General features: G+C 38.6%; 1 protein-coding gene and 1 long non-coding RNA gene across 31 annotated transcripts; one reads left to right on the top strand and one right to left on the bottom strand.

The window, feature by feature from the left end:
- Window positions 1-148,150: 148,150 nt before the first annotated feature.
- Window positions 148,151-539,708, top strand: DTNA (dystrobrevin alpha). Of its 30 annotated transcripts, none has more exons than XM_067699356.1 (25): window positions 148,151-148,369; window positions 330,241-330,370; window positions 410,583-410,650; window positions 425,445-425,525; window positions 445,223-445,436; window positions 460,915-461,000; window positions 467,760-467,914; window positions 470,658-470,763; window positions 473,136-473,302; window positions 476,135-476,259; window positions 480,729-480,812; window positions 482,515-482,604; window positions 489,770-489,847; window positions 490,411-490,503; window positions 501,096-501,183; window positions 503,040-503,137; window positions 507,115-507,228; window positions 513,461-513,557; window positions 515,390-515,410; window positions 523,498-523,657; window positions 526,366-526,455; window positions 527,951-528,119; window positions 530,604-530,772; window positions 532,780-532,828; window positions 539,486-539,708. In XM_067699356.1, the coding sequence occupies exons 3-24, from the start codon at window positions 410,584-410,586 to the stop codon at window positions 532,795-532,797; spliced, it is 2,370 nt and encodes a 789-aa protein (XP_067555457.1). In that variant the 5' UTR covers window positions 148,151-148,369; window positions 330,241-330,370; window position 410,583; the 3' UTR covers window positions 532,798-532,828; window positions 539,486-539,708. The 30 variants fall into 30 exon arrangements, with proteins under 30 accessions (XP_067555457.1, XP_067555456.1, XP_067555455.1 ...); XM_067699355.1 differs by lacking the exon at window positions 539,486-539,708 and adding an exon at window positions 538,361-538,501; XM_067699354.1 differs by lacking the exon at window positions 539,486-539,708 and adding an exon at window positions 535,790-536,304.
- Window positions 523,653-546,355, bottom strand: LOC137203364 (uncharacterized). Its single transcript, XR_010933064.1, has 4 exons — window positions 546,211-546,355; window positions 527,474-532,161; window positions 526,396-526,521; window positions 523,653-525,282 (listed from the first exon to the last, which is right to left on the bottom strand). It is a non-coding gene; the product is annotated as an uncharacterized lncRNA (long non-coding RNA).
- Window positions 546,356-576,716: the final 30,361 nt, after the last annotated feature.

Raw genomic sequence — 576,716 nt, 5'->3', positions numbered from 1 at the left:
AGCCTAATCTGGTATATACCCCTCCCACTTGATAATATATGATGCTGTTTGTCCCCAGATTTACAGCTTGGTGAGTCAAACAACATCAGCTTGTGATGGGCAGCTCAGGTTACATGGTAACTTGGTGGTTGGTCGTCGTGTTCTGTCTCTGCTAAAACTTGATAGCAAACCAAAAGATGTTTCTCAATAGGAGAGAAGATGTTTCTGTCATAGAAAATGGCAAAGCTTTGTTCCAACATTATAATAATCTTCTCTGTGATTCACCGATGGGATCCTGGCAAAGATTCCAGACAGCAGCCCACCTACCACTGACATTTCAAGTTGCATCCAATCTGCTAGAGGACCTGTTGAGTTGGAAGATTCCCTTCTAAGACTCACTTGCAGGGCTCCTGGCTGAACACTTCAGTTCTTTGCCAATTGGGCCTCTCCACAGGGCTGCTTGAGTGTCTTCCCCAGAGCAAATAAAATCAGAGATCCAGCAAGGATGAAACAGTGATGCATTTTATAACCTAGTCACACACCATCATTTCCACAATGTTCTACTCAGAAGTGAGTCACTAAGTCCTGCCCTCACTCAATAGGCTTCACATTTTGGAGAGAGGGGTTAAAACATTTGGGGACTTATTTTAAAAACACCACCATACCTTATTTATATTACTGAAAAATAAAAAATCAGCAGCCTTATACAAAAATCCTCAACACATTTCTCATAATTTGCTTAGACAAAAGTCCTAGAAATTAACTATGGGATCTAAGCACACTCACTGCAAAACAATCCTATAATGAATCTTTGCTAAGTTGGCTTTGTCTCCAAGCAATGGCATGTATGATTATTTCATTGCACGTCAGCCAATGTCAACTTAGTATTAAAAATATGTATATTTGTTAAAATTTTTTCAGTATTTTACTATTAGTAAAGTTATATTTTTTCTATGATGCTTAGTATTTTTCTTTTATGAATTCTTTGTTGATAAGTATTGCCAATTTGTCCACCAGGATGTTTTATATTGTTGATTTGGAAAAACTCATTTTATAGAAAATTATTAATCCTTTACCTATCATTTTTACAAGTAGCTTACCAATTTATCATTAATTTTATGTTTTTCTTCAAGTACAAATGTTTTAAATTTTGAATTGTCAAAGAAGTCTATCATTTTCTTTGTAATTTCTTGCACAGCTGCTGTTACCGTGTTAAATCATAAATCTCAGCAAACGTTTTAATGAAATCTTCATTTCACTACTACTAACTCCTTTGTTGTATATAATAAATATGTTTTCTTTAAAAGTTCAGGGCTGGTTACATTATTTGCAGGACCCTGTGCAAAATGAAAATGCAGGCCCTTGTGCAAAAAACAGGAAAAAGGTGCAGTTAAAGGTCCTAAAATATACTTTTCTTTTTTTCATGGTGTTTCTCTTAAATTGTCATGGTGCTTTTTCATTTGCTATTTATTGTTATAGTAGTTAAAGAAAAATGAAAAATTTAAATAAAAAATTAACAATGAATTACAACCTTTGCCTTTATGTTGTTCAATAGCATTTTTCAATGTAAATACAAGGGCAAGATAAGTCACTGAAATTACAATATGCAATTTATAGCTCATACAAACATACGTGTTTTCTTTTTACCAAATGCTGAAGATTATGTACAAAACCAACTCCACTGTTTTTTTTTATTTTGCTTCTGTACAGGTACATATTCTACCGACATTCTCTACCATCAGAAAAGACCAAGAGGAAAAAGAACAATGGATTGCCCTATGTTTGCCTTTCCCTCTGTGTCAACATTTCTTTTCTTTTTCCTTTGGGTAATCTGAGGGACAGCAAGAGTAAGAAAGGATGTGATAGAGTTCCTTGGCTATTTGTTTCTAGAATGCCATTGCCTTCTTTCTGTTTGAAGTTCCTATCACAAAGGAAAACATGGCTTCTCTGGCCCCTCAATACCCCTGCTAACTCTATGGAATGTGCTTAACTTGTATGCCCTTTCAGTCTTGCTAAAACTCTACACATTGTTGCTCCACCAAAATTTTGTGCTTACAGGGCATCTTGAAGGCTGTATGTGATGAAGTGGCAAAGAAAGGAAGATACGCATATTGTGCTTATCTCCTCTGCTCATGGGCATGCTTCACTGTCTAGCTGGACATCACTTACAAGTCACAAGTTCAAAGACAAAATTATTAAGAATTTAAAGACAGGAACAATAGAGCCTGAAACCAAATGTGAAGCCCTTCTGAACACGGGGTCCTGTGTGACAACACAGGTATCATGAAGCTAGCTCTGCAAGAACTGCCACCAACTTCAGGGAAGGTTTCTCACCAAAAATAAACCATATGGAGTAAAGGTAAAAGATAGTCATAATTAATAAAAATCTACTACTAAAAGAAAAGGAAAAATCGATAAAAGTTTAAGTTTAGTGTCCATACACAATAAACAGAGAAAGAGGCATACATAGACTGGCCAACACCATCATTCAAATGGTTTTCGAATACTTCATCCAACAAAAGCAGAATATATATTCATCCTTCTCAAGCTCTTATGGAACATTCACCAAAATAGACCACATTTTGGCTGATTCATAATCCTCACCAGCGGGTGGCTGTTTTTTTATGCATCAACAGAGTCGCCACACAGAGATCTCAGACGCTTGCCCCTCGCAAGGCACACCAAGTCCTAGTGGAAACTTTGGGGCCCTGGACAGACTTTGGCCCGCTGGACAAACTTGCTGCCCTCACAGCCAGGGTCTGGGCCTGGTCATACAACCTCAGGGCTGGGTCTCCAGGCAGGCTCATTTAACAATGCCTTCCTCAAAGGGGTCATGGGCAGGTGTAGGGAGACCCCCACCTTGCTGGGAAGTCCCCTGTGTCCTCACCTTCTGATCCCCATGATGCATGGAGAGGGGTACCCCAAACCATCCAGGGATCTGGGAATGAATCAGGATGGGGATTGGGGTTTCCTCCGTACCCTGGAGAATCCCACATGCCTTTGGAATATCAGAAGGCCTAGTTAGGTGTCCACTCCAGTAGGAAGATGCCAAAGGGAGTCTCCCCATTCTGCCCTCACCAACCCCCAGAGCCAAGCAAGAACAAAAATGGTGGGGAATCCAAGCAAATAGTCAGGTGGGGGTGAATTCTGGATGCCTCTGGGCTTGACATTCCAATTTGCATAAACATGGTTACATTTGCGTAGATGCTTGAGGCCCTGGGGATCGGTGGGAGTAATGGGGTTGTACTCCAGAATCCCAACTTGACAGGAAGGTGGGCCAGATTAGGAGGTTGCTCAGAGACAGGGTAGCACCTGTGTCCATGTTGCCTGTCACTGTCACTATTGCTCAGTGGTAGATGCTTATGCAGGCTGCACAGCAGCACTTCCAGGGGTGGGGCACAGTCTCCTAATGGCCATAATGGCCAGTTAATTGTGCTGTATATGAAGATTCTGCTGTGTGTGTCTGGGTGAATGAGGCTGGCCATCATTGTAGACAAAATTAAAAGAAAACAAAAATCATACAAAGTATACTCTCAGGCCACAATGCAATTAAACTAGAAATCAATAACAGAAGGATAGCTAGAAAATGCAAAAATATTTCGATATTAAATACCACTTCAAAATAACACATGAGTCAAAAAAGAAGTCTCAAGAAAATTTGTTAAATATTTTGAATAAATGAAAATGAAAAGACAAACTATCAAGATTTGTGGGATGCAGCAAAAGCATTGCTTATATGGAAATTTATAGCATTGGATGCATGTATTACTGAAGAAAAAAGATCTAAAATCAGTAATCTAATTTAGCCTTAGGAAACTAGAAAAAGAAGAGTAATTAAATCCAAAGTAAGCACAAAGAAAGGACATAATAAATATTAGATCATAAATAAATAAAATCAAAACCAGGAAATCAATAGAGAAAAAGCAATAAAACCAAAAGCTTGTTCTTTGAATAGATCAATAAAATTGACAAACCTCTAGCTAGGCTAACAAAGAGAAAAAACTAAAAAAGAGAGCAAACACAAATTACTAATATCAGAAATGAAAAAGGAGCTATCACTACTGATCTCAGGTACATTAAAAGAATGATAAAAGAATATTGTAAACAATTCTATGTCCATAAATTTGATAACTTAGGTAAAATGCATCAACTCCTTGAAAGACACAATCTACCAAAACTCATACAAGGAGAAATAGATAATCTGAAAAGACCTACATAGATTAAAGAAATTGAATCAATAAGTAATAAACTTTCAAAACAGAAAACGCCAGGCCCAGATGGTTTCACTCTTGAATTCTATCAGACATTTAAGGAAGAAATGAGAGCAGTACTCTACAATTTCTTCCAGAAAATAGAAGAGGAAACACTTCCAAGCTCATTCTATGAGGCCACCATCTGCCAAACACCAAAACCAGCCAAAGACATTACAAGAAAGGAAAACTCTCTCATAAACATAGATGCCAACATCCTCAACAAAGTATTAGCAAATCAAGCCCAACAATGTATAAAAAGATTTATACACCATAATCAAGTGGAATTTATTCTAGCTATGCAAGGTTTGTTAAATATTCAAAAAAGTCAATTATTAATGCAATCAACAGACTAAAGAAAATTTTAATTATATCAACAGATTTTTTTAAAGCATGTGGAAAAATCCAACATCCATTCATAGTAAAAACTCTTAGCAAAGTAGTAGAAAGAAACTTCCTCAACTTGTTAAAGAATGTATGCAAAAACCTGCATCTAACATCAGTCTTAAATGCTTTCTAAATTAGGACGAAAGCAAGTAGGCCCCCTCTCACGACTCACATTCAATAGTACATGGAATTTTTAGACTGGGGAGAAGGAAATAAAGCTTTGTTCAGAGATGACATGATGGTCTCTGTAGAAAACTCCCAAGAATCAATAACAACAAAATTCTGGAACTAATAAGAGATTATAGCAAGGTGGCAGGATAGAAGATTAATATACAACACTCTATCATTTTTATATATATCAGCAATGAACACATGTAATCTGAATTTAAAAATACAACACCATTTACATTACATTTACATTATTTCATTACAAAAAATGAAATACTTAGGTATAAGTCTAACATAATATGTACATGATCTATATAAGGAAAACTACAAAATACTGATGAAGGAAATTAAATATCTAAATAAATGGAGAGACATTTCATGTTCATAGATAGGAAGACTCAGTGTCATTAAGATGTCAGTTCTCTCCAACTTGATCTATAGATTCAATGCAATCCCAATCAAAATCCCAGCAAGTTATTTTGAGGGTATCAATAAAGTGATTCCAAAGCTTTTATGGAAAGGCAAAAGACACAGAATAGCCAACACAATTCTAAAGTGGGACAAAGTAAGAGAACTGACAACTTCCAAGACTTACTATAGTAATCAAGAGAGCATGGTGTTGGCAAAAGAATAGACAAATAGATCAATAGAAAAAATAGAGAGCCCAGAAATAGGTCCATACAAATATAGTCAACTAATGTTTGATGAAAGAGCAAAGGCAGTTCAAAGGAGAAAGGATGGTCTTTCCAAAACTGGCACTGGAATAACTGGACATCCACACTCCAAAAAATGTTAATCTAGACACAGACCTTCTACCCTTCACATATATTTAACTCGATATGTATTATAAGCATAAATGTAAAATGAAAAACCATAAAACTACTAGAAGATAATACAGGACAAAATCTAGATGACCTTGGGCATGAAGAGGATTTCTAAAACACAATATCAGGGCTTCCCTGGTGGCGCAGTGGTTGAGAGTCCACCTGCCAATGCAGGGGACACGGGTTCGTGCCCCGGTCCGGGAAGATCCCACATGCTGCGGAGCCGCTGGGCCTGTGAGCCGTGGCCTCTGAGCCTGCACTCCGGAGCCTGTGCTCCGCAACGGGAGAGGCCACAGCAGTGAGAGGCCCGCGTACCGCCAAAAAAAAAAAAAAAAAAAACCCACAATATCAAAGACAATCCATGAAAAAAAATAATAAGTTGAACTTCATTAAAATGTAAAACTTCTGCTCTGTGAAAGACACTGTTAGAAAATAAAAAGACAAGCCATAGACTAAGAGAAAATATTTGTAAAACACATATCTAATAAAAGAATTGTGTTCACAATATATAAAGAACTTTTAAAACTCAGTAAACAACCCAATTAAAAACTGGCAAATTTCTGAACAGACACCTCACCAAAGAAGTTATATGGATGGCAAATTAAGCAATGAAAGGATGTTCCATTGTCATGTGTCATCAGGAAAATGAAAATTAAAACAACTTATTGAACGCTGTTCTACACACTTATTAGAAAAGTTAAAACCCAAAACATGAACACCAAATGCTGGTGAGAATGTAGAGCAACAGGAACCCTCATTCGTTGCTGGTGGGAATGCAAAATGGTACGGTCACTTTAGAAGACAATTTAGCAGTTTCTTACAAAACTACACATAGGCTTACCATTCGATCCAACTCAACGCTCTTAGGTATTTACCCAAATGAGCTGAAAGCTTATGTCCATACAAAATCCTGAACAATAATGTTTATAATACTTTTATTCATAACTGCTAAAATATTGGAAGCAACCAAGATAATTCAAAAGGTGAGTAGATTAACTGTAGTACTCCATACGATGGAACATTATTCAGTGATAAAAAGAAATGAGCTATTAAGCCAGAAAAAGATGCGGAGGAACCTTAAATAAGTAATGCTGACTGATAGAAGTCAGTCCAGAAAGGCTAGTACTGTATGATTCTAAATATATGACATCCTAGAAAAGGCAAAACTATACAGACAATAAGAATATCAACAGTTGCCAGGGATTTTGAGGGAACAAGGTAGGGATGGATGAACAAGTGGAGCACAGGAGATTTTTAGGGCAGGGAAACTATTCTATACAATATGGTAATGGTGAAAATGTGGCATTACACATTTGTCAAAAGCTATCCAGCTATCCAGCACAAAGAGTGAATCTCAATGTAAACTATAGACCTTAACTGATAATAACCTAGCAATATTGATCCATCAATTATACCAAATATATACCACATTAAGGCAATATGTTAATAACAGGGAAAACTGGGGGTGGGGTAGCAGTATATAGGGGGGCATATGGGAACTCCCTGTACTTTCTGTGCAATTTTTCTGTAAAACCAAAACTTCTGTAACAGAATAAAGCCCATTCATAAAAAAAAATCTGTTAAAGATATCCTTAGTATTTATTTAGAATCCATAGAATTGCTAGAAGTATTCTAGTCCTTAAGAATTGAAAGTTATCATTTAATCACTACATGTCAGAGAATTGGAGTGTGCATTCAGAGATCATTTTGTTCAGACTCCTTTCTCAATAAATTTCTTCTCCAAGATACATATTATAAAATATGGAGAAAAAATATAACCATAATGATACATCAGGGAAAAAAAACCCTGACTAACAAAAATGTAACATAATCCAGGATAAACAGACCAGATAACAAAATGCATATGAATCAGAAATATATTGGGGTACGTATGCCTATGTTTGATGGGGAAAGAAAACATAAATCCTTTAACTCAGGGCTAGCTGCACAAAAAGAAGTACTGGGGAATTTTGGTGCTAATCTCTTTAGCCTATTTTTATTACTCTGAGAGCAGTCCATTGAAGTTCATAAACAAAAGATTGCTAAGGGGAGTAATGCTGGCCCTGAAATAAGAACTCAGGCTGAATCACTCAGAAGGCTTTCATTAAAGTAAAGGATAATTCTCTTTTTTTTTTTTTTTTTTTTTTTTTTTTGCGGTACGCGGGCCTCTCACTGTTGTGGCCTCTCCCATTGCGGAGGACAGGCTTCGGACGTGCAGGCTCAGCGGCCACGGCTCATGAGCCCAGTCGCTCCGCGGCATGTGGGATCTTCCCGGACCAGGGCACGAACCTGCATCCCCTGCATCGGCAGGCGGACTCTCAACCACTGCGCCACCAGGGAAGCCCAGTAAGGGATAATTCTACATAGCATTTCCAATTGCTTTTTTCTTAACACAAGCAAACCTTCCATTGAGTATACTCACGTGGGATTCCTATCTGGTACGTGTCCAAGGAGGCATGAGAAGAATCTAGGAAATCTGCCACTGTCTACAATATGGTATCAGATGAATACTCTTTACTATCAAAGTTCCAAGAGATGATATGGTTGAAAATATGCAGCATAATAAAAATTGCTTCACCAAGATTCACTTCTGCCTAAATTTCATCTAAAGATGTTAAAATGCAGATTCCCTGACTGATCCCCAGAGATTCTGTTTCAATAACTTTGAAAGAGGACCTGATCATCTCAAATAAAACCTAAAATAAAACTACTCTATCCTATCTGGAAATCAGTAAAACTCCTAGTGGACCAGAGCAGGTAGCAGCAGTCACTGGCTGGTACTCAGATCAGATCCCTCCCTGATCTCCCTCAGCCTTTCCTCACCTCCCCAGCTCCAGAACCATCCTGACAAGAGTGAGATACCAGAAGAACTAAGTTATTTCCCACTGGACTTCTTGGTGAATATTCCCCACAAACATGTCGGTTAAAAAAACTCCTAGGCAATTTGAAAAATTTCTAAACCTCTGTCACCATTAAGGGAGCTCACTGCTTCTTCTACTCTCCAAAAAAGACAAGTGGAAACAGGAAATATTAACACTTTACATTTTATTTTGCATTCGCTTTGTAAGTCATCTACTGATCTCTGATGGCATTGACTTAACTCTCGTGTGGACGGTTTGCAGATCACACATTATTTCTTTTATGTCCCAATATCAATTTAACATGCAGGGGATATCTATACCCATCCCCACCAGCTCAACACACTTCCTCTTCTTTGCTAACACGTGTGCACACTTAATGCTGTGGTTTAAAGCACTCTTTATCCCAGGAACATTTGAGAATGTACAGGAACCTAAACTCTACCTGTCTTTAGCTTCGTGTTTCACGGGCTGAGTTTATGATAAAGTTCCTAAAAGAGTGACAGGTGTATTTCTGTTATTATTTATAATACCCTCTTTTGGCATTCATTTAATATTAACTATTACCATTCACAGAGAAAGCAAAACCAAGAATTTAGATGAGCTGGTTCTGCTTCAGTTAAGTCCTAATTCAAACAACTTTCATTCCAGTGATGGTATTTGTTCATAGGACAACAAACACCTAAAAGAATATTCTATCTTCTGTGGAGATATACAGACAGGGCAGCCTCTATTCTGTTTTCATTTTCCTTAGAGCAGTTCACAGTATTCAGTAAATAAAATGTCTGCCAGGGGGCAGCAGAATGTAATACTTTCATTCCCAAGAGATTCCTGAGGATTTTATGAAAGCTACAAGCATATTATGATAATTAATTCAAAATTAGAGCTTTGTGAGAAGCATGTTATGCTACATTTAGAAGTAAAGGTTTGCCTGAGAGTCCCTTATTAAATCATATTAAGGATTTAAGTAAACTAAAACCATTTTCAGATATAAAAATCAAAGGGAAATCCTAGTAGGTTGGTGTTGCTTAAATTATTTGCTACCTAATTCTGTCCTTCATAGCTTCCCTAACTTTACTTGCTCTCTTGAACCATTCATTTGTGGACAGTCATATTGCCTTGTTACAAGCAAAATAAGATATTTTTTAAATTTAAGGATATCTGGGGGAGAACGTCAAGATGGTGGAGGAGTAAGAAGTGGAGATCACTGTCCTCCCCACAGATACATCAGAAATACATCTACATGTGGAACAACTCCTACAGAACACCTACAGAACGCTGGCAGAAGACCTCAGACCTCCCAAAAGGAAAGAAACTCCCCACGTACCTGGGTAGGGAAAAAGAAAAAAGAATAAACAGAGACAAAAGAATAGGAACAGGACCTGCACCAGTGGGAGGGAACTGTGAAGGAGGAAAAGTTTCCACACACTAGAAGCCCCTTCACTGGCAGAGACAGTGGGCGGCGGCAGAGAAGCGTCGGAGCCACAGAGGAGAGCGCAGCAACAGAGGTGCAGGGGGCAAAGCGGAGAGATTCCCGCACAGACGATAGGTGCCGACTAGCACTCACCAGCCTGAGAGGCTTGTCTGCTCACCCACCAGGGCAGGCAGGGCTAGGAGCTGAGGCTCAGGCTTCGGAGGTTAGATCCCAGGGAGAAGACTGGCGGCGTGAACACAGCCTGAAGGGGGCTAGTGTGCCACAGATAACCAGGAGGGAGTCCGGGAAAAAGTCTGGACCTGCCTAAGAGGTAAGAGACCACTGTTTCGGGGTGTGTGAGGAGAGGGGATTCAGAGCACTGCCTAAACGAGCTCCAGAGACTGGCAATAGCCGTGGCTATCAGCACGGACCACAGAGACGGGCATGAGACGTTAAGGCTGCTGCTGCAGCCACCAAGAAGCCTGTGTGCAAGCACAGGTCACTATTCACCTCCTCTCCCAGGAGCCTGTGCAGCCCACCACTGCCATGGTCCCATGATCCAGGGACAACTTGCCTGGGAGAACACAGGGGGCACCTCAGGCTGTTGCAATGTCATTTCGGCCTCTGCCAACACAGGCTCACCCCGCATTCCATACCCCTCCCTCCCCCAGCCTGAGTGAGCCAGAGCCCCTTAATCAGCTACTCCTTTACCCTATCCTGTCTGAGTAAAGAACAGACACCCTCAGGTGACCTACATACAGAGGCGAGGCCAAATACAAAGCTGAACCCCAGGAGCTGTGTGAACAAAGAAGAGAAAGGGGAATCTCTCCCAGCAGCCTCAGGAACAGTGGATTAAATCTCCACAATCAACTTAATGTACCCTGCATCTCTGGAATACCTGAATAGACAGCGAATCATCCCAAAATTGAGACAGTGGACTTTGGGAGCAATGATATACATATATTTTTTCCTTTTTCTCTTTTTGTGACTGTATATGTGTACGCTTCTTTGTGTGATTTTGTCTGTATAGCTTTGCTTTTACCATTTGTCCTAGGGTTCTGTCTGTCCAGTTTTTTTTTTCTTGTTGTTGTTGTTTTTAGTGCTTGTTATCAATGGTTGATTTGTTTTTTGGTTTGCTGCTCTCTGCTTTCTTTCTTTCTTTTTCCTTTTTTAAATTAATTTTTAATTTTTAATAATTATTTTATATTTTTTACTTTAATAATTTTTCTTTTCTTTTCTTTCTTTCTTTCCTTTTTTCTCACTTTTCTTCTGAGCTGTGTGGCTGACAGGGTCTTGGTGCTCCAGCTGGGTATCAGGTTTGTGTTGTGAGGTGGGAGAGCCGAGATCAGGACGCTGGTCCACAAGAGACCTCCCAGCTCCATGTAATATCAAACAGCGAAAGCTCTCCCAGTGATCTCCATCTCGACACCAGCACCCACCTCCACTCAACGACCAGCAAGCTACAGTGCAGGACACCCTATGCCAAACAACTAGCAAGACAGGAACACAACCCCACCCATTAGCAAAGAGGCTGCCTAAAACCATAATAAGGTCACGGACACCCCAAAACACACCACCAGACGTGGTCATGCCAACCAGAAAGACAACATCAGGACTCATCCACCAGAACACAGGCACCAGTCCCCTCCAGCAGGAAGCCTACACAACCCACTGAAACAACCTAGCCACTGGGGGCAGACACCAAAAACAACGGGAACTACAAACCTGCAGCCTGAGAAAAGGAGACCTCAAACACAGTAAGTTAAGCAAAGTGAGAAAACAGACAGCAGACGAAGAAGCAAGGTAAAAACTCACCAGACCAAACAAATGAAGACGAAATAGGCAGTCTACCGGAAAAAGAATTCAGAGTAATGATAGTAAAGATGATCCAAAATCTTGGAAATAAAATGGAGAAAATACAAGAAACATTTAACAAGGACCTAGAAGAACTAAAGAGCAAACAAACAATCATGAACAACACAATAAATGAAAATAAAAATTCTCTAAAAAGGAATCAAGAGCAGAATAACTGAGGCAGAAGAATGGATAAGTGACCTGGAAGATAAAATACTGGAAATAACTACTGCAGAGCAGAATAAAGAAAAAAGAATGAAAATAATTTAGGACAGTCTCAGAGACATCTGGGACAACATTAAATGCACCAACATTCGAATTATACGGGTTCCAGAAGAAGAAGAGAAAAAGAAAGGGACTGAGAAAATATTTGAAGAGATTATAGTTGAAAACTTCCCTAATATGGGAAAGGAAATAGTTAATCAACTCCAAGAAGAACAGAGAGTCCAATACAGGATAAATCTAAGGAGAAGACACAAGACACATATTAATCAAACTAGCAAAAATTAAATACAAAGAAAAAATATTAAATGCAGCAAGGGAAAAACAATAAATAATATACAAGGGAATCTCCATAAGGTTAACAGCTGATCTTTCATCAGAAACTCAGCAAGCCAGAAGGCAGTGGCAGGACATCTTTAAAGTGATGAAAGGGAAAAATCTACAACCAAGGTTACTCTACCCAGCAAGGATCTCATTCAGATTCAACTGAGAAATTAAAACCTTTACAGACAAGCAAAAGCTAAGAGAAGTCAGCACCACCAAACCAACAAATGCCAAAGGCACTTCTCTAGGCAGGAAATATAAGAGAAAGAAAAGACGTACAATAACAAATCCAAAACAATGAAGAAAATTGTAATAGGAACATACATGTCAATAATTACCTTAAATGTAAATGGATTAAATCCCCCAACCAAAAGACATAGACTGGCTGAATGGATACAAAAACAAGACCCATATATATGCTGTCTACAAGAGACCCACTTCAGACCTAGGGACACATACAGACTGAAAGTGAGGGGATGGAAAAAGATATTCCATGCAAATGGAAATCGAAAGAAAGCTGGAGTAGCTATTCTTATATCAGACAACAAAATAGACTTTAAAATAAAGACTATTACAAGACACAAAGAAGGACACGACATGATGATCAAGGGATCAATCCAAAAAGATATAACAATTGTAAATATTTATGCACCCCACATAGGAGCACCTCAATACATAAGGCAAGTACTAACAGCCATAAAAGGGGAAATTGACAGTAACACAATCATAGTAGGGGACTTTAACACCCCACTTTCACCAATGGACTGGTCATCCAAAATGAAAACCTTCCTTAAAAAACAAAATAAGGAAACACAGCTTTATATGATACATTAAACAAGATGGACTTAATCGATATTTATAGGACATTCCATCGAAAACAACAGAATACACTTTCTTCTCAAGTTCTCATGGAATATTCTCCAGGATAGATCATATCTTGGGTCACAAATCAAGCCTTGGTAAAGTTAAGAAAATTGAAATCATATGAAGTATCTTTGGCAACCACAACACTATGAGACTAGGTATCAATTACAGGAAATAATCTGAGAAAAATACAAACACACGGAGGCTAAACAATACACTACTTAATAACCAAGAGATCACTGAAGAAATCAAAGAGAAAATCAAAAACTACATAGAAACAAATGAAAATGAATACACAAACACCCAAAACCTATGGGATGCAGCAAAAGCAGCTCTAAGAGGGACATATATAGCAATACAATGCTATGTCAAGAAACAAGAAACATCTTAAATAAACAACCTAACCTTACACCTAAGGAAATTAGAGAAAGAAGAAAAAAAAAAAACCAAATTTAACTGAAGGAAAGAAACCATAAAGATCAGATCAGAAATAAATGAAAAAGAAATGAAGGAAACGATAAGAAAGATCAATAAAACTAAAGGCTGGTTCTTTGAGAAGATAAACAAAATTGATAAACCATTAGCCAGACTCATCGAGAAAAACTGGGAGAAGACTCAAATCAATAGAATTAGAAATGAAAATGGAGAAGTAACAACTGACACTGCAGAAATACAAAGCATCATGAGCGATTACTACAAGCACCTATATGCCAATAAAATGGACAACCTGGAAGAAACGGACAAATTCTTAGAAAAGCACAACCATCTGAGAATGAACCAGGAAGAAATAGAAAATATAAACAGACCAATCATAAGCACTGAAATTGACACTGTGATTAAAAATCTTCCAACAAACAAAAACCCAGGACCACATGGCTTCACAGGTGAATTCTATCAATCATTTAGAGAAGAGCTAACACCCACCCTTCTCAAACTCTTCCATAATATAGCAGAGGGAGGAACACTCCCAAACTCATTCTACAAGGCCAACATCACCCTGATACCAAAACTAGACAAAGATGTCACAAAGAATGAAAACTACAGGCCAATATCACTGATGAACATAGATGCAAAAATCCTCAACAAAATACTAGCAAACAAAATCCAGCAGTACACGAAAAGGAAAATACACCATGATCAAGTGGGGTTTATTCCAGGAATGCAAGGATTCTTCAGTATACACAAATCAATCAATGTGATATACCATATTAACAATTGAAGGAGAAAAACCATATGATAATCTCAATAGATGCAGAAAAAGATTTTGACAAAATTCAACACCCATTTATGATAAAAACCCTCCAGTAAGTAGGCATAGAGGGAACTGAGCTCAACATAATAAAGGCCATATATGACAAATCCACAGCCAACATCGTCCTCAGTAGTGAAAAACTGAAAGCATTCCTACTAAGATCAGGAACAAGACAAGGTTGCCCACTCTCACCACTCTTATTCAACATAGTCTTGGAACTTTTAGCCACATCAATCAGAGAAGAAAAAGAAATAAAAGGAATCCAAATCGTAAAAAAAGAAATAAAGCTTTCACTGTTTGCAGATGACATGATACTCTACATAGAGAATCCTAAAGATGCTACCAGAAAACTACTAGAGCTAATCAATGAATTTGGTAAAGTAGCAGGATACAAAATTAATGCACAGAAATCTCTTGCATTCCTACACACTAATGACCAAAAATCTGAAAGAGAAATTAAGGAAACACTCCCATTTACCACTGCAACAAAAAGAATGAAATACCTACGAATAAACCTACCTAAGGAGACAAAAGACCTGTATGCAGAAAACTATAAGATACTGATTAAAGAAATTAAAGATGATACAAACAGATGGAGAGATATAGCATGTTCTTGGATTGGAAGAATCAACATTGTGAAAATGACTCTACTACCCAAAGCAATCTACAGATTCAATGCAATCCCTATCAAATTACCAATGGCTTTTTTCACAGAACTAGATGAAAAAATTTCACAATTTGTATGGAGACACAAAAGACCCTGAATAGCCAAAGCAATCTTGAGAAAGAAAAACGGAGCTGGAGGAGTCAGGCTCCTGGACTTCATACTACACTACAAAGCTACAGTAATCAAGACAGTATGGTACTGGCACAAAAAGAAAAATACAGATCAGTGGAACAGGATAGAAAGCCCAGAGATAAACCCATGCCCATATGGTCACCTTACTTTTGATAAAGGAGACAAGAATATACAATGGAGAAAAGACAGCCTCTTCAATAAGTGGTGCTGAGAAAACTGGACAGCTACATGTAAAAGAATGAAATTGGAACACTCCCTAACACCATAAAAAAAAATAAACTCAAAATGGATTCAAGACCTAAATTTAAGGCCAGACGCTATAAAACTCTTAGAGGAACACACAGGCAGAACACTATGACATAAATCACAGCAAGGTCCTTTTTGACCCACCTCCTAGAGAAATGGAAATAAAAACTAAAATAAACAAATGAAACTTAAAAGCTTTTGCACAGCAAAGGAAACCATAAACAAGATGAAAAGACAAACCTCAGAAGTGGAGAAAACATTTGCAAATGAAGCAACTGACAAAGGATTAATCTCCAAAATTTACAAGCAGCCCATGCAGCTCAATATCAAAAAAACAAACAACCCAGTCAAAAAATGGGCAGAAGAGTTAAATAGACATTTCTTCAGAGAAGATATACAGATTGCCAACAATCACATGAAAGAATGGTCAACATCACTAATCATCAGAGAAATGCAAATCAAAACTACAACGAGGTATCACCTCACACCTGTCTGAATGGCCATCATCAAAAAATCTACAAGCAATAAATGCTGGAGAGGGTGTGAAGAAAGGGGAACCGTCTTGCACTGTAGGTGGGAATGTAAATTGATACAGCCACTATGGCGAACAGCAAGGAGGTTCCTTAGAAAACTAAACATAGAACTACATACGACCCAGCAATCCCACTACTGGGCATATACCCTGAGAAAACCATAATTCAAAAAGAGTCATGTACCACAATGTTCACTGCAGCTCTATTTACAATAGCCAGGACATGGAAGCAACCGAAATGTCCATCGACAGATGAATGGATAAAGAAGATGTGGCACATATATACAATGGAATATTACTCGGCCATAAAACGAAATGAAATTGAGTTATCTGTAGTGAGGTGGATGGACCTAGAGTCTGTCATACAGAGTGAAGTAAGTCAGAAAGAGAAAACCAAATACTGTAATCTAACACATATATATTGGAATCTTAAAAAAAAAAATGGTTATGAAGAACCATTTGAAGGAAGGACAGGAATAAAGACACAGATGTAGAGAATGGACTTGAGGACACGGGGAGGGGGAAGGGTAAGCTGAGACGAAGTGAGAGGTTGGAATGGACTTATATATACTACCAAATGTAAAATAGATAGCTAGTGGGAAGCAGCCGCATAGCACAGGGAGATCAGCTCGGTGCTTTGTGACCACCTAGAGGGGTGGGATAGGGAGGGTGGGAGGGAGACGCAAGAGGGAGGAGATTTGGGGATTTATGTGTATGTATAGCTGATTCACTTTGTTATAAAGCATAAAGTAACACATCATGGTAAAGCAATTATACTCCAATAAAGATGTTAAAAAAAAAGAAGTAAATAAATATCACACACACAAGAATATCTGAGTATTTTTCAAAATTTGTGACTCATCCTGAAAAAAAATGGGAGATGTCATTTTCGTTGCCTATGACAAAATAAATACTTCCATAATAAGCTGTAGCGAAGTTATCATAGGAAATTACTTCTGAGACTGACTTTAAGTAAAAGCGAAGTACAGAACTGCATTGCAGCAGAACTGTTGCAGTGAAAGGGAGAGGCATTGAGAGAAAGAGAAGCCATATTGCAACCTTTTGAAATCTTATTGTACGTTCAAATAATATTTATTCAGAATCCTTGGCAGGGTCCTTTTAAGTCCATCCTTTGCCTGTCTGTGTATTGTCTTTTATAAGCATGGAATTAAAAAATTACCTGAGCTAGTCCTTCAGGGAACTCCAGTTGTTAAAGCTAATGTCCCAAATTTTATAAATTAGGTCTTTGAACTTACCTCTTTTTAAGTCATTACTTTTAATCTGTTTGAAAGCCCTATTTATTTTGTTTATGATGTTTTGCTCTGAGTAATGTCGTTTAATAAAATGGTTTCTAGGGACTTTTGATTAAAGATACTCCAGCAAAATACAGTAGTCCTTAGAAGCCATAAAAACAGAGATAAAAAGACTAGGGGAATAACCAAAACAGAATTCTGGAATCTGGAAAGCAGATGGATACGAGGTAAATGCTTAGAAAACTTGAGAAAGATGAATTCTAAGCTTTAGTGATAGAAGTTGTGTAGTAGCATGAAATAACTGAAGAACTTCTAAACTGTTCAGAAATTGATGGCTGTGAGAGTAATCGTGTGGTTAAATAACAGGGGATCATTCAAATGCTATTTTGAGGAGAAGTTAGACCCTCAGATCCCCACCCTTACTCTGTATATCTAGGCAATTACCTCTGCCCCACCTCAACAGAAAATTGTAGATTTATTCTTTGGTGAGGAAAGAAACAGACATCCTGTGAACAAGCACTTTTTCTGTAATCTATTGGTGTGTAACAAACCACTTCCCAACATGTAGTGGCATAAAATAATCATCTATTATTATACCTCATTGTTCTTATGGGTTGACTGGGCTCAGTTGGGCAGTTATAACTGGGGCCCTCTAATACTGTTACAGATCCATAGTGGCTGGGCTGGAGCCACTGAAGGCTTAAATGGGTTGGATGTCCAAGATTAAGTGGTCTCTCACATGCCTGGCTCTTCAGCTGTGATGATTGGAACAGCTACAGGATGAGATGACCAGGTGCTATTCTTTCCATACAGCCCCTCCGTGTAGCTTTTTTGTCTTCATCATTGCTTAGCAGTCTCCTGTTAGTTGAAATTCTTCCATGGAGGTTGGCTACTTTTAAGGTAAACATTCTAAGAAACCCAGGTGAAAGCTACCAAGAGTCTATGGCATAGAATTCATGCAACATCACTTCTGCCACATTATGGTGGTCAGAAGAGAGTCACAGACCAGTCCAGATTCAAGATGAATGGACTATGTAAAAATGTGAGTACCGGGATGTGTGGTTCATGGTGTGTGTGTGTGTGTGTGTGTGTGTGTGTGTGTGTGTGTGTGTGTGTGTGTGTGTGTGTGTGTGTGTGTGTGTGTGTGGCGGGGGTCCATCTTTAGATACTAGCTACCACAAGAGAAGAAACACAGGTTCAGTTGAAGTCTGAAGATACTAAAACAGAGAAATTAAACAAAAGATTCAACCTTTCCTCTGTTTTCTCATTGAATCCTCAGAATGTCTCAGACCATCTAAGATTGAAGTGCACTGATTGACAAGCCTGGAATACATGCATGGTACATCAATTCAGCTTTTTATTCCCTACTCCTAAATATGAGTAAATAGTTTAAGAGCAACAAATAAGAGAATATACCAAGACAAACAGAGAAATGTACAGGAAGAAAATAAACAAAATGATAGGTAAAGAAAACTTTGAATCATATCTTTAATATCATCAGAGAGAAAAGGGAATGTAGTACAATCTTGAAACAAGAGCAGGATACTATAAAAAGTAATATTCATAGAATTAGAAAACCTCTTGGAAATTATATACACAGAGGTAGACAATGTGTGGGTGAGTGTGGTTTTGTGAGTTTGTAAATGATAGAAAATAAGAAAAATTAAATTAAAATATTGGAAGACAGAATTTTAAATAAAGATATGGAAAACAGGGGGAAGCTAATATAGTTAGAGGATCATTTTACAAGTTCCATGATCCAAATAACAAATGTTCCGGAGAGAACAGAACAAAAAACAGGTAGGAAATGTTTTTTTTCTTTTTTTTTGTGGGGGTACCCTCCCTGTGCAACTACCTACAAATGGGACCCTCCCTATCAACTATATACAAGAGGGACCCTCCCTGCCCAACCACCCACAAGTGGGACCCTCCCTGCCAACTACCTACTAGTGGGCTTAGACCTGCTCAAGAGTCCACACATGGCACCCTAACTACCCAGTTATCTAAATGAGGGATCTGTCCTGCCCAAATGCCTATAAGTGGGACCCTCCCTACCCAACTACAGATATAAGGTACCCTCCATGCCCAACTACCTACATGAGACTCTCCCTGCCAACTACATACAAGTGGGACCCCCCTGTTAAACTTCCTACAAGTGGGACCCTCCTGTCAACTACCTATGAGTGGGACCCTCCCTGCCAAATACTTACAAGTAGGACCCTCCCTGTTAACTACATACAACTGGGACCTCCCTACCCAATTACATAAAAGTGGGACCCTCTCTGCCAGCTACCTACAAGTCGGACCCTTCCTGCTCAATGACCCACATGTGGGAGCCTCCCTGCCCACCTACCTTCAAGTGGGCCCCCCCATCTGCTCAACTACCAGCATGTGGGAACCGACCTGCCCAACTATCTAATTAAGGATACTCCCAGCCAACTACTTACAGGTGGGACCATCCCGGCCAACAACATACAACTGAGAACAACTCTGTCAACTACATACAAGTGGGGCACTCCCTGCCAATTACCTACAATTGGGACCCTCCCTGCCTAATTACCTAAAAGTAGGACCCTCTCTGCCTGACTACCTACAAGTGGGAGCCTACCTGTTCAACAACACAATCCAACTGAGGACACTCACTGCCTAACCACTGACAAGTGGGACCCTCCTTGCTCGGTGACCCACATGTGGGAGCCGACCTGCCCAACTACCTAATTGATGACACTCCCTTCCTAACCACTGACAAGTGGGACCTTCCCTACCCAACTACCTACAAGTTAGCTTAGACCTGCTCAAGAACCTACATGAGGCACCTTAATTGCCCAGTTACCTAAATGAGGGACCTGACCTGCTCTGCTACCTACTGTGGGACCCTACCCACTCAACCATCCACATGTGGGACCCGACCTGCCCATCTGGTAGGAAAATTTTCAAAGAAACAAATCAAGAAAATTTTCCAGAACTGAAAGAATTGAATTTCTAGTTCAAAGGAGGCTGTGATGGGTTGAATTGTATCCTAAACCCCAGCACCTAATAATGTGACCTTATTTGGAAATAGGGTCTCTGCAGATGTACTCAAGTTAAGATGAGGTCGTTAGAGTGACCCATGATCCATTATGATTGGTGTCCTTACACAAAGAGAAAAATTTGGACACAGATATAGATGTTCACAAGGAGATGGCCTCTTGAAGGTGAAGGCAGAAATTTGGGTCAGTTATCTGCAAGCCAAACTGCCAAAGTCTGCAAGTAATCCTCCAGAAGCCAGGAGAGAATAGAACAGATTAGAACAGAGAACAGGAGAGAACAGATTAGAATAGAACAGATTCTCCCTCACAGCGCTCAGAAGGAACCAACCTTGCTGATATCTTATTCTCAGACTTCTAGCCTCCAGAACTGTGAAACAATGAATTTCTGTTGTTAAACCTCCCACTTTGTACTACTTTGTTATGGCAGACCTAGGAAACTAGACCCACTGAGTATCCAGTGGTAAAGAGAAACAGCTCTGCAGCAAAGCACATGACTGTGGAATTGAGGGAACTCAAGTGAGGACAGCAAGAAGACTCTAAAAGCTTCTGGGGAGAGAGGTGTAGGAGACTAAACTACCAGTTAAGTGTTAGGGTAGAATAAGGACATGTGAAATTTCAAATATTTCATTTCTCAAACATCTATAGGATGACAAGGGCCACAAAAATGATGGAGTAAACAAAGAAAAGGAAGATATGGGATTAAGGAAAAAGAACCCAGTGTAAGAGACAAATAAGAGGGTGTTCCCAAGATGGTTGTGAGAGGATTTTTCAGGATGAAGGCTATGTGGTGGGGTTAGAGGTCAACTAGATCAGTTTGAGCATGTCAGATGACTCTAAACAAGGAGAGAGAAAGAGAGAGAGAGAGAGGAATCCAATTTGTTTGAGAAATTTTTACACTTATGACAGGGGCTAGTGGATGAATAAATAATCATTCGTGGAAAAAGAAAACTCCAAGGAAATAACAAAAAGTTGTGAAAGAAAGAAAATGAAATCATACTCAATTACAGCTGTAAATTGGATTTTATAGTCATATTGATATAAATACTGAATATTGATTTTTTAAAAATTTTAAATAATTAGAGAGGATAAGAGAGAATTCTGATAATGTGAGATAAGAGGTAAAGGAGAAAGAGTATTAAATACTCATCTTTTATAGCAAAAAATTAGTAGATAAAGCCTAATATTAAAAAATAGAAGTATAAACATAATATTGATGGCTAAGAAATCATTACCCCCATAAAGTGGAAAAGTGATTGCTTTGCGGAGTCAGAATAGAGGAGTAGGAGGGATGCTGCTGTTTCTGATCACAAGCCTTGTAGAACCACTCTACCAGTTAAATATTATGCATATATAGCTTTGAAGCAACTAACAGTTAGTGAGAACCTCTACCGAATAATTCTATATTTGATGTGTAAAGGTAAACCTATGGCCATTTACTCTGGGCCAGTGCTTCTCAAAGTGGGATGTGCCCAGGAATTGGCTGGTACCTTGTTTAAAACACAGGGCTGGAGTAGGACCCAATATTATACACTTACCACAAACTCTCAGGCAGTGCCAATCCAGCTGGGCCATGGACCACATTTTGAGTAGCAAGGCTCTAGGACAGTATTTTCAACTCAAGCTACATGGTTCAGCCACACGAAGAGCTTTTTAAAAAAGTAAAGATGGTTAGGAACTTTTAAATTCCTTCAAAGACCCCTATATTGTTTTTAGCCTAGAGTTTAAACCTCATAATGACATACAAGGCTCCTTTGTATACAATTCTTGTCCTGTTTTGATGCCACTGCCCCATTGTCACCAACAATTCCATCGACTAACATTACTGAAGCAGCCCAGAGTGCCTGCTGTATAACTGAGCTGTAGACAGCCTCTGTGTATTGGCCCCTAGGTTGTTTGCTTCTTCAAAACCGGGTACAATCTGTTAGCTCAAAAGCCAGCCGGGGCTTCCCTGGTGGTGCAGTGGTTGAGAGTCCGCCTGCCGATGTAGGGGACATGCGTTCGTGCCCCGGTCCGGGAAGATCCCACATGCCGCGGAGCGGCTGGGCCCGTGAGCCATGGCCGCTGAGCCTGCGCGTCTGGACCCTGTGCTCCGCAACGGGAGAGGCCACAGCAGTGAGAGGCCCGTGTATCGGAAAAAAAAAAAAAAAAAAGCCAGCCAGTGCCAAACTCAAATTTGTTTGTATTTTTATTTATTTTATACATTCATTTATTTTTAAATTCCCCAGATAAGCAGGTTTTTAGTCATTTAGAGCCTGCCTACTTTGCATACCTCCCAAGCCTCACCCCACATCTGCTGGCAGTAAATAAGGATAAACCCCAAGCCACAGAGATCCCAAGCTGCTCTTCCCTTCCTAGCTTTCCAGCCCAGAGGTTCCCTGAGCTGCTAGCACATAAGTCCCCTCTCTAACTCTCTGATCTCTCTCTAAGTTCCCTTCTGAGTAGTAACCCAGTTTCCTCAGCCTTTGGACAGGTACCTGTAAGGGACTGTGAGGGACTTTTCCTATAAGTCAACCAGCCAGTGTCACCCATAAAGCTTGTATGTGCTATGACCACCTGAGGGTCATAACTTTTCCCTTGATTAGCCCCCAAATCTCTCACCCTCACTCTAAGGCTTTAAACACTCTATAGTTCATTGTGCTTTAACTGGCTAATTCCTCTTTATATTTAGGATCCAAGTCCTCCAGGAAGTCTTCTGTGACCTACACCATGGAGAATGAATTAGTGTCCTGCCTTGCAATACCTCTGCATGTAATATGATCACCAATCAGAAGCTCCAAGAGTTATGTTTACCTTCACTGATCTCTAAAATACCATGGGGAAAACCTCACTTTCCCTATATGTGAATGGGGTCTGGGGTTTCATCCAGTCAACCATTGTTTATTAAGTACCAACCATGTACCAAGTATAGTCTCTGGATTGGATTTTCAATGGTAAGAAAAGAAAATAATGGAGTTTCTGCTCTTGTAGAGTTTAAAGTCAACTGAGGGAGGCAGGCATTAATTCATCAAAAGAATAAATGCAATTGGGATAAATACTCTGGAGGAAGGTACTCAGAAGAGATTATGGACCATAATTCAGGTCAGCAGTACAGAGTACAACACAGACGAGAATTTTTAATTCTCTCTTAATTTTAATTTCATCCTCTCTTGAAGTTAAGACTCCTCAGACTACTCCCTTCTTTCTAGCCTATGCCTTTGGGTGTCCAATCTAAAATCATTCAACCTGTGCTTAGCAGTATAGAACTCTGGGCCTTTGAAGTTGTTTGCTTGTAAATTGCACTGAAGTCAGATGGACTTTCAAAGACAACTCTTGGCACTGGTGCAGGTGCTCTCTTGGCCCAACCCAGCATGGAGATGGAGTTGCCAAATATCAGGCACATACCCCAATGAAGGTGGTAAATTTTGTTGCCTTCATTTCAATTTTTTCTCTGATTATAAATATTATGTGTCATAGACTATTTTGAAAATACAAATAAGTATAGAGAAGAAAATAACGTCACCATCAATGTGTGAGCCTGGTTGACAGTTTGCTGCACAGGCATACCCCCTTTTATTGTGCTTTGCTTTTTGTTTTTTTTTTTTTTTTTTTTTTTTTTAGTTTTTACAGGCATTACATTTTATACACATTGAAGGTTTGTGGTAACCCTGTGTCAGGCAAGTCTACTGGCGCCATTTTTCCAAGAACACTTACTCATTTTGTGAATCTGCATCACATTTTGGTAATCCTTGCAATATTTCAAACTTTTCTATTATTATTATATTTGTTATGGTGATCTGTGATCAGTGATCTTTGATGTTACCATTGTAATTTGGGGGTGCCACAAACCAAGCCCATATAAGACAGGGAACTTAATGACAAATGTTGTGTGTGTTCTGACTGTGCCACCAATTGGCCATTCACCAATCCTTCTCCTTCTTCTCAGGCCTCCCTATACCCTGAGATACAACAATATTAAAATTAGGCCAATGAATAACATATTCTAAGAAATTGCCAAAGCCACCCTAACCTTCAGCAATCACCACCCTGATCAGTCAGCAGCCATCAACATAGAGGCAAAATCCTCCATCAGCAAAAAGATTATGACTCTGGAAGGCTCAGATGATGGTTAGCGTTTTTTAGCAATGAAGTATTTAAAAAAATTTTTTTAGACATAATGCTATTGCACACTTAACAGACTATAGTATAGCATAAACATAACTTTTATATGCACTGGGAAATCAAAAAAAATTTATGTGACTCACTTTATTGTGATATTTGCTTTACTGTGGTGGTCTGGAACCAGGCCCGCAATATCTTCAAGGTATCCCTGTACTTCCTCTCCTTATTTCTATGTCTCTGTAACAGAAAAGGTATATTAGCTATTGTCCCACTGAAAGGTTATTCTAACCATCATCTTGCTGAACATCTCAATCCACTACAGGTTTCCAGAACCATCAGTTAGTGGACTGCCTGCAGGTACCAGTTGGATGGGGGCAGATGCCCTGAGGCACTAAGCCAGAAAAACTCCTGAATTAGCAAGGAGAGAAGGGCTTGGCCTTGAGTCAGTGTCTACTCATTTTCTACAGAAAACGTCTTTGGAAAAATGGCACCAATAGATTTGCTTGGTACTTGCAAATGAAAGGTTCTATTTTCCTCCCCAAGGATTGAGGTCTTTTAGTTCCTTCCTCCCATCTGCTTCTACTCTCAGGCTGCTTCTTCCTTTTCACAGCTCTAAGCCTTCCAGGGAATAGAAAAATGTGCTCCTCATGCAAGTCTGTGAATATTTTTATGCAGCACATCAGTAACTTGCAACTTCTTTGAGATTTAGTCTTTAGAGCTCTTTCTAAGGTAGGTGATCCATGCCTATATGTGAAACAGAAACCAAGTAGGACCCTGCAGGGCCTTCCTAGGGACAGACCTCCCCACCCCCACACCTCCTGTTTGTAGATAAGCTTTACCCTCCTAGGCCTTGCCAGAGTTCCAAAGAGCAAATTTAGTCAGAGAAGTTAGAAAATGCAGGAACAAAGGAAAGCAGTCAAGGAAGACAAAATAACAGCAGTGTAGTCATGAAACAAAGTCAGGAACCTTTAGTTCCTTCTCAAGGGCGATAGATAATACACTGAGCCATATCCTTGAGTTGTTTTACAGATATTAAAACCCCCACCAGGTGGAGGAAGTTAACTGCATGCTGACCACCAGCACATAGACCACAGACTGGTTGGAACCAGAAGGTTGATGACTGAGATTCCCAAAACATCACCCTGTTACCTCACCATCAACCAATGAAAGAATTGTGCGGGAGCTAATCACACACCCTGTGATCCTCTCCCTCACACTGACTTTAAAAGCCCTTCCCTGGGCTCCCCTGGTGGCGCAGTGGTTGGGAGTCCGCCTGCCGATGCAGGGGACACGGGTTTGTGCCTCGGTCTGGGAGGATCCCACATGCCGCAGAGTGGCTGGGCCTGTCAGCCATGGCCGCTGAGCCTGCGCGTCTGGAGCCTGTGCTCCACGACGGGAGAGGCCACAGCAGTGAGAGGCCGGCGTACTGCAAAAAAAAAAAAAAAAAAAAAAAAAAAAGCCCTTCCCTGAAAGCCAAAAGAAATTTTGGGTCTTTTGAACACACACTGCCCGTTCTCCTTCATTGGCACCCTGCAATAAATGCTGTACTCTCCTTCATCACAACCAGGTGTCAGTGGATGGCTTTGCTACATGTTGGGTGAGCAGACCCAAGTTTGGTTCTGTAAAAAAACAGGCTTGGAAACATGCCCCCTGGAGTAAGAATGAGAGAATTCTATGATCTAGGGAGGAAAGGAAGATTCAAGAGAATTACAGCCTAATACAGATTAATAATCCTGCCACACACGTGTGTAACTTTTATTTTACATAATCAAAATATACACAGTCAACTTTGTGTCTTGATTTTCTTAATTGAATACTATTTTGAAAACATTTCATCCAAGTCATAAAATATTCTTTGAGAACTCCATTTCAAAGTTTGAAGAATATTCCATCCTCTAGTCCACTAGCTGCTTAACTAGTTGCTAATTGGTAATTTCATGTAGTGGTAAAAATCTCAGGATCTGGATTCAGACGACAGCCTAAACTGTGCCAGCAAATAAGATATTTTCCTCTACCCTTCTAGATTTTTCTGGCTGGTCTAAGAATTAAATTGACATGAGACAGATTAATAGGAGAAAATCACATTAAAGTTTAATAACATGTATACATGGAAGAGACTCAGGAAAACGGAGCCACTGGCCAAAATGAATGAAGCCCTCAATTTAAATACCATCTTCAGTTAAAGGCAAAAGAGGATGCTGGGAGTAGGGGTTTGGGACTTTAAAGGGAGAAAGGCAATTGACAAGGAGATAGAAAAGTAAATGTTTGATAAATGGGACAGAGAAAATGGGACAGAAAGAGGATTTTAACAAACAGACTTTGCTACGTTCCTCCCTGTCTACACACCTAGCTCATACTATAATTATCTATGGTGACAGTTCCCTTCCTAGAACAGGTCCCCTGTCTGCATTCTTTTAGGCAGTTACCAGGGAGATTGAAATTTCTTCCTGAGTCTTTTGGGCCTTAAGAGTAATCAGCTTAACCCTCATGCCAAAGAGACACAATTTAGGGTGGCAAAATTTGCTCCCCAATGGCTAGAATCTCACCCACCACCACTGTGACCTTGGAAAAGATTCTTAACCCCTCAGTGCTTTCCCTGTAAAATTATTTCCCTGTAAATAGGAATATTAATATTAGTTATCTCATAAAATTATTAGGTAATTTAAAAGTTAATATACATAAATCACTAAAAACAGCAAATATAGTCAATACATAGTGGCTGTTGCTATAGTTATTTGATTTTTTAATATAAATTTTCACTTTTCTAATATTCTAATTTTTCATTTCTATAGACAACTACAAATATATATGTATATAAATCTATGTCTTTCTTAAAAACCTTTTTAGATAGAATTGTAGAAGTTGTATTAGCAGGATATGAATTTTTAATGGCTCTGGATGTATTTTGCCAAATTATTTATCAGAAAGATTATATAATTTTACACCCATACACAGTTAAATGTTTTCTCTTAAATAAATTCTCCATCAGCAAGGAGAGTAATCTTTTTAAAAAACAGACTGGAACAAGTCCCTCCCTAAATTGTTAGCCTGACTTCAGGAGCCCTGTATACACTGCCTCACGCTGCTCTCCACCTCCCCTGCAGCTGTCCTCCTGCTAGGTCACCATGTTCCAGCCACACAGGATGCCTTTCTATTCCTAAACGAGACACCTTTCTTCCAACCTCTGGACGGCAGGATCTTTAAGCTTCCTATTCACTCTGCCTGGAATATCTTCCCTCTCCTGTTCTACCCCCATCTTCCCAACTTTATCTAGTTAACTCTTGGTTCTACATACACACTCTAGCGTCAGAACAGAGTGTTTACTCACCCTCCTAAATACTCTCAGGGCACTGTCCTTTGCTCCATAGCACTTAATGCAAATAAAATTAGTTAACTGACTAATTATGTAATAATGTCTTTAATGTTCTTCTCGGCTTGTTTCTAAGCACCATGAAAGAGGCACTGTGACTAGTTTCAGGATGATCATTGTATTCCTGCTGTCTTTTCCAAGTCAAAGTAAATAAATACTTAAGTGAATAGAAAAGCAAAGGAAAGAAGATTCACATGACTTGATCTTGTTTTCCCTCTGGTAATAATTGTCATTAAAATTTCCATTCACTTACTAAAGTGTATTTTATACCTTTCTCTTCTACCTAAATACCTCATCAGAAACACCAAGTCTTCACCCATTAACTCAAGCCATATTCCTCCCATGATCCAGGCTAAAGACAGAGGCTTTCTTTCTGGAAAGGCTGAACTAATAGGTTCTACCTGAGACCCAGAGATAGGGCTGGGGTGAGGTACGGCACCATGATGGGACAATGGGATTAACTGATCCCTCTCTCCAAGGTCCTTAACCCACTCAGCTCACTGATCACTGGCAGTGGGCTTGTAGCCCACAGAGAGAGGTTGGAGGATTCCTCTTTGGGCAAACTGATTGGCTCAGGATCCTGACCTTTGAAGAAAACATTTAATGTGAGAGAGAGTAAAACACACAAACAAACAAACAAAGGAACTTGGATGAAACAGGAACAACCAGGCAGCAGAAGTAATGTCTATGGGACTTCCCTGGTGGTCCAGTGGTTAAGACTTCTCCTTCTAATGCAGGGGGTGCGGGTTTGATCCATCCCTGGTCAGAGAGCTAAGATCCCACAAGCCTCTCAGCCAAAAAAACAAAACAGAAAACAGAAAAAATATTAAAAAAAATTCAATAAAGACTTAAAAAGAAAAAAAGTCCACATCAAAAAAATCTTTTAAAAAAAAGTAATGTCTATAATAAATTTAACATTGTAAAAGAAAAAACAGAACAAAAAAGTAATACAATTTTTTGAAGAATATTTGAAAAACAATAAAAATAACCCCTCAGAAATTAAACATAGGAAAGCAGAAATGAAAAATTCAGTCAAAGGTTTGGAAGATAAATTTGAGAAAAATCAATTAGAAAATGGGAGAAAAGTCAAAAAATAGAAAATAGGGAACAAGATAAGAAAAATAGGGGGTCAATCTAGGATTTATCATCTAAATGATAAATGTCCCCCAAAATAATAAAGAATAAAATATTTTTAAAAAGAGAACACAGGCAAGAGAAAATTATCAATAATAATAACAATCGTAAGTATGAGGCTAGACTAAAACATTTTCCAGAAATTTAAGATCTCAAGGATGAGCTCTCCCAAATGACAGAATAAACCAAGGAAGAAGGAGACATGAGATCCCGAGAACAGGGAATTCAAGGAAGGAGAGAGAAAGAAGTTCCAAGGATAATGGTGAAGGGACATTCCACAACAGCTGGGCAGCAGACTCAGAACAACCAGATCAGACAAGAATAGGGAGAGATGCCAAGGTAGTACCTCATGTGCTTGGTAATATTGAAAGAAATTTTACAATTCTTTCAGAGAGTTTTACAATAAATACGTGACAGTGTATTTCACCAAATCTAAGATATCATAGATTCTAAAATGTACCATCCATAAGCAGCACTATTCACAATAGGCAAGACGTGTAAACAACCTAAATGTCCATCGACAGATGAATGGATAAAGAAGATGTGGTACATATATACAATGGAATACTACTCAGCCATAAAAAAGAATGAAATAATGCCATTTGCAGCAACATGGATGGACCTAGAAATTATCATACTAAGTAAAGAAAGTCAGAAAAAGACAAATACCATATGATATCACTTATATGTGGAATCTAAAATATGACACAAATGAACTTATCTATGAAACAGAAACAGATTCACAGACATAGAGAACACACTTGTGGTTTCCAGAAGGGCAGGGGAGGGATGGATTGTGAGTATGGGATTAGCAGATGCAAACTATTATTTATAGAGAATGGAAAAACAGCAAGGTCCTACTGTATAGCACAGGGAACTATATCCAATATCTTGTGATAAACCATAATGGAAAAGAATATAAAAAAGGATGTATATATATGTATAACTGAATCCTTTGCTGTACAGCAGAAATTAACATAACATTGTAAATCAACTATACTTCAATAAAATAAATTTTTAAAATAAATAAAATGTACCAAACATCATTTTATATACTACTAATGAAAAGATGATTACCAATTAAATATGAAATACTTGAAGATATTAAATAGGAAATAAAGTTTAAAGCTGTTTACAAGATTTTAATGAGCTAAGTCTGTAAATGGGACCAAACATTAGTAAAAGGCTCTCGTATAAATGACTATTAATACTAATTGATTAGGGGTAGAATAATAACATTTGTATGTTGAACTTAAAACCTTAAAGTAAAACATTTTAAAAATTATAACATTAAGGAATTGAACCAATATTTGAAATCCCAAATAAACACAAATACTTACATATTGTTTTAAGTGTACACAGACTGCAATCATGAACGCACACAAAACGCCCCCTCACGGTCCTGATAATGTAAACGCTGCAATATTGACCAAAGCCTGCGTTGCAGAATAACTGTATCTGGAAGATGGGGGAAAAGCAAAGTTGTATGTTAGTGGGGAGTGAGTGGTAAGAAGGCAAATTGTTTCTCTCTTAGAGAAGGAGTCAATAAAACGTGTCTGAGGTTGAAAAATAAAGAAATAACAATAGGTGCATATTATTTAGAAATACAGAAGAAAATAACAGAAAAAGCAGTTCACAGAGTTGAAAGTGGTTGCCTATAGAAAGCCTGAAGTAGGAGTGGGGAGGAGTGAAGCAGGCAAACTTCTGTTTTTATAAGCTTGTTTAAAAAAACTTTTTTGAATATGTATTACTTTGATAAAAATAAAAGTTAAATTTTACAAAGAAACACGGAGAAAATCACTCAGTTTTGAATTCTAAGTACATTGGAATTTTAATTTATTTTGGTCACCAAAACCAAAAATTCCAATTTTTTCGAGGTCTTCATTCCTTTTTCTTATTTCCTCACCCAAGGTTAGTTCTCTCTTCCCTCCTAGGTAATTCTAACCATACGACCAAAAAAGTCTCATGCAGACATTTATCATCGAGGGGCCAAATACAGGGAAGGACTTTGCTAGTAATGAGTAATACATTTGATGCATCTGGAGGCGGGTAATTCCACCCATAGGGCCTACAGTGTACAGCGTACATCATGTGTGCACAGAAGCCTTAACATAATCACAACTATACTCTCCCAGCTAAAGTCAGATTTTGACAAATTAACAGAAAAGTTGATTTCACATTTGTACTCAAATCAATACACCCTCGGAGATCAATATGCTTAAAGTTTCTGCTTGGGCTACTTAATTCCTTTCTCAGAGCCTATTCACCTGTTAATTCCAATAAAAGGTTTAGATTTATAAAAAAACCTCAAAGGTTTAGATTTATAAAAAACCTCAAAACTATTCATATCTCCATAAGAGCTTCTTTTTTCCAATATAGTTACTAAAATATTCATTACAAAGTCAGTCTTTTTTTATTCCCATCCTTTACAATCTTTTTATACCCAGACAAATCAAAGAGATTTAAATCATTGCAGTGTATTATTTTTAAAGTCACTCTTAGTATAATAAGCAGAATTGTGATGTCTTTATTCTCATTTATTCCTTTGTTTAGATTCTTTGTTCTCTACTTGCCTGGCAAACTGGTCCCTGATTTTCAAGACCCAACGTAAGTGTAACCTGCAAGTCTTTCTTGATGCCACCAGGTAGAATTGGCCACCACTCCCCATGTGTTTCCTCTGCCTCCTTCATCCTACCCCCACTCAGACTTTCATCCTAGAACCTGAGTATCTGGTGAGCTTCACCAGACTCTGGGCTCCTGGAAGGTAGCAACCACATTTTGCCCATCTCCATATCCCCAGCACACAGCACAGTGTCTGGTACACAGCAGGCACTCAATATTTATTTGGTGAATGAGTGAATGTAAGTGCAATAAATTAGAAGGCAGAAGACCAAGGATCTTAGAGAGTTCTATCAACTCTCTAAGCTTCAGTTTTTATTCTTATAAAGTGGGACTAATGACATGAGTCATTTTATAGTTTCTGAGTGGTTGTGATTAAATAAAAGAATGAATATGAAAACACCTTGTAAATTATAAACAATTATACAAAATATCATTACCTTCCTTCAGTCATTCATGCACCAAGTACATACTGAATGAACACTTATTTGTGCTTGGTGTTATTCTAGGTACCAGGATACAGCAGTGAATAAAACATAAACTATTCCTGTCCCAAGGAACTTAAGCAGACAATAACCAAATCAGTAAAATATACAGTCTGTTAGATAGTGATAACTACTATAAAGGAAAATAAAGTAGAAAGGGGGAATAGAAGGACTGGGAATACAATTGGACACAAAGTTGTGGAAGAAGTCCTCAGATGAAAAGTGACCCTTTGGCAAAGATTGGAAGGAACAGCATCCAGGCAGAGGGAATAGCAGATGATTCTGCAGAAGAGGAAATGAAGTTTTGGGAAAGATGGGAGAAGTGTTGGAGGACTGAGCTTGAAGGTTCAGGAGAGAATGGGATCTAGTCAAGGAGTAAGATGCTTCATCCGTGGTAGCAGGAGGCAAGGCAGAGTAACAAGCACAGACACGGGTAGGTGGGCAGAGGTGGTCATGCGACCTTGAGGAGGTTTTCCTTTCAGTAAAATCAGAACCAGGATATCACTCAAACGTGAGGAAAAGTGAGGCAGTGTTAGATGTTGAAATAGAGAGGAGAAATAGTCTTTTAGAAGAATATGAGTGAATGGAAGAGGGACTATAGTATAACTGCCAGAAAATAGTAAGGAGCCACTTACAGTCAGACAGCATAGATTTGGGTGTTACCAGCTGTCGTGTTGTGTTTTTGCTCAGTATTGGTCAACACTGCAGGTGAAGGCACAGTGGAGGCAAAGTATTGGATTTAGCTGGATTTGATTTAGTTAAGGGAGTAGGATACAGTGAGCAGCATGGGATTTGAGGGTATGTGCAAGGAACAGTGAGTAATAGTGAGATCAACATCATTCTTCATCTTGTATCTATGTAAAAATCATGTTTTGCTAGATGTAATAAACATAGAATTTCAGAAATAAAATATTTTCACATCATTTTTGTAACCAAATTAATTAGTCCTATAATTTGAGATATTAAATTACTCATAATAAAAAAGAAGTGATGTACAAACCACTAAGATTTTATTCATTCATTCCACAAATGCTTATTAATCATCTCCTATGTGACAGACACCATGCTAGTTCTCGAGGTACATTGGGGAACAAATAATAGACATGGTTTCTTCTTTCAAGGATGTTACAGTGTGGTGGAAGAGATACATTTTAATCAAAATAAATTACAAACAAATTAATTAAACAAAACAAAGAAATAAATTTAAACAAATTAATTACAAATTGAAATGAGCACTGTGAGAGTAAAGAACACCATTTTATTAGAATATTTAACACAAAAATGCAATTAAATATTGGAACAGGGTAGCATAGGAAATTTCTTAAAGAAGCGATACCTCAGGAAGGCAGTGACAAAATAAAAAGGCCACCTACTGAATGGGAGAAAATATTTGCAAATCATATGACTGATAAGGGGTTAATATCCAAAATATACAAACACCTCATACAGCTCAATAACAAAAAAACAAACAACCCAATTAAAAAATGGGCAGAAGACCTGAAGAGACATTTTTTTTCCAAAGAAGACATATGGACAGCCAACAGGCACATGGAAAGATGCTCAACATCCCTAATCATTAGGGAAATGCAAATCAAAACCACAGTGAGATATCACCTCACACCTGTCAGAATGGCTATCATAAAAAATACCACCAATAACAGATGTTGGCAAGGATGTGGAGAAAATGGAACCCTTGTGCACTGTTGGTGGGAATATAAATTGGTGCAGCCACTTTGGAAAACAGTATGGAGGTTCCTCAAAAAACTAAAAATAAGACTACCATATGATCCAGCAATTCCAATCCTGAGCATATATCTGAAGAAAAGAAAAACAATAATTCAAAAAGATACATGTACCTCAATGTTCATAGAAGCACTATTTACAATAGCCAAGACATGGAAGCAACCTAAATGTCCACCGACAGATGAATGGATAAAGAAGATGTGGTATACAGTGGAATATTACTCAGCCAAGAAAAAGAATAAAATTCTTCCATTTGCAACAATGTGGGTGGACCTAGAGAGTATTATGCTTAGTGAAATAATTCAGACAAATACTCTATGTTATCACTTATATGTGGAATCTAAATATAAAACAATGTGTACAACAAAACAGAAATAGACACAGATATAGAAAACAAACTAGTGGCTACCGGGGGGGGGAGAGGGAAGAGGGGAGGGGCAAGATAGAGGAGGTATGGGATTAAGAGATATCAACTACTATGTATAAAATAGAGAAGCAACAAAGATATATTATACAACACAGGAAAATATAGCCATTATTTGGTAATAATTTTAAATAGAGTATGATCTATAAAAATATTGAATCACTATGTTGTACACCTGAAGTTAACATAATATTACAAATCAACCATACTTCAATGAAAAATAATAAATAAAATAAAAATGACACTTCTGGTAAGATCTGCACTAGAAAGGGTTAACCAATGAAGAGGGGAGGGGGGAAAAGAGGAGAGTATTCTAGGCAAAGAGGATTTCTAGAAGAATATAAGATATTCAATGATGAAGGTACCATTTTTCTCCTCAATCTTCCATTGGTAAAAATACCCAATAGACCAAGTTATGCAAAGCAATAACTTCCATTAAAAGCCTGACATAATGTCTTCTTTATGAAGATTGTGTAGATGCATTTTTTGGTTTTGTTCTTAGAAGCAATATTGTATGGTAAAAGCACAGAGTTGAATCCAGATGAGCTAGATTCAAATCCCAGATTGCCACTTATTAGCTACTTATTAGTGGGACATTGGAGAGGTCAGTCAGCCATTCAGTGCCTTAATTGCTTCATTTGTCAAAGTGGGAGTAGAAACAGAAGCCACTTGTTGTACAGATTAAATCAGTTCAAGTATGTGAAGGCGCTTAGAAAAGTGCTAGGCAGGGCTTCCCTGGTGGCGCAGTGGTTAAGAATCCGCTGCCAATGCAGGGGACATGGGTTCAAGCCCTGGTCCGGGAAGGTCCCACATGCCACGAAGCAACTAAATCTGTGCCCCACAACTACTGAGCCTGCGTTCTAGAGCTCGTGTGCCACAACTACTGAAGCCCACGTGCCCAGAGCCCGTGCTCTACAACAAGAGAAGCCACCACAATGAGAGCCCAAGCACCGCAATGAAGACCCAACGCAGCCAAAAAAAAAAGTGCTAGGCATATTAGAGATAAAGTAAGTTGAATAGGAATACTATTAGTTGGCCCTGTTAAGAATTTAATCTGTTTTTATCCTACACATGTTATGAATTAAGAATTATGTTACAGGTCAGATGCACATCAGTATCTATCTTTGTATTTAATGATAGAGAGCTTAGGACTGGTATTCTTTGACCCTCTGGTATAGCATGGGTGTACACTATATGTTGACCAGCATTTAGACTTTTTTTTAATTACAGTTGAGTATACCTGTTGTCATGGAAATGTTTATCAAATGGAACGTTTTACTCTGAAATTTTCAATAGAATGTAAAGTGGGGTTCATCTTGCTTCAATAAGATGAGAGAGTCATAAAGAAAAATTAGGCTGGCACCAAAAGAAAGATTTTACAGAACATATAAGACATTTGCCTCATTATTTCATAGACGAATTAGGTATAAACAGTAAGCAGTTCTACTTAAGCAATGGCTATGCTTAAGGGCAATCAAGTTCTCTGTGATTGCTTTAATAAAAATAGTAGAGTTATACAGGGGCAGTGATTGTGATATAATTATTGGTGACATGATCAGTCTTATTTTCATGCTTTTAATCCCTTCAAGAATGCCCCCCAAAATTATGGCATTCAGAAGCATGATTTAAACCCAGAGTTTAAGGACCACTGACTTGGAACTCAAAGGAGGAATACAGGACCTCACTGGTGTGCAGTTTTCTGTTGGCTTAATTTCCGGACCATTATACATCCCTATCAATTTCTTTCTTTGTTGTATCATTCTCAGTTGTAGTTTATGTTCTTTGGCTAGTTTTATGTATTTTTAGAAATCATCTTATAGTAGGCATAATAAGAGTCCCCAAAGATGTCCACATCCTAATGCCTGGAACCTGTGAGTATGTTACGTTACATGGCAAGGGGAGGTTAAGGCTGTAGATGGAAGTTAGGTTGCTAATCAGCGGACCCTGGGCCAGGGAGATTATTTAGGATTATCCAGGTAGGCCCCGGGAATGAAAGACAGAGGCAGAAGTGTCAGAATCAGAATGATTTAATGTGAAAACTCAACCCATCGTTGCTGGCTTGGAAGGTGGAGGATAGAGGTCATGAGTTAAAGGAAGGAACACTGACAGCCTCTAGAAACTAGAAAAAATGGATTTTCCTCTCCAGGCTCCAGAAGGAACACAATCTTGCTGACACCCTAATTTAAGCCCATTGAAACCCATTCCGGATTTCTGACCTCCAGGATTGTAAGACAATACATTTGTGCTGTTTTAAGCCACTACATTTTTGGTAATTCATTACAACAGAAATAGGAAACTTCTATAATCTTAAAACATTTGGGGAACTTGGTGACTTTTAAATAAAAATATAAATACTTTTTCACTGAAATACGGTCACCAACTTTAAAAAAAATATGCTAACAAAATATGTCTAACTTCAAATATTAAATCACAGTAGGAAATTCCAAAAACTTGTACAACTCTTTTTAAGTTCTTAGTTACTTTAGAACTGAAGTTTTAGCTCTTCATTTATTTACTTTAAAGATGGTTGGTTATCTGAGAGGTTTTACTGCCCCACCCAGCCATTCACATGATCATGTTCCATTATTCAAACTAGCAGTGATCTCTAACTTGGAACATTGAAAAGCACATTTTTCTTTCATTGCTTTAGCAAATTTTTCTGTATGGAAGTACCTGGAAAACTTATTGCTGCTTCTTTTGCTATTCACAGACACTTGCTCAAAGCTTTTAACACATTCTGCCATCTGTAAAGTTTCCTGTTCATTGTTTTAAGACGAAGGAGAAAAAGAATAATTGTGAAAATAATAGGGAAAAGATAAAGAAATGAGATTTGACCTTCACACTGAAACAATTTCAAAGCTGTTTTTCTTTATGGAAGGTAAAAGGGATGCATAGGCGTTTGCTTGGAGCCCACATTCCGGTAGGGTTCTGGAATGTGGGTGGCATTAACTCTGGTGAGCCAAATTTATTCTCTAGGAAACAGAGATCCTCAGATTTGAGAAGCCCTGAGCTGGCATATTTCATGACTTTAAATTCAGCACAAAAACGCAGTAAGAAAGATGGTGAAGGACACCTCTATGGAAAACGCTAGGACCAAACTCGTGGGATAGAACAGCTGAGTCTCTGATAAGATAGATATACATTCTCCTGGATTTCTCAGAAACTTTCAGGCATCAGGGATGAGAAACTAGGTTTGCCCCCCAGTTTGTGTCTGCTTAATATTGTTCGCCAGGTTGAAGACAGATTTGGGAGACATTTGTCTGTAATTTCAAGGAAAAAAAAAAAAGCCACAGTAAGGCATTTTTCTTTGCACACCCTCACATACACAAATTAGTGTGATCACATGCCTGCAATCTACACAGCAACCAGGCCAAAAATAAAATGGGCAGATTGGAAAATACAGAGATAATCAAAATCCTTTCAATCAGGACTTCGGATAACAGTAATAAGGTGAACATTTTTCATATAAATCTTTCATGTGCTGTTATGTTGGGATAAACACATAACCGTTCCTGAGTTTGTTCACGTGTATATTAGTATAGTAATTGGGCACCGTTACACACTGCCTCTGCAATGCACTCCAGGGATACACAGTCACACGGTCCTAGATCTTGTGGGTCTAACCAAAGGACAAGTTAGAGAAATTTTACATTACAGAAAGATAGGGGTTATTAAGGAAATGTGAACAGACAGCCATTATTGAAGCAGAGAAGCACAAGCTTATGTCACGAGGAGAGGTAGACACTTGTTACTCTTTTTGCCGTTCAGCATCTTAGTTTGAGTTCCTTTAGAAGCTGACTTTGAGGAAAAGATTCAAGTACAAGGTGATTATATGGGAAGTAAAGGAAACATGACTAGGGGAGGGGAGTTGGACCAGACAAAGGAATGCAGCCAATAAAGGCTATGTTATCAAGCCAACTGCCACAGTGAGAGTTTAGAGCATAATCCCACTTGGAAATTCTAGGAAATGGTATAAAACACATATCTCATTGTTATTCTACCCAAGGAGAGAGGCAAGAGAGAGGGAACGCCTATCAGTCACTGGCTGAGGCCTTCTCCTGAGGCACCCAGTTCCACCCAGCACTTCCAGCCAGCCCTGTGAATGAGCAGAGCCCCTTTTACTGGAGTTAGAAATAGCCTTCAAGCAAAGACAGTGGCAACGGGATGTCACAGTCAGTCAGAGGACAGTGAAAGGGGTGAGGTTCAAAGGATATGAGTGAGGCACCTACAGTTCCTTCCTACAGCATCTGAACTATTTCCTAGGTTCGGACAATCCCCAATTCGATGGCCTTTGGTAGGAAACAGAGACTACCTAGGACTATAAAACAAAATGGGAAACACTCACCTCCCTTGCAGCTAGGCCACAGCGTCTGAACCAGGCTCCACAGATCAGACACACCCAAGTAATTTAAACAGAAAGTTCAGCAAAACTCTCTCCTTCCATCAGAGGTGATGGTACTAATTTATCAAAGTCAAATTTCACATCAAGCAGACGGCTTTCCCCACGTGTCTTCTTTCTCCTACTTTTTCTGCTGAACATATGCATATAAGGCCAGCTACAAAATTTGTCGGAGTCAGTGCGAGGTGAAAACACAGCCCTTTGTTGAAAAAGTAGAGGAAAGTGCCCTTAAAGGTACATGTAAAGCAGTTTTCCTGTCTGTGCTCTCTCTTTCTCCTTCTCTCGACTTGTCATGCTGTTTTGTATTCGCTATTTAATGTCATTCGAAATATAGTCAAACTAAAACGTTAAATTTTTAGCATAAATTTTACCATTCATATTTATATTGTGTCATGCTAGTTTTCAATACAAATACCAGAGTATTTACCTTGTATGTGACATCACCAAGATGATAAAATTCCTATTCTGTGGCTCATCCCCAGAGGGTGCCTTCAGCTGGCCAAAAGAGACAAATCCATGCCAGAATCAGGAAAGTTGGAAGGAGGAAGAGAGGCTCCCTCCAGTCACAGAGCCGTCAAGTGAAGACCTTCAGAGTCACCCGGGGATCCTGCCTCACCATGTCGGGCATCTGTGCTCCTTAGGACTGCCGGGATCCCCTTGCATCACCCTCAATCCATGCACTACAGCCCAGGGACGGGTGTAGCCTGGGAAAGTCTAGCCAGTCACCTTCCCTTCCCACAAGCCAGTCACCTCAAGCCACACAAATGGGTGAAATCCAATGATTTTTTTTTTTACTGAAATATAGTTGATTTACAATGTCGTGTGTCGTGTTAGTTTCAGGTATACAGCACAGTGCTTCAGATATATATATAGATATAGATATATATCTCTCTCTATATATATATATATTCTTTTTCAGATTCTTTTCCTCATAGGTTATTACAAAATATTGAGCATAGTTCCCTGTGCTATAGAGTAGGTCCTTGTTGGTTATCTATTTTACATACAGTAGTGACTCACAAACATAGAAAACAAACTTATGGTTACCAAAGGGGAAAGGGTGGGGGTAGGGATAGATTAGGAGGATGGGATTAATATATACAAACCCAATGATCTTTAAACCTCCACGCTGGGAAGTAATAAGTACCTGGATCCGAGATGGACTACATGCTAGTCTCTGCTGACACATGGCCTCTGGCCGGCCACGCACCCAACACTCCGTGATGCTGCCAGCCCGATGTGCCAGCTGTCACTATTCCCAGCCCCAAGACATGGCAGGATGAACATATCCACCCCTGACCCTTCTCGTGCCCATGCTCAGGCTCCTTCTAGGGGCAGGGGCAGCAGGGAGGCAGAGACCAAGTGGGCCTGGAGCGCCAGGGGTTTGGGAGGCAAGTAGCAGAGAGCCTCGTATGGGGGGAGGGAAGTGGGGGGAGACAGGGTCCCAGTGCTTGTTTCCCTGTCTGATCAGCCCTCACTTATAAAACATAAATTAAAAGAGTTGCTAATAATATCAGGACAGCAGTGGAAGAGCAATAAACCCCAAGTGTGGTGCCCTTCTGAGCACAGGGCCCTGTGTTAATGTACTGGACACACACCCATGAAGCTGGCTCTTCGTATATACACACAACTCGCTTGACCACAGGCAAGATTTTACTGTTTTATTGTATTTTATTTTATTTATTTTTGGCCAAGCCCCTTGGCATGCGGGATCTTTCTACCCCAACCAAGGACTGAACCCCCTGCAGTGGGAGTGCGGAGTCTTAACAACTGGACCTCCAGGGAAGTCCCTAGGCAAGCTTCTTGAAAGAATAACTCACACTCCCTATCTGCTCCTCTCCTCTCCCATTTATATCTCAATTCATTGTATCAGGCTTCCACCTCCAAGGTCAGAAATGGATCAGGCGCTGTGGGACCTAAAGCTTATACAATTTTGAGGTCAACTTTAAGAAGACAGATTATGAATTATGACCATGAGATTAGGAATATGAAGGAGAATTTGCATTTGAATGGTCCTGATGCTGAAACTCCATTAGCTTCAGAGCAAATCCTCCTCTGCCCACAATTTCCCTCTCTCTGCTCCCCCATTTTCCCTCCAGTTGTCAAATCTAATGGACAAATTTGAGTCTGAGTCTTACTTGACTTCTCCCCTGTAATTGATATGGATATCATTGACCGTTTGTGCCTTGAAATCCTCCAAATTGGCTTCTAATACATCATCTATCTTCTAATTAATTGATTCATCATCTTTCATTGGCTTTTCTCTTTTCAATTTCTTTCACCTGTGGTACCTGGATAACTTTTAGTGTAAATGTTTGTTTTTAAAGGAGAGACGACTTAAAACCAAGATGATATAACATATGTGGAAGTGCACTGTAAATTGTAAAGCACTATGTAAATATGAAATATTATTATTATTAGGTGATTGATTCTATAATTTGTTCAGCAAACACTTATCTCGATTTTCCAAATGATCTTTTTATATCCCAAAAGAAATATGTATGTAAGGGATTCACACAAGCTGTAGAAATGACTTTATATAGTATTTTTATGTGTCTTACATATTTTGTAATCCCTATTCCAAGATAAATAACACTGAAAAATTAAGGGAATGATGTTTATTGCGTGTAGCTCTCTGTTTCTCCCGTTACATAAGTGAAATTTTTATTTTTATGGAAATCAGTTGCATGAAACTCAAGCAAAAGTATCTAAATGTGGCAGATATATTTCCCTAACCAGAAATTAATCTGTCCAAAAGAAAAACCAACCAAAACACAAGATTCCTTCTTCCTTATCTGAATTTGCTCTTTTATGCCACTCAAAATGACATCTTGAGTGGCATAAAAGAGCCACTCATAAAAGATGTCATCTTTTATGCTTGTCTCATCTTTTATGCCACTTCATCTTGCTATAAATTTTCTGCTGAATTTTTTGAGTAGCTTTGTCTCTGCATTAATAAAAATCAACCTATCTGAAGTCAGACATTACATAAACTGATATTATAGTCTTGTTTCAAAGTTAATCACAGTTTCAAAACTATCTCCACCATAAAAAAAATACACTTAGGCTTATGAAGGTCAAGACAATAAAAACATGCTTCACAGCTAAGATATTAATTGCCAAAAGGAAAATGATAGTTTACTATTTATAATGGTGATTTTTCCTCTAAAGAGTGGACTAGGCATTCATGATCTTCATATTTGTAAATCCATCGTTTTAATTGAGAAAGTAAGTTTTCGTGGCAAACATTCTTTTTTAAATTACCATTAATCCTCTTAAGAGTGGAAAAGCAAGTTTTTCCTCGGTAATTTTTAAAATTACCATTAAGCCTACTACTGTCTTTGTTACAAATTCTGTTCAGATTTTGTTTTTGTTTTTACATCAGGGAAAAAACATTCTATTGGTTTCCCTAACGGTAAGTTTTCCAGAGATATCTGGCTTCAACAGCTATCTTGTTCATCTCTTGCCCATAAAATAATGAATCGTGTTTCCTTAATACTTATATGAGGATAGTCACTTCTTTAATAAACTCGGTGAGTTTGGGAACTCTATCACAGAATAATAACAAAGAGAAATTAACAGCATTGGTAGTTATTAATATTTCAAATTATGTTTCTTTAACAAGACCATTTTGGGTCATGGCATCATGCCAACTGTATTGCATTGGATTCTGAATAAGTCAGATTTTCCAAGCATTATTAACAAGTGTAGCTCTGGTACCCGCTGATGGGCATGGGCATCTTAGCAAAGCTGTAAAAACATCACTTCCCATAAAGCTGGAATAATAAATGGCATTTGACCAGAATAACTATGCACATTTAGAGATCCCTCAACTGTAAAACTGCCAGCAGAACTAAGATCATATCTGTAGCTGATATGAACAGTCAGAACTCAAAAGGATTGGACCCCTAGTTTTGCTGAGTTGCAGAATAATACCTGGCTTCCAGTCAAATACTTCAACCTTTTCTGTAAAGCGCATGAACTGACCTTGTCATAAATTCCCTGCTCTAGAGAAAAGACTGACAAAAGTATTAAGGAATTTTTGTACAATATTTATCTGTTATCTTCTAGAAAAAAAGTAATATTTTAATTTGCCCATTCCATCAGTTATTCAACAAATAATCATTGAGCCCCTGTCATGTATAAGATCACACTGTAAACATATGTAAGTTACAGAAATTTAACTCTATATATTAAACATCAAATATCATCATAGCATATAAACACATGGGGTGCATTTAAGGGGGTTCAACTGGGCCCCTAAAATGCAAGCAAAGTACTTCATCTGTTCTGCAACCTATCATCTGTTTCAAAGCTTCAGGAAAATCTAACTGTGCTGGAATTATTGAAAGTTGTTCTGTCTGACTTCTGTTTCCTTTTATTAGCAATGGAAGATATTTTAAGAGCATTTTCACAGGTTCAAGTTTCGTTTTATGTGTGAACTTTAGAACATAAACCCTCATGCCCACACCAACCTGCTACTGACCTACCTTTTCCAAGGAGATTCCATTCTACCATGTTAGATATTTGGCATATGGAGGAGAAAGGATTTTAAAAGACCTACTCATTGTCCTCAAAAAACTTGTAAATCAGGGAGAGGAATATATTTTGTAAGTTAGGTCTCTAGGTGAGGCAATATCCATCAGATACAATCAATACAAAACAAGGTCCCCGTGATCTCAGTGCCCACCCTCAGCCAAAACCCATTTCTTCTTTTTTTCTTTTTTACTCTTTGGCTGCACCACATGGCATGTGGGACCTTCCATCCCAACCATGGATTGAACCCACATCTCGTGCAGTGGAAGCACAGAGTCTTAACCACTGGACCACCAGGTAAGTCCCAATCCATTTCATTTTTGAAAATTCCATTTCTTCCACTAAAATTTTGGAAAAAAGAAAAACTATAAATAAGGAGAAAGTTTGTCATGTTATACACATGTTATGAAGAGAAAAAAAACTCTCAGATGTTTTACTTATAAATAATCTCTTTGGGTTGGTGCTCATTTACTCATGGCCCTCTGCTTGCTGGTGTAATAACAGGTATCTACCTTGAGCATACATATTTTACAAACTTTTTTTGTGACAATCTGCCTGACAGGCTGCAAAATTCCATACATAATTACATATATTATATTCCAACTTAATATATTGAGAATCATCTCCATGAAAAAGTGACACAGAAAGTCTCTGGACACTTAACTTCCTTGTCAGCTTCATTTAAAATACTCAATTCATAAAATGAGAAATGACTTTTCTAACTTGATAATATGAAACTTTAACTCTAGACCAAAGGGGTTGTATGTACTTTCTTATTTCTGTTACCTACAGAAGTTTCAAAAACTGATGTTTTTGATGAACTATAAAATGCAAGAAAAGGTAAAGCATAAAGAGTCACATCTTATTTAACTGAAGAGAACTTTTGTTTTTATTTTAACTTCCAAAGCATTTTCCCCCTGTAGTTTAAAAGGAATATATACTTTAATGTACTTTCTAGTCAACTTTATTTTAGATACCTAAAATTTTATCTCTCATTTGGATTATTTTCTGTTCTCATCCAAACACTTCTCTCATGGCACATATTGAAATTTTTCTGCTCATCAGTTGATTATGTACAAAATAGGACTTAGTCTCCAGCTGTCCTTTTCCTTGATGACCCCATAAAACAAAAATGTTAAGTGGCTTTATATGCAAAGGAGCCAGAAATTCAAAAATAGATAAAACATAATCCATTCCTCTCAATGAGTGGTGGAGATACACAAATAAATAGTTGCAGTAAAGCATGAAAAGTGCTATAGATATTTAAAGAACATAAAAGAAGGTGTAATTAACCTCTCCCCATTTTGGAGTATAAGGATTAGGGAACACCTCACAGAAGATGCTGATGAAGCTTAGCTTCTCTTTGAGCTTCACTTAGGTAAAAGTTTTCCTGTCTAAACAATAGGGCCACATCAAGCAAAGAAAAAATGTGCCAGAAATCTCATGGCACATTCAATGTTCTTAGAATGGCTTAGTGCAAGGGTGGGCAAACTATTCTTTATGGGCCAAATCCACCACCTGTTTTCATGCAGCCTGTGAGCTAAGAACGCTTTTTAAACTCTTAAATGGTTGGGGGAAAAAATCAAAGAGGAATATTTCATAGCGCATGAAAATTACATATAATTAAAATTTCAGTGTTCATAAAAAATGTTTTATGGGAATACTTCCATGCCCATTCCTTTATGTATTGTCAATGGCTGCTTTTGTGCTACAATGGGAGAGTTGAATAGTGTGACAAAGACCTTTTGTCCACAAAGCCTAAAACATTTACTATCTGACTCTTTACAGAAAGTACCGTGTCCTGGTTTAGGGGACTGGAGCAGAAAGTCTTTAGGAAATAGTGAGACACGAAAGAAGCAAAAGAAATAATGAGGGTCTTCCTTCCTTGATGTCATGCATGTAGGCAATAGGTGATGGAGAGCTAGTGAAGCAGGATAGTTTTAAATGGTACAGCAATAATATTAGATTTCCATTTTAGTAGTTTGAAGAGCAAAACTAGAAACAAAGGGAACTGTTAAATGGCTAGTGCTGCGATGGTGAAAGTCTGAGCTGGAACAATTATAGTAAGATCAAAAGGGGATATTTGGATATTTTGGAGATTAATCCTTTGTCTGTTGATTCGTTTGCAATTATTTTCTCCCATTTTGAGGATTGCCTTTTTTATCATTTCCTTTGCTGTGCAGAAGCTTTGAAGTTTCATTAGGTCCCATTAGGTTATTTTTGTTTTTATTCCCATTACTCTAGAAAGTGGGTCAAAAAAGATCTTGCTGTGGTTTATGTCGAAGAGTGTTCTTCCTATGTTTTCCTCTAAGAGTTTTGTAGTGTCCGGTCTTACATTTAGGTCTTTAATCCATTTTGAGTTTATTTTTGTGTATGGTGTTAGGGAGTATTCTGATTTCATTCTTTTACATGTAGCTGTCCAGTTTTCCTAGCACCATTTATTGAAGAGACTGTCTTTTTCCATTGTATATTCTTGCCTCCTTTGTCATAGATTAGTTGACCATAGGTGCATGGGTTTATCTCTGGGCTTTCTGTCCTGTTCCATTGATCCATATTTCTGTTTTTGTGCCAGTACCATACTGTCTTGATTGCTGTAGCTTTGTAGTATAGTCTGAAGTCAGGGAGTCTGATTCCTCCAGCTCCATTTTTTTTTTTTTTCTCAAATTGCTTTGGTTCTTCGGGGTTTTTTGTGTCTCCATACAAATTTTAAGATTTTTTGTTCCAGTTGTGTGAAAAATGCCATTGATAATTTGAGAGGAATTGCATTGAATCTGTAGGTTGTGGTATAGTAATTTTCACAATATTGATTCTTCCAATCCAAGAACATGGTATATCTCTCCATCTGTGTCATCTTTGAATTCTTTCATCAGTGTTTTATAGTTTTCTGAGTACAGGTCTTTTACCTCCTTAGGTAGGTTTATTGCTAGGTATTTTATTCTTTTTGTTGCAGTGGTGAATGGGATTGTTTCCTTAATTTCTCTTTCTGATTTTTCATTGTTAGTGTATGGAGTGCAAGAGATATCTGTGCATTAATTTTGTACCCTGCAACTTTACCAAATTCATTGATTAGCTCTAGTAGTTTTCTGGTGGCATCTTTAGGATTTTATCTGTATAGTAACATGACATACAGATGGCCAGATGAAAACCTGCTTAACACCACTAATTATTAGCGAAATGCAAATCAAAACTACAATGAGGTATCACCTAACAGTGGTCAGAATGGCCATCATCAAAAAATCTACAAACAATAAATGCTGGAGAGGGTGTGGAGAAAAGGGAACCCTCTTGCACTGTTGGTGGGAATGTAAATTGATACAGCCACTATAGAGAACAGTATGGAGGTTCCTTAAAAAAAACTAAAAATAGAATTACCCAGCAATCCCACTTCTGGGCATATACCCAGAGAACACCATAACTCAAAAAGACACATTCACCCCAATGTTCATAGCAGCACTATTTACAATAGCCTGAACATGGAAGCAACCTAAATGTCCATCAACAGAGGACTGGATAAAAAAGATGTGGTACATATATACAATGTAATATTTCTCAGCCATAAAAAGGAATGAAATTGGGTCATTTGCAGAGAGGTGGATGGACACAGAGTCTGTCATACAGAGTGAAGTAAGTCAGAAAGAGAAAAACAAATATTGTATATTAACGCACATATGTGGAATCTAGAAAAATGGTACAGATGAACCTGTTTGCAAGGCAGAAATAGAGACACAGACGTAGAGAACAAACATATGGACACCAAGGGAGGAAAGGGGGGGTGGAAGGAATTGGGAGATTGGGATTGACATATATAAACTAATTACTATGTATAAAATAGATAACTATGAGAACCTGCTGTACAGCACAGGGAACTCCACTTTGCTGTACAGTAGAAACCAACACAACACTGTAAAACAACTATACCCTAATAAAATAAAATAACATAACATAAAATAAAATAAAATAAATGAACTTTCATTTTTTAAAAAAGGGAATGTTTGGGAGTTATCCTATATCAGCTATCCCCTGACATAATTATTTTTTTTCATATGGTGGTGAAAACACTGTAGTAATCAAAGTTACTGAGAGTCAACCATGCAAAGAAAATCCAGGTTTAAAGGTGAAGCAACCCATTGAAGAACATTGATTTTCTCTATAGCTTATAAAAATATGAGTTAAATAAAGATTCAAACACCTTCTCTTTTTTCCAGGTTTCTTATCTTCATCAATAAAACAAAATCTTCACCCGCTCTGGAGTAATATTTATCCAACTAATATTGAATTATGTGCAAATGTATGTCAGGTATTAGCCACACCCACATGGAGAACTAATAAAGCTTCATGATGAACTCAATATAAAGGGTGAATGGAAGAGGAGACTGGTTTCTGATTGGGTTTCAGGATGATTGATGGTGGTGTCATTAACACAAGACAAGGGCTAAACCTTTTTCCCTTTTTTTAATCATTTAGGAAAACTATATATATATATAGTTTATATATATAGTTTATATATACACAATATGTCCCAGACTCTATTCCAGAGGTGCTCATTCAAACCAATGTGTTAAAATGATGAAATACAGAATGCAAACACAACAACAACCACAAAATCATTCATGGGAAAGATCAGGCAAGACTCAGAGATGGGAAACTGAGGCACGTATTTGTGAGCGTGGGGAAGGGTGATTAGGGGAACGCTTCAGGTAACTGAAATCACATGTGCAGAAAGCCAAGGGATTCTGAAATAATACAGATGCTAGTCCATATACTTGGGACTCATAGTTTAAGGTGGTGAATAGGACAATACGATTGGAAAGTTACTTGGGACCATATCATGCAAAGACTTGTTTATCAAGCTAAAGAGTTTAAAGTTTGTCCTGAGAGCAACTGGAGTTGTTGAAAACAGAGAAGGTTTAAGCCACAAGTAACTTAATCAGAATTGAATCTGCAAGATACCACTCTGACTATGGTTTAGGGGATACTGGGTAAAAAGCAAGGCTTAAAACAAGACTGCTTTATATTACAATTAGACTGTTTAATAATGTGGATGAGACATGACCTTAGATCTGGCCTGAACTGAGGTAGTGGCAAAGGGGGTGGACAAGAGTGGGAACGTGTGAGAGTGTTAAGAGTAGTGACTGATTGGCTGACAATGCAGGGAGAGGGTATAAGGCCAGAAGTCTGCACACCTTGGTATAAGGAGGTGTCATTCACTGAAATGAGAAACAGATCTAGAGGCAAAGATGACTTTCCTTTTGGACAGGTTGAGGGTATACATGGGCCTGAATTTAAAAGCTGTCTGGTCTAGAGAGAGGGATTTGGGCATCATTAGTGCAGGAAGGGTGGGAGTGTAGGATGGGCCTAAATGGGATCAGCCAGGAAGAGTTTACAAGTAAGGAGACAAAAAGGTTGGAATGGAACCCTGGAAAGTACCTACTTTTAAGGAAAGGGCCTTAGGAAGGAGACCTCAGGCTTAAGAAAACTTCTAGAATTCTCAGCCATCACCTTTCTCTTTCTCTTGTCACCAGAGTGATATATGCTCTCGTCGTATTTAGAAAGGGGCATCTGGTCCCAGTGGCATCCTCTATTGCTTGTCTCTGGTGATGGGAGGATTTTCTCTCCTCACCTTGGTGGTTGCCCTCAGCTTGCTCTACTGATGACCCTAACTACACTCAGAACTGCTTTCTCTGCACAAAGTATGGTGGTCATTGGGTTGGAGGCTAGCACTTAAAGGTCTTTCCTGCTGATTCAGCCCCTGTCGCATCTCTTATTACTATTTCTTAGAGGAATCCCCAAGAGGCAGAGTGGCTCTTAATTCTCAGCTATCTTCTGCACCCTGCGTTGGCCTGGTGGAATGTTTTGATCTCCATTCTGTCTCACAGGAATGAAGGACATCTCTCCATCCTCAGCACCTCTACTCTGCCGTCATGAGGGAAGGCTGCAATATTGCCTCTCCCCAGAATTCATGTCTCCAAACCTATCTAGGACTTCTACTGCCCTTCCTTCTCCAAGCCTCCTCCTCTCAGACACTAGAGGATGGTATCAGAACTCTTATACTGATCTAAAATGTTCCTTCCATCCTTAGCAGTGTTCTTCACACTTCACCCCAATTCAGAATCTGCTCTCTGGAGAGTGGAAAAATATTTTTTGTTGTTACACATTATTCTTTTCTCTGTGATTTAAGATATGGAACTCAATGCCCTGATTCAGCCAGACTTTACACTTGACATGCAAAGAAAAGTCCTTAACATTCCAAAGCACTTTTTTTTCTCAAGTGTTTGCCTCTTGCAATTCAGAATTGCTTTTAAGACACTGCCTGCTATGGCCTTATCAAAAAAATACATGATGAAACTCAAAAAAACTGATTCTTCATTCTTCTTGGGTTGTTTTCTCTCTCTTCTGGGTAATAAATCTTAGTCTTTTTTTTAAGACTACATGTATTTACATTAATTTGAAATGTTCAAAGCACAATATGTTAGAGTCCATAAAATTTTAAGATTTACATACACACAAGCATATGAACAAATGTTACTTTCCTAGAACATAGGTTTAGTCAATTACTGAGATGTTGGTTTTGACAGTCACATACTTATTGCAGCAAATAATTATGATTGTAGACTTTCAATAACTTTTGTACAATGATAGAAAATGTACAGAATGTAAAGACGATAGTAAAACAAATGTGTCTTTCTTACACAATGACACCATGAATGATATGGTATTACAGAGTAAATTTTATCACAGTAGTCTCTTCAGCCTTGTCATAAGTGATGAAACTAAATGAACATTTCCAAAATCTTATTTATTTTGTGTTTTATAAGCAAATCCTGCTTTTTTTTCTTCTATGTATTTAAAAAATAAAATAGGACAGCAATGCTTTTCTTTAAAGTAATTCAACTTTAATTGTAATAAGTTAGGAAAGCCCATTTTAACATTAGTTTTAAGAACATTAATATATGGAGATTTTTTATTATTTCGAAATCTGATTTTAATGTTGGAAAGCCTTCAGGGGAAAAGGAGTCAGTTACAGAGACAGAAATACACAAAATATTAACCCTCTCTAGACTTTTACACAGAATATATCTCATTCCTCTCATCCTCCAACCTGGTGACTTTTTCCTTATTTTAACCATTTTTTTTTATTGAAATGTAATGAATTTACAATGTTGTGGTAGTTTCAGGTGTACAGCAAAGCGATTCAGTTATATATATATATATATATATATATATATATATATATATATATACACATACTTCTTTTTCAGATTCTTTTCCATTATAGGTTATTACAAGATATTGAATATAGTTCCCTGTGCTATACAGTAGGTCCTGGTTGTTCATCTATTTTATGTATAGTGGTGTGTATATGTTAATCACAACTAAACTGCTTGTTCACTGTTCTAGAGTGCAATCTCCTTGAGAGTAGAAAGCATCTTATTTATTGTCCTCTATCAGTAACTACCATATTACCTAGCACAGTAGAAATGCAATAAATTGTTGCTAAATAAGTAAATGAATGAATGCTGGTACCTCTTTATAGATAAAGGGACTGATGGTAAAGACATATTCCTACAAACATGTCTGCTATAAATCCAAAACTAAAATAAAAAATATATAATATCTGCATAATTTTACAAAATGATTTTGTCACTAGAGTGGAAGCAAAATTTCATTTTTCCTTTACTTAAACATTCAGCAATAACTATACTCAAAATCAGAAAATAACTTACTGATTATAACCTGATAGTTCATTTAGACTAACATGAAACTTATTCAAAATCATCATGGTAATATGGTCTTAAAACGTTGGACTTCTGCAGAAATGTAGGTTTAAATTCTAGCTGTTTGACTGGGATGACTTATTAGATTTCTCTGAACCTAGATTTTTCTTTATCCCTGACTTCTCTCTTTAACTTGCCCCTCCCCTGAAAAAACTGTAAGGATTAAATTTGGCCCTTAGAAGATAAAATTTAAAATTTTTTAAATCCTTAAAAACAGAAAAGAAAGAAAATAAAACTAAATGCGTGTCCTGTTGGTGGCATAATCACATAGAAAGGAACTGTGCCAAGTGACATTAAAACACAGTAATTTCACTGCCTATTGAGATATAATTTAAGGATAAAAAAATGTTAAAAGAAAACAGTATCTTAAACTCTTTCCATTAATCATATTGTTGGCAGTAGTGTTGATAGCTGGCAGGCTGGTATTGTTATTCTGGAACAGTTATATGTGGATGTGGAATAAACTAATTGAGTAATTATGTGATATTCTAGTTATATTCCTGGTGGTTGTAAACCAGAATTCTTTATTCTTATTGTGGGGGGCATAAGAGGTGCATATAGAAGATGTCAGGTAAAAATAAAATAAAATTTTAAAATTAAAAAAGTATAAGAAAACACAAACAACAACAGGAAAAAAAAAATGGTAGTCCTGAAATTGAGTTGGATGTATCAATAGAATTCATGATAGCATATACATACATGTTCATATTAATATCTATCTATACTTGTATATATATTTTTGTGTATTTCCTCACTTTATTATGTAAAAAAGTTGAAAACAATGATGAACCCAGTAGCAATGAGCACCCTTAGCACCCAGATTGTGGTCTCCACGTACATCACTAAAAGGAACAGATCCTTAGAGAAATGGCTAATTCCAGCTTTGCAATAGGCTAAGTATAAAATAAAGCCAAAGAATCTTGCCATATCAGTAATCAGGGAAGCTATCAACAAATACTAAGGTCATGTCAATAGGACTTAGGGGTCAGCTTAACGAGGTACAAACTGGCCAAATATGGGCTATGTTTAGCTTTAAAAATGATAATTACTGTGGATGGAGAAACCAAGTATGGTTAAGTTCATGAGTTCATAAGGGTGTTGAAAAAGAAAAACCTAATCGGTCACCTCTGGAGAATGATGAAGAATGAATTCACTATCTTGAACGTTGGTAGATAAAGGGAACAATACCAGGCATTTATCCTGTGTATGCTATGTGAACTATACCACCAGGCAAAACCAAATAAGAGATAAAAAGAATAAATATGTATGAAAGGATCCCAAGTAAAAGAAGACCAGAAAAAAATGATAGTTTGATAATATTGGAATGTCACTATTTTCTACACCCCCAGTTGGACTTAGGCACTAAGTATCAATGGCTTCTGACACCACCAAAAGAGAAATAGCCAGACATGAGTGACTCCTGATGGTAAAATTCACTATCTTACCAAGACACTCCAACCTGAATCTGATCAGACCTCCAGAGCTACTTTTAATTTACAGGAAATTTACAACACAGAGCAACATGTTAGACAATTCCACAAGGATACAGTCTGCACGATTCAGACTACAGGAAAGTCTAGAGAGGCATGTCAATCAGTCCCAAAATATGATTTATTTAAATCCCGATTCAAACAAGTGGAAAAAGAAAAACATATAAGCTATTATGATGGTTATGAATAATTAAGTAATGGGTTAGGTCAAAGACCTCCGAAGGTATTATTTTCCTGAGTTACAAAATACATGCCCACCCAAGGAAAATGTAATTTTGGTCAGAGTAGCAATTAGCATGGTCAGTGTAAATCACGTCCTCATAAAAATATAGTTTTTTCTCTTACATTGCCTATGGAAGCATTTTATTCATTATGATAATTTATGTTTTTAATCTTTTCAGTTAATATACCCAGAGGCAATGAAATTGGAGCAGCTAAGAAGGCAGAAATGAATACAATATTATGCATAAATACAAAAGCATTAAGAAGCAACTCTATTCTTTGGTTTCTGAAATCAAGTAGGTCAAAAATGTTTAAAGAAAACTATAAAACTTGTATTTCCCTTTCTGATCACTGACTTTTGTTATAAAATTATTTTAAAAATCATAAAATCATGACTTTCAGTGGGTAAGGCTATTGTTTATCAAAATGGGAATATTGAACCTCAAATTAACAATTCCCATTTAAAACTAAATTACTCCAGGGTGTCAATTAGATACTCCTTAGAAGTAATGTTCTATTTTCTTACACGTCTAGGAAATCATCTATGGTACTCTCACAAATCTTATGGCTTCAAACTTGAAAGCAGTTTCAATTTTCCAATACCTCGTTTAATTAAAAATAAATATTCCATACAGTGTATGACTTACTCGGTTTTTCTTTGTCTGGAGTGAGAAACGCCATTAGATGTCTCCCCTGCTTTAAGGCTCAGATGCCTCCAGTTTCACCAGACAATGCTGGCACTAGCTTGCAGGTTTCCAATTCTGAGCCTCTGGATATTTCACACAAAGGTAATTCTTTTTTTTTTTTTTTTTTTTTAATAAATTTATTTATTTATTTATTTTTGGCTGTGTTGGGTCTTGGTAATTCTTTTTGATTCTGAGTTATCAAGCCAGTTGTCACTTCTTTACTTTAAAGCTGTCCTTTTGGGCTTCCCTGGTGGCACAGTGGTTAAGAATCTGCCTGTGAATACAGGGGATGCAGGTTCGAGCCCTGGTCCGGGAAGATCCCACATGCCGTGGAGCAACTAAGCCTGTGCATTACAACTACCGAGCCTGTGCTCTAGAGCCCGTGAGCCACAACTACTGGAGTCCATGCGCCTAGAGCCCGTGCTCTGCAACAATAGAAGCCACCACAATGAGAAGCCCGCACACCACAATGAAGAGTAGCCCCTGCTCTAGAGAAAGCCCGTGCACAGCAACAAAGACCCAACGCAGCCAAAAATAAATAAATTAATTAAATAAAATAAATTTAAAAAAATAAAGCTGTCCTTTTTTACTGGAAGCAAAAATAGCCATTATTTTCCTACCAGAACTCTCCTTTGATGCAAGAAATAAGTACATACATCAAAAAAATATTAAGCTCCTTTTTATTTTGTTCTATAAGGAAATGACAGTTCATAGCCATACCCATGCACTATCATCACCTGATTTGAAACCATCCTTAATTCTGTTTGTACCACTCAAATACTTTCATGCTGAGAGCATGGCAGATTATAATCTTTATTGGAAAATCATGTAATTTAAACATTTCTCTTCATGTCAGACTAGCTAACTCTTTTGAAGTCCATTGCAATAATACCTCAGTTAAACCAGTAAACCTCTTTTTTCACATTTCAGAGGATCCACTTAAAATAATTTTCTAGGACTCACAGAAAATGCTATTGTGGTCCCCTTTTAGATAGCAGAATTGAATATTTCTTCAGTGTGATCATTTTCTCCCTTACAGAATGTATGAAGAGCTAAAATTTCTCTTAAGGAAATATACCCCATCTTTTAAACTCATTGTTACTTATTTACTAAGACTTCACCATTTCAGTCATTTTTAAATTATTTTTGAAGGTATTAATAAAAAAGAATGAAGAGATTTAACAGAGATGACTAATCAAATATTGAAAACTCACATAACTTAAAATCGTGACAGGGTCTGACACACACCACAGGTTCAAACAGTATATTCTGAATGAATATGTGAATAAATATTCTGGCCATTATTGCACTGTATAATATAATGAGTTTTATATACAGTATGTTTAGCCATCCATACCGTGAACTCCAGGAGGGCAAGAAAAGTGCTTGATTGCTAAAACAACATCTGGAATGTAGCAGATAATAAATAAATATTGAAGGAACAAAAGAAGTGAGCAAGTCTCACTTAAGAAGAAAAAATTACCCATTCATGTTATTTAGACATAATCTTACAGTCATTGCTACTTTGACTTTATAATTAACTTTGATATGATGAAGTGCAATGATTATTTTGTACAAACTCTTCAATTTTTTATCAGAAATACACTGTGGCTGTTATATTACCTTTGGATGTTTTTGAATTTCATCCTAATCTTTACTACCATTAGAGAGACAAAGAAAATGATATAATTCTACTCAGAATAGTCTGTGGATGCTCCACGTTGATGTAGTTGTGTATTTATTTCAGATTTCGTGTCATCCAAATGTACAGCTTCTCCAAGACCTTCAATATTAGAGACAACCCACGGCAGAAATCAATGCAGAAAAGCCCATTCAGGTGAGCTACTGTTACAGGTCTGGTAGTAGGCAATTAACGCACAGAGCTGAATGAATATGATGAAATAGAGTTAGTGATGTGGCAAGCAAGAAGCACAGAGTTATTAGGGAGTTTGAGGACGTAGTAGTCCATGTGCTCAAGAAACAAAGATGGGAGTTATGTTACAGGAATGCAGATAGAAAACATGTAGGAAGCTACCTGACTGTGTGATAGGTCAAGACAAGTTGGAGGTGATGACATTAGAAAAGCAGACAATTCATGGATTCCAACATTCAATAAATGTTGACAAAACGTCAAGCACTGGGAACATAAGACCAATAAATAGTGGTCCAAATCATCAATTGGCTTATGGTCTAGCAATCAGATTTTGAAAATTGTAAATAAGTAACCACCATAATCTGTTACAGATGCTATGATAGATTTCTCTATGGAGCAGAGGATAGGGCAGAAAGTAGGGAATGTGAATTATTGCTAGTATGGGGAGAAACTGAAAGGGAAGACATCCTACTTAAAACCCAGTTGTGGAATAAACAGATAAATGAGCAATTAATATAGTAAGTGTAGTAAGTGCTGTGACAGAAGTATCCCAGGGTGCTTACTATGACTACTAAGCTGGCCTCTGAAATTAAGCTATAAAGCAGGAAATTTAGACACAACTATTAAAGACTGTGGACATTTTGTAGTCTAGAATTTTTAATTAAATTTTCACCTTTTCAAAATTATCAAACAATGAGAGCCATAGACTCCTTCACCGTATCCTTGAACCTCATCCCATGTCTAAATGTCACCCTATCCCTGAGCCCTTATCTGAGATATGAAAATATGGGGATGGATTGAGTGCAGGGATTGAATGACTGATACAGATGAGGTATAATGCTCTGGCTTCTAGGGTCTTTGGTATCATAGAAAGATATTTGTTTTTTATCCCTGGTTCCTGGCACAGAGTTCCTAAAACCCTTGGAATTTCCTGAGAAATAAGGGTGATAAAAGTATCTTTTTTTCTAATGAGGCGAGTCTTGTCAGGCCCCTAGATAGCTTTTGGGTAATCACCAAAAGACCAAACCTTGATGTTGAAGGAGCTTGAAATTTTCAGGCCCCAACACCTGGGGAGGTGAGAGGGACTCAATATTGAGTTAATCGCCAACGGGCAATAATTTAATCAATCATGCCTATGTAATGAAACCTCTATAAAAAATCCTGAACAATGGGGTTCAGAGAGCTTCAGAGCTGGCAAACACATTTATGTGTAGGGAGGATGACACACCCCAGATCCACAGACAGAACTCTGGCGCTCAGGACCCGTCCAGACTTTGCCCTAGACATGTCTTCATCTGGCTGTTAATTTGTATCCTCTATAATAAACCAGGAAATGTAAGTAAAGTGCCTTCCTAAGTTCTATGAAATATTTTAGCAATTTGTTGAAACTGAGGAAGCAGTAAAGGGAATCCCTAATTGATAGCTGCTCAGTCAGAAGAATGTAAGCCCAGGGCTGACAACTGGTGTCTGAAGTGGGGGCAGTCTGCAGGATGGAGCCCTTTAACTTGTGGGATCTGATGCTAATTCCAGGTGGTTAGTGTCAGAACCAAATTAAATTGTAGGACACCGGGTTTGTGTCCAGAGAATCAGAGGATTGGTTGCTGGTGTTGGAAAAGTTGGAATGTCAAAATGTCTGAGATAATCAAAATGTCAGGCACCAGAAAGACTTTCAGTGGGCATAAGCCGAGTCCTGGAGGATGATTCAGATCTTGGCCAACTGAGGAGGTCAGGGGAATGGAAGAAAGCCATCACAGGCAGAAGGACAGGATAGGCAATGATGCGGGAATTTAAGAGAATGTGACTTGCTGTGCTCCGTGTGGCTGGCACATGGGAAGCCAGGCGAGGAACCCAGAAGAGATGAAATTGGAAAGACCATCAGGGCTGGAGTGGACAGGGCTTTGTGTTGTGTTCTCAGTTAAATATGATTATCATCTCAAACACTCCTGGAGGATTGTAAGGAAGCAGGTGGAACGACTATGTGTTTGTTTTACAAATATTAATGCAAGACTAGAAATCTCTCCCATTTCTTTCTCAGGCCTATATTTATTGTACACATTTACTGTGGATCACTAGCTACGACTGTCATCACAGGTTTCCAAGGATTTTGCAGTGGAGACACTTCAAATGGAAACACTCAGCTGCCATTTGAGATCCCTGATTTTGCAGTTGTCTCTGGGAAAACCAACATTTTTAACCTTGCCAGTACAAGATACTCGCTCGAGTCTCTCTCCTGTAGCAGATGCTGGGCTGTCTCTACACAGCATCTGCTACAGGAGATGCTGTAGCAGGTGCTGTGTAGAGACAGCACAGCATTAGTTCACAGCACTTGTGAACTAAGTTTCCTTGTGAACTTAGTTCACAAGGAAAAGGAAGTATAAGTTCTCTTTTTTTGGCTTTGGCTCAAGGAAGACAAATCCACAGCAGACCCTCTCCTGGTTCAGGGATCTTGATCATACGCTTGAATACGTGTAGCTTTCGCAGATGAAGTTGAATAGCACATACGTGCTTGCTTAGTCTGGTAGTTTACCAGATATTAGAGATGGAAGGATAGCTGAGATCCTGAATTTCCAAGTCCTTAAATCTCCTAGCAGCTTCTGTAATACCATGCTGCTAGATTACTAAGAAGGAGGATATGTCGCTCAGAGAATATATTCACACTGTAGGTAGATCTCAGAGTGTGGTACAGAGATTGTGGGAGTCCCTGAAACCCCATTCAGTGGGTCCTCAAGGTCAAAACTATTTTCATAATAACACTAACATGCTGTTTCTTTCACCGTGTTGATATCTGCACTGGTGATCCAGAGCAATGGCTGGTAAAACTTCTGTTGCCTTAGAACGAATCAAGGCAGAGGCAGCCAACTGTACCAGCAGTCACTGTGGTCTTCTCTTGCAGACCAGGCCCACCTAAGAATGCCCTTGATTGTGAAGTCAGAAATATTAAAACATGATTATACTCAATCCATGAGTACATGGCTTTTTAATATTCTGTATGACTCAGTGAGAAGCACACCTAGAGAACTTTTGCTGCCTCCCAAAGTATGACAGTAGTTGCAAGGAGATGCCCTTTGAGTGTCCGGAGCTGAGCTGAGCTGGGAGACAGAGGGAAATCAGCTGTCACGTGTCAGAGTAGCCCATCGAAGCAACAAGCCAAGAATGAAAGTGTTAATCACTTACTGAGAGCGGTATAAGCAAGAAGCTAAAACAGGAAGAAATACTGACTTCCTCTGTTCTGCTTTCCCCCGTGGAAGGGCACACCAGTGTCAGGCTGATCAGCACAGACACTTGGGTCCATCTCGCTGTGGAGGGAGCCCTGAACGAAAGGCTCTGGCCATTTTATGGACCCTGAAGTCAGGAAGGAAGGCTCAGGCCCGGGCTCGGTGTGGAAAAGTACTGGTACTGAGTCAGAGTTCGGGGAGAGGGGGCTCTCCAAGGGTTTCCCCTCCTCCCCCATAAGCACGGGCACCTGAGGAAGACCTCTGCCCAAGGCCTCAGGTAAAGAGACCGAGGAATGAAGCTGCCCGGGCTAGGAGAGGGAATATTGTACAAAGAGCACGACAGACGGGGGCCTGAGTGCTCGACGCAGCTCTGTTCAGAGTCTGAAGTGAGCGGCTGTTTACCAAGGGTGGTGTGGGTAGGTCAGCTGCCCCTGGGAGGCCTGCCAGACAAAGCCTTTGTAAGAGCCCATTGTCAGGCCTGAAAAATCATACATGGGTTTTGAATCAGGAGCCTGACTCACACAGGATGTCACGAGAAACGTGATTGAGTTGAAAGCTGAACTAGCTCTTTTTACATGGAGCGCCATTTCCATCTGAAAAAATGACAGACAAACTGTGGTTATTGAAACTTCGGTGGGCATCACCAGAAAATCTACAAACAACAAACGCTGGAGAGGGTGTGGAGGAAAGGGAAGCCTCTTGCACTGTTGGTGGGAATGTCAATTGATCCAGACACTATGGAGAACGGTATGGAGGTTCCTTAAAAGACTAAAAGTAGAACTACCATACGACCCAGAAATCCCACTCCTGGGCATATACCCTGAGAAAACCGTAATTCAAAAAGACACATTCACCCCAATGTTCATAGCAGCACTCTATTTACAATAGCCAGGACACGGAAGCAACCTAAATGTCCATCAACAGAGGAATGGATAAAAAAGATGTGTTACATATACACAATGGAATATTTCTCAGCCATAAAAAGGAATGAAATTGGGTCATTTGTGGAGACATGGATGGACCTAGAGATTGTGACACAGAGTGAAGTAAGTCAAAGAGAGTAAAACAAATATCGTATATTAACACATATATGTGGAATCTAGAAAAATGGTACAGATGGACCTGTTTGCAAGGCAGAAATAGAGACACAGACGTAGAGAACAAACGTATGGACACCAAGGGAGGAAAGGGGGGGGTGGGATGAATTGGGAGATTGGGATTGACATATATACACTAATTCATGTGTATAAAATGGATAACTAATAAGAACCTACTGTATAAAAAATAAATTAAATTAAATTTTTAAAAAAAGAAACTTAAGTATTTGGCAGACATTTTCTCCAAAATGAACAACGGGAGCCTGTCACTTCAAGGAAAACGAGTATTTGTTGCCAAAGATAGAACGCAATCTGCCAAGGAAAAATTCGAATTCTGGAACACTTGTATTCACCAAGGTGAGCCTGGCTGCTCCATGAGAACGGCAGACTTTTTTGAGTGAGTTCAGTGGTGATGTTCATGACTGTAGTTCTTAGGGTTTGAATTGGATCCCTCAAAAAAGGTAGGTTAAAGTCCTAACTGCCAGTACCTCAGAATGTGGTCTTATTTGGAAATAGGATCTTTACAGAAATACTCCAATTTAAATGAGGCCATTGAATCCAATACGATGAGTGTCTTTATCAAAAGGAGAAATTTGGACACAGAGACAGACACACGCAGAGGGAAGATAACGTGAAGACAATGTGAACACACACAGGGAAGATGCCACGTGAAGATGCAGGATTGGAGTGGTGCATCTGCAAGGCAAGGCATGCCAAAGATTCTCAGCAAACCATCAGAGGTAGAAAGAGGCAAGGAAGGACTCCCCAGCAGGTTTCAGAAGGATTTCTGACTTCTAGACTCCAGAGCTATGAGACAATAAATCTCTGCTGTTTAAGTCACCCAGGTTGCGATACTTTGTAACAGCACCTCTGAGAAACTAATACAAGAGTTGTTTCACATTGTAAAATAAAATGTGTCAGCATTTAGAAGACGTGTACACTAAGGTGAACTAGTATTTTCCAAATATCATGTGTAAAGTTACAAAATCGTACATGGGTAAAAGATCTATTCAAGCTTTTAGTAAGTTTTAATGTAGCCAAGTACCTCGATATGGTTGGATGTAACGTATGACAACCAAGCTTTCAAAACTACCACTTGTTAACTTTTGGTATCATATCAAAAAAGAATACTGACAATTATCTAAAAAAACTATTAAAATATTTCTCCCTTTTTGAACTACATGTTTCTGTGAGGCTATGTTTTCTTCAGATGCTTCAAACAGAACAAAATATTGCAGCAGATCGATTGTAAAAGCAGATACAAGAATTGTCTTATAGTGAGCCAAACGTTAATGATATTTGTAAAAGTGTAAAATAACTTCTCTATTCTCACTATTTGTTTTACTTTGAAAAAATATAGTTTTTCAAATAAAAATATGCTAATTATAACTTATAATAAGTTGGGATTTTTTTGATGAATTAATACCTTTAAGCTTCCTCAGTTTTGATTTCTAATACAGCAAACATTGATAGATTGAACATAAACAAAAGCTTTTGGGATCCTCAGTAATTTTTAAGACTGTAAAGAGGTACCAAGATCTAAGATTGGAAATTGCTTTTCTAGCAAATGCTCATTGTTATGATTCTCTGAAGTTTGGTTACTTTTAAACCCTGCCTAGTGTCCCACCCCTGTGAACTGAGTTAGGCCAGTTGTGAGCCCACAGATTCCCCTCCTTCCTCTTTCTTGGACCCAGTTGTGTTTTCAGATTCTTCTGCTCAATGAGTGGAGATGGACATCGTATGGGTCCATTTACTGCATGTGCCATGTGGGAGATGCGTCTTCAGAGACAGAGCTAAGCCTGGTGGAAAGAGCACTGTGCTCTTCCCACGAAAATCCCACCCCCAGCACACAGTGGGCTCTCAGGGAGTCTCCTAGCTTCTTTTGGCTGTAGAGGAAGGGAAGGAACCTAGGAGCCTTCCCATCACCACCACCAACACAGTGGATCTGTTACAGATTCCTAGGACCCATCCCAAGAGATTATAAAGGTCTGAATTAAACTCCAAAATCAATATTTTCAACAAGCAGCTCAAAAGATTCTGAAGCTGGTGGACCACATATAAAAAACAGTGCCAATTAGTAGGGTGTGCTGCCAACCGTGACCAAATACGAGAGGAAGTTACTGGTGAGCTCGGTGCTAAAGCCTAGGTGATTATAGAGAGTAACCGATCCATTACATCCAGAAAGAACACTTGCCTCATGATTTTACATAGATCAAGAGAGACACGTGCAGGATGCCAGCAGGGCACGACAATTGATCTAGTTAACTCAGAGAGGAAGAAGAGATGGCTTTGTCAGTGTGAGACCCTAGGTGGGAGAGTGGGCCCTTCACACAGACTCACCTGGAAAATAAAACCGATGCAAAATGAATGTCAATTACCCAGTTCCAGAGGGCCTGTCCATCTTTCACTTTTTTTTTTCGACCTATCATTTGCTCCATTACTCTTACATCAAGTCCCCATGACAATAATACCTGAGTGCCCTTTAGACTCTTGAGAAATGCACAATTCATTGAACTGTCCAAGGAAACACAATCCTTGTTTGTCTTCACAAAGAAACAGAACAACAGTGCAATTTTCCAACCTAAGTTGGAAAATTTACACATATAATTTGTGTGACTGATTTTTAGGAAAGGTTGGGACTATCAGTATCACCTGGGGTAGGTCTAAATATCACAATTACCTTATCACAAATAAGCAAATTAGCATTTTGCTTTGGAAATCAGCCTTTTGTGTTAGGTTGCTGTCCTAGACTTTCAGAGTCCAGCAGAAAATTCTTTCTGCTTCTAGGATTTACCCTCCACCCCCAGCCTTTTCTCTACTCTGTGTATCAGCTTTATCTTTGAAAATTAAAGTCGATTTCAGGGCTGTTTATACTGTGCCATGCTACCACACTGCTTTTCTTTACGGAGCACCTTCTATGTGTTGGACATTCCTTCAGATGGTTTTTACCTATTATCGCTGTTCCTCACCTCAGACTCAGAATGTATGCCTTATTCTCCCCATGTCACACTTGAAGAAAATGGAGTTCAAAGAGCTTAAGCACATATATCTTGGTAAAGAAACTATTCTGCTTGAGCTAGAACTCTTGCCCAGTTACAGGCTCTGGCCCCTAAGCCCATATTCTGGCCCCTCCTCCACCCTGAAGAAGCTTGGATAAATTGATAGTAACAGGTTTCTAAATCATAAAGGCTGAGGTCAGTGCCCTTGGCTGGTCATCTCTGAAACCTACAGCTGGCCTTGTCTATTTCCTAGAGTAATACCGTGGGATTCTACTGGAAAACACACTATATAGCAGGACTAGTTAATTTGGCTTCACTAAAGTCCCATCAAGCCGCTAAGCAGAGTCGGAACTCTTCAAACAGTGGCAAAGATAGCTTTGTGTCAAGCCACAGAATCACACAGCAGCACAATAAAAATAAGAATGACTAATACTTTTTGGTCTCTGTCACGTACTCTGCCAAATAGCTAAAAATAGAAATGTTCCTCAAAATGTCACTTTAGGAGGAGTTCAGAAAGAGTTCCCGCACTGTACGTGTAAATATCACTTCAGAATCTGGGACCTGCTCACACAAAGACGGACCTGAAAACCTTAGTTTTCAAGTCTTTAAGATTCAATAATCTAATATGCTGTGCCTTTTGAGAACAAACCCAAGCATTAAGCTTGAAGAATTTAAATTACTGGAAACAAAAGTATTTTTCAATGTGTTTTCTAGTGCTGAACTGGATTTTTAAAAATAGACTGAAAATTTTGGTATTTGTCTATTGCACTTGCTTCTTTTTTTTTTTTTTTTTAAGAATGTCTGTAGCAATAACAAATAACAAAACAGAATACGGATGTCCTTTGTAGGTGGATTCCTAGAATTACTCAAAATCATTCTGAAGTTGTCTTATATTAACATGCTTCAAGCCAGAGCACTCAAGAGTAATGAGTCTCTTTATATCTATTACCTAATCAATAAGAAATAAAACTTCCGGCCCTAACAAATTACCATTTCAGCAAAAAGAGATTTATTTGGCTTGGACTGTATTTCCTCATTAGTAAAGTAAATGCAAGAAAGTCTGATTTATCTGGGTTTTTTCCCCACTGAACAAAAAGTAATTTGGTGAAGCTATTTTCATTGTACTGTATTTTTAAATTAAAACTGGCCAGTGGAACCTCTCTAGTCTCAACTCTCAAGGAATATGTGTATTAAATCTCAAGGACTCCTAAAGCAACTAGAGAGAGTTTCATTTTTAGTAAACTGCAAGGCATTAAAATCAATAAATGAGCTGATGATGCAATTAATATGCTAGAGGCCTTTAATGGAGAAAAGGAAGATTTGGTATTAACACCCATTACTTCTCTCAGTTAAAGAAATTTCTAAGCCTGTGCTTTACTAAGTAAACTACATAATCGGGACCATTGAACAGTAGTTGTGTTTTCATTATAGTTAATGCTAATTAGTCTGTTTATTTTGGGTGTGATTATCGTTAATTCAGAGATTTGTATGCTGTTCCCTGAACAGCTTCTGTATATAATTCATAACCAAGAATACATCCACTGGCATGGTGATGCACTCCAGGAAGGCTTTGAATTCAGAATATTGTTCAGTAGCTAATACAGGATACGTTTATTCAGGATCTTGCCAGAGATCAGATTCTCCCGTAGTCACCTCCATCAACTCCTATATTGCTATTCCATAAAGATGGCAAGAATAGAGGCATCTAAAATATTTTGATATTTATTTTATGTTTTAAAGATATTCAGTGATTTTAATGATTATAAATCAAAATGCAATAGGCTTAAAATGACAGTGAGACACTGCAAAGCTTGTGCGGGATGCTGAGACAACTTCAACTTGAACCCTGGCATGAAGGAGATTACAGACTTGTGGAGGTGATAAGCTTTCTACCCAAATGCCCTGAGCTCAGATTAATTCCTAGATGAAACTGTGTCCTTTGGGGTAGGAGCAGACCTGGATCTACAGCCTAGGTGGAAAACTCATAGTCATAGGAACTTGGACAAATCACTCTGCCTCTTAATGTATCAAATTCCCAATTTATAAAAATATGGAAGTAATAACTAACATGTAACATTGTTTTGACAATGAAATGACATTATGTACATTAAAAGTTCTAGTGTAGTACCTTACAAATAATAGGTGTTGAAGAGGAAACCTACTTTCCCCCTCCTTCATACTAGGTTCACCTCACTCCAAAGTTCAAACACGGTTTCATTGTAGAACACATATTCAGGTCAGCTCCTTTATCCTCAAAGGAGTTCCATGAACTTGGATGGTGACAAAAATACATTGCATTTTCACTAGTTAATTTCAGCTGGAGAACCTAAATTTAACATTTCCTTCGATGATGACTATAGGCAAAGAGCCACAGTGGTATTTGCAGCACCTATGACTTTGTCACCAATATAAAACCACACATATTTTTTATCACATAATCCTGCTTTTCAGATCCTAAAATATCATTTATGTTTATCATTACTTTGAAATTTAAAGCGTTATTGGATTCAACGTTAGATCTTTTTATTTAATGCAGTCATCAAGAAGCACATAAAAAATTATGATACAAATTTTAGACACTTTTTTGGTATCTATTTTTTAATATTATTAGTTCACTTTATAATCCTATGTACTTTACTTTATGCATTTAAAAGCATTATTCTCAGGACTTCCCTGGTGGTGCAGTGGTTAAGAATCTGCCTGCCAATGCAGGGCACATGGGTTCGAGCCCTGGTCTGGAAAGATCCCACATGCCGCAGAGCAACTAATCTCATGCGCCACAACTACTGAGCCTGCGTGCCACAACTACTGAAGCCCATGCGCCTAGAGCCCATGCTCTGCAACAAAGAGAAGTCACCACAATGAGAAGCCCACACACCAATGAAGAGTAGCCTCCACTTGCCACAACTAGAGAAAGCCCACGTGTAGCAACAATGACCCAATGCAGCCAAAAATAAATAAATAAAAGCGTTAGTCTCGGGAGTTCCCTGGTGGTCCAGTGGTTAAGATTCTGCGCTTCTACTGCAGGGGGCACTGGTTTGATCCCCAGTCAGGGAAGTAAGATCCCACATGCTGTGTGGCCTGGCCAAAGGAGAAGATAAAAGCACTGTTCTCATGAGGAGGTGTCCCAAGATGGCGATATAGGAAGATCCTGAACTCACCTCCTCTCATGGACACACTGAATCTACAGCTACATATGAAACAATTCCCTCTGAAAAAGACCTGAAAACTAGTTGAACAACCACTTCACATCCAATGAGAAAAGGGCCAAGGTGAGTAGGAAAGACTGAGATGTGCTCTCACCAAAACCCCACCCCCAGTGGGGTTCCCCACAATCAGCAGGGATCTCACAAATCCAGAGCTTCTCCCTGAGGAGTGAGGGTTTGTAGCTCACCCCAACTTTTAAGACCAGCACCTGATATATAAGCGCCCCCAACAGCTTGCTTTGAAAACCATAGAGGTTTCCGCTAGACCCAAGGGGCTGTACTGAACTGAAGAATGGTCTTGAAGGGCTTGCACACAGACTTCCTCACTACAGGCCACAGCACAGAGGCAGCAGTTTGAAAAGTTCCCAGACTCTACAGAAAGGAGATTGATTTGCTAATCGCAAAGTGTCTACTGGAGGGACAGAGGCAGTGGTGGGTGTCATTTTTGTGATTTCCCTCTGCCATGCTCCACAGTACCTGTATGTCCCAGAGGGGAGTCTTTATGCGTGTCTGATGCCCTGGGTTTTTACATCGGGTGCCCCAGTTTTTGCAGCAGCATCCCAGGGGATACCCTCGAGTGCCTGGCTCTGGAGGCCAGGGGACCTTGTGTTCTTGGGTCCCACGGGACTGTAACAATCAGAGAGACCTTTCTTGGCTGACTACCACCCCTAGGGCACTGCATAGAAAGCAGACTGAAACACACCCCCGGTCTTTCTGAAACTGAGCAGAACGCTGTGGGGCCCTCCCAAGTACAAAGGCCCCTCCATGTCTTCTGCCTCTTGTTTGTAGAAAAGTTGGAATCTCCCATGCCTCCCCTGAGCTACAAAAGAGCAGACTCAGGACTTAATTATCAGGACAATACAGTCACAGAATCTTTAAATCCTCCCTAAAGGACATAAATAGCAGTGTCTGATGCATATTCCTGAGTTGTTTTACAGATATTATAACTGCCACCAGAGGGAAAATCTAACTGCGTGAAGAGCAGACCGTAGCCATGACATAAGCCGCTCCATCTTGAGCAGTACTGACTCTTGCACGCACAATGCCAAGAACTGGCCTCAAGAGAATGGGATTGACACTGTTGCTCATAATAATCTGTACCTTTGTGGGCATCAAAATGATCGTGGCTCGTTCTATCCATATATGTAAACAGGCAACTAAAACTGTCAGCAAAGAGATGCTGCAGACCCATGTCAACATCTCCCACTCCGAGAATACAGCGCCCTATGTCGGCATGAAGCAGTTACAGAATATGGACCTTCGCCACACGACGGGTGCCAAAATCTGTTACCGAACTCAGGCTCGGCCGCTTGTCTGTAGAGGACTGGCTTTCCAGCAGCCAAAAATGAGCTCGGTAACGTTTCTAAGAAAACCTATTTGCCTGTCCTGGAAGTTTGGCTTGCAGGTGGGCTCCTGGTCTGGCACATCTAGAGGCCTACACAGGGGCTCTTGGGGAATGGAGGCCCATGAACGCCATCACTGCGCTCTCCCTGCCTCACTCCAGCTTGCCAGTGTCTCCCAGAAAGGAGCTTATACCCTTCACTGGCACCCCGAGTTTTGCAGTTGCTGCCAGAGGACACCTCTACGTCACCTGGCTCTGAAGGCCAGTGGGGCTTATACTCGTGGGTCCCACAAGACTACCGCCAATGAAGAAAAAGTTCTTAAGTAGCTACCACCCCCAGGGCACAGTAAGAGGCAAGAGAACCAGGAGCTCAGTTTCCCTGTGAAAGAGGCCTATTAGGTTATCATAATGTAGCTTGAGGGGTAGGCTTCAAAGGGCTGACTGTAAACCTTTCCAGAGACCTTGGAAGGTGGGGGCTATCTTCAGGCTTTCCCTCTGCCACACCCAGAGAGCCAGTATATTTTGGCGGGAAGCTCTCCCATGTGTCTGGTACCCCACTTTTTGTGTCTGATGCAATGGTTTTTGTGACTGTCACATAGGGGATGCTCATTGATCTCCTGATTCTGGAGGCCATGAGGACTGCGTTCTTGGATCCCACAAGACTGTAACAATCAGAGGGACAGTCTTGGCAAGCTACCACCCCCAGGGCACTGCACAGACAGCAGACTGAAACACATCCCCAGTCTTTCTGTGAAAGACGCCTATTTGTTTGTCCTGAAGCTTCAGCCAGAGAAGCAGGCTTCAGGATTGCTACACATCTTAGAGGCTATAGAGATGCTATCAGGGAATCTTGGTAGGGGAGGTCATCTTTGCACTCTCCCGCTGCCTTTTTATAGCTTGCCACTGCTTTTCAGAAAGGCTTATACATTCATATGGAGCCTTTGTTACAGCAGGCAGGTACCTAGATATGAGCAGAGAAATGGGGGCAGGGGCCAGGTGGTAGGGATTCATGCATCTCATAAACAGCAGGGGTCCATGGGCAGACAAAGAAAAGCAGGAACCTCCAGACTGACAGGAAACCACAACTTTTGGGTGATAAGTGTCCTGGAAGCAGGCAAAGAAAGGTAGGAAAGGCGGGAAACTTCTGCATCCCAATGGAACCTGTTGCTCATCATGCTCTCATTACAATAAAATTAGCCTTACAGATAAGAAGCCTGTGAAAAGAGACCCCAAACACAGTGGTTAAGCAAAATGAGAAGACAGAGAAATACACAGCAGATGAAAGAGCAAGGTAAAAACCCACCAGACCAAACAAATGAAGGAGAAATAGGCAGTCTCCCTGGAATTCAGAGTCATGATAGTAAGGATGATCTAAAATCTTGGAAACAGAATGCAGAAAATACAAGAAATGTTTAAAAAGGACCTAGAAGAACTAAAGAGCAAACAAACAAAGATGAACAACACAATAAATGAAATTAAAAATTCTCTAAAAGGAATCAAGAGCAGAATAACTGAGGCAGAAGAATGGATAAGTGACCTGGAAGATAAAATAGTGGAAATAAATACTGCAGAGCAGAATAAAGAAAAAAGAATGAAAAGAACTGAGGACAGTCTCAGAGACCTCTGGGACAACATTAAATGAAACAATATTCGAATTATAGGGGTCCCAAAGGAAAAAGAGAAAAAGAAAGGGACTGAGAAAATATTTGAAGAGATTATAGTTGAAAACTTCCCTAATATGGGAAAGGAAATAATCAAGTCCAGGAAGCAGAGAGAGTCGCGTACAGGATAAATCCAAGGAGAGACATGCCAAGACACATAATAATCAAACTATGAAAATTTAAATACAAAGAAAAAGTATTAACAGCAGCAGGGAAAAGCAACAAATAACACACAAGGGAATCCCCATAAGGTTAACAGCTGATCTTTCAGCAGAAGCTCTGCAAGCCAGAAGGGACTGGCAGGACATATTTAAAGTGATGAAAGGGGAAAACCTACAACCAAGGTTACTCTACCCAGCAAGGATCTCATTCACATTTGATGGAAAAATTAAAATCTTTACAGACAAGCAAAAGCTACAAAATTCAGCACCACCAAGCCAGCCTTACAACAAATGCTAAAGGAACTTCTCTAGGCAGGAAACACAAGAGAAGGAAAAGACCTACAATAACAAATCCAAAACAATTAAGAAAATGGTAATAGGAACATACATATCGATAATTACCTTAAATAGGAATGGATTGAATGCTCCAACCAAAAGACATAGGCTGGCTGAATGGATACAAAAACAAGGCATGTATACATGCTGTCTACAAGAGACCCACTTCAGACCTAGGGACACATACAGACTGAAAGTGAGGGGATGGAAAAAGATATTCCATGCAAATGGAAATCAAAGAAAGCTGGAGTAGAAATTCTTATATCAGACAAAATAGAACTTAAAATAAGGACTATTACAAGAGTCAAAGAAGGACACTACATAATGATCAAGGGATCAATCCAAAAAGAAGATATAACAGTTGTAAATATTTATGCACCCAACATAGGAGCACCTCAATATATAAGCCAAACGCTAAAAGCCATAAAAGGGGAAATTGACAGTAACATAATCATAGTAGGCAACTTTAACATCCCACTTTCACCAATGGACAGATCATCCAAAATGAAAATAAATTAGGAAACAAGAGCTTTAAATGACACAATAAACAAGATGGACTTAATTGATATCTATAGGATATTCCATCCTAAAACAACAGAATACACTTTCTTCTCAAGTGCTCATGGAACATTCTCCAGGAGAGATCATATCTTGGGTCACAAATCAAGCCTTGGTAAAGTTAAGAAAATTGAAAACATATCAAGTTTCCTTTCCAACCACAATGCTATGAGAATAGATATCAATTACAGGAAAAAAATCGTAAAAATACAAATATATAGAGGTTAAAAAATACACTACTAAATAACCAAGAGATCACTGAAGAAATCAAAGAGGAAATCAAAAAATACCTATAAACAAATGACAATGAAAACACGACCACCCAAAACCTATGGGATGCACCAAAAGCAGTTCTAAGACGGAAGTTTATACCAATAAAATTCTACCTCAAGAAACAAGAAACATCTCAAAAAAACACCTAACCTTACACCTAAAGCAATTAGAGAAAGAAGAAGAAAAGAAAACCAAAATTAGCAGAAGGAAAGAAATCATAAATATCAGATAAGAAATAAATGAAAAAGAAATGAAGGAAACAATAGCAAAGATCAATAAAACTAAAATCTGGTTCTTTGAGAAGATAAACAAAATTGATAAACCATTAGCCAGACTCATCAAGAAAAAAAGGGAGAAGAATCAAATCAATAGAATTAGAAATGAAAAAGGAGAAGTAACAACTGACACTGCAGAAATACAACGGATCATGAGAGATTACTACAAGCAACTCTATGCCAATAAAACAGACAACATGGAAGAAATGGACAAATTCTTAGAAAACCACAACCTTCTGAGACTGAACCAGGAATAAATTGAAAATATGAACAGACCAATCACAAGCACTGAAATTGAAACTGTGATTAAAAATCTTCCAACAAACAAAAGCCCAGGACCAGATGGCTTCCCAGGTGAATTCTATCAAACATTTAGAGAAGAGCTAACACCTATCTGTCTCAAACTCTTCCAAAATAGAGCAGAGGGAGGAACACTCCCAAACTCTTTCTACGAGGCCACCATCACCCTGATAACAAAACCAGACAAAGATGTTACAAAGAAAGAAAATTACAGGCCAATATCACTGATGAACATAGATGCAAAAATCCTCAACAAAATACTAGCAAAGAGAATCCAACAGTACATAAAAAGGATCACACACAATGATCAAGTGGGGTTTATCCCAGGAATGCAAGGATTCTTCAATATATGCAAATCAATCAATGTGATACACCATATTAACAAACTGAAGACTAAAACCCATATGATAATCTCTATAGATGCAGAAAAAGCTTTTGACAAAATGCAACACCCATTTATGATAAAAACCCTCCAGAAAGTAGGCATAGAGGGAACATTCCTCAACATAATAAAGGCCATATTATGACAAACCCACAGCCAACATCATACTCAGTGGTGAAAACTGAAACCATTTCCACTAAGATCAGGAAGAAGACAAGGTTGTCCACTCTCACCACTATTATTCAACATAGCTTTGGAAGTTTTGGCCACATCAATCAGAGAAGAAAAAGAAATAAAAGGAATCCTAATTGAAAAAGAAGAAGTAAAACTGTCACTGTTTGCACATCACATGACACTATACATAGAAAATCCTAAATATACTACCAGAAAACTCCTAGAGCTAACCAGTGAGTTTGGTAAAGTAGCAGGAAACAAAATTAATGCACAGAAATCTCTTGCATTCTTATACACTAACGCTGAAAAATCTGAAAGAGAAATTAAGGAAACACTTCCATTTATCACTGCAACAAAAAGAATAAAATACCTAGGAATAAACCTAACTAAGGAGACAAAAGACCTGTATGCAGAAAACTATAAGACACTGATGAAAGAAATTAAAGATGATATAAACAGATGGAGAGATATACCATGTTCTTGTATTGGAAGAATCGACACTGTGAAAATGACTCTACTACCCAAAGCAATCTACAGATTCAATGCAATCCCTACCAAACTACCAATGGCATTTTTCACAAAACTAGAACAAAAATATTCACAATTTGTATGGAAACGCAAAAGACTCCGTAGAGCAAAAGCAATCTTGAGAAAGAAAAACGGAGATGGAGGAAGCAGGTTCCCAGACCTCAGACTACACTACAAAGCTACAGTAATCAAGACAGTATGGTACTGGCACAAAAACAGAAATATAGATCAATGGAACAGGATAGAAAGCCCAGAGATAAACCCAGGCATATATGGTCACCTTATTTTTGATAAAGGAGGCAAGAATAATACAATGGAGAAAAGACAGCCTCTTCAATAAGTGGTGCTGAGAAAACTGGACAGCTACATGTAAAAGAATGAAATTGGAACACTCCCTAACACCATACAAAAAAATAAACTCAAAATGGATTCAAGACCTAAATTTAAGGCCAGATGCTATAAAACTCTTAGAGGAATACATAGGCAGAACACTATGACATAAATCACAGCAAGATCCTTTTTGACCCACCTCCTAGAGAAATGGAAATAAAAACTAAAATAAACAAATGAGACCTAATGAAACTTAAAAGCTTTTGCACAGCAAAGGAAACCATAAACAAGACCAAAAGACAAACCTCAGAATTGGAGAAAACATTTGCAAATGAAGCAACAGACAAAGGATTAATCTCCAAAATTTACAAGCAGTCCATGCAGCTCAATATCAAAAAACCAAACAACCCAGTCAAAAAATGGGCAGAGGAGTTAAATAGACATTTCTTCAGAGAAGATATACAGATTGCCAACAATCACATGGAAGAATGGTCAACATCACTAATCATTAGAGAAATGCAAATCAAAACTACAACGAGATATCACCTCACACCTGTCTGAATGGTCATCATCAAAAAATCTAGAAACAATAAATGCTGGAGAGGGTGTGGTGAAAAGGGGATCCTCTTGCACTGTTGATGGGAATGTAAATTGATACAGCCACTATGGAGAACAGTATGGAGGTTCCTTAAAAATCTAAAAATAGAACTACCATATGACCCAGCAATCCCACTACTGGGCATATACCCTGAGAAAACCATAATTCAAATAGAGTCATGTACCACAATGTTCATTGCAGCACTATTTACAATAGCCAGGACATGGAAGCAACCTAAGTGTCCATCAACACATGAATGGATAAAGAAGATGTGGTGCATATATACAATGGAATACTGCTCAGCCATAAAAAGGAATGAAATTGAGTTATTTGTGGTGAGGTGGATGGACCTAGACTCTTATTCAGAGTGAAGTAAATCAGAAAGAGAAAAACAAATACCATATGCTAACACATATATATGGAATGTAAAGAAAAATAAATGGTTCTGAAGAACTTAGGGTCAGGACAGGAATAAAGACACAGACGTAGAGAATGGACTTGAGGACACGGGGAGGGGGAAGGGTTAGCTGGGACGAAGTCACAGCGTGGCATTGATATATATGTACTACCAAGTGTAAAATAGATAGCTAGTGGGAAGCAGCTGCATAGCACAGAGAGATCAGCTCTGTGCTTTGTGACCACCTTGAGGTGTGGGATAGGGCGGGTGGGAGGGAAACGCAAGAGGGAGGGGTTATGGGGATATATGTATATGTATAGCTGATTCACTTTGTTATACAGCAGAAACTAACACAACGTTGTAAAGCAATTATACTCCAGTAAAGATGTTAAAAAAAATTGAATTGAAAAATACACTAGAAGTGTTCAGCAACAGACTTGATGAAGCAGAGGAAAGGATCAGAGAGCTCAGAGACAGGGCAATGGAATTCAAACAGGGCAGCAAAAAGAAATGGAAGTTTTAAGTGAAGACAGTTTAAGGACTTATAGGAAACATCAAGCAGACCAACATTCACGTTATAGGGCTCCCATAAGGACAAAAGAGAGAGAAAAGGGAACAAAATTTATTTGAAGAAATAATGGCTGAAAACTTCCTTAATCTGGGGAAGGAAACACATTCAGACCCAGGAAGCCTATTGAGTTCTAAATAAAATAAACCCAAAGAGATTTATACCAGGACACATTATAATTAAAATGTCAAAAGTTAAAGAGAGAATCTTAAAAGCAGCAAGAGAAAAACAACTTGTTAAAAAAAAAAAAATCTTGTTATGTACAAGGGAACCCCCATAAGGCTATCAGCGTACTTTTCAGTGAAAATTTAACTTGAAAGGTTAAAGAGTCTTCTTCAAGCTGAAAAAAAAGTTTGCTAATTGGTAAGAAGAAAACATATTAAAGTGTAGCTCTCACTGGTAAAGGTAAATATATGGTAAAGCTGGTGGATTAATCATGTAAAAAGCTGATATGAAGATTTAAAAGAAAGTAATAAAAATAACTATAAAATAACTATAATTAGTTAAGGGATACGCAAAATAAAAAGTTATAAAATGTGATATAAAATACATAAAACAAGGCAGAGGGAGTGAAAATATAGTTTTAGAATGTGTCTAAATTTAAGTTATTATCAACATAAAATAGACTGTTATAAATATAGGTTGTTATGTGTAGGCCTCATGGCAACCGCAAAGTAAAAAACTATAGTAGATACACAAAAGATAACGAGAAAGGGATCTAAGTATCACACTAAAGAGAATCATCAAACCCCAAAGACAGCAATAGAAAAAGAAAGAAGAAGAGAAACTATAAAACAGCCAGGAAACAATGAACAAAATGGCAATAAGTACATACCTATCTAAAATTACTTTAAATGAAAATGGACAATATTATCCAATCAAAAGACACAGAGTGGCTGAATGGATAAAAAACAAGACCCATCTATATGCTGTCTATAAGGGACTTACTTTAGATATAAAGACACACACAGACTGAAAGTGAAGGGATGGAAAAAGATGTTCCATGCAAATGGAAACCAGAAGAAAGCTGGAGAGCTATACTTATATGAAACAAAATAGACTTTAAAACAAAGACTGTAATAAAAGACAAAGAAGGGTGTTAAATAATGATAAAAGTGTCAATCCAACAAGAGGACATAACATTTATAAATAATTATGCATCCTACATGGAAGCACCTAAATATATATAGCAAATATTAACAGACCTAAAGGGAGAGATAGACAGCAATACAGTAATTGTAGGGGACTTTAATACCCCACTTACATTAATGGATAGATCATCCAGGCAGAAAATCAATAAGAAACATCAGCCTTACATTACACATTAGATCAGAATGACTTAATAGCAAAACACTCCATCCAAAAGTAGCAGAGTACACATTCTTCTCAAGTATGCATGGAACATTCTCCAGGATGGATCATATAGCAGGCCGTAAAACAAGTCAATAGATTTTAAAAGACTGAAATCCTATCAAGCATCTTCTCCAACCACAATGGTATGAAACTAGAAGAAAACTGGAAAATCACAAATACGTGGAGATTAAACAACATGCTACTGAAAAATCAATGGGTCAATAAAGAAAGCAAAGGAGAAATCAAAAAATACTTGAGACCAACAAAAATGGAATCACAACATGCCAAAATTTATGGGATGCATGAAAAAGAGTTCTAAGAGGGAAGTTCATAGTGAAACGAGCCTACCTCAAGAAGTAAAAATCTCAAATAAACAATCTGACTAACCTTACTCCTCAAGGAACTAGAAAAAGAACAAACAAAAGCCAAAGTTAGTAGAAGGAAGGAAAAGCAAAATCAGAGTGGAAATAAGTGAAATAGAAATTAAAAAGACAATAGAAAAGATCAATGAAACTTAGAGCTGGTTCTTTGAAAAGATAAACAAAATTTATAAACCTTTAACTAGACTCACTAAGAAAAAAAGAGTGTCAAATAATTAAAATCAGAAATGAAGGAGGAGACATTATGATTGATAAGCACAGAAATACAAAGGATCATAAGAGACTGCTATGAACAATTATATGCCAAAAAATTGGATAACTACAAAAAACGGATAAATTCCTAAAAACATACAATCTTCCAAGACTGAACCATGAACAAATAGAAATTATGAAAAGACCAATTACTAGTAAGCAGATTGAATCAGTAATCAGAAACCTCCCGAAAAACAAAAGCCCAGGACCAGATGGCTTCACTGGTGAAGCCAAACATTTAAAAGAATTGATATCAATTTTTCCCAAACTCTTCCAAAATACTGAAGAGGTGATAATGCTTCCAAACAAATTTTACAAGGCCAAGATTACCCTGATACCAAATCCAGACAAGGAAACCACAAAAAAAGAAAATTACATGCCAATATCCATGATGAACACAGACGTAAAATCCTAAACAAAATATTAGCAAACAGAATGCAATGACACATTAAAAAATTATATGCTATGATCCAGTGGGATTTATTCCAGGGATGCACTGATGGTTCAACATCATCAAAGCAATCAATGTGAAACAGCACATTAACAAAATGAAAGACAAAAATTATATGATCACCTTAACAGATGCAGAAAGAAGCATTTGACAAAATTCAATATCCGTTTAAGATAAAACACTCAACAAAGTGAGTGAAACTAGACTATAACGACACACAAAAATCAATTCAAAATGGTTTAAAGACTTGAATGTAAGACCTGAAACCATAAAACTCCTATAAGAAAACACAGGTGGTAAGAATTTTTTCATCGGTCTTAGCAACGAATTTTTGGATCTGACTCCAAAGATAAGCAAAAATAAACAAATAGAACTACACCAAACTAAACACATCTGCACAGCAAAGGAAACATTGACAAAATGAAAAGACAGGAAGAAATGAATGGGAAAAAATACTTGCAAATCATATATCCAATACAGAGTTAATATCCAAAATATATAAAGAACTCATACAACTCAATAGCAAAAAATGATAATAAAAATTTTTTTAAATATGATTAAAAAATGGGCAGAGGGCCTGAATAGACATTTTTCCAAAGAAGACATACAGATGGTCAACAGACACATGAAAAGATGCTCAATATCACTAATCATCAAGGAGATGCAAATCAAAACCACAATGAGATACAACCTCATACTGGTTACAATGGCTATTATCAAAAAACAAGAAACAGCAAATGTTGGTGAGGATGTGGAGAAAAGTGAAGCCTTCTGCACTGCTGGTGGGAATGTAATTTGGTGCAGCCACTATGGAAAACAGTATGGATGTCCCTCAAAAAATTAAAAATAGAACTACTTCTGGGTATTCTACTTCTGGGTATTTATCTAAAGAAAATTAAAACACTAATTTGAAAAGATATATGCACCCCCATGTTTACTGTAGCACTAAAGTAATTCCCCAACATATGAACCTTCAAGTTGCGAACTTTCAAAGATGCAAACATGTCCAGTCACATAAGTTAGTTCACGTTTCTGGCATACATTGTCACACGCATGCATCCTCTACAAGTGGTTGTGCTTTTGTGTACTTTTACTGTACAGTACTGTATAGAGTACAGTAGAACAGTATCTTTATTTCAAGCCCAGGATGTCTGGAAGCAAGCGTAAAAGCAGCAGTGATGTAGCTGGTACTGCTAAGAAGCGCCAAGGGATAACAATGGAAACAAAAGTGAAAATAATTGAGAGAGTGGAGTGAGGGGAAAAGATGATAGACATCGCTCGTTCTTATGACATGAATAGTTCAACCATCAGCACGATTCTAAAGAACAAGGACAAGATCATGGAACATGTGAAGTCTGCTGTGCCGATGATGTCAACAATAATATCAAAGAAGTATGGAAAAGTGATGGAGGAGATGGAGAAATTTCTCAGTGTGTGGATGCAGGATCAGCATCAGCGTTGAGTCCTGCTCAGCATAATGCCGATTCAAGAGAAAGTTAAAAGGCTTTATGAAGCCTTGAAGGAGAAACACGGTGAAGAATCAGAGGGCGCATCTTTTAATGCCAGCCATGGCTGGTTTCATCAGTTCAAGGCTAGAGCCAAACTTCACAACGTAAAAGTAAGTGGCAAGTGCAGATATGGTAGCTGCCTGGGAATTTCCTGAAATGCTTCGAGAAATTATTGATGAAGGCACGTATTTACCTGAGCAGGTTTTTAATGTGGATGAGACAGGACTGTACTGGAAGAGGATGCCAGACCGAAGTTACATAAGTAAGGAGAAGTTGATGCCAGGCTATAAAGCAGCAAAGGATAGGCTAACTCTTGTTTGGTGGCAATGCTTCTGGCGATACGAAGCCGAAGTCTCTATTAGTTTATCATTCAGAGAACTCAAGAGCCCTTAAGCATAGCCAAGGGCTCTCTTCCTGTTGTGTGGAAGAGTAACCCCAAAGCCTGGGTTACCCAGGCCATTTTTCAGGCTTGGTTTTTCCACTTTATCCCAGAGGTAGAGAAATATTGTTTGGAGAAGGACATCCTCTTCAACATTATTTTGCTGCTTGACAATGCTCTGGGATGCCCCCCCTTCATGGACGACCTTCATCCCAATGTCAAAGTAGTACATCTGCCACTGAATACTACATCGCTCTTCCAACCTATGGACCAGAAGGTTATAGCAAATTTCAAGAAATATTATTTACATCACACTTTTCATCAGGCAGTAAAGGCAAGTGACAAGTCAAGAACAACATTGTGACGATTTTGGAAGGACTATAACAGCTACAAGGTCATAAAAAACATTGACTTTGCTTGGAGTGAGGTTACGGCCATCACCATGAATGGTGTTTGGAAGAACCTTTGCCCACAGTTTGTTCACAATTTTAGTGGATTTGAGAAGGTGGAGGAGGAGCCCAAAGAGGTCTTCAGCAATTTAGTGACCCTCAGTGAGAAGCTGGAGCTAGACTTGCAAGAGGACGACTTCATTGAACTCCTTGCTGTACAATGTGAGGAGCTTACTAATGAAGACCTGATGGAATTGGAGGCCCAGAGAAAGGACGAAGAGAGACAAGAGGAAGAAGTAACTGAAGAATCACAGAGATTCATGACATAGGAAACGATAAGGGGATTTTCTTTATTGAAGGAGGTACTGTTCGTTTTTGAGGCACAGGACACAAACATAGAATTCGGTACATGAGGGTTGCAGCAGCCATTCAGAATGCAATCCAGTGGTACCGTGTCACCTATGATAAGAAAAAAAGAGATACTACCTAGACATCACTGGATCATTGTTTCAAGAGAGTAGACAGAATTGAAACCAGCAAGGAACCAGAACCTGTGCCATCAGCGTCAGGCGTGAGTGAACTTGCAGCTTGCCCTCCGTCTCCTATTGCTGACGATCCTTCAGCTCTACCACCTCCCACTTCCTGTCCCTCCTCCACTCAGTAACTCTTCTTGCCTGTTCACTCGATGCCAGCCCCTGTATGCCAGCTGTTGTACTGTACTACTGTACTTTTCAAGGTACGATACCATAAGATTCAAAATGTTTTCTTTATTTTTTGTGTTTGTTTTTTATGTATTATTTATGTAAAAATTATTATAAACCTATTACAGTACAGTACTATATAGCCGATTGTTACTTGGGTACCTAGGCTAACTATGTTGGACTTACAAACAAATTAGACTTAAGAACATGCTCTTGGAATGGAACTTGTTCAAATGTAGGGGACTTACCTACTATATTTACAGTAGCCAAGATATGGAAACAACATATATGTCCATCGAATGAAAGGATAAAGAAGACATATATATGTATATGTATACATATATGTATACGTGTATATATATGTATACACACACACACACAATGGAATACTACTCAGCCATAAAAAGAATGGAATCTTGCCATTTGCAACAACATGTATGAACTTTGAAGACATTATGTCAAGTAAAATATGTCAGACAAAGAAGGACAAATATTGTGTGATTTCATTGATATGTGGAATCTTTTAGATTTTAAAGCAAAACAAACAAGTGAAAACAAAGCAAAACAAAAACCAAGTTCATAGGTACAAAGAACAAGCTGGTAGTTGTCGGGGGTGGGGGATTGGGCAAAGTGGGTGAAGGGGGTCAAAAGGTACAAATTTCCAGTAAATAAGCAATAGGGATGTAATGTACAGCATGGTGACTATAATTTATAACACTGTATTGCATATTTTAAAGTTGTTAAGATTAAATCTTAAAAATTCTCCCTCCCAAAAATTAAAATTATAAAATAAAAACATAATTCTGAGAAGAGGCTCCTAGGCTATACCAGACTTTACAAAAGGGTCCATGGTAGAAAACAGTTAAGACCCGCTCTCACGTAGAGAGACACAGTATCTAGACTCTGCTAAGAACTCTAGGTGGTAGAGACCAAAATAGAGAAGCCACAATATGAATAATTGAGAAACACCCTTAAAGATAGGAACAGATATATCAAGTGATTATAAAATCTCCAAACAGATCTGAAAGACAAGACCAGGAGGACAGAGCCTAAAACACTGTCAGCATTCTTGGGTGGGTTTCAGGTGGTATCCCTTGTAGGCGACAACTCCGTTCTTCCAGGGCTAAAGCCAAAAAATTAGAATCTTTGTGATTGTCCCCCTTCTCTCCACACCACACTGGCCACACTGGAAATCTATTATCAAATCCCAGCTGCCCTATCTTCAAAATACATCTAGATTCTGCTCATCTTACCCAATTCCACCATTGCTACCTGGCTCCATGCCACCATCATCTCTCACTCAGATAATTAAATAGACTCTTAACAGCTCTTGCTATTTCAGGCAAGGCCTGAAACAATCATAAAGTTTTAGAAGCACATGGCCAAGGCACAGGACTAAAAATACCTCTTGCAAAAGTCTGGAGAAGTCCTCTTATAACACATCCCTTGGGTTCAAAGGAGAACTGGAAAGTAAAGGGTTCTGAACGTGATGTATTAAAAAATATACCTCAAAATAACGTTCTGCCTGGGGCTGCCAGCATTGAAAATTTTTAAAATTGCAATAAATCACCATGTCTCAAATGCCACTCATGATGAGAGATGACAACATGCATAGGTAAATTTTCATTCCCTGAATATGATGAATCTCTCATACAGGGAGAGTGCTCCCAGGTGTTGGTTTGCCAGACATCATCTCCAGACGTCTGGCTCAAGACTGGCTGGGAATCTGGAGAAGCAGAAATCAAATTTTCCTTGCCTACCCTCCTTCCTTCAGATCCCACTCTTATCTCTTCTTGGCCAAGAGTAAGTAAAGCATTCTGGCAACATAGATTTGCCTGGACTACTTCATTAGGCATCGGCAATGGGTTTCATTTTTAAACATCATGAGTGAGAGTCACTGGTGTGATAATTATGTGCAGCCTGGGAAGTCTTTAACAATGAGGCACTTCAGAGCCCAGAGGAGCTGGACCCATTCCAGTGAACCTCAGCCCCAGGGGCAGCAGCTGAAGCCTTCTGGACATAATTTGGGATGGGAATAGAGGAGGGATGAGGTTTCAGTCTTGAATACAGAGTGGACCTCGAAATCTTTCAAAAGACCACACTCTTTAGGCATATTTCTGAATCTTCTGATACAAAATATTCACCCAACCGCCTTCCCGGGGAACTCCATAAAGTTCCAGAAGTAGCCTCAGGAAGGTGGGAATCGGACTTCCCAATGGGATACTGATCAGCTTCCAAAGGAGGACAGACACACCTCTGGGTAACCAGGGGCTTAATGATGAAGTCCAACAGGCTAAGAAACCAAAAAGCTAAGCGGTGTTAGTGGAGAATGTTGTGGTTTCATAAGGAAGGATTATTGCTAAATACTGCTCATCTCTTGCCTTATTCCTTAGCCTTTCCCACAAAATTGAAATAAATTACCTGACAGTGCATGTGAGAGAAGAACTAGGTATTCAAACCCATTTTCTTTCTTCCCTTCAACACAGAATTAGAGTGGAGTCTTCCTGTACACCATAAATCTTACCAGAGCAGTATTGTCAGTGGGTAAGGAAGGCTAGAAGGCATGTTTTGGCTTTATCAATAATTAAAGGGCTATTTGATTCCCACCTGCTAGACTCATTTTTTATTTGGTTCAAAACTCAAGTAGAAAAACAAAGCTCTTATGTTACTGGACCCCTTCAAACCCTATGTTTTAGCTGTTTGATAAATAGTTCCTTTCAACAATCCAAGAAAGAAATATGTGTCCTAAGGAAACTTGATCTGCGTAAAGAACTGTGATGGCCGAGAAAGAAATAGATCCTCTTCGTTGCATAGCAGACAGAAACTTTAGGGAGTAAAACATGAGGTGGTCTTTGAAGAGAGGAAGAATTTACATATGAGGAATTGGAAAAAAAAAAACACAAGCAGGAGGATCCAAGCACTTGAACAAAAGACTGAAGGCATGCAGTGTACCATAAATATGGAGCAGAAAACAGCTAAGTTTGACTAACACACACAGCAGGGTCTTGAAAACCGGCTCAGCCTAAGGACAATTGAATTTTGCTCAAAATCCTTATGAGAGTGTATTTATTGGACATACACAGAAAGTTGGAATAATATAAGTAAAAATAACATGACTCCTGTTTAAAGATGTTGAAATTCATAAAACTCTTTGTTATTTTAACATAGTATGATCAATTTCTTTCTTTTTTTTTTTTAAAGATTTAATTTTTTTGGCTGCATTGGGTCTTCGTTGCATGCAGGCTTTCTCTAGTTGTGGCAAGCGGGGGCTACATTTCGTTGCAATGCATGGGCTTCTCCTTGTGGTGGCTTCTCTTGTTGTGGAGCATGGGCTCTAGGCACGCAGGCTTCAGTAGTTGTGGCACACAGGCTCAGTAGTTGTGGTGCACGGGCTTAGTTGCTCCGTGGCATGTGGGATCTTCCCGGAGCAGGGCTTGAACCCATGTCCACTGCATTGGCAGGCAGATTCTTATCCACTGTGTCACCAGGGATGTCCCAGTATGATCGATTTCATACAATTGAATATTATGCAGTCATTAAGATGATGCTTTTGAAAAGTAATGACAGAAGAAAATGCTGAAGTTGTGTAAATATTAAAAGGAGGAGTCAAAATATTAGACTGGAATCTCAGTTTTTGAAAGAAAAAGAAAAAAACGTGCGAATGTGTATATAAATGTAAAAATTGAACATGGCAAACTATAAAAAGCATTATTTCTGGGGTTAAAATTATGATACATTTCTTTTATTGTGTTCAAATTCCCCACAAATTTGTAATACTGTAACAGTCTTTGTAATACCCTTCAAGGCACAGAGTACTACTAGTTTAAGAACCATTTATAAATCTGATTTTGTATGCCAAATTGATTCCATTCTTACTACTGTATATTTCTAGCAATTCCTAGTTATATATTGGTGATAGTAGGAGAAAAATAATGGCTTACATGTATTTATATAGTGTTTTATAATTTATATACATTTTCAGATGGTATACGATGGCTCCTGGGCCTCTGTGTATATTTGGTTCCATGCTAATAACAACTATGTGCTTGAAGAAATTGTATTTCAGAGAAAAGTTCGTGTTTCCTATAAAGACCTCCTCTTATATACGTGTGAAACTTGGAATTTCCCAGATACCATGGCCCATTCTTTAATGGGTTATATCAGTGTAAGTTAAAAATCCTGTTAAAATCAAACGATCTCTAAGTCATAGAACGTAACATTGAAGAATATGGTGGGACAAGCAAAGCTTTGGAGATAGAGGCATAGAGATTAAATATGAATCTAGATATTAATAATCTTTGATAGCTATTTGAATTTGGGGAACTTCTCTGAGCTTTATTTTTTTCATTTATAAAATGTGGAGAATAATTCCTATTTTATAGGATTTGTGTGAAGATTGAATTAAGTAACATAAGCAAAATATTTAGCACAATTTACTAGGAGCTCAAAAAAAACCCATTTCGGGGCTTCCCTGGTTGGTGCAGTGGTTTTAAGAATCCGCCTGCCAATGCAGGGGACACGGGTTCGAGCCCTGGTCTGGGAAGATCCCACATGCAACTAAGCCCGTGTGCCACAACTACTGAAGCCCGCGCTCCTAGAGCCCGTGCTCCACAACAAGAGAAGCCACAGCAATGAGAAGCCCGCGCACCGCAACGAAGAGTAGCCCCCGCTCTCAGCAACTAGAGAAAACCCGCGTGCAGCAGCAAAGACCCAATGCAGCCAAAAATTAAAAATAAATGAATAAATTTATTAAAAAAAAATTTCTATTTCCTTCTACTGAGAGTAGAGGCTGATTTAGAAAACCTGTAACTGTAACCTGTAACATATGTAATGCAAACATATGTAGCCTTTACTCAGAGGTTAAAAGAAACATTCAAAATCTGTAAACTCGATCATTAAAACAACAAGGCAATAATATAAATACAATCTTTTTTTTTTCATTGAAGGAGCCAAATTGGTTATAACCTTTGGAATTTCCATATGCATATTTTAAACCAATATTGATGATATATAGTCATACAAAAAGTATTGTGCCATTTTAGATATACTAAATAGTCTATCTCTAATTAAGGGGGAAAGATTGTATTTATGCCCAAACACCCTAATGCTTAAGGGTGATTAAATGATGCCAAACACTGAACTGAAAAATGTAAAATTCAAATATTCAGATGGTTACAAATATCCATAGTAGTCTTGAGTGTTAATTAAACACCTAGATGCTTGAGAGATTTTCTTTTCTTTTTATTCTCTTTTGTCTGAAATTTTGGTCACATACCAATAAAATGGAGTTTAATCATGATCCGTTTTCATTAATAGTGTTCTGATATGCTATTTTCTGGTTTAAAAGAAAATGCAACACAATTTCTTTTTGAAAAATAGTGAGTATGGATAGAAGATTCTTGGTTGATAGATATAGCTTTACTCTTAGCACTTTGAACCTGCCACCTAACGTCCTTCTTTTTTTTTTTTCTAATGAATCAAAGTTTTATTTAACATCTTTATTAGAGTATAATTGCTTTACAATGGTGTGTCAGTTTCTGCTTTATAACAAAGTGAATCAGCTATACATATACATATATCCCCATATCCCTTCCCTCTTGCATCTCCTTCACCCCCACCCTCCCTATCCCACCCCTCTAGGTGGTCACAAAGCACCGAGCTGACCTCCCTGTGCCATGCAGCTGCTTCCCACCAGCTATCCATTGTAATCCCTATGGCTCCCTCGGTGGCTTCTGCCTACCTCAGAGAGTTTGGAGTAGTTTCCAACCACACTTCTGGTCTTCAAAACTCAGCTTCACCGTATAAAAACAGTGTGGCCTTTGTGAGTGTATTGGCCTCTCTAAAACTAAATTTCTTCATCTGCAAAGTGGGATTATACTGGTAACCACAAGGATTATTGTGAGGCTTAAATGAGGTAAAGTGTTTAGACCAATGTCTTGCACACAGAAGGTATCAGTAAGTGTAAGCCCTTAGTGGATCAGGCTTGGATACTGAGATGAACAAGAACATGATACCTCATTCATTTGGTGGGGGCAGGCTTATTTCCCATAAAAATAAACGATTTAATCACAGAAGCACAAATGCTTAAAACATACCAATTTCTACATACAATTATATATGATAAGAAAAAGGTAAAACTAAAAATCAATGCCTTAGATAGTCAAGATGGTGGATTGAATTGGTTTTAGAATTATTACATAAAATGTTGCTGTTTTTTAATCTTCTTTCACCTTGAAATATCTTGAGTTTATACGCAAGTTTGTCCTCCATCTGTTACCTGCTTATTCTCAACTGGTGTTAATTAAACAATCTTATCTGTTCTCAGCATATATCAGAAGAAGAAATTACTTCTGATTTCTTCAAGAAAACCTTTATCTAGCCTTCCCAGGTCTGAACCCCTACCATGCCCTCTTTATTGCCACCTCCCTGATATAATCATACAATTTATTTGTTGGATCAACTGGGCACATGAATTACTCAAACTTATGCCTAAAGAATGCACTTACACAATCCGGGTAATCACTTCAAATAAATGTTAGGTTCATATTTCTCTTTATACACTTGAAGTTCTAACTCTAACAATATAATCAACAGCATACATCTCTCTGTTGGGAACCCATTAGGACTGGTAAAGTGTGGCTTTTGTTCATTATTCTTAAGTATAGTAAAACCTTGTTGGCTCTCTCTAGCAATAAAAAGAATAACATACAATGTTTGAACATTTCTTGCAAAAACTCTGTCTAGAAATTATGCTTCCTTGTTCGTTTAATGTTTTTATGAAAAAATAAAGAATATGACTTAGGATCTGAGAGGTCTCAGTAAATTTCATCCTTTAACCTTCCTCCCAAATTCTGAACCAACTATGTGAGAAGAAAAGTAGTAAGGCAGGTGGGAAAATAAAAGTGTTTCTTTTAGTTTTGATAGAACTGATATGGAGAATGTGATTTATGTCTGTGGACAAGACAGACGTAAGACCCGTTTGAGCTTCCAAATACTAAATCTGAGTATTGGACCAAAGTCGGTATAGCCCTGGAAAACTGAAAGCTTCCTCATAGAGGGACCTACTTGGGAAAACTCAGGCGGGGGTGGACCAGAAATAAGACCTGGCTAGAATATGGAATTGGACCTGATTCTCACCTACTTCCTAAAACTAACCCAGATTCCTGCAAGTAAGACGCCTATGTCCAGATCAGCTGAATTCACCCTGACAATCAACACAGTAACTGATTCCTGACCTAGGCCTCTATGTCATGGCCACCAATATCCCTCACAATCAAAGATCTTTTCCCTTACCTTACTCATCTCCCTGCCTTTTGCTAGTGCCTGTTTCTTTCTTGAAGATCTTAGCCTTTTTCAAAATGAAACTTATATACCATATTTAAACACATAGATGACAAGAGCAAACATTTTTTATAGTGTTTACCATGTGCCAGACACTTTTCTAGGCGTTTTCCATACATTAATACAGTTAATCCACAGGGGGAAAAAAAAACCCTGGGCAGTAGGTACTAATATTATCCCCATTTTACAGATGAGGAAACTGAGGTACAGAATGGATAAGGACTTGCACTAGGTTACACAGCTAGTAAGTATGGGGCTTGGATCAAACCATAAATCAGCCTAAATTCTTAACCATCATCCTCTATAGCGTCTCCAGAGAAAGACTGATAGACAGAAACAGCCAGCCAATAGATGCTGGATATAAAGATATCAATTTCTTCAGAGAATTAAATCACAGTACATATATTTTTTGTCATTTAAATTGTTGTAGATAAATTATGGCATTGACAAGAATTCTGTAATAGATTGTGAAATACATAGACATAGATGATGAAAATGATCGGGAAGGGGTTGCTTATGACTTGATTGTGGTGGGAGTGGATCTTTCCAGGAAAAGGCACTCATATCTTTTCTTTGATTTCATTTTCTGACTTAATAGACTATTTCTCATTTTTACGTTACTACAGAACAAAACCTTGATTTATGTTTTATAATATATATAGCTGTTTTCATGTAGGTTTAACAGTAATCAAATTTTTAAAAATTTCCAGCCATGGGAAGGAAGAGTTTGGAAGGCCCAGAAGAAGTTTGTGGTGTTAAGTGTGTCTTCTGTTTATGTATTCCCTCCCATTCTATGCTTTTGCTTATGAACCTATAATATCTTCGTACTTATATATAAATTTTAATAGCAGAGTTAGGGGACAGCTTAATCTTATTTACACAGTACTCTTTATTTCATTGGTTCTTTCCTATCTAAAAGTTTGCTGCAATTCAGCAGAAAAGTGTGTGGGGGCAGTCAGGAAGAAATTTCTTGACTATTCAGTGTAACAAATGTAAGAAAAAAGTTACATTTTTAGTTAAACCCTTTGACTTCATTCTGTGAGATTTTTATTCCACTCATCAGTAATCTGCAAAAATTTATACTTACTTTCCCAACTTTTCTAGTTTTATGGAGATTAGGCCAATTTTTATCTTCTTTTAAATGAACCTTGAAGAATGCAATCATAAATAGCTTTGAAAAGTTGGTATACTTTTAGGCCATTTATTAGAAACTAAAATTAAACCTAGTTATTGATTTTTTTTTTGAAAGTTACCATAGCTAATTACTCTCATTTGAGTCTTAGGAGTTTCTGAATTGTGTCTTATAGGAATTGATGAACTTAATTGCCTCCTAAAAGCTCCCACAGGCAGTATACACCTTTTATGAAAAGTAAATAAAACACAGAGAACTAATAATTTACCATCTCTCTGTCTAGGAAAATATGAGCATGAAAAGTGTTTTCCCTCTAGTGTAGGAGAATTTTTCATAAGAATATTCTGTTAACAGGAAGCAGTTGGTTTTTTAAATTAGATCACATCCACCTCAGTAGTTCAGGTTTTCCCCACACACTAACAATTCAACTTAGATCTTTCTGGACAAAAGCAGAAATAGTACACTTGTGACTAAATAAAATTAGTCTTGAGAAGTGGTTATGTCTTCTTGGTCACTAAATACAGAATTCAGTACTTACCTATCTGCTTTGGGGTCAAAACGGAAATAAACCTTCTGGATCCACACAAGCTTTAGATAAATGAAGATGGATACAAGACTGAAGGTTGCTCTGGCCATTTGTGGAAAAGGTGCTCCTACCCAAGCTGTAAACAAATAGAAATTCATTAGTAGATAGCTTGAAAAAGACAAATTGCCTAGAATTTACGGGCGTGTAATTTCTTTCCTTGAAGGCATGATAATGAATCTCCATTATCCAACATTTTTAGTTTACCCTCAGTCCTCAGAAATTGGAACAATGATTATAGGCTCCAGTGAAAAATAGTTCCCATCTTCTTTCTTTGATTCTCTTACACGCTAGGAAATAGGATTCTCTTCGCGCTTACCTTTGCTGAGTATAGGATCTTAGAGATGAATGTGCCACATGTTAACATTATTTCTAAAACGTATTCCCTAATCTATCATTATTAAGTTCTAGAGTAAGAAATTAAATAGATAAGCAGTTTTCAACTTAAAAGAACATTATGCCCCAAAACATTGTCCTTTGATTTTGCTTTATTTAAAACTTTAAATATATTTTCTCATAGAAGTAATATTATAAATAGTCACCCACTTCCCAATTAAAACCATAAAAGCTTACTCCATCAGGTAGCCAACCAATAAATGTATAGATTTATAGTATCAGTAATATAGGTTAAGTTCATCATCTTATATTACATTCCTTTTTTTTTTAACCTACTAGTATAGCTCAGGACTTCTTTTAAATAAATACCCATAAGAAACTCACATCTGCACAAGAGAAGATACATATGTGGGTGTTATCGCTGGCATTGTAATACCAAAAACATGGAAACCACACAAGTGTCTATTGATAAGTGAAAGGAACTAGTTATATATATATACTAGATATAGGTGAATGGAACTACATATATACATAGTTATAAATTGAAATATTTATACAATGGAATACTATACAAACTTTAAAGTAAATGAAATGTCTCTATGTACCAACATGAATAAATCTTAGGACTTACTTTGAGAGGAAAAAAGTAGGTTGCATAATAATGCATGTAATATAAATAGCATTTAATATATGATTTAGATAATGTTTGGAACCGCTTGAAATGGTATATATTGTTGATTAATATGTGTATATATAATAAAAGTATATGAGCACGATGGTAAGAATGCACACCCACTTGAGGGTAGGGGTCAACTCTAGAAAAGAACGGAGGCTAACAAGTTTTAGATTAGAGGAGACAGTATCCCAAATATACCTGCAATATTCTCTCCTTTTAAAACCTTACCTTTCAGGCAGTCCATGAGGTCAAAATTATTTTCCTAATAATTCTAAAATGTTAGTCTTTTTTTCATTGTGTTGACATTTGCACAGGTGGTACAAAAACAATGGTGAGTAAAACTGCTGGCAGCTTACCAAGATTCAAGTCAGTGGAACCAACTGTACCCCCTGTACTCACAGATCTGCATGCACAGTAAAAGTGCCAAATTCAATTAAAAATGCCATTTAAGAAAAAAATTTAATTTTATTACATCTCAAATCTTGAGTAGATGTACTTTTCATATTATGTGTGACAAAATGGAAAATTCAGAGAAAACACCTCTGCTGTATTCCAGAATACGATGGCTGTCCTGAGGGAAATCTCATATGATTATTTCAGTTACAAGTTGAACTAACTGAATTTTTATGGAATACCCTTTTTACTTGTAAGAAGTATTATCAGTTACACTGTACTCAGACTAAAGTATTTAGCAGACATTTTTTTGAACATAAAGGTGAGCCTCTCATTTTCAGAAAAGCAACAAATCATATTTGTTACTAATGGTAAAATTTTGCTTTCAAGAGAAAATTCAAATTTTGGAAAACATATCTGCCACCATAAGTTTTTCAGCTTTTCAATACTTAACAAATTTTCTAAGGTACACAGTGATATAACAAATGTGATTTATGAAATAGTATAACAAAATGTTATAATGTCAAATGTCAAAACTCCAATGACCAATGCATGACGTTACAAAATGTTGCATGGGCAAAACATTCATACAAAGTGTGAAACTAACCAATGCAGTTTAATGTATAGCAGATTAAGGAAACTTCCTTAACATTATGTCAGATAACACACTGCAACTAACCTCTAAGGTATGACCAATTATCAATTTTTAGAAGAATATTACTATTATCTGAAAGGCTATTAAAACACTGCTTCCTTCTCCAAACATTTACAATATACTAAAAACAAAACAACAGATAGCAAACAGATTGAATGCAGATATGAGAAGCTAGCTGCGTTCTATTAAGTCAAACATTAAAGAGATTTGCCAACATGTAAAACAATGCTGCTCTTCTAATTTTTTTCTTGTTTTGGAAACTACAAAAAAAAATTGTCTACAGCCTATAGATACTACAAGAATTTTTTAAATAAGAAAAAGAGGAAATAAAAAACTGTCCACAACCCCAGCACCCATGTATAATAATCACAGGCAACACCTCAATATATTTCTTTTCAGACAGTAGGCATAATCTACTTGTATCATTTGTCCATCTTCTTTGGCAAGTTTCTTTTCAATGTACATGAATTCTTTATATGTAGAAGATATTATCCCCCTTTCTGTCACACTTATCATAAACATTTTCCCTCAAGTCAGGGTATTTCAAAAGCCCATTGTTTAAAGTATCCAATGACTAACACACATGGTAGTTGAATTTCAGTATTTAAATGCCTCTAAAACAATAGTGTGCTACAGTCAGTTTTGAAGTTTGAAGCAAGGTCAGTTTAGGAATGACATATTTTCAAGCTATTTTTATTTACACCCAAGCTAATTCAATTTTATCTATAGTGCATTATTCCCACTCAGATTCCAATATACTTTTCTGATGGGAAGGAAAAGAATGGAGTTAGTAGCCTTGATGATAATTGAATATTACCTTGACTATTGTCCAAATAAGTGGTGTCTTCCTGGAAATATCATCTGTCAGGGAACTTATGGCAGAAATATAGCTGAGAATTGCTGCTTTAACTAACAGAACTGGCTAGTGGAAAGTCTGCAGGATACAGTGAGCCTTTATCGTACTTTATGGTTATCACATAATTGCCTGTCTTCTCTGCTAGATTACAAGCTCTATGAGAACAGGCTTCACCTGTCTTGCTCATCCCTGTATCCCAGCACATAATTGTTGAATGCATGGATGAATGAATAATGAGAATAAAACAATCACGTAGTATGTTCCACTACGTGCTTCCTTAATAGTTAAAACAAGAGCAGTAGAAATTGATATTTTTGTTTGCCCATAAATGACTTTGGTCATGCAACTTTGCCATGACTGTCTGAATGAATCAAATATTACCGAAACAATTTTCCAAACCCTTGAAAATAATTTTACTTATTTATTTATTCTATTTGCTTCTTTCCTCCTAATTGGGAATACACATTGAATAGAAAATTTTTTTAAATCTCCTGAGAAATCTTGATCTACATGGTGGATTGTTTTCTTCTTTTTAACACAAATAAATAAGTGCTCAGTTTTGTCAAATTAGCAGCAAATACTGAGTTCTGACTTAAAGCTAATTACACATACACCCTTCAGGTAAAGACCCATTACAAGTAAAGACCCTGGTAGATGCACGATAGTTACACTGCTTCATTTATCTATTTCCAGTGGAATGTCTTGACCAGGGATCCTGACCACTGTCTGAACTCGTCTATAACATGTTATTTCCGTCTCTGGTTTTCTTTATAAAATGACAATTGCCTTTCCCCTTCTTTTACCCTTTCTTACATTAATTATCCCAGTAGATGCAACTAAAATGGAGGTACAGGATATCAGGCCATCCCACTCAGATGAGCCACACTGTGGAACAGTCACCATGGTTACCATGTTTGGACCCCCTTGAGCTGCTCCAGGACTGCAGTTTCATCCGTCCTCCCTGAACTGTTAAGTTTCAAATTTGTCAAACTCAGAAGACACTGCTTAGAAAACCAGACTGCCAGTTTATTAATTTGATAGAGAATACACATCAATACTTTTGCCCATGAGCCAAGGCATAGCTTTTCCTATAAACGAGACATTTTGGAAGTTAATTAGAAAAATCTTTCCGGTGAGCATAAAAGAACAGATTATTAGGTGCTCTTGACAAATATTTCCTTCAAGTTGTAGAGAAGTCTATCACTACCCTAATGCAGAGAAACCCTCTTTAGAGACAGAGTGCTCAAGCCTGCCAAATTGACTCCTTTCTCTCTCCTCCTAGAAGGATGCTGTGTGTGCATATACATTCTGCTGTTTGCTTCTTTTTAGTAGACATGAAAAATGCAACCATATGTAATAAAGCATAAATCAGTGCACATTCTTAGTAGATTACAGCTACATGTATTTACATGTATTTTGTACATGTGTATAAGTAGTCAATAAATGTTAGCTGCAATCATTATACTTCTGCGTATCAATGCCTATCATGGACCTAAGGTAACTGTCTACTACAATCTTTATATAAACCAGAAATTTCCAAGGTAGAGATCAGGGTCAAATAATCTACTTAATAAGCTATATTTCTTACCAAAGTACCATTATTAAGCAATGCATTTTCATGTATATATAGAAAATGTATACAATGCTTTACTTCTAAGTTTTATCAATATTTTTGTATCATCTTTATGTCAGTCATGTTTTAAAGTTCAATTTCAGGGATGAAATTATGTTTATAAATCATTTGAAGAATGTCTATTAAATTTTGACCCTCTGTTCTATAATGATGATGACTATCATTAGTAATTTATCTTCTAGGATTGTGATTTTTATACTAAGTAGGCTAGGAATGAAAATCACATTTTGTACGCCTTACATCACATGTAAAATATTATAATAACAAGACAATTTAAATTAATTCAGTAGGCATCCTAAAACCGTGTCTAAAACACTGACTTGGCTTTCATTTGTTCAAATACTTGCATTCACTTTAAAGCCAATTCTGATAATCACCTAGTTAATTCTATTATATAAAATTTCTCATGAGTATAGCTAAATATTTCCAATCCTAGGAGATTGTATGGCAACCAATGCTAAAACAGTTAGAAATAAATTGGTTGCCTCCCTGGCATGCATTCCTTCTATTCCCCACGAACAGTAACCTGATTTTCCTTGGCGAGTTCACTCCTCCCAAATCCTTAACCATGTGGCTGGGATGGGATTGACCTCCCTTATCCAGCTTTTGAATTAAGCCCTCTAATTGGTTCAAGAATGGAAACTTTTCTCATTGTGGACCAATAGAGAGAAAAAAGTTCTATGGCATGTGCGCAAGCTATGATAATTGATCTCATGTCTTAAAGGTGTGAGGCTTGCCTTAGACACTTTGTGACCAGAAGGGGAGCCACCATACAGCTTTACACACCTGAGGATAAAGGTGACGGGATTTTTTAACATCTTTATTAGAGTGTAATTGCTTTACAATGGAGTGTTAGTTTCTGCTTTATAACAAAGTGAATCAGTTATACATATACATATGTTCCCATATTTTGTTATAAAGCAGAAACTAACACTCCATTGTAAAGCAATTATACTCTAATAAAGATGTAAAAATGAAATAAAAATTAAATTTAATTTAATTTAAAAAAAAGAGATGACAGGATTGGAGGCAGAGCAGAAAGGCAAAGAGAAGCCAGATCTTGGCAACGTTGTTTAAACAGCTAGCTGGATCAGTCGTGACCCAGAGCTGGCTGTACCACTGGACTTTCAAGATAAAATCAGTGTATAATTCTTTTGTTCACTTGTTTGTTTTAGCTGTTTGAGTTTTATTTTCCACTGCATGTAACTAAAAAATTTCCACCTGACATAGAAACTAACATAGAAACTGACTTCAGAATTATATGGAGTTATATATGCATTTAAGAGCTATCACAGCAGATAAATTCATTTCTGCATCTAAAAAATAGTTGAGTATTTATTCCAGGCAATGTAGTAGTGCTGAGGATTCAGGGGTAAACAAAACATGCATGGTCACTCTCCTATGAATGTCCTGCTTCATTCTAGCAGGCAAGAAAGACATTTAAAACTAATTACACATTAACTCATTCACTTTAATTTTGCAAGGGCCTTGAGGAAGAGGAATGGAATTGCATGGAGGCTCATCACAGAAGACTAGACCTAGTCTGGGGTCTTCAGTTCCTTAATCACAAACTGGGGGGCTTGAAACAATAGGAAGCTATTCTCTCATATTCTAGAGGCTAGAAGTTTGAAATCAAGAGGTTGGCAGGACCCTCTTCTTTAGAGCCTTTCTCTGGGAAGAATCTCTGCCTCTTCTTGGCTGCTGGCGGTTGCTGACAATCTTTGGCATTCCTTGGCTTGCGGCTCCATCACCCCCTTCTCTGCGTCCATTGTCATATAGGCTTCTTCCCTGTGTCTCTGTGTCTCCAAATCTCTCTGTTCTTAGGGGATTAGGACTTCCATAGATTTTTTTGGAGCACACAATTCAATTCACAATGGGGGGCCTAGGAAAAATTTCTCTGAGATCACCTCAAGCTGACATCTAAGGATATGGAGGGAGCAATAGGGACGTGTATTCCTGGTATATGTTGCATTTGCTGCTGGTCCATTATTTCTGCCATGGCCCATCATTGCACTATATTACCTTTCGGTCGTCCATCTGCACATCTCTGCCAACACTTTATGGGAGAGAAATTGTAGAAGGGCAACTCCTAATAATGATGCAATCTCTTGGGCAGTCACTGGGCCACATGGTAAATGAATCCTGCTTGTGCTTTTATTCATTAAAACTATTTTTTCCTAAAGTATTGTAGAGCAATTAGGACTTTCTCTCTCTCTCTCTCTCTCTCTCTCTCTCTCTCTCACACACACACACACACACACACACACACACACACACACACAGAACTGTATTCAATGTTTTTATCTGGAAGAAATAAGCATGTAATCTACTTTCTGCCTTTAATTTTCACTGCTAATGTTAAACTATTAGCACATACATTTTGTTAATTGCAAAAACCACTTTAAAATTTTCTCAATTAAATGTTCTCAAAATAAAATTTAGACACACTGCTATTAACATTTCCAAAGGAAACCTGGGTTTAATCAGCTTAAATGAGTGAGTTCCCTCACTGACTAAGAGCTTTCATTCAGAACATAAACAGCTTTGTCCCACATAAACTTCCCTCCTTCTTACTCACCCACTAGTGGCTGAATTCATTGTCTTTTCTTCCACAGATGACTTGTATATGAGCTTTATTCAACATTTGATACTTACTGACCATGAGAAAAGATAAAATAAAATTAAATTGGGGGAAAAATTATAATTTGAGTTGTAGGTGTTATTTTGTATTCAGAAAAAAAAAAAAAAAAAGGTTTTTAACATTTTGATAGTGCTGAGACTTGGTGACAGCCGGGGCTGTGCAGTCTCTGGTGGGAGCTGTAGTCCATGACTCAGGCCCTGGCCAGCCTACGCTCTCAGTCCTGATGCCTTCATTCCGAGGGCTTTTTATCTGAGATATTCCTCAAGTGCCTCTATTATTTGAACAAATCTCACCATGAATGTAAAACATTTTATTAGGTCGTGAAACAAAAATGTTTAAAAGATTACATACATAGAGAATCTCACCATTATTTATCGAATCAGGTATTTTACTGCACTCATTTTGCAGTCTTATTTTCAAAACCACTTTATAAATACAATATTATTACCTCCGTTTCATGGATGGAGACAGGTGAGACCCAAGGTCACATAGCAAGTAGGTATATTCAAAGACAACAAAAAACCTAGGTTTGTCTAACTTTAAAGTTTGTATTTTGTCCATTAATGCCACTTTTATTCTTTCCCAAAGTCTCCTATACAGAGAAAATAACACATATTTTTAAAAGTATGTCTTACCTTCTCTTTTAACCTGAAATCCAATAGCTCATAGGGCACTACTCTTAGTTATGTGCTCTCATGAAACTAATGCCCTAGGAGCAAGTCTTCCTCATCACCGTTAATGAGCACATTTTTTAGCACCTACTATGTGCACGACACTGACAAAATGCTATCATTGAAACGTGGAAAAATGAACCCCGCCATGAAGGGATTTACAATCTACAAAGAAAGACAAGATATAGAAGATTATTATCTTAGAATTCTTAATTGACTACTGTTTCTAAGGTAAGGTCTAAACTCATTAACAAGACTGCATGACCTTAGTTTCACCTCAACGCTTTAGCTTTAGTTTTTGCCAGGGATGATCCTCTTTTCCCCACCCCTCCCCAGATTTAAATATACAGCCATCCTGAAATTCAAGCTCCTGAACCCCTATTTCTACCCTCACCAATATCTCTGCCACCTCTGGCAATCATTTGAGCAGGTTTTCTTCTATCATCTTTGATTAATCTGTGAGTTCCACCTTGATAGTATTTAGGACACAGAATACGCTCAACTGTTTATGGACATGCAAAAATAGACTATATGCCTTTGTTGTCTGAGTGTTGGTAGGCTGGGTGTTTGGTTGGTTTGTCTTTTAATGAATTCATTTATTGAGGAAAAGATTTTCTATAAGTAAGTGCAATGCCTCTGTGACTGTGTCTACCTCAGGGAAAAGTTTACAATGTCTCTTCATAGCATAGCCATCACAGCAAACAAAAAAGGCTTTTGAATGTTTTTACAAAGGATTGGTTTTTAAAATAACCCTATGTAATCAAAGAGAAACTGTGTCATTAAAAAACAATCTAGGGACTGATCATATAACTTTTATAGATTCCACATTCATTGAATAAAGCCATGTGTATTCATCCCTTCTAATTTGCTCTCCCATGTGCTATTCTTTCATAAACACTTTTTAAAAATTCACCGATCTACTAACTATACTCTTTCATAACTGTTAATATGCTAGTTAATGATAATGTGATAGGACAGTTAATGCAATGTAATACCAAGTTTGGAATTTTTTTGGTGAGACCAAAAGTTTAAAAGTACTGTTTAATACTTTTTCTCTTTTCTGGATGTTGGCGTTGCATTTTTTTAAAATAAAGAATGGTGCTATGTCTGGGCATGAGGCAACCAACTTTAATCTGAGTTACAATATTCACTGTCATTAGCAAAATATTTAAATGGAATTACTCTGCCTTACACTGAGCCCCAAAGTCTAAGACTACAATAGTTCCTAAATAGTTTCCAGATCTTAAAGTGAGAGGTTATATGAAAAACATGCTACTAGATTGTGAAACTGGCCATGCTAACTTTAGATTACCCACCACACACCAAAATCTTGTATAAGAGGGGAGAAAAGAACTGCTTTGGAGACAGTCCTTGGAGTGCTAAAGGCTTCCGTCTCACTGCAAGCTAAGGGAAAAAGAGATAGCAAAGTAAGGAGGCGAAAAGAAAGTCAGTGGGGGTAGCTGATGGTGGGCTGCGTGTACCCTCCACCCCCACCTATTCCCTGCAGGGGAGGGTGAGCATTAACGACACAGGGACTTCAAGAGAATCACTCTGAGAGTCCATGAGTGTCCTTGGGAATTTTGGCCCCAAGCAGCAAGCAGAAACAAACAAAAAAAGGCAGTATTGCAAGGGAACTGTATTTTGACAAACTATGCAGCAAGGAAGCATAAATCTTCCCTCGGGCCAAGCAATCTTTGCTAACCTTTGGGAAAACACAAGCCTGAGATCCTGTTAAACGGACTTTGCTCAAGAGGATTACTTTTCTGGAGAATAACGGGATCCCAAGAGAGGTAATCTGTGTAAAGTAGAAACCAGAACACCAGGAGGTGAAGGGAGAGGGAAAATTGGCCAGCCATAAGAGAGGCATTTCCCTAGACAAAGGATGTTGTGGTGAAATCTATAAAAAATACAAAAAGGGCATTCCTGAGAGCGCCAGCAACTGTGCATCAGTCCCCAAAGAATCAGCCATGCAAGATAGTGCTTTTTCCCTTAAATCCTTCTTTCCCTGGGCTCACCTCTGCTGGGATCAGAAACGCTGGCTACTAGATAGAGGCAACCATGAAACTAGGTTGCGGGGGAAGAAAAAGAACGAAGAGAAGTCAGTTCTGCTCCTTTCCTGCCCTGTAGGCTTCCGGGTCTGGGCTGAGAAGAAACTTGAGCTTGAGTGACTAAAATTTTGCTTATTATACTTACAACAGAGAGACATTTACATTTGCTTAGATGAGCTCTGTTCTTTGACTAAAAAGGATGAGAAATTTATAGGGCATGTTGCAGATCTGATGCAGGAAAGAAAAGGAATGAATTCAGTGAGCAAGTTTAAGGCGAAGCTAAAAAAAAAAATGTATGCTCTCTATCCTTACCAAGTTCAGTAAAACAATTACATGTTAATCAATCACTTACTATGTACCAGGCACAGTGCTAAGTGCTAAATACCATCAACCCACTGGAAGATGGTAGGAGTGAAAGATGCTCAAGATGTTTCCCTTAGAACCTGGTGCTGCTTGGTCTGGTGGGGAGAGTGTCGCCAGAGCGAAAGATGCAGACGGCCCCAGAAAGAAGCACGAAAGGTCTGTGGAGAGTTGTGCATCCCCGGCCGTCAGCAGCTTGTGGGATCCCAGCTCCCTGACCAGGGACTGAACCCAAGCTCTTGGCAGTGAAAGCGTGGAGTCCCAACCACTGGACCGCCAGAGAATTCCCTAAAATATGTACTCTTTAAAGAGGATTCTTTATAAAGGAGAAGCAGGCTTGGGAGTGAGCTGAAAGTCTGCTGAAAGAATACGAAGGACATCAATCGCAGACTTTATTAAGCTACCAGCCAAGCAAACCTTGGATTGGATCAAGATTATCACAAGGTCTAGAGAGACTTAAAAATATATATTATTTTTCTTTCCTTCAATCTTTCACAAGGGAATATGCAAGACATCCAGAGGGAGGGCTTGGATAACTAACTTTAAATGCTGAGATGGTAACCCCTCTGTGGCATGTTACTAGCTGGCAATTAAAGACATGTCCTAAAAGGCTAGAGAAAAGCTACCTGCCAGAGCATCTGAAAGCAAGATGTACTGAGTCTTCAAATACAACTCTGATAGGACGAAAATACCCGAGTAGGGTTCAAAAGTTTTCTAAATAAACCTGAATAAAATCAGATTAATAATGATTGTGCTTAAAATTTAGAGAGAAAGGTACATGTTTATATCTGCTTGCTTTTCTATATAAACTCTTCTAACAAGAGAAAATGGAACCTACAGAATAAGTTTGATCATGTACAAGTCTTATAATTTTAGGGATGTGAGTCTAGTGGTCTTATTACTATGGACTATTACTATGTTTCTGCTTTCAGAATTGAAATCATGTGTTAATTATCTTTTAAGCTACAGTTGATATTAAAAATAATATTACAATGAAAAATGTTCTAATAGAAAAATGCCTGGGAAGATAGACATCAAAATGGTAAGAGTAGGAAATGAGATCACTGTCTCAAAAAGATATCTGCACCCCCATGTTCAATGTAGCATTATTCACAATAGCCAAGACATGGAAACCACCTCAGCGTCCATCAGTGGATGTACAGATAAAGAAGATGTGGTATAGGTATACAGTGGAACATTATTTAGCCATGAAAAAGAAGGACATTCTGCTAAGTGAAGTAAGTCAGACAGAGAAAGACAAATACTATATGATATCACTTATATGTGGAATCTGAAAAAAAAACAACTCATAGATAAATTAATATCATAGAGATTGGTAGTTGCCAGAGGTTGGGGGTGTGGGTAGACAAAATGAGTGAAAATGGTCAAAAGGCTCAAACTTCCAGTTATAAGATAAAAGTCCTGGGGATGTAATGTACATCATAGTGACTATAGTTAACAATATTGTATATTTGAAAGTTGCTAAGAGAGTAGATTTTAAAAGTTCTCATTATAAGAAAAAAGTATATATGTGTGGTGATGGATGTTAACTAGACTTACTGTGGTAATCATTTCACAATATACATATATATCAAATAAAAAAAACACTAAAGGTAATTATATATGAGTACTTATTTCTTTTTTACTACTTTCTGTATTTCCAGATGATTTTTTTGCAAAGTGTAAATAAAAAACATATTTATAAGAATTTCTCTAAAAAAAAAAAAAAGATGTTGCTCAAGGTCATCTATATATTACTATGCTACTCTGAAGAGGTGATATTCCTCCAGATGCTGCCTCTAAACTCCACCTGAAGCTCAGAGTATATAAAGTAATGAACTAGATGTTCATCATTCTGTTTCCAGTTCTGAAATAGTCTCCTGAAGCACAGAAGAAAGATTATGCATCTAATAATAAATGTACCTATATTAAGCCTATATACTATGCACCAGGTATATTATATATTATCTCTAATACCCAAAACTTCAAAAGGAGTTATTGATTTTATTTTACAGGTTCAAAAAGGTTGAGTAACTTGTCTGAGATTTTACAGCTAGTAAAGGATGATGCCAGGATTCAAATGTAGTTCTGTTTGATTCCAAGAATTGTGCTCTTCCCACTACTCCATACTCCTTCTCACTAAAATACAATTTCTTACTGTTTTCTGTAAGATTCCTCAAAAAATGAAGAATAGCACTATCATAGGATCCAGATATCCCACTTCTGGGTATTCATGCAAAGAACATAAAAACACTAATTTGCAAAGATATATTCACGCCTATGTTCATTGCAGCATTATGGAAACAAGCTAAATGCTCATTGATGGATGAATAAAGAAGATATGGTATTTATATACAATGGAATAATAGCCATAAAAAATATGAAATCTTGCCACTTGTGACAACATGGATAGACCTTGAGGGTATTATGCTATGTGAAATAATGCAGATGAAGAAAGACAAATACTGTATGATTTCACTCATATGTGAAATATAAATAAACAAACAAAACACAAAACAAACACATAGATACAGAGAACAGAGTAGAGGTTACCAGAAGGGTAGGGAGGTTGGGGAAGGGTGAAATGGGTAAAGGGGCTCAAATGTAGGGTGACAGATAGAAACTAAACTTTTGGTGGTGAGCATGCTATAGTGTACACAGAGTCAAAATATAATGCTGTATACATGAAACATACATAATGTTATAAACTAATGTTACATCAGTAACAAAAATTTTAAAAAAGATACAAACTCATGACAGGATATAGAGGCTAAAGATTTTGTCAATTAAGTTTAAATGGCCCACTTAATGATATACATACATAGATTAAATAATTTTTACATATTTAATATCTGAAATATATGGGAGAATTATTACTTTACTGATAGGATTTCTGAGCTCACAAAATTGAAATGTCCATAGGCACAAAATAAATTAATAACACATGCAAAACTACAGCCTATATATGTATCCTTATTTGCATGCCTTCTCTACTTCACAAAATTACTCACAACAACGGGGGTTATTGGATGGATGCATATGAGCAGATACTCAGATGGTGGTTGTCAGGACTAAAATGGTGAAAGAGATAGTGCTTTCTTTACATTTACTTTCCCAAAATAATAAGAAAGCAACGCATAGACGCAAATTAATACACTCTTTAGAACATGTACAGTCCATCTCTGAATATGAAAAATCATAGCAGAAAACTGCAGGCTATTTACTAGTTGTAAAGTAAGAATTAGGACAAAGTTTCTTTACAATGTTAAAGGTCTAAAGTATTTTCAGAGCAATTTTACTTACCACTTTCTTAAGACAACATTTTTCTTGACTGTTCATAATAAAATTCCAAGAGAAGAAGTACTTGGTGCCAAAATATGTAATTTTGTATCGAAGATCATAACAATTGAATTATTTCTATCAGAACTTCTTTAGAACAGAATTTATAAGCCACAATAATTATAAAACAATCTGAGAATAGAAGTTAAAAAGCCAGAAATCACCTTTGTGATTATTACCTATATTTCCTTATTGTTTCACTGTGATTTTACACAATCATGTTTCAAAGCTGAATTATAAACCAAACAGCCATGATTACTTTTATATTTCCTTTCCTTCTTTAAAAAATGAATAAAATATAAAGAATATGGCAGTTACATTCTATCTTCCAGATTTTTGAATCACTTATCTCCTAAAACTAATGCTCAAATTATACGGATAACTCTGAGGGAAGAAAATAAGCAGCATATGTTTTCATTCCTCATGTAATTTCCTTCATGATTCATTGATCAGGCTATTTTCAAGGATCAGCTGTAGTACTTTCTTGACTGTTTGACTCTGCGGGATAATGGGCTTTATACCTATCTGATATCTTGATGCTGTTTGAATTAAACTGAATATGGGCTAAACATTTGTATTATTCTCTCCAATGAAATTTGTTCTCTCTCAACTGCAGTTTGTCTTTCATCCCACTTATTGACAGCAAACGAGGTAAAGTTTGGTAAAATTCACAAGTAAAGCCATCTGGGAGTTACTTTGTGGGAAATATTTGGATAAGTAATTAAGTTTCTTAAACAGATATACATTTACTCAGGTTAAATATTTCTCCACAATTACACTCTGGTAGTGTGTATATTTCAAGAATTGTCCCATTATATCAGACTTGTTGACTTTATTGGCCTGCATTGTTCAGAATATTTCCTTATTATCTTTTGAATGCTTGTAGGGGCTGCAGTAATGTTTCCTCCTTCATTCTTGATACTGATAATTGTGTCTTCTCTTTTTTCTTGACTAGTTTGACTAGAAGTTTATCAATTTATTGATTTTTTCAAAGCTTTCAGTTTCAATGATTTTCTTTTATTGTTTTTATGTTTTCTATTTCATTAATTTTTGCTTTTTTATTATTTCTTTCCTCTGCATACCATGGGTTTAATTTGCAATTTGATTATGATATAACTTTGATTATCGTATGGTTCTCTCCAGTTTATTCTCTGAAGATATGCTGGTCTGTCTCTCTATGCGTTGCCATCTTCTATGGTGTCTGGCACAGCAACCTCTATCTCAGTGAACCTCTGTTTCCTACACTCAGCAAGTCTCCTGAACTTGATCTGGACTTCTCTTTTTAAAATGTAGCCTGGAAACCGTATCCAGGCAGTAAGTTAAGGGCAATTATAGGGATAAGTTCTTTTGTTTCCTCAGTCCCTTGTTCTTTCTTTTCCAGTGTCTGAAAACCATTGTTTCAATATTCTGTTCACTTTTCTTGCTGTTTCTAGGAGGGGAATTCCCATGCCATTAATTCTTTGAGGTTTGAAATAGAACTCTTGCTTACTGAAAACACATTCAACAATACAGACATATACAAAAATAAAAAGCAGAAATGTTCTTCCTTGTTTCTTTGTGTCCAGTGGCAATTTTAGTAATTATTATTTGAAATTTTGTTCCTACAAAAAATAATTACATATTTAGATATTTTTTATTTTACAAAGATGGGAATTACACAAAATTTTCTTTTGAAATATAGTTATTTTTCTTATCAATGAACATGGATAAAATTTTATTTCAGTATATACAGCTGTGCTGTCAGATTTTAGACTATCAAATTATATTCAATTGTATGTCTTTTCCTCAATTTACTTAATAAACATTTTAATTGTTTCTATTTTTTCTCTATTAAAAATAGTGGTGCAGTATATATTCTTGCCTTATTATATACTTTTTGTCACACGTACATGAATTCTAAGAAAAATTCTTAGAATTGCTGCATCAAAGAGTATGTGAATTTAAAAATTTAATAAATATTGCAACCTTCAAATCCTCTCCCTAATGTAGTTATGCTTCATCTGAATGGCAGAACAGGGTTATAGGGTTTTAAAGCAGTTCCTCACTGCTCTTCATGTGCTCTGTTGAACAAACCAAAATCAATTTAAATGTTGTAGTCTAGACATTAATTCCCTATAGTTTTATAGCCATCACCTATGTTTCAATAATATAACATACATAGGTTTGCATATATATAGGACCACTGATTCAATGTGGTCCACTTTAGAAAGTCACTCCACATGTGCTATCCAAAAAAAAAATAAACTAATTGTGAATAGAAGAAATTCCAGCACGTGATAAAGGTGAAATTGATTCACATTCTTGAAAACCTTGTTTCTTTAACAGAATGTCATTGCTTTAAATTTAGGTACATGTTTCTTAATATATTCCTTTCCTTTTGTAGAATGTGTTATTTTACCAGAACAGTGTACCTTAATATATTTCTTTCATTTTAATAGTACCTTGTGCTATTAAAAAATAGCTTCACTTTTTATTTTATCTTAGAGCACTATATATAAACCTGATCTCTCGCCCTACATGCATAACTAATTCCTTCATTAGGCCAACTGGAGTTTAAGACTTGAAGACTGAGATGAACTAAAGCCATGTTAAATCAGTTCTTACTAGTGTCCTGGTAGTATGTACAGAGAAAAAGAGAGAGAGAGAAAGAAAGGAAGTATGCCAACTTCTCCTGGCTTTTCAAGGTCTGGAAGAAAGATCAAAGAAGATGAAATATAACACTGGTATTTTATTAAAGCTACTATGAATTGTCTCATTGTAAACTGCTCAAGGTGACAAAAGGGGAGCATCCATAGAAAACCACCACCACAATTATCTCTTCTGACACAAAGAATTGATTATGAAGTAATTAACAAAAAAAATGAGTTTAATATCCCCTTAGATATTAGAACTTCACTTCTGTGTCTCAAAGATTTTTCAAAATACCTCCAAAACTTATGACAAGAATTTATATTTGTGCGTCTAAGACATTCATTCAAGAAATATTTATTGAGCATCTATGATAATCCAGATACTATTCTAAGAACCAATAGCATACAGCAGTGAACAAAACATATAAAACTCCCAGTTCTCCTTAAGCTTTCATTCTAATGGAGGGAGACATACACACACAGACACACACAGACACAGACACAGACACACACACACACACACAGAAAAATTAACATAAATATTGCATGGTGTCTGTGGTAGACAGAATCCTAAGCTATCCCCCGGTGACACTTGCCCTTGTGTGATCCTCTGGCCTTGAGTTGGGGTGGGGTTGAACCTGTGAATATGATGGAAATCACTCCTGTGATTATGTTATATGGCAAAAGGGATTTTGTAGATGTAATTAAGATCCTAGATCAGTTTAATTTGTAATAGGGAGATTGTCTAGATGGGCCTGACTTAATCATATGAACTCTTTAAACTTGTACCTTGAGGTCAGAAAGAGGAAAGTCAAAGATTCAAAGTCAAGTAGGATTCAACACAAGAAGAATTCTCTGATGCTGCTAATGAAGGGAGCCATGGCAAGGACCTGAGAGCATCCTTTAAGAACACAGAGCAGCCACTGGCTGATAGCCAGCAAGAAAACTGGGACTCATTTCTGCAACTTCAGGGAACGGAATCTGCCAACAACCTGAATAAGCCCCCAAACAGATTTTCCCCAGAGCCTCCAGACAAAAGTTCAGGCTTGCTGATACCTTGCTTTCTGCCCTGTGAGACACTAACTAGTACATCCACCACACCATGCTGACTTTGGGTTAGAAGTTTTGCAGATAAGTTAGTATTGTCTTACGTTGCTAAATTGTGGTATATTGTTATGCAACGATAGAAAACTAATACAGTGAAACTGGGTTCAAAGTGGTGATATAGAAAGACCCTGGACTCACCTCCTCCTATAGAGACAACAAATTTACTGTTACATATGGAATACTTTTCCCCTGAAAAAGACCTGAGACCTAGATGAACAGGCCTCCACAACAAAAGATAAAAGAGATGAACCAGCATGGGTAGGAAATGCAGAGACACTGTCTTGCTCAGGACTCCACCCTGGGAGCAGTGACCCACGATCAGGAGGGATCCCCAAAATAGGGCTCACCACAGAGATGAGCCCCCAAAGCATCTGATTTTGAAAATCAAGGGGATTAAGTCCAGGAAAACTACAGAACTGCAGAGAACAGAGAATCTGCTCATAAAGGCTGGTGCACAGACCCACTTGCCCTGAGATCCGGATTATAAATTACAGTTCAAAAAGCATCTAGATCATAAGTGATCTTAAAGGAGCTGCCAGAGAGGCGGGAACCTGCTGGGACTTTCTCTGGGGTCAGAAGCGCTGGAAGGTGCCATCTTTACAATTTCTTTCTAACTTTCTGATTACAGAACTGGCAGGTGCCATTTTTGGTGCCCTCCCCCTATCCCGCTAGCACCAGTGGGCATGCTCCTTGCACTACACACTGCAACTCAACCAGTGAGTGTCCCATGCCCCACGCTGCACAGCAGCCAGGTCGCAACCAGACCTGGTAAGCCCCATGTGCCCCACCAACTCCATGCCACAGCAGCTGTAACACAACTGAGCTGGGCAAGCAAACTGTGCCATGCTCTCCCCGCACAGCAGCCACAGCCCAGCCACAGGCAGCAGGCACTCACAGCTCACGCAAGGGACAACCCTTGAGCACCTAGCTCTGGTGGTCAGGGGATATTTGCTTCTGGGTCCCACGGATCATCTCCTATAAAAGACCACTTCCTCAAGACTGGGAGAGGTAGCTCTTCTGCTTAATGTATACAGACAAAGACAGAGAGTCAGGCAATGTGAGGAGACAGAAGAATGTGTTGCAAATCAAGACAAATCCCCAGAAAAATATCTTAATAGAATGAGGACAAACAACCTACCCAATAAAGAGTTAAAAGTAATTGCCGTATAAATGCTCACCAAACTCAAGAGAGGAGTGGGTAGACACAGTGAGAACGTCAACAAAGGTGTAGAAAATATAAGAAAGTACCAATCAAGAGCTATAACTGAACTGAAAACTACACTTGAGGGGTTCAACATCACACTGGATAAAGTAGAATGAATCCGCAAGCTGGAAGACAAAGCAATGACCCAGACAGAGCAGCAAAATAAACAAGGAAATTTTAAAAAGTGAAGCTACTTTAAGGGACCCCTGGGACAACATCAAGCAGAATGACATTGGCATTATGGGGTCCTGGAAGGGTTAGAGACAGAGAAAGGGCCAGAAAAATTATTTGAAAAAATAATGCTGGAAACTTCTCTAATCTGGGGAAGGAAACAGACATCCAGGTCCAGGAAGCCCAGAGGGTTCCAAATAAAATGAACCCAAAGAGTACTACACTATGACACATTTTAATTAAAATGGTAAAAAAGTAAGGATAAAGAGAGAATCTTAAAAGCAGCAAGAGAACTTGTTATGTATGAGGGAACCCATAAGACTATCAGCAGATTTTTCATCAGAAATTTTACAGGCCAGAGGGAGTGGCATGACATATTCAAAGTGCTGAAAGGAAAAAATTTCCAGACAAGAATTCTGTACTTGGTAAAATTATCATTCAGAATTAAGGAGATTAAGAGTTTTACAGATAAGCAAAAGTTAAAGGAATTCACTAAACCAGCCTTACAAGAAATGTTAAAAAGAGTTCTCTAAGTGGAAAAAAAGGGCACTAATTAATAATAAGAAAACACGAAAGTAAAAAAGTTCCCTGGAAAACGTAAATATATAGTAAAGGTAGTGGATTAATCACTTATAAATCAAGTATGAAGACTAAAAGACAAAAGTAGTAAAATTAACTAAAACTACAATAATTTGTTAAGGGAAGGATAAAATGAAAAGATGTACAAGGTGTCATTGAAAATATAAAACGTGGAGAGGAGTAAAAATGTAAAGCTTTGAAATGTGTTTGAACTTAAGTTGCTGTCAATTTAAAAGGACTGCTATATAAGTAGGCTGTTATATGTGAACCTCATAGTAACTGCAAAGAAAAAACTTACTGTAAACATACAAAAGAAAATGAGAAAGGAAGATAAACATTACACTTAAAACAGCCAGAAAACAACAAGGGAAAAGAGAAAGAGAAGAAGAAAGGAACAGAGAGGAACCATAAAAACCGCTAGAAAACAATGAACTAAATGGCAGTAAGTATATACCGTTTGGTAATTACGTTAAATGTAAATGGACTAAATCTGCCAGTCAAAAAACATAAGAGTGGCTGAATGGATTAACAAAAAAAGAAAGAAAGAAAGGAAAAAAACCTATCTATATGATGCCTACAAGAGACTCATTTCAGAACTAAGGACACACATATACTGAATGTGAAGGGATGGAAAAAATTGTTCCATGCAAATGGAGATGAAAAGAAAGCTGGTACAGCTATATTTATATCAGACAAATAGACTTAAAAACAAAGACAGTAATATAAGACAAAGAAAGATACTACATAATGATAAAGGGGTCAATTCAGCAAGAAGATATAACATTGATAAATATATTTGCATCCAACACAGGAGCACCAAAATATAAAAAGCAAATATTAAGGGACCTAAAAGGAGCAAATGAAAGCAAGAAAATAATAATAGGGGAATTCAACACCTACATTACAGTAATGGATGGATCATACAGACAGAAAATGAATAAGGAATCATCAGCCTTAAACAACACAATAGACCAGTTGACCTAATAGATGTATATACAGAAAACTCCATACCAAAGCAACAGAATGCACATTCTTCTCAAATGCACATGGAACATCCTACAGGATTAATCATATGTTAGGCCACAAAACAAGTCTCAATAAATTCAAGATTAAAATCATATTAAGCATCTTCTCCAACCACAATGGCATGAAACTAGAATTAAATTATAAGAAGAAAAAAACATGAAGATTAAACAATATGCTACTAAGCAACAAATGGACCATTGAAGAAATCAAATTAAAACATTAAGAGGGCTTCCCTGGTGGTGCAGTGGTTGAGAGTCCGCGTGCCGATGCAGCGGAAACAGGTTTGTGCCCCGGTCTGGGAAGATCCCACATGCCGCAGAGTGGCTGGGCCCGTGAGCCATGGTCGCTGAGCCTGCTCATCCGGAGCCTGTGCTCTGCAACGGGAGAGGCCACAACAGTGAGAGGCCCGCGTACCACAAAAAATAAATTAATTAATTAATTAAAAAAGTAAGAAATACCCAGGCACAAATGAAAACAGAAGTACAGCATACCAAAATCTGTGGAATGCAGCAAAAGTGATTCTAAGGAGGAAGTTAATAGCAATAAATGCCTACATCAACAAACATGAAAAAATCTCAAATAAACAATCTAACTTTATACCTGAAGGATCTAGAAAAAGAAGAACAGAGACCAAAAGCAGCAGAAAAAAAAGATAATAAAGAGCAGAGTGGAAATAAATGAAATAGAGACTAAAAAGACAATAAAAAGATCAACGAAATTAAGACCTCATTCTTTGAGAAGATAAACAAAATCAACAAACCTTTAGCTAGACTACCCAAGGAAAAAAGAGAGAGAGCTCAGATAAATAAAATTAAAAAATTAAAGAGGAGATATTACAATTGATACCAAAGAAACACAAAGGATCATAAGAGAACACTACAATTATACAACAAAAAATTGAACAGCCTGGAAGAAATGGACAAATTCCTGGAAACATACAATCTACCACGACTGAATCATGAAGAAGTAGGAAATCTGAATAGCCTGATTACTAGTAAGGAGATTGAATCAGTAACCAAAAATCTCCCAACAAACAGCAAACTAAAGTCTAGGACCAAACAGCTTCTCTGGTGGATTCTTCCAAACATTCAAAAACGATTTAGTATCTAACCTTCTCAAACTCTTCTAAAAAAATTAAAGACAAGGAAATGCTTCCAAACATATTTTACAAGGCCAGCATTACCCACATACCAAAACCAGACAAGGACAACACACTCACACACACACACACACACACACACACACACACACACAATTAGGCCAATTTCCTGTTGAATGTAGATGCAAAAATTCTCAACAAAATATTAGCAAACTAAATTCAATAATACATTGAAAGGATCATACACTATGATCAAGTGAGATTTATTCCAGGGATGCAAGAACAATTCAAAATCCACAAATCAATGAACATGTTACATCACATCAATAAAACAAAAGATAACTATTATATAATCTCCTCAATAGGTGCAGAAACAGCATTTCATAAAATTCAACATCGGTTTATGATAAAAACTCTCAATAAAATGGGTATAGAGGAAATGTACTTCAGCATAATGAAGGCCATATATGGCAAGAACACAGCTCACATCATACTCGAAGGTGAAAAGCTGAAAAGTTTTCCTCTAAAATCAGGAATAAGACAAGGACCCTCACTCTTGCCACTAGCATTCAACATAGTATTGGAAGTCCTTGCCACAGCAGTTAAGCAAGAAAAAGAAATAAAAGGTATCCATATTGGACAGGAAGAAGTAAAACTGTCACTATGTGTAGATAACATGGTATGTATAGAAAACCCTAAAGACTCCCCTAAAAATTGTTAGAACTAATAAAGGAATTCAACAAAGTCACAGGATACAAAATCAATATACAGAAATCTGTGGTGCTTCTATACATTAATAGTGAACATTCAGAATGAGAAATTAAGATAACAATCCTATTTACAACTGCATCAAAAAGAATAAAGTACCTAAGAATAAATGTAACAAAGGAGGTGAAAGACTCGTACACTGAAAACTGTAGGAAACTGATGAAAGAAATTATAGAACATACAAATAAATGGAAAGATATTCCATGCTAATGGGTTGGAAGGATTATTATTGTTAAAATGTCCATACTACCCAAAGCAATCTACAGATTCGATGCAATTTCTACCAAAATGCAAATGGCATATTTCACAGCACTGGTACAAATAATTCTACAATTTGTATGGAACAGTAAAAGATCCTGAATAACCAAAACAATCTTGAGAAAGAAGAACAAAGCTGGAGGTATCACACTCCCTGATTTGAAACTCTACTACAAGTCTATATTAATCAAAACAGTACAGTACTGGCACAAAAACAGACACACAGATCAATAGAACAAAATTGACAGCCCACAAATAAACCCCACATATATGGACAATTAATTTATAACAAAGAATTAAAGAGCACACAAAGAAAGGACACTCTCTTCAATAAATGGTGCTGGGAAATTCTGGACAGCCACATGCAAAAGAATGAAAGTAGACCACTATCTTACACCATACACAATAATCTGCTCAAAATGGATTAAAGACTTGAATGTAAGACCTGAAACCATAAAATTCCTAGGAGAAACATAGATGGTAAACTCATTGACATTGGTCTTAGTGACATTTTGTGGATCTGACTCCAAAGGCAAGAGAAACAAAAAAGCAAAAGTAAGCAAACTGGACTACCTCAAATGTAAAAGCTTCTGCACATTTAAAGAAGCCATCAACAAAACAAAAAGGCTACCTAATAAACAAAAAAAGATATCTGCAAATCATATATCAGATACGTGGTTAATATCCACAATATATAAAGAACTCATACAAGTCAACAACAAAAAAAGCAAACCATCCAATTTTTAAAATGGGCAGAGGATCTGAATAGACATTTATGCTTAGAAGACACAAAGATGACCAACAGGCACATGAAAAGATGTTCACATCACTAATCACTAGGGAAATGCAATTCATAACCATGAGATATTGCCTTACACCTATTAGGATGGCTATTACCAAAAAGGTAAGAAATAACAAGTGTTGGAGAGATGTGGAGAAAAGAGAACCCTTGTATACTGCTGATGGGATTGTAAATTGGTGCAGCCACTATGAAAAACACTATGGAGAGTCCTCAAAAAAATAAGAAGCACACTACCATATGACCCAGCTATTCCACTATTGGCTATTTATCTGAAGAATACAAAAACACTAATTTGAAAAGACATATGCATCCCTATGTTCATTGCAGCATTATTTACAGTAGCCAAGATATGAAAACAACCTAAGTGTCTACTGATGGATGAATGGATAAGGAATGTGTGGTGTGTATATAAATACATACATATGTACATACAATGGAATACTACTCAGTGGTAAAAAAGAATGAAATCCTGCCATTTGCAACACCATGGATGGACCTTGAGGATATTATGCTAAGTGAAATAAGTCAGAAGGAAAAAGACAAATACGTATGATTTCACTCATGGGGAATAAAAAAAAAAAAAGAACAACTAAACAAAAAACAAACTCATAGATGGGTTTGCCGGGGGGGTTGGCGGATGTGGTGAAGGGGGTCAATTGTGTGGTGATAGATGGTAACTAGGGTTTTGGGGGTGATCACTTTGTAGTGTATACAGATGTTGAATTATAATTTAATATACCTGAAATGCATATAATAAATAGAAGAAAAAGAAAATTAATACAGTATTTTAGGAGCTAATCAGTGTTACGTAAGAAACAGAGGAAAGATGTGGCAGGACATGAGGGAAATGGGAGTGGAATGGGTGGGAATGAAATTCTAAAAGTAATAGTTCCAATCCATTTTATATGGATTATTTGTAAATATATCTTCTCAGTTGGTAGCTTTCAATTATCTTCTTTTATGTGACTTTTTTCACAAAGTTTTTATATTAATGTAATTAAATATTTCAGTCTTTTACTTAAAAAAAAATAAAGTAGTAGTTAGCCAAATTTGAGTAAAACAGAATAAGGTGAGAATCCAGCCTTGTGGATATCCAGAGGGAGAAGTTTGCAGCAGTGAGAATCTCTACAAAGGCCCTAAGGCTGAAGTTTGCCTGGGGTGTTACCAACCAATTACCATAATCTGTGGGTGGTTTAAATGAAGTATAAGGCATAGATCCTGCCTGCTTTAAAGAGTACATAGTTTAGAAGACAAAGCAATCCCTCCCTCCCTCCCTGTCTCCCTTCCTTCTTTCCTTCCCTCCTTCTTAACTCTCCTTCCTTCATTTCTTTCTTCCAATGATTTTTCTTCCTTTCCTTCCCTCCTTCCATTCTCCTTTCAATAAGAATTTATTATATGCCTATTTTGTGCCTGGAAGTGTAATAGACAGTGGAAATATAATACTGAATGAGACAAACACCACTGTTACCCTCAGGGAGTTTACTCCCAGGTGACAGTAAAGGGGCAATCACAAGCAATTTGATAAGTTGTAGGGGAAGAAAAATAAATTATGGCACAGAATAACAAAGGAGGGAGGGCTAGTCCAGATTTGGTGACTCAGAATGGTTTCTCTAAGCAAGTAGTATCTAGGCTGAGACCTCAAAGAAGAGTGTTTTCCAGGAGAATGGGGCCAGGCGGCAGGCAGTGGTTTCCTGGCAGAGGGGAACCTACCAGGTTCAAAGACCCCGAACAGGGATAGAATAGGCTCCCAAGAGGAACTATGAAGAGTTCAGAGTGTCTGGAGCATGCGCTACAAAGGATGGGATGGGGAGAAGTAGGGAAATGCTCAAAATAAGCCTGGGAAAGTGGGCTGTGGCCAGGTCTTTTGAGCCGTGTGAATGAGTTTGGACTTTTCCCGAAGAGTAAAATAAAGCCGTTGAAGCATTTAAATGGAGGACTTTGCCTTTTAGGAAAATGTGTCTTTTAGGAAAATTGTTCTGGCTGTCATATGGAGTATATGCTTAAGAGTCAAGACTGGAGAGAGGGAATCCGTTTAGGAGGGAGGTCCTGCTAACCAAGGGAGAGATGGGGAGAGCTTTGGCAGGGGCAATACCAATAGAAAGGGAGGGATTCTGGACAAAGTTGCAGGGAAATTGATAGGAATGCGCTGTGGAGGGATTGCAGAAGGTTCCACATCTCTCAGATTTCTGATCTGGATGTTATTAACTGAACTGTGTCTGATATATTTTAATTAGCTCTGTAATCAAGTATGATATCAAAGTAGGTGGTACGAAGAACTGTGGGAGTTGAGAAGAAAAGAGGAATTTGGACAGGGGCAACGTTAGAGAAGGCTTCTGAGAAAGATGGAGCTTGGTTGGGACTTCAGGATGGCATCTGGTTGTAAGAGGGGTAAAAGGAAGCTGCTTTCTCTGAGTGGAACAGCCCGAGCAATGGCAGAATAAGAAACATGACTGCTAAAAGGCCAGAAAAGACAAAACTGAGGATGCTCAGGGTGGCTATAGGAGTAAAGATCATCTCTCTAAGTAGAGTCAGGTTACAGAGGAACTGCAAAGGCAGGCTTTGGAGCACAGGACACCAGTAAGTAAGAAGAAACAAAGCAAGAGCTGTGTATTTTGCAGGTTAGCCTAGTTTCAGTCGACTGGATACTCTGAGCACAGAAAGGGATATCTGAATGCAGGAAAGAGCAAATAAGTTGTTTCAAAACTCCATGTACAATGTGATGATGTCATATATCAGGGCACATCTCCCTGTCAATTAACTAGGAAGGAAGAACTGATGAATACAGTGAGATCTTTGAACCAGGACTACACGTTTGGAAGGACTAGACGCTGAGCAGATAAACCTAGAAGCATATTAGCGGGGCAGGGGCGGTTCTTGGTATAGCAAACAGAAGCTCCATGAGGCACCTAGCATCAAGGCATCCCAACATGGACAAAATGAGGTCTGCAAATGAGTTAGTGAGGAATCCAGGTTCATATAATATTTAGAGACCTGAGGATGCAGATAAGCAGCACTGGTGGTTCACATCAAGAAAATCTGCCAACAGTTGCTCAAGCTCCAATTAACAAGCAAGGATTGAGAGGAAAGACACAGCCTTTAGAAGAGGTACTGTCAGAGAAACCGGGATCACTAGGCAGATTATTAATGTGGGGACATGAGGACAGACAGTAAAACTAAGATCCACTCACTGTAATGAGGGATAATGTGAAAATCGGGTTAGGGAAAGATACAAAGGTCAGTTCAGATTCGGGGCACAGGAAAGAGAAAATAGTATGGACTAGACGATTGGGTGGCTGAATTTCTTTATATTCACCCTGGTTAAAGTTAAAATGGAGACACAGACTTCTCAGAGCCAGGTCATGCCTACTGGTTAAGTGTCAAGAATTGTTAAAAAGAGGAAAAAAACAGAATATTTGGATTTAGTTAGGGCCTGATAATAAGAGTCCAGAAATAGTTTCACTTTAATAAACATCTGCTATATGCCAGGCACAGTGCTACTGTCAAAACCTTTATTATCTTTAGTACTCATATAAGCCTTGTAAGGAATTAATGTTGAGGAAACTCAACAGCAGAAAGATTAATTCATTAATAAGTTCACACAAATAGTAAACTGGCAGAGCCAGAAATTGAACCAAGGCCCCCCGTGGTTTCAAAACTCAGTCTCATTCCAGCAGTAGATACAATGTGGCTTTGGTGTGAAAAATACTACACACTCTCTTGGATGCAGTGCCACGGGAGATTAAGGAGTGAATCCAAAAAGCCTGCCCAAAGGAGACAGGACCAATTAAATATGGAAGAAGATGCAAGGGAAGAGAGGGAGGAATCACAGATGATGCAACAGATTTTGGCCTGCTAGATTATAAGATTGGAGATACAGAAATGAGAAACATTGAGGGAAACTATTTTTTGTGGTGTGTGCATGGATTGCTGATGAAAGAAGGAAGTGGTTTTGAGTATAACTAATTTAAGTGAAAATATTTTAGAGGTATTCGTAACTAACAACGTTTAAGAGGAGATATATATTTCGAAGCACATTTTAATTTGATTCTATTTATTAACACAGAATCTTGACTGGAAGAAATTAAAACTACTGTGGCCATTTTTATGATCTAGACTATGAGAAAATTGCTATAGATATGTTTTTGTATGTGTGCTGTCTTTAGGTGATATACTTTTAGGGATATACAATCAAATTATACATATAACCGATTATATACTATATGTATGCGTGTATGTGTGTAAGTGAGCATTTATAATTGCTTACAGAATATTTTCACTTAAACTAATTATGCCCCAAATTGAGTCTGTCTTCTCTCTTCCTTCTCCCACCAGCAACCCACACACACACACACACATATGGTATATACTCTGCTATATATAATTTGACTTTATATTCCTGATTTATATATATATACGCACACACACACACTCTAGGGTGTAATTAATATATATGAATATGTATATGCATGAATAAGTTTATATATACATGTATACTCTATAAATTAAAATATGGTCCTTTAAAATACACTTATAAGAGAGTGTCGTTTATATAAAAATTCACTAGATTTTAATATTTTAAAATTTCAAGGACATGTGCAGAATTAAGGACATATATATTCAGGTTCAATGCAAATATAAGAAAGATGTGAGAATTAGAAAGATATTCTAAGACTCCTATCAGGGAAGTCCTTGATTAGAAAAGTACAGTCTTGGGCTTCCCTGGTGGCGCAGTGGTTAAGAATCCGCCTGCTGATACAGGGGACACAGGTTCGATCACTGGTGTGGGAAGATCCCACATGCAGGAGAGCACTAAGCCCATGCAACACAGCTACTGGGCCTGCACTCTAGAGCCCATGAGCCACAATTACTGGGCCCGCATGCCACAACTACTGAAGCCCATGGACCTAGAGCCTATGCTCTACAATAAGAGAAGCCACCACAATGAGAACCCCTTGCACTGCAAGGAAGAGTAGACCCTGCTTGTTGCAACTAGAGAAAGCCCGTGCACAGCAACAAAGACCCAACACAGGCAAAAATAAATAATAAATAAATAAATAAGTTAAAAAAAAAAAGTACAGTACAGTATTGTTAGATGTATCAGGGCTATGCCATTTGCACACAGAAAGAGGCCCTTTTCAGTTCTATTCGGTAAGGGGTACTGTTCAGTACCCTAAGTATTAAGATAAAATGTCAGATAAGCTTTTTTTATTATAAAAGCCATACATTTTAATGAATATATAGGAATTTAAGGAATAAGGGCCCTTCCTGAGAAATCTACTAGAGAGTAAGCTTCAGATAGTCAAGAGCAATGAAGAGATGTCAACACAAAGATTGGTGATTTGAATTTGGAATCATGTAAATATTTTGCATAATTATGACTTAAATAAATTTTTAACAAAGAAACCAAAAAAATGAACATAAAATGAAACAACTGAACCTATATGGAAACAGTTCGTGGCATAATAATACAAAGAGGCACAATTCCAAGTCACTTCAAAGCATAATAATTTGTCCCAGCTATAACCTAAGACAAAAGGAACTGCAAAAATAATAATAATTCACCCATTTTAAGCAATCATATTGCTGGTGGTAATGCTTCTATTGGTATTCTGAAATTGTTATATATGTATTTTTGGACTATAAAACAAAATTATGTAATGCTCTAATTCTTATTCCCAGTGAATTTGAGACCTAAATTTTGTGCAGGAGAAAAGTGACTCAAATGTACATCTAAATATGAATTGGAAGTATAAACAAGAACTCATGATGTTGGTTTTTTTTTTTTTTTCTGAGTTCTGCCAGTGGAAAGGCCTAGAAACAATGAGCAAACCAATGGCAACAAATACCCCAAATGCTCAGATTTAGATTTTCAAAAATCATTTTCCAATTTTAAAAAAAGGAAAAGAAAAGAAACAGGGGTCCTTGAAAATGGGGCTGATTCTAGCTCTGGTACCAGATATGCACAAGATGAGTCTGAAATACCAGATAGTAAGAAAACTGTTGAAGACTACTAGGGTCATGTCAATAAGACTTACGGCCAACTTGAAGAAGCTGCCACTGGCCCAAAATGGGACAATTTGGCTGTCGATAAAGATAATAACTGAAACATATCAATAATTTAAATTCATGAATTCATAATGATATTAAAATAAACTAATTGGTCACCACTGCAGGATATAGCAAGTCAACTCAACATTTTGAAAATAGTTAAGAAATCAACAGAATTGAGCATTTCTCCTGCCATCCCTATATGAATTGTGCCACTGGATAACCGAAGAGTAGATGAAAGAAATTTTTGCTTTTGGATTTTTTTTTTAACAGTAGTATTCTAGACAATAAATGAAGAAGAAATAATAGAATATAGGTATTACCATTTTGCAACTCCAAATGGATCTAGGGTTTGAGAATCAATGGTTACCAATATAACTACAAGAGAGTGAACTAGAGATTAGATATTTCTTTTTTTGTTTTTAATAATAACTGGAAGTTTGTAACTTTTTGACCACCTTCACCTGTGGGTGAAGATAAATGTGTCTTCATGGTACACTACCACTTGTGAAATGCCTTTAAAAATAAAACACAACTAACCTGAATCTGATAAAGCCCTTACCACTTTCCAACTGCTAATTTACAGAAAATACAGAGTTTAGGGAGATATGTTATAAAACACTATGGAGATGCAAACAACAAATTTCACATTGTGGGAAATTTTTCAAACAACTGACTCTGTGCCCTCAACAAACAAACTGCAAGAGAAAAAAGAGAAATGAGTGAGGAACCAATTGGAAGAAAATTAAAAGACATCATTAATTGAAATGTGCAGACTATCAAACTACTAAAAATGTAATATAAGGCAACTGGAAATTTGAACACTATACATTTGATGATATTAAGGAATAATTACTATTTTTTAATTTATAACAATGGTAGATATGTGGCCAGATATTTTTTGGAGGAAGTGATAGAATCTCTAAGATTTCATGAAAATAATATGGGAAGAGAGCAAATGGGTGGAGGTATAGATGAAATAAGATTGGCTATGGGTTGATAATTACTGAAGCTGAATCATGGGTATATGTGGGTTCATTTTGTTATTTTATCTACTTTTATATACATTTGAAATTTTCCAAAGTAAAAAATATACATGTTATTTGGGATAAGAGTTTAGCCTGCACAAAACAACTGGCGAAATTACTAAACACTGGCTTGAACTTCGCATTGTACTCTCGCTAGAAGGAATCCTAGCTGTGAGATATGCCAGCGCTGATTGACATTGATCTACTCCATGTGGAATAAAATAAGTAGATTAGGTGGAATCTGATTTTCTAAAGAAGAGGATTTGGACCAAAATCAGGGAAGACATTTTTCTAGCTACTCTTAGATTAGAATGTCATTAGTACTCTAATTAGAAGTTGTACCTGGCAGTGTCCTGGCAAGAAACACATGAGGTACTCAAAATCATTTAGCTGAGGAGACTTTAATAAAAGGACTACTTGCAGAAGAGTGGGTAGAGTGACAGGGATCAACAAGGGGTCGAAACACCCAGGAGGGAGAAGAGTGGGAAGCAGGGGCAAGCCCTGGGCCTCAATGTGCAAGGGGAGAAAACTGTAGAACCTGAATCCCCTAAGAGCTGGAGCTCTGCAGGTGGTCTGCCCAACAGGGGCTGTGGCTAGAAGCCAATGGGCAAAAGGAGCCAGCGTGATACATTCCTTAGAGGTCATTCTCCTAGGGCAGGACATAGAAAGATAGACAAGGGAGCTAGATGGGGACCAGCTGACAACAACCAGTGCAGAATGTCTTGTTGTATTATATGTGTGCACACATATTGACTACATAGTTTCATATATTATATATATATGTGTGTTCTGTGTATTACATATAGATGTAATATATGCATATACATAATATATATGTAATAGCTGGAGGCACATATAAACTCCTTATCGTGTGTGTGTGTGTGTGTGTGTGTGTGTGTGTGTGTATGGAGAGATCGATCCAGAGTATGGATTTAGACCTTTATATCTAATCCTTTAGTTTTAAGATTTTAAAAATAATCCACAGAAAAGAAAATACAAATGTCAGATAAACTATAAAAAGATGTTCAACATTACAAGAAATCTGGGAGATGCAAAATAAAATAAGATACTATTTTTTACCCATCAGATTGGCAAGTAAGAAACATTTAAAAATATCAAGTATTGGTGTAGGGAGTGGGATGGGAACTCACACACACAAACAGGGAGAATGCAAATTTGTTTAGTTCCTTGTTCAATATGGTGGTGTCACCAAACTGAGACAGTACGGTAACAAGGTGAAGAGCTCAGACCTGCTGTGGGTTCAGATACCTGCTCTGCCACTTAATCTCCACATAATCTTCTGTGAATTACTTAGTCTCTTATACTTCTTATTAAAAATACTTAACCTCCCTATGCCTCAGTTTCTCTACCTGGAAAATGGGTAAGTAGCAGCATTTAGCTCACACTCTTAAGTGTCAGGTGCATAAATGCTCAGCAAACATGAAAAATGCCCATGTACCATGAGTCAGCCATTTCACTCTTCCTCTATTTGCATAAGAAGCTGACACATGGATATTTATTTCATCATTATTTGTACTGTTTGTTATGGCAGATAAATGGAAACAAACATTTGTGTTCATTGCTAGCTATGGAAAAATTCCTGGCACATACATTTGAGTGAATAAAATATCAATGAAAAATGCATGCTTTCCATGGAGCTCTATTTTTGAGCTCAATTATAGCTGCTAACATTTATAATATATTTGTACCTATATCTATATAAAAGTTTTAGAAAAACTCTTGGGGAATATACCCAATCTGACAACATACTTATTTCTGCAAAGGGACTGGGATTAGGGGTGAGGAAAGATAGTCAAAGGAGCTTTATATTTATCTGTTGTGTCTGAATTCTTATCAGGAAAATTTATTCATGAGGCACTTGTTTGATTAAAAATTAATACAGTGTTGAAAAATAATTCAGGTCCACCTGATTCCAAAACCAATGCGTGTAGTCACTACATATCAGAAAACCGTTTTCATTTACCAGGAAAGCCTTTCCTCTATGGCTATTTCTTTATTCATAAAAATTGTAGTTTAAAATTGTTTTCACTAGCTGCCTTGCTGGAGTTTTTATGTTAATCATTTATTGCCCATTAAATGTGAGTCATATCGAGATGCATGAATGACAGCAATGATCTATGTTATTTCCGATGGTCTGTATTACTTCTATCTGTTGGTGCCAAACATTATTTTCTCCTTGAAAAAAGAAAAGAGTGACAATAACTAACAGTAACATACAGTTACAGTTTATAGTTACCTAACATTTTCACATAAACAATAGGGGGTTTAAAAACGCAGCTTAATTTTTACCTAAAGAGTTGTAAATAAAGTTTACAATGTGAGATATGGAGTTAAAAATCAGAGATGGAAATAGAATACTTTTGACCAATTCAAAGTTCATAATGAGTTATTATCCAAACTTTCAGATGAAGTCTTTAACGACAACAACAAAAAAAGGGCAAGATGGACAGCAGATGAAATTTGGTGAAGAAAATATAAAATTGTAGTTAGATGTCTGAATTTGTTTAACAAGCTTTCTGAATAGTATGATTATTTTTAAAAGTATGAAATGTTTGAAAGTTGACTGTTATTGTTATTAATCATTATTTTAATAATGATATTTTATGCTGTAGGAAAGAGGAAAATGATTTAATTGTATGTTTATCGTCTTTTTCCCTTTGGGATCTCCAAGTCAGGGAAAGAATGTGTTTTGTAAACAACTATAAGTTTAATGTTCATCTGGGGGCAACTTCCCAAACTGCGGTCCTGGGCTTTACAAGGAAATTGCCTCACACACAATAAAGTAATAAATCATTAAATCGGATATCACAATTTGCAGCCAGCTCAACTCACCCCTTGGATGTTGATGTCCTCCTTAGTTATATATTATTAATATAACCATTTGAAAACTATAAATCATATTATTTATTATTCATTGACCTTGACATCACTTTCATTTTATTATTAAATTGATTGGTTATTTTTATACAATATAGTAATACTATTATATTGTAGAATTAATAATGATATAGAGTAAGACTTCAAGCTCTATGTAATTTCTCGATTCTATGTTTTTTCATTCATTATAGTTCTTTTATATTTGGCAACAATAATACCATAAAAATTACAGTTCTCCCTTGGATTATCCCTCCACCCCCAAATAATTTTCCTCCGCAAAAAAAGCACTAGTGTCAAGGATAATAATTTCAAACTGAATTTACTTTAAAAAAATGATATTAATAAATATATTTTTAAAATGTAATTAGGGAATTTTAGCAGTTCATAATCACCATACTCTGCAAAACAACTGATTTCATTCAGGATGAAATATATTAAAAATAGATATTTGACTTAGTTTAACGTGTTTAATCTGAAAGACACTGAACAAATTCCAAGCAGCTGATGTAAGCAAATATCAAAGTAATTGATTCCATTTTGCTCTAAAACTTAAAAAACATAAAGTAGATTATGTGATACTTTCCTTGATATAAATCAAGGAGTACCATTCTAGACTGATCGATCATTTTCTCATTTTCCTTTCTTCTAGTCTACCACTGGAATCCAGCATTTTCTCATTACTGCCACCACCTCAAGAACCCCACATCCTACAGGTAATGTTGATAAAGGAGAATTTTTAGGGAGGTAAGAAAGCCTTCTCTGGGAACCTAATTGTGACTTTGAAATATTTCTGGAAGGATTTTGTTTTCAATCAATCCATTCTCGTTTTCTGTTTCCCTCTTTCCTTTCTAAGCCCCAGATATCATTTAGTATCACCAGATATTAGCAACAGGTAATACTGAAAACCCACCACAAATTATTCAGAACGTATATACTGTTTTATTTTTCTTTTAAAAAATTTCAAATAGATTATTATTTTCTTTTTAATTATTCAGATAACAAAAAAATACAAAAAGAAAACACACGTTTAATATCATTGCCTAGAGGCATCCACAATTAACATTTTGGTGTAGATCTTTCCAGAGTGTCTTATACATATATGATTATATAGATATTTACTTTTTTTTGAAAAACACAGAAGCACTTTTTGTGTGTAACTTATTCACTTAATATATTACAATTTTATTTACATATAAATAAATATTGATTTACAAGCACATTTTAATGGTATCATAGTATTGCATTATATAATATGTTATATGTAACATGTTGCATAATATATAATATGCAATATGTAATATATACATACATATGAAGTTTTAATATATATATATATAAATTTTAAATTTTATACATAAAACTTTAATTTAAAAAAATGTTTCCCAACCGTAATGTTAGCTGTTAGAGGGCTGGTTAAGTTTTACTTAAGATCCCTCATTTACTCAGATCTGCAAAAAGGCCTTCACAGAGTTACGTAGCCTCTGGTAGTAGCTACCTTCTCCTGCTTCTGTTAGAGGTGGGGAACAAAATTCACTTAGAATCTGTCCCTGCCAAAGTATCTTCATCATTGAGAAAATTTAGTGGTTTTCCCCTTTGTTCATTTATTCAGCAAATACCAATACTTACTGATCCCCTAAAATAGTGTTGACATCACATGGTTGAAACTCGGTTGGTATTACATTTTACCTACTTACTCCAGTTCCTCTGGGAATACCCGAGTAAGCCTAGAAGCCATGTAATTGTGATTTAGAGAGAGGGTTAAAAAAGCACAGTAATAATGACCAATAGGCTAAACAAGGGTGAAAAAAATCAACCGGCTAGAAAACAGAAACGGATTAAGAGGAGGTAGAATAATACACAGTTATGTAGTCAGCCATTTCTTCACCCAACCAACATCCCTGAGTGTCTGGTAAGTGCCAGGAAATGTGCTAACTCTAGTGAGAAGACACGTTTATGGCCAGGTGACAAGTACCATGACAGAGGTAAACTCAGAGTGCCTACTATGAAAGATCTTAGAAAAGGCACCGTCCCATAATGGAGGTAGGAAGTGGTGGTCAGAGGAGAGTTCCAAATAAGAATAGAGATTAGGCATTTGGAGTGTTAAGTTAATTAAACAAGGAGGTCAATAGGCTGAGGTGACTCTAAGGCCATAGAGCCTATGTAAGCAAACCAAACTCTAAGCCTGTAAATGTCTCAAGGTTAGGAAATCGAAACCTAAGGACAACCAATCACAAACAACCAACTAGGCTATAGGCTGTAGCCACTCAGTAATTCCCTTTCTTTCCTTCTCTCCTTTCCCTGTAAAAATCATTCCCTGAGCTTCTGCCAGGGGAGTGCTCTAACCATTTCCGGTTTGCCGCTGCCGCACTCTAATCAGATTTTGCTCAGATAAACTTAAAATTTTTAATATGCCTCAGTTTGTCCTTTAACAGGAGTTAGAAACTACAGGATCTCTTACTGATGTTTCAGATCCATAGGTTTTGATCTCCAGATACAGTCAGTATAGAAATGATCCAGCAGCAGAATAAGGAAGTCCTATTAAAATGTAGATGCATGTTTGTTGCATCTACAACAAACTTGATATATAGTGTCTGAGAGACTGTCAAAAAAGGAAGTGCCCGGAAGGGGGGAGGATTTAAGTCCAGCTTCTGCCATTCACCTCAGTTGAGTGGACCCTCAGTTTTATCTACTTTACAGGACTATCATGAGAAAAGAAATGAAACACCATCAAGCATGTGCCAGCATTTCATAAACTGTTAAAAAGGTTGCCAATGTAAAATCTGCTACAGTAAACACTGCAGGGGCAGCTTGAATGCTGACACCATTGAAGCAGTGGCGTATTAAAACTACATTTAACACGATGGATTTCCTTCTGACAAAGTAATGAAGGAGATATGCGACATGTTAATCTATTAATCCAGTATTTTATAGCCCTTAACATTAATTAAAAATACTCTGCCTGCTTATACTCTTCTGCTCTCCTCAGAGACTCTCTCTTAGACATGCTAATATAAGACTAATCTTTCCAATTCAGTTCATTTCTAGTTAAAAAATAAATAGGGTAGAATAAAATAGATTAGACAGCCATAAACAGAGATAACATTTTATTATTTAAGTATATATCTTTGGCTCCCAAATAGTCAAAATTCTGATTACCATCTGTATGATCAGGCCACCCGAGATGGCTGTTCTCTTGCTCTCTGTACATCTGCTGGACCAGTCCCTGCTTCACCTACACCCTACCCACACAATTGACCTTCCCTCTTAATCACAGAGCCTAATCAGTAAATGCCTACAGACTTGCCCCTGGCCCAGCTAGTGATTGTTCTAATCTTCAGATCAGAACTCTCCACTAGGATAGTTTATCAAAGGAACTGTGAGGGGCACGCTCCTCTGCTGGTTTCCCTAGTAACCGATGACGTCAATTCCCCCCCCCCATAGCTAGTAACCTCCCTCTACCCATTCCTTGGGAAGACTGCTGCCTTGTCCTGCCCGTCCTGCTGTCTGCCATCCACGGTGGGGTGTCTGTCACTCCAGGACACCCTTGCTTCAGATGTATAGGATCCCCTATCCAACCACTGACGTCGCACCCCCTGACTCTGGGCTCTTTCTTTGGTCTTGCAGCTGGGCAATTTACAGGGCTTGCAGGCCTGTGGGGTGCAGCCCAACACCATCGGTTTCAAGAGAAGTTCACATGACTAGAAGAAAATCAGAAAGTGAGTTTCTGTCAGGCGTGTGCACATAGATTCCCAATGGGAGACTCAGGGATACTGAGGCTAAGTCCCTGTTGAGGATAGTTGAGAGGTAGGGCTTTCTTCCTGTCCAGCCCCCATTAGGGTAACAAAAGTTCTGTCTTGAAAGAAGTATGCTGAGAATACTGGAGCACAGTTGCCTTTCCCCTGCTTGTGACGTGGACATTCCATGCCAGGAGAGCAAAGCTGAGAGGTCCCCAGGCTGCTGGCCCCCAACCACTGAGTGCTCAGCTTCTAGAGTTGGTGTGTCAGTCAGTGAGAAGGCTGCTTGCATTATTCCTAGCCTCAGCTCCAGAGCCCTGGCTCAAAGACTGCCTGGGGGGAGAAACAGGCCATTAAACAGCTCTTAAAACTCTTCCCAAAGAAACGGACTTCATTTGCAACAGAGAGTGAAGAAGTTCAAGCCTAAAGGCACTCTGAAGAAAAGAGGAGGTTGTGATGAAAGGATATTGGGAGGATATTCAATATATAGGCTAAACCATTTTCCCGAGAAAACAGGAAATAGGACACCTGGGAGGAGATCTTCTGAGATCAGAACAAAAATCAAACTCCATCCTAGGAAACTATTTCTTCAAAGGAGCCAGAATTTGATTGGGTATCATTTCTTTAAATGTTCAGTAGAATTCACTAGTGAAACCATCTGAGCTAGGTACTTCTTTTTCTGGAAAGTTATTAATTACTGATTCAATTTCTTGAACAGATATAAGCCTATTCAAATTATCAAATTTTTCTTATGTGAGTTTTAGTAGTTTGTGTCTTTCGAGGAATTGGTCCATTTGATCTAAGTTATTAAATTTGTAGGCTTATGTCTCTGGGCTGTGACCTTCACAAGTGCATCTTGACAAGAAGATCTTTCTTGGATCTTCAGCATGAGAACCTGGAGGGGTTCCTGGAACTAATGCCTCTAAAAGTGTGGGGTTCTCCCCCAATATGCAACTCCCAAGAATTTCTTACTCTCATGTAAGTCTACATTTGGCCTCTGAACAATTCATCAAATTTACCAATTAAATCTTCCTCTCAGTTCATAGTTCCAGTGGCTGCTGAAGTACATCTTGGCTGTGACCCTCTATATTTGTCTGTCCATCAGATTTCAGGGTGATGATTTGCCCTGCAACCTCAGCTCTCTGACGGGCTCCAAGAAAAGGCATTGCTTTTCGATTTGTTCCATTTTTTGTTTTGTTTTGTTCTGATATAAAACAGAAGTGGTGGTAACTTCCAAGCTCTTTATATGTTGGATCTGAAACAGGAAGTGGTCAGTTTACTCTTTCTTATTGCTGAGTAGTATTTCATTGAATGAATTTACCAGAGTTTGTTTATTCATTCTCCTTTTCATAAGTTTTGGGGTTGTTTTGAATTTTTGTCCATTATGAATACAGCATCTGTGAACATTCTTTTAACTGACTTTTGGTGGCCTTAGTATTCATTAATTCTAGAATTCTGTATCCAAACTAAACAACAGATCACAACAGTGCACCTATATAGCAAGTGAATCACTCACAGTGTAGCTGACTCTGTAACTCACTTGGCAGCGGCTGACTAAGCATTCTCTGCAGAAAACAGAGCTGAGCAGCATCTAACTTACTCTTTGTAGACTTCAGCCTAAGAACCATCACTTCCTGTAACACCATCCATGAACTCAAGTGGGCATAAAAGTATCTTTCTTTTCCTAAAACTACATTTCTGTTGAGACACTGACTTGGTGACAGCATATGCAATCTTAGTCATTTCCAAGTAAACTCACCCAGTCGATAAAGATTTCATATTCTTACTCATGCCCTGTCCCCAGTTTCCCCTCCTGATTCTAAGCTCTGAGGTGGATATCGTGCCATTACATCGGTGAGGTGATATCTTGTTCCACCCTGTGGTGGCACTTGCTGAGACAGATAGTTTCCTAAAGATGCCTGTGGATTGCTGTGCTTTCTTTTTTGAAAATTTACACACTGTTTTATTCTACTTTGTCAACTGAAAATATTACCTCCATAAACTATAACGGGTTATTATCAAATAGCTGCAATTATTTTGTATTTGAAATTCAAATCACAGTACACAGGGTGTCTGGAAAATCATATCCCTTCTAACCTTAGGTTATAGCAAATCATCATGAATACCTGCAGCCAATTCACTTTATCATAGTGCCACATGCCTAACAAAATATTGTTATGACCAATAAAATCATCTGGAAGAGATTATTTCAACGTCACTACAGAATATGTTTTCATTCTTAATCTTAAGAGTGTTAACTTGTATGTGGTGGAGTCCATTTATCCTCAGTATAGAGAATAATTCTCTCTCACTATCATCCCCTGTTAAGGGCTATTCTCACTAAATATTAGTTGATTTGCTTTTTATAATCAACCAATTTCTGCCTCCACTCCCCCCCTCCCAATACATACACACTAATGAAGTTTGAGAAATTTTTTAATGCTACTGAAAGCCGAGCTTCTGAATTTTTACTAGACTCACCCTGATATTAGCAAGGCATAAAGTGTGAGCATCTCTTTATTGGGACCAGAAAAAATCTTAGATTCGATGAAAAGTCAGTTCAGAACTTGTCATTAGCTGGTCCATAGAACATGTGGGAAATTGGGCTTCATTTGAACTTCCTTGAGATAGTTTATGACGGTCAAATTTAGTAGATTTTTGGTCTTTACAAAAAATTATTTAACAAGAACTTAGGTTTTATGGTAGATATGAAACAAACCACATAATTTTCAAAATAAACTTATGCAAATGACTACTATAGTGTTCAGTAGATATTAGTAAGTATGAACCAACATTTTTGTGGTTCTCAGTTTCTTAAAATGGTGGAAGAGGTGACAGGTTGAACTCCATTAACTCTAACGCTTCTTACCAGTCAAAAATTCTGTAGTTTTCACTTAAATTTATCTCTATGGGCACAGAAGAGAAGGGAATGCCTACAAGGCCAGGGAAATGGCAAAAGACATAATGGCTGGAGAAAGTCAAGCAACTTGACTATAGTAGAGGGTTTATGTTGGGATTAGTATAAAGTAAAGCTTGAAGTGTAGATTGCAGCCCAGATTACAAAGAGCCTTGAATACTGGACTGAAGAATTTGTATTTTATTCTACAGATAATGAAGAGCTATTGTAGGGATTCAGGTGACGGTGAGCCTAATAATGGCGTTAAAAGGAATGATCCGGTGTTAACAATTAGGGATGGATTAAAGGGGAGCGAGGCTAAAAGAGGAAAAATCAATAGAGAGGATGTTTTCTAAAATAGGTGTGAACTAATGATGGCTTGAGCAAGGGTGATGTCAGTAAGAATCACAGAGTAACAAAAGCATCTGGAAAAAAAGAATCAGTGAAACTGGCTGATATGATATATAGAGCTAATGAGAAGAAAGAGTCAAAGAATATTCCAATTTAATGTTAGGAAAATTATATTTCCACTTAGTTCAACATGGAGAGCATTTAGAGAAAGAGAAAATCAGTTCAGTTTTAGAGACTTTTCATTTGAAGCACAAGTAAGTATATGAGAGGAAATGCATATTGTGCCATGGAAACTGCAGAACTAGATGAGAGGTGAGGGTTGAATTAATTTTAAATAAAACCTCACTGAACAAAAATAAGTAGATGAAATATTAAAGTTTCAACTTGAACATCCCATTTGAAAACTTAAGAGACCTGGTCATTCCTATTATTCTCATTTTTTAAATTTATATTCAAACATGTTGGTTAGATTCTGCATTTAATCATGTCTCTTAAGTATGTGCTTTGCTAGAACACTATAAGCAATGGCTTCTGATTTGGCAGAGATTAGTAAACTGAATGTCTATGATCAAAGGGAAATTTTTACCATTTAAGTGATTGTTCCCATTTAATACTGTCAATAAAATGTGAAGTGTTAGTGTTTCTGGCAAAAGAGGTCTCTGGATATACTACAGCTACATAATATCAAAGTAACTCAGTGGTTCAAGGCAGTGAGAAAATAATTCTATTTTATAAACTTACTGGTTAAATCAAAATCAAAGCAGTTATTTAATAATTTTTTGGTAGGTAAAACCATAATGTGATCTGCTTGAAAATTAACTTATGTTAATTCCTTTGCATGTTAAAGAGGCTCAAAACATGTAAGTAATTAATCTAGCTTCGGTCTCCTCATCTGTGAAGTAGGAAGTTGGAATGATACCTGAGCAAACAGAAAACAAAAAGAGCTTATGACTGAACATGTCAGGGGTACTAAACCATGTGCCAGAAAGAACCGTTGTGAAGAAAATCTAAAATCATGAGACATTGTGATTGACACTGTCTGGAATGTATTTTACACTAAGCCCTTATTATCCAGGAAGCTTAAAGAGTTCTAATTGTAGTAATCACAGTCTTAAAAGGGAGGGAATAGGAGCAAATATTCTAAGCCCCATTTCAGCTGACATAGCAAATCAGCAGTATAAGTGGTGTCCTCATATCAACAGCCTAGGTATCGCCCAGGATCTCATTAGAAATGCAGAATCTCAGTCTCTACTCCAAACCTACTGAATTAGAATCTTCATTTTAACAGGATCTACAGGTGACACCTGTGCATATTAAAGTTTGAAAAGGATTGATGCACAATCCTACTGGATCTACATCCAATGAGTGAGGAAATTCACATCATCCACCCATGCGGATCCCATATCTGTCTTCTCTTTAGTTAATTACATTTTATGATGTCACTTGCCCTAATGTCATATGCTTGGTAAAAGAAGATATGTGACCCTGAAGAGATTCTTCATGAAGGAAGTAGCTTAAATTAGACTTCATATAAGAGTGGTATACCCCATTCATGGGAACCTCCTCCACTCTAGCCAAGGAGTGCCCGGAGAAATTCAGTTCAAAATCTTAACCAAGTTTCTTCATTCACCAGGGCAGAAACAAAGGTTATCTGGAGAGTGAGACGGAAGATACATAGGTTCTTCATCATTTTGCAATTAATGTTCCACTCTTTTACAATTTTGATGCAGAAATTGCTTTAAGTTATACACAAAGGACTATTTCTTGCCTCAGCTTCACTAAGTTTTTTTAAAATATAGGGTTGCAATGATGCTTGGAAACAAGTAAACTGAACTGACTGAAAAGAGTACTTGTTTGGTTCACTAGGGGGAAGAGAAAGGGGAGGCAAAAAGAATGAAACCATTACTTGGGCATCTACTCTGCGCTAAGTACTACACAAGATGTTTTATATAAAGAACCAGGGTCTCTAAAATGTCAAGCTTGAGACCTGTTCTCTAACCATATAAACATGGTGTTATTGTGATCTGTCACAGCTCTAAAAACTATAAATAGGTAGCTTTATGATCATTCAATAACTTATAAAACTCTATGCGTTTACGAGGAGCTTCAAGATGGCGGAAGAGTAAGACGTGGAGATCACCTTCCTCCCCACAAATACATCAGAAATACATCTACACGTGGAACAGCTCCTACAGAACACCTACTGAACGCTGGCAGAAGACCTCAAACCTCCCAAAAGGCAAGAAACTCCCCACGTACCTGGGTAGGGCAAAAGAAAAAAGAAAAAACAGAGACAAAAGTATAGGGACAGGACCTGCACCAGTGGGAGGGAGCTGTGAAGGAGGAAAGGTTTCCACACAGTAGGAAGCCCCTTCACTGGCAGTGACGGGGGCTGGTGGGGGGAAACTTTGGAGCCACAGAGGAGAGCACAGCAACAGGGGTGCGGAGGGCAAAGCGGAGAGATTCCCACACAGAGGATCAGTGCCCACCAGCACTCACCAGCCCGAGAGGCTTGTATGCTCACCCGCCGGGACAGGTGGGGGGCTGGGAACTGAGGCTCGCGCTTCGGTCAGAGTGCCGGAGAGGACTGGGGTTGGTGGCGTGAACACAGCCTGCAGGGGTTAGTGTACCCCGGCTAGCCGGGAGGGAGTCCGGGAAAAAGTCTGGAGCTGCTGAAGAGACAAGAGACTTTTTCTTGCCTCTTTGTTTCCTGGTGCGCGAGGAGAGGGGATTAAGAGCGCCACTTATAGGAGCTCCACAGATGGGCGTGACCCGTGGCTATAAGAGCAGACCCCAGAGACGGGCATGAGACGCTAAGGCTGTTGCTGCAGCCACCAAGGGGCCTGTGTGTGAGCACAGGTCACTATCCACACCCCCCCTTCCGGGGAGCCTGTGCAGCCCGCCACTGCCAGGGTCCCGTGTTCCAGGGACAACTTCCCCGGGAGAACACATGGCATGCACCAGGCTGGCGCAACGTCAGGCCAGCCTCTGCCGCTGCAGGCTCGTCCCGCACTCCGTACGCCTTCCTCCCCTCAGCCAGAGGGAGCCAGAGACCCCGAATCAGCTGCTCCTTTAACCCCGTCCTGTCTGAGTGAAGAACAGACGCCCTCCGGCGACCTACACGCAGAGGCGGGGCCAAATCCAAAGCTGAACCCCAGGAGCTGTGTGAACAAAGAAGAGAAAGGGAAATCTCTCCCAGCAGCCTCAGGAGCAGCAGATTAAATCTCCACATAACTTGATGTACCCTGCATCTGTGGAATATCTGAATAGACAACGACTCATCCCAAATTGAGGAGGTGGACTTTGGGAGCAAAGATATATATATATTTTTTCCCTTTTCCTCTTTTTGTGAGTGTGTATGTGTATGCTACTGCGTGTGATTTCGTCTGTATAGCCTTGTTTTACCATTTGTCCTAGGGTTCTCTCTGTCCTTTTTTATTACTTTTTAAAATTTTTTTCTTAATAATTATTATTTATTTTAATAACTTTATTTTATTTTACTTTATTTTATTTTATTTTATTTTATCTTCTTTCTTTTTTTCTCCCTTTTATCCTGAGCCTTGTGGATGAAAGGATCTTGGTGCTCCAGCCAGGCCTCAGGGCTGTGCCTCTGAGGTGGGAGAGCCTAGTTCAGGACACTGGTCCAAAAGAGACCTCCCAGCTCCACATAATATCAAACAGAGAAAATCTCACAGAGATCTCCATCTCATCACCAAGACCCAGCTTCACTCAACGACCAGCAAGCTACAGATCTGGACATCCTATGCCAAACAACTAGCAAGAGAGGAACACAACCCCACCCATTAGCAGAGAGGCTGCCTAAAATCATAGTAAGGCCACAGACACCCGAAAACACACCACCAGACGTGGAGCTGCCCACCAGAAAGACAAGATCCAGCCTCATTCACCAGAACACAGGCACTAGTCCCCTCCACCAGGAAGCCTACAAAACCCACTGAACCAACCTTAGCCACTGGGGACGGACACCAAAAACAATGGGAACAACGAACCTGCAGCCTGCGAAAAGGAGACCCCAAACACAGCAAGTTAAGCAAAATGAGAAGACAGAAAAACACACAGCAGATGAAGGAGCAAGGCAGAAACCCACCAGACCTAACAAATGAAGAGGAAATAGGCAGTCTACCTGAAAAAGAATTCAGGATAATGATAGTAAATATGATCCAAAATCTTGGAAATAAAATACAGAAAATACAAGAAACATTTAACAAGGACCTAGAAGAACTAAAGAGCAAAAAAATAGTGATGAACAACAAAATAAATGAAATAAAAAATTCTCTACAAGGGATCAATAGCAGAATAACTGAGGCAGAAGAACGGATAAGTCACCTGGAAGATAAAATAGTGGAAATAACCACTGCAGAGCAGAATAAAGAAAAAAGAATGAAAATAATCAAGGACAGTCTCAGAGACCTCTGGGACAACATTAAAGGCACCAACATTCAAATTATAGGGATCCCAGAAGAAGAAGAGAAAAAGAAAGGGACTGAGAAAATATTTGAAGAGAGTATAGTTGAGAATTTCCCTAATTTGGGAAAGGAAATAGTTAATCAAGTCCAGGAAGCACAGAGAGTCCCATACAGGATAAATCCAAGGAGAAACACGCCAAGACACATATTAATCAAAGTAACAAAAATTAAATACAAAGAACAAATATTAAAAGCAACAAGGGAAAAACAACAAATAACACACAAGGGAATCCCCATAAGGTTAACAGCTGAACTTTCAGCAGAAACTCTGCAAGCCAGAAGGGACTGGCAGGACATATTTAAAGTGATGAAGGAGAAAAACCTACAACCAAGATTACTCTACCCAGCAAGGATCTCATTCACATTTGATGGAGAAATTAAAACCTTTACAGACAAGCAAAGCTAAAATAAATTCAGCACCACCAAACCAGCTTTACAACAAATGCTAAAGGAACTTCTCTAAGCAGGAAACACAAGAGAAGGAAAAGACCTACAATAATAAACCCAAAACAATGAAGAAAATGGTAATAAGAACATACATATTGATAATTACCTTAAATGTAGATGGATTAAATACTCCAACCAAAAGACATAGACTGGGTGAATGGATATAAAAACAAGACTTGTATATATGCTGTCTACAAGAGACCCACTTCAGACCTAGGGACACATACAGACTGAAAGTGAGGGGATGGAAAAAGATATTCCATGCAAATGGAAACCAAAAGAAAGCTGGAGTAGCAATTCTCATATCAGACAAAATAGACTTTAAAATAAAGACTATTAGAAGAGACAAAGAAGGACACTACATAATGATCAAGGGATCGATCATGGAAGAAGATATAACAATTGTAAATATTTATGCACCTAACATAGGAGCACCTCAATACATAAGGCAAATACTAACAGTCATAAAAGGGGAAATCAACAGTAACACATTCATGTTAGGGGACTTTAACACCCCACTTTCACCCATGGACAGATCATCCAAAATGAAAATAAATAAGGAAACACAAGCTTTAAATGATACATTAAACAAGATGGACTTAATTGATATTTATAGGACATTCCATCCAAAAACAACAGAATAAACGTTCTTCTCAAGTGCTCATGGAACATTCTCTAGGATAGATTATATCTTGGGTCACAAATCAAGCCTTGGTAAAGTTAAGAAAACTGAAATCGTATCAAGTATCTTTTCCAACCACAACGCTATGAGACTAGATATCAGTTAAAGGAAAAAATTTGTACAAAATACAAACACATGGAGGCTAAACAATACACTACTTAATAACCAATGGATCACTGAAGAAATCAAAGAGGAAATAAAAAAATACCTTTAAACTAATGACAATGAATACATGACGACCCAAAACCTATGGGATGCAGCAAAAGCAGTTCTAAGATGGAAGTTTATAGCAATACAATCCTTCCTTAAGAAACATCTCAAATAAACAACCTAACCTTACACCTAAAGCAACTAGAGAGAGAAGAACAAAAAAACCCCAAAGTTAACAGAAGGCAAGAAATCATAAAGATCAGATCAGAAATAAATGAAAAAGAAATGAAGGAAACGACAGCAAAAATCAATAAAACTAAAAGCTGGTTCTCTGAGAAGATAAACATAAACAAAAATTGATAAACCATTAGCCAGACTCATCAAGAAAAACAGGGAGAAGACTCAAATCAATAGAATTAGAAATGAAAAAGGAGAAGTAACAACTGACACTGCAGAAATGCAAAGGATCAAGAGAGATTACTACAAGCAACTCTATGCCAATAAAATGGACAACCTGGAAGAAATGGACAAATTCTTAGAAATGCACAACCTTCCGAGACTGAACCAGGAAGAAATAGAAAATATGAACAGACCAATCACAAGCACTGAAACTGAAACTGTGATTAAAAATCTTCCAACAAACAACAGCCCAGATCAGATGGATTCACAGGTGAATTCTATCAAACATTTAGAGAAGAGCTAACACCTATCCTTCTTAAACTCTTCCAAAATATAGCAGAGGGAGAAACACTCCCAAACTCATTCTATGAGGCCTCCATCACCCTGATACCCAAACCAGACAAAGATGTTACAAAGAAAGAAAACCACAGGCCAATATCACTGATGAACATAGATGCAAAAATCCTCAACAAAATACTAGCAAACAGAATCCCACAGCACATTAAAAGGATCATACACCATGAACAAGTGGGGTTTATCCCAGGAATGTAAGGATTCTTCAGTATACGCAAATCAATCAATGTGATACACCGTATTAAAAAACTGAAGGAGAAAAACCATATGATCATCTCAACAGGAGAAAGCTTTCGACAAAATTCAACACCTATTTATGATAAAAACCCACCAGAAAGGAGGCATAGAGGGAACTTTCCTCAACATAATAAAGGCCATATATGACAAACCCAAAGCCAACATCATCCTCAATGGTGAAAAACTGAAACCATTTCCACTAAGATCAGGAATAAGACAAGGTTGCCCAATCTCACCACTGTAATTCAACACAGTTTTGGAAGTTTTAGCCACAGCAATCAGAGAAGAAAAAGAAATAAAACGAATCCAAATCTGAAAAGAAGTAAAGCTGTCACTGTTTTCAGATGATATGAAACTATACATAGAGAATACTAAAGATGCTACCAGAAAACTACTAGAGCTAATCAATGAATTTGGTAAAGTAGCAGGATACAAAATTAAGGCACAGAAATCTCTGGCATTCCTTTACACTAATGATGAAATATCTGAAAGTCAAATTAAGGAAACCCTCCCATTTACATTGCAACAAAAAGAATAAAATATCTAGGAATAAACCTACCTAAGGAGACAAAAGACCTGTATGCAGAAAATTATAAGCCACTGATGAAAGAAATTAAAGATGATACAAATAGATGGAGAGATATACCATGTTCTTGGATTCGAAGAATCAACATCGTGAAAATGACTATACTACCCAAAGCAATCTATAGATTCAGTGAAATCCCTATCAAACTACCACTAGCATTTTTCACAGAACTAGAACAAAAAAATTCACAGTTTGTATGGAAACACAAAAGACCCTGAATAGCCAAAGAAATCTTGAGAAAGAAAAACGGAGCTGGAGGAATCAGGCTCCCTGACTTCAGACTATACCACAAAGCTACAGTAATCAAGCCAGTATGGTACTGGCACAAAACCAGAAATATAGATCAATGGAACAGGATAGAAAGCCCAGAGATAAACCCACGCACATATGGTCACCTTATCTTTGATAAAGGAGGGAAGAATATGCAATGGAGAAAAGACAGCCTCTTCAATAAGTGGTGCTGGGAAAACTGGACAGCTACATGCAAAAGTATGTAATTAGAACACTCCCTAACACCATACAGAAAAATAAACTCAAAATGGATTAAAGACCTAAATGTAAGGCCAGACACTATCAAACTCTCAGAGGAAAACATAGGCAGGACACTCTATGAAATATATCACAGCAAGATCCTTTCTGACCCACCTCCTAAGGAAATGGAAAGAAAAACAAAAATAAACAAATGGGACCTAATGAAACTTCAAAGCTTTTGCACAGCAAAGGACCATAAACAAGACGAAAAGACAACCCTCAGAATGCGAGAAAATATTTGCAAATGAAGTAACTGACAAAGGATTAATCTCTGAAATTTACAAGCAGCCCATGCAGCTCAATAACAATAAAACAATAAAACAAGCAGCTCAATAACAATAAAACAAACAACCCAATCCCAAAATGGGCAGAAGACCTAAATAGACATTTCTCCAAAGAAGATATACAGATTGTCAACAAACACATGAAAGAATGCTCAACATCATTAATCACTGGAGAAATGCAAATGAAAACTACAGTGAGATATCTTCTCACACTGGTCAGAAAGGCCATCATGAAAAAATTTACAAATAATAAATGCTGGATTGGGTGTGGAGAAAAAGAAGCCCTCTTGCACTGTTGGTGGAAATGTAAATTGACACAGCCACTATGGAAAACAGTACGGAGGTTCCTTAAAAAACTAAAAATAGAACTACAATATGACCCAGCAATCCCACTACTGGGCATATACAGTGAGAAAACCATAATTCAAAACGAGTCAGGTACCAAAATGTTCATTGCAGCTCTATTTACAATAGCCAGGACACGGAAGCAACCTAAGTGTCCCTGAACAGATGAATGGATAAAGAAGATGTGGCACGTATATACAGTGGAATATTACTCAGCCATCAAAAGAAACGAAATTGAGTTATTTTATAGTGAGGTGGATGGACCTAGGATCTGTCATACAGAGTGAAGTAAGTCAGAAAGAGAAAAACAAATACTGTATGCTAACACATATATATGGAATCTAAGGGAAAAAAAATGGTCATGAAGAACCTAGGGGCAAGATGGGAATAAAGACAGAGACCTACCAGAAAATGGACTTGAAGATATGGGGAGGGAGAAGGGTAAGCTGTGACAAAGCGAGAGAGTGGCATGGACATATATACACTACCAAACATAAAATAGATAGCTAGTGGGAAGCAGCCGCATAGCACAGGGAGATCAGCTTGGTGGTTTGTGACCATCTAGAGGGGTGGGATAGGCAGAGTGGGAGGGAGGGAGATGCAAGAGGGAAGAGATATGGGAACATATGTATATGTACAACTGATTCACTATGTTATAAAGCAGAAACTAACAAACCATTGTAAAGCAATTATACTCCAATAAAGATGTTAAAAGTAATATTTATAATAAATTAAAAAAATAACAAAACCCCCCCAAAACTCTATGTGTTTAAAATTAGCTTTATTATAAACTATTAACACTTCCTGGCATTTCTCATTTTCTGTTAGACACTATTAGGAAATATCTTATAAAAGTAGAGATAGATGATCTTGTTATTACAATATCCAATAGTGCCAATCTTAGATCTTAAACACACATGGAGATTTTACCTGGGTTCCTATGATGGTACTGTTTATCTGACTGTGGTCCCTGAAAGTATCTCTGGACCATAATTGAAAGCATTTTGCAACCTACGTTTTACCATATGGAAGATATGTTTCCTTCATTCAATGCATATCTATGGATACATCCTATCTGTCATACAATTTTAACAGCACAGTGTGAAAATACATAAGTAAAGAGACATAAATCAAATAATTATAAATTGTGAAAAGTGCTATGAAGGATAAAAACATGAGACCGTGACAGAAAACTATCAGGAGACAGTTTCCTCTTCTGCTGTGGATAAGAAAGATCCAACCAGAACAACCAACCTCCAGAGAACAACGATACAGACTCTGAACAAAATCCAGGCAGTCCTCACATTGCATCATACCTGTTAAACGAAACTCGTGCGTATTGGAACTGTGTCCTTGCTTTACACAGTTCTGTAGTAAAAGTTCCTGTGCAAAGCGAGAGCCTGGGTACAAAATTCACAGGTTTCAGTTAACAAACCTGTGCCTGCAAGGACTACCTACATAACAAAACGACCATCTGAAGGGTGGAGAAAAGCAGGTGGATATTGGAGGAGGTCAATACTTTTAAAAAGGAATAATGCGGAAGCTTTTACCTTTTCTACAGTTCTTTGCCTAAAAGAATGTTTCAGAAGGCACCATGTACAGAATGGATAAAATTCCTCCAGAATATCTGCAGACTTTCTGACTCAAAGAAACAGGACAGAATCTCAGGGTCCTGTGAGACAGTAAGGTTTAATAAGCATGTAATTCAAGTTAAGAAGGAGAGGAGTACAAGAATGGGGCAGAAATAATATTTGAATACATAATGGTTGACTAGTTCCAAAATTTGGCAAGACATTTATATTTACAGTTTCCAGATTCTCAGACAACCCCAAACAGGAAAGATATGAAGAAAAACACTCATCAGTATGTCATAGTCAAAATGATGAATACCATTCAGAGAAAATCTTGAAGGCAACTGGAAACTCTGAGATAATCGATATGTGTTGTTGTTTTAAGCCACTACATTTGGGGGTAATTTGCTGTGCAGCAACAGATAACTAACACACCTATTATAGTGGGGGTATCAACACTCCTCTCTCAATAATTGATAGAATTAGTAGAAAATCAGGATATAAGAAGATAAAATATTATCAAGCAATTTGTCCTAAATGCAGTTTATAAAACATTTCAGTCAATAACAGAAGAAAATGAATTATTTTCAAGTGAACACAGATTATTTATTAGGATAAATCATATTCTGGACCATAAAATAAACGTCAGTAAATTTAACAGGGTTGAAATCATTCAAAGTATGTTTTCTGTCCACAATGGAATTAAATGAGGAATCAACAACAGAACAATGTCTGGAAACACCCTCAATATAGGGACATTAAAATCACACTTCTCGGGCTTCCCTGGTGGCGCAGTGGTTGAGAATCTGCCTGCCAATGCAGGGGATACGGGTTTGAGCCCTGGTCTGGGAAGATCCCACATGCCACAGAGCAACTGGGCCTGTGAGCCACAACTACTGAGCCTGTGCGTCTGGAGCCTGTGCTCCACAACAAGAGAGGCCGCGACAGTGAGAGGCCCGCACACCGCAATGAAGAGTGGCCCGTGCTTGCCAGAACTAGAGAAAGCCCTCGCACAGAAACGAAGACCCAACACAGCCAAAAATAAATAAATTTATAAAAAATAAAAATAAAAAAATCACACTTCTAAATAAAACGGATCCAAAAAGATATCACTGGGAAAATTAGAAGCAAATTTTAACTGAATACAAATGAAAAACAGTATATAACCATGAGATACAGGTAAAGCAGTGCTTAGAGAGAAAATTATCACATAAAACTCTAATATTAGGAAAGAAGAAGGGTCTCAAGTTAATAATCTGAGTTTCTACCATAAGAATCTAGAAGAAAGAGTAAATTAAACCTCAAATAAGCAAAACAAAGAAATAAAGGTAGAAATCAATAAAAAAAGAAAACAAAATGATCCAAAAAGAGACAATCAATAAAGCCAAAAGCTGATTTTTTGAATGGATAAATAAAATTGATAGCCTCTGTAAGGCTTACTAAGAGTTTATCAAAGAGAAATGAAAATACAGATTTAAAAACTAATCAGGCATATTTATTCAAGAGATGAAAGTATAGACGCTCAAAAAATGTTTATATAAAAACATTCATAGCAGCTTTATTCGAAGTTTTAAACACTGTAAACAACCCAAATGTCTATCAACAGAGGAGTAGATAAACATATTGTGATATATTTATGTCATGGACTCAACTCAGCAATAAAAAGGAACTAACTCTTGATACACACAATGACATTGGTTGTGGTGAATCTCACAGACATATCACTGGGCTAAAAGAGAGACACAAAAATATATATACTATCTGAATCCATTTATACGAAGTTCTAGAAGAGACAAATCTAAACTATAGGCATAGATATCAAAACAGTGATTATCTCCGGGTGGAGAAGGTGGGTAAAGATTTATTAGAAAGGAACACAAGGGAGTTTTCTTGGTGCCCTGTATCTTGATGGGTGTAGCTGGGTTACAAGGATGTATTCATTTATCTACATCATCAGACTGTTCACTTATGATCAGAGAGAGAGAGAGAGACAGAGCAGGACGCTGAGAGAAAGAGAGAATATGAAGGGACAAAACCAAGTAAAGAAAAACAGCTGCCCAGCATCCTGGGGGAAAAAAAATTAATCTGGACCAGGTCAGAAGCAGAGAGGAGTTAAAAAACAAGACCAACTTGGAACACTAAGATGCAAACATTAAGAAGGAGTAGTCTCTAGAGAATGGACAGGAGCCTCCAGGGATGACCTGCCTTTAAGTTATTTACTCTGCATCTAAACACTTGCACTTGTAATTGTTTGTGTGTGTGTGGTGGCTATTTTATAAATAACCACAATGGCTTTAAGTATGTATGTGTGCAACAAGAACCAAGTTAAGATTCGTCCCCTAAACACAGACAATATTATGGTATTCTGCCTTATCTACCCCCATTGTGTTAATTCTAAATTAAAATTGCATTAACCATAGACTGAAATATTTATGATGAATATATGTGATATCTAGGATGTGCTTCAAAGTAACAGGGGTGGAGAGATGAATGATGATGTGGAAGAGTTTGGCCATGGGTTAATAATTGCTACAGCTGGCTAATGGGTATCATTATATGTGTTTGAAAGTTAAATAAAACCTAAGTAACCATATAATAAGTGTGCTAAGGCCAGTGAAGTTTTTATTTGCTTTTCATGAATAACTACTTTGAAGCTTTTAAAGCAAATCTTCTAACTGTTTTAGTGCCCCTGTTGCTAATGTTAAAAGCCCACACATAGGGCACTTACTGGGTGATCCTACTCTGGTTAGACTGAGGATTGCTGCCAGCGAGTGTCTTATCTCAGGAAGGTTTTACAGGTTAAAGGTGCCCCAGGGGCAGTGCAAATAAAAGCTAAGAGATGGAGCCAAATCCTTTGTCACTGCCTAGTAAGAAGCATTCCAGCTAACAGGAGAAAGGACCGGAAATCTTTTCCACGTCAGATGACACAGAGGCAGCAGTAGAGCAGGTCCTGGTATATTTAGCTTTTCCATTTGGGACATGAAGAAAATTATAATTGAGAAATAAAACATAATTTTAGAAATAAAAACTAAGGTAGCAAATTTGAATTTTGTAAAAACACTGTTGATTGTAGATTGCAGCTTTTTGATATGACCTATTGTTAAACATATGTATTTAATACATATTAGGCAATTTATAAATATTTTCAGTTGTTGAAATATTTGTTCATTTTCTCTGAGCAAATATAAACCATTCTGTAGTCATGTTGAGCATATAACTGGAAAAGTTAATCAGCTTAAATTTTTAGATTATCAAGAATTTACAACAGTGAGAAAAAAAATACCAAAGAAAGAAAATCCTTTATACTTAAATACCTCTACATTTGTTTTTTAAAATTTCTTACAGTAAGAAATAAAAAATTATATTGCCCCCAATTAATGATCCTACAGTAATCTTTCCTGGTTAAGGTAGAAATTTACGAGATCATAGGTAGTATTACTCCTTGCAACTAAACAACAAACCAAGTTTTTACTTCTTATTTGTTTATAGAAATAGAGGAAGACTTCTGTTATCAAACTTTAAATCATTATTGTAAAAAAATTTAATACTGTGCTAGGAATATATATCTTAACACTTGGAAATGCACACAGATTAATAATAAACAGAAAGAGAAGACATTACTCTTACATTTGGGGCAACATCATGTCAAAATAGTAACCTATTTTCAGTTAATCAGGAAAGCAATCAGCAAGTGTTTACTGAATAACTACAAGATGCTGTGAAATGTACAAGAGATGTATAGGATAAGGAGTTCACAACAGCTGATGAAGGAGCAGACAATTCCGATATCTAACACACATGAAATGATTAGATAACACAACACAGTATGTGAATAGGTTTCAAGACAGGGTTTCATATGAGTGCAAGGAGGATGGATAACACTAGGCTGGAGAATGTACTTTGATGATGGTAAGAACAGGACAGAATGCTTTTGGAACATAATATTTATGCAATGCATATAATCCTTAAAGTATTCGCTCCACTTCTACTATAAAATAAGTAAATTGTTTCTATCTTCTTTGAAATCATAAAAAGAAGATCTTAAAATATCCTCTATTTTCTTTAATGTAAACTGTAAAAATTTTTTAAATGCAGAGAATCTCTTCCTCTAAACATATAAGACAGAGACAGAGACCGGTGGAATTACAATTATTTTTCCTTGTTAAATTGAAGAATATGATTACAAAGAGAAACATACTGGCCTGGTATTGATCGCAAGATGTGCGTAACTCCATTGTCCAAAATTTGGGGAGTTTGTTTTAAACATACAAAGAAAGAGAAAGGTTTAGGTACCCCAATAGCAAAAGCAAGCCACACAGGGTATCCAATTCAGCTTGTTCACATAAAACATATCAAAATGTACCCTGCCAGAGGTATTTACAAGCTTAAAAGAATTATTTCCATATGCTTCATTGTGTCAGAAGTAAAAGTTTTTTATTTTCTTCACCAGAGTTCTCATCTTATACCTACAGCTATTCTCCAAGCACCTCCTATATGAAATAAACATGCTTGATTCTCTAGGGAGGAAAAAGAAAGGATGTTTTCATCATGGCCTCTGTCCTTGAGAATCTTAAAATGTTTTTTGAGTTATGTGCAAATAAAAAAAAATAACAACCTCAAAATCAGGAAACTTTCATGTTTGTCCAGTGAGCAGTACAAACAAGGCCAACTGTAGATTAGGAACTGGCTACAGCATAAGGCTTTTGGTTTTGATAAAATATTGTGAAATCTCTGCTATTCCTGTTCCTTTCTGACCAGCTGATTAACATTAACATAGAAAGTAAAAGTAATATGTAAATGAAAAGCTTTAACATCCTATAGAAAGTTCATGCTGATCTGGTGATGCAGGTCAGGAACAAAATGGAGGAAAGGACAGGAGACTCATACACAATATTTGTGGCACAAATAAAAGATAAGATCTTAATTAACAAAGAAATCTGCGTATTAGTAAATATATTATCACCTCATAGGAATACTCTTTAAACTATCACAAAATGCACCTCCTAAAATGTAAAATACCATTATTTCTAAAAATAAATTTTAATTATGGATCTACTCACATATTTGTTACACATTTTAAAAGATTACAATTTGATTAGTTTAGTTTCATCTCTACCCCCACCTTTTTTTCATTTAGTTTTTTGTTATAAAATACAAGGCTTCACAGCATCAAATAAGTTATATGGTATTTACTGTAGGGATTAACTTTCAAATTAAAATGTGTGCTTGTTAACATGGTCCTGACCATCTACAGGAGATTTGGGCTGTGTCTATATGATATGTAAAGAATCATTTCAGTGGGAAATAATTAAATTAGACAAATGATTTCACATAAATAAAAGTGTTTTGACTAAGTTTTTCACTTTGTAACAGGTTTCTTTGGTATCATTGAAAACATTAGGTTTTATTTAGAAATCATCAAGGAAAAATTAGACATTTCCCTGAGATAACGTGGATAGCTATTCAGATAACTCATTTTCAATAAATAGCAATTTTTGGCCTTAATTATTTGGATTGGTCATCTACATTGACCAAATTTGTTAGTGACATTTCTACTTTATTCAATATTATTCTGGATTACGTGTATCAAGACATTCTGTATTCTTGGGCAAAACAAAAACAGTCAGCCCCAAAGCAATTAAAAATAGGGTCAATCATCAGCAAAGTGAGTAAATGATAAGCACTGTAAAGCTGTACTCTCCAGCTGGCTTTTTTGCACTGTCCCCACTGTGACAGTACACATGAGTTCTATCTGAAACATTTGGGGTTTGTTTATGTTCCATTGAGAGAATAGATTCTTCCAGGAGTAAAGGGTGCACTAGCGTGATGCCATTGAGAGATGTAAACCACCATAAAATGTGTCCATGAATTGCCACTATAAGGTGGAAGAGCAGCTATTTAAAATAGCAGCAGATTTATTTATTTGAACCCTAGGAAACAAAATACACTGGACCGCTTAAACCCATTCTTAGGCTCCGTTCTCCCTTTCAGTGCATCCGAGGAGACCATGGAAAATGCAAACAGCATTTCTCCTGAGGATGTTAGTCAGACAGGAAGATCAACCGAGGAGACACTGGCTGAGCACCAAAATAGGTGCTGCCAGAAGCAGCTGAGTTATGAGGCACTCAGTCTAGGTAACGGGGCAGGGAACACAGGTGGGTGCGGAAGAAAAACTGCCCTCCTGGGCTTGCAAATACTCCCTAACAGGTGTCAGAAGCGTGCCTCAAAGCAGGATTTCTCAGGCAAACAGACACCTGGCTTAACTATGTAAATATGCATCTTGAAGTGATGCATGAGGAGGCTGAATGAACACCCTTGGTGTTTATAAATACAAACACATACTGACACCCCCTCAATTTTTATGATTGCTTAGGTCACAGTTTACACTTTTCAGTGCAGGTCAGAAGACCATGTTCTGTCTGAGGCTGATGAGTTCCAAAACAGTGGTATCTTGGAATGTCAGAGGACAGCAAAGGGTTCTGACTATCCTTGGGAGCCAGAGAGAAGGCAGGACTTCTACAGGAAGGGGGGACAATGAAAAAAAAAAAGAGAGGAACAAAATTCGCCCACTTCATAATTCTGCCCAGGGCTCACTCTGGTCTCCAAGTTTTGTAGCTGTCACACCAAAAATATCATATAACCATGAATCCCTCAAGCCACAGCTCAGTTGATCCATCTCTACCTGTGTTGGACTGTTAATAGACTTTTCATTCTTGAAAGCTAATCAGTGTATTGGGGGAACAGTATTTATGTAATTTTTGTGTTGTTCAAGCCCCCATATCATCCTTCTCTGAAACAGTAGTCTATAGCCGGGGGTATAAGTGTTTTTAATTGATAAAATAGTGATGTCTTTACTTCTTCAACTCTTTCAAATCCATTTTCTTTTATACTTTTGTCATTCAAATCTTTTAAATATTCCAAAATTATTAATTCTTCATTCCCCCAAACTAGGACCAGCTCACAGATGACAGCAATCATTCTGATTTGACCTATAACCCATATACACTCCACACGTCACTATGTTAATAAAGCACATACACACACACACCTAGTTTCTCTGTAACATAGTGAACATTCTGATTTGACCTATGGCCACTCTCCTTCTCACTATAACCTATTTTAAAACTCAAGAAGTTATAAGAGCAAAATAGTAAATATGCGTAAATTATTTTCCTCGGTAAAGACAGGCTAAATTAGTAGGAACCACAAATACGTGTGCATAGTCCTATTAAAAATATTTTTTTTCCTAAATGGAATTTTTCTGACACAAACAGCTAGTGATTGTTGAGTCACTGGAGTTGTAATGTATTTCTGAAACACAGGTTATAATCATCAAGCCTAAATACATCTCTAATTAAAACAAATGCTGCCAAGAGTATGCAGATCAAAAGGAAAGTGCTCTCGATAACACTGCTGCTCAATTCAGGCCTCCAACCCTTGTGTAGAAATCTCCCAGAAATACGGCAAAGCCATCAGACTCCGCTACATGCCAACGCTTCTAGTTTAATTCCAACATCATGTGTAAAATCCTAGATTATAAATCACCGTTGTGATCTATGCCCAGGAATCCATCTAGTTGAATTGTTTATGAGAAGGATTGGAGGAAGGTGTACAAAGCAGCATCTTTAGGGCTGACCGATCACAAAATATAAATATTTCCAAAACCATGAGTGACAGTGCTCAGCACTTCTCCATTCAACGTGTGTAAAACTATGGAGGACTATTATATTCTTTTAAAATGAAACCCACAGAGATGCCCACCTCTAATTATTATTAGGCTTAATAAAGACTTATGAAAAGCACTTTGAAAAATCAGAAGTGCTTTAAAAATATAAGATGTTATTATTATTTTCCTTTAAATATTGCAAGCCTAGCTCTGTTGCCTATTTTAATATAACTTTGCCTTTGGTTTCCCATATACCTCCCTGAATTTCAGTGTTAATTTCTTCTTAGAAATTTTAACTATGTCATGGTTATTTGATTCCATTGTCATTTTTATTATTCCATTATATTGACAGGTCAGTCTATTTATTTCTTCTAGTGGACGCTGTATGGAATTATGAAGATTGAGATCACTCAGGATAGCCTCTGCAGAACTCACACCTGGTTTCTTTACCATTAAATTCCAATAAGCTTATCAAAAAGTAATGATAACAAAAGTCTATGATTTCTTAAATCTGTTTTCCATGAAGCAAAATTTGGAAAATTTTAGCTTTCACTTGAAATTTGATCCTCTTTTTCTTCTTTTGTTTTTTTCCCTTCTTCTCTCCCTCTTCCTGTAACTTCTTAATACCCTTTTATTCTTCCCTTTCCCCCACCTCCTTTCTCTGCTTCTCTTTGACTTATTCTCTCTCTCACAACATTTTTCCTCTCCTCTCTTCTTTGGTTAGCTGCTGAATTTTCCTATATACACCTGCACAAATGCTATCCAAGAGTGCTCTTTGTGAGAACTTTTACAACATAAAAAAAATTCCCATTTAGTGTTTATGTGAGTACAGTGCATGTGCAGGTGAAGGGCAAAATAATGTATTACTTTGGCCATTGAGATACTGTGGAGGTCAAAGACAGATGAAATCTGGAACACAAAGACAGATGAAGTAATTTTAACATGGAACAGAAACTAAGTAGGTAAAAAGAAAAGGAGTGTATCTTGTACTTTCTTTGTGATAATTTATAACACTAAAAATAATAAAGTGTTTCACCTACAGATCATTCAGTGCATATATATATATACATATATATACATATATACACATATACATATATATGTATATATATATCATCTCAACAACTAGATGTAAACTAATGGAGGACAGGTTCCATGTATTAAATTCCCTTATACCCTTCAAAAGAGCACAGCTCTTCATACACACCAGGCACTTAAAAGAGGACTGAATGAAATACAGACATCATTATGAAATTGGTGACTACCCCCCAAAACATTGACTGAAATTGCTTGTTACTGCTAAGGAGTTTAAAACACTCAAATGAATATGAATACACACAGGGACATGCAGACATAAAACAGCCCCGGAAAAACTAAAGAAAGAAAATAAATGGAAACGTGAAACTGGAGATATATACAAATACACAAGAGAACATTCTATGAAAACCCATACTAGAGAAAAATTAATTAACTAATTTGCGATCTTAGGCAGAAGGTCATTTAAAAATAATCAAAAATATCTTCATTATTTTTCAGTACCTTAAGTTTCCAGGAACTGATTATAGTGAATTTGGCAAATTGTGAGTAGCTGTGCAATTAATGTTTATAGTGACATACTGACTTACTTGAACCTGGATAAGTCATGTTATCTGCCCTGTGCTTCTGTATCTCTGAAGTGACAGTACTAGTTGCCTTCTCATCCTCTTCCTCTGCAAAGATGTTCTGCAAATAAATGAGGTAATGTTTGGGAGATGTTCGCGGCTTGGGAAAGAAACCCACTGCACACATCTCAGATGGTATTACTATTCCATATTCAAACCTGGCATATTATTGCCTCTGTTTTAAATTGAAATTGTACTGTTTGAGTCTTGGGTTCTGACCAAAATCTGGGTCGACATAAGAGGACGATTATTTTTAATTTTAATTCTGAGGTTCTGTTCAGCTCCCTTGCACGTGTGAGGGCCAACTGTAGGAAATAAACAAAGCACATAAATCAAGCTGTGAAAGAGGAAAATCTTTCTCCAGAAGGATTTTTCTTTTTCCTTTTTTTTTTTCAATGAAGAGCGTGAACACCGTATTTCCCTTGAAGAATATTTCGGTCCAGGAAGGAGGATAGTGCATGCCGTGGGAGCGTATGTGTGCGTGTGTGTGCATGTGTGTGTATGTGTGTGTGCTGTGCGTGCGCGCCCGCGGAGAGAGGGGCGGGGGAGGCGGATGAGGAGGATGAGATCATAGTTTCAGGATCCTCAGGAAACCCTGGTACTGGCAGCAGCCAGCCTCTGCTGTGCCCACATGACCCACAACTCTGGCAGCGGACCGGGCACTTCCAACATTATTAAATAATAAGAAAGCGGCTCCTACTCCATGCCCAAACCTCCCCACAGACCGGTGGACACCTTCTAAGAGTTTGACGAGTCGGTGACTGAGGCGCCCGTCCATTCCAAGGTGTGTGCGAGGCGTTTTCTTCTCTGACAGCTCCGGAGTGGGGGAGGGCGCGGGGGTGGACGGGGTCGGTGTGGCGGGCGAGGGTGGGCGCGGGGCCCGGCTGCCGCGCGCTGACCCCGGCCGCCCGGTGCCGCGGAGCCAGCCGCCGGGCGGGAGATGCCGGTGACGCGCAGCCCTAGCTGCGCAGGGACCGCAGCAGCCCACGGCGCCGGGGCGCGGGCTGAGGAGGCTCGGCCGCCGGAGCAAGGGCAGGCGCCACGCACCCGGCAAAGTCAAGAGTGGAAGCGGGCGGCGAGCGCGGCGAAGGGAGGGAATCGCCCCTACGCCCACTCGCGGGGGTTCCCACCTGTGCGCGGGCGCCGGCCGCCGGGAGCGCGAAGCATGTGCCGGACGCCGCAGCCGGGACTGCGGCGCGGCGCCTCCCCGGGCGGCGGCGGGCGGCGCCTCGGGCCCGCGGGGCGGCGGGAGCGGCTGCGGCAGGATGGCCGGCCCGGGGGCGCGGGGCCGCGCAGGTAAATGTCGGCCTCCCGCCGAGGCCGGGCCGCGCCGCAGCCCCCGCCGCCACTGCCGTCGCCGCTGCACAGCTCCCGGGAGGGCGAGGGCAGCCGGCTCGCTCGCGCCGCGGGTTGAGTTGTTTTTGTGGTCACGGTTGCTCGCTCGGTGGTCCCCGCGGGCTGAGCTGCTGGGAGGTGGCGTGGCCACCTCCATTAGGGATGACACTCACGTGGGGAGAGTTCTGGGGGGCTACTGTTGACCGGGAAATCCGCGGTGGGATCCTCTCCCGCCGGCGGCGTCTGCGCGTGTTGCAATGCACTGCGGTGCCGGGGCGGCGGGCCGGGCGGGAGGGGGCGCCCTGCGGGGGGCGGGGGGGCGGACGGTGAGTGTCTCCGGCTTTTATAGCCTGTTGCCCACTCTGGAGTTTTCCTCTGAACAGAGGGCGGAAGCGAGGTCCGTTCTGGTACCGGAGTGGGAGGTGGCGAGGTGTCTATCAGAAGACCAAAGCCAGGCAGAGAAGAGGGATGGCGGGGCTGGGCTCAGGGGTACCATGCCCGGGACTTGGTAGTAAAACTTTCCTCTGGCGAGATTGGGGTATGGTTTTGAGAAGGTAAGTGTAGAACTTGAGTCGGGGTGAGGGGTATTGGATGTACTCTGGCAGTGAAGTTCACCGCCATTAGGTTCATTGTTGCTCTAAAAAAGGGTCTTTTGAGTTGATGTTTCTGTTCAAGTTTATCTGTTATGATCGCTTGGTGTTTAATGTGTCTTGTGTTTCCATTCAAACGTATCAGTAACCTACATTGTTGACGTATGCCTAATTATTAATTTCTTTTACAAAAAGGACTTATTTTGCTTATTCCAAAGGTAGAAACTTTAGGAAAAAAACAGCCCTCCAGGCACAGTTCTATGAACTTTAGCTTTAGTCACTCACTTAATTCTAACACCACCATAAAGAGTAGGTAATAATACTGTCCACCTTTTACAGATGAGGAAATCCAGACACAGAGAGGTGGAGTAATTTACCCAAGGTCGTACAGTTTTAAATATTAGAGCCTAGTTGAGCTTTTGATGTACTCTAAACCAACATATTTTTTTTTCATAAAAATAAGACCTAAAATCTTCTGTATTTGATATATTGACCACGTCTCTACCAAGATGAACCTCTTAACTGTGTGCTACGCCCTTAGGACCATTAACACTTTTTCTAATACTATAATTTCTAATACTATAATTACGGCAAGTATCCTTTGAGTCATTTCCTTTTGCCACAATTGACCGTTTCCTACAACAATTATAGATTAAAGTAGTATTTATCAGCAAAGTTAAGATTTTCAGCAGTTAAGATTTATCAGCAAAGTAAATTATAAAGCAGGCAGCCGAATCTCTAAATTTGCACTTAATTTTAAACTTCGTAAGGTATTAGTCTGTTCTTTGCTCAAAGCAGGGCCATCATTTTCTTCCAAACACCATCTTGCAGAAATTTTGAGCGAGTTTAATCATCTTTAATTCAATCACACTGACAAGAGCTTAGGCAGTTTTAAAAGAAGAATTATGCAATTCTCTTTCAACTCTCAGTGATTAAAAGCAGGCTATATTGCGAGTGTTTGTATATGTCATGCCTTTTCACCAATTGTATGTACTTTAGGCAAAGTTGTGTAGCAATGAAGACTGAAATCACATTTTCTCATTAGTTCTAAGCTGAAATACTGTAAAAATATCCACTTGTTTTAAATGAACCATGATGTGAAGAAAGGTCTCAATGGGGTAAAGTCCAACTGCACATATTTAGAGAATTACTTCTCATTTGAACTTATCATGGAACTCTTATAATATTCATTTTATTGGACAGATGTCTCTCTTAGGTCTTCATCTGTTGTTTTTTCAAGTAAATTTAATTTCTGCTTCACATAATGTTTCAAAATTATTTTGACATTCATAGATTTCCTTAAGTCTTGTCTTTCAGTTTAATTAAATTCAGTGTACATACTTCAAATGCTCACTTATTCCACATCATATGTGAAAAGAGAATACAATCCAACTGAACTATATGGAAACGTGATCTTTGGACATGAAAATAATTATCTTCAGTGGTTACACTCTTCCACACGCCAAATTAGGGCTCCATCTTTCTTTGGGTGTGTTAGAGCACAGTGCTGTAGTCAGGAAAGTTGCATGCCATCAGGCACAATCGTTTTTGTTATTGAAAGTGAATTTGAATTTTCCGAGTCTATATAAAACGTTGATGGTTATTAAGGCATAAATCCTATGGCACATACATATATCCTTTCTGAACTGACTCACCTGTTCCAGTTTTCTAGTTTCTCTTACTTATTTTAGAAAAAGCATTGTCTCACTACTTTTATCTCACCTGGGGGATTTGACACGACTTTTTCCTTTCAAGTCCCCTACCTCTAGTTTTGGGAGAGTTGTGCTGTCTCTGTTTCTTGAGAGGCCCTTCGCCTCCAGTGCTGGGCAAAGAACTGGGGATCACTGGTGAGCAGAAAGATGAGTGCGCCCTGCCAGCACAGGGGCCAGACTTCAATACAATGATTATACAAATAAATGTTTATTTACAAATTGCCATGAGTTCTAAAAGAAGGATTTCTGTAAGAATGTGTAATAAAGGATTCTGGGCCAGACATGGAAGTTGGAACAGGATGCCCTAGAAGTCACATATTTACAGAGGCATGACGTGTGAGGAGGTGTTTAAGTCAGGTGGTCTTCTTAAATGCTTTCATCAATGTTTTCTGAATCAAAGATTTATATCTCACTCTGGTTATCTCTGCACTTCTTTATTTACCAGCTGATGTACTGTTTCACCTCATCATCCACCTATGGACATGGGGAGGATTACAAAACTTCTATCAATACTTTTTATAGCATGTAGAGCATGTGCTACCCGTATCTGGTTATTATCCGATTTTTGAAGTTATTTAAATTTAATGACATATAGTCATTTTCTTTCTTTGCCTTAACAACTACTTTCAAATTTTAAAAAGCAGTTGTGTGTGTGTGTGTGTGTGTTTGGTTGTTGTTAAAGTGGCAGAATGTCTCAAAATAGAAACGTAATCGATTCATCGCATATCCATAAGACTCCCTGAAATGTCCGTAGGAAGAGAAGAGGCACCAGAGTGAGTGAGGTGAATTAAGTGTTGAACACGCTGGGGAAATGTGTATTAATAATTTAAAGCAAACAATAATAGTAACTAAATTTATTGACTTACTGTGTGCTGGACATCATTCTACAGCTCTATATAGAGTAACTTAGGTATTCTTCACAAGAGCCAAACGAAGGCTTCCTATATTACCATTATCCCCATTTTATGGAGGAGGAAACTGAGGCACAAGGAAAACAGTAATCATGACCACTGTCACATAGGTAGAGATTCTGATTCGAGTATTGATTCTGTAATCCATACTGTTAACTACAGATGTAGTTAGTACTAGTCATAGGTAGACTAATAACTGTAGTATCTGGTTCATAATTTTACTGATGCATTAAGTTCCCATCATTGTTAAAAATCATAACACCTAATTTGATCTTTTGGTTACTTCTCCCTCAATAAAAACCAGTGGAAAAACTTGTAACTGCCTTTATATAAATTCTTTTTGCCCCATATTTTACATGTAAAATATATAAAGCAAGAACAGGTATATAAATGCCTAGACAAAGCCTGGTGACTGCTGGATTATGGGGAATTTCTCATTTATGTTATATATTTTTTGAATTCAAAAATAGTAACTTGAGGACCATTAGAAACTATAGAAATTTTTAACATCAAGAATATATACTATAGCATTTCAAATAATTAGGAAAATATCTTTAACAGCTGGAAATTCTATGACCATCAATAAACTTAAGAATTTAAAGTCACCTGTTTCATCTACCCCCAATATCTTTGTCTAGAGTACTGTATACTGCAAAGAGGATATAAAGTATAACATAAAAACACCTGTTGAATTATCTTGGTAAAATTAAAACGTCTCTGTTAATCTTTACACTGGAAACTTTTGACATGACCCATAGTAATTGTTATGATAAAAAAACTTAATGTTAAATATTATCCAAATAATGTTAACCTAGAACACATGGCACATGTGATTAGCAAAGTGAAGTACTAATTGGTTAGGTGTGCTGATGCACGTGAAGATCTACGCAGTGTTTGAAAACATTAATCAATGTTATTTCTCCCTGCAAATGATGGGTAATATGCAGTTGATATGATTAATGTTAATATTAACCATGAATCACAGTTTATATAGAGTGCACATATACAAATACCTGACTCTCTTCTTTGAAGCTGTTGGAAATGTTCTAGACCACGCATACATTTTCTGTGACTCATGTATCCCTGAAGAATGTGATACAGTATTTCACTGTATGCTCCCCAAAATACAAAGCATCATGGAGTAACTAGTAAACTATTGTTCCAGTTTATACCATAAGGAAAGGGACTCAAGGCTTGATTTGACTTTGTGTGTGTGTGTGTGTGTGTGTGTATTATCAGAGTGGAAGATTCCATCAAGTACACCAATGAATAATTCATTAACTATAGTTTACAGTTTGATGCCATAGAGCAGTGTCCTATTGCAAAGACTTTTGTGTGTTTAATGTAAATACAAAATATATTAGTCAGTTATAATAGTTTAGGTTATGCAGTCATAGCAAACAACTCTAAAATCTCGGGTCCTGAAATGAATACAGGTTTATTTCTTGCTAATGCTTTGTGCCCAAGTTGATCAATAAAAGACTCTTACTTTACATCTTCCTCACTCGGGGACCCAGGCTCATAAAGCCCCTGTCATCTACAGGATCCTCATAATTCATTCATCAAACACATGGGAACATGGTGAATCACCCACAGGTTCTTAAAAGTCTTCTATCAGAAGCAACACCTGGAACTTCTACTCATATTTTATTGGCCAAATCAAGTCATAAGGCCACTCCTAACTTGAAGATGAAAGAGAAGTGCTGTTCTATCACATGCCCAGATGGAAGTAAACTGCAATATTAGTGAACAGACCTAATTATTACCACATGAAATTAGCCAGTTCCCTTCAATAGTTTTATCACATAAAAATGACTTATTAATGGAACAACTGTGTTTTAGAACTTCAGCCTAGGAAGGTAATCCCTGCATAAAACTACCAGCAAAGAGAGTACAGGCTAAACTTGTAAAATTGGTGATATCCCTTTTTGTCAGTGGGGATTGGATCTAGGAATGATGATAAAGCTCTGGTTTATTTTGAGTCAGAAGAAGATTGCCTTTTTGACAGCAAGCACAAGCCAAGAACAGTGCCAAGACCTGCAACACAGCTATGTTTTCTGAACAGATTTGATAGTAGCAACACAACACAGAAAACTGAACAGCTATGTGTGTATCTTTTTTTGTCACCTGCAGCAACATGAATGAAAGTATCATATGTGGTATCATATATTATTGTAAAAAGTAATACAGATAAACATATAAACATATTGTATGATTATTTTACATTGACAAACATAATCTGAAAAGTTAGAATATATCCAATCCATGTTTGTAGTGCTATAAATTTCCCTGATGCACTGCCATGGCTGTGTCCCATACATTTTGATATGTTGTGTTTTCATTTTAATTCAGTTCAAGTACAATTTTTAAATATTTCTCCTGAGATTTCCTCTTGGACCCATGGAGTTATTTAGAAGGGTGGCATTTAATTTCCAAATGTTTGGAGATTTTTCTGTCATCTTTCTCTTATTTTGGTCAGAGAACTTTATTTCCTGTGTTATCTTTCTCCATTTTGGTCAGAGAACACACTCCGTATGATTTCAGTTTTTATAAAATTTGTTGAGGTTTATGTTATGGCCCAAAATGTCTATCTTGGCATATGTTTCATGGAAACAATCTTGAAAAGATTGTGTATTTTGATGTTTTGGGGTAGAGTGTCTTGTAAATGCTCATTAGATCCTGTAGGTTGATGGTGCTAATGAATTTTTGTATGTCTTTACTAATTTTCTGTCTAGTTGTCTCATTAAGTGTTGAAATAATTTTTGAACTTTCCAATTATAATTGTGGATTTGTCTATTTCTCATTTCACTTCTATCAGTTTGACTTTATGTATCTTGCAGCTCTGTTGTTTGGTGTGTATATAAATATTTAGGATTGCTATGTCTTATTGGTGTATTGATTATTTTATCATTGCATAATATTCCTCTCTATATCTGGTAATTTTATTTGCTCAAAGTCTACTGTATCTGGTAATATAGACATTCCTTTTTTTCTTTGATTGTTGTTTGCATGATATTTCTTTTCCTGTCCTTTTGCATTCAGCCTGGCTATATTATTATAGTTGATTTGAACTCCTTGTTCATAAAATATAGGTGAATTATATATTTTAATCCACTCTGCAGATCTCTGTCTTTTAATTTGTATATTTTCACCATTTACATTTACTGTAATTATTGATATATTAAGGCTATGTATGTCTGCCATTTTATTGTTTGGCTTTTTTTTTCCTCTGTTTTTGTTTTTTAGTTTCTCTGAGTTATTTTCCCTGCCTTCCTGTCAGTTACTTGAGCATATATAAAATTCCTATTTTATTTATCTATAGTGTTTTTAAGTGTATCTATTCATATAGATTTTTTAGTGGTTGCTCTGAGTATTACATCATATACATCATATACATATAATTTATCACTGCCTGTCACTGTTGTCATTTTATCAATTATAGTGAAGCATAGAAACCTTACCTTTCCTTATGTACCTTTATCCTCTTCCATCTGTAGTATAATTGTCTTAAATATTTCCTCTACATACATCAGAAAGTGTTATAATTTTTGTTTCAACTGTCAAATATAAGTCAGAAAGCTCAAGAGGAATAAGAAAAAATTCATTGTATTTATCGATATTTTTGCTTACTGTATTCTTTCTTCTTTCTTGATATTGCAACATTCTTTCTTTTATTGCTTCCTTCTTGTTTCGAGAACTTCCTCTAGCCATTCTTTTAGAGCAGACTGGTCTCCTCGTGACAATATATTTTTTTCCTTCATCTAAGAATGTCTTTATTTCTCCTTCATTCCTGAAGGATGTTTTAACTGGATATAGGATTCTGGGTTGACAGTTCTTTTCTTTCCGTACTTCAATATGTTGTGCCACTTCCTTGTGGCCTCCCTGTTTTCTGGTGAGAAATCTTTTGTCATTCTAACTGGTTTTCTCCTATAGATGAAGCGTCATTTCTCTCTTGCTCTTTTAAAGATTTTTGTTTGTTTTTAGTTTTCATAAATTTGACTACACATGTGTCTAGTTGCGGTGAGCGGGGGCTACTCTTCGTTGTGGTACGCGGGATTCTCATTGCGGTGGCTTCTCTTGTTGCAGAGCACGGGCTCTGGGCACGCGGACTTCAGTGGTTGTGGCGCATGGGTTTGGTTGCTCCGCAGCATGTGGGATCTTCCCAGACCAGGGCTCGAACCCATGTCCCCTGCATTGGGGGGCAGATTCCCAACCACTGTGCTACCAGGGAAGCCCCCTTAGCCCATTTTTAAATTGAGTTATTACTTTTACTATGGAGTTGTGGGAATTCTTTATATATTTGGGAGCATAATCCCTTATGAGATATATAGTTTGCAAATATTTTCTCCCATTCCTTAGATTGCCTTTCCACTCTGTTGCTTCCTTTGGTGTGCAGAAACCTTTTAGTTTGATGTAGTCCCACTTGTTTATTTTTGCTTTTGTTATCTATGCTTTTGGTGTCATATCCATGAAATCATTGTCAAGACCAATGTCATGAAGTTTTTCCCCTATGTTTTCTTCTAGGAGTTTTATAGTTTCAAGTCTTACATTTAAGTCTTAACTAGACACATGTATTTCTTTGGGCTTTCTGTTTGGCATTCAGGTTCACGAATCTATAAATTTAGGTCTTTTGTCAAAATTTGAGAAATATTCATCCTTTATTTCTTTGAGTACTTTTTGATCCCTGTCTATTTTCTCCTCTCCTTCTAGGTCTCTAAGACATGAACGTTAGCTCTTTTGTTATAGTACCACAGTGTATTAGTTTCCTATGGCTGCTGTAACAAATTACCACAAATGTGGTGTTTTACAGCACACATTTATTCTCTTACAGTTGCGGAGACCAGAAGTCAGAAATCAGTTTCACTGGGCCACAGTCAAGGGGTTGGAAGGACTAGTTCCTTCTGACGGCTCCTGGGGACAATACCTTTCTTTGCCTTTTCTCGCTTCTGGGGGCCACCAGTATTCTTTGACTCACAATCCCTTCTTCACATCACTCCAGTCTCTTGCTTCTGTAATCACATCTCCTACTTCCTTTCTATAGTCACATCTCTTTTTGCCTGCCTCTTTTAAGGACACTTAATTACATTCAGGTCCCACCCAGATAGTCCATGATATTATCCCTATCTCAAAATGTTTAATTTTATCACATCTACAAAATCCCTTTTGCTGTATAAGGTCACATTCACAGCTTCCAGGGATTAGGACCAGCCTGAAAATCTCTGGGAGCTTCCACGGGTTTCTGAGGCTTTGTTGTCATTGTTAGTTTTGGTCTGTTTTCTCTGTTGTTCAGACTGGGTAATTCCAATTGTTCTATCTTATCATACCTATTTAGTTTTGGTCTGTTTTCTCTGTTGTTCAGACTGGGTAATTCCAATTGTTCTATCTTATCATACCTATCTATCAGATTCTTTCTCTGTCACTTCCATTCTGTTATTGAGCCCACCCACTAAATTTTATATTTGGTTACTGATTTCTTTCAGTTCTAAAATTTCCACTTAGTTCTTTCTTATATGTTCTGTTTCTTAGCTGACACTTTCTACTTTTTCATTTGTTTCAAGCATGTTCATAATTTCTCATTTTGATGTATTTTTTTATTATAGCTGCTTTAAAAACTTTGTCAGATAATTCTAACATTTCTGTCATCTCGTTATGGGCATCTGTCATTGTCTTTTTTCACTCAGTTTCTGATTTCCATGGTCTTGGTATGATGAATGATTTTCAACTGAAACCTGGCCGTTTTCTTATTATGTTACAAGACTCTGGATCTTATTTTAACCTTCTGTTTTATTTTATTTTATTTTTTAAAGATTTTTTTTTGATGTGGACCATTTTTAAAGTCTTTAGTGAATTTGTTACAATATTGCTTCTGTTTTATGTTCTGGTTTTTTTGGCCGTGAGTCATGTGGGATCTTAGCTCCCTGACCAAGGATTGAACCCACACTCCCTGCATTTGAAGGCAAAGTCTTAACCACTGGACTGTCAGGGAAGTCCCTAACCTTCTGTTTTAGCTAGCTTCCAGTAACATCACCCCAGCGAAATGGGAATGGTGCCACCTCATCATCAGTGGATGTAGAAGTGTAGACTTCTTACCCAGTCTCCCCTGTCACCTGAGAGGGCTCTGGATTCGTGTGGGGTAGGGTATGAATTCAGGCTCCTCACTGGGTCTTCACTGATACCTCTCATTCTGTTGCCCATGTGCCCTCACCTGACGACATGAGGACAGGGAGGTGGTCTAATTACTGCTGGGCCATGATGATAGTCCTTACTCTCCTCTAGGCCTCCCATGACACCACCCAGTAGAGAGGACGAGGGGAGACTTGGTACGACCAGATGGGGGTGGAAGTTCAGGCTCCCCATATGGTCCCCATTGACAGCCTAGTGGAGGTGGGCAGTGGGAGTCCCATTACTGCCTGGTGAGAAGGAAGTCCCACCTCCCTACTTTGCTTTTTGTGACATCACCTTGATGGGGTTGAGGGGAATTGGGGTGCCTTGTTACAGCCTGGTGAGGGTGAAAGTCTAGGCTCCCTACTCAGTCTTTGTTGGCATGGAGGTTGTGGGACCCCAGTTTTTCTGTCTCATATGGCTGGAGTAGAGAAGTTACTGTCTAAATGTTTTTTTGTTTTTTTATGCTGCTCTTTTCCTGGCCCTTTGGCTGAAAGAGCACACTTCTGGTGGCCTACCATTTTTTTATCTGCGCCTTTTGGCATTTCTGGGTTTCCGGTTTCTTTATATCCATGTTTGGTATGTATGAAGCAATGCAAAAATCCAGGGAACTCGCCACCCTGTCATTCCTTGGGCCCTGAGAACCCCTAGCTTCGTTTGCCTTCTCGCTTTAAGAGTCTTTGTATGTTTATTTTATGTGCAGTGTCCAGGGTTTTGAGTTATACGTAGCGAAAGGAAGAGGGAAAAGTACTTCTGCTCCATCTTCACAGACGTCCACTCCACAGTTTTTATGCAAGTGTAAACTTAAAAATATCACTCAACATTGATTCTCAGAGGATAAATCTCAGGGGATTACGACTGATCTGTTTCTGAATAATAAGCACTTTACAGATCAGTGGGATGAGGGAGTACTTGGACAAGGATACAAATAGGATTACAGAACATTCCATCAGTGCTAAGGTTCAGGGATCACGTGGCGGTACTCTTATTCCTCCGAACCAAGGCTTTTTCCTCTACAGGGAAACCATGACTGCAGGCTGCAGCAAGGTTGGAAACTTCCCCCATTCTCATAGACTGTCTTTTCTGGCAGAATGCTGGAACTATACCATCCCAGCCCTTCCTGAATTCTCACTAAGTGTCCTTCATTCCCAGGAACATTATCCCTCTGAAATGCAGTTTTCAGCCAGAAAGCGTGTGGGAAAAGGTGGCTAAGCTAGGAAGAAAATAGTGAACCCCAAATCTATGTTTAATCTCTAAGGAGCACCTACCAGCAAGCATTCATGTTAATTTCTTTTGATGTAAAATTATGCATTAAAAATAAGTATATTGATTTTGTCAACTTGTTTGATCCCTACTCAGGAGATTAAGTACAAGAGCCGGGGCTAAGAAATAACAGTTGACAACGAGGCAATCACAAAGAACAACAGTCTAGCGAAATTCTTCCCAAAGACAAATCTAGTTAATGACATTGTAGTTAACCCTGAAATTCTCACCATAGTAGAAAAGTGGTTCTCAAAGTGTGGTCCTCAGGCAGCATCAGCACAACCTTGGAACCCTTTGTGAATGCAAATTTCTAAGACACTCTGGGGATAGAGCCCAGCAATCTCTTGCAACAAGCCCTCCAGGTGCTTCTGATGCTTCTACAGCTGGAAACCAAATACCTAGAGCAGCCCCTTCAACCATTGCAGGACACACTAAATTTATGCTTTTCATGATTCTTGACTCATCAGTTAAGGTTTTTGGAAAATCTGTGTATCACATTTAACATTCAGCATGTTTTAATTATAAATATGTTTCAAGGAAATATAGAAAAGAAATTTAAAATTTATACCCCAAATGGTCTCTTTAGTTGAAGCTTTCTTAATGATCTGCACAATTGTTTTGTATCCTTAACCCAAATAGTCATAACTGCTCCATGTCTGATTCTGTGATGGAAACCAAAAAATTCAGCCACGCCTACACTTCCCCGCCTTTGTTCCTCGTAGCTGCCAAGTCGTACATTAATGGGTTTTTCTAGCTGTTTTCATGATGTTTTCTAGGGCTGACACCAGGCATGAGGATATTTGGAGGCGAAGGTGGGGGGCGTTTTTGCATCACTTGAAGATTCATTTTAGGAGATCTTGTCACACAGTATTGTTAGAGACAGATGCATATGCAGATGTCCAGACTCATCATTGTCATTACCACACCAGCTCTACCATGGGGGATTCACTGTCTATTGCATGCTGGCATTTTTCTCTGGAGTCATGTGAGATTAAAGGAATCTTGGCTCCAAAGCTGTCCTGAGGAAAGAGAAGCTCCATTCCTAAATAGAGATTTTCTAATTGGGCTGCAGTTACAAACCCCAGGATGCGGTAAGACAAAATCAGTTCAGAAGTAAACGGTTAAAAGATGAAAAAATATGTTTTATGATTGTAATAAAATACAGATAGATGCAGATTTGAGAAGTAGTCTGTGGCTTATAGTCCTAAATATGGTTCAGTTTTAGTTTATTTTAAGGATGGTATTTTTTTTAATTATTTCACTCTTTCAATTAGCAATTCACTAATTTTAGAGAACATAATAGTTTTGAGTTTACTTAGTATCCGTCTCTTTGGGTGACAGATATTTTAGATTTTTGATCAGTTACCACATTTTACTATATGTAATTTTTTAATGGAATTTTTTAGTTTCTATAAATCACAAATTTCAGGTCCACATACCTTTTATTCCACATGCTTTTTTAAAGGTGTCTTGTTCTTGAGTAAATCAGGGAAATGGCTCATAAACAGTTTATCTGCTTTTGAATTCAAATGGCACGTCCTGGGTCTGGAAAAATATTATGTTATCCTTTCAATATTCCCCACTGCCAGTTGTATTATGCTTTTCATCCCTTCTGTTCCCTTTGTGCCTTACATATGATTATATTTCTCATTTACTCATCCTGCTTGGATGTTTAAATGGCTGTGCCTTCAGTGTTTTGGGGAGAAGACTTTTCTAAACCTTCATTATACGGTGTTTGTTAAATAACACCATTTGGGCAGGTTGGAGGAAGCACCTCTTTGAAAATGTATTTTGAAATGGTGGAGCAAATATTTTCTCTCACACACTCATCCCTTATAAATAAAGGCCCCTAGACCTGGCAGTACTAGTCAGATGTCTTCTTTCTTAGAGGAATCACTTGGTTGGCATTTTTAAATGTGGTGGTTATATCATCACCAGAATGCTTAGGTAAGGCTTAAATATGAAGGCAAATAGTTCTTCCACAATAAATGGGGGGCAAGAAAAGGGGGATTCAGGAGGGGTAAGTGTCTTCTGCAGGTGGTACTCCAGATTTTCCTCTACAGTGTTAGTTTCTATTTATACACATTAAATGTCACGTGATTTTTTTTCCATATGCAGATAAATTCTGACCCTTCCTTTTAACCTAAACACTGCCAAAGTAATGTTTACCATGAGAATGCATACAGAATAATATTTCTGCTAATGCTGCTAAACAACTTTTAGGAAGCAATATATGTCAGGTTGATTTTGAATATTTGGTCAAACCATGAATCAGATTTTCAATATAGGAAAACATTTCAAAGCATCCAACTGTTCTCTTTTGTCTTCCTCAATGTCAGTGTAGTCTGTTGTTTGTGCATTTTTTCATTTTCTTTTTTTTTTTCCTTTATTGGCTTAAGAATTCTTTTTCCTCTTATGCCTTATTTTCCAGGAGCATATGACATAACAACTATAAATTAAATGTTCTCATTTTCTAACTACCTCTAATATTTTATTTTTTTGAGGTACGCGGGCCTCCCACTGTTGTGGCCTCTCCCGTTGCGGAGCACAGGCTCCGGACGCGCAGGGTCAGCGGCCATGGCTCACGGGCCCAGCCGCTCCGCGACATGTGGGATCTTCTTGGACCGGGGCACGAACCCGTGTCCCCTGCATCGGCAGGCGGACTCTCAACCACTGCGCCACCAGGGAAGCCCCCTCTAATATTTTAGACGTGAGATTGAGAGTTGCTTCATCTTTCTACAGTTTGAATCCTCATATTGACAAAGAAGAAAAACACCCATCTGCTCTGGAGTGGTTACAAAGGCAAAATAATGCAACTTCACCCAGACACCATCATCTAAGGGGAAAAAATAGCCCTGTGATTTCACAAGGTTGAACATGTGGAATATTTTTTGGTTTTGATTTTAGGGTTGAGTTGGTGATAAAGGGGGGAGAAGGTGACAGATATCGGTGCTCCATTTCTTTCTTAGCCTTCATCCTTCTGCATGCTTGTGAACAGATGCTAATCTATGCCAATTACCTTTTTCTCCTACCTATTCTTGCCATCATTTTGTTTGTTTGTTTGTTTTGTTTTGATTTTCTCTTCTCTTCCCCCACTCCATACCCCAGCCCCCATCTAGCTGTGAAAGGTCATCAGGGAGACTCATCAGTTATGAAACTAGAAACATGTGAGTCCCTGGCTTGTGCTTCTCCGAGCTCTCACCAAGCCCGTGGCAAGACCATATCTTCTACTTTTCCTTCCTCCCTGGTGCATCAGTCATTCCACATTATTTACTTGGATTCAGTATCTTATGATATTCTGTGAGCGAGCTCGCCTTTGCCATAATTTATACTCACCATGCCTTCTATGTGCCGCTCTGGCTCAATGGGGCTATGAAATTGGCCATTCATTTTTTTTAATCAGTCTCAAAATATGTTTCAAGGACCACCTGCATCAGAATTGTCTTTCTGACTCTAGAATTTCAAGGCTAACACTGATTATGGGGGTTAGTGCAGATCTGTGCTTACAGCCCAGGGTAGCTTTTTAAAAATCAGAATGCATGGATCCCATCCCCAGGTTGTAATTTAAACAGCATGGTGTGTTCTAACATGCAGCCTCTGTTAACAACCAGAAAATGAGCTGTAGAAGTTGGGAGGAAAGACAGAGGTTGGTGTTGACACAGAAGCATTACTTCAGTGAATTCATCAAAGTCCAGAGATTGAATTCAGAAACCAGATCTTTTTCTCAAGGGCATAGTCACATTAAGCAAGCTTATACGGACTGAGCTATAAATAAGGATGCCATTTTTAGAATTATCATTGTCACTAGGATCAGCACGATCAGGGCGTTCTTGCCCTATAGGCAAGAATCTCCATGGAAAGAAAAATTAACATCAGAAGTTGGCTCTTGGCATCTGGAGTCAGACTAAGGGAAATGAGTTGAATAAAAGCAGTGGAAACACTGAAGAATTACGAGGTGTCAGGAACTCTCCTAAACATTTCAGGTGTATGATTTCATTTAATCCCTCTCAACAATGCTTTACATAACTTGCTTAAGGGGTAGAACTGAAATTCCCAGGGTCTATGACTAAGTTATTAGTGAACAAAGAAAGAAGCTACCAGACAACTTTAGAGTTGCCTGGGCCTTGTCATCTAGGTAACTGATCAAGTGGGGGCAGAATAGCTTCTAGAAGGTGGAGAAGAAAGGAATGTGCAAAACACTGATTGTATGAATAGGATGCTTTCGAGTCATGAGTAATTAGGAAGAGCAGCCACTGGGTGGATGAAGAGTGATGCCTTGGTCAGACCTTGTGGCTTGTTTATCTGATCTCTCTATAGTTGTAATTAAGTGAGAGACCCGCATAATCAGGCTCTGCTCTCAAATTTTCTTTTTCTAAGGACATATCACAGCCATATACAAACAGCTAATCATATTATAATCACATATTAATCACATATTAATAAACAGGAATAAGACATATTTAAATATAATAGGCAAGTTTGCACATGTCAGCCTCATGGATGTCCCCAAATCCTGAGGTAACTCTGTCTCACAAAATATGAGTGAAATTGGCTTGAACTTTCACTAGCACCACCTCAAACATATTTCCTGTTTGAGGGAGAGGTTTCCATGTAGCTTACGGTTTCCCTGTGTCTCTGTTCTGAGTTTCTGCATCTGTTGAATGCCTGATCACCACTCTGTTTTGTTTCCTTGCCCACGAGGTCCCCCTACCACGAGGTGGTACAATGCCATCTACCACCCTTGAGCCTTTATGCCCCAAAGTACCATCAGCCCGGGCTGTGTGTTTGGCAGACTTTGCTGTAGGATTTGGGCAGTGGAGTTGAATTATGGCATAGAAATATTAGATAGCCCTAGTATTACAACTTCCTCAATCATTTCTGAAAAAAGTTATACTTTGTGATTTTCACTTATGCTTCAGCATCTCCCCAGGTGAGAAATGGGGTTATTTCTAAGTGTATAGATTCATCTCAAAGTGGCAGATACACACCAGTAAATCATATTTCTGACTTTCTGTTTTCCCAAGTTTATCTGCTAGTAACTGTTTATCTATCAGATTCTCAGCTACTATTGAAATGTAACCCTTACTCTCTCGGGCAGGAAAAGCAATGGCCCTCTCACCTATGAAGCAAATGGCGGCTAACAGCAGACCTCAAAAACCCCTCAGCACATATGACTGTTCCACCTTGCATTGGTGAATCCAACAGACAAATTGCGTAGCTGCCATTATGGTCTTGGGGTTAATACTTCGAGACCATTTGAAGCCAGAGCGCAACCCTAACTCCACAGTGGTGCTGGTGTCACCATTCACTGAAAAGGACTTGTGAGAAGTACATAATCTGCTAAGAGTGGAAAACCTTAGGGCTGTAGGTCTGGAAAACATCATATATCGTTGAACAGACATCTTTCAAGAACAAAACAACTCTTTTATTTTAACTCTTTTTAGCTTAAACGACTCTTTCCGATATGAGAGATGACTAGGAACAATGCTTAAATAAACATGTTTGGCACCTTGCAGGTTAGGGTTTATCCATTTTTGCTTATTTGATGGAAAAAAGTAGAAATTTTCTACCGTGATGAGAAGTAAACACTGCATTATGAGATACAAACTAGCAAGGCTTCGTAAAAGAATGATCCTTTTTTCCCATAAGATGTGATTGTTATAATCAGGATGACTGTGGTGAATGAGGTTCACTTGATGGATCTAACAGTTCATAGAGAATTTTAGAAGTTGCTTAAAATTGGTGATAAAAGTAACAGCCACCCTGTTTTAGATTATCATGCATTTACACAGACATAGCTTTTGAAGCTCAGTTTATTTTCCAGAAGCCTTTACTTCATATCTCTTAAAACTGCCAGGGTGTGTATTATTGTGAGCTTGATCTATTATACTAATCACCATGTCCATGACCCCAGAAAACACTCATCAAGATGGATGCAGACCCAGAAGATAAACACAAAGCTTAACCACAAATATACACTGATAGTGAAATTGACATTGCTGCAAAATTAAAACCTTTATATGGTCAAAATATGTCAGTCTTTACATAGTGATAGACTAAGAGGAATATAGAGCAGATCTCAGACGCAAAAATAGTATCTTACTGCTAACATCATTTTCTTTAGCAGCACCTGAAATGTTACCTGGGCTTTGCCAGATGCTGAGCCGGCAACTGAATGATTTGCTCTAAGGTCTCATGAGAGAAGCCATCAGCCTATTGCAAAGTAACGTTTCCTCTGCTTAGGTAGGTCAGGGCGGGACTGGAGGAAGATGAAGGTGTCCATTCACCAGTGTGTATGGGAAGGCAGGGCCACTCAGAGCAGTTGGAGAAGCACCACTCCCTTGTCCTCAGGGAGCTTACATTCTACTTGGGAGATGCAATTCAGAAGAAAAACAGTTAGTGAAACAACATGACATAAAGAAAGGTAAAATTGCTTTGTTGTATGAAATACTAGACATTTGGGAAAATGCGTTGAAATTCCAAGAAGTAGGAAGGCTCTCCAGAGTTATGTGACAGTCTCTCAGGTGCTTCCTTGGGTTAGAAATCAACAACAGCATGAAAAAGTGGGTATTCCCATCAGCTACTGCCTGCAACCCACCTCAGACCCCTGAAATGAAGACATAAACAGACCTCCCTAGACGCTACACTCATGTGAAGTGAAAGAGAAGACCAGGTAGCAATAGAAAGGGAGCAGACATCAGGTCCTGGGCCTCACTGCAGGATTTCATGCGTTGCGCTTATGTCTTTTTCTGGAAAGAGAATAGGGAAGAGGAAGGAGACTAATTTATCTATTTATTTTTAAGAATCTTTTTTTAAAAATTTACTTATTTATTTTTGGCTGCGTTGGGTCTTCATTGCTGCACATGGGATTTCTCTAGTTGAGGCTAGCAGGGGCTACTCTTCGTTGTGGTGCACGGGCTTCTCATTGTGGTGGCTTCTCTTGTTGCAGAGCACGGGCTCTAGGCACACAGGCTTCAGTAGTTGTGGTGCACAGGCTTAGTTGCTCCGTGGCGTGTGGGATCTTCCAGGACCAGGACTCGAACCCGTGTCCCCTGCATTGGCAGGAGGATTCTTGTGTGGGGGTTGGGAGCATGGCAGTGTTTTCATGGGTTGATTATCCTGGAATGTATAATTGTAAGCTTTTGAGTATTCGTTTAATAGTTCTACTGTTGGAGCAGACTGCCTTCCCCTTGCTTGATGCCTTTTTAAATTCTCTCTCAAAATACTCCCAAACAGGGACTTCCCTGGTGGCGCAGTGGTTAAGAATCCACCTGCCAATGCAGGGGACACGGGTTCAATTCCTGGTCCAGGAAGATCCCACATGCCACGGAGCAACTAAGCCCACGCGCCACAACCACTGAAGCCCACGTGCCTAGAGCCCGTGCTCCACAACAAAAGCCACCGCAATGAGATGCCCGTGCACCGCAATGAAGAGTAACCCACACTCGCGGCAACTAGAGAAAGCCCGCACGCAGCAACGAAGACCCAATTCAGCCATAAATAAATAAATAAATTTATATATATTAAAAAAAAAAGAATACTCCCAAACAGCTGGCTCAACCTACTCTACCTGCCTCTACCCTGAGATCAGCTCTAAGCCATTCCAAATGGATTCTTCCACTTAGGTTGCCAGTAGGTTCACTGGCTTGGTTCATTTTGTTAGATGGCAAAGTCCATGAAGGAAAGACTCCCTCAAGTCGGTGTTTGGACTCTTGGTTGGCTAATCCCTGTGGTTTCCTAACTGTTCAGGAAATCTGGGCTACTATGCTCCTCCAGCTGCAACCTCCTACACAGACCTTTCCTTGGGGAAAAACAAAAACAAAACTATGATGCAAAAGGACATTGATTCCTCAGTTATTTTTAAAATACTTCCGTACATGTACACAGACGCAACAAAACCATTTTTTTTTTTTTTTTTTTTTTTTTGCGTATGCAGGCCTCTCACTATCGCGGCCTCTCCCGTTGCGGAGCACAGGCTCCGGACACGCAGGCTCAGCGGCCATGGCTCACGGGCCCAGCCGCTCCGCAACATGTGGGATCCCCGTGGACCGGGGCACAAACCCGTGTCCTCTGCATCGGCAGGCGGACTCTCAACCACTGCGCCACCAGGGAAGCCCCCAAACCATTTTTGAAAGTGTCTTATTTATATTTGTGAAATTAGCTTTGTCTTCAATTATGTTGTATATTGTCCTGTTTACCATAGTGGACTAAATGTGTCACCTTTGTTCTCTATTAGTTGTGTTTTACTAGGATATTGCATTTATGTTTCCAGTTTTCCTAAGAAAGTGTTCCCAAGCACTGTATACTTGTTTGATGTATCCTGTTTCCAGAGGTTAAAGTTTCTTATCATCAACAAATGCTGTTCTAAAACCACATTAGTAATCTTAACAAAGGGAAAGACTTCACCTTTTTCTTCTAACCAGATCCCAGTGATAATCTTCCTCCTCCCCCTCCATCTCCTCCCCCTCCTCCTCAACTCTTATCCTCTACCTCTGGCTTAGGACCAGGATGTGCTTGTAGAATGTTAAAATCATCTAGCCCCACCCTCTCCTCTAAGAGGGGAGTTGACGGGAACTTTCCAAGGCCATACACTATGTCAGTCACACAGGCAATGAATAAAGATCAAGACCTTTGAGCTTTTAGGCAAGCTCTCTCTACTCCTGTATCTGAAATTTTAACTGATATAATGGAATTTAGTCAGCTCCATGACTGCTGGATGTGATTAACCAAAGCAGCTGCCACTGCTATATAAAAGGTGAAAACTTCTCCTATTGAAGCTGCCCTAAGCTTCTTCAATGCCTTCATTTGTTAAACAACTTTAAATTTTGAGATATAGATTCACATGCAGATGAAAGGAATAATAAGAGGTCCATGTACATTTCAGCCAGTTTCCCCAATAATAACATCTTGCAAAACTGTAGTGCAATATCAGGACCAGGAAAGTGACATTGGTATGATCCACCAACCTTATTCAGATTTCCCAGATTTTACATACACTCCCCTGTGTATGTGTGTGTGTGTCTGTTTAGGTCTGTGCAATTTTATTACATGTGTAGATTTGTGTAAACATCACTGTTGTCAAAATAGAGAACTGAACCATTTCATCAGCATAGGATTCCTAGTGCTACCCTTTAATAGCCACTCCCATTTCTCTCCCCCGCCTCCTTCCCTCCATCCGTAATCCTTGGTAACCACTAATCTGTTCTCTGTCTCCATAACTGTGTCCTTTTAAAAATGTAATATAAATGGAAATGTACTATATGTAACCTTTTGAGGTTTTTTTTTTTAACTTAGTATAGTTGCCTTAAGATCTAATCAAATTGTTGCATATATCCATAATTTATTCTTTTTTATTGCTGAGTAGTATTCCATAGTATAGACATACCACAGTTTATCTAGCCATTCACCCATTGAAGGACACCTGGGTTGTTTCCAGTTTGGGGCTATTACAAATAAATATGCTATGAACATTCATGCATAAGTTTGTGTATAAATGTAAGTTTCCATTTCTCTTAGATAAATGCCCAAGAGTACAATTTCTGGATGTTAAGTTTCATAAGAGACTGACAAACTGTTTTCCAAAGTGGATGTGCCATTTTACATCCCCTCCAACATTTCATGAACGATCTAGTTTCTCTGTGTTCTCACCAGCATTTGGTGTTATCACTTTGCTTTATTTTAGCCATTCTGAGAGGCTTGTAGTGATATCTCACTGTGGTTTTAATGTGCATTTCCTTGATGACTAATGATGTTGAACATTATTTCATGTGCTTATTTGCCATCTATATATCTTCTTTGGTGAAATGTCTTTTGCCCATTTTCCAATTGTATCATTTGTTTTTTTACCATTAAGTTTTGAGAGTTTTTAATATATTCTATATGTTAGATGTGTAGTTTGGAAATATTTTATTTCAGTCTGAAGCATGCCTTTTCATCTTCTTTACTGGGTCTTTCACAGAGCAAACAGTTTTAATTTTTATGAGGTCTGATATATTCATTTTTTTAATGGATTGTGCTTTTGGTGTGAAGGTTAAGAACTTTTTATGTAGCCTTAGATCCTGAAGATTGTTTCCTGTGTTTTATCCTAAAGGTTTTATAATTTTACATTGTATATCTGATTCCATGGTGTGCTTTTAATTTTGTATAACAAGAGAGGTTTAGGTTGAGGTTCATGTTTTTGCCTACGAATGCCCAATTACTCCAGCGAAAATGCCTTCAATTTTTTTTTTTTTTTTTTTCCGTACAAGGGCCTCTCACTGTTGTGGCCTCTCCCGTTGCGGAGCACAGGCTCCGGACGCGCAGGCTCAGCGGCCGTGGCTCACGGGCCCAGCTGCTCCGCGGCACGTGGGATCTTCCCAGACCAGGGAATGAACCCGTGTCCCCTGCATCGGCAGGCGGACTCTCAACCACCTCGCCACCAGGGAAGCCTGAAAATGCCTTCAATTTTGATGTATCTTTTTTTTCTAGTCAGCACACATTTATTGTGAGAAGCTACCATGTGTGAGACATGATTAGGCAGTAAAGACAGGAAAATTAATAGAATATGATCCCCAAAAGATCTCATAGTTGGGGAGGTACATATGCAAATACTTTGAAATTTTTAGGTTAAATTATAAGAGAGAGGAATACATAGAGGAAAAGGACTTGAAGAACACAAGGGGATGCTGACAAGAGTTAAGTGTAAGCTATGTAAGCTAAGTGTAAGAGTAAGTGTAGCTTAAATGAGAGATCATTAAAGCAGGGATATAAAGACTGAAGGGGAGGAATATATATGAGAAATATTTTATGAGGAACGTTTATCAGAGCCGCCAAGTAAGGGGTGACTTAGATAGAAGGAAGGATGAAAGGTTGGCTGTATGGATGGTGGTTTATCCAAAAAGAAAAATAAGGAACAGGTTTGGGTGGGAGATAATGAATATGTTTGAAACTTCTTGAGTTTGAGGTAGCAATTAAACATTTTGGTGGAGATGGCTTAGTCACAGTTTTGACATGTGAAGTAATATTTCTGAGTGAATTTCATGGTGAGCAGATTTTGAAAATTGCCAATAATCATTTATAGCCAAGATGCTATACATTTAGGTTACACTCTTTTAAATCAAAGGCATAGAATTCTAGAAGGAAGCATTATGTTTAATGTAAAACCTTTGTGCTCTGGTGCATTTTAGGCTAGAGTCGGAAATAGAGTGTTTCTGATTACAAATTGTGTTAGCTAAAGAAGTTTGGGGTTTAAAAAAAAACTCTTCTGAGCCTCAATTTTCTCATCTATGAAATGGGTGTATTTGTAACCCTAGAGCTTACAGGATTGCAGTGAGGACCAAATGAGATGAACCGGAAGCCTAAAGTACTTTATCTACAATGAAGATTTAGCACATATTAGTTCTTTTTTCCCTGCAAGGTATTTTTGAGATCATTTAGGATACTGTTTGAAAACATTAAGGAGGGGAACCCTTCTTTCAAATGAAGGCTTATTCAGACCCAGAAAACAGATAAAAGCAAAACTGTATCCTCTTTACCCAAGTTCCACCCAAGCAACAATGTGGAATCTCAGGGCTCTTCGAAAATCACTAATATCAGTAGATCCTCAATTTAAAGATGAGAAAACTGGTCAGAAGAGGTAAAGAAAGTTTCCTCAAGTCACATGGTTTGCTGGAGACAGACCCTCTTCTAGCCCCCAGGTTACTAACTCCCTGTTACAAAATATTCTGAAATCCCATAGTACCTATGACTCAAATAACATTGACTTCCATGGATGGCTATAGTTACAGTTCCAAAAGAAACTGGTGTCTTAAATATTCTTTGAGGTGCAGCAGCATTCCTGTCTCTTGTGGCCTCCAAACCACCCTTCTGAAAAGCAAGCCTCTTTTTCATAGGTGTGCTTTGTTGTAGTTAAGAAATGGGCTTTATGTGCCCACTTCAGATAAAAGACGACCATGATGTTCTTTCTGTCCTGCTCTAACAGCCAGTGTTGGCAAACATTTTATGTCTTAGAGGGCTTGGAAGATCATGTCCTTGGGCAGTGGTTTTAAACATGGAGTTACCCAGGGGATGCTTTTAAATTATATATTCTGGGACTCAATCCTTGAAGATTCTAAGGCAATAGATCTGAAGTGTATCTTTAGAATCTCATCTTTGAAAACTTCCCAGGTGAGGCTAGAATTTGAGGACCATTGCTCTGGGGTTGCCACTGCTGTTCTCCTAATGTTTCCTTTCTAGATAACTATTGCTTTTGAACACTTAATAACTTTGCCCAAATCTTCTTTCTAGTTCAGAATTAGGACACATTCTGTCCTATCTGAGTCAGCCTGTTCCCATCCATCAAACCTTTTCCACGAGTAACATCTTAGAGGCAAAAGATAGCGTCAGCTTGGCAGTAACAACAATAACAACAACAAAGTTACTTATTACTTATTGAGTATTTACTGTGTGACCGATGAGTTCTTGGTGTTTCGCCTATATTTTCTGATGACAGAAGTCTGAACCATAGACTTTTATTTACAACAGCTTACTCAATATTTCACACAGAACTTTTTTTTTTTTTTTGCGGTACAAGGGCCTCTCACTGTCGCGGCCTCTCCCATTGCGGAGCACAGGCTCCGGACGCGCAGGCTCAGCGGCCATGGCTCACGGGCCCAGCCGCTCCGTGTCATGTGGGATCTTCCCGGACCGGGGCACAAACCCGTGTCCCCTGCATCGGCAGGCGGACTCTCAACCACTGCGTCACCAGGGAAGCCCCACACAGAACTTTTGATTACTCTCTTCCCTGATATATTCTCCTTTCCCTGCTTCCCTCACTCTGTCCCCAGCAGGCCGACAGTTGCTCATGCCCAGATCTAGGTGTTATTCTTGTCCCCCGTTTCCCCTGACACCCCATAACCAAGCCAGCGGTACATTCTGTCAGTCGTGCCATCAAAGTGTATCCCAGTCTAACCACTTCTCACCTCTTCCACCAAGAGTCATTCAATACAAGTCACTACTATTTCTTTTCTATATTATTTTGGTAGCTGGTTGACTGGACTCCCTATTCTGCTTTTGCTTCCAACGGCTAGTTTTTCAGAGATGAAGCAGGAACAATCAGATAAAAGTACAAATCAAAGAGGGTCATCCCTCAGCCTAAACCTTCAGTCACTTCCTATCACATTTAAGTTAAAAATTCTTGTCCTTACCAAATACTACCCACAAGTTCCACACAATCTGGTTAGTCTTTCTCTTCAAACTCATGTCATAGGACTCTATTCCTTGTCCTTCTTCCCTCTACTTCACTACTGTTCCCCAAATAAGCCAAGCTTTTGCCTACCTCAGGGCCTTTGCACTTGCTGTTTCCCATAGCTAGACCACTCTTCCCCTAGAGCTTCCCATGACTCACTCTCCTACTTCACACAGGTCTTTGTTCAAATATCATTCTCAGTAAGACCTTCTCTGCCCATTCTGTCTAAAATAGCCTCCCTGTCACTCTCTACCCCTTTTCCCTCCTTCACTTTATAGGCTTTATGACTACCTAACACTGTAGCATACCTTTAGTTGATTGTTTATTGTCTCTCTCTCCCCGACTAGAATGCAAGCTCTGTGGGGCAGGGGATTCTATCTGTGTCTTGTTCACCTTTGTATCCCTAGCACTTGGCACACAGTCAGTGCCCATTAAGTATGTGTTGAATAAATGGATGAATGAGTAATCACAGTGGTTGTTACCCTTCTGGGTTCTCTGCAGCAATGCTTTTGATTTTTGCCCCTCAGACGTACGTGGAATTCCTGTAAATTTAGATGACCTAAGCCTTGATCTCTGTCAATCATTTTATTCATGATCTTGTTTGCCTTTTGTTACTACTCTTTAATATTTGTAAAGAACACAGCCATTCCTAGAACAGCTAGTCATGAAAATACTTCACTGTTTTCCCTCTATTCTGAAGCCACTAGGCTTTGCCTCCTGGCCTTTGCTCCAGCGCTGTCAGATCTAGATTGAAAGAGGGCTATAAAGGTGGCATGCGACATCAGGTCGTGCGTGCCCTATAGACAGGGAGACTCCAGCCACACTTATTGTCTCTCCCAGACCTGTATAGAACCATAGGAAGGAGGGAAACGTACTTTTACACGATATGATAAGAATGCTGACTCTGGGACCTTCAGACTAATATTCCTCCTTACTTCTTGCACTAGAAACATACAGACGGATGATTTTCCTTCCTCTTCTGTGGGCGGCTTCCTATAGAGAATGAGCCGTTCTCTATAGGAAGTTTTGCGTGAGGTCTATGTTCACTGTTGCTGAAATACTAGTGCAGCTCTGTCCTCTTTTTATTCACGCTAGGAGCATTTGTTTTATGACACATGAGAGCCAGCAAGTGTGCTCAAGTGCAAACAGACCCATGTGTAGGTTGGGTGGAAGGGCTTCTTGCAGAAAGCCAGCTCTCACCACAGTGCACCCACACACAGACCTTGGAAGGCTGGCGGCTCTGCTGAAGTAGAATGGGCCAGCTTGCCAGTGGGCATCTTGCCATCAGAACAGATGGGCCCAAGCAGGGGCAGCAGCAGAACACGCATGTCCATTCTGGCCACATGCGTATTTCTCGTTTAAGTCTTTTAATTTACAGGAGACAAATTCTTGCACAGAAAGACTAAGTTTACAAAATAAGAGTCAGGAAGGATGAGCTTTCAGCCCTTCATTAAAATATTCAAGCAAAGAAATCAACGTTTTCATCTCATTTAGTAAAACTTAGAGTAACTTTTTGTTACAGACCCTCTTCAATCCCAAATCCCTCATCACTGGAGGTGATGCCCTGTCTTGCTCTAAGCAGTTTGTCACTTGCAAACTCACTAGGTAGCCTAATCTTTTTCAAAAAATCCAAAAATCTAGGAGAATCACTGCATTCAGTGAAACTAATTTTACCAGTGTATTTGTTATTTGAAAATATTATGAGAATTACTCTCCAAAACTATTTTTCTCTTTTTAATTTTCCCATTTTAATATAATAAGAACTCAATTTCATTTCTTTTCCTGCTAACTTCAAAAGATGACTGTATGGTGATAGGACTAAAATGGCAGCATAAGCAAAAATATTTACACTTTGAGAGGCTATTTTAATATTACTTGTTCAATTGTCCCATTTGCCCAAGTGGAAAACTTGAAAGAGAAAAGAATAATTGTGTCACTGAAAAATAGTCACCTTAGATGATTTATAAGTATTATATCCATCTGAATAGCAATGGAAAAAAGAAACCTTTCACAGACCCTATGTATCATTCATGGGCATATTATAATAATATTCACTTTTACATCACACCTGACATTTCCCACACAGTTTTCACATACATTATCTCACTTGAGCCTCACCATAACCTTGTGAGGCAAGTAAAACAGGCCTGTTAGTCTCACTTTGCAGTCGAGGAAACAGGATTGTGCAGGTAGAATGACTCAAGCTCAAACTTCAAGATCATTTGTCTTTTATCATTGGGACTTCAGTTTGGAGGCTGTTATAAAATGAGAAATTATCTAGTGCTGACTTCTAAATTTTCATAGTCTTTACAATCTTGCTTTCTTGTTTTTAATTTAAAAAATATATATACATACTTTAAAAATAACATTTGATTTATTATTGCAGAAGTAATACTTGTTCATTTTTTGAAAAGAAAAAATAATAAGGAATAATATACAAATAATAGAAAATGGAAAAACACCAAACAGTGGTAACTAACATTAACTCATGATTAATATTGTTCCAGCCTTTTTCATGTAGGTAGTATGTTAATAGGTAGATGAGAGAGATATAGAGGGATAGACAGATAATCATTTTGAATGAAAACAAGACCGTACTGTTGTATTGTTTAAAGCTTTGTTTTTATCACTGAATGTATCATAAACATCGTCAACATCAACAAGTATTCATGTGCAACATCACTTTTGATGAATGAATAATATTCTATTATGTGAACTTACAATTTACTTAACTATTATTCCATTGTTGGACATTTGGTTTATTTACATGTTTCATTATGACATACAGTATCTCGATAATCTTGTCATTAAATTTTGTGAGCATCTCTCTCAAGTGATTTCTTTATATATAACTCCTAGAAATGGAATTTCTAGATCAAAGGGTATATATACTTTTAATGCTTTTTAATACGTTGACAGATTACTTTCCTGAATTATTTTATCACTGTATAATCTTCCAGCAAGATGAGAGAGCCCTTTTCTTTCAACCTCACCAATACTGAGCATTAGCATTTTAGTAATTGCAGTATAATAGTTTAAATTTTTATTTTGTAGCTTATGCTTGCATTTCTTTAAGTAAGATACGGTTGAACGTTTTTTCAATGTTTTGAAGACAATTGATTTACTCCGTGATTTGCCTCCTACTGTTATTTTTCTATAGGGTGTATCTTTTTGTTGTTGCTTTATAAAAACACTTTCTATATTAAGGAGTTAAATTTTGTCATACATGTTTCAACCACTTTTATCATGTTAAAAATGTGTACTTCTATGTGTCTTTTACTATCAGATTTTATTAATCAGGAAAGAATGTTGAATTTTCAGTCTATTGAGATGATTGTGGCTTTTTCCATAATTAATCTGTTAATATGTAGAAATGTATGAATTGATTTCCTACTTGCTTTCTATTTTTGATTTTGCTTGTGAAATCTGACAATGGAGACATAAGGGGAACTCTTATGTTTCAAGTGTCTTGGCCACTGGCTGCAAAGTCAGTATTCTGGGCCTGCTATATATGTTTTTGACAACAGTCAAGCCTTCTAGGGCTTTGAGTAAGTTACTGAATGTGTGAAATTTTTGAATCATCATGCTGATGGTTGTTCCTGATCTTTTTTGCTGCATTCTCTATCAATTCCATTTAGAGATATTAAAACAATATCACTGCTCAAGGGAACTGTGGATGGAGACATATAGTACTTTTGTTTTCTACAAACTCAAGTGGTGACTGCCAAAATAAGTAGAGAAGCGATAAGTAGAACTCTGTAGTAAATTGCTGTGCTCTGTGGATGCTTTGTATGAAAATATCCTTGTAAAAAATGTAAATTTCATTTTGTACCACTGTGCCTAACCTCGTGGGTTTTTTTCCCAACTAAGTATGGACTTGAGGACCCAGGGAGGGGGAAGGGTAAACTGGGACGAAGTGAGAGAGTAGCATTGACATAGATACACTACCAAATGTAGAATAGATAGCTAGTGGGAAGCAGCCCTATAGCACAGGGAGATCAGCTCGGTGCTTTGTGACCACCTAGAGGGGTGGGATAGGGAGGGTGGGAGGGAGGCGCAAGAGGGAGGGGATATGGGGATATGTGTATACATATAGCTGATTCACTTTATCATACAGCAGAAACTAACACAACATTGTAAAGCAAGTATACTCCAATAAAGATGTTAAAAAAATACTATGTTCTTATTTTGACATGCTAACAAACAACACTGCTGACAAACAACACGCAATAATTACTGTTTACATTTACCATTAAAAATTATAGATTTTTGCCCTTGGACCTAAAGCTAATAATGCAATTTTCCAGTCTTAAGAACCAATCAAAAATCTTCTGAAAGTGAGCTCACTTAAAGAAACCCAGAAAACTACTCTCCTCATGAAGCTTGGTAGGATATCATCTGACTCCTATTATAAATAGCCTGTTTGAAGAGATAGCAGTAAGTTAAATCACAAACAGTTTTCCAAGTAATTGATATCCATTACTGAATTTGGATAGGGCAGAATTATTTGTTTATGGTGGCTGGTGCTCTGGTATGCAAAGATAGTGTGTCTTTTCTGTTGTCAGTGGCTTGCAGAAAAATTATAGTTTTTTTTTAAGACTTCGCAGAGCCGCAAGAGGATTTTTTTTTTAAGGTTCATGCATGTCTCAGAATCTAAGTGAAAAATATTCCAAGAAGCTGTGACAGCCCGGCCATATGTGTCTGCTAGAGGACTAAACTTCATCACTTGCGCAGAGAGCCTAGCACTCAATAGCAAGTGCATTTGGGGCATCCTGGAGCCCTATAATAAGAGATGAATTCTAGCGTAGATTGGATGACAGCTACATTTCCTAAACCCACTAGTTCCTTAATTCTGTCTTGAGGTCATAAAAAGGGAAATAATTAAATTCAACATGTACCCTAGGTGACAAATTTTTGCAAGGAATCAGATTTGATATCAGTTTTGTAGTATGGGGTTGGCCAAAAAGTTCATGAGAGTTTTTCCATAACATCTTATGGAAAATCCTGAATGAATTTTTTGGCCAACTCAATACCCGTGGAAACAATCACTCCTAGGAAAACTGAGATGGAGTTCTTTGTTGCTCAACCCTCCAAGTCTGCATGAATCCCTGAAGAACAATGAGCGAAATGAGAACGAATAAGTACTCTACTCCCTAAGGCATCAGGGTGTCCAGTGGGGCCGGCAGATCCACAGCATTTGCTTCTCCCTCTCCAAAAATATAGACATAGATATAGATATAGATACACGCACACACGTTGAACAACCAGGGCAGGGATGTCATTCCTCTACCACCACGCCTTTGTCCACTTCCTCTCACTTTCTGTCTTTTCTCCGTCTCAGGTCCTCCTTTTCCCCTCTGCTGCTCTTGGAGCCCCTTCTGTCTGATTCCTGGAGTTTATCAGTACCTACCTTAGACTATTCTGAATGTGATCTGTCCCTGTTTGAGGGAGTATTTAGACTTTTGGTATATAAGTTTTAAAAAAGCATTGTGAGACCAGAGGTTCTTCATCCTTCAGATCTTTTGTTAAAAGAGAGCCAATTCAGCAATCACATTGTTCTATAGTGGGCCTTTCCACTATTCAAAGAAAACCACTCCTCTGATACACAGTGGAGGAACTAGAAAGAAAGAATTCCTCAACACAGTTTTATTGATTGAGGAAGAGCCAGTAGGTTTTAGTGGAAACAGAAAAGAATGAGATTTCTAAGAATTCCCATGGAATTATATTTGGACATAATGAAAACAGAAAAAGCAATAGATGGACTAGCTAAGGTGCTACCAAGAATTTTAAGTTATCAGTGCATCTGTTTTCTCATTCATGCATTCATCATTCCTGAGAATAGGTTAATATCATCTCCACATCACAAAGTTGAAGCTAGGCTCAGTTCCCCTGTGGTCTGGCCTGGTGCTCATTTTTGTAGGTTACTAGGGTTGTAGGACTATGATGGTTGGTACATCCTTGAACTCAGTGTTCCTTTGGCACACTGAGCCATGCTCTGTAGCAGAATGTTTGCTAGTAGAAAGGAGTGGTTGGTGATATATGATAAAAGAACATGACCCCACATATTCTGGTTAAAAACCAAAGATCCATTATTCACTGGGCTTTACTGTTAGAGTCTTGAGAGATTAGCAAATCTTCATAAAATTTTGTTTCACACAAAAGTAGTGGGGGACTTAAAGAGGAAGAGTTGTGATTTAATAGCTTTTGTCTTTTGTCTTCTTACTCTTTAGATTGGTTGAAAATACATTGAATATAAAGCACTCTTACCAGGGACTCTTGACCCACATTGACTGAACTCACATCCCAGCATCTAACCCTTAATGGGTCGTGTGCTCTTGGGAAATTTTGCTTAGAAATTTTCCCCTCTGAAAATGGGAATAATAATGGTACCTACATCATAGGGTTGTGGTGAGTATATGTGTGCTGAATGTAAAATACTGAGAGCAGTGCCTGGCACTTATTTTAAAAATATTTACTATAATTATTAGAATTAACCAATAAAATAAAACTGCTATAACTCTAGATTTAAATCATCACAGAAATATATTAATGCTAATAATAGGAATATATAAAATTATAGTTTTGTGGAACTGTACTTCATAGAGTTGATTCAGTCCCATGAAAGCAGTATTTGACTGTCCCCAGCATAAGAAGCTGACCTTCTACTTGTTTAAGGATGCACAATTGGTATTTTTGCCCATTCTTAAAATGTTGATGCTTTTCTTAATGAGCAAGAGAAGAGAAGCCACTTCTATAGAGGCAGTTTCTGTTCCTTGGTCTACTGTTTTTTTTGTTTTTTTTTTTTTGCGGTATGCGGGCCTCTCACTGTTGTGGCCTCTCCTGTTGCGGAGCTCAGCGGCCATGGCTCACGGGCCCAGCCGCTCCGCGGCATGTGGGATCTTCCCGGACCGGGGCACGAACCCGTGTCCCCTGCATCGGCAGGCGGACTCTCAACCACTGCGCCACCAGGGAAGCCCCCTTGGTCTACTTTTTAAATTTAAAGTTGGAACATTATCTTGCACGTGTATATGGTTTCCATCCACAAGGGGCACTGGGGTGATCTGTTCGTTCACTAACAAGGAACAGACTCTAAAATCTCAGGCAGGATTTAATGGCAGGCTCTGCTTGCTTTTCCCACTACTTTTCTCAGGCTTATCACTTTTTAAACATTTGGCCATAACTTTTTTTCCTCTCTCCTCTCTCTACACCTACCCTTTCTGTGACTCCTCCCATGTAAGTACACATAGATATATGCATACGTGAAATGTGGTGTGTTTGTGTGTGTGTGTGTGTGTGTGTGTGTGTGTGCGCGCGTGCACGTTGCCATACTTGAATCTAGTAGTTAAGTTCTTTCTGCGGAAGGAGAGCAGCAGTAAGACTGATTAGACAGGAACTCAAAAGGTCATTTAGTCAAACCCTTTTATTTCAAGTAGCATTTCCCACAAACCAAGGGGAATTGTCTACTCATCAAGAAATAGATTTCTTATCTTCCCTTAGTCCTGTACAAAAGTGTATTTTTAGTGGTTCACCAGATGCTGCCAACAGTTATAAAGAATGGCATTTTAATAGTAGACATTCTCAATACAGACAGAAACCTCAGTGAAACAAGACAATGTTTCATTTTGTTTTTGTTCAAGGCCCTGTGCTTCCTGCAAAAAAAGGCGAAATCATTTAAGTGGCAAAAACAAAATCTACATTTTGAGTGAAGACACATTGTTCTTCGTTTAGTTTCTCCAGTTTTGTGACTTGCAAATTTGACCTATCATTTTTAAAAGTTATTTTTATTCTACAAAACAAAAATAAAAACCTGGAAAAATATTTCTGTAGAGTCAAGTGCCTAATCAAAGGTCAGAGAAAATCATTGGTAAGACAGAGATTGGAACACCCAATTTTCAGTTGTTAAACTGTGACTTAGACCACTAAACCATGATACATAAGTCCAGATACTGCAGTTAAACAAAAACCCAAGTTTTGCTTGAGACTCTGTCAAGCTCAACAAATTACCTGTTTGTCACCTATTTGGGGAAATTCTTTGTGAATTCCTTCTTGAAGTGACGTTGCTTAGACCCCTATTGTCCAGTGAAAGTGCTCCTCTTATGCCTAGGCTTTAAGCAGGGGATTTGCAAGATGAGTGTTCTCAGCCTCTGGAGTACACAAAGATGTGACTATACCTGCTACTGGGATTGATTTATTATTTAATTCTATTTTTATTTCCTCATTTAATGAATTAGAGCCTCCATACTTCTGTCTTAGAAACCCATTTATTTCTAATATATGGTTGTAATGAAAGCATGCCCTTGAAACCTGGATTTCCTCTACAACCATTATGCGTTAGACAAGACCTTGAAATTAGACAATTGACTGAACCGAGGAAACTTCTGCCAGATCTATTAGAATTAACCATGAAAGTTATTTGGAACCAAAGAAGAGCATTAACTTCATAGCTTGGAATTTGTTCCTTTAAAAATTCTAGAATTGTCCATCCAGCTGGTAATGCCTACTCTGAGCAGAGAAGCAGTCATGGGTTAGTCTTATCAGCTCATACAACAGGGTGTGGCTACAAAGCAGAACATGGAAGTCATCGTAACAACAAAAGTCATCGAGATAGTGCCTTGTTAATTTCACGTTCAGAAGCACCAAATATATTCATATATTTTTTCTGATTTAAATAAAGCTAAGTAAATGATGATTTACACTCTGGGTAGCTGAAGAGTTTTAGGTTAACTACTTTCTAAAAGAAAAGCACCACCCAGAACTAATGCATTGGTGCCACGTTGCATAATGAGATCAGTCTTTGGGTTGCAGGGCCTAGTAAATTGTCTAGAAAAAAATGCCTTTCTATCCTCAGGATCTGTTGTACCCCTTACACACACTACCCATTGGGTAAGTGCTTCTGTATTTTAAACGTGAGTCTGTATTTTTCTTGAGAAGTTAGAGAATATGGCTCAAATTTGAACTGAGGGTTGAAAGCTTAGGGTCATTTTAATGAATTGCTGTGTTTCCTTGGTTCATGGCTGTGGCAGAATTCATGTCGTCACACCCAGTACCTAATCCGAACCCTACTCACTTGCCTGTCCCTACATTATCGGTTGTAAAGTTTATAGATTGTCTTTTCTAGTCTCCCTTGTAAGTATGGGGACAATGTGACACAGTTCTAACCACTGAGATGCAGGTGGTTGTCCGCTGGCACTGCCTCTGCTCCCATCCCTTTCCTCCTGTTGGGATCAACAGCTGAATGAGTGGAGTTGCAGCAGCCTTCACGCCACCATGAGAGAAAGACTTTAAGAATCTGAGAGATATTACATCCAACATGTTTGAGCAGCTAAACTCATACTAGTGATTGCCTGCTTCTAGAATCCTTGGTATCTGACTTTTTGAACTCTGTATAGGTATATAGATTGATATGCCCTCTGTCCTTCGTCCTGTTAAATAGCATGGTATAACTTCATCATCAGAAGTACTGATTCACTTATTCATTCATGATTCGTTACATGGTAGCATATGACTGAATTCAGCAAACAATATGACAAGGTAAAATAAATTTTTAATGATGAGAAGTATAGGGCAAAGAGAATATAATGGTAGAAAAGTGAAATAAAGCCAAAGAACACAAAAATATACCTAAAGGTTTTATATATTTTTTTAGAGATTAGACAAAAATTTGGCTCATACGCTCCAGCATCCCGTGCAAAGGGGTATACATGATGAATTATACAATTTACAGTGTCCATGACAGAAAAACAAATCAGTTGCTTAGCAGAAGGCTGACTGCTGCTGACTAGGAAATGGTAGAGACATTTTCCCCATGGACAGTCACAAAGTGGTCATTGTGTCCTGTAAAGAACAAGACCTTCAACTGTTTTCATACAGTTACATGTTTTATAGGTTTTTTTTTTTCTTGGACTGTCTCTTAATATACGCTGGTGTTATTTGCCAAATTGCACTTTAATGAAAACAACTTTAAAAGTCACCAGTATGATACAGTATCAATTCATGATTATCTGAAAGGCTGGTTTATTCCGGAGTATAACCAGGAGTATTTAGAAAAATGGAATGTGAGAATGTGCTTCAGAAAGTACCTTCTTCAGTAGTTTCTCTCAACCAAAGTTTTGGTAGCTATTAAGAGACGCTGAGTCACAAAATATTTTTAATAAATGTAATTATGAGGGCTTTCCTGGATTCTCTGAAAAGATAGATATGATAACATGTTCCTTTCACTCTGTGAGGTTATAAATGAAGGCAAGAGACGGGTAGATCCCTCTAAGCTACTTTATCCTTGAGAAAATACTTGTTGACGTAGCGTTTGGGACTCTTGATCATGGAAGGTGGAGAGTGACCTGGTGGGCCGGCCCACTCTCTTCCAGGGCAGAGCAAATTCCCACAATGGCCAGTCAAAGCCTGATGCTCAGAATGAGGATGTGAACATCATCAAGGCTAATTTATCCTAATTTGGAACTTTAAAGAATGATGACACTAATAAAAACATTAAGTTTTAAATGAGCCATTTACTCTTGGTCCTCTTATGTTCATGCTTCATCAATCTAGGTGTCTTTCTCCTTCAAGAAAAATGAAATCCTGATGAAACTGTGTCATGCTCATCACTTGGAAATCTGTCTCCAGTATCACCTTTAGTCTCTTCCCACCAATACCCTTCCTTTTCTTCAGTTGCCCTATCTCCATATCCACTTAACCCCCATCTCTGCTTTTTATTGTATTATCATACATGGAAAAGCATCCTGAATAATTCTGTACCACCAATACTATTAATAATAGCTAAATTACTGGGGATTTATTAAGTATCAAATCTTTCCTAAGCACTTTTACATACATTATGTCATTTAACCTAAGTAGCAATGCTATAAAGAAGATAACTATCTTTATCCCATTTTTTCTGATAGAGAAGATTTTTGGAAGTCACTAAATAGTAGAACCAAAATTCAAACCCAGGCTATCCAATCCAGCACTGTCACTCTTGACCACTCTGCTTCTAGAAGTCCAGCTGACGGTCAGAGTATAGAACAAAAGTTCTTTGTCACCATTACCAAGGAATCAGCAGGGAATGCTTCCTCTTAGTATATCAGCAGCCCCTGGTCTCCTTCCCTGTTCTCCCCCCACCTCCCCTCCCAAAACAGTTACAGCATGTTTCAAATGTCCAGTTGAACATTTCTGTACAATCATATAGCAGCTGGAACTTGTGCAATTTGTTTTTCTAATGCTTTAAAATTATATCAGCTTCTGGAAAGCCACTGACATAAAGTACAGGCGATTATACACTTAGGTCAAGAGATGAATCTGAATGGGAACATGGTATTGAGATTAAAATTGAAGGACACATGAGAAACACAATTTGGCTAGACGTCTCCACCTCAGCCTAGAATTTGTGTGTTTCCACTCCGAGTGTAATTCATGATCCTTTGGAGGCATCAGGAGCTTACACTAGTAAAACCAGCAGAGGACTGATGGTCAGGAGGTAAGGATTCCAGTCTGGCTCTCCCCAGCTGTCTGTGTGACTTTAAGCCAGGCTTTGTTTCCTCATCTCTCTCAGAAATACTCATAACTCTGCTGGGACTTCCTATTGTATTAGTGTTATGAAGACATGATTAAATAAGCTATTTTTTCCTTTGAAAATTTACAACTATGCTATAAGTAAATGATAACAAAAGCATTTTACTCTCCTCCGCCTTTCATTTGCACACCCATTATCCAGGTTATAACTTTCTGCTCTTTTTTTTTTTTTTGCTATCGCTTTATTCTTTGGGCTATAATCTATGTAAATTATTCAACTATGCAAATGCAGACACAAAACGCTTAATGATTAAGACTGTAGTCAGACAGTACAGAGCAGTTTGAGTACCTCAGTTTCAGTTCAGATTTTTTAATGAATCTAAAATTCATTCAGTGTTCTCTGTCCAATCAGGTAAGAATTCTGAACCATTTCTGACTGTGAGTTTCAACAGTTTTTAAAAAGCATCTGAGAAGCCCTGGAACAAAATAAGATAATACTTTGTTTTTATTAGTTTTAAATAGCCACATGGAAGGTTTTTTTTCCCATTCCTGTTAAAAATCCTCTCCCTCAGAGTTGAAAAAAACATGAAAATCTTCAGCCAGAAGGTTAAATCCTTTGACTAGAGGGCCTTTCAGGGAAAGTGCCCGAAGATCACAAAGAATAAAAATGCTTTCTCAACGATTTAATTTAATTTAATTCAACAAGCATTTACTGAGCAACTCCTAGGTGTCGGTTATTGTAAGAGCCCCTCTGGGGAGCTCAAAGATGAATGAGACATGGCACCCGCCTTCTATTAGCGCACAGGCCAGTGGAAGGAAAAGACGCATGCAGACGTTACTGTCAAACAGAGCCAACTGGGTAACTGGTCAGTGGAAGCAAGGAGTGATGTGATGGAGGAAAAGGAGAGATTAATTCTGACTAGGGCATTTTAGCAGAGTTTCCCGATGAGGGGGTATCATTGAAGCCATTTCTCGAAAAATGATAAAGGAACAGAAGGCCATGCTAGGCTGAGACAACTAAATAAGCAGAGAAGAAAAAGGTGCTGGTGCTTGGGGTCCTTTGAGGAACCGTAAGAAGACAAGTTGACTGGATTGTAGAGCACGGGAAGATGCTAGAAAGCTCAGCTCAGGCGGCTTTATGGAGGGTTTGAATGCCAGATTGCCGCTATGGAATTTGGAATCCACCATATGCGACAGGAAACAATTGAAGGTTTTTATTTTTTAGCAATTAACACCTTGAAGCCTTGGGAATTCCCTGGAGGTCCAGTGGTTAGGACTCAGTGGCCAGGGCCTGGGTTCTGTCCCTGGTCAGGGAAACAAGATCCCACAAGCCGCGAGGCATGGCAAGAAAAAAAAAAGATAAAATTAAATTAAAAAGGAAGCCTTTGTTTTTATGCCCCTCTCCCTAGTCCATGTTACTGCCCCTTCCCTAATGTCATAGAACCTTATGCATACCAACAAAAAGAGTGTGTAGCATAGTGAGTCAGATTTGCCTACTCACTTCTCTATTGCCCTGCTAGGCTGTAAGCCCTCTGTGAGTCCGATCTGTCTGTTTCTGTATTGTTAGCATCTCACTAGTACAATAGGAGGCAAATGATTATCACTATATATGCATTCATGGAATGAACACATTTTAAAAATTAGAAACCATGTAGTCAGGGTTGTGTTTTAGGTAGACAGATTTGGTGACCAGGCATTGGATGGATTGGAAGACGGAGACATAGAGAGTAACTGGACAAGGGAGAGGGTTTGTAGCTCTCCTGGGAGGACAAGGGAAGGGACTGAAGCAGGATATCGAGGATTCAATTTGGACAAGATTTGGTGACTTCTTGAGTTTAAGATTAAAGGAGAAGATGTAGAGGGAATGAAGATGTTTCTTTCAGTTTTCTAGCTTGTGTAACAAGGAACTGACTATACCATTAGCTGGCTAGGGAAGAGGATGGAAGGAGCAGGTTTCAGGGTCACACATGGAGAGGGAGATGATGACTTCCTTTTGGATATGGGGAATCTGAGTGTTACCGCATCAACAGCTACTACAGTATTGTCTCTGTCACTTACAGAAAGTGAAGTCAAAGATAAACAACAGAATTTAAACTAAGTATTTTATACATGTATAAACTCATTTAATCCTGAAATAATTCAATAAATTGAGTATTAGTATTACCCACCTTTTACAGGTGAGGAAATGGAGGCCAGCAGAAGTTATATTATTTAACCAAGTTCATGCACTGGCTAAGTATTAGAGCCAAGATTAAAATCCACACAGACTAACCCAAGGGGTTGAGCTCTTTACCACTTTATAATACCATAATGCAGGAAGGAAGGTCACTTTTGTTGGTGAAATAATGTAGAAGATTTGGGGAGATGAGCAAAATGATAGGTTTTTGTTCTCCCCAAATCTGGCTTTTGATAATAGACTCACAGTCTCATTGAGCTAAATGCACACAGTGGGAGATGATAAGTCCTGCCAAGTGTAATGGTCCCTATATCTGCTGTCTTCCACAGTGATTAAGTATCAGCAATTAACCTCTGCTAAGTCTAGTTAGTAGCTCTCACTCAAATGTGTGTAACTGGGAGGTAAAGCACGGTTAAAACAACCTTTCAGTACACCTCTCTGCAGGAAGATCTTCAAAGACTTGAGTTTATGTGTTGTAATTTAGTGACTCATTTATGGCATATATTTTCTGAAAATTCAGTCTTTTTCTCAAGAGAGAAAAAAAAAACAGAAAGTGAGAGAGAAAGAGAAATCTGAAAATGTATCTGGTTAAAGCCTAAACCATAAAGAAACAAAATATCTGTTCAATATGTAAATATCTGACTGTTCTGGACATGATATTAAAAGATCTTGGTTGAGGCACTTTACGGTAACAGATGAAAATCTGTTGACGGTTCTAAAAAAAAAGCCAGAACTTTAGCGTTTCTGTGTTTCTTAAATTTGGTGAGACATTTTTGTTTGGATTCCGCAGGAGCAATTTAAATGGCTTTGAGAAATGAATGAATTTTAAAAAGAATAAAGATTTGCTTGGTTATCAGTCTTCTGAGAACTTAACCATTTGAAACTCAGTTTCCTTAGCTCAGAGTGGGAACAGAAAGGACTTCAAAAACATACACTCGGGCTTCCCTGGTGGCGCAGTGGTTGAGAGTCCGCCTGCCGATGCAGGGGACACGGGTTCGTGCCCCGGTCCGGGAAAGATTCCACATGCCGCGGAGCGGCTGTGCCCGTGAGCTATGGCCGCTGAGCCTGCGCGTCCGGAGCCTGTTGCTCCGCAACGGGAGAGGCCACAACAGTGAGAGGCCCGCGTACCGCAAAACAAACAAACAAACAAACAAAACCATACGCTCCATTGGAGAATTAATTAAATAGTGCTTGAAAAAAATATTTTTATTCTGGAGAAAGGCTTCAAATAAAAGGTATTGTTGTGTTACAACAATTTATGCCCTTGGTAAAGAAGAAAACTAAGAGGAGGATACATTCGTTCACTACTTTTCTTGTCATTATAGCCAAGACAATAAGATCTGTTAAATATATTCAAACAGAAGAGCTGGGGAAGAATATATATTATCCCTCTAAAGGTATTTGAATATTAGAAGAGGGTCAAGAAAGGGTTAATTCATTTCCTTCCTCCCACCTCCCTTCCATCCCTTGCCTTTGTGAATATTGAGTGCCTCTTAGGTTGAGATATTGGTGTTGGCATTGGGGATACAATGATCAAATCAGCCATGTCGAAACTCTCTTTTCTCCTTCCTCCCCAGCCTACCAAAATTTGCATTCTTGCTGTCACGTTTGAGGAAGTGGAAGTTCAGCTTTGTCCAATGAGAGGTGCTTTGACCGAGGTTTTCCTTAATACCCTTCAGATTTTAACCTTTATAAGCAACAAATGTTTCATGTTAGGTATTATGCAAAAAGCTGGCCTTTACTGTCATCTAAAGGATCCAATAGGCGAAGACTCTCCTAAGACATATTTCAGTAACTAACAATCCATAATTAAAACGGAAAGTGAAAATAATAGCAGTTGACCCTCACGTCAACTGCGGCAAAATAATTTGTATGGTTTTATATGTCAGCGTTTACAGAATTGACTCTTCCATTTTATTCCTATATCCTTTTATTCCAAAACTTATTTCATCACTTTCCTCTTGGCTACAAGCAAACAAGGACTAAGGATTAAATATTACTGGTTACCAAATCAATCACCAAAAGAACTGCTAGCTTTGGAATTAATTGCTTACCCAGTCCCTTTCTGTTTTCACTGTATCACCTACCCTAATTTCCTTTCTCAGTTACTGAAGACAGTGTGGTATTCTAAAAAGATGACTCAAAGACCTGTCACTGGTTTTGACCCATGTCCAACCATTAACTAGCAGTTGATATTTGTCATATCCCTTGGTTCTTAGTTTCTTCATGTTTTAAATGAAGAGGTTGCATCAGGTAACTGAATTTGTTCTAGCTTTAAATTAATCATTCTTTGTTTCTCTGGAGTCAGGCAAAACTAACCCCACTGAACCCCATTCCTCATATTTTTTCAGTTAAGTGGCTGGTCTGATCTCTGATTTGAGCAACTCTAATTCCTAAGCCTGTCAAACGCTACACTCTCTTTAAAACAAGTATTTGGTCATGCCTGATACTCTTCTGAAATAAAATTTATAGATAATACGACCTTATTTACACACAACTGAAACAAAATATCAATATATTCTCTAAGTTAAATAAGCGAGAAATTAAAGGAAAATAATTTAGAATAAAATGATATGCATTTCAACATGTAAGTGCTCAGACCTCACTATATAAAAAACAATGAAATATTAAGATGCTTCCACCTGGTCAAAGGCTCACTGTAGATGTGACAACAAGTACAATTGTGATTCACCTGTGTTGATACAGACAGATTGTATTGATGACTCACGTAGTGCTAATAGCATTGCTGTTGGTGATGTGATCTTTCAGAATGGTAAACAAGATTTGGTCAGTTTCCCAAAAAAGTACAGCCTTCTCTAATTTCTATAGTAACTATATAAAAGCTACTTTATGTGTGTGTGTGTGTCTGTGTGTTAGGTTATAGGCTCAGAAAATAGTAAACGGGGTTTCACTTATGTGACTTTCCCAAGGGACACTTAAAGGTCTCGCAAGACTCGGAGCAACTCTTCTTACGAAGAAGTGAGTCAAGTGTATTGCAGGACATCAGGCGTCCTTGACCTTTGCTTACCACACAGTTAAGAGGAGCACCCCCTGCTCTGAGGACCACTGGAGAAGTGAAGAGACTCGCTACTTTTCTTCAGATTAGCACAAAATTTTTATTTGGTTTGAAGAACTTTTCATGAGCTGCATGTTTATTTTAGTTGTGTTTTGGCATTTGGGCCATCTAAGCAGACAGGAATCTGATTAGTCTTTTGAGCTCTTGTGTCTTCCATGTCTAACGTGTTAGAAGATCAAAAATATTTGATGATTAAAAGAAAACAAAAAAGGGAGGGAATGTATCTTCCAGCCTTTACATAGGTTCCCTTTGAAAACCAAGGTAAACAATGAAAAGTTTTTGAACTACAACTGAATGGACTAAAATACTATCATTTATAAGCAAAAGAGAATAGGGAAAGGAAAATGTGTAGTAATATAGGATTGAGAAAGGCATACTGAGAATGGTTGGGCCAAGACAGACATTTTGTGGGAAAGGGAAAAAAATTTTTTCTTAATGGAAGAATAAAGTAGAAGTTTCTGCAGGTGTATGCCTTCAGCATTAACAATAAGTACTAACATTTACGTAGTGTTTACTGTGTGCCAGATACTGTTTTAAGTGCTTTACACATGTTAAATCATTTCATCTTCACAGCGATACCCATTTCACAGGTGAGAAAACTGAGGTACAAGGATGTTTAGTACATAGGTCATGCAACTAGAGAGATGGAGTTGGGGTTTGAACACAGCTACCCTACCTGTGTCTTAAACTACTGTTTTATATTGTTGAGGCCTATGTGCTGGTCGCTCAAAATAATACTTTAAAATAATATTTTTGCTGAGTAAATTAGTTTTACCATTATAAAGCCATGAAAGGTTTAAAATAATGTGATTGAGAGAATGAAAGGTCAGGACAATTCTCAGTTGTGAGACAATCTCCCACGCACATGGGCAGGATATCAAGCATCCTTGACTCCTGCCCACTAAATACCAGAATTCTGTGTTTTAATTACACAAATAGCACACGAAGGCATTCTCATGATAAAACTTTAAAATTCAGAAGTTTATAGAGTGAAATCATCTTCCTTCACTCTTCTAACAATTCTTCTATTTTTCATAAAAATAACAGTTTGGGATATTTCTTTCTGCTTCTAAGAATTTAGAAACACATACATAGTTTTCTAACATAAAAAGGCTGTGAAATGTATATTTCTTTGTTTCATTTATTCTTGCCATTTTTTTTCATACCCAAATATATGGATCTTTCTAACTTCACTCTGTATGACAGACTCTAGGTCCATGCACCTCACTACAAATAACTCAATTTCGTTTCTTTTTATGGCTGAGTAATATTCCATTGTGTATATGTGCCGCGTCTTCTTTATCCATTCATCTGTTGATGGACACTTAGGTTGGGACCTAGAGACTGTCATACAGAGTGAAGTAAGTCAGAAAGAGAAAAATAAATACCATATGCTAACACTTAAATATGGAATCTAAAAAAAACAAAAATAAAAGGTTCTGAAGAACCTAGGGGCAGGACAGGAATAAAGATGCAGATGTAGAGAATGGACTTGAGGACACAGGGATTGGGAAGGGTAAGCTGGGACGAAGTGAGAGGGTGGCAGGGACTTATATACACTACCAAATGTAAAATAGATAGCTAGTGGGAAGCAGCTGCATAGCACAGGGAGATCAGCTCGGTGCTTTGAGACCACCTAGAGGGGTGGGATAGGGAGGGTTGGCGGGAGATGCAAGAGGGAAGAGATATGGGGATGTATGTATATGTATAACTGATTCACTTTGTTATAAAGCAGAAACTAACACACCATTGTAAAGCAATTATGCTCCAATAAGGATGTTAAAAAAATAAAATAAAATAAAATGGTTTTCCCAAGTACACATACATTAAGAGATGAGTGTGCCATGTTCTTGCTTCTGGACCATCAGTGCACATAACTGATTTTTAAAAACATTTTACCAATCTTATCTGTAAAAAGTGGTAACTCATTTTAAATTGCATTCACTACTAGTGATATTAACATCTTTTCTTTTTGGCTGTTTGTATTTCCTTTTTATGGATATTCCTCTTATTCTATTGAATTATTTTTCTCTGTAGCATTTATTTCTTTTCTTTAGTGTCTCTCACGGTAGAGAAATTTAAATTATAAATGAGCAAATTTTTCTATCTTTTCCTTTATGGATTCTGGGTTTATGGATTCTGGACCTTTAAGGAAGGTCCTCCCTACCTAAGACTGTAATCATAAAATTATGTATTATTTTATGGTGCTTATATCGATTTAAGTTTAGGTATTTAGACTATATGGATTCATTTATGTGTGAGGTAAATATTGTCTAAATAATACTGGTAAACATGTATAGGATATTTACCACACATCAGGCATTGGGCTAAGTATTTTAAATGAATTACCAAATTTAATCCTCCCAACATTTATGCAAGATACTGCTATTTTCTTATCAATAACATATGAGGAAATTGAAACACAGCTTATTAATTTGCTATTTAGGGTCATGAAAATCAGTGAGAAACAAATTTGAACTCAAGCAGGCTGACTGCATAGTGATTCAAGTAGTCAGAATTCACTCCACAGTGGATATTTAAGGATTCTACAAGTTGCTCTTAATTCTCACAGTGTTTTGTTAGGATGAAGGATTATCCTAATAACTTCCCATGATTGCATGCTCTTTGTTCTCATTCCACATCAAAAAGAGAGATGGAACTTAGGACCCAGCATATATGAAAAATAGTTGTTCCCAAACTTGAGCAAGAATCACAATCCCTTGGACACTTTATTAAAACACACACTGGGGGGCCCCACCCCAGAGTGTCTGATTCAGTAGGTCTGGGGAGAGGCTTGAGAATTTGCATATCTAACAAGTTGCCAGGAGATGCTGAGGCTGCTGACACATGATAAACCATTATGTTGTAGTGTCTTAATGAATATGAGTTGTCCCAACACAGAGCTAACAACAGTCCATCCTTTAACTGATCTGAAATGCTACTACTTTTCTAGAAACTAAATTTCTATATGTATATGGATTTCTTTTTCAACTCTCTTCCATTCCATGAATGTATTTGTCTATTTTTAACCAGGACTACACTACCTTAATCACTGTATCTTTATAGTACATCAGTACTGATATCTGGTGGGGTAATTCCTCTCTGTAAATAGGAAGTGCTTTTTCAAAACAATTGAGATTATTCTAGTCTGTTTTATCCTTCAGATAATCTAGAAAATTATCTTCTCAAATTCCATGATGGGTTTTTAATTCATAATGTATCAAATTCAAAAATAAAAGTGGATGTACTGATATCTTACCAGTATGATAACTAGAAAAATTGTATGTCCATCTCCATATACTATTCTGGTCTTCTTTTATTTCTGTCAAAAGAAGTCCTTAACTTTTCATGTTTGGTTTGTTTATAAGTATTTTATATATGCCTTGTACTACTGAAGGGATTAATTTACTTTTCATCTTGACTGGTTATTTCTGGTGTAAAGCTATTGATTTTTTAAATACTGATCTTACTTTCTTATTAGTTCTAATTGTTTTATGGTAGCTTATCTTGGATTTTTTGTCAACCATATTATCTGCAATGAAGCATATTTTAAAATATTTCCTATGCTTTTCTAGTTGTCTTGGACAGAATTTCCACTTTAATGTTGAATAGTAGAGAGAGTAATGGGCATCTTTTACATTTTCTTGATTACCTTGGAATGTTTCTAATGTTTCATTAAATAAGTATGTTACCAAACCAAACTTGGATCCACTCACCTGTACCCAGTAAAGCCAAATCTACTGAAACCGGGTGGTGGTGAAGAAAAGTGCAGCAGTATTTATTGAAGGTGCAAACAAGGAGTCGGGATGGCTAATGCTCAAAAGAACCAAACTCCCTATGGCTTTCAGGGAAAGGTTTTTAGAGACAGAGTGAGGGAGATAGTTGTGGGGTATGTGATCAGCTCATGGACATTCTTCTGATTGGTTGGTGGTGAGGTAATTGAGAGTCAACATCATCAACCTTCTGGTTCCAACCAGTCTGGGGTCTACATGCTTGTGGTCAGCATACAGTTAACTTCCTCCACATGGTGGGAATTTTAGTATCTATGAAACAGCTCAAAGGAATATTATCTATAGCCCTTGAGGAGGAACTAAAGGTCCTTGACTTTGTTTAATGGCTAAACCGTTATTATTTTGTCTTCTTCAACTGTTTTCCTTTGTTTCTGCATTTTGTCACTTCTCTGATTAAATTTACTCTTTGGAACTTGGCGAAGGCCCAGAGGCTAAAGTTTTTCTACAAACAAGAGGCAGGTAGAGGAAATTGGGGTGTCGGTCAGGGGAAGGCCCTGTAGGGTCCTGCTCAGTTACAGTTCTCCCCTTTTCTTTGTTACTTCTCAATCCTGAGGGGAACAGATGAGGAACAAGAAAGAGAATAACATTTTGGATAGAGAGGTAAATCATAAACTCTGCAGAGGAACTCAATCTTGGGGAACTCAGTTTCAAATACAGTGTTTACTATTGATTTCTCATAGATAGACCTTTTCACAGGAAATTTCTTCTATTCACAGGTTACGGAGAGTTTATATCAAGAATTGGTGTAATTTTCTTATTAAATACTTTCTCAACAGCTGAAAAATTATTACCATTATTACCACAGAGAGGTTTCCTTTTAATTTATTAATGCTACTCCAATCTACTAATGTATATACTGTGTTAACTGTACTATTTTGGTATTTCTGGCAAAAGCTTGCTTCACCAGTATGTTTGCTCTCCTAATACATAATTGACCTTCATGCACTTTATATTTAAGGTTCTTATAGTTATGTGCATAATTTGTATTATGTGGTTATTTTCCTTACTGTTCTTCATCTGTGCTTGAAACAACTGTCATGCTAGACTATCTTTTTCAGTGACTTGAATCATTTTATTTCATTTGGGAGTATTTGTTCCTATAAGGAAAATGTTCCTATTATTTCACATAGAGAGTTATTTCATTTGGGAGTATTTGTCCCTCTGTGAACCTCACATTGAAAACGATCTGTATTTATAAATTTCTAGGTATAGATTTTTGTCTGGTTTTCAACTTCATCACTGAAGTTTTCACCTTGGATACTTCTTTAATCATATTCCATAAGTTTGAATATATTCTGTTCCCATGACGGTTAATCTCAACAGCAAAAATGTTTACATTTTTTTTTTAACTGAGAACGTTTGGGCACCAGACACTTAAAATAGAGCATAAAACAAAGGGATCCAGGCTCCCACTCTGCTAGAGCTCACATTCTAGAAGGAGGAGGTGAGGCTGAAGAAGTAATCACATACACAACTGCATAATATCAGATGACGATTAGTGTAATAAGGGAAATGCAATAGGGAAATGTGGTGGGGGCAAGTAATGGCAGTGGCTACTTTAGATAAATACTCTGAGGAGGGGCAAGTGAAGCTATGAACTGAATGAGGAACAGGAGTCCTTCATACAAGACTCTAAGAGAAATGGGATATACATAGAAGGAACAACATGGTGGTGACATAATCAAGAAAAAGAGAGAGGATGACAGGAATAGGTTTATTAGTTGTATTATTAAAGTCCACTCTATCCTTAATTAATAATAATTTATATGAAAGTCGGAACACATGTGAGGGGTAGAGGGAATGCTATTAATACTTACTTAGGAAGAATCAGACAAACCAGAATCAGACAAACCAGAATATATGGACACCCTCTTAATTATTTTTCCTTCTACTTGACCTGTCAGTTGTTGAAAGAAGAGTATTTGTATTAAGATCAACCATCCCATTTATGGTTCCGCCATTTCTCCTTGCTTTTCAATGAAACAAAATTAGATGGAAAGAGCATCTGTTTACTCTAATTCTCTTTCCCTTTAATTTTATCTGATTTTATATTTAGATCACCAAAACTGTTTTCCTTTTGTTAGCACTCACTTGGTTAACCTTTGACTAGCCTTTGTTTTCAACTATTTGCTATTTTGCTGAGTATAGCTCTTGTAGACAACTGAGAGGTACTTACCCAGAAGTGCAGATAACTTGTTTAGTTTTTTGTACTTATGATGATGGTTAATAATTTGGATCCATGCCTTGCAATTATTTTTCGTATTTATCATACTTTCTTGTTGCTTCTTTTTGCCTCTCTCCTACTTTAGAAAAATTCAACAATTTATCTTTATTCTTATTTTTCCCTTTAATGATTCTGGAGTTATGTATCTATTTATAATCTTCTAATAATTACTCAAAATTTTACAACATTTTAAAAATTCTAATCTTTCATCAAAGTCTAGAATTAATCTACCTTCCTCTCTCCCTCTACATAAAACACTTTAGCACACTTTTTCTTCATTTTACAATGCCACCCCCTTTATTGGATCTCAGCTATGTACTGAATTCATCTGGAACTATAGTTCCAGGTTATCATTAATTTTACTGCAGGCCTTTCCTCTGTGTGTTGTATTATTGCCATTCTTTCTTATTTTAACACATTAATCACGTTTGAAATGCCTAAGATTTCAGAATTTAAATGCACTGAGGTAAATTTCTGAGAATTATAACTTGCTTTGTAAGGGGTATGATATTGTATATGTACTTCTTAGGGTTTTTTTCACGTGATGTCTTACATTTTCAATAAACGTTGCGTTCCAATATGTCAATATAATAAAGTTTTCATAGAGTTCTCCTTTTTCTTAAAAATGATTTTGAGTGGTTTTATGTGATATTCATAAATACTGTCTTTTCTTGTGATACGATATTCAGATTTTTATTTTCAGCATTACAAATTTTCTCTCTGTAGATTGTCATGTTAGCAAGAAAGAGTAAGTTAGTTAATAGAAAATTACAAATAGGCACCATTACTTTAAGAATATGTCAGATATTCATATTTTTAGTTGAGTCATATTAGTATGATGTATGAATTTCTCTAAGCCTCTTACCTGAAGGAGTTTAAAAACCAGCGTTGCAAAAATTTAAAAGGACGTTGTTTTGCCCTAATAGTCATATGGATTTAGGCAGGTGTAGTTGGTGATTAGCAAGTTGTTCTGATAGTTCATAGAACAGAGTTTAACTTCAAGGGAGCAAAGGAGAGAATATCTTTCTTTTATTGTCCCTGCATTTTTCTCATTTATTCATGTCACTCTCCTATTATAAAAGCAGCTGGCTGACTTACATTGTCTCTGTAACTGAAATGCAACAAAGGCACCCATATCCTCTTTCTTTTTTCCCCTCCCATATCATTTACAACCAAAGAGAACACTTTAGCTCAGATATATTTGAACGCTCTTATACAAGCATTAGAAATATTGTTATAACACAGAGAAGAGGATAAATTGGCATATGGGTTTTTAATTTATTTAGTTCAGTAAATGGGTAGTACATACTTCTCATATGCAATTGAAAAAGAACCCTAAATTTGGTAATAGATATGCTTTATTATACAATAGGAACTTATATAGGAAACTGTTTTCTAACTTTAAGCTGTATGTATAAGAGTACATACAGAGGATATGCTTATAGTAAAGACTTGGATTTGAGAGAAATTTGTTGATTTTCACGAAGCAAAAGTAAGTTTGAAGAAGATATGTACCTAAAACTCATTATTACATGGGAATATTTTTATTTGGTAATATTTATAACCACAACAAAAGTTATCTCTAGATCAGTAATGGGAACTATTTGACCAGTGTCCTTGCCTTTGACCATGACAGACAGCACTCACGCCGTCTCATGACCCTGTTGTGCCAAAGGATGCAACTCCAGAATCATTCTCAATACATGCTGTAACTGCTTTCAACTGAACAGCTGTTATAGAGGGCGAAGGGCTTTTTCTATGAATTTATGTTGATTAGTCAGTGCATAGCACCGGGAAAAGAGAATTTGGTAGGGCTAACACTGAATGATGAAGGTACTTAATACCTGAGATTGAATGAGGTTAGGACCAGAGAAAAAATAAAAATCACTCACAGCATTAATACCTGGAAAGAATTTTCTATCACTGCAAGCTTGTTTCTTGGGATTTTGTGATGTAGAAGTAAGGGAAAGAGATGAGATAGATAGGACTTATGATGCAGAAGATGAGCAACTTGCGTTAAAACCATCCAGTTTTTACTTAAGAATGAGAAGCAAGAACACAAGTGGAAAGAAAGAAGTGAATGAAAGAGAAGAGGGTTTGGTGTTTCGAGGAGAGTTTTGGCTGGGTACAGAGGGAAGTGGTGTTTGGGAGATCTGGAGAAGTAACTGCCCTCCATCAGAATGGCAGCTATACTATATTACATGGGGTTTAAACCAATTAAAACATAATGTTATATGGCATTCTTTCCTTAAGACACTGAAAGGAATTATTCTCAGTTGCATCCTTGATTGCCAGACTTTACTTAGATAGAAATCTACAAGTTATCTGAACTGCACGAAACCTTAGTTATGTGTGGGTTACTATGGGATTGTTCCTGATCACAGTGTAGATGTTTTAATTTACTGATACATCCTAAGATATTCAAAAGTAAGTTTAGAAGTAGCTGCTTTGGTTGATTTAACTTAGAAAGTTAACAAGTTCATACCACTGAGATGTGGGTGGGAGTTGCACTGCAAGTGCTTTTTCTTCTACTCATACAGGGTTGATGAAAGAAACGTTTGTGCGTAGGAGTCATTGAAATGCACAAGTCTTAGAAATTCTTAACAAATAATATTATACCAAATGATAAATGTTCCTTTTTGTAAATTGGAAAGCAGATTTTTTTCTTTATTTTTGGTTTTGTTTTGTTTTTGTTTTAGCATCTTAATTGGAGTATAATTGCTTTACAATGGTGTGTTAGTTTCTGCTTTATAACAAAGTGAATCAGCTATACGTATACATATATGCCTATATCTCCTCCCTCTTGCATCTCCCTCCCACCCTCCCTATCCCACCCCTCTAGGTGGTCACAAAGCACCGAGCTGATCTCCCTGTGCTATGTGGCTGCTTCCCACTAGCTATCTGTTTTACATTTGGTAGTGTATATATGTCCATGCCACTCTCTCACTTCTTCCCAGCTTACCCTTCCCACTCCCCGTGTCCTCAGGTCGATTCTTTATATCTGCATCTTTATTCCTGTCCTGCCCCTAGGTTCATCAGAACCTTTTTTTTTTTTTTAGATTCCATATATAAGTGTTAGCATACGGTATTTGTTTTTCTCTTTCTGACTTACTTCACTCTGTATGACAGAGCCTAGGTCCATGCACCTCACTACAAATAACTCAATTTCGTTTCATTTTATGGCTGAGTAAAATTCCATTGTATATATGTGCCACATCTTCTTTATCCATTCATCTGTTGATGGACACTTAGGTTGCTTCCATGTCCTGGCTAGTGTAAATAGAGCTGCAGTGAACATTGTGGTACACGACTCCTTTTGAATTATGGTTTTCTCAAGGTATATGCCCGGTAATGGGATTGCTGGGTCATATGGTAGTTCTATTTTTAGTTTTTTAAGGAACCTCCATACTGTTCTGCATAGTGACTGTATCAATTTACATTCACACCAACAGTGCAAGAGAGTTCCCTTTTCTCCACACCCTCTCCAGCATTTATTGTTTGTAGATTGTTTGACAATGGCCATTCTGACTGGTGTGAGGTGATACCTCATTGTAGGTTTTTTTTTTTTTTTTTTTTTTTTTGCGGTATGCAGGCCTCTCACCATTGCGGCCTCTCCCGTTGCGGAGCACAGGCTCCGGACGCCCAGGCTCAGCGGCCATGGCTCACAGGCCCAGCTGCTCCGCGGCATGTGGGATCCTCCCGGACTGGGGCACAAACCCGTGTCCCCTGCATCGGCAGGTGGACTCTCAACCACTGCGCCACCAGGGGAGCCCTCTCATTGTAGTTTTGATTTGCATTTCTCTAATGATTAGTGATGTTGAGCATCCTTTCATGTGTTTGTTGGCAGTCTGTATATCTTCTTTGGAGAAATGTCTATTTAGGTCTTCTGCCCATTTTTGGATTGGGTTGTTTGTTTTTTTGATATTGAGCTGCATGAACTGCTTGTAAATTTCGGAGATTAATCCTTTGTCAGTTTTTTCATTTGCAAATATTTTCTCCCATTCTGAGGGTTGTCTTTTCGTCTTCTTTATGGTTTCCTTTGCTGTGCAAAAGCTTTTAAGTTTCATTAGGTCCCATTGGTTTATTTTTGTTTTTCTTTCCATTTCTCTAGGAGGTGGATCAGAAAGGATCTTGCTGTGATTTATGTCATAGAGTGTTCTGCCTATGTTTTCCTCTAAGAGTTTTATAGTGTCTGGCCTTACATTTAGGTCTTTGATTGATTTTGAGTTTATTTTTGTGTATGGTGTTAGGGAGTGTTCTAATTTCATTTTTACATGTAGCTGTCCAGTTTTCCCAGCACCACTTATTGAAAAGGCTGTCTTTTCTCTATTGTATGTTCTTGCCTCCTTTATCAAAGATAAGGTGACCATACGTGTGTGGGTTTATCTCTGGGCTTTCTATCCTGTTCCATTGATCTATATTTCTGTTTTTGTGCCAGTACCATACTGTCTTGATTACTGTAGCTTTGCAGTATAGTTTGAAATCTGTGAGCCTGATTCCTCCAGCTCCGTTTTTCCGAAAGCAGATTTTTTAAAGTGGTAAAGATGTAGAGGTAAAAGCATCTAAATTCTATCTTACCCAGAGATAAACCAGGTATTGTTTTGGCATATTTCCTTCTGGACATTTTTTCAAAGCATTTTTACATATTTCTATGTCCTAAATATTTTCACCTATTATATAACTATTTTTTCCATTCTATTAAAATGTGTAAGTGTAATTTGAACTTAAAATTTATTGTTACCTTATGTGAATATAGCATATTCTAGTAATATATTCTAATGCTCTGTATTCTTTCTATGTTAAGTACTTATACCAAACTTTCCAGATTAGAGAATAGACTTAGGCACTATAACAAAGAGACCCCACAGTGCAGAGTTTGAACCAAATAAGAAGTTTACTTCTCTTCTTCATGTAACAGTCTAGTGGTAGCTAAGCTGTGTTGGGCTTGTAAGCATTTTTGCCATCCTCTACATGTGGTGTCCACCTGTGGGCTAAAGATGTTCTGACCATCTCCCAACTTGGAAGAGGAAGAAGTGGATTGGAGAACCACAGTTATTTTAAGGGCAAGATTCAGAGTGGCACACATCACTTATGCCCACATCACATTAGTAGGACTCAGTTGATCACACTTGACTATAAGGAAAGCTGAATTTTCTGTTGACCACCCATGCATCCACATAAATTTTATTATTGTGAAAGAAAGGATAAAAGATATTGGGCGACAACTAGCAAGCAGTTAATTGCACTTTCAAATAGGATGTTGTGGGGATATCCATATGTCCACGAAATAGAAGCCAAATATAAGTTGATGTAGGGTTATTTTCAATATCCTCATGCCATCAAATCACTAAAATTCCTATAAAATAATGTCTAACATGGATTCTATTTTATGACTTGATGACTTGGTTAATTACTTAAAACTGGTATTGATTTTTGCCTTAATTAATTATACCGTTATTGCCTCTGACTCTGGATTGACTTCAAAATTTGATTCTAGTTCCCTAAAGTTAAACTGGGAAAAAAAGGCCTACTCTTAGATGTCCACTGGAAATGTTAAAGCATTGGTGGTTCACTGACTTGTTGATTTAGAAAAATTGGAGGCAGTCTACATTTACAAATTCCTTTCAAGTAATCTAATGAAAGGTCTAATCTAATAAGAGGTTCCAGACAGTCCAATTCCGTGTGATTACCACTATCAGCCTGCTTGCAATTTCATTTCTGTTAACATAGCTACTATTGCTTTTGGCCCATGGAGACAGTCACATTGTTTGCTGCATCAATCTTGACTTGTTAGTTGCTAGCAATAGTTGTAACATTCTCCATAAGTACATATCTCTTTCTTTTAGGTCAGGGCTTTTAAAGCTATAAACCTCTGACTATAGAGAATTAAGAATGCCATGAGTTGGAATGTGTCGTCTTAATATTAATTAAGTTACAATACATAAACCAAAAACAAAAGTTGCATCTACTTTATACCTTCTTCAAAAATAATTTTTTTCCTATTTAAATTCCTTTTTTTGACTGGTAAAACTAATTGTTGCTACATGTTTTCAGAACCTTTTATCGATATAGTCACTATATTTTATTAATCCTAAATCAAATGACAAATCTGATAGCTATAGCTCTGATTTTTGAATAATTAGTTATTATGAAAATCTTATGTATTAATATATTAAGTTGCTTTAGACTTTACACTTAATGAATCACCTTTATGGAAAATAATAATAAAATCTAAAATTGAGGCTAGCCAAGAAAATGTGGAATATCTAAGAACTATTTTTTTTTTTACTTATTTCTTCCTTTACTACACAAGTAATTTGGCAGAGTTCATATAATAAGAAGTATTTAAAAAATCATGAACAGAAAAACAGAAACATTGAGAAAAGGAGAGAACAGAGCACAAACATGCAAGCCATAAGGTTCTACATGGCTCCTAATGGTTGAAATTAACATTTGTCTCTGAGCTTCCTGTTGGCCACAGTGAAAAAATAATCATTATCATTTATATGATTTTCATTGTACGGACATAGAAAACAGACTGAATCTCCATGGGAAAAAAATTTTTTTCCTGGAACATAATCTTATTGGGGGCTTTGGACACTCAGATCTGGTGCATGGACAGTCACCTTATTAACATCCCTACAACATATGCATTATCAGATTCCACAAAACAATATGTAGTATTACCTTTCAATAATATTTAAGATTGTGGCACCAAAGCATATAACTAAATAAAAGAAGGTCTGTGGGAAGCCAAGATGATATGGCCCAAGGATACCCCTTCTGATAGTCCAGTTTAATCCACAGGAAAAAATATAGATCATTTAGGCAAAATCTGAACAACTCTCAGAAAAATAAATGGAATTCATATCCTTCAGATTCACTCCATAAATACTACTTCTCTAAACCAGACTTATGATGTATTGGACAGCCAGGAGTTTGAGGTTTTATTATGGTCATTGTACCCATTTGAAATATTAAATGGTTTCATTAGCCAGTTTGCTTCTTGAAGACAGGGTCTTCATCTTTCATGGAAGCTCGTCTGCATCCAGGACAGACCTGAGTACCTACTAAGCCAACTGGAGAATGGTGGCCCAATTCACTGAAATAAACCTTCTTGTGTGTTGTGAAAATAGATTATGCAGCAAGACATAATATTCTCCTGTGTTGAGAACCAAATGAGACTTTGAAAGTTTTGTGAGATGTTAATCCTTTTTCTGGCCCAGAACATCATAAAGTTGCCTCCATAAAAAGTTTAGCTTTGAAAACAAATTTTTACAGATGTCAAACATAACACAGTTTTACAGGTCAAGTAGTGATACTAATGTGGTAAATATTAATTTGATTTTGTTTTAAGCTCTATCATTTCATGACTTTTTATCATGCTACTCAGATTTCAATCTTATAAAGAAGGAAATAAACATTTATATTATATATTACATGTATTACAAAATATATTAACTAGCAAGATTTCATAAAATATAATGATATAAGCAATTAAAATACAAATATTGAAAAAAATATCTTTGATAATCCATTCACTTATTCATTCATCAAATATCTTCTGAGTAACTACCCTATAATTCCTCAGTAAAGAAAATAGATACAGTTGATCTCACAATGTCCTATTTGAGTCATGGAAATTTTGTTCTAGTGGAGGACACCAAATCAGACAAGTAAACAAAACTGTAAAAATACATGCACGCATGCACACACACACACTCAGGTACTTATAGATAATTTTTTTTAAAGGGTAAGTAATTTGATGGAGAGTAACTGCAGGCACTATTCAAATAAAGAAGTTATGAAAAGCCTTGCACAGTAGGGACTTGAATAAAAAGTGGGAACAAAATTATCTAATTTGTGAGGAAAGAGTATTTATCAGGGATCTATATTTGAAAGAGTTCTTGAGACAAGAAAATGCTTGAATTTTGTAAGAAACCAAAAGATAGCCTGTGTGAACAGAGCAGAATGAACAGAAATAAAAGAGTAAAAGGAAATAAGTGAGAAACAAGGACCAAGAGCAAGTTCAGGTACAACCTCACAGCCATGGTGAGGCATTTGGATATTTTTCTAAGGGGATAGGAAACCATTAAAGAATTTGGGGCAGATGATTGATATGATGTGATTTATATTTTTGAAGGCTCACTCAGGCTATTGTGTGAGAATGGATTTTAGGTTAGGGATGCGGGGTGGGAGTTGGAGAAAGAAGGCAAAAGTGGAGGCAAAGAGACCAATTAAAAGGCTATTTTAAGTTTCAAGTGAAAGATGATAGTGGCTTGGTCTAGAGTTGGAGTAATGGAGGTAGTGAAAAGTGGTTAAATTCCAAATACATTTTGAATATAAGACAACATGACTTGCTGATGGATGTGAGACAGGCTGGGACCTGGGACCCTTTGCTGCAGTGCTTGCACCTGAACAAACATCTCCTCGAGCAACAAAATACAAAACAAGTATAAGGGACTAAAAACAACTGTGTGCATGTGAAGTTGGGGCAAATTATGGACAAAAAAATACAAAAAGACCAAAAAAAAAAAAACCCAACTGCCACTTCTGAAGAGCTGGGAGCAAAAACTGGGTGTCGGGAGCAAAAGCAGGGTACTGTGCATGCCCCCTGCACTCAACACCACCAAAAGGGTGGGCAAAACACCTAAGCCACCCCTCTGGCCGGACCCCTGGTCACAGTCCTACCCTCACCCCATATAAGGTACCAGCTCACCCTGCCTTGGGTAGCGAGCAAAGGAATCTGTTACTTGTTTTCGCTCCCTCCTACGGCCTCAGGAGCCCCAATAAAGCCTTGCCTGAGTTTCTTGACTGGCGTTTTATCAATTTCATTGATTGGGGAAGGCCAAGAACCCTGGTTGTTACAGACTGGACATAAGGTCTATGAGAAAAAGTCAAATATTTCTTCCGGGCCTGAATAACTAGATGATTTTCTGAGATGAAAAAACTGTGGGATGAAGGAAACGTAAATGCATATTCCTGAGTAAAAGAAGTCCATCTGAAAAGCTACATACTGTATGATTCCAACTATATGACATTTAGGAAAAGGCAAAAGTATGGAGACAGTAAAAATATAGGTGGTCTGGGGATTGGGGTGGGGGACGACGAGTAGGCAGAGCACAGACAAGTTTTAGGGCAGTGAAAATACTCTGTATGATATTATAATGATAAGCATATGTCATTATACATTTGTCCAAACCCATAGAATGTATAACACCAAGGGTGAACCATAAAGTAAATTATAGACTTCTTATAGACTTCGAGTGATTATGATATGGCAGTGTAGATTCATCGTCGTAACAAAGGTACCACTCTGGTAGGGGATTTTGATAATGGAGGAGGCTATGCATATGTAGGGGCAGGGAACAATTGGGAAATCTCTGTACCTTCCTTTTAATTTTGCTGTGAAACTAAAAGTGCCCTTAAAAAAATAAAGTCTTAATAAAAATTTTAGATAAATATGGGATTAACCAACAGAAAGCACATTCAGTAATGATTTACTGAACACTAAACAAAACAAAAACTGTGGGAAAAGCTGGATAGCAGGGGAGTGGGGAATCAAGAGTTCAGTTTTGAACGTCTTAAATCAGAATATCCTATTAGACATCCCAAGCTGATATTGCCTGGGCAGTTGTAGACACAAACCTGGATTTCTTGGAGGTATATGTCTTGAGTTATAAATTTGAGAAATATCTGCCTTTAGATGCTAGAGGTTGGGCACTTGGTGAGATAATCTACTGAGTGAGTGTGCTTAGAGATGAGAAGGAAGCTGAATGCAGAGTTCTTGGGCATCCCGACACTAAGATGTCATGATCAGGAGCTCTGGCCAGGAGCTCCTGAGAAGCCCAGGTTGGAGGCTACTCAACTGAAGCATGTGTTTCGGCCATGAGGAAGTGTGGCAAGTTCTACTGAAAGGCTGGGTGCGATGAAAACTGAAACTTGACCCTTGGATTTGGGATTCATGACATTTACTGACACTGGTAGGAGCTGTTTCAATAGTGGTGGGGATGGAAGTATGAGTACAGTGAGTTAAGGGGAAAATGGGAAATGAAAAGGAAGCAGCAAATTTGGGGTACTGCTATAAAATGGAACATAGAAATGTGACAGTAGCTGGAGGGGGATATAGGATTAAAGGATGTTTTCTTTTTTCTTTTTTTTAAGGTAGTGACATTATAGTATGTTTCTTTATAAGCTTATAGGAATGATTCAATAGAAGGAGGAAATTAATGAAAAAGAGAATAACTCCAAGAATAAAATTTGTGAGGCAAGAAGGGATGAGAACATGTGGATTTGTGGATGGCTCCAACTTGAGGTAGTAGTTTGGACAACTTATCCAGTATAACGGGAAAGGAAGCAAATTATATAGCTACAGATGTAGCGAGGCTGGTGATGGGAGAATGAGACAGTTCTTCGTTGTTGTTTTTATTATTTCAGTGGAATAAAAAGCAAATTGCCATCTGGGAGAAAGGAACGGGGAGAAAGTGTGTAAGATTTGAGAGAGGAGATGGTGTTAAATAGACTTCATTCATGGAAGTGAGAACTGACCAGAAAAAAGAAGCAAGATTGTAAGGCGGTGTTGAAAGCCCACTCATAGTTATAAATATAGGAGAGCAAGCCACGACTAAAATCTTTAACAAACGAGGGAAGTGACCAGAGCAGTAGATAATTGTACCAGCAAAGGTGTTAGGTACTATAAACTGATGGCATGTGCTCCAGAGGAGCTGGGTTTGTTTTTGTTGTTGTTGTTTATGTTTAAGGAGGAACAACAAAGGGCCTCGAAGAGACAGTATGGTGGATAGTTACTGAAATCTGGGTCCAGAGTGCAGAGATGTGTTCTCAAAGGATAATCATTTTAGTTAGGGCAAGAAGGTGATGAGAACATTCACAAAAGAGATGAGAATATAAAGGATTTTGTGATGATGGACACAAAGGAAGGGTCTAGGTTTCACTGAGTAGTAAGGGACTAGGTCAGACTAGAAGATGGCCAGGAAAATGTGGGGAAAGTTGTCCCGGAGAAGAGGAATGTTTTGGGAGCCATGGACTTCTGGTGGTGACTGCAAGGTAGGGTGAATACAGTCCTGGAGTCAAGTAGGGATGGAGGGCAAGCAGTCCTAACTAATGCTCCTTCTTGGGAGTAAGCAAGTCATAGGAAGTTTGTGGCCTGGGGGATGGGGAGAATCCAGGGGCAGTGGGAGGGGGCAGAGGAGAGTGGTGGTCGCAGGGGACCACACCCTCCAGTCTAGCTGTGGACAATGTCTTATCTAGACTGGAGGATATAGAGGAGAAGAGAGCTTAGCAGGAACATGGGAGTAAATTGTTTCATTTTTTGCTGCCATTGATTTCCATTCATTCCTTTCCTTTATATTTTCAAAAGTTTCTGCTGATCATCCCAATCTAGAACTTGACAAGTTCAGTTTTATCATTGTACTTTACCCCTGAGAACCCACAGTACAAAACAATTGTTCAGTTTCAAATTGCTTCAGTGATACATCGTTAAAGATTTCCAGCTCCCTGAATTGAATCTCATGGAATTCATGAAACTTGGGTAGACATGCATCTATACTGTGATGATACATTCTCTGCTCCCATGGACAATTTTTTCCTCTCTGAACTGAATGCTTCTTTGCTTTTATGCCTGCTCATTAATGCCTACATAGTAACTCACTCCTGACAAAGTCCTATCTGCCCAAGTGTTTCACTTAACATACCCAGTTGAGGCAGAAGTGAAATTTTTTTTTAATTTTTAAAAATATTTATTTATTTGTTTGTTTTTATTTTTGGCTGTGTTAGGTCTTCGTTGCTGCGCGCAGGCTTTCTCTAGTTTCAGTGAGCGGGGACTACTCTTCATCGCGGTGCATGGTTTCTCATTGTCGTGGCTTCTCTTGTTGCGGAGCACGGGCTCTAAGCGCGCGGGCTCAGTAGCTGAGTTACTGAGCTATTTTTGTGACTAGGTTTACATTTTTGCATATTGTAACCATAATACACATGAGCACACCTGTTAGCAAAAAGTATATGCATAGGAAATTCACTGTCATAGACTCTCAGGTCTATTAAATATATAAAAGGTTAGTAATTTTAACTCCGTTAGATGGAGACTTGAGTTTTCTTTTTATAGCCTTACCTTGACAATGTCTAGTGATGGGGAATTTACTGTTTCTCCATGAAACCCATTTTATTATCTGCCACCTCCAAAATTAACTTTACTTTTCACATACATTGCTTCCTATAATTTCCACAAATTTATCTTTTTTTCTGAATTTGAACCAGATAAATAGACTCATCACTTTTCTGAATGATGGCTTTTCAACCTCATACATCATTCCTCCTCCCAGGTTCTCTCCAGGCTCAGTATCTTCAGTTTGTGTGGTTACCATTCCCATAAGTTTTTCAAGCCCACTCATTAGTCTGTATGTTTTCCATGAACTGTCTTCCAGTTTGTCAGTTTGACACTGACTCACCACAATACTCTGGATGGTTTAACCAGCAGTGAATACAGTAGAATTAGCACTTTATAATTCTGTATATGATAATACAGTATAAGATCTGATTTTCTTTCTTTTTTTCCCAAGCACATCACACTGTGGCTTAATATCAACTAATATCTTCATATATTTTCCACAATTTTTCTATTCTTAAAATGTTCTATATGACATATTTAATTAAAATTTCACTTTGTTAGATTTAACCCTTTTTCCAACCTACAGACACTTTAGATCTCCCTTCTGTGGGTCTCCATCTCTTCAGGACTTCTTCCTTTTACTAATTGGAGTAGTAGTTGTTTTCAATGTCCCATCCAGCCATGGATGGCTGAGCATGACAGGTTGAGATGAAAGCACGGCGGCATGCCACAAATGGTACTTCAGTTACCTTACATTGCCAGCGATTCATTCATCAGTGCCACAGAGATAAAATCCCCCAAACTCTTTTCTTTCTGTCAGCATAACTCATGTATTATTTTTTAATTTTCTGTAATTACCTACCTGTACAAAGAATTGTATTAGGTGCTATGGGCTATTAGCGTGATTCGTGAATAGATTTATGCGATCCTACTAAATGTTATAATAGGCCCATATCTCTACCTATAATATATGCCACAATTACATAAAACTACTGGTTATCAATTTCATTTTCAATTATTTGATATAGAAAGACCAAAAAATTTCAATCCAATATGGCTTTGTTAAGTATATTAATAGTTATAAATAATTTCCATTTAGATTTTATATATGTATACACATATAAGGATGAAGAAAGTTCTATCCCTGCCCTTGAGGAGCTTACAAAGGCTTTGTCAGGCCTTGGAAAATTCAGATGAATTTAATCCATTGTGTTTTCCCATCTCATGACATTAAGAAATGAAGCCAGTTTGCATTGATATTTTTTTATTAGCAAGCCCTTCCTGTTCCTCCTCTGTCTCTTCCTTGATGAAGTTTTGTAAATTATCAATCCGATTATGAGATCGTGGTCTGCTTCCTAGGGACAAGGGTGGTCTTTTGACCACTTATCCCTGACATAACAAAAATAATCATCCATGTTATTGATTACATTGACCACGTTTATTAACTGCTTATTTTGTAAGTAGTTTTCATGCATTATATCACTTAGACCATATTTCACCACTTTATCATTACCCCCATGTTATAGATAATAAAAATGAAACTAAGAATTGTCAAGTATGCCCAAGGCCGTATTGCTACCAAGCAATGGAGCCAGGCATTCTAAATTTTAAAAAATATGTAAGGAAGAGCACAAGAAATGCAAAGCCATAAACCATCACATGAACTATAAATAATTTTCCCCTCAAAAAAATTATAAGGATAATAAAGGAATCCCTGAGGAAGTTGTCTTTAGCAGACAGAAGACCAAGTATGTGCAAAATAGCATGAAGTTGTAAAGGCAGCCGGAAATCCATAGAGCATAGTTAGTACCGCACATCTCTTCTTGGCTAGAAAGCTGTCCTAACACAAGTACTCTATCTATTTCATAGAAGAATTACACCTGCACCTGTAACTAACTTTTATGGATGTTGAACAGCATGGCAGAATCATCCTAAAGGGGAACCAGAACACGACTTCTTGCCCCTTGCTATAGTTACTTGCTCACAACAGTAAAATAGATTATACGAAAGTACCTGGGGCTTCCCGGGTGGCGCGGTGGTTGGGAGTCCGCCTGCTGATGCAGGGGACACGGGTTCTTGCCCCGGTTCGGGAAGATCCCACATGCCGCAGAGCGGCTGGGCCCGTGAGCCATGGCCACTGAGCCTGCGCGTCCGGAGCCTGTGCTCCGCAACGGGAGAGGCCACAACAGTGAGAGGCCCGCGTACCGAATAAAAACAAAGAAAGAAAGAAAGAAAGTACCTGGCACAACGTCTGGAACTTAACAAGCCTTGAATGAATGTTGATTAATTGAATCATGATATTGGTGCACTGGACTTGGAAAGCATGGGCAATAGAGGATAAAAGAATATCTCACAAAATGAGAACATCGCACAAATACCATGCACCCACACACATACACGCATAAAGAAATGCTTGGAAAGTAATACTTGATTCACTAAAAGTTCTTTTCAACATGTGGCAGAGCCAGCAGACATATGGGAAACCAGAAAGATGAGAAAGATGAGCCTGAACTATAGTAATCACGATGGAAGGTTGGCAAGAAAGGGTTTGTTTTTTTTTTTTGGTACAAAATTTTTGCGGCCAGCTGTTAACTTCAAGAGGTGGTTGCACAGAATGACAAGTGTGAAAGTGATAGATTCTTTCACATAAAAAGCCAGTTAGTTTTGTGAGTGTAGGAAAATATGAACTGTGCAAAGTGGAAATGAGAGTACTTCCTTAGAGAGATTGTACAGGTTAGTATTTTGTAACCACTGACCAGATGGAAGCTATCATCAGTGGCATCACTTATAGATACAAGGCATAGCAGAAAATGGGACAAGCCTGGGGGGTTTTTTGTCATATAAATTATGGTACACTCCAGTTTACTTCAGTGTAAAAATACATAACAGTATACTACAATGCTATTATATGTGTGTGTGTGTGTGTGTGTGTGTGTGTGTGTGTGTGTGTGTATTCTGTCCATGTCTATGGTAAAATAATAGAATAGTTTTTACATGACCATGGAAACTGTTGCTATGCTGGAAGCCTGTTGACATAATTGAGTAATATTAAGAAGGACCTGTTTCCAAGGGCACTATCCCTTGAAAAGAGATCATACAATGTTCAACTAACAAAACAAAATCATACTTGGGCACTTGCTTTGATCTTAAAGCAGAACTAGAGAGGAGTCAAGGAATTCAGTCTCAGTGAAATTTTCCATATAATTGTGAGCCTTTTATGGAGAGTTCAAAAGCTTAGTTGGTATATCAGAATTTTAAATCAGAGGATATATATGTATGTATAATTACATTGACGTTGGTGTTTTTCTTGGAAAATGAACAGCCATTTTTCATAGCATCTTTAGAACGTAGTTGGGTGAAGTTGCAGGTATCTATGCATTCATGAGGAAGAGTCTTGTAGTCTGTGAATGAATGGCCACAGTAGTTATTCTGACTCCACCAGGCCGAAAGAGCGCTGGGTCCTCAGCGTGGTGGGAGGAAGGCTGAAGACTTGCATGGGGTACCAGTGATGGTCAATAAGTGCCCAGTGCCTAAAAGAGCCACTTGGATGGTGTCAGAAGGGCTTGACACTGACTGGGTTATCCAGACACGCAGGTGCAGCCTCAGGAAAACATGGTGTTGAGGACTGTGATTATGGCAGGTGGCAAGTAGAGTTCAAGGGTAGCCATCCTTGGCCAGCAGGATCCCTACAAAGTGAGTGCAGGAGGCACACATGCAGAACCCTTTCACGGGAAGGGGATGGATAAGTCCTTGGCAGGATACCAGACAGAGCTTGTTGAGGGCTGATGGGAAGGAGAAATAGTTAAGTACTAGTCAGGGCAGCTATTCAGAACAGGAGAGGATCTCACTGGCAGTAGAGGTGATGGTAATGATCTGAGAAGCTCCGCAGTCTGGCTCACCAGTGCACATGGGGTCTGGACATCCCAGTTAATCTTAAAGTCCCTTTGGTGTAGAAGGGAAGAACCACTGTGCACTGTTGCAATGGAGGACAAGGATATGCTGCGAACCCAAAGTTCTCTTCCTACTAGGGTATTCATGCCATAGAAAACTGTTACACCTTTAAAAATGTCTCTGTTATATTTTTGTAATATATTTCTTAAACGTGTGATCAACTCCGCCAGGTACCACAATCGTTAACGAAAAGTTGCATTCGTTGATTTATATAGATATGTAGAATATTTAACTTAAAAAAATGGATCTAACATTTTCGTTTCATAGTAGCACGTGAACTGAGTGGGAATGTGCCTTCCTTGTCTGTAGCAAAATGTCAGGTACCCAGGTTTGAACACCAATGCTCCCTCTCCCTGATGGACTCAATCTTCTGCCCAACTCTAGGATTTTCTGAATTACATTTAACAATGTGAAATTTTAAAAGTATTTTTATTGTACATGGCAATAGGTAGAGTTTAGTGCAGTTTGTTCAGTTCACTGTTTCTTTTTTTTTTTGTATAGTAAGAAAGAGGAAATACTTTTGTTGGTTTCTCATGACAGGTTGTGGAATAAGGTTAATGGTTCATGGGGTCAGTTTCTTCTGTGCCAACACTTTCTCAGCAAGACTCTAGGTCCCAAGTGTACACAGCTTTCTCAGAGCACAGCGTACCAAGCATTTATCCAGAGATCATTAATTAAGAATCTACAGATGCTCGGCTCTGTACTACATACTGCAGGAGGAATGTTGAAAATACATTCTTCCTATAAATTGGTCACAAGGGCATAAGAAATACCCAGATGCTTTCAAAAATGATTTTACTGACCCACAATAGGAAAAGTGTGGGTCTCCCATGCCCCACAGCAGTTCATATTCTCCCGTTCCCTCCTCTGGCCTATGTCTAACCAAAGGCGTGAATTTCAGCTCATCCTAAGTGAAGACCTGGGTTCACTCTGCAGCCATGGATCAGTGAAGCTAGCTAATTTACGTGGCAATTTGCCCTATATTCACTTTACATGGAGATCTGTCCTATAAACTGAGTCCAGTTAGTCCAATGCTCTAACCATATGCACTCAAAACCATTCATGGTTCATTCCATCCAGCATTTAGTTTCAGTCAGTGATACCACAAGCAGTGTCCTAAAACTACCTATTTGAGTAAATCAGGGAATATCCACCATTTTTCACATTCTGAGATATTGTGAGCAAGCTCTTATTTACCCATCTCATATCCTACTAGACATCCTACTAGACAAGGGTCACTCCTACCCAGCTTAAGATTTCAATAAACATTACCAGTTCAATTTAATTGTTTTGTTAAATCTGAATTAATCATGCCTCCCTAATAGGTGAAAGGAAGAGTCTTAAAAATTACCAAAAGGATCTAGGTTCACACATGACTTCCCGATTGACTAACTCTATGCTGATTAATATGCCAGCAAAAAATTAGTCACATCAGTTCCATTCTCCAAGAAACTCAAAACCCAAGACATAATTGATGTCTCCAGTATTATCTCACAAACATCAAGTTCAGCACTAAACCTTTAAAGAAAGCTGAAGTGACTTTTTTTTGTGGGTAAAATGTGTGTCCTTTAGGGAAGGACCAAGGGGCTGAGAAGTAACCCAGTAATTACCTACTCTCATTTTCTTATAGCTTTCATATTATTATAAATCGGTTATTATGATATTGCCTAAAATGATACAGAGGGAATAATCATAACATGAATTATGTTGATGATTTGTTACAGATATGGACAATTTTCATAAAGATTGGATATTTTTATAATAGTATTTTGAGAGAAATTGTTTTCTGCCTTTGGTAAATTTGATCATCAGGCCCTGTCACTCACCAGCAAAAGAAAAAATATATATATATACGTATATATAAATATATATATATATGTATATTTCAAAAGCATAGAGGATCTATTTTTCTCATAATGACAATTTTTTAATTATTAAATTTCTAACTCTTTATGCCAGGGAGCCTCAGTCAACCTGTCATCTTCTTGCCTTTACTTTCCCTCTGCCTCCATCAAAACAAGAGTTACACCAGCAGAAATTGATCTTGCTATGGATTTTGCTCTGAGCTGCAACCAGCCAAGGAATTACTCTATTGTACGTGTCACTGCAAGACGTCCTGGGAGAAGTCCTACCAGGCGAGAATTACTCTGTGCAGTGACCTGTATGCATAAGGCCCGACGCAATGAAAATTACAGGCTGCCTTGATGTGGATGAGTTTATGAAAGACATCTATGATTATTTTTCAAACAACATTGCGTTCTTAGGAATGTACCTTATTGCTTCCCTTGAATACGTTGTTTTTACTTTTTCTTCATCGGAAAACAAAACATTCCTGCTTATGTAAATTGTGTTCTTTCTTCATAGGAGAACAAACTCAGCATTTGAAAATCCCTTCTAAAAAGACATAGGACTGATCTCAGGTGACAAAAGTTGGAACAGATTGTTTAGAAGCCTTTTGAATATGAATTTTAATATATTCCAGGTACAATATGTGTCTCCATATATCAGCCAAGTTGTCATCACAGCAACCAAACTAAATGTGAACCCAGCCAGAACCTTTCTTGGATGGTTTTGAGATGAATCTAAAAGAAATGAAACTAAAGATACAATGAAAGCTTAAAAGAACATTTTATCAATATAGCTAAATTTTATTTATTTATTATTTATTTTTAACATCTTTATTGGGGTATAATTGCTTTACAATGGTGTGTTAGTTTCTGCTTTATAACAAAGTGAATCAGTTATACATATACATATGTCCCCATATCTCTTCCCTCTTGCGTCTCCCTCCCTCCCACCCTCCCTATCCCACCCCTCCAGGCGGAGACAAAGCACCTAGCTGATCTCCCTGTACTATGCGGCTGCTTCCCACTAGCTATCTACCTTACGTTTGATAGTGTATAAATGTCCATGCCTCTCTCTCGCTTTGTCACAGCTTACCCTTCCCCCTCCCCATATCCTCAAGTCCATTCTCTAGTAGGTCTGTGTCTTTTTTCCTGTCTTACCCCTAGGTTCTTCATGGCATTTCTTTTTCTTAAATTCCATATATATGTGTTAGCATACGGTATTTGTTTTTCTCTTTCTGACTTACTTCACTCAGTATGACAGACTCTAGGTCTATTCACCTCATTACAAATAGCTCAATTTTGTTTCTTTTTATGGCTGAGTAATATTCCATTGTGTATATGTGCCACATCTTCTTTATCGATTCATCTCTTGATGGACACTTAGGTTGTTTCCATCTCCGGGCTATTGTAAATAGAGCTGCAATGAACATTTTGTTACATGACACTTTTTGAATTATGGTTTTCTTAGGGTATATGCCCAGTAGTGGGATTGCTGGGTCATATGGTAGTTCTATTTGTAGTTTTTTAAGGAACCTCCATACTGTTCTCCACAGTGGCTGTATCAATTTACATTCCCACCAACAGTGGAAGAGGGTTCCCTTTTCTCCACACCCTCTCCAGCATTTATTGTTTCTACATTTTTTGATGATGGCCATTCTGACTGGTGTGAGATGATATCTCATTGTAGTTTTGATTTGCATTTCTCTAATGATTAATGATGTTGAGCATTCTTTCATGTGTTTGTTGACAGTCTGAATATCTTCTTTGGAGAAACGTCTATTTAGGTCTTCTGCCCATTTTTGGATTGGGTTGTTTGTTTTTTTGTTATTGAGCTGCTTGTAAATTTTTGAGATTAATTCTTTGTCAGTTGCTTCATTTGCAAATATTTTCTCCCATTCTGAGGCTTGTCTTTTGGTCTTGTTTATGGTTTCCTTTGCTGTGCAAAAGCTTTGAAGTTTCATTAGGTCCCATTTGTTTATTTTTGTTTTTATTTCCATTTCTCTAGGAGGTGGGTTAAAAAGGATCTTGCTGTGATTTATGTCATAGAGTGTTCTGCCTATGTTTTCCTCTAAGAATTTGATATTTTCTGACCTTACATTTAGGTCTTTAATTCGTTTGGAGCTTATTTTTGTGTATGGTGTTAGGGAGTGATCTAATCTCATACTTTCAAATGGACCTGTCCAATTTTCCCAGCACTACTTATTGAAGAGGCTGTCCTTTCTCCACTGTACATTCCTGCCTCCTTTATCAAAGATAAGGTGACCATATGTGCGTGGGATTATCTCTGGGCTTTCTATCCTGTTCCATTGATCTGTCTTTCTGTTTTTGTGCCAGTACCATACTGTCTTGATTACTGTAGCTTTGTAGTATAGTCTGAAGTCAGGGAGCCTGATTCCTCCAGCTCTGTTTTTCGTTCTCAAGATTGCTTTGGCTACTCAGGGTCTTTTGTGTTTCCATACAAATTGTGAAATTTTTTGTTCTAGTTCTGTGAAAAATGCCAGTGGTGGTTTGATATGGATTGCATTGGATCTGTAGATTGCTTTGGGTAGTAGAGTCATTTTCACTATGTTGATTCTTCCAACCCAGAACATGGTATATCTCTCCATCTATTTGTATCATTTTTAATTTCTTTCATCAGTGTCTTATAATTTTCTGCATACAGGTCTTTTGTCCTCTTAGGTAGGTTTATTCCTAGATATTTTATTATTTTTGTTGCAATGGTAAATGGGAGTGTTTTCTTGATTTCACTTTCAGATTTTTCATCATTAGTGTATAGGAAAGCAAGAGATTTCTGTGCATTAATTTTGTATCCTGCTACTTTACCGAATTCATTGATTAGCTCTAGTAGTTTTCTGGTAGCATCTTTAGGATTCTCTATGTATAGTATCATGTCATCTGCAAACAGTGACAGCTTTATTTCTTGTTTTCCGATTTGGATTCCGTTTATTTCCTTTACCTGTCTGATTGCTGTGGCTAAAACTTCCAAACCTATGTTGAATGAGAGTGGTGACAGTCGGCAACCTTGTCTTGTTCCTGATCTTAGTGGAAATGCTTTCAGTTTTTCACCATTGTGGATGATGTTGGCTGTGGGTTTGTCATATATGGCCTTTATTATGTTGAGGAGAGTTCCCTCTATGCCTACTTTCTGCAGGGTTTTTATCATAAATGGGTGTTGAATTTTGTCGAAAGCTTTCTCTTCATCGATTGAGATGATCATATGGTTTTTCTCCTTCAATTTGTTAATACGGTGTATCACATTGATTGATTTGCGTATATTAAAGAATCCTTGCATTCCTGGAATAAACCCAACTTGATCATGGTGTATGATCCGTTTAATGTGCTGTTGGATTCTGTGTGCTAGTATTTTGTGGAGGATTTTTGCATCTATGTTCATCAGGGATATTGGCCTGTAGTTTTCTTTCTTTGTGACATCCTTGTCTGGCTTTGGTATCACGGTGATGGTGGCCTCGTAGAATGAATTTGAGAGTGTTCCTCCCTCTACTATATTTTGGAAGAGTTTGAGAAGGATAGGTGTTAGCTCTTCTCTAAATGTTTGATAGAATTCACCTGTGAAGCCATTTGGTCCTGGGCTTTTGTTTGTTGGAAGATTTTTAATCACAGTTTCAATTTCAGTGCTTGTGATTGGTCTGTTCATATTTTCTATTTCTTCCTGATTCAGTCTTGGCAGGTTGTGCATTTCTAAGAATTTGTCCGTTTCTTCCAGATTGTGCATTTTATCGGCATATAGTTGCTTGTTGTAATCTCTCATGATCCTTTGTATTTCTGCAGTGTCAGTTGTTACTTCTCCTTTTTCATTTCTAATTCTATTGCTTTGAGTCTTCTCGCTATTTTTCTTGATGTGTCTGGCTAATGGTTTATCAATTTTGTTTATCTTCTCAAAGAACCAGCTTTTAGTTTTATTGATCTTTGCTATCGTTTCCTTCATTTCTTTTTCATTTATTTCTGATCTGATTTTTATGATTTCTTTCCTTCTGCTAACTTTGGGGTTTTTTTGTTCTTCTTTTTCTAATTGCTTTAGGTGCAAGTTTAGGTTGTTTATTCGAGATGTTTCCTGTTTCTTAAGGTAGGATTGTATTGCTATAAACTTCCCTCTTAGAACTGCTTTTGCTGCATCCCATAGGTTTTGGGTCGTCGTGTCTCCATTGTTATTTGTTTCTAGGTATTTTTTGATTTCCTCAGTGATCATTTCGTTATTAAGTAGTGTATTATTTAGCCTCCATGTGTTTGTATTTTTTACAGAACTTTTCCTGTAATTGATATCTAGTCTCATAGCATTGTGGTTGGAAAAGATACTTGATACAATTTCAGTTTTCTTAAATTTACCAAGGCTTGATTTGTCACACAAGATATGATCTATCCTGGAGAATGTTCCATGAGCACTTGCGAAAAATGTGTATTCTGTTGTTTTTGGATGGAGTGTCCTATAGATATCAATTAAGTCCACCTTGTTTAATGTATCATTTAAAGCTTGTGTTTCCTTATTTATTTTCATTTTGGATGATCTGTCCATTGGTGAAAGTGGGGTGTTAAAGTCCCCTACTATGAATGTGTTACTGTGTTGCCTTATGTATTGAGGTGCTCCTATGTTGGGTGCATAAATATTTACAATTGTTATATCTTCTTCTTAGATTGATCCCTTGATCATTATGTAGTGTCCTTCTTTGTCTCTTCTAATAGTCTTTCTATTAAAGTCTATTTTGTCTGATAAGAGAATTGCTACTCCAGCTTTCTTTTGGTTTCCATTTGCATGAGATATCTTTTTCCATCCCCTTACTTTCAGTCTGTATGTGTCTCTAAGTCTGAAGTGGGTCTCTTGTAGACAGCAAATATATGGGTCCTATTTTTGTATCCATTCAGCCAATCTGTGTCTTTTGGTGGGAGCATTTAGTCCATTTACATTTAAGGTAATTATCGATACGTATGTTCCTATTCCCATTTTCTTAATTGTTTTGGGTTCGTTATTGTAGGTCTTTTCCTTCTCTTGTGTTTCTTGCCTTAGAGAAGTTCCTTTAGCAGTTGTTGTAAAGCTGGTTTGGTGGTGCTGAACTCTCTCAGCTTTTGCTTGTATGTAAAGGTTTTAATTTCTCCATCAAATCTGAATGAGATCCTTGCTGGGTAGAGTAATCTTGGTTGCAGGTTTTTCTCCTTCATCACTTTAAATATGTCTGCCACTCCCTTCTGGCTTGCAGAGTTTCTGCTGAAAGATCAGCTGTTAACCTTATGGGGATTCCCTTGTGTGTTGTTTGTTGTTTTTCCCTTGCTGCCTTTAATATGTTTTCTTTGTATTTAATTTTTGACAGTTTGATTAACATGTGTCTTGGCATATTTCTCCTTGGATTTATCCTGTATGGGGCTCCCTGTGCTTCCTGGACTTGATTAACTATTTCCTTTCCCATATTAGGGAAGTTTTCAACTATAATCTCTTCAAATATTTTCTCAGTCTCTTTCTTTTCCTCTTCTTCTTCTGGAACCCCTATAATTTGAAAGTTGGTGTCTTTAATGTTGTCCCAGAGGTCTCTGAGACTGTCCTCAGTTCTTTTCATTCTTTTTTCTTTATTCTGCTCTGCAGTAGTTATTTCCACTATTTTATCTTCCAGGTCACTTATCTGTTCTTCTGCCTCAGTTATGCTGGTATTGATCTCATCTAGAGTATGTTTAATTTCATTTATTGTGTTGTTCATCATTGTTTGTTTCATCTTGAGTTCTTCTAGGTCCTTGTTAAATGTTTCTTGCATTTTGTCTATTGTATTTCCAAGATTTTGGATCATCTTTACTATCATTATTCTGAATTCTTTTTCGGGTAGACTGCCTATTTCCTCTTCATTTGTTAGGTCTGGTGGGTTTTTATCTTGCTCCTTCATCTGCTGTGTGTTTTTCTGTCTTCTCATTTTGCTTATCTTACTGTGTTTGGGGTCTGCTTTTCGCAGGCTGCAGGTTCGTAGTTCCCATTGTTTTTGGTGTCTGTCCCCAGTGGCTAAGGTTGGTTCAGTGGGTTGTGTAGGTTTCCTCTTGGAGGGGAGTAGTGCCTGTGTTCTGGTGGATGAGGTTGGATCTTTACTTTCTGGTGGGCAGGTCCACGTCTGGTGGTGTGTTTTGGAGTGCCTGTGGACTTATTATGATTTTAGGCAGCCTCTCTGCTAATGGGTGGGGTTGTGTTCCTGTCTTGCTAGTTGTTTGGCATAGGGTGTCCAACACTGTAGCTTGCTGGTCGTTGAGTGAAGCTGGGTGCTGTTGTTGAGATGGAGATCTCTCGGAGATTTTCGCTGTTTGTTATTATGTGGAGCTGGGAGGTGTCTTGTAGACCAGTGTCCTGAAGTTGGCTCTCCCACCTCAGAGGCACAGCACTGATTCCTGCCTGGAGCACCAAGATCCTTTCATCCACACGGCTCAGAATAAAAGGGAGAAAAAATAGAAAGATAGAGTTAGTAGAAGTGAAAGAAAGAAAGAAGATAAAGTAAAATAAAATAAAGTAAGATAAAATATAATAAAGTTATTAAAATAAAAATAATTATTAAGAGAAAAAAAGAAAAAACATTTAAAACAAACAAAAAAAACGGACGGATAGAACCCTAGGACAAATGGTGGAAGCAAAGCTATACAGACAAAATCTCACACAGAAGCATACACATACACACTCGCAGAAAGAGGAAGAGGGGAAAAAATCATAAATCTTGCTCTCAAAGTGCACCTCCTTAATTCGGGATGATTCGTTGTCTATTCATGTATTCCACAGATGCAGGGTACATCAAGTTGATTGTGGAGCTTTAATCCGCTGCCTCTGAGGCTGTTGGGAGAGATTTCCCTTTCCCTTCTTTGTTCTCACAGCTCCTAGGGGCTCAGCTTTGGATTTGGCCCCGCCTCTGTGTGTAGGTCGCCGGAGGGCGTCTGTTCTTCGCTCAGACAGGACGGGGTTAAAGGAGCCGCTGCTTGTGGGACTCTGGCTCACTCAGGCCTGGGGGAGGGAGGGGCACGGAGTGTGGGGCGAGCCTGCAGCGGCAGAGGCCGGCGTGACGTTGCACCAGCCTGAGGCGCTCCGTGCGTTGTCCCGGGTGAGTTGTCCCTGGATCCCGGGACCCTGGCAGTGGCGGGCTGCACAGGCTCCCCAGAAGGCGGGTGTGGATAGTGACCTGTGCTCGCACACAGGCCCCTTGGTGGCGGCAGCAGCAGCCTTAGCATCTCATGCCTGTCTCTGGGGTCCGCGCTTTTAGCCGCGGCTCGCGCCCATCTCTGGAGCTCCTTTAAGCAGCGCTCTTAATCCCCTCTCCTCGCGCACCAGGAAACAGGCAAGAAAAAGTCTCTTGCCTCTTCGGCAGGTCCAGACTTTTCCCCGGACTCCCTCCCGGCTAGCCGTGGTGCAGTAACCCCCTGCAGGCTGTGTTCACCACACCAACCCCAGTCCTCTCCCTGTGCTCCGACCGAAGCTCAAGCCTCAGCTCCCAGCCCCGCCCGCCCCGGCGGGTGAGCAGACAAGCCTCTCGGACTGGTGAGTGCCGGTCGGCCCAGATCCTCTGTGCGGGAATCTCTCCGCTTTGCCCTCCGCAGCCCTGTTGCTGTGCTCTCTTCCGCGGTGCCGAAGCTCCCCTCTCCGCCACCCGCAGTCTCTGCCCGCGAAGGGGCTTCCTAGTGTGCGGACACTTTTCCTCCTTCACAGCTCCCTTCCGCTGGTGCAGGACCCGTCCCTATCCTTCCGTCTCTGTTTATTCTTTTTTCTTTTGCCCTACCCAGTTACGTGGGGGGTTTCTTGCCTTTTAGGAGGTCTGAGGTCTTCTTCCGCCGTTCAGTAGGTGTTCTGTAAGAGTTGTTCCACGTGTGATGTACTTCTGGTGTATCTGTGGGGAGGAAGGTGATCTCCGCATCTTACTCTTCCGCCATCTTCCCGGAAGCCCTCTTACCTTCTGTTTTCTTGAGGCTTGAGGGATTTATCCTTGAGTTGCAATTCGGTGGAGACTTTGATTTTCCTCCTTTAAAGAATGACCTCTTCCATGCTGCCTTCGATGTATTTCTCTGCTATGAATTTGGTGACTGGACGGACGTGTAACTGAGAAACGCATGGCTAACCCCGCCTGAACAGACACGACTGAGCCCCTCTTCCTGCGGTCGGCCTGGGTTCATGCACTGTGGTCATTCACGCAGGCTAGAGCGGTTCCCCAGAGAGGGAACCAGAGCCAAGAGGGGAAAGGGTCACCAGGCAGTCCAAAGAGCAAGACGCTCTCTTGGGCTGAATTCTTTTTCTTTTTACTTTTTTCAGTAGAAACAATCTAAGGTGAAGAAGACAGTGATAATTAACATTATGTAGAGCATTTTACAATTGAAGCATTTCTTTCAGTGTTTAAAGTATTGAAAGTATCAAGTCATTAAAAAGGAAATCGAACCATGTGCTTTGATTTTAGGGATTTTAAGGAAATATTTGTCATTTTGTAACCGAGCAAGATCCTATGGGGCCTTCCCAGCACAGGTCTTCCCCCATATCCTGTGCTTTAGCTCCTCTCTGAAGGTACCTACATAACAGTATTTCATGCACATTTCCTGAGCTGTTTTACAGATGTAAAAAACCCCCACCACATGGAAGATGTTAACTACCTGAGGGCCTTGAGCACGTAGCCCCCAGGCCTCTTGGAGCCTAAGGACTGATAATGTTAACACCTGTGACACCACCCTGTTCCCTCACCATCAGCCAATCAGAGAATTGTGCTCGAGCTGATCACATACACTGCGAACTGCCTCCCTCACCTGGCTTTTAAAAACGCTTTGGTGAAACCCTTCGGGGAGATCAGGGCTTTTAGGGCATGAGCCACCTGTCTCCTTGCATGGCCCTGCAATAAACCTTTCTCTGCTCCAAACTCCAACGTTTCGGTTTGTTTGGCCTCACTATGTGTCGGGGACTCGAGCTTGCACTAACAATTTGATCGTATCTGTGCACACCCCTTCCTGCCACCGAGGTACTTACTAGGCCTGGGTTAGCCTCCTAAGTGTCCCAGGCCAGGAGTCAAAACTCCTAATACCTGCTGTTTCTTTGAGAGCTTAAACTGGCCCCTGAGCAAAAATACCTTCAGATGTTAACAGAGGCATTTAACTTGTTAATAGGGAGGAACTACCCAGTGGCTTTGTAATTGTGGCTTTGTTCTTCCTAATGCCTGGCCAGTCAAAACCATTTTGCCTTGGAAGAGAAACAGAAAACAAGTTTGAAAGTGTTCTGGACCATTTCAAATTTTATACTTGAACTCATGATTCCTATCCATTCTCTAGAATGATTGTGACAATGATGCTAATGATGAGTCCTCAGCAGTCTCATCACTATGGTGTTTCTTCCCCTTATGCCCACCTTAGTAAGGGGTACCACTTTCTGTCAGATCCTTTCCAAGCCAAGAACAAAAGTTATCCAGAGCCCCCGCCTTGTAGACATGCCTCCCAACGATTTCTTCAGACTCTTCCTCTCTCAGCTCCCACCGTGGGTATAGTCATGAGAGTCTGGTCACTTCTCTTGCAAGTGACAAGAGTCTCTGTCTTTCAGCCCACACTAGTGCCAGAGGGGCTCTCTCTAGAACATAAATCTTTCCCTGACCCCAAGGTGAGTGAGACGCCACTTCTTTGGACTCTTCAGTACCCAGCATCCCCCTCTGTCCAAAAACCTGTCACAATGTACCTTACTTCTTAGTTTGAGTGACTTACACATCCATTAACCTTAGGCATCTTTAGGCTGTCCTCCAACAAGTAGTGGTCAGTTTTTAATAATTTGTGAATTACTCTATGCATAAACCTGCTGTTCTGTTATTTCCAGATATTTTTTTTGTTTCTTTTCCTATTAGCTTTCATTATTTCCTTGCCTTTTGCTGGTTTTTCTCTACTTGCTTCTCTGAACATTATTTTAGAGCCAGATTAGATAAGATGTTTTATTAATCTTTAGCGACTACTGGCTTTTTTTTTTTCACTAATGATAATGACTGTAGTTAATTTGAGAGTTAGTTCTTAAAAGGGGTTTCCCAAAGGGTAACTTTGAAACTGATCTGGTGACTGGTACATTTGGCAGCCGAATCATAATTTTAAATTGAACGAATGAATTTGGCTTGATGAACTTTGGGCATTAAAAAAAATGACTTAGAGTATTATCTGATTCCAAATGTTATCTTTTGCACCTGAGCTACGTTATTAAAGAAATGGTTTACATCACCCTCTCTGCCTTAAAATCTAAGTGTTCTCCTAGTAGATGTGTAAACAACTCCGGAAAGCTTCCAGTGGTACACTTTATCCTTTTTTCTGTTATCCTAGAGTGCCAGCTTAGGTGATTTAGAAATTTCACAAAATGAACTTGTTGCCTTCGTTGTTACCATAAACTAGAAAGTTGTACGAATTGGTAGGGTGAGGGTGGAGTTTTCTCAGAAATTCTGCAGTCAACATTTCCCATGTACTACTTTCCAAGAGATTAATAAGCAAAAAGTGTTGCTGTGACCATTAAAAGGTATATGGGGTTGGTTGGTTGTTAAATGGTTTTAGGGCTTGAAGATATAAACGCATCGCTAAACTGGATCTTTCCTGCTCACCCGAAGAAAGATGCTGGATTATCAGAAAAGAGTCCAGATATCAATTTAGTATTTATGTCACGTCAGGCTGGAGAGCAGGTGGATAAACACATTTTAAAATGGATTTTCCAATATTATCTAGTGAAATTCTTAGGTGCCCTTTCAGCCTAAGAATTGCCACTTGAGATCTATATAAGTTTTAAATATAACCCTAATTAATTGCATTGTTAAAAGACTAAGAAAATTAGGTAGTTTTGTTCTAGTTATGTTTACTGAAAATTCATTAAGATATCAAATGATTCCAACTCTAGGTTCATTGTATTGTCTATTCAAGGAGCTTTCTTTCATTCCTTTCAAGATACAGTAAAAGCCAGTAAAGCTCTGAATGTATCATTCCCAATCAAAACGAAATGCAATCCTTTAAAAGAAAACATTTCCATTTTCCTGTTATATTATGTTCTATCCTCATTTCTCCTGGTTACTGTATTTATGTGTATGACTCTTCGGTTAATTGCACAGCTTTCTTTGCCGACTTTGCTTGTATTCTGTATTGCTCAATAGAGGCCGTCCTTGGGCACTGCTTTTAGTCCCATAGTAACTCAAATTTCTTTTAAACCACACTGCAATGGAGCTCCTGTTTCCTTTGCTGTAAAATATAAGGCCATCTGTTGAGTCTGGGCTGTTATTATTTTTATCATCACTGTGACTAGACTGGACTCCATTCATACTCTCTTGATGAATCTAGGCTGTCATCCCTCAGAACAAAAGAGTTTTTGTTTTAGCTCTCCTATCTTATTTCACAGCAATTGATCATTTCTCACTCAAATTCTTACAGTTCGTGAGTTCTTTATATGAAGGCTCTCCCTTGCCTGCCCCCACCCCCCCTGCTGCCCATGTGTAGGCCAAAAGCAAGTCAAGTAGTTCTGCCTCCAAACTATATTCCACAGGGGTTCACCTCTGCACAGCCATATCCACAGCCATCACTCAAATCCAAGTCACCAGCATCTCTTACCTGAATCACTGTAGTATCTTCTGTACTGGTCCTACCGCTCTACTAATGCACTCTTCACACAGCTGCCAGAATATCTTCTTGCTTTGCTTTTCATTGGAGTCTTTTCTGTCTTTGCCTGTTGGCGTTTCCAGGTTGGCTTCCCCAGTGCCCAGTCTGAGATGTTTGAAGCAAAAAGAAAACCCAGGGAACTCCCTGCTGTGTCATTCTCAGGCCTCAAGGTCCCTAGCCTGTCTGTCTTCTCTCCAGCGTTCAGTCTTCATATGTGTGTTTTGTCTATAATGTCTAGGGTTTTAAGCTGTACTTAGCAAAAGGAGGAGACAAAAGTGCATCCTCTCACAGGTCTGGACCCAAATGTCCAGAATATCATTTAAAAGTGTAAATCAGGGACCTCCCTGGTGGTCCAGTGGTAAAGAATCCACCTTCCAATGCAGCGGACGTGGGTTCGATCCCTGGTCAGGGAATTAAGATCCCACATGCCGTGGAGCAACTAAGCCCGTGCACCACAACTGTTGAGCTCACGTGCCTCAACGAGAGAGCCCGCATGCCCCAAACTACAGAGCCCACGCACTCTGGAGCCCCCATGCCACAACTAGAGAGAGGAAAACCCACATGCCACAACTAGAGAGAAGCCCACACCGCAACTAGAGAGACTGAGTGCTGCAATGAAAGATCCCACATGCCTCAGCTAAGACCTGACATAGCCAAAAAAACAGAGAAAATAAATAAATATTTTTTAAAAAATAAAATAAATAAAAATGTACATCACCTGATATCACTGTCCCAAGTTTAAACCTTTCAGTGGCTTCCAGGTGATCTTGGTACACAGTGCAAACAGATGTTAGTAACCTACAAGACCCAAGATAATGTGATCTTGGCCTGCCTCTTCAACAGTGACCTTGTGGCAGTTGGTTACCATTGCATTAAGTTGGCCTTTTTTTTCCTTGCAGAGACTCCTTTCTTACTCATAACCTTACGACAGGTCATTCTTCGTCTCAGCCATTTGTCATCAATGCTACTCTGCTTGGCTCCATCTCAGCCTTCAGTTTAAATGCCTCTACCTAATATTATTCTCTTACTTTCCTTACATTTAAATTTTCTTCAGGAATTAATATAAATCAGATTTTTTCAGTCATTGCTTTTCATAGTTAGTCTGTGTGAACAGGATGACAACATGGCCCTTGATCTTTTGAAGATGCATTTAACAAACACCTCATGTGGAGGATGCCGGTGTATTAGAATCAACCACTTTATAAACAAACACCCAGAAAGTCCTTAAGTTACAGGTCAGTATGTCATCATGAACTCGGTTCCTGGTTTTAGTTTGCTTATTTTTGATTTATTGATTCATTTAATGTTTACCGGGGCTTCCCTGGTGGTACAGTGGTTGAGAATCCACCTGCCAATGCAGGGGACACAGATCCGATCCCTGGTCTGGGAAGATCCCACATGCCATGGAGCAACTAAGCCCATGTGCCACAACTACTGAGCCTGCACTCTAGAGCCCACAAGCCACAGCTACAGAGCCCGCGTGCTGCAACTACTGAAGCCCACGCACCTAGAGCCTATGCTTCACAACGAGAGAAGCCACCACGATGAGAAGCCCGTGCACTGCAACGAAGAGTAGCCACCACTCGCCACAACTAGAGAAAGCCCGCGCACAGCAAGGAAGACCCAGCGCAGCCAAAAATAAATAAAATAAATAAATTAAAAAAATAATAATATTTACCAAGTGCCTATTAGTATCATACACTGTTCTAGGTGTTGGGGAGACAGCTGTGAGCAAAACTAAAGTCCTAGCTCTTAGGGAGCATACATTCTAATGGAGGAAGATAAACAATAAATAAATATGTAAGAAACGTACAGTAAATATGTCATGTGACAAGTGTAAAAAGTAAAACAGGGCAAGGGGAGAGAAAGTGGTTGGAGTATTCAGACAATAGGAGAGGGAAGTATTTTACATAGACTGGTTAGGAAATGTCTCTTTGTAATAAGGTGGCATTTGAGTAGGGACCTAAATAAAACTGGGGGTCAAGCCATGCAGACATCTAGGGGAAACAGAGGGAAGAGTAAGGACAAATGTTCTGAAACTGAAATGTATGGGCCATTGTTGAGGGGCAGTGGGACACTGGTGTGGCTGGAGCTTAGGTAGGGAGGAGCAATGCTAGGAGACTAGGTCAGAGGGGGAGCCCTCAGAGTAAGGGCATTGATGAAGGTCATTGGCAGACTTTGACGATGACAAGCTGCCTGTGCTTTTTACACATGGCCACCCTTAATGTTGACTAAGTACTACCCATGGGAACATGGCAACAGTGCCACCAATAGAAGGAAGCTGTATGGTGAGATTTAATTCAAAACATTACTTGATAGCTTTACGGTCTAGAAAGAATACTGTATACATGACACCTATCAAGACTGATTTCCCTCATTGATTCCACAAAGGCAGAGAGAATGAAGAGAAAGTAAAGATAATTAGGATGAATTATAAAAAAGTAATCAGAAAGAATTCTGAAAAGAAGTGAACTAATTGTTTCAAAGTTGTTTAAAATTCCAAACTCATAGTTGTTTAATTGCTTTCCTATACTGCAGTGTAACCAGTGTAAGCAACTGAATCAAGTCCTGTGGTTAAGTGAAAAAAACAATAGAAAATCAAACAAAGTATTCTGGAAATACTGAATAAAAATTAAATGTATACAATCTTTTATTTTTTAATTGAAACTTGAAAACTGCACTTAGTGCATATATGTGCAGTGTTATATTTCATCCTGTAGATATGGGATAGGAACTCAATGTCACATCTAAAACTACAAAGAGTATACGTTAGTGTCCTGGACAGGCGATGCAAAAAGAAAGAAGTGGCCAGTGTCCTTTGTTGTACTCATCAATTTCATCCATCCATCCAGGGTCATATAGTGAAGACCTTTAAGCTGACGTTAACTATGTCTGATTGAAACAGAAAATAAAGGTTTCATCCGCACTTTTCCTGACTGTACTCCCTTCTGAAATCAAAAGTAAGGAGAGCCACTTTCTAGAGGTCTTCAGTAAACATGTTTATTCTCAGAGCTGGACTCCTTCCTTTTTCTCATTTACTATCCATTTCTTCCCTAATAGGCTGGGATTAATGTTCCATCTTCTTTGTCATTACATGGACCAAACCACAAAGTATGTACAGAAAAATGCAAATTATACAGTGCTGGAAAATATTATGTCCCATTTTGTAATTATTATAATCATGTACTAGACCATGCTCACCATAATAAACCACTAGAGAGTCTTGCATTTCACCCTGCTCTTTTTCACTCATAACCCTTCACATAAATGGTTCCCTTTATTTGGAATGTCTTCCTTCCCCACCCAAATCTCACTTTGCATGACTAACTCCCATTCATCTTTCTAAACTGAGGTTTTAAGTGACCTTTTCCTGTAAACCTTCCCTAATCATCCCTTCTTGGTAGATAATTTTTTGCACTTTAGCTTCCTGTATGCCTATATTACAGAATTTAACAAACTGACGATTTTTGTTTTAGATACATCTTCTCTAGGAGACAACAAACCCCTGAAGAGTAAGATTATGTCTTAATTTTTCTTATATCCACAATATATAACACAATGCCAGGAACATGGCTAGGCACTCTAAATATTTGTTGAATAAAAACAAACATATTATTCAAATATGATAATGGGAAAGTTATAGTAAATTCTAAGGTCATGAAGGTATTTATTGCTTAGAATTCCTTTTAAAGTAAGTGCACTGTAGTGTTCTCATAATTGAAATAAGCCCACATTTATATTTTACTCAATTATTTTGATGTTCATTGAGATGACTCTTGATTCCACTGAGTATCCTGAATGTTCAGTACATCTTCCTTTTTCATGGCAGTCATTGAGAATTACAGCAATTTAAAATTTGAATAAAATTTCTTGACGGTATTTTTTTTCACTAAACAATGTCAGTGAACAAACGATCTAAAATTATTTGACGTAATATATTAAGTTCTGTATTTTCATTTCTTATCTTTTTAAATTCAATGCTAATTATAATCTGCACAATATATTTGATTGTGTTCTGTCACTTGGTAATGAAGAGAGTGATCTTACCAGAAAAAAGAAAAAATTATAATTTTTTTCTTTTCTTTAAGACGTAACAACAATTTTGTAAACATATACTACAGCAAACATTACTATAACAATAATAGATTTTAGCATCACTTTCAAAGATGAAATGGGTTTCCCTAAAAATACTGTTTTTCTAACCTCCTTAAAAAAAATTGAGATGAAATTTGAAATACTACCATTAGAATCCTTAAGAACTTTACAGGAGCACTCAGTAATGAAACCACTGCCCTCTAGGGATATATCTGCATGTATTTTAAAACACATAACTGTAGTAAAAGATTTTACTCTTCAGAATTTTGAAGTACTGCCAAATGAACTTGTTTTCTCTTCTAAATTTATATTTGATATTTGGTGGCTTTCCAACATTATGGCTGAGTCTACCAGAGTAATAATGGCTTCCTTACAATGCTGTTAAAATCTGAAAATGCTTTGATTTCTTCACAAATCAATGATTCAACTGTATAGGAAATAATCTATTCTTATTGTACCTCATAGATAGAAAAAATATTAAAATTTCCTGTACATGCTAATTACATTAGAGGAGAGGTTATAAGTGGGTGCTTATAGAAATATCCTGACTTATAATTCTTCTTACATTGGCCATTTTTTTGTATATTGCGATTTTTATTGATGTCGGAAGGTTTCGTTTTTTCAGCTACTTTTACCTACCTGTACTTGTGCAGGGGAAAATTGAGAATGCTATATCACAGCAACTATTCAATTATAGCAAATTTTAGCAAAAGTTAAATTATTGCATGTATTTTTTCTACTCTCCAAATCATCATTATTTGTATTTTAAGACGTTAATACCACTTTCTTTTTTTCCATACACTAGAACTATGGTAAAGATATACGGCTATATTTATGGTGTTTTCTGTAAAACCAGTTTTGAGCCATTAACTATTGCTTCACTGCTGAAAGACATTCATTTATTCAATAACTGTTTCTTAATGTAAAAATTATCACAAGTCAGTTTTGCTAGAAGCTTCTTTTAAAGGTATACACACACACACACACACACACACACACACACACACACACAACCTAAATGCCTGTACTTGAATAAAAGAAAGTAAGCCATGTCTGTAGTTTCACCATATTTATTAGTGTCCACTGAAGTTGCCTTAATTTCACCAAAATTTGGAGACACTAAGCTATATTTAGAAAATAAAAAGACTTCTCCTCTTTTTCAAATAGGAATTATAGTTCTTCAGGAACCCCAAACTAGCCAAAGGTCAGTATAATCATTCCACCTCATTCTGTTCTTGACCTCTCCATCAGTCAGAAGTTAATAATAGATGTATTTTGCCCCCGGAAGTGGCATCTTTCTCCTTTTCTTTCTTCACTATTGTATTCTATTGCTCTTCACCTTTAAGGATCAGTGTAGAAGGAGCGAGCTGGATAATGAGGGAAAAGATCTTCCTTCCTGAGAGTAACAGAGATCCTTACCTGACGATCATTTAGGACAGTGAATCTCAAACTGTAGTCCCCAGCATCAGCATCAAGATCACCAGAGGCTGTTAGAAATACAAATGTCTAACTCAGATCCCTGCAAATCCGTCTTTTTATTTTTTAACATCTTTATTGGAGTATAATTGCTTTACAATGGTGTGTTAGTTTCTGCTTTATAACAAAGTGAATCAGTTATACATATACATATGTTCCCATATCTCTTCCCTCTTGTGTCTCCCTCCCTCCCACTCTCCCTATCCCTCCCCTCCAGGTGGTCACAAAGCACAGAGCTGATCTCCCTGTGCTATGTGGCTGCTTCCCACTAGCTCTCTATTTTACATTTGGTAGTGTATATATGTCCATGCCACTCTCTCACTTTGTCACAGCTTACCCTTTCCCCTCCCCATAACTTCACGTCCATTCTCTAGTAGGTCTGTGTCTTTATTCCCGTCTTACCCCTAGGTTCTTCATGACCTTTTTTTTCTTAGATTCCATATATATGTGTTAGCATACGGTATTTGTTTTTCTCTTTCTGACTTCACTCTCCAGGTGCTTGTGAAGACCGTAAAGTTCTAGGCCCACTGATTTAGGGAATAATTACCATGACAATCACCCATGAGAGAGTGCACAGAAAATTCTATGCTATCTTTGAAGATCTTCCCCAAAGTTACTGGTTAAATGCAGGAAAATTTGATGTCATGAGGTACTGTGCCTTTGGATATATTGTAAATTAAGAAAATTTATCCCAAACAACTATGACTATGGGGCCTTTATCCCACAAGTTACAATACGAGGTTTGAGAACTTCAAAGACAGGGATTGTCCTAGATTGAACAGTCTCCCCCGCAATTTATTTCTACCTGGAACCTCAGAATGTGACCTTATTTGGAAACAGGGTCTTTGCAGATGTAATAGTTAAGATGAGGTCATACTGGCTTAAGGCGGGCCCGGCATTCTAGAGAGAAGGTCATGTAGAGAAGCTCCCAGGGAAGAATGAGGCAGAGATTGTAGTTACGCTGCCACCGAGCCAAGGAACGTTAAGGCTTGCAAACACCTTTGCTAGGAAAGAGGCAAGGACTGTTTCTCCCCTAGAGCATCCACAAGGAGCCAACCTTGCTGACACCTTGATTTCGGACAGTAGACCTCTTGAACGCTGATGAAATAAACGTCTGCGATTTTAAGCAAACCAGTTTTTGCTAAAATTTTTATGACAGCCCTGGGAAACTAATACAGAGAACTTCATAAGGTTTAAATCTTATGAGTGTTCTTTGACTTACTGTTGGTCCATAAAGACCTTCTCATGAAAACATGTTCTGTAAGAAGGCTGCCCTGTCACCCCAGCCCCGGTTCCAGCCCCCTCTCCTCTGCCCATCCCCCCACCGTTTTAAAGGACGTTTGAAAAGTCTAGCTTTAGCTGGGAAAACCATATTCTTATTTACTGTTGGAGAAAAAAAAACTCTCCTAGGAAAAAGATTAAATGTAAAACCCTTTTCATTGTGGAGAAATAAAGCATTTGTGTATTTTTAGTTAGAAATTATGCCTATTATCTTCCATCCATCTGTCTTTCAATAACATTTTAGATTGATGTGAATTATGTTTTTGAGCTGCTTTATACTCATTTGTTCAAATATATACCGAGCCTTTTAATTGGACCATTTTATATGCAAATAACTCTAATACTTTTAAGTGTATCTGTGTCTCCTTCTGTTGCTGTTTCAGTTGTGTCATAAATGCATTGACCCTCCACAAACAGGGTTAATTAGTGTGTGAGTGGGTGTGCTTGTGGCGGCTGCCAGCTGTAGATCTAAGATAAATAGGCATTTACCAAGCAAAGCTCTTTGTGTCTTTTTTTTTTTTCCTTTGTGTCTTAAAAACAAAACACATGTAACTATGAATGATATGTTTAGGGAGCTGCCTTAAGGATGTGGATTTGTATTCACTGCATCTTATATGAATAGCTCTGTGCTCTCCTTTGCTATGTTTTATTTTTCTCAAATGACATAGTAAAAACCTCTATATTTTAACATACAGGTACGTATTTTAAAAAGTCATACAAATTGAAAGAAACATTTAATAAGACAGCTTTGATAGAATAATTTAAATGACTTAAAAGATCTCTTTTTTTAAGATTTGTTAAAATTATGTTTTTAACAATTACTTCTTTTTTTGTTGTCGCTCAGTAATGCAACATTCCTGTTAATACGTAAAAAAAGCACAGAATGTTTAAGAGTGTGATTTTTCCTGTGCTTTCTTCCATTCTTCATTTCTACAGCTCTCATTTCTAAACTTGCTAATGTTTTGTTTCCCCTAAAACTTTGAACATTCTTAGTCAATTTGCCAATGTTGTTTTCTAGTATTTCTCAATTTTTTTTTCTCAATTATACTTGAGCCAGCACAAAGATCTCAAAGATATTTTTGAGACAATACCCTCAACACAAAATCGATTCCACACTTTAATACAACAACGGTAATGCAGTTTGAATTCCATACTAAGGATGCTGGAGTTTGCTTTTAAAAATCAGTGTAGGTGATAAATGTTTTTGTGTAAGGCAACAGCCTAGGAAGTGTTACGCTGAATCTGAAGGTATTAAGGAAGACTACTCGAAGAAGATCTGTCTTTATTATATTTAGATTTACGCTGTTTCTATACTAACCATTCTTGCAGTATACCTATTGTGTGCCGAGTATTAGGGATAGAAAAGGAATTCAGAGTCCTGCTTTCAAGGAAAAGTAGTCTAACAGGGAAGAGGGACAATAAACGGACAACGATGAATCAGCTTAAATATAGAATTGGGGCACTTGGACTGGGGGAAATTAAGAACGGGTACTCTATTGGTTTCCTAGACCTGCTGTAACAAATTACCACAAACCTAGTTAGTAGCTTAAAACAGCAGAAATGTATTATCTCATAGTTCTGGAGGCTAGAAATCCAAAATCAAAGCCCCAGCGGGGCCACGCTTCCTTGGAAGGCTCTAGGGATCTTTCGTGCCTCTTCCAGCTTCGGTGGTTCCTTGACCTGTGGCCACATAGTTCCAGCTGGCCTCCATCTTCATACAGCCTTCTCTGTCTTTTCCTTTCTTGTCTCTTGAAAGGTAATGTGTCATTGGATTTAGGGCCCACCCTAATCCAGGATGATCTCATTTCAAGGTCTTTAACTTAAATACACCTACAAAGACCCTTTTTCCAAATAATATTACGTTCATGGGTTCTGGATGGACATATCTTTTGGGGGCCACTATTTGACCCACCGCAGCTACCCGGAGGAGGTGACACCTTCATTGCAGAGTAGGTTTGAGGGGAGAGGGGAGACACATGTGAGTTCTCTTTTAGGCATGGACAGTGTGAAATGCCCAAGTCTTTTCTACTCTTAGCACAATGCCTGGCACATAGAAAACACTCCATGACTGTGGGATCATAATCCCACATGACATGTACTCATGAAAACGTTCAGCAGGCAGGTGGATATACAAGTCAGGAGAAAGATCTGGGTTTGACAGAAGGATGGATTAGATTACCAAGGGAAGCTTTGTGAGAACAGAAAAGACTAAAACAAGGACCAAGAGACAGTTCATCTTTGAGGAAGGAATTGCTAGAAAAACAAGAGGGAAAGCAGTAGCATGGGTGGCATGGGAGACGAGAGGAAATAATCTTTCAGAAGAAAAGGAAAGGTGTCAGGTTAGGTGGAGCTGATTAAGTAGTATAAAGCCTAGATTTGGGGACTTTGATTCTATAAGCAATTTCAGCAGTTAGGAAGCCAGTTTTCAGTGGATTAAAAATGGTAGAAAGTTTGACAAACATTAAAAAAAATTTTCCAAGCAATGAACCTAAACCAATACATAGGCTTCCCTCCATAACCCAGGTGTACATGTTTCAAAGAAAGGGTTTAAAAGTTCTGTGTGTGTGAGGACACATGTCCATGGCCTCCATGCCCAGAAACAGACTGGGCAAGTTGTTTTGCATTGTTACAGTTGCCTTGCTGCCTTCCACTTGTAACCTCTCTGCTGACAGGATGTCTAATCACATTCACCGTGGGAGGATGCAGTTCCCAAACTGTGATTCTGACTCTGATCGTCCATGTAAAAGAATGTTCTTCAGGCATACCACTGAATCTACTATAAAACACCAGTCAGGCATAAGTAACATGGACTCAGAGACCTTCCTGTTGAGTCGTGTGAAATACGTATTTTAAGAAGAAAAAGATGCTTCAGTTTCATACACTAGAGATTCATAACCACGTTATACTTTGATGTCATCATCAGTTTTTTTTTTCCTTTACAATGGCAGTTACTGTTAAATGAGGGCTTTTTTTAAGTTAATAACTGAAATACCCTGGTGGCTATAATCTCATCTGTTATGAGGACACTGAATGAATTCTTCCATCGCCTGTTGTCAGTATACCACAAATTTGGCCTTTTCAATTCCATGTTAAGAAGCTGAACATTGAGTTTCTTTTTGTAATTTATATTTCACCACAACATTCTTAAAGTAGTAACAATAGTAATTGTATTCTAGTTCATTTGTGTCAACTAATTTTTTTAAATTAAGGAGAATAAGTTTGGACATTTGGAATGTTGTTATTTTAAATGGTAACAATCATTGGCTGGTTTTGAATCATTTTCTAGGCTTTGTGAACTGAGATTATGGCAGGTGTGTTCATTTCAATGGCTAAAAATTGACTGGCCATTACTTACCTTAACAAGCGGAGCTTTAAAGTCAGGCCAGGGCTTCCCTCGTGGCGCAGTGGTTGAGAGTCTGTTTGCCGACGTAGGGAACACCGGTTCGTGCCCCGGTCCGGGAGGATCCCACATGCCGTGGAGCAGCTGGGCCCGTGAGCCATGGCCGCTGAGCCTGCGCGTCCGGAGCCTGTTGCTCCGCAGCGGGAGAGGCCACAACAGTGAGAGGCCCGTGTACCGCAAAAAAAAAAATAAAATAAAGTCAGGCCAAATAAAAGAACTTATTTAAAATGAACTATTTAACTGTTACTATTTTTTTTAGATTGAAAATGTAAGAATTTGGATGTGCTTCTTAAAGGAATTATTTAAAATTTTGTTTAATAGGGATTTTGTGTTAGACTCTATAAATCAGAATTAGAAAGTATATAAGTCAAAAAGAAATTGTTAAGTTGGAACATGTTCAAAACCTGATTATGCTCATTTATTATGCCATTTTATGATAACTGATATAGTTAAAACTAACAAACTTGGGATTTATACCAATAGGTCCATAGATAAACATAGCCTTTGTCTTAGGCTTGAATCACACAATGTTACAGATCTTTTATTTTTCTACCTGCTATTTTGATATGAAGTTCAATTAAGACATGATTTTTTAAAACTATTCAAACCTACTTTAATCCAGTGATTTTTTTAAAAATTGAAGTGTAGTTGATTTACAATATTATATTAGTTTTATGTATAGTGATAGTGATTCAGTATTTTTACAGTTTACTACAAGATAATGGATATAATTCCCAGTGTTATACAATATATCCTTGTTGCTTATCTACTTTATACATAGTAGTTTGTATCTCTTAATCCCAGCTCCTAATATGCCCCTCCCCCTTTCCCTTTCCCTGCTTGTAACCACTAGTTTGTTTTCTACATCTGTGAGTCTGCCTTTGTTTTGCTATATACCTTCGTTTGTATTATTTTTTTTAGATTTCACATACAAGTGATATCATACAGTATTTGTCCTTCCCTGTCTGATTTATTTCATTAAGCGTAATATTTTCTAGGTCCATCCATGTTGCTGCAAATGGCAGAATTTCATTCTTTTTCATGGCTGAGTAATATTCCAGTGTGTGTGTGTGTGTGTGTGTGTGTGTGTGTGTGTGTATACTCACATATATACATACATACATATATACAAACAGTGGAATATATATATACCACATCTTCTTTATCCACAGTGATTTTTAAATACATGTTACAGCAGTGCTGGCTACCCAGGTTGCTTACTGGTTTATAACATTATATAAGTTTTATATATTTCGACTTCTGTATACACTACAGTGTGCTCACCGCCAGAAGTTTAGTTTCCATCCACAATTAAGACATGATCCTAAGGCTTCTTTGGCACAGTGTAGAAAAATCCAGCAGTATGTTTTCTGCTCCTTTAGCATTTATATTCACAAACTACATATATGTATCTAATTAGAATTTAATAAGCCTTTCACCCAAGAGAGAATTCTGATCTCTGTAAAGCTTTTATCCTTGTCCTACTTATAATGTCACCACCAAATTCTTTATTCTGCAAATGTATTGTTTTTTAAAAGTACAATTATATGTTATTTTCCTGCGTGTTATAATTATGCAGTTTTCTTTACATGAATATTGCTTTCTGGGAAAAAATGCTCTTTGAAGTATTAGGGAAATAAAAACCATTCTTTCTATAGAAATAGGAATACTCTATATGAGCAATAGATTAGAAAAAGAGGCGTATTCATCATGCATCTGAGTCTTTGTTGTTCACACTAAATGAAGGGTGATTTTATAAAAATAAGGCCAAGAAAAGTGAAATATGGGATTTCATAGTTTATTGGCAGTCAAACGTTTTGACTGCCAGTAATTCATCATAGTGTAGCCTAAAACCACATTCGACACTGCTGGAGGAGGGTGTGTGTGCATGCAGTGTTATGATTTGGCAAGGCACGCTGTCGTTAACAGATTTGAGAGAGATGGAGAATTCTGCTTGAATTTGATTATAAATTATTTTACTTTATAAAGAGAAGAACATGCAGGGTCTTAGGTGAAGTGATCTTTTTAGTTTTTCTGTTCTGGGCTTCTCTTGCTCCCCCCATATCTCTTACCACGTCTTTACTTTGTTTCCAGATTTTCTTTCTGCCTTTTCTTTTGTCCTTTTATTTTTCCTACTTCTTTCTCTAACCTTAAGTTCCCCCATGCATAATCATAAAGGCTTCCATTTATTATTATTCCTTTTTCAAGTTTATCTCCAAAATATCATTTATTAAGTGAAAATTCAATTCTCAAGGATGTCATCACTGTCAATCAAGCCCCCTTGATTGGCCTGACAAAACTACTGTTACTATTGTGAGTCTGTATCTTCTCCAAATGTTAACCCTTAACTTTGATTCCAGCAATGAAAAGCCAGGTGCAATGTGCCCCCCTTCTAGTGGAATATCTAGTGGAATATCTGGCAGGATCTGAACTTATTGGATCTAGTTCACCAGAACATGAGGTCATGTTCATGAATGTACACACACACACACACACACACACACACACACACACACACACCCACACCCCTAACAACACGTGAGCATGTGAAAGCTTGAGCACAACTCAAGGGAAAGCAGAGAAGCTGCAGCTGTGAGAGAAGAGATAATTATTGAATTAAACTCCAAAGGGAATGCTTGAGAAGAATCTGGAGCACAAATGAAAGATTAGTTGTAGGAAGGAAATGGTACTTTCCCTTTGAAACAGAAGAGGAGGAGTGATCCAATAAAGATAAGGGGGAACCTTTGAGTTAAATGGAAGGAGTTGAAAGAAATCATGTTGGATGGCATCTGTTTCTTGGGGAAACACGAGTCAAGGGTGGGACTTGAGTCTTGAGAAGAACAGGAAAAGATTCATGTAACTCAAATGCTTACCATATTACAGTTCTGCAGAGAAAGAGGACCAATATAGGATGTGTGTGTGCATATATATATATAGAGAGAGAGACAGAGAGACAGAGAGACAGAGACAGAGACAGAGACGGAGACAGAGAGTGACAGAGAGAGAGGCAGAGCGTGAGAGAGAGACAGAGAGACAGAGAGAGAGACAGAGAGACGGAGAGAGACAGAGACAGAGAGAGATTATTTTAAGGAATTAGCTCACATGATTATGGAGGCTGGAAAGTCCAAAATCTGCAGGGTGGGCTAACAGATTGGAGACTCAGGAAGAGCTGATGCTGTAGTTCAAGTCCAAAGGCCATCTGCTGCTCTGGGGAGGTGAGTCTTTGTTCTATTAAGGCCTTCAACTGATTGGATGAGGCCCACCCACATTATGGAGGACAATCTGCTTTACTCAGAGTGCACCAATTTAAATGTAAATCTCATCCACGAAAACATCCTCACAGAAATATCCAAAATAGTGTTTTACCAAATATCTGGGCATCTTGGGCACCCAAGTTGACACATAAAATTAACCATCACACACATGTTCCCTTAGATCCCTGACTAACTCCATGTTCCTCAAGAATTAGTTCTCCCATCTTTTCCTCAGAAAGCCTTCCCATAAACCCATCCTCAGGTGGAAGTTTGCTTCCTTGAACTAAATTCCCAGACTACCCTTCTGTAATGCCCCTCACTGGAACCTAGTCCCTGAGCATGGGGATTTTTCACTTTTTGGTTCACATCTGTATCTCTAGGACCTAAACTGTCACCAGCTATATTGTAGGCACTCCATTAAAAGTTGATGAATGAATGATGGAATGAATTCCATTTCATTTCTGTTTGTCAGTCTTATTTGAAAGGAGAGACAGTCTTAACTACATTTTGTACTCAATACCTAGCATGAACTAAGAGCTCAGTAAATGCTTCCTGAAAGAATAAATGGGTAAGTGACCTACCAAATGCCTGCTGTGTATCTTTCCTTATTCCTGATTAATTTTATTTTCTTCCAATAATTCAAAAAATTTTATACAGATTCTCATTGCTCTATGGGTGGAGAAACTATACTAGCAACTAGGATTACAAGTCAGAAAATGCTGGTGGTAGGAATCAGACATCAGCAGTTTTTAAAGTCCTGCAGGTGATCCCAGTGGGTGGGAATCCTTGTAGTACTGGGTACAGTTAAAGTGGGGAGGATGTTAAGGAAGGCTAAAAACAGTGGATATCTCTGTGGAAGGCAGGGCCAAATGGGAACACCGGAAAGGAGGCTTTGAGTGGGTTCCAGAGGAAGAGGGAAGGACACCTACAGAGGAGAGAGAGAAATCCTGAAAAGAAAGTTCTGGGATGTTTTGTAAGCACTCTCAGTATTTATCATGCACCAGGCACCATGCTAAGTGCTTTACATGCACTGCCACCCCCTTTTTTTTTAACATCTTTATTGGAGTATAATTGCTTTACAATGGTGTGTTAGTTTCTGCTTTATAACAAAGTGAATCAGCTATACGTATACATATAACCCCATATAACATATAGCCCCTGTGCTATGCTGCTGCTTCCCAATGGCTATAAATTTTACATTTGTTAGTGTATGTCAGTGTTACTCTCTCACTTCCTCCCAGTTTACCCTTCCCCCTCCCTGTGTCCTAAAGTCCATTCTCTACGTCTGTGTCTTTATTCCTGTCCTGCCCCTAGGTTCATCAGAACCTTTTTTTTTTATATTCCATATATATGTGTTAGCATATGGTATTTGTTTTTATCTTTCTGACTTACTTCACTCTGTATGACAGACTCTAGGCCCATCCACCTCACTACAAATAACTCAATTTCATTTCTTTTTATGGCTGAGTAATATTCCATTTTATATATGTGCCACATCTTCTTTATCCATTCATCTGTCGATGGACACTTATGTTGCTTTCATGTCCTGGCTATTGTAAATAGTGCTGCAATGAACATTGTGGTACATGTCTCATTTTTTTTTTCTAACACCTTTATTGGAGTGTAATTGCTTTACATTGCTGTGTTAGTTTCTGCTTTATAAAAAAGTGAATCAGCTATACATATACATATAACCCCATACCTCCTCCCTCTTACATCTCCCTCCCACCCTCCCTATCCCACCCCTCTAGGTGGTCACAAACCACCGAGCTGCTCTCCCTGTGCTATGTGGCTGCTTCCCACGAGCTATCTGTTTTACATTTGGTAGTATATATAAGTCCATGCCACTCTCTCACTTTGTCCTAGCTTACCCTTCCCCCTCCCTGTGTCCTCAAGTCCATTCCCTACATCTGCATCTTTATTCCTGTCCTGCCCCTATGTTCTTCAAAACCGTTTTTTTCTTTATATTCCATAAATATGTGTTAGCATAGAGTATTTGTTTTTCTCTTTCTGACTTACTTCACTCTGTATGACAGACTCTAGGTCCATCTACCTCACTATAGATAACTCAATTTCGTTTCTTATTATGGCTGAGTAATATTACATTGTATATATGTGCCACATCTTCCTTATCCATTCATCTGTCGATGGACGCTTAGGTTGCTTCCATGTCCCGGCTATTGTAAATAGAGCTGCAATGAATATTGTGGTACATGACTCTTTTTGAATTATGGTTTTCTTAGAGTATTTGCCGAGGAGTGGATTCCTGGGTCGTATGGTAATTCTATTTTTAGTTTTTTAAGGAAACTCCATACTGTTCTGCGTAGTGGCTGTATCAATTTACATTCCCACCAACAGTGCAAGATGGTTCCCTTTTCTCCACACCCTGTCCAGCATTTATTGTTTGTAGATTTTTTGATGATGGCCATTCTGACGGGTGTGAGGTGATACCCCATTGTAGTTTTGATTTGCATTTCTCTAATGATTAGTGATGTTGAGCGTCCTTTCATGTGTTTGTTGGCAGTCTGTATATCTTCTTTGGAGAAATGTCTATTTAGGTCTTCTGCCCATTTTTGGATTGGGTTGTTTGTTTTTTTGTTATTGAGCTGCATGAGCTGCCTGTGTATTTGGGAGATTAATCCTTTGTCAGTTGCTTCATTTGCAAATACTTTCTCCCATCCTGAGTGTTGTCTCTTTGTCTCGTATATGGTTTCCTTTGCTGTGCAAAAGCTTTTAAGTTTCATTAGGTCCCATTTGTTTATTTTTGTTTTTCTTTCCATTTCTCTAGGAGGTGGGTCATAAAGAATCTTGCTGTGATTTATGTCATAAAGTGGTCTGCCTGTGTTTTCCTCTAAGAGTTTTATAGTGTCTGGCCTTACATTTAGGTCTTGAATCCATTTTGAGGTTTTTTTTGTGTATGGTGTTAGGAAGTGTTCTAATTTCATTATTTTACAGGTAGCTGTCCAGTTTTTGCACACCACTTATTGAAGAGGCTGTCTTTTCTCTATTGTATGTTCTTGTCTCCTTTATCAAAGATAAAGTAACCATAGGTGCATGGGTTTATCTCTGGGCTTTCTATCCTGTTCCATTGATCTATATTTCTGTTTTTGTGCCAGTACCATACTGTCTTGATTACTGTAGCTTTGTAGTATATTCTGAAGTCCTGGAGCCTGATTCCTCCAGTTCCGTTTTTCTTTCTCAAGATTTCTTTGGCTATTCAGGGTCTTTTGTATTTCCATACAAATTGTGAATTTTTTTTTCTAGTTTTGTAAAAAATGCCATTGGTAATTTGATAGGGATTGCCTTGAATCTGTAGATTGTTTTGGGTAGTATAGTCATTTTCGCAACGTTGATTCCTTCAATCCAAGAACGTGGTATATCTCTCCATGTTTGTATCATCTTTAATTTCTTTCATCAGTGTCTTATAGTTTTCTGCATACAGGTCTTTTTACTCCTTAGGTAGGTTTATTCCTAGGTATTTTATTCTTTTTGTTGCAATGGTAAATGGGAGTGTTTCCTTAATTTCTCTTTCAGATTTTTCGTTATTAGTGTATAGGAATGCAAGAGATATCTGTGCATTAATTTTATTTCCTGCTACTTTACCAGATTCATTGATTAGCTCTAGTAGTTTTCTGGTAGAGTCTTTAGGATTCTCTATTTATAGTATCATGTCTTCTGCAAATGGTGACAGTTTTACTTCTTCTTTTCCAATTTGGATTCCTTTTATTTCTTTTTCTTCTCTGATTGTCTTGGCTAAAACTTCCCAAACTATGTTGAATAAGAGTGGTGAGAGAGGGCAACCTTGTCTTTTTCCTGATCTTAGAGGAAATGGTTTCAGTTTTTCACCATTGAGAACGATGTTGGCTGTGGGTTTGTCATATATGGCCTTTATTATGTTGAGTTAGGTTCCCTCTGTGCCTACTTTCTGGAGAGTTTTTATCATAAATGGGTGTTGAAAGCTTTTTCTGCTTCTATTGAGATTATCATATGGTTTTTATATTCGATTTGTTAATAGGATGTATCACATTGATTGATTTGCGTATACTGAAGAATCCTTGCATTCCTGGGATAAACCCCACTTGATCATGGTGTATGATCCTTTTAATGTGCTGTTGGGTTCTGTTTGCTAGTATTTTGTTGAGGATTTTTGCATCTGTGTTCATTGGTGATATTGGCCTGTAGTTTCCTTTTTTTGCAACATCTTTGATTTTGGTATCAGAGTGATGGTGGACTCGTAGAATGAATTTAGGAGTGTTCCTTCCTCTGCTATATTTTGGAAGAGTTTGAGAATGATAGGTGTTATGTCTTCTCTAAATGTTTGATAGAATTTGACTGTCAAGCCATCTGGTCCTGGGCTGTTGTTTGTTGGAAGATTTTTAATCACAGTTTCCATTTCTGCCCCTTGTTTTCATCATAGCCTTGCAAGTTACATTTCTTTTTTTACAGATGAGTATATTGAAGTTTCGTATAGTTTAAGTTCTTCAATACCTTACACCAAGTGAACAGAACAGCAAAATTTCAAGTCTATGATTGTATGGTTACAAAGTTTATCTTCTCTCCCGCACACCAGTGGGTCTCAACCCCAAATGCACAGAAGGACCCCAATGTATGCCGCACTTAAGATCTGTTGTATCAGGATCTCCGGGTAAGAGACCCAGGTATCAGTGTTTTATTTTAAATCCTACTGGTGTTTCTAAAGTGCCGCCAGGGTTGAAAAGCATGACTACAACCACGATGGATCCTCCACCACTTTGCCAACCTTCCCACCATGGGCTCAATGTGCTCTCATCCAAGAAAAGAGACGACTCAATCCGTTTATAAATGGCCTGCTCCCAATTCAGATAAGGGAGCCTGAATTTGCCAGGTAATTTGAAGTGCTCTTTATAGGTATCTGCTTTGATTTTAGTGAGACTTTTATCTCCCGTTGTTACTTTGAGTTAATAAATGGATTACGCCATGCCCAGGCTCTGACTCTCCACAAAGGGTGCTGCTCAGTGCCACTCTGCCTTTGTGAGTTTTATAACACAGCTGGTACTTTACACATCCTACTCCATTCCAAAAATAGTTAGGTAATGCTGGGCCACACACACATACACACCTGCCCCACAAATGAATCAGGGCATGGTAGATGTCATGAAGCAAGTATTAAGTTTAATATCAGATTTCCTTCTATTAAGTTTGAGGATACAGAACTCATTTTTCTTTGTATTATAAGAAATATGTAGGTAATGTCCATGGTCGCTAACTCCACCTGAAATCGAATGCGTTTGTGCAAGACCCTGATATCATATCAAAACTCAGTCAGGTATTTTGATGCATGATTTGTATGTAAAAGATTAAACTGATCAGTTTAATCTCAATCCCAATAAGAAAGATTAAGGGGAAAAAACAGTCAAAACAGATAATATAGGGTAGAAGATCTCTACCCTGGCTGCACATTAGAACGTAGGAGGCCTTTTAAACGAACAGAATCCACCCCCCAGAGACTGATTAGATTGATTCACTTGGTCCCTTTGGAGCCCTGTGGATGATTCATATCTGCAGTTTCCTACCTTCCCCAGGCCTTCCACTGTTGTAAAAGATGGGTATTACGTGAGAATATTCTGATTCACATATTTACTGTCAATGATGGGAAAGATGATGATAATGATGATAGTAACTCTAATTGAATTTGCTCTTACAAGTGCCTTACATATAGTAACTCATTTAGTACTCACAAGAGCTCTTGTATGAGAGCAACATTATTATCATCTCTTTGCAGATGACAAACAGGTGTAGAGAGATTAAGTAACTCACTGCAGGACTTGGCAGAAGTGGAACATGAATCCAGAGTCTGGTTTCGCATGCCATCTTGTTACAGCCTCCAGTGAGACCATGAAGTAAGCTCCATGATGTCACCCCAGCTCGCCCCTCAGGTTCCCTTTCCCTTTCCTGATTTTGCAGTGTCTAATCTAGGTTCAGGTTCACCGATCCCAGTAATGGTGATAAGGAACATGAGATTCCTCCACCCTGCCATCTAACTCCTACACCCAACTTTGCAGTGGGACAGCGCCAAGTCTTCAAGATTCAAGGGAGTACTGCTAGGTAGCGAATCTGTTTTGGAAAAGGAAACATTTTTATTTCTCAGTACAACAGAAAAAATTTAAGGCTTTGGAACCAGACAGATAGAAGATCAAAGTTATGTACCTTTATTTAGTAATCCTAGTAATCCAATTAATTTAATCTGACACTCAGTTTCTTAATCCATTAAATAGACATACTAAATTTTAAATCATAGTATTTTAAAAAATTAAGTGGAATAAAATTTTAAATCATAGTATTTTAAAAAATTAAGTGGAATAAAATATATAAAGGTCTTTGGACATATTAGGCACTCAATACACATGGGTTGCCTCCCCTTTAACCCTGCTCCCATTTCACATATACAGTTAGCTTCACACCTAGGAATTTTGTTCAGCTTCTAAATTTCTGCTTTCTTTATTCCTTTAACCTCTAGGTTTAAAAATGCTGTATGGGGCAGCCAAAATTGTGTATATAAAAGGTACATTTACATTCACTAATTTACCAGGTAAATTAGTGAGCTACTAACAAAACTTTAGGGCCCTAAAAAAATTAGCAACACAGATTGCTTCTTAAAACCCTATAAACACCACCCCTCTGCTACCAATCCATCCAAATACCTAAAATCCCCGCCTTCAGATCTCACTAAGGAACTGTTAGAAAAGATTGCCTTTGTCTAAATAAAGCATGTGTCACCTTATTTTGCTTACAGCTAGTTACATGTCGGAACCTCCATATGCCATTACCATTAATGTGCAAAGTGAGAGCAGGTGAAAGTCTGGGGGAAAAAAAGGGTAGATTTTTTTTGTTTTAAACAAATAAAATCTTACTTGAGTACACTTCAACTGTAGCCTTAAACTATAGAGAAAAGAAAAGATTTTGGCAAACCCAAATAGCCTTTAAAGTTTCCAATGTATCTAGTTGCTGTATAGTTCATGAAAAATGCCTATTTTTCTTAATATTTTTGGTGGTCTGGTTAATCAAGTCATAATACGATACTTTTACTACTTAAGAGTACAATGAAATGGAAATCATTCTTTTCTATAGGTATCTGGCTTTTCGTGGGGGCATGGCTGATACTTCTATCTGCTATGGAATATTTCTCCTCTCTTTCTAAACTGTTTCTTCCCTAAACAGTTAATTTTCTGTGAGGTTTATTTCATTTTCTTGATACAGTTCAGTCATTAGTTTCTTGTCAAGCTTTTGAACCTTGCTTTTAATCTTTACATTTTCTGATTCTAAAGATGCACAATTGCTTTGAAGAGTTTTAATATGTAAGCTCTTTTATCTTCTCTAGCTAATTTACTACATATTTGATAATTTTTTCAGAGGTTTGTAAGGAAGCATTTGCTTGAAGGCATATATGTCTTCAAAGCTTCCCATCCAAGTGGTCCCAAGTTCTGACCCTTTTATCATATTCAGTTCCTACTGACCATCATTCATGTCATCTCCAAGGATAGCAAACAAATTTGTCATCTTCAACAATCATTCTGTCAGATTCTGGACCTGATGATGCTTCTTATGTAGAGATTTTTCCAAACATACCTTTGCGTTTTCAACTGTCCCTCCACCCCATGTTTACTGAGTTTACTTACTCTCTCTTTCCATCCTTTACCCCCATATGAAATAGTTTTAAACTTTCCTAAAGATTGGAATTTTATAGAAACTTTTCTACAATACTATCTACAGTTATGTTTTACTCTTCTGACATAAATTTTAAGGTTATTTTGGCTTAAGTCACTTGGGATTAGATGTGTTCCAATTTAACCTTCATTGGCTATATTGTATCCTTCTTGTACCATTAATGGTCACCCCATCATGTTCTGCATGTTTCCCCCATTTTTTCCTAGCAAGTCTATTTTAACCTCAATAAAAGGTAGGACCTATTCCATTTTTAAATATCTGCCTCCATACTCAGCATTTCAAATAACTTTGTTTCAAGTCTGGCCTCCAAAAAAGAGGTCTCCAGTGTTTCATATTCTTACTTAAAATGCTAGAGTCTGGAGCTTCCCTGCTGGCACAGTGGTTGAGAGTCTGCCTGCCGATGCAAGGGACACGGGTTCCTGCCCCAGTCCGGGAGGATCCCACATGCCACAGAGCGGCTGGGCCCGTGAGCCATGGCTGCTGAGCCTGCATGTCCGGAGCCTGTGCTCCGCAATGGGAGAGGCCACAACAGTAAGAGGCCCGCGTACCGCAAAAAAAAAAAAAAAAAAAAAGCTAGAGTCTGTCATAAATTTTAACTTTTTCTTCATCTAGGACAGAAAACATTCTGTACAGCTCTTTGTTCCTATTAGCTTTTAGCTATAAGAAAACCCAGTGGTACCTGCTCATACCATCATCTCACAGGGGAAAAATCTCAGAGTCCTGGACCTGGACTCACACCTGCAGATATAGTGCTCACAGCCTTGCACAGTGTCTACAGGATAAGCCTGCAGTAAAGCTGTGTGCCTGTTAGTGTGACCTCTGTGGGACCAGTGGCTGCTTCAGAGCCATAGACTACTACTGGTCACAACAGACTGCGGGGAACCCAGAATATTCCACTCAGAACCAAGGCAACAATTGGCAATCAAGACAAACCATAGGGAGGGGGTCAAGGATGTGGACACCTTCCCTCTCACTATTTTCCCATGATGGAACACAAAAAAAGTAATGATATTTGTATGACCGCCAAGGAAAATGGGTGAGGATGTTACTGACCCACCCCACCTGGAAGCCACAAAGGATAAGCAATCCATGTATTGTCACACCTGTGAATCTTCCACACTTGCTGGCTGTCAGGAAACTCTCCTGCCCATCTCATGTGCTAAGTCTCCTTTTTCTTTTTACCAGACATCTAAGCTTCAGTCCAAGAAATGCATCCTGCCTTGAATGATCTCCCCAGAATACACCCCACCTCCAGTTTATTGCTTGTCATTAATAGTGTGTGTGTGTGTATGTGTGTGTATGTGTTGGGCATTAGAAGGGGTTTTGCTTGGCTTCATATAGCAACTATAGATTTGTCTTTTCTCCTTTTAATTCTATTTTTGCTTCATGTGTTTTGAAGCTCTTTTTTTATTTGTATATCTTCTTGATGAATTCTTCGTTTTTTTTTTTACTGAAATCCCTCTTGATCTCTGATAATACACCTTGCTTGGTGTCTAATGTGTCCAATGTGTTTTAATATAGGCACACCAACATTTTCTGGTATAACTTTTTGTATTCTTTTACTTTCAACCAATCTGTGTTTTTATACTTAAAGTATATTTCTTTAAAAAAAAGCATATAGTTTGGTCCTTCTTTTTTACTCTGTTTGATAATGGAGTGTTTATTCCATTTATATTTAATGTAATGTTTGCTATCTTTAGGTTTAAGCCTACCATCTTGATATTTGTTTCCTCTTTGTCTCATCTGTTCTTTGTTCTTGAGTTCCTTATTTCTTTGCCTTCTTTTGAGTTAACTAAATATTTTATCTCCTCTATTGATTTTTTTAACTCTATCTCAGTGGAATTTTTTTTCACTAGTTGTTTCTTGAGATTTTAAAATATGTATCTTTAACTTATTCCCTACTTTCAAATAATATTTCTGAAAGAACAGTCTTAAGAACCTTATAAAAGTATAATTCCCTTTACTTACTTGCTGTCCTTTTTCTTTTTATCATATTTTATTTATTCATAGGTAATAAACACAAAATATATTAATTTTTGCTTTAGATAGTCATTAGTTTTTTTATGTAGATAATAGATAGATAGATAGATAGATGATAATTTTTAAAAGGTCTTTGACACTTACCCAGATATTTATTCATTTATCCATTTTAGTGCTTTCCTTTTTGTAGATCCAGGCTTCCATGAGGAATAATTTCCTTTCACCTTGAAAAACTTCCTTTCTCATCTCTTGTAGTGTTTATTTTATAGAAATGAATTCTCTCAACTTTTGCCTGTCTTGTTTCACCCTCATACTGAAAGCTCTTTTTGCTGAACAGAAAAGTCTATGTTAACAGGTGGTTTCCTTCAGCATGTTGCAGATATTGCATTGTCTTATGGCATTCAATATTTTAGACGAAAAATCAGACATTATTTTCAAAGCTGTTCCTTGAATATGATGTCTTTTTTCTCTGGCTGCTTTTAAGATTTACTATTTACCTGTTTCTTAGCAGTTTAATTGTAAAATGCCTGAGTGTGTTTTTGTTATTGGTTGGTCGTTTGGTTGTTTGGTTTCTTTGTTTGTTGTTACATTTATCCTACTTGGGTTTCACTTAGCTTTTTTCATACATGGATTGAATTCCTTCAATTTTTGACAATACTCACCTATGATTTCTTGAAATATTTCTTTTTGTCACATCCTTCTGGAGGTACAGTTACACATATGTTAGACCATTGGATATTGTGTTACAGTCACAGATTTTCTATTCTGTTTTATCCCTTTTGTTTCAATTTGGATGATTTTATTGACCTGTCTTAAATTTTACTGATCCTTTCTTCTGCTGGGTTCAGTCTACTATTCAGCCTACTGAATGGATTGTATATTTATGATACTGTAATTTTTATTTTTATAATTTCCATTTGGTTCTTCCTTATTGTACCCATATCTCTGCTGAAATTCTCCAACTGTTAAATGTATGCTTCCCATTTTTCCATTATATCTTTTTAACATATTTAATACTTGTCTATTAAGTCCAACATCTGGGCTGTCTGTGGGTCTGCTTCTATTGCTTATTTTTAAATTTTCATTAGGGGTCACATTTTTCTGCTTCTTCACGTGTTCTACATTTTTTATTGTATAATTTTTTATATTGTATAGATTTTTTATATTGTATAGATTTTGTATAGGTATTGATAGATTTTGTAGAGATATTGTATAGATTTTTTATAGTGTTCTATATTTTTATTGTATATTGCCTTCATGGGTAAAAGAATAGTAGTAAAATAATATTTAACCTCAGAAAAGGGCTCACTCCTTCTATCAATCAGGCTGCTAATATGTGTGTTATGTGTTGGTGGTGTATGTTGTGTGCAGGGGACTGAATCAATCTAATATGTGCTAGATCTGAACCTGGGCTTTGCTACAGCTTTAGTTAAATCCCTGCCTCAATAGGACCTTTCCTTTAGGTATACTGAGCTTGGCAATGCTCTGGAGATGTCTTCATGCCTAGCCTAACAGCCAACACTTCTGAACCACAGGAAATCTCTCCCTCCTTTACACTCCAGCTCCCAACTGTTCAGGCTTAATGACATCTTTCGCCTCCTTGTTGCCATGACCCCCAGCCACTGGAGAGCTGTCTCAATGAACAGAGTGAAGACCTCGTGCATCTTGAGGGGATCTTTGTCAGCTCTCCTGCCCTGCCCTAGCCTGTCTCTACTACCCACAAGCACTCAGTGAAAGCCTGCAGGAAAGGGTTGGCAGTCAGATACAGATTCTCTGTGTGGTTGGGGTACCTCAGGATTCTAATTTATGATACCAGGCCATTTGCACCTGTTAAAAGTTTGCTAACAGTTGGGCTGTTTGTCCTTACATGTCCCTACTCCCCCTTCCCATGTGATGAGGGTGTTCCTCCTCTCACCATGTCCCCAGGAGTGATAAAAGCTATAGAATTCTTCTCTCCAAGGAAGGGTTCATCTCATTTGGGAAATTAATTAATCTAGGTTTCTTTGGGTCTACAGTTCTTTGGTGGGTTATTTCATACCTTCTGCATTCACCTCCCCATGATACCCTCCAGCCACCCCTAAGTCTTTAAGGTCTGCATACCAGAAGTAAGCCCGCCTTGGGAAGGCAGACCTGGAAGCAGTCTCAAGGCCTTTGGGACAGAGTCCCAAGTACCAGCACATGCTGAGAAGAGAGTTGCTGGTTCTTTTTCTAATTCATCGCTCAGTGGGGAAAAACACAGGCAAAGGAGAACTAGAGCAGCAAGCCCTCTGAATTGTGAGGCCCGGGCTGGGTCTTCTCTCCTCGCTTGACTGGGTCTGAGGGTAGTACTGATGAAAATATATTTAATATTTTGGAGATAGGTGGGAAAACTTCATAGAGAGAGGACAAATATGGATGGAAAATGATGGATGCTAAGGATGACCTTTGACTCTTTGCCCATGGCCAACTCTTACAGCTGTAGAAATCATAGAATGTATACATCCTCTTTCCAAGAGTAGAAGGTAGCTTCAATGTTGATGAGATACTCTTAAAGAAATAGGGTACAGTATATCTTCTAGAAAGCTAATATCTCCAGATTGACATATTATAAGGAGCAGAACTAATGGGTTAAATGAATCAAGACAAAGCTTGCCTCAAATAAAATACACAAACTTGGCCCACATGAGAATGACTATGACAACTTAAAAGGGAAATTACTTCATTGTCAGATTTACATTGCCTTGCAATCGAAAGCAAGCACAAAATGACTGCTGTGATAAATTTAAGATAATTTACTTGTCTTGATGGGATTATGAGTTAATTGATAGTTTAGGTAGAACTTCAGTTACAGAAGAATTTATTTTCATTTTTTAAGCTACATAGTTTTTACATATGAAGGAATTATCTATAAGTATATGTGTTCCTATATTTAATTCCACAGATATATAATGAAAGTTTTAATGTAAGGGACTACAACAAACTTCGGAATAAAAATATAACTTTATTTTAATTAAATGTTATTTTTCACTATGTCTGATATAGATAATTGTATACTTTGCTGGAATTTAGCTGTCATTTTAGCATTGGATATGTTTGTAGAAAAGTATGAAATATTATGTTGCCTCCCCACATACATGCACAATTGCTGAATTTGTTGGGATCATTTTGGAGAGAGGTTGGAGAATTTGTTTCCTTTTTAAAGCAATGCTGAAGAGTGAAGGCAGAGAATTACAGTTAATATGGTGAATGGAACACATACTTAATTCCACCCTCTCCCTCCCAAAGAAATCCTCTAATGACAGTAAACAAAAAATACTCACTAGAATAAAGAAAACAGGAGAGCCTACAACACAGGGAGCTATTGACATAGTATTTGGAAAATGGAAAGGGAATGACTGAGCGGTACTTGATTTAGCTGAGCAGAGATGTGGAAAGCCAGGTGCCTGAAGAGGAGATGCCTACGTAGATGGAAATGGAGACTCTCTAGAACGCTGGAAAGGCTCAAGGACTAGAGGTCTGTTGAAGCCAGAGGTGAGAAGTGGAGCTGAAAGCAGAACTTGGTTGAAAGTCTTAAAAAGAGTAGCTGGACTCTCAAATCGCCTCTTCTACCCTGTGCAGCCTGGCAACTACCTCTCCCTCACCTTGCAGGAGACATGGCGGGAGGGGGCCTTATTCTCTGGAGTAACTTAATTAGAGAGGTTACAAACAGCAATATTGGAAACAGTGGCAGGTGGGGGTGAGATGTAACACTGAAATCTGGTGGATTAAGTGGAAATCTCCATGCTGAATAGTGGTGAACTTCCCTCAATTTCAAGCCTTTTCACCCAGCTTTGCTTCCAGGACACTGGCAACTGAACTTGTCCCTCCTAGATAGGACACTGGAGGGGGGCTTCTCTAGAGGATCTGACTACCCAAGGGGGCAGAAACCTAGTTACCCTTGAGGATGTTTCAGTGAAGGCTCAGCTTTGTCTAATCACTTTATGGTAATGTCGTAATGCCCATAACACAACGGCTGGGTGGATATCGAGGGAATACCAGATGTGGGGAATGTCTCTAACATAAAAGAGACCAAAACACACAAACAAACAAAGAAGAAATTGAAGCAAACAAAGATTGCAGGGAAGAGATGAAAGCTTTTTAAAAAACCTGAAATGTATATAGTCTTTGATATCAGAAAAGAAATTGTGTCCATGAAACAAAACGTGGTGTTATAAAAACAATTTGAGACAAATAGAATTCTTAGAAATTAAACATATGTTAGCAGAAATAGAATATTCAACAGAAGAGAGATGAGGAATTATTCCAGAGAGGAGGTGGTAGAAAGATGAATATAAGAGAAAAGATAATAAAATTAAGGGGTCAGTCTAAGGGGTCCAACATCCAACTAAAAGGAGCTTAGTTTCAGAATGAAAGAAGAGGGGAAATAGAGCTCAGAAATTGCTTTAAAATAAAATTTCCCCAGGAATTGGAGGAGATGAGTAAAATTTCCTTGAGTTTCAAACACAGTCAATGGTACAGGGACAGGTGGTGGTGGAAATGGGGGACCATACCAAAGTATACTGTCATGGGATATTAGAACACCAGGGATAAAGAAGAAATAATATTTGGACGATGGACCAGAATGACTTGTAAATAACAGCACTAGGAACTACATGACAGTGGAGAAATTGAAATTTCTGAGGGAAAAGTATTTCTAAACAATGAATTCTGTAGTCAAGCTATTGATTAATGGAAGAAGAGAATAAGGATATTTTCATGCATTCAGTTTCTCCAAAACTTAATTTGTCCTGAGCATCTTTCTCAGGAAGCTGCTGGAGTTTGTGCTACCTCTAGTCACCCATCGGGGAGTCCATCAAGAAGGCGAGAACAAAGAACCCAGCAAAGGGACTCAATACCGAAGAGAAGCAAAAGCCAGTCCCGCGATGACAGCTCAGAAGCACTATTGCTTCAAGAAGGACCAGGGTGGGGGAGGGGGTGGACGGCATGCAGAAAAAATAGTTGATATGTTTGTCTGTATTAAGAGGAATGTTACATGTCTATTGGAGAGTTTGAAAAAAATGTAATGTTAGGCAGATAGAAAATTAAGCAAACAAAAATATGACACAACCACCAGTGTCAGGAAAAAGAAAACTGTGTAAAAGAAAGGAAATGGACTCATATATCCCATGTGGTTTACATGTGAATAATATGTACATAGCCAAAATAATGTAATCACTGATAAGTGCTTCCCCTAAAATTGTTGTGTAATTAAATTGTGAGGATTAAGGAAAGTGTGTGTGTGTGTGTGTGTATGTGTGTGTGTGTGTATGTGTGTGTAAATGAGAATGAGGAAGGGAGGGAAAGAGGGAGAGAGAGGTTGAGAGCACACATGCTGGAGAAGGTGTGTATAAGAACTAAATTCTTATTTTCCGTAGTAGGAGGACAATAGATAATATTGACATTTGAAAAATTTTTTTTAAATAGGAGTACAAGAGCATCATTTAAGAATACAGACTGATTGTCATAATTACCAGTTACGAGTTGATGGTCATCGTCTCTGGGATTCTAGGGTGAGGAGGGATGGGATTGGGATGACACATTCTTTTAAGCTCTATTATTCTACATGGCTTTAAAAAATACGTGCATATTTTTAAAAAATATATTACCGTTATACTTTTAAAATAAACTGAATGCAATGAGTTCTAGTGCTCAAAGGTTTTCAAGCTAAGCTTCCCAGATTCCTGGAGGTTTCCACAGGGACTGCTTAAGGAAGAGGCAGGGCCCCAGGTTTCACACCTGAGGTTCTGCTAAAGGAGCTATGCCTTGTCATTATTAAGTTTCAGTGAACTATTTCCTTTGAACAAAGGGTTCCCTAGTGAAACAACACCAGCAAACAAATTTGAAAAGCACTGATGAGTCACATGCTCATCTGGAGGAAAACTGCTCCCAAATAAATAAGTTGGGTGCAACAGCCACCAGACTCCGTCCACCTTGCCTATCACCTGTCATTTTCTTGTACCACATACAATAGAATTGTCCTATTTCCAACTCTTGATAAATCTCAAGAGGCTTGGAGTAGAACCAATATGGAGTATACATGTGATTATGAAAATGTGCACAGATTTGAAGTGATGACATTAAATACATTTTCAAGGCATCAGGTATGGCACCAGAGCTCACGTAAGTGGTATCATAAGGTGTATCTCTCTGTCCCTAGGATGAGGTTGGATATTCTAGTTTTGCCTAGTGATTGTGATATATTTATGATTGTGCTTTAATTAGGGTTGATTTTGGTTCCACAAAGGAAAAATACCCCTACCCCAGCTTAAAGGAAAAGGTACAAATAAAATCTGTATTTCTAAAATTAAAGATAATCCATATCTTTTGTAAATGTGGAGTATTGATTGTTTCCTGGGCTATAGAGCTTCTCAAAAACAAAAAAAAAATCCTTAACTCAGTGAGTTTAATTTGGGGAAAGATCAAATGCTGAAACACATACTCCTGAGAAAGTTATTCTCTCATCAACCAATATCTATCTCTCTCTCTCTTCCCCTCCCACCACCCCTACCACTTACAATTTGAAATGTTGTACCTCTTCTGTGGGCTTTCATTATTTCTCAGTCTAAAATAACTAAAAGCTTCTTTGAAAAGTACATATAATTTTTATAAAGTTTATATAACATACAATATAAAATATATTCATTTAATATATTTTATATATTCTTATTTTACATGTATATCTCATTTGATGTTGACAACAACTCTTTGAAATTTGTATGATTGTTCTCATTGTGGAGATGAGGAAATAGTGGCCGTTGGAATTTGACCCCTCCCAAGTTGCATGGCTAATGGGGGAAATGCAAAAAGAAATCTATATTTTCTGATTATCATTCTACTTGGGCCAAACACCTGTTAATTAATAAAAAGACTAATCTTTATCAAAAGCATACACATAACATAAAAAAATTCCAGCTTACATGTATAGGATGACTAACTAGTCCTGGTTTTCCTGAGACTTTCCTGATTTTATCACTGAAAATCCTGCATCCCGGGAAATCCCTTAGTTCCATTCAAACCGGGATGGTTGGTCACTTTACATGCGGTGCTCAGCCTAAGAGGCTATAATAGCTACCTTTTATGGGAACTGAGAGTGATACAGGAAATGAAATGCAAGGAGAGGAAAGAGATCGAGATAGTTTATTTAGACAAGGGTGAAGATAATTTCTTACTCATATCAAAGAAAATCAATTTTAGCAACCACAGCAATAGGACAAAACAATTACTGAAATTTTTCAAAAACGTTCATGTAAATAAATGTCTGTAGCTTCAAGATCCATGTCAGTATCCAAAAGACACACAAATATGACACTGCTAGATACTGAACAATAAAGTGTTCCATGAGAAGAAATCATAAAACACACAGCCAGATGTCCTAGGGCCAAACTACCTAATCCTCCCATTTAAACCTTGCTGTCCTCAAAGTCTGCCCCATTCAAAGGTGCTGCTCCCCAGTCTGGCTTACAGTTTGGTCCCTGCTTCTGCTGTACCAGATTCTGTTCACCCATCCCTTCCCTGTTCTCACTGGTGCCTTTAAGATCACTCTTTCTTGGGTATTTCTCTTGCCCTTTCTTCACATCAACCTAAGCCCCTTTAAGCTTCTTCTGTGTCTCTTTCCACATTGGAGTGCCTCCCCATTTTCTGTCCACTCCCCTCCCAACCCACCTGCCACACAAGAGGCCCTGAGAAGAGAAATAGAGATGTTCTCCAAGGACAAGGAGGAGAGAGAAGGAATGAGGAAGGGCTGCAATTATCTTTATTTGAATATTTTGGCTGTGTGTGTGGGCCTGTGTGTGGACCTGTAAATCATTTAGATAGGATTCCTTCTGGCCTTTATCTTTCCTTCTAGTGCCCACAGGTGTTCTAATATAGTTGAAATCATGGGGCATATGCATTTATATGCTAAGCGTTAAACAATGTCTTTCTGTTGTCATCAAAACTACCATTGTTCCCAGTTATTTTCCACCAAATATGATATTATAATTAGTAAATTTATACATATGGCCCTTTCCATAATTAGGGCTATTTTCATATCATAGGCATTCAAAATGAGTGCCCAATTTCATCTAATTTTGAAATTGATCAGCATTTAATAAGATTATATGTAGTATGCTGCTGTTTTGAATCCCTTCCATATCTGTTGTTAGAGCCCCTATATATATAGTTTTCCTACTTTTTTCTTGGGCAGTGTCTATTGTAATTACTTTTCAAACAACTACTACTTGGATTTATTATTTTTTTCCTCAGGGGAAAAAAACCCCACAATTTATCCCCCTCCCCCACAAAAAAAAAAACCTCACTTTTGTATAATGAGTGTCTTAGTCCATTCAGGCCGCTATGACAATATACCGTAGACCGGGTGGCTTACAAACAACTGAAATAAGCAACAGAAATTTATTTCTCTCAGTCTGAAGACTGGAAGTCCAAAATCAAGATGCCAGCAGATTTGGTGTCTTATGAGGGCTTGCTTCCTGGCTCATAAAGGCCCTTCTTTTTGCTGTGTCCTCTCCTGGTGGAAGGGACAAAGAAGCTCTCTGGGGTCTCTTTTATAAGGGCACTAATCCCATTCATGAGGGCTCCACCCTCAAGACCTAAGCACCTCCCAAAGGCCTCACCTCCTGATACCATCACATGAGAGATTGGGTTTCAACATACGAATTTTGTGGGACACAAATATTCTGTCTATAGCAAATAGTGTATTTTTTTAAAATAATAATATGTAAAAGACAAAATCATCCACAAAACTATCAGCATGAGAATACACCCTATGCCAGTGTCTTAAGGACGCCAGGGAGGAAAAAATAACAGGGATCATTTGCTTTTCATTGCCCAGATTTTTCATACACAAGATGCCTGCCTCCCAGATCAGCTAAAACCTGAGTTTTAACACCTTGTTCACCCCTCAAGGAGACTGCTACCAGCATTTGCCATCCATAGAACAGTGCTAAGACAGTCTATTTCTGGAGAATGGAGCGGAGATTAACTGCTTGTTCATGATAAATCAAGGGTATTTGATTTGCCTGTTACATGCCCAGTTTTCTTTGGAAGCAAGCCCTGGAAGCTATTTTTTCTGATCAAATCCTAACTCTCATGTTAGTGCTTGTGAAAGAGAAAAATAACATTTACTCATGATAAAGACTGAGTTCTAGCCATTATAAATATTATCAACTGCCACATGAAGGTTAGGGGGAGAAAAAGAAGAAAAAGAAATTCCCATGTGCTCACTCAACCTTGGGTTTGGACTCATGCTGCCACTACTGTTGCACACTGTTCTGGAATTTCTGTGATTTAAACAGATGAAAATATAAAAAGAGATAAATTTGGGAACCTAAAGAGATGTTTTCTTGTTGAATGTTGTACTGTAAGGAATGGCCAGTAACATTTCAATAAAGAAAATTGTTATAGTTTACTAGTTAATATGAATTATTAGGAGGGCCTAATATTTTCTTTATTTCTCTTAGAAGCCAGCAAGATAAATAGAAATAAACTTAGCAGAATTTGCCATGTTGGTGTGTAGAGTCATTCACTCACACAGACACAAAACGTATAATAATCTTTTTTTTTTTTTTTGCTTCTATAAAGGTGCTCAGTGCCTAATATACCTTCCATATAATCTTTTGGTTAATGGCTTGAAAAGAGATATAATTCCCCCCACCCCATTATCTAAAATGTAAGCCAACATATAACAATTTTCCATAAGTTAAAATATACACTTTCACACAAGCAATTGTTTGCTTGTTTCAACAAACATTTCTTGGGTGTCGGTTGTGCTAATGTTCACTCAAAGGTACAGCATAAGTGAATAGTGTGGCCGAATGTGAAACAGATGACCTGCTGCCAACTCTGTCCACTCTTAGCTCACACGTGTTTTGACACCATCCATTAGCCTTGGGGAGAAGTGTTTTGATAGAGGGGGGAAGAAACACAAAGACAGGGATTTGTGCTCTCTGGGTGAGTGGTCATTTCTATTTATTTCTGAAGTTATTTGGATGTCTTTATCTATCAGCATTACATACAGCTTGAAATTTCCCTAAAATAATCAGCTTGGGAATAAGAATAAAGAAAGTTTCTTCCTCCTCTCCCTCCTTCTTTCACTCTTTTTTTGTTTTTTTTTAAAGGACATCTAGTAACAGGCTGAGGAGTGAGCAGGTTGGTAGGATCAGTCTATATGGGGCATCAAGATATCACCAAAATAAATTAGTCATAGGATGCCAGTTAATCAAGTGTTCACTCACAGTTCCCTAAAATGGTCTTGTTCAGATGTGGTAAAAGACCACCTAGGACAGAACATTTAAAACCAACCACAAACAAAGAGAAAGGTTTCTTTTTGGGAGTCAACCTTTGCCGTTGGGTATTTTCGAGATGTCTGTACAAGTTCCTAGGGGCAGCTGCGGCCACAGCACCACCCTGAGCCCAGCCAGCTGACATTCACCTGGAGCTGGCAGAGACAGCCAGATGAGATCTGGAAACCCCAGAATGCCTGGGGTTGTGGTTTGTCTGATGCCGAAATTATAAATCCTCTATCACGCCTTTCAAGAAGTTGTCTGGTCCATAACGTTGCACATAATACACTCACTATTTTGAACAGGGTGAGGTAAATTATTTTCAGCCGCAGCAGATCTTTTGATCCCAGTGACCACAAAATAAATATTAAATACAATTTTAGTAGTGATTTAAAGGGACTCCACATTATTCATTCTTGTCAGATCCTGTTTGAGAAAATGTACTTTTTCCCCTCATTTCCATTGACTCAATTTTTCTTTGTTCAGACATGTGTGTGTGAGTGTGGGGTGTGGGAGAGTATTGTACATGGCCAGCCCCACGCAGTCCTCACCAAAGTTTACAAGACAGTCCTGGAAAAGAAGCCTTGACAGGGAGATAGAAGTGTTTCTTGCACCCTCTCCTCCTGCTGTCTGCAATATAAAATATAGGACAGGTGAAAGCAGTTTTTTCACAATTCCTATGAGCAAGGTTTTCTCTCACAGAAAATCCACAGATGGAATAGTTGCCCTTCAGAATACCGTCAAGCATTCAGCATAACCATCGCTTCCTCTAATGGGTCCCAACTCATTTACTAATAAGGAAATTCAGCTCTTAACAACAAATTTGCCATTTCCCTTTTCTACTGCATCCATAGCCATTTGGGGTAAAATTATAGGTGAATATTCAAACATAAACGCTATGCAACAACAAAAATATTTGTCATGCTCCCAAATATTTGCCCCGTTTCTCCTCAAAGTTAAGGGGGAAAAAATCCAGAAAACTTACTTGTTTGTATTATGTATACCTGGGAAGTTTTTCATGCCGAGTAACAGAACACAACTTGAGCTGCCTTGCTTTCTGCTTCCAGGAATGCCAATCAGAGAACATTCTTTTTCAGACAGCCAAGTTTGGAAGTCAGTTGGTTTCTGGTAGGAGGTAGGGGGAGGGGATGGCAGTGGGAAAAGCACTGTGAGTCCTCCGGCTGATATTCAGTTTCCATGTGTTTCCGTAATAGCCATCAATGAAAGCATCTCCTTTTACCCACGTGGAGACAGGTAAAAAGACAGCTGAGTAAATCAGTATTAGATGTAGCAACGGAAGCTCAGGCAGAGCATGGAGGGGGTTGAAGAGGGTGGAGGGGGTGGAGGGAGGGCTTTTGACAGCCTGCCATTGGTGAGCTTACCAAAGGCATCTGCCAGTGGGACTTCAGTGGAATGTGAAACCAACTCATTTTCAAGTTAAAGATAGACACAGTATACACCAGGATCTAGAAGCTGGATTTTAACCTTGTGTCTCTCCCTAGAATTTCAGAGAGTCCTGTTGTGATCTCTGTTGTAATTAGCCATTTGGTTAAGGTTTATTCTTTATATGAATGTGCTAAGAATTCATATATGTTCTGGATGTACTGGAATTAAAAGGATTTAAGAGATCATGTACATACTCTAGGGTAAGTGCAAAGATGTTGCTTCTCTGGGAAGGTTAATGTTGCATTTTTCTTTTTATTTGTGTGAATGAAAAAGTGATCAGGGAGATTTTCCAGTGTTGTAACTTTGTTACCTTTCTTGAGATATTTGGGGTTTTACATTTTGTGAAGTAGAAAGAAACAAAGTATTTCAGCTTAGTTTTGAAGATGACCTTGCACTTCTAACTTCAGTTTGGCTTTACCTTTACCTACTTTTCCCTCTATTAACTCCTTAAACACCCTGCATTTCTTGAATTACAACGTCAGTAGTTAAACATGTCACAACACCGACTAAATGTTATTCCATCCATGATGCCATTGGTGGTGACTGTATTCTTGTGAGATGGAGTTATTTCCCTTGCTTGGCACTATGGCATTTTTTAATTTAAAAAAGAAAAAAGAAAACAATAATAAAAGTGGGGGGGGAGGTGGTAGAAAGTGCATAAGGAGCCGTTGGAAGATATTCTGTTTCTTTTTTTTAAAAAAAAAAAAGATGAGAAAAATAGGCAATTTTCCATTGAAGAGAACAATTTATTAATAGAAGTTATTTTTTGGTGTTGCCTCATTAATTCCAAGCAGGTTCTCGTCCTCCAAAAAAGCTGATATTTGCTAAGTGAATAGAGGCGTTCTGATTCTACAGAGCTTGAGAGTGGAGGAGGGGGAGAGCTGTCTGATTTGCTGCTGCCTTGCTATGTGCTGAGGATTTCAAAACTTTTTTAGCTAAAAGAAAGAATGACAAACCTTAGTCCTCTTCAAGTTTTTGACCATGTATAGGTTTTGTTTCTTGTTTTGTCCAGTGACCTCTCGGCTCTCTTAGAGACAGCTTTTCCAAACTTGCACAGCATTCCTTCTGAATAAATACTGTCCATAATAGTCACAGAGTACATGGTATGAATTGGAAATTCTACTTTATATGGGGAAAATAAATGTGCTGATGTGCTTATTACAGAGCGTGGGGCTGAACAGTTGTTGCACGTAACTGGCCGGGTTTTGTTCTGTCAAGTCAACCAGATTCTAATGAACTAAGTTGGCTGAACTAGGTACGAACAATGAATGATAACATGGATCTTTCACTCAACGTTGACCAGAATAAATAATAATACCACGTTACTCTTCTAAAATGAAAAATGAACATGATGAACATGATACTGATAGAGTCACTTAATTTTACAGTTCTGTTAGATCACGGTTAACCTTCCCTAATATCTATAATTAACCCATTAAGTTGTGAAAGTTGCAGTTAATTTTCACTTCTCTGCAAGTGGATGGCACGTTTGTATATTTTCCCTGGTGACATTGGATGCCTGTCCCCCTTGCTTTACCTGGCTGTGTCCTGAACTGTTGACAAGAGGAGGGAGCCTGGCAGGAATCATAGGTGTCTCCGAGATACTTGTGAGAGCATGCATCACACACACCAGGACACGCACACACACTTACATGTAAACTTACCTTTTGCTTAACTAATATATTTCTGATTGAATTATACATACAAATAAAATTATATTAGTATAGGGCTTTGTTTTTGTTTTCAGTGTGTCAAAAGAAAGCCAAAAAAGGATACAACATTTAAAAATTTTAAACTATAAGAATTTTAGACGTTATGTGGCCAGATCGCATTGACAGGAGAAGGGGCCGATGAATATCTCTCTGCTGCTGTGATGTCCCTGCTGACATCGTCAAGCTTGGATTTTATTTCTTTGAACATAGTAAGTGTAGTTGTTTTATAATATACATCTGCTAATTCTAATATCTCAAGAGTTACCAAGATTTGTTTCTATTATTATTGCTCCTGTCAGTTTTCAGTCTTGTTTTCTTGGATATCTTTGACTATCTGCTGGAAATTATTTTTAAAATTACTTCTGGGATAAGTTGAGACCTAGTGGTGATGATGGTCTCCTCCAGAGAGGACTTGGGTTTGCTTCTGCCAGGGCCCCTGGATCAGACCAGAATCACCTTAATCAAAGGTGATTAATCAAGGCACCTCTGTGCAAGAAGTAAGGCTACAAATTTGTGTGAGGAACGGTTGATTTGGTGTTCACATCTACCCTGAGGGAAGATATGACCTTTTGAGGTCCCAGGGGAAAGCTGGGTTAGTTTATTAAAGCCCTCACCTGAGGACCGTGGGCTTTGATGTTCCACCGACACCCATAAGGCTGCCCAGCATGAAGCTGGTTTCTCAGACCTTTTGTTCCTGATACTCAGATACCCAAGAGCAAAAGCTTTCAAAAATTAGTGTCTTTATCTGAGTTCTGGTCTTCTCTTGAATGTTCCTGTCTTCACCATCTTATTAGCTCTTTGTTGTTTTTACATTTTAAATGTTTTCGATTACCTCAATGAGAGTGTTGGTCCAAATGATCTCATTACCGTTACCCGAAATGGAAAGTCACACTTCTGCTTTTATAGTCATTTTTTTTAAAGACTCCTCATTCTAGAGAAGGTACCAGGCAATCTGCTGATATCATTGATAATTCCAGGTCATTTTTCTGATTTGGGGTTTTAGCTGTGGCCTGATATGTTGAGGCTTTTGTGGAGAACTTTGCAAATGCAAATTTCTGATTGGAAAAATTCATGTGTTCCAACCTGCTTTGAGCTGTGAACAGTACTTAACGGTCCTTTTGTTTGTCCTTAGCTGGCCCCTTTTCTTAGTAGTCTCTCAAGCCACCCCTACTGTCATCACTCTCAGCTGTTGACCTTGACTCTTCATGCTATCCCTTGACCTATATCCAGCATCACCACATTTCACAAATTATCGTAAATAAATTCCTTCCTTTTCCTTCTCTCTGCTCTGTTTCAGGTGCTTATCACCTCCCTTGGTTATAGTATGGCTCCCGGTTGTTCTCTTGCCTTTAGGCTCCATCCCCAGCACATGTCCCATGCTGGGACCAATACACCCGTCTTCTAAAAGTCCTAGACATGAATGGATTCCCCCCACTACTTAAAAATCTCTTGTGGTTCACCATTCCCTTCAAAATGCATTCCTTAGTATGTCTTGGTATGTCAGAAAGCCTCAACCTGTTTCTCTAACATCACCTCCGCTACTTCACTGGTTATCACCAGCACTTTAATCACACATCATTGCTGCCTCCAGAATATTCCATACATGATCATATCTCTGTACTAGTCTACCTACTAGTTTCTTGGAGTTTTTTGCCCAGAATGCTCATTGTTTACCTCCTTTGTGGGCAAATCTTACTTCTCCTTCAAGGTTAATCTCATAAGTCACTTTCACTGTCCGGGCAGGCACTGTATCGTACTCATGTTTGTATTCTCAGTTACCGACACATAGAAACCATTCAATACATGTTTAAGGAATGAACAAATGACTATTTCGAGGACGTTTTCCCTCAACAGTTCCTTTCTTACTTTATTCTTTTTCCTTCTAAACATCATTATTCTTTTGACCTTACGCTCCTTGTCTAGAACAGTGATCATTCATAGTTCTTGATGTCAAGTAGACTCAATTAAAAATGTTTGTTTGGAAAAAAAAAAAAAAATGTTTGTTTGGTTATTGTTGTTTTGGTAAGGGGATGTTATCTATTTTCATTTTTGCCAAATGAGACTGTATACCTTGATTGTGGTGACAAAAGAGATGATAGACGTGTTAAGTACGATAAATTAGTTGTATGTTCATAATCAAAAAGAAAGTCATAGAGTTGGAAAACAGACATGTTTCAACAAATCTAGCCCAGAATACTGAATAGCACAAATGGAAAAAGTCATGTGACACAACTAAATTAAAATCATCTCATTGCATACAGCCTGAATCTGAACCATCAGAAAACACTGGGTTATTTTCAGATCACAGTGTGTGCTAGAAGGAAAGAAGTTGCTTGTTTATGTGATATGATATTGTGACCCCAAATCTTAAAGTTGGTTAAAATTTTTCCCTAAAAATTTTAAGGCCTTAAAGTGCAGTATTAATCATTTTGCTATGGTAAGTTAACAAAACTACATTTACTTATTATAAATTGAATATAGTTGGTAGGAGTCAGAGGAAGAGAAAATATAGCTTATTAATTCTAAGGGTGTTTAACCGATTTCATATTCCTCAGATCATTTATAAATTTTTCACACACTTATTGTATGCCTTTAATATGTCAACTCCTGAGATTTAGAAAAATAAGAAACTTGGTTTCTATTTTTTCTTATATAGGGCTCTTTAACCTCCACAAAGACAAAAACCCTAATACGGACAGGGTCAAAATTTATCTTAAAATTTGTTTGAGTCTAATCAAATGTTCAAAGTCAATATTTAGATGAGAACCCAGATTTCTCCATCACAAAATATGAAAATATAATATTATTGAACTTTTTTTGCTTCATCAATGAAAGAAATTAAGACTAGATCTCGAAAACTGACAGATTTTAAATTGTAACCTCCAAGTAGCTGAGCTAATTTGTCTTATTAATTTAACAAATCCCTCTCAAGCTCCTACCTTGTGCCTTAACTGTGTTTGCCTTAGACAATGAAATTATTTACTTAGCCCCCTTCACTGGACACTGACACCAGAGTATGTTGTGTTAAGACAATGGGTGTAATTTACAAATTGCTTTATATTATTCTCTCATTTATATTCTTAATTTATTTGCACTAATCTCCACTTGTTAAAAAGTCACTTTGCCTTTTCCTCAACAATTTGTGTTTTTCTCTCAGAAAGCTAAATTTTAAGAGTTTGGGGATTGCTTTTATTCTTAAAAATCTCATATTTTGCAGATATTTTATTATAGAATATTTTAAAGAGACCTAAACAAATTCTAAAGAAAAAAAAAAGCTAAATAGAAAATGTATCCTTATCGCATAGGAAACTGTGTTGTATCTTAACATAAAATAAAAGTGCATTTATTTGCAGAAATAAAGCTGGATTCTGCATTCTTGCAAAATATATATGGCATAAGGATGACTCAGAGACACCCTGAGTCATGAAAGCTTCGTAAAGCTCCATGTACTTTAAAGAGAGCAATAGAGTTATTTTTATTATTTTTCCTTTTTAGTCTCGTTTTACTTTTGTACCCCCATTCCTATGTAATGTGGTAGCACACAGATTTATGCGTACTGAAAAAATGAATTCACTGAATTAATCATAGTTCAAGAATACAGATGCCTTTATTAATTTTATTAAAAGATGCAGGCTAATTTTGAATGAAATGTATCTTCTCATGCATTGAATCTTTAGTCTTAGATGGTTCATTACTACACATTTGTAGAAACATTTACTCATCAAAAGATGTTTTTAACACCTCAGGTAAGCGTAACAATTCTCGTCTAAAATGCATCCAGTGTTTCATACTATTTTGTGGGTAAGAGACATATGTTTTTATTTTCTTTTATATATGATAAAACTAAGATGCACACATATGAGGTGCTCCAGATATACTGTACGTGGTTTCCTGAGGTAACACACAACCTCTAAATCTCAGTGGCTTATAAAAACCAAGGTTTCCTTCCCACGCATGAAAATTATTCGTCAGGGGTTGGCTGAAGACCCTACTCCACCTTGCTGCTTTTACCAGGAAATGACCCATGTTCCTTATGCTCACATTTCCTTGGCCAAAGCATGCCATGTGGTCACACCTAACTTCAGCTGGGCAAGTAATACAGTCCTACCACTTGCCAGAAAAGAGAAAAAGCTGGAATATTTATGAAGAGATCTAATGAATTCCACACTCATGGATGATAGGCAGTCCTAAACCCCCAGTAGACCAAAAGGTCTAGATTTAAACTCTTATATACCAGTGAACAGTTTTTGGTCCATGCTTGGTAACACGTAGGCAAGCTACCTGCGGTCTGATGCCAACGTCTCTTGTCAGTTTTTATACTTTGGCTTTGAGGCCTACTGAGAGTTTTTTGGGTCTCTAAATCTTCACCGTTTCTGGAGTGTCTGCGACCTTTCCTGTCACAGCTTCTCTGGTGCTTTGAAGTCCTAGCATTTTACCTGTCCTCACACTTAATCTCTCAGGGAGTTCTGCCCATGGAGAGCTCTGGGAAGGAAAAAGAGCCTCTGATAGGGCAATTTCTATAGAATGTAGAGAGTCAGTGTGCAATGCTAGCACTTTCCCATCTCTAAGAACTGATCATGTGTAGCAGAGAAATGGAGAAAAAGTAATTGAATGTAATTCTAATCCCCAGCACCCACTTTTTCCAGGAGGCAAAAGAAAAGGACTAGGATGAGGGAAAATGCCACAGAGGAATGGTGATCTGTATTATACATTAGAAATGCATAGTTTTGAATAACATTTGTATCCCTCTGCTACTCTACTTTTTGCTTTGCATTTAGCTTTAAGCATTAACAAGATAAAACTGGGGAATTCAGAGATTAATGAGGCACCTAAAAGTTGAAAAAATTATTAAGCCAATAATTTTAAGGGTTTTTTGGATTTTAATTTGAATCAGGCAATCCAATTTATGTTCTCAGGAGTGATAATTCTAGGAAATGCTATATGGAAGAAAAAGAAAAACAGATGAGGATCCTAGGTCAGATGACTTTGGGAAATGCTGTATACCATATTGCTCTCTTGGAGATTTATGTGACCTTTGCATTAAGGGCTCTTAAAGTTTTACACTAAAGAGACATGCTTGATTTTCTTTAACCGAGTGTTTCTCAAGCTAATTTGAATATATATATATGTGTGTGTGTATATATATATATACACATATATATAATTTGAATATATACAAACACATATATCAACATTATTTATATATGAATATATCATTTTTAACACATACTTTAATATACTTGGTAAATTCTGGATAAATCACCCCTAGTTCATTGTATTAATAATTAAAAATGTGATAGTGTGGTAGCTTATATAATACTTTGAGAAGATAAACCTGAGAATTATAAAGACTTTAAAAGATATCCTTACCTTTGGGTACTTTGTATTCTCTTTATAAATGACATTGCTTTTAAACACCAGCAGAAATCAAATCTTAAACTGATAGTGCATCCAATAATATTTGTTTAACTCTATTCAGGTATATCATTTGTGATATAGCCACTTATAAGGAGCCTAGCTGTATTCAGCAGAACCCAGAACTCAAAAGGGATTTGCTTTATCTTACCCATGTTATTCAGAACTCTAAACTGTTATTCCATTTTAGAATTGTTCATACATTAATAATTTATTATACTCAGTTATCTTTATGAAGACCGTGTGGAAAGGAAACTTCAACTTCAACATCTGTTTCTTGACTTTTTTTGTTCACCTCCTTTACATTCAAAGTGTTTAAAGCTTAAAAAGGAAAAAGAAACTGTTGGGTTTCAAAAGATGCTCTACTACATTTATTATCTATGGGAATTTTTCTGTGCAAGGATAAGGGTAATAGACTAACAAGAGCAAAATGTCCATCTTTTGCTTTAGAATGTTTGTTATATTCAATTAAGTGCTGTGACCACTTAAAATGAACCGATTGTTCCGTGAACTTTTATACCACCAGCAGCTCTATTCAAAGAAAATCCTAGATATTTGGTTCACTTACAAGTATCAGGATGTTTAGGTGTGACACGTAGCCTGTGTCCTTTTATCACCTTGTCCACCCTGGTAATGTTATTCTGCTTTTCATTTAATTGCATCTCCTCCCTCGATTTTAAGAGTATGAGATAAATCAATACATTTTTCAGAAAGAAAATTATTATACCTTCTTTCTGTTCCATAAAAAGAGAAATCATTCAATCAGAAGTGTAGACAGCATAAATTCTTAGCAAACGTTTTTCCTGACTGATTTTTGTTTATATTTTTCCTTGGGGTTATAATAAGTTTCAAAAACTGTAATTCCACTGAAAGAAAAGCTGAAGATTTTTTCTCAGCACTGCAGGGCTGCTCCTTTGGAACTCTGTGAGTAACCACACAGCAGAACCTTACCTTTACCTCATTTGCCAAATTATGAAGTCAATTATATCTGCGTTCTGAACTTGCTTAGCACCCAAACATTTATAATGCTGTAAATATGCTGTGTAACCATTTGCCATACACCAGAACATAAATCTAAGTTACTTTGATTTACAGTATTGTAATCTCTCCTTTAAAATGACATGAGGGAAGTGTTTAACTTAATGAGGCAGAGGATCCTGGTGTGCCAGTTACATTGTATTTTTCATTGCACAAGGGTAAATTATTGCTTCAGTCTCCTATATGGTACCCCAGTGGCCTCAAATACACAATGTAGCTTCCAGAAATGCCTGCTTTTGTCTTAGGCAATAACTTACTCCACTAGAGTGTGCTGAGAATTACCCATAACATTTCTTGCAGTAGGCTGAATTTCTTGAAAGTCATTCACAGATACTAACTGAATTTGACTTTTTAAATTTTTTTTAACGTAGGGACATTGACTGACATGGTAAGTCTGCATACATTAATATACAAAAGGGAAAACGAGCATTTACTTTCTGTCTAAAACTAGAAAACAAGCAAAAAAATTCTGAGTAAGAGATGAAATTATAGGACATAAAATTTTTTCTTAGCATTTTAACCTGATGTTGCTAACTTTTTAGATAAATAAGCACAGGCCTTTGAAGGGTGGTCCATAAAGATTTAGGACTATAATAATTAAATACGTAGTTACATATTTGCAAAAGAAAAATCCTAATCCTGTATGGAACACCAAATTTATGAATCTAAATGTGGGGGGAGTTTTTTTGTTTTTGGTTTTGGTTTTTTTTGCGGTATGCGGGCCTCCCACTGTTGTGGCCTCTCCCGTTGCGGCGCACAGGCTCCGGACGCGCAGGCTCAGCGGCCATGGCTCACGGGCCCAGCAGCTCCACGGCATGCGGGATCTTCCCGGACCGGGGCACGAACCCGTGTTCCCTGCATGGGCAGGCGGACTCCCGACCACTGCGCCACCAGGGAAGCCCTGGGGGGAGTTTTTTAAACAAGCTTTACTTTCTGATAAAGTAGTATAGGAATTTAATTAAAACGAACCAAAAACTCCCCTCACCAATCAGTGTTGCAGCATTTGGGTAAATGTTAGAGCTTGTCAATTTTCAAGGCAGAGACGTTATTCCAGGCTTTCTGCCAAACCATTACTGGTAATCAAGAGACGAAGCACGTGAAAGTACTGTGCCTGGCTTAGTTAGATATGCATTTGCTAAAAGAGAAGCCAACACATTTCTCATGCAAGCCATCAGAATTACAATTGAGGAACACATACACACACACACACACACACACACGCATGCATGCACGCACGCATACAATGCTTTTATAAGTCTAGGAATATACACATTAAAATGACACTCTGTGCTTAAGGGGAAAACAGTAGCAGACACAGCTCATGTTGACTGGATCCTTTCTTTATCGATAGAGCGGTTTTAATACCCAGCCACATTTCTCTCAATGGCTGCAATGGGAGGAATTAAATTACTCATATCTGGACAAGATTTGGGATTGTACCACGTGCTTAAATTTTAGCAGCTATTTAAAATCTCTCATTGATAAATGGGTGGTTTAGGCTGCTATTTTCTGGTGGTTGTTTTTTTTTTTTATTTAAATGATTTGGATAAACATCTGTTTCCCCATAGTGCTAAAAAACAATTTATGTGATATAATAGTGATGTCAGAAAGTAATCAAAGCAAGCATTTTTATGAAAGGAAGACTGAAATGTTTTAAGTTCTTTGGAGGGAGGAATATTGGGTAAATAACTGAGTATTTGCATATATTATTTTGACCACTGGAGGGCTCTCAGATATTTTTACTTTAATTCTTTAGAAATCAATTTGCCATAGCTGTAACTTCCGTAAAACAAATTTAAATCTTGGCACTATAAGGTCTATATAGTCACCTAGCTCTTAAGATGGTACATGTTCTCAAAATACAACATAAAAGAGCAATCAGGTTTAATATACTGTGTTCTTTCACAGTTTCACAACAAAATTTCACAACAAATTTACTCTCCCCAAAAGTAAACAAAGCCAAATAAAACGATAAATGCATACTCTCAAGGCAGATGACCTGGAGCCAGAGTTAGAAATGGTCTGCCATGTATATCAAGTTCTTTGAATTCTCATGCATTTGCTTTTACTCAATAATAAATCTTTGTTTCATTATCATAAAAGTATTTTTCTGCAAATTTCCAGGAAGATGCACCATGTTTATCCAATAACTTCTCATCCTCCCAAGTTGCTGCTGGTATCCTTTAGAATTTCCTTTGATTACAAATCTCTTTTGCTCAAGAAGCATAGGTGTAGGTAGTAAGAATGGCAAGAAATGCAATTTAAATATATCAATCACTCTAGACAGTGATTTTTAAAGAAGATAAGAATGGAGGGGAGGCAGACGAGAGAGGGGATAGTGCAACAGTCTATTCATAAAACATTAGAAGATTTAACTGATTCCATAATGCCAAGGTTAGATGGACCACAAGAGTGGAGGTTCCCATATGTTTTGTAGCTTAATTCTTTAGAAATCTATTTGATATAGCTGAATATTCTCAAAATGGACATTCTATGCAGAGCACATGCAAAAAAGAGACTACACTTCATAGTTTTCTCATAGTTTTAGCCCTTCTGCAATACTGTGAATGCCCACTAGGAGAGATGGGGGAAATGTTTGTCACTGTCACCAGCACAGAGGTGTTCGTCCTGATGGGTCCCTCTTCTATCTTTTCATGACCTCTTGGCTTCTTGTGGACATCTCCCATGAACACTCAGAATTCCGAGTTTTGCTGGCCATTTCTTCAACGGCTCACATAATCCATTTTATCCAACGTCAATAGGTCAGAAGATATAGAATTACACAGATCAAAGAGGAGAAAAGCAAAAGAGGTAACATTCTGGTACTCAGTGAGGAAGATTAGTTCCAGATGGTTCTGCTTAATAAACAGTGAAATGCAAGGGGGAGGATTATAATAACGTGCTTAATCTGGAAGTGGCTATGATTCCAAATCCCTGTGATTTGAATCTGGAGTGGCTGTGGTGCCAGTTTAGGGAAACCAGAAAGCTTCCTCGCTCCCTGATGAGGCTACCCAAATATTACGCTCTTTTGACAGATTCAACTACGATTTTAAATCTTATTTAAAAAGCTGTTCTCCTAGGGCTTCCTTAGTGTCGCAGTGGTTGAGCGTCTGCCTGCCGATGCAGGGGACACGGGTTCGTGCCCCGGTCCAGGAAGATCCCACATTGCCGCGGAGCGGCTGCGCCCCGTGAGCCATGGCCGCTGAGCCTGCGCGTCCGGAGCCTGTGCTCCGCAACGGGAGAGGCCACAACAGTGAGAGGCCCGCGTACCGCAAAAAAAACAAAACAAAACAGCTGTTCTCCTCACTTTATATATCTAAATAACTGGATTGGTATTCCAGTAAATTGGAGACACCTTCATGTCCCCAAGCCTACAGAAATATAGGCAGCCTGAGCCACGATGATGACAAGGTTTTGCTGTCACAATCAGGAATGGCCTTAATAAGTAGTTCTGCCTTTTACAAATTGCTGCCTGGAAGAAAGACTTTACATTAGCAATGCTAAAAATAAAATATACATCCCCTAGTATTCAAATGAATAATTCTCAATAACCCTGCTAGGTCAGTTTCTTCATCTACTTGAAGTATTTAACACCCTGGAGGACACTTCAAGTATGTCTTTCTATTCAAATATTCAGATATTTGATGAAAGCGTTTCTTGGGTTTTTTTAATGGATTCACGCAGTATAATGGTGAGACCTAGCCATAAAAATGTCTAAGCCCGAATCATTTCTTTCATGCTTTAAGGAACTTATAAAATCACAGAGCAGATCTGGAACTTTTTTTTCTTTTGAGAAGGAGTTTATCCACCTCTTTGTGTACTGGAGTTACCCATCTCTGTGTGAGAATATGTCAGGCTTCTTAATTTTTCCATGAGAATATCAACCTGCTGCCTTTTCACCTGCTATTTAAACATATAGATCTTTCTTCAGTCAACCATGTAGAATATCTGCCCTTATAGCAACTATCAAAAGATTTAACCTTGAATTGACTGTGTTAGGTAAGAGTATGCCAAGGTATGTTCTCCAAGTGCTATAGTAAGTTGAATCATATACCTAGGCCTCATTGTCTTAACTGTTCTCTTCCCTCTCTGTACATATGTAATGTCATTACTGAGGAACCGTTTCATTTTGTGCCCTTGAGTCCTGTTCCAGTTTACCGTAAGACATGGCACTTTGGGAAAATAAAGAAAGAATGATATTGAACAACTGCAGTAACATTGTGCTAAGTATTACTTTATATCTTCAGAATAAGGGACTATACCATACAATTCTCATAGGAATTTGTGCCAGGAAAACATTTATTTCTCAAGATACACTTGTAAACTTTCTTTACTATACAAGGAAAATCATATGATCTATCAATTTCCTTTTTTGTTGCGACTGCCCAAGTTACTTCTTGTTTCATAATAACGCTCATCTGTCTCATTGGGGTGTCATTCGTGCTTTCCCCACCTGTGATTTCTGACTCAGGTGAGAGATCAGTGCTCCACTGTTTCTCATCATCAAGCAGACAGTAGTATTTGTTGATTTAATATGACTCTGCGCTGTCCTGTATGTTTTTAATAATGAAATACTCCATGTTAAAAATAGGAAGTAAAATTTCAAATCCTCAGGGATGGTGAACAAGACGGTTGAGAATAATGGAATAAATATAAACAGTAACATTTCTTAGGGGCATTTGAAACATTTTTTCCAAAGAGCTTGATGATATCCTTTTATCTGTACTCCAGTTTTGCCCAGAGTCTATATTTATTGCTATAAGTCAGGTCCCATTGTATTTTACTTAGTTTTATTTTCAATAAGTTTTCACTTTCTTGGAGTTTGCATCAGAGGACTGTTGACAGAATAGTTAAGCAGCAAGGTTATGCTTATTCCTCTGCACACTCCCCTCCCTCTTTGATAACGAATTTTCTAATATTATACTGGGTCCAGAGAAGCTCAACTCTGGATTGAGTCACCAAATTTGAGAGCTGGGAGTAGGCTTAGACATCATTTAGTGACTCGTACAATCTATTAGTTTGACAGAAGATGAAAGCACAGCCTAGAGAGATCAGCTTTGTCCGAGAACTCAAGGACCAAGAGTAGCATCCATTCCAGTTCTGTTCTCTTACATCTTAGGGCCTTTTAAAAGTTCATGGCAGCATTCTTTGGCCCTTACAATAATGATTTGCCCACCTCAATTACTTTCTTTTACGGAGGTCATCCTGCTTTACAATATTTGTAGGCAATATCATGAAATTGTTTTTGATAAGGAAAAACTAGGGACAGAAGGATTAAAAATTGGTCTGTAAAGCATTTTAAGTCAATGGTGACTATAAATCACTGTTTTAGGCAAACACAGTATCGGATGGCTCTCTACACACAGAGCAGGCAAATGGAAGCACTCCCCTCAAAGGCTGGAGCAGATAAGTCATAATTCTGTGACAAGCATTACAATCCTCTGAGCTTCTCAATCATTTTTCATTATTCCTTTCTGCCTGTGTCACTTTTAGAAGCTTAGACCAAACCGTTCATTGTTAGGAAATAGTATGTTCGATGTTTTCAAGGGCTTTGTGCTGTAAATAAAGAGAGAATTTCAAATCAGTGCTATGTGGAAACGTTAAAAAAAATTACTTGCAGTTTTGACTTAGCATTTTTCACGTTCATAAAATCATTGGTCAAATGAGTGATCCTTGATAATGAAGAGAATCTGTATCTCTTTTAATTCCATTTTTCATTCATTCACCATCTGCTTTGGTCACCAACCATGTGCCAGTTACTGTAGGAGATCTATGGATGCAATCTCTGTCCTCAGGGAGTTCACAGAGTGCAGGAGAAAGCCATGTACACAAACAAGTTGTCATGATTTTATGTGACAGATGCCATGACATAAACCCCAAAAGGCATAACAGAGAGGACAGAGGATTAATGGAGGGAAAGATAAATGATGTGAAACTTGAAAGATGGCTCCCAAGTTTGACAGGCAGGTTTGCGGGGAGGATTGCACAATAGGAATGCAAAATAATATTCTGGGAGGAGCAAACATCAGTTTAAAAGTATTGAAGGGGTAAGAAATTACGAAATTCTTAGATAACTGAAAATGGTGTAATATTGCTAAAGCATAAAATGCATTGTAATAAGTGATACACACTAAGACTGGACACAGAGAGAGAAATATCATAAAAGGTCTTTAAGACTATGTTAAAGAGGTTAAAATTTATACTGAGGCAATGAGAAACCACTCAAGAATTAAGACCAGGCTATGGATTAGTCAACCTGAATTTTAGAAACACCACTGTTGCCACAGTCTGTAAGAAAAGCTAGAGAACAAAGAACGCAAATCGAAAGAACAGCAAAAAGGCAACACACTACAAATCCCAAGCAAGAAACGTTAGAGCCTGCTGTTCTAAGGAAGTTGCAGCGATAATTGCAGTGAGAAAGAAAAGGGAGGATCAACCCACATGATATTTCTTAAGTAGAATCAATACAATTTAGAGATTGGACAGGAGGCCCTGAGAAAAGTGAGAGATCAAGGATGGTTCTGAGGTTCTGGTTCTGCCAACAGGATGGATGGTAATGTCATTCGTGATGTTAGGGAATGTGGGAAAAGTTTATGTATGGGAAGGGTGAACACAGTGGCTTTGGACATTTTGAGTTGGAAACTTTTGTGGGACATTCATGTAAAGATGTTCGTTCGGCACTTGGATAAATAGGGGGAGGACGTCTTGTGTAGAGATATTGATTTAAAAGTCATTTGTGTATAAGTGGCTAAAGCTATGAAAAGTGTGACCTATCCCAAGGAGAGGTAGACTAAAAGGAAAAGAAGGATGAGAAAGAACCCAATGAACAGTAGTGATTTGGGTTAGGGAAGAGGAAGAGCATCTTCAAGAGACTTTAGGAAGAATTAGCCAGAGTAACGTCACCAAAATGGCAGCCTCCACCCCCACACAAAGAACAGCAATTAGTCAGATACCCATGGGCAAAAGCAGCTCTGGGAGAGCTCTGGGGTCCACTTAAGAAGCTTCAGCAACACAATGGAACAAAACAGGCGAGAATCATGCAAAAAGGAAGGAAGATGGCTTCATCTGCATTATCCCATCCCTAAGTCAGCTTTGCCCAGCCCCAAGAGGGAAGTCTCCAGCTGGAAAGAGGTCCCCTCACTGGGAAAGGAAGAGTGGGTTAAGAGACAAGCTTCCAAAGAGGGTGGCTGGCCAAAAGGGAACCCAAATTGAAGGACTTTAAAAAAAAATATATCACTTTTAAATAGGATAGACTTGAAAATACTTTAATTGTTTATATGAAAAAGTTCATGGTAATGGAAAAGGTATAGACTCAGAAAAAAAGGGGGAACTGATAAATTTCCAGAACAAACTTAACAAGGGAACCCATAGAACAGGCATTTGTGTGCAATACAGCACACTTACTACAAACCAAGATGCACATTGCTGTTGTGTTTGGCCTATATATTGTTTTTTTGATTTGATTAAAAGAAAAACCTATTTGAAGTGACTGAATTGCTCAGGGGACTATTTCATGAAAATACCATTAAAAAAACTTCAGCTATTTATTGCAAATTTCAGATGCTGTTTTTTCTTGATCAAGGGAAGATAAGTAGATACAATGTTGTCCTTTAGTCCAGAAAAATTTCCTGCTTTCACGTCTACAAATGATCACCTAGGGTTAGAAACAAGATTTCTTAAAGATCATTATGTATAATGGCAAGATTTATTCAGCAGAAAACATTTTTAGAAAGAACTAAATTATGTGGGAACTGGTACTGCATTCTTAATAAAGAAATCAGAACTGGCTTCCAAATGTTGCAGCTAACTCATGTAATCAACGAGTGTGTCTTACCATCAAAAGAACAACTTGAATTGTTATCAGTAAGCCACACTGGTTGAATCCAAAATGCCAGTTTGATATATGACAGGAGTAACCTCAGACTCTCTAGAAATACGAAAGATTTTTCTTCTTAGAAAATACCATGGGATGAAAAATGTGGCTGTATGTTCAGGCTCATGGCAGGACCACCACAGGCTAGAACTCTGAGGGGCACCATTCACTTGTAATACATTGGATCTACACAACATGAAAACCCTACCAGTGTGGGGTCAAGGACCAAAAGATGCAGGCTTCACCAAAATAGGGAACAAAAACCTATTTCGGGAACCAGAATCTGAGCCTCAAATAAGATCGAGGAGACAGACTTTGCAGGACTTTCATTTTGGCTCTGCAGGAGCTGCAATAAAAATCAGAAACAAATCAAAGGGAACTCCATTCATACTGTATATTCCTTAGAATTGGATTTTTAGAGAATATTCTGGCAGATGGAAGTGGCTTTTCTTTAAAAAAGTGTATATTACAACAATTTTTCCTTTCTTGTTTGCACAAAGGGTTTTAATTTCTCTTTCTAGAGCCTCTGTTTCTCTATTCAGTTTTCACCAAGTAGTCATAGGAGCTCAAAAGCATCATTGTATTAGGAGAACGTTCTAATCTAGAAGCAGTAACTACAGTTAGTACAAGTAGAAGAACATAAAGGGACTTTGGCAAGGCTTTTCTATCCTTTGATTCATTCATTCATTTATTCAAGAAATACTTTTGAGCACCTGTTATGTGGCAAGAAGTGTTCTGTATTCTGGCCATCGGCCGGGCAAAGAGACTATGAATAAGCTAATGGTTCAAGGTCTAAGCACCTGCTGAGAGAGAAGGCATTATGTGTAGCAAGAAATGCAGCCACATCGGTGAATGAGGGATCAATGTTGTTTTCTGAAAGTTGCATTTTTAAAGCCATAATTCTTCCAAATGTGTTGAAAATTGTCCTCAGAAGCTATTTTAAATTTACACAGACGCAGCGCTTTTATAATAGGAAAATGCTCATATTTTCAACTCAAGTTCTTAAGTGGAGACAACACGGCAGATGCTTTTGCTAAGCTTAAGAGATCGATTTGAACTGAATTTTAATTAAAATTGCTCAAAGGGCTGGTGAAAAGTTTTCTCATGATTGTCTGAGTCCATCAAAAGTTCTGCCCCCTCTAAAGAAGGATGTAGTGTCGGACTTAAATCAAAATAGGAAGGAAAAATTGGTTATGTCATGAGGTTTCATTAAATGTTACAATAAAGTTAATTTTCATTTTACTCTTGGCAGTTACAGATATACTAATTTGTAAAGATATTGAAGTCAAGAAATTAGCATTGATGCACAATCTTATGCTGAGAACAACATAATACATTGGTATATGAACATTTCTATAAAAAGTACCTACTGACTAGTTCAATATCTATTTTTGCATTTTTTATTAGCAAATGCCGGTCTGACAACACAACTGATTAAATTAAATTTAAATTTAGACTTTAATGTTATTTTTTAATAAATGAATTAGGAAAGCATCAAACTGTTATTTTCTTCTCACATGCCAAATGTCAACATAATTTCTTCAAGGATAATCATTTTTAACTGTGGAAATGTTGGTTCCTCAAAAAGAGGGCAATAGGGAATGCTGCTGTCAAACAAAGTTGAAATTTCATAGAAACTTAATTAGTAACTATTGTTCAATTTTTTTTATTAACAGTGCTTTCTTAGGTACTTAGCAAGATAAAAGACGCATTAGATGGGACAGCAACTCATCCAGAGCTCACAAAATACAGTGGGAAACAGCTGTGATAAGTGTTTTAATAGCTGAATAAACAACATCCAGGCTGAAAGTACTGTAGGGAACAGAGAAATTAATTCCAGTTGGGGAAACCTTTTAAATTATATACACCAAGTGTAGCATTCGTTGCAACAGGGAACAATAATACAAATATATGACGTGGCCCTTTCCTTCAAGGAACTTACTGTCTTCTTGGGGAGAGAAGAATTATACATAAAATAGTTAGAGGACTCTATAAATAGAGAAAGTATTATAAAATGTGCAATTACAAAATGACACAAAGTCTCTAATCAGAAAATAAAGGATCTGAGAGTTCAGTGGAGGGAGAAATTGGTATTGACTGGGGAGATTAAATGATACCTTGGAGATGATGGACCATGATATGGGCTGGAAAGTGCTGGAAGTATTTGCAGTGGCAGCAGAAGGGGAAAACTGAAATGATGAAAACAATGAACAAAGACGGGGCTGATTACAGCCTGTTCTGTGACCTTCAGAGGCCGACCTGGTTGAAGCAGAAGGCCTTCTTTGGGGAGTATTAGAAGAACAGAGTGGTTGCGTAAGGAAAAGCATAGGGTCGGGGTCCGGCATGAATGCCAAGATTAGGAATCCAGGCTTGATCTGATAGGAACAGGAAATCCCTGTAGTTTGTCCAGCAGCCTAGTGACACAAGGAGAGCAGCTAGAAAGGCACACTAGTAAGATTAGTCTGGAAGTTATTGTTTTTCTGAAGAATCATTTTATATAAAGTTCCCCTAAACCATTTGGAATCTGTAAAGCATTAAACAGACATTGTATAATGTTGTATAACATTGTATAACATTGTATAATGTTGTCATTACCTTAGACACAGAGAACTAACGAGCGTGTATACAACCCTAACTCTTTAGAAAGTGTACTGTAGGATCTTGTGACCGAGATGTAGAAGAAATCATTCGGTTGGCCTGCTCTACCATAAAGGATTAGATGAAAAACGGATATAATGGATTAGCCTTTGTTAAAACAACATGAGAGAAACAGAAGTGGAAATGTTACATGAAAAGAGAGATTTATTTTCAAAAGGACCTATCTCAGATATTTTAGGAACCTTCAGAAGGTGGCCTGTAGTGGGAAAAAAAGAAAGCTTCCTTTTGTAAAATTTTTAAAAAGGGAGAAATAGCTTTTGGAATTACAAACTGGTTATCTCAGCTTTCATGCCTGACAAGAGACAGTCAACAGGTTGCCAGCAACCAGCAGGGCATTTACTGTAGGCAGTAATCAACAAGACCTTATGGAGAGAAAATCAGGGCAGATCAATTCAATTTCCGCCCCAGACACAGAAATAGATCTTAGTGATAAGGAGGTTATAATGTGGCTGAATTTTCGTAAGACTTTGGTATCTGCTCTGCTTGGCATCCTTTTTTAAATAAGCTACACAGATACACTCTGTGGGGCTTGCATGTGGGCATAGCTGATGCGTTTATATTCAGATATTAATTATTGATTAAGGATGTCTCACCATTAATATGGAAACATTTTTCTGTAGCTGATAAACTCAGTGGTCAAAGGTTCATGCTAATGGTGCCAAAGTAATGGAATTGCCCTCCATGTGGCCTCACTTTGTCCTGGAGTCACATTACCAGCTGGGCTCACTCCTTCCCACAAAATCACAGTGCATGTTGTTGTCACTAGAAGAACCAGACAAGAATGGTAGAACAAAATAAACCCATGTTCATTACTGGAATAAAAACTGCCCTTAAATGCTACTTGGGCAGAAGTCCCTAAGCACAGATGAGTCTGACAGTCAAAAAACCTATTGGCTCATTCAAAATACCTACTATATCAAGAAAACTGATGGTTTAACTGACTTGAACTTTTTTTTTACTCTACTAGTCAAATCAAACAAATTCACCCTTTTGAGACCAATAATGTTTGTGTGGGAATAAGTGACAGTTGGGGAACCAACAATCATACCAAGTTGAACCTGGTGCAAATTGTGTTTACTTTCTCTTATCTCATTGCTGAAATCTCTACTGCTCTCTTCAGCCCAGGAGAGCTTATTCCTCCCAGCTCCCCACAGCTCCTTCTCAATCCACTTTTTCCAGGGCCCTATCGGTTTCTAAAGCACTTTTATGCCTTGTTGCCTCCTCCCAGCAATGCCCACATAGCCATTCAAGACATTAAATTTAGGTCTACAGATGCCAATATGGCCTCAGAGGTCGTACAGAGGTGTGGCATCTGAAAAGACCTCTTCAATATCCACAGATGAAATGGCTCTCAGGCCTCTGTGCCATCGTCTCTATAATTGCCTGTGCCGTGTTCTTTGCCCTTTGTGTCACTGAGGCACGGTGCCCCACCTCGACTTCCTGTGTCTGGGAAGGAAATAAGCCATACCTAACCTGTACCAGCGCAGCTGTACTTATTGAAAATTCCACCCACAGCATGTGTACTCAGCCTGGGGCACAACATGAAAGATTTTCCTTAAAATTCTTCATTCTGTTTATTATTAATGACTTTCTAGTGCTGCTACTAGTGTTTCTTCTAACATTAGTTCCTTTTAGGAATTACTTGGTATATCTTCTGTCTATGTCCTATTTCTAAAAATATGAATTCTAATCTTTAAGAATAATCAAGTTTTCTACAAGTGTTAATAGCTACAAAACACTCTTTTGGTCATTTCTCTAGTTTTAATAAGGGGCATATCGAATTCTTCTTATGCATTCCATCTCTGCTAATCATCTTCTGTAAACCATCTTATTTTTAATAAAACAGTAAGTTAAAAGATATAAAAGAGCTCTGGCACATGAAAACTGTTACATATAGAATGGATAAACAACAAGGTCCTACTAACTGTGTTCAGCATCCTATGATAAACCGTAATGGAAAAGATATGAAAAAGAATGTGTATATATATATAACTGAGTCACTTTGCTGTACTGCAGAAATTGTAAATTTTTATAGAATTGTAAATCAACTATACTTCAATATAATAATTTTTTTAAAAAATTAAAAAAATAAACAATAGTAAAAGAGCTCTGTGCCAAACGAATTCTACTGAGATGGTTTTAAGTGTTTTGGTAAAGGAGTCGCATATTCATGCGACACAGTGATTTATTTTGATCCTCTTGTGCCCTAAGGATCTTTAGACATGACATGCAACTTTATAAAGAAAACTAGCCGTCTGGTTAGTGATCCATTTATGGAGAAAGACTCATTTCCCTTGGCCTCTACTTATACAATGTTCAAATTGCATTATGTTCCTTGAGACTTTTTGTTTCATTGATCCAGATAACTCTGGTTTGATGCCTTTTCAAAGAACTGCTTATCAGAGAATTTCCGGTGACCTTCTGGCATTTCAAAATTGCATATTCCCTGGGTAACAATTTTATTTGTAGTAATTATAAAGCTTCAAACTTCCTAAAGATACAGCTAATGCAGAAAGACAAGCTGTGTGAAATATTGGCTACCTCAGTTTCATCCAAGCTCCGTACTTTTCCTTTTTCTCATACTTGAAACTGTCACACTTGCTAAACTTATATTTTCAAACTGGTTGAGACACTTTATACCTACTGTATTCATAATTCTAATCTATCAATCATTTAAAATGTATAATGTTCACAATGTATTGTTTCTTCATGTTAAATAATGTTGATCATTTATCTAGTACATTTCTTCTTAGTTGCATAAATAATTTTATATTTTTTATTAGTGACCAAATGTTTTACTAAATTATGAAATGGCATATCATATAAATTATTTTAACAATAAAACAGTTCTTCCCTACGTTGACACAAGCTCTTCTAGTTTCCTAATTAATAAAAAACAATTCAGTTCTCATTACAGCTGTTTCAACTACAAACACAAACACCTTACCACATTATTTAGATTAAGAAATAACTCAGATTTTCCCCGGCACTTGAAAAATTTTCTTATTATAAATTGCCTCAGAAACTCCCTCAACTAAAGCAGTACTTACCAAAGAATAATATCTGTCCATCTGACCTGATGGAGTTTCCATAAGTACATGAACTGAGAGTCAGTAAGTAGGTTTGGGACTTGGAATTTCAGAACTGGTTTTATTTTTATTCCTCTGTCGTACCTTTCTTTTATCTTATTGCTGTCGTTGTTCAGATTCCTGATGAGTGTGATACTTTCTGTCCTAACTCAGAGGGTTTCTAGAATCGGTCCTAGGAAGTCACTCAACATGCTCCTTGTTCTTCTGGGGTAGGATTTCTTCAGAGAAACAGTGAATCCAGGTCTTCGTGAAATCAGACTAGGGAAGCCTAAGACGTTCCATTGTCCTGGGCTTCCGAGACGAGTACCGTTGAAAACCTGCAGCCTCCCCAGTCCTCCCAGCCACTCATGCCTGTTGCCTTTGGTCAACCACAACCCCATATGGAAAGCCCTCCAAGTCCCTCTCCTCTCCTGACTTCTATTACCAGACACAACACCCTGAGCTACTTTCCTCCTAAGTCTTTCCAGTTTGCACTAAATGCTGTTCCCCACAACCCTAAACAGTCTCTTCACTAAGCAATTCTCCATGTCCTGACCTTCTAGGCACCTGCCAGGCCTCTGATTTTATGGTTTCGCCAGGGAAGCTGCTAATCCTACCCTGCCCTCTGTGCCACAGAATTAGATGATGTGCTTGGCATTTCCCTCCCTCCCTAAAGTGGTTTCCAGATCTTTCTCTACGATGCTTGGATAAAGACCTCCCCTTGGGGCCTATGAAGTCGCCTTTACCCCTCTCTTCCTCCACTGATCGCTGTCATCCACCTACACGTTAAAGAGTTTAGAAGCCAATACATAGTGAACTTCACAGCTCCAGCAACTGCCGTCTTCTTAAGTGATTTCACGTCTGGGCGGCCCATCCAGGAAAACTATAGTCCCTCGGGGTCTTGGCCTCCTTAGCGGAAGTCATCTTCTCCACACTGCTTTAGAAACCCCGCTCCCTCCGTGACTAGTCATACGACACATATGATATTATTACTCTGTTGTAATCATACATTACAGAGTTATGTGAGGGTTAGAGAAAAGAAAATGAAGAATTCAATAGTGACTAAAAGAATGTAAGAGGAAAGTGGCAGCCAAGAAACCGGTGAAATATCTGTTTTATTTGCAGCAGAGAAGCTCCTGGGAGCCAGCATTGAGGTAATGCCAGTTTCCAGAGACATGAGTGAGATACAAATTTGGTATTGAGATAAAGATTTGTAGAATTTAGTAACCTCTTAGATTTAGAGAGAAGCAAGGAGTGGAGGCTGAGTCCAGAGTATCTATCTTGGGAGACTAGTTAGATTGTAGCTCCGTGAATGGAACTGGAGACTGGATCAGTTAGATGATCAATTTTAGGGATTTCTAAGTCAATCCAGGCAAAAACAAGGTAGATGTATGTCTTTGGAGGGCAGAAGAGAGGTCAGAGTAGGAGATAAGGTTTTGGAATCATCAACATATAAGTGTGATTGAAGTTATGAAAGTAGATGAAAACACCCTGGAAAAGTGAATGGAATGATGGAAAGGATAAGGTTCTGAAGGACTCCAGTGTTGTAGGAGTGGTGAGGAGACAGCTAGTCACAGCGCCGGAGAAGGAAGGAATGTTACGAGTTAAAGTGATGGAAACAATAATAATAGCTAACATGTACTGAGTGCTTACTATTTTTTAACTTTTTATTTTATATTGGCGTATAGTTGATGAACGATGTTGTGTTAGTTTCAGGTGTACAGCAAAGTGATTCAGTTATACATATACATATATTTATTCTTTTTCAAATTCTTTTCCCATTTAGGTTATTACAGAGTATTGAGCAGAGTTCCCTGTGCTCTACAGCAGGTCCTTGTTGGTTATCTATTTCAAATATAGCAGTGTGTACATGGCAATCCCAAACTCCCAATCTATTACCAGGCAATTCTGCTAAACGTTTTATGTGCATTATACCATGGTGGTTTAGAGCACAGATGGGTTCAAATCACAACTCTATCACTTACTAGCTGTGACTGTTGGCAAGTTTCTTAAGCTCTCTGTGCTTCTGTAGCTTGAGGATAACAATAGTACCAACCTTAGAGGTTGGAGTGAAGGCTAAAAGACTTAATGTGCCATATTCAGCAGAACCCGACTCACGCAAGGCCATGTACTGTATAAGGGTTAACAGTTATTTTTATCATTGCAATTTTATTTAATCTTCACAATAACTCGATGAGGAGGTATGATTATCCCCATTTTTTTCAACTGAGGAAACAAATTCAGAAGGTTACGTTACTCACTCCAAGTAAGTGTTGGAGCTGGTATTTGAAAGGAGGTGGACCCCATGTATTTAACTGGCAAGAAAGGATGTGGCAGAAAACAAAAAATGGAAACCATTTTAAGAAGCCGAGAGTGACTAATCGGATTAAAATAAATGCAATGAAGTTGTCATGAAAATAATCCATAGACCCAGTTCTTTTGATTCATCAGGTTAAACAGTAGCAACAGAATTTTTGATGAGGATAATGTGATTTCAAGATTGGACACTAATGTGCGACTTTTACTACCTGGAAGATGAGCTACCAGAGGGTCAATTTATGCTCCTAACCTGAGCCATGTACCTAAGACTCCCAGGTGCAAACTTGGTCATCACCAAGTGACGGTGCCTGGAAGAGCTCCCAGGCATGATTTCCTATTACACCAGTGCAGTCAGACAGCTGGGTTATGTTCATATTTCGTCAGCTATGCTCCTATTGGGAGTTTCACAGTTGTGCACATTTTATTTATTTTAACATCTGATTCGTTTTAGTTTGAAATCCATCCACTCTGACCATTGCATTACGTTGCTTTTAATCACAATTAGATGAATCTATTCATTCTACATTTTACAGAATTGAAGGTTTTTTTCATTGTTTTTTTTTTTTTTGCTTACTATTTGCATAATCATAATGAACTTTATTTAATCAACAGCATCTTGTAGGTCTGATAACATTTTCAATCAACTATGCTTTTAATTAAAAAAATAGAATTTATGTAAACTTCACAATGAGAATTTATACATCTCTTGGCATCAGAAGCAGATAACTTGGCATTATGCTTTTCCTTTCTGCTCGTGCGGCGGCACAGACAAAAATGGCTTGTACATTTAAGGCATTTTGTGTCCACTTTTCTTTACTAGTCCCTGAAGCTTACATCCCATTTGTTATGATGATTTAAAGGGAGGATCATTTAGAGAGCCAGCCAAGTGGTTCCTATTGCATCTCTTGGCTCTGTTTAGCATGATAGCTGCAAACTAAGTTGCTATGCTTTGTTGTAGATTTCCACATAACTCTGGGCATGGTGCCTTATTTAACAGTTCCCTAGTGTTATTTTGGAAAAGTCCTCTGTAGAAAATGCCAGAACTCAGCTTGAACCCTTGTCCCTGTCAGGGAGAATCTTTCTATCAGTGGGATTTCTCAGCTGTTTCAAAAATCATTCATTGCTTTACTAGGAAATTTTGTTCCTGCAGAATATGCCAACTTTAGCTTACCCTAATTGTTCATCCTAAGAGCTTTAGAAGCAAAATATTTAATCAGGGAATTTCAGCCTTTGCTACAAACTTTTTTATGGAGAAATCTTAATTTTAATTCACGAAAGATTTTTCTGTTGTTTTTCAACTCACCATTTAAAGCATATGAATGCTTTCATTTTTATCAATTAAATGAGTTTTTTCTTTAGAACCATCCCATCTGCAATTAATAACAATAATCTTCTAAATTAAAAGTCAGTATACCTTTTGTGATATTATATGCCAGGTAATCATTTTTATTACATATAGAGCTATTATTATACTCAATTACAGCTGATAAAACTGAGACAGAGGATAGGAAGGAGGATAGGAAATTTCCTTAAGTTAGTAATTAGTAAAACCAATCTTTATATCCAGGTAGTCTCACTCCAAGGCCTGAACAGGTGGACTCTGTGCCATATTTGATGAATGAGGAAGATCCAGCATTTTGAGCCAATGTACCTTATTTGTGATAAAGCAGGGGTAACTATTCTAATATCTGAATGAAGACAGTTCTTTACAAACACTGAGTTCCAGGAGTCCACTGCAAGTTAATTACTTGGAATTCAGCTACGATGCCACAAAGGGCTGGTGCCCTGACCAGCCCACACAATCCTGTTTAAACTCTAAGATAGTTGAAATGCAATGTACTCATCATAACCAGTGTAGAAGCTCTATTGTTGCAATATCAGAAATCAAGAAACACATGAAACAATAAGAAACTTATTGTTCATATCAATGAACTGCATAGTCCATTACATTAAAATTCATTATCCTCCTCGTACTTTGTATAGATATTTTACCTTTGTATGATTTTACAACAGCATGCATTGGTCATTTGGAGAATATCGGTTTACTGAGTTATGCAGATATTCCAAATATTGACACATTTCACTTTACACTTTTGTTAATATCACCATCCATCTCGCCCAAAAAATCTTTCAGGTACTGGGAAGCTGTCATGCTCATGGTAGCAGATGTACGCTTTCCAAAATTCAAATTTTTGCTTGAGAGCTCCAGTTTTATCATTGGCAACAAATACTGTCATTTGTTTTACTTGAAGTGACAGCTCGTTTTGTTCATTTTTTTTAAATAAATGTTTGTGAAATACTCAAGGCTACATAACCATAGTTTGTCTGTCAGTCTTTCTTTCACTTGAAATGGTTTACCATGAAAAAAGCAGCTAGTTCAGCTCACAAGCAGTTAGAAACATACTCTTCGGTGTGCAGCAGACGTACTTCACGTGTACCTCTCATTTCATCACACAAAATTTTAAAAATATGTGTATTTGAGGGTTGAGATTTAATAAAATTAATAATCAGTTTTTAGTGGCCCAGCAAGGAACTTCTTTAAGTGAAGCAAATGCTTTTTTTTTTTTAATTGCAATTAAAAACCACTAGCACAGTTACAGTGATGTAACTCCCTCAATTCTTGCTGAGGTGCTAAAAATTTGACTCACCATTGCTCTTGCTCTTGTTTGTATTATTATGAAAATAGCATTGATCCTGTGACCACCCTCCAGGGACCCATGGACCACATTTTGAGGAACGCTTCTGTACAGAATACCTCTTTCAAAATTTATCTTGTTTTATCTTATTTGAAAGCATCTCTTTCCTCACCCATAGCTTTTAAACCATCAAGTTGCAGAATCCAAAGTCATGGTGATGTCCTAAGTATATGCAATTGTCAGCTAAAATGCAGATGATTGGTGGTGATTAAAATGAGTTTAGTGATTTGCTTGATGATGGTTTTTAAGTGTTATAGGAGAAGTTGATGTTCAGTGGATACTTAACAGGAGACTTTGTCATTGATCCCAACTTTCAGGTCATATCTTCTGAATTCAGTCTAGAAATGAGGGATGAAAATGGTTGGCACCTGCCGGCCATTTAGGAGCCTCCAAAAAAGCTGGAGCTTCTAAAGAAAGAAATGTCACCCTTTCTACACAATGCTCTGCTTACTTAATTGCTGATATTTCCCCCTAAATTTGTTCCAAGAGAAGGGAAATGGATGGAATTATGACCAAATATTGTGCCAAGAGCAAAGAAAATAGGCATATCTTCAGCCCCAAGCTAAGTCTGTCTCACAGCCAGTCACTGTTGCCATCGGTGGCATATTCTTTTTTTAACTGCAGTATAGTGGATTTACAATGTTGTGTTAGTTTCAAGTGTACAGCAAAGGGATTGTTTATATATATATATATATATATATATATATATATATATATATAAAATACACACACACACACACACACATATGTATTCTTTTTCAGATTCTTTTCCATTATAGGTTATTATCAATACAAGATATTGAGTATACTTCCCTGTGCTAGTAGGTCCTTGTTGTTTATCTATTTTATATATAGCAGTGTGTATCTGTTAATCCAGACTCCTAATTCATCTCCCCCAACCCCCCACTATCCCCTTTGGTAACCATACGTTTTCTAAGTCTGTGAGTCTATTTCTGTTTTGTAAGTAAGTTCATTTATATCATTCTTTTAGATTTCACCTGTAAATATTATATGATATTTGTCTTTATTCTTCCATACAATTTCAGCAACCAGGATTTAATTAAGTGCATTTCATTGCCCCCCTTCAGCAGCTCTCATCAGATCCTTTAGAAGTATAAAGCCACTGCTGTTGCCTAAAAATATTCCTCCATATAGGGTAAAATTACAGGAAAATATATTTCCACCCTAGATTTGCGAGGAAAAGAAGTCCCCATACAAAGAGGTGAACTTCTTACATGTATAAATATGGTAAATTGGTTAATTAAAATGCCATTCCATTTGGCTCTCAGATACTCTTAGACCAAAGATTTGAGTAGATCTGAGTTTCCTTTCACAGAGCCCTCAGTCCAGCAGGCAGTGGTGTTCCCTCTGAACAACAGTGCTGCAGGGGGCCTGGACCTCCTGTTATTTACAGGTGCAGACACAGTTCTCTCTCAGAGGTGGGATGCTATGATCCAGGCTCACAGAGACCAACTTATAAACCAACTAAGCAGTTTATTAAATGTTATACAATAAATATAAGTGCTACAAGGATACTCTCATGAGCTAAATGCCCATTCATTACCTGTAGGTTGACGTAAGAAGGGAAATAGAATCAGAGAGTTGTTTAATAAGATTAAATCCATTTAAAGGAAATTAGCTGAGCCATTCAACTACTTGAGAGCATTGAGCTAAGCATATCTTTCCACAGCAAAGGTAAATATGCTGTCAGAATCTTCTCCATGTGGATTGGTTGTTGCCATTTTTGACTGGGCAGCTCCTCTTGATAGAGTGGAAAGAGCAGTGATTGCCTGTTGTCAGACGGTCCCAGGCTTCTCAACACCACTTCTTACTGCAATCTGTCCTTTGATTAGTCACTTAGCCTTCTTTAGTTAAGGATTGTCCCTGGGAATTACAGGAAATCATGGATACAGAACACACGAAAATGCCTGGCATACGATAGAGGAGCAATAAATATCAACTCCCTCTCTGACTCTTGCTTTTTTATCCCTCTGATGCTGACTCCCCCTGTAGTTCTCATTAAAACGTTATTCCTTTAGATCTGCTAATTCCCCAAGTGAACTTATAGTTCAGTCTTGTATAAATAATGGCTAATATTTACTGAGGGTTCACTGGGTAGTAGGCTTTGTATTTACCAAGCCATTGAATACATTATCTCATGGACTCCTCATAGCAACTCTATGACAAGTGCTATAGTTATTCCCATGTTATAGATGAGGAAAATGAGGCACAATGTTCAGCTAATTGACCTGCCTGGAAAATGGTGAAGCTGAGATTGGAATCCAGACAGGCTAACTCCATAAATCATGTTTTTAGATGGTACTCTACGCTGGCACTCAAGTGAGACTTGCCCAGGTGCCATTCTTTATCTTCAGGGGGACTTTGCAAGCTTTGGCTCAGTTGTGTTGATTTATATTGATAGTTTAATTCTCAGAGGACATCTTCGTTCCTACATTTCTATGTTCTTGGTGGGGAGACTGCACCACCATCATCTTGATTCCTAAACCTTTATGTTGACTTAATGTTTAAGTATACGAAAATATGGTACTCGTGCCCACAGTGAAAACAAAAAGTTTATTCCTTTGTGTGGAAAAATTTGTTTGAACAGTTTTCCCTGACATTTATTTATATTTTTAGTAAGTACTTATCAATCACCTACCAGTTTCCAGGCCTTGTTCTAGGAAAAACTGGAGATGCAGCCTAGACCAGGGATTCTCAACCTGGGCACATTGACATTTTGGCCAAATAGTAAGATGTTTAGCAGCATCCCTGTCATCTACTGACAAGATACCAGTAGCATTCCTCCCCCTCCCCAGTTGTGACAACCACAAATGTCTCCAGACATTGCCAAATGTCCCCTGGAGAGGGACAGCAAAATCACCCCTGGTTGAGGCCCACTGGCCTTGTCACTCCTTTCATGGAGCTTACATAAAATTGGGCTAAAAAAGGAGCAAAAGAGATAAATAATACAATTTCAGGTAATAACAAAGTAAAGCAATAGAGCATGATGGAAAAGGGGCCTATTTAAATGAGATAATCAGGGACCTCACCTTCGAGCTCTCTCACACCCCAAAGCACTGCTAAAACAATACTCTCTCTGGCTGATAAATGGCATAGTAGTGCAAAAACTCATTCTAGCAGAGACTTTTATGGGCCAACTTGGGTTGAAATATATCTGCTCTAGCTATAAACCTGGCTCTCCTTGACCTATTCAGCTCTCAAAAGGAAAGAAAGACAAGTTAAATTAAAGTCAGAATGGATGAGGGCATTTGAGATCTCTTTATTCCCATTCTGCTCCCATGTGGTCTCAGCATTTCTCTCTACTTGGAGACAAAGAGGGGACTGTAAGGTCCACTGACAGACTGGCAGATCTGTGACAGCACCAGCTGCATTCTTCTCACTTTCTAAACCATGCTAGTTCTTTTGGGACCAAACAACTACAGATATGGGATACGTTAAACTTCGGCTCCATATTTATTTGGATGCATTTCCCAGAGATTTCCTGACGTAGGATTAGGAGAATAGTTCAGAGACGGTTTTCTGCACAGCCCAGCAAATACTTGAAAGTAAACTATCTTTCAATGTATAAATGATGGTATTTTAAAAGTTCCAGTGAAAGCCTTTGATGAAGATTTCTGCTGGTCTAGGTTTCAAACTGTGTCAGAAACGGCTGTTAACTGCGGTTGGAGGACAATCAGAGATAATAATATTTTCATATTATCAGCACCATTTTGTTAACAGCTCCCTTCTATTTGTACGTTGCGGACCATTTCATTACCCCTCACAACAGTGACAGCCCCCTGCCTGTGTGTCCCTCACCTTAGTTCTGCCTCCTATTCCCCCATACTCTCAGGCAGAAATACAGGCATCAACAGATTGACAATTCTTTCCCCTTGGTGTACAGACAATTGCCCTGGTTTTATTCTGCGTTGGTGCCCCAGGTCCAGTAGTTGGTCCCTGTCATACTTTCCACCCTCTATCTCTGTTCTTAGAGGGACTGCAGCCTCGCTAGGAAGACCTGATACCCATGGCAAGGACCCCCACTGCCAACTAGCAGACATTCGTTCTTTCATTTATTTGTTCATTCATCCTATCAACATGTATCAGATGCTCCTATAATCCAGACTAAGCACAGGTACCCATCTCCCGTAGTCCTACCAAACTTTCTAGACCTCTTGCTTCTTCTGAGCTTCCCTGAGCACCATTCTTTGCCAACTGCTGAGAATGTCTCCCATTATTTGTTCCTAAGTCCAGCCTGATTGTTTGCTTCATCTCTGTAAGTCGAACCAGAGTTTAGCTTCCTTCCAGCCTTCCCCTAACCTACCCTACAACTGGCTACTCTCTTTTTATATTAAAATCTCAAAGTTTATTCTTTAAAAAACGGTTTATTTCTTTCTACAGACTTCTAGCTGCTTTTCATTTCATATGAAGGAGAGACTTGGTTTTTCCAGGTTTTGTGTGTGTGCTTGTTTTGTTTCTTCAGGAAGGAATTTGAAACTTTCTTAGGCACCGTCAATTTATGTATCTCTGTGCTGGGGATAAAGACTTCAGTCATAATCAAATAATCGATGTGGTAATATAAAATACATGTCAATACTAATATAAATAAGTATTAAAATAAAAACATCCTAGAAGATTTCTAGTACTCAACGTAGGTAATATGAACATAACAGTAAACCAGTGATGGTAAGTCTCTAACTATTTAGCAAATCATAGAATCTCAAAGATCTACAGGAACTTATTAGCCTTTTATCAAACCCCTTGCCTAAAAGCAATTATAATTATTAATTTTGTGATAACTAACATGTGTTGAATAATTTCTGTTTACCCTGTTATGAGCAAGGCATATGATTTATCAATTTAATTTAATCTTTGAAAATGATCTTTTCCAGCCCTGGGAACTCACCATTGACCTGGGCAGCCCAGAATGTTTCAGAACACTCCCTTCAGGGTATTGTGTCCAGACCTTCCACCCTCCACTTTGTTCTTACCCACCAGAACCTCATTAAACAGGCCTATTCTCTCTTCCACATGATAGCCCTTCAAATACGTAACAACAACAATTGTATTTCCTCAGTGTTCTCTTCTCCAGCTGGAACACTACTAATAATTCATTTAACCAATCCATCCTCTAACAGCCTGAGACTCTTTGGAGGGTAATTCTTCCAATCCCTTGACTCAGCTCTCTCCCATCTAATATTCCTGCTTCTGAAAGTGTGGCCCAGATCACCACACATTGTGTTTCAGGGATGGGCAGAGCTCTTTGGTTCTAAATTGTGCTTTAATGTAAATTAAGTCGATGTGAGACACTGCAGCTTGGAGTTGAGTCAAGAGGTGGGTAGAGAAGCAGAAAGCAAGGTGTATGAGATAATTTAGTCGAATAGGTGACATTACATAGTTTCAGGTATACTGAGAGATAAATAGCAATCCTGAAAAACAGTCACATAGAGCAAAATCCTTGAAAATCATAACCCACCAAATAAGCATCAGTATTGTTCCTAGTACCATTACTATAAAAGGACTGTACTAAATTGAAAACCCTCATTTGATACTTTATAGATGCCTTTCAAGTAAGATACATTGATTATCCACTGGATATGAGGTTCTTTTACAATAGGCAGAAGCTTTCCAATCAAGATGTCACCATAACCTTCCATAGCAACAGAGTCTGTGAGGGTCTGCTGACTCATTCCGGGAACCCTCTGGGGCATCCCAGAGCAAAATAAAAAGTGGCCCAGGGACAACAAGAATGAAGGTATTTGGAGCTGCACTGGGGTCCCCCTCAGTGGTTACCCAAATAGAAGCTGGGTGAGGGTGGGCAACTCCCACCCTCCATGTTGGTATTCCATGGGACTCTAAGAAAGTTTGAGAATGAGCACCTTTCTTCACTATTTAAAACTCTTGAATGCCGTCCAAGTACACAGTCTCACCGCTTTAGCAGAGGGAACTCAGTCTCCTGACAGGAAAACAGCTTGCACATTCCACTTGACTTCAAGCCAGCTTGCCTGGGGAATCATGTTGCCTTGGCTGCAATGCTAAGTCTCTTTGCTTCAAACCCTCCCAGAAATGTCACAGCAGTACAACCCTGTCCCAAACTCATTGAACCTGGAATCCATGGCAATAACTCTCATGCCATAACTCAGGCTGTTACAAAACATCTCTTGATATTAGGTTGGGCTGCAGCCTATGACTAGGGAATAAAAGGAATTTGGTGACTATTTCTGGAAACATTCTTTTAACTTGGGGTGGAATGAATATGTAACTTAAAAGCACAGAGTGGCAGGATGTGTCATGGCGCTTAGCCCCTCTGAGCCCCTCTTATGCTTACCATTGGTGCTTTTAACCACAATCGGAACCCGTGGTTTCTCATCATGGCGGTAAAACATGTGCCCCCCAATATTTTGAAATATCTATATTAGAAGAATACTGGACGTTAGTTTAATTTTCAAAATTAACACTCATTAAAGAGTATGTGATTTGCATAAACACATTCTTATTTTGTGACAATAATACTTATTTATATCTTATTTCTACAAGAAGCACTCTTTTGTTTGTTTGTTTTTTAAATAGACATTTTATTATAACTAAAAGAAATAACACATTAGGCTTAGTTCTCAGCAACTTCTAATTTTAGCAGCCGGACAACCCCTAAATCTTACCCACAATTATTTGAGATCTGGATTCTGTCTGCAGTCTCTTCCCACTCGCCAAGGCATCCTGCATTTGCAACCTGATTCACATTCCTAAAACAACGTTCTTGTTCTATCAGTAACTCATGACCGGAGGCTTCTCCTCAGATTAGCCACCCTTTGTCCACAAGCCAGAATGTGTTCTTTCTATAAAGGATGAAGAATAATTGGGATCCTGGTTTCCCCTGGAGGTTGTGTGGACAGCTTCATCACTGGTACTCTGCTGGGGAAACTTGCCATGGTCCCTTAGCTCCGTTTTTCACCTGTGTGCTGCTGGTACTGATCTCAACCCTCCATTATCATTTTTCTATTTATTATGCTTATTCTTTTTTTTTTTTTTTTGCAGTTTTTTTTAACATCTTATTGGAGTATAACTGCTTTACAATGTTCTGTTACTTTCTGCTGCATAACAAAGTGAATCAGCTATACGTATACATATACCCCATATTCCTTCCCTCTTGAGTCTCCCTCCCACCCTCCCTATCCCACCCCTCTAGCACCGAGCTGATCTCCCTGTGCTATGTGGCTGCTTCCCACTAGCTATCTCTTTTACAGTTGGTGGTGTATATATGTCCATGCCACACTGTCACTTTGTCCCAGCTTAACCTTCCCCCTCCCCATGTAGTCAAGTCCATTCCCTACATCTGTGTCTTTATTCCTGTCCTGCCTCTAGGTTCTTATAACCATTTTTTTTTTTTCTTTTTAGATTCCATATATGTGTGTTAACATACGGTATTTGTTTTTCTCTTTCTGACTTACTTCACTCTGTATGACAGACTCTAGGTCCATCCACCTCACTACAAATAACTCAATTTCGTTTCTTTTTATCGTTCAGTAATATTCCATTGTATATATGTGCCACATCTTCTTTATCCATTCATCTGTTGTTGGACACTTAAGTTGCTTCCATGACCTGGCTATTGTAAACAGAGCAGCAATGAACATTCTGGTACATGACTCTTTTTGAATTATGGTTTTTTCAGGGTATATGCCCAGTAGTGGGATTGCTGGGTCGTATGGTAGTTCTATTTTTAGTTTTTTAAGGAACCTCCATACTGTTCTCCATAGTGGCAGTATCAATTTACATTCCCACCAACAGTGCAAGAGGGTTCCCTTTTCTCCACACCCTGTCCAGCATTTATCGTTTGTAGATTTTTGCATGATGGCCATTCAGACAGGTGTGAGGTGATACCTCATTGTAGTTTTGATTTGTATTTCTCTAATGATTAGTGATGTTGAGCATCCTTTCATGTGTTTGTTGGCAATCTGTATATCTTCTTTGGAGAAATGTCTATTTAAGTCTTCTGCCCATTTTTGGATGGGGTTTTTTGTTTTTTTGATATTGAGCTGCATGAGCTGCTTGTAAACTTTAGACATTAAGCCTTTGTCAGTTGCTTCCTTTGTAAATATTTTCTCCCACTCTGAGGGTTGTCTTTTCGTCTTGTTTATGGTTTCCTTTGCTGTGCAAAACCTTATAAGTTTCATTAGGTCCCATTTGTTTATTTTTTGTTTTTCTTTCCATTTCTCTAGAAGGTGGGTCAAAAAGGATTTTGCTGTGACTTATGTCATAGAGTGTTCTGCCTATATTTTCCTCTAAGAGTTTTATGGCGTCGGGCCTTAAATTTAGGTCTTGAATCCATTTTGAGTTTATTTTTGTGTATGGTGTTAGGGAGTGTTCTAATTTCATTCTTTTACATGTAGCTGTCCAGTTTTCCCAGCACCACTTATTGAAGAGGCTGTCTTTTCTTCATTGTATTATTCTTGCCTCCTTTATCAAAAATAAGGTGGCCATATGTGTGTGGGTTTATCTCTGGGCTTTCTATCCTGTTCCATTGATCTATATTTCTGTTTTTGTGCCAGTACCATACTGTCTTGATTACTGTAGCTTTGTAATATAGTCTGAAGTCCTGGAGCCTGATTCCACCAGTTCCATTTTTGTTTCTCAAGATTGCTTTGGCTCTTCAGGGTCTTCTGTGTTTCCATACGAATTATGTAATTTTTTGTTCTAGTTCTGTGAAAAATGCCATTGCTAGTTTGATAGGCATTGCATTGAATCTGTAGATTACTTTGGGTACTCTAGTCATTTTCACAATGTTGATTCTTCCAATCCAAGAACATGGCATATGTCTCCATCTGTTTGTATCATCTTTAATTTCTTTCATCAGTGTCTTATAGTTTTCTGCATAAAGGTCTTTTGACTCCTTAAGTAGGTTTATTCCTAGGCATTTTATTCTTTTTGTTGCAGTGGTAAATGGGAGTGTTCCCTTAATTTCTCTTTCAGATTTTTCATCATTAGTGTATAGGAATGCAAAAGGTTTCTGTGCATTAATTTTGTATCCTGCTATTTTACCAAATTCATTGATTAGCTCTAGTAGTTTTCTGGTAGCATCTTTAGGATTTTCTCTGTATAGTATCATGTCATCTGCAAACAGTGACAGCTTTACTTCTTCTTTTCCAATTTCTATTTATTTTATTACTTTTTATTCTCTGACTGCTGTGGCTAAAACTTCCAAAACTATGTTGAATAATAGTGGTGAGAGTGGACTACCTTGTCATGTTCCTGACCTTAGAGGAAATGCTTTCACTTTTTCACCATTGAGAATGATGTTGGCTGTGGGTTTGTCATATATGGCCTTTATTATGCTGAGGTAAGTTCCCTCTATGCCTACTTTCTGGAGGCTTTTTATCATAAATCATTGTTGAATTTTGTCAAAAGCTTTTTCTGCATCTATTGAGATGATCATATGTTTTTTCTCCTTCAATTTAATAATATGGTTTATCAAATTGACTGATTTGCGTATATTGAAGATTTCTTGCATTCCTGGAATAAACCCCTTGATCATGGTGTATGATCCTTTTAATGTGCTGTGGGATTCTGTTTGCTAGTATTTTCTTGAGGATTTTTGCATGTATGTTCATCAGTGTTATTGGCCTGTAGTTTTCTTTTTTTGTGACATCTTTGTCTGGTTTTGGTATCAGGGTTATAGTGGCCTCATAGAATGAGTTTGGGAGTGTCCCTCCCTCTGCTATATTTTGGAAGAGCTTGAGAAGGATAGGTGTTAGCTCTTCTCTAAATGTTTGATAGAATTCGCCTGTGAAGCCATCTGGTCCTGGGCTTTTGTTTGTTGGAAGATTTTAAATCACAGTTTCAATTTCAGTGCTTGTGATTGGTCTGTTCATATTTTCTATTTCTTCCTGGTTCAGTCATGGAATGTTGTGCTTTTCTAAGAATTTGTCCGTTTCTTCCAGGTTGTGCATTTTATTGGCATATAGTTGCTTGTTGTAATCTCTCATGATCCTTTGTATTTCTGCAGTGTCAGTTGTTACTTTTCCTTTTTCATTTCTAATTCTATTGATTTGTGTCTTCTCCCTTTTTTTCTTGAAGTGTCTGGCTAATGGTTTATCAATTTTGTTTATCTTCTCAAAGAACCAGCTTTTAGTTTTATTGATCTTTGCTATTGTTTCCTTCATTTATTTCTGATCTGATCTTTATGATTTCTTTCCTTCTGCTAACTTTCGGGTTTTATTGTTCTTCTTTCTCTAATTGATTTAGGTGTAAGTTTAGGTTGTTTATTTGAGATTTTTCTTGTTTCTTGAGGTAGGGTTGTATTGCTATAAACTTCCCTCTTAGAACAGCTTTTGTTGCATCCCATAGGTTTTGGGTTGTTGTGTTTTCATTGTCATTTGTTTCTAGGTATTTTTTGATTTCCTCTTTGAATTCTTCACTGACCGTTGGTTATTTAGTACTGTATTGTTTAGCCTCCATGTGTTTGTATTTTTTAAAGATTTTTTCCTGTAATTGATACCTAGTCTCATAGTGTTGTGGTCGGAAAATGTACTTGATACAATTTCAGTTTTCTTAAATTCACCAAGGGTTGATTTGTGACCCAAGGTATGATCTATCCTAGAGAATGTTCCATGAGCACTTGAGAAGAAAGTGTATTCTGTTGTTTTGGATGGAATGTCCTATAAATATCAATTAAGTCCATCTTGTTTAATGTATCATTTAAAGCTTGTGTTTCCTTATTAATTTTCTGTTTGGATGATCTGTCCATTGGTGAAAATGGGGTGTTAAAATCCCCTACTATGATTGTGTTACTTTCAATTTCCCCTTCTATGGCTGTTAGCATTTGCCTAATGTATTGAGGTGCTCCTATGTTGGGTGCATAAATATTTACAGTTCTTATATTTTCTTCTTGGATTGATCACTTCATCATTGTATAGTGTCCTTCTTTGTCTCTTGTAATCATCTTTATTTTAAAGTCTAGTTTGTCTGATATGAGAATTGCTACTCCAGCTTTCTTTTGATTTCCATTTGCATGGAATATCTTTTTCCATCCCCTCACTTTCAGTCTGTATGTGTCCCTAGGTCTGAAGTGGGTCTCTTGTAGACAGCATATATGTGGGTCTTCTTTTTGTATCCATTCAGCCAGTCTTTGTCTTTTGGTTGTAGTATTTAATCCTTTTATATTTAAGGTAATTATCAATATGTATGTTCCTATTATCATTTTCTTCATTGTTTTGGGTTTGTTATTGTAGGTCTTTTCCTTCTCTTGTGTTTCCTGCCTAGAAGTTCCTTTACCATTTGTTGTAGAGCTGGTTTGGTGGTGCTGAATTCTCTTAGCTTTTGCTTGTCTGTAAAGGTTTTAATTTCTCCATCTAATCTGAATGAGATCCTTGTTGGGTAGAGTAACCTTGGCTGTAGATTTTTCTCTTTCATCACTTTAAATATGTCCTGAGGCTCCCTCCTGGCTTGCAGAGTTTCTGCTGACAGATCAGCTGTTAACCTTATTTGGATTCCCTTGTATGTCATTTGTTGCTTTTCCCTTGTTGCTTTTAATATTTTTTCTTTGTATATAATTTTTGATAGTTTGATTAATATGTGTCTTGGCATGTTTCTCCTTGGATTTATTCTGTTTGGGACTGTGCACTTCCTGGACTCGATTGACTATTTCCTTTCCCATAGTAGGGAAGTTTTCAACTATAATCTCTTCAAATATTTTTTCAATCCCAGAGGTCTCTGAGAGTGTCCTCAGTTCTTTTCATTCTTTTTTCTTTATTCTGGTCTGCAATGGTTATTTCCACTATTTAATCTTCCAGGTCACTTATCCGCTCTTCTGCCTCAGTTATTCTGCTCTTGATTCCTTCTAGAGAATTTTTAATTTCATTTATTGTGTTGTTCATGATTGTTTGTTTGGCCTTTAGTTCTTCTAGGTCCTTATTAAACTTTTCTTGTATTTTCTCCATTCTATTTCCAAGATTTTGGATCATCTTCACTATCATTACTCTAAATTATTTTTCAGGTAGACTGCTTTTTCCTCTTCCCCTGTTCGGTCTGGTGGGTTTTTAACCTTGCTCCTTCATCTGCTGTGTGTTTCTCGGTCTTCTTATTTTGCTTATCTTACTGTGTTTGGGGTCTCCTTTTTGCAGGCTCCCATTGTTTTTGGTGTCTGTCCGCAGTGGCTAAAGTTGGTTCAGTGAGTTGTGTAGGCTTCCTAGTGGAGGAGACTGGTGCCTGCGTTCTGGTGGATGAGGCTGGATCTTGTCTTTCTGCTGGGCAGGACATTGTCCGTTGGTGTGTTTTGGGGTGTCTGTGGCCTTATTATGATTTTAGCCAGCCTCTCTTGTGTTCCCGTCTTTCTAGTTGTTTGGCATAGGGTGTCCAGCACTGTAGCTTGCTGGTCATTGAGTGGAGCTGGATCTTAGCATTGAGATGGAGATCTCTGCGAGATTTTCGCCGTTTGATATTATGTGGAGCTGGGAGGTCTCTTGTGGACCAGTGTCCTGAACCTGGCACTCTCACCTCAGAGGCACAGGCCTGACATCCGGCCGGAGCACCAAGACCTTGTCAGCCACATGGCTCAGAAGAAAATGGAGGGAAAAAAAGGAAAGAAAAAAAAATAATCAAGTTATTAAAATAAAAAAATTAAAAATTATTAAAAATAAACAAAAATTAAAAAGTAATTTAAAAAAGAAGAAAGAAAGAAGAGAGCAACCAAACCAAAAAAAATCCACCAATGATAACCGGCACTAAAAACTATACAAAAAGGAAAAGGAAAAAGGAGAGTCAGAACCCTAGGACAAATGGTAAAAGCAAAGCTATACAGACAAAATCACACAAAGAAGCGTACACATACATACTCACAGAAAGAGAAAAAGAAAAAATATTTAAAAAAAGGAAGAGAGCCACCAAATCAATAAACAAATCTACCAATGATAATAAACTCTAAATACTAAGCTCAGATAAACATAAAACCAGAAACAAATTAGATGCAGAAAGCATGTCCCAAGTCTACAGTTGCTCCCAAAGTCCACTGCCTCAATTTTGGGATGATTCGTTGTCTATTCAGGTATTCCAGAGATGCAGGTACATCAAGTTGATTGTGCAGAATTAATCTGCTGCTTCTGAGGCTGCTGGAAGACATTTCCCTTTCTCTTCTTTGCTTGCACAGCTCCTGGGGTTCAGCTTTGGATCTGTCCCCGCCTCTGCGTGTGTTTCACCTGAGGGCGTCTGTTCTTCGCTCAGACAGGACAGGGTTAAAGTAGCAGCTGACTAGGGGGCTCTGGCTCACTCAGGCCAGGTAGAGGGAGGGGTACAGAATGCAGGGTGAGCCTGGGTCGGCAGAGGCCTGCATGACATTGCAACAGCCTGAGGCGTGCCATGTGTTCTCCCAGGGAAGTTGTCCCTGGATCACGGGACCCTGGCAGTGGCAGGCTGCACAGGCTCCTGGGAGGGGAGATGTGAATAGTGACCTGTGCTCGCACACAGGCTTCTTGGTGGCTGCAGCAGCAGCCTTAGTGTTTCATGCCCACCTCTGGGGTCTGTGCTGCTAGCCGTGGCTTGCGCCCATCTCTGGAGCTGTTTTAGGCAGTGCTCTGAATCCCCTCTCTTGCGCACCCTGAAACAATGTACTCTTGCCTCTTCGGCAGGTCCAAAGTTTTTCCCAGACTCCCTCCCTGCTAGCTGTGGTGCATAGCCCCCTTCAGGCTGTGTTCACGCAGCCAACCCCAGTCCTCTCCCTGGGATCTCACCTCCGAAGCCTGAGCCTCAGCTCCCAGCCCCCGCCCCTCCCCCCTCAGCGTGTGAGCAGACAAGCCTCTCGGGCTGGTGAGTGCTGGTCGGCACCGATCCTCTGTGCGGGGATCTCTCTACTTTGCCCTCTGCACCCCTGTTGCTGCGCTCTCCTCTGTGGCTCCAAAACTTACCCCCCACCAGCCCCTGTCACTGCCAGTGAAGGGGCTTCCTAGTGTGTGGAAACTTTTCCTACTTCACAGCTCCCTCCCAGAGGTGCAGGTCCCGTCCCTATTCTTTTGTCTCTTTTTTCCTTTTTTCTTTTGCCCTACCCAGGTACGTGGGGAGTTTCTTGCCTTTTGGGAAGTCTGAGGTCTTCTGCCAGCGTTCAGTAGGTGTTCTGTAGGAGTTGTTCCACATGTAGATGTATTTATGATGTATTTGTGGGGAGGAAGGTGATCTCTGCATCTTGAAGTTCTCAAGAAACACTCTTAAATGATAGTAGCCTATCTCCATCTCCTGAATTTAAACACAGTATGGTGAAAGATGCCTCAACAATGTGCTAATTAGTTTGGTTCTGTGTCTTTAATGAAATCTATTTCATCTTTATTATCCTCTGCAAAAGTTTTGTATATTCACTGGGTGAACCAGAAATGTTGGCAGCAATATCACTAAGATCCACAGTTTCATTGTTAGGCCGTTGGCCAGAAGTATCTGACCATTACCCCAATTTTGTCCATAAACATATTTTAGATGAAATGATGGGAGCTGTCTTTTTTAAAAACTGGGATTATGTTTTCTGCTCTACATTTTAGATTTAGTTGCCTAATATGAAATCTTAATAAAAATATTATTATTATATAATACCCAGTCATCAGATTGTGTATTCCTTCATCACATGATTTATTAACTCCCCATACATCATTAAGTATCATCTTTATATAACTGTAAAAATTGTAAAATCTTGTAACCCAAACTTATATTGCTTGAACAAAACTCTACGACTCAACAAATGGTACATCTTTCTTCAGCCGTATATTAGGTTGTCTTCTCTAAATTATCTATCACTTTTATTATGGCTAACGTGATTATTGGGGATAATAGAAAATAGGAATAACAGATAATTGAAATCCACAAATAAGCCAACAGCACTTGAGTAAGTAGTTTCTGCCTTCCCTCGCAAGATCCTTAGTCCATTTATATCCTTTCATTCTCCTATTCATCCTCTCATAGGATTCTTGATAAGCAGTGGAAATGAAGATAGAGAGGCTAAAACTATAGAGAAAGAAAGGAGATTAGAGGGTCCAAATTTCCACAAAGCTGGATGATTCGTGGAACACTTGGGAGTTGAAGGTACTATTGTCAAGAGGATATTTTTGTGAATTTACTTATTTGTGACTATTTACAATCTTTGTATTTATTAGATGAGGTATGTGGAGAATAAAATGACATGGCAGCTAATAAAATAACATTTTTAAGATTCCAGCTTAAACACAGTCATCATTTTCAAAAGGCTTTCTGGAATGACAGACTCTGAAATGGATCCTAAATCCTACTGGGGAGCTAAAAGGCTCTTCCCAGGATTTACAGTCACTTGAAGATCTCTAGCTTTATTTTCAAGTTCCAAGTTTGGTTTAGTCACTGTTGATTTGTATACTGGTAATCATCAGGAGTATTCTAGAAATACACAATTTGACACCTCACTTTATAATCCAAAGAGAGCATCACTGATGTTTTTTAAAAAGTTTGAGCAAAAGAAAACCATCATTTGCAGTTCACTTCAACCCGTCTTTTTTCTTCAGCCTAATATGGATATAAAATGTATCTGGCATTAGTGTTTCCTAGCATTGCTGCAGCTTGCCAGAATATTTGGATCTTTGCACAATGAATCCTTTATTACACTAAATATAAAAAGACATAAGCTTCAAAACAGGTCATCCCATTCTTTTTAATGTTCCTTGTACTCATTTAAAGAACATATTTTAATATATACTAAGTATTTGAATTTATTTTTTAAATGGTAAATATATTCTTTTAATTGTTGCCCTTTAGGAGTTCTTAGTGCATTTTGGGGAGGTTGTGAACTGGATGTTCTAATTACGATCACTTTCACCCTGGATGAAAACTCAGTCTTTTCCTGAGTTTCTCAAGCTTATTTATTACATGGGTTTTTGACATAATGTAGGAGTTATCTTAGAAACAGAGATTATCATGAAGCCCAGGCTCTAGCCTGTAGATGGTGATTCTGGAAGACCTTTGGAGATTTTCACATTGTGTGAAGGACTTAGTTAAATGAATGGTGTGATTTTCAATGTGTTTATTACCGTCCATATTAAGCACTTAGAGGAAACCCTGCATATACCTGCTAGGGTAGTCCTCTTTGTTGTTAATAAGATTTGCATATCGTTTTTGAGCCTATTCAGAAAACTGACAAAGGTTGAGAGTGTTATTAATCCCACTCTGCAATGTGGGAAGGTAATTGAGAATTACTGTTGACTGCAGCAGGAGGAAAATTACTTTAGGCCTTGTTAAAGTGATATTAACTTTAGGAATACAGCAGACCCTCTCCATTCTAGCTACCTCTGCTCATAGAATAATCTACACATATGTATCTCTATATGCAGAAGGTAAAGAATAGACCTCAATAAGGGATCAGCTCATATGGATGGTGTGTGTCTACGCTAGACTCAGGTGCATGGAGAAGTTGGATCAACACCGGCAACAAAGAAAGGTTCCTAGCCCAGGCCTTTGAGCAAGCACATGGGGTCAATGTTACTGGAGCAAATGGAGAGTCCCTTCATTTTCCTACAGTGTCTTTTCTGGAAGACTGGAAGAGAGGAAGAAACAAATAATTTGGGTGCTTCCCCAGCTGTATTGACTTTAGATGCTGGCTAACATCATTTTCCACTCTTGAGCCCATTTCCTAGTCTTGTGTCTGTTTTGTGAAAAACTGGGTCTCGTTTATTAATATTTCCTCTAAGCATATCTTCATCACCTATTCCCTTAATCTAATCCAGTGATCAAGAAACAGAGGTGGAGACATCATATATCCCAGACACCCCACCCCTTCCTGGTGATGTTTTTAACTGCATAGGTTGTGATTATTATTTTTATTTATTTATTTATTTTTGCGGTACGCGGGCCTCTCTCTGTTGTGGCCTCTCCCGTTGCGGAGCACAGGCTCCGGACGCGAGGCTCAGCGGCCATGGCTCACGGGCCCAGCCGCTCCGCGGCATGTGGGATTCTCCCGGACCAGGGCACGAACCCGTGTCCCCTGCATCGGCAGGCGGACTCTCAACCACTGCACCACCAGGGAAGCCCGGTAATCTTATTTTTGATCTAAGAATTTTCAACTGAATAGATTTAAAATTAGAAGGATGCAGCTCATATGAAAAATACACACATTATTCAAAATGTGGATAATGCACTGCAGCCACTTTGGCTAATATCCCTATATTCTAATGTTTTTAGAAAGGTCACGTGTATAACAAATTAGTTAGTAATAATACTTGCCATTATTACAAATAAAGCCCCCAATTTCTCCTTCATGTACTTCAGTTTCAGGTAGGTGTTCTTGGACAGCATGTGGCTTTCCTCCATGTGGTGATTCAGGGAACCAGGCCTATTTCATCTTATGACTCTGCCATCCTCTAAAACTACAGAGTCCTGTTTCCAGCCGACAGGAGGGCAAAAAAAGCATCGATGAGAACACTAAGCCTTACAGGGGCAGGCCTTCACTTTTGTTCACATCCCATTGGCTAAAACTTAATCACATGACTTTAACTGAAAGGAAACCTGGGAACTAGAGTATGGCTGTGTTCTCAGGAGGAACAGAACGCTAGTGGTCTTTGCCACACCTACAATTTTATACACTCCTAAAAATGAGGAAAAGCACCAGCTTACTAGGGGCAGGCTTCTAGGGCTAGTTTTGTCACTAAGGAATTGTGGAAAATTTAACAGGAACCTCTTTAACTTTTTGTGTTATTTGGTCTCATAGAGGTCACTGTGTAAAAGAAAAGAGAGATATCAAATAAACACATTAATAAATATACAATTGCAAAGTAATGTAGGCTCCATGAGAGCATGGACCATGCCTCTATGGCACCTAAAACAGTGCTTGGTGCATGGTAGGTGCTCAGCAATAATTGTTGAATGAATGCATGCCTAAAGGCATGAATGAATGAATGAAAATATGTGACAGAAATGAATAGGTGCTATGAAAGAAAGCAGTAGGGGAAACTGAATTCTTTGGGGCGATCAGGGAAGGTCTTTCTGAGGAAATAATATGGACATTGAAACCTGAAGAATGAGTACAATTTAGCAAAGAGAAGAGTCGGGTGGTAGACAGAATTTTGCAGGCAGGGAGAACATCAGGTTCAAAGGATCCAAGTTGGGAAGAGATTGAGACATTCAAGAGGCTAGTGTAACAGAAACCCAGAGGGACCAGAGGGTAATGCTGCAAGACAGGCTAGAAAAGTAGGCAAGGAGTCTGATGTGTTCAGCCTTTTGGTCTTTCCTGCAGGCACAGTGGAGAGCCAATGAAAAGGATAATGAAGGAAAAGGTGTGATGTGATCCTATTTTCATTTTAAAAGATCATTGCAGCTTTCTGGGAAGAATGGATTGAAGTAGAGTAAGAGTAGAAGTGGAGAGACTAGTTATGAGGCTATTTCATTTTTTAAAAGTCTTATTGAAGTATAGTTGATTTACAATTTTGTGTTAGTTTCAGGTGTACAGCAAAGTGATTCAGTTATACATATGTTTTATATATATATATATATATATATTCTTTTTTTGATTCTTTTCCATTATAGGTTGTTACAAGATATTGGGTATAGTTCCCTGTGCTATACAGTAGGTCCTTGATGGTTATCTCTTTTTATATAGTAGTGTGTATATTTTAATCCCAAACTCTTAATTAATCCCTTCCCCTCCTTTCCCCTTTTATATACATGAATATTACTTACCCATAAAAAAGAATGAAACAATGCCATTTGCAGCAACATGGATGAACCTAGAGATTATTATGCTAAGTGAAGTTAGTCAGAAAGAGAAAGACAAATTTCATATGATATTGCTTATATGTGTAATCTAAAAAAAGTGATACAAATGAACTTATGTACAAAGCAGAAAGAGCCTCACAGACATAAAAAACAAACTTATGGTTACCAAAGGAGGCTGTTTCAAATCATCCCAATAAGATGTTTTAGAGCAGGGCAGTGTTTTAGAGCAAGGTAGAGGCAGAGCAGATGGAGACACTTGAAATACATGTTGTGGGTAAAGGGAAATTGGAGCAGAAGGACATATGCAGCAATAGAGTTCTCTGGTTCTATACTGTATGCTTATTCTCTTTGAAATGTCCTTTCAATGACTGTGCTGTCACTCAAAGCAAACCTCTCAATATATTTAGTTTTGCTTCCTTCAGATTCTTTTAGAAGCTTTGTCCCAACGCTGAAGATTTGCCTAAAGATCAGTCAAATAACAGGCATTTAAAGTTTGGCTAAATTCTTGAGGTTCTTCAAAACTCCCTCTGGATTATGTTGTATTTCTGCTTCTCTTTGTCGTCAAGAAATTAGGCAAATTGCATAATTAAAGTGGAGGGTTTTGTGTGCGTGTGTGTGTGTGGATGTGTAAATCTTTAGGGTCCAAATATTTTACCCATAACATTTGTTTTAAAAGGTAAATTTTGGGCCACCTTTAGTATCTTCTTAATGTGGTTCTATTCTAATTTTTCGATTTAATGTCTTAGGAAGTAATCCAAATATTGTAATCGTGTTAAAACTTTATCCTTGAAGCTAGTGTTCTCCTGTTTCAGAGTTAGTTTTAATGGCTCAGGCCTTTATTAGAATTTCTTGGGAGATAAGAACGCTCTGTACTGAGGACTGGAAATTTGATGCTCATGAATTCCATTCTGCTCTCCTCCATTTCGCATTCATTCTTGGCTTACAAATTTATCTCTGTCTGTATTTATCATCTCGAAAACGCACATCATAGTGATTTCCCAGAGGTGTTAGGAGGGCTATTTTAGTGTTTATCCATCAGGTTTTAAGACAATCTGAGCAAAGGAATGTTATGACTTAGGAATTGATATGTCCGCAAAATGGCTTCTTCGAACAAGTAAGAATGGCTGTGAATCCCTGGCAAATTTCCTTTACGGACATTATACCCACAATCAGTGAAATACATCCAGTAGGTTCCCTGCCTCATTCTAAAGACAGAGCCTCATTTCTGGGATTCTTCTGGCAACAGCATTTACATGTATGAAATATTTCCACTTGAAATAATGTGAATAGTTTTCACCCAAATGTGCTATTTGTGCTACAAATCAGTAGATGAAATTCTCTGATGGCCTGTTGATCTCTGGAGAGGAAAAACTGGGGTGGGGCGGAGCGTGTGATTTTTACAAAGAAAAATTTCTTTGCTTGTTCCTGCCGAACACATCAATGTTTATAATCTTATGTTTTCATTTTGTGTCTAGTGTGATAGTCTTTACTTTCTCTTTGACATATGCCCCATTCCGTTTAAAACACTTTTCCAAAAATCTTTAAAGACGTTTCTTTTGTTTTTCTCCTGCTCTTCCCTGTCATGTAGCCACCTCACTCCAGGATTATGCTATATGTGATCCAAAGCTATATGTGATTATGCTATATATAATATATGCACATATATTATGCTATATGTGATCCAATTCAACCATAGGAAATTGAAAACTCTTCTAAATTCACTTTGTTGTTCTGACATTAGTTTGTGTGTGGTGGTAGGCTAGGAATATAAAAGTGGCATAAAGTTTGCTTTCAGATTCCAAGGTGTTCCTTATAGATCCAGTCAGTATTTGGAAACTTCACTTATCTCAAAACTGGTACTTCTCACTCCACCAAAAAAAAAAAAAAAAAAAAAAAAATAGAGTCCAGGGCTCCAAGTTTTAGATAAAGTTAATTACACGGGAGAATTTGAGAGTCAAAGAAGTCTTACATTTTTTTAAAGATTCCCCACTGCACAGAACAGCCAAGCAAATCTCAGATTACACTGCATTCTGACACCTGGCACAGAAAATGAAAATCCTCACATCCTAAAAGCGAAGTGTTTGAAGAGAAAAAGTTGACCTTCTGAGCACCTGAATTTACTGCCAAAGCACTAGAAACGAACTATAAGCAGAAAAAGTATGAGTCAGGTGAACTCTTCATTCTACTTCAAGGGTGAAGTTCCAGTTATATGAATCAACAGAAAACGGTGAAAGAGGTGTGTGGGTGTGGGTGTGGGTGTGAGTGTGTGTTGTTTTCCCTACTTGTACACACCTGCTTTGCTTCTATGCCGCCCTTGGGACATAGTCTTTTTATAGTAATGGTGGTAATTAGATCCTTTCCTTTTTAGATGCTCTTAATCATCTTTTTGATTCGGAGCCAGTGTCTCTACCTCAAAATAGGATGAAAACTCAGGTTCTTAGTCTGTGGCACCCCTGGTCACTCCTAGTACTCAATGACTATTTACTGAGTTTGGAGACAGACACTATACCAGGTCTGTATGAAAAAGCTGCCACAATTGAGTGTTTATGAATATCCGTTCTAATGTCAGTAAAGAATATAAAATTAGTGCATTGAATCAGACTCTTGGTCCTGTTAAAAATGGTTTTTTCTGTTACAGTGGCACCAGGAGATGTGTTATGAAAGAATGTAGTTATTCTTCTTACTGTCAGATTAAGAATTTGCCTCTAAATCCTAATGTTCGTTAGTAATTTATTACAGCTCCATGACTCATGAGTCATATGAATGTTTAAAAATTACTTTCCATTTCCAACCTACTCCTAGTAATATTAAGAGTACACCCTTATGGATCTTAAACTTACCTCTTTGAAGTTTCAGTGAATTTCCAGTGGATACGTTTGTTGTCATCTTTTCCAGATCATTCAAAGCTTTATACACTTCAGATCTTCTTTTTAATACCCTACATTTTTTAGCCTGTCTTTATACAGCTACCTCCCTATTCCCTTTAGATATTTCATATATATCTTGTGAGCTGTGGTAGCGAGAACTACAAGTGGTACTTAAGGCATAGACACAGTGTTTTTGTAAGGTGGTCAGATTTTATTTCTGTATAATTGTATCTGTGCTTTCATTTCCTTATTACGTTCCTCATAAGACACTATGAGGATTCAATGAGGTAACGCTTGCAAAGTAACTAGCGCAGTGCTTGGTATGGTAAGCACGCAATCGATGTTAATTGTTACTATTGAATTTTATGATATTTTAATGACCATATACCATGGCCAGCCACTTTTAGTTTTTAAAACCTGGGTTCCCCTCATTCAGTAATATGGGATATGCTCCAGTCAGATGAACATTCCTAATACTCATGTCTGAACTTGTCTGTTTCATTCATGCAACAAATTCATTTAATGAGTAGTATAGGAATTGAGCTAGGTCCTGGGAATACAGCTCCCAGATAGGTAAGATCTCTGCATTTGAAGAGCCCACAAACAGGGAAGACTAACAATAGACATGTAATTACAATAAGGTGCCAGGAGATGTACAGAATCAATGGGACAGCATAAAAGGGGGAGCCAACCTAGTCCAGGGGGCAGGTAGGTTTCCTGGAAGAAGTGATGGTAAAGCTGAGACCTGGGGGTAAGTAAGAGTTAGCCAAACAGAGGGGGCAGAAGAAGGACAAAAGTGGAAAGACTACCAGAAGGAAAAGTACGTGTAATACTAGGAGGGGAAAGAAAATGCTGTTTACTGAGGAACTGAACAAAGTCCAGCATGAATGGAGAGGGGAGTAATAGAGAAGGCTGGAGACGTGGGCAGGCACCAGATCTCAGAAAGCCTTGGGATTCATGGCAAGGAGTTTGGACTGTGTCCTGCAGTAGCTACGAAACTGTCCATGGCATATCTTCATCCATCTAATATCATTCGCCCTCTTTAACTACATTCTATACGGTTCAGCCCCATGCTATTTTTGTTATTGTTTTGTTTTTTTTAAATTTTTTTCTCTCTTTTTTTAAATTGAAATGTAGTTGATTTACAGTGCTGTGTTTCAGGTGTACAGCAAAGTGATTCACACACACACACACACACACACACACACACACATGCATATATATATTCCTTTTCAGATTCTTTTCCATTATAGTTTATTACAAGATATTGAATATAGTTCCCTATACTGTAGGTCCTTGCTGTTCATCTATTTTATATATAGTAGTGTGTATATGTTAATCCCAAACTCCTAATTTATCCCTCCCCTACTCTTTTCCCCTTTGGTAACTGTAAGTTTGTTTTCTGTGTCTGTGAGTCTATTTCTGTTTTGTAAGTAATTTCATTTGTGTCATATTTTAGATTCCACATATAAGCGATATCATATGATATTTGTCTTTCTCTGTCTGGCTTACATCACTTAGTATGATAATCTCTAGGTCCAGCCCCATGATTTTGAAGCCCCTTTCCCATTAGTTCCCCAACATAACCCTGCCCACTGTCCACATGCCCGTGTGTTTGCTTATTTCCTTGACTGAAATGTCCTTCCTCAAAGTCTGCAGTTCGATTCAGGAAGCATTTGCTGAGTAACTGGTGTGTGCCGGGCATTGTGCTCCTTCATCCCTCCAATGTCTTCTCATCCATCCATTCATTTATTTATTCTATAAATATTTATTAAGCACCAACATATAGAGGGAGTCATGCTACGTTTAAATGACACTTCTTCGGTGAAGGCCCCCAGATGCCCCAGCTGGACTAATCTCTCCCACTTTTCTTCATCCTCTGAAATCCTAATATCGTAAATGCACCTCTCCTCTGGCTCTTGGTACTTTTGATACCACATTACAGCTAATTACCTCATGAGTCTGAGTAATGAGTAGTGAGTCTTCGTTACTCTACAAGATCTCCGTGCTATAGGGCAGGGGTCCCAAACCCCCGGGCAGTGGACCGGTAGCAGTCCACAGCCTGTTAGGAACTGGGCTGCAGAGCAGGAGGTGAGTGGCGGGCGAGCGAGCCAAGCTTCACCTGCCGCTCCCCATCGCTCCCCATTGCTCGCATTACCACCTCAACCATCCCCCACCCCACCCCCGGTCTGTGGAAAAATTGTCTTCCATGAAACCGGTTCCTGGTGCCAAAAAGGCTGGGGAACACTGCTATAGGGGACAGAGTTCAGGTCCAATTTATCATTGTATTTTCCAGAGCTCATAACTTCACACTATGAGCTGCAATGTTCATAATAAATACATAAATGAGTGAATACATTTTCTGGAAATGGATAAGAATAACCTTATTTTGGTACTTTCTAATGACCCACATTGTCAAGCAGAGCAATTAAATTATTTGTTTCAAAGTGATTAAGCCTAAATCTAGTACAATTCCTCGAAAAAATTAGTTTCTTACAAGAGTCCAAGATTTACATAAATACCTCATAGGTGGATAATATTTTATTAAGGCTTACACGTCTCAAGTATTCAATACTTGAAACTGTATCACCTCTAAGATCAGCGCTTATGCTTTTTGTATATTCTTATAATTACATTCAATCAGAAAAGAGGAAAACTAGAGTGGGCTTCTACCTGTTGATTGCTAAAAATAACATTCTTCCTCGCCTCAGCTTTTCAGTGCTACAGCTCTCTGCATGGATTTACCACTAGCATTTTTAGTGATTACTGATGCATTTCCTAAGCACACCCATCGTACTTGTGGCAGGTTCTGTTATTCACAGTGAATACTGGACTTGAATCCTGATTGTCTCCCCAATGAATGCTATAGTTGAGGCTTGATTCTCTCCAGTGTGTTAGTGGTCAGTTTGAATAAAAGGACAAGGAAAAAACACTTAGCCCTAAGGAATTTTAAAGTATCACTGTGGAATCTGTGCTGAAATTCCAAACAGTTTTGAACTAGAGACCCACGATACAGATCTTCAGATACATGGGCCATTTCAGCCAGTTTGTACTTATGAAGACTTGCTAAGGCTGTCTGAGCTTTATTTGAAACTGTGTAAAAGGGTTTGAGGACTTTCCTTGCCAGCTGTCAGAGGACATTTTAGATAATCTGCTAAAGCCAACATTCAGAGTGTTCTTCAGAGAGGAAGTCTGGGTTAGGGTGGTGGCTCAGCAAGGAACTGTGGACTTAGTTATGGGCTTGGGCGGCCTCAGTCATTCATCTGGTTGCCATACTCCATTTTCTGTGATTGGACAATGTTCTTCCAGCTTGAGTAGTGATCTCTCAAATAGCTGATATAACAGAGCTGCTGTGAATTGACAGGGAGGAGATTTTCACTTAGGAAATGACTCTTTGTGGGAATGTAAATTGGTGCAGCCACTATGGAGAATAGTATGGAGGTTCCTCGGAAAACTGAAAGTAGAGTTACCGAATGATCCAGCAACCCCACTCCTGGGCATATACCCAGGAAAGACGAAAACTCTAGTTCAAAAAGATACACCTGCACCAGCAGCACTATTTACAATAGCCAAGATGTGGAAGCAACCTAAATGTCCATCAACAGATGAATGGATAAAGAAGATGTGGCACATTTATACGATGGAATATTACTCAGCCATAAAAAAGAATGAAATAATGCCATTTGCGGCAATATGGATGGACCTAGAGATTATCATACTAAGTGAAATAAGTCATACAAAGACAAATATCATATGATATCACTTCTATGTGGAATCTAACAAAATGATGCAAAGGAACTTATTTACAAAACAAAAGTAGACTCACAGACATAGAAAACAAACTTATGGTTACCAAAGGGAACAGGAGGGGGTGGGGGATAAATCAGGGATTTGGAATTAACAGATACACGCTACTATATATAAAATAGATAAACAACAAGGACCTGTATTATAGCACATAGAACCATATTCAATATCTTGTAATAACCTATGATAGAAAGGAAACTGAAGAAGAATATATATATGTATGTATAACTGAATCACTGTGATGTATACCTGAAACACTGTAAATCAACTATACTACAATAAAATTTTTTTTTAATTTAAAAAATGACTCTTTGGAAATACTCCTGTGCTCCCATTTCTATTTAGTTACTTTCCCCTCCTCACCCTGGTTAATAATCCTTGAGCAGTTACCAGTTATTGAGTACCTAGCTGTGTGCTAGGTACAATACATTCATTATCTAAGTTAATCCACAAGATTACTGTAAGTAAGCACTAGTATTATCCTTAGATTAAAGATAAGCAGGTACTTTTAGAGAAAATAAGTAATAGCTATAATTTCATGCTCTTGGCCACTATACTGTACTCCTGCATTTTGCCAGTGTATATTCAGAGCATGCAGTACCTTTAACACTAGCTGGTGCATAGCACAGGGAGATCAGCTCAGTTCTTTGTGACCACCTAGAGCGGTGGGATAGGGAGGGTGGGAGGGAGACGCAAGAGGGAGGGGCTATGGGGATATATGTATACATATAGCTGATTCACTTTGTTACACGGCAGAAACTTAACACACCATTGGAAAGCAATTATACGCCAATAAAGATGTTAAAAAAAAAAAAAAAGACTAGCTGGAACAGAGCTCAGTTGTGAAAGTTAATCTCTTGGGCACAGTCTGGAAGCAAACCTCATACTCTGAGCCCCAACTGCAGAAGATTTTGGAACTCATCTTCCATGTAGGATAATTTTCCGCTATGTATGTATTTAGGAAGTTGGGTAGAATTATATATATAATAGAATATATTATATATATAATATAACATTATATTCTATATATATATAGAATATATAGAATATTATATAATATAACATTATATTCTATATATATATAGAATATTAAGGAATTCTTTTAGTAATATATGTAATTTTTTTCAGAACCCTGTAGCATGCTGACAACATATGGTATTCTCTTATTCAGCTGGGCAAAATCTGGTAGTCAGGCAAGTAAACTGCTGGGTTCAAGAAATGACCTTCCCACAGTACAGCCACCTACCCCCAGCCTTCTCTGGGTCACTTATTGGAAATCACTGCCTCCCTTTCTCTCACACAATTGGTGGTACTTTGGGGTAAGAGGAAGATGAACATCAGCCTGGCATAAGCCAGGTCATTCACCCCACAACCAGGGCCTCCTCTCCCCTCCCCCCACCATCATTCCCCTGCTTAAAGATGCTCAGAATCCTACTTGCTTAACTTTATCTGGTAAAGGCAACAGTGGTTAAAAGCATAGCTATGCAGGTAAGTGTTTTTGAGTATTCTGTTCATCATTATTAACTATTATTAGATGAGAAGGAAAAACTCTTAGATATGTTAAGCAGACTGTTGTGCATTTTGCCAATTCAACTGTTGATTTTCTTATGTGTTTTCATCTTTTATCACGGAAATTTTATTGGTTTAATTTCTAATATTTTCTAAAAATATTCAAAGGGTCACTACTCTGGTTAAATTTTGTTCTCTTTCCTATTAGTACTTACGTTTACTGTTAGTACTGCTAGATAAATTTTTCTGGAAGTTAGATTGCCTGAGTATTTTTCTAAGAACTTGATGCATTTGAGTACAATAAAACTCTTATTTTGTTCGAGTATGAAAGGGTTGGTCTTTCCAGGAGTCTTATACTTGTGCCATGGAGTAGATAGACTCTCTGGGGAAAAAAGTCAATATTCATACACACAAAGAAATTGAGTTGTCAATTTACCTTATTCTTAAACCTATCAACTTTCCTTTCTACTCTTAAATGAGCAGACAAGGGATGCTTCACATACACTCCCACCTCCAACACACACACACACACACACACACACACGTATGCTTATACACACGCTCACAGTAATATTTAATTGTTGACTGTTTCTCTTGCTGCAGATGAAAGAATTAAGTTATGCAAATGGACTTTATGTTCTTGACCACCATTCTGTGCTTTGAGGAATACCATTACAGGATGGCTTTATATCATTGTCAAATTTTAGCACAGTTGATAAGTTCCTTTTATAAAGCTACAGTTATAAGTTCCTTTTATTTCTTTAATTAGGCATATCTCAGTCAGGAGTTCATTTCCAATTTTAATGTTGCTAAACGCTAAGCACAGACTGTCAATCCTAGAAAAGGTGAAGTAAGCCATTCATTAAAGCAATTCATCATGGTGAAGCCAGTGAAAGCTATATACTTTGTTTTTGTTTATTTTTACTTGAAGTATAGTTGATTTATCATGTTTCAGGTATCATGTACATGATGTATCATGTACAGCAAAGTGATTCAGTTTTAGATATATGTTTTTCAGATCCTTTTCCATTATAGGTTATTACAAGATATTGAATATAGTTCCCTGTGCTATATAGTAGGTCCTTGTTGTTCATCTGTTTTATATATAGTAGTGTGTACCTGTTAATCTGTACTTTATCCCCCCCTCTTTGCCCTTTGGTAACCATAAGTTTGTTTTCTATATCTGTGAGTCTATTTCTGTTTTGTAAATAAGTTTCTTATTTTGTAAATAAGTTTCTTTGTATCATTGTTTTAGATTCCACAGATAAGTGATATCATATGATATTTGTCTTTCTCTGTCTGACTTTCTTCACTTAGTATGATAATCTCTAGGTTCATCCATGTTGCTGCAAATGGCAATATTTCATTGTTTGTTTATGGCTGAGTAATATTCCGTTGTATATATGTACCACATCTTCTTTGAAAGATCTATACTTTTGAGTTTTATTTCATGCCAGGAATCACATTCAAGAGAACAGAGGGGCTCCTCTTACCTTTAATGTCTGAGAATCGTGTCATTTTTCTTCTTCTGTTAATGGTGAAGCCATGCTAAAAGGACTTGAGATGAACTCTCAATCACCATTAACCCCTTTCTTCCTGAACTTCCAGGTCAGGGAGCAATCTGAAGTTGCTTTTTACTCTCATGTCGAAGCCTTCCAAGCCCTGTCAGTTTTCCCAAACCATGTTTTACAGTTGTCACAGCTGCCATCAATGGTGTGGCTTTTCTTTGTTTGGTTTCTCTGAAAGAGTAAACCCGTAAAACCTTAGAATATGTAGGAGTCCTTAATTTTGTTATATGTCTTGGTAATAAATCTAGGATAAAGACAAGAGAAAATTCTAACTATTAGATGGTGAAATGTTTTGTTTAACACTGTAATGCAGTTATCTAAAATTTTGTGCAATTAAGTCAGTCTGCTTTACATAATCTTTCCGTATTTGTAGTCTTACTTAACATCTTTTAAATCGCAACCATTGGAATCAGATAATATAAGATTGCTGTGCTACAAATGCTGGAAGCTTCTGCTAGGTTGCCTAAATTTTTCTTGCTTTGTATGTTTTCCAAATATAGTCACTTTTTTTTTATGTTGCTCAGAAACACTTGTCCAGAATTTAGATGAAAAAATAAACTTGTCAAAAAGTTAAATGTGGTATAAACCAGTTTCCTTTCACTGTCCAAACTGAAAAGATTTTTTAAAAGTTACCCAAAGTGGTGGTAAAAGTGTTTATCTAGTTTTGATCCCTTATGAAAATGTTCATATTGTACCACTTAATGTAACGTTCAAATTTTTAAAATAAGAAAGCATGCATATGAAAAATATCTGAAAAATTATTAAAATACGAACCTGTTAATTTCCTTTAAAACATTTCTGTAACTTTACATGAATTCACTAAATTTTGGATATATCAATTTAAGGAAAGAAGAATATTAGAAAGAGATTTTATGGGTGTATAATGAGCCATTCTCCAATAGAAGTCCCCCTTGCATAGCTTTAAATGAAGAAACATTTGAGGAACTTCACCCTTTCTTCCAGCTAGTTCAGGAGCCAAGAACACCACTACTGTTTTATTGCTAGAATATTCCATTGGACAATCGTTCAGACTGGCCCAGTCACCATCAATGAGCCCTCTGTTCAGCTCTTTGTTTTCCAGCTGTACTCATAAAAAGTAAAGTCAATAGTTAAAGTTAAAATGGATGAAAGAGAAATTTAAGGGTAAGAGGTGAATGGCTTTGGAGCCCCAGATTGGCATCTGTTCAACTCCAGGCCTCCACAGTATTCAAAGTAGGTGATGGCTAAGATGAAGAAGAAAAGAAGCTGGGTGACATATCTGATTCATGGACTAAAACTAAAAAGGATGGAGCAGCAAGGTACAGGAGAAAGGCTGCTAGGAACCTGTCAACACCAGCCAGAATTTAGGGGGATAATTTAATAGCACTGAGAAATCACACTCAAAACACAAAACACACATTCAGGCAAATCTGGAAAGTATGATTTTTCACTGGTTGATTTTAAAAAGCCAAATCAGTGTCTGGATTTTGCTTTTATCAAAATCCTTATTAAGTCAAAGTTTTAGCCCAATGTATTATGATCCAGTTGGTACCACCACAGTCAAATCATTCTTGAGAGCATCTATATCTAAAACAGATTGAAAAGTTCAGGAAGCTACACCAATTCATTTCTACAGAGCTCATTTTGTTCTTCTACAAGAGTGATGCGAGGAAAACATTTTCAGCATCTTTGGCGGTCCCTTTCATTCTTAGTAAGGTGGCCAGAATTAAATGAACTATGACAAATGCCCCTTCACCCCTGGACCTAAAGTTGAGGCCAACTGGACATTTAAGGTAGGATGTCTTCCAGGGCTTTGGCTTACGTTGTACCCATTCTTTGGTGTAGATCTCCAAGTCAGCACCTTGAATGGAACTTTGAAGCCTGTAATTTTTCAGTGACCCACTACCATGGCCCCCTTCCTATCCCTTGTGTGTGTGTGTGTGTGTGTGTGTGTGTGTGTGTGTGTGTGTGTGAGAGAGAGAGAGAGAGAGAGAGAGAGAGAGAGAGAGAGAGAGACTGGAAGGAGATGAAATCAAATATCTTCTAAAGCAGCATTGTCCAATTGAAATATAATGCGAGTCACATATGTAATTTTAAATTGTCTAGTAGCCACATTTAAAAATAGAAACAGGTGAAATTAATATAAATATATTTCACATAACCCAATATATCAAAAATATTATCATTTCAACATGTAAGCAATATAAACAGTTATCAAAAAGATATGATTCATTATTTTTTGTGCTGTATCTTTGGAATCCAGTGTGTATCTTATACTTCCAACACATCTTAATCTGGATGAGGCACATGTGAACTGCTCAATGGCCACAAGTAGACGGTGGCTATCGGATCGGACACCCCGGATCTAAAACATGACTCCCTCTTAGCTCAACAGTATCCCCTTTGAAATGCCTAGCTTCTGACATTTCAGCTCTCAACCTGAGTATGTTTTTCTTCACAGAAGAAATCCATATGGATAATATCATAATCCAGGTTCCAACACAGACACACACACATGAACACACACAGGAACTCACATCCGAGCTTTAATGACCTATCCGGATTTCCTTCTAAATAAACATGAAAAAAGAAATATTTCCTCTCTCTAGGGCTTTCTGATGCAGCATGGGTACCTGTTATCTTGCACATTAATGGGTTACCATATTTGGTGTTGTCAGAGCTGCTGACTCATGGCCCATGCTGCCGCGCTGCCCATGGTGCTTGTTTGACAGCATGCCAGTGACAGCTGCCTCCAGCTTCTGAAAGGCTGACCTTGTAACAGCATTCACATTCTTTTGCGTGGCTTTTCTGACATACTCTCAACTCAAAAACTGTTTTTAAAACAAAAGTATAATGAAGTATTGAGCTTCTAAAAACAATTGTATTTCAGTTCATTAGATTATCTGAGTGTGTCAAGCAGGGCAAACCACCAAGACAATGAATACACAGAGGGAACCATCCTTGAAAGTAGACATTTGAGCTAGAGGCATATAATACTTGGGGACAGTGTTTTAAGATAACATGGGCATCCAAGTGAAACAGGGCTGTCACAGGATCTATTTTTCAACTTTCTCAAGAACCTTTATTAGCTCTATATTACTGAGCTATTTGAAACTCTCTTTAATTTTTTCAAAATTAACTAATTTATCTCATTTCCCACCCTAAAAGTTTTTTCCTCAAGTTCAGCTTCTAAACAAGAGGATATAATATGTTCTCCATTAATTAATAAATGCTAAGCTACTATCAAATTCTTAAAATGGGGATCAAATTAGCCAGTAACTACTAGATACAACTCTAGCCAGTGGATAAGATGATCCTTCACACTGTACTCATCTCTACATGTACAACACAATATTTACCTTTCAGCCAGCCTGCCTTCTGTTGGAGCAAAACTTTTGATTCTTTCCCTGGTGGCTAGGTCTGGAACTCTTGTGCACTCTAAGTCTTAAGTCTCTCCTCAAACTGATTTCCCAGTTCCTTCTTTCTGTTGCCTATTATCCCAGAATCTAATCTGAACTAACAGTAAAATTACTATGTGGTTCACATCTCACACAAAGTAGCCAAAGTCTGCTTTACTGATTTTAGTGAGTTTCCAGTAAATAAACAGAATGGAGTGTTCACCTAATTGTTTTGGCACTTTGTAGCCACTAGAGGGCGATCAAGGCTCCCCTCTATCCTCTCTTCCCACCCTTGTAAACCCAATGAGTGGTGACAGAGATGAGTCGAGGGCACAGTACATTGATCCATGAAATGGAGGGGAAATGAAATTATATCTTTGGAGAAATGCAAAATATGGTAGCCTGCAAACCCTGCCAACATGTTTTGTTTGATCTATCCATTTGTAAATTTGAAGATTTCTTGTAAAAATATGGATTTCCACCCTGACCATGAAAATAGGAATATATGGCCATACTGGGTCCATGCTTGCACTTGGGACAACCAGAGGAGCTGCTGTCTTTCACCAGGGCACACACTCTTCATTTCAATTCCATCTCTAACTCGCTCTATTATTTTTCCAACATTGAGACCAAATGGCTTGTGCCACTTATAATCAAGCTTTTTGCATCATTGATTTCTTGTTGTTAAGAGCTGTTTGTTTTTGGATGTTTTCTGTTCTACTCAGGTCAATAACAAAAGTAATAAAAAGAAAAATAGACCAAGTGAACCTCTTATAATTACAAGGAAGATAAGAGAGAGCATACGTCTTTGAAGAGGTAAAAAACATTCGTAGGGATAAAATATGCATGCAGAATGTGCCTGGATCTCCTTGACCTATACCCACCTATTTCCCCCATTTACATCAGTTAGGTGGGCCTATGAGCTTAGAGTTTTCCTACACTCAGAATCTCTGCCAAATTCCTGTTGGTGAGAGTGCAACATACATGTATGCACGTGTGTGTGCATACGTGCCTCACCCTTTACTGAGGCAAATACCCTCATTCCCACTTTTTTCCTTAGAGACCATTTCCTTGAATTCAGTTTTCTCCACAAAGTGGTCAAATCTGGAGGACTGAGATTTGGGCAAGAGTAAATGTTGTAGGAAAGACATTTCTCAAGCGTTTGTTCTAGGCCTTAGGCAAATGGTGCCCCTGTGACTCCTTGTAATCTGGCTTTTTGATCAGTGTAACCCACTGGTAATATCCGCTTCCCTCACACGACTGTGGCAGGTGGCAGATCAGGGATTGAGAGATCATGGGTCCCCGTCAAAATCCCATCTCTCATTTGTCATCACCAACTCTAACTACCAAGAAATCTCTCTCCTGATTGACTACATAAGGATTTTCAAAATCAGCCTACAAAGGGCAAACTATCAATCTCTGTACTCAACTTAGTTGGAAAATATATATATATGCATGTAGCTTATACTCACAGAGGAAATGTAGAACTAAATTTAGATTGGTGTAGCATAAACAGATTCCAACAAACACAGTTGATATTCTGATTTACTCACATCATTGTTTCTTGATCTCAAAAAGAAGCGATAATATAAATGTTATAATCATAGTTAATACTTGTTGAGTTCACTGTGGGTCAGGCACTATGCTAAGGGATCTCCTTTAATCCTTGGAACAGCTCTGGGCGGTAAGATCTGTTATTATTCCTATTTTAGAGGTGTGGAAAATGGGGCTTGGAGTGGGTAGGTAACTCAATCACTATTACATAAACATTAAATCAAAAGTGAGGTGAGATTTACCACCCCGTTTACCACCACTCTGTCCAACCTCAGAGCCTTCACTCAACCACCTTCTTGTATTCCCTTCCTTTTAGGCCAATGGTTCTCAAAGTGAAGTCCCAAAGACACTTTCATGGGGCCCTTGAGGCCAAAACTATTTTAATAATAACCCTAACATATTATTTGCCATTTTGATTGTGTGAACATTTGCACTGATGATGAAAAAGTAATGGTGGATAAAATTGGTGTAATTGTATTATAAATCAAGGCAGTGGCACCAGACTGTACTGGTTAGTAATTATCTTCTTCACTGTCGTGCAAAAACAGTAAAAAACAAAGCAGGCAACGATAACAACAACAAAAATCTTAATCCATCTTGAAACTCTGATGCACATCTTTTTAATATCCTGTGTGAGACAATGGAAAGCGTAAAGTGCTCTTGAAATATATTGAGGGACGATGGGTGTCTGAGAGTAAGGTTGTTTGCTGTGCAAACTGAACTAGCCACATCTTTCACAGAACAACCTGTTTTCTTGAAAGAACAACTGGTAGGCACACTATGGTTACTCAGATGTGGTATTTGGTGACGATTTCCTTGAAAATGAATGAAGGGAGCCTGTCACAGCAGAGAAAACCAACAGTATTCTCTGACAATGACAAGATTCAAACTTGGAAGTAAAAATTAGAATTTTGGAAAGCTTACATCTTCCACTGTGAGCCTGACAGCTTCCCAATACCTAAAAGACCTTTCTGATGAGATTGATGGTGACATTAACGAATACGACTCTTTGTTATTGAGAGTGAAATGGGTCAACATTTGGAAGATCTGCATAACTCAGTGAACGAATACTTCTCAAATGGCCAACTCATGATGTTGGAAAATCACGCATAAGTTAAAAAATCAATACAAATATGAGACAGATCATGAATTTTGGTGTAATGGACTGTGCCAAGTTCATTGATGTGGTTTCAGATTCCACATGGCAACTCACCTTTACGAAACAACACTTGTCGAGTTTCAGAGGCGAATCAAAGGAAAATATCCACAATCATCTGGAAGGCTATGAAATACTCTACCTTTCTGAACTGCATATCTGTGTAAGTTTGGAGCTTCTTCATATTCTTCAACCAAAACAACGTATTGCAATAGGTTAAGTGCAGGAGCAGAAATGAAAACCCAGCTATCTTCTTTCTATGAAGCCAGAAATTAAAAGAGTTTTCCAAAAATGTAAAAGCTACATTTTTTGTTTTGGAAAACGTTACTATTTTATTTTTAAAAAGATACCATTTATGTTACATTTAAAAGGTTTATCATTGTTATGTAAATACATTTATAAGTAAATATTTTTTTAAATTTCTAAGTCAATTTCTAATAAGTTAAATATTGATAGATATAACACACATAATCACAAGCTCTATGGGGCCTTCAGAACAAAAGGTTTGCGTACCTATGATGTAGGGTATAATATTTTTTTTTAACTCCAAAATGGCATGGAAATTACTGATACCAAATTAAATGTATATCTTTTATCTCCATTTTGTTAAAAGACACTCATCTTCTCTGAGTCAGATGAAAATAAGTCAGGGTCTCAGGTGTCCTCAGGGGCTACTAGGACATCGGGCATATTCAAGGCCATCAGTCAAGGTCATAGTGCACCACTGAAGGGCAAGGCCCGAATTGGCTCCCAAAATCAGATCCTTCTGTCTCTTTATGATTTCCAGAAGAAGCACTTCTTTGTCTAAGAAAGCACTCTCCATATTTTGCACATAAATATTTTTTCTGGGGAAACAAGATACATGAGATGTATTACAAACAAGAAAACAACGTTTGTCACTGAAATTGTGTCCAAATAACTGCTATTATGCAGACATGTTTTTTAATGAGAGTGAGCTTTCTGGTTAGGTTTTATGTGATCTATTAGAGAAGAGTAATGTTTAAAAATGTGGACTTCTCTCTGCTTAGTACAAAAAGTTAATTCAAGATATTTGGAGGAGGTATGGTTCTCTGCATGGAAACCTTTACTCCCGTATTTATCCATCACTTCGTTAATGTTAAGAATGTAACTGGTAAAGGTCCAGAAAATCTTTTTTTAATGTGGCTCCCCGACCCCATATCCCGTTTCATGACTTCTTTCCCTCCTTTCTCCTTTACTCCCTCTTTCCTTCCTTTCTTCTCTCCTTCCTTCCTTTCTTCTTTTCTATTTGTTTTGATCTTTACATCATGGTAAAATCCAACAGAACATATCAAATCACAAGGCATGATTAATCTCTAAGAAGTGTGCAGGACTTTAGCAAATGAATGAACATAAATTTGAAACAGATATTGATGGTCACATATCACCAGGGAAATTTCAGTAGAATCTATGATATACCTGCCTGCGGCTAATTAAAATTTTGTCTTTTTAAAAATTCATTGGATAAATCTTTGACACATTCTGATTTAACACTCAAAGTTCAATTTAATTCTCTTTTTGATCAATTTGGCAGGTGTACTGAGATGCAAGAGACAAAAGGCTGAGCTTGGGTAAATCTTTTTTCTCCTGGTCAGCAAAAAATCTGTTCATCTTTCCGCCTTTCTTGGAATTAAGTTCAACATGAAGAGCTTAAAGTTTTAATGAGGTCACCGCTAGGGGATAGTTTTTGTATGTACTCAGTGTAGGTGCATATCGTTCATAAAAGGAGATTTTCATTTAAGAAAACTTTTGAGACAATTCAGTTTAGTGATTGTGTAAGTTAATGAGACACTCACTGGTCTCACAGTTGTATTTTTTTAAGCTACAAAATGAGGTAATCACTCTCTCTAAAAGCATATTCTGGAAAAAAAAATGGCTCCTGTGTTTCTGATATTTTGGGATACATGGGTTTTGTACAGTAGAGGTTTCTATAACAAAATAAGCACTACTATAAAATAAAATGATCTACTGCCTTCTTCTGAAATATAACAGAAATGCGTTCTGTGTGGATGTGAGCATGTATAAAGCACATTTGCAAACTAAAGAAGGGTTTGGTGACTTTGGGTGCCCCATAACTTCATATGTCATATCCTTTAATTAGCAAGTTTGATAAAATAATTTCATAGCCAGAAATGAGGAAGTATTCATGCTGAATATGTGTGGATCACTAATAATAAAAAGGATACAAAAAACAAAATTAAAACTTGAAATAAAATTATATATAGTTTATAGTCCCTCAATTTCATTAAAAATTATGTGTGTATGCATATATACGTATAGACAATGAGATATAATGTTTAGATAATATAATAAATGTAGAATACCTTCATAGGGATTGTCTCTGGGTAGTGGAATGTGGATGACATTAGTTTTCTTTATAATTTATTATATTTTCCACATTTCTTAAAAGTACTTTATTTTTTTAAAAAACTCTGTAAGTTTCCAGCCATCTCTGATTCATTTTTCATTAAACCTGCTTCTTCATAAATAGTGGTGTATAGCTAATTACTTTTACATTTATTATTATTATTATATTATTTATTTATTTATTTTTGGCTGTGTTGGGTCTTCGTTTCTGTGCGAGGGCTTTCTCTAGTTGCAGCAAGCGGGGGCCACTCTTCATCGCAGTGCGCGGGCCTCTCACTATCGCGGCCTCTCTTGTTGCGGAGCACAGGCTCCAGACGCGCAGGCTCGGTAGTTGTGGCACACGGGCCTAGTTGCTCCGCGGCATGTGGGATCTTCCCAGACCAGGGCTCGAACCCGTGTCCCCTGCATTGGCAGGCAGATCCCCAACCACTGCGCCGCCAAGGAAGCCCTACATTTATTATTTTAAAAAGGAAAAAATGATGGACTCTCAAGTGAACTCTCCATGATTGAGCTCCTCTGTGAGGGACACTGCCCAGGTTCAGTGCAAATCATTAAACATATGGGGAGGATGTTCTTTTAAAATGCAAATATCATCTGGGTAAGCAACTGCCTTCGCCTACAGTGAGATGCAGCAGATAGAAACACAAAGGCATTCCCTCTGAAAAACATGCTGTACAAGGAACAGAGCTGAGAAATCCTTTATAAACCACCTTCTTTCTTCTCAGCACCTTTAAAACAGTTGACTGAATACCCGCCTGAACTGATGTTGACAAGCATATATTTTTTTTCTTACGGGTTCCTGAATGTCAGCAGGCCTCTGGCTTTATGCCGGGAAAAAATTCCACATGCACTGCAGAATGTATATGTCCATTCCTCTGACAGCTATTTCATCCAAATAGTGTTGTTCTCTCCACTTTATCTTACTTTAACCTGAGTGATGAAGTATAATTTTTTTATCCCTGTCTGTTGGTGAAAATATCAAGAGGAAAACGGGACACTCTGCTACTATCTTCCACTTGCTCAAATATCCTCTTGTGGTCTTGTTATATGTCCTAGGGGGTAGTAAAGTAGGTGACTGAGAGGTGAGGCAGGCAGTGACTCTACTTTCCCTGTGTAGGTATCTAGATTTTTAGAATTGTGAAGTACAGCCCATGTTTCTGCCATCATTGGGCTGTATATAATCTGATGGACAGGGATTACAGATGCACGACTCCCTCTGAGATTAGATTCATTTCCCTGATTATTTGGCCAAAGACTTCAAAACTTCACAGAAATGAGGTGTCTGCACAGCAAGAAGCAGATGCAGCCAGTCTCAACAGTAATTCCCTTGGCGCCCAGAATTTCTGCTGGGATTCTAGTGACTCTGCCCTTCTGTGATTGGGCGGATCACACTGGATCGGGGCAGCTAGGCTGTCCCACCGCTACAGCCTCTTTATCCTCGGAGCCTGAAGCAACAATCTATGCGCTTAATAGGAAATATGTGCAGACATCCAAGACCTTCCTGGTTCTCAGGCTGAACTCTGTGTCAACAAGAACAAATCTTTGGAACAAAGAGTGTGCCCCAGTAGCCATCCCTGTGCACTAATTCTGTCTCCAGCTTTAAAGCATCCAGAAAGGCCCATCTCCACAGTCTCCTCCCTGATTCTGACCTAATAACCTTGTATCTGGAGTGATTCTGATTTTAGTCCAAAGGCCATGATCCCAAATCCACTTTACTGTAGCTCCCTGAGCCACTTTAATGTTCTTAGGCCAGTAACTAATGATCTGGTGACATGATCTCATAAGTTTATACCACAACTCTGTGTAGGAAAGAGTGAGAAAACACTGACCGTCAGAATGTTTGCTAATTGTTCCACCATCAATTGAACAAACATTTAGTGAGGAGAATTATTCATCATTAAAGATGATGTGCTAAAGACGATGAAGAAATAAACAAGACAGTCCCTGCCAAGTTGCATATATTCTTATACAGAGAAGAAAATTTATAGCAATTGTACGTAGTAACGTGCTACAGAGAAGGAACACAAAGCATGGTGTGCAGACACCAAGGTCCGGGTACGGAGGGGCTTAGAGTAGAGGTGGGCGATGCGGGAGGAGTTTGATGCAGTAGATAGAGTTGGAGGAGCTTCCAGAGAGGAATTAGGCCTAACTTGTGTGGCGTCAGAGGTGGAGGAGACCAGTGGTAAAATTAGAGGATACTATTAGGACTGAGGGGACTCGAACCATCTAACCAGTGTTTCTTAGCCTCGGCAGTGCTGTCACTTAGGACTGATAATTATTTTCTGACGGGAGCTGTCCTGTGCCTGTAGGATGTCCAGCAGCATCCCTGGCCTCCACCTACTAGATGTCAGTCTCACTTACCCTCCCTCCACCATCAGAAATGTCTCTCTACATTGCCAACTGTCCCTGGGGTGGGGACGAAATCATCCCTGGTTGAAAAGCACTGGTCTCAACCAATACCCTCATTTTACTAACGTGAAAACGGCAACCCAGTTAAGTATAAATGATTTGCCCAGCTAGTTAGTGGGAGAGACAAAAATAAAACCCAGGCTTCTGATCCTATTCAGCGTCCTTTCTATAACATCACAAGGTGCTTCAAGGACCTTTCAGATCTGAGTTTTTCCCCTTCCTCCAGCCTCATTGTCGTTAGGTAGTTAGGGATCTGACTGATGCTGTGTGTGTGAACAGGGGTAGCCAGAGTCCTGAGCTCGGCCTCAGCACTGGCATGACACCCTAGCATGCCACTGGGTTTTGGTTTTTTAATTTTATTGAAGTATAGTTGATTTACAATGTTGCATTAATTTCTCCTATATAGCAAAGTGATTCAGTTACACGTATATATTCTTTTTCGTATTCTTTTCCATTATGGTTTATCACAGGATATTGAATATAGTTCCCTGTGCTATACAGTAGGACCTTGTTGTTTATCCATCCTATAGATACTAGTTCCTAGCATGCCATTTGTGACTATGGCAGCAAAGAGTCATTCGTAAAAATCAGGACCTATTTAAGTTGTTGGGAAATTATCTGCACGAGTAGTTATTGTTTCCCAAGTGACTTTGACCATTCTTAGCCAAATCCCTTAATAACTGCTACAACTTAAGACAACTGACAGTGTAAAATACCAGAAAAGCCCCACATGCATGCTTATGAGTGCAGTGCAACGCCCCATCTTTGCATTTTTCTGGGGAGCCCTTTGCAGACCTCTGGTCTTCATCGTCTGTAACTGGTCCTCAAAACACTGAACCTGCCCCCTATGACTACAGTGATCTGAAAGTGGTCTCCATCCTAACCTCTGAAGTCTAGAAAGCTGGACTCATAACACTATAGTCTCCCAAGCATAACTAAAAGAGAAGAAAAGGCTACAGAAGACATACTAGACAACCTCGTCTTCAGTCCTCCTTTTCACAGTTAGTCAATCCTAGTTCTACCTAACAAGGAAAGTAGATATAATGCTTACTTGGGTTCTTCATTTTTTCGGAGTGAATAAAAGCCTTTGAATTTTTCCCATTGTGAGGAAATTATTTTCAGTATGGTGCAAACTCATAGGGGTAAGAAAGAGGAAACTGGATCAAATGTTTATAAGAAAAGAGGACCACGAGGTATATTCATTCATTCATGCAATAAATATTACTGCCTATTAGGCATTGTTCCAAGCCTCAGGGGTACAGTAGTGAACAAAGTTCCTGCCTTCGTGGAGCTTATATCCTAGCGTGAAGTGACAAACAATGAATAAATAATAAGTAGTAGAAGTACTATGTGGGTGAATATATATGAAGGTAAGCAATAGAGAATGAGGGAGCAGTACTGTTTTAGGTGGGAAGATCAGTAAGGACATGAATGTGAATAAAAATGTGAATATTCACTCCAGTCTAATATTTGGTTTCCTCCCACATAACCTCATTTGGGAGTGTATGTGCTTGATCAAGTCCCACTACCACCAATGATTATCAAGCCTTTATTTAAATTGATACCATGAGTGTAAAGATTACTATCTTGTTTCGGTGGTCCATCCTGTTTCTGTGTGTTCTACATTGAGGAGATTATCTTAATAAGAAAAAATCCGACCCCAGCAACTTCCATCCAAACTATAGGACTAAAATATGGCGCCCCAGATGAACCAAATACTTCTTTCTCTTGTGGTACCCAGTGGTAAGGTATTGACTCCTAACTCCAATCCGGACACTGACCAAAAGCTCTTCAGAGAGCCAGATGAAAGGAGACAGAGTTTTATTTTATCCCATGACACTAAATTTTAACTTCAAGTCACACAGTCCAACTAGAATTTGATAGCTGATGTAGAATTAAATAAGTTAAAGAGAGAAAAGTATCATTTTCTCTTCCTAATCAATGTTCACATGAGAATTTTGCTTTGCAAGTGTCTACCGGGCTTCTGGGAGAATAGAGGGGAGGATGGATGCCTTTAATTCAGTGACAGTTTGGGAGGTGGCCACCCTCAGACTCAAGACTAGAAAGAATTATGGATAATCAGTCTGCATCCTCTGAAGTGGTCTCAGGGGACAGAAGCCAAGAGGGGTAGGGATGGAGCTGCCTACCAGACAGCTGGTTTCGATCACTGCCTATGAGATACAGGCTGAGATGGGGGCCACTTCCTGGTCGAGAAGGGATAGCAAAAACGAAAGCTGGCTCATAATCAAGATATCATCCAAATGGCAACTTTCACTGCAGTCACAGATCCCAGTTAAGGCGTGAAACCTGAACCTCCCTGTGGGTCCTTTCACACAGCATCTCTATCTGAGCTCATCGCCCTCCTAGTCGATTGCAATCTGGGATGACCCAGGGACCTGGGCAAAAACCAAAAATGCAAAACGTGCTTACCAAAATTGCCAGGCAGAGGAGTATAAGCAGCAGCTTGATCCTAAGAGGTGCCCAGGCCTAAGGGATTTCTTGAGTGACTCTACGTTGCCAGATATAACTGGATGTAAGTTTATCTGTATGTGTAAGATTTATCATACACATATATATAGTCATATAAAATTATATAAGATGGTGTAAGATTTCCATTTATTTCCTGTTGCTCTGACTTGGAGAGCTGCATTCATGAGGGAGGGATAATATTTTTAACATATAACTTATTCCCAGATGCATAGGTCTAATTTACCCAAACCCCAATTTTTTTAAAAATTAGTAGCATGTACGTTAAGAAACCAAAAAATATCTGAAAGTGCTACTGTTGTAATAATACATTTAATTCAAAGAATGCCAGTTGTATGCATGTCCCTAGAATCTAAGTACAGTGAAAGACTATTGGGTTCTAATGTGAGAGAACAGGTGTTAATTGTGTCGTGAAAATCTCTTTATATCCTGTTAAATAAATATAATGCAATCATGAATATATCTGAGAACTTGGATTAGAGGCAGGGGGGAGTTATTGTATAGAATTTTCTCTATGAACCCAAAAGCCTAGGAGGCCTGAAGCCATGAAAGTTAAAAATAATTATGCCCTTGTTTTAGATAACCTGGGCCGAAGAAGACAGTTGGGAGAGGAAAGCGAAGGGTGGGTCTGGAGACAGAGACCATCTCCCACCAGCCAGAGTACAGAGCTAGGCTCCTCTGTCCCTTCCTTTTCCGGCTTTACTGCCATCAGACATCTTCTCCGCTTTATTTGCTGTGATCCCCCTTCCCCCCATTCTCTTCCTTCTTCTGAACATGGGACTTCCTGACTTCACATTTCTGCTGCTTCAAGCCACCTAGCACGTGGGATAGTAACATCCAGCCTGTGTGTTGGTGAAAAGAAGAAAGGGGGGAAGGGAAGGGGAAGAAAGAAAGGTGGGAAGGACTAGCTGATGAGAGATGGTGGGTAAAGCATCTGGTCACTTTCATGCAGCAGGACTCTTGGGCAAATTGCCGCGTGCGACCTGGAGCCTCTCCTTCCATTCTCATCTGTGAGTTTTCTCAGAAGGCAAAAGATTATAAAAATCATTCCACCATGTTAAGAAACACCAACAGACCATATTCTGAACTATTTACTATCTACGTCATTGCTCTACAACATCATAAAGCGTGCGGATCATTCAATCATGTCAGGGTGCCTCTGCGGTAGCCTACACCTGCATCTACCATCGGAGGCGATGCCAGTCTGAGGAGTCTGCCTCCAACTGTAGTTTCCTTGGCTTTAGGAGAAATTATGGTGACACAATATTCCAGAAAATTACCAACTTGGAAAACAGAAGATTCCAGGTTTTCCCTTTTCTGGGTTTTTAATCAACCAAAAACAAGAGGCAGTGTTAGCAGCCCAAGGTTCAAGGCTACTCTGTTACTAACCAGCTGCTTAATCTTGGACAGTCACTTTACCCCTCTGGTCCTCACCATCCTCCTCTGTAAAACAACTTCTGGCACAAATGTCTATTTTTTCAACATTTCTTATAGTAAATGAAAACCAAAGTTCTGAGTTGAGTATTACAAATCGTCCTTAGTGGATGAACGGATTTGTAAAACACCATATGTTCTAGATCTGCCCATTCTGTTTCTGTAATAAACATGTAAGTGTGAGTTGCTTAGTTAAATAAAAGTGTAATTTCTCATTGCAGATAAGTGAGATTTACCAGTCCCTGGATGAAACGCTTGGAAAGTCTTTAAATGCCAGAGTTGACTGCCATTTCCAAGAAAAGAAAATAGATGGTTTTGAAAAGTCCATGCTGTTTCTTCATTGAATTTTAGGTGAGTGAGTCTGAGACAAGAAATTTAAGATGGACATTGAACTATTTCCCCTTAAAGTGTTTCTCTTCTTTGCATGAAAAGAAAATGGGGTTCAATATAACCAGCATTTTATACTTTTAATGAGGTGCCACATAGTGAAAGACTTAGTTTCTGTGCCTTTTGTTTATTTATTTTTATTATCAGAAACCATCTTGAATGATGAGGTGTAAGACACAGAGATGACCTTGACATCTCTTGCTGATTTCTACTAAGCAGATGCGGTAATACTTCATTCTGTTCTACAGGTCATCAAGTTTTTAAATATATAACAGTATTTAATATCAAAGTAATAAGCAAAAATGAGCTAAGACCGTGTTTTAATGATATAAATGAGAGAAAAATTTAATGGTGAAATGACAGTTTAATCATTACAGGTCTGGGTGTGAGATAAGGCTAACATTTCAGAGGCTGCCCCCCGGGAGATCTCATATTGCTTAATTTAAGGCAGGGCATGGTTTAGGTTAGGTGTGGTTTTCAAACTGCCGTGCACAATTAATCATGCACATGTGCTCACACAGTAAACTTTGTTTTCCTGATCATGAGATAGATGGATATATATTTTTTACATCACCATACGTAATTACCCTTCCATGCTACAAAAGACATGAGCGTACAAATTGGTGCCTATTAGTCTGCAGTATGCCACTGTCATTTCTCAGCAGATCAGAGAGGAATAGAGGAATTGAGTGGTGGTCTTATTGAGGAAATTGTGTGGCTTTTTCCACCTCCTCCTGAGTCCTGTTTTCAAAGTGTGGCTTTATTATCTACTGTAAAGATTGGTGATTTCCAGAACATCAGAATGTACCTCTGTTCTCAGTTCTGAATAAAACAATGCAACTGACAGAGCATTGACCACTGTCTAAATCTAATCCAAAATGACAGTGATGACTCCTTTCTACCTTTTATTAACTTCAAAGTGAAGGTGGATTATTGTCTCATCATCTTAAGGGGGTGTAAATTTGGTTTATTGAGGTCATATGTGGAACTAAAATGGTGATTTCATTTATTTACAAGATATTTGTTGAATGTAATTCCCAGGAGCTAAACTTAATGCCCTTTAAAAATATCAGTAAATCAGTTTGCCTAGTGTAACGTTGCTCCGGAGGAGAAAATGAACATGGAAAACTTATTTTCTTAACTTACTTAACTCTCAGCTTTCCACTGTGCTGGTCTGGGCCTGTTTTGTTTTGTTTTTTTTAATATTTATTTATTTATTCATTTATTTTTTGATGTGTTGGGTCTTCGTTTCTGTGCGAGGGCTCTCTCTAGTTGCGGCAAGCAGGGGCCACTCTTCATTGCGGTGCGCGGGCCTCTCACTATCGCGGCCTCTCCTGTCGCGGAGCACAGGCTCCAGACACGCAGGCTCAGCAGTTGTGGCTCACGGGCCTAGTTGCTCCGTGGCATGTGGGATCTTCCCAGACCAGGGCTCGAACCCGTGTTCCCTGCATTGGCAGGCAGATTCTCAACCACTGCGCCACCAGGGAAGCCCCTGGGCCTGTTTTTAACTTCACATCCACTCCTTGCCCTGCTCCTATTCTGCTGATTCCTTGGGGGCTGACCCCTAGAGGCTGGGTTTTCCAGCCCCTAGACCCCACCCCCTGTTGCCTCTAGCTTCCCGCAGTGACCTTGAACTCTGAGCTCCAGTAATGTCACCTCTTCCCTCCGTCCCTTGAGACTTGTGGGTAGTGGTGTCTGTGGCTTCCTGCTGGTACTAACCTCCAGGTTGATTTGCTATCCTTAGTTTAGCTTCTCAATTCTTCCATCATCTGTATAACAATTTTCCTGTATTAAATTCCATCTGTTTTAAATATTTAGACTGTTTTCTCTTTTCTTGGTTAGATCCTAACCGACCCATCAGTACTTCATTAATTTCTCCCAAAATTATTGGAAGAAAAGTGAACAGGGATTACTTGCTTCTCCCAAGGAAAATAAATGATTCTCAGGAAAGAAAATTTTAAGTTAAATGTAAAGCTGGATATTTTTACACTGAAAAAAACTAACCTAATATATTTAAAGCCATATTCTAAGCTATACAATATTGCAGCATTAACTTGTTAGTGTTAACAGAGTCTTTGTCAATATTCCCATTTTGCATATCAAATTAATGGGAAGATTTTTTAAATTCTCAGATATGTGCCAAATATGAGTTTTACTTTTCTAATATTCGCGTTTCACAAGCTTCTGTACGACCAGTATAAGAACTTCATAGGGCATCAGTCTCATTCCTACATTCACATTTAAATCTCAGGCTTCAGATTTATTTTATTATGGATCTGATCACTGTCTTTCAGTAATGGTTGTTTGCTATTTGAAGATCCCTTATGGTCCGAACATTTCCCATGTGCCTTAATAAACACTGAGTATATTGGAAAGCAAAGTGATGAGGATGCCGAAGTCTGTCCTTTTTGACAGGTGAACGATTCACCGCTGCCCAACAATCGCACTCACTCTAAAGGGCTTCCTGGATAGTAAAGAGGCTTTGTACTTAATCATTTTGGCACTTTACTTGGTTATTTTAAACCCGAGTGCCTCGCTATTTTCATTTCCTTCTCATTTATTTATGTAGACGTTTTCCTTTTCAATCTTTTCTCAGAGGTCATGATGACTGCTCATATGTCCATTTTAATGTATTGTGGGTACACTCACAAGGACATGGTGTCCCTCCTACCAACAAATTTTCATCTGTTCAACCAACGTCAGTGTTAAACCTGCAATACCTAACTGAGAATCCTTTGAGACAATGTGAAAATGAGGTCATAAGCAGAATTTCCTGGACCCCTCCATAACCTAAAATTGGGAGACACAGGGATGTGTAGCTTAATGGTATGGTTTAAAATGCACTATACAACTGGTGTCCTCACATCTTCCTTAGTTTGGTACAACACCGAAAATTCTAGTCATTCACATTTCTCTCTAGTTTATGGAAATGAGGCTTTATAAAGTCATATTCAGAAAAAATAGTCTTGGGAAGAGAAATACACCCATTAATAATGCATACTACATTACACATAAGTCGAATGAATTAGCAAGGAAGAAACTCCTGAGACAGTGATGCAAACACTCAGCTTCTGAGCGTTTGGTACACATAAGTGGGCAGAGACTACTGAAATCATCTCACTAACTTTGTAATACTGCCTGGTGGGTCAAGGGGAACACCCATCATAAAAGGTAACTCAGGCTGAACATACCTTAATGTCATATTGGAGGAGGGGGTAGGAGAAGTGGAATTATTAGTCCTGAAACTAATGAGCAACATTATGAATAGATATTTTAAACCACTGGTGCCCAAAGAGTTGTAGAAAATGCTTTAACCAAGATATAGTCGTAGTACTTCTGCTGAACCACAGAATATGATGTTGGAAAAATCAAGTGCTATCCATCTGTTAAGGGAAATCATCTGTTATCCTCATCTTTGTGTTACCAAGTCCAAGCTCTTACTGCTCACTGCACAACAGGCCAATAAACTGAAAGACAAGTTATTGGGACAAGGAATAATGACTTTATTTGGAAAGCTGGCAGACCAAGAAGATGGTAGACTCGTGTCCCAAAGAACTATCTTGCCTTAGAATTCAGGCTTCTTTTATACTAAAAGGGGAGGCAGTAAAGTCAAACGTTTCCTGGTTCTGGTCAGCCAGATGTGTTAATTTCTTCCTCCCTGCAGTCATTCACAGGTGGGCCTAGTCAGGCTGTTTCCTGTGCGCTAAACAAAGGTATCTTAGCTTAACACTCATTACCGGGGAAGAAGGGTTCCCAGAAATGGGCCATTATATATAATTTAAGCTTATAGACAGCGTCCTTTTAGTGATTAACTTGTAATGGTATACAAAAGTTCTTCCCTATTATATTTGCATCCCTGGAAACAAGCACAGTGCTTGGCACACTGTACATAATTTCTAAACAAACAATTGGTGAATAAGGACATAGGCACAAAGCAATTGCTGGTTAATGCTTACTGAGTTCCTACTTTATACCAAGCACTGTTTTGTATGAACATATACTTCATTTCATGTTTAAACAAATCTATAGGTAATATTATCATCTCCTTTTTTAAAGATGAGGAAACTAGGGCCCAGGAAGGTTAAATAACCTGCCTGAGGTTCAGTAAATTGGGGTGAAAGTTCAAATCCAGGCAGTCTGGCTTAGAGCCTGAGCACTTAATTATTATGCTGCACTGTCTCTTGTGTAATATAGTCATCAAGTAACTTTAAAACACAGAAGCAACACTGTTTATTATCTTAAAATGTATGTCATATTAGAATAAACCTGTATTAAGAAATCTTGCTCAAACCTCTAACAGCCTCACTTTGAACACAAATTCCCTCTTTTCAGTGTTCCTAAGCTCCTTTCCTTTTAAAACATGACTGCCTAAATCAACTTCCTAATTGACATTCAGATCTCATCATTTCCATTCTTTAATGGTTTGTCCTGATGTTAATATTTTAAAACCCTATTGCTCTTTCATGCCATTTGCTTAATGGAAGAATGTATCATCTTGAGCAGCAAGTTACTTAAGCTCTCTGAGCTTCACATTCCCCACCTGAAAAGATATATCCAATTTGTTGTGAAGACTAGAAAATAATATCCATAAAACAACAAAGTACAGTTCCTGGTATGTAATAGGTACCCAGCAGAACAGCAACTAACCTAGTTAACCTCACCCACTTCAATCACGAAGCCAGTGTTGGCCGCCCCATCGACTGCAGAGCAAAATCTGCCTCCTATATTCCTTATCATGTCATAACAGAAGGACAACAGACCCCTTGAGTCTCAGCACCTGCCTTTGTTCCTCATCAGTTGACCTTGGCTAACATGGGGATGGTCTGCCTTCTCTGAGCCATGTGCTTTTTGCCTTCACTTTTGCTCATGCTGGTTCTTCTGCCTAGACGTTCCTCACATCCATACCCCCCTCCAAATCCCCCCTTACCCACAAGCACACGTGCACTCTTCAGAGACTTGGAATATCTTAGTCATCTTTCAAGATCCACCACCTCTATTGCTACTGTGGGTTCAGTGAAGTCATTGATGAACTCCTCCTGGCTCAACAGTTATCAGTTCTATCTCTGAATTCACATAGCCCTTTGGACCATTTCTAGGAGATCAACTCCTATTGTAGACAAGAAAAAGAAAACCCATCTCATTCAGTCACTCACAGTCTCATGTAATTCCTCATGTTATCTGTCCATCTTCCCTTTGTCAAGGACAAGTACCAAGTTTTTTGGTTAGTATTTGAATCTTCTTTACCAAGCTCAGAGTAGTCCCTTTTGGTTTTGCATGAAGCATGAAGCGTCATATTTTGAGAAAAGTTTGAGTGTTTTTAGTGTGGTGAAGATTCTCATACTTCGCCCAGCCATTACAACAAAAGGGGAGTGCTCCATCAGGGGAAAGGGGACCTTATAGGGAGGATCTGTACCATTCTGTGCCAAGCACCAAAACAGATGCTCTACAAACGTTATCTTATTTAATTTTCATAACAACCCTTCAAATTGGCTATTATTTCCCTTCTTATTTAGACAAAAGCTAGGATTCCAAGAGTTAAGGTAAATTGTTAATGTCATATTTCTGGTAAGTGGCAGGACAAGAATGGTAAGTCATATCTTTCTACTGCAGCAAATTGCCACTCTAAAAGAGCTTTCCGTTTAATCCTATAAGAAGAATATGTTTCTAACATCATGCTAGAGTTTTCCATTTAAAATATGCCCTGAGGGTAAGCTATTTATAAGTCCACAAATCTTTTTTTCATGGCAAATAAGTTTATGTTTAGGTTGGTGCTAAAAATAGCACTATTTCTGTTCAACAAGAGTTTAAAAGATATAGCAGCTTGTGGTTCTGACACCTATTTGTGCAAAAACCTCATTTATTAATGTGAGCATAAGCCTGAAAATGATATCTAAAGCTGTAGACTGATAGAACTTGAGGGCTAAATGTTATGTCGAATCACCAGTAGAACTGGGGACTTTTAAAGGCAAGGAATTCTCTTCCTTTTTCCTCCTTAAGAATATTTATGAAATGAATATTTATAACTAATTATGAAAGGATTTGCATTGGATGCGAAATAAAAATTTCTCTAGACATAATGACACTATTAGCACTTCTTAAGAGAGTACATAAACTTGTTCTGAATTTTTTTAAATCATATGATTCAAATACCATGTATAATATAAGAATAATAACTGATATGAAATAAAACTCCAAGATTTCAAAAAAGGAAAGACAAATATGGTATCACTTATATGTGGCATCTAAAAAATGATACAAATGAACTTATTTACAAAACAGAAATAGATTCACAGACATAGAAAACAAACTTATGGTTACCAAAGGGCAAAGGTGGGTCGGGATAAATCAGGAGTTTGGGATTAACATATACACACTACCATATATAAAATAGGTAAAGAACAAGGACGTACAGTATTGCACAGGGAACTATATTCAGTATCTTACAATAACCTATAATGGAAAAGAATCTGAAAAAGAATATATATCTACACATATATATGTATATAACTGAATCACTTTGTTGTACACCTGAAACTAACACAACATTGTAAATCAACTATACTGCAACCAAAAAAAAAAAAAAAAAGCAATCCTCTGACTTCATTTTAATTGCAAAAATCAGTATCCAGAGAAGGGTTCCTTCTTTTTGTGAAAAATCCTAATGATTCTTATGCCACATTTTTATACCTATAATGATCATTCATTTATTCATTTGTTCTTTAAATATATATTACACATCTCTTATGTTCCCTGACCCTGCGCTAGGAACCTGGTAGCCTGGGACAGATAAGGTATAATTCTTCCGAGTAATATTCTAGTTAGACTTGCCACAGATTATGTCTTAGCACTGTAGAATTTCAGCATCATAGGGGATATTTTAGATTGTCTAACCTAGACCCCTGTCTTGTCCGTTCAGGCTACAATAACATAATACCAGAGACTATGTAGTTTATTAAAGACAGAAATTTATTTCTCACAGTTCTGCAGTCTGAGAAGTACAAGATCAAGACACCAGCATGGTCAAGTTCTGGTGAGGGCCTATTTCCTGCTTCATAGCAGGTGCTTTGTCTCCTGTCCTTGTATGCAAAAGGGGCTTAGGAGCTCTGTTAGGCCTTTTCTATAAAAGCACTAATCTCATTCACGAGGGCCCCACCCTCATGACCTAATCACCTCCTGAAGTCCCCACGTCTAATACTATCACATTGGGCATTAGGATTTCAACATATGAATTTTGGGGGGACACAGACATTCAGACCACAGCAACCCCTTAATTTTATGTTGAGGAAGTTGAGACCCAGAAAAGTTAAGTAATACCCCCAATATCGGCAGCAAAGCCACACCTAGGACCTATCTGAGTCTCTTACCACCTAGCTGCTCTCCTCCATGAAACAAACAAGCCAATATTCCTATATTCTTGATCTTATTTTCCCCCAAGAGAAGTTTCCACATGTAAGGAGAGAAGACTGAGGAAATAGGCTTGATTTGGGTTTTATTTATAATACATAGAAGTAGGGTTACTATTCATCAAGGACTTACTGAGAATTAAGTAAATATCAGGAGCTTTGCTAGGTGCTGGACATCTGGCTAAGCAAAACCAGAAATGTCTTCCTGGCCCACATCTTGCTTACTGTCGTGTGTGCATGTGTGTGAAACCGCAGCATAAAAGCCCTAAATTGCCCTTTAATGGGAATCTCAAAACAGCCCAACTGATGGCAGGCATAATGTGATGCCAAAAAATGGCAACCAAAGTGATTGTAACATATTCACTGTAAAATAATGCAGTCCATAAGTACATTATATATAAAAACAAAAAGATACTTGTTTGTGTCTTTGGCTTACTGCTGTTATATGGATAACTTAACATTCCAGAAGTGAAAAATAAGTTTTAAAAATAGGAGCATATGTGCTGTGCTGATCTTTGAGTAATATAAATATGTAATATCTTAGAAAAAATAAGAATTCTATTCGCATTTCCAGATTATGTCCCTGCCTACTGGGTTATCTTCTGTTGGTTGATTTTCCCAGAAGTTTGCAGAATGCTATTTACCTTTACATAAGTATGATTTGAAAAATTGTGATCATCACAAAAATGGATGGAGCAATGTTTTCCTGTCAAAACACTAAGGATTATGATGTTTACAAAAGTTAATAACAATGTGCTTTCATGCTAGTATATTCTTATGAGTGACTTTATTGTTTTAGCTTGCATTTTAATCAATCGATTTTTTTGGTAACTTTCAAAATCTGACTTTTAAATCTGTACAGTGTTTATTTTAGCAAAATCTTAAACTGTGAATCTGATAGTTCCAAATCATCAAAGCAGTTGAATAAGGCAGTTCTCTATTCTGTCAATTCCTAACAATTCTGTAACCATGAGCTGGAAATTTTACCGTTTATGTATCTAATATGCTTTCAGACTCAGATAAACACTTACCATAATCTTTCTTCCAATTCTAGGTGCATAGATAAGTAAGGTGGCTGTCTTTTTCTAAAAACATGTTTTTATCATTATACCATTCCTTCCTAATATATATGAACAACTCCTAGAACCACATGGTTTCCTTTCTGAAGTTGAATTTCTTCCCAGAGTAGGAGCAGCCATAAAAGGCACATAGGGGGAGAAAAAAGCCGACCACTATCCAGATAAGACTACGTTCTTTTTTTTTTTTTTTTTTGATAGAAGTGTAGTTGATTTACAATGTGTTACTCTCTGCTGTACTGCAAAGTGACTCAGTTATACACATAGATCCATTCTTTCTTATGTTCTTTTCCATTATGTTTTATCCCAGGATATTGAACATAGTTCCGTGTGCTATACAGTAGGATCTTGTTGTTTATCCATTCTAAATGCAACAGTTTGCATCTACTAACCCCAAACTCCCAGTCCATCCCTCTCCCTTGACAACCACAAGTCTATTCTCTAGGTCTGTGAGTCTGTCTCTGTTTCATAGATAGGTTCATTTGTGCCATATTTTAGATTCCACATATAAGTGATATCATATGGTATTTGCAGACAAGACTACGTTCTTACCATTCAGCCATAGCAAATGAGCCTCTCATGACCTCAGTTCAATAGGACCCCTGATTTAGCGCCTCCCCACCTCAATTCATATACCTCCTACACGGCCGACAATGCCACCTTGAGTAATACAAAGCATGCCACCACCTCAAACCCTGCCACATTGCCACAATACTTTGAATTCTCTCTTGGCAAGAAACTTTTGCAGACATTAGACACAATGATAAGATAACCCTAATATAAAAACCTTCCTAGTTTCTCCTGGAGTCTCCCTTCCTACAGTACAGGGAGTGAAAGGGTCTGAGAAGCAGGATTTGTAAACCCCTGTCCTAAACTCAGTTCTTAACCGGAATTCCTCCAGCCGATAAAAAGGACTCTGAGATTTTCCATATCATCCAGGTCTGAGGCTGTGGTGTGTAAGGCTGTCCCCTTGTAAGCACGAAGGCTTTTCAGGAAAATAGTATTAATCCACTTTCTAAAAGATAGTAAAGGCCCTCCTCGTACTTTGTCTTACATAATAACAAAGATAATCGTCTAGTTCAGCTCATGAGTGCCTTCTCATTAAAATACTCAGATCCCTTTCATACTCACACATAGAGTCCATGCTTAATGTATACTTACTGCAGTGAGCTGCGGTTGCCTGGTAACCAGTGGAGGTGTATCCGAGAATCTGAAGAACATGAATGAATAAGTGAACCATTGACATTAGTTTCAGCTGGGTGACCCACACCTTAATTCTGCACTAGCCGTCCCAGACATTTCTGATGGGCTGGTGGAACAGTAGCTTTCTCAGAAGTAGCTCATTAAATCATGAAAGTGAGAATTTGCATTTAATGTAACGTTCCTTTCTGTGGTCTGATAGGGGTTCAGAGAGTGACCATAGAAGCAAAGAGACTGGATCCCAACATCTTTTGTATAGTTTTTACAGGATACAGAATGAAATGTCTACTAGGGCTCACACTCTCAAACAGCTTTTTCTGAATACTTGTGATTCTGTTTGATCAGTTTTGGGAGGAAATTATTTCAGCGTTTATTCCATTCTTTGATAATATTACCTTTTCCAAATTGAATTTTTTTCTTATACTTTTTATTTTTTCGCCAGCTTTCCTGAGATATGATTGACAAATAAAAATTGTATATATTTAATATACAATATGATTTTTTAAAGATGTACAATATGATGGTTTAATATACATATGCATTGGGAAATGCTTACCACAATCTAGTTAGTTAATACATCTGTCACCTCACAGAGTTACTGTTTTTTTGTGTGTGTGGTGAGAACACTTAAGATCTACTCTGTTGGAAACAGACTCACAGACATAGAGAACAGACTTATGGTTGCCAAGGGGGAGGGGGGTTGAGAGAGGGATGGACTGGGAGTTTAGGGTTCGTAGATGCAAACTGTTATATATAGAATGGATAAACAACAAGATCCTACTGTATAGCACAGGAAACTATATTCAATATTCTTTGATAAACCATAATGGAAAAGAATATGAAAAAGAATATATATGTATAACTGAATCACTTTGCTGTACAGCAAAAACCAACACAACATTGTAAATCAACTATACATCAATAAATTTTTTTAAAAAGATCTACTCTGTTGGCAAATTTCAAGTATACAATACACTATTATTAAATGTACATTAGATCTCCAGGACTTATTCATCTTATAATTGAAAGTCCAAGTTGAATTTTTAAGGATTCATTTCTCCCCCTGTTGAAAGTCCGTTGTTTTAAAAAGCAGCGCAGAAGCAAAGGGAAAGTGGACTTTTAGCGGTTGGTGAAATCAACCCATAAAATAAAAAAGACCTGATACATTTTGAAGAAAACACCACCAACAACTCAAAGGTCATCCACATAACACCATTCTGTTCTAACTGGGCTGCTTGCTTGTATGCCTGGGGACTTAAACCCCAGGGTAAAATACTGCCCCTTGAGTATTTTACTCAAGTAAATAGGAGAGGGGACATTCCATTTTTATGAAGACAGCAGTTACTAAACAGTTGAGTTGAAAGCAAAATTAGCATGAATTTTTAAGGGGAAAAATCAGACATCAAGGAAATGCTAGCGTTGGAAAGTGATTCTGCCGTCAGACCCCACCCTCACGTCCTGCTATTCCTTCACCTTCCTGTGCCCACGGAGAGGGAAATCTGAAGTACACCAGACAAGATACACACTTCAGTGCTTAGAAAGAAGGATGATTTTTTACTTAAATAGGAAAACTGTCACTAGTCATAACAAAGCCATTTGTGTGGACTGTGCCCTATATGTAGACAGGACAGAAAATCATCTACCTCTGTCTCTGAAGAGGTGTACAGAGACCTGCCCACCTGACTCTAAAGCAATAGTTCTCAGCCAGGGGCCTGACAGTGTGGAGGGCTATTAGCATCTAGTGAGTGGAAGCCAGGATGCAGCCAAATGTGCTACAATGCTCAGAACAGTCTCTTAAAGGAAAGAATTGATCTGCCCCCGAATGTCAATAGTGCCAAGATTGAGAAATATTAAGAGCCACTGTACTGTGTACCGGGCTCCCCATTAGGCGCTTTCCGTATGTTATCTATTTAATATTCACCACCATTCCACTAGCTAGGTAATAGTATCATCCTCACTTTTAGATGATGAAATTGAGGCTCAGAAGGTTAAGAAAGTTGCTCAAGGCTATGCAGTCAGCAAGGAGTGCACCCTGAATTCGAAGTAGACGAGATTCCAAAGATCTGCTCCTCTCAGCCCACTGTGCTCCTCTGTTCAGAATACCTACATCAGCCGCCTTCTGTGCTCTGTGAAACTGCGTGTCCAGTTGTGTTTTATCATTTGGACCTAAAATGACCCTGCCTAACACAGGCAGTAATAGACTTAAAAAATATCTGTGTTGCATGACATGGTACTCTGCCTTCTTTACTAATTGTGCCCAGCTGAAATTTAAGAATATCCATCAATTTCCAAATTCAGAAAGGTTCGCAATTATTTATCCTTTGTTCCTTCAAAAACTATTTACTGAATAACTACTGGAGCTGGGATGAAATTGGTGCACAGTTTAACTAACTTCTCTGCGGAGCTTACAATGTGTCAGATGACAGATATTAAACTAATGAATACCAAAATATATTTATGTGTATATAACATTTCAGATCATGATAGTGCCATGAGAAAAGTGTCATGAATGAAAAGAATGGTACATCACAGAATGCCAGCGGGGAGATTAACATAGACATGCTGATCAAGTAAGAACAGGTTAAGGAACATTACACCTGGTTTAGTGAACTTGACAGATGATTTTTTTTTCCACAACTCACACACACACACTGTATTTTATTTTTACAAGAGATAAATAAACTGACACCAAGCATTGTAAATGGATGACCACAACAAAAGCAACAACGATTGCAATTACCAAACATGAAACACACTCATACTATGTCACAATATTGACATTCAGTCCAGTAATCCTCCACTGTAATAGCTCCTTTACTTTGCAGTGAATTGATTTGTATATTTTTTGCCTCTGAGTCCTTGTGGGATTTTTTTATTATTATTCAAGCAGAAAGTCACAAAAATTACAATCATCCTCATCAGTTCACTCAGTCCCATGTAATTAATTTTTTTTATCTTGATCTTTTGTTAGCACTTTTATGAATTCATCAGTTTTCCATTAGAGTTCTGAAAATGCTTATTCATTCAGTTCAGCAGTATAGTCAGTTACCAGAAACCTGTACTTGTCAGAGTCTTTTCCATGAATTCCTTGAATATGAAACCTTTTCATAGGAACATTTTTGCAAAAGCATCAGAGTACAGCCAGAACTGTCTGTAAATGACAAAAGACTTAAGAATGACCACGGTTAAAGATTTGATGAAAGTTCATAATAATGCAATTGACAAGGAAATTTAGTTATTTCTGAGATATACATTTTAAAGTAATAACTAGAATTATGACATAACATTATACCAGAACATATAAGATTTTTAGAAATTTCATGTAATGTCTGAAACATTTATATTAACATATTTCCATACAAATAACCCAAAGAAAGTTTAGTATTAGTTGCTTTTTCTGTTTGTTTGTTTCTTTGTTTATACTGCAGTTTCTTATTAGTCATCAATTTTATACACATCAGTGTATACATGTCAATCCCAATCGCCCAATTCAGCACACCACCATCCCCCACCCCACCGCGGTTTCCCCCCTTGGTGTCCATACATTTGTTCTCCACATCTGTGTCTCAACTTATGCCCTGCAAACCGGTTCATCTGTACCCTTTTTCTAGGTTCCACATATATGTGTTAATATACGATATTTGTTTTCCTTTTTCTGACTTCACTCTGCATGACAGTCTCTAGATCCATCCACGTCTCAACAAATGACTCAATTTCGTTTCTTTTTATGGCTGAGTAATATTCCATTGTATATATGTACCACATCTTCTTTATCCATTCGTCTGTTGATGGGCATCTAGGTTGTTTCCATGACCTGGCTATTGTAAATAGTGCTGCAATGAACATTGGGGAGCATTCTTTTTGAATTATGGTTTTCTCTGGGTATATGCCCAGTAGTGGGATTGCTGGATCATATGGTACTATTTTTAGTTTTTTAAGGAAACTCCATACTGTTCTCCATAGTGGCTGTATCAATTTACATTCCCACCAACAGTGCAAGAGGGTTCCCTTTTCTCCACACCCTCTCCAGCATTTGTTGTTTGTAGATTTTCTGAGGATGCCCATTCTAACTGGTGTGAGGTGATACCTCATTGTAGTTTTGATTTGCATTTCTCTTAGTGGTGTAATTAGTGGTGTTGAGAAGCTTTTCATGTGCTTCTTGGCCATCTGTATGTCTTCTTTGGAGAAATGTCTATTTAGGTCTTCTGCCCATTTTGGATTGGGTTGTTTGTTTCTTTAATATTGAGCTGCATGAGCTGTTTATATATTTTGGAGATTAATCCTTTGTCCGTTGATTCGTTTGCAAATATTTTCTCCCATTCAGGGTGGTCTTTTCATCTTGTTTATGGTTTACTTTGGTGTGCAAAAGCTTTGAAGTTTCATTAGGTCCCATTTGTTTATTTTGTTTTTATTTCCATTACTCTAGGAGGTGGATCAAAAAAGATCTTGCTGTGATTTATGTCAAACAGTGTTCTCCCTATGTTTTGCTCTAAGAGTTTTATATTGTCCAGTCTTACATTTAGGTCTCGAATCCATTTTGAGTTTATTTTTGTGTATGGTGTTACGGAGTGTTCTAATTTCATTCTTTTACATGTAGCTGTCCAGTTTTCCCAGCACCACTTATTGAAGAGACTGTCTTTTCTCCATTGTATATCTTTGCCTCCTTTGTCATATATTAGTTGACCATAGGAGCGTGGGTTTATCTCTGGGCTTTCTATCTTGTTCCATTGATCTGTGTTTCTGTTTCTGTGCCAGTACCGTATTGTCTTGATTACTGTAGCTTTGTAATATCGTCTGAAGTCAGGGAGTCTGATTCCTCCAGCTCCGTTTTTTTCCCTCAAGACTGCTTTGGCTATTCGGGGTCTTTTGTGTCTCCATACAAATTTTGAGATGATTTGTTCTAGTTCTGTAAAAAATGCCGCTGGTAATTTGATAGGGATTGAATTGAATCTGTAGATTGCATTGAATCTGTAGATTACTTTGGGTAGTATAGTCATTTTCACAATATTGATTCTTCCAATCCAAGAACATGGTATATGTCTCCATCTGTTGGTATCATCTTTAATTTCTTTCATCAGTGTCTTATAGTTTTTTGCATACAGGTTTTTTGTTTCCCTAGGTAGGTTTATTCCTAGCTATTTTATTCTTTTTGTTGCAATGGTAAATGGGAGTGTTTCCATATTTTCTCTTTCAGATTTTTCATCATTAGTGTATAGGAATGCAAGAGATTTCTGTGCATTAATTTTGTATCCTGCAATTTTACCAAATTCATTGATTAGCTCTAGTAGTTTTCTGGTGGCATCTTTAGGATTCTCTATGTACAGTATCATGTCACCTGAAAACAGTGACAGTTTTATTTCTTCTTTTCCAATTTCTACTCCTTTTATTTCTTTTTCTTCTCTGATTGCCGTGACTAGGACTTCCAAAACTACGTTGAATAATAGTGGTGAGAGTGACATCCTTGTCTCGTTCCTGATCTTAGAGGAAATGCTTTCAGTTTTTCACCATTGAGAATGATGTTTGCTGTGGGTTTGACATATATGGACTTTATTATGTTGAGGTAGGTTCCCTCTATGCCCACTTTCTGCAGAGTTTTTATCATAAATGTGTGTTGAATTTTATGACAAGCTTTTTCTGCATCTACTGAGACGATCATATAATTTCTATTCTTCAGTTTGTTAATGTGGTGTATCACATTGATTGATTTGTTTATATTGAAGAATCCTTGCATCCCTGGGATAAATCCCAGTTGGTGATGGTGTATAATCCTTTTAATGTGTATTTGGATTCTGTTTGCTAGTATTTTGTTGAGGATTTTTGCATCTATACTCATCAGTGATATTGGTGTGTAATTTTCTTTTTTTGTAACATCTTTGTCTGGTTGGGGTATCAGGGTGATGGTGGCCTCATAGAATGTGTTTGGGAGTGTTCCTTCCTCTGAAATTTTTTGGAAGAGTTGGAGAAGGATGTGTGTTAGCTCTTCTCTAAATGTTTGATAGAAGTCACCTGTGAAGCCATCTGGTCTTGGACTTTTGTGTGTTGGAAGATTTTTAATCACAGTTTCAATTTCATTACTTGTGATTGGTCTGTTCATATTTTCTGTTTCTTCCTGGTTCAGTCTTGGAAGATTATACCTTTCTAAGAATTCATCCATTTCTTCCAGGTTGTCCATTTTATTAGCATAGAGTTGCTTGTAGTAGTCTCTTAGGATGCTTTGTATTTCTGTGGTGTCTGTTGTAACTTCTCCTTTTTCATTTCTATTGTATTGATTTGAGTCCTCTCCCTCTTTTTCTTGATCAGTCTGGCTAATGGTTTATCAATTTTGTTTATCTTCTCAAAGAACCAGCTTTTAGTTCTATTGATCTCTGCTATTGTTTTCTTTGTTTCTATTTCATTTATTTCTGCTCTGATCTTTATGATTTCTTTCCTTCTGCTAACTTTGGGTTTTGTTTGTTCTTTCTCTAGTTCCTTTAGGTGTAAGGTGAGATTGTTTACTTGAGATTTTTCTTGTTTCTTAAGGAAGACTTGTACAGCTATAAACTTCCCTCTTAGAACTGCTTTTGCTGCATCCCATAGATTTTGGATTGTCGTGTTTTCATTGTCATTTGTCTCTAGGTATTTTTTGATTTCCTCTTTGATTTCTTCAGTAATCTCTTGGTTATTTAGTAATGTATTGTTTAGCCTCCATTTGTTTGCCTTTTTTATGTATTTTTCACTGTAATTCATTTCTAATCTCATCACATTGTGGTCGGAGAAGATGCTTGATATGATTTCAATTTTCTTAAATTTACTGAGGCTTGATTTGTGACCCAAGATGTGATCTATCCTGGAGAATGTTTCGTGTGCACTTGAGAAGAAAGTGTAATCTGCTGTTTTCGATGGAATGTCCTATAAATATCAATTAAATCTATCTGGTCTATTGTGTCATTTAAACTTCTGTTTCCTTATTACTTTTCTGTTTGGGTGATCTGTCCATTGGTTTAAGTGAGGTGTAAAAGTCCCCCACTATTATTGTGTTAGTGTCGATTTCCTCTTTTATGGCTGTTAGCAGTTGCCTTATGTATTGAGGTGCTTCTATGTTGGGTGCATATATAATTGTTATATCTTCTTCTTGGATTGATCCCTTGATCATTATGTAGTGTCCTTCCTTGTCTCTTGTAACATTCTTTATTTTAAAGTAGATTTTATCTGATATGAGTATTGCTACTCCAGCTTTTTTTGATTTCCATTTGCATAGAATATCTTTTTCCATCCCCTCACTTTCAGTCTGTTTGTGTCCCTAGGTCTGAAGTGGGTCTCTTGTAGACAGCATATATATGGGTGTTCTTTTTGTGTCCATTCAGCAAGCCTGTTTCTTGGTTGGAGCATTTAATCCATTCATGTTTAAGGTAATTATTGATATGTATGTTCCTATTATCATTTTCTTAATTGTTATGGGTTTGTTTTTGTAGGTCCTTTTCTTCTCTTGTTTTTCCCGCCTAGAGAACTTCCTTTAGTATTTGTTGTAGAGCTGGTTTGGTGGTGCTGAATTCTCTTAACTTTTGCTTGTCGGTAAAGCTTTTGATTTCTCTCTCAAATCTGAAAGAGATCCTTGCCGGGTAGAGTAATCTTGGTTGTAGGTTCTTCCCTTTCATCACTTTAAATATATCGTGCCACTCCCTTCTGGCTTGTAGAGTTTCTGCTGGGAAATCAGCTGTTAACCTTCTGGGAGTTCCCTTGTATGTTATTTGTCAATTTTCCCTTATTGCTTTCAATAATTTTTCTTTGTCTTTAATTTTTGTCAGTTTGATTACTATGTGTCTCAGCGTGTTTCTCCTTGGGTTTATTCTGCCTGGGACTCTCTGTGCTTCCTGTACTTGGGTGACTGTTTCTTTTCCCATCTTAGTGAAGTTTTCGACTATAATCTCTTCAAATATTTTCTCTGGTCCTTTCTCTCTCTCGTCTCCTTCTGGAATCCCTATAATGTGAATGTTGTTGCATTTAATGTTGTCCCAGAGGTCTCTTAGGCTGTCTTTATTTCTTTTCATTCTTTTTTCTTTATTCTTTTCCACAGCAGTGAATTCCACCATTCTGTCTTCCAGGTCACTTATCTGTTCTTCTGCCTCAGTTATTCTGCTATTGATTCCTTCTAGTGTAGTTTTCATTTCAGTTATTGTATTGTTCATCTCTGTTTCTTTGTTCTTTAATTCTTCTAGGTCTTTGTTAAACATTTCTTGCATCTTCTCAATCTTTGCCTCCATTGTTTTTCCGAGGTCCTGGATCATCTTCACTATCATTATTCTGAATTCTTTTTCTGGAAGGTTTCCTGTCTCCACTTCATTTAGTTGTTTTTCTGGGGTTTTATCTTGTTCCTTCATCTGGTACATAGCCCTCTGCCTTTTCATCTTGTCTATCTTTCTGTGAATGTGGTTTTTGTTCCACAGGCTGCAGGATTGTAGTTCTTCTTGTTTCTGCTGCCTGCCCTCTGGTGGATGTGGCTATCTAAGAGGCTTGATGGGAGGGACTGTTGGTGGTAGAGCTGACTATTCTGGTGGTCAGAGCTCAGGAAAACTTTAATGCACTTGACTGTTGATAGGTGGGGCTAGATTCCCTCCCTGTTGGTTGTTTGGCCTGAGGCAACCCAACACTGGAGCCTACCTGGGCTCTTTGGTGGGGCTAATGACAGGCTCTGGGAGGGCTCACACCAAGGAGTACTTCCCAGAACTTCTGCTGCCAGTGTCCTTGTCCCCATGGTGAGCCACAGCCACCCCCCACCTCTGCAGGAGACCCTCCAGCACTAGCAGGTAGGTCTGGTTCAGTCTCCCCTGGGGTCACTGCTTCCCCTGGGTCCCGATGCACACACTACTTTGTGTGTGCCCTCCAAGAGTGGAGTCTCTGTTTCCCCCAGTCCTGTCAAAGTCCTGCAATCAATTCCCACCAGTCTTTGAAGTCTGATTCTCTAGGAATTCCTCCTCCCGTTCCCGGACCCCCAGGTTGGGAACCCTGACATGGGGCTCAGAACCTTCTTTCCAGTGGGTGGACTTCTGTGGTATAAGTGTTCTCCAGTCTGTGAGTCACCCACCCAGCAGTTACGGGATTTGATTTTACTGTGATTGATTACCCTCCTACCACCTCATTGTGGCTTCTCCTTTGTCTTTGGATGTGGGGTATCTTTTTTGGTGAGTTCCAGTGTCTTCCTGTCAATGATTGTCTAGCAGCTAGTTGTGATTCTGGTATTCTCGCAAGAGGGAGTGAGAGCACGTCCTTCTACTCTGCCATCTTGGTTCCTCTCAACAGATCCCTCTCCTCTTCTTATAAGGATACCAGTCATTGGATTTCGGGCTCACCCACTCTGGTATGACCTCACCTTGGTCCTTAACTCATTACATCTGCCAAGACTCTATTTCCAAATAAGGTGACATTCTCAGTTTCTGGGTAAATGTGATATTTTGAGGGACACTACTTGTATAAGTCAGAGTTCCCACAGAGAAACAGAACCAACAGGATATATAAAGAGATTTATTATAAGGAATTGGCTGACACATTTATAGAGACTAAGTCCCCAGATCTGTAGTCCAAAGGCCTGAAAACCAGGAAAGCCGATGGAGTAAGTTTTGTGTCCCAGCTTGAAGACCATCAGGCAGAGAGAGAAGATTCTCTTTCCTTATTTAGGCCTCCAGCAGATTGCATGAGAATCACCCACATTGAGTAGGGCAATCCACTTCACTAAATCTACCCACTCAAATGTTAATCTCATCTAGAAACACCCTCAAAGACATACCCAGAATAATGTTGAGTGAAATAGCTGAGCACTTCACAGCCCAGTCAAGTTGACACACAAAATTAACCATCACACTACTCAGTCCACTACAGGCACACCTTGGAGATATTGTGGGTTCAGTTCCAGACCACCACTCTAAAGCAAATAGCCCAATAAAGTGAGTCACATGAAGTTTTTGGTTTCCCAGAGCATATAAAAGTTATGTTTACACTGTACTATAGTCTATTAAGTGTGCAATAGCATAATGCCTTTAAAAACCGTGTACAAATCTTAATTGAAAAATACTTCGTTACTAAATAATGCCAACCATCCTCTGAGCCTTCATCAATTCATAGTAGTAATGTCCAAGATCACTGATCATGAACCACCATGGCAAATATAATAATAATGAAAAAGTTTGAAATATTTCAAGAATTACCAAAATGTGACACAGAGACAAAAAGTGAGCAAACGCTGTTGGAACAATAGCACCTGTAGACTTGTACAGTGTAGGGTTGCCACACATTGAACAATTTGTGAAGACACAATAAAACGAGGTATGCCTGTACACTCCCCCCTGCAGACTTTCCTTCATATTTTGCTGGCATCACTGGCAAGGGTATTGCAATAGCAGTGATTGACTTAGACCTTTCTGTGAGACCTACAGTGTAGCCATGGATAACAGTCCTGCTAGCAAATAAAAATAGAAGGATGAATATTGGGTAGGTAAACAACAAATCTGTTACATTTCCACATACTTCCTTTTTGTGAAACAGATCCACCCCTATTAGTTTATGCTTCGTCTTTGCAGGTGACCAAAAAAAAAAAATCTCTCTGTATGTCAAGGCTAGCTTGACACACAGGGGCAGTCAGACTTCAGAAAGGGTAGATTCAGGGGTTCAGAGGTTATGCACAGGACTCTGTCTCTTTCCCCTTTCTCAGCTCTGTTTTCCTCTAGTGTTGGATTAATATTTAAGCAGCCTCTACCCATGCAATGATGAAGAAAGCCACTGGCACCTCCCAGCGTATACAATCTACCCAACCATAGATCACAGAGAAAAGAGCTGAACTCTGTTTCTCACATGACTTTGATTGGCTCTGCCTAGGTCACATAAATATCCCTACTATACCTCTTATCTCCATTCGTGATTACTTCAGTATACCTGTGGATAATCCAATCAATACCTTCCTTATTTATATCCAGGAAAAATCCCTCCATTTGACCTCAGCCATCAACTTCTTAGATGACCACTGGAGCTAGTTACTCAGAAACTGAACCTCTTCCACAATCAGAAAGTAAGATATCCCACTCTCTCTGAACACCATCTCCTACCCTTCTAGCTCTTTTGCTCTGATCTCCACATTTGCAATTCTTTGTGTTCATTGCAGGGTCTTTTGGTCCTAGTTCTTTATCACTAACAAAAAAATTTCCTCCTGTCTTTACTTCCATTCTTTCTTGCCTAGATTCCATGGTCCAGCCCTTGTACCAACTGCACTTTTATGTACCTTCAACACCGTTGTACATATTCTCTCCCATCACATCCACCAGACAATAGCAGAGCCATGGATGAACCCACTCCCCTGACTTCCCAGACTTTCACCTATTGGTTGAGCCACACAACTGATCACACTGGTGTCATTCTAGACTCATGATCATCCCTTCACATGTGCTTGCAGCCCTCCATGACTATCCTACTATTTCTACAGACAGCTCACTCTCCTACTCTCAAGGACCAACTCTTTTATCTCCACTCGGATCAAACCCATTTTCCAGTCTTCATTCTGAGCTGGCAACCTTGCTTCTTAGAAGCAAGAAGGTAGAAGCCATGAGACAGGAACTTCCTCTTTCTCTTCCCAAACTTACAAACATACCTCCGTCTGCACCTTCAGTTCCTTCTTCCCTCACATCATGCGGCCGTTTCTCTCCACATGTCCTCTGAACTTCATCCCCTTTTACCTTCTTTAGGACTGAGTACATTAAATCAGTCATTTTCTCTCCCACATCATCAGTCTCTGCCTTTAGTGGACCACTTTCCTCAGCCTGTAAATATTTTCTACAATCTCCTATATTTGAAATATTCTCTTGATTTTATTTGTTTCAGTTGCTACCCTACTTCTGCTCCCCAACAAATCCAACTTTCTCCCCCCAAAAATTTAGAGAGGCTGACTTCACTTCCTCATCCTCACCTTCCCCCAAAAATGTTCTTATTAAGATCATTATTATCTTCATATTTCAAAGCTATTGAATGCTTTTTCCATTGTCATCTTAACCTCTCAGAAGCTTTCAACTCAAAGATCACCCCTTCCTTCCTGGAAAACCCCTGTGTTAAACTCCATTGAAACATAGTCACAAGGCTTCCCCTCTACCTCCCTGACCCACCCCTCTGTCTGGGGGAGGAATCTTAGCCTGCTTCTCCAGGTATGGTCTCCTTTAACCAGGGCTTTAAAAAAAATTGCTTTGTGCCTACAACTCCCACCTGTATATCTCCATCCAAGCCCTATCTTCAGGGTTCCAGGTGCATATAGACACAGCGTATGTGACACCACTGCTTCACTGTCTCAGAGGCACCTTGCATTCAACACTTCCCCTCACACTTACATTGCCCCACTCTGTATTGCGTCCACTTGTTCCTGCATCTTAGTCAATGACACCTCCTTTTATTTCAGAATGTGGGGAGTTTTCCTTTACACTCTATTCTCACTCATCCTCCCACATTCAGTCTATGAATGACTCCCATCAGTTCTGCCTCCAGAATATACATATTTCAAATGTGTCCATGTCTCAGTGTCCCCATTGTCAGCGTTTTAGTCCAGAATCATCAGTCGCTGCCCAGACTGGTTTCACTTTATCCACTCTTGCCCCTCTCCTATCCCTTCTCCACATCCTAGTCAGGGTGTTCTTTTAAAAATAAAATTATATTACGTGACTCTTATGTTTGGAGTCCTCCCAAAGCTTCCCACTGTGCTGAGAATAAATTACAGAACAGCTGATGTGGCCCACAAAGCCCTGGTCTCTGCCAACCTTTTCACGCACTGACCGTCCGCCCCTTCCTTGAGAGCTCCAGCCATGCTGGTCTTCCGGTATTCCTGGAACATGTCAGGCTCTCTCTACCTTGGGGACCTCACCTATGTCTGAAATGCCTCCTTCTCATTCTTCACAGGCTTTGTCTCAAATGTTACTTGCTCAGAGAGGTCTGAGATAGCACGGGATCACCACAGAGAGGACATTCTTTCCTCTTACCTGATTCCAAGCATGGACACAGACTTAATCACTGTGGGACTTAATCACTCACTGTGAAGCTGAGAACCATTCTCAAAGCTTTCCTAAAGTCCTGATGATAAGCCCGATATTAGAATGAATCATCAGCACAGTTATTCCTTAGACTATGGTCACATCCTTCAAAAGGGGTCCCATCTTGCCACCTTCCTCCTGGATCACCATGTTTTAGAACCTGCTTCGCCTTCAGCTAGGAGTTCCCTTTGACCTAGACCTTGATCCCCAAGTCCAGAACTCCAACACTCGTTTCTCCCTGGATCTAGTTCCAAGACCCTTCCCCATTCCAGTTAAAAACTCATCATTTTCTAGTTATACCACCCATAATGAACACAGCATTTATGAGCAGCCTAGTTTCTTTACCTTTGCCATTGTCTTCCAGGCTAAGCTATATATATCCAATAGGCCCAGAAAAAAAAGCAATCTCAAAGATAGTCATGAAGTCTGTATGTGGAATATAGCTATATAGTTTAAAAAGAAAAATCCATTTTAAAATCAAGCTGTATATTGTATAACTGAATTACTTTGCTGTACAGCAGAAATTAACACAACATTGTAAATCAACTATATGTCAATAAATTAAATTTTTAAAAAGATCAAGTTGTATATAGAGAGATACGAATAGGTAAATACAAAAATGTTAACTGTGGTTGGTGGGATTGTAAGGGATTAGAAAATGTTTTTGCTTACTTTTATTTTTTTAATTTGTCTACAGTGTTTACCAAAGATGTCATAAAGCCTGAAATAGATAAAACGAATGTGTTTGTGTTTAATTCTTTGGATATTATTGCTACAGGCTTGACAGTATGGGTAGGCAATCCAAACCACAGGAGCTAACATGTAACTTAGGGTTTCTCTCTGCTTGATGTGTGTTTATAGGAGAATATAAACACGTAATTGTGTCTTCACTGGGATGTCAAGGGTCTTTACATGTGTAACGAATGTGAGTGGCTAATATTCTCCAAACACATTCATCTCTGATGAACAATGTAGAATGCTAGTGCTAGTGCCTTTCTGCTTCGTATTACTTGTAAGCCATAATTTTGATATTATGTCAGGAGGTCCTTCCTGAAGGACCAAAAGCAGACTGTAGTGGCTTCTGTAAAAAAGGGAGAACACCTGCTCACAATTATTTACATGCAGATATGCTTTCAAATGCTTAAGTGCCTCCCTCATGGGCTTTTATGCCACCTCGCTTCCTGTGCATTGTTCACCATTGTGTAATGAATGGTTTCTCCAGTTTTTCCATTTCATGAGTCACTGTGAGGCTCTAAAGGGAATGCAGTGTCCTGATGAAGAACTGACCAGTGTGAAGTATGAGCTGTGGATAATCCCTCCCAGATGGGCTCCAGTGAATCCCTGGGTATCATATATGAAAACCTCTGAAATGTCAGGCAGATGGCCCCTGTCGATGAGGTATTTGCCACCACAGTCACCCAGAAGGGTCCAAAGTGCCCAATATATTTATATTATGGGTCGATTTATATAAAATGTGTTTAACAACCAGATGAACCTTTTTCATTCAATCCAATCATGGAGTTCATTCAAGTACTTTTTTTTTTAATTTTTGAATCTTATTTTATTTATTTTTTTAAACAGCAGGTTCTTATTAGTCATCCATTATATACACATCAGGGTATACATGTCAATCCCAATCTCCCAATTCATCCCACCACCAGCCCCACCCCCTGCCGCTTCTCCCTCTTGGTGTCCATACGTTTGTTCTCTACATCTGTGTCTTTATTTCTGCCCTGCAAACCAGTACATCTGTACCATTTTTCTAGGTTCCACATATATGCGTTAATATACGATATTTGTTTTTCTCTTTCTGACTTACTTCACCCTGTATGACAGTCTCTAGATGCATCCACGTCTCTACGAATGACCCAGTTTCATTCCTTTTTATGGCTGAGTAATATTCCATTATATATATGTACCACATCTTCTTTATCCATTCATCTGTCGATGGGCATTTAGGTTGCTTCCATGACCTGGCTATTGTAAACAGTGCTGCAATGAACATTGGGGTGCATGTGTCCTTTTGAATTATGGTTTTCTCTGGGTATATGCCCAGTAGTGGGATTGCTGGGTCATATGGTAATTCTGTTTTTAGTTCTTTAAGGAACCTCCATACTGTTCTCCATAGTGGCTGTATCAATTTACATTCCCACCAACAGTGCAAGAGGGTTCCCTTTTCTCCACACCCTCTCCAGCATTTGTTGTTTGTAGATTTTCTGAGGATGCCCATTCTAACTGGTGTGAGGTAATGCCTCATTGTAGTTTTGATTTGCATTACTCTAATAATTAGTGGTGTTGAAAAGCTTTTCGTGTGCTTCTTGTCCATCTGTATGTCTTCTTTGGAGCAATGTCTATTTAGGTCTTCTGCCCATTTTTTGATTGGGTTGTTTGTTTTTTTAATATTGAGCTGCATGAGCTGTTTATATAATTTGGAGATTAATCCTTTGTCCCTCGATTCGTTTGCAAATATTTGCTCCCATTCTGAGGGTTGTCTTTTCGTCCTGTTTGTAGTTTCCTTTGCTGTGAAAAAGCTTTGAAGTATCATTAGTCCCGTTTGTTTATTTTTGTTTTTATTTCCATTACTCTAGGAGGTGGGTCAAAAAAGATCTTGCTGTGATTTATGTCAAAGAGTGTTCTTATATTTTCCTCTAAGAGTTTTATAGTGTCCGGTCTTACATTTAGGTCTCTAATCCATATTGACTTTATTTTTGTGTATGGTGTTAGGGAGTATTCTAATTTCATTCTTTTACATGTAGCTGTCCAGTTTTCCCAGCACCACTTATTGAAGAGACTGTCTTTTCTCCATTGTATATCCTCACTTCCTTTGTCATAGATTAGTTGACTATAGGTGCGTGGGTTTATCTCTGAGCTTTCTATCCTGTTCCATTGATCTATATTTCTGTTTTTGTGCCGGTACCATATTGTCTTGATTACTGTAGCTTTGTAGTATAGTCTGAAGTCAGGGAGACTGATTACTCCAGCTCTGTTTTTTTCACTCAAGACTGCTTTGGCTATTTGGGTTCTTGTGTGTCTCCATACAAATTTTAAGATTTTTTTTCATGTTCTGTAAAAAATGCCGCTGGTAATTTGATAGGGATTGCATTGAATCTGTAGATTACTTTGGGTAGTAGAGTCATTTTCACAATATTGATTCTTCCAATCCAAGAACATGGTATATGTCTCCATCTGTTTGTGTCATCTTTGATTTCTTTCATCAGTGTCTTATAGTTTTCTGGGTACAGGTCTTTTAGCTACTTAGGTAGGTTTATTCCTAGGTATTTTATTCTTTTTGTTGCAATGGTGAATGGGCTTGTTTCCTTAATTTCTCTTTCTGATCTTTTGTTGTTAGTATGTAGCAGTGCAAGAGATTTCTGTGCATTAATTTTGTATCCTGCAACTTTACCAAATTCATTGATTACCTCTAGTAGTTTTCTGGTGGCATCTTTAGGATTTTCTATGTATAGTATCATGTCATCTGCAAACAGTGACGGTTATACTTCTTCTTTTCTGATTTGGATTCCTTTTATTTATTTTTCTTCTCTGATTGCCGTGGCTAGGACTTCCAAAACTATGTTGAATAATTGTGGTGAGAGTGGACATCCTTGTCTCATTCCTGATCTTAGAGGAAATGCTTTCAGTTTTTCACCATTGAGAATAATGTTTGCTGTGGGTTTGTCATATATGGACTTTATTATCTTGAGGTACGTTCCCTCTATGCCCACTTTCTGGAGAGTTTTTATCATAAATGGGTGTTGAATTTTGTCAAAACTTTTTCTGCATCTACTAAGATGATCATATGGTTTTTATTCTTTAATTTGTTAATATGGTATATCACATTGATTGATTTGTTTATATTGAAGAATCCTTGCATCTCTGGGATAAATCCCACTTAATGATGGTGTATGATCCTTTTAGTGTGTTGTTGGATTGTGTTTGCTAGTATTTTGTTCAGGATTTTTGCATCTATATTCATGAGTGATATTGGTCTATAATTTTCTTTTTTTGTAGTATCTTTGTCTGGTTTTGGTATCAGGGTGATGGTGGTCTCATAGAATGAGTTTGTTCCTTCCTCTGCTATTTTTTGGAAGAGTTTGAGAAGGATGGGTGTTAGCTCTTCTGTAAGTGTTTGATAGAATTCACCTATGAAGCCATCTGGTCCCCAACTTTTGTGTGTTGGAAAATTTTTAATCACAGTTTCAATTTCATTACTTGTGATAGGTCTCTTCATATTTTCTATTTCTTCCTGTTTCAGTCTTGAAAGGTTATACCTTTGTAAGAATTTGTCCGTTTCTTCCAGGTTGTCCGTTTTATTGGCATAGAGTTGCTTGTAGTACTCTCTTAGGATGCACTGTATTTCTGCAGTGTCCGTTGTAACTTCTCCCTTTTCATTTCTAATTTTATTGATATGAGTCCCCTTCTTCTTTTTCTTGATGAGTCTGGCTAAAGGTTTATCAATTTTGTTTATCTTCTCAAGGAACCAGCTTTTAGTTTTATTGATCTTTGCTATCGTTCTCTTGGTTTCTATCGTTTATTTCTGCTCTGATCTTTATGATTTCTTTCCTTATGCTAACTTTGGGTTTTGTTTGTTCTTCCTCTAGTTCCTTTGGATGCAAGTTTAGATTGTTTATTTAAGATTTTTCTTGTTTCTTGAGGTAGACTTGTATTGCTATAAACTTCCCTCTTAGAACTGCTTTTGCTACATCCCATAGGTTTTGAATTGCCGTGTTTTCATTGTCATTTGTCTCTACATATTGTTTGATTTCCTCTTGAGTTCTTCAGTGATCTCTTGGTTATTTATTGACGTATTGTTTAGCCTCCATGTGTTTGTGTTTTTTGCGTTTTTTTTCCCTGTAATTGATTTCTGATCTCATAGCGTTGTGGTCGGAAAAGATGCTTGATATGATTTCAATTTTCTTCAGTTTATTGAGGCTTGATATGTGACCCAAGATATGATCTATCCTGGAGAATGTTCCATGTGGACTTGAGAAGAAAGTGTAATCTGCTGTTTGGGGATGGAATGTCCTATAAATATCAATTAAGTCTGTCTAGTCTATTGTGTCATTTAAAGCTTGTGTTTCCTTATTACTTTTCTGTTTGGATGATCTGTCCATTGGTGTAAGTGAGGTGTTAAAGTCCCCCACTATTATCGTGTTACTGTCGATTTCCTCTTTTATAGCTGTTAGCCGTTGCCTTATGTATTGAGGTGCTCCTATGTTGGGGGCATATATATTTATAATTGTTATACCTTCTTCTTGGACTGATCCCTTGATCATTATGTAGTGTCCTTCCTTGTCTCTTGTAACATTCTTTATTTTAAAGTAGATTTTATCTGATATGAGTAATGCTACTCCAGTTTTCTTTTGATTTCCACTTGCATAGAATATCTTTTTCCATCCCCTCACTTTCAGTCTGTATGTGTCCCTAGGTCTGAAGTGGGTCTCTTGTAGACAGCATATATGTGTGTCTTGCTTTTGTATCTTTTGTATCCATTCAGCCAATGTGTGTCTTTTGGTTGGAGCATTTAATCCATTCACACTTAAGGTAATTATCGATATGTATATTCCTATTACCATTTTCTTAATTGTTATGGTTTGTTTTTGTAGGTCCTTTTCTTCTGTTGTGTTTCCCACTTAGAGAAGTTCCTTTAGCATTTGTTGTAGAGCTGGTTTGGTGGTGCTGAATTCTCTCAGCTTTTGCTTGTCTGTAAAGGTTTTGATTTCTCTGTCAAATATGAATGAGATGCTTGCCGGTTAGAGTAATCTTGGTTGTAGGTTCTTCCCTTTCATCACTTTAAATATATCATGCCACTCCCTTCTGGCTTCTAGAGTTTCTGCTGAGAAATCAGCTGTTTACCTTCTGGGAGTTCTCTTGTATGTTATTTGTTAATTTTCCCTTGTTGCTTTCAATAATTTTTCTTTGTCTTTAATTTTTGTCAGTTTGATTGCTATGTGTCTCAGTGTGTTTCTCCTTGGGTTTATCCTGCCTGGGACTCTCTGCGCTTCCTGGACTTGGGTGGCTATTTCTTTTCCCATCTTAGTGAAGTTTTCGACTATAATCTCTTCAAATATTTTCTCGGGTCCTTTCTTTCTCTCTTCTCCTTCTGGGATCCCTATAATGCGAATGTTGTTGCATTTAATGTTGTCCCAGAGGTCTCTTAGGCTGACTTCATTTCTTTTCATTCTTTTTTCTTCATTCTGTTCTGCAGCAGTGAATGCCACCATTCTGTCTTCTAGGTCACTTATCTGTTCTTCTGCCTCAGTTATTCTGCTATTAATTCCTTCTAGTGTATTTTTCATTTCAGTTATTGCATTGTCCATGTCTGTTTGTTTGTTCTTTAATTCTTCTAGGTTTTTTTTCTTTAATTCTTCTAGGTCTTTGTTAAACATTTCTTGGGTCTTCTTGATATTTGCCTCCATTCTTTTTCCAAAGCCTGGATCACCTTCACTTTCATTATTCTGAATTATTTTTCTGGAAGGTTGCCTGTCTCCACTTCATTTAGTTGTTTTTCTTGGGTTTTACCTTTTTTATTTATTTATTTATTTATTTTTTAACATCTTTAATGGGGTATAATTACTTTACAATGGTGTGTTAGTTTCTGCTTTATAACAAAGTGAATCAGTTATACATATACATATGTTCCCATATCTCTTCCCTCTTGCGTCTCCCTCCCTCCCACCTCCCTATCCCACCCCTCCAGGCTGTCACAAAGCACCGAGCCGATATCCCTGTGCCATGCGGCTGCTTCCCACTAGCTATCTACCTTACTACGTTTGTTAGTGTGTATATGTCCATGACTCTCTCTCGCCCCGTCACAGCTCACCCTTCCCCCTCCCCATAACCTCAAGTCCGTTCTCTAGGAGGTCTGCGTCTTTATTCCTGCCTTACCCCTAGGGTCTTCATGACATTTTTTTTTTCTTAAATTCCATATATATGTGTTAGCATACTGTATTTGTCTTTTTCTTTCTGACTTACTTCACTGTGTATGACAGACTCTAGGTCTATCCACCTCATTACAAATAGCTCAATTTCGTTTCTTTTTATGGCTGAGTAATATTCCATTGTATATATGTGCCACATCTTCTTTATCCATTCATCCGATGATGGGCACTTAGGTTGTTTCCATCTCTGGGCTATTGTAAATAGAGCTGCGATGAACATTTTGGTACATGACTCTTTTTGAATTTCGGTTTTCTCAGGGTATATGCCCAGTAGTGGGATTGCTGGGTCATATGGTAGTTCTATTTGTAGTTTTTTAAGGAACCTCCATACTGTTCTCCATAGTGGCTGAACCAATTCACATTCCCACCAGCAGTGCAAGAGGGTTCCCTTTTCTCCACACCCTCTCCAGCATTTATTGTTTCTAGATTTTTTGATGATGGCCATTCTGACTGGTGTGAGATGATATCTCATTGTAGTTTTGATTTGCATTTCTCTAATGATTAATGATGTTGAGCATTCTTTCATGTGTTTGTTGGCAGTCTGTATATCTTCTTTGGAGAAATGTCTATTTAGGTCTTCTGCCCTGGGTTTTACCTTGCTCCTTCATCTGGTAGAAAGTCCTCTGCCTTTTCATTTTGTCTATCTTTCTGTGAATGTGGTTTTCCTTCCACAGGCTGCAGGATTGTAGTTCTTTCTGCTTCTGCTGTCTGCCTTCTGGTGGATGAGGCTATCCTCAAGTACTTTTATAGCATGAAATTTCAAATTAGTTTGTTACTCATCTCAGTTTATTTAATTTTCTCTATAGTGGTGTTTCTCTCATATTCTTTTTCTCTTACTTCCTAAGTAACTTCGCTATGTGTTCTCTTGAATCACATTTGCTTCTCTTTTTATCTTTCCCCCCAAATCACCTTGTATCCCTTTCCAACTGTGTCTGTGTTTTTCTAAAATTATTTACTCACTATAGTCTTGCCATAATTTTTCCCCCCTAACTTGCTTCATTTTCTCATCCCCTTTATTTTTATCATGGTTGTTATCAATAATTAACTTTTCCTCAGTGCCCACAAGATACAGGACATTGCATTTGCTTCCTGGTCTCTCCATCTCATTACCTATGATATACAGACACACATGCTACTTGAGAGACAGTTCCTGTCTGCCCTCTCCCTGCACCTTGCCACCTATCACTTAATTACTTGTCCTTTTCCAGGGGCACATTACAAGGAAAGGGAGAAACTCAGTAGCTTCTATCACTCCTACATCTAATCTCCTTCATGAATATGCTCTTCAAGTACATCTGGCATCCCTCCATAGAGCTTTAGAATGTCTGTGGGCTGATGTATTCCAAGTCCCAGGCACAAAGTAGAAGAATCTGGGAAAACACACCCAATATCCCAACAACGAATGCTGTCCAAGCTTATGGCACCCTGAATGGGTGATTTTTACCCCTAAATGTTCTGTTTAAACTGACCTAATTAAATTACCTGTGTACTCTCAAGTCTGTTAATTATATTTTTTCTCATATATCAACAGCTATATTTTCCTTATCCATATTCTTATCTGCCCTTCTAGGTTGTAGGCCATTTATATTTCTTTGCCTACATCTAGCACACTATGTGCTCTTAGAAGACACTGAATATTTATTAAATTCAAATAAATCATCTAATTTTAGAATAAGTCACATGGAAGAGATAGAGAAACTATAATCTCTGTGTACAGTGTATTCAGAATAAGAAAATGAATTCTTTTAAGAGTGAGGTCTCAGGAGTCTGCCTGTTTCCTTGACTTCACAAGTAGCCTTGATTTTCAGAAATGTCCTTCCCTTTTTCCTCTAGCCAGGAAATAAAATATCCTGTCAAGTGGAGAGCTCATCATGGCCGTGCAAGCACACCTGAACTTACAGCATATAGGATTGTCAAGGAGGGTGACCAGACACATATTTATTCCCCTTCCCCCGTGAGCCTCCTGACAATCTGCCACTCACACAATCACACAGCTCTTCTGCTCTCCAAACAGAATACAAGACCGTGAAAGAACTCAATCCCCATCAAAGAGCACTGCCGAATTTTATATCAATTTGAATTCACAGACTTTATGAGAAATTACAGAAAACAAAGTGGACTTACAGAGAACCCCAGTTTCTCTTCTAGCACCAGAAGAATTCACGGTAGGACTTTGAACCAGCCCTTGCACCTTATTGAGCCTCAGTTTTCTCTTCTGTAAAAGGAAGTATTATACTTAATTATATGTATGGATCCTTTCAATTCTAAAATTTTATGCTTAGACTTTCTAACTTAAACCCAATAGTCTCCCCTCCCCCACAGCAATCTATTCTAAGGAAGTAACCCAAGATACAACTGAAAGTTTATATGCAAAGGTATATTGCTTATAATAGGAAACCTGGAAAAGACTAAAAATATATTTAACAATAAGGGATGGCTTAATAAATTCTGATACATCCAAATAGTAGGATTTTATACAACTATTAAAAAATATTTTCAAAGAATATATAATACATAGTGTGCTTATTTTACATGTCTTTCATTAAGCAAAAGAAAGCAATTTTCAAAATTATCCAAGATTTTTAACATATAAATTAAAGAAGTACAATACAGCAAAATGTCAGTATTTGTTACCTCAGATAGTTGAATTATATGTGTTTTAAGGTTGTTTCATAAATCACATTTTTCAACTTCTCTACATAGGACCTGTAATATTACCTTTTAGTGAGAAAATGGACAAGTATGGGTTTTTACTATTAAGTTTAAAAACCAAGGATGTTTTTCGCTAAGGAAAAATCCAGAATATAACTATATAATTATGAATGTTAGAGAGATGAAAAACAAACAAACAGAAATTTGGGCATAAATTTCCATAAGTGAGTAGGGCAAAATGATCCCAGGTTTACAAATAAGTTACCTGTAGAATATGTAGCCATCAATTTCACAGTGCTATTTAAAAACAGGTAATTTTTGTGATGTGTCAACAGTAGAAAAACACAAAGAAATCATTATTTATAGCAACATTATTACAATTCAAAAAAGGAGTGCATGTTTTGAAAACATCTTAAGGGTAAAATAGAATATTTTGATATTGAGCTATCTAAATTGAAATGGCTTTCAATAGCCTTGTTCTTTCATAAGAAATTTTCATGAATAGAATAGATACTAATCCAATTAATATTTTTTAGGTCAGCTGCTCAAAGCAGCCCAGGAAACTCTGTTCTTGCAAGAACTGTTCAGTAGATCACAATCTTTTTTTTGTTGCTGTTAACAAGTTTTCTTATTTGATTTAAACCAGTGCCCTAACAATAAAGCACTTTGTGGTATTATAAAATAAATAACAGTTTAAAAATATGACCTGAAGAAAATTACCTTTGTGGGGGTTCAAATTGTTTTGTCTTGTTTTAATTTCATTGACATTAGCAGGCAGTTTTTTGTAGCCATGCTGTTTAATTCAAGCTCGTGACCTCTGAGCCTATGTTGTTACCTTGAGTTTGTGGGAAATTAGGTGCCCTCCCGTCTGAAGAGAGAGCAGTGAAGCAAGTAACCTTGTAAGCTCCCTCCCATGTCTCTGGGTCCAGGGCTTGGCAAATCAACTTCCTGGTGGACAGTATTCTGAAGCATGATGTCACAAAAACTGTTTCTCCCTAGGTGATTAAATTCTTCATATGAAATTAAGTGGGTCACACCAGCACAGGTTATATTACAAATTTTGTTCACACTGAGCGAGAAGTTAATCTTAACATTTGCAAAAGAGGATTTAAAACTTTGTGAAACCAAATATACTGACATCTTAAGAGAGACAATCAAACCAGTCGCTTTAGCCCCTGACAAAGGATGTTTGCTAATCATATTAAATGCTCTAGTAGCAGTCTACATTAACTACATAAACGATATGCTCTTAAATTTACAAAATGAAGAAGAATCAAATACATAACCAATCGGTAGGAGAAAAAAAGGCACACAGTAGAGACTCCCAAAGAAGTGAATGCAAGCAGTGAGTTTCTGTTCAGCCAGCCACACATGAGAATAGTTATGAATTATTCAAATTGTGGTCCTATTAGCCTTTCCTTCATCAGCTGTCCTGAAGAGGATTAGGGGGTGCTGATTTTCCAATGTAGGTGCTTCTTGCCTCTTTTTCTGCCTCACTTATGTGCTTTATAGAATTGTGTCGTCATGAATCACAACACTTAAGGATTTTTCAGAGTTGTAGCAGTGCCAAAGCTATTTTAATAATCTCTACGGATTCATTGTAGGGCTTTTTTTTTTTTTTTTTTAATAATGTTAGAGAAATCTTGCTGTGTGCAACATTCATTTTATTCTTTCTGTCAACTTCCTGCAATGAAAGTTTTTTCTCTCCCACGGGTCTTTCTTAACCCCTGGCTGCTTCTTTGCACTATGTCTTCAAAGGGATTTTGATGCTAATTTTCCAATGCAGTTGGCTTTGGTGTCAGGTAATTTCCTGAGTTAGATGACTGTGGAGAAAAACAGCTAAAAGCCTGTATTGGTGGGCAGTTTACAGCCCTTGTTACAGATGAAGGTGATTTTTTTTTAATTGAAATGTAGTTGATTTACAATATTGTGTTAATTACTGCTGTAAGGGTGATCTTTTGAAGGCTACTGTCAATCCAACACTGATAAATTGTTTAAAATGCAATCTATGTATGTAGTTTCTAATCCGAAGCTCTTTATGATAAAAGTTCTTTATACCCCATTTTAATTTGAAGAAAAACACTAATAAATAACATATAGACCATTTCTTGAGAATCCAGGTAACAAAATGAACTGCTTTCCTTAATGTGTTTTTCTTTCATATTTAAAAGAAAATTTTAATTGACTACCAAGTTTAACATTCTTCCCACAGTCCGTTTTGCACTGAGAGTATGTATAACCTTTTTTTTTTTTTAACATCTTTATTGGAGTATAATTGCTTTACAATAACAACCTTTTGACTGGTTATCCCCCCCTAGCTGGTTTGGAGGTGGGAGCAAGCAACCGTAGATATTTGCCTGAAATGGCCGGTGTATTCATGCTGTGTCCTTACCCAAACTTATACTATGAAGCAAATGATCGATAATGTGTATCTGATTGAAAATGACAGTTTTATCAGCAAGAGAAAGTCAGGTGTCAATGCACTTTCTCATTGTCCCTCTTGTTAAAAAATCATAAACATTTTTACCAAATAGTACAAGCAATGATTTATTGAGCATTTAGTTTGTTTCCAAGCTCACTGCTTGGTACTTCCCTTGAACTATCTTATTTAATATTTTTTCATAACTCTTTAAAGTAGGAAGTTTACAGAAGAGTAATCTAGGTTTAGAGAGGTTAAATAATCTCTCCAAGATCCCAAACTAGCACGGGCGGGCGGGAGCTGTGTTTAACACCCACATCTGGGTAAGTCCACGATTGATCTTCTTAAGAACTCTGAGCTCCTACTGTCCACGTCCTTTTGTGGTATAGAATATTAAGGAAAAAACCTGTGCAGACCTCTTAAGGGTTTAACCACAAGAGGGAAAGCTTTGAACACAGTTCTGGAGGAGCTGAGGTTTCCTCCATGGCACTAAGATAAAACATTCATTTCCTGCTGTATCCATTTAAGAAATAGCAACTGAGCAAAATGAAAAGACAACCTACGGACTTGGAGAAAATATTTGCAAACAATGCCACCGACAAGGGATTGATTTCCAAAATATGCAAACAGCTCATACAGGTCAATAACAACAACAACAACGAAAGCCAATCAAAAAATGGGCAGAAAACCTAAATAGACATTTCTCCAAATAAGACATACAGATACAGGTGGCTAATAGGCATATGTAAAGCTGCTCAACATTGCTAATTATTAGAGAAATGAAAATCAAAACTACAATGAGGTACCACCTCACAACAGTCAGAATGGCCATCATCAAAAAGTCTACAAATAGTAAGTGCTGGAGAGGATGTGGAGAAAAGGGAACCCTCCTGCACTGTTGGTGGGAATATAAATTGGTGCAGCCACTATGGAGAACAGGATGGAGGTTCCTTAAAAAACTAAAAATAGAGCTACCATATGATCCAGCAATCCCATCCTGGGCATATATCTGAAGAAAAATCTACTTCAAAAAGATACAAAAAGTATCTTGAAGTAGAAAATATTCTACTTCAAAAAGGTACGAGCTCCAATGTTCATAGCAGCACTATTTACAATAGCCAAAACATGGGAACAAAATAAATGTCCATAGACAGATGAATGGATAAAGAAGGTGTGGTATATATACAATGGAACATTACTCAGCTATAAAAAATGAATGAAATAATGCCATTTGCAGCAACATGGATGGACCTAGAGATTATCATACTAAGTGAAATAAGTCAGAAAAAGAAAAACAAATACCATATGATATCACTTATATGTGGAATCTAAAATATGACACAAATGAACTTACTGACAAAATAGAAACAGACTCACAGACACAGAAAACAAACTTATGGTTCCAAAGAGGAAAGGGTGTGGGAGAGGGATAAATTAGGAGTTTGGAATTAGAAACTACAAACTATTATATTTAAAATAGATAAACATAGATAAACAACAAACTCCTACTGTATAGCCCAGGGAACTATATTCAGTATCCTGCAATCAGCCATAATGGAAAAGAATATGAAAAAGAATAAATATATTTATTATTTATGCATATTAAAAACTGAATCACCTTGCTGTACACCAGAAACTAACACAACATTGTAAATCAACTATAATTAAAAAAAAAAAAAAAAAGAAAATAATAAATAGCCCCTGGGCACTCCATTGGGCCAAAACTGTTGCTGATTACTTGGTGTATAAAGATGAGTAAGACATCTCCCTTCCTAGGAGAGTCCATATCTAAAGAGAGAAGTTAGGTATATAAACACATTATTATGAAATATGAGCTAAATTTAGGAAGTAAGCAAGATTGTGGAAGCAGGGTGGCAGTGCAAGGCCTGAGGGACAAAGCAGTCGCTGGCTGGAGGACAGACCCCTATGGTGGGAGGGGAGAACAGCGGCTGAAATAAGGTGAAGCCCCAGTCATCCAGGACTCCTCCCATCAGCCTTCCTAAAGTATTGGGAAGAAAATGGAGGTGATTCCTTAAATCTTAATTTTGTAGCCATTGGTTTGGGGATCCCAGGATTGTTCAGAGTTGATATTATCCCAACACCTAGATCTCTATTTTTAATATAGAGCCCCCAGATATAGTTTGGTCGGTTCTAGTAGATGGATTAGGCTCCAAGATTCAAATCTGCGAGCATTTTAAATACAACTGAAATCTAATCTGTTTAAGTAACAGTTAAACACAGGGTTTCGATGAAAAGAAAATGGAGAGTTTTACCTCCCACCTCTGAGCTGTGATTAGAAGTTTGCCCTAGAAAAATACTTTGAGACTAGCCCTTCATATAATGATGTAGTGTTTTTCAGTGTCTGTGTTTATTGAGTCATTTCATGTATTTTTAAAAATATTTTTAAAGATGCAGTGAGATTAATGCTGCATTTCCAATGAGTTAGTAAGTGTCACTTCAAAATATTTGGTCAGCAGAAGTAGTAGATAATGATCAGTATTTCAAGGGATTAGTGGCAACTTAAAAGTGCATATAGATATTTCACTAGTTGGTTTAAATGTCCTGGGAGCCCGTTTATTCTTACATCTCTGTTATTCATTTTTCTTTTTCTTTTTTCCTTGTTCATGAAGTTGAGTCAGCAACTGAAACATATTCAAATTAGACTTGTCATGCAGGAAAAAAAAAACCTGACTTTGTCAGGGTGGGTGGAGGGGAAAAAAGCAACTTTTTGTCAGTCTTTTGTATTTCAGCAGCTGGATTCATTGCTACCATGGTAACGGACCACATGATGAGGTGTATTAGATTGCTGTGTGTTGAGCACAAGGGGAAGAATGAACACAGCGTTTTATTGAAGTTAAAGGTTACTTTGGAGTTTCTTCTGTGGAAATGTGTAAGGTCAAATACTCTAGTTTTCAGCATATGTAGTACTTTAGAGGAAGAATTAGGGGCATGTTGCTGCATTTAACTACAAAACCAGGTAAGGTTCAGTTGAATCTATGAAACTGACCTCCTCTTACTTCTTCTGTTGCAGTGGCATAACTTGCCGGGTGGAATTTCACTGTCACCCGCCCCCCACATGGGCACAGGACAAATTTCTCCTGTCTCCATACCCCAACTCCCCCACCTCCGATTTCATCTGTTTTTAATTTGAAAGTCTGAAACATTGTGAAATTGTATAGTTCTATGGTATTATGGGTGAGGGTGTGCATGCAAGTCAAAGAAAGAAAACTGGAAAGGAAGTCATAAGAATGCAATAATTCGCATCTTTGGATCAATGTAAACCTGAGAAAAGTGTTTCCTTGTTTTCTTCTTTGAAAACGGTCCACTTTTCTTAGAGGACACCTTATTAGTGGCATGGATCCAAAGCTGCTTGTCTCATATTAAATGAAGCCGTAGGACCAAGTTCTCCAGCATGTTATTCAGTGTATTTATTCTATCTGGGCTTCCATTCCTCTTTCTTTCTATTACTACCAACCTTATCCAACACAAAGAGTTCGGTTTTATCTGTAATTTTTACAATGTATTTTATTTCCATTAATATTCCATTCTTTCAGACACTGTGGTCATATGTGTCTTAGGGGATATGAAAATAGAAGTAAATACAATACGGGGTAGTAGAAAATGAACTCTTTTGCTTAGAGGCTGGTTAGAGCCGAATGTAAACAATTCAGTGTGGCTCCGTGAAGCATCCGTTCCCAGAGCACAGGCGACTCCTCATTGCGTTGTTTACGTATCACCCCAGCAGCTTGCTTCAAAAGGGGAGGCTTTGGTATGTGCGGAGCAAGTTAAAGAAGAAGAAAATTTATGAATAACTTGTTTTGATTTCTTGTTCCTGATGTTTGATGTTTAGCTTTCTCATAAGACATTAGGATTTACTTTCAGTTTTTAGTTAAGGGCTAACCCAGGCAACTTTTCTCCTCCTTGAACAAAGTTGTCTTGGCAGCTTCAGAGACAAAACCTAACTAAACACTAGCAGAACCCACCGTTATTCAAGGGTATTCACTGCCCAGTATTCACTGGAGTGTTTTCTTATAGGAGAGGCTTTGAAAAGTACTTTTGAAAAATACTTTCTTAGCTAAAAGCAATTTATTTGCCACTAATTGGCACCTATTAGGATAAAATCCAATAAATTATCCCAGGGTTAGTCCTATACCACTCTTTCTTCAAAAAGGGACACTTAGATTTTTTAAAATTAATTTATTCTCTGTGATTTTCATTGCTATTTTCTTAGTCTCTCTAGTTTTCATACATTCAGGCCATCTTCTAAATTTGAGCAAGGAGTCATAATTATTCAAAACAATTTTTTGCCATGATTTCAAATAAGGGGAAGTATTTTCATGGTAACAAATATCAAAAGCATTATAATAGCACATTTGTAACATTTGTAAAATGTTCATACTTGTATCCAAATTCATTCTTTCTTTTTTCCCTTTGTTGCTTTGGATACAGAACAAGCTATGAGCATGTCCTCCAAAATATTTTCACAAGCCTAAGTTGTTATTACTTAAAAATAGGAAATTACCAAGAATTGGTGAAAGATGGTACCTGGTAAAATATTTTAAATTGTGAAATTCTCACAAGGTATTGGCAGTACCTGAGGTTGAAAGAGGGAGAGAGAGAGAAAGGCACAGAGAGACACAGAGAGAAGACACAAGCAAAGAAAAATAGACAAAAGGTAAAGCTAAAAGTGTGAATGATCTCTTAACCAAGCTTTCTTCTTTCTCTCAGTATCGGAATGGGTTAAACCTCTATATACAAAAAAAGAGAGAAAGTATAGTGTGGATGAGGTGAAGTTAGCAAAGAATACTAGCATTCCACTTTTCCATGTTTCAAGTATGTGGTAAGGCATGAAGAGTTCCTTTCTATTAATTGAAATGAAAACAAATTCCTGTAGCTGAATATGTTTCAGTCCTTCCTGTTTTGGGCTAAGATATCAGCTAGCTTAGGCGTTAGAGCTAGAAGTGTACAAAAATCAATATATACCCAATTTTTGTGATTTTTATACACTTGACACTAGGCCATATGCACATGTCCATTTTTAAGGTTATCATAACTGAGAGGTCCAGAAGATGGAAGCTCCTTTTAAATTTTATTTTTTAATAAGAATTGTATGTATTTAAGGTATACAACATGATTTGATATACATGTATGTAGTGAAATGATAACTACAGTCAAGCTAATTAACATATCTTCTGCTCAAATAGTTACCATTTTGTGTGTGTGATGAGAGCACCTGAAATCTATTAACAAATTTGTGTTATACAATATACGGAATTATTAACTCTAATCACCAGGCTGTACATTAGATCTCTAGACTAGTTCATCCTGTATAAGTGCCACTTCATACCCTTTGACCAACATCTCTGTTTCCCTCACCCCATATCCCCTGGTAGCCATCATTCTAACCTCTGCTTCTATGTATTGACCTTGTTTGGATTCCACATATAAGTGAGATCATACAGTAGTTTTCTTTCTGTGTCTGCCTTATTTCATTAGTATAGTGTCTTCCAGGTTTATCTGTTTTGTTGTAAATGGCAGGATCTTACTCTTTTTTAAGGCTGAATAGTATTCTATTGTAAGTATATGCCACAATTTCTTTATCTATTCATCTGCTGACAGACACTTAGATTGTTTCCATATCTTGGTTATCGCGATTAATGCTACAATGAACATGGGAGCACAGATATCTCTTCCGGTACTGATTTAATTTCCTTTGGATATATACTCAGAAGAGGGATTGCTGGATTATACAGTAGCTCTATTTTGAGTTTTTATAGAAACCTCCACACTGTTTTCCATAACGGCTGTATGGAATACTTTATAGTCTTAAGAAGCAAAATGACTTTTGATGTTCTTGCTTTAAATTAGAAATTTTGCAAAGATGTTTTGATTGAATCATTTTTGTCAGCTCTTGTTTAAATCATGCTTTATTGTTAATTTTGAATGAGAGTATTTCTTAACATTTTAGCTCTAATTTCTAGAGTTCCCTAGCCTCGCAGACAAATAGCTAATTATCTGCAAACATTTACCTCTGTTAAGGAGATAGTTGTTCAAGAGTCATGATAAAGAAGAATCATATTGACTATTATAGGCTCTTCAACAAAACTAATGATAATTTTTCCACCCCAAGGCAATGTTTCTGAAATAGATGAAGATCAGGCCAATGAATGATGACTCAATATCAGCTAGATATTCTACTTTTAGGTGTTGCTATTTTTAAACCTATGACTTCATTAAAGTGGATTTTATTATTGACAACCATGTGGTTTTTTGTATGAAAAAATTGGACTCTTTTAAAATATTCTTAAATACTTCAAATGAAAAAAAGAGTAATTGTATCACGATCATGATCATGATGGTGATTATAATGGCAATAATGGTTAATTCAGAGAGAAAGACAGACTTCATTAGAAAGCTGTAAGCTCTGTATGTAGTCAAAGGCCAATGTTTTTAAGAAAGAAATGGAAAATTTCTAATAGGTGGTATGATTTTCAGATATTTCCTCCCAACTTTCATTAATTCCATTAATAGCATTTACAAATCACTAACAATAAGTGCTTGTTATGGTCTTCTCAGAGTTCATTATAAATGTTGTTGACTTTGTTCAATAAGCAATAGAGGCTTCCATCAGTAAAGATTAAACTCACCAATAATTGTACAATGTGTGGGCCAGTATCTGATAGGAAAAGAGTAAGTGCATTGCTAGGAATGAACAATTTGTTACATTTTTAATATATAAAATGGTACAATCAACTGGTTTCACTTTCATGATAATATTAGCTTGATATATTTTAGAGTGATATTATTATTCCCCTCTACTTGGCACTTACATTATAAAATGTTCGCTCTTGACACCATATAAATATCTTAATTATCTTTTAAATTTTTAATTATTTGTTTTAAATAACAATGATATTTCATGTCTGAAACTTACTAATTTGGGTTTGTTTGGGGAAAAATTATACTTAGAAAAACGATTTGCCTCTACCTACCCTCACATGAAAAAAATAATAGCAGATGGATTAGTAATTCCAATATAAAATGTGGATCCATCAAAGAAGTAGAAGAAAATATAGAACTTGAGATAGAGCAGTATGCCTTCAAAGGCAGAAACCATAAAGGAATGGTTATATGAAACATTACTTCTGGAAAATGCTATAAGCAAAACTAAAAGTCAAATAGCAAACTAGAATCAATATTTGCAACATACATGAAAGAGAAAAGGTGAGTGTCTGTAATATATAATGAAATCTCATAAATCAATAAGAAAGAGAACAGCACTAATTTTTTTCCCCCTTGCAAAAGCTTCTTTATTTCTCAATTCCACCTTACTGCAGAACTCCTCAAAAGAGTTGTCTATTATCTCTATTTTATTTCCTATCTTCATATTCCCCCTTATATTCACTCCATTCAGGCTTTATAACTTTGGCAAAGTAATCAATCTTCATGCTTCCAGGTCCAATGATAATTTTTCAGTTTCATCTTGTTAACCGCCAGCAGTGTTTGACACAGTTGATCATTTCCTCTTTCTTGAAATATTTCTTCACTTGGCTTTAAGGGCATCATATCTCTTTGATTTTCCTTCTACCTCATAGACCATTCGTTCAGAGCCTCCATTGTTGATTTCTCCTCCTCAGCATTTATTGGAGTCTACCAAGTCTTAATGCCCAGCTCTCTTCTCTCTTTTTTTTTTTTAACATCTTTATTGGAGTATAATTGCTTTACAATGGTGTGTTAGTTTCTGCTTTATAACAAAGTGAATCAGTTATACATATGTTCCCATATCTCTTCCCTCTTGCATCTCCCTCCCTCCCACCCTCCCTATCCCACTCCTCTAGGTGGTCACAAACCACCGAGCTGATCTCCCTGTGCTATGCGGCTGCTTCCCACTAGCTATCTATTTTATGTTTGGTAGTGTATATATGTCCATGCCACGCTCTCACTTTGTCACAGCTTACCCTTCCCCCTCCCCAGACCCTCAAGTCCGTTCTCTAGTAGGTGTCTTTATTCCCATCTTACACCTAGGTTCTTCATGACCTTTTTTTTTTTCTTAGATTCCATATATATGTGTTAGCATACGGTATTTGTTTTTCTCTTTCTGACTTACTTAACTCCGTATGACAGACTCTAGGTCCATCCACCTCACTACAAATAACTCAATTTCGTTTCTTTTTGTGAATGAGTAATATTCCATTGTATATATGTGCCACATCTTCTTTATCCATTCATCTGTTGATGGACACTTAGGTTGCTTCCATGTCCTGGCTATGCACTAATTTTTTGACCTTTTTTTAGTGCAGTTTTAGATTTGCAACAAAATTGAGCGGGGCAGTACAGAGATTTCCCATATACTCTCTGTCCCCACACCTGCATGACCTCCCTCATTATCAACACCAGTCACCAGAATGGTACAAAATTTTTTACCAAAGATGAACCTACATTGACATATAATAATCACCCAAAGTTCATAGTTTACCTTAGGGTTCACTCTTGGTGATGTACATTATATATTTTTATATATATATATATATCCATTGTTATAATATCATATAGAGTATTTTCACTGCTCTAAAAATCCTCTGTGCTCTGCCTAGTTATCTCTTCTCCCCACACACACAAACCCCTCCCCCATCTCATTGTGGAAACAACTGATCTTTTTACTGTTGCTATAGTTTTGCCTTTTCCAGTATGTCAGGTGGTTAGAATTATACAGTATATAGCCTTTTCATATTGGCTTCTTTCACTTTATAATATGCATTTAAGTTTCCTTAATTTAACTTTCCTTCCTTAAAAGACATGGGTCTTTTCATGGCTTGATAGCTCATTTTTTTAGCACTGAATAATATTCCATTGTCTGGATGTACCACAGTTTATCCGTTCACCTACTGAAGGACATTTTGGTTGCTTCCAAGTTTTGATAATTGTAAATAAAACTGCTCTAAACATCTATGTGCAGGTTTTTGTGTGGAAATAAGTTTTCAGATTTTGGGGGATAAATAACAAAGAGTGCAATTACTAGAATATATGGTAAGAGTATGTTTAGTTTTGTAAGAAACCACCAAATTGTCTTTCAAAGTGGCTATACCATTCTGAATTCCTACCAGCAGTGAATGAGAGTTCCTGTTGCTCCACACCTCACCAGCATTTAGTGTTGTCAGTATTCTGGACTTTGGCCATTCTAATAGGTGTGTAGTGATATCTCATTGTTTTAATTTGCATTTCCCTAATGACATATGATGTAGACATTTTCCATATGCCTGTTTGACATCTGTATATCTTTTTTGGTGAGGTGTCTGTTTAGGTCATTGGCTCGTATTTTAACCAGATTGTTTTCTTATTGTTAAGTTTTAAGAGTTATTTATATATTTTGAATAACAGTCCTTTATCAGATGTGTCTTTTGCAAATATTGTCTTCCAGTCTCTGGCTTGGTCTTCTCATTCTCTTGATATTGTCTTTCACGGAGCAGCATTTTTAATTTTAATGAAGTTCAGCTTATCAATTATTTCTTTCATGGATCATGTCTTTGGTGTTGTATTCACTATTATTTTTAAAATACCTACAAATTAAACAAAGAAATACCATTTTAATCTTTAGCAAATATTTTTAAAAGAGAGAAGCAAGAGGAGGAGAGAGGGTGATAACACCCAGTGTTAGGAAGGGGTGGAAAATGCTGCTATTGAGAGTATAAATTGACACATTGGGGAGGGGGGTCAGCCTAGAAATGTGTAGCAAAGGCTTTAAAAATTACACACCCTTGGACCCAACAATTCTACTACTAGGAAAATATCCTAACAAAATAAAAGGTCAAGCATATACACAGGGTTTTTCATTGTTGTGATGTTTATGAGTATAAACAAGGCCAGTCATTATGAAAAAAAATATCTGAGAAATGTAACAAACATGCCAGCTTATGTTTCTGCTCTGGTAGCTCTAAAGCTGTAAGAAGTCATAGACATGGCTCTGTGCTTACCTAAAGCCAAACCTGCTTCACTGCTCCTCTTTTTAGTTAGAACATGTATAGGCAGCAGGTTGTAGAGAAAAGGGTCTTGACTTTAGAGTCAGAACGCCTGGGTCCTACTGTGGACTAGCTGAGATAATCTAAGTATACAAATATAAGGCATTATTCAAATGCTAATGTTAGAGAGTGGAAAAGTTTATCAATCCCTTTATCCACATATATGCATTTGTCTTCACAACTGATGTTTTAAATTAAAAGTCCCCTATCAAATTGGGGGAGAGAGAGTACATTTTTATAATTGCACTGAAACAAAGTGCCAGATGGTGAAATCTGGAATGGCTTGACTTTGATAGAAAACAGCATAATATTTTGAATAGGATATGCTTCCCAATTGTTACTGTTTGAATTTCATTTAAAAGAAATTTCTGCTCATATGAGGATGGCAGAGGATAATTGATGTCAACTGTAGTCTAGCATTTAGGTGTAGTGGAGATGGCAGAAATCTAGAGGAGTGTTGTTCAATGGAAACTTCTGTGGTGTTAGAAATGTTCTGTGTCTACACTGTCCAGTACAGTAACTACTAGCCACATGTGGCTGCTAATCACTGAAAATAACACTAGCATGACTAAGGAACTATATTTCTAATTTTATTTAATGCTAAGTAATTTAAATTAAATAGCCACATTTGACAAGTGCTTTCCTCTTGGACAGTGCAGCTCTAGAATTAAGCACAATAAATCTGTGAGGATTTTTTATGTAATTATTTAAGTTTGTATTTAATTTAATGTATGGATTCATTTCAAGCATCTATGATGAATTAGGGTGACATAGGATGAAAAGGTGAATATTCTTTATGAAATTTCCCTTCCATACTGATCAGAGAGATACTTTGATTCTGGAGCCTGTTAAGTCCAAGGTTTCCCATAGAAGTCTTGGTCTCAAATATTCCTTAGCCTTGCTCACTCAAGAATTCTAATGTTCATTCACTTTCTCGTTGATTAAAAAAAACCACTTAGGTTGAATTTATATGTGTCAGTGTGTAAGAAAAAATGCACTATTTTCCCTTATTCTCACACTACTACCATACTCACAACACTTCTTACCAATAACACGTCTTACCTCATGTGCCCGATGGACAGTGAGGCCAAACAAATCGAAACGTTGGAGTTTGGAGCAGAGAAAGTTTTATTGAAGGGCCATGCAAGGAGACGGGTGGCTTGTGCCGAAAAGAAAACCCAAACTCTTGAAAGAGTGTCAGCAAAGCACTTTTAAAGGCAAAGGAGGGGCGAGGTTGGTTGTTGCAGACTTCTTGGTGGAGGAATCCTTTGTTCTTGCAGCTGTCCATGTAGGTCAGGTCACGATGTACCTGTAAATGTCCAACAAAACAAATGTTATTCTCTGTTCTGCAACTTTTTATCTGTATATGAATGGACTCTTAAAGGTCAGAGCCATGAGAATAGGCCATCCTGTGGATTTCAGGCTATAGGCAACATTCTTTTACGAAAGGTGCAGAGCCAGCATGACTAAGCACAGGTCAACAAAGCACAAAAGCTAAAGCAAAAGGAACAGATCTAATATGGGGTCAGATTTGTTCTTCGCTATTTACGTGCTGACACCAGATGTATGGATTTTCCAAACCAAGCAATTATGACTAACTGCCTGGAGTCAGAGTCAGATCCCTCAGGGTAAGGGCTCAGTTGCACAGACTGCCCCCACTCCTACTTCACATGCCAGTTGCAAGTCCAGGTTGTCACCTGTGCTTCTCACAGACTGGCTACAAATTGGGAGGTTCCCACAACCACCTCCTCCGTTTCAATAGTTTGCTAGATCAGCTCACAGAACTCAGGAAAACACTTACGTTTACTGGTTTCTTGTATAGTATTGTATAATATTATTGTATAGTAAAGAATATGATAAAGGATACGGATGACCAGCAGATGAAGAGATACATGGGTGAGCTCCAAAAGGGTCCCAAGCACAGGCAGTTCTGTTCCTGTGGAGTTGGGATACAGCACCTTCCCAGCACATGGATGTGTTCACCAACCCAGAAGTTCTCCAAACCCCATGCTTTTGGAATTTTCATGGAAGCTTCATCATGTAGGCATGATCATTCATTAACTCAATCCCCAGTTCCTCTCCTGGAGGATAGGGATGGGGCTAAAAGTTCCAAGCTTCTAATCATGGCTTGGTCTTTCTGGTGACCAGCCTCCATCCCAAAGCTACCCAAGAACCCACCAAGAGTCACCTCATTAAAACAAAACTCCTATCATCTAGAAAATTCCAAAGGACTTAGGAGCTTGGCATCACGAACCATGAACAAAAACCAAATATTAGCACAAAAGATGCTCCTAGTGTTCTTATCACTTAAGAAATTACAAGGATTTTAGGAGCTCTGTGCCAGCAACTGAGGGCAGAGACCAAAATATTTTTTTTCTGTTATTTTAAAATCAGACACTGTACTTGACATTGAAAAGATAATGTCTCTCCAGAGTCCCTAGATGAAGAGTTTCCTTGGAATATGATTAGGAGTCATATGATACAGAACAGATATTATAGAGGAGGGGTGAGAAAGTGCTTTGTGAAGAAGGAAGCACTGGGATAAACTTTTAAAGTAATATGCATTAAATAGGAGGCTGGGGAAAAGAGAATTTATAGAGAGGCAACAGTGTAGAAAAATCAGGGAGAAATGAGAATCAGGAATCTCTGGAAATGTAAGCTAGTCATGAAGATGTAACGAGGATAGAATTCAGAAAGATGTTCAGGCATCACCAGATCATCATCACCACCAACATCACCACCATCATCACCACCACCACCACCACTATCACCACCAGCACCATCATCACCACTACCACCACCATCACCACCACCATCACCACCATCACCACCATCACCATCACCATCACCACCACCATTATCATCATTACCACCATCGTCATCACATCATCTTCACAATCACAATAACCACGTACTGGACACTTAGAATTAGGCCAAGCACTTTTCATGCATTATTTTATTTGATTCTCACCACAACCTATGAAGCAAATATCGCCCTCATTTATTGATAAGAAAACTGCATCACCAGTAAGTAGCAAGCTGGGACCTCAGGCCAGAGGCAGCCCTGTTAAGCCATGCTGAGTCTCCACCTCTGCTGAGTGTTATCTCTCTTCTATGGAATTTAAACTGCTTTATCCTGAATAATCTGGTTAACTATATACATTTAAGGAGATTCATACCGTCAGCAGCACAGAAAATAGACTAGAGGGAAGACATACTTGATGGATGGAAATAAGTGAAGAAGTTGTTAATGCTACAATCCAGAACAAGGATAAGAGAGGTTCTGAGCTAAGGAAGTAGAAGTGGAACTTGAAAAGGAGATTGTTTGACTCCTTTGTCAGGTGTTGTGTCAGGTGTCTGTCTTTACAGTAAGTCAGGTAGAGAACATCTGACTTATTTTTTTAAGCCTCCCTGAAAAGTGTCAATTCCTATACACAGCACTAGAGCAAGATTATTGTGGCCAAGGAAACAGCATATTTTATAATATGCAAGTTGTCCTAACAAGATCAGCCTGCATAAATCATTCTGTTGGAAGCAAGTGTCACTACATCATCTATGTTGTTGAATGTGTGGCTCATCACAATATTATGTGAAGATGTAAGATAACTAAGGTGGGAACTTTATATTCATGAAATTTTCCCTTTCATAAAAATCTTACTGTTTTTTGATATTGATGAATAGTGATTTTTTTCTTTCCAACATCCAAGAATTTTTAAAATACATAATCAAAGCTCATTTTGAAAGTTCAAAAGACAGTTCCCTTTATCATTGTGAAAGCAGTCTTCAACTTGAATTTGTGATTTGGGTACATTATTAGTCTCCTGCCTTTGCCCCATTTGGGTAGATTTTTTTTTTTCTTTTGGCAGCGTATCCAAGTTCATCTATGGGTGGAAGATAGTAGAAGCTGGTACTTCCAGCATCAGAGATCCACATTTCCCAAGAAATTAATTTTGATTTCTTCCAAAGTCTTACGATTCTGGTAAAATGCAGAAAAAGAAGGTGGAGGAGATGGAGTGTTGTCTTGGAGATAAAGAGCTGGGGGGAGGAGGAGAGGGTATTGCTGAAGGGGATGCACAGTAGCCTGACATTAAGGAGGACTTTGGTGGTAACTGCCGGCCAGAGGAGGTAAGGAGGGAATAGCAGCCATTTGGCCAATGGGCTGACCGTGGAATTCTTTCCAGTATTTTGGATGACAGTGGGAAACACAAACATACTAGAAGACACACAGGAGCACATTATATGAAAGTTCTGTGAATTCTCTGATATAATAAAATAGAATACTTTCTAAGCACCAGATACTATCTAAATGTTTTTTGTTTAACTCATTTAATTTTAATTTATCCTCATTTAGAGAAAAATACCTAGCACATAGAAACCACCAAATATATATAAGTACTTATTGTTTTTCCTTTAATCCTCACAATAACCCCATGAATCAGGTACTTTAATCATCTTTATTTTACAGATGAAGAAATTAAGTCTGAGAGGTTAAGTAATCTCTCCAAGGGCGTACAGTTGATGAGAGAGAGCGCTATAGTTAGTGCGGTTCAACCACTATGCCATCTTGCCTTAATCTATGTAAAAGCTATCATATGTAAAGAGATAATACTTGTAAAGTGCTTACAAAGTATCTGACATTTGGTAAATTCCTAAAGATGTTAGCAATTATTATTATGTAATAAGATTTAGAAAACGTTCTGGTATTTATATTGTTCTATACAACATTGCTCAGAAATAGTAACATTTTTAGGGCAGCTTTGGATTTTTCTTATGTCAATTTAAGTAAAGCTTTATTTATGACCATGCCATTATAAATTGGAGGAATCCTCTTTCTATCTGTTTGACTGGCACAGTTGAAGTTTTCACCTCAAAGAATGTGCCTCATAGAAATGTTCCATATACACATCTATGTAGCTTTGACCTTTTGACAGAGAGTGATTAGTGAGAGCAAGTGAAATCCCCTTCCATGCTTGGTATTTCAATAATATGTCAATTTGTTCATTGCCATCTTGTTAGGAATTAAATGCTCTGACATTTGTATAACCTAAGGGAGCTAGTGAGCCGCTGACAGCCAGGAAGAGGAATCAGGCCAGAGGCTGGAAAGACTAGTCACAGGGGATGGATTGGTAACAGAGTTCTCAAGGTCACGCAGTGGTTCCAGGCAGAACCCAACCAGCCCCTAGAACAAGGTCAGGTGCAAACTTGGGCTCTGATCTCCTTTCCCAATAATATGGGTTAGTTGGGGGTAGGTGGATTGTCATCCTCTGTACCGAAAGAATGTTACAGAAGATTAGGTGATGTGAAATCTATCTGAAGTAGAACGTCAACAGGTGCAGAATTACAGATACTTAGACATCATAGACACAGGTGGTGCAGGAACAACAGCCCTGTTGTGCTGGAATTCCTGGAGAGAATGATGCTGCTCTGGCTGGTACATGAGAAATGGGCAGCAGACGAGGCAAAGGAGGCTTGAGGACACCACAGCTCAGGACGGTAGACATGTGGGGACCTTAGAGGGATTCAGGAGACTGCAGAAGAGAGAGGGCAAGGTGGAGCCTCAAGCTGGGTGACCTTACCTTTATCTGTGACCTCAGAGTGTTGGTGCTAATGATGTCATTGGGCGAGTGTGCCAGGCTGCCGACCCCAATAAGAGGATGACAAAGGACACCAGCAGACCTCTCACCTCTCTGCTACTAGGGAAGGGTGGCCTGGGGGGATGGGGTGGGAAAATCTCTCTGGATGTTTGTCTTCTACTTTGGCATCCCCATCCCAGTTGACTACTTCTCCATGAGCTTAAATGGCAGTAGTTTCTCTCAACAATTGGGGAGTGTGTTGATGATGCTAGTGATCCATAGGGTCTCCAAAGCAATCTCTGTGGATGTTACATGTAGTTTATTATCTGGAGAAGTAACAGGCTCTTATTAACCATAATAACTAATATTTTGTATTGTGATTTACTATTTGCAAAGTATTTTGATTGCATTGTATTTGAATCTCCTAACAATCCTGCAAGGAAGATGATATCATCATTTCTTTTTGAAAGAGGAGGAGAATCAAGCTCAGTGTATGTCTCGCAGGCACTGAGTTAGCAAGCAAAGCATAGATCTTTTTTTAAATTTTTTTATTGAATTATAGTTGATTTACAATGTTGTGTTAGTTTCAAGTATACAGCAAAGTTATTCAGTTATACACACACACGCTTGTATATATATTCTTTTTCAGATTCTTTTCCATTATAGGTTATTACAAGGTATTGAATATAGTTCCCTGTGCTATATAGTTGGTCCTTGTTGTTTATCTCTTTTATATATAGTAGTGTCTATCTGTTAATCACAAACTCCTAATTTATCCCTCCCCCCTTCCCCTTTGGTAACCATAAGATTGTTTTCTATGTCTGTGAGTCTGTTTCTGTTTTATAAACAAGTTTGTTTGTATTACCTTTTTAGATTCCACATATAAGTGATATCATATGATATTTGTCTTTCTCTGTCTGACTCACTTCACTTAGTATGATAAACCCTAAGTCCATCCATGTTGCTGCAAATGGCATTATTTCATTCTTTTTTATGGCTGAGTAATGTTCCATTGTGTGTGTGTGTGTGTGTGTGTGTGTGTGTGTGTGTCACATCTTATGTACCCATCCGTCAGTGGACACTTAGGTTGCTTCCATGTCTTGGCTATTGTAAATAGTGCTGCCATGAACATTGGGGTGCATGTATCTTTTTGAATTAGAGTTTCTGTCTTTCCCAGATATATGCCCAGGATTGGGATTGCTGGACCATATGGCAACTCTATTTTTAGTTTTTTAAGGAACCTCCATACTGTTCTCCATAGGGGCAGCACCAATTTACATTCCCACCAACAGTGTAAGAGGGGTCCCTTTTCTTCACACCCTATCAGCATTTATTATTTGTAAACTTTTTGACAATGGCCACTCTGACCATTGTGAGGTGATACCTCATTGTAGTTTTGATTTGCATTTCTCTAATAATTAGCTGTTTGAGCATATTTTCTTGTGCAAAGAAAGCATAGGATCTTAATTTACTGATCTAGTAAGGCATGCTGCTTCGCTCAGAACCCGTCTCATCTTTAAAAGTAAAAATTTCCTCAGCTATTTGCTTTTAGAAACTTGCTATTATAAATGAAGAGCTCTTGCATTTGTTCAGATTATTCAGATTAAATCCTCTTTTTCATCAATACTTTCAAGTTTATGTACACAGTAGATATTTAATAAGTGTTAACTGCCTGATTAATGTCTCTTTAAGCTCCTCAAAAGTAATCATTCTGATTCTCGCACATCTGATGAAAAGATTATTTGGGAATGGAAGAGAGTAGTCAGCAATTACAATTCCCAATATGGGAAACTAATATGAAAAAAAATATATGTAAAGCAGTTCTTTCGAATTTAAGAAAATGATCTAACCTCTAACATCTAAATGAGAAGATTTAAAATAACTCAAATGGCCCAAACCAAAAGGCAACAAGGCAGATACTTTATGCCTACGTAAAACCTATAAAAGAACATTATTCTGAGACCCCTAAACTACTCTCGCTCATATTCACACAACAGCCAAACAGCATACAATTTTGTCTTCCTGATGCAACGTCCTGCTGTATTGCTAGGTATGTGTTTTGTCTTCATGTTACTCACCATCTATCTTCTTTACAGCCCTTATTTACCCAACATTGCCCATGAGTTTAACCATTTAACCATTTAACCATTCTTGTCTACCAGAGATATCAAAAATACTCTTTCCCTGGCTAATTCTCTGTGGGAACCAATGATTAATGTCTGGGCAGGAGAAATGAAGCCAGAGTGTATGATTGTCAGCAACAGTTTTTTTCAATTTGGCTAAACTGAAGTTATTTAGTGAATATCGCTGCTTTTTAGGTTTCCTTCTGCTTGTACTTCTCCTTAAAATGTAAAAAACAGCCATTCTAAATTGCAACATTTATCACCTTTGGTATTTAAAATTGTATTAAAATAATCCTTTGGGTTTAAATGTTCTCTTCTGACAGTAATGCTAGGATCTGAGACTCTTGTTTAGGATTAAGGTGAGGCAAGAAAAGAATGTTAAAATGAAGGATGGCTTTTCTTACCAGCTATTAAATATATTATAAAGCTATAATTATAATTAAGTTGAACTATAATTAAAGAGAGTGTTGATATAGACAAAATCCTGGAATATAAACAAATACTAACATATGTATTAATATATGCTAGATGAGGCAGCACATAGCAATAGGGAAGATCATTATTTTTATTATGCAGTAAATCTTATGGAGAAGGAAAAGGTCTTCATTCATACTGCAAAATAAATTCCAAACAGATTAGACTTAATACTTATAATAATAATTCAAATTACAGAAATTAGAAGAAAATATTGAAGAATATAAAAAGAGCTTTATTGAGATATAATTGATAGTAACCTACACTGTTCAAAGTATACAAATTAAGTTTTGGCATAATGTGCATCTCTTTTAAGCCATCTCTAGAATCAAGATGGTAAACATTTCTATCATCCCCAAAAGTTTCTTCATACCCTCTTGGTAATGCCACCCTCCCAGCCCTCTCCTATTTTTAAGCAGCCACAGATCTGCTTTTGGTCACTATAGATTAGTTTGCATTTTGTAGAGTTTTGTATGTGGAATCATACAGTGCATACTGTTTTCTTCTGGTTTCTTTCACTCACCATAATTCTTTTCAGGTTCAACCATGTTGCTGAATATACCAATAATGTATTCATTTTTATTGCTTTGTTTATTTACTGTTTATCCATTCACCTGTTGATGGGCGTTGGTGTTGTTTCAAGATTTTTTTAACGTATACTTGATATACAATATTAGTTTCACGTGTACAACATAGTGATTCAATAATTTGCTAGATTATACTCCATTTAAAGTTATAAAATATTGGCTATATTCCCTGTGAGGTACAATACATCCTTGTATCTTATTTATCTTATACATAGTAGTTTGTACTTCTTAATCCTCTACCCCTATAATGACCTTCCCCCCATCCCTCTCCCCACCGATAACCACTGGTTTGTTCTCTATCTCTGTGAGTCTGTTTCTGTTTTGTTATATTCATCCAGTTTTTGACTATTGCAAATAAAGCCACTATGAACATCCTTTAAATGGATATCTATTTTCTTTCCTTTTGAGTAAGTACCTAGAGGAATTTTAAATGATCTGTAAAAGGGAAAGGTTTTATAAGTATAAAAATGAAGATTCATAATAGAAAAAAGTTATATTTGACAATAACATTTTAAATTTCTGCATATCAAAAAATGTCATTAAAATGACAGGTTAAATAATAGTCAAGGAAAATATACAGGTAATTCTAACCTTAAATATAAGATTCCTTTCTATAGGCAAGGCATGGAAAATTGTATATCTGATGTATCAGTTAATCCTCACAACAGTCCTAAGAGGTAGACACTGTTATCTCAGTTTAAGGCAGCCCAGAATTGCCTCCCTGTGTAGAAATGGGGCATATATTATATGCAGATGGTGTACCTGTCAGGGAAAGTTCAGTGTCCTAATGTAGAAGAGTATATATAAAACGTAATAGAAATAATTCATGAAATGGAAATGTCTGATATTCATATGTGAGATAATAGGTCAATAACCTTAATCTGTAAAGAACTTGGGTAAAATATGTATGAAGACACTAAGACAGAGGTAAAATGGGAAAGGGACATAAATAGTAGTTTGCAACCAAGTGAAAGTAAAAATATATGAAAAATACTAAACTTCACTTTTGATCGAAGAGATTAAAAATAAGGTAAGGCTGTAACCCCTTTCAAATTAGCAAATATTTTTAGATATTTTGTTGTTGGGTCGTTTTGCTTTATTTTGAAAGTGGTAATATGTAATGTTAGTGAAGTTGGAAGCCCTTCTCATACTTTACTGGTAGAAGTACAAATTAATACAATCATTCTGGAAAAATTTGACAGTATCAGTAAGTATCAATGACTTTGAAAATAATTACAGCCTTTGATAAAAATTTCATTCTTGGAATCACCCAAAGAAATAATCTGAAAGGGATACAAAGATTTATGTGCAGACATCTTCCTTTTTAGAATTATTTATAGCAGTGAAAAAATTGGAAACAACCCAAAGTCCTATAACAGGAAAATGAATAGCTAAGGTCATTCCATAGTTAGGAAATCCTATGCAAATCCTATAGCATAAACTATTGGTAGGAGTGGAAATTACTACAAATTTTCTGGAAAGCAGTTCAATAATATTTTTAATTGACTTCTGAGCATTGACCTGGCAATTCTACTTTTAGAGAATTTGAAGTGGAAATGCTTTTGCACAAAAATTTATAAACAAGGATTTTAATCACTGAATTATTTAAAATAATGAAATTTTTAAAAACTAAATGCCCAACAATGGATAAATTAAATAAATTATTTAATAAATTTAAGAAGTTATTTAACAAATTAAATTATGGTACATCCATATGATGGAAACCATTTAAAAATGTGTTATAGGGCTTCCCTAGTAGCGCAGTGGTTAAGAATCTGCCTGCCAATGCAGGGGACACGGGTTCGAGCCCTGGTCCAGGAAGATCCCACATGCCGCAGAGCAACTAAGCCCGTGCGCCACAACTACTGAGCCTGCTCTCTAGAATCCGCGAGCTACAACTACTGAGCCCATGTGCCACAACTACTGAAGCCTGCGCACCTAGAGCCCGTGCACTGCAGCAAAGACCAGCCCCCACTCGCCGCAAGTAGAGAAAGCCCACGTGCAGCAACAAAGACCCAACATAGCCAAATAAATAAATAAATACATAATAAAATATATTAAAAATAAAATAAAATGTGCTATAGAAGTGTTTAGTAAGAGAGAATTTAGTTTTTATAAAACACCATCTACCATCTAATCCTGATATTGAAACTAAAAAGGAAAGAAAGAAAGAGAGAAGGAGGAAGGGAGGGAGGAAGAAAGAAATCAAAATGTTAGTAATGATTAATCTATGGGTAATAGATTACTTTTTCTTCTTTACTTTCTTGTGTCTTCTAAATTTCCTTCAGTGGAAATGTACTAGTTTTGCAATGCTGTGATATAAATTGGGTTATAAAGGCAGAATTTGAAATTGAATACTCAATGTGAATGCAACTTTGTCTAGAAAAGAGGCAAGAAGGATATCAACAAAGCATTAATAGGATGGTTTTTATTTTCTTTTGCATAATTTTTGGAATTTTTCTAAATAGTAAGGATTCAGGGAAAAAAATATTTTGAGAGGGAGAGGTAAAAACAAGGCCCTCCCTAATTTGTGAAAAGTAATGCAAAAGAACAGAAGGGAATTATAGTAGACTCCTCCTGCTGCAGGAGCGAGAAATACCAACCACTCCAACCAGGTTAAACGGAGGAATAGGCAGATGTAAATAAAAAGAGTCCAAGTACACTTAGCTTCAGACTTGTTTAGAACCAAAGACACAGAGGATATCCCCAAAGCTCCAGCTTTCCCTGTTTCCAGGCTCCTGCTTAACTCTATTCCCCATGAGTCTCCTACTCAAACATTATAACCAGCTCATGGGGCTCCACTAGCTCTTGGACAAGAGCTTTCCAAGCAGCAGGTAGGATGGCTGCTGAGCCAGCAGCCCCAAATCACGTACCACCCTCTTTGTATCCCCAGCAGGGAATTTTTCTCAGTAACGCAACCAAGGTCCCAGCAAGTAAGTGGTCGAGGCTGGCTTGGGTTGTGCTCATGGTCCTGAATGGTCACCCTGTCCGGGGTCGTGGGGTATTCTGACCTGGTTCAGTCAAGTCAGCCCCACAGCATCACATGGAATGATTCCAAGAGAGGGTTCAGGAGAAAAGGAGGAAAGGAAATGTTGGAAGGACAGTCTGACAGATGTCAGTGACAGAAACAATTAGGTACCATACCAGACATTTGACAAAATTACCTCATTCAATCCTCGTGGAATTACATAAGGTAAATTTTCTTCTTGAGATTTCAAAGAAGGAAATTGAGAGTAAGGAAAACTTGTTATTTGCCCAAGAACATGCAGTGGAGAGATTTGAACTAAGATATGTCTCACACCACAGCCAAACCTCCCCTCCAAAATGTTGTAAGCTCCTCTGGCCGCTTCATCTGCAATCAGGGGCCACAGAGAGACAGTCTGTGTTTCATGTGTGAGAAATGGCAAAACAAAGGCTATAATCCCTTCCAAATTATACATCTAAGTAACCAGTTGTCCTGTCTCCCCCGAGAGCACTGCTTTGAGAAAAGTATGTCAGATCATGTGCCTTCCGTAAAATGTTGGATATTTTCTGTACATTAAATTTGGGTGTAGTATTCAAATCTATTAAAAGAATTACACACTCAAATTTCTAAACTTTTTTGAAAAAGTTTAGGCACATTCTGTGCTTGGCATTCAAAGAGTATTTTCAACAGCATACTAGGTACTTTCAAAGATATAAATGTTAACACAACCTAAATGAGGACACAAAGAAAAGACAGGAGAAATTCAAGGTGGGGAGACGTAAATAGCCACCTGGAATAATGGTCTTTGCGGGTCTGGCAGTTCTCCAACCAAAGCATACAATCTAAAAGGAACCTAAGTTTATTTATACCTGCTGAGGATTTACTCTACCTAGTGATTAAGCCTCCAGACACACTAGATAAGTTTAGTAAAGCTTTAAGGCCTCAAGGTTTGCATTTCCTTAACTTTCTTATTTCCTGTCCTTGGTTCTGCATGAAAAAACTCATCTCCCCACAGTTCCAAGAAACAATTCCAAAAATAAATGTAGTCATTTGCTTGAGCCAGGACGTTATGTCCCCATTTTTCTTTCCAAAGCCTACAGGACATACAAGTCACTCTTAAAGTCTGTCCACTAGCACAGCAGATGCAAGCTCCACATTTGCTCCCTAAGTAGAGTCTGTGTTTGGCAAAGCTGCACGTTGTAGATAATGCCCATGAAGAAGCTACTAGAAGAGTAACTTATAGTAAAAAGCACTAAAAAAAAGCCTTAGGGTTTGTTTAGCACAATTTATGTAGTACTTCATTCAGAAGAAGTAAAATTCCATTCATTAAGCAATGTATGTAAAAGTGATTTGAACACTAAGCATTAAAGCAATACACAATTTCTGGGGATTCTGACGTGAGTATGGCCAGCCTGTACCTTGCTCAGTCTGGAGCTAATTCCTTCCAGAGCCATATGTCAACTGAAAAAAATGCACAACTTAAAAGTTGAGAATTACGTTTTATTTAGCAGACAAAACTGAGGACTTAAGAGGACTTATTTCTCAGATAGCTCTGAGGGACTGATCCGAAGAGGTAAGGGAGGAAGCAAGATATGTAGGAGTTTTTACAACAAAAACCAGGGAGTCGGAACATCAAAAGATAACTGTAAATTAAAGAAAACCAGATATCTCAAGTTAAGGAATTTAGCGTGTTATGTGTATGGGAAAATGCAAGAGTCTGAGCTCACTGAAATCCTTCCTTTGATACGCTATCTAGGGCCAGTATCCTGTGCTTCTCATCCTGAGTCTCTTCAGGGTCCATCATTGGGGCTGGCTGCAGCGGCTGTTGGTGGGCATCCTGTTTCCACCCTCAGTTTCCTTAGAGCTTACTGTCGGGGCAGCTGTAATGTGATGGCTTGATGGCTGCAACATCCTTTGTTTACTGAGATGGGAGGCAATGTTTTTCACTGACACATAGAGGATGAGTAGTATTGCCTTGTGGCCCCTTCTTGACAAAACTAAGGTAGTGTGATGAAGTAGGAAGAGGACAGACCTTGCAGTCAGATTTAGGTTCAAATGTAATGTTCACACAATAACTAGCTCTGGGACCTCTCTGAGTCTACATGCCCTCATTTGGATAAGCCAGTTGTCATCTGGGACTTCCTATCCTCTTGGGGGAATCAGATCAAGTTGGTGGGAACCAATGTGTAAGTCTAACCCCTACCCACCAGCTTTGGGGATTCTTGGGGGTTATTTGTCTGGTTCCAACAGTAGACTGCTGTGTTCTCTTTTTCCCCTTTATCAGATTGTGAGTGCCTCCTCACCAGTGTCCACCAGAGAATCCACTCACACTGAGTGTCTAGTAACTTCACTGCAGGTTTGCGGTTGGCAAGGACCAGTAGGCCTGGGCAGCGGGGCAGAAGCACATGGCCTTTTTCATCTCTGCAGCAACCTCTGTCTTACTTTTCCCTTCTTTCATCCCTCACATAGGCCTCCAGATTGTTTCCTAGAAACTGCAAATATTTTCCCTCTCACTAGGCAAAAAGATTTAGCTCTCTTTTGTCCCTGTTCCAAACTTTCATTCTCAAATACATCAAGCTGCTTGCAGAACAAATGGCCTGCAGAAGATAGTCAGGGTTATACAGAGAAAAAAGGGAGTTTTCCGTTATCTTTTTAAAATAGTAATGCCTACTTTGCTCCTTTCCAAGATTTGTTTGAATTTTTGATATAAGAATATAAAATACTTTGCACATGGTAAATGCATGATAAATGATGATGATGATGATGTTTCTGTTTTAGGTAGCCAGTGTTTTGTAGTAACTGTACTTCTCTGGATATCACGTATCACAATTATAGTAATTATTTTTGCCATCATATTTTAATGTCCATCTCCCCCATAAGATTATAAATTCCCTGAGGGCAGAAACGATTTCTGTCTTGTTTCCCACAGTGTCCCAATGCCTCACACAGGGCCTGGCCCACATAGTTAACTCTTCACTGCATTCATGGATAGATGAATGAATAAATGGAAAGATGTTATGTGTGGAGGACTTTTCTCTTTCTTTAGAGTTAGTGACATTACAAGAAGTGACAGAGCAGGTGAGGGATGGAGGAGGCATGTAAGATGTTCTCGGAATGTTGTGAGCTCTGTAAGAGTTTGGAAAATTTAGCAGAGACTCCATTGTTTCTCTCTGCATTTTCTGCTCTCCCCACAGCATATTAGTCTCCTTCCTATTCTTATTGGGTTTATTAGTCTCCCTGAAGCTGAAAAGCAGACAAAATATTTGTGTCTCAACCTCCATTTTGCCTCAGTCACACAAACCATGATCATTAGGTTTTTCAGACTAGTCTGGGAAAACCTATCTTCCCCATAATTTATGGGAAATAGTTGGGGTTTTTCCTTAATATTTTTCCGTGGCAGATCATTTGCTTTTTAGCTACCTTGTGGGATCACCTAATAATCTAACTTTAATGTTCCCGCATTTTCTGAACAGGAAAATGGGTTCTGTGCTGTAATGAAGCTTTTAAATTAACTTTAGGAACATAACTCATTCCTCTACTGCAAAGTTGCCTCTATGCACAGTGACAGCACATTGCAAAGCAGAGACGCTGGATTTACAGTCACCCTCCTCTGTGGGCCTTCTTTTCTCATCTGAAAATGAGGAGTCTGGCCTAAGGAAGTGGATTTCAAACAGTAGCGCAGGATGGAGCCTGAGTGGACTGGGATCTGCCCTCCTTCTCCTGCCAGAGCAACTCCCTATTATCTGTTTGAAATGCTTGGCTCCAGTTGAGGAATTAATTTGAAGAAAAGAGTCCATGGCAAAAATAAAAATCAGCAAGTTGGGGAACAGACTCTTCTATAATCCAAAGTGAAGAAAATTAAATCACCCACTAAATATTTTCTGAGTCTGAAGTGCTATGTTAGTAGGACTGTCAGATTAAAAAAAGGATATGCAGTTAACTTTCAACTTCAGGTAATAATAAATAATTTTTTCATATGTGTATGTCCTATAGAATATTTGAGACATATGTGTGTATATATATGTATAGATATATACGTATCTTTAAATTTATTTGCTAAATCTGTAACCTTATATACTAGGCTTATAACACCATTTGAGAATGGGGGTGAGCATCATACGTTAAGAACACAAAGGCTTTATAAATAAACTTGAATATTTTTGCTGTTTATCTATTATTATTTTTGTTGTTTTTTTTCTTTTTTTCTAATTTTTATTTTATATTGGGGTATAGGGTTTACCTCCTAATTTATCCCTCCCCCACCCACCACCTTTCCCCTTTGGTAACCGTAAGTTTGCTTTCTAAGTCTGTGAGTCTGTTTTGTAAATACGTTCATTTGTATCATTTTTTAGATTCCACATATAAGAGATATCATATGATATTTGTCTTTCTCTTTCTGACTTACTTCACTTAGTATGATAATCTCTAGGCCCATCCATGTTGCTGCAAATGGCATTATTTCATTCTTTTTTATGGCTGAGTGATATTCCATTGTATATATGGACCACATCTTCTTTATCCATTCCTCTGTCGATGGACACTTAGGTTGCTTCCATGTCTTGGCTATTGTAAATAGTGCTGCAATTATTATTATTATTATTATTATTATTAGTCAGTATGGCTCTTGAAAATTCATTGCATTGCTTCATTGCCTCGCCTCATGCTGGAGCACACACTCTGGCAATTCCACTTGCCAGCCAGTTGGCCTGGCTCCTCCTAAGTCTAACTTTTAAAGTGTTCTGTTTACAAAAGGCTCTAAAGCATTGCATGAGAAACTAGCCACTTTCTCACCTTCATCTCTGCCTTATTTTATTATATCATACAGGGTCCTCACCCCACCCCACTCCCAAGGCTACTTCCTATGACCTTACTATTTCTGGAATTTCTTTCTCATTTAAAAATGGAAATCAATGGGAAATAGTGTTCCGTATACAGAATTAACTTAACAGCAAATATACCTAGGGGACATCTATGCCATGGAGTTAGAAATTCTGGTTCAGTGCCCTGCATGTGAACAGCGCTCATAAACTCTAATGGTGTAGTACTATAGTTGTACTCAGATTGGCTGTTAACACTGATAAAATTTATACTTACAAGAGAGCAAAACCACGTTAAATTCTAAAATGTTACTTTCCCTAATGAACATTTGCGCACAATACTTACATGCATGTACACTATCATTTGTTTCCATGTGTTAGAGATTTCATTTCTAAAAACCGGAGGGGAATCTTTTCAAATAAATTGTATGTAAGCCGTAATTAATGTGAATACATCCATCCAGGCAAAACATTGTAAGATATACATTTCCATTTGGTTTTATAGTAAGCAGTTGTCACCAAGTGGGGAATTGAATTGTGTTCCATAGCCATTGTGTCATGATCTTCAAATGAAGTCACAGTTAAGGGAAGAAGAATGAAAGATTATATAGACAGAATTGAACTCCAGGTTCTAAAACCACTAGGCTGGACAGAGAAGATGGAGACAGCTTTATAAGGGTAAAAATCTGAGTATTCTGAAATTTAAGGCTTCCTTTCAATGCCTTGAATTTCTTGGTATTAAAAAACATTTGCTGTAACCCTGAAACTAACACAACATTGTAAATCAACTATACTTCAATTAAAAAAAAATTGCCCACATGCTCCTGAGCTATTCATTGCACATTTACAATAAGAATAATATTATGAACTTTCAAAAATATTCATAGTACATTTTTGTGAAAAACACAGCAGATCAACCACATTGCTTGAATATAGGTCTTGTTTGAAAGTAGCGATAGAAAATTCAGTAGTAAATTTTGAAAAATTAAAAATAATCTGGTTTTAGAAATGACAAAATTTGGAAAAATGATTCTCTACTTGTTCCTCCTATAATTTGATCTTCCTACTTTGTCAAACATCCTCAATTTTGTCAAGAAGGGCGTAACTTACCACAGGCGACATGTCTCACTTTCTTTGGCTTGGGAAGAAATTAGCTCTATTCAAAACTGGGGAGTAGAAAAAATTAATTTGTATTCATTTTAAACAGTTGTATAGTGAAAGTATTAGTATTTGAAGACTATTTGGCTTCTTTGAAAATATTAAGAGTTATCCAAAATTGACCATTTGGGGCTTAGCTGAAATAGGACTGTATGTTTTTTAAGACTATCTTACTCATCAAAGCACTAGCATTTGTTAGGGAGATTGAGTCAGATTGTACCTATGAAAGTTATCTAAGTTCACAACCACAAACAGCCTACGGTTTAAAATTTTAAATGATCTATGTGTGCAAAATTATTTTGTGAAATAAACATGAAACTTCACTTACTTAGGTGAATTTTTAATTATTTCTTCTAAGATGGTCTGTTGTTCTTCACCCTGTCTCCCCATCTCTTAAATATATACTTGAAGCCATCAGAGCAGAAGTGAATGATTTTTTAAATTTTATTTCTAAGCAGTTTCTCTTAGCAACAACTGACACATCAGTGTCACTGTCCTCCCTCTTACAGAACATATACCAAAGGCTACTCAGAGAGGAAGACTCCCAGTTCTTAGCTGTGAGTTCCACTTCCAGTGCTTCTTGGTCAAATCCTCCAAAGCTTTTTAGTCTTTCCCCATCCCCAATTCATCCTGTGTAATTACTTTCAGGTTAATATTCTGTAATCACTGCTTGCATTATTTAACTCCTGTGCACAAGAATCTTCCCACAGCTCCTTTTTTTCTCCTTTATGAAGTATAAGCCCCCTGAATGGCCTGCAGTCAGTGTAACTTTCCCTGCTTTCATTTATTCTAGGGACTAGTGGTACTGTTACAGAACCAAACTTAGTCCGCTTGCCCATGAACAATAAAACCAATCTACTGTTACTGGGTTGTGGTGAAGGAAAGTGCAGCATTTATTGCAGGTGCCAAACAAGGAGTGTGGGTAGCTAATGCTCAAAAAAATAAAAAGCCCCAAACTCCCCGATGGGTTTCAGGGAAGAATTTTTAAAGGCAAGGTGAGGAAGGGGAGTCACAGGGTATATGATCAACTCGTGCACAGTTCTCTGATTCGTTGATGGTGAGGTAACAGGGTGGTGTTGTGTCACGCGTTAACATTATCAATTCTCAGGCTCTAGCCAGTCTGGGGGCTACGTGCTCATGGTCATCTTTTAGTTAACTTCTTCCATTTGATGAGGGTTTTGGTGTCTGTAAAACAACTCAGGAATATGCATCAGATACTGTTATCTTTGTACTTCAGGGAGGAACTGAAGATTCTGTGACTGCCATATGGCTGATTTACTGTTTAAATTGTTACCAGTTCTCCTGGTCTTACTGCTCTTTTTGTCACCACATGTTCACATCCTTTCAATCATTAATTCTTGAGCCAGGCTTCTGTGACTCAGGGGAGGCCTGGGTCAATACAGCTTTTCTACAAACAAGAGACAGGCAGAGAATATGGTGGGAGGGGTCTGTCCTGGGAAGGCCCAACGGAGTCCTGCGTGGTTACAGTACTAATGAACATCACGGATATGGTGTATGCCTTCACGACACTGATCATCTTATGAGTGATACAGACACCAAAAACAATTTCATAAAATATTTTATGACTATAATTGTGATAACTGTTACACAAGTAAATTAGGAGGGCATTATGAAAGAGTTAGCTAGGGTGTATTAGAGAAACTAGGAAAGGGCACCCTGGTGTAGTGTTACAAATGGGAGCTGGCCAGGATTGGGTCTGAGAGGGGTTAGGATATGCAAGGGGAAGAGAAGAGAGAATATTCCGGGGAAAGGAATCCACCGAAAGGAAGGCCCAGAGGTCTGTGTGACTACAGTGCAGAGAGTGGGCAGAGCGACATGGGCTTAGGCTGAACCTAGGAGCCAGATTGCTCAGGACCTACAAAGCCATTTAAAGGCTTTGGATTTAAACTGAAGTCAGTGGGAAGTCCATCCTGCATTTACTTGCCGTTTCCCAAAATGCATCTTAGTTTACTACAGAGGCCATTAGACACAACAGTTGTGTCTACTAGATTAGCTCATGTAACCCGAGCTGTCATCATAGAAGCACAACACCTAAACCAAGGAGGGCGCACAGTACAGCCTCGGCTAGTGAGGAGGGTAACCCAGACCTCAGAAATGAAACAGCGCGGTGTGTCTGCTTCTTTCAAAACAAAGGTGTCCACATTGATTGTTTGCCATTCAAAACGTATGGTTTACTAACAAGCCAGACTACCAAGCAAACCACGCTAAGCCTGGACGCCTTTTTGATGATGAGTCTGTCACCCTCCTTTAGCTCCTCTCTCTCCTGTTCCCTCCTTATTCTCTCCTTCTAGCTGCTGTCCTGGTCTGCCGAATCCCTCCCCTCTACTGTTAGGGGTCTACTGTGTCTGTGGGGGGAAAACATTTGACAGTAAGAACTGCTGATCTAATAATAGTGCCCTTATATCTAGGGTTTTGTGCAGTGTTCACAGTCCTGGGAGGGTCCTGGTTCCGAGAGCCCAGAGCCGTGTGTGGCACATTAATGAAGGATTAGTACAGGATGCTATGCCGGAGAAAGTTTTCCTGATCAAGTTTCCAAATAACTCCCGACAAGTTTTGCAGAGAAAAGCTGCATAATTAGCTTGAACTTTTTGAACTAAAAAACGCCTGCCTCTGATTCTGTGGGATTAGGATGTAGCAGCCTCTATATTAAAAATAAACACGTTTTCATACTTCTAAGTGACATTTTATTAAAAACTAAAAATGACCGTTAATTTTTTCCTTTCTGTTTGGAGGTGAGAGGTTCAGTTCTCTTTTTATTGGTCACCATCACAGAGTCTTCCCTCTACACGCCTCCATAAAATGCTGGCATAATCCTAAAGTTTGGATGAATAAAGGCACATCAAACTTGAAAAAGCTCTGTCATTTCAAGGTCTCATTAGCTTGGCTACTTTGCAGACTATGAATGGACCTTAGGAAACAATAACTCAATTTCAAAACACTTTCAGACAAATGGAGCCACAGGGCAATGACTTGATGGTTTGGAAGGACTTCTGTGACACTCACTTGTGAACTTTGAGGTTCTCGTCTTTCATTCCCCCTCCCTTCCATAACACCCCCTATTCATTTCTTGATAGGCGTTCTTTAGAGGGTTTTTACACTCAAGGGACTGGCTCAAAGAAGTATATCTGTAAAGCAGAAGAGAGAAAAAGTGTCATGACCTTGTGAAGGCAGCTGTGCTGAAACGCATCTCTAACCAGGACCCAAGAATTTTACATTTTTGACTTTGCTACTTCCCTGTGCAGCCTTGGACCACTATCATTTGACTTCTGACTGAGTGTCCTTGTTCTCACCAAGTGACACCACAAAGTGGAGAAACAGTAGTACAAACATATATCGCAAATGGGAAAGTCATAAGGAGGAACTTCTTGGTCTGAATCCTTGATTTACACACTGTTTTTGTTTGCCCCTGAAATGCTGTGCAGGCTCTGACTTCTTTTATTTGAAATGGTCTGACTTTATGTAACTGTCTAAGTGACAGAACTGATGCACTGCACGTTTCAAGCCTAATAATGTAACAGCTCACAGCTGGAAGGGAGCATCTCTGAGATGGATTTCTATGCTATGTGAGCTCAAAGGATACTGTTGGTCACATGTAGTAAACTTCCTAAGTCCCAAAATCCCTTTCAAAAGCTTTTTGGAGCTTTTTAAAAGGACAGTTTTTAGTAGTTATTTCTCTCAGTGCCTAATCATTTCCAGGTAGTAGTTTAGGTTCATTAAGTCTTTGAAGTCACTAAGGTGCTTTTAAATGCATCACTGCCCCCGTGCATTGAATGACAGTGAAATGGTGGGGCCTGGTCTCTGTGCCCAGAACATCAGGAAATGGCTTGAGTGCCCTTCAGCAAAAGCCTTTGTTCAAAAAGAACTGCTTGTTCAGTCCAGGATACTGAGCCCACTGCTCATTACCCTTTGCTACGTTCTCACAAGGGTCAGGGAGACTTGTTTCCATAAATGCAGACACTGAAGCGTGAATCTGGAACACTTGCTTTCAGTATTCACAGATTCACAGGGTGGACACAGTGATGCATCACAAGAGTAACGTTTATAACCTCAGAAGTGTGTCCACCGTGGTGTTAATGCTATTTCGAAAAAACGTTTTGTTCAGTTCTTACTTTGCATCACTGACTGTTTCTAGTGCTGTGTCTGGGCAGTGGGGGGTACTTTGAAGTATGGGCATAGTGAGTCAGAGAAGCACAGTGTGTGTGTGTGTGTGTGTGTGTGTGTGTGTGTGTGTGTGTGTGTGTGTGTTTTATTTGTTCCTTTTACAAGCACTAACTTGGGGGATTATGATTCAAAAATTAACTGTGTTTTCTGGTTCTCTGGGCAGGTCTGTTTTCTACATAATTATATTGTATATCACTTTGTCCTTTATATTATCATAAGAATAACATAACGTAATAAAAGGATGTGCTCTTTTAATTAGGTTAATGTAATTCATTGTGGTACTGACTTGGGGATCATAAGGTTCCCAGTAGCAGGCATCTCATTTTCACAGCCTTTGGTTAACTAGCTACTTTCATGTTTCAGAATATTCTGTTATAAGCAGGGTATTCTGTCATCCAGGTGAGTTTTGATAAGTGGTAGATTGGGGGGTCCAATGATTCTCCTATTGTGATAGTCTTATGTATGATTGTGTATTTTAATAATCTGAAAATATTCTTTATTTAGTAAAATATTTACCTCTATTACGTTTGACAGTATTAATTAAGCAATCAGAGCTAATTCGATGTATTAATATAGATGGGATCAGAGTGTAACCTGGTTAATTACAATCAGGAAGCCCTTGAGATTGAAAGGGCTTGTGTCCATGGATTCCCCCACTAACCCTCTGGAGCGGACTATTCCTAGAACGTAGCTAATATAGTGACTCCTATGTAAGCCATCTAGATGAGTTCAAGAATTACTGAGGGCAAATTACTCAAATTTAAGTTTGTATTTTATGATGGCATTTAGCAAATGCTCAATAAATCTTGGTCCAAAGGATGTGGCAGTAGGATGAAGAGACTAAAAGCTAGTAATGAAAGTCAATCAGATAAACCTAAGTTTAAATTTCAGCTCTTCAAAATCTCTAAGCCTCTCTTTCCTCATCTATAAAATGCGGATAATAATGCCTCCAGACTTGAGGATTAAAAAAGATCATGAAAATTAGGAATTAACACAAGTAGGGCTCAATAAATGAATAAATGATATTTCAGAACTAGTGGAGTCTAAGGTGGAACAGGGAGGGGGAACAGCATGGTGTCTGGGTATATGGCCTCTAGAGAGATTCCTGAAGTACAAATCCTGGTCTGTGGCTACCAGCAACGTGACCTTGTAGAAGTTTTTTAATCTTTCTCAACTGTGTTAGGTCCTTATGGCTGCTGTAACAAATTTTCACAAATTGACTGGGTTAATTGAAACAACAGAAGTGTACTACCTTACAGTTCTGGAGGCACAGGTGTCCAAAACGGGTCTGACTGTCTAAAATCGAGATGTCAGCAGGTTACTTCCTGTCTGGAAAGGAAGAAACCATTTCCTTGCCTTTTCTAGCTTCTAGAGTCTGCCTACATTCCTTGGTTTGTGGGCCTTTCCTCTGTCTTCGAAGTGTCTCTCCTTTCCTTTAAAGGACTCATAATTCCATTGAGCTCACCCAGATATTGCAGGATAACCTCCCCATCTCAAGATCCTTAATCAAATCTGCAAAGTGCCTTTTGCCATAAAGTAACATATTCACAAATTCTGGGGATTAGGATGTGGGCATCCTTGAGGGGCCATTATTCTATCTACCTCATCAACCTTGCTTTTCCCATCTATAAAAAAAGGGTAGGGACTTCCCTGATGGCACAGTGGTTGAGAATCTGCCTGCCAATGCAGGGGACACGGGTTCGAGCCCTGGTTCGGGAAGATCCCACATGCCATGGAGCAACTAAGCCCGTGCACTACAACTACTGAGCCTGTGCTCTAGAGCCTGTGAGCCACAACTACTGAGCCCGTGTGCTGCAACTACTGAAGCCCATGTGCCTAGAGCCTGTGCTCCGCAACAAAAGAAGCCACCACAATGAGAAGCCCGCCACCGTAAGAAAGAATAGCCCCCGCTCACTGCAACTAGAGAAAGCCCACGCACAGCAAAGAAGACACAATGCAGCCATAAATAAATAAATAAATAAATAAATAAATAAATAAATAACAGGGTAGTATAATATGACCTATCTCAGAGTTACGATAAAAAATAAGTCGGATAATTCATGGAAAATTCTAAGTTCAGAGCCTACCCACACATAGTAAGCACTTAATAAATGTTGACTATTATTGTTATTATTATCAGTGAATGAATCTCAGAGTCCCTTCCTGCTACATAACTCAGGCATTCATGCCTCTGCTTCAACAAGATGATTCAGAGGCCCTGCCTGATTCCAGCCAAAAAAGAAGACGCCTTCCCACCAGCTATTCTTCCCCACTGAGATTCTTGGCCACTACCAGCTTAGAGCCATGGCTTTCTCAAGAAACAGAGATTTCTTGCAGACATTCCTTAATTTCAAATAAAATTCTCTTCAACAGAAGAGACATAACTAAGAGCGTTATAATTCACAGAAGCAGATCCAGAAGCAAGAAATAAGGGCTGCCTCTGTTTCTTCTCTTTCCATTCTGTACTCCTGTCGTACAAGTCAAGCCTCATCTCAGGGAAAGGACCCTGGTGTTCAAAATGCCATTGTTTGCTCCTGGGGATCTTGCAGCCATAACTTTTGGCTGTTCCTACACTCTGTCTGCTTCTTCTCCATGTGGCCTATTTAATGTTGGCCTGAACCTTCATTAACCCCATATACTTGGCTGTGCTTTTATTGGATGGCAATCATCAAAGTCCCTACAATGTCATTGCTGTTTTCTGAGTTGTTTTATATTATATCAGCCTGAGATAGTCTCCATTGAGAGAATTTGAGTGGGGAAAGGAAAAAATAGCATGATATTCATTAATTAAATCAATTAATTAACAATGAACCCATGGTTAGCCTCTGTTCCACTTTTTACCGACACATTAAACTAGATTGAAAAGTTGTTGAATGTGTGTTCCCTTAAGTTCTCATTTTAAATGAAAACAAAATAGTTCTTCCTGCCATTTAGAATTCTTGAGACTTACCCTTTAAAAACACTTTGTTCTGCTACAAATAAGTTTTCAGAGACGTCTAGAAGAATGACTAGGGAGGAAAGAGAATTTTTAAACTTAGTAAACATTCCCTATGATCTGTTCATACCCCTTATGGACTGTACTTGAAACTCCGTTTTCTTCTTATGCTTTGTTATTGGTTCTGAATCCACATGTACATAATGATGGTCAGATTGACATTCTCCCACCTATCTTAGCCCTCTCCTACCATTTTCCCTCCCACCTTCCTTATCTCAAAAGAAAGTTTTTTTTCATATGGCCTCTGAAATATATCATCCAAACCTGACCTCCCCAGAAAGCATCCAAGAGCCATGGTTATTTCCTCTTCCCAGTCAATCAAAATTGCCATCCCCTCACTGTGTTTATCTTAATACACAACCAAGCATTAAGAAGAAAGCAACTAAATTAATTAAGGTGAATTTTCTGATTCTCCCAAGAAAATTTGCATTTTTAAGGCCATAAAGCTAATGTTTTTTCTTTCTTTCCCCCAACTTTATTGAGATATAATTGACAAATAAAATTATAATATATATAAAGTATACAGCATGAAGTTTTTTTTATAAATTTATTTACTCTATTTATTTACCTTTGGCTGCATTGGGTGTTCGTTGCTGCACATGGGCTTTCTCTAGTTGCGGTGAGCGGGGGCCACTCTTCGTTGCAGTGCACAGGCTTCTCATTGTGGTGGCTTCAGTAGTTGTGGCACACGGCCTCAGTAGTTGTGGCGCGCAGGCTCTAGAGTGCAGGCTCAGTACTTTTGGCTCACGGGCTTAGTTGCTCCAAGGCATGTGGGATCTTCCCAGACCAGGGCTCGAACCCAGGTCCCCTGCATTGGTAGGCGGCTTCTTAACCACTGCACCACCAGGGAAGTCCCACAGCATGATGATTTCACACTGTGAAATGACTCCCACAATCAAGTTAATTAACACATCCATCACCTCACATATTTACTTTTTTTTGATAAAAACACTTAAGATCTACTCTCTTAATAAATTTCAAGTTTAAAACACAGTGTTATTAACTACAGTCACCATGTTGTACATTAGATCCTTAGAACTTATTCACCATATAACTTTGTTTTCTTTTCCCACTGTTCCTGCCTTGGTCTTTCTTTCTCAAGCTAAGAACTGTCTGTTTTGTTGCTGGGAATCATATTGCCTAATACACATAAAAATGCAGAAAGTTATTAAAGGAGCAGAGTTAAGGAAAGGAAAAGAAAGGGCAAGAAGGGAAGTCTGGATCAGAGAAAGAGGGAATCAAATGAAAAGAGGAGAGATGGAAGCAAACGATGGGGGGATGAAGAGGATACAGGCATTTTATGATGCGCAAGTCTCTTTCCGTGTCATCGCACAGCCCATTAACTCCATCCTGCCCAGCTCCCTTTTGCATCCACTATGTATATCCTCAGTTATGCTTTAGTCCATTTCAGTGTGTGTATGTGTGGGCAACGTCCCACCACCACTACCCGCAGGAAAAAAAGAGCCGTTCCCTTGAATCTTATTTCATACAATTCCATTTTGGTCTTTCTTAAGAAACCCAGTGTACTCTAGTACACTGGTCAGAGATGTCTGGTTTTAAGCCCTAAATTGATCACCTGGGCAATTACTTAATCTCTCTGAAGCTCAGTTTCCACATCAGATGGGAAGATTAGATACACCAACATTATGGTGTCCTTCATAGTGCTTCGTACCTAGTATGCTTTTTTGTAAAATAGTTAATTGTTTTATATAGTATTGTGGAAGTTATTATTATTATAACTATTACTGTTTCTTCTCCCAGAAAAAGTCAGATTTTCTCGTCCTCTCGCAGAAAACAATTTACTCACCTGCCTCTCCCTTTTCCACCTCTCCAAACTCAGCACGCCCTAACCCCAAAAAAATAAATGGAAAATTTAAAGCATGCATGCCTCCCTGGCTTACCTCTGGATGCTCAGTGCTCTGCCCTACACTTTTATTCTCACTTTCCTTTTCCCAATTCTCCTCATGGAAATCGCACTCCTAGAAGTCCAGATAACAGCTAGCCCATGGTCAGTGGCAGCCCCAGTTGTTTTGTTGCCTCAGCACATTAGACACGGACAAGAGAGGACCTATTTCTTTCTCCTACTCTTTTTAAGATCTTCCAAAACAAAAGGTGAGTTAGAATCCTTTCAAGCACCAGGAGTCGTGTCGGTAATGTCCTAAAGCACTCTGCATTTCCAGATGCGAGTTCCTACCTGACACTTGAGTACTGACTTTGTATATCTGGCACCTTGGTTTCTACCACTTGAGGAGCTCATCACTGTCTTCTCCGCATCATCATGGCTCCACCTTGATTTCTTTCATGTTTTCCTCACCTGAGGAGGCCACCACGAGCCTCTTGCCCTCTCCCCTGGGCAGTTGCTCTGTGGAGGCATCCATTGGCTGCTCCCTTTAACTAATGGTTAGTGTTCCCTATAAAGTAAAGCTACCTTTGATTCTCATTAAATCCTAGCTTTCTTCCCCTAAACCAGTCCATGCAAGCACTTTTAATTCCTTTATTTATGTATGCAGGGGCATGAGCATTATGGTGGAGTGAGGATCCACATCTTTTATCAAATTATTGAAAGGGGCTGAAACTTAAAAGAAATTATGGACTGGATGGCATTGCATTGCTTAATCACCTAATACCTCTTCATTGAGAAGCTAAATTAACTCAGTCACTTGAAAAAAATTTTGAACTGCATCTTTAAATTTTTCCAAATTATTTTCCTTACATAAATGTGTGTGTGTGTGTATATATATATATATATACACATTTTTACATATGCAAGTAAAATAATATATACTATATATACTATTGTATATTATATATATACGTATATATATATATATATATATATATATATATATATAAAATATACAGTATAATCCCACTATAATGAGATAAGTCAGGCTTAAAAATCCAAAACTCAAAAACTTGGGGTTTGGACTTCCCTGGTTGAGAATCTGCCGCCAATGCAGGGACACGGGTTCAAGCCCTGGTCTGGGAAGATCCCACATGCCGCAGAGCAGCTAAGCCCGTGCGCCACAACTACTGAGCCTACGCTCTAGAGCCTGCGAGCCACAACTACTGAGCCCACGTGCCACAATTACTGAAGCCCACAGTACTAGAGCCTGTGCTCTACAACAAGAGAAGCCACCACAGTGAGAATCTCACGCACCTCAACAAAGGGTAACCCCCACTCACCTCAACTAGAGAAAGCCCATGCGCAGCAATGAAGACCCAATGCAGCCAAAAATAAAAATCAATTAATTTTTAAAAATACATTTAAAAAAACTTAGGGTGTTATTATTGCAAGATTAATGAAAAAAGATCTTGTAGTTATGGGGGGAGGGGAATTTTCATTTTTCGTTTATTAGATATGTAGGGAAAAGAAACAGACCTATGTTTATGAACAGCGATATCCCACACTGAATGGAGAAGGTTCCAAACTATCGGAAGGCAGTCATTTCCTAACAAACACCTGACCCCCAAAAGTTAAGAATTTGGCAATCCCAGCAGGAGAACAGGGAAGACGCTTGCTCCAGTGTTAAGGTCAGCCACGGTTCCCCCATGACCAAGTGGGCCTATACACATAACACTATCGCTCTTGAGAAATACAGGTGCACATACACGACCATTGTCCCAAAGGCACATCATACTGGACGAAACATGTTCTCTAAAAAAATCTTAGGTCCTAGTGCAGTGCTAAAGGCAGCAGTATAGACGACCCTCTCCCTGTAGTTGTTTCCCCTAGGGACCTTTGAGGTCCTTTTGATGAAGGTCTTAGGCAGGGCTTCCGAGTCCTTCAGAGACTTTCTAATAACTTTGAACCTCACGTGACAGAGTCCAAATTTTTATCATCTTCCTTCCAAAAGGCTCCCTTTTCCCATACCAAGTTGCTCCCAGCCCGGTTCTGCAATCTTTAAACCCTGACTAATAGGTGATGCCAACTCCTCTTGACCTTCGGAAGTCCTAGCCTCGTACCAAGCCAAATGAAGTCAAACAAAACCGAATGACCTTAAATATCTTGTACCCTCTGACCCCAGAACAGCAGGTTCCTTCCTGACTTGAAAGTACCACTGATAGTAGTTCTTTCCAGCTAAAAATGGTTTTCTCACTTTTTAATGGCATTTTCTGTTCTTAAAGTTTACCTCATTACGTACCCATATCAATGTACGTATCTGTTTATGTCTATGTACGTTCCCTGAAGAATCAATTTTCTTCTCCCTGGGCTCAAAGTACATTTTAAAGTGGGTCTTACAAGCTAGAGAAACATATTACAAAGCAACATAAGAATTCCAACCTAATGTTTTGCAAATAAGTTCAATGATCAAACTCAACTGGCATCATATTTCTAGTTCAAATCTGGGTAGGTATCAGGAGTGCCTATGGTCGTGACACTAAAATAGTGAGCTTGTGCCCTTCATCCCCTCAAAACTAAACTCAAGTTCCAAAAGCAGAAGTTGATGTTCAAAGTAAAAGGCAAAGCCAGAACCCCATTATAGCCATTTATTTTAGTGACAACATTTTCCTCCTTTCAGGAGCTCATCTAGATAAAAGACTAAGAGATAAAAGCAAATGCAATTATATTTTGCCTCAGGAAAGAGCTCTGAATACTTTTTTATTATATTGCCAGAGATTAGAACAAGAATGTAAATCTGAGAAAGTCCTACTAGAGGCTTCTTTCATTAACAGAAATGGAAACAGGCATTTATACGCCACCAATAAATCAACTAAAGGAGGAAAGGAGCTTGAAATGGTCTTCATTGCACTTATTAACTTTGGGGATTACAGCAGTTGGTGATGACTAGACCCTGCATCTTCCTGTCATCCACCTGGAGCAAATGGTTGGAAATAAAGCCTGGGAAGAGTCTCATCACACTAAACATGAAATCTGCAAGTCTTGTGTTTGCTAAAGTGGAGCAGAAGCAAAGCAGAGCCAGACTTTTCTAAAAACATTGTCGGCTTTTGTGGATTTAAAATGTGAGAGTGTGAATCAGTGTGTGAGTTGGTGTGTTTATATGTGTCTGGGTTTACATAAATCCTGATGCTGGGAATTATTTTAATCTCTATGATAATTTCCAGTACAACGATGTTTTAAAATGGGAGGATTCCATTAAGAAGTAGCATTCAGAGGAATTTCTCAGTGACATTTGAGAGTGATGTGGACCCTTCCTCTCTAGGCTCCTTTTGGACTGTTAATCACGAACTTCTGTCAACTTCTTTTCAGTTTATCAGTTTCAGAAAATCTTCATTTGCGTTGGACAGTGGCAGCTGGAATAAGATTACTGGCAATTAGAATCCAAACTAGCTGAGGAATTTCAAAATTAAAGGCAAAAAAAAAAAAATGGATTCAATTTCCTGCCCTTACAGACAATACTTTGTTTTGGGGGGCAGCCACCACCTGCCTAGTGTCAAGTTCTTCAGCTGGAATTTGAGAGTAATAATATCTCTTCAACTTCCTCACCAGGTTATAGGGAAAAGCATTTTATAATCTTCAGAAAGTTATACAAATGGAAGACACCATTCGTTTAAGCTTCTACCTTTAAAATGTCTTATATATCATGTGTAATACAAATGTCTGTTTATTACTGATGATGTTGGATTATAGACGTGTCGTGAAGGATGTGATATTTCAGTGGGAACTTCTCACTATGCCAAAATAAAATGCACTTTTCTTCCAATACTCTGTGCCTCACATTTGGATTTTATTCTTTATTTCTTGCTGGTTCCCACACTGTTCTACTCTGTTATTTCATCCCTCCCTCCTATATAGGGGCTAAGAGGTGGAGCCCTCCCTATCCAGCTTTCAGCCTCTTTTAATGACTGTGCTGGAAGAAGGGTGACTTGGTAACCTCACCTCCTACAAACTCATTGTGCCATGAGTTCAGCAGAATGTTTTCTAATATATGTGAAGTGCTGAGGGCAAGCAGAAGCTGAGGTCCTCTCCTCTGCTGTTCTCCACGTGAACTGCCAATCACCAAGTCCTATCAGATGCGTCCTAAATCTCTCTCAAGTCAGTCCTTTAGCATAAGACATATTAGTTTCACTCCTGAATCACAGAAATATCCAGCTAACTGGACTCTTCCATTACTCATGGGTTTCTATCCCCTACCCTCCTGCCTACCCAAATCTTTTCTCCACTCGACATGCTGGAGCAACCTCGCCAAAACCTAAATCTGTGTACATCAATTCCCTGCTAAAACCCTGGATGGTACCCAGCCTCCCGTAGGAAAGTCCTATACTATCTAGACTTGACAAATAAGGCTTTGTAGATCAGATGCCTGTTCGCCTCTCACCTGCACTCAGCAATACTGAACTATTCCCAGTTGCCAAACGCACCATATACCCTTTCTCAAGCTCCATGCTTTTTTTTAGTGATTCTTTCTAACTATAATTGCCATCTCTCCACCCTCTTCTATCTGGAACATTCCTATTCATCCTTTAAAACTCTGCTCCAGAGTCACCCTTTCTTTGATGTCTCTTTTGAATCTTCCCAGATATAAACTACTATATCTAGCAGTACACACCAAATTATAATTATTTGTTAGAATAATTTGTTTCCCCTTCTGGACTGTGAGCTTCTTAAGGGCAAGGATCATGTCTTACTCATCTTTGGATCTCAAGAAGCTAACAGTGGTCTGACCAATTATAGCTATATTATAAATATTTCTTAAGTGAATGAAAGGATGGATTCTCATAAGTGAAAACAATACACACCCTGTGTAATCTGTGGGACTGAGTGCTAGTAAAAGAAACATCTGACGGGGCTCACCCCTTATTTATCATTGTTAGTTCTTTTTATACTTTTGACATTTCTGCAATCTTCTGGTAAAACTCTAAGTTAAGCATCTCATCTACATGAAGGAGCAACAGACACTGACCAAATCAGGCCTGTTGGTGAGCCATGCACCTTGTGATATTAGTATCGTCATAGATGTGTTATTTTCCCCTTCATCTCCTCCATATGACTCTGGGCAGCTGTCCTTATACTGAAATTCATGAAAAGTCAAGCTTCTTGACAATTTCAGAAGCGAAGTTGCTGTCTGTAAAGCTCTTCTTCCTCTACTGAAATTTTTGCTCTTCTTTCTTTCTAAAACGATGAGAAGATAGTCAGGCATTGTGTATCCCAAGACCCACTGATCAGAGTTAAATTGGAAACTAAGGAGCCCACAGTGGTGCTTTTTGCCTATTTGATTTATGAGCTCACTGTGTCCACGAGTCCCTCTGTGGAATCAGTGTAAGCTGAAAACTGGCATGCCTCCATTTTTACTATTATGACTGCAATCGATGGGGAATAAATGAATGTTCTCCATTTTATCTAACAGCGCCGCTTCCCAGAAAACTCTGGGGGGAAAATGAGAGGTGTGCTATTTTTCCTTATATATTCGTAATCATTTTCCAGGATTTCCATTATTTTACACCACTGAGCTTTTTCTTTCTTTTCCTCATAAGGTATACATTTTACTTAGAAGTGAGAATTAATACCTATTGTGTAACTAATGATTGTTCTTTTATGAGTTAATTAACCGAAACAGTGATGAATAGACCAAAAGGTGACATCGATATAGTTTGCGTGTATTTCAACCTCTGTTTCATAAGACAAGGTTTTACTGTAAAATGCATGGTTCCAGATTATTTTAAAAATATAAATTGGTTTCTCTCATTTCAAATAATTAATCTCTGAAACTAATACAATTGGAATTTCACTCTTCTATGAGTCAGTTTTTGAAAATATAATTGAAAGTCCATTTGGGGGAAGAAAACTTATTTTTCTTTTCTCTCTTTCCTCTTTTTCTTCTGTTTTATTCTTTTGTTCAGTAAATAGTAACTGGACATAGTATCTGTTGACTGGATTTGGCTAGACACTGTGAAGAATTTAAAATTTTCAGTTACTGCCCCTAAAAACCTTACAGAGACAAACAAAAAGTTAACTAAAAGAAGAGATGTCACAGACAGTACCAAGTGAGTAGTAAGGGCAGTAACTCTGCAAGTTCACAAGCCAGTCTTTACCTCCCTGACATTTTCTTTCTTTTTTTTTTTTAACATCTTTATTGGAGTATAATTGCTGTACAGTGGTGTGTTAGTTTCTGCTTTATAACAAAGTGAATCAGCTATACGTATACATATATCCCCATATCTCCTCCCTCTTTCATCTCCCTCCCACCCGCCCTATCCCACCCCTCTAGGTGGACACAAAGCACCGAGCTGATCTCCCTGTGCTACGCAGCTGCTTCCCACTAGCTATCTATTTTACATTTGGTAGTGTATATAAGTCCATGCCTCTCTCTCACTTCGTCCCAGCTTCCCCTTCCCACTCCCCTGCTCCCTGACATTTTCAATCATAGCTTTCCAGCCTGCCATCCTTTGTGATTTATTTATAATGGTTCTTCTCATCTCAGTCCAACATATAGACAGATGCAGGAATATATCCTGTTTCTATCCCCTATCTCTATACTGCTTCAGCTCTACTTCTGAGCTCTTGAAATAAAAATTGGAAGCTCTTCCCAGACTAGTTTGTGAATGTCAGATTATTTTCTGCCCACTTCCTCTGGAGGAAAGGAGATGGGTTACGTGATTCAGGAGGGGTGTGTGTTTCTCCTGATCTATATATATCAACCATACCTACACATTTAAAATCTCATGAAAAGAAAGCATTGGACTGTGTTCAGCACTGCATTGTTACCAAGTTGAGGAAGCCTCATTAACAACTCTGTGTTTTTCCAGTTATTATTGAAGCCTGACCTTGGTTATATTACCACCCATTGTGAATGGATACACACTCTTAACTCTGTAAACTAAGGCTGTTCCATGCCCTTCTTTCCTTTCCTAGCAGTAGGCAAATAATCCTTAACTCATAGAAGCAACTGGAGAGGCTGTTTGACCAGTTTGTCTGACATCGCATTTTGTTTCTCCACCAATTTTCTTCTTTGAGTCCCCAGTGAGTCATCATCTTTTGAGCAGTCTTCTGCAAGCACAACAGGCCCTCCATATCTGTGGGGTCCACACTGAGGACTCAACCAACTCCCCATCAAAGGCAGATCCAGGGGACCAACCGTACATCACTGTTTTATATAAGGGACTTGAGCATGTGAGGATTTTGGTATTGGGGAAGCAGGGGAGAGGCTGGAACCAATCCCCTGTGGATACCAAGGGAGGATTGTAGTTCCCTTAAATTTACCCCCAGGTAGTCAACCTCTCTCACATTCACATATCTTTCTTTACACTTCTAAGGCTGTAGTTGCCTCATTGTGTTTTCATTGCTTTTATGCTTCTGTATCTCACTACTAGAGTGTAAGCGCCTTGAGGGCAGGAACTGTGACTTCATCACTGTTGTATACTCAAGAGCTTAGTTTAGTTCCTGGAGTGTAGAAGGCACTCGATAAACATTTGTTAAGTGAATGCTCAGCGCTGAGAAAGAGGCATAACAGACTATGGAGATTCAGAGGACAGTAACCAAACCATCACAGAGAGTGCAGGAAAATTTCAGAGGAAGATACAGCTAAACTGAGACCTGAAGGATAACTGCAACTTATCCATTCGTAGGCTGAGGGCAATCCAGGCAAAAATAATAACAATAACATGAGCAAAATTCATATTTGAAAAAGAACAGGGTCCATTGAAAGCCAAAAAGATCAGCTGTGCCTTCTGTTTACCATGCCTGAATCAAAACATATATATATGTATATAAGTGTATGTATATATGTGTGTGTGAGAGAGAAAACCTTGGTTTTTAAAAGCTTAATTTGCTATAACAAAAAATCAGCTCCATCAACCTATAAAACACGTATATTTAGCCCAAAACCCTCTATCGGGCTAAACAACATTTCCATTAACTTTCTCATTATTTTCTTTTTCCTTAAGTCAAATTTTAATTAAAAAATTTTTTTTATTCTCCATTTTAACTGTTGGTGTTTTCGTAGTATTTTTTAAGTAGTTCTGTTGCAGACGATAGTATGATTAAGTAGAGATAGGTAAACCTAACCACTTTGCCTGAAATTATTATGTACAGAAAAACAGTTGCAGATTCCAAACACTTAAATTAGAAATGAACATTTAGGAAATGACCTTCTTCTAAATTGAGGTTTTGAGTGCACACAGGACAAGCTGTAACAGAATGTAGTGGAAAGCAGACTGGTCTTGGAGTACACAAGTCTATGCCATTTCCCTTACTATGTCCATGAGACTCTCAATCTCATCATTTCTTGAATGGGATCTGTAATATCTGCTCTATATTATTCATAGGTATTCCCAAAATTGAAAGAGGAACTCTATGTGAAATGCATCGCCTAACAGATGGTAGAGGGTTGTATTCCGTTATAGCACAAGGTGATCTGCTATTGTAGTTATCTGTACATTAGAAAATAAAAATTTTACACCCCCTTCCACAACTACAATATTATATATGGAAAATATGTACAACCATTTAAGTTAGTCAAAGTAAAGCTATTCTTTTTACAGACACAGTTTTAAGTAGTTGGTGTCTACGTCTGTGGCATGACCATAGCAAGTGTGTTTATGTAGAAATGGCTGTTTGCCTTATTAACATGAGGCTAATACACATTGTAACCATTTTGTCTCATAGAATGATTGAAGATAGTGGGAAAAGAGGAAATACCATGGCAGAAAGAAGACAGCTGTTTGCAGAGATGAGTAAGTATGGAACTTTGAAGGAACACCCTTGAATACTCATGGAAGGCTGGAAACAACCACTTAATCCTTATGACATTTGTACTTTTCCCTAAAATCCTAAAGTCTTTACATAAAATGTATGTTTAGGCGTTTTTGCCTCCTCTTGAGTAAGAATTAAATTAGACAGTGAATCATCATAATTTGTTACTAAGACTGTATATCTTATATGAAAGAAAAAGTTTCATGGACCTGAATGTATATATACATACACAGATGCTTAATAAACACTATTTAGTGTTGGCATTAATACAATCCACTAAACTTCAAAGTCTGTGTTCATTTCCCTGTACTACCACAGGGTCTGGCACATTGCAGGAAATAGATGAAAATTTTGAAATGAATCATTGAATGTCTTACCCACAAAACAATATCATATGTTCATATGGGAAAGAGGAGTCAGGCGTGATTACCAGACCAAGCTATAAGCTGTCATTTGAACTTCATGCAACGGGGGACAAGCTGTCCTACAAACTAGTTTCTAAAAAGTGAAAAGGAAAACAAAGGTTTAAAAGAGCTTGGAGGTGACCTGCTATGCAAGGAAAACCAAACCAAGACTATATTTACTGACTCCAATGGAGAACGTATTAAATAAAGATTGTTGGTTTATGTAAATGCAAGGTTGCTGTGTAAGTAATTGGGTGGTAGTATCTCCTTCTAGACCATTTTTCTTATTCATAAGGAAGAAGAACTTGACATTGGGGGGAGAACACACATCTCAAGTTAAATGTTATAAAGAAAAAAGTACGATTCTCTTATGGGCTTTTTATCTCTCCTTCCCTGCAGAAGGAATGAGGATGAGCAGAAGTGAGTCGTAAGCCTTTTACTCGGGGAAGCCAAGAGGCAAAATTAGGCTTCTACTGAAGATTGAAACTGATTGGCAAGAATGAGGGTCAGAGCAGATAAAGGAAAGCCCCAGACAATAAGATTCACATTTTCCTTTATCATTTCCCAATAATCTGGAGGCACCAAGACAGCATTAGAACTAACAAAGAGGAAGGAAAATTAAAATTGATGTGGAGAATCTCAATCATGCTCCTTGCTTTTTCCACTTTTAGAAACATGTCTAAAGTGCCTGTGACAGTTTCAGCCATGACCTTCCAATTTCCATGTCTGATACTGTAGCCTCACTTCTGGCCTGACCAGTCATCTGGAACTGTGACCTTTGTTGATACAAATCTGACAGAGGAAGGAACCTAGTTACTGCCTGGCCATCTAGACAAAATCCAAAGCAGCACAGGTATCCTCTCGTATCATAGATTCTTAGACTGAAGAGGCAAGAGCTCTGTATATCATGGACCAGTGTTTTGTCAGAAAAAGAAAAAAAACATTAATTTTTAACATAGAAAAGCAATAAAGTCTTAGAGGAAATCTTTAAATTTATCATTGTTACATTAAAGACCGTATTAGCCAACAGACTGTAAGAATTTTAAAAGTGTGCTTATGTCATGATTTTATAACATTTATCTGAATTTAAGTACATAATCCCAGCTCCTTCTAAACCTGGTGCAGTGTCTGGCACAGACAAACACATATGTCACAAATGTCTTTTGAATTAAAGTTGTCCAACTCAGGGCTTCCCTGGTGGCGCAGTGGTTGGAGGTCCGCCTGCCGATGCAGGGGACACGGGTTCGTGCCCCGGTCTGGGAGGATCCCACGTGCCGTGGAGCGGCTGGGCCCGTGAGCCATGGTCGATGAGCCTGCGCATCCGGAGCCTGTGCTCCGCAACAGGAGAGGCCACAACAGTGAGAGGCCCGCGTACCGCAAAAAAAAAAAAAAAGTCCAACTCAAAGAAAGATCAACATAAGTTTTATAGCCATAGAAACAGAAAAGCTCTAAATTTTTCAAATGAGAGAGACTTAGGAAAATTGTGCATTCATTTCCCAAATTGTAACTTAACCTTTTCATAGAAGCTTCTCAGGGAGGTCATACAGTTTATTAAATCGTTTTGAGTTCCCCTGATTAGTGATCAAAATAGTTAAGCAAGCCACACAGATATGTATCTTTCTTCCGTTCTTCCTCTCTTCAAAAGCAAGTAAGCACATCTGACCTTAACAATTCATTAGTGAGCATCGTGTTCAGATTAACACTAAATAGGACACATGTCCACAGTAAGTGGGATTCTGCCAGATAAAGCAGTTGGCTGATTTCAACAGGAGAAATTGATTTTGATAGTCTGTCAGACAAAAGAGAAATGTAATCTCATTGAGAATGTGTTAAATATTTGAAAAATATATGGGTTACCCCAGTTCTATCAGCAGGACACCAAAGAAAACAAGGAAACTATTATCAGAGAAGACTGACATCGAAACTTAGAAAGTAACTTCTTCCAGGAATCTATGATGTCTAGACAGGGAGCTGAAAAAGAAGGAAGAACTTGTAAATCTGGTCAGCTAAGAATTACCTAGAAGTAGTTCTTTTTAAACATGAAAGGAAAGTGCTGAAGAGTTTCTTGGTTTTAGAAATTGCAAATGTCACAGGAAAAAAAAAGCAGTTAAGAAGGCAGGGAAGACTTCTTTCAATACTATTGTGAGAGGGGAGAGAGATGGAACTCAGCTCTGCCGGAACCAAAGACAGGAGGGTTTCTAAGCACTGGGGTGAGCTAGAGCAGAAGTACTGGAGGATACCAGAGGGGAAGTTGGTCAACTGTGTTTGCTCATTGTCACAATGAGGAAGTTAGGCTCCTACCCTCCCACAGAGACTAGGAGATCTCCTTCAATGATTTCATTTCCAAAGAATGGCTCCCAGTCCTTGAGAAAGATATTCCTGGGTTGTAAAACTGGCAAAAGTCTGGGAGGTTTACCTCTTTAAAGGGGCAGACAAAGAATTTACAAAGGAAAGTTTTGTAGAAAAGTAAGTGCTCTAAGAAAAGGGAGATCAAAGACCTAGAGTCAGGAAGAAACCTGTCTAAAGGTTAGTCAAGCTGAGGGGAACCTTACAAAAGCAAAAGAACAGAGAACACAGAAAACAGGGTGACGATTTTTTTAAATTTAATTTAATTTTTTTTATAGACAGCAGGTTCTTATCAGTCATCAGTTTTATACAAATCAGTGTATACATGTCAATCCCAATCTCCCAATTCATCACACCACCACCCCACTCCCGCCACTTTCCCCCCTTGGTGTCCATACGTTTGTTCTCTACATTTGTGTCTCAATTTCTGCCCTGAAAACCGTTTCATCTCTACCATTTTCTAGGTTCCACATATATGTGTTAATATACGATATTTGTTTTTCTCTTTCTGACTTACTTCACTCTGTATGACAGTCTCTAGATGCATCCACGTTTCCACAGATGACCGAATTTCATTCCTTTTTATGGCTGAGTAATATTCCATTGTATATATGTACTACATCTTCTTTATCCATTCGTCTGTCGATGGGCATTTAGGTTGCTTCCATGACCTGGCTATTGTAAATAGTGCTGCAATGAACATTGGGGTGCATGTATCTTTTTGAATTATGGTTTTCTCTGGGTATATGCCCAGTAGTGGGATTGCTGGGTCATATGGTAATTCTATTTTTAGTTTTTTAAGGAACCTCCATACTGTTCTCCATAGTGGCTGTATCAATTTACATTCCCACCAACAGTGCAAGAGGGTTCCCTTTTCTCCACACCCTCTCCAGAATTTATTGTTTGTAGATTTTCTGATGATACCATTCTAACTGGTGTGAGGTGATACTTCATTGTAGTTTTGATTTGCATTCTCTAATAATTAATGATGCTGAGCAGCTTTTCATGTGCCTCTTGGCGATCTGTATGTCTTCTTTGGAGAAATGTCTATTTAGATCTTCTGCCCATTTTTGGATTGGGTTGTTTGTTTTTTTAATATTGAGCTGCATGAGGTGTTTATGTATTTTGGAGATTAATCCTTTGTTGATTCATTTGCAAATATTTTTGCCCATTCTGAGGGTTGTCTTTTCATCTTGTTTATGGTTTCCTTTGCTGTGCAAAAGCTTTGAAGTTTCATTAGGTCCCATTTGTTTATTTGTGTTTTTATTTCCATTACTCTAGGAGATGGATCAAAAAATAATTTGCTGTGATTTATGTCAGAGTGTTCTTCCTATGTTTTCCTCTAAGAGTTTTATAGTGTCCGGGCTTACATTTAGGTCTCTAATCCATTTTGAGTTTATTTTTGTGTATGGTGTTAAGGAGTGTTCTAATTTCATTCTTTTACATGTAGCTGTCCAGCTTTCCCAGCACCACTTACTGAAGAGACTGTCTTTTCTCCATTGTATATCCTTGCCTCCTTTGTCATAGATTAGTTGACCATAGGAGCATGGGTTTCTCTCTGTGCTTTCTATCCTGTTCCATTGATCTATATTTCTGTTTTGGTGCCAGTACCATATTGTCTTGATTACGCTTTGTAATATAGTCTGAAGTCAGGGAGTCTGATTCCTCCAGTTCCGTTTTTTTCCCTCAACACTGCTTTGGCTATTCAGGGTCTTTTGTGTCTTCATATAAATTTTAAGATTTTCTGTTCTAGTTCTGTAGAAAATGCCATTGGTAATTTGATAGGGATTGCATTGAATCTGTATATTGCTTTGGGTAGTAGAGTCATTTTCACAATATTGATTCTTCCAATCCAAGAACATGGTATATGTCTCCATCTGTTGGTATCATCTTTAATTTCTTTCATCAGTGTCTTATAGTTTTTTGCATACAGGTCTTTTGTCTCCCTGAGTAGGTTTATTCCTAGGTATTTTATACTTTTTGTTGCAGTGGTAAATGGGAGTGTTTCCTTAATGTCCTTTTCAGATTATTCATCATTAGTGTATAGGAATGCAAGAGATTTCTGTGCATTAATTTTGTATCCTGCAACTTTACCAAATTCATTGATTAGCTGTAGTAGTTTTCTGGTGGCATCTTTAGGATTCTCTATGTATAGTATCATGTCATCTGCAAACAGTGACAGTTTTACTTCTTCTTTTCCAATTTGTATTCTTTTATTTCTTTTTCTTCTCTGATTGCTGTGGCTAGGACTTCCAAAACTATGTTGAATAATAGTGGTGAGAGTGGACATCCTTGTCTTGTTTCTGATCTTAGAGGAAATGCTTTCAGTTTTTCACCATTGAGAATGATGTTTGCTGTGGGTTTGTAATATATGGCCTTTATTATGTTGAGGTAGGTTCCCTCTATGCCACTTTCTGGAGAGTTTTTATCATAAATGGGTGTTGAATTTTGACAAAAGCCTTTTCTGCATCTATCGAGATGATCATGTGGTTTTTAATTCTTCAATTTGTTAATATGGTGTATCACATTGATTGATTTGCATATATTGAAGAATCCTTGCATCGCTGGGATAAATCCCACTTGATCCTGGTGTTTGATCCTTTTAATGTGTATTTGGATTCTGTTTGCTGGTATTTTGTTGAGGATTTTTTTATCTGTATTCATCAGTGATATTGGTCTGTAATTTTCTTTTTTTGTAGTATCTTTGTCTGGTTTTGTTATCAGGGTGATAGTGACCTCATAGAATGAGTTTGGGAGTGTTCCTTCCCCTGCAGTTTTTTGGAAGAGTTTGAGAAGGATAGGTGTTAGCTCTTCTTTAAGTGTTTGATAGAATTCACCTGTGAAGCCATCTGGTCCTGGACTTTTGTTTGTAGGAAGCTTTTTAATCACAGTTTCAATTTCATTACTTGTGATTGGTCTGTTCATATTTTCTATTTCTTCCTGGTTCAGTCATGGAAAGTTATACCTTTGTAAGAATTTGTCCATTTCTTCCAGGTTGTCCCTTTTATTGGCATAGTGTTGCTTGTAGTAGTCTCTTAAGATGCTTTGTATTTCTGCAGTGTCCATTGTAACTTCTCCCTTTTCATTTCTAATTTTAATGATTTGAGTCCTCTCCCTCTTTTTCTTGATCAGTCTGGCTAATGGTTTATCAATTGTGTTTATCTTCTCAAGGAACCAGCTTTTAGTTCTATTGATCTTTGCTATTGTTTTCTTTGTTTCTATTTCATTTATTTCTGCTCTGATCTTGATGATTTCTTTCCTTCTGCTAACTTTGGGTTTTGTTTGTTCTTCTTTCTCTAGTTCCTTTAGGTGTAACGTTAGATTGTTTATTTGAGATTTTTCTTGTTTCTTGAGGTAGGCTTGTATAGCTATAAACTTCCCTCTTAGAACTGCTTTTGCTGCATCCCATAGGTTTTGGATCATCGTCTTTTCATTGTCATTTGTCTCTAGGTATTTTCTGATTTCCTCTTTGATTTCTTCTGTGATCTCTTGGTTATTTAGTAATGTATTGTTTAGCCTCCATTTGTTTGTCTTTTTTACATTTTTTTCCCTGTAATTGATTTCTAATCTCATAGCATTGTGGTCAGAAAAGATGCTTCATATGATTTCAATTTTCTTAACTTTACTGAGGCTTGATTTGTGACCCTAGATATGATCTATCCTGGAGAATGTTCTGTGTGCACTTGAGAAGAAAGTATAATCTGCTGTTTTGGGATGGGATATCCTATAGATATCAATTAAATCTATCTGGTCTATTTTGTCCTTTAAAGCTTGTGTTTCCTTATTAATTTTCTGTTGGATGATCTATCCATTGGTGTAAGTGAAGTGTTAAGGTCCCCCACTATTATTGTGTTACTGTCGATTTCCTCTTTTAGAGCTGTTAGCAGTTGCCTTATGTATTGAGGTGCTCCTATGTTGAGTGCATATATTTTATAATTGTTATATCTTCTTCTCGGATTGATCCCTTGATCATTATGTAGTGTCGTCCTTCCTTACCTCTTGTAACATTCTTTATTTTAAAGTATATTTTATCTGATATGAGTAATGCTACTCCAGTTTTCTTTTGATTTCCACTTGCATAGAATATCTTTTTCCATCCCCTCACTTTCAGTCTGTATGTGTCCCTAGGTCTGAAGTGGGTCTCTTGTAGACAGCATATATATGGGTCTTGTTTTTGCATCCATTCAGCAAACCTATGTCTTTTGGTTGGAGCATTTAATCCATTCATGTTTAAGGTAATTATCGATATGTTTGTTCCTATTACCATTTTCTTAATTGTTTTGGGTTTGTTTTTGTAGGTCCTTTTCTTCTCTTGTGTTTCCCACTTAGAGAAGTTCCTTTAGTTGTAGAGCTGGTTTGGTGGTGCTGAATTCTCTTAGCTTTTGCTTGTCTGTAAAGCTTTTGATTTCTCTCTCAAATCTGAATGAGATCCTTGCCGGGTAGAGTAATCTTAGTTGTACGTTCTTCTCTTCCATCACTTTAAGTATATCATGCCACTCCCTTCTGGCTTGTAGAGAAATCAGCTGTTAACCTTATGGGAGTTCTCTTGTATGTTATTTGTCATTTTTCCCTTGCTGCTTTCAATAATTTTTCTTTGTCTTTAATTTTTGCCAGTTTGAGTACTATGTGTCTCAGTGTGTTTCTCCTTGGGTTTATCCTGTATGGGACTCTCTGCGCTTCCTGGACTTGGGTGGCTATTTCCTTTCCCATGTTAGGGAAGTTTTCAACTATAATCTCTTCAAATATTTTCGCTGGTCCTTTCTCTCTCTCTTCTCCTTCTGGGACCCCTATAATGCGAATGATGTTGTATTTGATGTTGGCCCAGAGGTTTCTTAGGCTGTCTTCATTTCTTTTCATTATTTTTCTTTATTCTTTTCCACAGCAGTGAATTCCACTATTCTGTCTACCAGGACACTTATCCGTTCTTCTGCCTCAGTTACTCTGCTATTGATTCCTTCTAGTGTATTTTTCTTTTCAGATATTGTATTGTTCATCTCTGTTTGTTTGTTCTTTAATTCTTCTAGATCTTTGTTAAACATTTCTTGCATCTTCTCTATCTTTGCCTGCATTCTTTTTCCTAGGTCCTGGATCATCTTCACTATCATTATTCTGAAATCTCTTTCTGGAAGATTACCTATCTCAGTTTTATTTAGTTGTTTTTCTGGAGTTTTATCTTGTTCCTTCATCTGGTACATAGCCCTCTGCCTTTTCATCTTGTCTATCTTTCTTTGATTGTGATTTTATTCCACATGCTGCAGGATTGTAGTTCTTTGTGCTTTTGCTGTCTGCCCTCAGGTAACAATTGATAAGAAGAACAATTGATAAGAAATTTTGGCAAATTCAGGTGACTGTGACACATACATGTGTTAAACATCTACTCGGAGCTCATAACAGCAAGCAGCAGAAACAAAAACAAAAAGGCAAAGAAACAAAGTTAGGAGTAGCATGGACTCACAAATAAGCCAAAAAATAAAACTAAACCAAAAAACAGAAACAAAAAAAACTGTGTGCCTACATACTTTGATTAAAAGCAATTTTGGCAAGTTGCCCTAAACCAAAATTTCCCCTCATTATAATGCTCTAATTATCAGTTTGCTTAGTACCTTAGATTAAAACTGAAAAGTAGTTTTCAGTTAAATGTAAATGTCATTCTCACCTTGGCCTTTTCAGCCATCAAGTAAGTTTATCAGGTCAAATAATTTCATCCAACTGGTTTTTAGCAGAATAAATTGTTTGTTCTCGGAATCAAGCTCCCTTTCTTCTCTGTTTTTCTGCTCTGAGAGCACATTTACTCTGCTTTGTATGACACTTACTTACAAAGAATTTACAAAGGAAAGTTTTCTGTGTCACTCATTCACGTGAACTTCTCCTTAGGGATGGACGCTGAACCTTTCCCTTCAAACCCATCCAGCTTAGATGCTGAATCAGTGTTGGTTTAAAAGCCTCAGAGCACAGGATAAGTAGGTTTTAATGGGAGGGAAATGATTGGAAAACACTCTTTCAGAACATGGAAGGCTGCCTAACAAGATGAGGAAGGTCCTGGGGAGAAAGCAGAGTGATACCAGTGGGCTCTGAGTGGAGGAGGGACCAGAAACCAAAGGGAGGCAAATGGAGGTGCTCAACAAACACTGTTGAGTGGTTCAAAGGCAGACCGTCCTTCTTCAGAATATTGACAGCAGTTAGCATGTGCGTAGTTGGAATGGCACCTGAAGCGTGATTTTGCAACGTACACTATGAGTTTTAGAAAAACTGATTTCAAAAATTCAAGGAAATGACGTTAATGATCCCACTCCCATGAGCCATGGTGGATACAGTGACTATTTTCACTTTCATCTTCATTTCTCGTGCTCTTCAGCACTTTGGGGATGTCAACACCATGGGTCACCATTCTGGAAATTCTTCCTTATGTCACCATTGTAGTCCGGTCTCCTATTTTTTCTGACCACTCTACTTCTCGTTTTCTGTCTCTTAGTAGCCTCCAGACACCCTGAAGTCAGATTTTAACCAAAGTTTTGTTCTTGACCGCTTCTCTCCCTATACAGTTTGACTTTCTCTCAAGGCTTCACCGTTATTGTTATGGCTCTCAAGTGTTCAAGGTGTCCTTCAAAACCGCACCCCATGTTCTCAGGAACCAGCTTATCCAGAATAGTCAGCATGTAAAGTCAGTGTCCCTTCCAGACTTGGCTTCTCACTGTCAAATCTTCTGCTGATGAAGCACCTTGAGATAGGCTGACCATTAGCTCCATTAACTCCCCATCATAACAAAGCAATGTCCCACCAAGGCTGCCACTTTCCAGTATTTCCAAAGCCACACAGTCCTTGAACAGCTACCAAGGGCGTTGTTCAGAAGTGGGGAGGAAGTTTCTAACCCCAAATTTGTGCCTCATTTTGTTATCTAGAATGTGGAATAGCCCTACTTGTGCACACAGTCTCCTCTTGGGAAATATTCCCAGTCCTGGCTCAATTAAGGCACATTGGTACATTTTATATGTTTATTAATAATTCCTGGAATATAGTCCATATTAAGGAGTTCCATATCCAAATATCCAACTGACACTGGATATCTCCACTCAGACACCCCACAAGCAACTCAAACTCTGTAAGCCCAAAACTAAACCCTTCATCTTCCCACACCTACAGACCTGTTCCCCCTTGTTGGTACCTTAGCTCAATGAGGGCCAACCCATCCCACTGAGTTGTCTAAGATAGAAAGTTGAACATTATTTTTGACCCCAAAACTCCTTTCCCTGCTCTCTCTCACTCTCTTTCTCTCTTTCTGTCTCTCTCTCACACACACATAAACACACACACACATCCAGTCAATCATCAAGCATGAAAAAGAGTTTAGACATGGAGTTCATAGGCTTCATCTTTATTCTGTAAATATTTGTTGGGTGAGTTTGAAAAATGAGTAAGAAATTTAAGAATCTGAATGATTTTATAAAAGGTTTTATAAATGAGCTATGAAAACATATAAGGCAAAACATATGAATTGTGTGAAACTGTTCAAAGTGTAATGAACGAAGCTAAAGCCAAAAATTAGATAATACAGGTTGGTTGGTTGGCTGGCTGGCTGGCTGGCTGGATGGATGGGTGGGTGGAAGGAATGAAAGAAGGCAGGAGGAAGGAAGGGACAGAGGGAGGAGAAAAAATCTTGAAAAGAAGAGCTAAAGAAAGGAAAAACAGGATTTGCAGAAGTTAACAATGTGATCAGTCAGAATTTCTGAACTTGCATCTTTGCTTTCCTCTCTATCATTTTTTTCCAGCTATGACCTGAGTGTGAGAGGTTTGAGGAGATGTTGCAAGAGCATCAACTTGCCTTAAATGAATTATCTTTAAATTTTTCTTATGCAAAGTTTTAAATATATACAGAAGTAGAGAAAATACTATTCATCTCTACCCTTAATTATTTACTCCCAGCCCCCACCATATAATTATAAAACAAATCTAATCTAAGATATTATTTAGATGAGTCAAGTCTCCATGTTTTAAAGAATTATCGCCCAGTGATATAATAATAATGGAAAAGACACTATAAATTTGAGAAATAATTAAAAGGACATTGCAAAAAACTAGGGAAGTGCTGTACTGTTTTTTTATTAAAAAGGAAGAATTAGTTTCTTGAGAGTATAGAGTGTGAATTTGTTGTAGGTTTCAAGATAAAATGGATTTTTTTTCAGAACATGGACAAAATATAGTGGTAATCCTAGACATTTCAACATGCTAAGAATAAGGATTACTCTATTGACCTCATTTCCTTATTCATTTATCCAAATTCCATCTTTTTTATAAATGAATTAAGTCAGCTAATTTCCCTTTTTAATAAGGTTACTAGACTGCTAGCTCAGGAAAATACCATAGGATAAAAATGAACCTTAATTTCAGCAAGATACTAACAAAAGTCTCTTAGATTGTGCATGTGTTGGAAAAACATGAGGTGGATCTTCGTACAATTAGGTAGGGATTGTAACCATGTTGTGACCATGTCTGGAGGAATAAGTAATGGATTCATCAACTTGGAGGACAGCCTCCAGTTGTATTCTGGAAGACTCTGTGGACCTGGTCAGGTCTTAGATTTTAGGCAACGACTTGGACAAAGAAGGCATGAGACTACTCTCAAGGTAGGCTATGAATTTATAGACTTTCAAGAAGAGACCACACATGTCAAACTGAACTAAGTCCATGGATTATTGGGCCAGAGACAAATTTATTTTAAACAAGGTGGGTAAATGGAGCAAGAACCTGCCCAGCCTGTCTCAATACAGCTTTTTTGGGTTCCAGAATCCATGATGGATCCCATGGTTGCTACTTACATGGTCCATGTGAGGCAATGGGCCGTTGTATCTGAAAAGCTAAACTTCACAGCTCACCACATCCCTTTTAATATTTAGGGCTTACATCCTCAGCCAGGAAGAACTTTCACAAACTGGAGACATTGACAGGCCTCCCTACCCCTTCCTGAGGCTTGAACAAAACAGAGGGTCAGTTGAGTCCACATGGTGATGGGCAGAGGAGAGCAGTCAGTACACTCCTGACCCTAAGCATCATCTCTATGTCCCTCTTTACTGCATCCTGGAGAGCGGCACCTTAGCCAAATGCCCCCTAGGACCTCTATGAGAGGGAGGAGCAGAGGAGCCAAAGTTTCTCTTCTCAGAGGATGAGGTCTTGCTGGAACTAAGAAATTTAATCGTGTACTGCATCATAGTCATTTTATACCTGGAGCTTAAATCATTATTTTTGAAGAACTTACATAAATCATCTATGTCTCTAATGTCTTCTTTTAAAGGATTATTTACAGATATTGAGATTCTCTTGATTATTGAGCCAAACTCAGCATCACTAAAAGTACATCTTCATCCAGGGGTAAAAGATTTAGCGTTCATGTATTTCTGATGGTCTCTGTGTCTCTGGTTATCCAGCATCCTAGAGAGTTCATTTCCCACATGAGCCTCTCAGATTTATAGAGGACATGAAACTGGGAAGGCCCTTTGAAATGCCAGTGACAAAATCAAAAATTTTTTAAATATCAGAAAGGTAGAAGCATGAGCTAAAAAGTAAAAGAAACTAAGATTAAATATGAAGTCCTACCTTTAGCCCCCAAATAAGCATTTAAATACAAAGTAGAAAAGACCTAGCTTTTTTAATGAACTGCTAGCTTAGTAAGAGCCAGAAGAATGAGCTATCTATGAAAAAATTGCATCAGTAAATGTCCTCATCAATGGTGGTAACTATTGTATTCTATACATTCCATACAGGTGGGGCAATAGCTGTGTCATTTGGGTTAATTTTGTATATCTCATTTCAAGGAGGTATTAGCCAGCCATAGAACAGGATAACTTGAATGTTTAACGGTCTGGTCTCTAAACCGTGTCTGATGATAATGAGAATAATAGCAACATCTGTGTATTGAAGCCCATTATGTGCCATGCTCTGTGGTAGACCTTGTGTTGATACTTGAAATGACTTTGGACTTGGACATCTTCAACCTAAGAAGGTCAAGGATAAGCTACCTCCCCATCTAAACTTTAAACTCTGTGATGACAGAGACCTTTGTACATAATGTCCAGATGGTAATGAAGATGCTAATGATGATCATGATAGCTGCTTCCCAATCTTTGCGGAATAAATTAATCAAGTTTATAATAGACAGGGAGAAAAGGTTATATGGCTCCAGAAGGGAAACCAGATCAAACGGATTGAAGTTATAAGGAGGCAAATTAAAGCCCAAATATAAAAAAGAAATTTCTATCACTTATTGGTGCTCAGAAATGACACCTGAAACGTTATAAGGAGGTCTGTCGGCTATTAAGCGCTCACTAGGTACCAGCCACAGAGGTTACCAGCTGGTAAAGTTGATACTATTATCCTCATTTTGTACATGAAGAAATCGGATGGCAAGTAAAAACTTGTCAAAGTTCACACAACAAGGAAGAGAAAGATTAAGAGTTACTGACTTTAAAGCTCATATATTTTCACTAAATTATAATCATCTCTATCGTCGGAAATAATCTTACATGGACATTGGATAAATGTCCATCTACTGAGAACATGTTTAGGCAAATTCCTGCATTGGGTGAGGGTAAGTCCTACCTCTTTGATCCTTTGAGCACTCAGTATCAATGAGTCTGTTTGTCAAGTAATAAACTCTCATAAGAATGAATGTTTAATGATCTGCCTCATAACACCATAGAGTAATAGAAGTATTGATAGTATTTTTTATGAATCTAAAGAGATCAGTTTGAGGTGAGGGAATGATAAATGCTCTCAGTGAGGGACACTTGCTAATTGATCCCAAGTTTCATTAGGAAAGCACTTAATTGGCCTCCTAATATAATTGCTTCTAGGCCGGTTCATTTACTTGCTGCCCTAACTCTTCTAAAGCATTTCTGTAGCACATTTACTGGTAAAAAGAAGGTTCAATACATGTCAAAATATAGCCATATGCCTTAATATCTGTTATGAACCATAAACATGGGCTTGAAGAGAACCAAATAGTTAGAAGTAGAGAAGAACAGACATTTGTTGAAAGTCTACTCTGTCCTAGAAATTAGCCCATTCAGAGGAGGGTGGGAGGATGGCCAGGAACTCAGGTGTCGATTGAACAAGCAGCCCATCTGCAGGGGATGGTTAGGAGACCGGCCCAAGCCCGGCAGAGGTTCGGGGGTAGAAAGCAGTGGGACATGTTGTGGGGTGGGTTACATAGGATAGAAAGAGCCTGCAGAGGGGCTTGGATTCTGAGCTGAACATTCAGCCCTGTGCTGCAGGCATCAGAATCCATGCTGGATTCTTGAGCAGAGGAGTGGATGAGGAAAGTAGTTCAAGAATGTGGGGAACACGCTATGTTAGGGAGGAACTGGAAGCCGCAGTGTCAGAAATAGCAGGGGTTGTTTTTTAGAAAGGATTCTCCTCTGAGGTTGACAGGAAGCATTGCAAGATAGACAGGAGTAATAATGATGCACTTACTGTATGCCAGGCAGTGTTCCCAGCGCTGTAGGTTATAGGCACTCATTTATCCTTTTAACAATCCTATGAAATAAGTAGTAATATTGTTGTCAGTCCCATCTTCCAGGTGAGAAAACTGAGGCTTCTAAAAACAATTGGCCTAAAGTCACCAAGAAAAGATGACCAACATTCAGCCTGTGCTCACCTCACAGCCATGCTCTGATGACCACTTAAAATGATTATTTGATGATGTTACTATCTGGTATCATCTAACTGTTTTGAGTCACAGCTTCAGCAGACTGTTCTCAGAAGCAGTAGACACCACAGGGCTGAGTTTGTGTTCCTTGGCCCATGAACATAGTCAATAACCTGATCTCCGTGCTGGATACACGTGCTGCCTTCCCGCAGAACCTGAGGAATATGGGACAGACCTTTTCAAGTCTTAAAGTTAAACTTATATTCTAATAATGATAAAAATCAAATTAAGTGTATAGTTTAGATCTGTCGTTGTCCTATTTATAAACATTATCACTTTCTTTCCCCACGCATGGCACACCACATGTGTACGTTTTTCTCCCCGCAGGGGCTCAAGATCTGGATCGCATCCGACTCTCCACCTACAGAACAGCATGCAAGCTGAGGTTTGTTCAGAAGAAATGCAATTGTAAGTATGCCAGCTGTTTGGACTAATTACCCTCATGAATCCTATAGTTTACATTTGTTACTTAGTTTATTAAAAGTAGGCTTTCTTGCAAGTATTGATAAAAATATGTTTATACAACAGTAAAAAGAGTATTTTGATGCACAAATGGTAGAAAGACTATTCCCAAGTAATTCTGAAGGCTTCATGGCTCAACTGCTAAAGTATTGGAATGCATGGGCCTCTGGATATGTATATAATCCTGCCCTTGGAATGGTTTAAATCCGGATGGATGGTTTTCTTCTTTTCTCTAGCTTTGGTATTATAAATACAGTGCCAGCAAAATCGTTTCAAAGATCTTAGAAAATATCAAACATTAAGTCCTCCTTATATTTCCTTTACAAATATAGGAAAATGTCTACAAGCTCCTGGAAAACATTTAAGTTACTTTCTGAAACTATAAAAATTAGCCCTTGGTATCAGAGTATTAACTACTTTTGCCTACATCAGACAATAACAAGAGAAGAGACAATGCTTAAAGAAACAAAGAAACTTGCTTCAACTTTTTCCCAAATTTTAACATGTAAGCAGCAACCTAGCTCACTATTCACAGTGAGCAGGTTCACATTCCTTGCCAGGTCAATGCTTCCATTAGATTATCACATCCATTTTCTCTTGGAAAATATATTGCTTCAAAGTTCATTTATATGAGCTTACTCTTTGCTTTTTTGAAAACTGACTGCTATAAAAAATTAATAACTGTTCTCATTCTCTAATTAGTATCAGGTGAATTTTAAAAATGAAAACCGTAAAGTTCTCCTGCATACATAGACATAGTTCTTGAATATGTGGCAGGGGGACTAGGCACTTGGTGAACGTAGAAATCAGCCATTTCCACATCTCTACCCTCCCAGAGTCTCCAGCAGATGCTTCCTGGGGCCCTGGGCAGACCCCGCCCCCCAGCCGCAGGCTCCTGGGTTTACAGCTAATCATGACTGTGGAGGTGGGCAGGGCACAGCTGCTCCTCAAGTTACAGCTTATTCTCTAGCCCCAGTAGCTAGAAATGGGGCAGGACAAGAAGGGAGAAAAAACTTAGGTGGGTCAAATATCAAAGATGTGTGTTGACTCCTCACAGGAAGCTAAACCAGTCCCCCAAAATGCAGTGAGAAGAACAGTACAGATGTGGGAAGGAATCTGGGGTTGTACTTGCAGTCCTGGGTGTTGATAAGTCATAAAAGCCCTTTCGGGGACTGGTGTTATAGGACAAGGAAAATGCTCCCAAAGAAGAAAATCTTTCCTTCTCCCCTCAACCCCATCAGCCATATTTTAACAAAAGGAAGAATTTCTGTGTTTTCAGCAATGAAAAAGTGATGGGATCCTCCCATTTTCCTTCCTCATTACCACTCCAGTGGCCCTCAACATAGAGGGAGCTCTGTCCCCTTAAAGCTTTGCCACGCAGAGCCTTCCTTAGACTACTTGCAGTAGAGATGGGGAATTTTAAAAAGACATTACAAAATGGTAAGGATGAACAAATTAATTAATTAAAAGGAAAAGAAAGGAAGGAAGGAAGTAAAGAAGGGAGGAAGGAAAAAAAGATCAAAGGAAGAAAGGGAAAGGAAAAGAAAAGAAAAAAACCCACATTGATTTGGCAACCGTGCAGCCAACATTACAAAGGGCTCACATTGTTTGCCCTAACTGGGTCCAGCAACCCACAGGCCACTTCCCATTCCTCCTACTCTCTGACAAAGCCCCTTCCTCATTCTTGGGCACCTCGTTTTCCATTACCTGTTCTTCTCTGGCCCTCATCCTTATTCTATATCCAGAATTATGTCATACTTTCATTCACCCTCTTGGAAAACAGTGGAGAAAACAGTGACCTTCTTGGAAAGCAGCATTGATCCAACCTTGTCTAGTTGCCCCTCAGTGCATCAGTTCATTTACCCCTTAATTTAGGAAGCTTATAGTGAGTTCTTACTATAGGTTTGCACTGCACTAGGTACCAAGGATAGAACAGTGGTGAATAAGATGTGATCCCTGCCTTAACCTTGCCCAAAGTCTAATTAGATAGATGGATTTTTAAACAGACGTATAAAACAATGTGGAAGTATAATGCTAGGAATAAGGACATAGAGTGTAGGACCACCAAGAAGGCAGTGCCCTGACCTGGGTGTGAGGGCTGCGGACAGGAGCTTCCTGGAAAGGGTGGAGCCTTAAAGAATTAGTAGGCATTAGGGAAGTGTTATTTGCTTTACAATGTATCTTATAAATATCATACGTTTTTAGAAGGAGGAAAGATATTACATTCTATACAAACTAGACAAAAGTAAGGCTCAAGGCAGAAGAACAGCATATGTTGAGTGCTCTGCTAAAATTAAGTTTCATTTTAAAGTTGTTTCTACCTTGATCAGAAGGCTTAAATGCAAGTACTATATGTGTTTGCTGAGTTTTCCTTCCTGACAAAAAATGTAGCAGTTGTGTTGTTGAGGTACTTGGAAAACGCTAACACAGTTGAGCCTGGTTTATCTTCATCACAGTTGAAGTCTTCCTTTTAGGAAGACAGCCAGAAGCACTGGTGGTTGTGACATATCAGTCAACATTGAATATACACCCCTGTATTAGAGAAGGATAATTTCTGTCTGCAATAAAACCTAACCCACAATAAATTATGGTACCTAATAATGGAGTTTTACTCTGCAATAAAAGAAATAAGAAAAAAATACAGAAAGTGTGCTTGTAAGTGCATTGTTTTATTGAAAACTCTTACATTGTATTTACTTCATGGAAATCAATAGAACTTAACTGAGAACAGGTAGTTTATTTTTAGGCCCAGACCTTATTTACAGGTGAAATTTATTTTGTACATTAACAAAAGTAAGCTTTAAAACTACATAATGGAAGAAAAAACATAAAAACTGATACTTGTAAAGTTATCACCTAGAAAAAATAAATATTGCCTGGGTATAGCATGGAATGTATAGATTTTTAGGAGATTTCTTTTCTGTCTAAATTCAAAGATCAAAAGAGTTAGTTCATTCCCCATATTTTCTTCCCCACAGCGCTTGCCTACTCTGTTTCTAGAATACTGATTCCTATCACTGACATTCGTGTTCATTTCGTTTAATACAATTCCTGACGGATGCTGAGAATAACTCGTTGTCAGTGTTCTAAAAAACTCTAAAGGAGAGGCCAGAAAACCATGGCCCATGAATTGAATGTGGCCCAGCATCTAATTTTGTATAGACTGTGAACTAAGAATAGTTTTCACAGATGAGTATTTGCAACCTATTTGATAATAGGGAACACTAACTTGTGACCCCAAATAAGCAAAATGCTATCTCCCCAAAATAATTCTATTCTTTTCATCGGTAGACGTGCATTTTTAAAACCTTGGGCTCAGTTATTATATTTTTAATTTCATAAGTAAAAATGTTGTGGAAACTTGTTTTCTCTACATAGTGTCTACACAGTACTACTATATAATATGGTGATGCCTCTTGGTCCACAAAATTATTTACCAACCTCTGCTAGAAAAGAAAAGTTGTAAGAAGCCCATCTTTAGCAGACTCACTGATACAGAGAACTAGTGGTTACCAGGGGGAGAGGGAAGTGGAGACGGGCAATATGGAGCTGGGAGGTAAGAGATACAAACTATTATGCATGAAACAAGCTACAGAGACATATTGTACAACATGAGGGATATAACCAATATTTTATAATAACTATAACTGGAATGTAACTTTTAAAAATTGTGAATCACTATATTGTATACCTATAACTTATATAATATTGTCAGCAACTATACTTCAAGGTTTTTTTAAAAGCCCATCTTTTTTTTCCTCAGGCAAAAGATTCTTCATTTCTTCCATTTTTCTCCATAGGCTCTATTTTCCGAATCAGCTTTTCCCTTTACCATTCATCTTTGTACCCTGTCTTGCCTTCCCTCCCCTGTCATGGCTAGCACATTCTCTAACAGAATAAAGGAATGAATGTGTCTAAAAACTAGGGGACAAAATTCGCCTATTCTGTTTTCTAGGAGCAATGGGACAGAAGGGAGAATACAATAATATTCCCAATACTCCTTCCTAATCAGCAGCCTTCTCTTTAGCTTCCAAGTGTCCTGGTGACTTTCCACAAAATAAAAACTCTATATACCGTTTATAAGCATATATGAAAATGGCAACATCTCAGCCTTTATTCTGAACAAATAACCGTCTTCTACTAGAACATTATTTCCTCGGTCAGCATTGACATGGTAAATGACCCAGATACCCTGTGATGTCAGCAGATCTTTTTTCAGAAATTACTTTGGAGTCAACGAAACGCAGCCGTAAGTTCATGAACAATGAAAGGCAACAAGAGAAATCAATCAGAAATCTCTAATCCCTCCTGTTTAATAGTGGGGAAAAAAAGTAAGGAGGCAAGAGGATCCTCTCCTCCACACCCACAGCAGATGTTGCACCAGTTCTTCTGGTTACAGTCTGAATTTTCTTTCTATCACTCATATCAATTCAAATTGAATTAAAATTTTGTTTAAAAGAAAAAGAGGACAAAAGGTATACGTTTGCATCTGGCTTTCTCAAAATATCTTTCCTCTAGTAAATGAAACATTTTTTTAAAGTATCCTTCATTCAGATATAATTTAAAGTCAGAACACATGCTTTTGTCTGTAACATCTCTAAACTTCTTTCAGGATTTCTTGTGAACCAAAAAAAAAAAAAAATGCAGTTATCTATTTACCTAAATGTTTCTCTAACACTGCAAAATTAACCCAAGTGAATGCTCTCTATGTACCTGAATAAATACTCTCCTATGAATGAATGAATTTGCCTCACTAGATTCATTCTTCACCAGCCAAGTGACTAGTCTTACACTGCAAAAGTAGCCTGCATTAACAAATGCTAATATCCCACTCACTTTTTTTCAAGCTAGTGTACCAGCATATTCCTCATCTCTGCCTCATTTTTAAGTGTGTGGATTTCTGGCTGCCTGTGTCAGTTTTCTATCTTTGCATAACAAATGACCACACACTTAGCAGCTGAAAACAACACACATTTATTATTACCCTGTTTCTGGAGGTAGAAACCCAAGCAGCATGGCTGGAGTCTCAGCTCAGAGTCTCATGGACTGACATCAAAATGATGGCTGGGTCTATGGTTCTTATCTGGGGCTCCAGGTCCTCTTCCAAGTGAACTGGCTGTTGGCAGAATTCATTTCCTTATGGTTGAAGGACTGAGGTCCTCATTTGCTGCTGACAGTCGGCTGGGGACAACTCTCAGTTCCTAGAGGCCACTCACATTCCTTGCCACATGGCTCCCCACAGGCCGTTCAGAGTTCAAATGTCTGCTTCTTCTTCCATGTGTTTCTCTGACTGCCTCCTCTGTGACCAACCAGAAAAATACTCTCTGCTTTTAAAGGACTCATGTGATGAGGTCAGGCCCACCTAGATCCTCTCCCTATCTTAAAGCCAACTGGTTTGGGACCTTAATTACATCTGTAAAATTCCCCACAGCAGTACCTGGATTAGTGTTTGATTGGATAACTGAGACAAGGTATGTGCACTCCGGGTGCCAGGAACCTTGGGGTGGGGCGAGGCGGGGCATCCTAGGATTTTGCCTACCACAAATGCCCGAAGTTTAAAGTAAGAACGCAGGCAAGAGAAATAGCTCCCCCCCTCAAAGAGATGTGTTTAAAAGAGAAAGATAGAAGGACTCTCTCCACTCGAGGAGTCAGAAGGAAGAGCAGGAAGGTTCACAGTCAGGGAAATAAGTGACAGATGTCAAACCCTTGGAGCTTAAGTATCTTTGTATTGTTCCAAATGTGTTGGACGCGCATTTTCCTTCCTGACGTTGAATCATTCTAGACACTTGTTTAGAATAAAGACAAGTGGATCGTGCTAGAATACAATGTTCCCCAGAATTCCCTGTGGGGAATTTGGTGGTGGCAGCAGAACATAAACAAACCCATTAAAGATGCCCGTGCACCAGGCGGTGGAAACACTGCTCCCCTCTGGGCACGCTGGACCGACAGCAAAAATGTCTCCCCTTAATCAGGGCAAACTTCTGGTAGAGAAAAGCTATGATGTTAAAGCCCTGATGCTTGTGATACGAGTTTAATTAAAGCTACTTCCTCCCTTTAATTGCCTTTATTTTGAAGATCTTAAAGATCAGGGTTTTGTTTTCTTGTTAGAATTTTTTTTTTTTTTTTTGCGGTACGCGGGCCTCTCACTATTGTGGCCTCTCCCGTTGCGGAGCACAGGCTCCAGACGCGCAGGCTCAGTGGCCGTGGCTCACGGGCCTAACCGATCCTAGACATGTGGGATTTTCCCGGACCGGGGCACGAACCCGTGTCCCCTGCATCGGCAGGCTGACTCTCAACCACTGCTCCACCAGGGAAGCCCTAGAATTTTTTTTTATAGAGTGCTTGAAGCTTTGTCTGCTCAAGCTGCTACCACTGCATGTACAGCCTGTGAATTAAGCCGACACCTGTAGCCTTGTTTCCAGGCGTCTGGATGTAACATGCATCATCTTCCTTCCCTCTGTCTTGCCTCTGCTTTATGCCAGGAAGCTGTGCTAACTAAGCATTTTTACTCTCACAGTTTAGGAAAGAGCATCATCTTAAGTGCTCCAGTCAGTTGGGAAAGAGTGGCGTGTAGAGAGGATTGCCTTTCAAGCTTCTCCAGCCCCATCTAAAGAGGGCCAGAGCAAGACGCAATGAATGACCTTCCCTTAGCGTTCTGCTAAGCTCTGTTCCTGGGAGCCTGCAGGATCGGCCCAGAGCCAGTCAGGAGAGCGATGAAAGGATACCCAGGGGGTGTGCTCTCCCGCAGTCTGGCTCCCAGGAGCCCCGGGCTCTGGTGAACACTGAGAGAAAACAAAAGACAGTAGGGAGGACAGGGATGGAAGAATGGCCTCTCCCACATAACCACACCTGTTATCCTGCAGGAAATTCATGCCTGATGCCACCTTGATTTACTCCTCAGTGAAGATTTGTTGGCATTTTGTCCTTGTTATTAACAATCACACATGTATTCATTCATTCAACAAATATGCCCTGAGATGTGCTAGGTGCCAAGCGTTATGCTTAGACCATGGTGGAGGGAAAGTATGGTAATATTCCTTAGTGTACAAATGTAGTATTAGTATAACCACAAGTTTAGAATCTAATGATGTGTCCTATTTATTCAAAGCTTCTGATTTTGTTAATATCAAATAGTAGATACACCCAAAAACTTTGCTGTAATAAACATATGTAGCCTGTCGGTCCCCTGAGAGAATTGTCATTTTCTGAAGAAGCAAAATTACTTAAAGTTTGGTGGTTAAAAGAAACCAAGTATATCTGTAGCTACTGAAATGGATTCAGTAGCTGTAAGTCTGTAGGTATTTTTATTCCTTCATGGTGTTGGGCTAGGACTTTTGCTTTATCTCCTTTTCTATCAGGAATTGTAAAGTTGTTTGTTGCAGGTGAGGAGAGCATAGATGCCAAGTAGGTTCCCTTGGAAAAACACCAGATAAAATCTTATAACTGAGAACTCCGCTTCTAACTTCCTAATATTAGCTGACTGCCGTGGTAAACAGTCAACTGCCCCACGATGTCTGTCAAGACTTATCATCAAGAGGCAAGCATGTGGACCGCTAGGCCTGCTGCAAAGCTAATAATAATGGCACCAGCCCTTAATTAACTTAGTTTCTCAGAAAAATAATGAACTTCAATGTAAGATCAAGTACGATTCATTTTAACTTTCAAACTTTCAACACTGATGAATAAGATGGTGATGTTATATCACGGAGAAGACTGAGAAAAATTTGTATGGCCTAATAGAATCAGAATCTACTTCAAACATGGTCATAATCATTTTCTTCTTGTTTATTATTCCGGGAGAGTTCAATCAGTGATGGGTGGGACTTGATTAGAATCAGTGCTTTAGCGTCTGTTTCCCCAGAAAGCAGACTCCACAACCAGACTTGTGTGGAAGTAGCTCATTTGGAGAGTGAACCCAGAGCAGAACAAGAAAGGAAACCAAAAGACAATTCTGGCGCTTCTAAGGAAGCTTGTGAAATGCACCCCAGAACTGTCCATCCAGAGCTGAAAAGGAGGAGGCACTAGTCCAGCTGCTCAGTACTGCACTGGCCAAGGGCAGCCTACAGGACTTAACGCCCCCGAGCTTCTGGGTTGCACATGTGAGCCTGGCAGGCGGTGTCCGGTATGTGTGCTGAGACGTCCTCGGAGGTTCGTGGCGGGAGCCTGAGGCCAAGTGATGTCTGGTTGCAGCTACACTGAGCAGGTCAAAGTCTAAGTTGTGATGGTCACTCCCGCAGAGGCTGGAGAAAAAAAGTGCCCTTTTCCATCTGTCCTAACATTTCTTAGGACAGATGGAAAAGGGCAGAAACTGGAGACTTGCTGTAAAAATCTAATTCAAAGTCAATAAAAGCCCAAAATAGGGCAGTAGAATGTAGGATAGAGTTAGGGCACATTGAAGAAACCTATGCAGAGTTATCCAGTGAAATCTAAAATGACTACCCAGAGGGGAGATAAGATACTAGATTTTCTTGCTTCTAAGGCTATTAAATATATTCCGAGCAAAGTTGAACACTGACGGTGAGAAAGTAATCATTGTTCAGATATTTCTTTTCATTTACCTTCTCTTATTATTTTTACAATCCTTGGTACGATACTTTGAAAACTAATAGGCTTAATAAATGCTTATTCAATTGAACATGGTTAAATTTAATTTACAGTATGACATCTATTGAGCCAACAATTATCATACCTCATTTTGAATAATCACGCAAGTCTGCAAACACAATTTAAGGAAAACTGAATACATTTTCCTGATAGGCAGTGGATGTACTGCCTCGGCCTTTGAGGACCAGCACGATACTCAGTTTGATTTTACACCAAAAATACGTTGTAGACCTTTTCCTGAAGTCTATTATGTCATCCACCTTAACCAGGAAATTAAAGTGAAAATAAAATATTACGTTTGTAAGAAATGATGCTTCTCCCCAAAGATCCTTAACAAAGAGAACTATCTTGATGATAAAGGCATATGTTGAGAGCAAGGAAGATGTTGAGTTTGGAACAGAAAATAATTTGGTGAGCTACTCAGATGTTGTTTAGATTCATATTTTAGAAAGGTATATAGCTCATGGCTCACTAATGGAGATCAAGTCTGAAAACTGTCATTTGCTGACATTTTCTTTCTGAACTCAGTGTTTGGTTAATGTGAGTGATGACTAATATCTTCAGTGTAAATCACATCAAAATGCATTTGTTAACCCTGGTGAAGCATAGTACTTAACTGAGTTCCTAACAGCTTTTTTAAACACGGCTTTGTCATGATCAAAGACCTGAATAAGGGCATAAAGTATATACTTGAAAAATCCTAACTGGCTAATTTGCACGTGGCTTTCTCCACCACAATGTTCTTGGGATTCTCATGATATTTTTTAAATAAATTTGTCTGACTCAAATGAGCATCAATTTCCTCTTCTTCCTGTCTCTCATCTAACTCCATCCTTTAAGTCAAGGGTCCCCAACCCCCGGGGCCTGTTAGGAACCATGCCGCACAGCAGGAGGTGAACGGCGGCAAGCAAGGGAAGCTTCATCTGCCTCTCCCCATCGCTCCCTACCGCTCTCATTACCGCCTGAGCCATCCCTCCCCACCCCCATCCGTGGAAGAATTGTCTTCCACAAAACCAGTCCCTGGTGCCAAAAAGGTTGGGGACTCCTACTTTAAGCCGTGCTCCATAGCAGTGGTTCTCAGATTTCCTTCTTTTTCAAAATCACCTAAGGAGTTACTGAAGCCTAGGGATGCCCTGGCTGAACTCCAGACACATGGAATCAGAGGCCACGATCTGAGATCCACTCACTGCTCTAAAGATCACCTCTGATTTTCACTCCTGGACTGCTTGGCCGTAGCTGGGGATCTGAATTAGCCGACGTGGTAGTTGGAAAATGAAATTAAGCATTAAACTTTGCAGGATGCAAATTCTCAATCTCTCTGTTGACTTACTGAAAAATTAGAGAAGTCTTATATAATGGGCAAGAGGAAAGGTTTCAAAGGTATAGACCCTGTTTTCCAGTAAACCCAGCACAAACTCCACTGGCCCAGTCAGGTCAATACAAGATCCGATTACACCATGATCACTCACCCCTCTCTGCCATTGGTCCCTCGACCCTCTTCCTGCTGGAGTATCCTCCCGACCTCATCTCCATGTGTTCATATCCTGATTCAGGAACCATCTTGAGCTCTACCTCCCCTCCTCTAAAACCTTTCCAAAGTCTCCAGCCCACAATAGCATGCTTGTATGTTGAGCTCCAGTAGTTTGTTTTTTTAACCTGCTCTATGAATATGGACTTTTTATAACATAGTGTCTCGAACAGGGCTTCAGTTAGGCCTTCTGAGTGTGTGTCTCCCGTGGGAATCATAAGCTCTTTTAGGGCCAGACTCTCCTATTGTGTTAAATCACCTACCACATCAAACATGTAACGCATTGTAGAATCTTTAAAATTTCCAGTTGGATCTAACTTCTTTCAAAAATATTATGGAATCTCATTTCTTGCTTCCTTTCCCAACTCTGTATAAGCATATGGCAGTCTTTCTCCATTTGTTTATGCCCGTACGTGCAATAGATGTATGGTAAATAGTGATACGCTGAAATTTTTTCTCATGAGCTGATGCTCTCTGAATTTCAAGAAAAGTATTTGATCTGAAAGTGAACTAAACTAGTCATCACTGTTACAATCTCTCATGGGTTTTTATAACATCACATCTGTTAAGAGGAAAACAAACCTGAAATTATAGAAAAAAAGCTTGTATTAAGGGACAAATATTTTTATAACTGACAGAGTGGAGCAAAGAATTGAAAGAATTTGGAGGGGATTTTTATAATTCTATCTGAATACGACAGTAAATTTTCTCTCAAAAATAAGAGTAATGCCTAAAATGTATATAGTGCTTTACATTTTTACTAAACTTTTTCCATTTTTGTTATTCCCAGGACACCTATAAAATAAGAAAGGTGGATATTATTATTCCTATTGTACGAATGAAGAAAGACTTGAGTCCAAATCTACTATCTTTAAGTCTATTTATTTTCTATATAAGAAAAAATAGATTGTTGTTGCATGCTCAAGACACTTGTTTGCTAAATATCTCTATTCGTCACCACTTACAAGTTCTGTATGATCAGGTACCTGCCTGTCTTGTTGATGCTAATTCTAGAACCCAGAACAGTGCTGCCACATAATAAGGGCTGAATAAATACTTAATGTATGAATGAAGTTTTAGTCTCTGGAATGGAAGGCTAAGAAGGCTTGTTAGTGGCTTGGGGTAATGAGTTTGAAGAGGACTCTGAAGTCATTCCTGGCACTCACAAGGGGATACGTTCCTCTCCCCACCTCCTCACACCCCACCCTGTGGCGGCCTGACCCACACGTGAAGCTCCTTAAAAGCATTTTTACTTAAAGTCTACTTGGCATTTAGAATACTGAATGAAATTTGCTATTTGAGAGCTGTCATAGGAAGAAGACAGTGCTTTAATGTGTGCTCATCTTTTAGTGCTAAGAGCATCAGAATTTACTGGACAACTAAAAGAATGAATCTCCATAATTAACTTTTCTACAAGCCTACAAACATATTTTCAGGATCTGCTATGTGAATGAACACAATTTGGCACTCCAAACCCACAGCATAAACTACTCAGAAATACCACCTGAACTTGGTTCTCATACTTTGAAGAGTGTGGTTACAAGGGAAAATTCCTGCTGGGAATTTTCCTGAAGGTCAGGAAACTTTGGTCCAGGGAGGGGAGAGTTGGATGAGTTTTCAGGAGAAGCAACCTATCTCTTTTGCGGTGGGATTTGATGAGTAAATCAACAGCAGAACTCACCCTGCTCTTACCTGCATGTCTCAGAGGTGGAAAAACAAGTCATAACAAAGCCTCAGATAACGGTCACCATCACTTTAAGTATCGGTGGCAAGGGTGGGTGAGGGTTGAGAGGGCATGTGTATGGGCGTGCACACGCATATACACACACACACACCGTCTACACACTAGAGGGTATGCATATTCCCAATGGCATATTGACAGATTATGTTCAATTCCCAGCCTAACTAAGAGTTGTGAGTTTAAGTTTTATTCAGGGTCTTACAGAGGACTGTACTCCGGGAGACAGGTCTAAGGAGCTGCTCCAAAGAGGTAGCAGGGTTATATGGGGTAGCGGGGATAAATTCATATATATATGAATTTTTTGGCTGGGAAGTACATGATGTCAAACATACATCTTGGTAAAAGATTACTGCTAGGCGCAAAGAACAGGTATCTCAAGTTAATGATTTTAGTGTTTCTCTGTGTATAGGAAGATGCAAGAATCTGGGGTCATTGAAATTCTTCCTGAGATATGCATCTAACTATCTAGGTGCCCATTTATACAAAGCACAGAATGCCTCATCCTGTTTTTTCATCCCTCAGGGCGCACTGTCTGTGGCTGGTCGCAGTGGGTTGCGACTTAACCCTTGTAAACCTGGATGATGAGTAATAAACATTCTTTGTTCTTTTTTTTCCCAAATGTGCATAGACATAATTACATAAATCATTCTTAAACTGCATAAATTGATAGTGACCAGCTTCTTGTGATGTGCCTCACAACCTATTAGAACATAGGAGGCTGTCCTGATGCGGAAGGACTGAGAACTTCTGCCTTAGAGCAGTGCTTCTCATACGTTAATGTGAACACAGGCTCCCTGGGGATGTTGTTAAAATGCGGATTCTGATTCTCTAGGTCTGGGGTGGGGACCTGAGAGTCTGCATCTCTAACAAGCCTAGTGTCTTGGGATTCCAAGTATGGTCCTAGACCAGCAGCTGCAGCATCACCAGGGAGCTATTTTATAGCCTTGTAGGTGAGTCCAGTGTGCAGCCATAGTTGAGAACCACCACTCCAAAGTGAATGAGATGAAGTCACTAGATGATGGTTATTGACTCTCCCCAGCTGCAAGCCCTCTGAGAGCCTTCTAAAGGCTGATAAGTCAGTGATTGTGAAGAGTCACGTGGAGAGCTTTGTCAAAGCCCTTTCCCATCCTGCTAAATTTTGGAATCAGTAAGTGGTAGAATCTGGAATTGGGAATTTTGAGGAGCCCTATTTCATGAAGTGTCTTTTGATTTTCCTATCCTATCTGTACACTCTCTTCCAGATTTTACCCTACTTATATGATTCTCCTACTTCTCATAAAGTTTATGACCTCGGTCATTTCTATGTGGTAGAAATGAGTTTGGCATTTTTGCACTTATCTCAGGGATACTTGGATTTAAGTCATCTATATCTATGATATAAAGAGTCCATCTCTTGTTAATAGAGTGTAAGAGATCAGCAAACAGATAAGAAACATCGCTTGAGATCAACAAACTCTTCTCTACCCACATACAAACATTTCCTCCCACCCCCCCATCCTGCCTCTGACCCAGCCATTTTCTTCCTGATATTGCCTGAATTTAAGGCAAACTATTGAAGCTTTGTCTATTTCCATTTATTTATAAAGACAGACCATGACGTGTTAATAATAAATGTCTGAAATTAACATATTATTTTTAAGATTCTGTGAAGTACTAAATATTGCTTTTAAGAATACATTTTGTCGGGCTTCCCTGGTGGCGCAGTGGTTGAGAGTCCGCCTGACGATGCAGGGAACACGGGTTCGTGCCCCGGTCCGCGAAGATCCCACATGCCGCAGAGCAGCTGGGCCCGTGAGCCATGGCCGCTGAGCCTGCGTGTCCGGAGCCCGTGCTCCGCAACGGGAGAGGCCACAACAGTGAGAGGCCCGCGTACCGCAAAAAAAAAAAAAAAAAAGAATACATTTTGTCGGGACTTCCCTGGTGATCCAGTGGTTAAGACTTTGCCTTCCAATGCAGGGGGTGCAGGTTCAATCTCCGGTTGGGGAGCAAGGATCCCACATGCCTCGGGGCCAAAAAAACAAAACAGCAGAAGCAATATTGTAACAAATTCAATAAAGACTTAAAAATGGTCCACATCAAAAAAAAAAATCTTTAAAAAAAAAGAATACATTTTGTCTATTCTTGATATGGTTAATGTTATCTGAATAATTTCATTATGCAAACTGGTGTCTTATGTAATATATTAGTATAAAACGTATGCAGTTTTATAGATGAGGAAACCCCACTTCTTATCACCTGTGCGTGATAGTAGGTGCTCTGTGATGGACATTTAAAGCTTGATGGCTATTTAGTAAAGTGTGCACAGTGCCATCTAGTGTTATACAGTCATCATTGCATGACCTAAATAAATTCCTCGTTTTCTAAAATGACTTGATAGCTCAACAATAAGTAACATACAACTGTCAGACCTTTAAAACAGACCTCTTAATAACTTCCTAATGACTCTCAACTTAGTTCATTTCTTAATGTTCCTATTTAATTAAGCAAAAGGCTTGTGATACTTTTTCAATAATAATAGGTATTGAATGCTTGTTATGCACTAAGCACTATGTGAAGTGCTTTACATGGATTATCTCATTTGCTTCCCACAATAACCCTGTAATGGAAAAGCTGTTATTGTCCACATTTTACAGATGAGGAAACTGAAACTTAAGGACACTATGTGGCTTGCTCAAGGTCATAATGGATAGCCAGTAGGGAAATCAGGTGGAAACCTAATCAACCACCCAGGAACGTGTACAACTTGTATCACTCTGTGCTGTGATCTGAACCTCTCAAAGTAGTTACCAGTGAAATAAAGCTTCCAAGAAATCTTTATGAAAGCAGGCCTTCCTTACCAGGTCTCTGTTAACAAATACAGTGAAATCAATTCAAACTCCACTAACGCAGAGTATTTGACAACCAAACTGAATAGGTATCTGCTTTTGTGGCTGGGACGGTGTTTGTGCTTCTCTATATCACCTACATAATATATGCTCAAAATTGTATGTTAATTAGTTTATTTAATTTGGAGGACTGGGCTAAAGCTTAAGTTTGGATTCATAATAAATCTTGTAAATTAATAATAGAATAGCATGGCTGCAGATCAGAGAGTGTTTAATTATTTTAACACAAAATATTATGTGCCAAGCCCTGTGGTCAGCCCTTGTGTATACCTTTTCTCTTTTATCTTCACTACAACTCCCTCTGGGTGGCATTAGCTTTCTCATTTCTAAAAAGGGAATAATAAACTGTATGGAGGTGAGATAACTTGCCCACAGTTTTACAGTTATTAGTGGAGCCAGGAGTGAAACCTCAGTCTTTGTGATGGCAAAATCCGTACCGTTTCCACTCTGTCACTCCTAGAAAATAACGTGCATAATTATAGTTGTCTGCGTACTGCCACCCCCTATGGAAAAAGGCCACAGTCTCTTACTTGGACTAGAGCCATAGTCTCCAGCGATTTCTGCATGTGTGCCTGTCCACCTCTGTTCCTTTCTTCCCTCACTGTCAGAAATGATATTTTTAAGCTGCATGACTGACCATGTCACTCTGCTGTTCAAAACCCGTGTCTTAGCATAAAGACCAAAATCCTTATAGCGGTTACAGTGCTCCTCCACCTTATCTTGTTCTTCAGGCCCCTTCACGACCATGTCGTAATCCCGTTTTGTACCTGGCACCCTGTCTGTCACAGTAAATCATGATTTCTGATTATCTGTTTGTGCAATAGTGAGGCATGCCTGTATCCCCACCAGACTGTTAGTCCATGAGGCAGGAACCACACCTGTATGGTTTGCCATCGAGTCCCCAGGACCCACCACAGTGCCCAGCACATAATTATGAAAACTAGCTTTTTTTTAAGTCACTTATTACTATCTATTCTCACAGCCAGAATTAGTATTTTATTTTTCCTTATATGGAGACCTTAGGTGTGTAAAGACACAAATACAGAACAGATTTATTTTTAATAACTTTCATATGATTTTCAGATGTTTTACTTGTCTATAATCATAGGCCATTATTATTTCCTATGGTATATGCCTTATGCCAAGCATTTTACCGGCATCATCCCATTTAACCTTCATAGTCATCGTCAGAGGGTAAGGACTGTTATCAGCCCCGCTTTTCTAAGATGAAGATCCAGAGAAGTCAAGTAATTTGACTGTTGATATATCTAAGATTCAGTCCAAGGCTTGTGTGATTTTTCATGACTACGCCTTGTTGTGTCATTAGCAATTGAATGCATCCTTAGAAGACCCTGTTTCACTGTTGTCATTTCCTTGTCATACACTCACTTAGCCAACAAATATTCATTAAGCTCCTATGATGTGTGAGGCCCTGTGACAGTGCTAGGGGTGTGAACAATTATCATGACAGGCAGTCTCTTTCTGTGGCATGTGCGATGCAGAGGCGGAAACAGATGACCAGCTGGCGGAAACAGATGACCAGCTGGTCTGTGCAGAGAGTCCACAAATACTGTGATGAGGAATAATAGGATTCTAAGGTGACACATAGGAGGGATACAAAACCTAGAGGCAGGGGATCCAGAAGACATCCTTGAAGAAATGGTATTGACACTAAGTTATGGTGGATGAGACATAGATACGAAGTAAATGAGGCCAGATCAAAAAGAACTTTGCAAGACATGTTGAAGAGTTTGGATTTCAAATTAATGAGAAGCTATTAAAGGACTTTCAGCAGCATACAAGTGACATGTCAGATTTGCAGTTCAGAAATATCACTCTGACTGCAGTGTGTAGGAAGAATTGGAATGGAGAAAGAATAAAGGCGAAAGAACTGATTTAGTCAACCAATAAGAGATCGTGAAGACAGCAATGGATGATGGAATTGGGTGATGCAAATAAGGGTCCATGGAAATGGAGGCGTTAAAGTGACATTTAAGAGATATATTCATAGGACTTGGTCACTGAGAGCGTGTGGGATGTGAGGACCCAGGGATGAAATGCAGATTCTGGCTGGACCAGGGAGAGGGACGGGGGCTAGTGCCATTCACTAGAGAAGGGAACCCCAGAGAAAGTGGGTTTGGAAGAGAAGAGGTGAGTATAGGCTGGACACGCAGAGGCTAAATTGCCTAAGGAACCTCCCTATGGGTCTGTTGGCCACTCCCGTGGACCTGTGTTATTCCGCTTGTGGGAATCCTGAGGGCTTCCCTGTGCTCTACAACGTCTCCTCAGGAGAGACCTAGCCGTCCAGACTATCTCCCTCCAGCAGCAGCCATTTCCTGCCCTGTAGCCATCTCCCTCCTGTGCTCAAGTTCACAGTCCATATTCCTCTTCTCCAATGCCTGTTTCATGTGATCCGTAGCCAGGATTCAGATCAGAATAGTTCAGTACCCCACTTCCTGTGGTTACCTGGGCACAGATACCAACCAGGACGATGGGGGAGATCTCATCATCACTGCTCTCTTTGTATCCTGTACCCAGACATCCCCAAGGACTAGATCCAGAGGATTTGTAGATCAAACATATAGAGGATAATTATAGGAATACCAGCTCTTTCCCTCAAGAAAATTTAATTAATAAATAAATTCAACTTGTAATGCTATCTCCCTTGGAGTACCTCACCTGCTAAATTGAAAAATTGGATAAATAACATCAAGAAATACAAAGAACATCCTTGTTATGTGATATACAGAGAAGGTTGCAAAATTGGAATCACATCTGAATTCATCCAAATCTGATAAATATTTAAGTAATTCAGTTGGAAAGTGATTGGTATTCCTCGGCTCCAAACCAGAGATATGCCAAAAAGTTTTCTTTTGACATGGCTGACATTACTCACTTGTTCATGTATAATGTGTTGTACCCATGTACCAGGCACTACCACTTTTGATTTCATGCATTTTTCCATTTAATGAACACAATTCCCACTTTATAGATGAGGAAAGTGAGGCTGTAAGTCAAGGCTAAAAGGGTATGCACTTGTAGTAGAAGAGCTAGATGTGGACCTAGGTCTTTGGACTCCAAGTCCGGTGTTAATTACAACTTCAAGTCCAGGATCTCAATAGATGTTAGTTTTGTTTTTCAAATATAGGATCAGAAGTGAGCAAAGAGATAGATAGGAGACTAAAACTTGAACGTTGTTGGTGGAAAAGCATATGTGGTGTGTGTAGTTCTCAGGAATTAAAACATAAGTATATACTTCATTGAGAAAATCAACATTTATTTTCAAACACGAAAGTGTCATGAAAAGTGAACCTTCAACTTGGTGAGGATGTGGAGAATCTGGAACTCTCACACTCCTGATGGGAGTGTAAAACACTACCACTACGTTGAAAAACACTTTGGAAGTTTCATAATTAAACATACACCTACCATACAACCTAGCCACTTTGTTTCTAAGTATTTACCAAAAGAAATGGAAGTATATGTCTATACAAAGATTTGTACATGATCGTTCATAGCAGCTTTATTCATAATAACCAATCACTGGAGCAACACAAATGTCCGTCAACAGGTGAGTTGATAACCCAATGGTGGCATATCATTTAACAGAATACCATTCAGCAGTAAAAAAAAAAAAGGAGCAGACTACTATCATGCAACAACATAGATGATTCTCAAAATAGTTACACTACGTAAAAGAATACAGACCAAAAAAAGAGTACATATGGTATGATTCCAGCGATATAGAATTCTAGAAAATCGTGATGGAAAGCAGATCTGTGGTTGCCTGGAGTGGGGAGCAGGATGGATCAGAAGGTGCATGAGGAGACCTTTGGGGTTGATACACGCGTCCATCATCTTGATTGTGGTGGTGTTATCTGGGAATGTCATAACAAGACCTCGGGGTGAACAGGAAAGAAATAGAAATGGATTTCTTGACTATCCTAGTGAAAGTAATCATGACTTAAGTTACACGAGCTTACTAACAATGGAACCAAGAAACTGTTCTTGATCAGGTGAGTTAAGTGATCTGTGCCTTAGTTGTACTGCTGCATTGTAGAGATAACTTTTCCTTTTCCCCCGCCTGCCTTCCTGCTTACTTTAACTTTCCCTTTTTTCTTATTTCAAACCTCATACTACTAAAAATACGTAAATAAATGAAAATATTTTAAATGCTCAAATGCAGTTTTGATAGCCTTTCAAACACTAGAATATAAGTGTTGGTTTTCTCTTTTCTTTGTAAGGGGTCAGTGTGTACAAGTGGGAAAATGCTTTAAAGCCACATAGACTTGTTAATTTTAATCACAAGTACTATATACTTCAGAGTTGCTAAGAAACTAGATCTTAAAAGTTCTCGCCACAAAAAAGAACTGATAATTATGGAACATGATGTGTTAGCTAACGCTATGGTGGTAATCATACTGCAATATAGAAATGTATCAAATCAATATAGAAATGTATCAAATCAACACCTGAAACTTACACAGTGTTATATACCAATTATATCTCAATATTTTAAAAAGCCAACTAGACCTGGATACAAATGCCAGGTGACTTCCCTCGGACCTTTGCATTTGTCGGTTAACTTCCTTGATTCTCACATTCCTCACATGTAAGTATTTCAAGGGTCTATTATGAAGAATAGAAATAACTCTCTACTGTGATGTTCAGAAAATCATTTGTTTGCTGTTTACACCTTGTACATCAGCTCTTTGAGATCCTGCGCTATGTGCCTTTACTGATGTCAACTCCTATAGTAGTGGAACACATACCAAAGCGTATGAGGCATCTTGACAAAAGAGGACAGATGATACATGTATAATAATGAATTTACCTTTCCATGCACTCTGGTCTGATGTGTCCACTCTGCTTTCATTGTATGTAGTGCACCTGGTGGACATTTGGAACGTCATAGAAGCTTTGAGGGAAAATGGTCTGAACAACGTGGACCCAAACATAGAACTCAACGTGGCCCGATTGGAGGCTGTGCTCTCCACCATTTTTTACCAGCTCAACAAAAGGATGCCAACCACTCACCAAATTCAGGTGGAGCAGTCCATCAGCCTCCTGCTAAACTTCCTGCTGGCCGCCTTTGATCCGTAAGCTCCCTCTGCATATCTGTGACTCACTACATGTTCGGTCTCCCCTTCCTCTTGCGCTTCTTGGTCTTTATTCCAAAGAATTTTCTAGAGTAACCAACTGCTTCTTTTTTTCTTGGTCAGATACTTATCTCAATAAAGTTTCTATGTGTTTGATATAAATTTTAAATGCTTTGGAAATGACTTAGAGAGTAAAATATCTCCATAGGAAGTGGAGGACAATTGTATTTTTTTTTTTTGGACAATTGTATTTTATATGCTGACCTTTATTTAACTCATCCCATGCTTCCTAGAAGCTATGGACGCTTGGAAGTGTTGCGTGATAGGCCTGTGGAGCGATTTAATGAACCATGATGTGGGAGGATGTTTTTAATGCTCTCCTTTGCAAATTATCTAAGACAGTGCTTCTGAGGTGTCATAACAAGACCCCAGAGCAAACAGATGTTGAAAAGTGTTCCTTTCTTGACCAGCCTGGTAAAAGTGGCCGTGACTTGCATTAAATGGACTGGTCGATAAGGTACCATGTAAAACAACGTGATGCCATCCACACACCATGACTGAAACTCAGCCTCATTATCTTATAACTTCCCCTCGCAGACCTAGGGAATTTCAGAACTGTCTGAGATCTTAAAGACCATTCTTCCAAACCTCTCATTTTACAGATGAAGGACCCGAAGTACAGAGAGATGGTCACTTGTCCATTGACAATCGGCAGGTCCAGTGGCTCTCAGCATGATAGTGGCAGAATGGGGATTTAGAGATTCAACTTCGATGGTTTTTCCAAGGCACATGTGGCAGTGCTGTGAAATGTAAAACCTCCCCTGAATCACATTATCAGCCGAAAATTACAAAGGGGGGTTTGCTGATGGCCCCTAGGCTAGATATAGGATCAGCACCTCCAGTTTCACCCCTGGTTTTGAATATTAAGAAGGAAAATTGCTAGCTTGATCTTTCAGCAATCCCATTTTAAGAATCTCAGAAGATTTTGCTTAGTCTCGTTGTCTAGCCAATGCTTGGGAATATTTAAACCCAGCACTGGAGATGTTCCAGCCAGGCTAATGTTATTATGCCGCTCACAAAAGTCACCAGCTGTCACGTTGCGACCTAGCGTGTTGACAGAATTGTGCATGCTCAGTTTGACCAATATACATTATTGTCTCCGTGTTAATATTTTGAGAAATTCTGAAGTTGAAATAAACAAGTAGTCCAGCCTGATAGATTCCATGCTTAGTCTGTGCAGCCTTCAGAAGTGATGTACTGCTTTGGGCTAATCACTGTGGTAGCCAAGCGACAGGGCTGGAAGAGGAAGATGTGGTTCCACATGACAGGTGGCAGAGTGGAACCAAGCCGTGGAATTTCTATAACAGCATTTCTGTCGTGTCCCCTTAACAAGATCATGGCAGCTTTCAGACCTGTTACTGAAGTCTTCAGGAGCTTTATTTGTTATAACAATGGAAAATGTAAATAGAGAGAATTTCCTGCTACATCTTGGGGTATTTCTAGAGGATTCGAAGCTTTGATAAGGAATCAAAGCTAAAAAATAATTTGGGGGCTTCCCTGGTGGCACAGTGGTTGAGAGTCCGCCTGCCAATGCAGGGGACATGGGTTCATGCCCCCAGTCCGGGAAGATCCCACATGCCGAGGAGCGGCTGGGCCCGTGAGCCATGGCCGCTGAGCCTGTGCGTCCGGAGCCTGTGCTCCGCAACGGGAGAGGCCACAGCAGTGAGAGGCCCGCCTACCGCAAAAAAATAATAATAATAATTATAATTTGGACCAACTCTGTAAATACAGAAATGGGGCCAAATTAACAATAAGGTTGGGGTATTTTGTGAAACAGATGGGGCTTAACCTAATAGCTTTTTCACTTTTGTTTGGAAATATTGGGAAGAGCATTTCAAAAATCAGAGCTGTAAATGTTCTCTAAATAGCTATGATAATGTAGCTGAATCATTGCAAGACTGTTGGATGCTAAGCTTAAGGATTATACCAAGGTAAAGAGTAGTTCCCTTTTCTCCACACCTCTCCAGCATTTATTGTTTCTAGATTTTTTGATGACGGCCATTCTGATCGGTGTGAGATGATATCTCATGGTAGTTTTGATTTGCATTTCTCTAATGATTAATGATGTTGAGCATTCTTTCATGTGTTTGTTGGCAATCTGTATATCTTCTTTGGAGAAATGTTTGTTTAGGTCTTCTGCCCATTTTTGGATTGGGTTGTTTGTTTTTTTGTTATTGAGCTGCATGAGCTGCTTGTAAATCTTGGAGATTAATCCTTTGTCAGTTGCTTCATTTGCAAATGTTTTCTCCCATTCTGAGGGTTGTCTTTTGGTCTTGTTTATGGTTTCCTTTGCTGTGCAAAAGCTTGCCCTGTTGGTGGGAATGTAAATTGATACAGCCACTATGGAGAACAGTATGGAGGTTCCTTAAAAAACTAAAAATAGAACTACCATATGACCCAGCAATCCCACTACTGGGCATATACCCTGAGAAAACCATAATTCAAAAAAAGTCATGGGGGTTTCCCTGGTGGCGCAGTGGTTGAGAGTCCGCCTGCCGATGCAGGGGACACGGGTTCGTGCCCCGGTCCGGGAGGATCCCACATGCCGCAGGGCGGCTGGGCCCATAGGCCATGGCCGCTGAGCCTGCGCGTCCGAAGCCTGCGCGTTCAGAGCCTGTGCTCCGCAACGGAGAGGCCACAGCAGTGAGAGGCCCGCGTACCACAAAAAAAAAAAAAAAAAAAAGATTCATGTACCAAAATGTTCATTGCAGCTCTATTTACAATAGCCAGGACATGGAAGCAACCTAAGTGTCCATCATCAGATGAATGGATAAAGAAGATGTAGCACATATATACGATGGAATGTTACTCAGCCATAAAAAGAAACGAAATAGAGATATTTGTAGTGAGGTGTATGGACCTAGAGTCTGTCATACATAGTGAAGTAAGTCAGAAAGAGAAAAACAAATACTCTATGCTAACACATATATATGGAATATAAGAAAAAAAATGTCATGAAGAACCTAGGGGTAAGACGGGAATAAAGACACAGACCTACTAGAGAATGGACTTGAGGATATGGGGAGGGGGAAGGGTAAGCTGTGACAAAGTGAGAGAGTGGCATGGACATATATACACTACCAAATGTAAAATAGATAGCTAGTGGGAAGCAGCCACATAGCACAGGGAGATAGCTCGGTGGTTTCTGACCACCTAGAAGGGTGGGATAGGGAGGGTGGGAGGGAGGGAGACGCAAGAGGGAAGAGATATGGGGATATATGTATATATATAACTGATTCACTTTGTTATAAAGCAGAAACTAACACACCATTGTAAAGCAAGTATACTCCAATAAAGATGTTAAAAAAAAAGTAGTTCACAAAAATGTTCAGAAGGAATGTTTGATTCCTAATCTTCTTACAGATAGGAAGGCCCCTGATGTATTCTTTCAGTAATCTCATTGTAGTAGATTTAGAAACACATCCACCCAAAGAAATCTCATTGTAGAGATTCACAGACACATCCACATAGAGCCCCAGTCTGCAGATGCTTCTCATGCTCTCCTTTGGCACATCCACATAGAGACCCCAGTCTGCAGATGCTTCTCATGCTCTCCTTTGGCAGAGCAAATGAATACAGGCAGTTCTACTGAAAAACAAATTTTCTGTCTGATGGATTTTGAAATTTTAGACAATGTGAGAGGTGAGCCATCAGGAAGTCCCAGTACCTGGAAATACAATTTAGAAGTGAATATAAGAATAGAAACAAGAATAAAATGACTGTTCAATTCTATCTCTTATAATAGTAAACTTCTAATTATCCAATTGAGATCCAGTATGGAAATCTGATGTCACTTCCTACTACCTATCCCATCATACCCAAATATTTATTTTTTTATTGAAGTATAATTGATTTACAATGTTGTGTTAATTTCTGCTGTATAGCAAAGTGATTCAGTTATACATATATATACATTCCTTTTTCATATTCTTTTCCATTATGGTTTATCATAGGATGCTGAACATAGTTCCCTGTGCTTTATGGTAGGACTTTGTTGTTTATCCATTCTATAAATAATAGCTTACATCTGCTAATCCCAACCTCCCACTCCATCCCCCTCCCAACCCCCTCCCCCTTGGCAACCACAAGTCTGTTCTCTATGTCCATGAGTCTGTTTCTGTTTGTAGATAGGTTAATTTGTGTCATATTTTAGATTCCACATATAAATGATATCATGTGGTATTTGTCTTTCTCCTTCTGACTTACTTCACTTAGTATGATAATCTCTGCTTGTATCCATGTTGCTGCAAATGGCATTAATTTGCAGAACCCAAGTATTTAAGGGAGCCTTCTGTATTTTGGTAGACATGAATGAGCCTGATACTGGTAGATCAATGATGTGCTGTTGCTAGTACAAAATCACTGAAACATTTAGGAGATTTTCCCCTCATTTGCTGTATTTTAAATGGACATACTAAAAGAAAAAGAGAGGAAAAATCCAAAATAAAAGAGTTAGAGATGCCTTAACAACCTGGACTCTATAAAGAGGGAATGTAAAAAAAAAAAACTTAAAGACAGTAATTTAAACCCATGAAGAATAAGAATTTGTATTCAAAGAAATACGTTCATTAGTTTGCTTGTGCCTTAAAGTTCACCAGCCCCAGCCAGTTGAACTCTGCCAAGAAATAGTGACCTGAAATGAGGATCAAGGTCCACGTGACTTGGATGCATCCCTGAGAACCAGACTCACTTTCCCACAACCATAGTTCCCCAAGAGTAGCACCCTTCTGTTCCTCTCCCCGCCAGAATCCCTGGATCTCAGTTCTCACACAGGCATGCTTGCCGCAGGCTCTGGTCAGTTTCCCGGTTGTGAGGTTTCTCTGCTCTTTGGCCAAGTCAGCCTCAAGATACAGTACATCACTACATACATAGGATGATTCATAGACTGTCAAGAGCTAGCATTTGCTTCCAATGGCCTATGCCATGCTTGCCGTCCTGTCACTGAATAGGCAGTCCCTTCAGTCTAGAAGGTTTCTGTCTTGATCACTTTCCTTCTAAAAATGGATACTTGGGGGCTTCCCTGTGGTGGCGCAGTGGTTGAGAATCTGCCTGCTAATGCAGGGGACACGGGTTCGAGCCCTGGTCTGGGAAGATCCCACATGCCACCGAGCAACTAGGCCCATGAGCCACAACTACTGAGCCTGCGCATCTGGAGCCTGTGCTCTCCAACAAGAGAGGCTGCGATAGTGAGAGGCCCGCACACCACAATGAAGAGTGGCCCCTGCTTGCCACAACTGGAGAAAGCCCTCGCACAGAAACGAAGACCCAACACAGCAAAAATAAATAAATTAATTAATAAACTCCTACCCCCAACATCTTCTTAAAAAAAAAAAAAAAAAGGATACTTGGGAGGGATATCACCTAGTGGGCTATTAACCAGCCAACTTCTAAGCAGACCCTTTCTACAGCCAGATGCTTTCTTCTCTAAGTGTCTCTAGGGAAATGGAGGGGTGTGCCTGGGAAGCATGGGAAAGGAGGTCTCAGAAGAAGGGAGCAGGGCTGACAGGGAAGAAGAATACAAGGAAATGACCAGAGCCTTAAGTCAGTCTCCTCCTCTTCTCTCTTTCCTTCCGTGTCCCCCAGGAACTGGCCTTCCTTGCCTCCTTCCCTGTTTGGTGGCAGGAGCCTTCCCCTGAGGCTCTCTCTTTCAGAACCCACTAACTCAGCAGCCCTTTTCCTCTCCCTTCTTGTCCATATCCCAGTGGGGATGAAAATCTCTTTGAAGTGTTCTAAGGACTTTTACTGTTATTACTTTTTAGGGAATTGAAAGTAACAACAACAAAAAAATGGCGGAAAGGTACAAGATGAAAATAATTCTTTTAAAAAAAAACAAACATATATACCTTTATTGAGGTATAATGGTTACCTAGAAAATAATTCTTCAAAGTTGATCATGTATGGCCTTTTGGAGAGGTGGGGTCATAGACGCTGATACACTGTGAAGCCCTTCAGCTCTCATGGCCAAGCTGCTCACCCTCTGCCAGGTCCCACTGTTCCTTGAACATGACTCTTGATAGTCTCTTGAGATGCCTGTCTCTCTGCTTATCTGACTGACCCCCACAAGCTACTTTCAAGTGGGACCGTGTCTTTTTCTTTATATGTACAGCACCTGAGCCAATATCCAGCTCATAATGAATCAGTGAGTGAATGAATAAATGAATGAAAATCAAAGGTGGACTTAGCTCTTATCACACTAATTTCTTTTCATTCTTTTTCTGAGATTAAGCCCTCCTTAATCTCCAATCTTTTACTAAATCTAGCGGGTCTAAGTTTGCTCTGTCATCTAGATTCATACCCTCTGTTTTCACTTCTCCTCCACAGAGAAGATCACTAGATGTCCATGGTTACTAATGTGGGCAGATCCCATTTTCACAACAGACTTTAACGTGCTTCTCTTTACCCTCTTCCTGCTTCCCCGGGAAACACTAACATCAACTTTCGTCAGTTGACTTAATCTCATTTCAATTCAGGAGCCTCCCTTCTTGGCACAGTTCCTCATAAAGTAGATTATATGACAGGGGCCTCACTTTTAGCGAATATTATTTCCACATATATTCGAAAACTTGAAGTAGGACAATGATATATATTAAACGGTGGTTTTTCTATTTTTGGAGGTCAATTCTTTTTTTCTTTTTTTTTTAATGTAGAGTCAGATTTTTTTTTTAACATCTTTACTGGAGTATAATTGCTTTACAATGGTGAGTTAGTTTCTGCTTTATAACAAAGTGAATCAGCTATACATATACATATATCCCCATATCTCCTCCTTCTTGCGTCTCCCTCCCACCCTCCCTATCCCACCCCTCTAGGTGGTCACAAAGCACCGAGCTGATCTCCCTGTGCTACGTGGCTGCTTCCCACTAGCTATCTGTTTTACGTTTGGTAGTGCATATATATCCGTGCCACTCTCTCACTTCGTCCCAGCTTACCCTTCCCCCTCCCCGTGTCCTCAAGTCCATTCTCTATGTCAGTTCTTAATGCGAATTCTCTAATGATGTTAATAATATTATAATTATGCTAAGATGTACTCAGCATTTACCGTGTGCCAATAATCTTACTGGTTTGGCGTTACATTATTATAATTTTTCAGGTTGAGTAAGTGATGAAGCTGAGACATAAAAAGGTTAGATAATTTGCAGGTCATACAGCTTCCTACTAGGTGAGGCAAGTGGGGGAAAATCCTTTTGTTTCAGGCATCAGTTTAAATTCAGCTCTATTCATGCTTTCTGTTTCATCTTTTTATATGAGAATTAATGTGCTTTTTTCCCCCAGACTTACCCTGCTTATTACAGGATATTATTATTATGCTCACATTCCTAACCTTTCCAGTTTGTGATCTTTAGGCATATTTGACAGAGTGTATGTGAAAGAGCTATTTGGACTTACCACGTTTTACACTGTAGATTTACAGTCAGTTTTATGACAGCCATCCAGAGCTCCAAATCCATCGTATAATACTCTTTCATAGAGAATACAAAATTCTGGAATTTTCCTCGTTGTTTGACATCTTGAACCTTGCTGAGCCATTTGAATATCCTATCCCACTGCTGAGCCCCCGACATGATGAAAGGTACCACAGCACTATTTCAGATGCATGGGTATGAAATAATTCTGGAACTCTGCCAAAATCCTTCTGCCTTTTGAGTTGTAAAAATGATTCTGATGTTCAATGGAATATGCACTGCAAAATACACCAACAAAACGTGTTGTTTACATGTGAGGCTCTATGGATGGGTGAGGATGAAGGAAAAAGAGAAGAGTCACACGAAACCAAATGTTCTTCTCTTGGCGTTTTATTATGTATGTGCCCCCCTCTTTAAAATGTACTTGGCTTGGTGATTTTTTTCTTAGCACATCTTAAATCCAAGATGTCCACATTCTCTACTCACTAAAATTTTGTGCTAGTGGGAAATACCTTGTTCCAAGATCCCTACATGTTGCTAAAATGGAAGCTCTTTCCAAAGAATTTTCATAATTGTAAATAAATTGAACATCCGTAATGTCACTCGTCTTCCTGTCAGATGTACTTTGGCTGAGTGGCAGGTGGGATTTCATGGGAGAGAGGGAGACATGTCAACAGATTTGGCCCCTTCCATTCCCCATTCTAGACAAACTCCTGGCAAACTCACCTGGCCCGGTGCAATGAGGAATTATTTTCCTGGATGTTTTGCTAACATTATGGGGAGTCCAAAGTGATGCCAGGGCCAAATAAGGGATTTATTTCTATGTGTTCACGTGTTAACTTTAGTCTCCCCAAAACAAGAGTAATTATGTCTGTGATCCCTTCTAAATTCAACATCTCACATGACTGCACCATCTAATATGAAGGGCCGTTAAGTTAACCTTTGTAGTTTTCTCAAAACTTAGTATTGCTCAGTATAAAACTTAAGTGGTAAATCAGAACATTTCAACTTGTGCATTCATTAATTTAACTAACATGTATTAAGAACTCGCTATGTTCTAGGTGCTACAATAGACTGGGGATGATAGTTGAGTAAGACATGGACTCTGCCCTTAAAGTGTGTTGTATTAAAATTAACTAGTTTTGACTCCTTCTCCCAAGTAGATGATGGGCAAATTTGGAGGGTAGGAGCCACGTCTTATTCATCTTTATATGCCCCACTTCTGAGACATTGCTAATAAATATTTATTGAGTTAAAAAATGTGTGTTCCATATGAACAAAATAATTCCCAGAGGAGAAACGTGTTATGACAGAGGCATGTTGTGGAAGACAGAGGAGGAAGCAGTTCTCCCAGTGAATTAAGACACCAAAGTGTGTGAGAAACCCAAGTGTGAGTGCTGGGCCTTTGCTTATCATAAATGCTTTCCAAATGCTTTGGTAAAATATGTTGGTAAGAGAAGAACTCCTGGTTTTAATATTCTTAAATAGAGAAATAATTCCTTGAGCCTGTTCAAAAAAGAATCAGTCAGGATTCAATCTCACTTTCAGGGACTTGATATTTGTCCTGGGGTTCTGTAATTTCAAACAGGGAACTCTCTTGGGAACTTGGAGAAATTTTATATTCTGTTTCTGTTGACCTAAAGCAAATAGACTACCAGTTATTTCTCCAGAAAGGGGAGAATAAAGGGTTTATTCGGGATCAACAAGGAATTGCTATTCAGGGTCTGCAACCCTGGAGAGTCCCCACAGGGCAAGGCAAGGAGAGCACTTTTATAGAGGGGGAAAGGAAGTTGGGAGGGCTGTAGTAGACAAGGAGTCCATGGCTTTTCATTGGCTGAGTCCTTCCCAGGAAAGGAGTCTTTCTTTTTCCGGTTGGGCTCTGTTATCATCGCAGGGCAGGAGAGCGCCTCCTGCTGGCCTCCTGACTATTGAGGTTTCTTGTTTATTAAATTTGTACAGTTCCAACTTCAGCCTACCATCCCAGACCTATTAGTATCTATTTGTTCTTTTTCCTTCTTGTCAAAAGTAGATTTTCCTTCCCAGACAACTTTTCCCTAAAAGTAGTATCTTAGTTAAAAGAAGTCAGTTTGTCACTTTGTATAGTCATGAAAAAAGCCCAGCGTAAAGCAGTTACTCATTTTCTGTGATGATGAGTCAAACTTTGAAATAATGCATGTTTTTAAGACAGACACTCTACCAGTCTCCATATATATATATATTTAACCAAAGGGTAAGTGCTTTCCTTTTCCCATTTTCAATCAGATATCCTGTAGGAAAATTTGAAATTTTTCAGAATGAGCAAACAAGTTATAAAGGGAAATAAACAATTTAAAGAAACATTGATTAGTGAAGCAATTTTAGTTTCTACCTTTGATAATATGCTGGTTCTCTTAAATATCCTTTTAGGTGTTAATTAAATACCAAGATAACAATTTAATTGGGTAATTTTGATGTCGAGCTAGAACAGGAAAGTAAAATTTGCCAAGGCAAAAGCTTCAGGATAATTGGCTTAAAAAAAAAAATCTATTTCATGATGCAAAAAAACAAATAGTGAGGGGGAAGTGAGTAAAATATGTATATGCCTTTTGTTCTCTCTCTACATTGAAAGAGAAAACATTAAAATAAGTAAAATTTTGTTTTACTTTAAAAGTAAAATTATTCTTTTAATAAAAATGATAGGCTGGTAGTAAACTTATTTTTAAAGCTTTTACTGTACCTTTTACCCTAGCAGCTTTCATTCGCAAATAAAAGCTTATGTGGTCATGTCATTGATCACTGATTCTAAGGCCCACTCTTGCCCTAAAAGTCGATGATTCTAATGGCTACACTGTATGCTGTATCCAGTATACACTGTACACTGCAGACAGTACTCTCAAACACATTTGGCTCTGTTGCCGCTTTCTTTTTAATTTATTTTTTTAATTGAAGTATAGTTGATTTACAGTGTTGTGTTAGTTTCTGGTGTACAGCAAATTGATTCAGTTTTTTATATATATTTCTTTTTCATAATCTTTTCCGTATGTTTTATTACAAGATACTGAATATAGTTCCCTGTGCTATACAGTAGGTCCTTGTTGTTTATCTATTTTATATATAGTAGTTTGTATCTGCTAATCCCAAACTCCTACTGTACCCCTCCCCCACCTCCTTCCCCTTTGGTCACCCTAAGTTTGTTTTCTATGTCTGTGAGTCTGTTTCCGCTTTATAAATAAGTTCCTTTGTATCATTTTTTTAGGTTCCACATAAAAGTGATGTCATATGGTATTTGTCTTTCTCTTTCTGACTTACTTCACTTAGTATGATGATCTCTAGGTCCATCCATGTTGCTGCAAATGGCATTATTTCATTCTTTTTTGTGGCTGAGTAATATTCCATTGTATCTATATACCGTATCTTCTTTATCCATTCCTCTGTCGACAGACATTTATGTTGACTCCACGTCTTGGCTACTGTGAATAGTGCTGCTATGAACATTGGGGTGCATGTATCTCTTCAAATTAAGAGTTTTTCTGGGTACATGTCCAGGAGTGGGATTACTGGATCATATGGCATCTGTTGTTTCTTGAGGTGGCAATCTGAACTACACATGAAATTGGAGGTGTGCTGTGGCCGTAGCTTTTCATAAAAGCAAGACAAGCGTGTAGACTTTTTCTAGTGCTCCTCTTGGAGCACCATTTGCCCTGGAGCATTAGGGACAATCTACGTTTTTCATCCTCAGCACACTCTGGTGGGTCTGCCTCCTGAATTGTGCCGACATTCCATATGTGCCATTTAACCACTTTACTCCTAGAGGCATTGCATGTACAGAACTCACTTTGGAACAATATGCCGCTTTCCTGCTTGTTTGCCCAAGACTCCTAGGAGCTTCCTGTTATCCATCCTCAAGAGCTTGACTTTTCACTTCTTAGATACTTAGGAGATTTCACTGACTGTTCATGAGTCAAACTGCCCCCACTAAGGAAGATTCCTAATGAGAATAGCTCTTACGTTCTCCATTCGGGATGTACCACCTTCTCCCTAATTTTTGCTTCCGGTGTCAATGCCAATTCTTTTTTCACAACAAAATAGGGACCCTGATCCCAAGGTGACTTTGTTTAAGTAATGGCCTTTGGTGTGGAACCTTGTCAAAGACCTTTAGAAAATCTTTCTCTTTCCACCCCTTTTCTTCATCCTGTTATATCTACTGAAAATGTTCTTTTAAAAGATCCCTTTGGAAAAAAAAAAAAAAAAAAAGATCCCTTTGTATTTAACTCTTTGGTGCCTCCATTCCCCATAGCCAAGTCCACCATCTCCACTCAGTCATTCAATTCCTTAAAGGTTTATCCAGTGCCAGGGCTGAGCAAGGTCTGAACTCAGCTGGTACTGGCCTGCTTCCCACGGTGTACATTCCTGCATACCCCGAATCCTTCTTTGTGACAGGGGTCACATTTGCAATCTGACATACCAGTAAATTCCAGTGACCTAATTTCACCCTTCAGTTCCTGCAAAACTCTCATTGAGCCGCCCTCCACTGGGTGATTTATCTAGATTTATTATGTCGATTTGGCAAAATAGCTCTGATACGACCACTCTTGGGTTTAATAGCAGTAATCTTGCATTTCCAGCAACAATACAGGACTGGTAATCTCCCTAGGACCTTCTGCATTAAAAGCTAAGGTTTAAGAATTCACCTGTGAGCTATCATCATTTCATCCTCTGGAGAGCTCTCTGTCCCAACATCATCTGTGGTCTGTCCTCTTTCTTGAGTTAAATTGTCCTCTCTGAGTAGCATTGACATATATACACCACCAAATGTAAAATGGATGGCTAGTGGGGAGCTGCTGCATTGAACAGGGAGATCAACTCGATGCTTTGTGACCACCTAGGGGGTGGGATAGGAAGGGTGGGGGGGAGGCTCAAGAGGGAGGGGATATGGGGATATATGTATACATATAGCTGATTCACTTTGTTGTACAGCAGAAATTAACACAACATTGTAAAGCAATTATACTCCAATAAAGATGTGGAAAAAAATATGGAAATTAATCCTGAAATTAACCCCAGACCATTTCAAAGCACTGGGTTTTACAGATCTTAAACTACTCTAAAGTAAATGTTGAAAATGTGAACTGCATAAAAAATAAAAATAAAAATAAATTGTTCTCTCTGACTCATTGAAAGAAACTTGCATTTGCTCTTGAGGTCTCACATATAATACTCTTCAATTTCTCTGCATTTTGAAGATTACTTTATCACTATATTACTCCTATTCTTCCACACTTTGTAGACTCTCCTGTTATTACTTGAACCATGTTTCAGCTCAGGAAGAGAAGCTAATTACTTCCTAAAGTAAAGTTATTGATACTTCCATTTATCCGTGCAATTGGGAATGCAGGGGATATGGAATAATTTTGAATGAGGTGGTTTTTACAAAATCATTGCATTTTTATTACAGCTACCTGCCCCAAAATTAGTAAACCACTTAATCAAAATTCTAGGGCACCTATTATAATGATTAATAGTCATTAATTAATATAAGGAATTTATTGTTCACTAACGCTATGTGAGACAAAGTGTGAGGCACTGGGAATTCAATTAATTGAGAGGACATAATTTCTGCCCCCAAGGATCTCACAGTGTGGAGTCGAAATACATGCAGACACGTAAATAAACAAATCAAGGTCATTCGGTGATAGGTGAGTGACAGATGCCAAATAATAGGTAAAAGTAAAGGGAAGAGTGATTGCTTCCACATCAGGGGAAGAACTGTTTTCGGAGCAGAGTGAATGATGATATTGAGCTGAGACTCCATGAATGGGTGGGAGAGTCCTGAGCAGAGCATAGGGGAAAGGGCATTGACAGGGCACTGTGGTGTGGAGTGCAACAGAAATGGTAGCAGACGAGCCTGGAGAAAACAGATAAGGTTAGAACTATATCCTGCGGGCAAACGGAGGCAACAGGGTTATAAATAATGAAGTACCATCATCCCTCGGTATCTGCAGGGGTTTGGTTCCAGGACCGCCTACTAATACCAAAACCCAGGGATGCTCAAGTCTCCTACAGACAACCCCTATATCCACCCACGGTTGCTTAAATCCGCAGATGCAGAACCGCGAATACAGGGCTCTGACTGTAACATGGTCAGATCTGTGATATGAGTGTGCAAGCAGAGAGATCATTTAAGAAGTTATTACAGGGCTTCCCTGGTGGCGCGTTGTTTAAGGGTCTGCCTGCCAATGCAGGGGACACAGGTTCGAGCCCTGGTCCAGGAGGATCCCACATGCCTTGGAGCAACTGAGCCCGTGTGCCACAGCTGCTGAGCCTGCATTCTGGAGCCCGCGAGCCACAACTACTGAGCCCACATGCCGCAACTACTGAAGCCTGCACACCTGGAGCCCATGCTCAGCAACAAGAGAAGCCACCGCAATGAGAAGCCCACACACCGCAAGGAAGAGTAGCCCCCGCTCGCCGCAACTAGAGAAAGCCTGCACACAGCAACGAAGGCCCAACGCAGACAAAAATAAAATAAATACATTTATAAAAAAAAAAAAAAGAAGTTATTACAGTGTTAAAGCAAGAGCTGATAGAAGCCATGGCAGTCGGAAGGGAAAGAAGGAAGTGGGTTTAATATACAGTGAAGTGGGTATATCTGAGTACCTCAAACATTTATTTGGTTGGTAGTGAATTAAGGAAGAGCAAAAAATCAAGGGTGACCTCTTGCCAAAAATTCATTTCTGGGTAACTAGGTACATGGTGATTCTGACAACCCAAAGAGGGACTGTAGGAGGAAGAGCAGGTTAGTAGTTTAGTTGGTCAGAGTATTACGAGAGGGCTTTGAAAGATAATGAGTTCTACTTTGAATATACTTGGTTTGATGCAGGATATCCAAGTGAAGATTTCTAATATGTAATTATGTAAGTCTGCTGCTTAGGCTTAGAAATATAAACAGGATAGTCACTAGCATATAAGACTGGGTCAGTTTTGCATTCTGCCTAGCTGCCTTCTAGGTACTATGCTAAGAACGACAGCAACAAAGATGAATAACAGATGATTCCTCTCTGGAGTCTAGTAAGGAACAAAGACACAATAATTTATGATGCCTTATTCTTCTAATATGTCAGATATCTGAATTTATTCATATAAATTACTTATTCTATATACTAAACCCTTGTCAATACAGACTCTACTTACCTTTCAGCTACATTATTATTTTAAATAACTCTTTTGATCATTCTTAAGAGTAGCAACCACCAAAGAAATGAATTACTAATATGATACACTTCTGGTTCCAAGGATATAATAAACAGTTTATTCCAGCTGGAAAAATCATTGAGCAGAAATATTCTACTTCTTATAGAATGCCCTTTATATCACATTTTGTGAAGGACAAGTTAGTTATACCTCTTGAATCAACAAAGATTTGGCTGCTCTCATGTCATTTAGGTAGGAGAACTATTCAAAAGAGCTCTTACTTTTGCCCCTTTAAAATACCAACTCCCTTTGAAAAGTAAATGGATCACTTTTAAGGACAGTTGGCTTGTGGGTAGGAAATGATTGTTGAAAAAAAAGTGTGATGAAAACGTCTCCATATTAACCCTAACTCTTTTAAAATTCAGGAATTACCTGACACACACAACTTAAGATTTTTCTGAAGCCTTGTTTAAATAAATTATAGAAACTGTGGCATCATCATACATAAAATTATTTTATGAAACCCAAAGTGAAAAGAATGTTCTGTAATTTTCCTCTCCAGGTAAATAGCACATATTTCTATGGCTACCAGTCTATGCTTTGAGCAAGGGGCATAGACAAAGAATAACTTAAAGATTCTGCAATCGCTTGAAAAAAGGAAACATCGAATAGAGAAGTTTTTCAGAAACGTGTTGAAATGTATTCATAACCTTTTTTAAAATGGATATGTTCACATAATGCATGCAGCTCTGTTGTCCTATGGTTTCTACAGAACAGAAAATGTCAGACTGTGTTATTGGACGTTCTTCACATGACATCTCTTTTTTTCTATCATCATTAAACAGGGAAGGCCATGGTAAAATTTCAGTATTTGCTGTCAAAATGGCTTTAGCCACATTGTGTGGAGGGAAGATCATGGACAAATTAAGATGTAAGTTATTCTCTGCATCTCTGTTTGCTTACCCCTCCTGTATACCACGTTTTCCTCTACCCCATTCCTGCCAGGTCCCCCTGACCATTTCTGACTTTCCTCCTTCTATGAGAGTTGTTTGAAATATAATCTTCGTTGATCCTTGGATTTTGTCTTAGAAATGTTTTCATATTAGATTAATGTCAATGAAATGAATGTTTTCCTTCTACGTATGGATTATTATTTTTTATAACCTGTTGAGGATCACCAGTTAGACTGTTCATGATACTAAAGTAAGATATACATTCTTTCACATTCATTTACTGTAGAACTGCCTCACAGGCATAAGTCCATCACCATAGAGAGACGAAGACCATGTTGGGCAACCTTCCGTTTCTCGATCATCTCAAGTCAAAGTTCCCGGCACAATTCCTCATTCTTCTCCACCAATGCTGTTCAAATCACTGGGCACTCCAAAGTTTCCAAAGTAGACATTGCCAGAGTGTAGGCATAGGAATTATGTACAGAAACTATAAACTGAGAATTAACTGATGCCAATAAAGACATGATAGCTAGAGTGTTGAGTGATTATGGGCCTTTTGTGTACATTTTGTCACTAAATGTGGTAGTTTTTTAACCAACAAAAGTGAGAGTTTTCTGATTTGTTCACATGTTTTAGGTAAAGAAGCTGAGACATAGAGAGTTAATCACAGATGGTACCAGGAATTGAACCCTGACTTTTTCCCCGTACACCAGTGGTTTTCAAATTTTAGTGTATATGGAGTCACCTGGAGGGCTTTAAAAAAAAATGGATTTCTGGGTCTCATTTCCAGAATTTTTGGTTCAGTAGGCCTAGAGTGGGTGTATAGCGGGCAAGCATTTTCATTTCTAACTAGTTTAAAATCATGTATAGGTGGCTGTTTTGAAAAGAAGTTGCCATGTAACCCTCTCCCTTACCCTAAATATTATGAGTCTGAGTTATAATGCCGTGTGACAAAGAGCACTGTCATGGGAATTGGGAGTCCCAGGTTGCAGGCCCAGCTGTGTGACTAATTTGCTGATTATTCTGTGGAAATCACTTCACTTCTTTAGTCCTCAACTTCCTTCTCCATCCTAAACTTGGGGACTTTGTTAGGTACCTGTAGGGTCTCTGTTGGCTGCAGGCCTCCATGACTCACAGCCTTTAGGCTCTTTTGTCACCTGCTGCCTGTCCGCTGCTGAATGTAATCTCTTGCTTCTTGATGCACTAACAGAGGAAGAATAAAGAAGGATACCGGGGTCGGGGTGGAGGGGGACCTTTATTCCTTTGGAATTTCCCCAGACATGTTCCAAGAAGAGTTATGTCATTGGAGCAGTAGATAAGGGGAACCCCACATAACCACACATCTTCCCTCACTCCCAGGAACCTCCTTTCATGGACCAGCCAAGTGCACTCAAGTTTCAGAGAAGCCCAAGCAGACCCTACAAGGTCCAGTTTAGTCTCTCTTCAGTTAGCCTGAAAGGTGTAAAACTTTAAAGACATCTACCTTAGTACTTGATTGAGGATAACAGCTAAATTAGAAGGTGGCAGAAACAATGTTCTTTTAAAAAAAATAACTTAGAGTAATCCCTAAAGCATTTCCTTCAGGGTTAGGCTGGGAAGAGAAAGTTTAGCAAAATGAACCAGGGCAGAAAAAGAAACTCCTGAGGGCCTTGCCTACTGACCCCATGTCACCCTTGGCCACTTACGCTGAGGACAGTAGGTAAAGGTTTTTTCCAAAGTCTTAAGAAACATTTCCAAATACTTATTCAATGTTAGGTACTTGGAGAAAAGGGTCCCTTAATAAAATAAGTTTGAGGAAAACTGAGAAAACCAGTTTTCTGCGCTTCAGAACTCCTCAGAGCGTTTCACTAACCAGGTTCATGCTGACCATCAAGGCCCCAGGTGCTTTCCATCTTTCCACTCAGCTCTCCTCTGTGTCAGATTTTATCCTTCTCCTGAAGGTAAAAGGGGGTACAGCAATTTCAGGAGTCACACCCACTCCAGAGGCCCCCAGCCCTTACATCTCATGGCCAGGGTGGCATCACAGACCAATTACTACATCAACCACTGCTAACAGGAAAGGAGTGCCCCTGATGGTCAGGGAGTGTTCCAGTCATTCTAACCTCCTGGGCTGAGAAGGGCCACTGCTTTCCCATAGCCCAGGATGAAATTTGGGGCCAGTAAAGCTGAAGGGGATGGTTGTCAGGTAAGCAACAAATGACATCAGCACAGTTACAAAATTCAAGATTTAACTAAGTGTTCGAGCAGATCTTCACCACCTGTCAAATCCCTCAAAGTTCTCCCACAAGTCTGGGATTTCAAAGCAAACAGTGTAACTGCTCCAGTGCTGTTTTCTCACCCCATCCCATCATTCACCAAATACCCACGATCAGTGAGCAAAGCGTGCATGCTTTCCAGGGGCCAAAGTCAATCCTCTGCAGCTCAGTGAAAGAAGTCACAAATGCACGAGTCCCACTGGAAAGAAACTGTTCTCCAGTGTGCAGAAATAAGCTTCAGAGAGTCACAAATTCTGTAGAGAAACAGACTGTGTGATCATGACATTTCACGGTACCTTCTGGCAGAGCAGCAGACCTGAACGTGCCCCAGTTCTCTGAATGAGGAGTCACTATATAGTTAATCCCAGAAAGGTAGTTTTAATGATTTCAAGGTAAGTCAGTTGAAAGCAATTTGGCCCAAAACAATTTAGCTAAAAGCAGTTTGGTTGGAAGAACCTCTCCAAAATGTTAATCAGAAATGAGTATCCTTAGTCACCAATATTTCAGTGATTGAATGAACAAATTGAATTGTTCAAACAGAATGAACAATGTTCATTGGCTGAATGAACAAATAAATATGGGCAAATCCACCCACAGACAGCCATGGTTGACTTTTTTTTTTTTGACTTTTTTTTTAATAGACCTTTATTGGAGTATAATTGCTTCACAATACTGTGTTAGTTTCTGTTGTACAGCAAAGTGAATCAGCCATATGCATACATATATCCCCATATCCCCTCCCTCTTGAGCCTCCTTCCCACCCTCCCTATCCCACCCCTCTAGGTCGTCGCAAAGCACCGAGCTGATCTCCCTGTGCTACGCGGCTGCTTCCCACTAGCTATCTATTTTACATTCGGTAGTGTATATATGTCCATGCCACTCTCTCACTTTGTCCCAGCTTCCCCTCCACAGCAAGCATCATGCTCAATGGTGAAAAACTGAAAGCATTTCCACTAAGATCAGGAACAAGACAAGGATGTCCACTCTCACAACTCGTAGTCAACATAGTTTTGAAAGTCCTAGCCGCGGCAATTAGAAGAAAAAGAAATAAAAGGAATACAAATTTAAAAAGAAGTAAAACTGTCACTGTTTGCAGATGACATGATACTATACATAGAAAATCCTAAAGATGACACCAGAAAACTACTAGAACTAATCAGTGAATTTGGTAAGGTTGCAGGATACAAAATTAATGCACAGAAATCTCTGGCATTCCTATACATCAACAATGAAAAATCAGAAAGAGAAATTAAGGGAACACTCCCATTTACCGTGGTTGACTCTTGGTAAGTGGAATTGTGGGTTTTCTTTCGTCTTCTTTTGCTGGCTTGCATTTAATCATAAAACAGGCGGAGTAATGATTTTATAATAAGCATTGCCTTTATAATAAGAAAAATAAAATGAAAGGATATGGAATGTCTTGGATTTTCCTTCTTTAAATTCTAATTCACTTTACGCCAATATGCCAACTACGCTTGTTTGGCAGTTTTTCTATTTTTGTGCATAGGAATGAAAGAGATTTAGTTCATTCCAACTAGTTCCTTCATGTTGGAGAACACAGGGCAAGAATAGTTGGCTGAAAATAATTTAGAAATTTTAAAAAGCAAAAAAGTAGAAAACAGCAGAAATTTTAAAGCTGAGTTTTAAAAGCTGCTTTAAATGCTTTAAAAGGGACAACAACCCCTAGGTTGCATCCCAATTTCCAGTACTCAGGTCCACCAGGAACCAATATGCAGGGTGTTCATCAGGTACCCCAGGCAGCAGAGAGTGTGAGGGCACACCCTGCAGGTGTGGGACATAGCTACCTATACATAAACGGACCTAATATAATATATTCTGTTTCTGTCAGACTGGTTTTGGTCTGATTATAGGCTGTTAAGGATCTTAAGGAATTCTGAATCCAGTGCAATAAGCCTGGAAAGTCAGGTGCTATTCTAAAGCTTCTGGGGAGGGCTTGTTTATGGCAAACACCTTGTATTTCCTGAGTTTCTATTACTGAACAGGTTGTTCGGCCTCCAAGCTTACCTCCAGGGTAATATTTCTAACTTGCTGGCCTGTCTTTAATTCTTCAGTACCTCCTTCATTACTGATAGTTCTTTATACTTGGCCTAGAAGTCCCCTTTGTAAGGAAATCTTCCCTGACTCAATCCTCGCTCTAGGAACCCTCTCTCTGAGCTCCTGCTGCACCCTGTACACCCTACCGCTCCTGTACTCACACCACCTTGTCACCGTACATGATGTCGTGTCATCCAGGATGCAACCACATCTCTGTCATCCCCAACAGACTGGGACCTCCCAGAGGGCAAGAACCATGTCCTGATTTTTCTGTATAACCATTGCTTAGCACAATTTCATGTTTATTAGGTGCCAGGTTAATTTTAGTTTAATAAATCAATGAATGTAAGTTCTTCTGAAGTATCATTGTAAGGTGCTGCAGGAAACACAAAGGTAATTTAGACTATGATTTAGAACCTTATAGAACAGTCCTATTGGAGAGGCAAAGTCTAAACATACAAGGTAAATGGCAGAAAAGTGTGATATAAAATTAATAATAAAAGCAGATAACATTTCTGTACCATATATAGGTGCCAAGTATGCATCTGTGTGCTTTTCATCTAGTAACTAGCTTAATCCTTGAAACAGCCCTCTATATTATATAGATACACATATATTTCATGTTATAAGAATATTACATATATGTGTGTATATATATGAGTGTGTGTGTATATATATATATATATATATATATATATATATAAAACAGAGGGCCCAAGATTAAGGTACAAACACATACCATGTTGAGAGCTTCCTCAGAGTCCCCTCATTTCCTTTTAAAAACCTGAGTGGTCATTAACAGCCACTTCCCTTTAATCCCAGGGACTGAGCCCTAGTTTGGCGGTTGCTTCGTAGAACTTTATCAGTACAAATGAATTTAATATTAGCTTCAAGTTTGTGAAAGGTCACTGTTGGTACCCCTTCTGCTTTTACTCTAGTTAGAGATGTTGTTTAAATTATTTCAGTGGGAGATTTGAAAAGCCTAAGCTACTTTTCAACTGGCCTAGAAAATCCAAATCTAGAAGTTCAGCAGGATGGCCAAATTACAGTTAACCACCCGGCCCCCAAACAAACAGCATGGCAGCTTTAATGAGAAAGTACACTTACCTCTTCAAGGTTTCTTGTTCCTCCTTTTGATTGGAATTCTTGAGTTTCTATATGTGGAATTATACAAGAGTTTTGTTTTTGGTTTTTTGGGGGTTTTTTTTGCTGTTGGCAACTTCTTTTTTTGACTAGTTATAATGAAACATGAGAGATGAAATTCACTAAGTAAACAATATTGTGAAAGTGAATGAGAACAACATTAATTTTTGTTGCTCGTGTAGAATTGCTGTAGCTTCATAATTGATTAACTATTTTAAACACAATAGAAACCCTTTGTAAGTGGACTATTTAAAGAAAATGAGAGCCAATTCACATCCTCAAAACATAATCCAATAAAAGCCTATAATATGCTTAACATCTGGCTGCGGTGTAAAACAATACCCCCAGATTACATTTTGACCTTGAAAAATTAAGTCCAAAATGAGCAGAGGTAGCATATTGACTTTACAACAGTTTATCCCAGCAGCTGTGCTGGCCTAGTTACAATCTAGCATGGTGACAAACCATATAATAGCCAACCCTTTCCTTCCAGTAGTGATCTCCACAGAGGAATTATAGAGTACCTTGGGAAATTATGCCAGTAATATTCATTAAGTGCCCACAGTGGCAGAAACTGAAGAAAAGAGGCTCAGTGAAGCCAGTGGCTCTGCTGAGAATAATCTGGAACCCTGACTTTACCTCACTGATCGTCGGCAAGGCCAGGCTTCCTCTCGACTGCATGAGGCAAAAGACCCTTCCCCATAAATCAATTGCCTTCCACCCAGAACACTGTGATTTATAGGAAGTTTTCTGCTTCTGTGGGAAGTTAATCAAGTGTTTTCATTGCATCCTTATCCCCATTATGTCTTTCATTTTTCAATATCTTAAACCAAAACCCAAACGTTTAGTGACAATATAGACGGGTAAATAGCTCACTTGCTAGATACACACACACCCTAACATTGTCGTAATATTTTCATTGTGTATTTCAAAAGAGGTAAGCATATTTCTCACATATACAAAAATTCCTCCCGTCGAGTTATATATGAGTTGATAATTGACCTCAAACTAAAAATGTGATGTTCTCTGTCTTATCAAAATATGCTAATTTTATCCAAATTACTAGTTAATGCTGTTTGCCAGAATCATCGACAGAAAGACACCAGAGAAAACACCATGCCAGGAATATCTCAGCATAAAAACTAGTTTTCATATTATTCTTTCATAATAAATTAAATATTTAGTTTCTGCCACGTTTTTTGTTATTTGCAGTAGATATATTGAACTAAAACAGTGGGGAATCTTTATGTGATGAATAAAGATCTTTCCTTTTCCATCCATCAGATATTTTCTCAATGATTTCTGACTCCAGTGGGGTGATGGTTTATGGACGGTACGATCAGTTCCTGCGGGAAGTTCTCAAACTACCCACAGCAGTGTTTGAAGGGCCTTCATTTGGTTACACAGAACAGTCAGCTAGATCCTGTTTCTCTCAACAGGTAGGAGAAAACTTGTTTAAGGAAGTATCTCTCAGTGGCTGCTCTCCTGTGTGTCACTCCGAGTCACTACTTCTTCATGGTAACTTGTAGTGTATCTTCCAGCTTCTGACAAATGACCTCTGAGTCAGTAACTGAACTCAACACATTTGGATAATCATAATAGGTGGTGTTTCCTGACCATGAACCAGGCATCATGCTAAGTTCTTTATTTGCATTGTCTAATTTAACCCCTGCAGCAACGCTATACCCTCGGAAACATTGTTACCACCACACTATCAAAAGGGTTGAATTGTTACTCAGCCTCACATGAAACATGAGTCTGACCCAGCACCGAGCTTCACCAATTTAGCAAAGGAGACAAGAAAGGAATCACAGCACATGCCCCATGCCATCTGGGAGGCCCTAAATCTTCCACTACACTGGGGCTCAGAGCAACATGTTTTAACTGGGGGCGGTACAAGTCAGCCAAGGGAAGCTGCTTAGTTTGGGTTTGTATCTCTCCAGTCATGTGGAAAATCTACGTGTCTAGAACTATTCTTCAGCACAGCATAGTGGAGATTTAGAAATCCATAAACTGAAGATCTGTTTACAATTTTTAAAAATCCGAACTAACCAAGTATGTCCTCTAAAAGGATCCGTTAAATAAGAAATCAGTGCTTAGCAGCCACTGAAAAGCTGCATTTACCTCCAGCTAGTAAACCTCATCTGTCTGTTTACTTGGTGATCTAAGAGGTCAAAGGTGGTGCCTTGGGCATCCCCGTAGGTCATGGATTTATATAGAATTATAAATGTATCCATACACTCAGTAATAGAAGGGATGGCTTGATACTTTAAGTATCAAACTCTACTGCCGCTGGGCGGGGCGGGGGGGGGGGGCGGTGAGGAGGATGGGTTCTCACCCAGGAAGCCTTTCTGGCCTTTCCCACGCCCTCACCCCCAGGCTGGCTTAGATACCTGGCCTCTGTCCCCAGCTAAAGCATACTCCTCTTTGGAGTTCCCTTTCCCTTTCGAGTTGGTGACCTCAGAATGGATCCATTCACCTAAGCCTCCTTCTGTACAACTTCTTCACCCAGAACTTCTCATCAATCACCAAGTCCTACTGATTTCACCTTCCAGAATTTTCTCAGATCTCTCTCCTCAACATCCTCGATTGCCTGGCCTATTGCATTAAACCCCAAACTGATCTCTCTGCCCCTGGATTTACTTGTTTGTTTGTACATTTGTTGATTTTAGGTAGTGCATTGTAGAATCCTCAGGAAATATACTAATGCCTCAGAATATTTCTCATTAAAAGTCAGCCAGAATAATAGGACTTTTTTAATCTAATAGAATTTATCTATTCAAAAAAATTTATAGGATGTTGCCATTGCTCAAAATTCCTTTTGAAATATCCTAGAGACTGCCTATTATATAATCTTTTATATACCCTCAATGATGAGAAATTTATGTATGTGGAAATCATAGTAGCATTTCTTGACTTCCAGTAGTGATTTTTAGCCAGTATGATGAATGGTCAAAATAGATAAAATCATGTAAAGTACAAAAAGAGGCAACACTAATAAAAATAATAAGACCAGTTTATTTTTGTGCTTCATAAACTGGCTATAGCAGCAGTTCGAATGATGAAATTCCAATATTGTTTTAATTGCTTCATTGCAAAGCCGGCCCAAGTGATTCGTTTGAAACACAGTATTATTTTAGACATATGAATTGTAGTAGCTTTTGAAAAACTACTGTCTCATTACTTATACTTTACATAATTTATCTTTTAATTATAATGCTAATAACAACCCTATAAAAAGCTTATTTAGTATTATGAGGTAAAGCTAAAACTGTAAATATCTGCCAATAAGAAAACATTAATAGAAGGGTACCAAGACAGTTGTTTTGTGAATTACAAGGACAAGTGTAAGGTTTAAGCCTTGAAAAGGCACTGTAGCTCTTCAGGGCTGATTTCTTGTCTAAAAATATAAAACTATCCCATCCACCTTGATATTCTAATTCAAAAATTTAAATAAAGTAGTGATTTTTGCATGTAAATTTTTTGTCATTCATACTATGAAAATATCATATATTAATATAACTTCTTATTTTTTCATTTTGAAAGAAACTTATAGATAAAATACATTTCTTTTCTGCATCAGAAAAGCCCAGGATAATGACACAGAATCCGACTGAACTGTAAGAAAAGATACATAAAGAAAGTAGAGAAGAGAATTTTTTTTTAATTTAGAGTGTTCTTTTCTAACAGGGAAGGATAGCTCCCTCCGAACAGGATTCACTCCTAATCTTGTATAGCAGAACCATTCACATTAACCACAAAATATTTAGTCCTTATGGAAGTTGAGGAGCTTTGAAAGGGAAGCTGTTCTACAAATTTAGAAGACTGATACGGGAATTGTCGAGTGTGCTGTGATGTACTATTGGGTAAAATTTTATGGAGAATGTCTACTCTCCATCTTTCCTCACCATTTTCATACTGTCCCTCATGTATGAAAATGATCCCCTCAGAATTGTTTTATTCCTTGTGATAATATTGACTCAGCCTCAGTGGAGATAATCCAGTCTTATGTAGGCTTAAATATAAAAAGCAATTAATGTTTTAAATTCAGAACTAGTTTCAAGCTGTTTATTTATTAGAGGTTAATTGAATGTCTTGTTTCTTCTATCTCAAATGATATTTACATAGCAGGTAAATTAAGATTATTCTTGATTCTAAATTTTTATGGGTTTTTTGATGCAGAAAAAAGTCACCTTAAATGGTTTCTTGGACACACTCATGTCAGATCCTCCCCCGCAGTGCCTGGTCTGGCTGCCCCTTCTGCATCGACTGGCAAATGTAGAAAACGGTGAGTAGTTACTACAGAGGCAATTTTTTTAGCCTTTATTTTAAATTGAAGTATAATTGATTTAAAATGTTGCATTAGTTTCATGTGTACAGCAAAGTGATTCAGTTTTATATATATATATATATATATATATATGTAAAATAAAATATTATTTTCCCTTATAGGTTATTACAAAATATTGAGTATAATTCCCTGTGGTATACAGTAGGTCCTTGATGGTTATCTATTTTAAATATGGGAATGTGTATATGTTAATATACCTATAAATAACATGTATGTATATGTTAATCCCAAACTCCTAAGGCAATTTTTTTCATTACCGAAATTAGGCCATCAAATCTATAATTATTAAGCCAATGTCATTGTTTTAGGGAGGTCTGTTTAGTAGTTCTGAATTTTAATAGAACTAACCTGTCTCCCTCATCAGTAAGGCCTTATAGGTGCACTGCACAATTAGGACTGTCCGTTCTAAAAATTTATTAAATCTCACAGTCTACCTCTCAGTTACAAATCAGGTGTGGCTTAAAAACTTACTGTAATGGAAAGAGAACCTTAGTAAGGAATGTGACATTTTCTAGTATTTGTTTTAGGTATGAACTTCTACTTTTGGTATACCTGGCATTAACTATTTCTTCCTAGGCACTCCATCAGGAATAGGTGGAGGAGATAGAAAAAAATTGGATGGTTGCACCTTGCTAATCTTTAGTCATATGCTCCGAATTGTAAGCTTTCAGTGGTTGTAGTTATGTAAAAAAATGAGTAACGTAACTTTCGTCATGTGCTTTTGTTTTTATAAAAGCAAGTATTTCTATGTTAAAAGTAATTACTCTTGGCATATCCAAACTTAAATATAAAATATAGTTCAGAGCAAGGTTTAAAGAAATTTAAACATGGAACAATCCATTGCCTCCATCTGATCTTTAGATGTTCTTATTTACTGTTTAATCTAACTCTAGGAATTCTCTAGCCTTAAATAGAAAATAATTTATCTCCTATCTCTTACTATAATCTTAACTTCTACACATATCTTTAATATACATTGGGGTTAAAGTTAGCTTATTTTAAATTCCCATTTAGAACATCTGGCATCTGCCCTAATTATCTCCCTTAGTTAAAGTTATAAATCTATCCTGTTCTGCTCATGGAGAAGATTTAAAGAATGAACTTACTAGTTTCTCTGTAAGCACTACCAGTCACAGATTTTTTTTTTTTATGCTACTTATTCATCTGCTAGAGCAAAGAGCAATCAAGGTCCAGATCATGCACGATGAGTTCATATTACTGTTTTGCAGTTTAAGAACTAGTCATTTTCCAATTATAAACTTGTCATTTCATGGCTTCTCTCTCAGCATTTCCTGTTGCAGGAAATGAGTTCCTTAGGCCCTGTCCCAGAACAGTTGTCCCTAGATTCAAGTCTCACTTCAGCCTTTCCCAGAAGGCAGAAAAAGGGAATATGATGCTGGTTCAGAAGACAGTGTGTTCAAAACTGGTTATGTCTTTGTTTTTACAATTTACTTTTCATCTTGATTTATTTTTATTTGCAATATTTTCCCTGGCTGGTTAGCCAGAGAAAAAGTTTACCGAAAGCATGAATTGTTCTTATTGTTGTTGATATCTTTAGCTCATAACATGCAGTTACTTGGATTCAAATCTCAAATATTTTACCTTGCCTGCTTTATAATTCAAATTTTCTGCCAAAGGAAGTTGTGTCTCTTGAACTATCTGACTTAGAACTGTATTCAGACAACTTATTCATCTCTTTGGGCCCTATCCATCTGCCTCTCGGGAAATTAAAAAAAAAAAATCTGTTAAACAAAAGCAGTGTCACTCATTAAATAAGCCTATTAGCTACTCCATTTTTTAAAAAGTAACTCAATTCTCCCATCCAGTTTTTCTACTCTTCTTCCATTTGCCTTTCTTTCTTCTTCCTCTCCTCTTCCATTTCTCTGATATTTGCTCTCAACCCACTGGGCAATCAGCTGTGTTCATCCGTTGTGCTTCTGAGTCTTCCGTGAGCTGTGCTGATCTCCTGGAGACAGAGAGCATTTGGGGGAAAGGCGAGCCAGTTTGGGTAATTTATAGTCTCGTAGTACAAGGGACGGGAGTAAGAAGAGCAAATGGAATTACAGAGATTTGCCCTTAAAAGAACCCCTATCCTCCATCCCCTTCTGTTTTTCCCACCTCCACACACATGCTGGAAAAGGGTAGTGAGAGTCTAGGAATAAACTTATTGCTTCTCTCGGCGAAAACTGACGATCATCGGAAATCATGGCGCACAGCAGAAAAATGCAATTCTTGTCGGACTGTATTTTTCCTTCTTCTGGCTCATACTTTTGTTTTCTTGTTTTTTTCTTCATTAACTTGCCCCTCAGTCTTCCATCCAGTTGAGTGTTCGTACTGCCACAGTGAGAGTATGATGGGATTTCGCTACCGATGCCAACAGTGTCACAATTACCAGCTCTGTCAGGACTGCTTCTGGAGGGGACATGCCGGTGGTTCCCATAGCAACCAGCACCAAATGAAAGAGTACACGTCCTGGGTAAGGCAAGATCCAGGCAATACTTACAGTTGGATGTGTGAGTGTCGTCCAGAATGCAAGGGAACGGCAAGCATGGTGACTGAATCAAGCGACACGCTTACCTTCTCCTCTCACATTCCCTCCTTCCCCTCCCACTCCCCACCTTACTGGGACCTCTTACTTATTGTGTCTGAACCCAGTGTAGCTTCCTAAGGCTTAAAATATAGGAAGACTCAAATGATATTACTTCTTGGAATACAGATAATTCAGTATCGATTTAGGTAACAGCCAAACAGCAAGCACCTTCTGGAACATAATCTCATTTTCACAGTAAGTTAAGGTTCTTTTCAAGTTTGGGGGTGGTTTGTGGGAATCACCTAAAAATTATTGTTAGTTAGATTCTGGAGTTGTCTTAACTGCATGACTGGAACATGAAGGAAAGACCTGCGAGCGTGTGGGCTTAAGGATGCTGTTTCATTCTACTTTTTTAGAGGAGGGGGAGATATTAGAAAATCATCTTTTCATGAGCAGTGCAAGTGACTAACTTGCTGGAGGTGACCTGTGATACTGACCTGCTAAAGGTGACCTGCCCATGTGATGACAGTGTTCTCAGGAGCACATGGCCCTGAGTCTATGGGAGGAATTTGAGTCCGTGAGCTTGCTGTTCAGGTGGTTTACAGTTTGCTGACCTCTGTCTCAGTTCAACTCAAAGACCAGATCCAGTGATGTTGTTCTGGTGCTTCTGTGAAAGTATTGCTCTATGTACAGATTCTTTTTCGTGGAATGTGCCATCAGTCCTGCCAACTCCTCTTGGAATAGTTGTATCACAAGAAAATGCAGACTTTTTAAAAGCATTTTTTCTATATTTTAATGTGTCTCAAATCAACCTATAGTCTTTACTTAAAGAGTAACTCATTTTATTTTTACAAAGGTCTTCAGATATGCATTTTAATTGAAGTATAGTTTATTTACAATGTTGTGTTAGTTTCAGGTATACAGCAAAGTGATTGTTATACATATATGTATAATACATATAATATATTTATTCTTTTTCAGATTCTTTCCCATATAGGTTATTACGAAATATTGAGTATAGTTCCCTGTGCTATACAGTAGGTCTTTGTTGTTTATCTATTTTATATATAGTAGTGTGTATATGTTAATCCCAAATTCTTAATTTATCCCTCCCTGCCCACCTTTCCCCTTTGGTAACAATAGTTTATTTTCTATGTCTGTGAGTGTGTTTCTGTTTTGTAAATAAGTTCATTTGTATCATTTTTTGTAGGTTCCACATAGAATTGATATCATATGATATTTGTCTTTGTCTGTCTGACTTACTTCACTTAGTATGATAATCCCCAGGTCCATCCATGTTACTGCAAATGGCATTATTTCATTCTTTATGGCTGAGTAGTGAGAATATACATTTTAAATCAGAATGTTCTTTCTAGGAATTATTATTGGGAACTGATATTCAGTGCAAATATATTAATTGTTTAGCACATGTCAGATTCTGAGTTCAAGTAAGAGTTCTTCACTAAGGCATTGTATACTGAGGGCTTGATGCCAGTTCAAATGCCACCCATCACTACTGGCTATATCACATGCTGAGAATAGATATACTAGCACAGATCATGAAATACAATTTCGTATAGAACGCTGGAGGAAATACTTTCTATTTTCTTATTGTCAGCGTCTTACCAATTTTCAAATATGTTCTATTCCAAGTCCTAGAGGGTTGGTGATTATAGACTAATCGTTTGTAATTGTTGTTTTATGTAAAGTCAGATAAGGAGCCTTTTCTTAGGGGTTTTGAACTCTGCAACTATATGGCAGGACAATGTCTTTACAGAGTAGGATCAGACTCCTCACGAGGACAAAGGAGCCCCAATGTTTATGGGGTGAAGAGCTGTTGTTACTGCTGTTTTAAGTGTTCTAAGAATTAAACCTCCTAGCAAAAGCCAAAGAGGGACTTCTTGGACAATGTTCCCATTACTTAGCTTTTAAAAATGAGGACAAAAGTCACTTCGTTATGTTGCCAGTTATGGACTCTGTGTGTCAAAGAAAGTGACAAAATGAGAAATCGCTTCTCACAGAAAGGAAAAATTGGGGTAAAGATTTATTATATGTGGTAGGCTATTTTTGATCACCTTAGCTGTGAAATTTTAAAATAAACATTCCACTGGTCCAAATGAAAAAGAGGTAGCATGATGCTCTGGAAAGAACATAAATTCTAGAGACTCAGATTGAAGTTCCACTTTTCCTTCTAACCGGATGTATCCAGCCGCACCTGAAACATCTTGCCCCTGGATTCCCGCAAAACGTCCTACCCATCTCCTTACTTCCATTCCTATCCCCTCTCAAACCTTTTTCTGTTCTTAAAGAGAAGCAGTCCTTCTAGAATCAGGTCACCTCTGAGATTTAACCTGTTCATTGTCTCCCTCTGCATTTGAGATAAAGACCACAGTCTTGGACGCGGCTTATAAGACTTCAGTGGTCTCCCTCCTGCTTTCCTCTCCAGAACTTCCTCCATCTGGAATTACCTTCCAGTCCCCTGAGTTTTGTCAGAAGGACCCCTGCTGTTCATTAAGTCCCAGCTCAGACGTCCTGAGCACAATGACTGCTTCCATTTATCACAGCATTTGCTGACACTGTGCAGCCCGAGGCAGTTACCCTGATGGCTAATTCCAAGCATTCTGGTCCCAGCAAAGAGAAAAATCCTTGACTTAGAGTAGATTATCAAAGAAGATTTCCTGAATGAATGAATGGATATCTACTATGAAAACAAATCATCTGATGAAATGTTACATAAATGTTGATGGTTATCACTTGAACCTTTCTTCTTCCTTCCAGAAATCACCCGCTAAGAAGCTCACCAATGCATTAAGCAAGTCTCTGAGCTGTGCTTCCAGCCGTGAACCTTTGCACCCCATGTTCCCTGACCAGCCTGAGAAACCACTCAACTTGGCCCACATCGTGTGAGTATCTCTACCCGCCAGACTGAGGGACAGCTTTCTTCACTGATGCGTGTGCAGATCCATACAAAGACAATTAATTTCCTATTAGTTGTCAGGGACCAAGTTTTAAATTTTATTGTCTTAAAAAAAAAGAGTGAAAGTCATGTTATTATAATTTTTTTCATGGAGAGGTATATAGTACTTCTGCCCAGATGTACAAGTATGCCCCACTGTGTAATTTACCTTGAAGTGGAAAATATTCAAAAATTTTATAATTGTAAAATAACGATGTTATTGGAGTTTGCACAATTGGACGTTAATAATCAACGGAATTACCGTGGTCAGGAAATTTTAAAGCACGCCGTACCTTAATGTCTTGTGTGCTTTGAGTCCCAAATAGAGAAGCCCTCTGTTTCCTTTCTCTGCACAGCCAGTCATCTTAAAGATGCCAGCAAGCCTAGGAATCATTGCTGTTGCTGTTGTTTTATCCCAAGTTATATAACTTTAGAAGAATCATGGCCTGTGCAAGGGAGGGTTGAAGAAGGGGTATTGGAGGGGAAGTTCATCCAAAGTATGTGTGAGTTTGGGGGGCAAAGGGAATTGGCCCAAGGAACGGTGCTACCACCCACCCCTTCCACTTCCCAAAAGCCTCATGTCGGGGGGCCTGTCTCAGGCCTGGCTGGCTCAGAAAACAGAGGAGGCTTAGGTAGAAGAAAGTATTTCTTTCTTGGGTGTTATCTTGGGCTCAGAAGAAGAAAGAAGTTCATTACGTACTTTGGGGCACAGTTAGGAGTTACGTAGTCACAAGTGTCTCAGGAAGCCTCTAGAACAGGCTTTCCCCCTCCTTCTGAACTGCCTTTCATTGTGCACACTTCAGCACTACCACGTGCACTGCAGGGCCTGTGTTTGCCTGTTGACCTCGAGAGGTTGGCTGATGGGACACATGGGTGTTAGGAATCCACCAAAGCAAGGTTCACGCTTCAGGCGGATGAGAACATAACCCATTAGAGGCACTGTGGTGCATCTCAGAGCCTTAGGAAAGCAGCCACTCTTTCCCCTAATGGACATAAACAGATCCCATCAAACCACTGTGCTGCAGCACGTCTGTGGACTTTGTATAAATCCCACAGGGCTTTGTTTGGTTTACTCTGGGTGTGTGCTGAGGGTTCATTGCCCCCAGCAATCCACACAAGTCTGGAAGCATCCACAAACTAATGTAAACTGATCCTGTAGAATGTGGTTGACTTATTTTTGGAAATTTTGCTCCCAAAAATAAGCCTTAAAGTAAACCAGGGGTAAAGAAATCTGGGAAGTGTCCCAAAGGACCAATCACCTGCAGAAAGCGAGCTCATACGAGCTGTTCTCCTGAAGTCTTGACTTACTTCCCCATAGCCAGGGACGATCACTTAGTTGCTTGTGAATGAACAAAACATAAGTGAGAGTAGGTCTGGGCTCTCTGAGCTTGGCCACGGAGTGACTGTCTACCAGCCCCCTTAGGGGCTGGTAGAACCCCTTAGGGGTTCCCCCCCAAGAGAACAGCGTTCAATCCGAGATGATGGGTGTGGGGAAGGTAGGGAGAGGATGGGGGCAAACAGCCTGGCTCTAAGAGCTTTGCAGCAAAACGGAGTTAGGATGGGGCCTCGCACTTGGAGACAGAATTAAGAAGCAAGGCCAGGGAATTCCCTGGTGGTGCAGTGGTTAAGAATCCATCTGCCAATGCAGGGAACATGGGTTTGAGCCCTGGTCCAGGAAGATCCCACCTGCTGTGGAGCAAATAAACAGCCAAAAATAACTAAATTTAAAAAAAAAATGAGAAAGAAGTGAAGCCATGCCACACAACTTGGGTTCCGTGGAGAGTTTCAGGATTCCCCCAAAATTCTACACAAAATGTGCCTTTTTCTGGTAAAAGTTCCATGTTTAACCAGATTCTTAAAATAGTCCTTGAATCAAAACACTGATCTGTACTCACGGATAATATATTTTTCCAGGGTGAATGTCAGTTTTAAAAGACAAATTATACAAAATATTTAATTGTTGAAATAACACGCAAGAAATTCCGGATGCAGAGTGGCCAATCTCTATTAGAACAGATTTTTTACTAATTTTTAGCTTTAGACATTTTTCTATTTGTTATTCTGATGTTATTGCCCTGAACAGATATTTATGTTCCTTTTTTTTCTTTTTTTTTTGGATGGGGATATCTAAGACTTCTAATCTTAAAGTATGCTGTTCATTTAGCTATTCTAAATTATCATAGGCACATAAAAGCCACTTAAGTAGTGGCATTTTGGTGTTTTGGCATTTGTTCTTAGCTATTACATTGCTTGTAAATGTTACCATGATTAACTGTCTCTATTCTATTCAATTTTTTGCTGCCAAAAGGGATACTTGGTAAGTCAATAGTCTTTAGTGTGCTTATAAAGACTTATAAGTGGTTATGAGACACAAAACAGGTGAGAGATATGAGGCTAGCTTAAAACTAATTCTGCCTTTAAGCTGAGTGCTTTCAGTTTATGAAAAGAATGCCAATTTTATAAAAATGTCCTTTGCAGACATCTTGTCCAGAAAGAAAACTTTGCACTAGGCCTCTGTGACCTTATCTTCTGGAGCTATTTCTTTTTCCTAAGACTAAATATGTTTAAAATTCCCAATGTGACCTATTTATTAGATGAGGTACCTTGCCATTTGATTGTGGAGGAAATAGGTCCCTTTGAAAACTGCTCTTTGGTGCCAAGGTTAGCCATTCTGTGTCCCAAGTTCAACATTTTCGTGATGAACGTTAAATGTGAAGCCATTTACTAAGGAACTGCAATTTCAGCTTTGGGGTGACCAGGTTCAATAGAGTAAATTTACCAGACTAGTTAAAAAGCATTCCAAATCCACTTGTTTTCTCATTTCCTAGAGATAGAGCAAGAGGAGAATATTAATAAAAAGACAAAAGAAAACCAGAAATGTTGTCAAGTTGATTTTTTTCCACTTTTTTCAAAGTTAAAATGAAGATATTTCATTCTGCCCACTGTTTTAAAATCTGATACACCTAACTTTTCAAAATTCACAGAACAATTTGTTTAAAATTAGCATCCTTCTTATAAAGTGAAAGTGTCCTGCTCAAAGCAGAATTAGCTTTAAACTAGTCTCATGTATCACGCATATCCTAGATAAGTAATATAAAACACTAAGCTAGTTTTCAGAACTTCGGCTAATATGTTCAGAGTAGATTAAATACTGAACCTGCTATTTTGACCTCACCCAACAAAGAATGTGTCTTTAAAAAATCTGAGAAATCAGTTTAGCATTAGGTTCTGAGAACCAAAAGTGTCAATGAATTTTTGCATGTAGTGCTGACATTTCATAACCTGCCTTGCATCATGTCCATTCCCATAAATACATTGGAACAAACAAGTCTACCTTTTTCTCTTCATTGTAGAATCCAAACTAACTCTGGTTTCCTAAGATAAAAATTAAACCTTTACAACTTTTTGCTCTTAGTCAAGTTGACACAAATAGATTCTATAGGCTACTGTATTCATGTTTCGTCTTCAAAAAATTCTGTACTGTCAGACTCACATATAGAATTAGAGTGAAACTAAAATTTCCTGACTCAGAACGCTGCCCTGCCCCATCACCCATCTTCTGAACTCTAAATTCCACCTCATTGTACCGCGGAACATCTTACAGTGAACCTAAAATAAGACTAAAAACAGCTTGGAGATGAGATGGGGATCTTAGCGCTATCATTTTACCTGAACTAAGACATCAGTTATAGGAATGAAAATTGAGACAGTGGAGGACAGACGTGATGCAGTTGGTGTTTAAGGTTGTGGACAATTCCAGGGAATATTGAACCCTATTTTCCTTCTCTAATCATATGAAAAAAAGTGAAGTTTTTGGGATGCCTTGCACTATATGTCCTACCCTATAGATCATCCAGATAACAGAAAGTCAGTAAATCCCTGTGGTGCTTAATTGTGTCTTCACTTAGAGCAAAGAGCGAAGAAGGCATGATACGATTTTGCAGCTGGGTCCTTACAGGCCCGGGTATCTTGGAAGAGGGCCATCGTCATGGGGAACACAGGAAGTTTCCAAAGCCTCAGGAATCTTCCTCTTTCCAAGAGGATGTAGATTCTGATTGTCATCAAGTTTTCTGAGCTTCTCTCTTTAGAAGTTAGTAGGCTGCCTCAAAATCCTCATTCTATCTGAGAATATGACTCAATGAATCACCAAGGCTCAAAGCTCATGAATAAACATTCCTGTGGTTTCTGGAGATCTTCCCCGCAATGCTTAAACAGACATTCTATCTTCTCAAGGAAATGTAACTTCCCAAAACACTTCAAGAATTGAATTGGAAAATGTAAAGTTCTGCGTTGATCCTGGGTAAGATAAGAACTCTGATCTTACCAACTCCTTTCCTTGAGAGATCGTATCGTTGTCAACTTGTGACTTTTATTTAACTTTCCATCCATTTTCCATTTAACTGTACTTTGTTTTAGGCCGCCCAGACCTGTAACCAGCATGAATGACAGCATGTTTTCCCACTCTGTCCCCTCCTCAGGAAGTCCTTTTATTACCAGGAGGTAAGTTCCAACCCTATTATAAAATAAACCTTTGGTAATGAGCCTTGATTTTGTGGCAAGAAAAATATTCTCCTTTAAGCCAAATGTAGAAGATTACTGTTAGAAACTAGTTTGTAAATATCTGTCACAAGTTGTTAATTTCATTCATTTGGATGTGTTTGAAGAGGGCTAGGATGGCTTTGGGAATGAATGTCACTTCTGGAAACTTGCATTTACAATCTATCCACAGTAAGAATGCAGGGTATATTTAAGTTTTACTGCTGACACACATGCATTCTGGCTCATTGAGAAAGTCACTTTTATAGCACTTGGAATGGCCCATTTAAGCCGGGGAATTGGAATTTCAAGATGCAACGGGGAATTACGATGGACATTCTGAAACATCTCGTAATATAAAGCTCCAGATATAAAAGAATCTTCTTCTTAGTGAACTCTAGAGTTCCTGAGGCTAGAGGCTCAAGACCAAATTTGGAAATATAGTTTCTACATAAGTAATTCATGGATAAGAACAAGAAATTTTAAAAAAAGAGGGTGGATGCATGTCTCATCTTTTTGCACAAAGATCCACTGCCCTGTAAGCAAACAGGTGAAGCAGATACTTCTCCTAAAACTAGCACAATGAACAGGCAGGGGTCAAGAGGTACGCCAAGTCATTTGATCAAATATCACAAATAAAGCACCAGAGAATTATTTTAAGGAATACATGGAGAAGGCTCACAGGAAGGCAGAAACAAAGGTAAGGACAATTGGAGTGAGTAATTGAATGTAAGATTTCAAATGCCTTTCGGTAGGAAACAAATGGCCTCATGTTTCAAAAACAAACATAATCAATCTTTTCCCTGAAGAGTTGCTGAGGTACCAATTTCCCTGTAATATCCTGGTACGTTCTAGTGAAGATTTGCAGACAGTGAGACTCAGAACACTGTTGATTTTTTCTCCGAGTTCCTGGATTTGTCCATCAGCAGGAACCTGAGATGAAGGTGTTCCCCATAATTGTAATCAGGGGAATAAACAGAATGGTGTTTCCCGCTATAAATTAAGCAAGTCTGTCACAGATAGAAATGGGAAGGCAATAGAACTGCATAACATCCACAGTGAAATCCTATGGTTGAAGCCCAGTTTGTTCCTTTCAGCACTCCGTTTCAGAGCCACCAGCAGATTAAACCACATTTTCTAAGACAAAATCATAAACTGTAAAGTCTATTAGAAACATGGGCCTGTGCCTCTATCTTGGGACGATCTGGCGTGATGTTAACAAAGATATGCTTTTATTAGGAAGCTCTGCATTCTGCAAATGTCAAGCAGAGATAGACCCCATCCTTACTGAAGGTCATTTTATATCATTTCAGCTTGGACGGTGCTTTATGATGGATGCGTCTAGATGGATAACATGGCTTCTTCTACTCTAAAATATTCCTATAATATTTTGAGCTGTTCTGGTTCCTCCAGGGGGCACGGTGCCCCAAAATATGATCATTTCCCTTTCTTCCCATTTTCAGTCCTTCTGGAATGTTCCCTCTGAACCTCAAGCACGTTGTTTAAAGTTCGCAGTTCTTCCTATCGTCACGGAGGTTGGCCTCTGGTTTCTGTTTTAAGAGTGCCGTTCAATAAAGCTGTGTACACAGAACGTCTTTCCTCTCTGAGTGGGCCTTGCTCTGTCCATGGGAGGTTTTAACGGGGTCTCATTGTTTGCATCCCTCAGGTTACCTGAGGGGATAAGTGCATCCAGCCCTGTGGCTGAGGAGCATTCGCTCATAAAGCTGTATGTAAATCAGCTTGACCACAGCGCACGGTCAGTATCCCAGCCCTGAAGCACTAATCATAGTAGTAGTTCCGTAGCTAGACCGCTAGTCCTACTTCATCACTAAAATCCTCTTGTAGTATGCTTTGGTGGAGATACAGGTCTTCTGGGGTTTCATGAGATTCCTTTGAGAATTTCCAACTTGAGCTGGACTGGTCAGCTCTTTTTCTCTTTTCCACTTTTCCGCTTCTTTTACTGATTTTATGTCTTCATGCCAGTATGTATGAGATGAGTAAATATGAAGAGTACCATGTTGGATCTCCTTCTTTGGATGATTCTCTGCTTTGGTACAGTTTGCAAGACCCCAGCTGGTGATTCCTTAGACTCTTGTATTAAAGAGCCTCTTGGAATGATTTTAGCGCTAACTGTGTGAGATCAGGACAACGTCACATGGTTGGACCATATTACGGTAAAAGACTTGAGGATTTACATCTTTCTGTCCTCCTGGGCTTCGGCCATTTCCCCCCAGGTAGGGCAGTCTGATTCCTATTAAAGTAGCAATTTCACAACCAATTTCATGCTCTTAGTGTTTAATTTCTACCAGTTGATAATGCTGGTGGTGATCCCCTGTTTATTTCTTAGCCACGTCCATATGCTAAGGTTGATGGAAACCATCAAGCCAAATGTAGGCATAAGTTAAAGCCCCTAATCTTCCTACAGTTGGAACTTAACCAAAGAAATAGGACCTAGAGCTCTGCCCTCACTCCTACCCCACCCCAACTGCCCCTGTTAAAACCGGATAAAAACTAAAACCTAAACAAGCCAAGAGTGGTGCTGGTCAGTGTTGAGGCTGCATTAAAAAAGTAAGGAAGTTTACCGTGCAGATACTTTATTTAGCCTGAGTTTTTGGTCTTTGGTATTGTGACAGATCTTACAGAGATAAAGCAGAATAAGGATGAATTGAAATCACTACTCCAGAATCCTCGCTACAAACTCCTGGCATTCCTCACATAGAGTCCTTTGCAAGCATACACTTTGATCTTCAAAAGGCACTAGGGCCTATCTTTGAAGTCTTTTGACATCCTGGTAACCTAACTCACACAAATTTATGAGGGTATACTACCACCATCTGCCCCATCCCCTGTTCTGATATCCGTTTCTAGCTATATCCTTGAGTCACTTTTCCCTTAACTTAAAAGAGGGAATTCTCAAAGGCACTCTCCCTTAACCCTTTGAAGTCTTCGTGTGTGTGTGTGTGTGTGTGTGTGTGTGTGTGTGTGTGTACTCAATGCTGATTAGCAGTTAGGCACAATATGGATCAAATGACACAATTCATGGACAAATTCACTTCATTCATTTTCTTGATCATAACTATATCCCTAAACCTAGATTGTTTTCTTATAAATGCATGAATTTATAGGAAAAGAACAACTAGATCAATGGAAATTTATCATTACCACTAGGAAGAGAACGCCAATATATGATGTATGATTGGGCAGCCAACATTAAGCTTATGAAAGATAGCCTGCCATTATGGCAAATATTATTGCAAGAGCTGACCACAAAGCCCTTCTCCCCCTCACTGCACACAGCATTATGCCTTTGAGCTTCTGCTGTTGGCATCAGGCCCCCTCTGTAAAATCTTAATTATCTTGCCAAAATCCTCACCTCATTTACGTGAGAGAGAGCTGACCAGTCCTTTCCATTTGGAAAATATTTCATTAGTTATGGCTATTATGGCCATTTCTTCATTAGCTACAATAAGGACATTCTAAAAATTTGAATGGCTAGATACTTTTACCTCCAGTTTTAGAAACTTCTCTTAAAGATTTTACAGATATTTTTATAAATGCAACCTCTCAAGTCTTAACCACTCACAAAAAGAATCACTTTGGCTATTATATCTAGCCAGAACTGATCACTCTCCCAAATATGAGAACATTGCTTATGATTCATAGAGTGTGTTGAACACAATCTAATATGCTATTTTCTGGTTTGTCTGAAAAGCATGTGGTTAATTACTAATACTGTATTAGGTCCAGGGGTGCCTATGGGGAAGATACACTGCCTTCCCCACGCACTTTCAAAATCCTGATTCTTCCCAATGCAACAGCCTTTGTGAGCTATTTTTGTGGGTTGACTGGTTGTTCAGTTGGTTGATTTGTTTGGGTTTTCAACCGCAGAAAGGCTAATTCATGTGTCTTTTTCAGTTTTTTCAAATACTTTGCTTTCCCTAATCCAGATTTTTAATCTGACATGTAATGTTCAAACTAAATTTTAAACACTTGTGTTTTGGTAATCAAAAGTGAATAGAAATAAAATTGAGGTACTGAATTCAAACTTTGCTTCTGAAAATCAGTTTTCTCCATGCTCAGTATTTTCTAAGATGAAAGTCCATCCCTTTTCAGTCAGGAAAGAAGGTAAATTTATAAATCAGCATCATAAAATAGATGCATTTATAAATCAACCTCAACTGAAGATTTCTTCATTCTTTCCACACTTTCTGGGCATGTTGTATGAAATTTGAAATAAACACTCTCTGCAAGTAATTATTTATTCCATGTAGCCCCAGAGCTCCACTAACATGCTAGATTTTTTTCGAACCTGAATTAAACTGGTCTTCGCACTCAACTCTATTTCCTATACTAAAATGTTAGTGTGTACTTAAATCTGCTGTCACCTCTTCTTCCCTTTGATAACCTTTATTCTCTTACTAGAGTTGCTTTAGCGGCTGTCTGTGTGTGCTCTGTACCCAGCAAACTTTTCTAGAGCATCTTTTGGCAAAAACACAATTGATACAGCTTGATACTATCTGGGGGACAGCATAGTAAATGTAGTGAATCAAATATGACCTAAGAATTATTATTTCTTCCATGGTATCTGCTTAAGGAGGTTTGACTTTCATGCCAGCCTGAATTGATGACAACTCATTTTCCCACTGAGACACTAAGCTATTTTTTAATGCTTGTTTGCTGATTTGCGTGTGGCAGGTATTTTATGTTTCAGATCAAAGACGTTGAAAGCTAGGAAACGAAAGGGGAAAAAGAGTTTTTCAAGAAATTATCTCTTGGTGAAACTGACTTGTGGACTCTTTTTTATTTAAAACTAATTTATTTAAATTAGCTTGATGACCTTGGTATAGATTGTTTTAATTACATTGAGAAGCAAAATGTTATTCCCAATTGACAGTCAGCTAAGGAGGGAGCCAAGTTTACAAGTCATTCTTCACAAAGCCCAAACACCAACAAGTTTATCAATCATTTAAGAATCAATAAAAAAGTAAATCTCTCTTCTTAATTTGCCATGGTTCAAATACCATTTTCCATTTAACCATTGTGATGATAATCGTGCCACATGACATAATTTGTTTATATTATATTGTTGCTCTGTGCAGGACTTTTATTTAAATCCTTTTATTTTCCTGTTCAATAAAAGAAAAAAATATTTGGCCAGAGCTAATATAATAACACAGCATAAGCAGAAGTGGTTTTCAAAACTATATGGCAGGTTTAAGCAAAAATCCAGGGAACATTTGTGTGTTTTTTTGTTACCTTAGAGTACCCCCAAAATGTTTGCACTTAAGCAAAATCCTGGCATCAGTTGTCATTCTCCAAAACGAAAGGGTGAATTTAAATAAGTAAATATGAAATATTTTGAAATTGTACTAATCTTCCAGAACGCATTATGCCAGAGTGTGTGTGTGTGTGTGTGTGTGTGTGTGTGTGTGTGTGTATGAAAATTTTTGGAAGAAGGCCATTTATCTTTACATATGTTCTTTTCCAGAGTATAAAAAGGAATTGGTGAGAAAATAAGAGAATTTTTTTTTTAGAAAAGAATAATCTAAAGGAATATTTCCAGCCTCTTTTCTTTCAGCAGAACACATGAAATTCAAATTTCACCTTGTCATACCCTCCAGGTATGATTGTCAACCACACCCAATAATGAAAATATGTGTGCTGAAGGAGGTGTTTGTACATTGGCAGGGCCTGGTGAAAAGAAAATAACGACAATAAGAAAAAGAGACGTGTATACACACAATTTTAGGGATGGTAGCATTGCTTCTCCTTGGGACTCAGATTAGAAAAGATTTATCACCCACAGTCAAGAGGAGCCCCAGGTTGTTAGCAGTTTCCGAGGTTAAAAGGAGGAATGCATTTAAATTTGAAGACGGGACATGCAGAAGATGGAGAAGTTTCCAGAGCTAGAGCTGCAGGAAAGCCATTGGCACGTTTGGATGCATTGACATGCTGGAAGCAATCACTTCTTGATAAGGCCCTAGGTTCCAGTGTTGCCTGATCCCAAAGCCCACAACGAATTGGAAATATCACCAAACTTCTCCAGCCAGACTGCCAGAGCTACAAAATGAAAGTTTAAGCATCCAAATTATTCTATAAAATATCGTGAGTGTACCTTGCTTTGAAGAGATTATCATAAATTACCTGATGTCACTACCTTTGCAACAACTCAGGAGAAAATTTTTTTCAGGTTGCTTCCCTTCTTCAAGCTCCTTGGGAGCTGCAGAAGAAATTCTGGTGAAGATACTTCATGTGAACAGTCTTTATAGACCCAAGTTTTAAGTGAAACCTGCCTCCTGGTCTGCTCTCTAAGTTCTTGATCCATTTCATTTAGAAAGAGTGCTTTTTTTAATTCTTGTTTTCATCATGCACTTGGCTTCCTCTATACATGGTCATGTTTTCTGCTTCCCAGAAATAAATGATTAGGAGGAGAATTCAAGGCTAGTTCTAGGTAGTACAGAAACTATGTGGGCACTGAGTACCAAAAGTCAGAAATGCTCTTGGCACTAGATGCTAACAGCTTTAGCAAAATGAGATAAATGCAGAGAATATCATCCCCATATATTCCAAGAACTGGTTTTCCCAAGGATTCATGTGGGAAAGGAAAGGAACATGAAAGGATTTAAATGATGCCTTCAAACCAGCACTGGCAAGGGCCAAGGCAAAGAAAATGGCAACGAAAGGACAAGACGTGTATATGGAGACATCTGCTCATCCCTTTGCGGAAAGAAGGGACTTGGAGAGAGCAGGGGAGACAGGCAAGTGGCGTAGAGGAAGGAGAGAGGGGCCCAGAGAATTGGAGAGAAAGAAAGAATGAGCCACCAGAGGAAAATCAGGGCAACTGCTCACTTCCTGCTACCAGCCCTGCCCATGCTGATGTCAGCAGGGTTCCTCCAGTGCCAGTGCTCATTAGTAAGTGGTGGGACACACTTCTGCAGCTTTATTGACACATCACCTTCCTTCCATAAGACGTCACCAGAGTAACTTATAACAAGCATATCCTCGTGGTTGATCCTCCCGTGTTTCTTTTTTTTCCTTCTTGCACATTCATCATCAGAGGTTGTAACTGTATAATTATTAGGCCTTTGATTTAAGGAAATAACACAATTTCTGGGATTCAAGGGGAAAAGTAGCGTATGTAACAAGGCAGAGAAATGGTTTCATTTGGAGGGAAGAATTCTTAATATTTCACACAGTGTTTTGAGTGTTTTACAGGCATCTGAAATCAATTATAGAGTGGGTAGATCTATCTTGTATTATCAAAAAAAAAAAGTTGGGGGAGGTGATTGGGCAGCAGTGAGACCGTAGTTACTAGATAATGAGCTGTACTTCAGGAGACAAGGTTTGGAATGCTGTCTTGGTGGGATGGTGGGAAAACATCAACTCCAGTGGCTTAAGATGCTTATTTGCTCCTGATGGGCAGGTTTCATAGTCTTTGAAGGTGCAGATCAATATGCTTTAAAAAAGAATTAACTTCATCAGGAAAGCAAATTCTCCTAGAACATTGATTTCATTGTTAAGGTCAATTTTGTTTGTGTGCAGTTGTACTTTTTGAGTAATGGGTGCATTCCTGAAAAGCTGAGTAAAGTCATAATATTCAACAAACATGAATGCCTACTCTATACTAGATGTTTTCTTTATAGATCAAATTTGATTTTAAATTTACCAGAAGCCTCACGATTTAAGGAATCTTGTAGTATATACTATTATAAAACAAGAATTCCAATTATACCGTGCATAATTCTAATGTGATATTCATTTATAAGTTGCTATATTTTGTGCTTTGTGGTCTGAAAAAGTGGTACTTTGTAGTAAAACTTTTAAAGTTTTTAAGATTTTTAACTGCTTTATTAAGCATTCTTATATATATATATATAGATTTATAACTTCTTGAAAAGTTACGGAAGTTTGTGGTAAAAATCTAATAATTTCAATGCAAGTAATTAAAAACTTGGTATTCAAACAAAGTCAGTCACTTAATTTTTGTATTCTCCATGAAGGGAGAAAGGAGTAGTTTTAAGTACACCAGTGTTGCAGGGCAAATTGTTAACCTACAAAAGAACAAGCTCTCTTTAAGCACATTACAAGTACAGTTATAGAACTAAGAATCAATATCATATTTCCCAATGAACATGCCTATTCATTATAGTTATAAATTCATTTATATTATATAAATTTTGGGTGCCTTTGGCTTGGCCACACTTTATTATTATTTATATTTCTATTTTCCTTTAATAAAACTACATTAAACTTTTTAATTTTTCATTAAAATTGCCAATTAAAGTGAGTGTTCTTCCTAATAAATCTAAAATGATAAGAATTTGCCCTATTGATGGGACTCTTCTTCACCAGTTATAGACACAAGGAGGATGAATATATGTTTATAAGGCTCAAAGGTTTATTTCTCTGTTTCTCTGAAAGTTTTCTTCACAGCTTCACAGGTGACTTGTGCCTAAAGCAGCAAAACACTTTTAATATGACACCCATCTCTAGGTAATTTTCAATTCTCTGTTCAACACAGAAAGTCGGAGAATAGAGGGCAGGCTGGAGAAATAAGCTTCTTGTGTGGGATCTGAAGGCTGGCAGGACTTAGTGAACTATTGGACTGTGTACAGTCTGTCATGAACGCTGGATGAATTGTCATTGTGTCTGGGCATATGCAATCTATTTGTTTAGCAAATAGCAGAGGTCAAATCTGGGATCATAGCGGCTTGTGTAATTGTAATTGTGGTTCTCAGGCCAGGTTGCTACTCCTAGTTCAGCTATGTGGAAATCTGAAAACATCTTGAACATTTCAAAGTAATGAAAGAGCTGTCCAAATGGAGCTTGGAAGTAGTCTTGGGAGTTTCTGTTGCCAGTTTCTATTCTTGAATGCATTGCCGAGTTTACGCTCTTCTTGGCTTTCCCATCTTATTAACCAGCTCTCCTCCCAAGGACAGTGAAGTCGAGCAGAGCAAACTGCTGGCTAGGGCTGCTCCAGCTTTGCTGAAGGGCAAAGGGTAAGTTAAAGCCAGAGTGTTCTGGAACCCTGAATTAACTAAACTAAAAATGCTGATTTCTTGTGTCAAAGATGCTTTGTGTTTGAAAGACCGTCTTTGATTTAGTCAAAGCAGCTCTGTTATAACCCCATTAACAGCACCAAGTAGTTATTTTGAGTAGACACATCTGTGTTCTTACTCGCTTTCCCTTATTTCCTTTTCCTTTTTTGAAATGACTAAGCTTCAGATTTGATTTTCCAAAGGATAATCTTTGCTTGCAACCTATTTCAGTGTATTTACTGTACAAATGAATTTCTTGGCCTTAGTGGTTTGAAGAATGCAATTCTGTTTTCTTAAAAGTTACTTGACCTAAGTGAAAATCTATTTTTAAAGAGAGTGAAATGGCATTGTGAATTTCATTGCTTGGATTTTGCTTGTGTTTCTTCATAGAACATCGCTTAGTTTTCCTTTACTTGCTTGGTTTTCTAGATGCCTTTTCGACCACAAACTCACTCCTACCTGCCCTGCTTATTTCTGTCCACCTGTCCTAACCACACCCTTTCTTTCCTCCTGCCCTGTTTCAGGATACAGTACAGTCTGAATGTGGCAGACAGGCTAGCTGATGAACATGTTCTCATCGGGTTGTATGTCAACATGCTCCGGAACAACCCATCATGGTTAGTGCAGGTTTGGCTGCTTGACTGTCCTGCGAGAGGGAAACAGTCTGATCTCTTGACAAGCAGTCTCAGCAAGGGGCAAAGTCACTGGATGCCAGAGGTGTCACTAAAGCATTTTTTTAACTGATCCAATTAAAATGTCTTGTGATATTACTTGGGACACTGCCCATTAATGTACCATAGAATTCACATTTTTGTTTATATCTTAGCTAAAGGGACAACTCATGTAAGCGGGTGCTGTGCTAAATATTAGCATCTAGGGAGATGCAAGACTCTGGGTCCCACCGGTCAGTTCTGTGTTACATGTGCCATGTCAAATTACTACATGACAGTGATTCAGGAATTTGTCTTATTCCAAGGACTTGTGTGTTTCTACTGATTTGGAGAACAATCCTGCATTCCCTTAAGATAGAAGTGAAGAAGAGGAAAAGTGATAGGATGGGATTATACCATGGAAATCATTTCATCAACAATGATAACAGTGGGAGAAATTGTCTTTCGACTCTTCTCTTACAAATGTTTCAGGGTAGCCATCCTGATACAGCCTGCTTTCAAGTCCCACAGTATTCAAAGCTTACTTTCCAATGTGTTAAATGTGTGAATTCAGATAGCCTTATATAATAGAATAAAGGCATTCCTAGAGTTTTTCCCTTTCTATTTTAGTTGTGACATAGTAGATTCCTCCCATTGGTTCAAGTTAGTTAATAATAAATATACATTTTCAATTTGAATGAAAATAAATGCACAAACTGTATAATTATCACGTTTCATCCTAGTTTAGACAACTGTTTTACAAATATGTTTAGCAAACCAGTTCCTTAGAAATATTCTATTTTACTTAATAACCCTAATACATTTTCTCTGAACTGAGAGCCTATGGATTTTTTGCCATTATAACTATTAAGTGAGCCAATGGGTTAAATTGCCTTTAAAATTGGTCCCCTTTCTTCTACTGTGTCACAGAAAGCATCCCTCAAACATTTGGCATTCATCACCCTCACCACTTGGTATTGTTAACCATGTCTTTGTTTCTAGAACTTTCCTCCCTTGATGCCTTAGAACTATTTTTTGCAAGATTAGTACATGAGGTGACTTTAGGTGATACACTGATGAACATTTATTTGTTTTAATAGTTATATATTTATCTTAATTTGAACTTTTAAAAATATATGTATATAACCAGTGTACTGGTTTAATTTTATACTATATGCTACTCTTTCAGGAGATAAAACTGCACTCTTCAGCTAAGCCCATCTCTTTGTTCAAATTTTCCCGGCTTGTAGATCGAACAGTTCCTCTTCTTTCTTACATCTCACCCTCTCAAAACTACGAGTGGAGTGATGGTTTTCATCTTATTCCCAGTGAATTTGGTTCCCCAATGTTATATGGTAGCTGAAACAATAGAACTAAATACTAAATTAACACCCCCCCCAAATTTGTGTTGGTAATCTTCAAAGCAGGATATAGTCGATAAAGAGTCAATCATGTCTGAATGCAATGATGTGATTCACACCCTGTCCTCTCCTGTCCTTTGGAGTGTGTGTCCAAAATTCTAGCACACTCTGGTTATTTCCACCACTCTTCTTTGACCTTTTCTTAATTAAAGTTGTAACAGAGAAATCTCCAAAGAGGAAAGTGCAGAGTTTGTCACTCCCAGCCCTTTTCCCTCCTCAAGTGGTTAATCATATTGACTTGATGGTCACTTAAGACTGTAAAACGGTCTCAGTAGAGACACCTTACATCGACTTGATGAAAGATAGATGTGACTTGTATTTTGAAAACAAAGCAGAATTTAAGACTGATCAATGAAGCTGACTCAGTTTTAAAAGCTACTGCCCTCCGTAATTCTCATCACTTTGTTCCGTCCTTAAAAAATTCCAACTTCTCTTTTCTCAGTTTGCTCCTTCCCTTTCCTTTCTGTTTAATTAGATCCTAACCATTCCCCACATCTGCCAGGATTCTGTAAGCGATGCAGTGATGTCTCCCCTCCTTTATCATCATTATAGCTCTGATGCTTAACCGTCATTCAACTGTGGTGAGATCTATAACGGTAGTAATTACAAGAGCCACCATTTTTTAAAGCATTTGCTTCATGATAAGCACTGTGTTTAAAACTTTATTTACATAATTTCCCCTGGTCCTTAGATAAGCCGGTAAATACTCTCATCCCCATTTTATCGATCAGTAAAGGTATCAGTTTAGAGAGTTTACATGACTCTCCCACAGGCACATAGCTACTACACAGTGGGGCCGGGATTTCAATTTTTATCTAGCTGATCCCAAACTCATAACCACTGTGATACATTGCATCTTATAAAACCTACATAAATGCATGCCCTCCAGAAAGCTCTTCTGGACATTCCACAGCTGCATCCACCACATCTCTATTTACTGAAATTGCATATCCCATTGTATTATTTGTATTTCATTTTAACAAATATTTTGAGCACACACTAGTAATAGAAATAGTGGTTGTTCATAAGTTACCAATTATGTATTTAGTTCTGTGCCTTGTGATTTCTCATTTTAGTTGTAAGCTTCAAAAAGACAAAAATTTTCTCTTCAGCCTCTTGGACCTCATCACAGCAGCCAGAATATGAATAATAAATTTTACATTTATGAAGTGCTTCAAAAATGACAAAGCCCTTTCCCACACATTATTTAATCTGCTTGTCAAAGCCCTGTAGGTTTAGATATTATTATTGCCATTTCACTGATAAGAAAATGCCCGGTTACAAGACATCAAGTGACTTATCCAAGGTCACCTGCCAGCAAGGTCTTCTGATATTGAGTCTCATCTGTTTTCCACCTCATACCTCGGCCTTCCTGTCTGTGCACCCTTCATGAGATGGTCTATAAAGAGAAATTTAATAGTTGTTCTTGCTTGAAAGGTGTGTTTTTGTAAGTATTCATATACGCTCCTAATTCACTCAGTGTAGGGGCCTTCTCCCCTATATCAACTGCTTAGCACAATGGGAAACTGACTCATCTGTAAATAGTTTGCTGCTAAATTAAAGATATTCTTAGGTGCCCTTGCTGGTTCTGATGTCAGATAAACCAAATAAATAAACTGTAGATCAAGGGCAAAGTCCTACTGTCTTCCTAATTCCTAAGTGAAGTTTTAAAAGCCTTAATGGTTTTCAAGCACCTTCTTCACTGGGGGAGGAGAGGTCTCAGAGTTATCCAGTGAGGGCTTTTTCTGGCCTCTCCTAAAGCTTATCAAGTGCCCAGGCTTGCTAGTGGTTTATAGGACAGATGGTGGCAGGCAGACCAAAGGAGGTTGCAAACCAGCCCAGAACTTCCAACTCTAACCATAGTTTTAAGCCTTGATACTTACCAGTCAGAAGCTTCTGGCACGTTTCTCTCAACTCTGAAAAGGCCCCTTGTGTAAGGGAGGGAAGCAGTACCGTGAAAGGGTACAGTCTATACTTTGACGTCATGATCGATTGCTGTCACTTTGTTAGACCCCTGATCTCATATAATTAGGTTGATATCTGTCCTGCTTATGTTTTTCTCAAGTACAAGAAATGGGACATTTTGACACCTATTTCCGGGTTTCACGTACGAGGTCTAAGTTGTTACTTGCTCACTTGCTTCCTTTACTAGAGTCCTATGGCACTTAGTTCACAGCCCAGACCCATCACCGGGGCTGCAAGCCTGTGTGTGATCTAGCCCTCGCCTACCCCTCTCCCAGCCCCAGCTCTCATGGGGTTCTCCCACTCAACCACAATATTTAGTCACATCAGCTTTTCATCAGTTCCTAAAAAAAATTCCTAAAACTGCCTCAAAGACCATGATACTAGTTCTTCCCCTATGCCTAGAACATTCTTCCCCATTTTCCTCCTGCCCTTTCCTTCCACACACACATGAACTGGCTCCTTCTCTGGCTTCCAGACCCTGATTAAAGGCACCTACCTACTCAGGTAGGTCTCCCATATTAGTCTGATCATGGAATACTATTTATTTCATTCTTGTCATAACTGTTATCATTGGTTCCTTGGTTGGTTGGTTCACTCCTACCTTCCTCTTGTGGGGCAGACCTTCTCGGACTTGTTTGCCACCATCTCTCTGGCACCTAGCACAGTGCCTGGCACACAGTAAGTGCCCAATAAATGTCCATTGATGTTGGAGAATATTGATAGTGCCACAGATATAAAATTCCCGCTCACCCTAAACAAAATTGTTAGGAGTCCTCAGAAAATCTTTTTTACTAGAAAAATACTTTTTGCTATTAAAAAAATCACCTATTATAAATTAACCCTGAAATTGAACATTTAGTATAAGAGTATAAAATAGGTGAAAAAGTAAAGTATTAAACTTGACTTGGGTAGAAGTGATAAATGTGGATAAAGACGAGAAGCAGCAATTCACTGATGTGACAAAAGCAACTAATAAGGGGCAAAAAAAACCTAAAAGTGATGTTGGGCAAAAAATTTTTTTTTTAATTTTTTAATGTTCTCTGACATTTTCCACTTTGTATCAGTTCACTATGGCTACTGTAACAAAGTACAACAGACTGCATGGCTTGGACAACAGAAGTTTATTTTCTCACAGTTCTGGAGGCTAGAAGTCTAAGACCATGGAGTCTGCAGGGCTGCTTCTGCTGAGGCCTCTCTCCTTGGCCTGCAGATGGCTGCCTTCTTGCTATGTCCTCACATGGCCTTTTCTCTGTGCACATACATCCTTGTTGTCTCTTCCTCTTCTCATAAGGACACCAGTCATATTGGATTAGGCCCCCACCCTTATGACCTCATTTAACCTTAATTACCTCTTTAAATTCCCATCTCCAAACACAGCCACATTCTAAGGCACTGGGGATTAGGGCTTCAACACATGAATGTGAGGAGAGACAATTCAGTCCATAGCATGCTTCTACACTGAATCCACTGAATTGTATGCCTTTAATATTTTTAATGTGTAGGCTAAGATTTGGCTGACTCTTTTCAGTAAATGTTGTGATTTTGAAACGTATAAGTTTATTGCAAGCTGCAGAAAGGAAAAGAAATTATTATCCACACATATTGAAAAGTATCTTCTTTTATGAGTTTTCATTTCCTTGTTAACACTACTCCTTTTCTTTTGTAAAATGTTTAGGACCTTCAGTTATAGAACTAGACTTCTGAGAAAAACATTTCCTTAGAATCCTAAAAATGTAAACCTTCTAAAGAATGTCAGAAGTGAGCCAACCTTTATTTGTCCAACTAATTCTTGGGTAGTTCCTGCTATGTTCTAAGCACTGTGCAAAACACTCAAGTTCCAAGGGTGAAGAGATTGAACCATTCTGTCCTCAAAGAAGTTACAGTTTAGTGAAGGATAAAGACAAGTGAAAAGGGCAATTAAAATGCAAGAAGAATGCAACATCATTTACAAAGTAGTCTTGCTTTTTTTTTTTTTTAGCAATAGAGACGCAGACAGAGAGAGCGGACTTGTGGACATGGGGGGAAGGGGAGGTGGGATGAATTGGGAGATTAGGATTGACATATATACACGGCCATGTGTAAAATAGAAAGCTAGTGGGAACCTGCTGTATAGCACAGGGAGCTCAGCTCGGTGCTCTGTGGTGACCTAGATGGCTGGGATGGGGGGTGGGGTGGGAGGGAGGTCCAAGAGGGAGGCTATATATGTATACATATAGCTGATTCATTTTGTTGTACAGCAGAAACTAACACAACATTGTAAAGCAACTATACCCCAATTTTTAAAAAAGCAAAGAGATAACAGCTATAACAAGGGCAGCAAAGTGCAGAGGGCTATAGAATATATAAGGAGCAATGGACCTGAATTTGGAGGTCAGAGATGAGGGCAGGAAATGGAAGCCAAAGCCAATACCAGAATGAAGAGGAATTAGCCAAGCAGAAGTGAGTGGAGGAGACAGAGAGACCATTCAGGACAGAGAGAATATGGTTCATTTGAGGAAATTAAGTGTGTTAAGGCCACGGGGGTAAAGGATGAAGCTAGACTATGCAGGACCTTATAAGTCTTATTTAGGAATTTGAAAAATGAGAACCTATTGAGAATTTTATGCATAAGAATGTTACAGCCAACTTCACTTTTAAAAGATCGATGACTTGAGGACAGGAAATGAATTGGAGGAAAGAATAACTCTCAAATCAGAGTGACCTATTGAGAGGACTTTACACTCATTCAGGATGAGATGATGGTGGCCTGGGCCACATTGGTGAGAGCTGGAATGGAAGGAAATGGAGGAATTTGTGAATTTGTAGAGGTAGAAGGCATGGCCTTGGTGGACGATTGTAACATAGTGGGTTATCAAAGTCAGGGTCTTGATAAAGGAGTTTGAAGGCACCTCTATAGAGAAGCCATTGTTATGGTAAGTTGTTTTATTATTATTATTATCCATGAAGATTCCTATGGCATTTTGCTCTCAACCAACTGTGAAAGACAGGACATACCCTGAGAAAGTCATCCTCCACTTAAGTAATAACTAATAATGCCTTCTCAGGCAGTAATCCTCCTAATAGCTATTTGCATTTTAATAAAAGAGTAGTGACACTTAATGACCTTAAAAAGTAATCTCTAAAGTTCCTGTCACCATTCAGACAAATGGAAAAAATATGAAGGAGAAATGAAGAAGTATTTCTGGTGCCCTTTAGATCACATTATTATTTGTGTTTTTTGTTTTTTTTTTTTAAACATAGGTGAATCTCTTCATGACTCAAGTATAGACAAATACTTTTTTCTTTTACATTTATTCTGATTTTTTTTTCTTTTTTTTTTTTTTGGCCGCACAGCTTGTAGGATTTTACTTCCCCAGCCAGGGCTTGAACCCCAGCCCTTGGCAGTAAGAGCACAGAGTCCTAGCCCCTGGACTTCCAGGGAAACAGGCCTGCAGAGAAACCAGAGAAATGTGAACAAACCGTGAGTTCCCAGAAATCCCTGCTAAATCACAATTTAGGAAGCCCTAGCTCAGCTGGGGCCACTTGAGTTTCCTAGATGCCATTTTGAAATCACTAGCAACAGACACTGGCCATGTATTTAAGGCAGAAAGTGGAGAGTTTTCAACGTAATAGTTTTCCCTATTCTGAAATGCAGTCTACACAGCAGACCCTTTTAAATTCATCATGGTCTTGTAATAAGATTACTGATTATAAAGTCTGGAAATGAATAGGCAGGGATAGAGACAATGTTGGAATTGGTATTTCTTTAATGATTTAGGGAATTATTGGCCATTCATTTCCGACTATTTGTAATTGAAGTCTTGAAATAATGGAATTTATTAGGTGAACGCCTCATTCACCCTTGTATAATGCGAACGTACTGAAATGGCACATGTGGACTTATAAATCGTTTGTGTGCACAAAGGGGCAATACATCACTCCACCCCTCATTCACTCGGTGCTGGAGGAAGGAGAAGCAGGGGAAGTATGAGTTATAGCTTACTAGATGAAACCCCATAACTTCCCTTCTTACATTTCCAGGAGGCTTTTTTTTTGATATAACCTTCATATTATTTATACTTGCTGGTCATTCATGATAAAAGGCACTTTTATCATGAGGTTTTTTATCAAGGTTTTTTTTATTATTTATTTATCAAAACACAAATGTTTTTGACAAAGTCACTTTCAGGCATTCAAACAGATCATCGTCCTGGGCTTGGAGCTTTGGGCCTTGTTGTCTACACAAACTGTGTTGAGTTAGGCATATGGTCTCTAATACAGCAGCCAGAAAATGACCAATGTGTTAAAATCAAATTAAATTGTTTCTTTCTTGGGTGGTTTTATGTTTAAAGTAAGGACAGCATAAACTTTCACTTTCTCATTGAAGCTGTAACAAGAAATTCAGTTATTATTTTTAACCACTGCAGAGGGCAGATGTGTTTTATAACACATCTGCTTTTCTTTTTATTTATTTATTTATTTATTTTTGGCTGTGTTGGGTCTTCGTTGCTGTGCTCGGGCTTTCTCTAGTTGCGGTGATTGGGGGCTACTCTTCGTTGCGGTACACGGGCTTCTCATTGCAGTGGCTTCTCATTGCGGAGCACAGGCTCTAGGTGTGCAGGCTCAGCAGTTGTGGCACACGGGCTTAGTTGTTCTGAGGCATGTGGGATCTTCCTGGACCAGGGCTCAAACCTGTGTCCCCTGCATTGGCAGGTGGATTCTTAACCACTGCGCCACCAGGGAAGTCCTAACACATCTGCTTTAAACATCTGTTTTAAAGCATCCATTGTCCAGAACTAATTCAGCCTTTTGCTAGTAAAAATAGTTTCTTATTCCAACTTTAAATTTGTATGCTGGTTGAAATCTCAATCCACTGGGATTAATACTACACATAGGTGAGCCCTGAATCCTAGAATATCTGTCTTAAGGGAATTTGTGTGAAAATATCACAATGCTATATGGATATGAAAAATGATGTCTTTTATATGGCTTACATTTGGGGTTCATTTCATGTGTTTAACTTTTCCATTTTATTTTCAAGATCTTCTAGATCCTTGCTACTCAAAGTGTTGTCCTTGGACCAGCAATACCAACGTATCTTGAGAGTTTGTTGGAAATGCAGATTCTGGGGTCCCATCCTACCCCCCCACCCCACCCCCACTCCAGAATCAGAGACTGCATTTTCACAAGATCCCTACGTGATATGTATACACACTAATGTTTGAGAAGCCCTGCTCTAGATAGCTGTTGGATTGTAGATGACATTTTGAAGGAGCCAAGAATCATTAATGAATCCGAACAGGTTACTCAAGAGGCAAAATAATAATAAAATTGTATTACCTAATATTTTTGAGCATTTAATGTGTTCTAGGCATCACACCAGCTTGACGTTTTTTACATGCATTGTCTCATTTAGGCAGCAGGAAAGTGAAGGCTCTTTTTCTGAGGATGAAGAAGTGACTTGGTAAATGGAGAAATTCAGGAATATTCTAGGTAGGGTACGGTAACTTAGAGAAAAGGGCTAAATCTAGTGGAAGAATTCAGGATAAGAACAGGTACAGTTTACATATGTGAGGAATATAGACTAGCACATAGATAAGGGAAACAGGAATATCTTCCAAATGACCAGAAAAAAATGTTACAGTAACAGATTCCACCAAGCAGAGAAGAGCTACTTGGAAGTGACATAGCTAATATGCTGCAATTTTCATTCATCTTCTCACTTTAGAACAAAGGTTGAAAGACTATGTTGCATGTTTACTTTTTATGTAAGTGTACAAATAAATAATATAAATGTATATTACTTTATATGGATCCAAGTCTTTCAGTGGATAATTTTTACAACCTTAACATTGGCATAGAAGTGTGTCATTTTTCACGTATAACCATGAGTATTGACTTTTTTTCTTTAAGGAACAGGCTTAAATATAAGCCAGTGGAGAATATAAGTATATTTGGGGATTGAGAGGAACTGGTTTCTAATCTTGATCCTGGCCTGATACTCACCATAATAACTGATAAACTAAACTATGACCAACTAGTCTATTAACAGGATTAGTGTTACTGGTATGTTTCACAGAATTTTTTTTTTAGTGGCATCCAAAACTTAGTCTTACATGAAGGGCTTTCTGAAATATCAACTCTCTAGGAGAGTTGAAAATGCTTCTATTTGCATTAGTTTTTTTAAGGGGTCAGATTATTCTTATTCTAATAGGAAGAATTTTTATAAATTTATAGGAGACACTAAATGATTCCCACTCATGTCATTAGAAGCCACTACCATAATTCTACTTCTCTGGAAGTAAATATAAAATGGCAAGTTACCTGGGTAGTAGTACTGTAGATGAGAATTATATTCATTGTGTATTGCTGCATAACAAATTACCCAAGAGCTCAGCAGCTTAAAAGAACAAACACCGTGGGTGAGGAATCCATGTTTGGCTCAGGACTTTCTCGAGGTTGTAATCAAGCTGTGGGTGGGCTGTGATCTTATCTAAAGGCTCTACGGAAGGGGATCCAGTCCCATGGTTACTGGCTGGCTTCAGTTCCTCCTCATGTGGGCCTTTCCACAGAGCCGCCTGTGCATGGCATCCAGCTTCCCACAGGGCAAGCAATCCAGAAGGGCTCGAGAGAGAGAAAACATGCCCAAGACAGAAGCCAGGGTCTTTTTATAACCTAATCTTGGAAGTTACCTTCCATTACTTCCGCCACATTCTATGCATTAGAATTAAGTCTGTTAAGTCCAGCCGTACTACAATAAATGAAGAGGATTACACAATACCAGGAGTGGGGGATCACTGGAGGCTGAACAAATTGGTTTCTTCTTCCTTCTTGCTTTCATATTGTCTATCATGTTGGTTTCAGACGTGTATTACTTTGTCATAAGGAAATTAAATTGTTAAAGGCAATATAACTAAATTAAAGAGAAAGTATTCTTTCATCAGAAATGTTGATCAGGAAAGTCACTCCTCTTTGGAGATTTCTTTGTAAGGTAGGATTTATTAAGGACCTTCCTGGCCACATATTAGATCACATCATGAATCCAGGTCTGATGTCATTAACCTAATAGGATTTTGTATAACGATCAAATTTTTTGCACTGAAACATTGAAATAGCCAACCCACTCCAGGTGGTAGTATGAATATTCCCGTCTTTTCTCAGTTGCCTGACTGACTCTTGCTCTGTTCTCAATAGTATGCTTGAGAGCTCCACCCGGCTTGATGAAGAGCACCGGCTGATCGCCAGATACGCGGCAAGACTGGCAGCAGAGTCCACTTCGTCTGTAAGTACTCTGAACGAGCGGATGTCACGTTGATTGTTACCCTAATAGCTGACGCCACAACAGCAGAGCTGAGTAGTTGCTACTGTGCCGTCTGCAAGACCTAAAAAACGATCTGGCCTTCCACTGCTTCCATTTTCACTTTCCAGCTATCATTCTGGTCTAGCATGAGTCAGAGCTCGAGGTATTCCTGTTACAATAGTGCTGAACCAGACCAATACCCAATTTCTCTGGATAATTCCTAATCAGTTAATATAAAGAACAAGCAATGATTCAAATCCACAACTGGCTCAGATAAGTTTCTACTTTTATCAATATATCAAGAAATATATATCAAAAGTTGTTTCTACTTTTCTCAATATAGCAAGAAAGAGAAAATTATGTCATAAAATCAAAAGAAAACTCTGCATCACATGTCAAAGTTCCCATATGCCAGCTATAGAAGACCATTTAGGATATAAAATATAGGACCTCACACTTCTTCATTAGCAACACAAATCGTTTCTTTGTTAAAAGAAATGCTAATTAAAAATGATAGAAAAGCTTTATAAAAGCCAGACCTTTACCAAGTTTAAACCTTTCCCTATGGTTAGTTTTCTAGAAATGAAAAATCAGGCTGAGTTTCACCATGTCTTTGGGCTTAGGCAATGGGTGTTATTTTTTAAAGCTTGGCATTCTTTGGTAGAAAGATTAGTTGTAATTTTTTTTAATTTGCTTTAAAAGCACTAAAGACTGACATTGAGGAATTTCTATAATGTACGGTAGAGCAAAGAAGGCAAGGCACAGGGAAGTCTACATAATCTGACCCTGCTTTTACAAAACAATATCAAATAAGCCCTTGACTAAATACACATACACATAAATACATATATAAATATGGTACATGAGGTATATATACATATATATTCTTATATAATCATATTCTTATATATATGTGATTATGTAAGAATGGAGAGGGACTTCCCTGGTGGTGCAGTGGTTAAGAATCCGCCTGCCAATGCAGGGGACACGGGTTCGAGCCCTGATCCGGGAAGATCCCACGTGCTGCGGAGCAACTAAGCCCGTGCGCCACAACTACTGAGCCTGTGCTCTAGAGCCCACATGCCACAACTACTGAAGCCCACGTGCCTAGAGCCCATGCTCCGCAACAAGAGAAGCCACCGCAATGAGAAGCCCATGCACTGCAATGAAGAGTAGCCTGCTTGCCTCAACTAGAGAAAGGCCAAGCGCAGCAATGATGACCCAACGCAGGCAAAAATAAATAACTTTATTAAAAAAAACAAAAGAATGGAGAAAGTTATGACTGCATATACACCAGTTGTTAAAGCTGGTTGCAATCCATCAGTGTAAAATTACATATATGAATACAGAAATGCTAGAAGTATGTTGACCAAAAGAAGAAAAGAAAGTCATATTAACTATGACTTTAAAGCTATACAATTTTTAATTGTATATTACAGTGGTTAAACAGTAACTCTAGAGAAAGAGATACTTCAGCAGTGATATATTTTTTTAACCCCACCTTTACTGAAAGAAGAGTTGCGATGGGAACAGCATGGCAAGAATGAACTAGTTCCCCAAAGATTTCAAGTCAGAAAGCTAAAAACCAATTTTTCCCATGTTTTGTATATTTGCCTGCCAAAGGGTTCTATTCTGCTTTCCACTGCATAGATGTGCTCCAGATCCCCAAAAAAGCTGGTCCTTAGGAGAGGAATGGCCATTTAATTTTACGTTTTGCTTTTTTTGTTTTGATAGAAATAGTTTTTTCTTTCTTGTGCATATCTCACGACTCCTGTCTTTTCAAACACAGGTCAGTTCCCCTTCCCAGTACTAAATAGTATAAACCACATATTTTCCAGCAGCCAGTGCAGCAGAGGAGTGCCCCTGACATCTCCTTCACCATTGATGCAAATAAGCAACAAAGGCAGCTGATCGCAGAACTAGAAAACAAGAACAGGTAAGGTTTTTGGGACACAACTGCTTCTTTCTTTCTTTACAGCCTTTAAAGTATCGGTTGTTTTCGCAGCTTAGAAAGCTCTTCCTCGGGGTCTCTGCAGAGATGGCTCCTTCCCATCACTCAGATCTCAGCTCAAATGCCACCTCCTAAAAGATCACCTCTCTGATCTCTCCCACTACCTCCTATTCCAGGAACCACTCTCTGTTATATCCGTGTGTGTGTGTGAGTGTGTGTGTGTGTGTGTGTGTGTATGACATCTCTCTCTGAAAAAAAGTCGCATTTAAGTGTTTGTTTCCTTTTTATTGTCTGTCTTCCCTGACTGATATGGAAGTTCTTTGAGAACAGAGGCTGTGACAAATGGCCCCTGAGCTCCAGAACCATGCCTGGTACATTGTAACAGTGTAGAAACTCAGTCAATATATACTGAGTGAGAAAGGAATAAATATCTGAGTCAGATCTCAAACTCAATGCTGAGTAAGCCTCATATAAGAACAACTTGTACGTTCTGTATTTCTTAGAACAACACCAAGCTGTCTTAATACTTAATCTCATCTTTAAACACTGATGTCCCTTCTGAGATCAGACCGGTAAAGGAGGAGGTTTTGATCATTGTTGCATACCTGTAGGGTTTGACCTGAAATTTTTGGGATAAATAGTCATGCTATTCTTTTTTTTTTTTTTTTTTTTTTTTTGCGGTACCCGGGCCTCTCACTGTTGCAACCTCTCCTGTTGCGGAGCACAGGCTCCGGACGCGCAGGCTCAGCAGCCATGGCTCAGGGGCCCAGCCACTCTGCAGCATGTGGGACCCTCCCGGACCAGGGCACGAACCCATGTCCCCTGCATCGGCAGGCAGACTCTCAACCACTGCACCACCAGGGAAGCCCGGTCATGCTATTCTTTAAAATTCTATAGAAAAAAATCTTAAAAGGAAGATACAAACTCACTTGGCACATTTTCATATTCTTAGAAAGAAAACAAGACTAAAGTGAAAATTTACAATCCCACAAATATCTTGGTTGCAATTTTAATCTACTCTCCCATCTCTCCAAAGCACTTTGTTTTCCCTTCCGATTCTCTGCTTCCACTCAGCATGGGGATAGCACACTTGAGGGGAAATCGGGACTTCCTTTAAGGAAATACCCCAGGGATATCTACCTCCATGTGGGATTCCAGAATCAGCAAGAAACCCCGTGAATGTGCTGGCTGTACCATGCTACCACTCTTACTGCTTGCTTCTAGGGCATTTTGGGATTGCAGTCTCTGAATACATGTTTTTAGGATGAGAGGGAATAAAGGAATGGAAATGAGAAGAGATGGCAGAAAGAGAGCTTCATCCTTTCCCTGAGTTCTTTCCCCACCCCGTGCCTGAAGAGCATCTAGTCCATCCTGAACTCATCTAAGCCAACGGCCTCATGCCTTCCAAAGGCCCCAAAACCACATCCCAGAAGCTTATCCAGGTCACAGTTCCTGCACCACGGAAATTCACCCAGGGATCCCATGGTCTCCAAAGTGACAGTTAACCCAATAATCAGATCTCTGGGCTTCAAGGAAGGATAGAATTCCTCACTTGACTCCATGACTACCCTACATAGTCATTTAGACATTTCAGAAATGATCTTTAGAAGATAATGCTTTCTTAGAGCCTCCTTAGAGGAGCCAGTTAGAGTTAGTATTAGGAGTAGCTGGACTCTTCAGATTACATTGTGGAAGTCACAGCCTGCCTAGGCTAGACCTGTCCAAGCAAGTACCAAAGACTGAAGGAGTCGAACACATATGGGCTTTGGGGCAAACCTGCCTGAGTTCAAATGACTGCTACCACCTACTTATTGAAATTGGGCAAGACTTTTAACTGGTATGTGCTTGATTCCCTCATTCATAAAACAGATAATAGCAGTACCAATAAAACTCTTGGTACTATACTAGTCTATATACAATAGAACTGTTATGAGGATTAAATAAGACTAAAGAAGACAGCACAGTCCCTGGGTGTAGTCTAAGCACTTCATGCTCCTTACCTATCTTACCTTTATTCTCATCTGATCAGAGCTGCTTCTCTCTTTTTCTTCCTTGGGCTAAATGGCTGTGTCATGGTTCTGTCCTGAGGACCAACAAGGAGAACTAGTGGAAGTCACAGAATGTCGGGATGTTAGCCCTCAAGATCTTGGAAATCTCAGTTCACTGATGTTCAGGCTGGGCTCTCTGGGAGTTCAGGGGCCCTGTAGGGGTGTATGAAGAGGAAGAAGAGCTAGTAGCACAGGGCACCTCCCTTTCTTTAACCAGAGAAGTTCTTTCTTAACTGTGTGACATGTTGGGTTTCCATGGAAGATTTCTTTTAAAGAAAATTTTCCACTATAGAACACCAAGGGGGACAAAAAAACAAGTTGAAAACCACTGAATTATGGTCCAAGCTCCCACCATACCCATGAGAGGTGTAGTGACTCACTGGTAATTAGCTTCTTGATTCTGGCCTGTTTGTGAAGCAGGAGGTTGTAAATCAGCCTCTCAGATGGAAAGCCACCCATCCCCCTTGCTCACCAAGTTCACCTTCCATTCCTGGTGCTTCGTTCTATCTTATGGGCTCTTCTGCATTTTGCTGGATGGGAGACTGACCCCTCCCCCAAGAACCTGTGACTTCTAACCTTGCTTAATAGCTTCTAACTCACTTAGGGATAATTTGTCTTACATCGGTCACCCATCCCTTATGGCTGGCCTAATGTTCACCTCAGTACAGGGCAGCCCAGGCCCCAACATCAATAATAGACTGACATGTCTCACCCCTGATAGGGGTCACACCAATAGCACTCTTATGTCACAGACTCAATTACAGTGAATCCTTTTAAAAGCACTTTCCTTCACAAGGCTACCCTTATTCAGATACATTGTTAAGGCTGAAAATATTAAAGAAAAGAGAAAGAATTTTGCCTACCTGGGGGCTTCTCAGATAAATTCAGTGAGAAGAATTTCAGTCCTGGTGAGAGAATGGGGTTATTTAGTTTTGCAAAATGAGCACCATTTATCCTTATTTTTTCCAAGCATCTCTTACTTGGTAGCTGCAGGTACTTTATGGTGTCAGACTGAGATCATAAATAAGTGGAAGATTCATTTTTGTCTCTTAAGCAGTGCACTTTGCAAAGTTGAACACATTACCACAGCATTATATTACTGACTAGAGAGAGTGTTAGGTCCTGGGGAGAACACTCAGCTTGAAGGCTCCAATGACATATTGCAGAGTCTTCCTAGTTTGGATGTACTGGAGATGAAGGCAGTATCCGCTCACCCAGAGCACCCAACTGTTGCAGGAAGGGGCAACAATGTTCCAGGGCCGGAGAGTGGGCTCTTGTCTAACACTCAGAAATGAATTGTCCAAGGAGACACATATTGACAAAGCAAAGAGTTTATTGGGAATGAACGGGCGCCCGGGGTCAGAGCAGCAGGGTAAGGGAACGCAGGAGATCTGCTCTGCCATGTGGCTCGCGGTCTCAGGTTTTATGGTAATGGGGTTAGTTTCCGGGTTGTCTCTGGCCAATCATCTTGTCTGGCCCATATTTGGTCTGACTCAGGGTCCTTCCTGGCGGCGCGCGCATCTCTCATCCAAGATGGATTCCAGCACGAAGGATTCTGGGAGATTGGTTGTCTCCTCCCTGTCTTGGCCCCTCCCAAATTCTCCTGGTTAGTTTTTAGTGGGAGCACCATGTTCCTTATCGGAACCTCCTGTTGTGAGACAACTCAGGCAAGCAGTCATCAGTTATCATCGTACCTGGCCAAGGCGGGAGGTTTCGGTCAATGGTTCCCTAACCCAACTAGCTACAGCCAACACCTCGTAAACACAGTCAGGTAATGAGGGTTGGTTCTGCTCCAACACATAGGATGACCCCTTCTTTCTTTGTTCTGGTGGCCCTGATCTACTCAGATGTTAGATCCTGGACATCCTGGAAGTTAACTGACCTGGGTTTCTTACCTTCCTCCTCTCTCCCAAGAGAAATCTTACAGGAGATCCAGAGGCTGCGGCTAGAGCATGAACAAGCTTCTCAGCCCACTCCAGAGAAGGCGCAGCAAAACCCCACTCTGCTGGCAGAGCTCCGCCTCCTCAGGTAAGAAAAGGAGCCCAAGGCGTCTCAGGAAATACAGGTGTCTGAGATCATCAATAAAGTCTAACAGTGTCCACCAGAAAACGGTCCTCAGCCACCATAGCTGCTAACATCTGTTTGGGTTTTTTTTAATAGCACACATCTAATTGCTGGAATTTGCAGGTTTGGGAAAGAGGCTGTTTATTTATTTTTTTTTTTTCTTTGACACAGAGAAAAGGAAACAGTGTTCTTTAGATCCGAAACAAAATGTTTCACCGGAAAATAGAATTTTTTATAGTACACTCTCTTTATTTAATTAAAGTATAGTTGATGTACAGTATTATATAAGTTACAGGTATACAACATAGTGATGCCCCAATTTTTAAAAGTTATACCTCATTTATAGTTTTTATAAAATCTTGGCTGTATTCTGTGTTGTACACTATATCCTTATAGCTTATTTTATACATAATAGTTTGTACCTGTTAATGTCCTACCCCTATATTGCCACTCCTCCCTTCCCTTTCCCCATTGGTAGCCACTTGTTTGTTCTCTATATCTGTCTTACTGGAAAAAATTTGAACTCAACTCTCTTTAGTTATTTGCGCTATCAACAATAGGTTTATGATAAAAGTGATCAACAAAACAAACATGTGAACAACTAAAGAATCATCACAGTTTTTTAAATTTAAAAATTTACCTGTGACCCATAAATTATCTCTAAATCTTGGTCCCTAATAGCTTTGCATACAGATTTTCATACCTTCTTGTTCTACAAATGAATTTAAACGCCTGGTGTTACCTAGTCTGTCATCATGAAATATTTGAGTTGGGAAGGACCTAAGAAGGTCATTTGGTTCAAGCCCTGAATTTCAGGGCACTTCTCAGGGTCAGGCCGGTAGAGGGTAGTAAGACGTGGATGAGGACTGTGACCACGTGCAAAAGGAGAGTCACACCATGGGCTCCAATCAGACTTAACCACCATACCTTGAATACGGCACTTACCCAAACCTGTCTGTGTAGTAAACAACACAAACATAAACTCAAAGACACTCCCTCATGAAAATGTCATATGGATATTTCACAAAGCACTTGAAGTTAGCAAGTATAACATTCTTTCCATCTTTCAATTTGGATGCCAAGTATATTTCAGGTAAATCTAACTCTGAGGCATAATTTTTATAATAAGTACAGATGCCTCTTCTCAGAAACTCTTGTCAGAGTTAGAGTGCCACTTACTTCCTCTATACAAAGAGACTAAATTAAGCAGATTCTCTATGGCTATATTTGGATTTTATCAAGTCCCTATTGATTGTAGTCATGGATGTTTCCGGGGGTTCCACTCTAACCCTGCCCTTTGGCCATATTAACATCTGGGCACTCAGCACATCTGGCCAGGGGGCAGGCCCTGCCTCGCAGCTGGGATCCAGTCTCCCCAGGTTTGTGCACCTGGCTAGAGGGGCAAACCCACCAAAGGCCTGAGTTATGGAAAGGAGACCTATAGAACTTGCATCTCGTGGGGGCTGCTTGATGTGAAGAGATCACGTCATACTTTGGAAGAACAAAATAATTTAATGGAAGAAACAGAAATTCTTCCTTTTCAACGTATGGGATTTCTGGTCCTACTTTCACAGAGATGTATTAGAAATTCTTGCACATTCTACTACCATCACCCAGAAGGGATGAAAATGAAAAGAAGGAAAAAGGGATGTTCTACATCCTCCTCCTCAAAGGCATATGAAAGTAAAATCACTGCTTGAAAGCATCTTTTGCCAAATAGGATCATGTAGGCCCTCGAGACTTACAAGAAAGTTAAGTCTAGTGTACACAGAAATATAAATGAATAAACCAACTTAGAAATAGAATAGTCATTCATCTACACCTCAGGGCACCCTGTCTCTGCCCGGAATGTTCTTTATACCTCTTCACTGGCCATCCCATTCGCTAGTGGAAGGGTGGTGACTAGGAATTTTCATAAGCATTTTCACTGGTTCCCCCCAGTTAGCATTTGCTTCCCAAAGTATTTGGTTCCATTAGGATGATATCATCTGGGAAGGCATCTTTATGTGCCTGGTTCACTGATGATGACTTTTCCAACTGATATTTCTTCCCTCCTTGATGTTGCTATCTTGGAACAGACGAATAATTTTAACCATCCTCTGGCCCTGACTCGTGGGCATTCCCATGACCCCAGCCTAGCTCAAAGCTACACTAAGGAGTCTGGTTCTGTGGGGAACTTCTAGACTTTCGGCCCTCACTGTCAGCTGGTGGCCCACACATAAGGCTTGAGGCTTGAGACACCTAAATCCTAGCTGATTAACTTGCCTGCTTCCATATTCTCCACATTTCTTCTGCCTGGAAGAAGAAGTACACTCCCTTGACGTATATTTCTTTAGACGCTTATGAACCATTTATACTGTGCTAAGCACTTTTTAACAATTTGGGGATTTCAAAGATACCCTGACATCCCAGGTTAAGAAAACCTGCTGTGGGTGTTTTATCTTTTAGTCATTTCAGACTTTCAAAGAGTTCCAAAACAATGACTTCTCGCCAGTTACTTTGGCCTTGAGTTCCCATTGAGGGGCGACCATGTGAAGCTGCCAAAGGGACTCCTTATTGTAGCTTTGACAGAGGTCTTCTCCACCTGTTACATCCTTTCTGGGCCTCTTACTGAGAAGCCAACAGGAGAAATGTATTTAGTAGGGGAATGGGAGCAGCAAGATCAGAGCTTTGCTTTTCATGAACGCATAGTTTATTTTTATCTTAAGGGCATCATGACCTTTCTAAATGATCATATTTCCCTTTTTACTTTAGCCACAAGAAAGTGGAAAGCCAGATTTGCAACCGAGATCTGGCAACTGAATAGGATTATAGGATAGACATTTCTGCGTGCTAATCTGACACTTTCTATGCACTAAGCTCTACATACACTGTTCCATACAGTAGCTGTAAAAAACAAAATCCTGGGAGCTGGACATTACTATTATAGTCTTTTTATAGATAAAGAAACTGAGATTCACAGAAGTTAAATAACTTGCCCAGGATCCTGCACAATGAGCATCACAGGTATATTCTACCTCTGTTCCTTGGGTCTTAATTATCTCCTGCCTGTACTATTATAATAAACACTTTCCTAATTCCCAGCCTCCGGTCCATCTACACTGCTATCACATTTATCATCCTCCATTTTATTGTTCATTTAGTTCATTCATCTTGAGGATATTGCTATCAATCCTACAATAGGAAGCCATTAGAGGATGAGTTACGTATCAGGTTAACACAGTGGATTAGATTGTCAAGTCAGATTCACATGATCTTACTCTAGTATTGAGCTTTACTCATAATTTCAAGAATACAGGCAATCAAGAGACACAGATGAAGCAGAGAAAGGGCTGGAACATTCCATGTGGTTCCCTAGGTCTTTCCTTCCCATGTTGGATGGAGTATCTGAGGGAAATTTTGCAAGGTGATCTAGTGAGGCTTCCCACTACAGAACCATTAAAAGACAGCTAAAGAACTATGTTTGCAAAGACAATACCATTTTCTATAATGAAGAAAACATTAATGAAAACTGCAGAAGCAACTTGACACTACAAATCTTAAGAAAAACAAGTATAAATTTTCATATCTATCCCTTGCCTAAAAAATAAGCATCATATTATACACGTGGCATTCTTTTCAAAGTATATAAAATTATTCTTTGAGAAAACTTATTAATATAAAGAGACTTTTTTTGTTTTTACCAATTAAAAATGGAATCATAATCTCTGATGCACGTCTGTGGTTTCCAGACTTGAATTTCATTAGACCAGCTTAATTTTTTTATTATTTTGGGGAAACAACATAAAGTTGAGTACTTTTTGTTTTACCATATAATGACATTTTTAAACTACCATCATCTGTTATTGCAAGTTCCATAAATGACAGTATATTTTTCAACTTTTTATTTTGAAAAAAAATGTAAGAAGTGTTGTAAGAATATCACAATGAATTTCCTTCTACGCTTCACCTAGAGGTTGCAAACATTTTGCCACACCCTTCTGCATCTCCCTATATATGCTTATATATGTAAATTACATATGCATTTTTGATGAGCCATTTGAGAGTAAATTGCAGACATTGTAACACTTTACCCCTAAATACTTATGTATATATTTTCTAAGAAAAAAGAAGACATTCTCTTGTATAACCATGGTATCATCATCAAATTCAGGAAAGTTAATATTGTTATTTATTATTATCTAATATACAGTTCATATTAAAATTTTGCCTATTGTTCCAACACTGTCCTAAAGAAAGTAGGTTTTAACGCACACACAAAGCTAGAAATAATCTGACAGAATAAAAGGCATTCGTTCAGACGTGAATATTTTTAGCTCAATGAAAATAAAATCACTACTTAGTCCTTGTTTTCTCATTTTTCCTTGGAACAGTGGAGGCTACACCACAGATGTGTTACCCACATTTGGTAACCACTGGTATAAACACTTATAGAGAAGACATTATTAAATGATTTTTTAAAAATTATTATTATCATTATTAAATGATTTTTAAAAATGTAATTCAATCAAATGCATGAAAGAGTAAATGTCATGTTTTGAAAGAGTACTACTGTAAGATAAATGTACAAGTAAGGTTTTTTCAATGTTGGTTAATTATAGATTACTATAAGCTAACTTTTTCTGATAGTTTTTGGATGCTTCTCTTAATATTTCTTACCTATAATATTAGAAGTTTGCTTCAACCTTCTTCTCAAAGTGCTCTTATGATCAAAAGGCCAAAATTTATAGAACAGTATCTAGAAGAGAACTGGAAATAAATCAGAAACATTATCTACTCTTCTGCCAAGCCCTTCTGAGGATGTAGTTGGAACACCATGTGCAGACAAGGTCAAAGAAAAACCAGCTAATGGGTTTGTCATTGAAGAATATTTTCGAATTGGGCAAGACTTTCAAAATTAGAACGCTACAGACCAGGAAGACCAAAGACTAAAATAAGATAGAATTAAAGTCTATAAAATTATGATGTGCCTTGTCCTCGGGATTCAGAAAAGAGGCAATTGTAAAGAAAATCAAAGGAAGGATTGCTCTGGAATAAGCTTTAAATGGCAATAAAAGCCAAAAGTATAAATATTTTCAAAAAGAATGATGTGTTTATAAGTTTTAAATTCATAATTCATTATAGAGAAGGCCTATATGAAAGCAAATTAAAAATGTCTCCTTTATATCCATAACCTGTCCTCCCACAAAATATCTTTTAATTGGATGAGTCATTGACCTCAGTGTGACATTTTTATATTGTCAGTTTTTCATTTCAGAGTCCCTGCTATAGGTCCACTTAATATTGTGTCTGTGCCATTGAGATTAGGCATACTTAGTCATACATTAACACATACGTGGTTAAAGCATCCACACACTTTTTAAAATATAATTTCCAATATTTCAAAATCAGACAGGAGCCTTTGGGGCAAGGAAAAAATGTATATATTACTTTTTCACTAATGGTCATGAAATAATAGATTTGAAATAGATTTGGAAAATATACTTCAGAAATGTGAATCATTAATATTCGTGTCCTTCATTGTTTTCATTCTTGCTGACAGCTGATAGAAGTTCTGCAAAACAAACCAAAATTAAGCAAACACAAACCTTGTAGATTGTTAGAACAATTGTATAGGAACTCCTTTTTTTCTGACCTCACTCTATGCAGCCAAACCGAAGCCAGAAGATTTATATCGACTATAAAAACTATACCACGAATATTTCTCCTCTGAAAGGCACCACACTGCATACTAAGAATTGAAGAGATGAAAAATGTACTTTTCTAAATCTGATTTCCACATACTAAGGTAATCAGTGTTTTCTGTGAGATTTACAAAAAGGTCCTTGGTTTTGGAGGATCTGAGGGATTGGCCTTTTTCAGTGACAATTTGGTTTTTGTTTATTACCTCAAGGGGACCCAATGGCACAGCACAGGGCCCGTGACGTAATAAGCATTCAGAAAAGATTTCATTAAATAGTTAATTCAGGGTAGATGGGGGTAAATATCCAATAAGAGTTTAATTCTGTTTTAGTATGACTTTTAACAAACAAACATACACCCAAGCTATAATTGTTCATTCATTTGACATTTCCCTGCCTGGTAACCTATGTCAGAGACCCAGAGATGCCCTTTTTCTAGCGGTCCACAAGACTGGCAAATGTGATTAGCTCAGTGAATTGACTGCTGTTTCTGATGACAACTGCTTCTTTCTTAGACAGCGCAAGGATGAGCTGGAACAGAGAATGTCTGCTCTCCAGGAGAGCCGGAGAGAGCTAATGGTCCAGTTAGAAGGTCTCATGAAGCTACTAAAGGTAAGATGTTTCAAATAAATGTTTCCTAGACCTACAACTATGGCATTTGTAAAAAAAAATTTTAATTAAAAAAATAAAAGAAATTTGCACATAATGTGCAATGGTTTTTTCAATTACTATATGTGAGTTCCTCCAAAATGTGCTTTCAAACTCAGTTTTAGTATCTCTTCTTAGGCACATCAAATGATAGCAGTCAATTATAGGGCTCATTCTTGTCCATTTCCTGGAACCAGACTACTGAGGACCTTCATGGCACAACTTATTTCCAGTTGGCTCATTTACAGTTCCTTTTGTCCTTGGAAGTAGTAAAACTGGATTTATTTAGAAATATTTTACATTTCATAGCCTTCAGAAATTCTGACTAATCTAAACAGAAGCTAATATCTAATTCAGAAAATGAAGATACAGCCATTAAATAATTTTGGTGATTATAGTTTTATTAAGGGGAGTAACTTTGTTAATTTCAGTAACTGTCGTCAAATCTGTGTGGCTTTAGCAGCAAGTCACATAACTTCTCTGGGTTTCAAATGCAAATTGTAAATGGGAATATCTCCTTAACTTTTCTGCAGGTAGAGCATTTAATAAGATGATCTATAGAAGTCCTCTGCAGAGTGTTATAATAATAATTCTCATTGGGAAGTGGTATTCTTTCTTTCATATATCTTATTCCCTTCTTCAGTATGCTCTAAATTGCATTTCAACCCAAAAGTAGACTAATTATGGCCTCATGTCCATGATTGCCCCAGCAGAGGTTTCAGTGCTCTGTTGTCATCCTGCCTGATGTAAATAAGCATGAACCAGTATGGACTGGAACTGTGACATGCCAAAGGCAGGAACTAAAACTTCTGATAAAAGGACATAGGCAAAGTCTCTGGGACAACTCACTTGTGAGACAAGATGTCCTGCCTTTCAGTCCCTGGATCTCCCATATTCCTGACACCCCATCATTTATTGTTTCTGTATTGTTTTCTTTCTTTCTTTCTTTCTTTCTTTCTTTCCCTTCCTTTCCTTTCCTTCCCTTTCCTTTTCTTACTTTTCTTTCTCTCTCCCTTCCTTCCTTTCTTTATTTATTTTTTAATTAAAAAAAATTAAATAGTTAACAAATATTTGTTGGAACCTACTGTGTCCCAGGCACTGATGTAAGTGTAACACTTTTTTCTTTTGTTTTCTTTATTCTTTTATATTCCTTAGTCGACTTTTCCTGCCATCAGTGTCAGGAATGCTTTATCTTTACTAAACAAAATTTACTTTTCATTGTATTAGACATATAAAGTGCAGAATTCAGTTTTTGTTGTACTATCTATGTTAAGACAGGACTAGATAACTAAGACAGGACTAGATAACCTCTTGCTGTTTCTGCCCTATTATCTCATTTGATGATATAAAAAAGCTCTTTCTGGTTTTTGTTTTTCCAAATCTACCAAATGAAGTGGGCCCATCCCATCTTTCCCTTCACTGAATGACAGGAAACTGAAAACAGCCACCTGGTTCTACTTCTGTAGCTTCTGTCACTGTAGCAATGGGATAGGAGTCTATTTACCACCAGCTATCTTGGCATCAACGTAGCCTAATTAAGCATAGTCTATGGTATCAGGATGTACCAACAGCAGGATAGAGAGAGAAATCATGTTGAAGGATGGTTGGATGCATGGAGGAAAGAGATGGGTCTGTAGTCTCAAATATCCAAATAGACTTGGAACTAAAGTCACCAGGAGAAGACCTGCCATCAAAACCACATTGAGGTTTCCCCCACCTTCATTCCTTCACACTGTGTACCTGCTCTTATTGGAACCCTGGGTAATCTAACTATTATTGATTCGATCTTTCTGTAGGAAGAAGAATTGAAGCAGGGAGTAAGTTATGTCCCCTACTGCAGGTCTTAACTAACAGTGGAGGGGCCTGCCGTCCTGCCGTTTTTCTCATTGCTTTCGCCTCTAATGTATGTTCATGCTTCAGTTTGGAAAGAGAAAAAAAAAATTATACTAATTTGCTTCCTTTTCAATGTAGTGCTTGATTGGAGACATATAAAATTTAGCATTTTTTATAACTATTAGTACCGTCAACATCAAAAGAAGAGCTATTATGTCCTTTAGAACAGGGAACACGCTTTAACTTGTTGGAAACTTTTTAGACCTCCAGGGGTCTAAGTTTCAAACCAGTCTCATGCTCTTCTGGGTTGTTGATCAGACCCTTCTCTTCATAGAAAGACACTCACCACAATCACTAACATTACACTAGGTAGAATCCACAGCGTCAGAAGCTAACCTCAACATCCTCTCATGCTGTGAATATTCAGTTCAGTTTCCATTTTACTGAAAAGATGTGGAACTTCTTTTTGTAAAAACCAGCCAATTACATCTCCTTTCATTGCATAATGTTTAAGCCCTGCTCCCCACTGCTCACCGTTACGTGCTCAGTCTAATAAGAGAAAGACTGTACTCCGTAACTGTTCACTTCCCAAACCAGAATCCCTACCATTGGTTGACAGTCATCTCCAAAGAATAGGTAACTTTCAGCCTTTCTCGTACCACCGAGCACCTTTCTGCTGTAGGAGTTCACAAGGTGTTACATACATCTTCCCTGGAAATAGGAGCCTTGTGACTGACTGTCTAACTGTAGCCTGAACTGAAGCCCCCTGTCTGGCCATGTAGCCAGTTGCAGAAGCCAGCAGAGGGAGCAGCGTACTCAAAATACAATAATAATAAAACAATGGCAAAATAAAAGCAGCTTTCATTTCAAGTGCATGTACCAAGCTGTGTATAACAATATATCCCACTTACTGGTCTTATCAAAAAGTTATATGGTATTTCCATGGATCCATTAGAACCGCAGCCTATCTGATTTCAACGTACCTTTCATTCTTCTGTATTCTCTTTCCTATTATTCACTGTGCGTGTTTGTGTGTAACAAAAAATGTTTGCAAAATGCTGGACACATTTTTACCCTTCATTCCCAAGGTCTGTAAAGAAGGAAAGTGTAAAACAAATCTGTAATGTCAGACAATAAAGACAATGTATTACATTATTTGTATTTTGTGAAAAAAATTACTTCACTAAACTGAAGTCAAATTTTAATGAGAGACAGTCCCCCTGGGTAAAAGACACACATTTGCTGCCTGTATTATTGCCCATAAATGCATACATGGGGTATTGCTGTTGTACGTACAACACACTTAGATCATGGTAAAGAAAAATGCCATCTCATGGTGCTTCTCTGCAAACAGCCTCTTTTCTTTCCTGTCTCTTACTCAGTGTGTGCATAGAAAAAGGAAATAAGGCTCACATATAACCTTCCTTCTCCTAGTGGAGAGAGTAGGCAACCATCCTGCAGCCAGTCAGCCCTGCTTTAGCCATTTCCCTCGGGGACCCTCTCTCTACCATTTCCAAGGCAGCACATTCTTGAAAGCCTCAGTGGACCAGGAAGTTCATAAACAGATGAATGCATAGAGCCAAACCATGGCAGCGCCCATAAGAGCATTACTGCCTTCTTTCCCTCCAGTTCCTCCCCACTGGGCCCTCAACAGCTGCCACATCTTTGAAAGTCAGCCAGCAGTGGGTACTGCTGCCTAGGTACTTAAGGACCATTATTGGCAACACCCAGATGTCAGCAATGCGTTGTCTGGGTGGGGAGAGTGTTTGCGGGTCTTACTCATTTCTTTGCTTACATAGTCAAGCCTCTCTTCAAAAAGGACCCAAGGCAGCTTACAACTAGAGACATAAACAGTGACTTCATAAAATGGAAATAGAAAAATCGAAAACTGAAGAAGATGCAAATGTGCTAATCATAAGGGACAGGGTGTCACTCTGACCTTTCTAGCAGTGAGGCAAAAAAAAAGGAAAACATAATTGGTGGTTTTATCAGAACAGAAATGCCAGTTCTCAAGGGACCAAAATTTCTGTTGGCATAAAATATAAAATGAAGTTTTCACTCAGAGCTTTATAGAAGTAGTGAATAATAAAACAGACACACGCAGTAGATTTCGTGTGGCTGATTCTTATACTGACCTTCAGTGAAAATTAAAGACAGAACCCCATATGTCCCAATCCTGCAGAGGCAGTTCTACAAGGAAATAAACAAATGCCATCCAAATTTATAGACTTCTCATGGTATAACATGATCTAAGGAGAGAATTTAGAAGTTTTAGTCTGGCATCTGCTTCTAAATTCTGTTTTTATTTATGAGCCTTTCCCCTTTGGCGACATTCTCTTTGTAAAATCATATTTAAGACACCACACACAACAAATTGTGCTTGATTTAATAACCTCTACTTGCTTTATCATAAGTCTGTGTGGTTCAATGTATTTTATTATACTGGTATATATAGTTCCTACTTATGCTGTTTCTTGTTAGAGGTAATGCATGAATTTATTCCCCTTGAGGAGAGAACATGAATTTTTTTTTAAAATGGTGCCTGTAATATAATATGATGATTATGGTATCATAAGCAATAAATTTTTTTACAAACTTGAATCGAAATTATCCTACCCTCTTTCTTCTTTGTGTATTTGTAAGATTTATTGAAGGAACCATAAAAAGAACACTCATAAAAAGTTTAATAACAAAGGCGGCTGGGATATAATAACAGTGACAGCATATTCCAGAGTTTCTGGTATCCTTCCAGTGCCAAATACTATGACCTGGTCTAAAACCAAGTATCCTTTAGTTCAGAAGGTAGGGTCTCAATAATAATTTTCTAAGAAACATTACTGGAGCTAGCCCTGAGTTATGGTGGTCCCAGTTCCTCACTTACAACTATAAGATCTTGAATAAGTCAGTTAACTTCCTAGCAGTTTATTTCAAACATACCGATAATACATGGCTCACAGGGTTGTTGTATAGATTTTAAAAGATAACAAATGTGGAACCACTTTGTGAAATACTATATGCAAGTCAGATATAAGCATAAATGTATGTATATATGTATACATATACACAGGAGAAGGTATAAACTTTTCTAATTTGACCCACATTTTACACGCATGCGCACATACACACACTCGCTTCTCTTCCTTACATTAACTTGTTAGTTAATTGTCTCAGTCAAGGGAAGAAAGTCACACATCATTTCAAATTCCATCTACTGCTCCCATTGTCTTCTCTATTTACTACTGGATGGCCCAATTAACTCGGGAAATCATAGTCATTCAGGTTCCTACTTCTTCCAGATATATTATGGAACATGAACAGGCCAGAAATGACAGATTTTAACAGTTTAGGTTCACCTTCCATTATTTCCCCTGCTCATCCTCTCTTATGGGTATTGTATGGAGTAGTGAAGCGATCAAAAATGAGGGCAGGTGGGGATCAGTCACATCATAAATAATCAACTGCAATATTAGGACTAACATCTGTGTTCAAAAGCATACCTTCCTAGCCTCTGTCTCTCTTTCTCTTTCTCTCTCTCTCTCATACTTCTTTTAAATTAGGAGTTGTTTAATTAATTCTAGAAAAGTAAAAATTGCTTCTGTGCTTAAAAGCCTTAGAAAATGACGCTTTATTTCACGATAAAGACTAAGCCCCTTTTATGACACTGGAGGCCCCCAAACCTGACTCCACCCCTTCTCAGCCTCATCCCACTCCACTCCCCACAGAGAACCTGCTGCATCAACCCCACTGGCTTCCCATTGTGTCTTCAGTGCCCCTCACAATCCCCACGCCTTGCCCTTAATACTCCAAGCCCTGGAATGCTCTTCCCCGCCCCCCCACCCCAGTACTTGCTCTTTTCTGCCTGGAAATCTCTGCTATAAGACCCAGGGCAAATGGTGCCTCCTGTCTGACCAATCAGAATTAGTCATCTCATCTGTGTCCCCACAAGAAGCCCTATGATGATAGTCAGTCAGTGTGTACTGGAAGAAAGGATGAAAAGAGGGTTGAATGTAGCTAAACAGGCTGCTACGTAAAACCAGGCCTGACTACACTGCATTCTCCCCCAAACCTGAGAGGCTGACTTTCGGGGGCGGGGTACCTGGGTGGGGGAGGGTCCATAGTACCGCCTCCTCCTGTCTCATGGTCATCTGCTCTGCCATTTCTCCAGACAGTGCTGGCTCCACAATTAGACATTAGGCACTTCCCTTGAAGCATCCCTCCTTTCTGGTGCTGAGTGGAAACCCAAATACTTCCTGGAAAAAAATCAGAAAACTTATGGATCTTGTCAGACTTTTTAAAAATTGATACAACAGCAGGTTGAGTGGACTCAGAGAATGGAGGGTAGAAATGAATTTTTCGTTTATTCTCTAGGAAGAGAACAATTTTAAATTTGCCAAGTATGATGTATGTTTTCCTTCTTCCATAAATCACCCCTCTTCTCGGGAATTTGAGATCTATATATTGATCTGCATGGACCATTGTCCCTTAAGTCTTTGCTCCATTAATTACCGGATAATTTCCAGGAAAGGATGTTCACAGAGATTATTCATTCTAACTCTTCTAAAGTTGTTAGCCGACAACCATGCTTCATGACCAGACCAGAGGCCACCATTCTATAGGGGCCTCACCTGTGAAAATGAAACTCTGTGACATCTTCACTGATCTACCCCAAAGCCAAGAGGCAACTACCATTCCTTAGTGGTTCTGCAAGAACAGCAGAAAAGAAGAACAGAGATGGTGTTCCCAGCAATAAGTCTACTATGCATCAAACTGGCCAGTGTCCTGACAAAGGGTGATGGGGCCCTGATCACCCAGGGAGCCAGGGTTCTACCCCCAAGTCTGGGTAAAGACTGGTCATGACTGGGGAGTCACAAATTGTAGGAAAGATGCAGTGAATCTTTACTTCAGCGTAGAATCTTCCACCTAAATTCTTCATATACTCAGACTGCTTGAAGTTGCACCAGTTGGAGATTCATTTAGGAGTTGGTGGCTATTAGCCATTCACACATTGGTGTAATTTAGACTCCATCAATTGTTTTTCCCTTAACGTGTAACCACAGTCCATTATTTTTCTCTTAACACAAGACCACTGATGGGAGTTTTGAAGACAGGAAACAGGCAGAAAGGTGTAGGAAAAGTTGCCTTTGGAGACAAGGTGTTAAGCAAGAAGAGGTGGGGCCGGTGCGGTACCCAAAGGGGAGGGGGGAACCCCACAAGCACCCTATGCTGCAGAGCCTGGTGGCACAGGTATGAGCAGGGCTGGCCTATACTACAGCCCCAGCACAGCCATCAAACATTGAAAAGCAGGCCCACAGCCTCATATCTGAAATCACTGGGTCCAGAGATCGTCTGGAACTCAGAATCTTTGAGGTTTTAGAAATGCAATACAGTGCAGACACCACATAAGTAGCCTCACATTAATTATGAAGCAACATGTGTTGCCCATTGGATTTCACATTTGCAGATAAGAGACTGTGGACCTGTATTTCTGTACTGGCTGATAACCAGCCTGAAGGTTGCTTGCTCCATCCTGGGCACTCACGCTGCTCTCCATGACCCAGTAACTAGAAGGTACTGCCTGGCCCAGCAGAAAGCCCTAGGCCACTGCTCCATCACCACTCCCTAGTGAGTCTGTGTCCTACACCTTCTGAGTCTTCAGGTTGTTAGTGAAAGTATGTTATGAAACATAGATGGAAGTATGTGACGGTTGGTCACAGTGCCCACAGTTCTGAGGAGCAGCCTGGGAAAGTCCTGGCCTTGTAGCCTAAGGTCTGGGGATCCATTTTATCTCTGTCCTTCACTAGCTCAGAGACCTTGGGTAATTATCACCTCTGATCCTAGCTTGCTAACCTGAAAAATGAGAGTAATAATACCTCGTATGGTTGTTGAGAGGATTAAGTGAAGTAGATGGGATTAAAATGCTTTCTAGACTGACAATTGCTATTCAGATATAAGTTACTATCATTCCTAGCACTGATTAGTGGGAGAATAAAACAAAACTATGTATGTAAATTTGCTTTAGAGACTGTAAATTACATACAGAAATGGAGTTTTATCATTATTGTGAATCTATCGCAGAAGAGGATCTGGCTTCCAGGGTTGAGAAGGTAAGCCACCCTGTGTAGCCAAGAGGAGCCTTCTTCCTTCAGCCCCTCTGTCCAACTTCCCATCATCACCAGTCCCTCCTCCCAGCTGCACCTGGTTCCTTGGTAAAAAGATCAGATGAGAAAGGGCAAGGAGCTCTGCTGAGGACCCTGTCTTGAAAAGGATGTGCAGGACGGGTTGCCAGGGAGAGGCACTTGATCTCAGGGTACCTAACCAACACCTGTCTCCTTTGAAGGATCCGTCACCAGCCATAGCCCATCCAGGTCCCCCCACTCCAGGGCAGGCAGACCACCTGGGCTCAGGCCCCAGCTCGGACACTCTAGCTCCATCTCCTGGGCAATTCTTTTCACCTCTCTGAGCATTGTGGTCCATAACCGCACATTTAGCATAATGGGACCTACTTCAATGGGTCATGGAGAGAAACCCATGAGGATGTACATGAGAACCTTGTGTACATGGCAAAGCATGACTCAAACATGAGGTCACTTATTGGTGTGGGAAGCAAGGAAATGCCCAGGTACCTCAGAAGCAGAGGTTTCGTGGTAATGACATTGAGCTGCCCAAGTTTGCTGGGGGAAACCAGACCCGTCCTGGAGCAGGCTGGGGCAAGGGGCTGCAAAGCCTCACAAGCAGGCAAACTTCTCTTCCTTGGGCCCGAAAGGCCACTCCAAGGTACTGTTGCGAGTGAGAGTGGAATCCTCAGCACCTCGAGCATCACACGAGTTATTTTCTGTTTTGCTTCGTTTTTAATTCGGGATTTTCCTCAATTTATAGATTTGACTTTTCTGTGTGACGCTGAGCCCTGGAAAGCTAACAGCATGGCATTTTACAAGATTGATGTTGTGTGTTTTAACTGCAAGTAGCTGAACCCACAGCAAAGACCTAAATCGAATATTCCAGAGCACGGCTCTGGTGGTGCATGTCTGGGGTTTGAATGGGGTGATGATGAACCTCTGGGCCTTGCTGTGGAAGAGTCCTCACTCTCCCTGGCCAGACCCAGTGGACTGGAGTGGAATTTATGTGAATACCTAATCTGTTGTATATGCACTTCTTACATTTTCTTATTCGTGCTGACTTTACTTCCTTTGTAAACTAATTATTAAAACAGGAAATGTTTCCAAGAGACCTCATTGTAGAACCAAGACTGCGAAATTCAAGGTTTGACAGCCTCAGAATTATTTCATGCCAAGGGCTGAAATGAGGAGATAAATGGCTTTGAAGTTGTGTTCTCCTTTTTTCTTTACTCATTTTAAAATCCCACTGTTCTTGCTGCTAGAATACTGCTTTTTCATAGGCAAAGAGGACAGTTCCTACAGGAAACATTACCCAAAAATTAGAAACCAGTATTTCTTTTTTCTCTTCCCCATTTGAATCCCTGAATCACAGAGCAATTCGACAAAGACAACTTTTACTGTAAAACAGGGATTAAACAATTTACACTTCATTTGATTCTTTATTTGAGACTTAACATATGCAATATGGCATGACATGATTGGAACTATAAATTATCCTCTACAGATGATGCCAGGACAAGACAGGTTGAAAGTTTAGGAAGAATGTAAACCACATCCATCCCTAACAGTCTCCGAGTTTATATTTAAAACTTTCTCCTAATGTCTTTTTATTCTATATAGAGCTTCCTTCAAGGAGAACATAAACACACCTTGTAATTATCACTGCTTAACAGTAGCTTCATTACATGGGCAAACATCTCCTATATTACAGAACAATGAATGCAGTACTAATATTCTTAGCTTTCAGTTTGTAACCAAAACTTCAGATCATGTACAGTAAGGTCCTAAATTATCTGCACCTGCAACTCAGGTTGAGAATTACCATCTTAATTACCTAGGATTTCCACCTACTTTGGAATTTCATTGTCACTGTCTTTAACATTTGACTGAGACACTGGGAAGGGCATTTGGCATCTTCTTGCGAAAACAATTAATGACTTGCATTGTCTCTCCAGACCCAGGGGGCAGGCTCTCCCCGCTCCTCCCCCAGCCACACCATCAGCAGGCCCATCCCCATGCCCGTCCGGTCAGCTTCCGCCTGCTCCACCCCAACCCACACGCCTCAGGACTCTCTCACAGGGGTAGGGGGAGACGTACAGGAGGCGTTTGCACAAAGTAAGTGGCTTTATTTGTGTGTGTGTGTTCTGCTTTTCTGTTGCAAATAAGTCGCCAAGGATTGCATGATCTAGAGTTATCAGAGCCTCACCGTGGATGCTCTAGTGTATTCCACAGTTCGTGTCAAAGCCGGGCCTGCGAGACTTTTTAGAAACTCCCTACACTAATCTGTTCTTCCCTTCACCATCTTATCTTCTTTTGGCTTCTCTTGCCCTGCCCTGTTTTTTTATGAGCCTTTGCTCATTAAGGGAAGGGAAATCCTTTCAGCAATATTCCAGGAAATCTTATAAATGTAATCCATTTTAAAATTCCGAAAGATATTTCCTCCTTTGGTCTCTTTACATGAAAGCAAACTCAAGATTGAGAGTAAACAATCCCAGCTCTTTAGCACTGAGGCGATCAAGAAGGATGCTTAGTCATTTTCCAGATGGCTTAAAGAGTTGAATCATTGCCTCTGTGTTATGGGGCTGCGAGGCTAGCTCTCCATAGTCAATAGAAGAGGGCAAAGAGGGATGTGAGATGACAAACAGCAACAAACAGCATTCTCCCACCGCTGCCTCTTCTGCTTATGTACTGCGGAGTGTCGGGGTGGGAGTGGGGTCCCAAAGCAAGTGATCTTATTTATTTGGAAATATTTTAACACTTTATAAAACTTTTTTTTGTCATCACTTTTTAAATTTGTAGAAAATTAGAAAAAAAGAAATCCTCCTGCCGACCCTCAGCCTGCCAATCTCATTCCTAGAAGTAAAGACTATTAAGAGCTTGGCCCTTCTCAACGTTTCACTTATATATAAATATCTATGTTTAAGTTTGCTTTTATGGACATATACTCTTCTTTTTCCACACAAATTCGATCATGCATTGCATTTTGGTCTGCAATTTGCATCTCCCTTGAATTAGCGGTATATGGTGGACATCCTCCCAGGTCCTCACGTGTAGATCTAAGGAAAAGAGCGACATATTCGACTACTAGTTTTAAGACAAAAAGAAACATAAACAGTTAAAAGACAAAAAAATAGACTTGAGGAAACATTTCCAGCATATGTAGCAATCAAGTTTCATAATTTCAGTTATACATTAAAGCACACACAGCTCAGTCAGAAAAAGACACTCCCAAAACAAAAATAGGTGAAGGATAGGAACCGACAGAAGAACAAATAGCCCATAAAGATGCTCAATCTCACAAAGAGTTGTAGAAATACAAATTTTAATCAAAATCACCTTTTGCCTAGCAGATTCAAAAAAAATTGTTTAACATCAGTAATATCCAGAGAGACTGAGGAAAAAGATGCTCTCATCCACTGTTTATAGGGGATAAAATCTTACTTTTTTTTTTTTTTTTTTTTTTTTTGCGGTACGAGGGCCTCTCACTCTTGTGTCCTCTCCCGTTGCGGAGCACAGGTTCCAGATGCGCAGGCTCAGCGGCCATGGCTCACGGGCCCAGCCGCTCCGCGGCATGTGCGATCCTCCCGGACCGGGACACGAACCTGTGTCCCCTGCATCGGCAGGTGGACTCCCAACCACTGCGCCACCAGGGAAGCCCAAAAGCTTACATTTTGAAGGGAGAGCATGATGTACTTTCTGTTCTGAGGGAAAAAGGAAGATCTATTACAGGGCGTTTTTTCCTGAAAAAGAAAATGATTAAAGTTACACAAATATAATTTAAGTTATGCAAAATAATTTCCTTTTTTTAATTTTTAGAGGGAAAACTGCCCTTTCCCTAAATCTTAAAGAAATTTACAGTATATTAAATCAATTTGAGTTTCCTGTAATAATTATTGTTTTACCTACTTTGATTTCTTAAATTTACATGTGTTTATTATTTTACTTATTTAGTTTTACTTACTAAGAAATCACAATGAAATGTGACCTATCTAAGCAGCCCCAGCTCATCCTGCATAAATTCATCTGTAAGTCAGATATTTGGAATCTTGAGTCTTTTTTCCAAAGATATGATGAATTTGGCCCTCTGTTCTACATCCACCTTGCCCCACTCCCAGTCCAGCCCACAAATACCCTTTAACCCTTAGTGGGATGGAGACCTCATAATAATCTTCCTCTACCATAGAGAAACATGCTGTAAGTTCCAGTTCAGGGTACCAGGCATACATCTGCCCACGTCTTGGCAGCAGGAGCAAGAATCCTCACTCCTTTTCCAAACTCTGGGGACATACAGTGCACAGGGTTCCCATTCCCAAGGGGTACCTGAAATGATAGGGGAAGCTCGGGGAGCCCTGATGGGAGACAGAGGCTATGGTGATGGAGATCAGAATCTGATGTGCTCAGCCACCAGGTAAGAGCTGAAACAGTAGCAGCTGCCGGGAAGGCACAGCTCTCGTGGCAAAACCAGGCTTTTCATCTGTGAGGTGATTCTGAAGGATGACCACACGTGCTGGCTTACCTGGGATCATCCCAGTTTGTGCCAGGTCACCCAGTCTTGTTATTAATACCTTCCCTTTCACTTGTAAAATTGTCCCAATTTGGACAATAAAGTATATGAATCCCCATCCGTTGCCATGTCTTCTTATATCAAAGGCCACTGGCCTGAGTACAATGTTTTTTTTTTCAGGAAATGAACCAAAGCACTTCTGAAAAGGAGAAGTCTTGGACGTTTTCTTGCTTTAGGATATCAATGGAAATGATAAACAGCATAGAAATTGGGGGAAAAGGAGAGCTTTGATTTTTTTTCATTATCATTCTTTCTTAAGGTTCAAGAAGAAATTTACGGAATGACTTACTAGTAGCAGCGGATTCGATCACTAACACCATGTCCTCTCTCGTGAAAGAGTTGAATTCCGGTGAGTCCCTGGTCCCCTCCCATTTGTCGTCTCATTGCAGAAGGACCCATAACTTCTGTTAGAGAGCTGCTCATTGTCAAGTATAAAAAGATTTTTTAAAGGTCTATGTGATATTTTGTTGGGATATTAGGTTGTTTTAGTACCGTTTATACTTTGCTAATGAGAAGATCATGAATACATGCTCAATGCACAAAATTTGAAAAATGCAGAAAAGAATAAATATTAAAATTGACTTGTAAATACAGAATCCCAAGTTAGCCACTGTTAAATATATCATGACCCAAAGTGACATGATGCTAAAGTTATTTTATAGGGTCAAATGTCTTATTTACTAATTAAGACTTGTTCACTTGGAATGCATGGCTATTTGAAAGAGGCGAAACTGAAATTTACCTTTGCAATATCACTAAAGAAAGATCTGCGAAGAAAATAAATAGCATAAAATTGCAGCACTCTTCATCCTAATACTACTACACAGAGTTTTAAAAACTTTTACAGCGTGAATATGCAAATAAATATCTTATCAGTTACTAATACATCTCGTCTATTCCTTAAAGCCCTCCTAGCAAGATATCTGTTTGAAAGGACTGTGGTCATATAGTTGAGATTACAACAACTATAAGAAAGAAAACTTTAATGCTGTTAAAAAAAATCTGGATTTAAATTTCTTAAAACCTCTATAATTAGAATTAAAGTAATGAAAAGCATTGCTATTATTTTAGATTAAGATTACCAAATAGGATAAAAATGACAGTAGTTAATACATTATGATTAATGGCATGTACTCACTGCCCTAGCAAATGATGACTAAAAATGTTATTCTCATTGTAGGCGTTTCAAGGACTATTAGTTTATACTCTTATAAGTTTTTGAAATATTAAGTGAATGTAATATTTTAGGTCTGTGTTTCCTAAATTAAAGTAATATTAAGCAAAAGTAACAACAGTTTTAATAAAGACTTTTTATATTTTTATTTTATTTTATTGTTTTTTTTTTTGCGGTACGCGGGCCTCCTCACCGTTGTGGCCTCTCCCGTTGTGGAGCACAGGCTCCGGACGCGCAGGCTCAGCGGTCTTGGCTCACGGGCCCAGCCGCTCCGCGGCACGTGGGATCTTCTCGGACCGGGGCACGAACCCGTGTCCCCTGCATCGACAGGCGGACTCCCAACCACTGCGCCACCAGGGAAGCCCAATAAAGACTTTTATAGAGGGAAAAAACAGATGGCTTCAAGAATTAAGTCAGTTATTAAGACAAAGATTCCTTATAATATTATTGAGATAAAAAGACAATACTGTATACTAACTGATTTTGTGGTAATTCATGTCAGTATCAATTCTCATTTTGAGAAAAAACGAACACATACTTGACTTACGTAAAATAACTGGTCAGTGTTTTACTCAGCATAGGTTGGTTAATGTTAAGCCTAGCCCTTTATTTGCCGATCGATCATAAAAAAGTCTAGGTCATTCTTCACTTCTTCAATTGTACCTAATAGAGGCGGGGAGTGAAACTGAGAGTAACGTGGATTCTGAACTTGCACGGACTCAGTTTGAAGATCTGGTCCCGTCACCAACCTCTGAAAAGGCTTTTCTAGCGCAAATCCATGCCCGAAAACCCGGGTACCTTCACAGTGGAGCTACCCCAAGTGCCATGCGTGGCGACGTGTAAGTATTTTCTGCTTGGGGGTATTTTCTCAGTAACGGAACACTCTGCAGGGAGCATAGGAAAATTAAAACGTGGTTGCTTACTTCTTTATTTTGGAAAGGAATGGTTCAGTTTCCTTTTCTGCCAGAAGAGGTAGAAGGGTGCTACATTTCAATTTGTCATTGTGACTTTTCCCCCTAACAATTTCCAGAGTATCAGTAACAAAAACCAACCAGTACTTATTGAGAGCCTGGCTTGCCCAAGGCACTGTGCTAATTGGTTACAAAATAGTGTCAAAAATCTCTCCCACCCTCCCAGGACTCATAGACTAGTTCAGGAGATAAATCATCCTATCTTCTGAATTTACTAGATTTGCTCTTAAAGGACCTGGTGGTACTAGAGAGGTCTCTGTTCAAAGTGGGTGTAAACAGCATCATATACGCACTTGTGATTGAAATAACTAAATGTATAAAGTCTCATTATAAAGAAGTCCAATTCGCTTGAATTATTGAATATGTATAAACCTGACCTTCAAAAGACATTTTGCAAAGATTTTTCACCCAGTTAGGCATCTGTAGCTTGACAGGACCCAGCAGAATCACTCACGTAGCCACTAGAACTTCTGTGACGTTGGATCAGCTCAAAGCAGTCAGGCAGGGAAAACCAAAGCTGAGAAACAAAGGCAAAAAGCTAGGACAGACCTGCAGAGCCCAGCTTGGGAGGGAAAAGGGTAAAATGAAGGAAGTGAAGTAAGCGGAGTTCTGAGAAATGTGGGCAGGGGCTCACCCAAATTCTGGAAAAGAGAATTGATGAATAGTTCAAAAAAAAACTACAGAAGTGTGATGGTGCTTAATGTGAGAAGAACTGCAGATGAGTCTACAAAAATAAACTATCTGTTTTAAAGACCCAGAGAAGAAACTAACCAGAGGCCTTTCTGGTGTTTTGGCTGTCCATCCAAGCAGTGAGTAAAAGGCCAGTAATAATGGGGAATTATAAATAGACATGGCTTGAAAGCCAGCTGTGAAAAGGCAGAGCGTAAGATCAAAACAAAACAGTTATAATTTTACGTAGCAGGAAGCTGCTGCTTTTAGTTTCAGTTTGCTTTCTTGAACTTTCCTCTATAATTTAGAATTATTTGATCTGTTTGTTATTCAAACTGGTGAATTAATTATCAGTTTAGTCTGATAAATACAAATCCATTTGATTTTTTTTATAACTAAGCATTTACATGGTGGTTACCTAAAATTTTCTTGATCCGATCCTAAGGTCCAAAACTGTAACTAAGGCCACCCCATCTGCTGTCCCTGGTACACTGGTGGCAGGACCAGCTACAAACATGGCTGTGGGGCTTGGGAAGGGAAAGTTCATAGAGGTCTCGTAGACCTATTTAGGCTGACCCCAAACCTCTAAAAATAACGAGGACATGTCGTACAAATATAAATAAACATGAACATTGGCATTTAAGTTCCAACCCAGAAACTTCTACTTGACCACTCTTTTCATTTTAGGGGATATTTTAATATCTGTACTATGTAAACATGCACTGTGTTTTAGCGTGAGAATATTTTAGTCATATGATTTAGGTTGTGAATTTATGTTCAGTCCCAGGAAGAGCTTTATATATACTGGGATGAATAGATGGAGAGAGTCACACATTTAGTGAATGAGATCATTCTTATCTATTTATTTCATAGTGGAATTGGACAATTTAAATGGATTTCTTTTTTTTTTTTTTTTGCGGTACACTGGCCTCTCACTGTTGTGGCCTCTCCCGTTGCGGAGCACAGGCTCCGGACGCGCAGGCTCAGCGGCCATGGTTCACGGGCCCAGCCGCTCTGCGGCATGTGGGATCTTCCCGGACCTGGGCACGAACCCGTGTCCCCTGCATTGGCAGGTGGACTCTCAACCACTGCTCCACCAGGGAAGCCCGGATTTCTTAAGTTCAGAGCTAGTATAAATTTTGAAGATCAAGAGCTGTGGGTTAGAGTATTAGTCTTCCTGACATCGATTAGCTGATGGGTGCGAGAGACTTGACTCTACCACAGGAATAAAACAGATGCGTGCGCGATTCCTCTGTACATGCATAAGACAAAGAGCGTTAAATTATGAACAAATGTCCTAATCATTATTTCACTAGAGGGCTTACTTCCCTTACAGAAAGTGTTCTTGGATTCCATTTTTTTTAAGCCCCCAAACTGGAAAAACTATGTCCTCTCAAAGGATAAGCCTACCCTTTTTAAGAACGACAGACATTTAAAGGTCAGCTCATTCCTGTTAACCCTAGGAAAACATAGAGGACACCAGATTGCCATAGAAAAATTGTCTGTGAGAACACTTTGATCATATATTTCTCCAAACTTCCAAAGCTTTTTTAGTTTTTTCATTATGTCAAAGAAGAGACAGAATTGAAGTGAATTGAAGCAAAGAAGTGAATTGAAGGACTAAATAAATGTGTGCCCAGAACTACAGCTAACACAGGAATTCCACTCATACTTTCCTTTAAGATTTGCTCCGATACTCCCACTGTGGTTGATTCCCAGGGTTACAGAAGATGGGGACCCATATGTGCGGCCAGAGGATGAGAACTATGAAGATGACTCTGTCCGGCAGCTGGAGAATGAGCTGAAGATGGAGGAATACCTGAAACAGAAGCTACAGGACGAAGCCTACCAGGTACCAAGAGCTGGCCCACATCCTTTAGCACTCCTGCCCCAGTCCCTCAGTAGCTGGGTCTCTTACATTACTCCAAAATTCGGTGGCTTCTCCTTCCTTCCACACTCCCTTTCTGGAATATTCTGACTGAACTCCTTAGTCCATGAATTCTAGACAGGAAAAATGTTAAATACTTCTTATAGCTTTCACTCACCATGAATTCCTGTGAATTCTGAGTTGGAAAGTAAAAGAGGCCTTCCACATTAGTGGAAACATGGTGACTAACAGTCCATGATCCTCCAAAATCATTAGGAAAATACTTTTTAAGAAAAGATACAGTCGGCCCTCCATATCCACAGATTCAGAATCTGTGGATACTGAGGTTCAACTATAAGGGACGTGAGCCTCTGTGGATATTGGTATCTACTGTGTGGGGATGTCCTGGAACTAATCCCCCATGGATACTGTAGGATGACTGTCAGGGAACAAGGCTCAAGGAAATTGACTAAGCATAAATATACCTCCTCCCTTGAATCATTTGTCCGCAGCTTCCCTCACTGCCTGCCTTATATCAAATGTCAAGAAGTGAAAGAGTGACAAACCTCACCAAGAAATGTTAGGGGAACTGTAGGCCCACATTCAGCAGGGTATGGTTGGGCAGATTGTCATATGTACTGGAGCATATTAATCCATCTGAGAAGTCAGTGGACATAACACATGCAATTGGGAATAAGTGTAATTAGCCACTCATCCTTAAGGGGGTGCATTTTCCCCATGGAGATTGTTCTACTGCCATGTTTGTTTTTCTTGTATGTTTCCCTTCCCTGTGTCTTGTTGGGGTTCTGGGAGTTCAGGGGTATTTGGCTCCTTGAGACCTGCTGCCTCCCAGACCCCGGGGGTTATTTTATCATGTCAGGCTTTCTGTCCGATGGCCAGACAAGCTTTTTTCCACAGTCTTAGGTTGGCAGTAGCCCCCTCTTTCTCTATTAGTGAAGGAAAGAGAAGCAGAGAGAATAAATTATCTTCTCCTTCTCATATGTTTATAGATTGTTTGGAAATATCTTCCCAAGAAGAATAGAGCAAGAGGGAAGCCCACCAACCCCATCTTGACAGTATAACACAGAAGCTTTGCCTCTCTGGAATGTTCCATTAGCCTTTTCACTTTAACAGCCACATTTCAGAAGCAACTACAATGTAGGCCTAGATAAACAAAACAAACAGTGACCAGATACGTAAAGCCGTACTTTACTGCTACAGAAACAAACTTGCCTTGAGTGCAGACCATGGAGGCCGCTCTTTCTTTGCGACTTCTATGGCCTGTCCGCGGAAGGAAGTTAGTCTGGATGAAGCTCAGGGTGTCCGTGGGAACTCTGAGGGATGGCATTCCTACTCGTATCTCAGTTGGCTCTGCTGCATAGCGGGAGAGAGAGAGGTGGTGAAATAATCAATATTCTGGTTCATGCTGTTAGAGGTGCCTATTAGATCTCCCTATTTGAGCCCATATCAGTTTCTGGATTTTGGTGACCACAGTAAATGAAATTCTAGATTTTTTTTTAAAAGAAAGTGAGTCATTTCATATAAGATATTAGATTTTTATTTATTTTAATGACTTAGGAATTTAACCTGATATGACCAAAATGAAAGGAAATTCTATTAATAGCATCAGCTCCGATTGGAGTTCATGCCATCTCTGGTAGATGTTAAGCTCCTTCTCTCTCTCCTTTCCTTTCCACACCCAGTGACTTCAAGGGAAAGACAAAGAAAAGGGCTGAGAGATAACAGGCCTGTGTGTCCCCACTCAAGATATATGCCCTGGAGAAGGTCGAAGTGGTTTTCCTTGACTGCTCTATGAGCATATGGTTGTTGGATGGGCCAGAAAGTTACTTTCATTCCTTGCACTCTCTCTCTCTATTTCTCTCTCTCTCTCTCTCTCTTTCTGCATGGCTTCCAACCAAATAATTCACCAGCTTGACTACATCACAGACATGACATGTCACCTTTCTTGTTTGTGTCCTTTGTCACCCACAGGTCAGCTTGCAAGGTTGAATGCAATATCCTTTTATCACTCTCCTCTCAAGTAAGTATCCTCTTATTTAGGAGGAAACGTGGCCACTGTACACTGGATTCTGATAACTTGTAACCTATATTCACAATCACTCTCTCTTAGGTTTTCTCTATGATAAAATACCCTCCTTCCCAATCTATGAAGCATTTCATTATAATCCAGTGGAGATTTGGCAGGCAACCTTGGGAGTTGACTTTTTACTCTATTAATTAGGAAAGTTGGCACAGAAATTTCAATAATACCAAAGATGCCCCAGAAATTCTTAGCTGTGAAGCCATAACACTGATTCATAACTGCATTCAAGTTTTCAGCCTCTCTAGCATTTGAGAGAGAAAAGTCCAGCCTTGCTCAGCACTTGCAGAGATGAGTCAGCTCCTTAGTCCTGCTGTATTCAGGGCCCAGAAGATCAAAGTGTGTACCTTAATGAGTGAAAGCAAAAGCATGTGTTATTAAAGAAAACAAAAGAAGCAAAAACAGAGAGGAAACCTTCTACAGCCTTATGGTTTTAGAACAGCGAATTCAAATCCATTGTGGAATTCAGCAAGATATAATTTAATTTCAGATATCATTTCTGTGGCATGTGGTCCCCCAGCTTTAAGGATCTACCTAAATACATGGGAAATCCTCAGTAATTTTTTTAATGTGAAGAGAATAGCCCTTGATTGGCAGGATCACTTCACTATAGTTATCTGAAGCTTAGGCCCTGGACTCAAATAGACTGATTTCAAATATGAGTTCCATCAAATCTTAGCAGCATAATCTTTGACAAACTACTAGACTTCTCTGAGCCTCTGTTCCCTCTGTTCAACATATATCACAATACCTACCTCATGGAGGAGTTGTACTCACTGAGATATAGCTTTTAAAGAGCTTAACATAGTGGCAGACGCACTATCATTTTATTCTGAGCCCACACATACATGCCTAGCACTATGCTCAGTGCTTTACAAGCAGTTCAGTCCCTAGGAGTGACTATAATTATTATGTGAGTGTATGAGAGCCCCCGGGACTCAGAACCAGCTTGCTTGCTCTGATTGTGGAAATACGGCTGGGACTCAGCTTCGTACAATGACTTGATATACCTTCAGCTACACTGTCCCGTGAGACTTGATGGCTTCTCTGGCTCCAGCCAATGGCCATTTAGATGTCCCACATTACACTTCAAAGCTAATACACCTCTTACGGTCATCCGGATGCACGGTCCCGAGGACTTGTATCCATTTTAGTTCTACAGTCTTTTCCCACCCATGGAATAGTGCAGTTGATAGGAAACTCAACTCTGGCTGCTAAATTGAAAAAGCGATATATATCTCCTAAATGACATATCGATTAGTAAAGAATACATTCTAGTTCAAGCACCACTGACCTCCTGTCTTGGTCCTCAGGTTAAGATTAAGCAAGTAAAAATTAAAGTGTAATTGTTATTATGAAATACAATTTTTGAGCTGTGAGGCCCTCTTGGTATAAAAGGGAGGATCTTATTGAGTGCGTTTTAGTCTGCCTCCCTTGGATTTGAGAATGCTACACCACATGTTCTCCTGATTCATGATAACTGCAGTGAAAAATTCCCAGGAGCTGTTTCTGAAAATATTCAGTCCAGTTATAACAAATCTAGTCCCAAAGGGGCAAGCCTTTTCCTTTCATAGCATTTTCTTTCTCTGAGCTCCAGCAATCTGATCATTTTTGTTCTGCACATTATTTAAACATCAGTAGGTAGTGCTTAGAAACATATACTTTTCTAAAAGCCTAATGAAATGCCCTTGACATAAACCCAGATAAAAAATGGTATTTGGTTCTTGTCCATAAACGCCAGAGATTTCAGTACTCTGAAAGTTCTTAGGCCCTTTTTCAATCTTCTGTCGCCAATTTGGCAGTGAAAAGTTAAAACAGTTGTGGCCTCTGCTGCCTACTGCATCCTTACCTACCTAGCTGGCATCCCACAGAACTCTAAATATAAACCAGCCTGTCACTAAATCAGCAAATCAGACAAAATTCATTTAAGACCGGGTAGAACCCTGTAGGAACTAGTAGCTTTTCATCTTTGCACCTAGTTCTACCCTACTGTAGTTTTTCTTGATGTAGCCAAGAAATACAGCTGAAATTGTAGAACGGTTCATCTGTTGAAATCTATTTGTTTGGACTTTCTGGCTACACTACAAGACCAGAAATTATCCCAAAGTATATGCATCTCTTCTGCAAGGGTCCTAGAGCTGATTTCAGCAGCTCAGAGTCAATTAGGCATCCACCAGGCAGAGCCCTACATGACTAAAGGGCAAAAGGTGAAACACCAGAGACGTGGACGACCCATCCTCTGCTCAAGAAGAGCCTTAGGCCTCTCTGAAGATAAATAGGCACTTACCAACACACTAACAAGAGTGAATAGAGTGAAAGCTGACTTATTGCTTTTCAACTAGCCACATTAGAAGAAACAGTACACAGAAAGGTTAGCACTTGAATTAGAGTCCACCAAAATCCCATTCTGGCCCATTGGGATCTTGGGTTGGTCCCTTTTCCATCCTTCTGGCCACACGGTACTCCACGTGCCTTGACCAGCCACATCCTAACTTGAGAAATTGGAGGGTTGGAAGAACAAAGTGGATTTTTTTTTTAAATCAGCATGCCATTCTGATGGTGAGTCAGTGCTCTCATCTTCTTGTCCAAAGGACAGCACCAATATTTCTGTTTACGTTGCTTTAACCCTCCAGATGCCTCAGGTACCCACTAAGCAAGAGACTCAGCATGGAGGATTCTTGTCCTCTCTTCTTTCAGAAGGTGCAGTAGCCCACAGTGTCCCAGGACGTTCATTCCTGACTGTCAGAGGAAGAAAGTAGAGGTGTGTGTGTGTGTGTGTGTGTGTGTGTGTGTGTGTGTGTGTGTGTGTGTTGGGGGGGAAGGGGTGATTCTAAGCTTCATAACCCTAATTTAGAGAGCAGTTACCATCTTTAAAAAAAATTACACATTGCTTATTCCCAGGCAAGCTATAGTCAGACAGATGAAAGTAACATGAGAACTGGTGATGAAGGACAGAGCTGCACCCACCCCTACAGAGGAGAAGACGGCAGCCTGGCAGCAGCCTCATCTCACAGAAGAGAGGACCCACTACACGCAGCAGCTCCCAACAGACCCCTGCCCCTAAAGACGTGTTCTGCCGGCTATAGCGCAGCTAACTTTTTGTTCTCAGATTTGTAGTTCATAGATGTGTGTTTTGAGAAGGAAAAAAAAAAAAAGACTTCTGTTCAAAGCTAACTTATCAGCTACATCTTCTGTAACATGTCTCATCCCTCAAAATAAAAACACAGGCTGAAATCCCACGCTGCTGTTACTCACAACGGCAGTATTAACAAGCATCTTAAACCTTTGCACTTGATATTGAACCTGGTCAGTTTACAACGACAATATTAATACTGTTTATAGCTAGGAGTTTGATTTCTGAATTCTCTGAGATTTTAGCAAAACAATTGATTATATACACTGTACATTTTTTTTTTCCACAGCAGTTGGAGAAAAACAACCACTTGCAATTACTCACTAAGCCCGAAGGATTTGGTTCCCGAGGGTACAGACTCAGAGCCCTAAAGCCAAGAAGGGCCCTTGGCCTGCATGGTCTGCACTTGTCTCCAAGTCTCTGAGAGCAGAGGCTTGAACCAAACACACCAGGAGAATCCAGTCTTTAGGGCTTCTTTCCAACTTGGGGTTGTTTTCTTTCAAGATACTCTAACCAATCAGCCCTAGAGTTTAGTGTAAATACTTTTTTCCAAATAAAGATCATATTCCCCCCCAAAAAATAAAGGCAACATTCAAATTATATAGAATCTAGTTTTTAAAATCAGCACAGATCTTCTTAAAAACTGTGAACTCTGTTTTGAAATACTCGTTACTAAAGCTGTTTATAAACCACAGGTGCCATAAGTTCCCCCCAATGGACTCAAGTTATCTCTGCTCTTCCACGGGCTGGTTCCTCTCGGTTTAGCTTTAGGGAGCATGTTTCTAACAGCACCGCTCATCCGCAAGTTCCCCTATCGGGTCGTTTGGACGCCTTTCAGCTTTAAATGTACAGGCTTAAAGCGCGCTTGCAAACGTTCGCCCTCCTCTTCTTTCTGAATGTGTATTGCCTTAGCTGGCTACCTGGTGTTCTGCATGCAGCCTCCTCTGGTCACATGAGAGGAAACAGGCTCTTCTAAGTGGAGTTGGGGTTTTGCACTCCGTGAAAAGCTAATGTGCAAAAGAACTGACAAGGAAGGGAGAATGAATGACTCTGTCGATGGTCCTTTCTGAGGGCCCTCTTTGGGGAGCACTAAAGACCTCCCTTAGGGATTCTGGGGAAATGAAAAAATCATCTTCTACTCGTTTCAATATTTGATGAAAGAAACATCCTACAACATAGTAGATACGTTATCCTTAAATTGGCAGCTTCCCTGGATTCCTGTTTCTCCTTTAAGAGAAAGAAGAGAACATCATTTTAGCACAGTGGTTCTCACAGTGTGGTCCCTGGACCAGCAGCGTCAATATCACCTGGGAATTTATTAGAAATGCAGATGCTTAGGCCCTAACCCGGGCCTAAGGAATCAGACATTCTGGGGCTGGGGCCCAGTAATCTGTGTTTGAATAAACCGTCCAGGTGATTCTGATGCACGCCGAAGTTGGAGAACCACTGCTTTAGAATAAAGTTGTATAATAAAATCTCTGAAAAGGCCTTATTCAGGATAAGCAAGAAAGATTCTGAGTCAACCTCAAAGCTTCAGCTATTCGGTTTTGCTTCCAGGGCTGGCAAAAACCTGCCACCTCCCAGAGTCAGTAGTTGGTGGGTGCCCAGCTGAGAAGAGACATCCTGACATCTTCCAGCTTCCTCTCCAGAGAGTTCTAAGATGTTCATGCCTCTGCACTGGGTCAGAAACCATCTCCTTGGCTGCCCTGTGGAACAAAATCGCTTGCTTTGGGGATAGTAAAGCTCTTGGTTGGCATTAGCAAGGAGCCCAGTCTGCCCACTGATGTACTTAATCATATTCCCCTCGGGAGAACCAGCCTGAAAAATGTCCCTGAGAACAGGCTGACACCAAAGGGACACAACTGCACAGTTCTCAGATTTCTTTGCACAGATGGATTTTATTGCGGATTTTGTTGGTATATCTTAATGTTCATCTCTTTTCCACTGCCCATCCTCTGTGAACCCGTGCCTCTCTAGATGGAGCAGGTGACCACTGGTGCCTCATACTCAGTACTTAAAACCACTACATCCCAGCTACCTACATGGCTGTCAGCTCTCAATCATAGCCGGGCAGTTCCCGAACTCAGAACCCTGACCCTGCAGGTGGTATTCAGCCGCCAACTGGACCGAGCTGACAGATGTTGTCATTTTGTGTTTCCACATCAAAACGTTTGTCTAAGGTTTGAACTGTTCTGCCAATAACCTTCCCCCGTCATAGCATTCATTGCCAACTCCATCACACGGTTGTCGAAACCATCGTACAAAGCCATTGCAAGGACTCTGGAAACTGCTACCAATGACCAATTCCTGACTAACCAGCCACCTTTTCTTTCTCTTAGCTCCACGTCAGCACTGAGACCAGACTCAAGCACCCCTGTCCTGTAACCGAGACAAAATGGCGTGTGTTGTTCTGGGTTTTTGTGGTTTGCGGTGGGTTTCTTTCCTTGGCTCTCCAAATCTACTTTTGGGGCCTGTTCTAAGTGCAAACCCAGCAGGTGCCACCTGTCCTGTCCATTAGATCCAATTCCGTCTGGCGGGGGTTGTTTCTTTCTTGTTCCACGATGAATTGCACATCCACCTCCATTAGAGATGTTGGCCTATTAATGAGCACTGGTCTAACACAGCCAACCCTCCGCCACGGGGCCATGTCATGGAGGGAGGGAGGAGGGTGACATCTACTGTAGGGGATTCAGGAATCAGTTGTGGTTGGTCAGGACGGAAGTCGGGGTAAATTTGGTTGGTCGCAGGGAGATGTGCTGGAGATTGTGAAAAATGGATTCTCGAGTGATCTACTATAAGGCAGGGAAGGTTCATTTGTAAGTAGTGATGTGAACTGAACTACATAAGAGTGTGGCCTTTGTTGTGATATACTATGTATTTTCTTATATGCATGAGCCAGACTGTTGCCTCATAATTTAGCACTAATGTCTGCTTTTATTTTGATCATCTTTGTGCACCCTTATTAGTTCTTGGCTGTTAACTGTAGGTAGACGTTGTAAATCCGGCAGCCTTTGGTCGCTGCAATCACCTTGGTTCAATTCCGCACAAGGAGCCACAAACAAGAACTCCACCGTGTCCTCAGAAGAAAGGGCATTTTTACCTTTGAACCAAAAAGAGGGGGAAAAAAATCAGAAGTATCACATCCTGAGGCTAATTAACTATAAGACATTTTTAATTATGACTACTGTAATTTGACACCATTTGAAATAACCAATTCAGAGACACTAAAGATTTCACAACATTCATTGGTATGTAACAAAACTACTATTGTATGGGTTTTTTGTATTGCTGTTAAGTATTGTTTTGTGTGTATGTGTGTGTGTTGGAACCTCCTGGGGACATGTTATATTTTGAAGTGATTAAACTATTTAATTGTGTGTCTATATTTTGGAATGGAATTATTTCTTCATTAAAAAATCTTTTTAAAAACACTATATCTTGTGTATTTTGTTCCTTTGTTTCAGTGAATTTCCTAAAGCAACATGAGGTTAGTCTGTTCTAAGGAGAAAGACCACAGGTCAGTATTTGCAGCATGAAGCATGGACCACGCATTGAGGATCAAGCAAATGAAGCCAAATACCTCACCTTTTCCTGCCTTTGGGGATGCAGGGTTTTTTTTAATGAGATACTATTCTGCTGCTCATGGAAAGCCTTGTTGTAATCAACATAAACAATCCATACACCCTTGCCTTTCTTCTCTTCCTCTTCTTCTTTCTTCTTTCTTTTCTCCCCCAAATTCCAAATACTGGGAAAAAATAACTAACATTTGTGTAATCCTTTACAACTTTAGAAAAAACCGCTTTATTTACATTTAATCCTCACAATATCCATTTGAGGAGTGCTTAGTCATCCAGAAGTATAACCTAGGGAGCTGCCTATGTTCTGAAAAAATCTGCAGACAAGGCTGAGATGGGAAGAAGACTGGGCATGCCATCAAACAAGAAACAGAGGGAAAACAAGAAATTTCCCACTTCTGAGAAGATGGTGCACTTTTCGGAGGAGTTTCTGAAATTAGGCTTCTCCCTCTATCCAGAGCTATGAAGCCTTCACCTCCCCCCTGCTAGATCTGGCATTGGTCAAGACTAAGATTCATCCAAGGAGTTGTGCTCAATTCCTTGGCTTTGGTTTAAGTCCTACTGCTGTCTTCTGGTTGCCTTAGCAACACATATTATAGTTTGCGAATTTTTTGTTCTAAACATTATCTGAGCTAGTAAAGGAGAACTGGGAGGCAATGGAAAGACGAAAAGAGATTTTCAGTATCAAATTTTTTTCTAAGACATCAGATCCTGAAGCAAGACTGTGATAGACACCAAGAACCAGCACAGCCCAAAGCATTCCCCTAAGATTTCACTAGCATAGTCAGGAGTAATGGGGCAGGTCTGGTTGTCCAACACTGGAGCAGCTTACAGCAAGAACCTTTTCCTGGTTTGTAGCCAACTTGGGAACAATGGTCCTCTGAAAAACAAAATACTTTATACTCCTTTTAAAAATGCTGGCTTTCGGGCTTCCCTGGTGGCGCAGTGGTTGAGAGTCTGCCTGCCGATGCAGGGGAAGCGGGTTCGTGCCCCGCTCCGGGAAGATCCCACGTGCTGCGTAGCGGCTGGGCCCGTGAGCCATGACCGCTGAGCCTGCGCGTTGGAGCCTGTGCGCCGCAACGGGAGAGGCCACAACAGTGAGAGGCCCGCATATCGCAAAAAAAAAAAAAAAATGCTGGCTTTGGGGAGTTAGTGCAAGAGAAAAGAGTAATATTTCCCCTCTACTGCAAAGAGATCCGAGAAGCCTCTTTGTTGTAGAAGGATTCAAATATTTTAACAGGATAATAAGAAGAGTATAATTTTACCAGAAAACCTAAACCAAAGCTAAGAAAAGATACTGAAAACCGCATGTAAAACATAACTTCCTAATTCTTACTGTCCACTACAAACGAGCATACTTGTTCAACAGCAAAGACACGTTTTTCCAGCCATTGTACAGGGTACAGTACATTGTACAGTACTGTACAGTACAGGTACTGTACATTGTACAGGGTCTCTGTACATACTGTAAACATTGAGTGGTGTAAGGGACAGTCTTCAATTTTTTTCTTTTTCTAAAAAAGCACAAAGTCAGGAGGTGGAGAAAAGGGAACCCTCATACACTGTTGGTGGGAATGTAAACTGGTGCAACCACTATGGAAAACATTAAGGAGGTTCCTTAAAAAACCAGAACTACCATATGACCCAGCAATTCCACTCCTGGGCATATAGCTGAAAAAAAACAAAAACATTAATTCGAAAAGACACATGCACCCCAAAGTTCATAGCAGTACTATTTACAATAGCCAAGATATGGAAGCAACCTGGGTGTCCATCAACAGATGAATGGATAAAGATGTGGTATATATCTCTCTATATACAATGGAATACTACTCAGCCATAAAAAAGAATGAAATTTTGCCATTGGCAGCAACATGGATGGACTTGGCATTATGCCAAGAGAGATAAGTCAGACAAAGACAAATACTGTATGATATCACTTACATGTGGAACCTAGAAAATACAACAAACTAGAGAATATAACAAAAAAGAAGCAGACTCGCAGATATAGAGAACAAACTAGTAGTTACCAGTGAGGAGTGGGGGGAGGGCAATGTGGAGGTGTGGGAGGTACAGACTTTTGGGTATAAAATAGGCTACAAGGTATACTGTGCAACACAGGGAATATAGCCAATGTTTTGTAATAACTGTAAATGGAGTATAACCTTTAAAAACAAATTTTTAAGGGCAAAGTTGTTTTACTTAGCATAAAGCTAAATTGCAAATCTGTGATGGTGAATAGTATAAAACTAACAGAATTTATTCCAACACTGTAGCCTCATCCTGGCCTGGCCTGATGAAAGGATTAAGCTTTGTAAATAATTGCTTGGTTACTTGTCTTACCAGACTCCACGCTGGTGGTGAGCAGGGTCCGCATTCATGTAGAACATCACCGAACCCAATGCCTCGTACAAAGTAGTTGAGCAATAAATATAGAAGATATTGAAAAATAAGGAAGACACACCATTCCTCAGGCTACTCTCCTAAATATCAGTAGTCACAGCCAGGACTTTTTTTTTTTTTTTTTTTTTAGCCAGGACTTTTAATGGAAGCTTTGGAAGAGGTGAAAGTCTATCTGGAATAGACTCTGGTAAGCACCGGAAGTAGGAATTTGCAGGGCACGCCTGTGCTCCACAGCCAGATGGAAGTGATGCTCGTTCTGAGAAGTGGAGACGCTGATTTGTATGTTGATCTCCGGGCTGCAAAAGACCTGATAACAGAGCCAGGACTCCTCTCAGAAAGTGAGTCAGCAGTTTGCCTGAGACTGACCCAGTTTTGCACTGAAAGCCAAGAGTCCTGAGAAATGCCTCAGTCCCAGTCAAATCAGAGGGACTGATCGCCCAAGAAAGCAAGCAAAGAGACACTCCAGCATCAGGCAGGAATAAGTCTCGGGTGAATTCTGCATCGTAAAGCCAGTAAGATATTCTCCTACAGTGGGACATTTAGAGAACAGAAAATGCTTATTCTACCAATGAAGGTACCTTTCTAGTCAAAAGTTTGATGTTTAGCAGGACTGTATTCTGATGCCTGATGTCCCTCCAGAATGATATTAGCTGCAGAATTCACTAAAATGAGAACATCTGTGGGTTTGTTCACTTTGGGGGTTTATGAAATGAGATGACCTATGGATAAGACTTGTTCAAACATCTAGATGCTAAGGAGAATCTGCAAAAATCAAGTTGAATTTTGGCATAGCTGATAGTGAGCTGCTTTTGTTTTTTTAAGGCACTGATTGACTTTGTGAATCCACATATTCTTGAGGCTACCTCAGAAATTTTGACCAGGTCATTAACTTGCCCTCCCATTTCTTTGAAGAGGGACATTTTTCAGTTCATCTAAGAGCAGAATCAAATTCTTTAGACATGAGATCAGAGGGAGGGGCCTAAGATAGCCCTGTTTTCGCCATTTCTTTGTTCTATCCTTTCTCTCCACTGTAATCTCAATGGGGTGTTGGAACAGACTCTGGAAATAACCATATAAGCTTGGACTCTACAGAGGAAACCTGCAATCTGCCTCTTAGAGATTCTTCCGTTTATTGAATCAAATACATTCTGTAAAAGCTTGTGTTCTCCATTTAGAAAGCACCACTTCATGATGTAAAAAATAACTAAATAAAAAATTTAAAAAATAAAAAGCACCACTTCATACGTATAACTGAATCACTTTGCTGTACGCCAGAAACTAACACAACATTATAAATCAACTGTAGTTCAGTTAAAAAATAATAGTAATAAATAATAATAAAAAGCACCGCCCCGATATTTCTGGAATAGCTACTAACATATAGTAGGATTTGTATATCATTATAGAACGTCCCTATCGTGCAATTTCCGGAAGAAACTTGTTCTAACATATTTTCTTCTTAATTCTCTAAATAATTGAAAGTTTGAAATACATAATAAGCAAATTCTGGTGACCCAAAGAAACTATAGAACACACCACAAATTACATGAAAGGTCCCCACCACTTCCTGGGAGAGATGCTTCAGCAGTTGCCTCAGGTTCACCTCTGACTGAACTTTCATCCTTACCAGAATTACTCATTCAGTTCAATAGTAATTGCCAATAAAGGAATCTGGGGCTGTAGACTTACACAAGTATAAATCAGTCATATCAGTTTTACTTAGCTTTATGTTGCAAGTAGTGTGTATTCTTTGAATGCAAAATATATATATATGTATATATATTAAAAATCTTGATATTTTTGTATCAGTGGCAATATTCTCCTAATACATGTATCAATACATACCCATTCATTATAGCAACCAAAGGCCACTGTTGCCACAGTGCTGACATGGGTGGGACCCACTGTTTTCCTTGTTCGTAAATCATCAACAGATCTGACCCTTTGGGGTTTTTCTGTTTTAATTCCACTCTTTTTGGCTAAAAGAGAGCATTTATAAATACAAGGATGAGGGCTTGACGTTTATATTTCAATGTTAGACTGGCGATTAGAAAATATTACTAAGATCTGTAAATTACCCACAGATTGACATGGGAGCTATTGCACTGGGGAAGGACAATATATGACAAGTCCTCCCTGACTGGAAGGCGATGGGAAAGCTTGAATTAAAACATGAGAAATGCCAGGAAAGAGGAAAAAATGTGTTGGAATAATCATGTTTATTCTCTCTGAAAACGTATATCCCTTGTGAATTATTTGTAACCGTAACCTAAATCCTTGTATTTCCCACGAATCAGCAGTTACTGAACAAACATAAGAGGATAAGTGATTAGCATTCCCCCTCTAGGAACATCTGCTTCCAAAGGAAGTTTGGCAGAATCTACAAGTGACGTCAGACTGGCAGGCACAAAGATTACAATCTGGTTAATCCTTGCCCTGGTATTCCTACCTCTGGGGGAGCCTGGTCTAAATCCACGAAAGCCAGAGTTTGAAATGGATTACTGTACATTCTCACTGGAAAACAAACAAAAGGTTGGAAGCCGGAAGTGCTCAGAACTAGCATTTATTTCACTGAGTCTCTTAAATATTTATACTCAACATCCCACAAAATATCCATTTGGAAAGATGTTTGGGAAAATAAAATAAAATTCCAAAGAGAAACATTTCCAGTCATGCTCTTTACCATCTACAAATATTTGCTGAATAACTCCCTTGAAGTGTGAGGAGCCACCAGACTCTTTATGCCCCAAAGCAGGTCCACGTTATTCACAGAATAGTTATACTTCAGACACCTCGTTGGCTAACTGGGATTTCACAGGATTCTACAGTCACCAGCTTCCACTGAGTCTTCAGAAATTTGGTTAAGAAAGGATTTTGAGTGAGCTACCTGGGCCAGGAATTCCAATAACCACTTTTGAATGAGATGACTCATTACCACCGTGAACATTTTTAATATGGATGGAAGGAGATAACATTTGGGTTTGGTTGTCACCTACAAAACAGTGGTTTAAGGAAAAGTAACTTTGAAATTAAGGTTTCACGGATAAGACAGACTTTACCCAAAGTTAATTCAAAACAGAATTAAGCAAAACGCTTCACTGAAGTCAAGTGAAAATCAGTCTTAAAGGCCAAAAACAAAGAGGGAGGAGGGGGCGGATAGAGAGGAATGCAGCCTGTGTCACTGCTGGGATCCACAGGAAGAAGTGATGATTCTCCCAGCATTTGTTCTTTTCCTAAGTCAGAACTGGGTGAGTGGAAGAACCAGGATCTACCTTACAGATCTTTCTCGGGATGACATGTAATCATTTTATTGTATTCCAACTGTTGAATCACTATGTTTTGGCTATCTGTCAACATTTCGTGAAGTCAGGTGATACACTGAAAAATAACGCGGTTCTGGGAATCAAGAGAACGGGATGGTAGGCTGGGGTATTTGATCCTATGCAGGTCACTTACCGTCTCATTCCCAACCAAATTCTCACTGAGGGTACGGATGCCTATTTTCTTTTCTTTACAGATTTATTGTGTGATCAAATACAGTCATATTATAAAATATAAATATAATCATATAGTAATTTATAGCAATATGAATGAAAAGCATTATGAAAAAACACATCAGTTCCGGCAGTTTATCTTAATTTTTTACATTCCAAGAACTTACTGTAATCAATTCCCTTCACCTCTTCTAAGAAGTCAAGGGCACTGGTTCAATTCAACAAATGACGATATTCTTCAAATGATCACCGTAGAAAAACGGGTCTGTTCTGCAGACACCAATAAACAGGTAGCGTCCCTTGCCTACTGGCGAGTTCCCCGCCCCGCCCCCTCACTCTCCCTTCCAGTCCTCACTCAGTCAGGCAGTTAGGGTAAAGGTTACAGAATTGCAGCAGTTTCCTCTAACGTTCCAGATTAGGTTACCTTGGCTTCCCATAAATCGGGGAACCAATGTCACTGTTAACCAAGTAGCTGAAGTAAACTGCCCAGTGATTACACTCCCCCTCCTCCTGTGATTTGACAGGAACTGCTCAACTAGAACAACAAAAAAGAGAGAGAGAGAGAGAGAGAGAGCGCACGCAAACACACAGGAAAATCTGACCCAATGGCAAAGGAATGTTGTCCCCCTCCTCCAAGTTAACACAAATGTGCATCTTGTTATGAAAGAATGGCCCAGAATGGTTAGCAGGTAAGGAGCCTGCTGACCTGTCACTCACCAGCCGCGAAGTTTCAACAGGAACTCAGAGGACATCTGAGTAGACATGATCGAGGGGTTTTTTGTTTTTGTTTTTTTCAGAGTGAGGTATTGAGGGCTGGCTCCCATTCCATGGCTACGGGCCTTCCTTTAAACACAAACAGCGGCAAGAGCTGAGAACGACTGCCGTTCTTGAATGCCAAATAAACACAAAATGACAAGCACAGATTTTTGGCTTTCTATTAAAGTTTGGTTTTTTTCAACAGCCCTTTTTGTTGCCTCTGAAGACAATGGTCTCAGTGTTTCTGAGCCAGATCCTGGAACTCTGAGCAGAGCCCTCCTTGCCGCACCCCAACCCAGTTCACTCCGCAGGCAGGGCTGATGTCCCCTTTGGGTTTGACAGCGAGCCATCTCTCCCCTCCTGGCCCACTGCTGCAGAAGGATTTGTTTATTGAAACGAAAGAGGAGTGGTATCTGAAACTTGGATTTGCAGACCGAGGCCCAGGGTAGTTTGATGAGGGAGGTGCTCAGTGGTTTCTACTTGTTTGGGAAACAGTAGCTTAATCGTGAGTTCTGCAATGGACTCAGCTGGAGAGAGTTGAGGATTTATCCACTTCGTTAGTTCATTGCAGGTTTAACTTTTTTTTAACTGGTGTTCATCATTTTGCCTTTATGTCACTTAGGGGTAGCAATAGTTGACTTAAGTAGGTGGAACCAGTGGGCTTTTTACTCTCTTTCCCATCCAGCAGTTAAAACAACCTCCAACTTCTCTTCCATGGCTGAGTAAAAGCTTCAGGTATTTACACAGGTATGTATCTCAGTGCAGACATGTTGGCCACCCAAATAAGAAGCTGTCAAGTCATGTATGTCACCTCCTTCCCAAACATTGCCGTTTTCTGAGGCTCCACATCAGGATTTCAAAGTCGTGTAGCAGAAACACTTGAATACTGAGGGCACTTATTTCTTACTCGTTCCTTATAATCTCACAAAGGATTCTCTTTGCTGATTTTTAACCTCAAAGGGGAGAACTGGATTCAAAATGGTCCACTAATATTTTACTTATTATTATTTCTATAACATAGTTAATTTCTCATTCTCATTATTTCCTTAGATAAGTTTAGCAAGTTATTAAGAGAAATGATTTCAGCATAAACACAGTGACACACGTTACAAGGTTTCTATCGCCTCCAAATCTGTGACAATGATAAAATAATAGACTCATAGACATAGAAAACACACTTATGGTTACCAAAGAGGAAATGGGGGGCAGAGGGATAAATTCGGTTGGGAGTAACAGGAAAAAGAAATAATACAGGGCTTCCCTGGTGGCGCAGTGGTTGAGAGTCCGCCTGCCGATGCAGGGCACACGGGTTCGTGCCCCGGTCCGGGAAGATCCCACATGCTGTGGAGCGGCTGCGCCCCGTGAGCCATGGCCGCTGAGCCTGCGCGTCCGGAGCCTGTGCTCCGCAACGGGAGAGGCCACAACAGTGAGAGGCCTGCGTACCGCAAAAAAAAGAAAAAAAGAAATAATACAGTGTTTGTAAACCACTTGGTAGAGCTGGACATAGTATTGTCTTATTGAAGCTCAAAAAGAACACATTTATTCTTCTTCAAGTTCAAACAGCTATTTTGTGCCAAATTATAGCTCCTTCTCTTTCACAGTATGAGAGTTGAGTCACCATAAGAATTATCTGAAGTCATTCTCAGCATACCTTCTATTTAAGTATTCACTCATTCATTTATTCATTCACTTTTTTACTTATTTGCTTATTTATTCACTTATTTAGATGAGGAGCATTTTTTTTTCTCTCTTACTTGCACTATCAGTCTTGGAAAACTTGATAAAACAGTCTAACACTTAAAGTACAAGAAACAGTAATGCAGCCATTTCTCAAGGATGTTGTGAAGGACAGCTAACAAAAATTAATATGACACTTAGCAACCACATTGTTCTAAGCAATTTTACAGACATCCATAGCTTGTTTCAATGGAACATATCTGTCCTTCTCATGTTAATCTATTTCCAAATCACATTTCACTAGCTCTAAAGAAGCTAAGTGCATTCTAAAGAAGGCACTCTTTATAATTCTACCAATTCATTCAGCATTTGTGGTAGAATCATAATAATTCGTTTCACATATGCAGAGTTCTGTGCATCAAAATTACATTGAATATTTTTTTAAAAAAGAACAGCATTCTGCATAACTAAAACTCAGTTCACTATATCCTTAAATGAAGGATGCATTAGGGAGATCGTTTACTATCAGAAGTTCTTAACATCCATACATTAATTCATGAAGGCAAAGAGAGAAAATAGAAGCTGCTGTTATCAAAAGATATGCATTCTCTGTCTATACATTCTATACCTTTTCTGTGCAAACCCAAACTAAACTCTGGATCTGATGGATTAAAAGAAAGCTATAGTTTCTACATGAATCTGATGAACTATGGACCGGAAGTTTCATAGACAACCAAATCCTTCTGCTGTGTATGCTTTACAAATACTCTATGCATTGTTCCCCAGACAGTGTTTTCTGAACAAAAGAAAACAGCAGGCCCCAAACCATAGCCATGAGCTCGGATTCCTCAGCTTTCAAGGTGCTCAGAGGCCTGAGCAAGAGCAAGTGATTACTTGTAGATAAACTTCACGTTGTACAACACTCCAGTTTTCCAAACAAAATGTCGGGAGAGGATGAGAGAAAAACAAATCTGAATGTTTGCTAGACTTGTCATCACCGGTGATACAGGTTTAATACATATTTGGGCCTAGAAAACTTTAATAAGTCAACAAAATTTTCCTTAGGCATGGCCTGTAATTAACAGGAGGGTGGGGTGACAACGCACAACTCAAGCCCTGACGTCAACAATCTGAAGGAGGAAAAAACTGATGAGACCATAATTTTCTTTTTATTAGAATTCTTCTTTTCCTAAACACTTTCTTTCAGACTCAGCCTAATTTTGTTCACTTCTGGGACACTGACTTTTGCACTTACAAGAAAATATAAAAATGCAGGGACTTCCCTGGTGGTGCAGTGGTTGAGAGTCCGCCTGCCGATGCAGGGGACATGGGTTCGTGCCCCGGTCCGGGAAGATCCCACATGCCGCGATGTGGCTGGGCCCGTGAGCCATGGCCGCTGAGCCTGCGCGTCCGGAGCCTGTGCTCCACAACGGGAGAGGCCACAGCAGTGAGAGGCCCGCGTACCACAAAAAAAAAAAAAAAAAAAAAAAAAGCAAACGAATACTTTTGAGGAGAACAGCATTCACTTAGGAATTCTAGAAATATCACTGAAGTATCATTTTGAGGTGAAAAAATACCCTAGAAAGTCAACATGTAGCTCTTCCAAAATCGTTCCCACAGATCTAATGTGTAAATCCAGTTTATTTGTGTTGTTTGTATGAATAATGTTCATGCAAAAAAAGGAAAATCAGAGCCCTATACAACTAACCTCTTTTTTTCCACAATAACCTAAATTCTAGTAAAATTAAACTTGACTGTAAAGAGTTTCAAAAACCAAGGGAGGGGAAGGGTGGTGATGAACACAAACTTCCCAAAGTTCCCTGCTGCGCACTTGTATTTGATGCCACCAACAGTTTCCTATTGTCTTTCTTCCTTTCTCTTCTTAGAAACTCTCTTTAGAAATCCCTACATGTCCCATCCCCCCACGCCCCCTTGGTCTATGCGCCCAACTTGTAGGTACCATCATCTTTGAAGTGAGCCTCTGCTTTTGCTCTGGGCTGCTGTGTCAGGTACTACCGGTTAATGAATTTCTTTAGGCAAAAATCTGGGAGAAACTGATAGAGCTTTATTTTTTTTCTTTAGTTAAATAAGACAAAATTTTTCTCTCTAGATAGCCATATAAGAGACTTAAACTGATTAAGACTATGCTCTTTTTTTTTTTGTTTTAAGACTGTGCTCTTTTAATTACATTTCCTTCCCTAAACACCATCCCCAGCAAAACACTCTCAAATCTTAATCTCAAAATCTCTTGTGTTCCCTAACCTAGCAGGTTGTAGTCTTGTTCCCAGAGGGGAGGTTCTCGTCTCGGGGCAGAAAGGATTCAGAGATGAGATGGGGAGGCCAAGAAAGTAAAGTGAAGATTTAAGCAATACTACACTCAAGGGGAGAGCAGGCAGTCTCAGGTGAGTAGCTGCGCTGAGTTTCTTTGGCAAGCCAGTTATGTGGGGTGTAGAAATGAAGGGGCAGAATATTCATCAGGGAGGGAGGATTTGGGATCCTATTCCCTGATTTTCATCCCAGCTCCACCTTCCTGAGGGGAAGAGGGATTTTTTGTCCTTATTTAGTCTCGATGGGAAGTGTCATGGCATTGGTGCATGATGGGAACTTCTTACCTGTGAGGCTAATTTTATTTAATGAGAGCGTAATGAGCAAAAAGTTACATTCAGATGCTGGAGATTCCCACCTTTTCCCACCTTTTCTTTGTCTTCCTCCAGGACACTTATCACCCCAAAACGTGTGGTTTCCTGTCAGTCTAGAGGTTCCTGCTTTTCTTTGTCTGCCCAGGGACACTTGCCGTTTACAAGATGCGTGGTTTCCTGCCATCTGGCCGGTACCCCCCCTTTCTCTGCTCATATCTACCTACCTGCCTCCTTTAACATTCCCCCCAACCTCAAGAAGTCTGGACCCTTAAAATCTTCTAAGGGGCAAAGGGTCAACAGTCTCTCTGCTGTAACTGCTTCAAGGTGAGCATGGGCATTGTCCCTACCAGTGGGTCCAGATCTCCTTGCTACCTGTCAGAGATAGGGGTCTTGGGGTTGTTTGCAGTGGTGGAGATGGAGAGTGGAGGGTACAAGAAAGCAGCAACCTTCTCCAGTGGGTGTTGATGGCCCACCTCTTCAAGTGGGGTGGGTTGAAATCCCAGGCGTAGTATCATCTGAAGTTGGAGTTTTGGGGGTTTTTTTGTTGTGTTGTGTTTGAAGTCATGGGGTTTATTTCCCTTGGCACCTCAGCTTTTGATACAGCAGATCTAACAGGCAGAAATTGGAGTATACCTGACTATATTCATGTTTTGCTGTTAACCCCATCTTGTCCCCCAAGGAGGTAGGGAGCCCTGAAAGACTTAGGTCTTCTGGGGAGGCATGGCTACAGGGGCAGATCCAACAGTCATATGAGTCAGTAACTTTAGCACTGGTGTTCATGTTGTTGGATAGCAGATATCTGTAAGCTGGAGCTGTAACAATGTGAATAACCAGGAGGACAGTTAGGGTGGGTGTGGTTAAAGGAGACATGACTTCACGAGATGCAAAAGAACAGAGAAATGAAGAGTTTACTGGAAACAGAGGGTATTGACGCTTGGAAGAGAAATTATTAGCCTCCTTTAAGATGATTTTTCTTTTCTTTTTTTTTTTTAGGAGGTCCCATGCAGGTTCCCTAAGACGGGACTGGTTCCAGGCATCCCTGTCCACCTGGTCCCATCGACCCTAGTCATGGTGGGGGTCAGCTAGTCCCCCATGGGGCAGTCCTGCTGGCCCCCGCTCTCTGTCCTGGCATCTGCGGTACCTAGGATGAGTGACTTTCCTGAAGCCTTCTCTGTAGGCTCTGTGACCACCAATGAACCCCTGTGTTCCCAGGTATGTTCCCCTGCAGCAGACATCCTCATGGTTCCAGAAACTATTTAAGTCCCAGCTTTTTTCTCTTAAAGAGTATTAAGTTTCTGAACACAGGCACTGCCCATTAAGGGAAATAGTTTGTGAAAAAGCCTCTCTTTTTTCTTCCCTCTTCTGGGTGGTGCCCCCTCACCCAGTGCCTCCTTCCCCCTACCCTTTCACATACCCACTCGTCCAGTGGTTGGCGGGGCCAAGGGTTGGTGGGAGAGGATACGGCACCGTGTCTGCACCTGGTGGGTACAAAGGGCCCAGCGACTCTGCAACGACACTGCCAATCGAATGACCCAGGCAGGCAAGCACTGCTAACGCGGGTCGCTGCCCTGACATGAATCCCCGGCTACCCAACCCTGACAGCGCAAGGCGAGGGAGGACGCTCAGTGGAACGTGGAGGGGGCGGGCCAAATGCTGGGCGGTGAAGAATGGCAGCTCTGACGCGGTCCCACCGCCATGGGCCCCGAAGGCGCGGCCTGGGACTGTGCCCCTTCCCAACATGTGGGATCCGCACACAGACCACCCAAGGCGAGAGGGAGCTCCTGAAGGGGCTGCAGTGGCCGCAGCCATCTAGAACTCTCTCTAGGTAAGGCTACATTTTATATTTCCATACAATTGGACGTGATGACAGTTAATTAAATGGTGGGTAGGGCAAACCTAGAGGGCAAAGCTCCTATGGTTCGGATCCCCAGCTGCCTGTAAGAATGGCTGGAAACTTGTCCTGACATGGCCTTGAACATATGTAACAGTGATAAGAGGAAAACCTAGCGGTGAGGTTGGAAGATGCCTGGCAGGTTTCTTTTTCCCCACTTCCGGCAAAGTAAGGCCGAAAGTAAGAGTGGAAAGTAAGAGTGAGAGTGGACCAAGAAAAGCATAGGAGAGACAGAGCGAGGGTCACGGGAAGTCAGGCAGCACCTCCCAAGTGCCAGGCAGGACAGAGGCTGAGGCTTACTGAATTCTCCTGGCCACTGCTCGCCAAAGATGCTCCTGGAGGGTAGGTTCTTGTCTCTTGTCACGGAAAGAATTCAGAGACAGAGAAGTCAAGAAAGTGAAGCAAGGGGCTTCCCTGGTGGCGCAGTGGTTGAGAGTCTACCTGCCGATGCAGGGGACGCGGGTTCGTGCCCCGGTCCGGGAAGATCCCACATGCCGCGGAGTGGCTGGGCCCGTGAGCCATGGCCGCTGAGCCTGCGCGTCCTGAGCCTGTGCTCCGCGGCGGGAGAGGCCACAGCGGTGAGAGGCCAGCGTACCGCAAAAAGAAGAAAGAAAGGAAGTGAAGCAAGGATTTATTTAAGCAATAGTCTCTCACAAAGGATGAGCAGGCAGTCTCAGGTGAGTAGCTGCGCTGTTTCTTTGGCAGGCCAGTTATGTGGGGTGTAGAAATGAAGGGGCAGAATATCCACTGGGGAGGGAGGGTTTGGGCTTTGTATTCCCTGATTTTCATTCCAGCTCCATCTTCCCAAGGAGAGAAGGGCTTTTCGTCCTGATTTAGTCTTGATGGGAAGCGTCATGGCGCTCGTGCATTATGGGAACTTCTTATCTGCAAGGCTAAGTTTTTTTTAATTTAATTTAATTTATTTATTTATACAGCAGGTTCTGATTAGTTATCTATTTTATACATATTAGTGTATATATGTGAATCCCAGTCTCCCAGTTCATCCCACCGCAACCCACCTCACCCCACCCCTTACCCCCCACCACCACTTTCCCCCCTTGGCATCCATACGTATGTTCTCTACATCTGTGTCCCTATTTCTGCTTCTGCAAGGCTAATTTTATTGTAATGAGAGCATAATGAGCAAAAGGTTACATTCAGATGCAAGAGATTCCCACCTTTTCCCACCTTTCTTTGCTTCTAGGACACTTACCATCCCACAATGTGTGGTTTCCTGTCAGTCTGGAGGTTCCTGCTTTTCTTTAACTGCCCAAGGACCCCCCACTGTTTATAAGAGATGTGGTTTCCTTCCACCTGGCCAGTGCCCCCCTTTCTCTGCTCATATCTTACTACCTGCCTGTTTTAACAGTCTCTCTATTGCAGAGAGATTCTTACACCCTAGTTTCCTAGGACTTCTTCATGTGCAGAAAGCATTCCTTTGATCAGAATTTGGGTTCGGCTACCAGCTGGCTCCACATTCCCAAATCCCTGGTGCTTTGCTTTACAGCTGCCCAAGCCGGTCCCACTGCCTAGAGTAAAAAGCAAAAAGCAGATTCTGGCCCTGTTTGCAGCAGGGAGAGTGTTTTCTGGCATCTCACACTGGAACCTTGAAAGCATCTCTCTACAGGGAAATATATCTACACACACAATAAACTAAGACTTGAAATGTTTAAAGAGAATTGGGAACTCTAAGGGTTTTTTTAAAAGAAAATAGTGTTCCCCAAAATAGGCAACAGTTAACTTTGGTAATTAAGCAATGGCTTAGGTCTTGACTCTGCTCTTCTTATTCAGTATCCTCCTCTGAGCACTTGTTTTGTACAGTTAACGTCAATGCTGATCTTTGATCTTAGCTTCCTTCTAAACTTTCCTGGACCCTCTCTAACTTGCCCTGTCCCTTTAGTCCCAACAAACTCTCCTGCCCTCCATGCTACCACTTCTAACCTCACAGACACCCAAATATACCAGAACCCAATATGCTCTGCCTCAGTGTCCCTCCACCCCTGGGGGGGCGGGGAGTGTTGTGTGACACATACTGCCCATCAATCATGACCCTTCCGGGTGCAAGAAGACCTTGCCTCATACAACAAAGGGAAGATGTGCTTTTGCACTTAGAAGAACCTATAACCACAGAGGAGTGACTAGTCCAGGAGGAACAGCCAGCCTGTCTCTGTATAGTAATGAACAAGAACATTTCTGGAAGTTGCCCCAGGCACTGCATTGGCTTTTCTGCCTCACTTTATACACCCACCCATTCTCTGTGCTGTTACAAGCACCACAGGTCACCAAATTTACCCTGGAAAACCCACTGAGAGGTTTTTCAAGTTAAAAGGAAAAACTCCAAATTCATTTTCTGGAAACACGTTCAAGATAGAAACAGTTCCGTGCTGTGTACAAGAGAGCTGCAAACTGTCGATATGGACAGAGAACGGCCAACAGGAAAAGTATTTTTAAAAACTGACAAACCACTTGTGGAAGTTTTGGCAACATTTCCTCCAATGACTGATAATTATTTAAGAAGAAAATACTAGAAATAGTACTAACCAAATAGTACTAACCAAAAGCCTGGTAGCAATAAATTCTTGATCATTATCTGTGAATGGGATCACCAGCCCCTGGATAATGAAATCTAATACTTCTGTTAGAATGCGGATTTTTTTTAAGTCCTAATTACACTTTAGTCTAGAATGATTCTAGCCTTACAACGCATCTCTCTTCTTAGAGAAAAACACATCAATGTGTGGTCACGGGAGGAGAACTTTGACCTGGAAAGGGTATTTAGGCACTCTCCCAGACAAGCTGTTGATTTCCACATAAAAATTGGCAAAAGAGAGAGCCATCTGGGATAAATGTTATCCACATTGTTGGTGTCTCACTGTTGGAAGTGTAGTTTAGTTTTTTACCACAAAAAATATGATATTATACAGCTAATAGAAACTATTTCTCAATAAATCACAGAGATATAAGGAACCCAGGATGGGTGTATTAGTTTTACCTATTTCAAAAATCTAAAACATCATTTTTTAAATGAGCATTTGGTGCAACTATCTACTTACCAGCTTTTAGAGTTTTCTAGAAAATGCATCCTCTGTTCCCAGATCCCATGATGCCTTATGCAATGGAGACCATCAGAAAACGTAACAAGGAGTTAAGAGATCTGGGTTCTAGTCATCACTCTACCATTAACTTTCTACGGGATGTTGCACAAGACATTTAATATTCCCCACTATATTAGTTGATAACACTAGCTGTGTAACAAAACACAAAAATGTCATTGGTGATAAAAGATTGTTTCTTGCCCTGAGGACAGTTCAATGCAGATATTCCTAGTCAGCAGGCAGCTTTCTTTCCTATAATGATTCAGGGGTCCTAAAACTCCCCCATTCACGAGGACAGCAAAGTCCTCTGCTTCATGCTAGTGGAAAGGGAGAGACAATATCGAAAAGTCCCACCCCCTTTGTAATAGTCTGGCCTACAAGTGACACATCTCACCTCCCTCTCATTCCAACATCAAGAACTAGTCATTTGCCCATGCCTGTCTGCAAGGACAGGGGCCAAAGACTGAAAAATACGGTCCAGCCACGGAGAGCATGAATTTTGCATGCACAGCTATAAACATTTCTGCCACATCAAACCTCTATTTATTCGTCTGTGAAATGATAATAATAATAACTGACCTGCCACCCCACAGAGATATAGTAGAGGAAACAGTAACAAATGTTAACAAGCTTTGAAAAGGGCTCAAGAGAATCAGAGGTCCACAAGATATTATTTTCCCTCCTATCTACCCACTTATTTGTGCTTTCTAGTATTGGAATCCATCTTCAACAGATAGTGTTGTAAGAGCACATATCTCCGCGTCTCTGTGTCCACCATTCTCACCCTCTAGCAGCTTTTGACAAAGCCTTACCCCTGAGCCCATGAAACTATATATTTTCTTGGCTTCCACATCATGGCATTCTCCTGGCCTTCCCACTTTCTCACTGCCCCTTCTCAGTCCACTTTGCTGAGTTCTCACCCTCTACCCTCTTACTGCAACACCTCAGGACTCTGTCTTAAACCTTATCTCTCACTACTCTCACTCTCTAGACAATTTTATCCTTTCCTATGGTTCTATGCTGAGGATCCTGAAATGGTATCTTGAGTCCAAGCTGCTCTTCCGGGCTTCAGACTCCCACATACCACAGCCTCCACGACAGTTCCATCTGAAAGCTCCATACATAGCTCAGACTTCACATGGTCAAAACAGAACTCCTGATTTTCCCTCCCTACACCTGTTCCTTTGCTAATTTTCCTTTATATAACTTTCCCATCTTAGCAAATGGCATCAATTGCTCAAATTCAAAACCTTAGAATCATTTTTACTCCTTTCTTTCCCTCACTTCACATTGATAAATCCTGTTGGCTTTACCATAGCCTCCCCCAAAAAAGTCTTCTTTCTGTCCACTTCTATCTACCTGCTGTTTCCCTAATACCAACAACTATCTTATCTCACCCTGATTGCTGTAGAAATTTCTTAACTAGGTTAGCTAATTCCACACTTGCCCCCTACAACCCATTCTCATCCAAGCAGCAAGACTCACCTTTTTAAGATGTACTACATTTTAGCAAATCTCTGAAGCCCTCACTTTTTAAACACAACTTACATATAAAGGAAAAATCATACCACTTGGACTGTGACATGATACTTTCTTATTACATCAGTTGTAAGTACATTTTTTATGTCAGACATGTTAAAATTTGAAAAAAAAGTAATGGCAACTGGCTGATTTTTTATCTACCCACTCACCCTCCACCCTCTGATAAAGCATAAAGCCAACAAAGGGAGCAAATAAAATTATACATAATTCACTGCTTTAGTAATACTTTGTGATAGGGAATATCATGGCATGCAAGTTATCTGTTGTTAAGAAATAAACCAAATTCCAGCAGAACTCTGATTGTGCACCCACCACTGTAAGACTGTGGGTGCAGGGTGTGGGGGGAGGGGAGTTTAATAGACACCATGAAAATATTGAAGGGGTGCAGAAGACTTATAGTATAGATGAAATCATCTCCAGGAAGAAAAAATCCAATAGTAAACACTGATCACAGGTTAGAACTTGGTAATTAATAGCACCAGCTACAGGGCTTGTAGGTGGTGGGACTCAAAGCAGAAGTCTCTGAGAAGCATTGCTCAGGGGAAGAAGATGTAATCCTTGGAAATATAGCAGTGAAGGAAAAGAAGGAAGTAAGAAAGGAAGATTAAATACTTTATATTAAATCAAATAAAATAGCAAAGGAAACAATAGAGAAACAAAACACAGCCACCCCTTGCCTTCCTGACACCATCAACAACACTATAAGAGCAACACAGAAGAGGGCAGAACAGAGAATTATCAAGCTAAGAGCACTGACTACAAAATGCATAGGAATGGAAAAAGTGGACCACATCCAGGCAAAACTATTATAAAAATTCAGAAAATGTGAATTAAGGCATTTCAGTTGATAAGAATTCTCCCCCCAAAATCAACCATAATGCCAAAGAAATTTTAAACAACACTCAAACTGAATTGAGTATTTTCACATAAACATTTGTAACTGTGAAGAAATACCTTGAATCAGAAATACAAAAACTAAGAACAGAAATGGAAGGAGTGAGGGAGACATGAAATAAGAGTTGATTGAACTCAGGAAAGAAACAGAAGAAAAAAAGTCACAAATCATACCAGAAATGAAGACTAAATCATCAGGTACTCAAGAGAAGATTCAAATGAAAATTTAGGAGAAGAAAGAAAACAATCAAGAGAAAAAAAACTGAGGTAAAGAAGTAAAAATGAAATCGAAATGGATAAACACAAAGAGATTCACAGTCTAACACATCTTTGTTGAAAGTAAAATACAGAGAGAAAATCAGAGAAAAATGACTTGGCACATGTTAATCTCCAATGAGACTAACAGATGACTTCTCTTCAGAAAAGATGGAGACCAGAAACAGTAGGATAAATATCCAAAGTGCTGAAAGAAACTGTAGATCAAGAGTCTTATATCTAGCAAAACTATCTTTCAAAAATAAAGATATTCCCAGATAAACAAAACCTGAGAGAATTCATTTATCTTTACAAGAGAAATAGAATGGCATCAAACATCTCAAAAACAAAGTAAGGCAACAGCAGACAGTATTTTCAAAAAACTTAAGGAATGAGGGTATAAATCAAAAGTATTACAGCCATTCAATGGAAAAGGAAGATGTGGTATATAGATACAATGGAATATTACTCATCCATAAAAAAGAACAAAATAATGCCATTTACAGCAACACAGATGGACCTAGAGATTATACTAAGTGAAGTAAGTCAGAAAGAGAAAGACAAATACCATATGATATCACTTATATGTGGAATCTAAAATATAACACAAATGAACATATCTACAAAACAGAAACAGAGTCACTGACATAGAGAACAGACCTGTGGTTGCCAGAGGGGTGGGGGATGGATTGGGAGTTTGGGGTTAGCAGATGCAAACTATTATATATAGAATGGATAAACAACAAGGTCCTATTGTATAGGACAGGGAACTATACTCAGTATACTGAGATAAACCATAACGGGAAAGAATATGAAAAAGAATGTATAACTGAATCACTTTGCTATACAGCAGAAATTAACACAACATTGCAAATCAACTATACTTCAATAAAATATTTTTTTTAAAAAAAGAGAGAGATATGATAATTAGTTACAGTATGTGATCTTCTACTGTGTCCTGGGCTAGAGAGGAGAAATCTATAAAGGACATTATTAGGTCAACTGACAAAGAATACAGATGATAGGTGAGACTAAAATATTGTATTAATATCAAATTTACTCAACTTGCTAACTGCACTGTGGTCTTTTATTCTTATTAAGAAATACACACTAAAGTTTTTAGGGGTAAAGCACCATGATACATGCAACTTTCTCTAAAATGGCTCAGAAATATTACATATACTATATGTTTTATATATATGTGTGTGTGTTTTGTGCATTTTCTATGTGGTTGTGGGGGGAGGGGAGAGACAGACAGACAGACAGACAGAGGAGGCAAACAGCAATGCAAATGAGACCAAATGTTAACATAGTGGTACCTGGGTGCAAAAGTGGTACATGGGTGTCCTATGTACTATTCCTTTTTTCCCCCTAGTTTTTTCAGTTGTATAGAGAATAATAAAATAAAATAATTGATATACCTACGGGCTATCCTTATTCTTGCAACATTTTTATAAATTGAAATTATTTCCAATTTAAAAGTAGTTTACGTATAAAGAAATATCTTAGAAATTGTGAAATAAGACAAATCAAATTATATCACTCCCATTTCAAACCCTCGAACAGCTTCCCGGTGCCCTGAGAACACAAGTCAAGGTGCTCTCCCTAACACCTGCGTGATGCATGCCTGGCTACACGCCCCGCCCAATCTCCACCTCTCCTGCCCCACCCCAGCACCAGCCATACTCATCTTCTCTCTTCCGTTCTGAACTCTTTCCGGTTTTGAGGCTTTTCACATTTAGGCGGCTGCTGTTTATACTGATCCAGAGTCCCTTTCCCCTCGGGGTAAACCCCACCCACCCACCATCAGTCCACGGGGTTCAGAGGGATCAGCACTGCCCACACTCTGAACTCCAGGTGGGCTGTGAGCTGCTGGGGGCACCCCTGAGAATGACGCCAATACATGGAAAGCAAAGGTACCAGGTAAAAGCAGGACCACATCCTGACTGCATCATTTGAGGCTTTGACTCCAGCCTGTCCTGAAATGAGATCTACCCCTGGACTTTCTGCTCACACAGCCAAAAACTCCCTTCTGCTTGCACTAGTTTGAGTGTGAGTTCCTGGATGTGCTGTTCCCTTTGCCCAGAATGCCCTTCCCTTTTCTCTCTGTTAAACTGGCTCCTTTCCCTCCTCGGTCTCAGTATAGATGTCACCTCCTCTGAGACGCCTTTCCTGAATATCCTACTTAAAGGTCTCCCATTTCAGATCTGTTTTTCCATTTCTTAGCCCTCTGGTTTTTTGTTTTTGTTTTTGTTTTGTTTTGCCTCATCACACTTAACACAACTTGCATCATTTCACTTATTTGTATGTTTACTTCCTTCCAAAATTGTCCCCCATTTGAGTAAAGGCAGGGGATAAGGTGGTCTCAGGCTCCATTGCACCCACGGAGCCTGGGATGTTGCCTTATCATAGTAGCCACCCACTGTTTATTAAATAAATGCATACTTCTTTTTTCCTAGTTGCACTAAGTCTTGAATACTGAATAATCTATGTCACTTAAGAGAGGAAAAAACATGAATTGGCACATGATTTTTAGGCCTAGAAACTATTTTACTACATTAAAAACTCCTGAAGGAGTGTTTTATTGCATTTTCATTTTCTGGTTACCCCAAATATCTTGCATGGGCCCTTACCCACAGCATGTGTACAATTATGTGATTTTTTGCTCCCAATTATAATGCTAATTAAGTAAGCAAAGGAGCCAGGCAGTACTGAACTGACAATGATACACCCAAAACTGTAATTCTTCCTTTCAGAAGCTACTGTAAGACTCCAATGGGACCGGGTAGACATTGGGGGAAGAAAATTTTCCAGGGTAGTGGATTAGAGCACTGTAAATATTTATTGAATGAATCATAAGTCTCTGTAGCTAAACAAATTCCAGAAAGTAAGAGACAGAGAAAGACAGATGATTACAGAGAGAGACAGAGAACTCTAAAACCCTCAGTCACTGGGACAGATGAGTAGAACTTAACAACCACACCATAAGCTCTGATGTCAGTTCTGCTTCCGACATGATGTTTCCAGGTCCCGTGAGTAAACTTTCAATAATCTATGAAAACATTACTTAGCCCCCGTCTCCTCTTCCTTCCACTCTCCTCCAGCTCATAATGAGGCTGGCTGCGGATCTGGGTGGGAGAAAGAGGATCAAGTGCTATCGTGCTGGGGCTACGAGATCTAAGTCAGGACATAAAATGTGTATCCCCCCTATGTCTTGGTCAAGTCACGTAATCTACCAAGAATCTGTTTCCTTTCATCCATAAAGAATGGATAAGAACACCCACTGGATGTAACTCACAAACTGTTTCTATATATTGAATAATATACTAGTAAAATACTTCATAAATTATGTAAATATTATCAAAATTCAGTTACTAAACATAATCTGTTTTTATGATTATTGATACAAATCTCCACTCAGAGTTTTAGAGTTCCACAAAGATGAAATCTCTATAATGATTTAGTTCTTTATGGGCACCTAAGAGCTGTTGAAAAAAAAACTATGATCCAACTACTTGTGATAAAAGCACTTTCAGAAAAGAGTTCCTGATAGTCCCTAAACCTAAAGAAAACCTTCAGCTGCATTATTTGTTTCTTTCTGATAGTAATAATAGTATATAATAACAATGTAAACTAGTAATCCTAGTGAATCTTTTGTTTTGCTACTAGGTTTTAAGCTTCTACATCCTTGCCTTCAAGTTACATAAGAGATCCAATGTCTCCTTATTATGAAAAATTAGGTCCTTAGCTCCTTACTAAGAGCCCTAGGCCATTTTCTACCCTTGTTCCAAGGGTCTGAAATAGCATTTTCTAGGCACAAAGGAGAATCCTTCTTGAAGATAAACCCTTCTAAATGCTCTTGTGTCACCCCCCCTTGGGTCACACCTGAGTATCCAGGCCATAGAAGACATCTGATTAAAAGCGGCATTAAAGATGAAGCCTAGAATTATTTTCATAAAATTTCATGGTTATCCAAAAGCTGTAAAAAATTTGTTTTAACTGTAAAAATTTTTCTCTAGTCTCTTAGTTAGCTGTTCTCTCTTGATCATAGGAAACAAAAGCCTCATACAATTTCATTCATTTATACACTCATTTGTTCATTTATTTATTCAACCATTCATCATACATTTATTGATATTACAGACAATGTTTAAGCTTTGGGAATATAAAATTGAACAAGAAACAGCCTTTGTGAAGTATATATTCATACAGACATATCAACAAATAATTGTAATGTTATCAGGGCTTTAATAAAAATATGTACCAAGAGGTAAGGAAGCTCAGAAGAAAAAGTGGCGTTTTTTTTTCTTCAGGAGTTGGAAGAGATTTCACAAAGTGATGAAATAAGATAGGTATTCACAAAGATTAGAAGATAGGTAGAAAATAGGAGAAAATCATTAATTATAAATTAAATACCTAAATGAGTTGATATATAGAAAGGATTTAGACCACTGATTGGTACAGTAAGTGCCACCGAGATGATAGCTAATATTAGTGTTAGTATCACCATCATCATTGTCGAAACAACAGGAACCATCAGGGTGCTCACCAGCTCCGGTCTTTCTTAGTTGTGATTTTCTGTGCTGACATCACTCTCACCTTCAACAGGTTCAAGTTCCAAAGGTTCTATTTAATACAAGTCCAGCAACACCAAGGTAAAGCATGAATACTAACCACCTAGCCTACTCCAGTCTGGCACGCTTTCTTTATCCAGCTAAAAACAATGGGCCATAAATACAAACTTTGTAATAAGGGAAGGGAATAGATAGAAGAGATTAAGGTCAAAACTCTATATTTAATTTATAAACAAAGGCATTGGAGAATAGAGGGGAAAGGTAAGGGGGCTCACTTTTCTTAGAACAAAGTCAATGTGCTTAAGAGTTTCATCGTAAGACATTGAATGGCACTAGCAACGGCATGTGAGATACTGGCTGTTGATTAGTCAGTATAGGGTAAGCTCTGCTGCAAAATCAACAAGGATGATCTCTCAGTGGGTTAACACACAGCAAGTCTGCCATGAGTCTAGAGGCTCTTCGGGACCGCTCCCTTCAAAGTGCTATTTGGGGACCCCGTCTAATTCCCCCTTATAGCTATGCCATCTGGAACACAGGGCTTCCAGGTCACCACAATAGGGAAGAGAGAACCGGAGAGTGACACACCTGTTAATAAATGCTTTGACAGAAGTGACCCACATCAATTCTGCTTCTACTCACAACTCATTCACCATAACTAGCCACATGACCTTATTTAACTATGTGAGTATTAGAGAATTTGTGGGAGTATGTGGGTATTTGGAGAATGGAGTTTCTGCACAATTTTGGCTCAGCTATATTATAATTTTATTTTTACTTTTTGCAGAGGTAGAGATTGGGGAGAATGCTTTTGCTGCTTTTTTCCCTTATGAATAGTTTTCTACTAGTGAGATTCACTTTTCTCAGTAGACTGAAAAATCATAGATTTTTTTTTAATTGTGCTCCCTAGGACTTAGTACCACTGCTGACAATAATAGGTGTTGAATAAGTAAATAGATAGATAGATTCTTTAGATAAAGCCAGTATAGATTATCCATGTTGTTGCCAAAACTGTATCCAGAAGTCAGCTACCACAACTTATTCTGGTGATTAAACTGATTTTATTAGTAGTAATGTAGTTAATTCGTTTCATTATTTGAGGAGTTACCTGCGGGAACAGTAATCAAATTGACTCAATTCTTTCATTGTTTACAAAAACAAGCCAGTACTACAAGTCTCTCCAGTCTGCATTCAACTACCTAACCCATCACTTGCCATTTTATCCACATAAGGGTTTTCCTTTCTTTTTCTTAGTGTCTCATTAAAGCTTCCTTCTGCCCCCGAGATGTTTTATAAGGAAAAAAGAAATAAAGCTTACATTATTTTTTCCATATATTACTATCTTGGTTTATTGTTTTCTGCTTGTATAAAATTTTAATTCATATTAAAGGAAAATATTTAATTCAGCTGTTCTTAAGAGAAAAATAGCATTCTTCCACTTCAAATATTTTCTTTGTCAAAATATTCCTTACATATTTTAGTTGTTGTTTAATTTCTTATTTCTCCAGTGGAGAAAAGCTTGAAAGCCACTGTTCTTCGTATCTTCAACTTCTCTATTTTGCAGACCTTGTAAGTGATGTCATTGCATTCACCTATGCCTTTACAACATTTAAACAGCATCTTAGTTGTCAAAGAAAAACAATCCTCTTAATTCTAACAAAGAAATATGGGGCCTGGCCAAGCACAGCACCAGGCATATAATATTTATTCAAATATGTTCGAGTTCTAATTCTCCAAACTCTCCAGAAATGATACCCAACCAGAGATTCTGAAAAATCACGATTGATGTAAATGAAGTCCATTCATTATTCTTATCCCTAACTCATCAAATTATATGCCCAGATTGGTCACCATCATCTCCATAAAAACGACAATTGATTTGAAGTCCTAATGGAAATACACATATCTATTTCAAAATTCCCTGAAAGCATTTCTCTTAGAAACATAGTCAATAAATGCTGTTGGTGAACAGCTCCCTTCAATAAAATCAGTATGTTGCAATTAATTCAGGTCTTGAATTCCTCTACCCAACAGTAATAGTGAAATCTTGATAACTCATAATGCTTGGGTATTCTCCACAGCCAGGATCCTCTAGACCAACAGTCGTCAAATAGGCTATCAGAATAGACTAGTGTACAATGAGCAAGCATGAGGTATGCTGTAGTGTGTTTGCTGAAAACAATAAAGTAGCAACATTTTTAAATTATTTTCTTTTTTAAAATGTGATACTGGTGAACTCAAGCATGTCCTTATGTCTTTCTCATTCATTTACTTTGAATATATGAGAACTGTGTATAACTGCAGTTTATTCTGAATAGCAGTCCACAGTTTAACACGATGCCAGTAAATGTTAGTAGTTTTAGCAATTATACACTACGGTGTGTGAAAAAAATACTGAGAATTTCTTCAACATCTGGGTATTTCCAAGACATTCACATCCTTGACATTCACATATTTCACCTATGTGAATGTCAAGGATATTACAACAGAGAAAAGGTTGGGAATTACTGTTCTGGGTAAGCCTTGGTGAATATTCCTGAAACTCATTTTCTGCTACATTTGGTCTAAAGCAAATATAATTTTTCTCTTGGCTATAATTCTGTGGTATAAAGTTTCCATATTCAGACACTTAATTCACATCTAAAATATCAAGTTGATAACCTGGTAGTGTTTCTCCTCTACTGAAACCATTTTTTAACATAGTTTATTTCACTAAAGTACATCCCACTCACCCCCTTGAAACTAAGTAACTCTGTGCTCTCTACCAGCAGCTCAAATATTTGCATCCACTTCAAAGAGCAAACAGAAAAAGAGACAGTATTTCAGTTCAAATATATCAGTTGAATGACTTTAAGAAATATTATCCCAAATGCTCATTTATGACTGTTATGTCATCAAATTGAAACCACAGAGGCATTGTGAAAATAACTGACATACATAACACTTTTTTATGATTATGACACCATTATGCAAAAGTTCTAAGAATTCAAAGAGTTTGTCTTTTTAAAAAAAATCTCACAATGATATTCCTTAAGCCAGCAATAAATTCTCAAAGACAGCTAATATTATGCAAGATGCCTTAGCAAGCTCCTGTAACTGACAAATATAGTTTGGCCATATATTTAAAATACTGTTCTCTGTTTGTTCATAGCAACATACTTCCAGTCCATGGGTCTGAGAAAATGGATAATTTAATATGAAATATATGACCTGCAACTCATGTGCATTTCTCTAAAGAGTCTCAAACTGCTTTCAAGCAATGAGTCTGTGTGTGAAAAAACCATTTAAGCAATTTTAAACTGTCCTAAAGCAAAAAAGACTCTAGTTGTAAATAAGTATTTTATAGATAGTGTTTAAATAAAAGTCAGTTGGAAAATAAAAATCCCATCACATCTGAAACTACTTATATCGCCTATTCAATAAACAAAAACACATAAGCCAATGTAAAATTTATTTGAGTTGAAATAAAGAACATTTCCAAGGAAGAGTATTCATCCAGAGTGAATATTTATAGAAAAGCTCTATTCCTCAAAAAATATGTGTGTTTATAATGCCAAACTTGGCCAGAATCCTTAAGTTTAAGGCTATTTCATGAAAGTTTTCTAACAAATTTGCTTGGGACAAAAATATTGGCTTATAAAAAATGCCCAAGGATTATTAAAAAATCACTTTAGAAAAGCCAGTAAAGATGTTAAGTGAAAAATTTACCCCAAATCCTTTTCCTCTGACAAAATATATTCTTAAATCATCTTTGTGAGTTTCCAACGTATTTTCACAGTAGAAAACTGCCTCTATTTTTCTGCCCAAAACATTCATAAATTATAACAACTTATTTCTGTTTTATGACCATTCAAAACTTAAATAGAATTAATCGCATTCAAAAGTGGGGGAATGGGCTTCCCTGGTGGTGCAGTGGTTGAGAATCTACGTGCTAATGCAGGGGATACGGGTTCGAGCCCTGGTCTGGGAGGATCCCACATGCCACAGAGCAACTAGGCCTATGAGCCACAACTACTGAGCCTGTGCATCTGGAGCCTGTGCTCCGCAACAAGAGAGGCCGCCATAGTGAGAGGCCCGCGCACCGCGATGAAGAGTGGCCCCCGCTTGCCACAACTAGAGAAAGCCCTCGCACAGAAACGAAGACGCAACACAGCAAAAATAAATTAATTAATAAACTCCTACCCCCAACATCTTCTTTAAAAAAAAAAAAAGTGGGGGAACATGTAATAGTTTAAAAGAATGAATAACAAATGCAATTTGTAGAAGTATTGACATTAAAATTTTAATGACAGTTATGCTAATTGTGCCATAAAACTTCACACAGGATGAATATAAGAGCAATCATCCCAAGCACTGGTCTTAAAAATACAACGCAAGGGCTTCCCTGGTGGTGCAGTGGTTGAGAGTCTGCCTGCCAATGCAGGGGACACGGTTTCGTGCCCCGATCCGGGAAGGTCTCACATGCCGCGGAGCGGCTGGGCCCGTGAGCCATGGCCGCTGAGCCTGCGCGTCTGGAGGCTGTGCTCCGCAACGGGAGAGGACACAACAGTGAGAGGCCCGCGTACCGCAAACAAAACAAAACAAAACAAAACAAAACAAAAAAAAGGCAACATAGAATAGAATAGATATTTTGATGTTAATTTTGGCAAGAATTTTATCTAGTTTTTATATCTGGGCCTTTGCACCACCTAGAATCCCCCTCCCAGCCAGCTGTTTCCAGGGAGGTTGTGACAGCCAAGTTCTCTTTTTTTTTTTAATTTATTTATTTGACTGCATCGGGTCTTAGTTGCAGCATGCAGGATCTTTCATTGCGGCGCACGAGCTACAGAGCGCACAGGCTAACTGTGGCACATGGGCTTAGTTGCCCCATGGCATGTGGGATCTTAATCCCCCCACCAGGGATCGAACCTGTGTCCCCTGCATTGGAAGACATATTCTTAACCACTGGACCACCAGGGAAGTCCAGCCAAGTTCTCTTATCCATGTAACCTCCAGGATTTGGTGTGAAGCTCCTTATGCCAATCTCATTGCAGTACTCATCATGATGAAACATAATTTCCTCTTCACTTGTCAATATATAACACTAGCTGAAAGGTTCTTGATGTCAGTGACCACATAGTATTATGTTGTTATTATGTATTTTATGCTGCTATCACCTAAAATGTGCTCAATAAATAATTGTCAATTACTGCTAAATAGATGACCCCCAAAATACAAAGTAAGGACTGGTGCTTGAAAATCATATAAACAATTTGTTTTAGCATCAGGAACACATACTTTTCACTTGAAAATATAGTTCTGCCACCACACATCCAATTTGGATGCTGGGCTAAAGGCTTGGGGAAAACAATATTATTTTGAGACCATTATACCCTTTTAAACAAGCTATATAATAGTTCTCATGAAATCTGCTTATAAACCCCCAATTTCTATGTTGCCTTAGTTGAAAATAGTCACAACCTAAAATTATGGTGCCTGTTCTTCCACTGTAAATAACATTTTGTTTTTCAGCCTGAGTTCCTCTCAGTGGCTATTCTAAAACTCTGTCATTCTTCTTGAGTTCTCTGCTAATGCCCACATCATCTTCAGGAGATGACCTCAACTTCTTCTTGAATTTAACCTTCTTCAACTCTTCCCATCCCCATCATCCCCTCAAATTTTCTCCATGTGATTACTCCCTTATCTCCTTTCCTCCAGTCAAAGATGAAAAGACATCCCACCTCCTGTACTTGTTTCTGGATATAAGGTCAATATACAAAAGTCAATTACTTTCTTATATACCAACAATGAATAAGTGGAATTTGAAATTAAAAACATATCTCCACTTATATTAACACCCCCAAAAATGCAATACAAAATAGGTACAAATTTAACAAAATATGTACAAGATCCATATGAGGAAAACTACAAAACGCTGATGAACAAAATCAAGGAATAACTAAATAAATGGAGAGAAATTCCATGTTCATGGATAGGAAGGCTAAATATTATCAAGGTGTCAGTTCTTCCCATTTCGATCTATAGATTCAAGGCAAGGCCAATCAAAATCCCAGCAAGTTATTTTGTGGATATAGAAAAACTGATTCTAAAGTTTATATGGAGAGGCAAGAGAATCAGAATAGACAACACAATACTGAAGAACAGAACAAAGCTGGAGGCTCAACACTACTCAACTTCAAGACTTAGTATAGGGCTTCCCTGGTGATACAGTGGTTAAGAATCCGCCTGCCAATGCAGAGGACATAGGTTTGAGCCCTTGTCTAGGAAGATCTCACATGCCACGGGGCAACTAACCCTGTGCACCATAGCTATTGAGCCTGCACTCTAGACCCCGGGAGTCACAACTACTGAGCCTGTGTGCCACAACTACTGAAGCCAGGGTACCTAGAGCCCATGCTCCACAACAAGAGAAGCCACCACAATGAGAAGCCTGCACACCGCAACAAAGAGTAGCCCCTGCTCGCCACAGCTAGAGAAAGCCTGCATGCAGCAATGAAGACCCAACACAGCCAAAAATAAAATAAATTAAATTAAATTAATTTTTTAAAAAACATTAAAAAAAAAGACTTAGTATAAAGCTATAGTAATCAAGACAATGTGGTATTTGTGAAAGAATAGACAAACAGATCAACACAAAAGAATTGAAAGCCCAGAAATAGGACCACGTAGAGTCAACTGATCTTTGACAAAGTAGTAAAAGCAATATAGTGGAGAACAGATAGTTTTTTCAACAAATTGGACTGGAACAACTGGATATCCACATACCAAAAAAAAAAAAAAAAAAAAAGACTCAACACAGTTCTTATATCATTTTCACAAAAATTAATTATAAATATATCATAGACCTAATGCAAAATGCAAATGTAAAGCACAAGACCATAAAACTCCTAGAAGATAACACAGGAGAAAACCTAGATGACTTTAGGTATTGTGATGACTTTTTTAGATATAATACCAAAGGCACAATCCATAAAAGAAATAATAAGCTGAATTTCATTAAAATTAAAAACTGCTCTGTGAAAGACAGAGTCAAGAGAATGAAAAGACAAGCCATAGACTGCGAGAAAATATTTGCAAAAGATGCATCTAATAAAGGACTGTTATCTAAAATATGCAAAGAAGTCTTAAAATTCAACAGAAAGCAACCCAAGAACCCAATTAAAAAATGAGGCAAAGACTTAGACACTTCACCAAAGAATGTGTACAGGTGAAAAATAAGCATGAAAAGATGCTCTACATCATATGCCATCAGAGAAATGTAAATTTAAACGACAATGAGATGCCACTACACACCTATTGGAATCGACAAAGTCTGGAACTCTGACAACATCAAATCCTGAAGAGTATATGGAGCAACAGGCATGCTCATTCATTGCTGGTGGGAATGCAAAATGATACAGCCATTTTGGAAGATGGTTTGGTGGTTTCTTACAAAACTGAACATGCTCTTACCATATGATCCAGCAGTTGCACTCCTTGGTATTTACTCAAAGAGTTGAAAACTTATGTCCACACAAAAACCTGCACACAGATGTTTACAGCAGCTTTATTCATAATTGCCAAAACTTGGAAGCAACCAAGATGTCCTTCAGTAAACAAACTGGTACATTCAGACAAAGGATATTATTCAGTGCTAAAAAGAAACGAGTTATCAAACCATGAAAAGACATGAAGAAAACTTAAATGCGTATTAGTAAGTGAAAGAAGCCAATCTGAAAAAGGCTACATACATATTGCATGATTCCCACTACACAACATTCTGGAAAAGGCAAACCTCTGGAGACAGTGGAAAGATCAGTGGTTGCCAGGGATTTTGTGGAGCAGAGAGGAGGAAGAAGGATAAATCAGTGGAGCACAGAGGAGTTTTAGAGCAGCGAAAATACTCTGTATGGTACTATATGTACAATACTCTGTAGGATACTATGATGATGGATACTTGTCATTAGACGTTTGTCCAAACCCATAGAATATATAACACAAAGAGTGAGCCCTAATGTAAACTATGGACTTTGAGTGATCATGATGTGTAGATACAGGTCCATCAGCTGTAACAACATGCACTCCTTGAGCCTATAACACCCCCCTGGTGGGGGATGTTGATACTGGGAAAGGCTATGCATACATGCATGAGGGCGGGGTAATCCCTGTACCTTCTTAATTTTCCTGTGAGCCTAAAACTGCTCTTAAAAAAATTGGTTTTATCCTTTCTCAATTCCACTTATTCCTCTAAATACTACTCATTTCTTTCCTTCCTTTTACAAGAAAACTCAAAGAGTGTCAATACTTCTGTGTTTGATTTCTCTTCTCGAATCTACTCTTACTGCTCTTGTCAAGGTCACCAGGGACTTGGACTTGCTGAATCCAATGATCAATTCTCAGTCCTCCCTTTACCCCCCACCCCTCCCAGGGTCTGGTACAGCTGGTGACTCCCTCTTCTCTGACACTTTCTTCCCTTGGCTTCACATCACTCTTTCCTGGTTTTCCTTCTCCCTTTCTGGCTGCTCCATCAGTCTGCTTTGCTGGTTCCTGCTCCTTTTTCTAACCTCTAATCACTGGAGTGCCCCAGGGCTCTGTCCTTTGCCCTCTTTGTTCTACCTCACTTCTCTGGGGATTTCATGAAGTCTCAGTCAGTCTTGGCTTTAAACCCCATCTATATGCTGATTTAATCCCCAAATTCACAGATCTAGTTAGGACCATAAAAAAATTTTTTTATTGTTTTTATTTTTTAAAATAGGAGGGGGAACTCATAAGGGTTTTTATTTACAAGCATGAAGATAAAAGGTAGCTTAAAGTTCATAAAGACCAAACCCTACAATCTATAGCCAAGGAAAGGGAGGTCCAGAGGGAGTAAGAGACTTGTCCAAGGTGAGAAAAGATTCCAACATTAGGAAAATTTTCCAAGCAAAAGCATTGCTCTCATTTTTCCAAGGGGAAAAAAAAAGCATATGTGTAAAATGATGTGTTCAGGAACAGGCAAACAAGTCTCGTTTGACATCATTTTGCACAGACATATATAGATTAAGTAACTTTCTGAATATTTTGTACCAAAAATAGATTTAGCTGGAAATGTCCAGGTAACTGGAGACTTGCAAATTTTTTTTTCTTCAGTCATCTAAATGATTGCGCTAATTCTCTGCTTCACTTTAATACATGGACACCACTATACAGTACAAATTTAAAATGCTACACCTTTTAGATAGACACCTCCGTCTTTAGAAACTATTAATATTTATACTTCAATATTAAGTCTCTGGAGCCTAATCAGGTGGCAGATGGGGGGGCAGAAAGGAACATATTTGAATGTAACAGACCCACCAGCAAACTAAACCTAGAAAACCTTCTATAAAATTTGTGACTTGACTCTGAAGGGCAATTCTGACCTGCAGAGCTAATAGCTTGCAGTCAGCTCACTTGCCTGTTCTTATTACCTTAACACATCGGGAAATTTCCCAAAATTGCCATACAGGTCATTTATTCATTCTGTCACATTTGCCAAGAAATAGCATGCCTATAAAAAGAGCAAGAGAAAATATCGTCCATCTCCTATCCATCACCTCCCCAAACATCCAGAATAGATTATATTCTCTTATTTTTCATGTCATTTAATAACAGTACTGGTGCATTTTAAACAGTAAAGAGCAGCATTCAACCATCTCTGGGATGGTGGGGCTACTTTGCTTCTGACATCCTGTCAGTGTATTTTAATAAAAAAGGTGATAAATGTTTAGTGTCTTTTCATCTGAAAGTGAATGCCTTGAGGGTTTTTATTCACGTTCATTTTATTCCTGAAACATTTCAAGCCTACAGACCAGAATAGAACAGAGACTCCTGTATCCCTACTACCAAGATTAAACATGTTAACTTCTTACATATTCGCTCCAACTTCTGTATCTATCCATCGATGTACCTCAGCCACTCACTCTTATTTCCTCTTCTTCCACAGAAGTAGACACCATTGCAAGGTCTTTGTGTATCATCCCCATGAATGAGGAGAAGCAGAAGAAAATAGAAGAGAAGGAGCTGGAAGAGGGAGAACAGGAGGGAAGGAGGAGATAGTGCAAAAAGAAGAGGAGGAGGTATTTTAATATTTTTCAGATGTATTACAATGAGCATATATAACTTTTGCAATGGGAAAAAAATCATTGTAAAAGTAGAAATTAAAACTACAACATTGTCTTATTTCAAGAAGTAAAGGTGGAAAATATTCTGGAAAGATTGTATTCTATCACAGTTTGGAAAAGGATGTGTGGACAGACCTGGTTTGTTCTACCTGAGCAGGGCATGTACAGAGGCAGGGCTACTCCCGCCATCCCTGAATGTGTGTCATTCCTCCATTGGTGGTGGCTGGGACCAGCACTCCCCTCCATCCTCTCAACATCCAGGTGAGTGAACTCCTGGCGTCACTCTGTTATGAAGCACACCGTCTACATCAATACTACATTGCTAAAATTCATTACAGGCCACTGTTGCTTTGATTAGGAAAATAGGACACCGTTGGCAACCATGGTGAGAGTAGTTTTTTAAAATTGGTGGGGAGGAAAGATAGTCTTGTCAACAAATGGTGTTGGAACAATCAGACAATCACAGGCAAAAGAGTAAAAAGGACCTTGGCCTAAACTTCACACCTTATAAAAACTTAAAATAACTCACGGATCTAAATATGAAATGCAAAACCTAGAACTTTTTGATGAAAGCGTAAGAGGAAAACTTCATGATGTGGAGTTAGGAGGAGAGTTCTTAGGCATGACACCAAAGACATGATCCCTAAGAGAATAAAATCCATAAATTGGACTTCACCAAAATTAAAACTTTTGCTCTGATGAAAAGATAAGCCACAAATCATGTACCTCACAGTGGACTTGTATTCAGAATGTGTAAAGAATTCTCTAAACTCAGCAGTAAATAAACAATCCAGTTAGAAAATAGACGAAAGATGAAGGGATATTTTGCCAGGCATATATAAATGGCAAGTAAGGACATGAAAAAATCCTCAATATCTTTAGCCATTAGGAAAATGCAAATTAAAGCTACAGGGAGATACCTCTACACACCTATTAGAATGGCTAAAATTAAAAAAATACTTATAATACCGACTATTTTTGTTACTTCTTGTGAGTCAAACTATTTCATTTATTTATTTATTTATTTATTTTGGCTGCGTTGGGTCTTCATGGCTGTGCGCGGACTTTCTCTAGTTGTGGTGAGTAGGGGCTTCTCTTGTTGAAGAGCACGGGCTCTAGGTGCATGGGCTTCAGTAGTTGTGGCACATGGGCTCAGTAGCTGTGGCACATGGGCTCAGTAGTTGTGCCTTGCAGGCTTTAGAGTGCAGGCTCAATAGTTGTGGCGCATGGGGTTAGTTGCTCTATGGCATGTGGGATCTTCCCGGACCAGGGCTCGAACCCATGTCCCTTGCATTGGCAGGCGGATTCTTAATCACTGCACCACCAGAGTGAGTCAAATTATTTCAAAATACAAAGTTATTTTATAAAAAGTGGTGAGATTGCAGGGTTGATCAGGCAAACGGAGGTGAGGAAGTGGAGTCAGTGAGTGAACATCATTATGGAAAAGTATCTGACCAGCTATCTCCATGGAACATGACCCTGCAGAATGGAACATTGGCAGGCAAACACAGAGGTAGAAGAGCGGCAGACCGAACAGCAGAGCAGAGTCTTCAAGAACATGAACCCCAACTTCTTCAGGCTGACACAGACTCAAAAGTTTAAAAGCTCTATGACCTTAAGAAACAAATCTGTGCCTCAGTTTCCTCATCTGAAAACAGGAAAAACCATAGCATCCATCTTGAGGGATCATTTTGAGAATTAAATGGAAAACATTACACATATAACATGATAAGTGTTCAGTCCACCTTAACTTTTTGACTGTTATTATAATTCATATAAATTTTGCCTAAAACTGGCTATTCTCAAACTATCTTAATTCATTTATTTTCTCTTCTCCTACCCCTTATTGTCAAAAATCTTCTCTTACTACATTTCAATCCCTCTTCCCACCTGCCTTCTCTGTGAAGACTGCTATTCTATATAATTTGTGCTTTTTAATGATTTTGATTTTTTCATTCTAAATTTAAGTATTTTTAACTTTTTCAAATGTAATGATCTAAAATGGATCTTTAGGGACTTCCCTGGTGGTCCAGTGGTTAGGACTTTGCCTTCAACTGCAAGGGGTGCAGGTTCGATCCCTGGTTGGGGAGCTAAGATCCCACATGCCTCATGGCCACAAAATCAAAATATAGAACAGAAGCAATATTGTAACAAATTCATTAAAGACTTTAAAAAATGGTCCAGATTAAAAAAATTTTTTTAAATTAAGTACAATGGATCTTTTAAAATAAGTGCAATTTAAAAAAGAATTGTAGGGCTTGCCTGGTGGCGCAGTGGTTGAGAGTCCGCCTGCTGATGCAGGGGACACGGGTTCGTGCCCCGGTCCGGGAAGATCCCACATGCCGCGGAGCGGCTGGGCCCGTGAGCCATGGCCGCTGAGCCTGCACATCCGGAGCCGGTGCTCCGCAACAGGAGAGGCCACAGCAGTGAGAGGCCCGCGTACCGCAAAAATAAATAAATAAATAAGAATTTTATTTTATTTTTATTTTTTTAACATCTTTATTGGAGTATAATTGGAGTATAATTTACAATGATGTGTTAGTTTCTGCTGCATAACAAAGTGAATCAGCTATACATATACCTAACCCCATATCTCCTCCCTCTTGAGTCTCCCTCCCACCCTCCCTATCCCACCCCTCTAGGGGGACAAAAAGCACCAAGCTCTTCTCCCTGTGCTATGTGGCTACTTCCCACTAGCTATCTATTTTACATTGGTAGTGTATATATGTCCATGCCACTCTCTCACTTCATCCCAGCTTACCCTTCCTTCTCCCCGTGTCCTCAAGTCCATTCACTATGTCTGTGTCTTTACTCCTCTCCTGCCCCTAGGTTCTTCAGAACCTTTTTTTTTTTTTAGATTCCATATTTTGTGTTAGCATATGGTATTTGTTTTTCTCTTTCTGACTTACCTCACTCTGTATGACAGACTCTGGGTCCATCCACCTCACTACAGATAACTCAATTTCATTTCTTTTTATGGCTGAGTAAAATTCCATTGTATATATGTGCCACATCTTCTTTATCCATTCATCTGTTGATGGACACTTAGGTTGCTTCCATGTCCTGGCTATTGTAAATAGAGCTGCAGTGAACAATTCGGTACATGACTCTTTTTTAATTATGGTTTTCTCAGGGTATATGCCCCGTAGTGTGGCTGCTGTGTCATCTGGTAGTTCTATTTTTAGTTTTTTGAGGAATCTCCATACTGTTCTCCATAGTGGCTGTACCAATTTACATTCTCACCAACACTGTAAGAAGGTTCCCTTTTCTCCACACCCTCTACAGCATTTATTGTTTGTAGATTTTTGGATAATGGCCATTCTGACTGGGGTGAGGTGATATCTCACTGTACTTTTGATTTGCATTTCTCTGATGATTAGTGAAGTTGAGCATCCTTTCATGTGTTTGTTGGCAGTCTGTATATCTTCTTTGGAGAAACGTCTATTTAGGTCTTTTGCCCATTTTTGGATTGGGTTGCTTGTCTTTTTGATATTGAGCTGCATGAGCTGCTGGTATATTTTGGAGATTAGTCCTTTGTCAGTTGCTTCGTTTGCAAATATTTTCTCCCATTCTGAGGGTTGTCTTTTCACCTTGTTTATGGTTTCCTTTGCTGTGCAAAAGCTTTAAAGTTTCATTAGGTATCATTTGTTTATTTTTGTTTTTATTTCCATTTCCCTAAGAGGTGGGTCAAAAAGGATCTTACTGTGATTTATGTCATAGAGTACTCTGCCTATATTTTACTCTAAGAGTTTTATAGTGTCTGGCCTTACATTTAGGTCTTG

This window comes from Pseudorca crassidens, chromosome 12, assembly GCF_039906515.1.
Source record: "Pseudorca crassidens isolate mPseCra1 chromosome 12, mPseCra1.hap1, whole genome shotgun sequence".
Classification (NCBI taxonomy): domain Eukaryota; kingdom Metazoa; phylum Chordata; class Mammalia; order Artiodactyla; family Delphinidae; genus Pseudorca; species Pseudorca crassidens.
The sequence above is the reverse complement of the archived record's forward strand: the minus strand, read 5'-3'. Positions and strand labels throughout refer to the sequence as shown.

Coding starts and splice junctions, on each gene's coding strand:
- DTNA (XM_067699344.1), top strand. CDS start 410,584: ATGATTGAAGATAGTGGGAAAAGAGGAAATACCATGGCAGAAAGAAGA. Junction 513,558..515,389: donor GTCTCATGAAGCTACTAAAG/GTAAGATGTTTC, acceptor ATCTTTCTGTAG/GAAGAAGAATTGAAGCAGGG. Junction 523,658..526,365: donor ACAGGAGGCGTTTGCACAAA/GTAAGTGGCTTT, acceptor TTCTTTCTTAAG/GTTCAAGAAGAAATTTACGG.